At 49.6% G+C, this 575,190-nt stretch overlaps 3 protein-coding genes and 1 pseudogene across 8 annotated transcripts; 3 read left to right on the forward strand and 1 right to left on the reverse strand.

Annotated features, from left to right (window-relative positions):
- Positions 1-12,692: 12,692 nt before the first annotated feature.
- DLGAP2 (DLG associated protein 2) lies at positions 12,693-463,118 on the forward strand (the record flags this gene model as incomplete). Its single annotated transcript, XM_065946643.1, has 14 exons — positions 12,693-12,759; positions 201,677-201,709; positions 349,575-349,640; positions 381,580-382,640; positions 390,867-391,078; positions 412,475-412,622; positions 416,612-416,828; positions 437,750-438,099; positions 438,876-438,917; positions 445,266-445,351; positions 447,004-447,419; positions 454,028-454,119; positions 459,881-460,033; positions 462,048-463,118. Coding segments are annotated over 14 exons (3,162 nt in total), but the record flags the coding sequence as incomplete, so codon positions are not given.
- Positions 340,014-340,781, reverse strand: LOC136176568 (destrin pseudogene; annotated as a pseudogene).
- Positions 463,119-475,463: 12,345 nt separating the features above from the next.
- Positions 475,464-524,732, forward strand: CLN8 (CLN8 transmembrane ER and ERGIC protein). Of its 6 annotated transcripts, none has more exons than XM_065946796.1 (3): positions 475,464-475,475; positions 517,069-517,678; positions 523,821-524,732. In XM_065946796.1, exons 2-3 carry the CDS (start codon positions 517,154-517,156, stop codon positions 524,118-524,120), a joined length of 825 nt encoding a protein of 274 aa, XP_065802868.1. In that variant the 5' UTR covers positions 475,464-475,475; positions 517,069-517,153; the 3' UTR covers positions 524,121-524,732. The 6 variants fall into 6 exon arrangements, with proteins under 6 accessions (XP_065802868.1, XP_065802866.1, XP_065802865.1 ...); XM_065946794.1 differs by lacking the exon at positions 475,464-475,475 and adding an exon at positions 510,558-510,694; XM_065946793.1 differs by lacking the exon at positions 475,464-475,475 and adding an exon at positions 511,439-511,858.
- A 20,063-nt stretch (positions 524,733-544,795) lies between these two features.
- On the forward strand, positions 544,796-556,124 carry LOC136176347 (CUB and sushi domain-containing protein 1-like). Its single transcript, XM_065946515.1, has 5 exons — positions 544,796-544,838; positions 545,045-545,071; positions 548,194-548,376; positions 554,791-554,967; positions 555,597-556,124. The coding sequence occupies exons 1-5, from the start codon at positions 544,796-544,798 to the stop codon at positions 555,833-555,835; spliced, it is 669 nt and encodes a 222-aa protein (XP_065802587.1). The 3' UTR covers positions 555,836-556,124.
- Positions 556,125-575,190: the final 19,066 nt, after the last annotated feature.

The raw sequence follows: 575,190 nt of genomic DNA on the forward strand, positions 1-575,190 counted from the left end.
AATGCTTTGTTTAATTTGCACATACTTGTCAGTTTCCCATTTCTTTCCTGTTATTGATATCTCATCCTATTTCATTGTGATCAGAGAACATAATTTGTGTTAACACTCTCCTTTTAAATTTGTTGAACTTTTTCTATGGAGCATCATGTGGTCTGTTCTGGTGCATGTTGCAGGTGTGCTTGAGAAAACTGAGTACTTTGATGCTGTTGTTGGGGGAATGTTTTGTAGACGTGTGTCAGGTCTAGTTGATGTATAGAGCTGCTCAAAGATTCTATACTGTTGATCTTGTGTCTAAGTGTTCTACCTGTTATTGGAAATGAGGTATTGACATCTTCAGCTTTTATTGTTGGATAGCTCACTTCATTTCTGACAATCTTTGGTTCTTAACCACTGAATTGCCACAGAAGTCCCTTGCTCTAGCTTTCCTATGTTGCTGTTTGCAAGGTATCTTTTTTTTCATCCTATTACTTTAAATCTATTTGTATTTTTGAATGTATAGTATGTTTCCTCTAAACAGCATAGAGTTAGAGCATGTTTTCTTTTTTAATCCATTCTGACAGTCCATGCCTTTGATGTGATTGTCTAATCCATGCACATTTAGTGTTAGCGATATAGTTGGAGTTATAACTGCTGTTTCACTTTTTATGTTCCATTTATCTCAGTTTCATTTGTCTTCATTTCGTTATTCTTCCTTACCACTTTTTTTGCATAAACTGAATATCTTTTTAGGGCTTACCCAGTGGCTCAGCGGTGAAGAACCTGCCCGCAGTGCAGGAGACACAGAAGACTCGAGTTCGATCCTTGGCTTGGGGAGATCCTGGAAAAGGGAATGGCACCCCACTCCAGTATTCTTGCCTGAGAAGTCCCAGGGACAGAGGAGCCTGGTGGGCTACTGTCCATGAGGTCGCAAAGAGTTGGGCATGACTGAGTGAGCACACGCACATGGATATTTTTAATGTTGCACTTTAATTCTTTAATGTTTTTCACTACATATTTTTAGTCATTTCTTTTGTGGTGCCCCCCCCACCCTGTTCTGGGGCTCTCTTCATGTTTCTTAATTCTGTTTGCTGTCTTTTCTTCAGCATAACCTCTATCAGTCTATTTTCAGGTTCATTCATTCTTTCTTCTCTTAGTGCAGATCTACTGTTGAGCCCTTTAAGTGAGTTTCCATTTTAGCTATTCTACTTTTGACACCAAATTTTCCATTTCTGTGAATAATTTCTGTCCCTGTATTAATATCTGTTTATCAACATTGTCCTCTTACTTTACTTCTGTAATCATGGTTTTCGTCAGTTCTGTGAGCAGGTTTATACTGGCTACTTTGAAGTGTTCTTCTGATAGGTCTGTTCACTGGTCCCTGTTTAGGTGGTTTCTGTTGCTTGCTTTTGTTTGGATGTATGGCTCGTACTTTCCTGTTTCTTTGCACGTTCTGGAACTTACTGAAAGCTACATTTTAATGATGTATCAATAGCAACTATCAGCACCAGCCCCCTCCCTCCAGGCTTGTTGTTTGTTTGTTTATTTGTTTAATGTCTGGCTGGATTATTTTAGTGACATCTGTCTCCACCTTCCAGGTTGAATGTCAGGCGCTGTTCCTCAAGGATGTACAGCTCTGGGTGTGCCCACATCGCCCTGATTGGGGTGAGGGTGGTGGTGGTTGGCAGGCATCCCCTCCTTTTTCCTGCCTACCTCCATCTGTTAAACTCCATGACTCTTTTCTTGTGGGAAGATTTCTCTATTGTTTTAAACTGTGCTCTGGGGCATGAATTGCTCTAAGAATGAATCAGTCAGATTTTGGCTCCTTTGAGGGAAAAGTCTCCAAGGCTCTGATCTTTGTTTGGACCCCACGTGGGTTCCTCCCCGCTTCCTGTTCCCGATTCTCCCCTGTAAAGTAGTCACGACAGCTTAGCTTGTGTGGGATGGCCTTTCACTGTAGGCCCCTGCTCCCAAAAGTGCCCTCAGGATGAAAGGCTTCTTTCTGTTCTGTGTAGAAGAAGTCAGGTTTGGGGAGAAGAGCCTGGAAGTTATCCTTTCCTTCTGCCCCAGACAGAATCTCTGAGGTGGGACTCTGGAGCCAGGGGTTGGGACAAAGGCACTTCTCTCCCAGCAGCACAACTCCCTACCCCAGGATCTGAACAGCAGCACAGGGTCCCTGCGTGCATCCAGCACGTAGCAGCAGGCAGGGCAGTCAGGGGCCCCTGATCTCAGCCCACTGCCCACTGGGTAAAGCCCAGGTGCCATGCGTGGGCCTAGGGAATGGCAGGGCCCAAGTCCCCATGTGCTCAGCTGGCAGCCAGGGCAGGGGGTGAGGCTGGAAGCCCTTCTCTCCTGGGGGAAAGCCCTGGCTGGGTCTGGGAGAGGTACAGGAGGGAGCCTGGTCTGCCTGCCGTCCTAGTGCAGTCCTGGCCTCGTTGACCTGAGCTAGAGGCACGGGGTGAGAGGGAGCAAACTAGATTCTAGTACCACCAACTGTCATCTTTTCCCCAAATTTCTGTAGACTTTCTGGAGATTTTCTTCACTATCTGTTTGTCCTTAGGACTACTTCCAGAGGCTGAAATGGTTTTGTTTTGTTTTGTTTTGCTATAATCTTCACCACCTTCCCTGGGGAGCAGGGAGTGGGGTTTTGTACTGTCATGCTGGCAGTCAGTCTCATCTTTAATGATGGAGAGACCTGAGTATGTTTAAATGCTCCTGTGAAAAACTCAGTGGTGGGGGCAGATTGAATTTGTGGGCAGAGATGGGAAATCAGTGGACACAGATCCTTTTAGGAGAACATGGAGTTGAGGACACATTGGGGGTGCAGAGTCAGGCACATGGGATGCACCTCTGATGTCACAGAGGTCAAGGGACCTCTCGTTGGGGCTGTGAAGTTCTGGAGCCCCTGAGGCTCACTCTGCACTTGCTGGGAGAGGGACAGAGGTGGACTGGGGTCTCATGGGGGCATGTAAGGTAGTGGCTTGCAGGGCTCTCGAAGCTGCTGGACAGAGGGGGAGCCTGCATTTCCAGGAAAACATGTTAGGATTTGTAGTTAGAGGGTGGAGGGGAGGAGTCTTATCTTTTAATTCTGGAGTCTTCAGCAGACAGTTGTTATTAACCAGGCTCAGGACCCACTCTTAATCTTGTGACTGAAGGTGCATGGAATCCCGGATGGATGGTGTGCTGGCTGATGGTGGCTTGAAGGGATGTGTTTCTCTGTGTCCTCAACAGCACTAGTTTCTTCTTGTCTTTTTGATGATGGCCATTCTGACAGGTGTGAGGTGACACCACATTGTGGTGTGATTTGCGTTGCCCTGATGATTAGCAGTCTTGAGGATCTTCTCATGTGCCTTTGGCCACCTGCATGTCTTCTTTGGAAAAATGTCTGTTCATGTTTTTTTGCTTATTGTTTAATCAGTTCATTTGTTGGAGAAAAGGAAACTCTGGTACACTCTTGGTGAAAATATAAATTCGTACATCCAGTATGGAGGTTCCTCAAAAAATTAAATATAGAACCACCATATGGTCCAGCCACCCTATTTCTGGGTGTGCATCCAAAGGAAATGACATCAGTAGCTTGAAGGAGGGATCTTCTCTGCATACTCATTGCTTTAGTCACAGGAACCAAGACATAGAAATAGTCTTAAGTGTTTGAAGACAGATGAATGGATAAGGAAGATGTGAGGTTGGGGACGTCCTGCCATTTTTGATGACATGGATGAACCTGGTGGATGCTTTTCTAAGTGAAATGAGCCAGACAGAGATAAATGCTGTGTGGTACAACTTTTACGTAGAAACAAACACACACATATGCTTATGTCATTGAAGCTGAGAGTAGAATAGTGATTACCTGAGGCTGGGGAAGGGGTGATGTGAGGCCTTGATCAGAGGGCATGAACTTCCAGCTGTAAGACGAGTACAAGTCTGGGGGACCCAACCGTACAGCGTGGTGACTGCAGTTAGCAGTATTGTGTTGCGTCCTTTAAAGATGCTGACAGTAGGTCCCATACGTTATCAACACATTCACATGCACATAAATGCAAGAGTCACCTCTGTGAGCTGAGGGGCGTGTTCATGAACTTGATGGCGATCATCTCACAGTGTACACGTGTATCAACGCATCATGTTTATGCGTTAAACATATTATAATCTAATTGGTCAGTTTTCCCTCAGAAAACCCAAAATATACCTGGGGGCTTACAGGGTCCATACTGATGAAAACTGGCTTGCTCATGTGTTAAAAAACTGAAGTTTATTATTTTAATGTTTCAGTTTTCATATGGATAGAGGTACTGTCTGAACAACTCCTATCTAGGATTCCAGAGGGAGTTTGTGTCTGACCTGGTTAATCCCTGAGCTAAAAGAGTGAGGCAGAGGAGGCTCCCCGTGATGGAACTGGATGTGGGACAGAGGGGCCTTTCACAGAGGGAGTCATAAAACACATCTTGGGTCAAGGAGCATCATGCCCACGGTCAACCTCAGGGCTGGCGAAGGATGGGAAGAATCCCAGCGGTTCTGCGAGGGGCCAGACTGGGGGAGGGGGGAAACTTCTGAAACTCTGAGCTGGCCGCGTGGTGCCATCATGTGAAAGGGCATCCGTGAGCCTTTGAGAGAGGAGGCCACTGTCAGAAAACCGGAAACTGGCAGGCGCTGCTGCGGACGTGGAGCAACAGGACCCTCGTGTGCTGGTGTGGGAGGTCAGCCGGTGCAGCCGCTGTGGGAGCAGATGAAGAATCACACTTCCCCAGAGCACAGACAGAGCTCCCTGTGCTGTACGGCGCCCTCCCACCAGTCTGCCCTGTACATGGTGTCAACCGCCTGTGTGTGTCGTCCCGTCTCCCGGCTCCCTCCACCCCGCCGTAGCCCCTTGCTGTCCTTGCAGTTCTTTCCTGCAGTGTCTCTGTTGCAGATAAGCTCCCTTATAAACCTGTCTGTGTGCGTGCTCAGTCATGTCCAACTTTGTGATTCTACAGAGTAGAGCCCACCAGGCTCCTCTGTCCATGGGGTTTCCCAGGCAAGAATACTGGAGTGGATTGTCATTTCCTCCTCCAGGGCATCTTCCTGACCCAGGGATTGAACCTGTGTCTCCTATGTGTTCTGCATTGGCAAGTGGATTCTTTACCACTAGCACCACCTGGAAAGCCTTAAATGGGAAGGAAACCCAAAAGGGAAGGGAATATATTTATACATATGACTGATGTATTTTGCTGTGCGGTAGAAGCTAACACAATGTTGTAAAGCAACTATACTGCAGTAAAAATTAAGAATAGAACTGCTGTATGGTCGAGAAATGAACCCAAAGTACCAAGAGCAGGAACTCAGAGCCTTGTCACCATGTTCATGCTGTGCCATTCGCAGCAGGAGAACAGTGGGTTTATTATGAGGATTCAGCCACGGGATTGCAGAAGCTGGTAGACATACGTTATATGTTCATATACTGACATGTATGTACACATGTGCACACTGTGTATACATCTTGTTACCCAGCGGGTCTGCTTCCCTGAAGAACCCGACCACACAGTATTTATCTCTGTCTGGAACAGTCCTGAAAGATGCTTTTGTGCCTCTTGACCCAGCCAAGGCCGTTGATTAAATGAATGTGCACTTGTAATTTATCCCAGTTACACATGGCTGCACACTTGAATTTTTTTATGCTGAAAATAAATTTAATTGCATTTAATTAAATAGATGGGACCAGTATGCATCCTTGTCAACAGTAGAAAAGTAGGAAAGATGTGTTGTGAAAGGAGAGGATAGATGCAAAGCCAGCCCCAGGGGCCCCGCAGGGATTCCTGGAGCCTGGGGACAGCAGCCCTCCTGAGTGGAGGCCAGTCCAGCAGGAGGAGGCTACGGTTTACTGATGGAGCCCAGGGCCCTGTGGTCTGTGTCTGTGACCTTTGGGACTACTCTGCCTGCGCTGGACGGTGCGGGAGCCTACCCTGTGCCAGGCGCCAGCCAGCTCTGGGTCCAGCCTCCCTCAGGATCTCCCTCCCTTTGGCCCAGGACTGCCCTGCTGGCTGCTGCACCCTTGTCTGGGGCAGCTGATGAAGGTTCCAGCCTCCCAAGAGAGTCTGCGTTCCCGTGACCTGACGACTTTGAAGGTGCAGCAGAGGTCAAGGTGAGGCCGAGGTCAGGGTGGCTCTCACCCCCTGACCACTGACCCAGGTGGGCGGCCCTCCCCAGTGCAGGGAGGCCGAGGGCCTGCGCTCTGTGTCCTCAAGGCGCGTGGTGACAGCTCGCCTTGTGCTGGCGCCCTGGGCGTCCATCCCGGGCCTCGGCAGCCTCGCTGAGTTGTGGGGGCCCTTTGTGTGCCGCAGTCCCGACAGACAAGTGAGTGGGATATGCAGGGACTGTCTGTTACTCAGCAGCAGCTGTACTTTGTGTGTTACTGAGATTCTGGGAGTGTGCTGGTCGTGGACTTCGAGGGGGAATCATCCCCCCTGAGCTCAGCTCCCTGGCAGGCGTGCTCTGCACCATCAGTGGGGCCTGAGCTCAGCCTCCCTGAGCCTTTGGACCCTCAGGTTCAGCACCTTTGAACTGGGGCAACACAGGGGGCCTCACAGAACCTCAGGGGGCTTACTCAGATGGTGAGGGGCAGGCGCACAGCCCCACCGTTAGATTGTGGTGACCTCACGTGTTCTTGGTCCCTGTTCCTGCCTCTTACACATAGCCCTTGGGGTTCGTCTCAGGATCATGCAGGGACCACAGAGGTCACCCTCAGCCACTGGGTGTCAAAGACCCCACATCCCAGACACACAGGTCCCTCTTCTTTGTCTAACACAGAGCTTTTATTTGTTAAAAGGCCATAGGATCTACAAAAATACTTAAGACTAACTTTCACGTGTGTTAATCTGTAATCATTTCAACAGATTCGGGACCCCCACCCCATGTGCCACCCACGGCTCTGGGGGCAGGATGCAGCCATGGGCCCAGCGGTGGAGTGGGGGGCCTGTGTTCTCACCGAGCAGGTGGAGGCGGGCGTGCAGACACTTGAGGTCTGCAGGCACAGGTGTGGTTGGGAAGAGCCCATCACGCTGATTCTGCATCCCCACTGGACGTCTGGGGTGACAGCATGGAGGCAGCGATGGGGCTCTGAAGTCCCGGGAGGAGGAGGCGTTCGGCTCAGGGCGTGTGGGTCATCGGGTGTCCATCCAGGGCCCACGGAGGATGGCCGGGGAGACACCCACACACAGGAGGATTCAGGGGGAGACCTGACCTTTGCATTCCTAGTTGGGTACCCCTGAGCAGAGTGGATGGGGCAGGGTCCTAAGAGGGAGACCTCAGGTTCCAGCTCACACGCTCTCAGGGAGGGGCAGGAAGGAGACAGATAAGCGTGAGTTACTTATTTTGTAACGTCGAATGTTGAACATTCTGGATTTTCAAAGAAAGCAATTACCATTAGTTTCACAAGCACAATGGAACTGTTTGAATCTCCCAGAGCATTTAAAAATATCAGTGACCTCCAGTTCCTTTTACTTCTATGAAATGAATTCTCTGGAGCTAGATGAGCCCACATCAAGATAGACGGCCCACTAGTGGTCAGGATACAGGATCTTAAATTGAGCATCTGTTAGCCACCAGGGAAGCACGTTTAAAAGTTAGAAATGGTGTTTCTTCTCATCATTTAAATTGTCATGCCTTTTTAAGTCTGTTTTTGTGAATATAAGTTCTTAATTAGTTCTTAACCTCCTCAGCTAACAGTTTCTGAAATGTAGAAAAAGCTAATGTGACGCTAGGGCTGTGAAACAGTCAGTCCAAACTCATTCTGTGCCAATTCCTGCTATTTTTAGACTCAGATGAATGTTCTGTAAAAAGTTAAATGCTCTCTTTGATAAGAATGGAATCCTGGTCATTTTCAGCAATTACTTTTTCTTTTTTTCTGGCTGTACCTTGCGGTGTGTGGGATCCTTGTTCCCTGACCAGGGATCTAACCCGTGCCCCCTGCAGTGGAAGCACAGCATCTTGACCACTGGACCACAGAGTTTTAACCAGTCCCTCGGTCATTTTCCAATTCTAACGGGGACAGTAATTTAGACAAAGTGCATGTGTGTGTGTGTTTGTGCATGTGAATGTGTGTTTGGAACTCCTACATGCGGCTTCCCCTCTGCAGCCGCAGGACTTGATAATAAAGGATGTTCTGTGCTTTACATTCAGAATTGAATGTTTGACAGCATGAGGCTTGAAGTTAGGCTGTCAGGGGGGACATTCTTCTAAATTCTGGAGACCCCATCACACACTGTGGCTGTGGGAGGCTGGTTCTGAGCTCCATTTAGAGGGAGGGATTCATGTTCAGATTCTCACTGCCAGGAAGAGGGAGGCCTCAGGGTGACCTTGTAACGAGAGTCACTTTCTGTTTGCCTCCACCAAAAAATAGAGGCTCCGATAGAAGGTGCCCATGGGAGCTCCCACTGAGCTGGACTCCCCATGAGGACAAGGAGGGGTGGTCCTGGGGCCACAGATTCCCACCACCTCCTCTTGGGTCCAGGCCCTCTGGAATTGGAGGAGGCTCCCATACTGGAGAGGGTGACCTGCTTTTCTGAGTCCACCAAGTCAAGCTGACTTCACCCAGAAACACCTGGAGAGGACATTTAATATGGGCGTTTCAGACTTGGTCAAGTTGTGTGTAAAAGTCACAGTCACTTCTGCACAGAGCAGATCACAAGGGCGCCTCTGAGCAGAGGCGGACGCACAGGTTGGGCTGAGCACGGTCTGCCTGGGTTGGGGAGCGGAGTGGGGCTGGGCCTCGGAGGCTGAACCCCTGAAGAAAGGGCATCGAGGAAAAAAGATGGCACTTCTGACCAGAGTCCTGAGGGTGCAGAGGTCACCGGAGGGCGTCCCAGATGCCCCTGTTTTGGACAGTGGTTCGCTGAAGACTGGGAAGTGCCCTGACCTTGCACTCAGCTGGTGCTACCCTATGGAAGCTGCTGTGGGGCTAGTTGGTTAGTGCTGGCCTGGTTAGTGCTGGCCTGGGTAGTGCTGGCTGGTTAGTGCTGGCCTGCGTAGTGCTGGCCTGGTTAGTGCTGGAGTGGGTAGTGTTGGGCTGGTTAGTGCTGGACTAGATGGACTGGAGTGGGTAGTGCTGGGCTAGGCATGCTTGGCTGGTTAGTGCTGACCTAGTTTGTGGTGGGTTGGTTAGTGCTGGCCTGGGTAGTGCTGGCCTGGGTAGTGCTGGCCTGGGTAGTGCTGGCCTGGTTAGTGCTGGAGTGGGTAGTGTTGGGCTGCATAGTGCTGGACTAGATAGGCTGGAGTGGTTAGTGCTGGGCTAGGCATGCTTGGCTAGTCAGTGCTGACCTAGTTTGTGGTGGGTTGGTTAGTGCTGGGCTGAAGGTACTGGACTAGGGCTTCCCTAGTCACTGTCATTGTTTCCATTGTTTCCCTGTCTATTTGCCATGAAGTGATGGGACTGGTATGTGAACCAACAGTACGTGAACTGAGAACTTCCAGATGTTCAGGCTGGATTTAGAAAAGGCAGGGGAACCAAAGATCAAGTTGCCACCATCTGTTGGATCATAGAAAAAGCAAGAGAATTCCATGAAAACATCTACTTCTGCTTCACTGACTATGTTAAAGCCTTTGATTGTGTGGATCACAACAAACTGGAAAATTCTTCAAGAGATGGGAAAACCAGGCCACCTAACCTGTCTCCATGTATGCAGGTCAAGAAGCAGCAGGTAGAATTGGACATGAACAACAGACTGGTTCCAAACTGGGAAAGGAGTTCATCAAGGCTGTGTATTGTCACCCTGCTTATTTAGCTTATATGCAGAATGTATCATGTGAAATGCTGGGCTGGATGAAGCACAAGCTGGAATCAAGATTGCTGGGAGAAATATCAATAACCTCAGATATGCAGATGACACCACTCTTATGGCAGAAAACAAAGAAGAACTAAAAAGCTTTTTGATGAAGGTGAAAGAGGAGAGTGAAAAAGCTGGCTTTAAAACTTAGCATTCAAAAAACTAAGATCATGGCATCTGGTACCATCACTTCATGGCAAATTGATGGGGAAACAGTGAGACACTTTATTTTCCTGGACTCCAAAATCACTGCAGATGTTGACTGCAGCCATGAAATTAAAAGACACTTGCTCCTTGGAAGAAAAGCTATGACAAACCTAGGCAGCATATTAAAAAGCAGAGATGTTACTTTGGCAGCAAAGGTCCGTATAGTCAAAGCTGTGGTTTTTCCAGTAGTCATGTACAAATCTGAGAGTTGGACCGTAAAGAAAGCTGAACACCAAAGAATTGATGCTTTTGAGCTGTGGTGTTGAAGAAAACTCTTGAGAATCCCTTGGACTGCAAGGATATCAAACCAGTCAGTCCTAAAGGATCAGTCCTGAATATTCTTTGGAAGGACTTATTCTGAAGCTGAGACTCCAATACTTTGGCCCCCTGATGTGATAGACTGCAAGGATATCAAGCCGGTCAATCCTAAAGGATCAGTCCTGAATATTCTTTGGAAGGACTTATTCTGAAGCTGAGACTCCAATACTTTGGCCCCCTGATATGATAGACTGCAGGGATATCAAGCCAGTCAATCCTAAAGGATCAGTCCTGAATATTCTTTGGAAGGACTTATTCTGAAGCTGAGACTCCAATACTTTGGCCTCCTGATGTGAAGAGCTAACTCATTGGGAAAGACGCTGATGCTGGGAAAGATTGAAGGCAGGAGGAGAAAGGGATGACAGAGGACAAGATAGTTGGGTGGCGTCACTGACTCGATGGACATGAATTTGAGCAGGCTCCGGAAATTGGTGATGGACAGGGAAGCCTGGGGTGCTTCAGTCCTTGAGGTCACAAAGAGTCAGACACAACTGAGCAACTGAACTGTACTGAGGGCTTCCCTGGTGGTCCATACAGTGAAGAGTCTGCCTGCAATGCCAGAGACCTAGATTTGGTCCCTGTGTTAGGAAGATCCCCTGGAGAAGGGCATGGGAGATTCCCTCATTGGGATAGAATACTGAAATGGGATTCTTGCCACTCCAATATTCTTGCCTGGAGAATCCCATAGACAGAGGTTCCTGGCAGGCCACAGTCCATGGGGTCACACAAAAGTCAGACATGACCAAGCAACCAGTACTTTCAGGTAATGCTTGGCTAGTTAGCGCTGGGCTGGTGTGCTGTCCTGGTTAGGGCCAGACTAGTTAGTACTGGGCTAGTGAATGCTGACTAGTCAACCACCTTAGCACCTGTGTCCCCCTTCGTCTCCCCACAGTGTGAGTCAGCGTCCTGCCTGCCCCACGTGCGCCTCCTGTTTACCGTGCACCCCCCTCCAAAGCCCCCAAGTGTCACTCCATCAGCTCTCATGGAGACAGCATTGTCGTCATGTGGCTGTGGTGGCAGGTCACGGGCTGTGACCTAATCTTTGGGTACTATGTCCACTTCTTCAAGATGTATTCCTGGGAAAAGTCAATGATATCAGTTTGGCCCTGAGGACAGGCACCAGGAATCCCCTGGCATCCTCTTCTGCACTTTTCTGTGGCTTATCTGTTGGCAGTAATTCCTTAGAAGAGTGGCCTGGCAACAGTGCTTTCAGCTGTCCCCTGAGACAGAGATGCACACAGGGACACCCATTAGGTGGATGTTTTGATGGATCAGGCTAGCACTTTCCCTTCTGGGTGTTCATAGGCAGAAGGAACACGAGAGGCTTCTGTGGTCAAGTGACTTTAACTGCAGAACCTGGCAGAACTTTCTCATGATCATGTGCGTTTTCATCCTGCATGTGGGCTGTATCGTGTGCAGAATTGCCCCAACTTTAAGGCATTATAAAGGTGTGGATGGGAAGGGAGCCATTATTCCAAAGGAAAACTGCTGCAAACATTGATAATGTCTGCTCAAGTCTGTTGTTTGCTCAGCTGGACCCTGAGCTGGTTGAGGGCAGTGCTCAGTCTTTGGAGCACCGCTGGTCCCCCTCCACTGGCTGAATGACTTGCTCAGAGAGGGTGGTGCTTGCTTCTTGGCTGAGGATGCTGAGGGTTTGTAATCAGGGAGGAGGGTTCAGGAATGGTTGCAGCCTCGTTGGTGGATGATTTAAGACAGAAGTTCAGCTTTTGCCCTAATTGAGTTGAGAAAGAATAATCATAAATTTCCCAGAGAGATCTCTTCAGTCGCAAGTTCTGTTTGCGTCTGTGCTTTGTAGTTGCCTTATGTTGCTGTAGCCTCTTGGGAAAGCCTTTGCATGACTTTAAGCTTCCTTTTGCTTATCAAATAAGGTATTTCCTGCACCTTTTACTACCAAACTGTGCAAGTAAACACAGGTTCTTCTTTCACATTTTCTTGTGACTCATTCGTGATAAAGCCTTCTCAGCTTAGATCCTAGAAGATAGACTCAAGATACCATCCCAACACCCTCCATTTTCAGGCTCTAATTGCATGTCATATTTTAAAAGCCATCACAAAATTGGTGGGCCATTTGGCTTAGTGTAGGAGCGCCCTGAGTGCAGCTTTCAAGGCACTTGGAGGACCCATTAGGGACATACATTAAACAGAACTGCATTACCATCCTAGGAGCAGCATATATAATCAGCACACTTACCTGATTAACCTTTTTGATGAAAAATGTATGTCATCAGAATTTTTCAGTACTGTTTAATTTGTTAGATCGTTCTGGGCATGATGACTATGCAGCATCAAACGACCTTATTAGAAAAACACTTGCAATGGTTGATTAGATGCCTTTCTTTACCTGAATGATAACCACATGTCTTTTATTTATTTGTTCTGAAACAGGTTTTGCCCGGCATTCTGCAGAAGCATTGCTGTATCTTACCAGACAGGAACACAGGTAAGTGCATTTGTTTTTCTGATTTGAGATTATTGGTTCTATATCTGTGCAAAACTGAGAAATATGATTGCATAACTAGATATCTTGATTTTTTAAGGTAGCTATTTCATATATTGACCGAAACAAGCAAAAAAGAAAAAAGAAAAAAAAGAATGATTCAGTACTATAGTGAGTTATGACCAGAACTCATAGATCTGTTTTTATTTGATAAAGGAAATAGATGATTGTTGCCTTGAATTTTAAGGGAAGCCAGTTGTCTTATAAAGTTGAATATATTAATATTAATTTCAGTTGTTTCTTTTGTGGATGATATTTATTAAGGCAAACCACCATTGTTGGTTAGCATGGAATGGATTTAGAGTCTCTTTGCAGCCGAGGCTTTCCTTGCTTTCAGGGTGGGACTGGCCAGTTGTTATGTTCTTAAAACCTTGAGGATCTTCGTGAATAAAACAACAGTATGCGTGTCTTAGAGTGGGAGATGCTATGACTATGTGGTTTCTTATTGTCGGGCAGACATATGTGGCTGGCAGTTGTAATTAAGGTAGTTTTCATTGCTTTTAAGGAAACATGATGAAGGGAAAAGCCTGAAAAAAAATCCTTTGGAACTTTGTTGTTTTAAATTTAAACAGAGAATAATTGACATGGAGTGTTATCCTGCAGGTCTGCGTCTCAGTCACTCTCCTGTGCTTCTAATTTCCAGCATTTTATTCAGAGACTCAAGTCCTGAGGAAAAGGTAGAGTTGCTGGTTCATTTGTGCACAGGGTTTTACTAGAGTTTATTCATTTCTAGAATCAGTTGTCTCATGTCTGTCTGCGTCTGGGATACTCTTGTTGGGTATGAAACAGAGGCTTCTGACGCTTCCTTGTGTATTTTCTAACAGAACAAAAATGAATCCTAATGGACTCTTCTGTGATGATTAGAAGAGTGTAATCCACTGGGATTTTCTCTACTTTTATCATAAATAGTGTCTTGACTGGAGGTTATGTTTAATGGGGTCTCATTCGTACATGACAAGGCATTGTTTATACTGTGCCTTCCAGTGTAAAATCCTGAGTATTCTAGAAAAATAAGATCTTCATTTTTTAAACTTATGATTATGGATAGATTATATTACTAACTATAATTTTTCAAAAAAGTTCATAGACCTGTCTCTGTTTTGGTTTTGTCCGATCAATTATATCTTAGCTGAAAATTTGAGCAAATTTACTGCTTATAGGGAAGTTTGTTTAGAACATGGTTAGATTTTTTTTTTAATGAGAAATATGTTTTTGCACATCAGCTCCTATACTCATTAACTTATTCACAGCAATGGTGGTAGCAACTGAATGTTCTCTCAAGGTATGATTACACATATCTATGAAATCTTGTAACTCTTTGATTCCTTGCACAATCTTAGGTAAGGGTTCTAAGGAGAAGGTAATGGGAACAGAAAGAGGAGGGAATAACATCTGAGTCCACAATATCTGACTTCTCATGAGATAAAAGTGATAGGTGGTTCCCTTCCATTATAAATTATCAATATGTGTTAGCCTTCTGGAAAAGGGAGTTCCTCACTGATACGTAGAAGTAGTTTCTACATCACTGATAGAAATTCACATAAATTGAGGGGCTACTTCAAAAAGTATATGATAGAATTTAGGGAAGATAGTCCATTCACAGTGGTTGATGGAGTTCTGCAAGAAGTAGGCTCCCAAATGGGAGGCGTTGGTCCACATAGCAGTCCCTCGGTAGCCTTGTCATGGCCTATCAGTAATTGGCTGTGATTTCTAGAGCACAAATAATGATAGGGTATTTATTGAGCCTGTTTCTGCTTCCTGAAAGTCTTGGTTAGTAATGAAAAATGTGAACAAGTCACGTGCAAAGAACAAAGATTTTGCAAACAGTGTCCTTTGACAGCAGTGAGTACAACACAGTTTAAGGCAGAATTCAGTTTCCAGATTAGTTTTTCTCTTCCAAGTGAGTCATTGTTGATTCTGAAATGCAAAAAAGAATAGTGATAGAATTAATAAAAGTACTGTTCTGTGGGAATCTAAATGGATTTTAAATATTGAGGTGAGTTTCCTATATTTTTAGACAGTTCATTATATAAAAAGTCTCAAGTTAATACAGAAAATATTTCCAGTTTGAGATTCTTGCTTTGTGTTTTGTACAAATCCAAGTAGCCAGCCTCTTGAACTAAGAAAGCTTCCTTTCCACTGTGACTTGAGTGTTGAGGCCATTTGTGGGCAATTTCCTTGAAAATATGTTTACATGATGGAGTGTTTCGCTTTGAAGTCAGTACTGAGGACCTGAGGCTGTGAACTTAGCTGTGGAAATGGGAAAGAATCATGTCAAGTGGGATGAAAGAGGAGTTGGTTGAAATTGTAGCTTTTGGAGGTGAAAGATTTGAGAATTCTGGTTTTTCCTACATAATTCAATCTAATATATCTAATTAAGTTGCTTAATTACTTAGGAAATGTTTGGAAATTTTTTCAGGCTGAGACATAGTGATTGTTGCTCTTGTATCTTAATGTCAAATAGGGTCTTTAGGAACCTGAATATGGTTTGTTTCACCTTTGTGGTTTTATAGAAGACTTTTCAAACTTTTGGTGAAGAAGATCAACTTTGACCTAGGTAGAGGGCTTCATCTTGGGATGATACAAATATTCTTCAGATGATACAAATATTCTGTTATGGTCACACAACAATGTGAATGTACTTAATGCCACTGAATTGGACACTCAAAAATGGTTCAGGTGGTAAATTGTATGAAAGATCAACTTTGGGGTGAATCATGAGCACTGAGATACTTTCTCTTGAGTGGGTGGGTCGGAGCTTGGATCCTCTGTGTGAAGCACAGGGTGATTCATCTTCCTTCTGCTGCCCCGTGTCTCATGGGTCTGAACATGACTTACAAGTAGCCACTGTCACGTGATGCCTCAGCTGTGCCTTCCACAGGCGAGACCATAGGTCCTGAGTGTGTGTCCCAGACAGGCTGCCTTTGACCAGTGAAGGGTCTGGTCTTAGTCCTTGGACTAGGGATCCCCAACCTCCAGGATCTGATGCCTGAGATGACCTGAGGCGGAGCTGATGGAATAACTATAGAAATAAAGTGGATAATAGATGTAATGCACTTGAATCATCCCCAAACCTTTCCCCACCCCCTCCCCCATCCGTGGAAAAATTGTCTTCCACAAAACCAGTCCCTGGTGCCAGAAAGATTGGGGACAGTTGCCTTAGGTGGTCTGATTCTGTATCAGTTTGTCCATGCTGTTCCTTTGGACTCTTCATGCTCTTTGGGAAAAATCAAACTTAGGCAGGAGTGAGCTTAATAAATTGTTTTGCTGGGGTGACACAGTGGGCTGGGGTTCTGCCCCTGAGCTTGATGATCTTACAGCATTTACACTGCACCCCCCCACCTATCACGACATAGCCCGCTTGGCTGGCACAACTAATTGGAAGTTATGAGAATGACCGATTTTGTAGTAAAGCATCCATGGTGCTTAACTGTGAGAGTTTCATAGCAACAACTCAGTAGTGAAGTGTCCAGTGGATTAAGCATGTGGCAGTATTTGATGTTTGAGATGAATTTATAGCTCCACAGGGAAAACAGAATGATTGTGAACCAAGTTGTGTATAGGAACTGGGTGGAAAGATTTTGAGTTCTTTCCACATATTCTGTGGCACTGGTCTTTGTGTTTGCCAACCTGTGGCATGATGTCCATGAAGACTCAGTGTGACTCTCACCTTGGGTTCCTCCCGATGATGTGCTGACTGGTGCTTAACTGCCAGCCTCCCATGCCCGGTATAAGGGTGGCAGGAAGCCTGGCCCGTGTCTGGGGTGCATACACCACACCTGGGTACTGGCCGTGGGTTGAGGAGGGATCTGATCGTCTCCAGGCCCCAGGGGCTGATGAGCCTGGCTCCAGTGTGCTCCTGGCTCTTGCCCTCGCTCCTGTGTCTGACTCCTGAAGGGTTCATTCAGGATGCGGCCAGCAGGTGCTCGTCCATTCCTTTGGGGCTGGTTGACTCCTTGTGCGTGTTGGCAAAATAAAATGTGGGGTTAAAGCAAGCACCTTTGTAATGGAGCTTAATGTTAAGAAGCCTCCATAGGCCGAGTAAACACTCTTGCATTTCTATTAGAATGCTGAACCCGTGTGCTCCATCAGGCAGGATTTGGATGCCTGTGGGCACTGGACCCAATTATATGGTGTCGAGCTGCAAGCAGGGCTGTTGACGTGTAGACAGCTGCTGGGAAGTTTGCATATTGAGGTCAAAGGCAAAGGGGATGTAATGGTGGAAATAGTGGAAACGTTTGCTCTGGGGAGTCCTAAACCCCCTAAGTTTCTTTTCAGCTGAAGGTTATAAGAAGCCTTTAATGTCACAATGGACAACGGAAATCAGTGAGTGAGCTGCTCTCCCTGCCACAGACATGCCTGATGGAGAACTTGTCCCTGATGGCGGGTCCTGTGAGAGTCTGGCAGTGAGTGTGACTGTGGAAGCAAAACCCTGCTTCGTTCTCTTCCACTTGACTTGTGTGCGGTTCTCAGATCTGTGTAGACAGTGATGTCTGCAGTGTGAATGATGGGTGTTACACCTTGTGTTTTTGCTGTCTCTAGTTTGTAAGGCTTTCTCACGTTCCTTCCGGCGAGTCCTCCAGCTTCCTCGTGAGACAAGAAACAGTGCCCCTGCCTGCAGATCAGTGCAGGAACGAGCCCTCGCCCCGTGGATCAGCATTGCTGAGGGTCTTGCCGAGACCCAGATGCGGATTCTCACTCTGAGTCAGTTTGTGATTCCATTATGACCTTTAGTAAGTCTTTACCCTTCCCAGTGTCTCCTTCCTGTGAAACACGGTGAAAGCACAGAACAGGGAGGACTGGGAACCCTGATGGGTTGGGGTTCCATCAGGGTGGGGGGCGGGAAGCTGTCCACAGGGCCCCTGGGGCTTCAGGGCACAAGATGGGCAAGCACATCAGGTGGGTCTGTTGCTGGAAAGATGTTTAGCGAAGTGGAGCAGTTACTTACCTGGGAGGCCTCGTGTTTTGAAACACCAGGTGAATGGTCTTGTAACTAGGTTAAAAATAAGATGTCTTGTCTTTGGAAGACCAAATCCTTCAAGTGAGACTTTACCCAGAGACTGAAATTATTTATAATACCTTTTTTTCTTTCCAAAAAGAATGGTGGTTGTTGGAACGGGGTGCCAGATGATGTGATTCATAAACCAAGAATAGCTCAGGCGGGGCCGAGGGAGCAGGGGGAGGAGGCGGGTGTCTCAGCCCTGACGGCACTCTTCCTCCAGCCCGAGCCTTGATGACCGGCCACCCCGATCCACCGACAGGAGATGGAAACAGTCCTGTGCTTGAAGGGCTTTATTTTGTGCACTGAAAATGGCTTCATGAGAAAACTGTTCATGCTTGTTAACTGCTGTCCGAGTGAAAGGCTGTGAGCCCGTCGTTTTGTCCTGTACCAGAATTGTCCTACACCATGTGGCTCATCTTCACCTCAGGGCTCTCACAGCCTGCTGGCATCTTGGCACCACGTGGGAAGGTCAGTGCTGCGGGAGGCCAGGACCCGGATTCAGCCCCTGCTCGCCCGGAGCAGGTGCTTCTGTGCAGGGCAGCCCTCAGACTCTGTCCACCCTGGGCTGGTGATGCACTGCCTCAGGTCAGTGGTCTCTGCCAGGTTGGTGTGGTGGCAGACCTGTGACTCAAGTCTGAACATTCTGCGGCAGCACCTGTGCTGAGAGCTTTCCTGGGTGAGCCTGGCAGCCGACGTCGGCCTTAGTGACGCCCAGCGTGTGGGGCAGACTGTGGGCCGTGGGCTCTTTATCCCCCAGGTTCTGGGTGGGTCCAAGACCACTTCTTCAGGCAGAGGTCAGCTTTGTCTGCAAGGCTCCCAGGGCTCACACTGGGGGTGGGGAGGAGCACCTTCTGCTGGCATCCCCCCCAGGACCTCTTGTGGAGCCCCGTGTAGAGCGAGCCTGCTTCCCAAGAAGGCCTTCCCCAAACCTTTATCGTCATCCCAGGATGGTACCTACAAGGTACACATTTCTTTTGTGCAGTAAGTTGGTCAGTGTGGATAAAACTACCAAGTCAATTGACGGCGTGACCGTGTCCTGACTTCTGGGGACAAAATCTTGGTCAGTGTTGTGTCTGAAGCCATGGAGAACATGCACAGCTAAGGGTGAGGTGCGGGATGCGTCTAAAACCTCAGTGAGTTCTTTCAAGCTCTAAGCTCTTCTGGACGTTGAATCTCAGTCTCTTCTGAATTCTCCGAGTATTCTATGTTTATGGGATGTTCAGAAATGTCAGACTTAAGGCTGATTCATGTCAATGTATGGCAAAAACCACTACAATATTGTAAAGTAATTAGCCTCCAACTATTAAAAATAAATGGAAAAAGAAATAAAAAATAAAAATAAAAATCATTTGGTTGCCAGGGGCCCTTAAAATTCTGAGCATTGGTCCCTTCTCATCAGCCTTCACTAGGAATTAGGGCCCATGGAGTTGTCTGAAACCTCTGTCAGGAGTGGGCCTTTATACCATCCCTGTTTAATTAGGTTCCATGACTTGAGTGTCACACGATCCCTTGTGAAAGATGATAAGATGACATCTCTGCTCAGAGCTGCCAGCTAGATGCCACTCTATATGAGAAGTCTGCGCTGTCCTTTGACCTGTGACCTGGTGACTGCCTCTGGGGGGTCATGGTGCCTGTATCCCCAGAGGAGGCGCTGCTCAGGAAGAGAGGACTCCGAATTCCTGGTTTGGGAGGGGCCCCGGAAGTTACTCCAGCCTCACAGAAGTGCTTGTTTTGAGGTTAAAGGCAGCTTTAATATTTGCCAAAAACAGCATTTTAAAATAATGCCAGAAAAAAATAAAATAATGCCAGGAAATCATTTTTATTGTAAAAATACTCGGTGTTTAAAGTTTAAAGCTTTTAAGAAATATGAGTTTATTTCATCTTGTGTAAAAACAATCATTTTTTTCAGGTTTTAAAAGTAAGTAAAAATTATTTCTGAGCTCTGCCTGAATACACAGGTGCAGGATTGTGTGTGTGCGTGTGTGTCTGAGGTGCTTTCATTACCTGCAACCACAGGCCACATGCAGGTGGAATGGTTTTACTGTGTATTTTAATTCCCTCACTTTAAAGTTTGATGGAAGCCCCAGATGAAGACAGTGATAGATGTTTTCATTGAGAGTTTGCTTATTTAGCTGTGCAGTTTCACTGCTAAGCAGGCATTTGTGGGGCACGTAAATCAAGCTGCAAACACTTGATTTATAGCACGGTCCTCTTGGCACAAGCTACAGATAATATGCAGGAGTGTTGAGGACTCAGACACAGCCAGTTAGAGAGAAAGAAGGGGTGTTTCCTGAGGCTGGGCTGCTGTGGGCCCTGCCGTGCCTCCGCGGGTCCTGGGGGCTGGGGGGAGCTGGCGCCGGGCGGTCCTGTGTGTGCATCCAGTGGGCACTGCTGGGGTGACGTGTGGAGAGCCCAACACCAGGACGGATTCACCACACCCGCCCCCGGGAGCCTCCCGTTTATTCCTCGTTCATGTCCACCACCGATGGAATGAAAACTTCCCACTTTACACCCAGTTCCTCACGCTGATGCTCACATTTATGGTGTTTGATAAGAAGGACAAGGTGGTGACTTGAATGCATCTTCTTAAAGGTGTCTGTCGGTAGGATTCCCTGGGGTCAGGACCGCCTCTTACTGATTTGGTGCCCCCAGCACAAATACACAGTGGACACTGATAAAAGTGATTTTAAATTGAGCTGAACTGAATGTGTGCCTTTATTGGTGACTGGTGTCCTGTCACTGGAGAAGTAGCGTAGGGGAAAAGCATAAGCAGCTAAGGGGAGAGGTTGCAGAGAGTGGTTTTACAACCAAAGTTAAACACACGAAGCCGAAGGTCTGAGGTTTGTTAGACACACATCTGAGTAGTGTAGCTGCTGTGTGTAAGGGACTCCAGGGTGGTTCAAGCAGATGCTCCCTTACAGAGGGATGACCCGTCAGTTCCTGGAATAGACCGTGGCTCTGTGGACCGTGCGGAGAGCTCTGTGTGATGAAACCACAGCGTCAGGCCTGCCTCGATGACAGCAGGGGGCACAGACAGCAGTGTTTGCACGTCGGGAGGGCCCGTGGGGACGGCCCTGGCGCTCACTCAGGGCGATGTGTTCCAGTGTCCCGCTGGGTCCAGGTCAGCTGACACTCTCAGCTCATGGAGTGGTGGGCGTGGGCTGTCTCAGTTGTGGGTAGGAAGACAGAAGGACGCCGTCTGTGGACGGTGGGCCAGGAGCCGCAACCAGGTGGCCTCAGGGATGGACACAGAGACAGCTCTGAGGCACCTCTGGATTCTCCACGTGAAGGACAAGAAACCCTGTGGTCTCCGTCTGAAGGTGTGGCCACCGGGGTTCCCCAGTGACAGAACAAGAGGGTGTGTGTGTGTGTATAAATGCATGTATCTTTATATAGAGAGCTTAGATTTCTGGTGAGGAACTTTGGCTCGTGTGATTGTGGGGGCTGACATGGCCCATGATCTGCAGCCTCGTGATCCAGGAGAGTCTGTGTCGCAATTCAGGTCCAAAGGCAGGGACACCCGCATCCCAGTTTGAAGTCAGCAGGCAGAGAAGTCTCCCTTGTAGTCTTTGTGTTCCATCCAGGCCTCTGGCTGATTGGGGGGCCCCACACCCACCCCAGGAGGGTTGATCTGCTTTACTTAGCTCACCAGTTCAGATGACAGCCTCATTCAGGTTGTATGTGGTACATACGTGTGCTGTAGGCTGCACAGTGTGTGTATGTACATGGTACAAGCGTGTGGTGTGCACATGTGTATGCATGGTAGATGTATGTGCGCATGTATGTGGCACACACATGCCATATGCGGCATGACACGTGCGTGTGCATGGCTGGTGCATGTGTGCTCACAGTGGATGCATGTGTACATGGTTCTGCGTGTGCACATCTCCGCATGGGTGACAGAACATTAGTGAGCCCGAGTCTGCAAGGCACCCTGGTGACCGGCTGCTCCCTCCTCCTCCTATTCCAGGTGAGGAGGCTGAGCCTGCTCAGGTGTCTCTTAGCCAGAGCAAGGCTGCCTGCAGCCCACGGGTCTGAGCTGCCCCAGCCCGAGGACGCGCCGTCACTCTCTGGCTCTCTTCCCAGCTGCCCAGCCTCCCGGGGGCCAGCAGCGGCACCCCGCAACCCCAAGGGTTCTGTATGCGCTTCCCACGCATGTCAGTAAGGCGTCCTTCCATGCTGCCATTTTTATTATCCCAACTTTAAAGGTGAAATGGAGACTCTGAGAATTTAAGTAAATGTCAAAACAGTCATAAAATAAGTAGCAAAATTCAAACATTAAGCTGGGTCTTCAGGCTGTAAGTCCCCTGGTCTTTCCAAGGCTCTCACAAACTTCATTTAAATTCCAAGCATTCTTACTGCTTTAATGCAGCCGCAGGCATTTTTAATTTTAAAGAGGAAGCTCACGATTCCCTTATACTTGTGGCTTTTCTTTCATTGACTTTCAGGGGCCTGGCAAGCACACTGCTCAGACTCATGCACACACCAGTGACACGCTGGGCGGCCCCTCACAGGATGACAGCCCAGGTCCCTCGGGCAGAGCCCGCGCCCATCCTGGGCGCCAGGCTCCCCAGCAGGCCTTGCTGCCCCTCCACAGGCTGACTCGCAGGGTTTCTGAACGTGACTTTCTCAGGACGGGCTCCTTTGCGTCTGCCCTGTGTTCACTCTTGCTCAGCCTCCGAGGTTCAGCCTGTGGCTCCCACTGCTGTTTCCTTCACATCTTCTCCCTGCGGCCCCTGCAGAGGAATGAGCCCAGGGCCTGGGGCGCCCCCACAAAAGGGCCCTTCTCTGTGAAATCCCAAGGCCAAGTGGGATGCAGGTGGGGCAGACCTGGGCTTCACCCCAGGTGCCCTCAGAGCTAGGATCCCGACTGGACCGGCCCGGCACCCTGCCATCCAGGCATCTCGTGCGGCGCCAAGGAAGCAGGTGGCCCAGCTGGCAGCAGCCAAGATCCTCCCAGTTATGGCCAGGCCCGCAGCCCTCTTCCTGCGCGCTCACCTTCCTGCAGATCCCAGGCGTCTGCTCTGTCTCCTCCATCCTCACTGACCTCCCTTCTCACCTGCGCCCCACAACCCCCAAGAACTCACACTCCTTAGCACATGGCAGGCCCTCTCGAAGAAGCATCCTGGACCGTCGCAGGCAGAAGCCAGCACATGGGTGCTCCAGCACACGTGTTCATCTTGCTTCAGGAGCAGATTTTGTCCAGGCCCCTGGTGCCCTGAGTTCTCTGCAAATGTGGGGAGCCTCAGATCTCCAGGAAATTTAAAAACCATCACAAGGTGGCTACTTCCTGCTCCCCCCATTCCTGAGTCTTTTTCCAGGAGGCAGGAGGGAGGTGGGGGCCTCCTTTGAGACTCCTGTGGACGCCCTGCTTCCTGGCTAAGTCTCCAGAGACCCAGGGAACTGATACAACCCACATACCAGCAATCTGGAGGCAGTTGCACACAGCCCTGCTCCCTCGGGAGGCAGGTCCTGGCGATCCAGGTCTGGCAGATCCTGGTGACCCTGGTCCAGGGAGTCCGTGCAGCTCAGAGACTTAGTTCTTCCTTCTCCACGTGTCCTGCACTTGTGTGTCTGTCTGGCTGCAGGACTCCCCTTCTTTTACTACCCCATCCCAGTGAGATCCCTTCTGTGGTCTTCCTTGGGGACTCCGCCCTGCCGTCCTTCAACCCGCACCCTGGAGCAGTCCGCACACTGCAGTCAGCACTGTTCCCAGAGGGGTTTCCAGGAGCAACGCTCCCCTCCTGTCACACAGCACACTGGAGACTCGTCTGCACGTCCCTTCTGACAGTGAAAGGGCCGTCCTTGTGGCCAGTGTCCCTTACTGTCGCAGTTTACACTCAGGCTCATCTCCAGTCCGCGTGTGGCTCCAGGGCTGCGTGCAGGCCTCTCCATGGCCTGGGGCCACAGGAGGCTTCTGTCCCTGCACAGGCGTGACTCTGCCCCGGGGTCTCCTCCGTCAACATGGACAGCCTGCTGTCCTTCACCTCTGGGTCTTTGCGTGTGGTTCCTCCATGACCTAGATCACCTCTGTCTGCCTGGCCATCTCCTCCTCATCCGAGACAGATCCTTGTCCTCTGAACCATTCTGTGCAGAGCATCCTCTGGTGGGGTCACAGGTATCCCCCATCACATCAGAGCTGTCACCTCACACACCTGGTACACATGGTGATGATCAGAGAGCAGCCTTGACGACCAGCAGGGAGGATGGCTCCGCTGGCTCCTCTCTTTAGGAAGGTGAGAGGCCATGTGGCTCAGAGCTGTGCTGGTAGTACGTCTGCAAATGCTGTAAAAGAAGGTACTAGAATTTTCACGTGAGACTCAGCAATCTTCGTTTTCGACCCAGTGCAGACACATCATGTGGTCTTGTTTGATTGAAATGCACAGTGAAATCATGACACAAAGGCAGGCCAAACCATTCCTTCATCACATGGAAAACCCATGTCATCATGGAAGGAAAATAACAGAGTTCTGAGATGTGGAAACAGAACCTGGTCCCAGCCCCTAACGCACTGCATCCTGTCTGTGACGGGACAGTGACCTGGTGATGCTGCTAAATGCACCACATCCTGACCATGACAGGACGGTGCCCTGCTGATTCTGCTAAACACGGGGAGCAGGCACAGATGCTCAGGGCACCTGCACAGACAGTGCCGCCAACAGTCCCACGGGAGATCAAGGATGCCCTGGGGGCTGGATCCAAACCGCCTTGTCCCCCGTGAGGGACCTTGGGACCCACAGCCTGGGCCTCGCCCTCGCCCTCGCTCTGGACTCAAGCCTCCAGAGTCACTGAGTCACAGCAGCCTCCTTGGTTTCTTGATGGAGGCTCCCAGCTGCCAGCCCCGTCCCTGGAGGCGTCTTTGTGGTCCAAGTCACCAGACACAGCCTGACCTTCCTCGTGGCCTGGGTCTCAGGGGTCCCATGATGGGGAGTCAGCCCCCAGGGGCTCGTCATCCGAGGTGTCTGCGCTGGCCCAGTGTGGGTCTGGCCAGTGGGCTACATCCTCAGGGCTGAGGCCATGCTGGATAATTAGGGACCACCCAGCAGGGGCACCCCAAAGGACACACCAGTGCCCTGGAAACCGAGTCTGCTGTGTCAGGCACCCCAGCCTGACCGTCGGATTCACAGGCCCCTTGTGGTCTTCTTCCTGGTCAGTAATCATCCGCTCCTGTCCCTGGGCTCAGGGGGCTGCCTGCAGCAGTAGTTCCAGATGGTTTCCTTGTCTGTCACACCAGTTCACCCTCTGCTCGAGTTGGACAGCGTCTAGGCTGGGCATCCTGCAAGCGGCAGGAGCTGGGTCAGTCCCGCTGACCATGGTCAGCCCCGCGAGGCACAGGCACTTTGAACTTGGGCACTGGCATTGGCTTCAAAAGGTGGGGCAGGGAGTTTCTTCATTTATCTTTTGGGGGAAGGTGGAGGGAAGACTTCAGGTGGGGCTTTGAAAACATGTCCATTAATGCTCCTCACTCCCCCACCCCAACTGTGTCTGTTGATTCTGGCATTTTGGTTTTTCTCCTGTATTTTGTAAGCCAGTATGTCCCATTCAGTAATCATAGCTTTACAGTCTTGCACAGCTATTTCTTATTCTCATGCAGACCTTCGTGAGAAAGGAATGGTTACAGTGGAGCATTTTGAGGTGCATTTTGACAAAGTGAATTTTCACATAATGTGACCAGACAGGTGCATCCTGTTCAGGAGGGGTCAGTGTGAAATCATGAATTTTTACAGAAGTTTAAAATAGCTTCACACAACCCGAGCCTTTTGTTGCAGTTATTTACCAGGAGCAGCCTACCACAGCCTGCCCGGGGACAGGGCATTTAATCACCCGCTGCCCCACAAGCACTTGGTGGCTTGCGAGCCGGCTGTCAGGGGGCAAGGAGGGTCACAGCCCTACCTTGCCCACCCAACCCGGCTGTCCATTTTGCAGGAATCGGGCATTAGGCAGTTGTTTCTGAACCAGGATTGTACAGCTCATCCGCAGCCTGGTTTCTGGTAGTCAGAGAACGTTCCTATGGGTGGATGAATGCAGGTGACCCAGCCAGCCAGCACCCGCCATGTTTTCATAGCCCACAGTTCACAGAGCAGCGTCCTGAACCTGCTGCTCCCTGGGTCTGAGTCTCAGCTTTTCTTGGGAGGCAGCCAGGCTGAGATGTGGCCTGACACTCTTGCCCACACCCACTGACCAAAAGGCTGACCTCAGCCCTTCTCTCTGTCCATTTCCAGGTCTGAGTCACTTGCTTAGAGGCCAGGAAGTCATCAGCTCGAAGGGGCAGACATCAGATTTCAAGACAGCTCGTTAGCAAACTATTAAAACTGCTTTTGAAGACTCCAGTAAACCTCCAAGAGTGTGTCCCCCTGGAGAGTGCTTTTCTTCTTGTTGCATTTCTCTCCCACAAGCTCTGATGGAACAAAATAATAGCAGCCATCACCATTTATGGAAATTTGCTCTATTTCTAATATTCAAAGAGCTTAAATTCCAATCTGCCACCAGTGGTGAAAAGCTAGAAGCCGTGACTCACCGATATTTTTTTCTTTTTGCAGCTGCTTTGATTGAGACGAGCCCTCTAGCATTGGTGAAATAGCAGCCATGCATTTACATCAGTTTTCACTATGCATTCTGATGCCATAGCCACAGAGTGCAGCCTCACCCCTCTCCCTCTGTCTTCTCATTGCACGGTCACCCAAATCCCCAGCACTGAGTTCGCACTGACAGGGTTGGTGCTGCGCAGTCTGAGGTCCTGGCTGGAGGGCAGGGCTGGGCAGGCCGGTGCAGCACCTGCTGCAGGGTTTGCCTCCCCCTCTCTTCCTGGTTCATCTGAAGCTCTGCTTCAGCCTCTGTAACCCCGCTTAACCTTGACTCCTCCCACACGAAGGGAAGGGTAACACAAAGCTCATCCAGACTCACCTTTGGAAAGTCTGGCTCTTTCCCTCCCCACCTGACGGGAACAGAGAAGGTGTGTCAGGAGGCTGCACTTGCTCCCACCCATGTCATCCAGAGCAGCCAAGAACGGCCTCAGAATCTGTCTCCTCGGCCGGGCGTGTTGCAGTTGAAGTTCATAGGAACCTTGTTCCACTTACAGACCACGCCTCCGCAGCCCACCGGGCACCAAAGGTCTTTCACCCCCACGTCTTCATCTTTCTTTTTCCAAACAAGCTTTCACCATATTTCACAGTCGGGATGGTTCCAGCAAATCCCACTTCTGACGCTAACTGTGCCCAGCTCCTCACGGCCAGCCCCAGGGCTGGTGGCTTCCTGAGGACTTGCAGCCCGTAGTCTTACGCAGATGAGACTTACTCCCGGGAAAGGGTACAGCATGACAGCGCCCAGGCGCAAATCAGAGAGACCGGGCGCATGCCCATGGTCCTTCTCCCCGGGAAGCCCCACAGCAGTGAGTCAGGACGCGGCGGGAGGCGTCATCCATCAGGGATGCTCACCTGCACGTGGAGTCTGCCCAGTGCCTGTGTGATGATGGCGGTCACTGAAATTCCAGACCCCAGACAGACAGAGAGGAGGGCTGAGGCCAGCCTGCTGGTCACTGGGTGTAGGCCAAGCTGCCTACACCGCCCCTCCCCCACTGTTCACACTGAGGGCTCAGGCAGAGTGAGCCTCCCTAGAGTTCCGGGGGTGTGTGCGGCAGTTCCCCAGTCAAGTCCGCAGACACCCTTCAGGGTCAGGTCTGCAGGTAAGCCTTTCTGAAGACGGCAGCCCAGGCCTGCGTGTCCTCTCTTCTCTGCACACTGTGCAGTCAAGAGAAACATTTTTAAGGAGACGTTTGCAGTTGTGGGTTTTTTTGTCCTCGGTCTTTGAAATCGAGTGTGTACTTTCACTGAGTTGGCCTGCCCTTGAGGCTTAGCTGATAAAAAAATCTTCCTGCAGTGCAGGAGACCTGGGTTTGATCCCTAGGCTGGTAAGATCCCCTGGAGAAGGGAACAGCTACCAACTCCAGTATTCTGGCCTGGAGAATCCCATGGACTGTATGGTCCATGGGATTGCAAAGAATTGGCCAAGACTGAGCGGCTTTCACGTCACTTTCCCTTTGGGGCAGCACAGATTCCCAGGGGCACGGCCGCTGGGGTGACTGTGTCCGGGTCTGGAAACAGGGCAGCGGTGGGGGTGTGCTTCCTGACAGGGCTTCCCACTTCACACACAAGGGGGGCCACTTGTGTAAGGTCATGTGAAAGAACTAGTAATACATTTGGAGTCAATACATTATGTAGTGAAAGTTATCCATGGATTAAAGTGGCCAGAAGTTAATGGAACTGTATGAATTCTCTAAATGTGCTTAAATTTCTCACTTAAACTCCAGGAAGTTAACCTTGGCATCTGTTTTTCTGTGTTGAAAAAACTGACATCTCCCTGCAAATGTTTAATCTTAAGGTTGCAAATATAAACAAGCACAACTTGACTTTTACCCTCTGTGATTTGTTTGGGCTTGGATAACGCTTGGTACTGACCTAGTCAGGAAGGTGAGAGGTGTGACTGTGGGTAAGGAAGCACTTGCTGCTGGTCTGTGGGCTGGTCTCCAGTCCTTTCTGGGTAGAGCCTCACATCCTCCGTACCCAGGGCAGAGCCCCTTCTCCACAACTCCCCCCATTCCCATTTCTCATTTTGGAAGTTTCTTTGGGGGCTGCTGATGGAAGCTTATGTTACAGAAATTTAGGATTCAGTGCATAACATGCACTCTCGCAGTGTGACTTCTGCTCACCTGACTGACCTCTCAGCGTACGAGCCCTGCTTCACAGCCAAGGCCTCAGTTCCGTGCTCCCGCCTCCCTAGGCGCTGTCTTCTTCCTCCTGCACGTCTCCCCCTGAGCCCCACGCACATCTGTTCTCCCCCCCTGGGTTGGAAGCAGGCTTCTGTCTTCTGGTTATTGGCCTCTGAGAAAGAGAGTGAGCTTTTAGACCATCTTTGAAACTGGCGTCTTTGACCTTGAATAAATAACGTGTAGCATTTCAGTATCTGTTGGAATTTACATTTTCCAAGTTTTCAAGTTTTCAGTATTGAACTCAGGAAGAAGCGAGGCTCTGGATGCACAGAGCTGTCACCTCCTTCCTCTGCCTTTCTTCTGCCTCAGCCCCAGAGGAGCTGAACATGGCAACACATTTGTTTCTGTAAAAAATTCTCCCAGAAAACCTGCTGAGCAGAACCTTGTGGGCTGTGTGGTTAAGGAATGGGGGTTCTCAGGCATTTCTGGTGCAGCATCTTTGTTGGGAAGTTTACGGCTGGCATCTTTGGGTTTTTCTCCAGGTGTGTGTTCCCTCTTTGTCTCTCTCCCCCCTGGTTTATCGTATGATAGTTGACTGGAACCCACTCCGGTTGTCTTGCTGGGAGAATCCCATGGACAAAGGAGTCTGGCGGGCTACAGTCTATAGGGTCTCAAAGAGTCGGGCACACTGACGATTCTGTCTGTGATGTGTCTGTGGATACTCCTTTTGTGCTCCCGTTGAGGACAAGGGGTGTGACTGGGAAAGTGAGATTGGCTTGTGGGGATCAGATAGTTGCTGCTCCCCCAGTGCTCTGTGATCTCTGGGTGCTCGGCTCTCTCAACCCCCTGCAGGACCATCACCCTTCCCACTCCACACACACACCCTCCCACTGACACCCCCCGCCCCCGCCACCATGGGCCCTTGTACCCGCTCAGAAGGCCCCCGGGATGTCGGCCTAGTCCTGGGGATGTGAAAACAGGACAGCGGCCCCCAGACCCTGGCAGGCCTGTCCAAGCTGCGGGTGGCCTGCGCCTGTGGTGGGGAGGGATTATCACTGCCAGTGTGACCATGACCTCGTCCCTGGGCAGTGCCTGCTCTGGCCGGAACTGTGACTGTCTGCTGTGGGCAAATCGATAATGTGTCTCATGCCCTGAAAATTTACTGGGCTTCTCCTGAATAATTTAATGCCTCTCTGTGAATAATGCTTGGTTTTTAGCTCTCACAGGCATGTAAGACAATGAATGGCTAGGTAGGATTTCTTTCTGCTTTTATTTCCAGGTTAAATGAGTTTTAGTGCCATCTCAGTGGAAAGATGAGTGGGCCCTGTTATTATCCTCAACATCAGGAAAGCCAGTCTCCATAAGGGTCTTGGAGAAATTCTGTTAACCCCATGGGTTCCAGACCCAATTTCTTGGCAGAAGAATACGCCACCTTGATCATACCCAGAGATAAAAAATTATAGGTGTCATATAGCCAGTAATAACTGTGATGTGGTGGAAATTTGTTGTGTTGCATGCAATTTCCTGAATAGTTTACTCAAGTTATTTAACCCTCAAAACCAAGGAAGAACCGGGGATTGGTGATTCTGCACCGGAATTTCAGAGCATCCGCACTTTGGATATTTGGGGTCAAGTCACTATCTGCCCTGGGACGTCCTGTGCCCTGTGGGGTGTTCAGCGGCCGCACCCCCCGGCCTTTCCAGCCAGAGATGTCTTGAGACCCCTGCCCCTGTGTGGTTGTGACGAGGGGGGTCAGCCCCCACTGACCAAGAACTACTGACCTAAAGGGCAGGGAGAGGAGGGAAGCGCAGTTCAGAAAGGACGCTTGGGGACCCAGGCAAAGCTCGCTCCCTGAGGCCGAAGCCCTCCTGTGGATTTGTAGAAGCAGTGACTTCCTGCCAAGCCTGCGCGTGTCCCCAGAGGGGCTATGGTGTCTGAATGCCCTTTTCCATCACCAGCCTCCCTAGCCTATAAGTGACATCGGTAGCCTGATAAACCCCACCTAAGTAAAAGCAAGGGCAGAAGCAGGAATTGCCTGCCGCCGCCCCGCCCCTGGCCTGGCGAGCTTGTCGGGCCGGGAGGGGTCTGTCCGGTCCCGGTCTAGCCGTGGAGGAGGCGGCCCCCAGGGGCTCCTGGCGCCGCTGTCCAGCGACCGTCCGCCGCTGCCCCTGAAGGGCTGGGCGGCAGCGGCACCTGCTGGCCGCGGCTGGAGCGGAGCCGCGCTGAGCTCCCGGGTCTGGGGCGGGGCCTCGGTGCCAGCCCCGCCCCCGCCCCCAGGCGAGCGCTCCTCTGGGCGGTGCCCTCGCTCCCGGGGGACTGCTTCCTCTGGGGAGGCTTCTGTCCTTGGAGTGGCGGCGTCCAGGGCTACGGCAGCCCTGCTTTACAGTAAGAAGCCTCGGGTACAGGCTTCCGTCGCATCCTGTTCGGCCGCTGTGCTGTGGAGAGGCCACGCGGAGGTTTAGGGTTTGTCACACAGGATACGTGGCCCTGGGCCCAGCCCAGCCTTGCAACTGTTGATAATTTGGAGATGGAGCCCAGTGTCTCGCCTGCACGGCCCCTCTGTTCCACCTGCTCTGCCCTCGTGCTCACAGGCTGAAGTGTCCACGGGGCCGTGCTGTGCTTCTGAGCGCCTTGATTCCTGAAAGCAGGCGGTGGCTGCGCGTGCTGATCCCTGACCTGCGGTTGAAGGCCTCCTTATGCCCTGGCTCTCGGCCCGGCCCACGGTGCTTTCCACCCCGGGTCACAGGCTGTGATGGGGGCCCCATCGTCCTGAATGCGCCCGCTCCCTCCTGTCCTCCCGCCAGGGCCTGAGTCCAGGAAGTCCCCAAGTCTCCACTCCCTGCTTCCGCCCCCAGGGCCTTCCTGTCACCCAGCACCTCCTGATACCCAGGCCCTCTGGAGGAGGCTTTGCCGTTGTGTTCACAGCCCAGATCATCTGTCCACCTGCTCTGACTACACTGTCCTCTGCCTGGACGGTTGTCCTGGAAAGCCTGGGGCCCTCAGTTTGGTGGCACTCACATGGTTTGTGAGCTGGTCACTGACTTCCCACCAGCACTGCTCAGGGTTGCTAGGGATGTGATTTGCTTGGATTTAGGACCTTGAGTGCAAAGTTTCAGCCCTGAATCAAGTATATGGGGCGTCCTGACCCTTCTGGGGCTGTGATGCCACTTATGTGTACCTGGGAAAACAGGATCCCTGAAGAGGAAGGAAAGACCACAAGAGGTCTGTGTGCTCCGTGTGGAGGGCCTAGGGCCCTCCTAGGGGATGGCCCAACTCAGGGATGGGTTCTTGTGTCATCTTCACCCAGAGTCTCCTTAGAAGTTGCTTCATTATTTACTCATCAAACACTGACTCACCACCATCTGCTGGGTGTGGCCTGGGTCCTGGGGTCACAGCAGAGGCAGAGCCAGTTTTCACGTGTAAGAGGTGGGATGATCAACCTTCAGTGGGCGTGTTCCAGAAAGGCCCCACCTGGGCTGTACTGGAGGAGAGGCCAGGATGAGCAGGACAGGATGGGGGTTGCAGTGTTCCAGTGGCAGGAATGGGGTTAATGTGGAAATACTGGGCCCCTGGTCTGTGCCCTGAAGGTGTCCCGCTGGCCCCCAGACCTCATGGTGAAGGGCCAGCACCTGGTCCTCGGGGTCTTGAGCTGCCAGCCTCCATGCCGATAGGGCCACACTCAGGGAGGGCCTGCGCCGGTCTCTGCAGGGGCCGAGGCATCAGTGAGGAACTTCAAGGCTTCCAGGCCCAGGCCTCTCCTTCAATGTGCAGGCTCTTGGTCAATGAAACCGTCAGTCACTTTCTGTCACACTATTGCTTTAAAAAACAAAAACAAAAAAGAGAAGAAAAGGGAAAAAGAGAAGACTAATGGCAGGAGTTCCCACCTGCAGAACCCTGGCCGGAGGTTGAAGTGTGCTTCTTCCTAATCCTGCCAGCAATCTGTCAGGGAGTCGATGCCGGCGGCCTCTTACACATTTGCTTTATGAGGAGCTGGAGGGGCAGTGACCAGCGGTGCCAGGCCTGGCGCAGAGCTCGACTGACAGCTGGGAAGGGGCAGCCCGTGGAGGACCAGGCTGGCAGCAATCAGGAGCCAGTTGAGCCTTTTGAGCAAAGTGATGAAATCCACAGGGAAAATGGTGAGCTGGAAAACAGATGAGATTCTGGAGGCAGGAGCCTGAACACGGCACCTTCACCCCAAGGGACCAGAAGCCTGAATGCAGTAACAGAACCACAGCATCTTCAGTGTCACGGAGCCCAAAGAGGAATCACTGAAGTGGGGTGACTTTGGGATTTGGGGAACCAAGAGCCAGAAATTCAGGGACTTGCTCCAAGTCAGGTCCCTCGTGGTACGTGTTCTTCATGAAATCCGAGTCTCCCCCACCTGTGCTTGCTATCACACATTGCAGTTTTTTGTTTATATGCTTGTCTGGTCTGCCCGCGGCCCCTGTTGTTTTCAAGTTTGTCTCTCCTGGAGCTGCTTACCCAGCAAATAGACTCGAGGTGTTGTATCCAGGGCTTGTTCATGGTGCTGGGGAAGGAGCGTCAGACCCTCCCTCCAGGAGGGTGCCTGGCAGGGATGGGCTGAGAGCCAGATCTGTGGGTCCACGCCACTCATGTTGCGGCCCCAGCTGTGTGGTGCAGGTGTTTCCCTGGATGTGAGCCTGGGACTCAGGCAGAGGCCAGGCCGTAGATGGAGCCTGGAGTTACCACTTGCAACTGGTGCGTGGGGTGGGGAGGAGAGCTGGAAGCGAGTGTGGGCAGCGAAGAGAGAGGCCTGGACCGTGAGCCCTGCACTGCAGCTCAGAGGATGGAGAAGACCCAGCGCAGGAGGCCAAGGAGCAGACACAAGCCTGCACCTGGCTGCAGAGGAGAGTCCCTGAGGGTGTGTGCACGCATCCTCAAGGGCCTTCTGACCCTGCATCTCCATCATCAGAGCCACCCTTTCAGCTTCTTTCCCTTGGGCAAGCTTGTTCTTGGTGCCCCACTTCCCCAGTAAGAAATCCTCTGTGAGGAGCCATCTTCAGGTCACTTAGGGAGCACGGACAGATGGTCAGCTGTCAGTCACGGGCACAGTCAGCCTACAGAGGAGGAAGCAGGAGCCCCTGGCCAACAGGAGCTGGATGCTCTGCCCTCCCAGACCCGGTCCCTGTGAGCAGCAGAATGGTCTCCTCGGGACCCAGGCCTCCTGGCCTTCCACGTGAATAAGAGCTTTGTGCATTTTCTGCCAGTGGGAAAGGAGAAGTCACAAAAGTTATTGATCGGGGCACAGCAGTGTTTAATAACTTTCTTTTTTGTTTTTAATAAGACATCAAAAGTAAGGCAGATGGACAAGTTTGCAGTGTGTTCCTCTCTGGGATCTCCAGAGAACCTTGAGCTCACGGGTTCCGTGCCCCATGTCTGCTGCATCTGCCTCAGGACTTCACCTTCTGGGACGCAAGGAAACGCATTCAGAGCAAGAGAGCTGGTCCCCCCAGAGGTCGGTGCTGGGTTTCCAGTCTGGTGCCCAGATGAAGATGCAGCTTCTTGATGCCCTGTTACCATCAAGTGAGAAATACAGCACGGCCGATTTTGTTCCATTTGCACAACAAGAGACGTCTCGATGAAGGTGCTATTTACAATGGGGCCTTTCCAGAGGAAAGTGGTATCATTCCCCACCCCAACCTTTTTGTTATACAAGTAATACATAAAATGATACTCTTTATTGACCACTCATGTAATTTTCACAACACTTTTCAGGTAGGAACATCTTTTATCTTTTATATAAGGGTTGAGAAAACACATCTGGAGAGAAATACAACCCAGTTGGTAAACTGCAGAGCAAGAAGTGAAACTCAACTTGTTCTGTACGTGTGAGCATTGCTGTCTGTGCTTCTTGTAGAAAACATCATGTTTCTTATGGAAAAGTTAAAAGATTAAGTCAAGCCAGAGGGAAGGTGTATCTACATCTTCTGCCCAGAAAGAATCACTGTTATTTGGACTCTTATTCATATTTTCTATATGTAGTTTATGTAGATAGGAAAGGAATATGCATACTCTTTTTGTCTTTTTACTTAACATTGTATTGTAAATATTTTTCTGTTTCTTTTTCCTAATGCATTATTTATAATATTCCATTGGATGCCTAAAGCATAATTCAACTAATTTGGGGGATTTCTGCTTTATTTCTGATACTTTGTTGCTTCAAAAAAAATACCACAAGGAATATATTTGTCTTTTCGTGTCTTTTCATGCACCACCTTAGATCAATCAGTTGGTAGGTGGTGCCTTTCTGTTTTAAATGATGAGCACACCTTTAGTACCTTCTGATAGCTATTGCATTCATGAAGTTTGTCCCAGGCTACGCTAATTATTCTCAGTAATCCAACAGATGCTGAGTTCCGGGCTGTTCTTGGAGCTATCCCAGGTGCTGACGTCCTTACATGTGCATCGTATTCTTGAGTTCTTTTACAGTTTTTCGTTTTAAACTATCTCAAAATTATTGAGAATTTGAAAGGAGAAATTTACTCAGGGTTCTGGAATTGTGATGTTTATAGATATTTGATTTTCTAGATATTCGTTTATTCTGATACAAAAAAGAGCAGATTCTTTTTGAAACTATTAAAATAAACTTAACTGTCATGTAAACTGATGTGTCTTAGTAAAGAAACTTTGTATGTGTTTGATCATTGATTATTACAATAGACAGGCTGACAGACATGTGTTATAGTTTCTCCAGAGTCATCATATGTGCCGCCAGGGCTGCCGCCTATGTGAAGATTCAATTGTTTAGTGATATATGGGACGTGGTTAGAAAGACTGAAACTTAAATGTGTAAGATTAACATTTGTGAAAGGACTTCTGTCTCTTCTGATTATCTTAGTCATTGTCATACTTATGTCCCCTCATGGCTCACTGTTGTATAATTTGTGTTCAGATTTTCGCCATTGAATATTTTTACTGGATTCTGAGGGGTTAGTTATGCTGATAAAAGAGTGTTTCATTTCAGCTTGTAAAGTTACAGCTACACAGGGGTGAGAGGCGGGTGGAGAAGTAAGGAAGTGCTTCTTCATGTGACCAGCAGAAGCTGGAAGGCTGTACTGTGGCCTCCTCGCACACCCGTTGGAGAGTCAGACTTGGGAGCAGGGGACGGAGGGTGGAGGCCGGGGCCGGGGCTCCGGGACACAGAACTCACCTCCTGCAGGGGAGTGTGTCTGGAGTCTGCTGCCACCAGCCACCCTTGTGTGTGCACCTAACACTTTCTAGAAAGGCGGGGCATATGTTGTGTTCTTCCCGTGCACACGAGCACACACAATAATAGGAATACTGATAAAGGGGCGGGAAGATGTGCTCAGAGGAGGCAGCGCTTGTCTGCGGCTTCAGCAGTGGCCATAGGTTGTGTATTTTCCCAGACTCACTGAGTCCTGCATGTTAACCATGTACGACACAGAGAGTCCATAATGTGATTTACAAAGAAAAAGGAGGGCGTTAGATAAACTAACCATTGCTTCTGTTGGCTTCAGTTTAGCTCTACCCGGGCCAGCTGTTTGCTATGGGGAGTTCATGGTTTCCAAGAGAAAACAGACACAAGGCTGGTATAAAATATCATTACATCATGACAGATCCAGGGAGACAGACAGCTGGCCTTAAACCCCAAAACTTGAGAGCAGCCTGACGTGTTCAGGGACCCACCTTGATGCAGAGCATCGTGTGCCCTGGGCCTTGCTTTGTCTCTGGTTTTAAGCAGCAGTTACAAACTAACTCGGAGAAGTTTGCGTTTGCACGCTCCTTCTGTGTCGTCTGCAGAATCACCTGGTGAGATGGCTCTTACTGCCCTACTCTGGACACTCTCCACGTGCACACACACAGCAGAATTGTGTCAGGACCCAGCATCTAATTCAGAGCCATCTAATTCAAGGACAACTATTTCTTTTTTCAAAAATTAAAAGATTTTTACGTAATTTCTAAAGGTTAGGGTTGCAAAGAGACATACTGAGCGACTGACACACACACTCCATTTAAGTTATTACAGAATATTGTCTATGTTCCCCATGTTACGCAGTCACCCTGAGCCTGTCTTACACCCCATCCTTGGTACCTGCCCCTGCCCCACACAGTAATCACTGGTTTGTTCTCTGTATTTGTGAGACTGCTTCTTTTTTGTTACATTCACTAGTTTGTTGTATTTTTAGATTCCATACATAAATGAAATAACATGCTATTTGTCTTTCTCTGTCTCATCTCACTGAGCACAATAAGGCCAGTAATTTCTAACACACTTGACAGTATCTCAAAGCTCAGACCCTCATCTAGAACCTCAGCCCAGTCTTTGGGTGCTGGCTGTGGGCGGGGCCTGTTGGGACACAGGACCGGGGGTCAGAGGTCTGCGTCCATTCCCGGCTTCCGTGGCTCCCACGTGGGCCCACTGCCCCTTCCCTACCCCTCCCCTTCTGCGCCCTGGGTCTCTCCCACCTTCCTGCCTTGGTGGGCGGGCCCTGCCTGGTCCCTGGGGGCAGCCCCCTCTGTTGCCCTGCTCCTGGGGCAGCTCTGGCCTCAGCCCCTGGGGCTGAACTTCAGTCCCTGGAACCCAGCTGGCGGTCTCACCTCCACAGTGTGTCCCTCTTGGGGAGCTACCCTGTCCACAGGGCCTGGGCCTTCCTCTGCCAGGAAGCCTTCCCAGCTCAGAGGGTCCAGAAGCAGGCCTGGCTGCTGTCCCGGGCAGTCCTGGTGGCTAAGCACAGGGAGAGGCCGTCCTGAGCTCTGACCCGGCCCTGCTGGGCTCCTTGCCTGCTCCTTCAGCAGACGTGGGCGAGGACCCTCTTCTTATCACCTCCTGAGACAGGACGGTGGGAGCACAGCGGACGCTCATTTGCGACAGTCACAGAGGTCTTCCTGGGAGGGAGGTCAGCTGTGTGATTGGACAGGAATGCTCTCAGCCTTGGTTTCAGGCTTAAAAACTATTCTTACTTCAGTGCACTTTCCATGACATAGATCAGACCCCAGATCATCTTAACATTGATAATGTAATTAAAGCCCTCCAAGCAAAAACAGAATTTCAGTGCTTAAATAATTTGCAGTATCATTTTACACTAGAGTGTAAGGTTAAAAGATTTTAACCTAAAATGAGTGTGTTTAACCACAAGCATCAGAGCACACCATCAGCAGTCTCTTTTTCTATCAGTATCTCACCATGGTCCTGAGTGATGATTTGAGAATTTGAGAGCGTGAATTAAGATTTAGAACTTAGATAATTGGATGTTATTAAAATAAAAAATTTAAAAACCTGCTTGTGTGCATCCACGGACAGCATCGTAGAACCAAGAAAACAACCCAGAGGGGAGGAAATGATTGCACATCACTCATTTGTAGGAGCCTTGTATCCCGAATTCGCAAAGACTCCAACAAGTCACAGCTCCCTTACTGGCCCATTTCTCCCCGTGATATTTGTCCTAAAGAATCCCACCCACTGCCCCAGCTTCAGGCCCTTTGATGGCAACTGAGGTCCACCCGGCTTCTTAATGTGGCCAGTGACAAGTCTACAGGCAGGTGGGTGGTGGGCTCATCTGCACAGAGGGCTCAGGGCGATGAGACTTGGGTCAAACCCCCAGGTTCCTGACACCAGTGAGACAACACTTTCTAATGCAGCAAAATCTCCTTCTCCAGTAAGGTTCACTTGAAGTTTCTTCAGGTTATTGCTGGTTAATCTGTTGTATTTACTTGTGAATTCATGCATCTGTTGGGTTATTTTAGGAGTTGCAACAGAATATGTATTTTCATTCATACCTAGTGTATTCTGTAAAAGCGGTAAAGCTGTAGAGCCTATAAACTGTCTTTATTCTTTATAGAGTCTTAGAATATTTCCCTTTTTGTAGACATTTGCTTAGAGATTGTTGAGTCTCGATGATGTAGGCAGGCAAGGTTATCTGGAATGGAGGGAGAGGCTGGGTTCTTGGTCACAACTCGCACGAATGCTTTGATAAGGCATTTTGAAGATGTATTATATTTTTTCCTAAAGTCAAAAAAGCCTTTGCAAACAAGCATGTTTTACAGAACCAGATTTCTTTAAGCTGTCCAAGATAAAAATGATGCTTATCCTGAATGCTGTTAGCTGAAAGTATAAGACATCTTATTATAAAAATAACTTTGCAACCTGTCTTTCACCAGCAAATGCGCTATTAATTTATAAATCAGGGATCCTTGTAGCAGTGTCGTTAATGGGAGGCCCTGGCAGTGGTTTTGAGGCACTGACTTCCTTCCCACTCCTCAGGGGATGTGACTGGAGTTGTTAAGAAGAACTTTGAATCTGGGGCATGGTGGTGGCTATCCTCATGTCTGGATGGGTTTAAAGTTATTACAGTCCTTCAAAAGCAGTCATATCAACTCCAAAAGGACCGTCATGGCAGCTAGACTGTCTTCTAATGGGGTTATAATGACAAAGTAATAAAACCATTAAGCAAATGGAGATTGGAGCCTTTAATACACTGATGTCCAAATAATTGAGAGAACAGATGCTAAGACCACAGGATCCAGTGAACATCCTCCCCAAGGAGAGAAGCTGAGGGTTTGAAAAGTTGACACTTTTCTGAGCATGTGCTGTGACTTGGTGATCCCAGATCCTGGCGCATGACGGGAGAGAGAGGCCACATGTCACAGGCAACCCTGACCACCTAGAGGAAGCGCTTGCTGGTTGTCGCCTGTGGACAGGTCTTGGTCGTCAGGTGAAGTGTGATCCTACTTTCAAGTGAGGTAGCAGCCACTGGGGTCTCACACCCATGGAGAATTGCTGTTTCCCTTGAAATTAACATTCTCTTGCTGCGCCCTTATACCCCAGGGTGCCTTGGAGCACAGTTTGGGAATTGTGATGTTGATTTATATTTTCATGCCCTCTGGTCTGGTGCATGGCCTCTGGGCTAGACTGTGCCCCACACAGGTGAATTCACTTTCCCTGTGGCTAACGGTGCTGGGTAAGGGAGTCCACCTGCAGGGGCTGTGCTCCCAAGCGTGTGCTGGCCAACTCGTAGCAGCACACTGTCAGGACAGATGGAGCCCTCCGTGCAGGGGGTCTGGAAGGATGCATGGATTTAGGGGCAGAGGCACCACCAGGGGAGGGACTGTGTAGGGTCGGGGGGCTCGGTCTGGTGGGGTGGTTGTGTCTGGGGAGGCCATGTCTGGTGGGGGGATCTGTCTGGGGGGCTGTGTCTGGTGGGGGAGCTGTGTCTGGGGTGACTGTGTCTAAAGGGGGACTGTGTCTGGGGGGACTGTGTCTGGTGTAGGGGGACTATGTCTGGTGTGGGGGACTATGTCTGGGGGGACTGTGTCTAGTGTGGGGACTGTGTCTGGGTGGGGACTGTGTCTGGTGGGGGACTGTGTCTGGGGGTACCGTGTCTGGGGGCACTGTGTCTGGTGTGGGGGGACTGTGTCTGGTGTGGGGGGCTGTGTCTGGGGGGACCGTGTCTGGTGTGGGGGGACTGTGTCTGGTGTGGGGGGACTGTGGTCTGGGGGGACTGTGTCTGATGTGGGGGAGCTGTGTCTGGGGTGACTGTGTCTGAAGGGGGACTGTGTCTGGTGTGGGGGGACTGTGTCTGGTGTGGGGGGACTGTGTCTGGTGTGGGGGGCCGTGTCTGGGGGCGACCGTGTCTGGTGTGGGGGGACTGTGTCTGGTGTGGGGGGCTGTGTCTGGGGGGACCGTGTCTGGTGTGGGGGGACCGTGTCTGGTGTGGGGGGACTGTGTCTGGTGTGGGGGGCTGTGTCTGGGGGGACCGTGTCTGGTGTGGGGGGACCGTGTCTGGTGTGGGGGGACTGTGTCTGGTGTGGGGGGCTGTGTCTGGGGGGACCGTGTCTGGTGTGGGGGGACCGTGTCTGGTGTGGGGGGACTGTGTCTGGTCTGGGGGGACCGTGTCTGGTGTGGGGGGACTGTGGTGTGGGGGGACTGTGTCTGGTGTGGGGGGCTGTGTCTGGGGTGACTGTGTCTGTGGGGACCGTGTCTGGGGGGACCGTGTCTGGTGTGGGGGGCTGTGTCTGTGGGGACCGTGTCTGGGGGGACTGTGTCTGGTGTGGGGGGCTGTGTCTGGGAGACCATGTCTGGTGGGGTCTGTGTCTGGGGGGACTGTGTCTGGGGGGACCGTGTCTGGTGTGGGGGGACCGTGTCTGGTGTGGGGGCCTGTGTCTGGGGGGACTGTGTCTAGTGTGGGGGACTGCGTCTGGGAGACCATGTCTGGTGGGGTCTGTGTCTGGGGGGACTGTGTCTGGGGGGACTGTGTCTAGTGTGGGGGGACCATGTCTGGGTGGGGACTGTGTCTGGTGTGGGGGGCTGTGTCTGGGGGACTGTGTCTGGTGGGGTCTGTGTCTGGGGGGACTGTGTCTGTGGGGACCGTGTCTGGGGGGACTGTGTCTGGTGTGGGGGGCTGTGTCTGGGGGGACTGTGTCTGCGGGGACTGTGTCTGGTGTGGGGGGACCATGTCTGGGTGGGGACTGTGTCTGGTGTGGGGGGCTGTGTCTGGTGGGGTCTGTGTCTGGGGGGACTGTGTCTGGGGAGACTGTGTCTGGGGGGACCATGTCTGGTGTGGGGGGCTGTGTCTGGGGGACTGTGTCTGGTGGGGTCTGTGTCTGGGGAGACTGTGTCTGGGGGGACCGTGTCTGGTGTGGGGGGACCATGTCTCGGTGGGGACTGTGTCTGGTGTGGGGGGCTGTGTCTGGGAGGGGACTGTCTGGGGGGACCGTGTCTGGGGGGACCGTGTCTGGGGGCACCGTGTCTGGTGTGGGGGGACTGTGTCTGGTGTGGGGGGCTGTGTCTGGGGGGACCATTTCTGGGGGGGCTGTGTCTCGGGGACTGTGTCTGGTGGGGTCTGTGTCTTGTCTTGTGTCCAGTGGGGACCGTTGCCATGGAGAGAAAAGTCTGCTGGAGGCTGTGCACAGCTGATCTGGCTGAGGTGCTGGCCTTCTAAGTGTCACGTCCTCTGGGGATCCCAGGCTGACAGAAGTGTGAGCTAAGTCTCAGGCGGATATTTTAGTTCCTCAGCGTGTGTGGTTTACCTGCTGGCACACAGTCGTAAATGCTGCATCAATTGTACTTTCCTACTTGAAGGGAAAGTCACAACTAAACTCCGTCCCCGATGCCGAGAGGTAGAGAAAGAGGCGCTGCCAACCACGCAGGCAGCTTTGTGGATGGTCCGGTTTGGAAGAAGGACCACAGGCCGTGGGAGCGGAGGGCCTCACGCCCGCCGGTCGTCCGCTGTCTGCACTGTGTCAGATGGTCTCCTTGTGGTTTAATTCCTTCTGTGCCCAAGAGGAGGAAGTTTCAGATCATGAGCAAATTTCTGGAAAAATGAATTCACATTCCGCTTTTTTCTCAGGCCTCCACCAGCTGTGTCTTCTTCCTCGCTTCCTTGGGCAGTCCCTGCCTTCCCTGTCCTTCCTGCTCTCTCCCTGCTGAGGACATGGTGACAGGTGGCCCTCGTGCTCTTGGGTGACGTGGATGCCTGGGGGGCCTGTCTGTCTAGGTGCCCTGATGTCTCCTGAGGACTGGGCGGCACTGGGCGGCGTGGCCCAGGACTCCGCCTGGCTCTGCAGACCCCCTGCTGCAGGGCGTTGCACTTTTTCTGACCCACCGCTGTGCTACTCAGATCCTAGCCTGCGGCCTCTGTTCCCGTCTCCCACCCCCTAACCATCGGTTTGTTCTCGGTATCCATATCGGTAAGTCTGTCTCTCTTTCTTGTTTGTAAACTTGACGCTGTAAAATGCTCAAGTCATGAGGAGTGATATGCATACAAGGAGCACAGTCAGTAGTATTGTAGCAAGTTTGTCTGGTGACAGATGGTGGCTGGTGTGATTGTGCTGATTATTTCTTAAGGTGTAAAAGTATCAAATTACTGTGCTCCACCCCGAAACTAATATAGCATTGTATGCTAACTATAACTCTGTTTAAAAGAAAAGGTTAAAAAAGAGTTCAACTCATCAGTGACCCCATAGGAGGAAGCAAACCAGCTGCTCTAAAACCTGCTGGATGCCCTGGTGGCCTCCATCATCTGTCATTGTGGTTGCCCTGGAAACCCGACCAGCCGCCCCCAGGACGAGCCGTCAGTGCTGGGAAAGGCCCCCTGGTCTCTGTAGCTTGAGGGAGCCTTGCCTCTCCCGTGGTGCTGCCCTAGCTCTTCTCCAGAAGCTGGAGGCCAGTCCAAGCGGACGGCAGGCCTTGCTTCATTTGTAGGCAGATACCTTTGCAGCAGGTCTCAGGTTTACTTGAAAGTGCTGCCAGATGTGGACAGGAAGCGGTGAGGACAGCCTTGGCTCTTGAGCTGCCTGTTCCCTGCTCACAGGCACAGTTAGCAGTGATGCAGCACCCCCAGACGAGGGCGTGCTCGGCTGCAGGGCGGTGACACTCCAGTCTAGTCTCAGCCTCAGGGCTCCTGGAGTTGGGTCTCATGAGTGCACCTTACCTTCGATCTCCTCAGTCGCCCTGTCAGTACTTAATTGTGGGGCTCTTATTAGGAACATATTTCCTCTCCCTAAATATTCTTGTGTATTAGGTGCCCTTTAGGATTCAGACCAAGCAGTAGATACCACATCACTCTCAAATGCATACTGGAATTTTATATAAATGTGTATATTTAAGAAGAATATAGCTTTTAGCTTCAGGATCTCTGTGAAACCTAGATATATCATATCTGCAAACTAAAGCCATGAAATCTCTTGACAAAGTGTAATTTTTCATTCTTGTCTCCAAAGCTTGGGCTAATGCTCAGCCTACAATTCTTTTATTACCTGACTACTGTTTCCTTAGCTATTCATTTCACATGAAGGACAAGAAGTGTGATTTCTTGTTCTTAATTTAAACTTTCTTTGGCAGCACAATAGAATGTCTAGAAATTCCTTGGAAATCTCTCATTTTCAGCCCTGATCCCTCCCTCCCCACTTCTTCCCTCTTTCCATCCAGCCTACTTTCCTCACTTCTGTTCCACCCTCAGCCTGAGCTCTGCTCTCCCTATGCCTTCCACTGGAGCTCTCACTCAGCCCTCTGTTCCCAGAATCTAGTCCTGTGCAAACAGGAGGTTAACATCGACCTTCTGACTTGACTGTCCGTGGGTGGAAGGATCCAAACGTTCCACGTGCGATGCTGCAGAGCGCCGCACACAGTGGGGTTTCTTCTGTCGACTCTAGCCTGGCACAGGTGCATGGTCACCTCTACTCAGGAATCAGCTTAGTTTAAACTTTCAGGTTTAGTTTAACTGTATGAGACAGCTGGTGATGGTACTGGATTTGGGGATTCAGGAAGGAGGCCTCCTGTGGTCTCCTGCTGATCCTCAGTAGAGGAGCTTTGAAGGAAATCTTTTATAACAAGGTGCTCTAGCCATTTTAAAAATAATTCTTTTATCAATTATTTTTCTAATGCTTTTAAGAGTTACTGGATTATAACTCACAGGTAATAAAATATGGCTCTAACTGGACAGTGTGATGAGTTGTGAGGGATGCACTTTTTCATCAGCAAGTCCCTTGAGGCCCTTGCAGTCAGCGCCCCACCAACCCATTCTCAGGCAAACATCACTCTAATTCCATCCCTGTGGTCTTGTCCCTGCTGTCAGATTTCAGGTGAATGGATCACCCTCAGGGGGATTGTGTGTTAACCTTCTTCCAGTCACCTTCCTGTTTGAGAGTCTTCCAGGCTGTTACTGTGCTGGTGCTTCCTTCCTTTTTACTGTTGAGTGGTTTTCTCAGTTACCACCTGTTGTGTTTGTGTCATGATGTTGGATACCTTGGTACCTGAGTCCTCCAGCCCAGGGACCCCTCCTCGTGTGTTTGTATGGAATTGTCTGGACGTCCCCTGCCCATTCCAGAGCCCCTGCTGTCTACCTGCCCTTGGGAGTGTGCAGATGGCTGAGGGTTATGGTCACCTCTTGCTCAGACTTTCTTTTCCTGTTGCTAGTATGTGAAATATATCCTTTCTTCTTATATTTTATTTTAGTTTTTCAAGCTTGGTGTATATATAATTGATATGAAACACTGTGCAAGTTCAGGATACGTAACAATGATGATCTGACACCTTTGCTGCAAAGTGAGTGTAACAGTAGGTCAGTTAGCACACCCTGCATCTCACAAACTCACGTTTTTGTGGCGAGATTGTTTGAGATCTACCCTCTTAGCAACTCACAAGAACGTTAACCATGGTAACCATGCTCAGAGTCACGTCCCCAGAGCTCCTGTGTCTCTGGCTGGAAGTTTGAGCTCTCTGTCCAGAATCTTCCCACCCCTTCCCCAGCCGCTGACAACCTTTTTCCTTGATTAATCACCTTCTACATGAAAATTCCTGAAACATGCCCCTAGAGGTTGTGGGCATCCACTTGTAGGCCTCTCAGGAATGCTTATATTTTAACATGCTCAAAGAACAGTTCTTTATACAGGGAATTTCAGACCCCAGGTCAGAAAGCTGACTGGCCATTTCCTTTGCTTGCTTCTGTTGTGAGGGTCTTTCTGCTGCCTTAGATGACCCGACTCAGAGCCTATAGTGTCACCCAAGGCCCTGGAGACCTAGCTCTGAGCAACGGGTGAGTCCATTGGTTTCCCTGCTGATGTGCGGCTTTGGTGCGGATTTAGCCCAGATGGTGAGAGTCCCTCATTGGTGCCTTTGGTCTCCACGCTGTGGCAGCACCAGATATCGGTGGCCGGGGTGTAGATGGTTTCAATAGTTAGCAACAATATCGTTACCAATTATTGTTGGAGACTCTGGGGAAGTCACCCGAAACTGTTTGAGCTGCACCTCAAGCAGTGCTTTTTAGTAATGCTGTATTTCTGGAAGTCTTCTAAAAGACCCTGGTTTCCTCATGGGTGTGATCCGATCTGACTTGTGTGGTTTTGAAGCCTGAGCTTTCTCCCAGAGCAGAGTCGGCATGTATGGATTTCAGAGGGACCTGCCCCCCCCCCCCCCTTTTAAAGTGCGTTTGCCCACAGGCTGATGGTCCATGTGAAGCGAAGCTCGGGGCACTGGGCTACTGGAGTGGCGACAACTCAGACGACTCAGTCTGTGGTGGAGGAGCGGGTCCCCACGTGTGAGCCAGGTCTGTGCCAGATGCGGAAAACCGTCCCGCTTCAGCCTGGAGACCTCCAGTGTATCCTAGCTTTGAGTGTGTGGTGCTTTACTGACTTAGGAAACAGGAAGTTTAAAGCCAGTCAGACGGTGTGGTTGGTTTCACCCAGATGGTGTCACATATTTAGAACATGAAACAGAAACATGTTATTTCTCCAGATACTGAGATAGATTCTGGTGCTATTTTGTTCAACGTGATGACCTCAGAGGCCACAGATATGTCTCTTGAGTGACTGAATAGATGGAGAGCGCTGGGCTGATATGAAGCCAGCTTTACCTGTGTCAGCACTGGTTTCTGGGAGGAAGAGGCACAGCTGGGCTGTGGACAGTGCCCGTACGAAGCTCTGCTGTTTCTCTGACATGTTAGTATTTGATTTTAAGAAGTTAAGATGCATCTGCAACTGTTTGAAACATTTCTTGTTGAATATTGAATAAATTTTATAGTAATTTTGTGATTACCTCTTTTTACCTCTTAGACAATATTTCCAACTAATTATGATTAGTGTGTCCTACAATGGAAAACCATGTCTGTTAGAGTGTAACGAAGCTTTTCTTCTATAGTTTGCACTGGTGAATTTTAGTGTTCCCATTATTTGTATGCCTGGTTTTTTCCAATGGAATGTATAATCCAGATGTTAGTCCTGTGCCACCCAAGTTTCGGGAACAACCCCATCTCTCCCCCTAAAGGAAGCAGCCAGCATCTGTTTCTTTTGAAGGTGGAGGTGGCTGGTAAAACAGAAACCAGCACTGGAAATCAGGCAGCAGTAGCTGTTTACAAACTAGGCAAATATGAAGATAGCTCCAGTCACTTTTTAAATGTATGAGTGATGTGCTGTCAGCTCAGCTCAGCCTAGCTTGATGATCCTTAATTCTTGGAGTGGTAACAGTAGAAACATGTATCTGGGGAGCAGTGAGCCCTGTGTTGTCTGCCCAGAGAGTCAGAGTTGCTGCCTTAGACATGGGCTGGACGATTTGGAAGACCCGGGCAATATGGGACTCCGTTTTCTGCTGCTGTTGCCCACGGAGGTGGCCCTCAGCTTCCAGCACAACCGTCTCCTCCCTTTTTAGAATCACTCCAAAGAGGCAGAGGCAGACCCATTGCTGCTGGAACCTCTGGAGCTGGACCCAGAGGAAATCATCAGCACACGCAGCCTTGAGAGAGTTGCCAGTTTGCCCTGCTCTCTGCAGTGCTGAGGGCACCCGGCGGGGAGGTCAGCGGGTCAGGAGACCATTGCATCTCAGGGGGAGGAACTTACTTCTCTTTGGCTTTGAGACAGAGAACCACAGTGGACTGCCACCTCCCAGTCACCCCCAGAACACCCCAGGTTGCTCTGGGGGGACAGCGCATGCTGCTCTGAGGAGTGCAGACCTCTCCTCAGGGGTTCCGTGCTCACGATGTGAACAGACAAGAAGTAGCGACTCTGACAGAGGTTTGAGACTTGCTTCTTCAAAGTTCGTCTCTGAATAGCTGCAGATGAAGACTGGGTATCCTGGGCTGTGTGGGTCCAGCGCTGGGGGAACTCTGCACGGGTCTGGGTATTAGGTGCAAGGTCATACCTGCCATTGGCCGCATGAACAAGATGTCTTATGTGAACGAATCTGTCTGTTCTTAGGAAGTGCCCTGATGATACAAGACATGGTTTGTTATCCTTCAAGTGAAGATGCATCTTTGCAGAAGGTTTCCTATGTTCAACAGTGCTCTGAAAAAAGCTTGCGTGTAAAAGATCCTGTTTGAAACTGGGTCTCCACGAGTCCATTGTAACTCGTGTTGGACCGTCATTTACGGGAATATTCAGACCCCAGCCTGTGTTTATTGTCAGCACAGTTTACAGTGAAGTGACAAAAGTCACGAGGCTGAGTTATCTGTTACTCTGACTGATTTCTTTTGAAACAAGCCTCCTGGAGATTGAAGTTGTCACCTTCCCATGAGTGATAGCATTTTACGTCATTCCCAGGATTCCTTTTTGGACCCTTTCATGGACCAGGAGCCTATCCAAAGACAGTAATACTTGACATGGATGAGAATCTTTGTTCAGAGTTATTACTAGCTGTGCTCTCCAGCAGTGGGAGGGTGGTTAGATGAAGTGTGGTGTGCACGCGATGGACTTTCATTCACTGTGTGAAAGTTAGCTGAAAACAGTGCGATTCAGAGAGTATGACTCAGTTTTGTAAAAACATCTCATGACTGAGCTATTGATTCAGCTTGGTTTCTAAGTTGACTTAGAAGCATCATGCTTTTTCAGATTGAAAGATGAATCCTCATCAGTTCACATGAAAAGTGAATCCAAACATTGTAATGAATTCATGAAAATTACAAAATAAATTTAAAGGTACTGTTATAAACATCTGGGAAATCTGTATATTTTTACTTGATATAGTTTTTCATTTCTTTTTAGTTTGTCTCTTTTTTAAGATGAAAAGCAGTACACATTTTAAGACATTGAACCTATATGGAAAACTAAAAGAAGATAACATGTGATCATCAAAACTCCAGGGAAAACTTTAGGAATACTGTTATCAGTGGGATTATAGTCCAGAGTATTTTCATAAAAATAGAAAATGTAACCATTTGATTTAATAGAATTGATAAATTGATGTGAAACTGAAATCATTACTGTGTGTCACATAAATATTTATCAAAATAGACCATTCCTCAAGAGACCTTATAAGAATTAAAAAAGAAAGAAATTGAAAAAAAAAAGCTTCAAAATATGAAAATAGTATTTATATATTTCCCCCTGCATTCGCTCCTCTGCCACAGGAATTTAAGTACAGGTGTGTGCATATACAAACATACATGTGTGTACACATACACACATGTAGTCTGTTGGGCAGGGTCTGCAGTGTCTACACCAGGGAATCCAACCTCTGCAGAGGCTTCTTTTAGCCACTGGTGTGGACTCAACACCTACCTGCCACTCCTTTGATTGAGGCTTTTCCAACTTGACTTCTGTGTTTTGATCTCTCGGTTGGTTAATTTTGTTATCAGGTGGTTCTTTTCAACATGGGCAATGGGTATTTATTTTCTGATTTTTCTTTCAGGATGAGAATACCTGTCTCAGAGTAAATACCCTTAGTCTCAAAGTAAAACTTGGCTGAACATAAATTCTTGGATCATACACTTCCTTTCCTTTAGTACTAGCTCCTAATCTTCTGTTCTGTTGTCTTCTGGCAGGAATGTTACAGTGGTCCTCATACCACGATTTCCCTCTGGCTCTTCTGGGGGCTGGACTTCATCATGACTCCCTGTCCAGGAAGGCACATGAGCCCCGCATTTCTGCACTGTTCGTATGTGGGAAGGCCACGCACCTTGCTTCCACCTAAGGGGTGACTTAGCTGGTGTGGTGTCCATGGGTCACATTTACCTGTAGAACCCCTAGGGTATGTCACTCCAGGGTAACTTCATCCTCTGCTTTATGCCTGTGTGATTGAGAACTTAAAAATACTTCTACTTAGTCCTTACTTATGAAAGATATCTCTTGTTATCTGTTAATTCTGTTTAAATTTGTTTACGATCCTGTGTCATATTTCTAATTGTGGTTATCAATACTTTCTTCGTGTCACAGACCCTTCCTCCCATTATGTCTTTGAGGTTATTTTGTTTCCTGTTTGTTTCTGTTCCATTTGGTGTCATCTGGTGCATCTTCTTCCCTAACCAGCCAGTTGTCCTTATACTGAATCATCTTTTTCCATCCTGTCTGTTATCTGTTCTCTGACTTTCCCAGTCTCACTCCCCGCTCCTTTGATTTCAGTGTGATTGTTTCAGATCTTCTGTGTTAAGAATTTTCTTTGATGTGTGTCTGCTTTGACAGCTGCTAGTCCTGCCTGACTTCTAGGTTTTGCGATGCTGCTATTTTAATTCTCAGCTGGGGTTATGACCTCTGCAGTTCTCTAGAAGGGAGGGAGTGATTTTGCTGTTACCTCTTCTCATCTTGTTATGATCAGAAGACAGATATGCTGGGCATGGCTTTTCTCCACTTTTTGCCCCACAAGCCTGCTGGGCGATTTTTGAGCAAAAATACAATTTCATGTTATTTTTTCTAATGTCTATTATTTCTAGGTCAACCTTCAACAACAAAGTATTTAAATAACATTTACAAAAATTTTTTAAGTTTTTCACCTGTAAAAATACATTTATTACATTATATCATTGTTGATCAAAATGCTTCTGTTTATAAAACACTCTGATATTTAAACTTTTGAGTTAAGTGTATTGAAATACCCAAAGTAAGTTGTAGAGACAAAGAAGGAAAAAAAAAGATGTTTTTTACAGGTAAAACAGAAATAATATTTTAGAATTAATTAAGGCATGGCTGTTTTTCTTAGCTATAGTTCAAAGTAATGTTGAAACTCTAGAAGTTATTAGGGTTCATGAGATTGACAGCTGGCCATCTGTCTTTTTCTGTATTTCCCTAGAGTATATACACATGTACAATCTCCCCACACGATTTTTGTCGCTGTTTCAAGACCAGGAAGCAAGGGCACAATCTTGTGATTTGGGACTTCACAGGTGCAGACTGGAAGGGTGGGAAAGTCACTGCACGAGCTCCTGGGCTCGGCAGTGGCTTTGGTTAGAAAGTGATGGATGCAGAGATTTGGTTGAACTTAGACAAGGATGCTAAGAAAGCCGACCTCGTTCAGAAAGGCGCTCACTTCCCTGTGTGGTAGGTGCTGCACTTCCCGTTTGTCCTGGGGACATTTGTCCTTGTAGGTTTTCTCAGCCCCTTCTGCGTGTCTGCGGTGGCTGCTGTTACTGCTTATGTTACAGATGAGGGGTCTTGAGTTCAGGGGGTCAGGTTTGGCTGCAGAGTTAACGTGAGTGAGTCCAGGATCATGTCCTCAGCAGTTGGAGCCTAGAGCTCTTCAGTTGGTCCCTGCCTTTGAGGAAAGACAGCGATAAACAAGGACTATTTTTCTAGCTGGTTTACAAAGAACATTCTCAATAGTTCCTCAGGGTCCTATGACCTCATGCTATAGTTAAGGAGAAAGAAGTCCTATTGAAATGGCCACAGTTAACATGTTTAACTAAACCCATGCTGAGAAAATTGTCTGCATGAAATGAATGACTTGCTGTTAAGAGAGTCAAGCTGTGGGAGAAGACCAGGTTTGAGGAGGGCCAATAATCAGGAAAAATTACTCAACAGCCACTTACAGAAGGACGCCTGTCTGCATGGCCTGGAGGCAGGTGCCTGGAAGGTCTACGAGGCCAGAACCAGGTGACGCATCTGGTTTACCTTCCTGACACACGAGTGCGGGGTTTGGTCCCCACAGGCTGGCTCTGAGGACAGCCCGGAGCCGAGTCTGGTTCCTGAGGGCAGCGGCCCCGGGATTCCCCAGTCCTTTGTTATTCTGTAAAGGGACAAGAAAGGACAAACCAGAATGAGAAGGAGAAATTGTGAAGGACACAGGGAGGGTGGCTGATGGGACGAGATGGCCTCAGGGAGCTGTGACAAGTGATGGGGGAGGGCTGGGGAGGGCTGCGTGGGGCGGACGAGGTCGCAGTGTCCACAGGGCCGGGGCCTTCCGGCGACCCAGGCTGCTGCGGCCCTGCAGTGGTTCTGTGCTCCTCCGGGGCTTCTGCCATGACCCGGACACCAGCGCGCTGTCAGGCAGGGGTGGACAGAGCCTGGCAGCCTGGGTGAGCCAACCTGCCCTGAGCAACCCCCGCTTCACCCCACATTGTGAGCAGCCTTGTGGGGGACATCCCAAGGCCTGGGGAGTAGGCCACCACTGTGAGCAGCACTTCCCAAAGGCTGGATCTCTAGCAGATCCATCTTGTTTGGTTTCTGTGACCATGTGACAAGCCACTTCAGCAGCTAGAAGCAGCAGTCATTTCCAGGGACTGCGGGCCACCTGGCTCAGGTCGGTGGCTCTCTGTCTGTGACTGGGACTGTGGTCAGGGTGGAGGGGCCAGAGGTCCCTGGCAGGCCACAGTAGCGCTGCCACCAGCCGGCCAGTCGTTGAGGGCTGTGTCTGTTCCACGCCACCACCCACGAGGCTTGGCTTTGCCACAGGGCATCTGGGTTCTAAGTGGAACCACTGGGTTAAGAATTACATAGCATTCTGTCAAGAGGCATTCCCAGACCCTTTCTCAACTATGTCTTTATCATCATGTTTTAGTGAAATTATGTTTTTATTTTGGTGTGCTCATCCTTCTCTCCAGTTTTAAGTTTTACCAGAACCAGAAATGTATTTACTTGAAACCTCTTATACCCGCTTTTCCCCTTGCGTGGTGCCTGGCACCAAGTGTCCAGCGCATGTCAGAACAGACGTGACGTTTAGGTTGTTTTTGATCCTTTCGCTTTTACAGTGTTAAAACGAAAACATAATTTTAAAATTTCCTGTTCTAATTAAAATTTCCCTAGAATTGTTCCTAGAAATGAAACTGCTGGCTCACAATATATGCATGTTTTAGACTCTTGCTATGTGTCTCCAAGCATTCCTCAGGGCCCATGCAACTTTATATCACCACTGGCAAACACCTTCATACCAGCGTAGCCAGCATTTGGTGATTTAAATTTTGTGTTTTATCTTCATAAATCTGATAACCTATGAGACATTTCATTAGTGCTTTAATTTGCATTTTTGGATTCTTTTTACAATAAAGTAGGTGAAGTCTAGCTTGTCAAGTACATGTGTGATTTTGGTGTTGGCATGGAGTGTTATATTCAGTGTAGAACTCAGAGGTTGAAGGAGGGCTGTGGACTCTAATGTGTGCTCTGGACACTGGGAGTCTTAGGGAGTCTGACAGCTCCTAGTGTGGGGCAGTCAGGCTGTATTCACACTCTCCCACCAAGCCTCTGGGTCCATCAGAGAATAGAGCCAACCTAATTACACTTTCTTATGAATTTATGAGCATTTTCCTGTAAGTGCAGAAGCTTCTTTGATGCTGGGTTGATGTTATACCAGCGAAGTACAGCCCACCCTGCATCAAGCTCTGCCCTGTTTTGTGAGAGCTGCTCGACATGCCTTGTACCTGCTTGTCACACTGTCAGAACACTGTCATGATGCCCTGTATCCTCCAAGTGTGTCGGAACATGGGTGTCACACAGTGACAGACGCACGGGCACAGCGCAGGGAAACAAGTCAGAGGCACCGCCGGGGCGTGGGTCCTGACTGCGGGGGGCTGATCCGGACCTCCCTGCGGGAAGCCACAGGCTGGACAAGGCAAGGACTCAGGGGCAGCCTTGGTGGGAGCACACTGGGAGCTCTGTGCCCCACGACCCCCTGTGGGTCTGTAACCCTCTCAGAGGAAACCCGGCACATCCGCAGAGTCAGAGCCCAGGGGCTGAAAGCAGCCGATGGCGCCGTCGGTGGGCACCCTTTCTGCTGCTTCCTTAATGGGTGACGGCGTGCGCTTCGAGGGGACCGTGATCAGCCTGCGGGGGTGCAGTGAGCCTGACCCTGTGCTTCCTGCTCAGGGGTCACAGCACAGAGGAGGCCAGAGGTCCAGCCACCACCCCCTACCCCCCTGCCTCTGGGGCCGCCTGCCCGGTGCCTGGGTCCCTGCCTGTCCTGGAGGAGCACCCCTCACCTGGTCGGCACGGCACACCTCACGTTCTTTACGAGTTCCCATCCTGGAATTTGGCATCACAGATGTTTTCTGGGGACGTGGTTCAGATGTCTGACCTCTGGCATGAGTTCTAGGACTTAGGTTTTAATGGCGCGCAATTGAGGTCAACGAGAAGTTGGGCAGAAAACCAGCCTGGGATGCTGTTTCTGCAGAGAAAGCTGCCTTCACGACGTGGGTTTTGCATGGGCACCGTGTGTCTCAGGGCTGGCCCGTCGTGGGTGCTCAGCGCCATCTCTGCTGCCTTGGTTCCTGGGGGGCAGGCGTCACTTGCAGGAGGACCAGGCGCCAGCTCTCCCAGGTCCCTGCCTCTGGTGTGCTCACCCGTCTCTCCAGTTATAAAGACAAACACCTCCTTCATCCGCGGCTGGACCTGAGGGCCTGGAGCCATGCAGTCAGGGTGGCTCCAGGTATGCGGGGACCCCTGTAAAGGTGCAGGTGCAGACGTGTTCTCTGCGGGCGTCTGGGATGCAGGCAGCAAGCACCCCAGAGCTGGCCGCTCCACCCTCCGTATGTGGGGAGCATCAGGAAGGTGACTGATTCGGTCATGGGGCAAGACATTTTGTCTCAGCTAAAATCGTGACTTTAGGGGACAACAGTTTGGTTAATTTTGAGTCCAGAAACACGAGACTTTGTTTCTCAAACTCCATAGCAAAGGCATTTTAAAGGCAAAATGCGCTGTAATGGTCAGGGTAGCACCTGTCCTTTGGTGCTTGGTGTTGCAGGAGGCGTTACCTCTCTGGAGGTGATGTGTTCTTTTCCTGGTTCAGGTTAGAGAGGCTTTGAGTCTGTGCTCTCAGGTTGTGGGCTAAAAATGACGTAACTCTTCAGGCTCAAATAAGTTTTTATGTGTTTCCCATTTTTCATCCAAATTGATTGGTGAAGCAGGGTCCTGATCTATTTTGCCTTTGGACATGTTTGTTTTATAAATAGGAAGCACTTAAGAAATTCAGGGTCAAGGTTTTGATAAAGAGGTAAATGTCTCTTAGAACAAAAACATCAATTAAAAAGATCATTTGGAAATTTGATTGCAATTAGTTTCTATGAAGACGTTAAACTATTTCAGGTTTCTTTGACGATTTTACAATTAGTATCTATTAATGTGAGAACTGATACCAGTTGCATCATAGGATTTTAACAGAATCATGGTCATATTCTAATAAGATGTGATTCAGAAATTGTGTTCTTGAAAAGGGAACAAAGTGAGTGTTGCACATAAATGGTATATTGTTGTTGATTTGCTGTAGTTTCAAATGCAGTTGAACACACTAAAGACATGCCTTTAAGTCCTACTGATGTGTAGGGGCCCTGCCCTGTGGTGGCCGTGGCTGTCCTTCGCAGTCAGGCTGTGCCTCCATGGTTGGTGAGCCGCCACCTGCTGTCCGTAGTCGGCTGCCCTGCTTGGGGAAGGGTGGAGAGCCGCTGCCAGCCTCAGGCAGTGCCTGGCTGGCCTTTGAGGGCAGCCTGGTACAGGCGAGGGGCTCCGCTGGGCCGCTGCTCCTGTGCCGACTGCTCACCCTGCCCAGAGGCCGAGCGGAGCAGGAGGGGCAGCAAGCAGGGCCCGTGGGCACAGGCCTCGTCTGCCAGGCCCCCGAGACCCTGGGCGGGGAGCCTGCATCCCACACCTCACTTTATGTTTCAGGGGGGTTTATGTGCTGTGTGTCATCAGCATGGATGGGGGTCCCTGACGGGTGGCCCAGCGTCAGGAGACCCTCTTCTTTGTTTTGGTCTAAGGGCCTCCTTTATAAAATGTCTTGTCATCTGCACCTCCCTGTGTTTTTTGGGGTCTTGGCTCCTGGATTCACTGGCAATGCTATTCTGTTTCTTGTGCTGCCTCTCATTCCTCCTCTCCTTCAATAAATTTGACTCACTTCCTGTTATAATTGAAGTCCACTTAGGTTGTATGTCAGGAGACACCAGTTCCCATTTTATTAGAAAGTTCTGTAGACTTTGGAGAGGTGGCTGTGTAATCAATAGTGGTAACTCATTTTTATGGCAGTTGATTTGACCTGAGGAACAAATGATTTTTTTGAAGGCAGCTCCAGTCATTGAGGATTTGATGTCTTATTAGTCAGCCTGCTGGCTCCTGGCTGCTCTGTGAGTGGTCTCTACCATCCGGTCCAACCAGGCTCCCTCACCCTCCACCTAGGTCTAGGGGTGCAAGGCCCCCCTCCAGTTCTGCACATACCAAGTGGTAAGCACACATTCCTCTCTGCAGACATTAAAGTTAATTCCTCCCAAGCTAAAGACTCCTTGATTTAGTAACCTGTGACATTTAAACATGATTCATGATTTTCATCTTCGTTGGCTACTTAATTCTAGATCTTGTTCTTTCTTAGAAATATTTCATTACCTCAAAGGAAACCCATTTCAACTGTCACTTCAACTCAAACATCATTGCTCTTTGGGATTTTCACTTCTTGTCTGTTAAGAACTGTTTGGTGCCTCATTTTGTGGATTTACTTTGCAAACCCATACATCTGACTAGTGCAGTGAGGAGCAGCTGCAGCTGACACAGTTGTTATTGAAGACAGTCCACAGGGCAGTCCTGGACTTGGGTGCTGGTGGACACGCTTCTGGGAAGCACTGGCCCGGACCTGGGAGCTGGTGGACATGCTTCTGGGGAGCACTGGCCCCGACCCCTCTGTCTTCTTGCGTCATGGAGGAAGCAGCGGAGAAGGTCAGTCCTGGTAAAATGGGCCTTGTCTCCCCTTTGTGGGGAGCATCTGAGCACCTGTCACAGGCCATCATAACTGCTGTAGATGCTTGCTGTCTTATAAGCCTTAGTCTTTCACAGTGAACACAAACAGCTTTTTCATGTGGTACCTGGGACGCGTGCTGTATCACATGTCCCTCTTCACATGTGCACACAGGTGGCTCTCACACCTCCTGCTTTTTGGTGCTCAGACGTCTCTCCCCATCATGGTTCTGCATCTTGAGGTAACTGCACCAGGCTGAGAAGTGCCCGGACCGGAGCCTCTCCACTGCGATAATTCCACAATGCAAGGTTTCACCAAGAGTCTCAGGCAGAAGAGTGCTGTCTCCCTGTGTCTGGAGTATGACCCTCCCGTCTGGATGGGGACCAAGAAGAGTGCTGCCCTCACCTGGTAGTGGAGACCTCTTCTGGGTTGAAGGTGAGTCACTGATGCCAGGATTTAGTGATTCTGTGGAACATGCCTGCTTCTACTGTGGATTCTGTGAACGGTCCGCAGACTTGGCTTCGGTGTGATTGTGCTTATAGAGATGAGAGCAGTTTGCATTCTGTCATGTTCTCTCCCCTCCGTGTGCTGTGTGCTGCTGCTTCTACCCACTGCGGATGGACGCAGGGCCGGCACTTCCCCGCGGCATCCAGGGTGATGTACACATACTGGTTTCCACTCTGAGTGCAGCCCGCTGCCACTTACCCTAGTTAGTGAGAGCCTGCTCAGTGCAGCCAGCAGGTTTCAGAAGCCTTCTACACATACCGTCGCTCCTGATGCGGCAACGAGGCCTCGGGGATTGTTATCATGTAGTTTATTGACTAAGTCGGGGTGTGTTTGAGAGTGAGAGGGATCCTAGTAACAGTGTGATTGGCATCTGAACTGACAACACTGGGACATCTGGTCACTGATGTTAGGATTTGTAGGGTTTAAAGGGCTGAAAACCCACTCACACTGTCTGCAGCAAAATGAGAGGCTGGTTGGTCCACACTGCCCTCCAGCTCTGGGCTCACGTGCGTGTCCACACTCTGGAGCTGGACAGAATCTCTCTGCAGATTTAAAGTTCCTAAGAGGGGTATCTGTTTGGCCCAGCATGGACGGGGTCCACTCTGCTTCACCTGTATCACAGGCTGCTCCCCGAGGCCCCGAGAGCAGGCAGAGAGATTAATCAGTCTCCCACTGGGACCAGGTGTCCTTACACACATCTCCTAGATGAAGAAACTGGGAGGAAGAGGTGTGGTAACTTGCCAAAGGCACCTTGTAAGCTCAGATGGAAAACCAAAGGGTTTGTTTGTCCTGGAAGTTTGTTCCTGTGATGGTCATGTGTTTACAGAGCAATTGATACGAATTTCAATATTAATTTATTCCTGAATAAAGGGTTCCAGTGAGGGCAACATCTTAAATATTGAGAAGAGGTGGTTGTGCTTGACATTAGAAACACAAGGAGGCTCCCAGTGCATGTGGTTTCCTAATTTTCCAGCAAGTAAAGATCAAAAGCTGCAAGCCATAAAGTACAATACATTTTGGGAAATGATCGCAGAAGCAGAGCTGAGGTGACCTATTTCATTTCTAGGTGACAGGAATGCTCCGTGAGACACAGACAGGACTTGGCCTGTGGCCTGTGATGTTCTCTTACTGACTTTCAGCAGAGACTCCCTGTTGTCTGTGGGTTGGGTCTACTATGCTGAGCTCAGCTAACATCTTTGGACTAGTCATTGGAGTGGCTTTCCCCTAATTATAGACCAACAAGTTATGGGCAAGCAGAAACCAGTGTTGGCAGCCAGAGGCCTGGATAAACCTTTTTATCACTGATGTGATAAAAAGAGTTTAGGAGTCAAAATAATTTGCCAAATTCGTAACTCAGCTAAGACTCAGAAATACTTAGGGTCAAATTGTTAGGTAGTTAGAATAGGAAACAGGAGTCCACAATGGCGGTGGCTAAAAGACAAGGAAGGGAAAAGCCCGCGAAAATGGAACAAAGGAAGGTCCGAGGACCTGACTGAGGACCTCGGGTGGAACAAACAGCACTCCTGGCCAGCCCAGTTTACATAGGGCAGGCCTGGGGGAGGAAAAAAGCATATAGAAAAAGGAGCCAAAGCGCGCGCTCTCTCCCTCCCGCGCGCTGGCGCGCTCCCCCACTCTCTCCTCTTCGCGTCTTTGGATCGGCATACCCTCACGCCTCGAGGATGGAGTCCCTTGCTATTTTCTAAATAAAATAGAGCTGTAACACTGATTTATCTAAGAGCTATAACACAGTCTGTCCAAGACCTGAGAGCTGTGACGCGCCGAGGGCTTTAATGTCCATCACTCCAAATCTTGGTTGTGACGAGACAGAACCAAGGCGCATACACTCGCCTGACACCTATGGAGCCGTGACTCAGGTTTAACCTGGCTGAAACAGCCTCGGCACAGCCCCCGCAAGGAGGTTTTCTTCACTTTCGGCTTCAACCGCGGGAGCTTTCTCTGAGTTGGGCTCCTGCTGGGCATGGCCTCCTCCTTTCGGGGGACACCTCGGTTCTATGCTTTTTTCCTCCCCCAGAAAGGCTGTATATTGTCACCCTGCTTATTTAACTTATATGCAGAGTACATTGTGTGAGATGCCAGACTGGATGAAGTACAAGCTGGAATCAAGATTTCCAGGAGAAATACCAATAGCCTCAGATATGGAAATGACACCACCCTTATGGCAGAAAGTGAAGAGGAACTAAAAAGCCTCTTGATGAAGGTGAAAGAGGAGAGTGAAAAGGTTGGCTTAAAACTCAACATTCAGAAAACTAAGACCATGGCATCTGGTCCCATCACTTCATGGCAAACAGAAAGAGAAAAAGTGGAAGCAGTGACAGATTTTATTTTCTTGAGCTCCAACAAAATCACTGTGAATGGTGACTGCAGCCATGAAATTAAAAGATGCTTGCTCCTTGGAAGAAAAGCTATGACTAACCTAGAGAGCATGTTAAAAAGCACAGATGTTACTTTGCCAACAAAGGTCCATCTAGTCAAAGCTATGGTTTTTCCAGTAGTCATGTGTAGATGTGAGAGTTGGACTATAAAGAAAGCTGAGCACTGGAGAATTGATGCTTTTGAACTGTAGTGTTGGAGAAGACTCTTGAGAGTCCCTTGGACTGCGAGGAAATACAACCAGTCCATCCTAAAGGAAATCAGCCCTGAATATTCATTGGAAGGACTGATGCTGAAGCTGAAACTCTGATACTTTGGCCACCTGATGGGAAGATCTGATTCATTTGAAAAGACCCTGATGCTGGGAAGGACTGAAGGCAGGAGGAGAAGGGGACGACAGAGGATGAGATGGGTGGATGGCATTATTGACTCAACGGACATGAGTTTGAGTAAACCCCGGGAGTTGGTGGTGGACAGGGAGGCCTGGCGTGCTGCAGTCCATGGGGTCTCAAGGAGTCGAACACAACTAAGTGACTGAACTGAACTGAACTGATGGTGGAGAAGATGCAGCAGAGGGTCAGGGCAGGCCAGGCAGGCTCATGGGGCCTGTGAACGAACAGTGAGGTCACCAGGTCTTCCTAGCTGTGAGCATCGCAGGCCTAGCTGGAACCTCCATGAGAAAGACAAAGTGAGACAGAATTGGACCTTCTAGGAAGCTCTTAGGCACCGTGGGCGCTCACAGTGGATGTTCTCTTTGGACCAGACGGCAGGTGACGAGGGCAGGAGGCCTTGTGTGCAGGTGCCTAGTGGTGAGGGAGCCGCCTGTGCTGACGGGGCCCCTGTAGCCTGGACCTACGGTTGACAAGCTGGTCCCCAGAGCTCTGGATACTCAGATCACCACTTCATCCTGCAGAGCAGGAGCTGGGGTCCTTGTGGCAACATGGGCACCCTCACTTTCCTCAGCCTCAGCCCACCAGGTGTCAACTCCTCTGCTTTGATGGCCACAGTTATCAGAGCACTGTGAACAGTGGGGCACTATGTTTGCTGAATGTTTCTGGTTTGGTTCTACAGACAGTGATTCCCACTTCCTTGATGCATCACGGGCTATATGACATCCAGACCCTCATCCTGTGACCCAAACCACTGGCTGTGCTGCAGGTTTTCTAACCATGTTTTTCTTTTCTTTGCAGGTCACTTATTTTCTTCATTTGTCACTGCATTCATCTTCATATCTGGAAACTGAAAAAAATTCACAACAATGGCAGAAGACCACAAGTTCTGTTACTGTTTACATATCAATTTTGTCATTTTCAATCAAAAATGTTGAAAAGTGAAATTAAACTTAATGAAATAAATTGAAATAAATTATTTGGTATGACTCAGATTTCTTCTTTTTTTAAGTTCAGCTTTATTTAGGTGTAATTGATAGAAAATTGTGAGATATGTGTGTGTCATGGTGATTTGATAACATCATATTAACACACCTACCACCTCACATATTCAGTATTCATATTTTATTTGTTGGTGGTGAGGACTTTTGTTATTGTGGTACAATGTCAGTGGTTAGCAAATGTCAGTGGCACGGTACAATGTCACCACCTGTTTAAATTAGATTCTCGATCTTTTCCGTCTCAGAGCTGAAGGTCCGACCTGTTTACCGGCTGTCTCCCCACCCCCCAGTAGAAACTCTGTTTCTCAAAGTTTGACTTGTTAGTTTTTGTTCTGAACGTAAGTAATGCTGTGCAGTGTTTGTCATTCTCTGTCTGACTGACTTCATTCAGCATAATGCCCTCAGGTCCATCCATGTTGTCACAGGAACGAGATTTCTTTCTTTCTCATGGCTGAATGATAGTCCATCATGTGTGTGTGTATACTGTATATATATACTGTATATGTATAAATATGCTGTACTTTTTCATCTGTTCATCCGTCGATGAACACTCAGGTTGTTTCCATGATGGCTCAAACTTCTTATTTTAGCAAAATGCAACATTTGTATGTAAACTTTATTCATATGTAAGCTAACATTTAATGACAATCTAATCATACTGGTATCTTATTCAGCTGAAATATTTGCTAAAATACCCACAAGGGTAGTGACAAGTTTTAAAGTGGGTACTGTGACTGTTCCCCCAACAATTATGTGGTCATTTCTCCCTGTTTTGGGGACTCTGTGGATGATCACTGAAACTAGAAATGTCCACGCTGATTCATTCATCGCCCCCACATTTAACCAGCGTGAGCAGCCAGTGCGGGCTCACCGGTCTTTCCTGGAGGGAAGACTCAGAATGAGCCCGCCCCTGAGCTCAGGAGGTGGAGGGTCTCAGCCCGACCTTCAGCAGAGCCACACGGCCTCCTGGGAACGGTGAGTTGTTTTTTGTTGTTTCAAAAATAGTAAACTTTTAAGAAAAGCTGTTTTCCTTCAAGGCCAGGGGGTCTTCTGCCTCCTCTGTTTTCAGAGCCCCCAACCCCACATTGCCACTGCATCACAGAGTCCCCCCGATGTGTTGGGGTGCAGCCTGTGCCCCTTATGGAACAAGCTCGCCTACTTCACAAATGTCCTGGGAAACCCAGGCAGCGAGGTCTGGGGCTGGAGACTTGGGCGGTGGGCACCGGGCAGGTGGAGGTGCCCAGAGCTGCCTGTTATTGCAAGCGAGATGGCTGGCCACCCTGCCCAGTCTGGGCAGTCCTGCCTGTGAGGTGGTCCTGCCAGCCCCACCCACCCCAGTCTGGCCAGTATCACCAGAAGGACGTTCCTGTCAGCACTGCCCGGTCTGGTCAGTCCTACCATCGAGGTGGTCCTGTCAGCACCCCTTCCTTAGTCTGGTCAGTCCTCCCAGACTAGGTCAGCCATCCGAGCACCCTTGAAGTGGGGCACTCCAATTCCTCTAAAGTGCCCTGAGGTCATTTTCAAAGCATGCACAAAATCTGTGATCCCTTCAGAAAGTGCATTAATGCAAAAGACCAGAAGTGCTTAAATGAGTCTGTTTTTATTAAGAATAATTTTACCAAAAAAAAAAAAAATCATTCTGGTGCTTGGACGATTTCTCCAGTACATTTAAAAGAAGGTTTTTAAAATAGTCCATGAATCCACTGCTGACCACCATTTCCAGTCTGCATGTTCAGCGCTGAACAAGCAAGTCTGCCCGCTGAATGAGAGTCTGTGCTCCTGGAGGAGTCCCCGGGACTCTCACCCCTGCTCAGCGATGGTTTTAAAGTCTGTGTCCAGCGTGTGACTTAGTAACACGCGTTTCTGAAAAGACCGCTGCCTCTGGGCCGTTTGGCCAGCTTCAGTCATTGAGGACTGGGCATTGTGTTTGGGTCATTTATTGAAAGTGAGCCTCTGGAGCCTGGGGTGTCTGCCTGTGGTGGGAGCAGCAGGTGCCAGGACCCAGGATGCTCTCCGGTGAGGGGATCAGCAGGCCATGTCTCAGGTCAAGTAGAGGTAGCCTCCACCTCAGGCTTGGCATGACCTTAGTGCTTGGCATGCTAAATGCATGGTAGAAGACCCAGAGTGTGCGAGCATTGATTTAAACGTTTTCTGATCGGGTTTTCTTTTTAGGTTGCTGTGTGCTGGAAGGTTTTACCATAGCCTAGAAGCCAGATGCTGGACGTGGACGAGAAGAGATTGTGATGCTGGCATCAGCTCCTGCTCCTGTTAAACTGCAAGCCCCTCCTGAGGGAGGGGAGGGCCTCTGAAGAAGCAGGCATGTTCTGTTCTTCCCGGAAGCGGCCTTTTGTCACCAGAGTGTCATGACTTTGAGAAGTGATGCACTTGTGCCCAGGCCTCAGAAATGAACCACAGTGTTGTTGACGATCATGTACTTGGGGAGGGCAACTTCTCAAGACAAATAAAGTGTCATGACATCCTTGTGTGCCCTGCGTCCTGCCCTGAGTGCTGCGTTCTCGTGGCTGCGAGGCTGTTTCTCAGGAGACGAGTCTGTGCCAGGCGGTGAGTGCTCGGTGCCTGGAAGGTGACCCGGCTGAGCAGGGGGCAGGCTTGGGGTCGCAGGGCAGCACCCCATCCACACGCACAGGGTGGGCCTCGGAGCCCCAACCCCTCGCCCCCCGGCCCCGGCTCCAGGCTCGCACCACACGCTTCTCATAGCAGACACATGGCTCAGGCCACTTCTATCCATGTTGGGGGAGAGGGGCGGACAGGTGAATGAAGCCCAGAAACACAGAGGAAGCTGGAAGCAGATCTAAGCGTGTGTTCAGAGCTCTAGTTCCTGCCTTGCACGTTGGCCTGTTCATTCAGGAGGTGAACAATCACGATGCCAGAACTAGCTACGGACAGAGCAGCAGACCCCAGGTGCTGTGGAGCCCACGCGTCTGGTCTCCTGGACAGGTGTGTTCAGGGGCAGCGTGAATTAGTCAGGTGTGTGGGGAAGGCAGGTACCTGGTAAGGCGGGAGCGGGGCGCCTACGAAAGGTGCGGACGTGGCCTGACTGCTTGGTGGAGACCTGGAGCTTGGTGCTGTTCTGCTCAGAGGAGTGACTGTATTGTCAGGAGGTCCCTCTGGATGGGAGGCCGGTAGCATGGATGGGACGTGCTAGAGACTGTGAGGTCAACCAGGAGGCAATCGAGAGATGGGACCAGGGAGACGCAAGTAAAATCAGAGTGCAGATGTGCTCAGCACAGGGATCCTCGGAAACTAGAGGACGAGGTTATCTGCCGTGGCTGTGTCTGGAAGCAGCTTGCTGCTGCTGGACATGGACATGTGGTTACCTTCTCCTGGGGATGCTCGGTCTCAACTCTCTTCCTCATTGGCCCAACGGGGTCCCCGGACGTGCAGGGAGGCTCTGTGACCTGTGCCGTGTCCCGCTGCCTGGACTTCATCTCTGTGCCGAGTTGCTCCACAGTGTTTTCACCCTGGGCAGTGGACAGGTGGAGGCCTGGTGTTGCCTTCAGGACGAAGGAGTGGAGGAAGCTCGGGGCACTGCCTCCCTGGGGCACAGGGATCCTCCCACCCCACCCCTCTGCCGACTGCCCCATTTTGCCCCCGTTTTATTTACCACCCCTTGGGAAGCCAGTCTACACCTACACGTCTTACTCAAACCCTTCAGGAGAGTGAGTAGCCCATCATTGGGGGCCAGCATTGCCCCCACTCTAATTTGGCTGTCAGACTTTCGGGGTCTCTCCTTGACCCCCGGCCCCTGGAACCCAATAGGGCCTACTTGTGTGGGTTGGAGGGGATGGTATCGGCCTTGATGTCTCCTGGAGGCGGGACATGCCTGCGAGGGCCCAGGGCCACCTGTGCGTTACTCTCAAAGGCCTAGCTAGGGGGCGCCTCTGCAGTGTGTTCAGTGCTTGTGGTTCCTGGGAGCCACGTGCATTGCTCAGTGAGTGACAGCTGGCACCTTGGAGAGCTGTCATCCTAGGTTAACCAAAGAGAAACACGCAGACCTGGCTTCCGGAACCTCCTGAGACCACTCAGGTGTTCAAGCCAACACCTTCCTGTTGGTCCGACAAACACTATTGGCCCCAGGCTCAAGGGGTTCTTACTGTCACTCAGACAGCTGAGGCCCCCACCCCCGAGTTGCTGATTCAGTAGGTTGGGTGGGGGGCACAGCAGCTGTGGTTTTGGTGCGTTGTCAGGTGGCACCTGCATTGTTGGTCCAGTGATCACAGCTGAGAACTGCTGGTCTAAGCTGAGGCCTTGCAGACAGAAAGGTGGCAGGTTTCACAGGCACGGAGCCAACAGGTTAATTCAGGGCAGGGGAACCCCGTGTGGAGCTGCAGAGCTGAGAGACTACCAGGTTAATGTGCTTGTGAGCCATAAGTGGATCATGTCAGGTGGGCCGGTGTGCATCCGTGGGCAGGGTGACGTGTCAGGTGGGCCAGATGTGCGTCCGTGGGCAGGGTGTCATGTCAGGTGGGCCGGGTATGCATCCGTGGGCAGGGTGTGGTGTCAGGTGGGCCAGGTGTGCGTCCGTGGGCAGGGTGACGTGTCAGGTGGGCTGGGTGTGAGTCTGTGGGCAGGGTGATGTGTCAGGTGGGCCGGGTGTGCGTCCGTGGGCAAGGTGTCCTGTCAGGTGGGTCGGGTGTGCATCCGTGGGCAGGGTGACAGGTCAGGTGGGCTGGGTGTGCGTCCGTGGGCAGGGTAACGTGTCAGATGGGCCAGGTGTGCGTCCGTGGGCAGGGTGACGTGTCAGGTGGGTCGGGTGTGCATCCATGGGCAGGGGGATGTATCAGGTGGACCGGGGGTGCATCTGTGGGCAGGGGGACGTGTCAGGTGGGCCGGGTGTGCGTCCGTGGGCAGGGGGATGTATCAGGTGGACCGGGGGTGCATCTGTGGGCAGGGGGACGTGTCAGGTGGGCCGGGTGTGCGTCCGTGGGCAGGGGGATATGTCAGGTGGGCCGGGGGTGCATCTGTGGGCAGTGGGATTTGTCAGGTGGGCCGGGGGTGTGTTTCTGGGCCGGGTGTGCATCCGTGGGCAGGGTGACATGTCAGGTCCGGGTGTGCATCCGTGGGCAGGGTGACATGTCAGGTGGGCTGGGTGTGTGTCCGTGGGCAGGGTGTGGTGTCAGGTGGGCTGGGTGTGCGTCCGTTGGCAGCGTGTCCTGTCAGGTGGGCTGGGTGTGTGTCCGTGGGCAGGGTGACATGTCAGGTGGGCCGGGGGTGTGTTTCTGAGCAGGGTGACGTGTCAGGTGGGCCGGGTGTGCGTCCATGGGCAGGGTGACGTGTCAGGTGGGCCGGGTGTGCGTCTGTGGGCAGGGTGTGGTGTCAGGTGGGCCGGGTGTGCGTCCATGGGCAGGGGGATATGTCAGGTGGACCGGGGGTGCATTTGTGGGCAGGGGGATTTGTCAGGTGGGCCGGGGGTGTGTTTCTGGGCCGGGTGTGCATCCGTGGGCAGGGTGACATGTCAGGTGGGCCGGGTGTGCGTCCGTGGGCAGGGTGACGTGTCAGGTGGGCTGGGTGTGTGTCCGTGGGCAGGGTGTCGTGTCAGGTGAGCCAGGTGTGCGTCCGTGGGCAGGGTGACGTGTCAGGTGGGCCGGGTGTGCGTCTGTGGGCAGGGTGTGGTGTCAGGTGGGCCTGGTGTGTGTCCGTGGGCAGGGTGACATATCAGGTGGGCCGGGTGTGTGTCCGTGGGCAGGGTGACGTGTCAGATGGGCCGGGGGTGTGTTTCTGAGCAGGGTGACGTGTCAGGTGGGCCGGGTGTGCGTCCGTGGGCAGGGTGATGTGTCAGGTGGGCCGGGTGTGCGTCCGTGGGCAGGGTGACGTGTCAGATGGGCCGGGGGTGTGTTTCTGAGCAGGGTGACGTGTCAGGTGGGCCGGGTGTGCGTCCGTGGGCAGGGTGATGTGTCAGGTGGGCCGGGTGTGCGTCCGTGGGCAGGGTGACGTGTCAGATGGGCCGGGGGTGTGTTTCTGAGCAGGGTGACGTGTCAGGTGGGCCGAATGTGCGTCCGTGGGCAGGGTGACGTGTCAGGTGGGTCGGGTGTGCGTCCGTGGGCAGGGTGACGTGTCAGGTGGGCCGGGGGTGTGTTTCTGAGCAGGATGACGTGTCAGGTGGGCCGGGTGTGCGTCCGTGGGCAGGGTGACGTGTCAGGTGAGCTGGGTGTGTGTCTGTGGGTAGGGTGTGGTGTTAGGTGGGCCGGGTGTGAGTCCGTGGGCAGGGTGACGTGTCAGGTGGGCCGGGTGTGCGTCTGTGGGCAGGGTGGCATGTCAGGTAGGCCGGGTGTGTGTCCATGAGCAGGGTGGCGTGTCAGGTAGGCCGGGTGTGCATTCGTGGGCAGGGTGACCTGTCAGGTAGGCCGGGGGTGGGTTTCTGGGCAGGGTTGGTGGGTGCAGAGCCTATGTGGATGGGGAGACTGGTGGCTGGTGGTCCTCCGTCATATGCTCGATGAGGGTATTTAACTGCTGGGACGTATCTTCCAGGTAACTCTTTCCCTTTGTGTTCTGGTGGCGTGGTTCTGGTGAGTTCTGTCCAAGAATGTCCCCAGGCCCTGGAGTCTGTGGTGTCATGTATGCCAGGAGCTTCAGACAGCACTGAGGACAGCCCCCTTAACTTGAGGAAAGAAATAACAAAAATGCCATCGGCCTCCCATGAAATTACGATTTTCACATCCCTGGAGGAGCCTCTACTAGACACCAAATTGGAAACCAAGTGACAGAACAGGATAATTCTTAAATAGCATTTAGGGCAATAAATAAATATTAAAAGTTAGCAATAATCCTCAGAAAGTAAGTCCCTTATGAGTTTCCTAATTTGGGTAAATTAAAAGACCTCTCTGGTTCTTGATTTAATTTTGCGGCTTTCTTCCCTGTGGCCTTCATGTCTGTGTGAAATTAGACTTTTGGAAGGAATAATACAACTGCAACCAAATCTGAAAATAGGCGAAGGTCCAGATGATGGCATGGGGCAAGATTGTTCACGTAGCTGTGACCCGATGTTTGTTCGCAGCAAACTTGGTCATTTCTCAGAAAAGCAGACTGTTTAGCGAGGAGGTCTGAGGATTCTGTGGGTGGTGTCATGTGCCTCTGGGTTTCTCAGGGGTTTCCGTCTGCTTGAGGGACTAGTGTTTGTCTCATTATACCCACTTTTTATGCCTTCAAGGGCCTGACTTGGTGGAACGATCCCAAGGTGAATATGTGTCTGTGATTTTCCAGAAATTCTGTCTCAGCCCCGATGTCCTCACTTGGGCCGTGCTCCAAGCAGTAATGACCCCTGTGGAAACGCCGGTGTCAGGATGGGCTGGACAGTAGCCGCATGAATCCAGCAGAGAGCTGCTCACAGCACTTGACTGGAGACCCGGAGAGGCCTTTCCTTGGGGTGGGGGGGCGGGGTGTCAGTGGGTCTTAGCCCCTGTGATCCAGGCGAACTTGATGGGCAGGAGGTGCATCAACGAGGTGCGTGGGACATGCCCAAATTCGGTCAGTTTCTGTTACAGGCCGAGGATGCATTTCAAATTTTTGCCGGATCTGGAGAGGACACCTTTGGAATTTTCACCGGATCTGGGGAGAGGTGCAGAATTTTCTTCCTTCTCCTTTAGGGCAGGTATTTGCCCTTGACCCTTGATGTGGCTGATTTTAAATAAAATTAGAAGGTGAGATGTAACTGTAGGGTCACTGAAATTTGGGGAAATAAGACAGGCTCAGCATTAGCACCTATCAGCTGATTTTACCAGGGAATGGACATCTTCTTTCAGGACAGCTTCAAGCTCATCATGTCAAAGCTATGTTGTTATCCTTTATCCTAGAAGTGCTGGGGGTCAGTTGCCTAGGCTTGTTAACACGGGTCTTGCCGCGTATTCAGGCTCTGATCACAAGCTTCCTGAAGGGGTTTGGTTAGAACCTGCCCCTTGTGTTCCTGTCCCTCGGTGCCTGCCAGGGTCTCCCCGACCTGCTGTGACTGCAGCCCTGCTTGTGCGCCTGCGGCGGCCTTGCACACAGACCTGGCAGTCCCACCCATCCGGACACGCAGCTGTCTTTCCCAGGCTTTCTCCCCACTGGAGTGAGGACCTGCGTCCTGGGGGTTTGCCAGCACACCTGACCGTGGGGCCTGGACGTGGCAGGGTGCTCCCCCAACTCAGCTCCTCTGTCGGCTACTCTTGGGGCCTTGTGTGACCCTTAGAGTTCCTGAAACCTCTCCTCGTGTTTCCACATCACATCTTGTTGCTGTCAGTGTGCCAAGAGGGTCTCCCCTTTATAAAAACTGGACACTTCTTATCTGGGGTAGATCAGAGAGTCAGAGCCAGGCTGTGATGCTGATGTCGATGCAGGGAAACATCACTGCTGAGTTGATCACGTTCTGGACAGATGTGCTCGACCCTTCCCCTGCTCCTGGATTTTCCACAGAGTTGGGAGCCGTGGCCTCCGTACTGGATGTGCCTGAGAGCAGTAGGACAGTGGTGAGCTGGGAGGTGTCTGGAGGAGGCGGCCTGCCTGAGGGCGGGAGGGGCTTCTTCCCAGGCTCGTTGCTGCCACAAGGCACAGGCTCCACTTCTGTTGTAGGAGCCACTGGCAGATGGGGGCGAATCCCGGAGTGACGGCTGTGCCTGGCCTGCTGTGGCCGCCCGGGACAGCTCCCCAAGAACCCCGGTTAGGATGTGTGTGTCCCCTAGGTGGAGCCGTCCACCTGCCTGTGGAGTCAGCACCGGCCCCAAAAGGGAGGGCTTCTGTGCCGGCAGGCGGGGGACCCTGTGGGCGTCGCCCCCAGGTGGGCTCTGTCAGCCTTCCTTTCCCCTGAGACCAGCCAGAGGCTGCGGCCCCAGCCGCGCCCCCCACAGCGCACTCGCAGGTGCAGCGTCTGTGTGAATGGCTTCGTGCGCCGGGTCATGGCCTGGGGGTTGGAAGGCATCACCCGTCTCTGGCAGGAAGCAGGTCCCGGCTGGGTTCCTGCGAGTTCTCAGGAAACACTCTTCATGACTTGGAGTCTGTAATGATTCAACTTCTGACCGTGAGTCTCTGTTGGCTGCTTACCATCTTTATCTCGTGAAAGTGAACCCTGCAAAGAGAGCAGTACCTGGCTTGGTCTACGGCAGGTGCACATGAGAGAGGGCAGAGAGCAGAGCCCCAGGGGCCTCCCGGCCACAGGACCCTAAACCCTCCTTCCAGTAAACCCAGGCTCCTGTCTCCTGTGCTGGCAGAACCTGGGGCTGCAGCCCCCAAAGGCCCAACTTCGTGGCTGCTGCCTCCCTCTTCCCCAGCCCCCGGGGTCCTGGCCTCCAAGCTGATTCTCAGCCCCGTGAGCTCCCCCATCCATGCCTCCCAGGGCTCACCTGTCACCTCACCCCGTCGCTGGATCCCCTCCTTTACTTTTGATGCTTTTGTCTCCGTTTGACATGCATGTTCCTGACTGTGTCAGAGGCCACAACACGTAAATCTCTTTTCTTCCTCTTTTCTCCCCACGAGAAGGTGAGCACATTTGCTCTGTTCCTCACTTCCTTCAAGAGACCGTCAGCTCAGCGGGACGCACGCTCCTCTGCCTTGCTGTCTGCTCTGTGGTGCATGCAGAGGGCCTGGCGCAGGAGGGGCCTCCAGCCGTGTCCTGGGGGGGGCTTCCCGGCGCCGGGCTCCCCGCCCGGGTCTCAGGGCTGCACCTGGCCCCGCCACCGTGGTCCAGCTTCTGTGTGCTCGCGCATACAGTGAGGGGTGCAGGAGATGAATGTTTCGGGGTTTGGTTGGTGGAGGAGGGCTAGATGAGGAAGACTAGAAATTTGCTATTCAATTTTGTTGATTTATTCTATTAGAAATTATGACAAGCAACCCAGCAGTAGCAAAGCTGTCCAGTTGCCGGTAAATTGGTGGTAAATAGAATAATACCAGGCGGTTATTAACAAAAACATTATTTTAGAAGCATAATGTGAGTTTAATTACCTTTATTTCCCTAATGGTTTCATTTCTGTTCTGCCTCTACTGCAGTCTCTAACTCTGTATGGTATAAGAGCATTTGCTTTGCTGTTTTCCATCAAGAATGTCAAAATGTTCATCTTACCAGGATGCACATTGCACGTCACCTCTAAGTTGGAAGTCACTTCTTTGGATTTGAATTTCTGACCTGAAACCCCACGAACCCCCCCAGCCTGTGTGTATGTGGCTTTGCAGAGGTGGGTGTGTCCTTGGAACTGGCTGCATGAAATGTTCTGTGTTAAAAAATTCACCAGATATGCCCAAGTAATAATACATTCAAATGTGGGTATTTTGGTGGTTTTTCACATGATGTGTGTATGTTTTCTCCACCTCGGTGCCCCCGAATCCCACATGACATGTGTGAGCACATGTGTGTAAATGCATGTGTGTGCTGTCCCCCTCACATCAGTGTCTGTCCACATCCTCGGTTTCACAGCATAAGTGCGGAGTAACACACTTCAAGCCCTGAGTCACAGAGATGCCCAAAGACCGGGGGGGGGGGAGGAGTGGAGGCCATCGGTCCTCTGCTCACCGTGTGATTCACCTGGACGTCCAGGTGTCCAGTCACCGGTCACTGGGTGAGCGCCAGGTGGGGAGGCCCACGTGCATCTGCTTTTCCGTTCTGTCAGAATAGAATGTAAGGTCTGAAAAGAGGGGACTAAGATATAATCCACCTTCTGTAACACTGACTCAAGTGCACATTTCAGCAGACTTCAGCCTCCATGCAGAACTGGCCACCATGCCAGCTGCACCACGACGGCGCTCCTTCCAGGACAGTTTCTGTCACCGGTGGAGGAAACCTGTCCCCATGAGTGGTCTCCACCCTCACCCCTCCCTCAGCTCCTGGCAGCTAATAACCTGCCTTCTGGTTCTGTATGTGAGCTTATTGGGAGCATTTTATATAAAAAATTATATGATATGTGGTCTTTGACATGGCTTCTTTCTCTTAGCAAGGCTTCAAGTTTCATCTGTGTTTTAGGACATGTTAGCACCATTTATTGCCAAAGAATAACCATTATATGAATATGCATTTTTTATTTATCTCTTCATCAATGGATGGACGTTTGCATTGTTTCTTTTTTTTTCTTACTGTTGTGTTTAGGATAATGTTGCTGTGAACAACATGTATGTGGACACGTGATTTCTTTTCTCTTGGTTATTAAACCAGAGGGAATCACTGGGTCATATGGTGGCTCTGACTCCTGAAGAGCCCTGCGCTGGTCCCCACGTGACTGCACCATTTCGCATTCTCACTAGCAAATATGAGGATTATGCCTCCACATATTTGCCAACATTTGTTATCATCTGTCTCTTATGATAGACATTCTGTGAATGTACAGAAGCATCTGTAGTTATAGCCCTCATTTTCCTGAAAGATATCATATTGAGAATCTTTTCGTGTGTTTATTGGCCACTTGTATATCTTCTTCGGAAAAATGTCTCTTCAGATCGTTTGCTCTTTTTAAGAAATTGCATTATTTGTCTTTTTGTTATTGATTTGTAAGAACAATTAATAAATTCTGGATACAAGTTTCTTATCAGTTTATAATTTGCAGATGTTCTCTCCCATGTTGAGTATTGTCTCTTGACTTTCTTTTTTTTTTTTTAATTTTTATTTATTTATTTTAAATTTAATTTTATTTTTTTCCATTTATTTTTATTAGTTGGAGGCTAATTACTTAACAGTATTGTAGTGGTTTTTGCCATACATTGACATGAATCAGCCATGGATTTACATGTATTCCCCATCCTGATCCCCCCTCCCACCTCCCTCCCCACCCTCCCACCTCCCTCCCCACCCCATCCCTCTGGGTCTTCCCAGTGCACCAGCCCCGAGCACTTGTCTCATGCATCCGACCTGGGCTGGTGATCTGTTTCACCCTTGATAATATACATGTTTCGATGCTGATCTCTCAAAACATCCCACCCTCGCCTTCTCCCACAGAGTCCTAAAGTCTGTTCTATACATCTTTTTCTCTTTTTCTGTTTTGCACATAGGGTTATTGTTACCATCTTTCTAAATTCCATATATATGCGTGAGTATACTGTATTTGTCTATCTTTCTGGCTTACTTCACTCTGTATAATGGGCTCCAGTTTCATCCATCTCATTAGAACTGATTCAAATGAATTCTTTTTAATGGCTGAGTAATATTCCATAGTGTATATGTACCACAGATTCCTTATCCGTTCGTCTGCTGATGGGCATCTAGGTTGCTTCCATGTCCTGGCTATTATAAACAGTGCTGCGATGAACATTGGGGTGCACGTGTCTCTTTCAGATCTGGTTTCCTCGGTGTGTATGCCCAGGAGTGGGATTGCTGGGTCATATGGCAGTTCTATTTCCAGCTTTTTAAGAAATCTCCACAGTGTTCTCCATAGCGGCTGTACTAGTTTGCATTCCCACCAACAGTGTAAGAGGGTTCCCTTTTCTCCACACCCTCTCCAGCATTTATTGCTTGTAGACTTTTGGATAGCAGCCATCCTGACTGGTATGTAATGGTACCTCATTGTGGTTTTGATTTGCATTTCTCTGATCATGAGGGATGTTGAGCATCTTTTCATGTGTTTGTTAGCCATCTGTATGTCTTCTTTGGAGAAATGTCTGTTTAGTTCTTTGGCCCATTTTTTGATTGGGTCATTTATTTTTCTGGAATTGAGCTGCAGGAGTTGCTTGTATATTTTTGAGATTAATCTCTTGTCTGTTGCTTCATTTGCTATTATTTTCTCCCAATCTGAGGGCTGTCTTTTCACCTTGCTTATAGTTTCCTTTGTTGTACAAAAGCTTTTAATTTTCATTAGGTCCCATTTGTTTATTTTTGCTTTTATTTCCAATATTCTGGGAGGTGGGTCATAGAGGATCCTGCTGTGATTTATGTCAGAGAGTGTTTTGCCTATGTTCTCCTCTAGGAGTTTTATAGTTTCTGGTCTTACATTTAGATCTTTAATCCATTTTGAGTTTATTTTTGTATATGGTGTTAGAAAGTGTTCTAGTTTCATTCTCTTAAAAGTGGTTGACCAGTTTTCCCAGCACCACTTGGTTGTCTTTTTTCCATTGTATATCCTTGCCTCCTTTGTCAAAGATAAGGTGTCCATAGGTTCGTGGATTTATCTCTAAGCTTTCTATTCTGTTCCATTGATCTATATTTCTGTCTTTGTGCCAGTACCATACTGTCTTGATGACTGTGGCTTTGTAGTATAGTCTGAAGTCAGGCAGGTTGATTCCTCCAGTTCCATTCTTCTTTCTCAAGATTACTTTGGCTATTCGAGGTTTTTTGTATTTCCATACAAATTGTGAAATTACTTTTCCTAGTTCTGTGAAAAATACTGTTGGTAGCTTGATAGGGATTGCATTGAATCTATAGATTGCTTTGGGTAGTATAGCCATTTTGACAATACTGATTCTTCCAATCCATGAACATGGTATGTTTCTCCATCTGTTTGTGTCCTCTTTGATTTCTTTCATCAGTGTTTTATAGTTTTCTATGTATAGGTCTTTGGTTTCTTTAGGTAGATACACTCCTAAGTATTTTATTCTTTTTGTTGCAATGGTGAATGGTATTATTTCCCTAATTTCTCTTTCTGTTTTCTCATTGTTAGTGTATAGGAATGCAAGGGATTTCTCTGTGTTAATTTTATATCCTGCAACTTTACTATATTCGCTGATTAGCTCTAACAATTTTCTGGTAGAGTCTTTAGGGTTTTCTATGTAGAGGATCATGTCATCTGCAAACAGTAAGAGTTTCACTTCTTCTTTTCCTGTCTGGATTCCTTTTACTTCTATTTCTGCTCTGATTGCTGTGGCCAACACTTCCAAAACTATGTTGAATAGTAGTGCTGAGAGTGGGCACCCTTCTCTTGCTCCTGATTTTAGGGGAAATGCTTTCAATTTTTCACCATTGAGGATAATGCTTGCTGTGGGTTTGTCATACATAGCTTTTATTATGTTGAGGTATGTTCCTTCTATTCCTGCTTTCTGGAGAGTTTTAATCATAAATGGGTGTTGAATTTTGTCAAAGGCTTTCTTTGCATCTATTGAGATAATAATATGGTTATCTTTCCATTTGTTAATGTGGTGTATTACATTGATTGATTTGTGGATATTAAGGAATCCTTGCATTCCTGGGATAAAGCCCACTTGAACATGATGTATGATCTTTTAAATATGTTGTTGGATTCTGTTTGCTAGAATTTTGTTAAGGAGTTTTGCATCTATGTTCATCAGTGATATTGGCCTGTAGTTTTCTTTTTTTGTGGCATCTTTGTCTGGTTTTGGAATTAGGGTGATGGTGGCCTCATAGAATGAGTTTGGAAGTTTACCTTCTTCTGCAATTTTCTGGAAGAGTTTGAGTAAGATAGGTGTTAACTCTTCTCTAAATTTTTGGTGGAATTCAGCTGTGAAGCCATCTGGTCCTGGGCTTTTGTTTGCTGGAAGATTTCTGATTACAGTTTCGATTTCCTTGCTTCTGATGGTTCTGTTAAGATCTTCTATTTCTTCCTGGTTCAGTTTTGGAAAGTTACACTTTTCTAAGAATTTGTCCATTTCACCCAAGTTGTTCATTTTATTGGCATAGAGCTGCTGGTAGTAGTCTCTTATGATCCTTTGGATTTCAGTGTTGTCTGTTGTGATCTCTCCATTTTCATTTCTAATTTTGTTGATTTGGTTCTTCTCCCTTTGTTTCTTAATGAGTCTTGCTAACGGTTTGTCAATTTTGTTTAGTTTTTCAAAAAACCAGCTTTTAGCTTTCTTGATTTTTGCTATGGTCTCTTTAGTTTCTTTTGCATTTATTTCTGCCCTAATTTTTAAGATTTCTTTCCTTCTACTAACACTGGGGTTCTTCATTTCTTCCTTCTCTAGTTGCTTTAGGTGTGGAATTAGGTTATTTATTTGACTTTTTTCTTGTTTCTTGAGGCAAGCCTGTAATGCTATGAACCTTCCCCTTAGTACTGCTTTTACAGTGTCCCACAGGTTTTGGGTTGTTGTGTTTTCATTTTCATTCATTTCTATGCATATTTTGATTTCTTTTTTGATTTCTTCTATGATTTGTTGGTTATTCAGAAGTGTGTTATTTAGCCTCCATATGTTTGAATTTTTAATAATTTTTTTTCCTGTAATTGAGATCTAATCTTACTGCATTGTGGTCAGAAAAGATGACTGGAATGATTTCAATTTTTTTGAATTTACCAAGACCAGATTTATGGCCCAGGATGTGATCTCTTCTGGAGAAGGTTCCGTGTGCACTTGAGAAAAAGGTGAAGTTGATTGTTTTGGAGTGAAATGTCCTATAGATATCAATTAGGTCTAGCTGGTCCATTGTGTCATTTAAAGTTTGTGTTTCCTTGTTTATTTTCTGTTTAGTTGATCTATCCATAGTTGTGAGTGGGGTATTAAAGTCTCCCACTATTATTGTGTTACTATTAATTTCCTCTTTCATACTCGTTAGCATTTGCCTTACATATTGCGGTGCTCCTATGTTGGGTGCATATATATTTATAATTGTTATATCTTCTTCTTGGATTGACCCTTTCATCATTATGTAGTGTCTTTCTTTGTCTCTTTTCACATCCTTTATTTGAAAGTCTATTTTATCTGATATGAGGATTGCGACTCCTGCTTTCTTTTGGTCTCCGTTTGCATGAAATATTTTTTCCAGCCCTTCACTTTTAGTCTGTATGTGTCTCTTGTTTTGAGGTGGGTCTCTTGTAGACAGCATATATAGGGGTCTTGTTTTTGTATCCATTCAGCCAGTCATTGTCTTTTGGTTGGGGCGTTCAGCCCATTTACATTTAAGGTAATTATTGATAGGTATGGTCCCGTTGCCATTTACTTTGTTGTTTTGGGTTCACATTTATACAACCTTTCTGCATTTCCTGTCTAGAGAAGATCCTTTAGCATTTGTTGAAGAGATGGTTTGGTAGTGCTGAATTCTCTCAGCTTTTGCTTGTCTGTAAAGCTTTTGAATTCTCCTTCATATCTGATTGAGATCCTTGCTGGGTACAGTAATCTAGGTTGTAGGTTATTCTCTTTCATTACTTTCAGTATGTCCTGCCATTCTCTTCTGGCCTGGAGGGTTTCTATTGATAGATCAGCTGTTATCCTTATGGGAATCCCCTTGTGTGTTATTTGTTGTTTCTTCCTCGCTGCTTTTAATATTTGTTCTTTGTGTTTAAGCTTTGTTAATTTGATTAATATGTGTCTTGTGGTGTTTCACCTTGGGTTTATCCTGTTTGGGACTCTCTGGGTTTCTTGGACTTGGGTGGCTATTTCCTTCCCCTTTTTAAGGAAGTTTTCATCTATTATCTCCTCAAGTATTTTCTCATGGCATTTCTTTTTGTCTTCTTCTTCTGGGACTCCTATGATTCGAACGTTGGGGCGTTTCACATTGTCCCAAAGGTCCCTGAGGTTGTCCTCATTTCTTTTCATTCTTTTTTCTTTTTTCTTTCTGCTTCATTTATTTCCATCGTTTTATCTTCTACCTCACTTATCCTATCTTCTGTCTCCATTATTCTACTCTTAGTTCCCTCCAGAGTGTTTTTGATCTCATTTATTGCATTATTCATTTTTAATTGACTCTTTTTTATTTCTTCTGAGTCCTTATTAAACATTTCTTGCATCTTCTCAATCTTTGTCTCCAAGCTATTTATCTGTAACTCCATTTTGCTTTCAAGATTTTGGATCATTTTTATTATCATTATTCTAAATTCTTTTTCAGGTAGATTCCCTATCTCCTCCTTTTTGTTTGACTTGGTGGGCATTTTTCATGTTCCTTTACCTGCTGGGTATTTCTCTGCCTTTTAATCTTGTTTAGATTTCTGTGTCTGGAGTGGGCTTTCTGTATTCTGGTGGTCTGTGGTTCCTTTTTATTGTGGAGGTTTCTCCCAGTGGGTGGGGTTGGACGATTGGCTTGTCAAGGTTTCCTGGTTACGGAAGCTTGCATCGGTGTTCTGGTGCATGGAACTGGATTTCTTCTCTCTTGACTGCAATGGAGGGTCCAGTAGTGAGTTTTGAGATGGGTCTATGTATTAGGTGTGACTTTTGGCAGCCTGTATGTTGACGCTCAGGGCTATGTTCCTGCGTTGCTGGAGAATTTGCGTGGTATGTCTTGCTCTGAAACTCACTGGCTCTTGGGTGGTGGTTGTTTTCAGTGAAGGTATGGAGGCTTTTGGATGGTCTCTTATTACTTCATGTTCCCTGTAGTCAGGAGTTTTCTGGTGTTCTCAGGCTTTGGGCTTAAGTCTCCTGCCTCTGGATTTCCATCTTATTCTTCCAGTAGCCTCAAGACTTCTCCAACTATACAGCACTGATAATAAGACTTCTAGGTTAATGGTGAAAAGATTCTCCACCGTGAGGGACACCCAGCGAGGTTCACAGAGTTACATGAAGAAGAGGAGAGGGAGGAAGGAGATAGAGATGAGCAGGAGGAGAAAAGGGGGGACTCAAGAGGAAAGAGACAGATCTACACAGTACTCTGTTCCCTAAGTGTTCTCCGAAGCCCAGACACCCACAGAGATTCACAGAATTGGTTTGGGAAGAGAAGGGGGAGGTAGGAAATACAGGTGATCTGGGGGAGAAAACAGAGAGTCAAAAGTGGCAGAGAGTAATCAACACACTCCTGAGTAAAAATGGGAACTGAATATTGGATTCTTAAATGTCCAAAATTGATATCAAATACTGAAAAACAAAGATTAAAAATCTAGCATAGAGGTTAGACTCTTAAAAATACAATATTAAAAACAAAAACACAAAAAAATTTAGAACTATATATGAAGTTTGGTTTAAAAATAGGGCCTCTTTTTTTTTGCAAGGTTATAGTGAAATGAAAATGAAAATTAAGAAGTAATAGAGGAGTAATAGAGAACTTTAAAAGAAAATAGGAGAAAAAAATAAAGAAAACTTTTTTTAATTAAAAAAAACAGTAAAAATATATGAAAATGAAAGTGAAGGAGCAATTGAGGAGTAATAGGGAATTTTAAAAGAAAATAAAAGAGAAAAAATAAAGAAAAAAAAGAAAAAAAATTTTAATTAAAAAAAAAGTAAAAATATATCTAGGAATTTCTCTGGAGCTGTTGCAGGTAGTATGGGTTCAATTCAGTTTCAGATAGCTCCTTGTTCCAGCTTACACTTCTCGATATCTATAGGCCCCTTCCAGTGTAGTCAGTGTTAACTATAGGGATTTTAATCTGTTGCACGGGTCACTTCTGAAGTGGTTACCTTTGTTTATTTGGCTTCTGTTTGCCGGTCTCTTCAGTGTCTAACTTCGACCCTGACATAAACGGGCGGAGGTGGTCACTTGTTTAGGTTCACTTTTTCAGTCGTTCTGCAGGGAGGAAGGGGCGCTGCAGACAAATATCGCTGGTGTGTGTGGGGAGCACTCGCAGTGTTCCAGCCACACTGGGTTTGCCCCCGCTCAACGGGTGTGTGCTATCCCCGTCTACATTGCTTAGGATCCAGGCTGCCCCATAGGGGGCGGGCCCTGCGTTGCGTGCGGTTCCAGTTTTCAAATACTCCACAAAAACATGGACTCGGTTGGGCCTGCATTTTGTGCCTTCCCCGCCTGAGCAGCTCAGGCCACCAGGAGCTTGATGAGCTCACGCTCCCCGGGTGCGGTGCGCCTCATCCTCTCCGCGGTCCCAGCCTTAGTTTCCCCACGCGCCTGTCGGGTGCGCCTCATGTCTGTTCTAGGGAGCTGGTCTCTAGCTGCGACCCTCCTGGCGGATGTCAACCATCCAGAATCTCAGGAAGTCTTTGATTAGAGACTGGGAGACTGTTTGCAGTTTGGTTGGGGATGCCTCTCTGGGGCCGAGTTTGCCCCTTTCCCCTCCCCCCTGCCTTCTGCCTCCTGTGGTGGATGGGCTGGTCTGCAGCCGGCTAGCTCTTCTCCCGGATCACTCAGTTCTTCCTTTGTTCTGCGAACGGGCCCGCAGTGTGTTCTCTCTCTCTTGCTATCCCACAGTTTAAGTTGCTATCTCACGTTAGCTCCCTCTGATTGCCCTCAGGGCATTCGGGCCCAGTCCTTACCCTAAGCAATGCCGCCCTCCTCTCCGTTCCATCCCCACTTGCTGGTGGTAGATGCGGGTGTCTGGGGTACTTTCCTGCTGGGAGTTGCTTTTAGGTATATAATCTGTGGGGTTTTTTTATTTTTCCTCCCAGTTAGGTTGCCCTCCGAGATTCGAAAACTTCCCCCAGACTTGCCAGTGAGAGGGTTTCCTGGTGTTTGGAAACTTCCTCTATCACGACTCCCTTCCTGGGACAGGTCTCCGTCCCTAGCTCTTTTGTCTCTCTTTTTATCTTTTATATTTTGTCCTACCTCCTTTCAAAGACAATGGGCTGCTTTTCTGGGCACCTGATGTCCTCTGCTAGCGATCAGAAGTTGTTTTGTGAAGTTTGCTCAGCATTCAAATGTTCTTTCGATGAATTTGTAGGGGAGAAAGTGGTCTCCCCGTCCTATTCCTCCACCATCTTAGCTCTGTCCTCTGTCTCTTGACTTTCTTGATGGTGTGTCTTCAGCACAAGAGTTTTGAATTTTAATGAAATCCAATTTACCTATTTTTGTCTTTTGTCACTTGAGCTTTTTGTGTAGTGCCTAAAAAAAAAATCATTGGATGTGGCCACAAAGAATTATTCCTATTAAGAGTTTTGTGGTTTCAGCTTTTACACATACATCTGCAGTCCATTTTGAATAATTTTTATGTGTGGTGTGAGGTAGGGATCCAACTCCTTATTTTTACTGGTGGAAATCTGGTTGTCCCAGGGCCATTGGTTGAAAATCCTGGTTTTTTTCCACAGTGAATGGTCTTGACATCCTTGTAGAAAATTGCTTGTAATGATTTATTTTGAAGCTCTCAGGTTCAGTCCGTTGATCTTCATGTCTGCCCTGTGTGAAGAGATGAAATGTAATCTTTCCTTCTTGCTTGAACATCTTAAAGTCTTAAGGCTTTCGGGAATGGACTTGACGTCATTGCAGTGCATCATGTATGAGTAGTTCAGGGTCTGGGACCCACCTGCATGGGTTAAAGTGCCAGCTGGGGACTGTTTGACCCAGGGGATGTCTCAGGTTCTTAATCTGCAAAGAAAAACCTCCCTGATAAGAATGGCGTGTGGTTTAAGTGGGGACGTGTGTAACGCAGGGCGGGCATGGTATGTGTTCCCACCACTCTTCGCTGTCCTGTGAGGTTATTTATTGTTTTAAAGAGGAGGACATAGTCCTGGTTTAGCAGGAAGTAAGTGAAGAGGGTGGAAATCGGCTGTGCCACATCTGACTACAGAACCAGTATCCTCTGTTGTGAGTTGGGCTCTCCTGGTGTCATAACGGCTAATTTTAAAACTTGCCTCCTTGGAGTGACAGTGGTGACTGGTCAGTTATGCCTACTTTCTGTGAGCCAAGAGAGACCTGAGACTGTCCCTGTGAGACACCCAGCATGTATGGTCGGGTCTTACCTTTTCTGCTTAAAATGATATTCAACCAGAGAGTACAGTGATGAATACTGGTGTTGTGTACTTGGACTGCACAGTCTGGATCATTGATCAGGTTAGATTCTTTGGGTAGAAATAATGTGCTTGATTTGGGGCCTCAAGATCACAGGGGTCTGAGACCAGACAGGGCAGCAATGGGCGTGGTTTTGTCTACAGTTCTGCCACTGAAGCCCAAGGTCCAGGAGCAACTCCTTCTCCTCATGGGTCTCTTATTTTTCTTTCCAAAAATGAGCAGCTGCCATCTATTCCCCTGGGGATTTCCTCTGGCTTTACAGTGTACCTGTAACTGTGAGTAAGTGATTTCCCCAACTGTATTGATACAATATGAGCCATCTACAGAGGAGAAAAATGGAAAAATAGCCACGATGTTACTGTCTGAGTCGCAATTGGAACTCAGCTTTTCAGGAAGTATCGTAAATTATGGGCTTCCCAGGTAGTGCAGTGGTAAAGAATTCACCTGCCAATGCAGGAGATGCAAGAGATGCCTGGATTTGATACCTGGGTCAGGAAAATCCCCTGGAGAAGGAAATGGCAACCCACTCCAGTATTCTTGCCTGGAAAATCCCATGAACAGAGGAGCCTGGCATTGCAGAGTCATACATGACTTAGCAACTGAACATGCACACGCACTCATGGTAAATTATAGGATTTTCAGAATGAGATTGATAAGAGATTGACAAAGTGAAGTCTCTGTCATTAACAAGTTACATCCTGTTTTAGGATAAATTCCAAAAGTATGTCCCAGGGGAGAATGATGATGAGGATGTCATCAATAATTTACTATAAACCTATTGTGTCTGAGTCTTTATACTGTAAGGAAATATCCATTTTCTCTTAAGTTACTGGGAAAATGTGTGATAACACTGTGAGCAGTGTTAGAAATTTAAATGCTTTGAATGTGAGGCCTCTTATACCTGGACAATCTTAGGACCTTTAAGGTTTGGGTACATGTTCCTTCTTGGTTCCCTCCCAGGGTCCCCCCATGTAGAAGTATCCAGCCAGCACAAGAGGTTTGCACATCTTGCTAAGCTTCTTATTTAATATCCCGTGAGAATAATACTTAGCCTTTTCTTCTTTGTTAAAGTTAAATTCATTGTGATTTTCTCTCTGGTTTACTGTGGGAAAGGTAAGACACATCAGTTCAGTTCAGTCGCTCAGTCATGTCTGACTCTTTGCAACCCCATGAACCACAGCACGCCAGGCCTTCCTGTCCATCACCAACTCCCAGAGTCCACCCAAACCCATGCCCACTGAGTCGATGATGCCATCCCACCATCTCATCCTCTGTCCTCCCCTTCTCCTGCTGCCCTCAATCTTTCCCAGCATCAGGGTCTTTTCAAATGAGTCAGCTCTTCATATCAGGTGGCCAAAGTATTGGAATTTCAGCTTCATCATCAGTCCTTCCAGTGAACAGCCAGGATTGATCTCCTTTAGGATGGATAGGTTGGATCTCCTTGCAGTCCAAGCGACTCTCAAGAGTGTTCTCCAACACCACAGTTCAAAAGCATCACTTCTTTGGCGCTCAGCTTTCTTTATGGTTCAACTCTCACATCCATACATGGCTACTGGAAAACCCATAGCCTTGACTAGAGGGACCTTTGTTGGCAAAGTAATGTCTCTGCTTTTTAATATCCTATCTAGGTTGGTCATAACTTTCTTCCAAGGAGTAAATGTCTTTTAATTTCATGGCTGCAGTCACCATCTACAGTGATTTTGGAGCCCAGAAAAATAAAGTCTGACACTGTTTCCACTGTTTCCCCATCTACTTGCCATGAAGTGATGGGACCAGATGCCATGATCTTAGTTTTCTGAGTGTAAGACGCATAGAAGAATATACTCTGTGACCCCACATCCAGCTCTGATACAACTGCTGTCGCCGAGTCTAAATAGCAGCCACTCCATGCGACAGCAGATGCGGATCCGCAGGGCTGTGGCCACGCATGCAGGGTGACACACAGCTGGACTCACCTCTGCAGAGGGCAGACTTGGGCTTGTGCGCGCCTAGGGTTCCAGCCAACTTTTATCCGTTAATCATAAGTTGTGACATACTGTGCAGCTGTTTTAAGTGTTACTATACTGTATGAGTTTAACACTTATGAGTATTTCATGTACATATAATGAAATTTTTTCTAACCCTGTCCCCTTTTCTTGATCTTTAGTTAAAAATTTTCACTGTGACATGTAACAACACCTAAGAACACACGTGTGTTGAGAAGCCTCAGTGTTTTCTCTGACTTGAAGTGCATATTCTCAGAGACCTTGCTGCATCGGGTCCCGGGGGGTGGAGACCCTGCATTTTGCACGAGCTCCCCAACAGACTTGGATATGGGGCCACAGGGGCCCCATGGAGCCTGTGGCGGCAGGGAGCGCAGCCCGGGGGTGGGGTGTGGGGCGCAGGGTGCGGCTGGAGGTGGGCATGCAGCCGAGCAGGGCACTCCCTGGGTGACGCCCAGGTGCCCACCTGTCTCAGAGCCTCCCGGGAGAGCTGGCCCCAGGGTCCACACAGCGTCTTCAGGAGCCACTTGGCTGAAAACAGCTGCCCATGTCGTCTTGGCCACAAGGAGTTCTCAACACAAGACTGTTTCATTGTTGATGTAAAGCGATCGCACAGCGCAGGCACACGTGGAGACAGATGTATCTTCAACGTGCAGGCCCAGATCTTACTAGTCTTAATGCCTCTGTATAAGATGACGCACTGAGAATATTTTATTAAAAAAACACAAGAGAGAATTTTAGACTGATGGCGTGCGTTGAAGGATTTGTTCCTGCGTGATTCGTCCTAGCAGTGCTTCTTGAGCTCTCAGCTCCCCAGTCACTGTGTGGACAGTAAAGTCAGGTCTGGTCCCCTCGTCACTTAGTCCTGTGGGGGAGCCCTGCTTGTCCGGAGGTCTCCAGGAAGCCCCGGTGGCCCCTCTGAGGGGCCCTGGGCCTTGCTGGGCAGAGTTCCTTCCTCTCTGAATGGAGGCTGTGGAGTGGAACAGCTATTGGAGGCTTATTTTGTTTTAAATTCTGACCTGATAGGAATTCCTAAAAGTGTAGATGCAGATATATTTATGATTTCCCATGCACACCACCTGAAGTTCCCAAGGAGGCAGAGAAGCCAGGCTTGCCCCTCCAGCTTGTGTCCTCCAAAGTCCAGCTTGGCTCCAGGATGGGTTGTTGGGTACTGAGCTCCGCAAGTAGACACGTCGTCAGGGGGCTCAGAGCCCTCACTGTCCACCAGCCTGTGCCTAACTCACAGCCCCGCAGCCCTCTCAGGTAGGACGCTGTGTAGAATGGGCTCCGTCACCGTTAAGGGACCTCTCTCTCTTTTTCTGCTCTTCCCTTCTTCCTCTCAGGCCTTTATTTCGTCTCTGCATAAGCACTAAGGATTCATTTACATACAGTGTAATTCATTTACATCCATGTGATGGGCTTAGTTATAGTGTTTCAGAAAGGGGGTTTGCGTTTCTGAGAGAGGACCTACAGAAGCATCAGGTGCTTACAGATTCCTCCAGGAGACTAGAAATGCTTGTAGGTCATCCATAGTATCAGATTTCAAACTCAGGGCCTTTCCCCAAATGCCTGTCTATGCACCAAGCCCAGGTGCCCAGGTTAAGCAAATGTATGAACCTAGGAAGAGAACCAAGGATGTGACATAATTAGTATATTTGTCAACATTCCTTCTCATTGTGGAGTTATTACACCATCAGGCTGAGCTTTAATTCATACGTGGGTGTGTTTACAGACACAGGAAGTAGGTTTAATGTGCACTGCTGTTTGCTTTTTTTTCTTCAAAAGTGGTGAATAGATCCTTTCTGTTTGATTTTGCAAATGTGGAGTATTTGAAACACTCAGAGTCAAATCGTGGGTGACCTGGAACCTTCTCTGTCCCTTTGGGCAAACTATTTAGTCCTCAGGCTCCTAATCTATACAGTGCCTTCCTCACATGACTCCTGTGAGGTGTGAGGCAACATAAATACCTCACACACACTCAGCAAGCAAGTTAGAAGCTCTCACAGGAGGGCAGACGAGACCCCAGACTTTGTCCTGGCCCTGCAGCCAAGACATCCTTGAAACCAGTCCTGATAAAATGAGAAGGGAAATGATCTAATGTAACATGTGTGGACCATGAAGAATGTCTCAGAAGAACAAAACTAGAGCCCTGAGGACCAGCAGGAATTTGTTAATGGATGCTGTGCCGGGAAACAGGATGATCCTGGATTGAGTCGGTTGATGGGTATTGCAGTAGGAAACAGGGTAATTCCTTGATTGAATTGCAAACGGCCCAAGTCATCCTGCCTGACTTACTGGGAAGTCGCAGGATGTTGCCATAGCAACCAAGCCTGCAACCACTGCAGGTTGGCAAGTAGCAAAAAATCATTATAATATTTAACAACCAAACTTTAATATTTTATTTTCCATAGTCATCCCTGTAGTTTTCCCTTCTTAACAGATGGGTTCTCATCCTATTTATTGAAACTTGTCCTGCACCGCACTGAGAGCAAGGACTGTAAGGCTTTATTTGCCAAAAGATGAGAAGGGGCCTTTTGAGGAAGGTAACTTTTACTTGGGTCTTTTTGTGTAAAGAACCTGTTGTTAGTGCTGCAGCTAACTTGACTGTTACACTCGGTTCATTTCTTGGTTTCAGGATTAACGTTTGTTTTCTGGGACCTGTTCACCATCAAAAGTGCTAAAATTGGTGACTAAGAGTTTGCTGCAGTGTTTCTTGGAAGGTTTCTTCCTTTATTTATCTCTTATTTTCATTTTCCCAGTTAGAACACGTGCACCTACACACAGAGTAACAGAGAAACACATGCATAAAGCCCCAGTAGTTATGTATGTATTCAAACATGGTGTTTAAAAATCGTGCCCTGCTATTTTAGTGTTTGTATTAAACCAACAAGCTTCGTTCTTAGACAAAAATCTTGAGTTTATAGGGAGCAGTTCCACCTAGGATTTGGGGGCCAGTTTTACCATCATGCACACGTCAGTCTTTGGATCACTGGATCATCAAGATATTCTAACTCACTATATATTAGAATACATTACGTCAGTGCAAATATTTTTGTTATCCATGGAATTCCTTAATACTAGAAAAATTAAACAGAACAATTTGTCATTTCCCCCAGGATTGAATGCCCAGAAGTTGTCAGATAACGGATGACTGCTTACTTTAAATAAAACAAAACTGCAGAAATTAGTTTCTCAGAAACTAAGATTATTTAGAACATTTATATTTACCCTTTTGTATTGTTATAGTTTTGTTCTATTATAGTTGTCAAGATTTAAAACTGTTTTGTGGACTGAGAACAATCTCCTCCCAAATAATTAAATTGTAAAGAAGAGCCATAACTTACCTAGAAAGATTTTTCATCCTCAACTTTTTTCATTAATGCTTTTTGTTTGTTTGTTTTATATAAAGCACTGGAACAAAATAATAGCAGTCTTCTTAGCCCATGGCACACAAAAATAGATTTTTCTTCACTGAGCATTTAAATTGCACATGCAAAATTAACTAGTTTGCTTTTATAGCAATACATGCTGAGGTGTCACATGCTCAGAAAAACAGTTACACATGTAGGCTCAACTGTCCAGAAGGTTTTACTGAGAAATCAAATCTATGAAACAGACAGTTTGGTAGAGGAGACACTTTGTTATGTGTCTGATAATGTGATGAAACTTAATACAACAGTGTTGCAACATAAAGTGGTTGCTAGTGGATCAGGGCTGGTAAGATCTATTCTAGGGGAGATGGAAGGTGAGTTTTAAGGGCTTCAGCTTATTAAACTGGCAAACCAATTTCTGTTTTCCATTTTAAATTTTAAGAACTGTGACTTAGAATCATTCAAACTTTTCGAATCTCCTCCTTCTGCTCTGAGTATAATGTGATAAATGATCCAGGCCCTCTACCCATGTAATGTTAGGACTTTATGTGGTTTAATGTTTGAGTTAGAGAATAAATACGCTTGCACTACTGAACAGTCCTGTTGACAGACAGCTCTCTTTCATAGTATGCAGCCAGACGCCTGTCCTCTGTCCGTGCCAGGGCCGCCCCAGGATGGGGGGCACAGCTGTCCTGGGGCTCGCCCCCTGCTGGGCCCTCCTTCAGCCACACCAGGCGTCCGACTGCAGCCGGCCTCCGGTGTGGGACTGTGTGATGGCTGGTTCCGCTCGGGAAGCTGCTGGGAGAGTGACAGAACTGGCCTTGAGCCTGGATTCATACTTCATAGACATGGGCAAAATATCTAGTCCATAAACCTCAGCTTCTCAGTTCTAAATGGCCGTGTGAGCACAGAACAGAGACGGGGCAGACTGAGCCGGTGTGGTCCTGGTGACGGCGATGTGGAGATGCAGACACGAGTGGTGGGTTGTGGCAGGGGAGGCGGTGTGGACAGCAGGCCTGCAGGGCAGCGGAGCTCCGTGTCTCCTTGGAGGAGGTCACGGGGGGCCGTGGCAGGGAGCCAGTGTGGATGGCGGCCATTCACGGCGGGAGAGCTCCCCGTCTTCCGAGTGGAATCCTATCAGGACTAAGTTTCATCCTGAGGTCAGCCCTTTGTTATATTGCAACTCTCTGCATCCCTCTGTTATTAAGCAACTCGTAATGACATTAGAGGGTTTTAAAAAATTGCGATTCGTGCTCCCCAGGTTGTTTCTTGTGACAGTGTTTGGAGTAAACGGTCTCTGTCAAGTGCATGATGTGGAATCATTTTCTGAGAGGCCTGGCCGCTGGTTCATCCACATATGATGTCAGAGCGTGCACAGAGTTTGAAAGTCTGTATGTTTCAGAGTTCGTTTCGCTGCCTGAGTTGTGTACCTTGGGGAGGGACTGTTGTCGTGGCTCTGCCCATCTCTCTGCTCTGGCGTCCCCAGCTTCCTCCCAGCAGGCTCCTCTTTTCTGGGTTTTGGCTTCAGGGCTTTTCTGGTTTGGGGTGTGCATTTCAGGTAGTTATTCTTTTGTTCTCTTGGTTGCTGTTGGACAGAAAAATTGCATTCTCTCTCAAGCCAGCAGGACCTAACTCAGAGGTCCCAGCAGCAACAGGAGGAAGTGTGCAGAGAGACAGGGTGACTCAGGGCAGGTACGGTTTAGTGCTTGCAGTCCTATTAGCATTACCCTGGACATGACATTGACTTCGGAACCGGACAGAGCATGACCTGCATTCTGACTGGGCCAGAGAGCAGCTCCAGAAGTCACTTTCTGGACAGACCTGTGTCCTCAGTTGTAGACTGGAGCTACCACCACCTGCCAGACATCCTGCAGTGAATAGAAGCAATCACGCCCATGTAGCTTCTGAAAGCATGGCAGGCAGCACAGTAACAAGTTACCCCCACTTAATCTCCTTCATTTTCCAGTGAATACAGCCAGCCTAGAGACAATGTGTTGTAAAGAGAGAGCCCCTTGAAGAGCTGGAGACAGTTCTTCTGTGTCCAGGCTGAGGACTCAGGGTCAGCGGGAATAGTCAGACCCTGGTTTGATAAGCACCCTGTGAGATGAACACTTCACCCACACGAAAATGACTAGGAGTTGTGAGGTGATTCCTGCAAAGTTTTATCTCTAAGGTCTCAAAGTTTTCAACCCCAAAATATTTTTGACTGTGGGACACATGGAGTCCTTAGTGGATAGATGTATAGTTGCAATGAATTAAAGTTAGTAGTTTCTATCAATTTAGATTGTTAGGTGACGTGAGCAACTTAAAATACATTCTAACACAGGTAAACTTGGATGAGGTAGAGTTCATATTAACTTAAAGATTCAAGTGCTGCATGTATTTGCAATTTTGCTGCATTATTTCCATTCTGATAGCTGTCAGCCAGGGCACAGATTTTCAATGGACTAGTTGTGTCTCCATTCTGTAGATAAAAAGAGCATTGCTCTAAGGACTCTGCAGGTTCCTTGCTGTCCTTGTAACTTACTAGCTGGTGTGTCTCTTCATTCTTATGTCTGCTGCTGAAAGAAGATTGCGACTCTCTGTTCTGAACACCCACAAGATCCTCTGGAGGTTATAAACAGAGACCATGCAGGCAAGAGAGCCTCTGGGATAATTTTCTGTGAATGAGATTTACTTGTGAACAGCATGTGGCCTTTCTTCCTGAAGAGTTGTGACTATGTTCATTGATACCAACTCTAGAGGTTAAAATGTGCAACCAAGAAAAAGAAAGATAATCTTTCATATAATTAAGCAAAGCAAAGTACTTGTTGAGGCTTTGGTGCTGGGAGATTTAAAAAAAGGCTCTGCGTTCCTGTTCACCTGTTTACCGATTTGCAGTTCTTCATCTCTGTTAGGGCTCCAGCATAGAGCTGCAGACAGCATGAAACTTGTTCTTTGTGTTTCAGATTTTTGGTTCTGCATGAATTTATGCAGAAAAAAAAGGAAGTCACTAAAAAGAGTGTGGTTTCCATACCCATAGCTCCTTTGAGAAGGATGGGTGTTATATGGCTTTTCCATGTCGCCATGTGAGGTGGGTGAGGTGGAGTGGTGGATACAGGGATAGGCTGCTGTTGGGTGTTTGGTCTGATTTACTCACAGATTTTATTTTCTTGGGCTCCAAAATCACTGCAGACGCTGACTGCAGCCACGAAATTAAAAGATGCTTGCTCCTTGGAAGAAAAGCTATGACAAACCTAGACAGCATATTAAAAAGCAGAGACATTACTTTGCCTACCAAAGGTCCATCTAGTCAATGCTGTGGTTTTTAAAGTAGTCATGTACAAAATCATGTACAAATGTGAGAATCCCTCCTGATCCTCCCCCTCCCTCCTGATCCTTCCCTTTCCCCTGCCCACCTCCGGACCCTCCCCCTTCCCCTCCCCTCCCCCTCCCTCCTGACCCTCCCCTGCCCCCTCCTGACCCTCACCCTCCCCCCCTCCTGGTTCTCCTCCTCCTCCTCTTCTCCTGGTTCTCCCCTTTCCCATCCCCTGTGGGTTCTCAGCTTTTAAACTCAGACTCAATTGCTCCACCACAGTTCTGGGTCTGTGGGCAGCAGGTGATGGGACTTGGCAGCCTCCATAATCACATGAGCCTATTTGCTGTAATAAACTTTCTCTCATCTGTACACAGATCCATCCTCTATCAGATATGTTCTTTGAGGGGCCCTGGCCGACACTACCCACCTGCCAGGGACTGGCCATGCGGCTGCAGTTGTCCAGATACTGTGGAGCGCAATCCAGTCTGTCCACAGGGCTCACTCAGCATGGCTGTTAGTGTCCACTCATGCGGCAGATTTCACGTCTTGGGTGGTATTGAGATAGCCCAGACACTGGTGTTGATGAAGAGGAGGTCTGTGGAGGTGGCCAGTAGGTTAGGGCTCTTTGAAGTCCAGGGTTATGGTGTTGCTGAGGGTGGACCTGTCTCAGATGTGGTTCCTGGACTGGAGTCCCTTGGATACTTCTGAGGGGGAGGTCAGTGCTGGTCGGAGGCTGGTCCGAGGGCTGATCCTCGGGCAAAGGATGGGATGGGGAGGGACGCTGATTGACTTGGCAGGTGACCTCACACCTTAAGTCTGTTTTCCAGATGAGAGCGCCTGCCTGTGTCTACCCCTACCCCAGAATAGCTAACTGAACTGTGTTTGGAAGTTTGGTATGTGTGAGTCAGCTCAGCAAAGCTCTGTTTATGGACAGAGGGTTGCACGCAAAGCAGCCCTTCCTCCCCCACCGCACCTTTCCTCCTCCCCCTCCCCCACCCCCACCATACCCCTCCCCCTCCCCCTCCCCACCTACCCCCACCCCTCCCCCACCCCCACCCCCACCTACCCCTCCCCCTCCCCCACCCCCTCCTCCTCACTGCTCTCTCCAGGGTCAGAGAAAACCGCATAAAGAGGCGACACGCCCCATGGAAGGCACTCTGGGCATAGCACAGGAAGGCTTGGCACCAAGACTGGGAATGCAGTGAGGATGTGAGTGATTGTTACTCAGAATGTCATCAGTAGTGTAAATCACATGTATTGAATGCCAGAAATTTTGAGGTGTTTCTTGGTCCTGGGGCTCCAGGAAAGCCTGGAGAAGATGTCCAGACGGCACACTAGTGATGCTGGCGAAGCTTGCTGCGCCGGCCAGGAGGGTCTCAGGGATGCAGGTCTGCCCCTGAGCTACTCGTGAAGTGCGCACGAGATGTCCCAGGGAGCTGACCCCCGAGTAGATGCGGGAATGTTCCAGGACACATAGACTTGCATGTGCTTCCTGGGGTTTCACAGCCCAGGATGGCTGGCGGGGGCTGAGGCAGCAGGATCGTGTTGACCGGGGCCTCGACCAGCATTGTGGTGTGCACAGGGCTTGTTTTTTCTGGGGAACCAAGGCTGAGCCGGCCGTGCTGTCCCCTGGCTTTGGCATGGCTGGTGGGGCCTGGAGGTCCCGGGCTGCCGACGCCACGCTCCCAGGAGCCTGTCCTTGGACTTGGGGCCCATGCTGAGTCCACGATTGCTGCATGTCCAGGTCCTTGATCAGTCACGTTTGCATAGATCCTGTTCCTGGGAAGGCCATGTTCTGAGGTTCCAGGTGGACATGAGTTTGGGGCGATGGTGGCGAGTGCTGTCCCCACAGGACACGCCTGTGTTCAGCTCAGTATGCGGGGCACCGTCTTGCTTGAGGGTGTCTGCGAGGTCCCTGCCAGAGCCTCCACAAGCCCCCAAGACTGGCCCAAGCTCGCTCCTGTTCCACGGTCCCTTGTTATTGCTCACTTGAGTCCCCATTCATGGGGACCTGTTATAACTTTGTGTCCTGAGCGTGGCAGGGTGGGCTGGGTGTGGATCCCACGCTCTAGGTGCCCCGTGAGCTGCCAGCACTGGGAGACGAGCCTCTCCCAGTCAGCAGCACTTGGGCTGGGAACTGGTCAGATGCCAACTCAAGCCCAGAGACACACACGCAGGGCCCCAGAGCCTCGGTGAACGGCCCAGGGTGTGTACAATGGGTCCAGGCTCATGCTGGAAACCCTCAGTCTTCATGCACTAACCAGGCTCCAGAATGGGGAGCCTGGCATGGATGGACTGCTTCTCCCTCGTAGGGAGCTGGGGCCCTGGGGAGGGGAAGATCCCAAGGGTCTGCGCGCAGGGTCTGCTGGCTCCTCTCAGGGTCTCCGGAGGGCAGCTTGACAGCACCTCTTGCTCTGCCCCAGGTCCTCGCTGTCTGTGTTCCGTGGGCACCCGCAGCTCCCCTCAGAGGACGAGCTTGGTCAGCTGGGCTTCTGCCTGGGAGCACCCCCACCCCACTCTGTGACGAGTCCTGGAGAGTGAGGGCCGCGGGGGTGGGGCTCGACTCCTGGAGGAGGCAGGTGATGGGGCCCAGACCGCTGCCGTCCATAGAGCAGCTTCCCCAGGGCCTCTGACCAGGCTGCCCACCAGGCCGCTGGAGGGGCCCGTGAACTCCATGGCCCGTGGGGCTGCCGGGTGGGCCCTGTCTTCCAGCCCAGGAGGAGGTGGGTGGTCCGGAGCCCTTGGGTGGCGGGCTTCCCTGGGCTGTAACTTTTCAGACCCCGGGGAGCCCGGCGGGACTGAGAGCTGCCTGGTGGCGGGGCCTCTGCTGGGCCTGCCCACTCACTTTCCAGAGGCCGCGTCGGCATTGCTGACGCTCCCCAGGAAGTTGCCCATTTATGGCCACTAGAGCAAATGATATCATCACAAGAGGTGGCTCCTGTCTAAATGGGGATCATTTGTGAAATGAGATTATAGACGTTTCTCTGGAAAACCAGGAGGCCGAGCACCTGCCTTCTGGACCTGAGGTCCGGGGGCTGGGGCAGCAGCAGAATGAAGGTGCACCACCCCGGGGCCAGTGCGCTCCCGACCAGGGGGGCTCCCTCCCCTGCCTGGCGCCGGGCGGGCCCCGCATCCGCAAGGAGGCGACTCCAGCTCCGTGTTTTCTCTGAGGCTTGAATATATGGGCCATGCATCGCAGTCCATGCCCGCCCTGCTGCAGTGCACTTGTCTGCTGGAGCCCCGTGGCCGCCTGGTCCACGCCGTGCCTGCCCAGCCCGGGAGCGCGCTGAGCTGCCTGCGGCCTCGGTCTCCTGCAGGGACGGTCCGCCCTCCTCCCCGCACACATCGCCCTGTTCGCTGAGAAGCCTCCTGCTCTTTGCATTCGGACGCTGCAGGCAGCACGGCCGGAGTCTTGCCTTGGTAAGTCCAGGGTGACTGGTCTCCACTTCCCCTTGGAGGTAGAGGCACTCCCACCGGTGTGGTGGCCTCAGGCAGGCAGCCAGAGCAGTTAGCACGACTAGTCAGTCTCCGGGAGCAGCTCGCCTCGGCACTTTGCAGCAGGCTCTCTCCCGTCCTCCCCCCAGCATACGTTGCTCTGCCTCTGTGAGTGGGACACTCATCTTCCCCAGACTGGCAGCAGCCCCGGGAGCACCCTGACTGCCGTGGAGGCTGGGGGAGAGGGCTGGCCCGGCGGTCCAGGACACCGCTGTCATTCTGAGAAGACAGAATCAGTCTCCAATTAGCCCCGGTTCCTCTAATCACTGAGCACTGGAGCGGTGGGTAAGGCAGGCACAGTGCTGGCTGCCTCTCCATTTATTAAGGCAAGGCTGCAGCAGCTGGGCTGCTGGCTTCAGTGTCCCTTTGGGAGCGAGTAAATCCAGGGACCTGCGATTATTAAAACCCGTGTTTTCATGCAAGCCGTGGGGAGAAGAGCCTGTGAAGACAGCTTCCTTTGTAATGCCTGCTGCAGCCAGAGCCCCGCTGCTCCCGGCAGCTGCATTAAATAGGATGAAAGGAAGGGGAAGGTCTTTGAGATGCTGGGAAGCACTGCTTGTGTTTATGCCGTGAAAGCTGAAAGCCCCTTAAGAAGCAGGAGGTTTCGGTCTGTAGCCGGCGAGCTGCCGTCCTGTCCTGGCGGAGATGACGGTGCTGGGTGTGCAGGGAGTCGTTGAGGCTGGAGACGAAACCAGCTTCTGAGCGACATGCTGGTGGAGGGTCCCCTCAAGCCAGGTCCCTAGAGGGCTATGGGCAGGGACGCGGAGGCAGTGCCTGGCGAGCCTTGAGCAGCGGGCTGAGGGCGCTCCTTCTTGCGCTGCTGCCCTGCTCTGCTGATACTGTTCTTCTGCTTTACCTTGTGCAGAGCATGCCCCCTCTGAAGAGAAGCGGCAGCCCTTCCTAAGGAGAGGCTGTCGATGGGGTCATTATTCACTCAGGCATCTGGGGAACTGATTTACAAGTTCCTGCTGTGAACGGCCAGGATGCCTTGTGTGTAGACAGTACACTGTGAAAACCCGAGCACGTCCAGTAAGAAGCACTTACCGGTTTGCCGTATTTAGGTGAATATTGACTGTTTCATTCATAGTCTTGTCCCCAGAGCTCAGGTGCGTTTCCACATGCAGGCTCTGTGTCACTGTGGAGTATATGGTGACCTTTGACCTATCCAGGGAGCAGAGCTGTCAGTGGAACTTTCTCTGGCTTGTGAATCACACTTTGTTCTCAGCAACAAGTGTTAGCCCAGGATCAGCAATCACAAATGTCACTCACTAAACTGGGGCCCTGCACAAAGGGGCAGGGTCCCCAGAGAGCGATTAGGAAGGGGCCTTGGTGGGATTCGGGGCTTTGCAGACAGTTTGATTTAGACCAGTTTGATTTAGCTGCACGTGTGGGGAGGCCTGGGCCGGGTGTGAGTAGAGGCCACCCAGGGAGCAGATGACATCTGACCCTTAATTCTCAGTCTGGGTTTGCAATCCTGATTCAACAAGTGTTGGCAAGTAACAAGTATCACTTCTTTTTTCACCAACTCATTTTCATCTATTTATGGCTAAAACAAAAATGAATAGCGTGAAAATAAGTCTGTATAGTAACACTGTTCAACTCGGAAAACTGTGACTGCAAGGTTATACCCAGTTCTGTGAACATGACAGAGCGGACCTTCTGCAGTCCACATGGAGATGCCCTCAGAGGCTGGCATGTGTTTGGCAGGTAAGCGCTGGCTTCCTGCTCCGCTCAAACTGGCAGCCGGAACTTCAAAGTGCTTTTTGTTTTTCTAAGCAATGTTACTTCATTTAAATGCTGTTTAATTTGGTGGCTTTCTTTTTCTAAATGAGCAAGTCTTAACAGTAGAGGACCAGACTGACTGCCTCTCAAAAATACAGACTCCACGCAGGCTGGATGGCAACCTTCCACATGCTGGGCTCTGTCTGAAGCGAGGAGTGCTTGAGACAGTTTCCTCTCCTCTGGGTCCACTGCAGGCTGCTCAGGCCTGGGTGCTCATTAGGAGGAAGAAAATGAGAACGTGACACTACACCTGCCTCAGCACACACCTGCCTCACCCCTCAACACACACTCCTGCTCCAGCATCACACACACACACACATCTGCCTTACCACACATACACACACTCCTGATCCAGCATCACACACACACACACACCTGCCTCACCACACACACACACACACACACACACACACACACACACTCCTGATCCAGCATCACACACACACAGCTGCCCCACCTCTCAACACACACACTCCTGCTCCAGCATCACACATACACACACACACACACACACATACACGCACTGTGTCACCACACACACATACCTCTTCCAGCCTCTCTCACACACACACTCCTGCTCCAGCATCACACACACACACACCTCTTCCAGCATCTCTCTCACACACACCCCCCGCACACCCCTGCCTTAGAGGACCCCTCCAAGGAGGCAGAGGTGAGTGTACGCAGCCCTGGCCGCGGCCTGGGAGGCACAGGAAGGCTGTGTTGAGGCTGCTCTGTGGTTACAGTCCCCTTGGGCTGCGGAGCTCCCATTGGGACCAGACGCCCCCCCTCTGTGTGTTTGTAACCCACTGCACAACGTGTGTGTGGTATTTCTGAACATACACTCCCACACGCTCATTGTGACTGCCTTGGTCCCCATTTGAACACAAATACCCCTCCCGGCTTCTCTGCTCAGGGACCCACACTTGGGGGCTGGTGCCTCGACTCTTCAGTCAGTACATTCTTTCGAAAGACACAGGATCTGCCAGAAATTTGATCATCAGGTCATTATTTTATTCATGATTATTTCAAGATAATAACTGGTAGTAAAATTAGCATTCTTCCTCTGACTAGCATCAGGGGAAAAAAGTCATAACATTTCTATTTAGAGAATAGTTATTGTGAAATAGCTTTCCTGTCCACACATATTTGTGAAAGCTGCGCCACATTCAGTGGGCCCGAAAGCAACATGTTTAGTGGGGTTGTTTCGTCCTGTCACGTCTCACTTGGCAGAGAGTGTTTGGTCCCCACACCCGGCGGGTGAAGGGCAGGACGCGTGCTCCGGGCCCTCTGGATGGCCGACGCCAGGCAGAGGCCGCCTGCCACTCCTGCAGTGCAGGAGGGCTCTGAGGGTCCCTGCAGCGGGGGTCTGCGCCCCTGGGTCTCATGCCAGCGTGCAGTCGTGTGGAGCCGGGTGGCTCCTGGTGCAGGAAGGGCCTTCCTGAGCTGCCAGCAGGAGGGGCAGAGCGCTCCACTCCAGGTGTCAGCGCGGCTCTGCTGGCAGGGACCTTGTGAGGGTCGGGGTTTCCAGTCCGTGCACCCCACCCGCGCCCTTCCTTGTCCTCAGGCTGCGTCTAGGGCGTGTGTGGTCCACTGGGCCAGGAAAGCTGGCTCAGCTGGCCGAGTGCACGTGTCACCGACAGGTCCCTGCAGGGCCGGGCTGTGCTCTGTCCCAGTCACGACTCGGAGCTTCCCTCCAGGCCTGCAGCCTTCCCGCCCGCTGGGCCCTGAGCACCGTCCTTTCTCTCCTGCCGACCCTGCTGGCCAACCTGCGCCAGCCTGTCCTTTGGCTTCATTGTTGAGCTGAGCCGTCCGTCTCCTCCATCCAAGAAAGAGTGGGCACTCTGATCTTGGCCTCACCCCACCCAGTTCTAGGCCTGTGACCCCACCCGATATCCATGTGTCCCTGCCTGCAGGTCTAGACCTGCTTCTCTCACGTCCTGCCTGGTGAGTGGGGATGGAGGGACTGACCCTCTAGTCCCATGGGGATGGGGGGGTCCTGACCCCCGGTCCCGTGGGGATGGGAGGGCTGACCCCCAGGTCCTGTGGTGATGGGGGGCTGACCCCCAGGTCCCGTGGGGATGGGGGGCTGACCCCCAGGTCCTGTGGGGATGGGGGGCTGACCCCCGGGTCCTGTGGGGATGGGGGGTTGCACAGCTGTTCGAGGACATGATTCAGCCGTGCCCGTGGGGCATCAGAGGGGGAGGGGCACCGCTGTGCAGATGCTCGGGTTCTGGCCTCCTACCACATGCGCCACCCTGCTCCCTTCAGTCGCCTCCTGGGCTGACTCTTGTCTGTCTTCAGGCCTCCTGCGTTCCACTCACCCCAGTTTCTAGTAGTTCATCTTTCTCAAAGCACTTGTGACTAGGGTCCATACTCACAAGGACTGTCTGGGGCTTCACGGTGCGTTTGTGTACACGTGGTTTAGATTTTTCCTTTTGTATTTTTATTAATTTTTTTCATATATATGTGTGTGTGTGTCATATCTGTAAAATGCGTATCCTTTATCACCCATTTACTGAATCAAAGAAGGAATTGTTCAGAGTGTGCTGGTCTGATGAGGTTCTAGGAGCTGCGTGTGCATGAGGCCCACTTGCAGCCTGGCTGGAGTGTCCCTCCCCGCGTGAGGAGTCTCCGCACAGGGCAGCTGGTAGGTGAGTGTCGAGGGCCAGAAGCAGGGACTCACCACCCATTGGCCTCTTGCTCTCCCTGCTCCCATTTCCGTCAGGACTCCTGGAGGCTGTGCTATAATTCTCACAAGAAAGCAACTTCCACCCGTCACCTCTTCACCACCTTTGTCTCAGGAGTGTCTCTTGAGTGTCCGCTCAATCTGTTGAAATCTTCATGCTTGTTCTCAAGGATAAGCGTGTTCTGCAAAGCCCAGACGTCAGATCTGTCCTTGTGTTATTCTTGGGAACATGGCACCTGCTGAGTTTTACTATGGGCCCCCCTGGATTCTGGGCCCCAGAGGGAGGCAGGTCTCAGTTCAAAGATATTTTTGTTTTCTAGTGAGAGAAACTGCCTTAGTGTCTTAATTCCTGCAGCCATAGGCATTAAACGTTGGGAGATGGAAAGGAATTTCCCCAGTCCTGTTCTTTCTTATTATCAGATGATGAAGCTGTGGGGTGATTTTGAAACTTCGTCTGCTCTGTTCATTGGATTATAAGTAAACTCTCAATGCAGTTCCACCCAGGAAAATTCAGCCCTGCTTAGCAGAGGGCAGCCAGCCCCCAGTGGAGCCTGGTGCAACCAGCAGGGTCCTGCTGGAGTCAGCACAGGGAGCTGGGCTCCGTCCAGCTGCTGGATGGCTGTGCAGTGCTGAAGCCTGGGTGCAGCTCAGTGAGTGCCCCATGGAGGCCAGGCCCCACCTCGGCAGGGCCAAGTGCACCCTCCTCCTGCCTCTGATGGAGCTGCAGGCCTGGGAGAGGTCACACCTAGAGGATGAGACCCAGGGGTCAGGGAGGGCTGGTTTCTGCCAAGGCTGTGCGGCATAGCTGGCCCAGGAAGGGAAACAGTCCAGGAACTCATCTGGTGACCCTTCTGCTGTCCCCCTCCCCGTCCCCAGTGTCATCTTTTATGCCCCGGGAAGTCCCCCTGGGCCGAGTGGAGAGCTCTCCCTGTTCTAATGGGAGGGCTCTGCAGGGCAGTGGGGCGTCTTCTGCCCAGCTTCCCAGCGGGCTGCCTGTTGGAGGTGGCCTGTCTTCCGTCCATCCTCGTGGGAGGGGCCTCCTGGGTGGCCAAGGGCAGAGCCTGGTGTGGGTGGCCAGATGCCTGCCCGGTGGTCCGTGGTTAGGGGGGCAAAACCTGTCCACAGTGTCAGCAGAGCCTGCTGCCCAGCAGCATCTCCTGCCCACTGTCCTCTCCTCGGTGGGGAGGGAGCCAGAGCCATTTAAATACCAGAAGCTCTGTGCTCAGACGCAGATGCGCTGGGGCCGTGGTCAGTGGTCTCCCCACGTGAAATGGGTCCCTGGCCACTGCGCTTGGCTCCAGTCAGTGTCCGTGCAGAGCTGCGGCTCTGGGTGGTCTGTGTCAGCGCAGCCAGCACAGGCCTGTGGGCCGAGTCCTCTGCCTTGTCCGCAGGGTGGAGTGGGGAGGTTGAGGACCCATGCATGTGAAATGTGTCTTGCAGAGAGGAAAAGCATTTCCTAGGGATAGCAAATAAAGATGGGATGTTTAGGAAGAGTGCTCTCTCAAATACCCTCAGGTGGCTGGAAAAGCTGGGCACTCATCCTCCTGACGAGGAGGACATGGGGTGGGGCTGCCCTGGGAGGGGCTGAGTGTCCCTGCAGGCCCCCCACCCCACCCTCCTCACGGTGGGCTCCTGGCCTCACCTGGATTATCTCCAGGTTTCATGTGTGAGCTTGGTCTGCCCCCTCCCCCTGCAATGTGTGGATTTGGGGAAAGAAGGCGTCTTGGTGCCCCAGGTCAGTGACCTTCCTGTGCTGAGGTCCTGGGTTGTCACTGGGTCCAGAGAGAGGGGCTTGAACAACCAAATCTATTGTCTCACAGGTGGGAGGCTGAGCATCCGAGGTTGGGGTGTCCTGGGGCCCCTCCTGAGGTTCCAGGCCTCCCTCCTGCTTTGCCAGCATCGTTGGCTTCCATGGGTGCAGACATGCCTCACCCCAGTCTCTGCCTTCCTCTCTACCGGTGGTCTCCCTAGGAGCGTCTGGGGCCAGACTCCCTCCCTCAGTCTTGACCAGTCCTGTGGAGGCTCTGTGTGACCTCTCCTCACTGATTGAGTCTAAGACCACCTGTCTCCAGTATGAACCCCCCTCACTGATGGCATCTGAGGCTGCCTGTTTCCAGTGAGGTCACGTCTGAGCTGCTGGGGGTCAGGACCTCAACATGCAGGTTTGGGGGGACACAGTTTAATACGTGACCTTGCTAAGAACTGGTCTGGGGTGCAGCCGTGCTGTAGCCTCCTGTGACTTGGGGAGCAGGGTGGGAGCAGTGTGGCGATGACCTTTTCCTGATTCTGATGGTCACTGAGCTGTTACACATTTCGCACAAGATCACGGGACCCCGATTCTGTTCTTGGCTCCACAGTTGATGGGGTTTACATGTGTGGGTGCTCAGTCATGTCCGACTCTTTGCAACCCCGTGGACTGTAGCCCACCAGGCTTCTCAGTTCAGGGGATTCTCCAGGCAGGAATACTGGGGTGGGTTGCTATTTCCATTTCAGGGATTTTCTGGGCCCAGGGGTCGAACCCATGTTTCATGAATCGGCTCAGTCTTTACCACTAGCAACCTCGGAAGCCCCTGGTGGGCTTTACATCTACAGCATGAGATGAACATGTCTTCTGTGTTAGCCTCTTTTATTCCTCCGCAGAATAACCTTCTTGCAACAGCGATGCCTACACTCACCTGGGCACTGGAAGGGCATACACTCAGGGCTTTGTAAACTGACAATTGCCATATGACATTTATTGGGAAATCTGCACAAATTCCACATCTGAGTTTTGTGCTAAAAATGGTCTCATGAAACCCTGAAGACACTTCTACTGTGCAGTTGTCCCTGAGGGGAGGAGCAGCCCTTCCCCCAGGTGTGACCCTTCGTCACCCACTGAGGAGGGGACCCCCCAGGTGTGACCCTTCATCACTCACTGAGGGGGGGACCCCCCAGGTGTGACCTTCATCACCCACTAAGGAGGGGACCCCCCAGGTGTGACCCTTCATCACCCACTGAGGGGGGGACCCCCCAGGTGTGACCTTCATCACCCACTGAGGAGAGGACCCCCCAGGTGTGACCTTCATCACCCACTGAGGAGAGGACCCCCCAGGTGTGACCCTTCATCACCCACTGAGGAGAGGACCCCCCAGGTGTGACCTTCGTCACCCACTGAGGTGGGGACCCCCCCAGCTGTGACCCTTCATCACCCACTGAGGAGGGGACCCCCCAGGTGTGACCTTCGTCACCCACTGAGGAGGGGACCCCCCCAGGTGTGACCTTTCATCACCCACTGAGGAGGGGACCCCCCAGGTGTGACCTTCGTCACCCACTGAGGAGGGGACCCCCCCCAGCTGTGACCCTTCATCACCCACTGAGGAGAGGACCCCCCAGGTGTGACCTTCATCACCCACTGAGGTGGGGACCCCCCAAGCTGTGACCCTTCATCACACACTGAGGAGAGGACCCCCCAGGTGTGACCTTCGTCACCCACTGAGGAGAGGACCCCCCCAGGTGTGACCTTCATCACCCACTGAGGAAAGGACCCCCCCAGGTGTGACCTTCATCACCCACTGAGGAGAGGACCCCCCAGGTGTGATCTTCGTCACCCACTGAGGAGGGGATCCCCGCCAGGTGTGACCCTTCATCACCCACTGAGGAGGGGACCCCCCCAAGTGTGACCCTTCATCCCACCGTGTGTGGCTCAGCCTGGCACACTGCCCTCTTCCTGGTGACAGCCCTGGACTTGGGCTGTTCCCATTCCCGTCCTGCAGTTTGCATGGACTCCCCCAGCCAGACTTGACCCCAAACACAGAGGGGTCCTCAGGCTGCATGCTTCATGGCTGTTTCCAGCTCTGGATATGCACGTGAAGGTCAGTGCAATGAGCAGCTGAACCTGCTGTGTCTTGGGGCTGGTCACCCCTGCCTGCTACTTCCCTGCTCTGAAATGGGAGTTAGCCTGGACTCCCATCTTCCCAGCCCCTCCACACTCTGCTGTTTCTCCTAGTTTAGAACATCTACTTGTCTGCTGCTGCTGCTGCTAAGTCACTTCAGTCGTGTTCGACTCCGTGTGATCCCATAGACAGCAGTCCACCAGGCTCCCCCGTCCCTGGGATTCTCCAGGCAAGAACACTGGAGTGGGTTGCCATTTCCTTCTCCAATGTGTGGAAGTGAAAAGTGAAAGTGAAGTTGCTCAGTCGTCCAACTCTTAGCGACCCCATGGACCACAGCCCACCAGGCTCCTCCATCCATGGGATTTTCCAGGCAAGAGTACTGGGGTGGGGTGCCATTGCCTTCTCCGATCTACTTGTCTAGAAGAATATTAATAATGAAGTAAGCACAGCAGCTAGAGCCATCTTTGTAAAATTAATAGACTTTAGTTTTAAGAGCAGTTGTAGGTTTATAGAAAGATTGAGCAGAAAGTACCTCCTCGTCCACAAGCAGTTTCCTTATTTTAACGTCTTGCCTGATTGTTGCATCTGTTACAGTTGAAGAAGCAATATTGGTATATTATTGACTGGAATCCATGGTTTACAACAGGATTCAATGTTCATATTGTCCATTCTGTGGATAGGAACAAGTGTACAGTTGACATGTAGCCATCATTACAGTGTCTGTCGTGTACCCACAATGGAGTCATTGTTGCAGTATCTGTCTGTACCCAGGATGTATCCATCATTACAGTGTCTGTCGTGTACCCACGATGTAGCCATCATTACAGTATCTGTCATGTACCCACGATGTAGCCATTGTTGCAGTATCTGTCATGTACCCACGATGTAGCCATTGTTGCAGTATCTGTCATGTACCCATGATGTAGCCATCATTACAGTATCTGTCGTGTACCCACGATGTAGCATCATTACAGCACCATGCAGAGTCGGTTCACTGCCTTAAAGACCTTCTGTGCTCCACTTACTCATCTGTCCCTCCCCTAACCCCTGAGAACCACTGATCCTTTTACTTTCTCCATAGTTTTACCTTTTCCAGAATGTCATGGAGTTGGAACCATACCATCTCTAGCCTTTTCATGTGGTCATAAGGTCCCTCCATATCTTTTCATTGCTTGATAACTCATTTCTTTTTAATTGAATAATACTCATTGTCTGAATGGACCATAGTTTATTTATCCACTTACCTACTGTGGGACATCTTGGTTGTTAACAGGTTTTGACAGCTGTGAATAAAGCAGCTACAAAACTTGAGTGCAGGTTTCTGTGTGGACGTAAGTTTTCAGCTTACTTGGGTGAACACCGCAGAGTGTGAAGACTGGCTTGTGTGGTGAGAGTATGTTCAGTTTTGCGGGAATCACGGGCTGTCTCCACAGCAGCTGTGTATATGATGCCAGTGCCTTTCACGTGCTTATTTGCCATCTGTTTACATTCTTTGGTGAGGTGTCTGTTTAAGTCTTTTCTACACTTTTAATTGGGTTGTTTATTTCTCATTGAGCTTAAAGAATTCTTTATATACCTGTCCTTTATCAGATATGTGCTTTGCAAATATTTTTCAGTCTGTGACTTGCCTTTTCATTCTTAGGCACTATTTTAATACAAATATATATGTATATGTGTAAGTATATAGATATATTTTCTTTAACTAGTAATGCTTTCATTTGTTCTGGTTTTGTTATTATTGAAACCATATTTGAACAGAGTTTAAGTCAGATTTGGAGAAGGAAATGGCAACCCACTCCAGTACTCTTGCCTGGAAAATCCCATGGATGGAGGAGCCTGGGAGGCTGCAGTCCATGGGGTCGCAAAGAGTCGGACACGACTGAGCAACTTCACTCACTTGCTCACTAAGTCAGATTAGCATAGTTAATTGGTGCCCACTCCAGTATTCTTGCCTGGAGAATTCCAAGCACAGAGGAACCTGGTGGTTGCAAAGAGTCAGACATGACTGAGTGACTGAGCACACAGGCTGTGGGCCATGAATGGGAAGGCTGTTACATTCTGGAGGTACAGAGGCAATTAAAACATGATGCATTTACTGGGTGGGGTTATAGTCCAGTCGGGAAGATGGTCATCGACACAGATAGCATCAGTGCGGGGCAAGCAGGACCACTCTCCTGAGACTCTGTGGACACAGAGCTGTGGGGACCGCGGGCAGGAAGTTCCTTTGATCTGGGTTTGAGGGACCAGCGCAGCTTCACAGAGGGAGTAGGTTTTGATTGAACTTTGAGGTGCAGCTGAGGTTTTCACCCCAGAATTGGAAGAAGTCATTTTCACCTGACAGATGGTGGGACAGGTGTCCGGAAACTGCCAGCTGTCAAGAAGGGCCAGGAGGTGGTTAAGCAATGGTTGAACAAGGGCTGGAATGCCCATGATCTCCACCCCGTCCCACTCCCCGTGCGTGGGTCCTCCCCATCCTTCCCAACATTGCTGGTGTCATGACATGGTGATGATCCCGATTCTCCAGACAAGTCAACGGGGCCTGTGGCAGATGGAGTCAGGCTGAGAACCGGTGTTTTGGACTCAAGTGCAATGGGGAGGCCTGACCCCAAGGGGCCCCACGGGCTCCTGCATGGACTGGCACTGGGGGCAAGCATGTGTGGATTGCTATGTTAGAAGTTTCTGCTGCTTTTTTTGCCCCACTGAGTGCTGAGCTTGCTGTCAGGCACAGAGTGGGCAGGTCACAGCCTCAGGGCTGTGTAAGGCAGACACGGGCCCTCTTGGGGTTGGTCTCCTTCCCCCTGGGGCCCTTGGGCTCAGTGTGTGCTGTGAAGGTGGCCAGTCGTCCGGCCCTCAGGCTTGAGCAGAGTGAGGGCCATAGTAAAGGAGTAGAACTTACCCTGTTACAAAGGAGAAGGCCCAGAGGGAGACAGAGGGGGAGAGTGAAGGAGAGATGGAGACAGAGAGGGACAGAGAGAATCAGAGATCAGACAGAGACAGAGAGGGAGAGAGATGGAATCAGACAGAGACACAGGGGGCAGAGAGAGGGTGAGGAGACAGAGAGGAGACAGAATCAGAGATCAGGATCAGACAGAGACAGAGAGGGAGACAGAATCAGAGATCGGACAGAGACAGAGAGGGAGAGAGATAGAATCAGACAGAGACACAGGGGGCAGAGAGAGGGTGAGGAGACATAGAGGAGACAGAATCAGAGATCAGGATCAGACAGAGACAGAGAGGGAGACAGAATCAGAGATCAGACAGAGACAGAGAGGGAGACAGAATCAGAGATCAGACAGAGAGGGAGACACAGAGGACGGCGCCCACTGAGCTGTCTGTGGTGCTGAGTGCAGGGTGGGGCGGGCGAAGAGGGGCTTAGTGAGGCCCTGAAGCCCGTTCTTCCTCTGTCTCCTGAGACATAGTTATGAGTCATAGATGCTCATGTTATCAAGTTTAAAAAAAAAAAACTCGTCAGTGGTTAATCCATACGAGGGCACATCCAGTTACATAGCATTCTGAGCAGTCGTCCTGTTCACTGTATCGTACTGAGAATAGATTGTGTTAAATGTTGCTCTAAGAGGGTAAAATATTGACTGGAATTCTAAGTTCTAAATTACCTAGATCCAGAATGTTTTTGAAAATGGAGAAGCCATGGATATCTTGATAGTTTAACCATATAAAATTATATGCATATATTACTTCATTTGCATACACAGGTATTATTACATTTTGTATATTAAAATTTAAAATAAGGCTTTACTCAGGAGATGATTACAAAATCTAATTAAATTTACATTAATATTTTGTTCCACATTTTTAAACTGCTGTACCTCTTAACATTTGCTAGTTCCTGAAATCATAGTAATAGTCACAACCAGAGTAGTAACAGTAACAATAGCATCACCTCCTAGGGTTTGCATGACATTAAAATGCTCACCTACGTGTGCTCCTCACGGTTCCCTCACATCGATCATGCTTAGCCATCGCTATTGTCGTTGTTAAATTTCTGAGCAACATGGGCTAACTGAGTATTTTAGGAGGAGTGTGTCAGCAGTGTGCTGCTTTTCTTTCTGCTTCTGTCCATTCATGGCAGTTGAGTGAGTCTTCCCCGGGTCTAGGTCGCCCACAGTACTAGGAGCTCCCTAAAACCGGAAACACCATCCTGTGTTCTGAAGGTCCTGTCACCCGCAGAGTCAGAGAAAGGAAGAGAGTGGCTTCTAAGCTGACACCAGTCTCTGCCTGGTCTTCTCAGCCCCAGTCAGGTGACAGGAAGATGTTCCCTAAATTCTAGGTTGGATCGGGAGAGGAAGCCCCCACTTCCTCTGAAAGGAGGGCAGAAAGGGACCTTGTTCCTTCTGGGAAGGGGTGGGCCTACCTGCAGTGGAGCAGCGAGGTCCCTCCCCTTTCTGGGACAAAAGCCTGCAAGCAATAGACACATCTTCCTGGTGCTTTTTATTTTAATCTTTTTGAGACAGATCTCAAGTAACATGTAAACTGTACTTAAAATTTGTTGTGTTCATAATTCAAAACAGTTTCATGAACTTTTTGCAAAAAACAAAAACATTGTTCAGACTTATTTTTTTTCTTTCCCTTCTTTGATTCATTCTGGTCTTCAGATTTCTACGTGCTGTTTGTTTTTAAAGCCTTTATTGGAGGGTGGCAGTGCTGTCTGGATCTGGCCAGGGTGGGGACAGTGAGTTTGACCCCAGTGGAGCAAGTGTCTCCTCTACGCAGAGGGTGCCAGGGCCCCCGGAGGCAGACCCGACACCCACTTGAGGACAGCTGGTCTCAGGGGAGCACGGCCTCTGGAGCTCACTTGCCAGAGAACCCACACTGGCATGAGCCGGGCTCAGCCCCTCGGTAGCTCGAACTGTGCCAGCCTGTCTCCATCCACGGCTGTCTCCAACTCAAAATGGATTAAAGATCTAAATGTAAGACCAGAAACTATAAAACTCCTAGAGGAGAACATAGGCAAAACACTCTCCGACATAAATCTCAGCAAGATCCTCTATGACCCACCTCCCAGAATATTGGAAATAAAAGCAAAACTAAACAAATGGGACCTAATTAAACTTAAAAGCTTCTGCACTACAAAGGAAACTATAAGTAAGGTGAAAAGACAGCCCTCAGATTGGGAGAAAATAATAGCAAATGAAGAAACAGATAAAGGATTAATCTCAAAAATATACAAGCAACTCCTGAAGCTCAATTCCAGAAAAATAAATGACCCAATCAAAAAATGGGCCAAAGAACTAAACAGACATTTCTCCAAAGAAGACATACAGATGGCTAACAAACACATGAAAAGATGCTCAACATCACTCATTATCAGAGAAATGCAAATCAAAACCACAATGAGGTACCATTACACGCCAGTCAGGATGGCTGCTATCCAAAAGTCTACAAGCAATAAATGCTGGAGAGGGTGTGGAGAAAAGGGAACCCTCTTACACTGTTGGTGGGAATGCAAACTAGTACAGCCACTATGGAAAATAGTGTGGAGATTTCTTAAAAAACTGGAAATAGAACTGCCATATGACCCAGCAATACCACTTCTGGGCATACACACTGAGGAAACCAGATCTGAAGGAGACACGTGCACCCCAGTGTTCATCGCAGCACTGTTTATAATAGCCAGGACATGGAAGCAACCTAGATGCCCATCAGCAGATGAATGGATAAGGAAGCTGTGGTACATATACACCATGGAATATTACTCAGCTGTTAAAAAGAATTCATTTGAATCAGTTCTAATGAGATGGATGAAACTGGAGCCCATTATACAGAGTGAAGTAAGCCAGAAAGATAAAGAACATTACAGCATACTAACACATATATATGGAATTTAGAAAGATGGTAACGATAACCCTATATGCAAAAAAGAAAAAGAGACACAGAAGTACAGAACAGACTTTTGAACTCTGTGGGAGAAGGTGAGGGTGGGATGTTTCGAAAGAACAGCATGTATATTATCTATGGTGAAACAGATCACCAGCCCAGGTGGGATGCATGAGACAAGTGCTCGAGCCTGGTGCACTGGGAGGACCCAGAGGAGTCGGGTGGAGAGGGAGGTGGGAGGGGGGATCGGGATGGGGAATACGTGTAACTCTATGGCTGATTCGTGTCAATGTATGACAAAACCCACTGAAATGTTGTGAAGTAATTAGCCTCCAACTAATACAAAAAAATTTTTTTTAATAAATAAATAAATTGGCTTATTTGAGAACAGCTGGGTATACCAGAGGTGGTCATCTCGCAAGAGGAGTGTGTAAGATTTTACCTCAATTAGAAACCCAGTAGAAACAAAATGGCACTTTGTGGAGATCATCAATGGTGACTGATTTGATTTGGGAAAAGTAGAACTCAAATAGGCTCTTCCTGAAACCACTTAAAATGAAGGTGGGTTGAATGGATTCGGGTATTATTTCCTAGTCTTATTCATTTAAAACTTTAAACATAAAACTTTTTAAAAGGGTCTGTTATGGGCTTATAAATAAATTACATAGAAATGTTAAAATGCCTGTCAAAATCCTTACAAAAAAGCAGAAGAGAAATATTGGCTACAATTGATTTCTTAGTTGTGAGGTTGGACTCCGGGTTTACAAGAGTCAAGGCAATGAGAGACGTCAATTACAGAAAACTCTTCCTCAAATGAGGGAGACAAGGAACTTTCCGCAGAAAGTCTTCCTTAGCGGACGCTGGGAGACGTAAGCTCCAGTCCCCTCTGCTCACCCTCATCTGCCCCCCACTGACCCCGAGACGGGTCCTCTGCTTTCAGTGAAGAGTCTCCGTGGCCCCTTTCTTTCTTTCTTTGTAAGAAGCTACCAGCCTTTTAAAAACAGTAGTTCATTCATTTTTGGTTGTACTGCATCTTTGTTGCTGTGTGTGGGCTTTCTGTAGTTGCAGTGAGAGGGGGGTTACTCTCGCTGGGTTGTATGGGCTTCTCATTGCAGTGGTGGCTGTTCTTGTTGTGAGTCACAGGCTCTAGACACACAGACTCCAGTAGTAATGGTACACGGGCTAAGCTGCTCTGCACCATGTGGGATCTTCCTGGGCCAGAAATCAAACCTGTGTCGCCTGCATTGGCAGACGGATTCTCATCCACCATACCACCAGTGAAGTCCTCTTTATTTCTGATCTATTTTATTCTGTGTTTCTTGCTTAACAAATACCAGATATTATGGGGGATTTTGAAGTCATTTTTACTCCTTTATGAAGCTTATATTGACTTTGTTACCCAAATTTATACTCTGAATAGTTTTAATTGAGCTCATTCATCCATAAAGTATCACATATTAATGTCTGATGAGTATTTTAGGTATGAATTGAGAACTGGACCCTTTCCTCATAATTGTACTTATTGACATCATGAACCTTTGAGAATCAGATATTAATGTTTAACTGAACTGGTACAATTGATGTGGTATTTATTAATCTTTTGTTAGGATGTATGTTTCTAAAATAGATTGTTACAAAGGATTTAAGAGCATTAATTTTGTGTGCCAGCTCCAGTCCGCCACTCAGCAGGTCCTGAAAGTTTGAAGTTGGAATGATGAATGTACCTTCACGAAAAAAGAAAGTTCTTATTTTGCACCACAATGAATTTTTCCTAAAATAGAAAGTGACTCACGCATCTACGTCTCTAATAAAAGACCGTGCTCCTGGCAAGATGCAAAACCCTAAAGCTATAGTGCTCTTCCCAGCCTTACAAGTCATGGTTTTTTAGTGTTTGGTGAAGGCATCTTATTTAATTGTAAAATAAAGCAACATTTCTTTTTCATGAAAGTCTCTCTGAAATCAGGAAGAACTTTAATATCCTTTAAAGAGCCGTGGTTTCCAGTGTGTGATGCGTGGGTCTTACTGATCGAACCATTGGTATGAGACTCTCTGAAGGACTGGATGCCCACCCCCCCACACACACGGTGGCCCACATGCCTTCTCTCCCACCTGCCCCCTCTGTCGATCCAGACCTGGGCTCCGTGTTCTCCAGCTCTGCATTTCCCACGCTTTTCTTTCAGCATACAGATGTGCTGAGCGCTCTGCCTCTCTTTCCCACTTGAGGGGTGCAGCCAGACCCCCACCTCGTCACCAACATGTCCCTCTGCTCCTGCTCCTCAGGAGCCGTGCCTGCCATCTAATATCTAATTTTGTGCGACTCCTGCAATGCTGGGCCACGTCACAGATGACCTCAGGTGTCTGCTTCAGTCGTTACTCAGTTATGGACAGGTCCTCCTCTCTCGCCCAAAATGAAAGAGGTTCTCCAGGTGCCCTGATCCGCTTCTTCTTCCTTGTTCTTGCCTCTAAATCTGCTCAGGGCAGCCCGAGTCCATCGTGCTGTGAGAACACGCATCACCTGTCCCCTTTCCGAGTGGTGGGCTGCCCTGTGGTGCCAGTGGTCCGGCTGCCACTTCCCCATGCTCCCTCCGGCGTTAGGCCCTGCCCGCGCCCGCAGCAGCTTCATGCCTCTCCCGGAACCCCTGGTTGCTGGGCCTCCAGGCAGGTTTCTGCAAGCGTCTGCTCACCCTCCATCCTGGATACGGCCTGGGGCCTTGGGGCTCGCTATTTGAGTAGGAGATAGGTGTTTTGCAAATGTGCTGAAAAATCATAGATTTGTACCAATTTCCAGGCCAACTAATGCTGTTCTTTTTAACATTGGACGAGTGAATCTAATGAGGAAGAGGAGAGAGGACCCAAAAGAGAACTAGGCTGTGTCTGAGATGTCATGATTTTTCATAGCCAATCAAAAGAATATGTGAGCAAGCCTGACAGGTGTTTCCTTCTGGAGCACGTTGGGGAAATACCCTACGGCAGGCAGTTCTTCACTCGCCCGCATCCTGGTCAACCCCACGGCAGTCGTCCCCAGGCCGTCCTAGTGGCCGAAGTGGCAGGGAGCTGGAAGGAGGGGCGGCATTCTCAGCCCCGAGGACGGGGTCTCCCCCAAGCCTGCTTTTGCGTTTCCCACAGGAGCTCCGTGGAATCTCAGGCTCCGCTCACAGACGCTGACTTCAGCCCCCAGGACCGGGCGTTCAGCTGGCCTCACTGGGGACCCAGGCCTCTCAACAGGGGTCAGCAGGGAAGAAACGGCCCTGGCCCCTCCTTGCAAACATCCCCTCTGCAGACGCCAAGGGCGCAGAGCAGTGCTCATGCCAGTGGCATCAGAGCACGTGCTTGGCAGGGTGTTCAGGGGGAGACCCGTGGACGGAGATGAGCTCACAGGCACTGTCACGAGTGTCCACTAGACCTGGGGTTCATAGAGGGAACACGAAAGGCTTGCTTTTTAAGGGAATTGGCCTTACTCCTTTTCTTGACTGTGATCACAAACTTAAAAATATAACCAATAAGGAAACTCTCAGGAAAAGGAAAGAAAAGTCACCCATAATCCCACTGCCCAGGCTGCTAACGTTCTGAGTTGGAGTCTTTGTGTACACATGTACATCCACACGCTTATCTTTTAACAAAAATGCAGACGCTTTGCTGTTGTTTAGGGTTTCTCTTTGCTCTCATCATCACCATCTTTCATGTTAGACTGAGACCCAGGAGTCATGGTTCGTCGCTCACTCTCATCCGGGGCCGTGAGGTTGCGTGTCTGCCCTGGGCGCCCTCCTGCCCCGCACCCCCAGCTCTGAGTCCCCCAGCCGTCTCCCCGTCCGACCCTGCTTTCCAGCACGGAGCCCAGCAGTTCCGTTTGCCTACAAGGTATGCGATTGGTGTGCTCCCGGAGGAGTGTGGCCAGATGGGCCACCCCCTGTGCAGCACTGACCTGTTGACAGAGAGGAAGAGAGAGGTTTATTTCAAGGGGCTGTTTTAAGTAATCGTTGGGCTGGGTGTTCTGAAAGCTGCAGGGCAGACTGAGGGTGGAGGGCTCCTGCTGCAGCTCAAGTTGATACAGAGTCAGAGACAACCTCTGCTTCTCAGGGGCCGCAGTCTGTTTTTAGCAAGGCCTGGCTGACTGGACGAGACCCCCACTCCATGCAGGGCAGTCTGCTTCACTGTGGGTCTGCCAGCTTCAGTGCAGTTCCCGCCTAAACACACCCTCACTGCAGCATGCAGACGAGTGCTTGAAACCACAGCCAAGTCCACATGTGCTGTTAACCACCCAGCAGGCCCTTGCTCTTGTTCCTGGACATTCAGGCTCCTGTGATGCCTGGGGTGGACCCTGCTTCAGCAGACATCGAGGGGAGGGGTCCACAACCTGCTCCTCCTCATCTGCAGCTGCCAGCAGACAGGTCTGAGCTCTGAGGGTGGTTAGGAGGGCCGCCCTGGGGAGACGGTCTCAGCTCTCTCTCAGGGGAGGGGAGGAGGGCCGCCCTGGGGAGACGGTCTCAGCTCTCTCTCAGGGGAGGTGAGGAGGGCCGCCCTGGGGAGACGGTCTCAGCTCTCTCTGAGGGTGGTTAGGAGGGCCGCCCTGGGGAGACGGTCTCAGCTCTCTCTCAGGGGAGGGGAGGAGGGCCGCCCTGGGGAGACGGTCTCAGCTCTCTCTCAGGAGAGGGTAGGAGGGCCACCCTGGGGAGACGGTCTGGTCTCAGCTCTCTCTGAGGGGAGGTGAGGAGGGCCGCCCTGGGGAGACGGTCTCAGCTTTCTCTCAGGGGAGGGGAGGAGGGCTGCCCTGGGGAGACGGTCTCAGCTCTCTCTGAGGAGAGGTGAGGAGGGCCGCCTGGGGAGACAGTCTCAGCTCTCTCTGAGAGGAGGTGAGGAGGGCCACCCTGGGGAAACTGACTCAGCTCTGAGGGGAGGTGAGGAGGGCTGCCCTGGGGAGACGGTAGGATGAGTCAGGGCTGCCTCAGTGGGGGTCAGTGAGAGCCAGGGTCATGAGCATCCTCAAGGTGATGGATGCCTCACTCCCCTGGAGGTCACATGATTTCAGGCATTTTAGGAGGCCAATGCCTTATCCATTAGGTTACCGGGGCCATTTCAGGCATTTTAACTTTTATTATGCTGTGAAAACGGTTCCTTCCCAGGCCAGTAACAGGGTTCGAAGTCTGTCAGGAGGGTGCACAGTGAATCTTAGGGACAGGGAATCAGTGTTTATGTTGAAACCACACACTTTTGGTACAGAGACTGAATAATTAACTTTATTTTTCTGGGGGAAAAATCCTTCGAGTGCTTTTCTGTGTTTTCTGCTGAGGCTCACATTTCTCGGTCCTCTGACGATGCCGTCTCGCAGTGTGTCTTGTTTCTATGGCGACGGCAGTGAGCTGCAGCTCGAGTCCTCCAGTTCATCATGTTGTGAGGCTGCTTCAGGGTCTGTCCACTGCCGCAGGTCCTCACTCCTCTGTGTCTTCATCTGGTGTTGGTGACCTGCATGGCTGTGCACACACACGTGTTCTCTCCCCACATGCGTGGCACCCAGCACAGCTGCCTCCTTCAGCTGGTGGATGTGAGAGACAGCCGACAGGAGGGTGTCCCCGAGGGGTTCTGCCGCTTCCAGTGAGTGTTCCTTAGTGTGTGTTCTCCTTGTCTCTTTGTGTGGCTTTTGTGTTGCTTTCTCTGGCAAGAACAGAGTGGAAGACAGATTCTCTCCTTCGTCGCGACTCCAGTGGGTCCCTGGGGTCGGCCTGCCCTGGTCTGGACTCATCTTCCTCAGAGTGTCTGCAATGACAGTCAGTCTGCGTGGTCCCCGGGACAGAATGCCGTGGCCTGGGTGACTGTGAACGATGGACACTCATTCCCCGCCTCGCTCTGGAGGCCAGACGTCCAGGATCAAGATGCCAGTAGTCCAGAGTCTGCTGAAGCCCCTTCTTACTGCAGCAGCTGCATCTCCTCCCGTGTCCTCATGTGGAAGAACTGAGGAGAGGGCTCTTAGGAGAGCTCTGATTCAGTCTTGGGGGGTCCAGCCACATGACCTCATCACCTCCTCTAGGCCCTCTTCCACACACCACCACACGAGGTCAGGGTCCCACACACGGATTTTGGAGGACACGGACACTCTGTAGTGGTAACCACGGCATCCGTTCAGCAGAGGTGGGTCCTCTATTTGTCCTTCTCTTGGCATTTTTAGAGTGATAGGCACCAAAGCACGGCAGTGGAGGCTGGGTTGGTTTTGGACCAAATTCAGGAAGGAGCAGAGTCTTGCCAGAGAGTCCTCAGATGGAGGGGGGCCACACACACCCTCCACCCCACCACCCGATGTGGATTCGGTCAGTGCCCGTCCCTCGCTGGTGGACACCCCCACCCGCTAGACCCCGTGGGCTGCACTCTGGCGCCTCAGGCTGCGGGGCGCCTGCCAGGCTCTCAGCAGCTGCTGCTGACCCTGTGCGAGCCTGTCCAGTTCCTGTTGTCAGCATGGGGGATGTCCAATAAGGAACTATTTGGGGCTTATTTCTTACTGCTTCCAGAAGTCTTACTTTCACTTTAATAATGGGATACAAGTGGCCTCTTTTCGAGACAGTTGTGAGGGTCAGAATCGAGAGCTGCACCGTGTAGCACAGTGTAGGCGCGTGGTGGGCGCGTAGTGACCCTAGTGCCTGGGCAGTTCCTCTCTGTCACGGCTGGGGCAGAGCAGTCCTGAGCCGAGAAAGGAAGCCCTCAGGAGGCTTCACGCTCATGTGACCTTTTCCTCCTTCAATACTAGAAAAAGATGCTTTGACTCTAGAATCCACATGGGAGAGGAATAAAGCAATTGCACATATTAATGAGTTAATTCATTTTTCAATTTGGATCTTGAGGCTGAGATGCCCAAGACATGTGTGCTGAGTAAATGTTTGCCTGCCTTTCCCTGGGGAGTGTGCTCTAGCTGAATTTGACACCAAGAATACCTAACAGTTTTAGGGAATTTTGCATATCTTGAAAAAAAGAAGTTTATTTTTCAGCAATCAAGGTCTAGCTATTAAATGAAAAAAAGACCTAAAGTAAACATTTTAAAAAACTGGTTTGTTTAGAAATGCCATCTCCCTGAAGCTTTTTCCTAATTGCAAGAGCACAAACATGAAAACATGCTGGAGACGCATCTGGCTGAAAATTGGACTGGTGTTTGCTCTCTGCATCACGGTGATTTTCCTCGGCTGCTGCAGAGACTGATTATCTCCCAAACTATTCGTAAGAAACACCTGGGACCCTTGTTAAATAATTAACATACTGCTAAGCCCTGCACTCACTTCTTCCAGAGAGGTTTTTTTTTAGTAGTTCTGGTTGGGCTCAGAAATGCAGAATTTAAAGTGCGTCAGGGTCACGCGCATCCCAAGGGGCTTTGGTCAGACAGGCCCAGCAGCCTCGAGCCAGAAAGCATCCTTCAGTCAGGAGGCCCTCGTGATGTGCAGACCTGCCATCAGCCCTAAGCACTGGCCTCTGGGTGGTCCCCCTGCAGCTGGGCGGGACGGACCGCTCGCTTCCCATCGCTGCCCTGCTCAGTGCATGCTCACCCTTCTGATCTGAGAGGCCCGAGAAAGCATCCGCACTTGGGAGCAGGGCTCTGTTTCTCTGTGAACAGATGGCCCCGTGTGAAACTTTCAGGGGCACCTCCCCCCGCCCCCAGTTCACAGCCCCAAGAATGAGCGGACCCAGAGCTCTGCGCTCACATCACGGAAGCTCTTACCCATAGCCCTGTGCTTCCAAAAACAGACTTTAAGTTTGGAGACTCAGTTGGAATGAGTCACATCAGATGTGAGATAGACATGCCTGCAGGATGCCTGCTGGCCTCTGCATCCACATGGCTGTGCACTAACCTTCCGTCTCAAAGGGCGGCTCTTGAAGCCTTGCGGGCAGACTTGCGGATTCCTGCCAAGGCGCGGACACTGTCTGGGATGCTGCCAGGCTGCTTGCTAGTGGTCACAGGAGCCTGGCTGGCCTCCACATGCTGATTGGCCCCAGGCTCTGAGGTGGCCCTTTTCTCCTCTCTTGCTTTGGGTGCTGCAAAAATCATAAATTCTAGTGAGTTATTTTGGGCTACGTGAGCCTTCTAGGTGGGGAGGTGTGCATTTCAATATCTGCTTCCTTTGGGGTTGAACCGTTGCAGGGTCATCTCCTCTGGGGCTAATGTCCATTTAGAAAGTACTATTTTTATGACATTTGTAAGATTGTTTGAAGGCAAAAAGTGAAAGAAAGACCTGAGTTCGCGGCACTGCTCCAATTCCAGGCATCTGACTTGCTAAAGCTCTTTTATGCCTTGAAATTTCACTAGATCTGCTCTTGCTTTTTAGACTTGTATGAACAGCTATGAATTCTTCCAAAGGGCTTCTGGGAATTAGTATTTTGTATTAGCAGTTCAAGAAACTTCACAACAATAGAGAGAAAACAAGGAGTCATTTATGTGCTCTGCAGAGATGCCAACCTGAGTGGTTGGTCATTTCTGAGTCCCTGGCAGGTGATACTGGGCACAGGTCCAGGCTGACTCAGTTTATGGTCCAGCGGCCACAGCAACGTGGCTTCACTCAGGAGGGACCCTGTCCCTCTGACAGAGGAATCTCAAAGGATGAGGAAGAACCATTTCCAGTGGGATTGTGAAGGAAATTCTGCTACTGGGCCTCGCACAGAAACTCAGCTGGTTCATTTGCCCAAAGTGGCCTGACAAACGTTTGTAATTGGTGGATACAGCATTTAGAAATAGCCCAGGTCTTTATGTTTATCTGATCTTTGTTCTGAAGATAATTCACTCACACTTAAGTGATTCCTTCTTTATTTGCATAGAGGTATACTTAAGACCCTCATTTCAGTACGGACTTCTGCCCATACTCTGTCCTGGGCTTTTGTAAGAAAGTGAAGGTAGGGCAGTGAAACAGGAGGGTGGTCCTAGGTGCCATGGCTGCCGCATGTGGGACACCCTGCTGCAGGGGGCCCGGCATCTGGGCCCTGACCCCGACCCTGTCCACATGTGGCAGGTCAGCAGGTTGGAGGCGCTCTGCAGGAAGAGACTGAATTTGAAACATGGATGTACATTTCTGATAGGTAATTCTAGTGGAAAATCAGGTTCCTCAAGGAGCCGTTTGAACCAAAGCGTCTCTGTTGCTTGCTGGCTGTCCGTGTCAAATCTGCTTTAAAATTAAGCAGCACAAGTTGTGTTTTCTTTAACCTGTGTCATTTCTGGTGATGAGGGCCACGTGAGGGTTTTCTGCACTGGCCCTGCCTGCAGCTGTCATGTGTCCGAGTGCCCCGTGCCACCCACGTGTCCCTGATGTGGGGCTGCCCTGACCCAGAGGAGCAGTGCAGACGCTAAGTGAGCTGGAATCCTAGTTCAGGTGCATGAGTGTGCTGTCTGGGGGGTGGGGCATTGAACGTGGCCCTGATGGGCCTGGCTGTGCAGACTTGTCTACAGGCTCAGGGGTCCAAGGAGCCTCGTGCCTCTGCGCCCACTGCATAATCACGTGGGAAAGCACTTCATCTGTCAAGAAACTCCAGAGGGCGAAGCCTTCGGACTTGGCCTCTTCTTAAAACCTCTGAGAGGACTTTTACTGAAATGTACTTTTACTGAAATGTAATGTCAGTGACTTTCACAGTGGGTTCTCATTTACCAGGAAAGAGAATGAAGTAGTCATGCCTAACGATGAGAGTTAGAAACCTCTCCAGATGGTCGGTAGAATATGACACAGCACTGAGAAGGAGGGAGATTCTGACTCAGGCTACAACACCGTGGACCTGAGGACGCTGTGTGCAGGTGTCCAGTCACAGGAGGGCGGGTCCTGTGTGTCCGCCTCAGCGAGGCTCCTCGGAGTTGCAGGGCGGGCAGTAGACATGAGGCTGGGGGAGGCGGACGTCGGTGTGCAGTGGGGGCAGGGCAGTTCGGGAGATGAGGGAGTTCTGGGCACAGCGATGGGGGTGTTTGCACAACAGTGTGACTGTGCTTAATGCACCTGTGCTGCGTACTCAATAATGGTGTGAAGTAGTAGATTGTATGTTTATTTTACCAGAGTTAAAGCAGTATATATGCAGCATTGCATAGAGCAATGCAATCCCATGGGAAATGCTCAAAGAGAAAAAAATAAATCGATGTATATAACCATATATATTATAAAATGATATTTGTCATAAATACCTCTCTTTGTGTGGAGGTAAATAGCTCAGTGTTCAGTCTCTCTGTGTGGTAGTCGCGTCCTCTGTAAGTTCAGAGAGAAGCTGAGTCCAGCTCCCAGTGGAGGCCACACACCTGAAGTATAATTTCAGAGGGTGAACCATGTCTTGTACTAGATTATTATTTGAGACTTTTGTAGATACACGTTCTCCTGAGCTGAATGCAAATGGTTGTAATCTGGTATCTGAAATGTTCAGGTCCCGGCGGTTACCTTCTCCAGGTTGTCCAGAGGAGGCACTCGGGGAGGCTCAAGGAGGCGTGGTGCTCTGGCCCAGCATCACGCCCCCCTTGCCCCGTCCCCACTCCCCAGCTTTGTTCACAGAGGCAACAGGGGGTGAGTGTGGGCAGAGCTCATGTGTGTGTACCAGGGCTCACGGTCACTCACAAAGCAGAGACACTCTCAGAGACACAGGCCCTCCGCCCCCAGGGGATGGGGATGGGGTGTGTTGCTGTAGGACATGGGATGACAGAGCGGGGCCGTGGGAGGCAGCCTCAGACAGCAGGGTGCGCTCTGGAAGAAGATTCTTCCCCCCAAACCAAGCTGGTGACTCGGGAGCATGAGGGGAGGGAACGGGCGTGGCAGCTGAGGGGGCAGGCGCCCTGCCCGGGGTCCCAGGGAGGAGTGGGGGCAGCTGCCCTGGGGTCCAGCTGAGTTGGGTCTCATCCCCCCTGGAGGTGTTTGGATGCTTTCCTTGGGAGGGGCATCTCAAGCCAGCATAGCCTGTGTGACTCTGTTCCCAGGAGCCCTTCCAAGGGGCAGGGGCCCAGCTCCACCCCAGGGTCCATGAGCTCCGTCTGGCACAGGTCTGGGGAGGATGGGCCCTGTGAGCCCGACCGCCTTCACTGTGGGGCCCCTTGGTAAGGCAGATGGTCATGGCCATCCCCAGAGCCCAGTGGCGTGCGGGTCAGAACACATGTGGCTGGCGTGCGCAGGGCCCCCCGTGCCCCCTGTGTCCCGTGCCTGCCTGGGCCCACGAGCTGCAGGACGGCTGAAGCCCGGGCATGGCTGGCACCAGGGCTGGAGGGCGCACCCCGCTGCTGTCGGGGACAGGTCCGCTGCCTGGGAGGGGAGCCATCCTCACGGCCCCCGCATCCCAGGAGGGCCTGGGAGGCAGCCATCCCCAGGTCTTGATGGAATTAAAGGATGTTTTTCTCTAGACAGAGGAGACTTAATTGAAAATGCCCCAAGGAATCAGATCATCCACAAGGGTCAGGGACCTGAGACAGCAGCGCTTGGCCTCTCCTGGGGCTGTGAGGCGGCAGCGTCACAGCAGCCCCGCGTTGGCCGCAGGTGCCGCCTGGGGGGCGGGGACAGGGCAGGGGGCAGGGCCGGGCACCCGGTGCCCTCAGGGTGCTGCCCGCTGGAGAGCTCCTGTCCCGCTGCTGTTTGTGGGGCTCGAAGAAGAGCAGAGTCAGAGGACGGTTCTGTGGGTGGAGCTGCTTGGTGAGCAGGACGCGTGAGCAGTAGGCTGACGTCGCGGTAGCTGAACTTCTTCTGGTCGTGGGGATCTCGCCCGGCCAGGGTGCCCAGCGAGGCGCTGCCCCGAGGGACTTGAAGATGAGACTCATTCCACCGCTGGGCTCCGTGGTGCGTGGGCTCCTCAGCCTCCCAGAGGCAGGCTCCCTTGCACGTCTCAGACGTGTTCTCTTCTGGGAAGAGTCTTAGCAGACAGCAGAAGCGGGGCAGACAGTCTATTAATCAAATCTAGTTACTGCATCGAGAAGCAGAGTTAAATGCCCCAAAAGTGGATTTCCCTCCCTAATAAAATGTGACTTGTGTGCTGCTCGGGTCAGGACGTGATCATGCATGTGTCTGAAATGAACGCTTGGGGTATTTACAGCAGGGGACATCCCGGGCTGCAAGCTCACTGGGCTTGGCTTCGTTGTGTGGGGACTATGGGGGAGCCCCCAGAGGGTCACCAGGGACAGGGTGGGTGCTGAGCTTGGAGCCCCTGCACTGGGCGGGGGGTGGGGGCGCGACCGGATGTGCGCTCTGGGGGGGGATCTGTGGGCAGAGGCGCACTCAGCTCACGGACATGGCTCAGCCCCCAAGGGTGTCCCGTGGAAGGCCCACTAGGTCTGGCTGTGTCCCCTGCAGGAAACCTCTGAGCTGGGTCAGGGGACGGAGTCCGAGGTGCAGACTCAGGCCAGGGCAGGAGGGAGGGCAGAAGTGTTCTCAAGCAGCAACTTTGCTGGAATATTCCGTCTCATCCTTCCACGAGTTTCACACTTCCCAGAGAGCAGGTCCCGGACTAGTCCAGGTGAAGGTTTTCATGCTCTGCGCGGGAGAGAGACCAGAGTGGGTTTTGCTGTGGACACTAGCTTGGCATCTGACCCGTGTCCCAGAGCCAGCAGGGGCGCCTTCTCCTGTGTGTCCCATAGCCCATGTGCTCAACAGCATCCCCAGGATTATAACAGAACCCGGTTCCATCTAGAGAAGCAGCACAGCGTGGAAGGAAGGCTGGGCCTCTCAGCCAGCCCCCACCGCAGGGTTCTCTGTGTCCTCTGTGTGACCTGGGCCGCCTCCTAAACCCCTGCGTGACACAGACTTTCCATCTGAAAGTGGGGGTAGAGGCATCATCTCCCCACCTGCAGTGGGCTGCATGTCTCTGTCACTCCGACATTCACCTTGAACCCTGGTGCCCTGGTGATGGTGTCAGGGGGGCCTTCAGGAGGTGATCAGGAGGTGATGGGTCCCCCGTAACGGGAGCAGTGTCCTGACACAGAGAACCCACAGAGTTCTCAGCCCTTCCTCCGCGAGGCGTGCCTCGTTGGTGCCCTGACCTCAGCTTTAGCCTCCAGGCCCGGGAGAGTAATGTGTGAGCCAGCCTGCACAGGGCTTTGTTCCTGCAACCTCAGTGGACGGGGGATGCTCCCTGATGTGGCTGTGAGTGCTGAAGGGTTTCTGCCTGTAAAATGCTCAAGGTAGCACCTGACATATCACTGAGGCTGTAGGGTTTCCTCAAATGGTATGAATGTGACAGAGTCTTTAGGAATCCCTCTTCTCTTCGGTGACAGTCCAGATAATCAAGGAGCTGAGGCTGCAGTCATGAGACCTCTGAGCTGCAGAGACTCCCCAGCGAGACCGCCGCTCTGTGAAGTCGGGCCATTGCTCCTGTGCAGGGGTCTGACCAGCCCACCTTGGTGGTCTTCTGATCCAGAAGCCCGCCCCTTCCTTCTTTGTGGCAGGCTGTGCACTTTTGTGGTCCACCGTCCAGCCCTCCACCTGCGGGGGCAGTGCAGGTGTGCTGAGCCAGTCTGGGAGCTCAGGGCCAGGCCAGGACGAGCCCCAGTTCCCCAGAAGACAGGGCGTCACCCTCAGGCCCCAGCCCTGGAGGCCATGTCTGTGGGCCCGCCGAGGAGCCCTTCCTCACAGTGACGGCCTCGTCCCCCAAGGGGCTTGTGGGGCTCACGGACGATCATGGAAGCCTGGGGTCCCAGGAGGGCACCATGGCGTGTGAGAGCATAGCCTTGAGTGGGTGTGTTGCTCAGCGAATGTGACTGTCCCCTCAAGGACCCCGCCTGGCCTGAGCGCGTGAGGTAGGTGAGCCCCTCCCGTCCTGAGTCCAGTCGGGGCTGTTTATTGGCTTTAGTGGGTTGTCAAGTGACTGACTGATGGTGAACCTGCTGGCCGTCCTGCCGTCTCCTCTGCGGCCGCCCGGGCTGGAGAGGAAGGACAGACAGGAGAGGTGGCCTTGCTTCCTGAGGTCGGGTGTGGCTGATGTGCACGGTCCTGGGTGTTCATGTCGGCCGACTGACAGGCGGCCTTGTCTGCGGGCCCCACGTTCTCCCGTTACTTCCTTAAGATTCTGTAACACCCTCCGTGTTGGCTTCAGTTTGGGGTGAGGAAGACTTGGAGTCAGAAAGCGTGGGTGTGAATTTGAATCCTCACACTAGGCACTCACCATTTCCTTGTCCCTTCAGCTCTTGTCCTGTGAGTCTGGGTGATGGTAGGTACCCCTCAGGCTGTGAGTCGGCAGATGGTGCGCTTGGAAACCTCCAGCACAGTACGTGGGCCGTGGTGGGGGCTGAGGAAGAATCAGCTGGCCTCGAGTCTGAACAGGGTTGATGGCAAGAAGCAGAAACCAAAGCAAAACTCAGCAGCAGCCAACAGCTTTTGGCTGAATATGTGGAAGGGAGATCCCAGGGTTTCTTGTGCCAAAGGAAACTGAAAGACAAACCTGCTGCACATCCCCAAACAAACCCAGAGCTACTCTGAGAGTCAGGAGGGCCTGGGGACCTTACACATTCACCACGCTAGCTCACCTCCTGGATGCTCATCGGCGAGGGTTTGGAACCCCCGATTGGCTCTTGGGACAGAGTCCTGTGGGCAGAGCATGGATGGTTGCCGAGAGGACTGCCTGGGCCCCTGCTTCTGAAGCGTCATCTTAAGTAGAGACGTGAAAATGCCCTGGTTTGAGAGGTAGCACCTGGGGACGCTCACCTTTCTCTTGCCAGCGGAGCAAGGCCAGAGGTCGAGAGCAGGTGGAAGGCAGTCGTTTTTCTGGTCCAGAGAACAGAGGCAGGTGTGTTGGGGGGTCTGGTCTACAAGGGCATGCATGTAGGAGTGGAGGCTGAGTCGGTTCTGTGGACAGAGGCCAGCAGGGTGAGCTTGAGCCCTGACGACACTTGGGTTCCCCCAGCGGGGAAGGCACTGAGTTCAGGCCAGCATGGCCGCGTGCAAGAGGCACCTGAAGGTCCTGCAGGCACGTAGCGTGTGCGCGAGGCCCTCACACCGATCAGCTGCGGCAGTGGGCGGGTGTGCACCTTTGTGACCTGAGGTCCGTTTGGACCAGCACACCAGGTTCCCCACTGCACAGCGACTGCTCACGGGTTTTCAGATTCCTTGTAGGAGAAGCAGGCATCAAGGTTCATGGTGCAGATGGGGACAGAGCATTTTACAGTGAAGCTGAGTGAGTGCCTGCCCGTGTCCAAGTGGGACAGCCCTGGCGAATGAAGTGGGTTCCTGAGCTGTGATGACGTGGACAGGTTTTGTGGAATAACCTGGTCTTCTGTGGTGTCACCCTGGGTTCCGGGGAGTGAGGACTCGGGTGGAGACGGAGCCAAAGTTCAGAGGGCATATCCCATGCGCATTCATGCCTCGTGGAGAGTGCACGAGTGTGGTTCTGAAGAAGGAGTCCTCTCTCAGAGTGGGCGGCCCGCAGCGCCAGCCAGTGGTCAGGACACAGGTGGGGGGTCTGGGCCCCCAGGGCAGGGCTGGGTGGGGGCCCCTGGCACCCCCAGGAGTGGAGTCTGCAGAGTCTCCACTCAGGCTCCCTCTGGACAGAGTGTACCTCCACATTTGTGCCACTCACATGCTCCCTCAGCCCCAGAAGAGACTGGACATCTGGACGAACCCTGCCTAGGACGCAGGGCTTCTGCGGCTGGGAGTGCGTGTGCCCTGGAGCCGGCTCCTTCCTGCTCCTTGGTCCGTGGGCGGCTGCACAGGCATGGTTCGGGGCCTACTGGGAGCGCACCTCTGCTGCCTACCTCGGGGCCAGGGGTCCGGGTGGAAGTTCGCGGCTGAGCATGTATGTGGTGAGCCCCCTGAGCCTGGACTCAGTCATGTGAAAGGAAGCTGGTCCTTGGCAGGCCATCATGGTGTCGCTTCCTCCAACAACGAAATCTTCAGAACGCTGGTGTCCTTGAGGTGACCGCAGACTCCCAGGAGCAGTGGCGTCTTTGTGAGGAGTAGAGTGATGTCTGCCTCGGGTAAGAGGGTGGGTTAATTGTTATGTGTGAACATGAGCATGGATGACAGTGTGTACACGTTCTCACATGATAGATTCTACCAGGAGCTGTTTCCCTAACCATTTATAATTGGTCCCATTTTTATTTTATTTTATTTTATTTTTATTAAATTTTATTTTATTAGTTGGAGGCCAATTACTTCACAACATATGACAAAACCCACTGGTCCCATTTTTAAAATGGTGATTTTTTTCCTTTGAGTATGTATTGGCAAACTTAGTTTACTGTGCTAGTTTACACCTGATCTTTTCTCTACTGAGGCATCCAGGGCGCAGAGTGACACTCACTGTAGCAGGGTTTCTGATCTTTGGTAGAAATAGCTTTATTTCAAGCCACAGTTGTTGGAGTCGTGTAAGTTCCTTATTCATCAGCACAGCATCTTACCGTGGAGAGTGTTTGACTAGAAGGCTGCCTCCCGCTACCCCGCCCTGGACCTGCACCCAGGTGCCCCATCTGCAGTTCTCTCCAGGCGTTCCTTTGCTTGTCGGGTCTTCAGTGGACAGTAAAGGGTGCTGAGCAGGGCTCTGCCCCCTGGAGGGGCTGGAGAGATGGGCCCGTGGCCACGTCACAGCACCCATCACCATGCACAGGTCTGCTCTCCCTGGAGCCTGGCCAGGGCTTCCAGGAGCTTCTTTGAACATGAGAGGCTTGTGGCCTGAACCTCGAATTCGGTCTCCCTTCCACTGCATTCGGGAGACTGGCTGGAGGTAGGGAGGCAGGGCTCCGTGAGTCCAGAGTGTGGGGTGCTGTCCGCCTTCTCCCACTGTGTCGGGCAGGCGTCACAGCAGACAGTGAGTGAGACAGCCAGGCGCCAGGAGGGCCAGGGTGCCTGGGGGCAGCCCCATCCTGGAGAGGGCAGCGCCTGTGCCCGCCATCCTAGAGAGGGGCTGCCCGTGCCCCACCATCCTGGAGACGGGCTGCCCCTGCCCAGCCGTCCTGTAGCGGGAGGGCCAGTGGAAGGGCCTGGGGTCTGTGAGAAGAGGTGGGTGTGTCTGGGAACGGCCGCTGCCTCTGGCCATGCAGGGACAGGCCCCCTGCCCGGAGGTGGCATGCCCGAGCCTGACGCCCCCCTTCAGAGCTGGACGACGTGGGAAAAAGGACCTGTCTGGTGACCTGGAGGGTGCCGGGTGACCCCCAGAGCTGCCCTGCTGGAGTGGGCCCCGCACTGTGCTGAGCTCAGAGCCAGGCTGGGGTGAGGTGGGGCTGCCCAAGCCGCCGGAGCCAGCCTCTCGTGGTCCCCGCGCTGACTGCCCCAACCCCGGCTCTGCAGAGGTCTGCACGGTGACGTGTGGACGCCGTCCAGGACAGGACTGTTCTCCCGGGACTCACCTGGCTTCCGCAACAGGTTGTCTTTTTCATCTTGTTTTCTTTGTTTGGTCGAATTTTTAAAAAATTTAATGGGAGGATAATTGCTTTACAGTACTGTTTTGGCTTCTGCCATCCAGCAGCATGAATCAACCACAAGGACACATGTGTCCCCTTCTTTCCGTCCTCTTTGTTTTTCGGGGGTTGGGGTGGGACCTTATTTGTCAGTTTCGTTCAGCCTTGAAAACAGCATTTCTCTTACTCCCCTGCACGGCAGGTTCCCTCACGTTTGATGGCAGAGGTCTGTCAGACTCCGAATTGAACTCATGCCCTGGGCTGAGCAGGAGACCAGCCCCAGGCATCTGTCCGCCGGAGTGGCTGCTGCTCAGCAGGTGGGGTGGCCGGGTCGAGGGGATTAGGGGCTGTCCGTTCCACCCGCCTGGGGGCTCTCACAGCCTGCCTGGAGCCCGTGAGTGTCCAGGCCTGCAAGACGACCGTGCAGACTGTCCCGTCTGGACCGCCTCACAGCACGGGAAAGCCGCCTTTGCTGGGGCCCTGGAATGAGCCTGCTAACTGCTTTGTGAGTTAGGACTGGAAGGCATCCCCATTAATCTACTTTTACAGCAATTTCAGTTACAAGTGTCTTTTGTATCCCAGAGTGCAAAGAGAAAAGCAAAGAACAATGATTTCCATCACTGTGATCAGGCAGGACTTAGCTTTGCTGAAGTCACACCTGGGGCTTCATGGTAGAGCATTGTAAAGTCTGAGCTGGACCCCGGGCCTTGGTGACCAGATGCGGGGTATTTCTAGGAGCACACATGGGAAATGCTGCTTTCTATGGGGACTCTAGAAGAAAAGCACTAAGCAGTCATATATTTGGACTAAAACTTGGAAAAATGGTCCATCATAAACCTGAGCGGGCCTTTCAAATAATCTTTAAATAGTCTTTCATTTGTTCCCCAAAGAAAAACACGATGGACACAGTACAGCATTCATTCTCTGTCTCCTCCCCCTCCTCTCAGCTGCTTTCTCTCTGTCTTTGTTTCTCTCTCTCTGTCCCACACCCCACCCCTTTTGAATACAACCTAAAATGACTTTCTCTTCAGTACTTTGTAAATTTATTAACATTCACTGGTAACAGTGTTATGGGTTAGCATCAACTGTCCCTCTATATACTAGCACTATTCTCTCCCATTGGTATAAAATTATATTTTTTCATAAACTTCTTTCCTCTGAAACAGAGGGCATGTAACCACTAACCATACATTCCCAAGACCCTCAGAGCAGAGAATATAATTTTTTCCTTGTCTTGCTTTGGAGTGAGGGGCCGTGACCGTAAAACAGTTAGCATCTGATCTACTCTGGGTGCTGAATGAGCAGGCGGTGTCACCAGTGGGAAGAAGCATCTCTGACCCTCCCCTGGCCTCTGTCTGAGTGCTGACACCTGAGCACATGTTGGCCACTGCCGCAGGGCTCCCTCTGCCCCTTTCACGAGCAGGGGAGTTGCATTCTGGGGCTGCAGAGCTGGGGCACTGTATTCTGGGGCCACAGAGCTGGGGCACTGTATTCTGGGGCTGCAGCTGATGGCTGGAGACCGGTGGGGGGACGTCCTCATGGACGGACATCAAGGATGGCTCGGTCCTAGAGATGGCCTGAGTTCTGGAGAAGTGGGACATCTCCCACATTTTTAAAAATTAGGTCAATAAAGCGAGCTACTTTATTCAACAATTATATATACTCTTCTTTCTCATCATTTATCACAGGTCACTATGGCTTGGATGTTCTAACCATTCGCCTTACTGTGTCACGACTCAGAGCTGATAAAAACCCCACAGAACCTTCACTGACCTATGGTTTTAGCTAATTTGTGCTGTTGCCCTCAGTCAGCTCATGGTTTTCATTAGTGTGAAATAGGTGTAGTATCTTGGAGGCTTCACTGGTTTTAACTTTCCACATGCAGCCCCCAGGTTCATTCTCCTGGCTGCATCCTCTCATGTTCTGTGCCTAATTCCCAGTTACCACTACTGTTTCTTTGCCCTCTGACAGGCCAGCCAAAGAGCCACTTCTTACCATTAATACTTTCAGCACTTCTCAGCTTCTGACCCAAACCATGTGTCTGAGTTCTGGCAGGCTTGGCCACAATGGACTGTAAGTGTATCCCAGCCATGACATGTGGTCTTATATGTGATGGGGATGCCTGACCGTTTCCCAGAAGCACCATCTGTTACTGGAGCCTGGTTTACACAACCTCAGAGAGGGATGAGGTCCTTCTCCACCTGGCCAGGCCCCTGAACATCCTGGAAGGAGCTGTGGAACCAGAACTCCATGACACCCCTGATGAACACTCAGCTCTTGAGCAAATGTTTTCTCACAAAAAAATGAGTTTCTTCCATTATCAGGAATGAAATTTCCTATAGCAGCATCACACTTATTTTATAACCAAGTCTAGGTGCTACATTTGTCTGTCTCCATAAGCTATGAACTGTGTAATAAACAGTAGGCCTAGATTTTGTTTGAATTCAGTGTAGCCACTTGTTTCCAATCATATCATGCAAATGAAACCCACTCAGCTCTTGAAAACAGGGCCTATTCCCTCCTGCTGTCTAGTCAGATTCAAGTCTACTATGAAAGCTGGTGATTTATGTTTTATTAGATAGAGATGGTAACAGAATAGCTATTTATTACAAATGCAAGTTGATTTATTTGTGCATTTTAGACTTGCATGTTTTGACTCATGTAACTTATGAAATAGATGTTTGGAAATTTGAAAGTGAAACATGACAGAGGAGCAGACTGCCCTGTGGTCAGTCTGCGTGGCCAGGGCTGAGGCCAGGGCGGGCAGGACATGCAGGGAGCTGGGTGGACGGGCAGCGCACGGACCCTGGGCCTCCCTGTAAACACTGCCCTCACTCCGTGGACTCTGCCAGCTCTACCAGGTCGTGGTTTCATTTCATGCATCTCAAAACCGGGAAACAATGAAGACAGTGTCTGTTTTCTCACCACATTGGCAAATTCTTGAACAGAGGACTGTGTAGATTCTGCCTTAAGATGGATGACAACCTCTCCTTTCTGCCTGACTGTGAACTTCAGCACTGTGCTCTTCACTCACAGAAATACATTGGTTTTTAAAGCACACAGTCTTTGGGAGAGGCCCCCGGGTAGCGGTTCATGTGTGTCTGGCCCTAAGGAGCACAGACGGCGGGGGGCATCCTTGCTCCTGGGCTGTGTGGACCTGACTCCGTGTCCTGATCCCACTGCTGGTCATATCCTGACCTCCTCACATGTGGTCAGGACTCCGTGCTAACACCTGCTTCGGTATCAAGACCAAAAACCCTGTGCACATCACAGTCCGTCCCACTCAGAACCCACCACGCATGTCCACGCGTTCTGCAGACTCAAAGCCTGAGGCTTCCAGAAAGGCTTCCAGAAAGGACCTTGTGCAGATCCCCAAAGCGTCTGCTCAGGTGTGGCTGGTGGGTTGACGGCTCCAGGGGCTCACGTAGACCGTGAGGGGAGTCAGAGATGTGCGTTCTTTCATGTATCTTTTAGTAGTGAAGAGAAAACACGAAATATTCGAAAATAGCATCATTCTCCCATTAAAAATAGCAATTTATTTATTTTAGTATTTTTTTCTTACTTAACAAGAAGTAGCCCCCAAACTTAATACTGAGTGACTAGCTGTTTTATACACTTAGGCACATGTGTCAGAAATCTTGAAACACTAGAATTTAGTAACTTTTCCCAAAGCACACAACATACCCAAACCATCCTTTGATAATTTTAAAGAAGGAAATTGAGCCTTCATTAGCATTTGATCAGTCAGTATTGGAAGTAAAACCTGAAGTCATAATGCACGTGTACTTGGACAAAATACCAGAAGCACTGTGAGTCAGGCAGCCCGTGTGTGCAGGGTCCCTGACGCCAGCACCTCCCCGTGACTCTGAGACGCTTGGGCCACTCGCAGCAGTGGGCCTTTAGTGTCAGCAGATCACGGCCAGCTCAGAGCTCCAGCTCATGGACCGTCTTGTCTTTGTGTACAGACGTGAAAGTTGGAGTCAAGTGTTTAAGTCAGGTGGTCTTAAAAAAGTAAAATTGGTTAAAAATTAAAGACAATGACATGCTTTTTTAGAACTCAGGGAGGCACTACTGACATTTGCTGTCGTAATTCTAAATTCCATAAAACATTGGGGGGGGAAATAGCTCATTAATGTTTCACCAGGGAGGCTCCCTTCTCCAAGTGGTAGCTCAGAAGTAGACAGACACCCATTCTGTTGATTTCATTTTTTTACTTCATTTTCTCAAATTAGATGAACTGTTGTGTTTGTAACTGGGAATCCAGTTAGATTTTATTTTTGGCGTGCTTCACGTTTCACACATGTATACAATTTTTTTTACCTGGTAACTATAATCTTGCCTGTTTTGATAGGAAAGAGGCATTCTTTGTGGCAGAAAGACACACTTCATTGGAACAGCCCAGATTAATGGTTGAAAGTCAGTAGACCATAAATGACCCGGAAGTCAACAACCCATGAGCCCGGTGACCCCCCAGATCCCACGTTTGTTAGGTGAGGTAGTCATGCCCATTCACAGGGTCGCCCATTATAATCACAGCTGACATGTCTCAGTGCTTCAGCTGAACTCACGTGACACAGGGCACATACTTGAAACAAACCAGTTAATTAGTTGTGATTAATATTTATAATCCACAAATGTATCCACCTCTTTCTTCATTTAGAAATAGTGATTTGGAAGAAGTAGGTTTTCAGGTGATGGGAATTTTAGTGTTCTGTTGTGTTTCTGTGGATGTATGGTTGTACATGTTTACTTATTTTTTAATCAACCCTTATTAAAAAAAATGATAAGAGGCAGCTCAGCGATAGGAGTTCACATTCAAAAGGAAGCAGAATTTGAAAGATAAGGGAACAGAAGGGACCTGGCGTAACATTAGATGCTGTGGAGTCTTGAGCTGGCCAGGCATCTGTGTCCAGGTGTGAGCAGCCAGATGAAACAGGGGTCGATTGTGTCTGTTCAGTAGGAGCAGGTGTCCAGCCTGTGGGGACCCACCACCCCTGGGCCCGAGGAGGGGCATCCCCACTGTGGTTTCACCAGGAGCCAAGAAGTGCTGCAGGGCCAGACCGCACACCTGCATCTTGTAACCACGGCAACCAGCTGCCTGGCTCTCCTCCTGGGCAGTGTCGCATCAAAGTGCAGCCATGCTGGGGGGCAGGCAGGGAGGGAGGAGGGCACCGGATGCTGCGGAGGCTCAGCCTGGAGCCTGAGATGGACTCTCCCCAGGGCGGGTTTGGCGCATCCTGCAGGGGCCCCTCCCTCAGTCTTGGGGCCGCAAGTCCTGGGTGTGCTCCAGGTAGCACTGGGGCCTGATTCTGAACCTGGAAAGGCCTTCCCCCCACACACATTCACTTGGGCACTTGATTTTCTTAAAAAGGATGTGCACTCTTTTCTTTAATTTTGAGAAAAATTTCATAGTTATGCTTAATTACATATGAAGTGTAAAATGATTCTTACTATAAAGGAATAAAAGCAGGATCCAACCTTTAAGGGAAAAATAGACTCTTTCACCTGCTTGCTCTGGGCCCCAGAGTCCTGTCTGCTGCCACTGCTGTGAGCCAGGAATCGTGCACGTGCGCGCGTGTGTGTGTGTGTGTGTGTGCGCGTGTGTATGTGTGGCGGGGGTGGGGGGGCACTTATGAGAATGAGCTGCCAGGGTTTCACATTAAATATGCTTGCTGTGAGGTTATGGTAAGATATCCTTATTTTAAATGCATTTCTTTTGATTTCTACTTGCGGAGGGTTTTCATCTAGAATATATTTTGAATGCTCTGCTGCTTGGGAGACATCTATTACAGGAATTATGGTTTCTCCCTTGATCTATCAATTTTGCTGTTACACCGTATGATACCAAGTCATTCTTCTGCTTCTGAGATATGCCCTGCTTGACTATGATGCTCTTTTAATACCAAGCATATTTGATGGTGAATATTTTACTTAGAATGTTTGCATATTTGTTCAGAAGCCAGACTGTTGGGAATTTCAGAGTGTTAGTTGTATCTTAAGCTTGGCCAGCTATTAGAGAATATCAGTTGTATTTAACTATCAACATAGACTAAAACCAGAACAGTGTGAATGTTCCCAGAAAATGTTGGAAGGGTAGTACAGTGATCTCTCGAGATGAGTGACAACTTTCTCATGATGCGTATTTATTGCAAAGTCAACAAATAAGCACTCTTTGCCTTGGAGCAGAAAGACGCTGTAGTATCTCAGAGGTGACTTGTGGGGACTCACAGAGATGCTTTTGGCAGTGGACGTTTATACCCCACAGAGTCCTTATTGGCGGTTTTTACGGCATGGTCTCTTGTGTAATCAGCTCACTTGTAGCCCAGGCCAGAAACACCACCTTAGAAGCCGTTATGTGGAGCCCCGGAGGGGGAATGAGAGACCAGCAAGGTCATCTGTGGAATTCTCAATTCCTGCCGTGTTGTACTAGGTGACTTGACCCTCCTGGGGGCTAAGGGAGGGGTCCTGGGTCAATTGCCAACCAAATAGCCCCCTCTGGGCTTCAGCATCAGTACTGAAGTGTAGTTTTTCTTGAAGACACATTTGTTTACCATAACAGATACTCGTAGAGCTTTCTGTAGAAAACTGTGCTTAGAAGATTATAATGAAAGTTCATTTTTCTGTAAGACCAGGGAGCTGAACTAGGTAATTACAACATTCTGTAGGTTATTGATAGGATAAAGCATCATGAGAAATATACATGTGTAAGCCAAAAAGACTTTTTTTTCCTCTTATAAGAGATTTAAGATGACATAGATACTCGGAGAAGGCAATGGCACCCCACTCCAGTACTCTTGGTGGAAAATCCCATGAATAGAGGAGTCTGGTAGGCTACAGTCCATGGGGTCATGAAGAGTCGGACATGACTGAGCGACTTCACTTTCACTTTTCACTTTCATGCATTGAAGGAGGAAATGGCAACCCACTCCAGTATTCTTGCCTGGAGAATCCCAGGGATGGGGGAGCTTGGTGGGCTGCCGTCTATGGGGTTGCACAGAGTTGGACATGACTGAAGCGACTTAGCAGCAGCAGCAGCTTAAAGATACTTATTTTATGGAAAAATTAAGTCCATCCAGCTTTGTCAAGGGTAGATTTTTGGGATTGTGATTGTCTTTCTCCAATTATAAAGCTAATTTGGGATTAAGAAGGGCGTGGATGCAGTCATGCGGTTTGTATGTAATTGGTGTATTATTCAGATTTCATTCCAATATCAAAGCCTAGTTCAGCTGGCATCACAAATTTACATTAATATTAACCACATTAAAGTGAGCAAGGTAATTTAAAGTAATCTAAAATAGGGTTTTAAATCAAATGAAAGGAAAGCACTCTGTTTGATTAAACTTTGATTATGATTTTAGGACCAAAAAGCCTTCTGGTAGAATGACTCTATCACGCCTCATTTTAGTTTGATGAAATCCATCCATTTTCTTCGATCCAGTCATTGAACAGTATCCCTCCCCAGTGTCTCTAGCACCGTCGCACACACAGCTCCACTGGATCCTTTTGCGGTTTAGGTCCTGGTGTTGGGCGTGTGGTGTGGACACACAGAGGGGTCTTATCAGCCACAAGAAGTGCTGCCCTGCTTCAGCATGCATGGACCTCGAGGGTACTGTGCTGAGCGAGATAAGCCAGAGAAAGACAGAACTGCATAGTCTCACTTATGTGTGGAACCTGAAAAAGCCAGGTGCATGGAAGCAGAGAGGAGAATGGTGGTTGCCAGGGGCTGGGGGTGGGTGTGTGGCGGGAGACAGAGAGATGTCAGGGAGAGGGCAGAAACCTCCAGTGAGAAGACGAGTGAGTTCTGGGGCCTGGTGTACAGTGTCGGCCTGTAGTTAGCAGTACTGAGTTACGTGCTTGAAAGTTGCTGGGAGCGTGGGTCTTAAGTGTCAGCACCCCCCGCCCAAAGGAGAAACACAAAGTGACTCTGTGAGGTGATGCACGTGTCCGTTAACCTGACCGAGGTGACCGTTTCGCTGTGTGTGTGCATACCAAATCATCATGTTGGATACTTCAGTATGTTCAATTTTACTTGTCAGTAAAGCTGGAAAAAATTTAAAAGTGTAGGCACTTCTTGGTAAAGAAGTTGTTTTTTTGTTTCTGTTTGGTTTTTGAATGAACTGATGAACTTAAAAAATTTTCACAACCTGTAAGTTGGGAATTATGTTTTATTTGATGGGATTTTTAGGAGTTTAGGGCCTGGAGGCAGCATCTCAAGTAACCCCAAGAGAACTGCTCTAAGGAGATGGAAAGTGGGGAGTAGTCAGGTTTATATAGAAGTTTGGCAGCATAGGGAGGGTAGTCTGAACATCAAGAGATTATTGTTAATTAAAGAAAAGCAGATAAGTAGTAATTTGGAGCTCTTCTGTGTGTGGAAAGATGCAGGAGTCTGGGCTGACTGCAGTCATTCCTTTCAAACACACAGCAGCTGTCTGGGCCAGCATCCTGTCTCCAGTCCTGAGCTTCCTTTCCTTAGGGAAAGGAGGGACCAAGCCTCTGCTGAGGCTCCTTTGCTCAGTGGAGGGAGCGGCTGCTCGACGGCAGGCACTCTCCCTGAGCTCCCACGGTCTCGCTGGCTCACGTGGGAGGGCTGTTCGCTGATGACTGTGACAGCCTTTTTTACTGATACGGCAAGATGTATTCTATTTCTCAAGTACTGGTGTTACGAAAAACCGGAATGAAATTTTTGGCCAACCCAATAAACCCTCAGCCCCAAAACCAATTTCCTAGAATTAAAAGGCAACTTACGACCCTGAGTTGGGTAAGATTGAAGGTGGGAGGAGAAGGGGATGACAGAGGATGAGATGGTTGGATGGCATCACCGACTCAATGGACATGAGTTTGAGTAAACTCCGAGAGTTGGTGATGGACAGGGAGGCCTGGCGTGCTGCAGTCCATGGGGCCACAGGGAGTCAGACACCACTGAGCGACTAACTGAACTGACAGAACTTGGTTACATAAAGAAAACGTCAGCCTCAAGCAGCCGTAGCAGCCGTCAGCATGAATAGGCGGAGTCTGAGCTGGCTTCTGGGAGCGGTGAGGAGACACTTCTTGCAGATTCCTCACCTTGGATTATGGAAGGGATATTTTGGGGGGCCCATTTGTTGAGCATTGTGAGGCTCTAGAGCATGAACTTCTTTGAAGCGCAAGCCAGCAGACATTGCCTCGGATGCTCTGGGTTGGGATTTCCTCCTCCTGTCCCGTCGGGACGTGACGGGACGCACTGAGGAGCTTGGGGAGTGGCCTGTCCAGGAGCTGCTGCGAGGTCCTGAGCCTCAGGCTGTGGATGTGAGCCCAGGCCCAGGAGCCAGTTGCACCCACTCACAGGAGTCGTCATTGTGCAGAGATGTCGTTGCATGTGAAAGCAGGAACCAGGTGCCAGCACCCGGCTTGGTGAGGGTCAGGGCAGAGGAGGCAGGTCCTTTCCCCACAGTGGTCATTCTCGGAACTTAAGAAATCGGATTGAAGCCGCTCACTGTTTACCTGTCGACACCTACACGTCAAACAGATGAATCTCTGAAGTCAGACCTCATTCGAGTTAGGAGTCTCATCCCCTTTCTGGGCTCAAAACCAACGTCTCTCCACCTGCTAATGAAGACCCGCTGCTGTGATCTGAGGACCTTCTCCCATCCACAAAGGAAGGCCCCTTGTGAGTAGGAGGTGGTGCCGTGCAAAGGCCCTCCAGGCCCTGCTCTTCCCGACCTAGCCTTGGACTTCTGAAGGGCTGGTGTCAAGCCAGGCCCCCACCAACCACCTACTCCACCTCAGACTCTTAAAAATCTGCAGTGTCTCCAGCTACGAAAGGAGATCCCTGAGTGACAGGGCTCACTGTCAGGGCAGGGGGGTGAGAGATAGGGATTCAGCTGTGCCCAGGGTCCCCCTGTGCCCTGTATCCCTGGCATCTGGCCCTCTCCTCTGACAGCAGTCTATCAGACTGGGACCCCCACCTGCACCCCTCACCGCGAGCGCCTTTAACCGTCAGTTCAGTTTAGTTCAGTTCAGTTCAGTTGCTCAGTCATGTCTGACTCTTTGCAACCCCGTGGACTGCAGCACGCCAGGCCTACCTGTCCATCACCAACTCCCAGAGCTTGCTCAAACTCATGTCCATTGAGTCAGTGATGCCATCCAACCATCTCATCCTCTGTTGTCCCCTTTTCCTCCTGCCCTCAATCTTTCCCAGCATCAGGCTCTCTTCAAATGAGTCAGTTCTTTGCAACAGGTGGCCAAAGTATTGGAGATTCAGCTTCAGCATCAGTCCTTCCAGTGAATATTCAGGACTGATTTCCTTTAGGATGGACTGGTTGTATCTCCTTGCAGTCCAAGGGACTCTCAAGAGTCTCCTCCAACACCACAGTTCAAAAGCATCAGTTCTTCGGCACTCAGCTTTCTTTATAGTCCAACTCTCACATCCATACATGACTACTAGGAAAATCATAGCTTTAACTGTATGGACCTTTGTTGGCAAAGTAATGTCTGTTTTTTAAATATGCTGTCTGGGTTGGTCATAGCTTTTCTTTCAAGGAGCAAGCATCTTTTAATTTCATGACTGCAGTCAGTACCTGCAGTGATTTTGGAGCCAAAGAAAATAAAATCTTTCACTGTTTCCATTGTTTCTGCATCTACTAGCCATGAAGTGATGAGGCTGGATGCCATGACCTTAGTTTTTTGAACAACGAGTTATAAGCCAGCTTTTTCACTCTCCTCTTTTACTTCCATCAAGAGGCTCTTTAGTTCATTTTGCTTTCTGCCATAAGGGTACTATCGTCTGCATATCTGAGGTTATTGATATTTCTCCCGGCAGTCTTAATTCCAGCTTGTGCTTCTTCCAGCCCGGCATTTCACATGATGTACTCTGCTTTTAAGTTAAATAAGCAGGGTGACAATATAGAGCCTTCACGTATATTGACTTGACTCCTTTCCCAATTTGGAACCAGTCCATTGTTCCATGTTCGTTTGTAACTCTTGCTTCTTGACCTGCATACAGATTTCTAAGGAGGCAGGTAAGATGGTCTGGTATTCCCATCTCTTGGAGAATTTTCCAGTTTGTTTTGATCTACACAGTCAAAGGCTTTAGCATAGTCAATGAAGCAGAAGTAGATGTTTTTCTGGAATTCTCTTGCTTTTTGTATGACCCAGCGGATGTTGGTAATTTGATCTCTGGTTCCTCTCCCTTTTCTTATCTGGAAGTTCTTGGTTCATGTACTGTTGAAGCCTGGCCTGGAGAATTTTGAGCATTACTTTGCTAGCATGTGAGGTGCATGCAGTTGTGGAGTAGTTTGAGCATTCTTTGGCATTGTCTTTCTTTGGGATTGGAATGAAAACTGACCTTTTCCAGTCCTGTGGCCACTGCTGAATTTTCCAAATTTGCTGACATTTTTGTGCAGCATTTTCACAGCATCATCTTTGAGAATCTGAAAAAGCTCAGCTGGAATTCCATCACCTCCACTGGCTTTGTTTGTAGTGATGCTTCCTAAGGCCCACTTGACTTCACATTCTAGGATGTCTGGCTCTAGGTGAGTGATCACACCGTGATGGTTATCTGAGTCATGAGTCTTGCCTCCTTTTCTTATTATCTTCTGATTCTGTTAGGTCCATACTGTTTCTGTCCTTTATTGTGCCCATCTTTGCATGAAATGTTCCCTTGGTATCTCTAATTTTCTTGAAGAGATCTCTAGTCTTTCCCATTCTATTGTTTTCCTCTATTTCTTTGCACTGATCACTGAGGAAGGCTTTCTTATCTCTCCTTGTTATTCTTTGAAGCTCTGCATTCACATCGGTTTATCTTTCCTTTTCTCCTTTGCCTTTCTTTTCTTTTTTCAGCTATTTGTAAGGCCTCCTCAAACAACCATTTTGCCTTTTTGCATTTCTTTTCTTGGGGATGGTTTTGATCACCTCCTCCTATACAATGTTGTGAACTTCCACCTCCCTAAAAGCCCTGCCTCCACACATGGCCATTCTGGGGGAAGGGCTTGAACAAATGAGTTTCATGGAATGCATTTCAGTCCACAGCAGCCACCAAACCATAGCAGTGACCAAGAATCAGAGCATCTTGTTACTGGTGGGGCTGCATTGCCTAACCATCCTGTGAACCATGTGTGGCCTGGGGACAGTGCTGAGAAGTCACCTCTAGCCCCAGCGATGCCCTCGAGCAGAAGCTCCATGTTACTACAATGGGTGGTTTTTATTAATTAATTTTTTTGGTGTGTAGTTGCTTTACAGTGTTGTGTTATGATCAGCCATGTGCATACGTCCCTCCCCTCTGTCTTGGATCTCCTTCCCATCCAGGCCCCCACGGGGCACTGAGCTGAGCTCCCTGCGCCATGGAAGAGGTGCTCCTCAGGCGTCCGTTGCGCTCAGGGACTCAATGGTGCATCTGTCAGTCCCAATCTCCCACCCACCCCACCCCTCCTTTCCGCCTGGCAGCCATGCATTTGTTCTCTGCGCAGGTTCTAAAGGGACGATGGAGTTGCAGCTGTGCCTGGAGAAAGGCCATCGTCTTGGTGGGTGGTCCATGAACATAAATGGGGCACGGTGGGACGAGACCCAGATGAGGACTGGGAACTACCAGAAGGGGCAGGACGTGTCATGAGGGGAAGGATGCTCACTTCAGTTGACCTTGAAAACTGAACACAGGTGAGCATCTGTATCTTCAGGTTCCAGCCAACAGAGGACTGAATATATCTGGAAAAACAATTCCAGGAAGTTCCCCAAAACGAAACTGGAGTTTGCCATCACTAATGGCAAGTCTTTGCAGAGCATTTCCGTTGTAGCAGGTGTTGCAAGTGGTCCAGAGACGTGTAAAATCTGTGAGGACCCACAGGAGTTGTGTGCAGATACCACACCCCCTTATGTATGGGGCTTGTGCATCCATGGACTTCGGCATCTCAGGGCGTCCTGGAACCCTCCTTCCCTCAGATTCTGAGGGACTACTGCATGTTTTTAATTAAAGCTTTCAAAATCCCACAGCTGAATTTCCCAGCAACACTGAATTTCAGCTGAAGAAATCCAATCATACATCATTTTCTTAATGATTTTTAAAGATTGCTGGATGACACACCAGTCAGAACTCATAGATTCATGCATCCTGGTATTTAGAAGAAAGTCTGTATTATTAGAAAAAGAAGTCAACACAGATAATCAGTGATATGGTCAGATGGGATCTCTTTTTTCATATGATTAATGGGAATCCAGCTTCCTCTGTCTTTTGTAAGAGATCATACCAGTTCTAGAGTGTCTTTTCTGTGGATATGTTCAATATGGACACATTATATACATATTAACAAGAGTTTGGAAATAACCTTACAAATCTAAAATAAAAGAATGACAAAATGAGTCATACACCAAAGCCTAGCAACCAAATCATATTTTTAAATAATATTTAATAACATAATAAAATGTTTAAGACATAAAGGTAACTGAAAAATATATGCTTCAAGGCCATATATAAATAATAATACAAAAGACTGATATTTTTGTTTGGATTTTAGATCATTTCTTTTTTTTTCCAAATTTTCCCCCAAAATTCATATTCAATTTATAACTAGTAAGCATTCCATAAAAATTTTATATAGAAGAATTTATAAACAATTAGTTTATTTTAATTTATTTAAGAAGTGACTTGAAAAATATCTCAAAGTGTTTGCTGCTTCCTTGGGGATGTAGAAATTTTCATTTTCTGCTTCATATGTATGTAATTCTTTCGCAATGGCATTACATCATAGTCTTTCACAAGGAATTTTTTCAAAAATTGAAATAATGACTTTCGTATTTTTAAAGAGTTAAGGATCTTTGAAGTCCCAGGGATTTGCTATAGAGATTTTTGTGTGTATTAACTGGATAATAAAATCTAGAAAATTATAAGGTGTTTCACCAGTAAATTGAAAGGTTACACAAAGTTTTCTTTCTTTTCTGAAGAAAAAGAATACAATAAATAAGCCATGGATTCTGAGCACTATATGTCTCATAATTTAAAATCTAATAAAAAATGAGTCAGTAGGTTTATTCAGCAGCCCCTCAACCTCAAGATGGAGAAGAGAGCAGCAGGAAGATCAAGTCCAAACATAAAGAGAGGGGAGGAAGGCTGGCGTCTCCTAGGACTCTGGTCGGTGGTGTTTGTGAATCATCAGGGATAGTGTGGAGAGCATCTTTTGTAAAAGTTCTGAAGGAAGCTCGTGTGTGGCATTTCTGCTGTAAGAAGTGAAAAGGGCAGGTGTTATAAGATGCGTCTTCCTTAGAAGCCTGGTGTGAAAGGTCTCTGGGAGGAGTGCAGCCGTCCAGGTGGGGGTGCACGGGGGCTGCTCCCCGGGTCGCTGGGAGTGCTCTCCGCGGAGCTGGAGGGGCCTCAGGCCTTTCCTGTCTGTCCAGTTGGAGTCAGGAGGTTCCCGGGTACAGGAGGATGCGTGTGGGAGATGGAAGACAGGAAGCTGGAAGGTGTGGAGATGCAAACCTGTCCTTGAAGACACCGGCGTGTGGGTGAAGACACTCAGGGCCTCGGGCCAGGGGGTGTGCTCGGAGGGGGCCACCCTGCCAGGCGAGCCGCGTCTGCTGTTCCCAGTCACCTCTCTCTGTCTAAGAGAGGTCCCTCCAAGAAGAGTCCTGGAGGTGTGACTCCTAGGAAGCCCTGGGGACCCAATCTGGTCTGCGGGACCTCCTGCCGGGAGAGTCTGGGGTCCTGGATCAGGCCTTGCTGTGGCTTTGTCTCCTTTGGTTGGAGACAGATCACTGCTTTCTGGTTCAGGGAGAACAAGCTCTCCTGTTCTCTGTGCAAAGTCATTCTAGGAATGTAAGGAAACCACATGTAAAGGTGCCCAAAAAGACAAAGTTTCTATAAACTGATGTGAATCATATGTTTAAAAATACTCCTTCCCCCAACAGGATTCCTCTGTGACTCAGGTTGTAATGACACTGTTCTCTCATGTCTCTGCATTAATGTTCTTAATTTGCTATTTCACCTCTCTGATTTCTTTCACTTAATGTCACTGTCAAACATTCTTTTTTTTTTTTTTTTGGGCTTCACAGTTTCTTTCCCCAAACCTACTGAAGGTATATTTTCTGAGTGCTCACATCTCTATGGTCTGGGTTTGCTAGGCTGCAGTAGCTGAGTGCCTTCAACTGGGGTCTTAAACAGCACATGTCTGTTTCTCACCAGTTTGGAGGCAGAAAGTCCAAGAACAAGGCTCCCACAGACCTGTGTCTGGTGAAGATCGTTCCTGGTTCTCTCTGTGTCCTCACATAGGGGAGGGGCTGTGGTCTCCAGTGTCCGTCCATCCTCCCTGGAGCAGAGGGCAGGGGGAGGACAGAGAGCTGCTCCTGGGTCTGCGTCTTCTCACTTGCCATCGACTCTGAAGTTGATTCTCAGGCCAAAGTGGATATGACGATGCTCCTGTTTTTCCCTGGATGTCCAGGGCAGGAGCTATTATATCAAGTAAACTAATGAGGAAAGTTATGGAAGAGTAGAGATGAGACAAAAAGCAGAAGAGAGGAATGATTTCCACTGGGGCATGTTTTTACAGCCGTGTGCTAGAAAGGCGCTTATGAAGATAATGAACATAAACGCACACTCTCCAGAAACAGATAGAAAATGCAGTGGAGCATTAGAGTGGGTGATTAAAGAGAAAAACCAATCAGGAGGTAAAATTACTGTTTATAGGGCCATGGAGGCTAGTGTCAAAGTTTGGAAGGCTGCGTTTGAAGAGAAGTATGAGGAGATCTGGGCGGTGTTAAGACTGTGATGATCAGTAAAGATCTCGTGAGCTGCCAGGAGCTATTTTTTCTACTTGCCGTCTAGTGTTTCTTTCCAACCTGTGTCTTCCTTTGACTAAATATTGCTTTTTTAGTTCATCAAAATATAACATTCTTGTCTTATGTGCCTTTATCGTCATGGCCAACTTAATGTGTTATAAAAATAGACTTCTTCCCTATTTTGTGTCCTCTTTCCACCAGGAATACAGAAAAACTAAGTGTAAATAGTTGTAATTTCCTCTGCTTCTGTTTTTGTTTTCTTTCTGTTGTAAATACAGATGCCATCTGACAGGGTTTGGTCGTCCACCTAGGACCCGAAATTCAGCAGTGTCTCTCCTGGGCACTCAGTTCATGTGGCTTATCTTTCTGTTCCCTTAATAGTGTCTTGGTTGGCCAGAGTTTCCTTTGTAGCTCAGTCATGTCAGTATCAACCTTCAGAGTTATAACTTCAGTTATTTTCTAGAAACATTATTATTTAACTTTACATTTAGATCTATAGTATATCTCAAACTCTGTATATGTTCAGACGGAGGTAGGGTCTAGATTTTTTTTTTCCAAGTGGATGTATAATAGACCCATGTAGGGGAAGAAAAATCTCTTTTCCAATTCATCTTAGGTGATTCATATGGAAGTGACGAGACAAGGAGAAGGCCTTCATGTCCTGAGGCTGTGAGAGGTGAAGTCAGGAGGTCACTGGTGGGCAGGCTGCCTCCAGCCTGGCTTCTCGTGTGGATGCTTCTGTGCCTCTGAGGCCCACGAGGGTCCAGAGTGGCCGCTGGGGTCCTTCCGTCCCTGCTGGAGGGGAGGGCAGCAGAGCACGAGGGCTGGCGTGTCTGCGGCTTCTCAGGCGCTGTGGCCTTCCGTCCCAGGGGCTTGTTTCTGGCTTGTTTCAGTCCCAGGGGCTTGTTTCCAGGCTGGGTGTTCGACCTCATCCAGCAGCACTTCCCAAGAGGGCCCGCCCCGCCCGCCCCGCAGCCTGTACTGGGGTCCCCTCGGGCCGGGGCTGGATGGCCTGCCACGCAAGGGGCTGGGGCTCACCTGGGCCAGGCTGTGCTGCCGTGATTACTGCTGTTACCGCCTCCTGGATCTTAAGGCCTCCAGCTGCGTCCTTCCTCCTCGGGGCTGGCTTTAGAGAGCTGCCACTTAGCATTTCAGTGTGAAGTATCGAATGAGTGTCTTGCTTTTTACAGAGAATAATCACTAGGCTTTGATTGGCAATTTTTTAAAGATACAGTTTAAACATACTCTTCTAATTGGTTGCTGCCGTTATATAGAAATGATAGTTTATTAACCCTGTTCTAATAAAACTCCTATATTCACTTACTAATTTACTCTATAATTATTTTCTGTGGGTATTTTAGACTTTCCACATCCATAATAAGTTGAATACAAATGCCAGTTTTTTCACTTATTGTCATATTTAGTTTTCTAGCTTCATCGCACAGGCCAGGACCTCCAGGACATGTTGAATAGGAATGCGGATGTTTGTATTACTGGATTCAGTGAGGGGTGGGGAATTTATAATATTTCTGTATTAAATATGCTATTTACCAGAGGAAGTGTGTATATACCTTATCAGAATAAGAAAATGTATCACTAGTTCTGATGTGATTAAAATTTGTGTCATAAACTGAATTTTATCTAATCTTTTCCAATCAAGATAATTTTATAATTTTTATTCTTTATTCTTCACATGGTATTATATTGAGTGATTTTTGAATGATAAACACACTTGCTTCTGGAAATAAACACAATAATTTTTGTGGTTTTTCTATCCTTTTGAAATATTGCGTACTATTTGCTAATATTTTATTTAGTACTTTTGTATGTATATTTACAACAGATTTAATTTCTTTTATTAATTCCTTCAGTTTGGAAATAAGATTAATCTGACTACAAAACAAGTTTGGGAAGTGTTTTTTTTCCCTCAACTCTGAAGAGTTTGCATTGTTGCTCAGTCGCTCAGTCATGTCTGACTCTTTGCGACCCCTTGGACTGCAGCGCCCCAGGCTTCCCTGCCCTTCACCAGCTCCTGTATCTTGTTCAAACCTATGTTCATCGAGTTGGTGATGCCATCCAACCATCTCATTCTCTGTTGTCCCCTTTTCTGATGAGTCAATTCTTTGCATCAGGTGACCAAAGGACTGGAGCTTCAACTTCACCATCAGTCCTTCCAATGAATGTTCAGGACTGATTTCCTTTACAATTGACTGGTTTGATCTATTTTCAGTCTAAGGGACTCTCAAGAGTCTTTCTCCAGCACCACAGCTCAAAAGCATCAATTGTTCGGCACTCAGCCTTCTTCATGGTCCAACTCTAACTACCATACATGACTACTGGAAAAACCATGGCTTTGATTAGATGGACGTTTGTTGGAAAAAATAATATCTCTGGTTTTTAAAATACTGTCTAGGTTTGTCACAGCTTTTCTTCCAAGGAGCAAGCATCTTTTCATTTCATGGCTGCGGTCACCATTTGCACTGATTTTGGAGCCCAAGAAAATAGTCTCACTGTTTCCATTGTTTCCCCATCTATTTGCCTTGAAGTGATGGGACTGTTGACATCATCTTAGTTTTGAATGTTCAATTTTAAGCCACCTTTTTCACTCTCCTCTTTTCCCTTCTTCAAGAGGCTCGTTAGTTCTTCTTTGCTTTCTGCCATAAAGATGGTATCATCTGCATATCTGAGGTTATTGATATTTCTCCCGGCAATCTTGATTCCAGCTTGTGCTTCATCCAGCCTGGCATTTCTCATGGTACTCTGGATATAAGTTAAATAGGCATGGTGACAATATACAGCCTTGATGTACTCTTTTCCCAATTTTAAACCAGTCCGTTGTTCTATATCCAGTTCTAACTGTTGCTTCCTGACCTGCATACAGGTTTCTCAGGAGGCAGGTCAGGTGGTCTAGTATTTCCATCTCTTTTAGAATTTTCCACAATTTGTTGTGATCTGCACAGTCAAAGGCTTTAGCGTAGCCAATGAAGCAAAAGTAGATTTTTTGGGGGGAACTCTCTTGCTTTTTTGATGATCCAGCAGGTGTTGGCAATTTGATCTCTGGCTCCTCTGCCTTTCCTAAAACCAGCTTGAACATCTGGAAGTTCTCGGTTCATGTATTGCTGAAGCCTGGCTTGGAGAATTTTGAGCATTACTTTCCTAGTGTGTGAGATGAGTGCAATTGTGTGGTAGCTTGAGCATTCTCTGGCATTGCCTTTCTTATGGGTTGGAATGAAAACGGACCTTTTCCAGTCCTGTAGCCACTGCTGAATTTTCCAAATTTGCTGGCATATTGAGTGCAGCACTTTCACAGCTTCATCTTTTAGGATTTGAAAAAACTCAGATGGAATTTCATCTCTTCCACTAGCTTTGTTTGTAGTGATGCTTCCTAAGGCCCATTTGACTTTGCACTCCAGGATGTCTGGCTCTAGGTGAGTGATCACACCTTCGTGGTTATCTGGGTCATAAATATCTCTTTTGTATAGTTCTGTGTATTCTTGCCACCACTTCTTAATATCTTCTGCTTCTATTAGGTCCATCCCACTTCTGTCCTTTATTATGCCCATCTTTGCATGAAATGTTCCCTTGGAATCTCTAATTTTCTTGATGAGATCTCTAGTCTTTCCCATTCTATTTTTTTCTTCTATTTCTTTGCATTGATTGCTGAGGAAGGCTTTCTTATCGCTCCTTGCTGTTCTTTGAAACTCTGCATTCAGATAGGTATATCTTTCCTTTCCCCTTTGCCTTTTGCTTCTCCTCTTTTCCCAGCTATATGTAAGGCTTCCTCAGACAACCATTTTGCCTTTTTGCATTTCTTTTCTTGGGGATGGTCTTGATCACCGTCCCCTTCACAGTGTTAAGAACTTCAGTCTGCAGTTCTCCAGGCACTCTGTCTATTGAATCTAATCCCTTGAATATATTTGTCACTCCACTGTATAATCATAAGGGATTTGATTTAGGTCATACCTGAGTGTCCCAGTGGTTTGCCCACTTTCTTCAATTTAAGTCTGAATTTTGCAATAAGGAGTTCATGATCTGAGCCACAGTCTGCTCCCGGTCTTGTTTTTGCTGACTGTATAGAACTTCTCCATCTTTGGCTGCAGAGAATATAATCAATCTGATTTCGGTGTTGACCATCTGGTGATGTCCATGTGTAGAGTGTTCTGTTGTGTTGTTGGAAGAGGGTGTTTGCTAGGACCAGTGTGTTCTCTTGGCAAAACTCTATTAGCCTTTGCCCTGCTTCTTTATGTACTCCAACTACTCCAGGTATATGTTGACTTCCTACTTTTGCATTCCAGTCCCCTATGATGAAAAGGACATCTTTTTTTTTTTTTTTTTTTTCCATGTTGTTCTAGAAGGTCATGTAGGTCTTCATATAACCATTCAACTTTAACTTCTTTGGCATTACTGGTTCTGGCATAGACTTAGATTACTGTGATATTGAATGATTTGCCTTGGAAGTGAACAGAGATCATTCTGTCATTTTTGAGACTGAACCCGAGTACTGCATTTCAGACTCTTTTACTGACTGTGAGTGCTACTCCATTTCTTCTAAGGGATTCTTGCCAACAGTAGTAGATATAATTGTCATCTGAATTAAACTCGCCCATTCTGGTTCATTTTAGTTCACTGATTCCTAAATTGTTGATCTTCACTCTTGCCATCTCCTGTTTGACGACTTCCAACTTACTTTGATTCATGGACCTGACATTCCAGGTTCCTATGCAATACTGTTCTTTGCAGCATCGGATTGTACTTTCACCACCAGTCATATTGACAGCTGGCCATTGTTTCCACTTTGGCTCAGCCTCCTCATTGCTTCTGGAGCTGTTTCTCCACTCTTCTGCAGTAGCATGTTGGGCAGCTGCTGATGTGGGAAGGTCGTCTTTCAGTGTCATGTCATTTTGTCTTTTCATGCTGTTCCTGGGGTTCTCAAGTCAAGAATGCTGATGTGGTTTACCATTCCCTTCTCCAGTAATTAGTATTATTTATTCTCTGGAACTTTGGAAATATTTCTAGGAAACCCATCGGCTCCTGGTGATTCTCCTTCATGCAAGTTTATGGTTTCAGATTTTATTTATTAGTCAGAGAATTGTTGAGATTTACATTCTTTATTGTGGTAGTTATTATAGGTTATGTTTTGCAATAAATTTTTCCATTTTGAATAGTTTACAGATTTCTGATGTAAAGTTGTTCACAGTATATTCCGAAAAGCTGAAAAGGAAAGAATGCTTCCGTACTCATTGCACAAGACTAGCATTACCCTGATTCTGAAACCTGAGACATCACAAAAGAGAAAGTTACAGGCCAACATCCCTGACTAATGTAGATACAAAAGCTCTCAACAAAATATTAGCAAGCCAAATTCTATAATACATTCAGTGATTGCACACCATGATCAACTGGGATTTATCCCAGGGATGCAAGGATGGTGCGGCATCAGCAAATCAATAAATGTGGTCACACAGTAATAAAGTGGAAGATGAAAGGCTTATGATAATCTCAGTAGGAGCAGAAAATGCATTTATCAAAAATGGGCACTCATTTATGATAAAAAATTCTTGACACCGAGGATGTACAGGGAATGTACTTCGTAATAAAGGCCATATATGACAGCAGATGGCTACCATCACACTCAGCAGTGAAAAGCTGAAATCTTTAAGGTCAGGAGCAAGACAAGTGTGTTCACTGTCACCACTTTTATCCTGTTAAAATCTTGTTGTCCATAGAACCTAAAACGATTGTTCCTTTTCAGTTTCTGATGTTACTGCTTTTGCCCTCTCTGTGCCATTTCCTTCCTGAACTTTACTAGCGGTTTATGAATTTTCTTAGTCTTCAAAAATTAACAACCTTTGATTCTGTTGACTTTTCTCAAAAATGTGTTTCTTTTTTCTGTTTAATGAATTTCTAATTTTATCTTTATCATTTTTATTTAATTTTCATCTTCTGATCTCTTTCTGACTCTCTGTGGTCTAGTATTAAGTCATCGGTGTTTAGTATTCATCTTTTCTAATGCATAGGTTTAAGGCTAAATCTTTTTAAGGTTCAGTATTAGCTTCATCCTTTGAGTTTTGAAGACCTTTCAAGACCTTTAATTCAAAATGCTTTAAAATTTCCATTTAATGTCTCTTTCAAAAGGAATTTTTTAGAAGTTTATTACTTAGTTTTGAAATAATTGGTCCTTTACTAGACCATTCAGGTATGATCTAAATCAAATCCCTTATGACTATACAGTAGAAGTGAGAAGTAGATTTAAGGGACTAGATCTGATAGACAGAGAGCCTGATGAACTATGGACAGAGGTTCGTGACATTGTACAGGAGACAGGGATCAAGACCATCCCCATGGAAAAGAAAGGCAAAAAGGCAAAATGGTTGTCTGAGGAGGCCTTACAAATAGCTATGAAACAAAGAGAAGCAAAAAGCAAAGGAGAAAAAGAAAAGATATTCCCATTTGAATGCAGAGTTCCAAAGAATAGCCAGGAGAGATAAGAAAGCTTTCCTCAGCGATCAGTGCAAAAAAATAGAGGAAAACAACAGAATGGGAAAGACTAGAGATCTCTTCAAGAAAATTAGAGATAGCAAGGGAACATTTCACACAAAGATGGGTTCGATAAAGGACAGAAATGGTATGGACCTCACATAAGCAGAAGATATTAAGAAGAGGTGGCAAGAATACACAGAAGAACTGTACAAAAAAGATCTTCACAACCCAGATAATCACGATGGTGTGATCACTCACCTAGAGCCAGACATCCTAGAATATGAAGTCACGTGGGCCTTAGAAAGCATCACTACAAACAAAGCTAGTGGATGTGATGGAATTCCATCTGAGTTTTTTCAAATCCTGAAAGATAAAGCTGTGAAAGTGCTGCACTCAGTATGCCAGCAAATTTGGAAAATTCAGCAGTGGCTACAGGACTGGAAAAGGTCGGTTTTCATTCCAATCCCAAAGAAAGGCAATGCCAAAGAATGCTCAAACTACCGCACAATTGCACTCATCTCACACACTAGGAAAGTAATGCTCAAAATTCTCCAAGCCAGGCTTCAGCAATACATGAACCGAGAACTTCCAGATGTTCAAGCTGGTTTTAGAAAAGGCAGAGGAACCAGAGATCAAATTGTCAACATCTGCTGGATCATCGAAAAAGCAAGAGAGTTCCAGAAAAACATCTATTTCTGCGTTATTGACTACAGCAAAGTATTCGACTGTGTGGATCAAAATAACTGTAGAAAATTCTGAAAGAGATGGGAATACCAGACCACCTGACCTGCCTCTTGAGAAACCTGTATGCAGGTCAGGAAGCAACAGGTAGAACTGGACATGGACCAACAGACTGGTTCCAAATAGGAAAAGGAGTACATCAAGGCTGTTTATTGTCACCCTGCTTATTTAACTTATATGCAGAGTACATCATGAGAAACACTGGGCTGGAAGAAGCACAAGCTGGAATCAAGATTGCCGGGAGAAATATCAATAACCTCAGATATGCAGATGACACCACCCTTATGGCAGAAAGTGAAGAGGAACTAAAAAGCCTCTCGATGAAAGTGAAAGAGGAGAGTGAAAAAGTTGGCTTAAAGCTCAACGTTCAGAAAACTAAGATCATGGCATCTGGTCCCATCACCTCATGGGAAATAGATGAGGAGACAGTGGAAATAACATTAGACTTTATTTTGGGGGGCTCCAAAATCACTACAGATGGTGACTGCAGCCATGAAATTAATAGACACTTACTCCTTGGAAGGAAAGTTATGACCAACCTAGATATCATATTAAAAAGCAGAAACATTACTTTGCCAACAAAGGTCAGTCTGGTCAAGCCTATGGTTTTTCCAGTGGTCATGTATGGATGTGAGAGTTGGACTGTGAAGAAAGCTGAGTGCCGTAAAATTGATGCTTTTGAAATATGGTGTTGGAGAAGACTCTTGACGGTCCCTTGGACTGCAAGGAGATCCAACCAGTCCATCCTAAAGGAGATCATTCATGGGTGTTCATTGGAAGGACTGATGCTGACGCTGAAACTCCAGTACTTTGGCCAACTCATGCGAAGAGTTGACTCATTGGAAAAGACCCTGATGCTGAGAGGGATTGGGGGTGGGAGGAGAAGGGGACGACAGAGGATGAGATGACTGGATGGCATCACCGACTTGATGGGCATGAGTTTGAGTGAACTCCGGGAGTTGGTGATGGACAGGGAGGCCTGGCATGCTGCAATTCATGGGGTTGCAAAGAGTCGGACACAACTGAGCGACTGAACTAAACTGAACTGAACTTACTAGTTATCTGTTTCATTAAAGAATTCAGTTCCACTCTAGTCAGAAAATATGTTTTCAATCATTTGAAATTTGCTGGGATTTGCTGTAAGTTTTGGAATATGGCCAATTTTTGGCAGATGTTCTTTGTGCACTTAGGAACAAAATTATCTTATTGTTAGATTCAGGTTTCTATAACAAATCAGTCATTCAAGATTATTAGCCGTCTTATACAGGCCTTTGAAATCTTTACTGATATTTTCTGATTAATCTATCTCCTTAATCCTTCAAATTTACCTAGATTTATCTATTATTTTCTTTTCAGTTTGTCAGCTCCTGCTTTTTAAAATTTTGGAATCATATCAGTTCAGTTCAGTCGTTCATTCGTGTCCAACTCTGCAACCCCATGAACCGCAGTACGCCAGGCCTCCCTGTCTGTCACCAACTCCCGGAGTCCACCCAAACCCATGTCCATCGAGTTGGTGATGCCATCCAACCATCTCATCCTCTGTTGTCCCCTTCTTCTCCCACCCTCAATCTTTCCCAGCATCAGGGTCTTTTCTAATGAGTCAGTTCTTTGCATCAGGTGGCCAAAGTATTGGAGTTTCAGTGTCAGCATCAGTCCTTCCAATGAACACCCAGGACTGATTTCCTTTAGGATGGACTGGTTGGATCTCCTTGCAGTCCAAGGAGAAGTCTCAAGAGTCTTCTCCAAAACCACAGTTCAAAAACATCAATTCTTCGTGCTTAGCTTTCTTTATAGTCCAATTCTCACATCCATACATGACCACTGGAAAAACCATAGCCTTGACTAGAGGGACCTTTGTTTGCAAACTAATGTCTCTGCTTTTTAATATGCGTCTAGGTTGGTCATAACTTTCCTTCCAAGGAGTAAGCGTCTTTTAATTTCATGGCTGCAATCACCATCTGCAGTGATTTTAGAGCCCAGAAAAATAAAGTCAGCCACTGTTTCCACTGTTTCCCCGTCTATTTGCCATGAAGTGATGGGACCAGATGCCGTGATCTTAGTTGTTGAGCTTATAAATCAGGTTGTTACTCTTCCTAGAAAATTTGCCCTGTATCATTATGAAATTCTCTCTTTCAACGATTTTGGTTTTAAAACCCACTTCATCTGATGTTAATATATATCAGCTTTCTTTGGGTTAATATTTATACAGTTGATCTTCTTTAATCATTTTACTTCCCACCTTTCTCTGTTCTTACATTTAAGTAGTATTCCTTACACAGGTGGCTGCTTGCTTTTATTTTAGCCCAGTAAAATTAAAATAAATGTGTCAATAATTTCTTTTTTTTTTTTTCTGTGCATAGAGCTCCCATAGGGAGCTGAATTATAATTGATTTTTAAACTTACTTAGCAGGACTGCGAATTTATTATTTTTTTTATTTTTATTATTATTATTTTTTTTTTTTTAATTTTTCAGTGGGTTTTGTCCTACACTGATATGAATCAGCCATACAGTTACACGTATTCCCCATTCCGGTCCCCCATCCCACCTCCCTCTCCACCTGATTCCTCTGGGTCTTCCCAGCCCACCAGGCCCGAGCACTTGACTCATGCCTCCCCCTGGGCTGGTGGTCTGTTTCATCACAGATAATATACATGCTGTTCTTTCGAAACATCCCACCCTCACCTTCTCCCACAGAGTTCAAAAGTCTGTTCTGTACTTCTGCGTCTCTTCTTCTGCCCTGCATATAGGGCCATTGTTACCATCTTTCTAAATTCTGTATATATGTGTTAGTATGCTGTAATGTTCTTTATCTTTCTGGCTTACTTCACTCTGTATAATGGGCTCCGGTTTCATCCATCTCATTAGAACTGATTCAAATGAATTCTTTTTAACGGCTGAGTAATATTCCATGGTGTATATGTACCACAGCTTCCTTATCCATTCATCTGCTGATGGGCATCTAGGTTGCTTCCATGTCCTGGCTATTATAAACAGTGCTGCGATGAACATTGGGGTGCATGTGTCTCTTTCAGATCTGGATTCCTCAGTGTGTATGCCCAGAAGTGGTATTGCTGGGTCATATGGTAGTTCTATTTCCAGTTTTTTAAGAAATCTCCACACTGTTTTCCATAGTGGCTGTACTAGTTTGCATTCCCACCAACAGTGTAAGAGGGTTCCCTTTTCTCCACACCCTCTCCAGCATTTATTGCTTGTAGACTTTTGGATAGCAGCCATCCTGACTGGCATGCAATGGTACCTCATTGTGGTTTTGATTTGCATTTCTCTGATAATGAGTGATGTGGAGCATCTTTTCATGTGTTTGTTAGCCATCTGTATGTCTTCTTTGGAGAAATGTCTGTTTAGTTCTTTGGCCCATTTTTTGATTGGGTCATTTATTTTTCTGGAATTGAGCTGCAGGAGTTGCTTGTATATTTTTGAGATTAATCCTTTGTCTGTTTCCTCATTTGCTATTATTTTCTCCCAATCTGAGGGCTGTCTTTTCACCTTACTTATAGTTTCTTTTGTTGTGCAAAAGCTTTTAATTTTCATTAGGTCCCATTTGTTTATTTTTGCTTTTATTTCCAATATTCTGGGAGGTGGGTCATAGAAGATCTTGCTGTGATTCATGTCAGAGAGTGTTTTGCCTATGTTCTCCTCTAGGAGTTTTATAGTTTCTGGTCTTACATTTAGATCTTTAATCCATTTTGAGTTCATTTTTGTGTATGGTGTTAGAAAGTGTTCTAGTTTCATTCTTTTACAGGTGGTTGACCAGTTTTCCCAGCACCACTTGTTAAAGAGATTGTCTTTTTTCCATTGTATATCCTTGCCTCCTTTGTCAAAGATAAGGTGTCCATAGGTTCGTGGATTTATCTCTGGGCTTTCTGTTCTGTTCCATTGATCTATATTTCTGTCTTTGTGCCAGTACCATACTGTCTTGATGACTGTGGCTTTGTAGTAGAGTCTGAAGTCAGGCAGGTTGATTCCTCCAGTTCCATTCTTCTTTCTCAAGATTACTTTGGCTATTCGAGGTTTTTTGTATTTCCATACAAATTGTGAAATTATTTGTTCTAGTTCTGTTAAAAATACCGTTGGTAACTTGATAGGGATTGCATTGAATCTATAGATTCCTTTGGGTAGAATAGCCATTTTGCCAATATTGATTCTTCCAATCCATTAACACGGTATGTTTCTCCATCTGTTTATGTCCTCTTTGATTTCTTTCATCAATGTTTTATAGTTTTCTGTGTATAGGTCTTTTGTTTCTTTAGGTAGATATACTCCTAAGTATTTTATTCTTTTTGTTGCAATGGTGAATGGTATTGTTTCCTTAATTTCTCTTTCTGTTTCTTCATTGTTAGCATATAGGAATGCAAGGGATTTCTGTGTGTTAATTTTATATCCTGCAACTTTACTATATTCATTGATTAGCTCTAGTAATTTTCTGGAAGAGTCTTTAGGGTTTTCTATGTAGAGGATCATGTCATCAGCAAACAGCGAGAGTTTCACTTCTTCTTTTCCTATCTGGATTCCTTTTACGTCTTTTTCTGCTCTGATTGCTGTGGCCAAAACTTCCAACACTATGTTGAATAGTAGTGCTGAGAGTGGGCATCCTTGTCTTGCTCCTGATTTCAGAGGAAATGCTTTCAGTTTTTCACCATTGAGGGTGATGCTTGCTGTGGGTTTGTCATATATAGCTTTTATTATGTTGAGGTATGTTCCTTCTATTCCTGCTTTCTGGAGAGTTTTAATCATAAATGAGTGTTGAATTTTGTCAAAGGCTTTCTCTGCATCTATTGAGATAATCATATGGTTTTTATCTTCCAATTTGTTAATGTGGTGTATTACGTTGATTGATTTGAGGATATTAAAGAATCCTTGCATTCCTGGGATAAAGCCCACTTGAACATGATGTATGATCTTTTTCATATGTTGTTGGATTCTGTTTGCTAGAATTTTGTTAAGGATTTTTGCATCTATGTTCATCAGTGATATTGGCCTGTAGTTTTCTTTTTTTGTGGCATCTTTGTCTGGGTTTAGAATTAGGGTGATGGTGGCCTCATAGAATGAGTTTGGAAGTTTACCTTCATCAGCAATTTTCTGGAAGAGTTTGAGTAAGATAGGTGTTAGCTCTTCTCTAAATTTTTGGTAGAATTCAGCTGTGAAGCCATCTGGTCCTGGGCTTTTGTTTGCTGGAAGATTTTTGATTACAGTTTCGATTTCCTTGCTTCTGATGGTTCTGTGAAGATCTTCTATTTCTTCCTGGTTCAGTTTTGGAAAGTTATACTTTTCTAAGAATTTGTCCATTTCATCCAAGTTGTCCATTTTATTGGCATACAGCTGCTGGTAGTAGTCTCTTATGATCCTTTGGATTTCAGTGTTATCTGTTGTGATCTCACCCTTTTCATTTCTTATTTTGTTAATTTGGTTATTCTCTCTTTGTTTCTTAATGAGTCTTGCTAATGGTTTGTCAATTTTGTTTATTTTTTCAAAAAACCAGCTTTTAGCTTTGTTGATTTTTGCTATGGTCTCTTTAGTTTCTTTTGCATTTATTTCTGCCCCAATTTTTAAGATTTCTTTCCTTCTGCTAATCCTGGGGTTCTTCACTTCTTCCTTCTCTAATTGCTTTAGGTGTAGAGTTAGGTTATTTATTTGGCTTTTTTCTTGTTTCTTGATGTAAGCCTGTAATGCTATGAACCTTCCCCTTAGTACTGCTTTTACAGTGTCCCATAGGTTTTGGGTTGTTGTGTTTTCATTTTCATTCGTTTCTATGCATATTTTGATTTCTTTTTTGATTTCTTCTATGATTTGTTGGTTATTCAGAAGCATGTTATTTAGCCTCCATATGTTTGAATTTTTAACAATTTTTTTTCCTGTAATTGAGATCTAATCTTACTGCACTGTGGTCAGAAAAGATGACTGGAATGATTTCAATTTTTTTTTGAATTTTCCAAGACCAGATTTATGGCCCAGGATGTGATCTATTCTGGAGAAGGTTCCGTGTGCACTTGAGAAAAAGGTGAAGTTGATTGTTTTGGGGTGAAATGTCCTATAGATATCAATTAGGTCTAGCTGGTCCATTGTATCATTTAAGGTTTGTGTTTCCTTATTGATTTTCTGTTTAGTTGATCTATTCATAGTTGTGAGTGGGGTATTAAAGTCTCCCACTATTATTGTGTTACTATTAATTTCCTCTTTCATACTCATTAGCGTTTGCTGTACATATTGCGGTGCTCCTATGTTGGGTGCATATATATTTATAATTGTTATATCTTCTTCTTGGATTGATCCTTTGATCATTATGTAGTGTCCTTCTTTGTCTCTTTTCACATCCTTTATTTGAAAGTCTATTTTATCTGATATGAGGATTGCGACTCCTGCTTTCTTTTGGTCTCCGTTTGCGTGAAATATTTTTTTCCAGCCCTTCACTTTTAGTCTGTATGTGTCTCTTGTTTTGAGTTGGGTCTCTTGTAGACAGCATATATAGGGGTCTTGTTTTTGTATCCATTCAGCCAATCTTTGTCTTTTGGTTGGGGCATTCAATCCATTTCATTTAAGGTAATTATTGATAGGCGTGGACCCGTTGCCATTTACTTTGTTGTTTTGGGTTCACGTTTATTCAACCTTTCTGCATTTCCTGTCTAGAGAAGATCCTTTAGCATTTGTTGAAGAGCTGGTTTGGTGGTGCTGAATTCTCTCAGCTTTTGTTTGTCTGTAAAGTTTTTGAATTCTCCTTCATATCTGAATGAGATCCTTGCTGGGTACAGTAATCTAGGTTGTAGGTTATTCTCTTTCATTACTTTCAGTATGTCCTGCCATTCCCTTCTGGCCTGGAGGGTTTCTATTGCTAGATCAGCTGTTATCCTTATAGGAATCCCTTTGTGTGTTATTTGTTGTTTCTCCCTTGCTGCTTTTAGTATTTGTTCTTTGTGTTTGATCTTTGTTAATTTGATTAATATGTGCCTTAGGGTGTTTCACCTTGGGTTTATCCTGTTTGGGACTCTCTGGTTTTCTTGAACTTGGGTGGCTATTTCCTTCCCCATTTTAGGGAAGTTTTCAGCTATTATCTCCTCGAGTATTTTCTCATGGTCTTTCTTTTTGTCTTCTTCTTCTGGGACTCCTATGATTCGAATATTGGGGCATTTCACATTGTCCCAGAGGTCCCTGAGGTTGTCCTCATTTCTTTTGATCCTTTTTTCTTTTTTCCTCTCTGCTTCATTTATTTCCACCATTTTATCTTCTACCTCACTTATCCTATCTTCTGTCTCCGTTATTCTACTCTTGGTTCCCTCCAGAGTATTTTTTATCTCATTCATTGCATTATTCATTTTTAATTGACTCTTTTTTATTTCTTCTAGGTCTTTATTAAACATTTCTTGCATCTTTTCAATCTTTGTCTCCAGGCTATTTATCTGTAACTCCATTTTGCTTTCAAGATTTTGGATCATTTTTATTATCATTATTCTAAATTCTTTTTCAGGTGGATTCCCTATCTCCTCCTCTTTTGTTTGACTTGGTGGACTTTGTTCTTGTTCCTTTACCTGTTGGGTATTTCTTTGCCTTTTCATCTTGTTTAGATTGCTGTGTCTGGAGTGGGCTTTCTGTATTCTGGAGGTCTGTGGTTCCTTTCTATTGTGGAGGTTTTACCCAGTGGGTGGGGTTAGACGATTGGCTTGTCAAGGTTTACTGATTAGCGAAGCTTGCGTCAGTGTTCTGGTGCGTGAATCTTGTTTTCTTCTCTTTGGAGAGCAATGGAGTGCCCAGTAATGAGTTTTGAGATGGGTCTATGTGTTAGGTGTGACCTTGGGCAGTCTGTATGTTGACGTTCAGGGCTATGTTCCTGCGTTGCTGGAGAATTTGCGTGGTATGTCTTGCTCTAAAACTTATTGGCTCTTGGGTGGCGGTTGGTTTCAGTGTAGGTATGGAGGCTTTTGGACGGTCACTTATTACTTAAAGATCCATGTAGTCAGGAGTTTTCTGGTGTTCTCAGGTTTGGGGCTTAAGTCTCCTGCCTGTGGATTTCAGTTTTATTCTTCCTGTAGTCTCAGGGCTTCTCCAATTATACAGCACTGATAATAAAACTTCTAGGTTAATGGTGAAAAGTTTCTCCTCCGTTAGGGACACCCAGAGAGGTTCACAGTTACATGAGGAAGAGGAGAGGGAGGAGGGAGATAGAGATGAGCAGGAGGAGAAAAAGGGGGACTCAAGAGGAGAGAGACAGATCTATATGAAGTTGTCTGATCCCAGAGTGTTCTCCGTAGCCCAGACACCCACAAAGATTCACAGAATTGGATTGGGAAGAGAAGGGGAAAGGAGGAAATAGAGGTGTTCTGAGGTAGAAAACAGAGAGTCAAGATTGGGAGAGAATAATCAACACACTCCTGAATAAAAATGGAAGCTGAATATTGGATTCTTAAATGATCACAATTTATATCATATACTGAAAAACAAAAATTAAAAATCTAGAGTAGAGGTTAGACTCTTAAAAATACTATATTAAAAACAAAAACCAAAACATAAAAAAAAAATTTAGAAATATATATGAAGTTTGGTTTAAAAATAGGGCTTCTCTTCTTTTTTTTTTTTTTTTTCCTGTAAGGTTATAGTGTATTGAAAAGGAAAATTAAGGAGTAGTAAGAGGAGTACTAGAGGACTTTAAAAGAAAAAAGAGAAAAAGAAAAATAGAAAATAGAAGAGAAGAAGAAAAAAGAAAAGAAAAAAAAGAAGAAGAAAAAGAGGAAAAAAATTGTTTTACCTAATTAAAAAAATCGTAAAAAATCTATGAAAATGAAAGTTAAGGAGTAATGGGGGAGTAATAGGGAATTTTAAAGGAAAATAAAAGAGAGAAAAGAAAAAAGAAAAAAAAAATTTTTTTTTCTTACTTAAAAAAAAAAAAGAAAAAATATATCTAGGAATTTCTCTGGAACTGTTGCTGTCAGTGTGGATTTGGCTCAGTTTCAGATATCTCCTCGTTCCAGTTTACACTTCTCGGTATCTACAGGCCCTTCCGGTGAAGTCAGTGTTTTCTTCAGGGATTTTAATCTGTTGCACCGGTCCCTTCTGAAGCGGTTCCCTTTGTTTATTTGGCTTCTTTTGCCGGTTTCTTCCGCGCCTAATTTCCGCCCTGACCTAAATGTGTCAATAATTTCTGATGTGGTAGTGTTCTTCAGTTGCTAAGTTATGTCCGACTCTTTGTGACCTCATGGACTACAGCACATCAGGCTTCCCTGCCCTTCACTATCTCCTGGAGTTTGCTCAAACTCATGTCCATTGAATCGGTGATGCCATTCAACCATGTCATCCTCTGTCACCTCCTTCTCCTTTTGCCTTCAATCTTTTCTACCATTGGGGTCTTTTGCAATGAATTGGCTCTTCACATCTGGTGGCCAAAGTGCTTCAGCTTCAGCTTCAGCATCAGTTCTTCCACAGAATATTCAGGATTAATCTCCTTTAGGATTGACTGGTTCAGTCTCCTTGAAGTCCAAGGGACTCTTGAGAGTCTTCTCCAGCACTCTGTTTGAAAGTATCAGTTCTTCAGCACTCAGCCTTCTTTATGGTCCAACTCTCACATCTGTACATAACTACTGGAAAAACCACAACTTTGACCGTATGAACCTCTGTAGGCAAACTAATGTTTCTGCTTTTTAATATGCTATCTAGGTATATGGGAGCATAGCTTTTCTTCCAAGGAGCAAGTGTCTTTTAATTTCATGACTGTTGTCACCAACTGCAGTGATTTTAGCCCAAGAAAATAGTCTGTCACTGTTTCCATTGTTTCCCCATCTATTTACCATGAAGTGATGGAACTGGATGTCATAATCTTCTTTCTTTGAATGTTGAGTTTTGAGTTTTAACCCAGCTTTTTCACTCTCCTCTTCCCCTTCATCAAGAGGCTCTTTAGTTTCTCTTTGCTTTTTGCCATTAGGGTGGTGTCATCTGTATATCTGAGGTTGTTTGTATTTCTCCTGATGTACTCTGAATGTAAGTTAATTAAGCAGGGTGACTATATACAGCCTTGACGTCCTCCTTTCCCAATTTGGAACCAGTCTGTTGTTCCTGTCTGGTTCTAACTGTCGCTTCCTGACCTGCATACAGGTTTCTCAGGAGGCAGGCGAGGTGGCCCGGTATTCCTATCTCTTGAAGAATTTTCCAGTTTGTTGTGATACGCAGTCAGAGGCTTTAGTGTCCTCACCTTTCTAGCCTGTCACTGATTCTCCTATTTCCTTGTTTCTGTCCTGAGGCATTTTTCTGCTCCCTGACAACTGCCCCCCCACCCCATGCCATCCCCCACCTAGTTTGGACTTTGGGAGCATCTGTTGGCAACACATTCCCTCACTTTTTGTTTGCTTGCAGTTGTCTTCATTTTCCTTTTCCCTTGCAAAAACATGTTCTCTGACTGTGGCCGTGTGGCTGGGCAGTTGATTCCTTCAGCTCTTTGGTGATGTCACCACAGTCTTTCTCTCCAGTGTCTTACTAGGGAGTCATCGTGCTGCCTCCTTGCTTACTTTTCATGTCCCAGCTTCCTTCACTGTGCTCTCCTCGTCTCTGTTGGGTCCTGCCCACCATGCCTGCAGGCACTCATGCCGCCTGTGTGTGCAGCGTGAGGCTACGACACAGGGCTCTGTGGGCGCACCACCGGTGGTCAGCAGTGCCTGTGGCCAGCTTGAGGCTTGGCGGGATTCACCGTCCGGGCCCCCCTCTGTGGCTGTCTGCATGTCCGAGGAAGGCAGGGCCGCCCTGGTCCCGCTGTGCACGCCTGCAGGGCTGCTGCTCGGCGTACACATCACCCAGGGTCAGAGAGGGGCCACGGGGTTCCTGAATGTCAGGCTTTGTAAGAAATGGGAGTGAGACACTGTCTCAGTTCTGAAAAGTTAGTTACATGAAACTGACAAACCAGATGTCATTCCTCTAAATGTCTTAACTTCACTTTTTTGTCAGATACACTTTTCTGACCTTAAACATAATATGGACATGATAAACATATGCAGTGTTACCTTCTGAGATAAGCATTATCACTCTGATATAATTCTTTTTATTTTCTTTTGATGTTTGTAACACATGTGTGTAAAACACATACAAATTGTATCATGTCATCTGTGTGGCTTGGTTTTCTGCTTTCTTCATCCAGCACCATGTAGATAACAATTTATATTTCATTTGTTTTCTTCAGTGTATCATAGGTAAAGACTGACTTATATCTCATTATGATTGAATTTTTATTAACTATGTCCCTGGGCTTCCCAGGTGGCGCTAGTGGTAAAGAATCCTCCTGCAATGCAGGAGACACAGGTTTGATCCCTGGGTTGAGAAGATCCCCTGGATGAGGGCATGGTGACCCACTCCAGTATTTCTGCCTTGAGAATCCCATGGACAGAGGAGCCTGGCGGGCTACAGTCCGTGGGGTCAAAAAGAGTCAGACACGACTGAGTGACTGAGCTAAGCTAATTAGTGCTATTGTCATAAGCCTCGTTGTACATGAGTCTTTAACTTCATTTCTGGTTTTTTTCATTAGAATAAATGTTAGAAGTAAAGCTATAGATGAACTGTTAGGAATGTTTTAAGGCTTATGATATATAAAGCCCAATTAGCTTTCTGCTTGTTTGAACAAGTTTATGTTCGTATGAGAATTTCCCACTATTGCTCACTCAGTCATCACCCCATGTCTTTCCCATTAAATCCCAGTTTAGTTTTAACCTTTCCCAATATTAATGATGTTTTGTTTTCATTTTCATCCCTTTATTTCTTAGAGAGCATAATGTGTATTCAAATATTTACTGAGTATTTATGTTTCTTCTGTTAATTTTTTTCTCCATTTTTTTTTATTTTTTATTTTTTTCCATTTATTTTTATTAGTTGGAAGGTAATTACCTCACAACATTTCAGTGGGTTTTGTCATACATTGACATAAATCAGCCATGGATTTACATGTATTCCCCATCCCAATCCCACCTCCCACCTCCCTCTCCTCCCAATTCCTCTGGGTCTTCCCAGTGCACCAGGCCCAAGCACTTGTCTCATGCATCCAGCCTGGGCTGGTGATCTTTTTCACCCTAGATAATATACATGTTTCGATGCTGATCTCTCAAAACATCCCACCGTCGCCCTCTCCCACAGAGTCCAAAAGTCTGTTCTGCACATCTGTGTCTCTTTTTCTGTTTTGCATATAGGGTTATCGTTACCATCTTTATAAATTCCATATATATGTGTTAGTATATTGTATTGGTCTTTATCTTTCTGGCTTACTTCACTCTGGATAATGGGCTCCAGTTTTCATCCATCTCATTAGAACTGATTCAAATGAATTCTTTTTAATGGCTGAGTAATATTCCATGGTGTATATGTACCACAGCTTTCTTATCCATTTGTCTGCTGATGGGCATCAGAGAGATGCAAATCAAAACCACAATGAGGTGCCATTACACGCCAGTCAGGATGGCTGCTATCCAAAAGTCTACAAGCAATAAATGCTGGAGAGGGTGTGGAGAAAAGGGAACCCTCTTACACTGTTGGTGGGAATGCAAACTAGTACAGCCGCTATGGTGAACAGTGTGGAGATTTCTTAAAAAATTGGAATTATAACTGCCATATAACCCAGTAATCCCACTTCTGGGATTTCCTTGTGTATACACCAAGGAAACCAGATCTGAAAGAGACACGTGCACCCCAGTGTTCCTCGCAGCACTGTTTATAATAGCCAGGACATGGAAGCAATCTTCTGTTAATTTTATTTTCAAACTTTTATCTACTTTGCATAGCATAATAGAATGTTAGTGATTTTCTTAATGTTTTTTGCAAATACTTTGTATAATGTTGCTGGTAACATTTTCTATTATTTCTGGAGCTATGTTTCCAGTTGGACTGTTGACTTTATTATGTATACACTTTTCTTAACATATGTAAATTGTGATATGGTCTCAGCTTTTCCCTTAGAACCTACCATTCACTTGCTGGATATTTAGAACTCGCGTTGAACAGATCCTCTTACTTCAAAGAAACAACACTAAATATTCAAATAGAATGGAGTGCCGTCTCAGAAGCTGTGAATTATTGAATGATTTCTATTTATTCTGTGATCTGGTTCTTGAAAAATAGAAAAATACATATTCACTTTTTTCTTTGTAGGGGAAGAAAAGTAGTTTCCCCTCTATGCTTCTGAGTTCTTGGCTGAGACCTCTTATAATAAAAGAGAGATTAACAAGGGGAAGGCAAACTGTTTAGTAACACGTGGACTCACTTTACATGGAAGACGTGCAGGGAGAAAGAGTAACTTCCCAGGGGGCTAAAAATTCGGGACTGAAAATCAGCTTAATAGGGAAATGGGAGGAGGGTGTAGGCGTCTGGGAGAGAGCGAGTGATTTTAGGAAGATCAGGCTCAGAGGTCGAGGGGAGGGTGACAGCCTGAGCCACAGTCTCTGGTGTGGGGTCTGCTTCTGGGCTGCTTTCCTTGACGCGAGTCCACCTCCTCCCCCAGCTTCATTGATGACAGTCCCAAGAGGGGGCTTTTATGGCACCTGAGACCAGAAAACACCTCTTCCTGCTTCTGCTGTTTTCCCCACGCTTTCAGTCCTCAGTGATCGACATACCAAAGTGGTGTGTTTCGAAGTGGTGTGCCCTGAGCTTCTCTTCATATTTTGGGGTGGCCCCTCCTGCTCTCCTTCCCTTGCACCCTATTCTTTGAATGGATTTTAAGACACAAAGCAGTGAGGAGGTTAGAGGTTGCTCTAAGCTGAAGTCTTTGAGGCCTCCTCCATCCGGGAAGGGCCTCCTGGGGGTCGGGGCCTCACGATGCTGCCTGGGAGGACCGTGGGGTGTGAGTCAGTCAGGGAGCCCTTCCTCCATTCCTCTGTGTCTTGAAATATTAGTGTAACCAGCTCCCTCCCAGACGTGCAGCGAGTGGATACACCCTAAACAGGCCAAACCCGCATCACACTGTGACCCTTCACTTCGCTGTCCCAAACAGTCAGCTGTGTTCTTCTCCAGACAGCCATTCATCTTGCTGTCCACTCGCTTTTGAAATGACTTGAGGGAATTAGTATGTTTTAAAAGTCTGGAACCTTGCCCACTCAGACATTCTTCCTTGGTAATGTATTTGGCACTCATTAACAATTCAAGCCATTCTAAAGAAAGTTGAAAATGAAATTTACCTCTTTATTCATGCTTAAGCCTTTTTAGAAGAAGGAAAATGTTTTGATTTCCAGAGTGCTGAATGTCTCTGCTCTGATGATGTCCTTGTGTCTGAGAGACAAGGCATTCCTCAGCCTCAGACCACGGTGATGCCAGATACTGGTTCTTCCTCATCTGAGCAGACAGTCATCAGCCCAAGTTCAGAACAAATCCAGATAATTGTCATGTTCTTCAGGAGGAAGAATCCTGCTTTTGGCATTGAAACTGTATATAAATCAAAACCTGATTACCTCAAGAACACTGCAGACAGCTTTTCAGGCTTCTAAGTAGCACACTGCCAGCCTCTTTACAGTCTTGGATTTATTCAGCGTGGAGCATTTTTTGGTTTTCTCCCTTGGTAGCACAGAGAGCATAGAGCCTGTAAGTCCTGTGGGTTATTTCACAAATCCTCTTCCGCCACTAACAGAATCCAGGGCACCCTGAGAAAGGGGGTGTATGTAGTTCTAACTAATTAGCCTGTTTTTATTTTCTTTTCCTTTTTTGCTTTAGAGTGAAATCATCAAACAATAAACGAAAGTTGCACAGCCATAGCTTTGATTTTAACTTTTCATGGGCATCTTGGGATGTGACTCTTAATGAGAACCAATCTATCAAAATTAGGCTTTTCTTGTTTGCCAGGCCATTAACATTATCTTAATGCCATTAGCTTTGCTTAGTGGTGCACGTTTGCCATTGTAATTATTAAAAAGATAGTGTAATGTTTTTCAGATGTATTTCAATGACAAAATGCCACATAGTGAAGTCTGGATAAATATATCTAGGACTTTCTTTGGGAAAAAGACTAGTGACATGAAAGTATATTCAGCTTGTGATGCAGTTTTCTCCCTGTGCAAAGGTAATTCCATATTAACAGTGATCCTGTGTTTTTCCATCTTTATTGAGGTCTAAAGGACATATTTATAACACTGTGTAACTTTAAGGTGTACAAAGTGGCGATTTGATGCCCATATATTGCAAATCAATTCCGACTGTAACATTAGTACACTGGCATCATGTCACAAACTTACTATTTCTTTTTTTGCTGTGAGAACACGTAAGATCTCAGAACAGTGATCATATTTTCCATTTCATCTTCTGTGTTTTCTTTTTTGATAAAAATATCTTTTGAAAGACAAAGCAGAAAAGAAAGTAATGAGGAAAGAAAGAACCAAGAAGGAAAAAAAATTAAAATGTGCTTTGCTAAGTATTATAGTCACTTTTCTTCCTATTAATTTTTTTTGCCTTCTTTTGAAATAAGAGCAGTTTGGTGTGTGTTGTTTTTTTTTTTTTAACCCACAAATAATTCACATAAGAAGTTAGTCACATATACTACTGACTTGATCAGTTAGAACAGATGGGTATGGAAACAGCGTTTTGCCAGATTTGTTCTGGGGCACACCCGGTCTCTGGCAGATTTTGATCACTGTCTTCTTAGCAGAGTTGATGGACTAGCCTCCCAATGGACAGTAGTACGTTTGACCTTAATGTTACTATCATGTTCTTTGCTGTGAATTTTATATTTTGCTTGAATGACTGCACTCAGTTAAATTCCCTTAAAGTCTCCAACCGTTTGACTTGCTCTTGGTGTACACTGGCCCGGCGCATCTCATTCAGTTACCTTGAACTTGTGTAAATGCGCTGGGTGCTGTGGTGGTTATGGATGGTGTGTCTATTTCTGTCTCCTGGACTGTGATTTTCTTTCTTTTTCTAACATATAACCACAGGTTGTCTTTCACAGTTGGGAGATCAAGAGTAGTTTAATTGTATCCATTGTTACTCTAATTTGGGAACATCCAGTTTAAAGGGAGACCTTACTTTAAATACTAATGCTGCTTCTTATTAAAGTTTTAAAAAAATATTTTATTGAGGCATAGCTGATATACAATATTATATGCTACCAGGTGTACGATATGGTGAGTCACAATTTTTAAAGGTTATACTCCATGTCTGAAAAGTGATAAGTATGTTATTTTATTTCCCATGTTGTACAGTTTATCCTTGTAGTTTATTTTATACATAATACTTTCTGCCTCTTCATTCTCCAAGCCCTGTATTGCCCTCACCCACCGGGAACCAGCAGTTTGTTCTCTAAATCCATGAGCTTCTTTTTTGTTACATTCAGTCATTTGTTGCATTTTTTAGATTATACATATAAGTGATATATGCCCTTGACTGATTTCACTAAGTATAGCACCCTCCAAGTCCATCCATGTGGTTGCAAATGGCAACATTTCCTTCTTCTCTCTGACTGAGTCCTATTCCATGAGCTATCCCCTCACCCCTGTCAGAACTGTCATCATTAAGAACACAGGTGACCGATGTCATTGAGGATGTGGAGAAGGGAGCCCTCTGCGCTGTGTGCCTTCCCTGCCACCTGGCAGGCCCTGGCGAGGCCCCGTTCTGTGGCTCACTGACCCCCATCCCTTGCTTACTGGCCGTGGTCCCGTGGGCCGTACGGCAGGGCAGTGCTCCCTGAGCATCTCCTCTGCACGTCTCAGTGAGCCCTCCAGCCCACAGGGTGGACCCAAGGACTGACACACGCAGGAGCAAGCTGTGCTCACGTCACCCAATGCCCCCTTCTGCCGGAGTGGACTCCCGCAGCCTTGCCTTTGGACGGCCCGCTCTCCCCGCTTGGGACCAGGAGTAGGGACGGGGGCCTGGGGCCTTTTCCAGGGCAGACAGCGAGCGGTCCTCACGGCCTCCAGCACCCCTGCTGCTGTTCACCAACCTCAGGAAGCTCATTCTAAAAATGTTCCCCGGAACTTTCCAGTACAGCTCTGTGGTGCGAGGATATTTCAGGGAGCAGCTCTGGATGCCGCGTAGGCAGGTTGCTAGGCAACCGTGAGCCCTACCACACGTGGCCGCATCCTCAGCGCCTGGAATTAGCTGAGAGAGAAGGAAGTGTCCCTACCCCACCCCCTGTGGGGCCTGCAGGGCAGGGAGGCTTTTGCAGCAGTCTGGGGAGCTGACGGGGCATCTGGTTGGTGGAGGGGGCCAGGGATGGGAATCCTGTCTGGCCTTAATTGTCTGGGTCATAGAAGCCGAATGTTGCAACTCTTCTAGATTCAAGCGTCTCTCCCAGCACCCTCTCAGCTCCTGCTCCTCACATGTGTGTGGTCCCTTGACGTCGTGGTGGGCAGGCTCCAGGGGACAGCCCTGCCCTCACAGCCCAGAGTGGGACACTGGCTGGCACCCCGCCATAGTGCGTCCATCTCGTGGGCAGACAGGAGTGAAAGGGGTCAGGATGGTGTGTGCAGATGAGTGAACATGTGTGCTTGTTCCCTTTGCTCTAAGACGAGTTCTTTGACTGTAAGTTTAAGAAATGTGAGTGTTCAGAATGACTGTTTAAACCCCGGCTTGTAAAACTCCTGAGCATGTAACAGTGGGCTCTGACCCATGGGGTCGGCCCTACCCCCTTGGCCACTCTTAGCTTAGACGGAGTCCAGGGAGGGGCCGGGGTCTCAGGCTCTCAGGGTCTGGGCTGCTGGCCTTCCTGCTGCTTCTCAGGGAGACGACCCGACGCAGCACTGCTCCCCTGGGCCTGGGCGGCATGATGTGCCCGCTCACTGCTGTCATCTGGCTTCCCGTGTTTCTTCCCCAAGTGACCCTGTGGCCGTGAACTTGCAGCCACGTGTGTAAAGCTGGTGTAACTTAAACCATGCCTGGTCAGCCTCAAGTTGCCAGTTAAAATAAGCTGCATAGTTATTTTGTGAGCTACCCTATAATTTTTTAAAATTTGAAATATGAGGCAAAGTAACAAAAGTTGATACTATTGTGCTGCATACCACTGAGAACTAAGCAGGCATCATCTGATTACCTATGTGCATGTGCACCTCTGCACACGCGTGTGATCTGTGTTTCTCCTGAGATCCACATGCATGTGCGTGTGGACCTCTGCACACACGTACACGTGTGATCTGTGTTTCCCCTGAGATCCGTATGCATGTGCGTGTGGACCTGTGCATGTGTATGTAATCTGTGTTTCCCCTAAGTGTGTGGGTCTATTTATGTCTGCAAATGCCACCTTATACTTGATTTACACTGTACCCTGATGATTTGGGGCTATTATTGACTTAAGCTCTACATTTCAGAGGGTAGGTGAGGGACTTTGTGACATTTCCACGTGTAGAAATTGCTCTTCCAATGGATTTGGGCAGAGCTGGAATGAAGGCTTCTCCGTTTTCACCAGGCAGTGAACCCCCAGCCCCCCAGCCCCCTGCGCCCGCGCAGCTCTGCCAGCAGCTCATCCTTTGCAAGTGGACAGCGTGGAGCTGGTTGGCGGCAGGGCCCGTGGTTCTGCTAGCCCATGTCCATCCATGACCCCATCCACACCGACGACTGTGAAGCTGATTTCCTTGTGACTTGATCGCTTTAGGGATGACTTTAGCACAAACCTTACTTTCCATTTTCAAAGGACATGACTAGAAGGTCGGGCCCATCCCATGGAGCTGAAACTGACTAAAATCAAAGGAACCCTGCACGGACTGACCCTGCTCAAAGGTACGAGCCTTCTGTGGGTTCTGGTTTCCTTCTCCTTTGTGTTTCTGGGCTGAGTGATGCCCGTGCTGACCTTGGTGTGAGTGGTGCATGTCTGAAGAGGCCACGCGGCCCTCGTATGTCTGAGTCTGAGTTTTGGTGTGATGACCAGCATGCTCTGGGTGTGTTTCTGTTTTCTCTCTGTATTTGAATGATAAAAATGAAATACATACCTTTGTCTAAAGCACCTCAGATAGTGGTAGGAGGAAGCACTGGCTGTTTTAAGTGCATTTTCATGTCACATGTGGTCAGTGCAGTTAGATGGAAATTGTAGTTACAGAGTCTCCCTCCTGAGTTGAGTAATCCTGGCCATGGTCTGGGGAAGAAACGGCACCTGCCCATGTTTCTTGATGACCTTGGGCAGGAGGTCACCGCAGCCCTAGGGCTGGTGTTGACCCACGGGGCACGCCTCTCCTTGAAGTAGCACAGGAAATCGGCATAAGGCACCCCATGCTGGGACCCCAGAGCCAGTGCATGACATGCGGGGTGATGTGGTCCTGCTGATGCCGATGGGGGCCAGCCCTGGGCCTCCTGGGAGGGAGCAGACCAATTCCTGGCCTGTGCGGCTGTCAGGGGAAGAGGGGCTTTACTCACGAGTGTTACTCCCTTAGCACAGGGAGCGCCGTATGAGCAGAGGAGTCCTTGTCGTGGCGGAGACCCCTGTGCACACACCAGGCTGGTCTCAGTCTGTGTCCAGCCGTCAGGGCCCTGTGGGTCCACGGCCACCAGTCCTTTGCCTGAGTCAGGAGAGGGTCAACCCCCACGGGTCCAGGGCAGAGGGAGCCAGTCCTTGTCTTCAGGTTTCTTGAAGTGTGTGCATGTCTGTGTGGTGTGCATGTCTGTGTGGTGTGTCTGATGTGTGTGTGTGTGTGTGGTGTGTCTGGTATGTCTGGTATGTGTGTGTGTGTGTGGTGTGCGTGGTGTGCGTGTGTGTGGTGTACATGTGTGTGGTGTGCATGGTATGCATGTGTGTGGTGTGCATGCATGTGTGTGGTGTGCATGCATGTGTGTGTCTGGTATGCATGTGTGTGTGATCGTCCCTGGCTGTGGAGGCCTCGCTTCAGTGAGGGCTCCCTTGTGATCATCTCCTCCTTGTACACTGAGGAGGATGTAGCACACATGCTTTTGCTTTGGACCTTATGTTCATTCACTTGACACTCTCGAGGAATCACCTCCATTCTTACACACTGAGATTTTGGAAGCGGCAGTGGCCACACTGGTATTAAATTTCTGTGCTGTGGAAGGCCCCCTCTCAGAAGGAGGGCCCTGGACTCGGCACAAGGCAGGAAGCAGACAGCCTCGCGCCCTGGACGGTTCCCGACAAAGCCCGCCCAGGGAGGGTGGGAGTGCTGTGTTTTGCACCTGCGTTGAGACCAGACTGGATTTTGTTTTCTGCTTGGTTGTGCTTGTTTTGAAATCAAATTCTCACAATCAGTTAAGTAAATGAAGGCTGGGACACACTGCAGATTTTTCACCTAACAAATTATTTTTTCCTCGAAGTTTCAGCAAAAAACAGACCTTTGGTGAGCTTATCTGCAATTGTCTAGTATCTTAATGGCTCTATTTGTATCTAATGTGTTCCTAAAGTATTTAAAGAATATGCTCAGCCCTAGAGTGTAGCTTTGGTTGTGTTATTGGTTATGAATGGTCAGTAATAGCAGCCACTGTAGGGCGGTCCTGCCCTTACAATTGGCATCCTGCCTCCTTGTAAGGCTGTTTGAATCTCCCACCAGGTGCCAAGCCCTCCCAACGGGCGCACTGACTGCTCTGTGAAGCTGTAAACTGAACATCACCAATCCGGCTTTCTCTAAGCCCCGCTGGGCAGTAGCCGGACTGTTCTCAGGCAGAGTGAAAGGCTGAGCTGAGCATCTGAGCCTCACGATCAGAGGTCCTCTCTGTAACCAGGGCCCGTGGCTGGCCTGGCCTGGGGCCCAGCGTGAGGGCTGTGCATCCGGGCACCTGGTCACGGGCCCCTGTGGAGGCACAGCGGATCCCACTTGAGAACCAGATCTGTACTGCGCTCTGAACCCCCCGGGCACCTGTGTCTTGAACAGCAGCTGAACGATCACCCAGGGTGATGCTGGCGACCTGACCGGTGGGGGAGGGGCTTTGTCATCAATAAAGGGAAGCCAATCAGTTACAGGTCCTGTTTCCTCTCGGTGAACCGGGCCTGCCGCTCACCCACTTCCTGTGTAGGAGTGGAGGCTCATGTGTGGAGGAGAGATTAAATGGGTTTAGAGTGATCGCAACATAAACAGGACAGTAATCTTGGGATCACACCAGATATTTAGGATGAAGAGTCTGAACTGTGGGTGAAGACGCATTTTAATTCTGTATCAATGCTGAGGAGGGTGCAATGATTTCGTCCTTCTTTTGTATTCCGTGCCGTTGACATCACCAGGGAGTTCCGTAACTAGACATCGGTGTAGCGTGAGCTGTTGTTGAGTTTCTATTGATTTTCCCTGTGATGCTGCTGGGAGGCATCAGACATTCATGCCTGACTGTCATCCGGGGTGAATCTAACAGGAGGCCCACTCCCCATCCCTGGGCCCCCCTTCTCTGTCCCCGGGGTCCCCCTCCCTCCCAGGACCTCCTTGGCGTCTGTCAGTCTGAGGCATTGTCTTCTTCTCGAGTGAGGGCAGCACATCTCCATCCTCATGCTTGCACCCTAGGTCCCGCAGATGCCCAGGCCCCAGAGGCAGCAGCCACCAGCATCCGTCCCGCAGAGGAGCCAGGCTGCAGCCTCTCTGCAGCCGGGACCACCCCCCCCACCAGCTTGGCGGCCGTTGGGGTGCAGTGCCCCTTTGGTCTGACTCCTGCTCGTGGAGGCCGCCCTCTGCAGCCCTGCAGGGTTAGCAGGTGTCTTCAACGACGCTGTTCTGTTTGGTGGGGAGGGGACAGTCTCCCACCCTCTTTTTATGTGAAATCGCCTTGTTATGCTGACATTTTTATGGAGCACTCATGAGAAATGTCTCTGCAATCGCTGCTGTTTATTTTTCTATTATTTTCTTCTTTCTGGTAGCATTAAGTTCCCTGTTGATATCATATAACAATTTAATCTCTCAGGTTAAAAAAATGGTCTCTGGTAAAGACAAGAGCGGCTTCATAGTTTTTCATGAATGGAGAATGGTATTAAGTTGGTTATGAGTTTTGAAGGAAGAAATAAAAACTCACAGAAGCCTCCTGACATGTGACAAAGCAGCACAACAGCAGAAGCGGTAGCTGCGTCAACCCCGCAGGAATCACTCTCTCAGAGGTTCTGTCCCCTGAGATCCATTGCTAACCCCTCAGCCACAGGGACCTCAGAGGGAAACCTCAGCATCTTCCTGGTGAAATCAGGCCCATTTCAGTGGACGCCCAGGCCGGACACAGCACAGCCAGGGCCTGGTCCTAAGAGCTGCAGCTCCTCTCTGTCTCCTGCACTTCTTCCGGCCGGGAAGTTTTCGTCTTGGAGGAGGGTGCGCACAGCCCCGCTGGCGTCGCAGGGAGTGGCCGAGCAAGAGGAAAAGGCACGAGAGGGTCCAGGGGCAGCGCGCCGTGACGGTCCCTCTGGAGCAGGTGTGGGGACACACTCAGTTACTCACAGTCCACCACAGGTTCCAGCAGAAGCCCAGCCTCTCTCCCTGGGGATCAGGCGGTCGTGAGTGACCCAGGCTGAGCTAATACTTACACTGGACTGAACGTGTCAGGAACGTCAGTTTGTTGTGATCATTGTAACAGTGGGATTCTTCAGGCTGGCCGGTGTGGAATCAGCTTTCGTTGGTCTGGGGCTCCAAGTCTGCAGTCTCATCCTGGGCAGCAGGCTGCAGGGCGTCCTCTGTGGGTGGGGGTACAGGTGAGCGGTGAGGCCCCTGCAGGCTGGCCCCCAGAGCCCTGTGCCCACCGACCTTCTTCTTATGCGATAAGTGTAAACAGCGTCTATCCTCTCCCCTGAGAATGAAAATCCTATTCTTTTTTCCACTAACATATTCAGCCAATAGTAGAGAGTTTGAATTGAATCAGCGAGATTCAGTTTTCCCACGAAATTCATCCAGGCTCCCCGCTGCACGCCCCACTCCTGTCTCCAGACCTGGGAGCGTCTGCTTTGGTGCGTGTGAAGGTGTTTCTGGGCCTCCCCGGCCTGTGCACCAGGGCACACACAGATGTCCTCCTGTGTGGGGTTGAGACCACACACGACGTGAGGCGTGCCCGCCGCTTCTCCCGCCCCAGAGGGCCCTGCTCTCTCACCTGTGCAGCGCGCAGTGTTCCTCTGGAGAAGCGCACGTGTGGTTACGCGTCTGGTCTGGAAGTCCTCGTCCCTGTGGGCGGTCAGCGCCCCGCAGGTGGGGAGCCTTTGCGGCTGTGTCCACAGCCCACCCTCCGCAGCTTGGGCCTCATGCCCCTCAGTTGTACTATATTTTGGAGTCTTTGCTGAAAACACATGTTTATTTATCTTCTCCCCATGTGTTCATGGAGTACTGTTCTTTTCAGGGAAGGAGTTATATCAGTGAACTGGGTGTAATAGCAATTTCTCCAGAAAGAAAACGTGTGGTCCCCTGGTCACGGCACGCCCGCCTCGTCTGGAAGTCTCCTGACCCTCCTGCCGAGGTTTGCACAAACCCAAGTCCACACACAGGTCACCCTGCTTCCGGGCAGGGCACTGTGTGTGTTGTCTGGGCTTCTTGTGGTGTGGCTCTGTTGATTTGTGTCTTAAATCTTCGCTAGTGTTTGTTTTCACCACATTTCGATCTCAGGCAGAGAGCACAGGCAAAGCCCTGAGGAGCAGTAACGGATGCCTCGCTGATGCATCAGGCGTGCTGGGTTCAGGTGGGCTGGTGGGGGCTGAGGCCCTGCGGGGTGCTGTCAGTGTGGTCACTGGGAGGGGCCCAGGGACTCCTCAGAGAGTTGAGACCTGCTGGACCCCTGAAAGCCATGGCGAGTGGATCTGAGGAAGATGCTCGTTTGTTCCTACTCACATCTGCAGACACATTCCCCAAGGTCATTTACAGAGCTCTCACTTTGTGGTAGGGCTTTCCCAGTGACTCAGTGGTAAAAAATTCACCTGCAATGCAGGAGCCGTAGGAGATGCAGGTTTGATCCTTGGGTCATGAAGATCCCCTGGAGGAGCGCATGACAACCGCCTCCAGTGTTCTTGCCTGGAGAATCCCATGGACAGAGGAGCCTGGTGGGCTGTAGCCCATAGGGTCATAAAGAGTTGGCCACAATGGAAGGGACTTAGCACACACTTTGTGGCGTTTGCTCTTGACCTTTGCAGGCCTGGAGTTGCTCTTTTCTTGTGAAGAAACATCTCCCCTCCCAGGAAGAGCTGGCAGCAGGGAGGGTTTTCCTGCACCTGTAACAAGCTTACTCAGAGCTTGGTGCCTGTTGCCCCATCCCATGTCGGTCAGGCCTGATCTGTGATAGCAGTCATGCACCATTGATGAGTATAGCATCCCGTCTCACATGGGGTTTCGAGGACCATGATGTGTGGGTGAGGTCAGGCATTTCTTCTCCAGGTGGTTGTGAATGATGGCTCCACCCTGTAGGTCTCAAACACAAATGCAGCACATTCAAGCCCACCCTGAGTTGTCTGGGGGAGACACACGAGGTGGGGTTTCAGCAACATGGGGGTTGGGTTTTCTTCCGCTGTGAGGAGGAGTCTCACTTTGACTCAGTCAATGCCGGGAAAGATTGCCCTACCCCCGCCACCTTTCTGACCATTGATACTTGGACCATGTTCCCACAGCTGCGGGAAGAACCAGCACGAGAGCCTCCTGACTTTCGTGGCCTCCAGCGACCGGCACCTCCAATCAGGGGCGTGGTCTGCCCGCCACCCCGGCCTCTGCCTTCGGGGCTGGGTCTGCACCCGCCTCGCCACCCACATGGGCCCAGGTCTGCATCTCACCTGCGCCAGGTCCCTGTAGACTGCGTCTCTGCAGTGACTGCCAGCTCACGTCAGGAGTAAAGGTTACACACTCACACACAACGCACAACACATATGCACAGGCACAAACACACGCACATGCACAACACACACACACAAACACACACAAGTTTTTAAAAGAAATAAAAGATGACTTTTCTATACCCTTTGAGTAACATCAGAGACCCGCCCCCCCGCCCCCCCCACCCCCGGAGGGTTTTATGGACTTAATTTCTTTAATCCCTTAAGCGCCCAAAGAAAGTAAACATATGTGGATACTGTTTCCATTTTGCAATTTGGGAGAAATGATGACTTACCACTTCAGAGAAGTCAGAGGTGGAGCCCGAGGGAGCGCAGCTTTCCCCCGGGCTCAGCCTCTGCGATCAGTCCCCGTGAACTGCCCTGGCCACGTGGAGCGCCCTGGAGAGGAATCAGCAGGCGCCTGGGCACCCAGCCCTCGAGCTCCCAGCTCTGGCACCTGCAAGCGCCACCCACGCCAAGACTTTGCACACCCCCTGCCAGGCCAGGCCTGTGGCCTAATGGGAGGAGCCCAAATTTGACTGTTTCTATTTAGTACTACAAATACTGAAAATTAATGTGTTAAATTTTCCTTTTAATTCAGGAAGGTAAAATAAATATGGTACTGAGTAATTAAACTTTCCTCATTGCCTATGCATTGTTGTAAATAAGGCGGTTTTTCTGTGTGTACTGCAATCACAATTTAAACTCAATCTACATGTTAAATGATACTAGAATAGCATTGCTGCATTAATATATACTTATGCAAAGTTGTCATATTTTTATGAAATCTAAATGTGAGTATAAATTTTTTGAACTAAACAGGGAAAGTATTTTAGCCTCCACAGCATTCCCTTAAGTGTATACTCAGTGATTGCCAAGAATGGATTGAAGAATATTCAATATGTAACACTAGCTGCAGTGCACAAATAATTATGGGAAAACAAAAAGACTAGTAGATGGAAAATTAAAGCATTCCATTAGAAATAAATATTGGATTATTGTTTGAGTAAATGCAATTAAATATTTGGTGTTTGATACTAGCCAAATAAAGTGAAGACATAATCTAATTTGTTTTTATTTGAGTGGAGAAACACTTCTAAAATGTTATTGAGTATTCCTATTATGTTTCTAACAATTCCATGAAGTTGAATGAATAAATCAAAACAGCTATGCCTTCCCAGTACATAAACTGCCCTTTTTTTTTTAACTAATAAGGATACAAATTATAATTTATTTCTCTCATAAAGCCAAGTTATTTCTTGCCTTCTCGATGTATACTTTACGTACAGAAAATGCCCACATACCAGGTGTGCGTTCTATGTAGCTTGGGCACCAGTCAAGACAGAGAACCTTTCCACATTTCAGAAACTGGTCTACATTCCAGAAAGTTCCCTCACTGTTCCTCAGGTGAAGCCTCGGCCATTGGAAGCGAAGTCCGTGAGCCCCTCGTGGAGATGAACCAGCATGGTTTAGTGTGAGGACGTGTCGTTGCTTCATGCATAGTGTGGAGGGCATTGCAGCTGCTGCGTAAGTTCTGCAGAGAGATGGGCATGAGCTCTGAGGGCTTCATCCAGCTCTTGAGGGTAGGACATAGTGCCACCCCGATGTGGAAGCAGAAGGGGCCCCACCATGGCGGGCGTGGCCACGGAAGAAGATGCTGCAGGACGTCCCGGCCCCAGAGTGCGGCCACCAGCTGTCTGTCCCCTACCCGCGGCAGCAGCTTCAGCATCCTCCCTGTGGACCAGGATGTGTGGCTGCTGCCCATGTCCGGGACTCGCTGACAGAGGCTCACACGTGCGGAGAACGCGCACTCCCGAGTGACCGAAGGTGCCGAGAAGGCCTCGGGCCTGGGTTCATGGAACCTGTCCAGGAGGATAGCGCCTCAGACACTGGGGGAGGAGCCACCCCGAGGGACGGTTCCAGTCCAGGAGCCCATCTTCTGGGAGAGCGTGCCTGTCCCACAGTTCCACAGGACGTGCACAGTCACACACGATCCCTGTTGTTCACAGGTTCCCAGCAGGTGCTTCAGGGTGACCCTCCCCACGCTGGGTGCCACCAGAGGGCCTGGCGTCCACCAGCTGAGGCCTGACTAAGTGCAGGGAGATGTGGACGGGAGTGGGTGTCTCACCCAGGCTGAGAAGTAGAAAGTGAGAGGACACATCCCAGCAGCGCACAGGCCTGCCATCCAGGCCCACGTCTGCTGAGGTGTTGGGCGCCTCTGGGTGCTGGACGCTGGCTGCACGTGAGCAGTAGGGACGTGGAGCTGCAGTCTTGACCTGGGGCTCCGGGGCCAGCATGCGGGACCGCTACAGCCAGCAGATTAAGCACAGGTGCCCCTGAGGAGCCATAGGAGGGCTGGCTGCACAGTCACGGGGGGAGAATCATCCCAAGGAGCTGGAGCTGCCAAGCCTGAGACATGCAGGGCGAGCCGTCCAGTTGGAGCCCTGGGGGAGCCGGTGCTGTGATCCAGGCTGAAGGCTGCCAGCCAGACTCAGAAGAGCTGACGTTTCATCCTGAGTCTGAAGGCAGGAAAAGCTGACTCCCCAGTTCGAAGGGAGGCCATCAGGAGAGGCCCTCTCTTAATGGAGAGGTCAGTGGTCTGTTCTGTTCAGGCCATCAACTGATTGGACAAGGCCCACCTGCTCAGGAAGGCCACCTGCTGACTCAGCCTTCCTGTTGAAGTATTCATCTCCTCTGAGGACACCTTCAAAGACAAAGCCAGAATGCCCGACCCAACATCTGGGCCCCTCCCAACCAGGCAGGTTGACACATTCGGTGAACATCCCAGAAGGGAGCACTGATGGTCTGGGAACACGTCCTCAGGTAGACAGAAGACCCGAGGCTTATGCACCTAACTGCCAGATGCTCCCACTGCCAACGTGGAATGCACGTCCATCTTGTCCTGGAGAAGGGTTAGCACGCTACTGTGTGCTGGAGGGGACCCAGATGTTCACTCTGATCTGGAATTCAAAGCCCGGCACCTCTACAGCCAGGTTGTTCTGGGCACAAGTGTACAAAAAATATGACTGACCCAGTGCCATTAACGCCAGCCATAGTTGACACACATTCTGTAAAAATCTTTTAAACGAGTTTATTTTCAAACTCTGTGGGCTTGTGACCTAGCTCATTCTCAGGTAGCCTACGTGCCACTCCAGAAAGCTCCCAGGTGACTTGTCTTGAGAAATTATTCTGGGAAAGCAAATTAATAGTCTGGGGCACTTTATGTAAATGCATATGTATTAAATAAAGTATAGAAATATGTAGTGTTTGCATGAAGAAACATTATCTATAATAGTATATATAATAAATATAATGTATAAGCACATGTATATAAATAACTATTTTGTTTAACAACTTTTAAAGAGCAAGTTCCCATCCTCCATGGATCTTCCAGTTTAGTTGGGAGAATAATATGCACAACCTTAAAAGCCAAGTAAGATAGAAGATAGTGCTAGAAGTTGGGAGCTCATGATGAGCTCCTGGTGTGCACTGAGTCAGGAGAGGCGTTCCGCACAAGGTGATGCCGGACTTCCAGACCGTGGGGCAGGTGTCCGCCGGTAGGAAAGAGCAGGACGCGGTGAGGAGGCAGGCAGCCTGGCAGAGTGAAGCACTGTCAGGGGCAGGGCGGGGGGCCTGGAGCTCAGACCCTGAAGGGCACAGGGCACTTCTGGGTGCATGCAGATGCCGTCCGAATTGTGTGAGCATCATGAAGAGCAGGGAGCGTCTGAGCTGTAAGATGCGGGCTGTGGCGTCCCAGATCTTGCTCTGCGTGACTCGCTGAGCTTGCCGCGGGGCTGGGCCCCGGACCCTTCTGTACGTCAGCAATGGGCACAAGAGGATGAGCTGTGAGCAGGGACTCGGGATCTGAGGACGGAGTGAGAAAGGGCCCCTCATGGCAGGGGCGGTGAGGCTGGAGGAGATGGTCACCTGTAAGAGGAGTGGAAAGAATTTCAGTTCATGGAATAAGTAAGGTAATGACAGTGAGAACATGGCTAATTGGTGATTAACTTACAGTTATCTGTGTTCAGATGACAGTTTTGGCAGTGCTCGCTGTGTGTGTACAAGTGTTTTTCTTGATACTAATATTTGCTCTAAGAGTTGATCTGTAGAGTGAGCTACTAAAAATAATTGCAAATTGTGAGTAGCCCAGGAAGGGTTCCAAGCTCTGGGAATGTCTTTTCTTGTTTATTAATACTAATCACAGCAGCCTGTGAGGTTCAGTTCAGCTCAGTCCCTCAGTCGTGTCCGACTCTTTGCGACCCCATAGACTGCAGCACGCCAGGTCTCCCTGTCCACACCAGCTCCCAGAGTTTGCTCAAACTCATGTCCATTGAGTTGGTGATGCCATCCAACTATCTCATCCTCTGTCATCCCCTTCTCCCGCCCTCAATCTTTCCCAGCAACAGGGTCTTTTCAAATGAGTCTACTCTTTGTATCAGGTGACCAAAGTATTGGAGTTTCAACTTCAACATCAGTCCTTCCAATGAACACCCAGGACTGATCTCCTTTAGGATGGACGGGTTGGATCTCCTGGCAGTCCAAGGGACTCTCAAGCATCTTTTCCAACACCACAGTTCAAAAGAATCAATTCTTCGGTGCTCAATTTTCTTTATAGTCCAACTCTCACATCCATACATGACTATTGGAAAAACCATAGCTTTGACTATACAGGCCTTTGTTGGCAAAGTAATGTCTCTACTTTTTAATATCCTATCTAAGTTGGTCATAACTTTTCTTCCAAGGAGTAAGCACCTTTTAATTTCATGGCTGCACTCACCATCTGCAGTGATTTTGGAGCCCCCCCCCCCCCCGCCAAAAAAGCAAAATCTGTCACTGTTTCCACTGTTTGCCCATCTATTTCCCATGAAGTGATGGGATCGGATGCCGTGATCTTAGTTTTCTGAATGCTGAGCTTTAAGTCAACTTTTTCACTCTCCTCTTTCATTTTCATCATGAGGCTTTTTAGTTCCTCTTCGCTTTCTGCCATAAGGGTGGTGTCATCTGCATATCTGAGGTTATTGATACTTCTCCCAGCAATCTTGATTCCATCTTGTGCTTACTCCAGCCCAGCGTTTCTCATGATGTGCTCTGCATATAAGTTAAACAAGCAGGATGACAATGTACAGCCTGTGAGAAGGATCCCCCTGTTTATCTGGGGTCCATGGTACTGGGTATCTGGGAACTTGGGGATCCTGGGGCAGCGGCAGAGTTCCTGTATGGACCACCTGCAGGTTGGTGCTTTTGATTGTAACTGGGGTCAGCCTTGCCCCATGGGTGGGAGGCTGTGACACAGGCGGGGGTGCCCGAAGCTTCTCTGCAGTAGGTCACGGTCTCAGCTCACAAGTGAGCACAGCTGATGCATGGTCAGAGCTCTGCGGCCGCTCCTGCATCCCTGATCCCGCCTGGGCTTCAGGGTGCCCTGATAGAGGGAAGGCCTGTGACTCCTTCTCCTGGGAGAGGGACACTGAGGTTCCTCTGATCCTACCCACGCCACAAGGGAGGCGTCCTGTTAACATGCGCAGTGGTCGGAAGCTGTCACCTGCTGCGCCCTGAGGGGATGAGCTTGCCTGGGGTCTCGGGCGCAGGTGGGGAGGACCCAGGTCACGACTGTCCTGCGTCTTCTCATGACCAGTGGGGCCTCACGCCTGTTCTGGACCACCTGTCAGCAGCCCTGGAGAGCCGTCTCTGAAGTTTGTCCCCAGCCCTGCCTGGCACCCTTCCCATGGGGGCTGCTCACCAAACGGCAGGCACCTGGACCTCTGTGGAGGAGCAGGAGTGTGGAGGCGAGGCTGAGCTTCCTTGGACTGCAGGCGGCTCCAGGCGGCCCTGGGAGCAACGATCCTGCATCCCCAGAACAGCACAGGCACGTATTCCCTGTCGCGTAGAAGCAGGGGCAGGAATGGCATGGGCCTCCTGTGCCGTCCACCTCGTGGGTTTCAGAGCCCTCTGCGCAGGCCCGTGACTCAGGCCGCACACCCGCGGGACCCAGCGAGCGCTCCTCAGCAGGCGGCGTCCAGGACCCTCTGCTTCCACGTCTGCACTGTCGGCGCCCCATCCCCACTCGGAAGGAAGGCTTTGGGGTGTCCCCTGCCTGTCCTCGGGATGTGCCTTTCTTAGCAACCACTAACTTGTCACTCCAAACTGTTAGAGAAAAAAACCAAACTCCAAATATAGATGCCCCGGATTCTCGTAGTCACACAGATTGCCTTGTTTGTGTCGCTTGTAGAACATTTTAAAGTGTTTGAATTAATTTTACCCAGTGTTTAAACCTGGGCAGACACTTCATCCGTGTTGAAAGCAAGGATGACACCTAATGAATGTTTGAAAAGCAGGAACCTGCATGGAGATTCGGATTCCAGAGCAAGGAGGAGTGCAGTTGGTCCTTTGCTAACATTTGAGACGCTGGCTCTTCAGACGACATGCTTGGAGGAGAAACGTCATCACAAAACCAGTGGGTGACTCCATAGTCACTAACCTTCCCCCCACACACAATACCATAAAGAAGAGTTGCCTCCAGTCTGCTGGTTCTGACCTGTGGGACTCAGGGAAGACAGCGTAAGCTGTCTTAATGACTGACAGAAGCGTTATCATGATACCATTTGAAGGAATTTGAAGAGAAAGGGGGCTTCCCTGGTGGCTCAGTGGTAGAGAACCCGCCTGCCAACGCAGGAGACGGGACTCCGATCCGCGGGTTGGGAAGATTCCCCTGGAGGAGGGCAGGGCAGCTCACTCTGGCACTCCTCTGATGGTTGGCATTCCTGGGCTTTGCTGGCACTCATCAGTGGACAGCGTGGGGCAGAGGGAAGCGAACGCATTAGCGCAGTGCTTGGGAAGGCACCGTGGGAGGAGTCGTGGAACTGCGCCCTCCCCTGCCCTGGGAACCTGGGTGCTGCTGGGTGCCAGGCACCCCGCTTTCCTCCCCTGAAGACCCAGGACTCTCACACTGGTCATCATTGGTGAACGCAGAGCTTCCCCAGCTATGCTTCCGAGGAACACAGTCACTTGGGTAGAGGACTGTTTACTGGTTTACTGCTGAACTTTGCAAAATCGTTTCAGATAGCATGTGCCTTCCTGTATGACAAAGTCAGTCGGTTAATCCACAGATGGATTAAAGCTTCTCTGAGAGCACTGTGCTGGACACCGTGGCCCAGTGAGCACCGTGGGGGTTACTGACCGAGGGGCACCTTCAGCCCAGTTAAGGAAGCAGCAGGAAGCTGTGACCACTGGACCTGGACACAAAGCAATGACCATCGCGGCCTCGAGGGTACCGCCGGGCATCCACGTGTCAGGAGTAAGGAGGACGTGGGTGCTCACTCTGCGGCTGCTGTTGAAGAATATGGACTGTGGTTCAAACAGGTCTGCTGCTGTTTCATTTTCCTTTAGTTTGTAACTAAAAACCCTATCCACACGTCAAACTAATGCCCTCAGAGGGCCTGTTAGCACTAGCTCAGGCACCTCTGGACTCGGACAGGGTGCTGGCCTTCCATGGTTTCCTTCAAGCCTCTATCACATGACGTCCACCGGGTTGGCTCTCACTGGTTTCTGCCACGGGTGGAGTGGCTCAGAGGACACGGAACCGTCAGCAGCACATGTGGATTTGAATCTGCAGCCTCACTTGGAGTACAGCAGGCCTGAGCTCAACTTTGTGACCTGGGACGTTGACTTAGCGTCCCTGAGCCTCTGCTCGGACATCATGATTGGCTGTGACCAGGTCGAGACGTGCGCTGCCTTGGGGGTTAAATGTGTAACTGATCCCAGCGAACATTCGGCCTGCCCCCGCCTTTCTCTGGACGGTGAAGTTCAGGAGGAAAACCAAAGGAGTGGTGATTCAGCTTGTTTGAACACAGAAAATGATGCTTGAACCTGGAAGCTTTTGTGTAGATTTTGTGCTGAGTGTGGGCTTCTCGTCAGACCTGAGTATCAGGTTTGCTTCTTAGATGTTTGTGAACAGATTTGATGACAGACTGAAGGTGACGTTTCACATTCTGAGATTGTTCACTTCAGAAGGACTATAAGTCATGGAGACAGCAAGACTCTGAGATAATTACCAGTAGACACGCAGAAACAATTGTTTGAATTACTGACAATAATTCTGGACGATTGAGTGGTTTTACAGAAATGTAATTTTAATGTGTTCACTCTAAGGGGGAATAATTAAAAGCCTGGCTAAATAGATGTCATTCAGGAACCTGCTTTAATGAGAAAATAAATACATTGCAGTGTTTGAGAGGGTTAAGCTTTTCCTTTGTAATATGTCTTGGCTGTTAATTTGTGTAGCAACTTCTTTTTTTCCTACTTAATAGAAAAATAGACTTCAGGACTGTGAAAGTGAGCACACATTACAAATGAGTGGACACTGTGTTAAAATTTCAGATGAAGCATGAAGTACTAGAAGGCAGTGAAGATATGTGTGTGGCAGAGTCGAGGTGAACAGACACAGTTTCTTAGGCCTCCAGGTCGGAAGACTCAGAGGCTGGCTTCAGGAGATTAATGTGACCTTGGGAAAATCACCTTGAAGACCCTCAGTGGCTGCGATCTGATCAGTGCCAGGAAGCAGGTTCCCTCCCCTCATGTGCAGTGAAGAGTCCAGCTCCCCGGGGTGTTCACGGCTCACACCCTCGCTGAGTGTTTGTGTCCAGGGTGCAGGCATGTGTGGACAGCAAGTGCTGCTAAACTCCATTTGGTGAAGAGAGGGGACAGGGTGTTGGAGGGCCCCCTGACCTGCCCCAGGTTCAACAGCCTGACAGCCCGCAGACCACAGCCCTGTCCTGGGGGAGCGTGGTCCGTGCAGACGAGGCCCCGGAGGCTCTTCCCGTCTTACTCACATTAACCCTCATGTCTTCACCATGTGAGTGGGGCGGGGGCTACAGTCTGTCCCTGGGGGCCGGTGGGCAAGGCTGAGCGCAGGGCCCCTGGGGGGCGGTCGGAGGGGCCCTGGAGCTCTGCCCTGGGCCCCGTGGCTCTCTCCTGCTCGTGTCTCTCCAAGTCGTCCTCTCGAACCCCAGGCCTCAGCAGGGACTCTTGTGCACCTTCCAGTCTTGCTCCAGAGCTGGCCGTCCTTCAGTCACTGAGCATGGCCCCACCTCTTTTCTCCTGGCGCTTGTCAAGACGGCCGTGTCCACTTTGTTTCCTCAAGGGCAGTTCCCGGAAACACACAGTGTTTCCACTCACCCTGTGTGTATTCATCACAAAGCCCCCATCTGGGTCCTCCTTCCTGGGGGATGGAGTTGCTGGAAGGTGAATTGTTCGCGAGCCGACTCGCCCAGTTCTCCCAGCGCCTGACCCTCCCAGGCCACGCAAGAGCCTCCTGTGGTGTGGCTCTCCACACACACCCAGGCTTCACCTCACAGGGGCGTGGAGCAGGCGTGGGGGAGAGAGGCCTCAGGCAGGTGCATGACCTTGACCTTCAGAACTGGCGTGTTGTTCAGAGACACACTGACATCAGGGATCCCAGACTCAGGTTTGCAGTGCTTTTATCCATTTTCTAGACTTATCGGGAGATGGTGGACAGATCCCCAGATAAGTTTAAGGTGTACAGCATGGTGGTTGGATTCATGTACAGTGTGAAATGATTTTAGCAAGTTCACCAACATGCCTCATCTCACGTGGATACAGTAAAAAGACAAGAAAGAAGAACAAAGGAGAAAACATTTTCTCCTTGTGGTTGAGACACTTAGGACTTATTCTCTTGTCACCGTCGCTCGTCACACGGCAGTGTTAGTTCCAGGCACTGTGTTGTGAGTTACAGTCTGGGCTTATTCATCTCACAACTGGGAGTTTGGCCTCCTCCCTCCAGAAGCCCCCGCTGTCCTCACCTCTGGTGACAGGTCTCATCTCTTTTCTGTGGGTATATGCAAACAGAATGTATGTGCATGCATGTTTTAGATCCCAGATATAAGTGAGATCATACAGTATTTGTCTTTCTTATTTGTTTGACTTATTTCACTTAACATAATGCCCTCAATGTTACTCCAAATGGTTGGGTTCCCATTTTTATCACTGAGTACTATTCCATTGTATGTGTGTGTGTGTAACACGTGCCATGCCTTTTTGATCCGTCCATCCAATGATGGACATTTAGGCTGCTGCGTTACTGGAGCAGAGTAAGCAGTGCTGCTGTGAGCACAGAGGGGGCCACGAGGCATCCCTGACGGTGTTTGCAGCTTCTCACCTCTGTGTGCTTCACCTGCCCTGAGCTGCTCCAAACAGGCCTGCAGAGATGCATCTAAGCGTCTTGGATGGACTCTCCTCCCACCACCTCAGGGAGATGCCCCTCCTGCCACAGGGAGAGTCGTGTTCCCAGGGAAGGAGGGATGGAGGCAGAGTTGCGTCACCCCCTCACTCCAGCCCTGCCCCCACCACAGGCACCAATTGTGTCCATGGCCCTCACATCCCGGCGGTGAGCAGCATCCTTGTTCTCACGGTTAGCGTTCCCGAGAGTTGTCGTTCTGCATCTCACCTGTGTGAGTCTAGGGAGCTGGCCGAGATAGCAGTTTACGTGCCACTCAGTTACGCGGGGAGTCATTGTGTTTGTGTTGGAAATTTTATGCTCACCCTGTAAACCTGTCACTAAGAGTGTGCATTTCAAGTGTCAAAAATCCTGTCGACTCTAAAAAGGCTTCTGTTTTAGTTGAAGACACAAGCTGATCACTGTTTCTCAGACTTCCATGCTTGACCATCACCAGGGGTCTCACTGAGATGTGGGTTCTGACTCAGGGAGTGGGTGGCGCAGACTGCGTCTCTGAGCCCTCCTCACTGACCGCTGTCCAGGGAGCTTGGGTGAGTGGTGGGGCGGGGCGGCCGACACGTGTTGTAGGACATCTCAGCATCCGCAGAGTGGCTTCTGCGCGCCCTGTGCTGTTTTACGTGCAGACGGGAAGTAAACGTCAGGAAGAAATATAGTCTGACCAGCTTCCGAGACCAGAGTGACCGGGCAGAGACTGTCACGGAGCCATTGGGTGGAAGAGACAGGGGTGGCTAGGAGCTAGAGAGGGAACATGAGTGTCAGTGAGCTTTGAGGCCAAGTCATGGAGTACAGTAGAACTGGGCTGGAATCTGGGTCGGACCTCCCACTGGTTGTGTATAACAGAACAGGTGACTTCATTCGTAGGATCTTAGATGCCACCGCTGAGAGGCAGGACAGGAATGCACATACGTGCATGTGTGTGTCTGTGTGCACATGTACACTATAGATGTTAGGTGTGCGTGCTTGAGGTCTGCATAGGTACCTGGTGTCCACGTGTGTACACTGAGTGTATGTCTGCATACGTGTACCCTGTGTATATGCAGGTCTGTACACACATGCCGTGTTGTAGGCAGCACGTCTGTACGCGCGTGCGTGTCATGCGCAGCACATTGTACAGTACATGTGGGTTTGTGTCCTGAAGGGGGCGGTGCCTGGCACCCCTCCCTCCTCGCCCCTTCCCCAGGGTGGTCAGGAACTCCTCTCTCTCATGGCCCCGCTGCTCGCTGTTTGCTCCTATTCCCTGTCCTGAAGTTTAAGCTTCAGAGACACAGGGAGAGGGTCTGTCATTCGCCACGTGCGTCTTGCCCCCCCCCCCCCGCCCCCGCTGGGCACCTTATGTGTTCAGTTACTATTTCTTCAGTGAGTTGGTTTTGTTTAGTAAGTTCAATTAGTCAACTTCTGTACTGCTGAATACCATGTTAAGTTTTGAAAATTAAACCTTCCCCTTGCCTGCTGCTGTTTTGTGTATCTTATTGGTTCAAGGTCTTTAAAAACTGTAAAATGTGATATCATGTTTGATCTGGCGTCAGGGCAGTGGAGGGCCAACATTCCAGGTTTATGAGGCCGTGTTCTTGTGACTGGAGTGATCCCATCTCTGCAGACAGGTCACGGCTTAGCCGACAGGGGTGCATGTGGTCCCGGGGAGCCAGGGCCCCCCGGGAGGCACAGAGCAGGGCCTGTGTGCGGGGCGGGCAGGCTGACACGACCCGCAGTGTCTCGTCCTGAGTCGTAGGAGAGCATGGGTTAATGAGCAGAATGTTCCCATGTCTTGTCCTGAGTCAGGAGAGCTGGGTTGAAGAGCAGAACTTTCCTATCACACATTGTTTCCTCGCATCACTTCCCCTCCACCTGTTGGCTCTGCTCTCATGGAAAGTAGCAGATGAAAAGAAATGGTTGATTTGCCCACAATTACTGCAAAATAAGTGAGAAATCACCTATGATGCTGAGTCTGGAAGTTTGCTTTTTTTATTTCCTGGAGTCACTCTGACTGTAATTCCACAAACAAGACCAAGCGCCATCTGCCTGTGATGAGATGTCCCCATGTCCTTGAGAACTAGCTTGGGGCTCTTTCCGTCTGACACTCCAAGGTCACTGTGTCCCCAGGGCTGCATCTGGAGCTGTGGGCAGGAGGGGACCTGCCTTCACTGAGAATTGGGCACCGCACTGCGTGTGCCCTCAGCCAGCTGGGCTCCCCGTGACAGGACAGTGTTCCTTCCAGTCAGCAATCTGGACCAAGTCTTGGCACCTGCATGGCAGACGTTCGATGAATCTGTGCAGAGTGAATGACTACACGAATCTTTGCTGTTCTTCCTACTGTCAAGATTTTTAATTAGCCTTGAATTATACATAATATTCTCTAATGAATTAAAAACCATCTGCTGCTGTTGCTCCTTCCGTGTCCGTGTCCACAGTCTGAAGTTAATTGGGGCCCGTGCACCCACCCCCCACCCCGACTCAAATTCACTGGAACAGACCTTTAGAGGTGAAGCACTATTCCATTTCAAGATAACAGTCTTGCTCATAAATTCCCGTGCTAACTTCTCAGAGCCTCATGAAAGTTGTCAAAAATCGAAAGGGAAAATAAGCTACATCTGTACCATCATCACGGGGTGGTACGTTGTTGCGTTAATAAAAATGTGATGCGCAGGGGGTGGAGTGAGAGGGTCGTCAGTGGAGCGTCTCAGCTTCAGAAAGAACAAGGTCCGAACATCTAATTGGGAGTGAAGATAAAGAATCTGTGAGTTCAAATCAGTGTGCTTGTTAGCGGTCCTCCCGACAGGCTGCGGTCCGCGTGCGGGCTTATGGGAGACTCGTCTGGGAAACTCCCCAGGTGGGCTCGTGTGCGGCGCCCTGGATCCGCACTGCCCACAGCACCAGGAAGGAGGCTGGCGATGCGTTGTTCTAGACGCTGGTTTCCTACTCATTTATGGCAGGAGTCTCTTCACTGTTTCTCTGTTTCCAGAGCGCGCATGTGGGAGTGCGTTTGCAGTGTGTGTGTGTCCGTGGGGGCTTGAGAGGTGTGTTTGGTTGTGTCGGGTGGGGATTCTCAGATACGCGTGGAGAAGTTAGTCACCCTAAATGTGAAGTAATAACCGCAGGGGGTATGCCTGCTTCAGACTGGGCGCACAGGCTCTTGAATAATCCACATTACCCGAGTTGGGCTTCCCCCCAGTGTTCTGGAGCCACCAGTACTTTTTTTTTGTAAATTTAATTCCCTCCCTAGGCTCCGCCTCTCTCGTAACTGCCCATACATCATTCTCTCTCTCCCTCGGAAAAGGTCATATTTTCCTTGAATTGGACATAAATAGAATGAAGTCAACAGTAGTAACTAATTAGGGGGTGAACTCTACTCTGTCCTAGCTGATGGAAAGTAATGAGAAATCGAGGTAGAGAGGAGACATGTATTCGACACAGAGACGCTGTTTTTCATTTCACAGTGAGACGTAACAGCGACTAGTGTTTAGGGTGGGAAGGAGGAGAGTGACTTTGAACCAATTAGTGAGTGGATGACATTTCTCTTTCCTCTACAGCACAACTAAAAGCTCAAATTTTACAGAAAGAAATCATTGCCTAAGAAGGAAACTGCTGAGCTCCGCTTCCTCTTTCTCTCTGGAAGCAGGACAGGAGAGACCCAGTAATACAACCGTGCTTATCAGCTGACTTCTTGACAGGCTGATATTAGGGAAAATACGATTTGCTGAAAGCCGCATGCGGCCCAGGCCATGGGAGCCTGGTTTGCTGGAGTTCCCAGGCTGAGACTTCTCAAGGGGAGGATAGTGTGTGCACAGGGGCCCAGTGGTTAGAGCATCTCCGTGAAGACTGTGGATAGTTTGTGGTGACTGTTCGGTTTTCCCTGGGTGAAGCAGGATAATTACTGGTTGGAATTCTAAGAATAAAACCAGCTGAACCGTGGGCAGGGAATCTCTGAGCACCACCTGCATGCTCCATTCCCCAGCAAGTGAAGTGTGAGGTGGAAAGAAGCAGGAGTGTGGTCCTCGGCACCAAAAGTGCTGAGGGTATTTTCTTAACTTCAGTTGTGTTACTTTATCAGCCTTGGTTTCTCCTTCCTGTGTGCTCTCCTGATATTAATTAATTTGAAGGCAGATTCAAGCTGATCAATTAATCAAAATGACAGTACTTTTCAGGTGTTATGGTGGCAGAATTAACCACAAGGGCGGTAAGACAGGGTTTCTACTCTCAGAAAGCTTATGGTCTCAGAGTTGCAGGACAAGTACCAAGTGCTGGTGATTTCCTGCTCTTCTTAAGCATTTACGTGACACTCATGGAGCGCCTGCTGTGGGCCAGCGAGTGGGGTGTAAAGATGAGTGTGGCCTCATTTTCCGAATAAGAAATGCAAGTGTATGTGCACAAGGTTTAAACTTATGTTCAGTGCTGAAAATATGTGGGTTATTTTCAAATTTATTGTTGTTGAGTCACCAAGTCATGTCTGACTCTGCGACACCATGAACTGCTTTGTCCTTCACTGTCCTGCAGGCTTTGTCCTTCACTGTCTCCCGGAGCTTGCTGAAACTCATATCCACTGAGTCAGTGATACCATCCAACCATCTCATTCTCTGTCATCCCCTTCTTCTGCCCTCAAGCATCAGGTGTATACCCCGTCAGGTGGCCAAATTATTGGAGCTTCAGCTTCAGCACCAGTCCGTTTCAAGTATCTCTTGACATTGATCTCTAACATAATTCCACAGTCGTAAGAGAACAGACTCTGTATGATTTCAATACCTTTAAACCATGAAATTTTTGCACCTTGTTTTATGTGTCTGGATATGTTCCAGTGTCTCCTGTTTATAGTCTATGGGAACTCATATAGAATTTGTACCCTGCTGTTGCATGAAAATTGTATAAATCTTAATCATATTGAATTGGTTCATAGTGCTTTTCAGGTCTACTGTTAATACATTCTACTTTTCCGTCCATTCTATTACTTTTTCAGTTTGATATTGAAACTCCAATTAAAAATCTTTATTTAGCTACTTAAAAATAATTGTAACATATAGTGGAACCATATGTAGCTTTGTTCTATATTTTCCAAGTCTCCTGTAAATGTGTTATCATACTTTCATAATTTAAAAGATAAAGAGAAAAAATTAGGTTCAGTAATCTGGGCCTGACTGGGATGGCTAAGGACTTTGGTCTTGTTGGGCATCATGGATGGAAAAGCTTTGCTCTCGTTCAGTCTCTGTGTCTGACTCTTTGGGACCCCATGGACTGCAGGGAAATCTTAGATGACGAGAATTAACTCATCACTTGGAACAAGCAGATCATTCGGTGGGAGCTTCATGTATGCTCTCAAGTGAGTCAGTACACAGTGATATAACCAGTGTGTCGAAAAGTGAAAGTTAGTCACTTAGTCATGTCCGACTCTTTGTGACCTCATGGACTATCCCCACCAGGCTCTTCCATGGAATTCTCCAAGCAAGAACACTGGAGTGAGTTGCCATTTCCTTCTCCAGGGGATCTTCCCAACCTAGGGATCAAACCGAGGCCTCCTGCATTGCCGGTGGACTCTTAACCAACCAACTGAGCCACCAGGGAAGTGAAACACAGTGTTTATAACCCATGTGGTACATACACTTTTTTAATACTGGATTTTTATGGTACTGGGTTTAGGAATTACCTCCAATTTTAAAGCATTATTTATTTCTTCCTGGAAGTTATTACAGATTGCCCCTGAGGACACCTATCTACATGGACACAGGAGCAGGTAGAATATGGTTCATTGGGGAGTTCTCTAATGTAATTCTCTCCGTGGTGTGAACCAGTCAACTTCTGAATTCTTTTTTTCTGCATTGGACTTAGTACTCTATTTTAACTAATAGAAAGTGCTTGCGTTAACTGTATAATTTTAATTTCTCAGAACAAGAGTGTGATTTATATTTAAGCTGGCAAAAATCATGTAAGTGGTAGAGAGCTAATCAATTCTAGAAACACTCAGATTCGCCTTGTTCAATTTTAAAGTTTAGTGTTACTTATACTCTTAATTCTGGTGATTAAATTTTCACAACTTAGGAATGTAGAGAAAAATACAGCTGTCACAGTGTTCAAATGACTTTTCTAATAAATCTTTTTGAAGTTTTAATATGACAGCGTGCCTCAATTACCAGTGTTACCTCTATTTTAGGTGTTTCTTTATGGTGTGAGATTACCTCTGAGGGTGCTGCAGGGAAAGACACGCATTTAAGACTCGCTCTGATGATTGACATTCCAGTATAATTTGGTGTAATGGGATTTAATTTGTTTGTAGATAAACTTACCTAAAGGGACCATGACAAGAACAGAACTCTCATAGCTTATATAAACAACAGAAAATTAATTAACATGGAAGTACTAATTAGTTTATCCAATTTGCTGGCAGAGCTCTGGGGACCCAGGCACAGAGCTGGGCTGGCACTTGTGGTGGTGGGCAGAGGCGGGGAGAGGTGCAGGTCTCAGGGATGCTGGAGAGTGGAGGTGGTGCAGGTCGGGGAGGGAGGCCCTAGCAAACCACTGTGTCACGCTGCCTGCTCAGACCTCAGTGCGGGGCACAGGAGAAAACGCCTGGACCCGTGGCCACAGCCCCGACTGTGGACCTGGCCCCGGGCCTTGGTTACCTCTGCAATTTCTCTGAGGCTCCCCCACCCTACCTGTGTGGCTGACAGCACTTGCTCATATAATTGTCCTTCTCCCTGCAGTGTCTCTGTATCTTTTTTCTTTTTTTTTTTATTAGTTGGAGGCCAATTACTTCACAACATTTCAGTGGGTTTTGTCATACATTGACACGAATCAGCCATAGAGTTACACGTTGTATCTTGTTTCCTCTTAAATGTCACTCTAGCTCCTTCCTCAAGGAGCCATCCCTGCTTACAGAGTTAAGTCATCTTCTCCTGTGTGGACCTTCACACCTGCCCTTGGGAGCATGGGTCATGGCTCACGTGTTCTGTTTATCCTTGTGATTCCTTGATTTGTAGACACCTCTGTCACTTAACAGAGAAGGCAATGGAAACCCACTCCAGTACTCTTGCCTGGAAAATCCCATGGACAGAGGAGCCTGGTAGGGTCCATGGGGTCTCGAAGAGTCGGACACAACTGAGCGACTTCACTTTCACTTTTCACTTTCATGCATTGGAGAAGGAAATGGCAACCCACTCCAGTGTTCTTGCCTGGAGAATCCCAGGGAAAGCGGAGTCTGGTGGGCTGCCGTCTATAGGGTCGCACAGAGTCGGACACGACTGAAGCAACTTAGCAGCTATCACTTAAGGTGGTAAGCCCTGGGGGAGAGGTCACAGTAAATGAAGGAAGGAAGGAAGGAATGGAAACCTCCCTCAATTCTTCAAATACCATCTCAGTCTTTCTGGTCTCTGCAGAGCTATTCCTGACACACACACCCCTCCAGAAAACTCAGAGGTTACTCTCCCATTTCTCACTTCCTTTTACTATCATATTTTGTTTTGCTTGCATGTTTGTCTGTCCCTGAAAAGACACTCCCAGTACTTGGTTTGGGGCCAGCAACACAGTGAGTACATAAAACGTTTGGGAAATTGTTAAATGAGGAAGGGAATAAATGGTGGGGAGCAGGTCCTCACCTCTGAAGTCCCATGTGAAAGAGGTGAAACATGAATAGTGGGGGGAAAGGCATAAATTCATAATGGAGCAGTTAAAGCTGACTTCCTAGAAGGACTGGTAATTAAAACAAATGTTAAAGAATGGCTAGGACTTCACCAGATGGTGGTGGAATACCTAAAAATTCATATGCAGAAGAATGAAGTAGAGCCCCTACCACACTATGTACAGAAACTGACTCAAAATGCATTGAAGACCTAAATGTAAGAGCTAAAATTATAAAACAACATAAGCTTAAATCTTTGTGATCTTAGATTAAGTAATGATTTCTTAGATGTGACACCAAAAGCACAAGCAAAGAGGAGGGGGGGGAAGTCTAGTTGAACTTCATTGAAATTAAAAATGTTTGTGTTTTAAGGGTCACCATCAAGAAAGGGAAAAGAAAATGCATAAAATGGGGAGATTGTTTGCAAATTAAGTATATGATAAGAACTTATGTGTAGCAATTACAAAGAACTCCTCCATAAAAAGAGACAATAAGCCAGTAGAAGGATGAGCAAAGGACTTGAATCGATACTTCTCCAAAAGAGATGTGCACAGAGCAAATAAGCAGTTGAAAAGATGCTCACATCAGTAGCCATCAGAGAAATGCAAATCAAGGCACCATGCGACAGCATTTCACACCCGTTAGGATGACTGCAATCAGAGACAGATGACGACAAGTGCTGGTGAGGCTGTGGAGAAACTGAATCTCTCATAAACTGCTGTGAGGCCCGGGCGGAAAGATGACGGCGTAGAAGGATGTGGGCTCATCTCCTGCACGAGCTCCAAAACTGCAACCCACTGCTGAACAACCATCGTCAGGAGAATGTTGGATCCCACGATAAAAAGATACCCCAAATCCGAGGGCAAAGGAGAAGCCCCCAACAAGATGGTCGGAGGGGCGAAATCACATTCAGAATCAAATCCAAAACCCACCAGAGGCGCTCGGAGGGCTCAAGCAAAACCTTGTGCACACCAGGACCCAGAGACCCGGCAGAGGCTGAGCCAGAGCTGTGTTTGAGTGTCTCCTGTGGAGGTGTGGGTCAGCAGTGGCCTACCGCAGGGGCGGGGTGCAGGAGACCTAGTCACACAGCTTGTGGCATGAGCCTCTCGGAGGAGGCTGCCACTAACCTCCATAGAGCCGCCAAGCAGATGACCTACAAACTAAAGAACAATTATGCCAGAGAAACTCTGTCACTGTTAAGAAGGTTCTAGGAACCACAACAGGTTTCCCAACCTGGGGATCCGGCACAGGGACTGAGAGCCCCAAGGGATTTGACTTTGGAGGCCAGGGGAGTTTGATTACAGAACTTACACGGGACTGGGAAGCAGGCTCTTGGAGGGTACAGACAGAACCTTGTGTACACGAGGACCTTTAGTGTGCTCTGCATATAAGTTAAACAAGCAGGGTGACAGTATACAGCCTCGACATGCTCCTCTCCTGAGTTGGAAACAGTCTGTTGTTCCCTGTCCAGTTCTAACTGTTGCCTCTTGGCCTGCATAAAGATTTCTCAGGATGCAAGTAAGGTGGGCTGGTATTCCCATCTTTTAAGAATTTTCCGTAGTTTGTTGACCAACCTAGACAGCATATGAAAAAGTACAGACGTTACTTTGTTGACAAAGGTCCATCTAGTCAAAGCTGTGGTTTCACCAGTAGTCAAGTATGGATGTGAGACTTGAACTGTAAAGAAATTTGAGCACCAAAGAATTGATGCTTTTGAACTGTGGTGTTGGAGAAAACTCTTGAGAGTCCCTTGTACTGCAAGGAGATCAAATCAGTCAATCCTAAAGGAAATCAGTCCTGAATATTCATTAGAAGGACTGATGCTGACGCTGAAACCCCAGTCCTTTGGCCATCTAATGCAAAGAACTGACTCCTTGGAAAAGACCCTGATGCTGGGAAAGATTGAAGGCAGAAGGAGAAGGGGATGACAGAGGATGAGACGGTTGGGTGGCATCACCAACTCGATGGACATGAGTTTGAGTAAGCTCTGGGATTGGTAATGGACAGGGAAGTCTGGTGTGCTGCAGTGCATGGGATCGCAAAGAGTCGAACACGACTGAGCAACTGAACTGAACTGGAATGTAAATGGTGTAGCCACTTCAGAAAACAGGAAGGTATTTCCTCAAAATGCTAGACATAGGATTAGCCTATTACCAGAAGTTCCATTCCATGGTATATATCCAAGAGAAATGAAACATATGTCCACTCAAAAACCAGTTCACAAATGTTTATAGAGGCATTATTCATAATAACCAAAAATAGCAATAGCTCAAGTGCCCACCATGAAATGGATAAATAAATCAATATTATTTAACAACCAAACAGAAGGAAGTACTGACACAGGCTATACCATGGATGAACCTTGAAAACATTTTTCTAAGTGAAGCCAGTTACCTATCACAACCACATGTTATAGAACTGATCTATATGAAGTGATCAGAATTGGCAGATCTATATAGAGTTAGATTAGTGGCGTGACTGCCAGGGGCTGAGTTGATGAGGGACAGGAGGTTGGCTGCTAAATGGTACAGAATGAAAATACTCCAAAATTGATTGTGGTGATGGCTGTGAAACTCTGTAAATAAGCTAGAAATCATTGAATTAAGTGGGAAAATTGTATGGTACACAAATGGTATCTGAATAGATCTGTCATCATAAAAAAAAATCACTATAAAGAAAAAGAATGAGTAGTCATTTTCAAAGGGGGAGCAGAAGGATGCACTTCATCCCCTCAGCATGTGCAGAGGCACGGGTGAAGGGGCCTGACTTGGTCTGTGAGCACCGAGTGGTCTAGTGTGGTTCTGGTCTAACCTGGAGAGTAGGTGCTTCTTTTCCGTGCTAAGAGGCGAAGGCTCTGTCATTTAGGAAATGGACCTACTAATAGAATCAGAACACTTTTAATTTCCACATTGAAACTTTTGTTGAAATTTGTTCCTGGTTACTTATGTATTATCAATAACTACCTTTCAATTCAAATGAACACATTTGACCTTCTAAATATTCTAAGTGTGTTATGAGTAGGATTTCTATATGTCTTCTAAACACTTTGTCATCACTGCATAGCATTTGGTCACTTCAGTGTTCAGGAAGTGACCCCAATGAAGTTGGTAAATGAAGCAGAGAACTAACCTAAAAATGGAAGAGTCCTAGAAATTTTCAATAAAACCTGGAAGTAGAAAAACAGTTTTCCTACTAATCACAGCTGTGTTCCTGAAAAGGCGAAGTGGTGATGCTTCTGGATCAACTGCTGCTCAGACTTCCACCCTTCTTCCCCTCCTCTGTTCCTCTGTATTGATGTTACCTGTTCCTCCTCAGCCTCTTCACCATGCAGATGCTCTGAATTTGTGGGGCCACTCACACTGTTGTGCATTGGGGTGCAGCATGGAGTATGGTTTGGGTGCCCATATTTTAAATCACATTCAGCTTCTCAGATCTGGTGACAAGACTTCCATTGTAGCTATGTTTGGCTCCAATTTAGAGAGATATTTTATACAGTCTAAACTATCACAAAGACTTGTTCCCTTTGAAAAATAAATTCAAGCTAAATTCAGAAGCATTTTAAAGACTCTATACTTTTTTTTGAAGTTTTTTTTTTCATTTATTTTTATTAGTTGGAGGCTAATTACTTTACAATATTGTAATGTGTTTTTTTTTTAAGGTAGGTTTAAGTCCCTTTCAACTTCTTCCACTGCATACACATGCCAAAAATGGGGGAAAATAGGTTATGATAAGTCAAAAAAATAGAAGATACCAATTCAGGTGGAACTGAAGTGTGACAGCCATCACCTGGCGAATGATGTTCTCACTTTTGCAGTGGAGCTCTTTCTGTGTGACGGCCTGAGCAATGCCCAGACTTGACAATACGTAACAGCCTCTGTCCGTGGTGCTGAACAGCCCCTTGCTTATCAGCTCCTGTGAGTCCTACTGTAACAGTTGAGTGCCTTGCCACAAACAAAGGAAGAGGCTTCAAAATAAGTGCTGTTTTGCTGACACTTTGGGACAAACTAAGGACGCTCTGATGTCGGGGCAATGATATTTGTTACAGAAGGTTCTAGTGGAGGTATTTACGGCTCAGGGAACTGAAAGTCACCCTGCAGCAACATTGGACCCCTCGTTACTAAGGGGCTCCTGTTGGGGTGCCCATCCTGGGTCTCCTGTGTTGTCACAGGGTTGCAGACTATTGGGTCCTTTTGGTATTTCATACAAATTTCCTTTAGTTTGACAATGATGAAATAGGTCAAGTCCCGTGAGGTTAATATTTATTTTCTGTGTGAGATTATCAGAAATAGATATGGTATTTGACTGAACATCTGTTTCTCAAAGCATCTTTAAATGCTTATGAGCACCTATGAATGTGCCATTCTACATCACAAGGATTCCCAGTGCAAACACATGCATGCGTATGTGTGTATTGTCCATCTCTGTGTCCGTGCCAATCAGAGCACAGAAGGCATACAGACAGGAGAAGCGTTTATATAATTACATGTGTATAAAAATGTATGTATTTATGTTTGTACTTATATATTATGTAGTTACACATATTTGCATTCATATACATACTCATATATTTAGTATGCATGTATACATGTGTGTACATATATATGTGACTAGGTCCCTATGGAGATATTAGTCAGATGAGTGACTGAATATTTATGTAAATATAGTTGGTGTGGCACAAACTACATAAGGAATGTCAGCTTATACTGTTAGATTGATGAATAGGGATTGATTATTGTACAGTGTAAACCTTGGGGAGATTCCCTCTTCAAAGGAGGAATGGAATCTCCATTTTCAAAGACTTCTAATTCTGAGAAATACCTGGTATGAGTGCAAGGAATGCCCAGCTCTGGACTCCGCACAGCCCAGGTAGAGGCGAGACAACCCCCCTAAACCACTGACTGAAGTGTAAAGACCCTCAGGGCCCATAGGAAGAAGTAGCTGGTTCACCTCGGGGCACCTGGTCAGTGGGGTGTGTTGATTGAGGCTGGTCCTCAGAAGGGTGTGAGACTCGATGAGAGACGGGGCCGAGGTGACAGCATGACCAGCGTGGGGACTTTGGTGCAGCGATGGGGTGGACGTGGGTAGGAGGCAAACACAGGAGGCTCTCCAGGTCCAGATGGTGGGAGTGGCATCTCTGCTGGCAGCAGGCACCTGAGGGGCCGGGGGCCTTCAGCACCAGCAGTTCTGGGTCTGTGCGTCTGAGCTTGGGGAATGTCGTCAGCATACATGACGGGTCCTTCAAGTCATGTAATTAAGTGAACACACCCAAAGAAGCCTTGAAAAGTGAGACAAGCAATGGGTCAAGAACAGGGCCTGGGGGACGTCATGTTTTTAGGAGAGAGGTTGTTATGGCAGCTTGTGATATTGAAGAGACTGAACTGGGGCAGCTCCTTGGAAAACAAGAAATTAAGTTTAGCATAGCGTCTTCATGCCATTTCTGTGAGCACAGTGGAGTTGATGGGAGAGGACTGCTCGCGCCCTTGAGTATTTGGTCAGTGCTGAGAAAGGAAATGGCAGGAGACTTCTGTGTCCAGAATCCTTAGGTGTCATGGCTGCATCTCAGGAGCGTCTGTCACCCAGAAATATTAATAGATCCCTGGTCCTTATGGCCAGCTTGCCCACACGATCAGCCAGAGGAGAATGCCTTCATCTCTTTGGGCATCTGTCCTCCTGACTGAATGAAAGAAGGATATATATATACACTACTGATACCATGTATAAAATGGATAACTGATGAGAGCCTACTGTAGAGCTCAGAGAACCCTGCTCAGTGCTCTGTGGTGACCTCAGTGGGAAAGGAATGCAAACAAGAGGAGATGTGTTCATACATATATTCATACATATATTCATACGTTGTTCATACATACATCCGGCTTCATGTGCTGTGCAGCAGAAACTGCCGCAACACTGTGAAACAACTATATTCATAAAAAGTAATGTTAGAGAAGAAAAATAATCAGGGCACTTGCATCCAGGAGTCCTGGGAATCAATAAGATTGAAGTCCTAAGCAGCATTGAATTCACAGATAAAAATGATGTGAAAATAGAGTGGCCTGTCAGTGCTACACTGGGAACACAAACTCTTGGATCTCTTGGCATCCCAGCGCATCTCTGCCTGGCAGTGAGCATGTATTTGAATTGAATAATCTTAGGACCCTGTTTTTCCTGAGAGATTCTAAGAAATCATTGAACTTCCTAAATCAGGCTTTCTTGGAGGGTAGGTCAGCTCCCCAGAAACATTGCAAAGTCAACCATGGCATTGTCAGCGGGGGGGGGGGGGGCATTAATAGCTGGAAAGGGGTAAGCAGAGGTGTGAGCTCACAGGTGATGTGGCTCCCAAGCAGGTGAGAGACACTACACATAGCAGTCTTCTTCTTGATAAAATATTTTGAAAATGCTTAGAAACAAACTTGTGTGATTCCTTCCCCAGAGACATATGCTATCCTTCCCCGAAAGGGTTCCACCATCTAGACAAGTCCTACTTCTCCTGCCAAACCCAGGTCACTGTTGCCAACCCCGGGCACTCCTAACATTTGGTGATTGATCAGAATGTGTGAGGTCTGAGGGAGGATTTACGTGACAATGTCATTCACTGCTGGACCAGCCCTGGGAGTAGAATCCACTGCTCCCCCTTTGATAGACAAGTTGTGTCGTGTGTATTTGAAATTGGAACAAAGACAAACTCAGATGATGGTAATATTAACAGCTAATATTCATAGATGACTTTGTGCCAGAAATATTGTTTTCCTTTATTCTTAACCTGTGTGCATTTTAAAGAGTGCCTTTCCCATTACAAATTCACACACGTTCACCAAGAACTTAGTTCATCCTCTCTGTCTCCCACCTAACCCCTAGGACCAGCCTCCTGCTGTACACTGCTATTACTTAGAAATAGCTTCTGGTGAAATCTGCTGTTTACCACCTAGGCTTCCCCATACATTTATGAATACACAGAACCACGTGTCACAGTGAAATATTATCAGTGCCTCCCACCAAGCATAAATTCTCACACCCAGTAGGCTCTCTGTATGTATTTGTTGAATGATATTAAAGACAGTGCTTTCGTAATTGGAAATGAGAAGCAGTGTTCAACCCTTGACCCTCTATTTCTTAACGATTCAGAGTTTTTCCATTTTAGCACACAAGATTTCATAGAATGAGCAAATTATGATTTATTCACGTGTCCCCTGTTGATGAATAGTCAGGTTTCTTGAGCTGTTATATTTTGTCGGGTGATATTCTCAAACAGTCCTGCTGTCTTTTGGTCATATAACCACGATGTCATCGTCGGGCCACACTGTGACCTGTTCTGTGTGACCACAGAGTCGTGCTGTCCTTCTGTCATGTTGTTATAGGCTGTGCTGTCTTATCGTCATGCTGTCATCGAGCCTATACTGTCCATAGTTGTGTCATCATGTATGTCATGTGTGTTACCATGTAGTGATGTCATGCCTGTGTGTGTGTCTGTATGTCCTGTTACCGCATCACACGTTATCATGTCAGCACTGAGTGGTGTCGTCGTAGCTGCTCCATGTTGTCCTGAGTCACATCATCACCCCGAGTGCATGGGTGAGTGAGCGCCGTATCACCGTGCCCTCGGCGTGTCTGGGGAGCATGCCTGGTTCCATTCGAGGGGTGTTTTGCCTGCGGGGCTCTTGCTGTGGACCTCCTCCCCGTGAAAGCACACGGAGCACCCTGTATCCTGACTCCCAGCCGCCCTGAGGCTTTGGAGAGGAAGGGCCCGCATCCCCTTCACTCCCAGCCTGGGGGAGCGAAGGCAGACTGGGCACAGGCCCAGTCATTACTGACTCACGATCACTGAGAACAGGGCAGCCCACGGCCCAGACCTCTGAGGCCACGCCCCTGCCCACCCGGGCCGCGCCCTCCACCTCAGGCCACTCCCCCAATCCGGGCCACGCTGCAGCTCAGGTCACGCCCCCCGGTCAGGCCACGTCTCAGCTCAGGCTTCACTAGCAGCTCATGTCACACAACCTCTCAGGCCACGCCCCCTGCCCAGGCCACTCCCACGGCCCAGGCCATGCCCCCGGCTCAGACCACGCCCCCAGCTCTGGTCTCCCAGGCCACCCTTCTCTGCCGCAGCAGGTGCCCTGCGCCCTGCGCCCTTCGCCCCGCCGACCGCCTGCCTGGAGCACCAGGACCCAGTCTGCTTCCTGCCGATGGAGCACTGATGGGAAGAAGCAGCCTCAGGAAAGGGCTGCCCTGTTCTCACTGATCTTGAAGTCGGCTTTGCCAGCAGCCCTGGTGGCCTCACGAGTCTGTGCCAGAGAGCTTGGCAGGGCGCCTGCAAGGCTTCTGAGCATCAGCTGTCCCCCCAGGCCTCCCTGGGGAGCTGCTGCCACCTCACCCCTGGGTCACCTCGTGAGAAGGGCGGGGAGGTGGGAGAAGGGGGAGGTGACTGACTCACTCACAGGCCTGAGACAAGTAGCTGCACCACAGAACGCTTTCTGGGTTCACAGCGGTGCCCCTCTCCGCGGAAGCATGAGAACACGGGTGCACTCGCATAGGAGAGCAAACTAGCTCCAGCAAACCAGACCTGCAGCGTGGTCACAGGCAGATTCTCCAGGGTGCGCCTGGAGCTGGGACAGATTTCTCTGTCTCGTGTCAATTAGCATAAGTGAGTGCAGTCGTCTTGTAATTTAAATGAGACTCTACACTAATGATGATGAACTCACAATGCATCACGTTTATTCCCTCATCACTGACCGGGAGTCTCTGGGGAAGAAGGTGATAACACAGAGAGAATCCTGTGGGCCCACGGGATCCCGCCTTTCCTGTCACGGGATTCCAGGATGTGATCAGCTGGCGCAGGGCTTGGAGAGGTGTGTGAGCACAGGGAGGCAGAAGCTTGGAAACACGGGGCCAGAACCTCACCCGCAAAGCCACACTCAGTGCCTGGTCTATGCATGTTCAATCCACTTACGCAGCAGCACAACCCACGTTTTTGACGAGGACCAGATGGGAAACCAAGTGGAGGGTCAGGGCCTTCACAGACCTCGCAGCTCCAAGTCAGGGAAAGCCCCCACCTGAGTGGCCACATCCGCATCCACACTTGTCTGTGAGGTAGCTGCTTCACAGCAAATCCCTAGTGACGTGAAGCCCATCAGCAGCCCAGTATCCCCAGGGTCTAGGTCCCCTGAGCCCATGGTCAGGGGTCCACGCTACACCCCCTCTGTTGCGTTGCCTGGCGCCAAATCACTCTTTCCACTCTCCTACATCCTCCCTTCATCCCTGGACCATCCCGCCCCTCCCCAGACTGCCTCAGTTAAGATGCTTCATGGTTTAGACCAATGAGCCCAGTTTCTCTCTCTGCCATGGCTCCTCCCACTGCCGACTGAGCCCTGGGGAGGAGAGGAAGGTCCCAGATCGCAGCCCCTCTTATTTGGGAGAAACGACCCCCAAAGGCCCCCATGAGCCACACCTTCTCACCCCAAGTCCATTCATTGCCATGACGTGAGCCCTGAGCATCCTGCTCCCTCCAGAGCTGTGGCCTCGCCTGTGACTTCCCACGCGGGGGCCTCGGGGCCTGGGCCTGGTGCCTCTGTCCCTCCCTGCCCCTGGCCAGGGAAACTTCAATGCTACTGTTCACCTCCTAAGTCAGTTCCTGGGAAGCTTCCCACTGCCTAGCTGTGATTTCCGCTCCTCTGAGCTGCTGCTGTTCACCGCACGCTGTCCAGCCTCTGTGACATTAACCACATCGGCGTCTCTAAGGCCGCCTTCCCCCTATCTGTACACAGGGCGCTGGACAGGATGGGGTGTAATTGGGGCGCAGATATTTCTGGCAGGTGACATGGAATTTACAGGAGGTGTGGACTCGGTGTTCTTCATCCGTTTCTGGGAGTGTCAGTGTTCTCACGTGGGTGTCCTGTGAGCTGACGGTGTCCAGGATCCCATCAAGTCCATTGACCTGCACCCTTGGGAGGGGAGACACCTTGTGTGTGGACCTTCCTGCTCCCAAGCCTCCCCACTGCTGCTCGGGAGACATCTGTGTTACATCAGCTCCTTCTCTGCGAGCTCGGGCAGGACCCCCGGGCAGGACAGGCTCTAAGTGTGTGCTCGCGCTGCCGTGTGTGCAAATCCGCCCCGTGCGTCCAGCTGCCGGTGAAGCCCCAGCGCTGGTGGGGCTGCTGTCCATGTGTTGCGGGCCCTTGTACCCAGGCAAGAGGTAGGGGTCCCTGGGTGGGGGCCCAGGGCCACGACTCTGAAGTGCTCAGAGAGGCAGTAAGTGTTGAAATTCAGAGTGGGTGTCGTCACAGTGAGGTCCACGGCCTGCCGTCCACTTGGGTCACCATGCGGGGCCAGTTGTTATTCTGGCATGTGTCTCTGATGGTGAGATGGTAATGTCTGGAGGTCACAGCTCTGGTGATGAGGCTCACATGGGCTCGGTGCTCTGGGCACTGTTTCCCCGACTCGGGCCGGCTGACCCGGGAGGCGTTTGCGGGATGCGCTGGGCCCTCACTGCCTCCTGTTACCAGGACCTGCGACTCGTGGCAGAAGGCCGTGCTGGACCCTTAGGAGAAGAACCTGTCAGATGTGCACACGATGCTGGACCAGCCACTGCATGTCCTGAATGTGACACATGGATGACGGATTCTTATGATATTGCTGGAAACAATTCTTTAAAGGCTAAGGCCTAGATGCATTAATAATCAAATTTGAAATGGCATTTGCCTAAGACTTGCATTCTGGAGAAGTTAATATGCCACGGGCTCAACTAATACCATCTCCCCACTTCTTCTTCTTTGAACTGAAGAATGATCTTTGGTTCACAGAATCTGAATTCCCTGAGGGTGTCAGTTACTGAGTGGCCACCATCGTCATCATCATCGTGCTGTTACTGTGGTTTCAACTTGTGGGGTAGCTTTGAACACATACAACATAATAACCTATGGAGATGAAGTCCACTGAGAATGTCTTGAATTTGTGGGTCAGTTTTGATGCAAATTCAGTTATCATTGCACAATTCTTGTACCAAGTAACAACCTAGTGTTGTTTGGTCCCTTCCAGGGCAGCAGGGGCAGAGTGGGTCAGGGTCGAGGGTGGGGCTAGGCATGAAGCCCTCTGCCCTGTGGCTGCCCCTCCCCCGCCCCATCGTCAGCTCCCAGTGGTGAAGTCCCTGCAGACGGGCTGCCTGGACCCTTGTTATGGTGACAAGAGCCCCTGCGGCCTGGGACGTCCCTAAATGCAGGCGGTGCTGGCAGCCCCACCTACACGGAGCAGCTGAGTGTGTGCAGCGTGCAGAGGGTAGGGTGCAGGAGCTCCTGGTGAGCTGGGGAGGGTGGGCTCCTTCACGGTGGGTCCTTGGCCTCTGTTTGGGGAGGGGGTGTTATATCTGCCCTGCGGGGCTTTCCCCTGGGCCTGGATTTGGAGGGAAGAAGAGGGGGAGAGACCCCAGGGCTGAGAGTCCTGTGTGCAGCCAGCCCTGCTGTCCAGGCTACGGCTCTTCCGGAAAAGGAGGCCCTCTGTGCAGGGTCTGGGGGACGGCCCCGCAGCCCCGCCTCCACTGTGCTCGCAGGTGCCTGGCTCCTGCTAAGGTGCAGCCCGCAGCAGTGTCCCCAGGGGTCCTGGGACCTCCCGCAGAGCCTGGCGCCCAGTCGTGGACCTGCTTTGTGAGCACTCGGTACTTGTCCATTTGAGTGTTTTTACTAAAACACAGCCTTATACGTTTGCTCATAATTATTTGTGCTTGAGAGATCTAAAGAGTTGTAATCAAAGTAAAGTTTTCAATATTGAAATTAAGTGATAAATATATTGCTATTATTTCAGCTGAGTAATATGAGTCATGTACAACTGTGAACGTGTGTTTAGTGTGTGCAGATGCATATGACACAGTTGCTGTCATTTAAAAACTATATCATGTAAAACACCTGCAGCAGTGGTTTCTTTATAGTAAAATCTGCTGAGATGCAAGGTCTGAGCTGGTCGTCCTGCTGGGGCGGTCAGGTTGCAAACCTGCCCATCAGGCTGCCACTGAGTCTGAGTCTGTGGATGAGCCGGGACTAACTGATGTCTCTGTCTGTTCTGTTTGCAGAGTCGCAGTGTACCCTCTGCGGAGAGCCGGAAGGTGAGTGCCCCTTGTCCTACGAGCCTCAGGTGGACACACCCTAACCTGTGATGGACACTGTGGAGCCTGTCGGAGGCAGGTTACAGATCTGTAGCCTGGTCTTTGCAGTGTTTGATGGAAAAAGTGAGGAGAAGAATCAGAACCGAGCATGGGATGGGCGCTGGGCAGGAGGTGCTTGTCTCCAGAGGAGAATTGGCATTGCTCCCAGACCACAGCACTCAGATGTGGATTCAGAAATGTTTGAGACATGTTTTTATGGGCTTTAGATAAATTAGCTGGTGTGCAACAGCCCTCACATGAAAGGAGGCCTCTGGGTGCCCTTCCTTCCTAGTTGTCAGGGTCGGAAGCCGGGAGGGTAGAGTCCGAGCAGTGGCCCCCCTAGCAGCATGTGGCATGTCTCCCCCACGGGGCTTCCATCCACACACGGGATCATGCCACCAAGGTGTCTGCCCACAAGGTGAAAAAAGAGTGAGCAAGAGGTTAACTTGAAAATTCCATCAAGCACTGCACTACCTGGATTTTGTGGACTGTTTGGAACTGTTCTGTGCTGTTTGAGGATCATGTGGTGCTCACACAGAGCTACGGTCAGCTCAGACGCTGATGTCTTAAGCGTCACTGTTACAGAAACGTGAAATCTGGGCCCTGGTGTTTCCAGGGTCAAACAGCATTCGGGGTTTAAGGTCCTGGGGAAGCTGCTCCCGGATGATGGCTTGGAGCGGGTTTCATCTGTGTGATGTGGGAACCTCGGAGATGCCAGGGGTCGTGGGGGTTTGAGGGTCGTAAGGGGTCACGGGTCCTGGGGGTTGCAGGTGTCTGGGGGTGACAGATGGCGTTCTCCAATGTGTCCTGTGTCGTTTCCTGTTGTCTCAGCTTCTTGCTGTCATCCCCACGTGGGCCGAGCCCATGCCTGGGGCTCCCATCTAATCCCCTTGTCCCCTGTGCTCCCACTTTTTGTGGAAGTGTGTGCCACACACACTGCAGGAGTCTTGAGGCATGAAGCTGCTGTACCTGGTGGCATCTGCAAACCCGTGCTGAGTTTCACTCTCCCTGTTGCCGTGAGCCACCGTCTGTGTTCCGTGGGCTGACAGTGTGTGCACGGGGTTGTTGTGGGTGAGTGGGGTCAGCGGAGCCTGGCGCGCAGGGAGGGGTGAAGCGCTGACTCAGACACGTGTGTATTCTGGAATCCAGGCTGGGTCAGGGGGTGTCAGTGTTTCCATGGATGCCCGGGGGGCATGGAGTGGACGAGCCCTGGCTGGCTGGCAGCAGAGCACGGTGGAGCCAGGCCCAGGTCCAGGCAGAGGCCCAGCCCTACATTCTGACCCGGGCCTGCCTGACCAGGACGAGCTCGTGGCTGCATCCACCTGCCTGAGGTCCACCCGAGGTCCAGGTCAGGAGCGCTGTCAGTCCAGCAGGGGAACCTGCTGGGGGAGGGGAGACACATCTGTCCTTGTTCTGGGGCACATGGGCCTGTGGATGTTTAATCAGAGTCCAGCTTTACTTGGTGCGAGAGTGACCCCAGCCGTCCAGCCGGAGGGGTCCTGAGGGTCAGGGTGGTCTCAGGCTGCAGTCAGGTGGCCGTGGGACCAAGGCTGACCCCTCGCAGAACTCCTCCCCTCTCGCAGCCATTTCAGGGTTTCAGACATGCAAGTGGGATTGCTCCACACCAGAGAGCAGGAAAGAGTGGATGGCACGGCCTCAGCTGTGCTTTATTTTTTGAAAAGCATGATCATATGAATATTCATACATTTTTAAATCATTTAAGTAATTAGTCTGAGTGAGGGCTGGCTGGGTGCAGTGAGCAGAATCTGAAATCAGCTTTTTTGTTCGTAATTTCTTCAGCAGCTTTTATCAGTTAACTCATAAGCCTACTGCAAAGCAAGGATCAGAGCCAGCGGCTGGTGGCAGGATGTCGGGCCCAGATCTGGGCCCATGCACTCATCACACCCGGAAGGTTAAGGCATCAATTGATGGAGCTCCCTTTCTTGTCGGGGCTGTGAACAGCGTTTCACCACTGAACCAGTCAAGTGGGAAACACCTATTTGCATTTTAATGATGAGTTCTCTGGGAGAGAGCAGTTCCTGGATCCAGACTGAATAGTTAGCGTTGCCTTAGATGATAGTATCTGTCATGCCAGTGAGACTGGGAACCAAGCTGTGGGAGGCTGGGGACCTCAGGACTTTGAGGTTGTGGGTTCCTGCACTGCAGAGGCCTCTTTCCAGAGACCATGAAAGTTTAATTGTGTATAAAATGCAGATCACAGTTTCAACATGCCAGTTGCTTACACTCTCTACATCGCAAGGCTTCTGAGATTTGAACGACTGTGTTTTTCTGAGATGAGGATGTTTAATGGAATTTATTGTTATTTATTGGAATCTTCCTTTCTACCCAGAACATAGAGACCACTCAACTCTGAATGCTTGCGAGGTGGGGTGTGAACATGTAGGAGAACTTAGTGAACCAGATTCACGTTACACCGACTTACCCAGGATGAGGACCCGTTCCAAAAAAGAAAGTCTAAAGTTTACTAACAGCAGTCTATTTGTTGACATAATTTTCTATACTAATTTAATAAATTAAACCATCTCAACTTGTGCCATTTTCCTAACGGTTCCTGTTGTCGTTTAGACCTTGGAAGTAACTGGATGTCATACAGCAAGGTCACCTTCTAAGGCTTCCTTGACATTGAAAGGCTCTCTGAAGGTTTTCATGACATAATCCATCACTGTAATGCAGGGAGATAATTTAGGGTATATGGTGGTTTTCAAACATCCTTGACAGATGCATGTTACTGCTTGCTTATTAACAAGACCACCAGGAAAACTGTGGACAGTGTGGGACCATAGCCGTCTGCTCATGGACCTGTCTATCGGTTTACACTCTGTGGTTCCACCTGCCCTCCTTACTAAGAGAGTTTCTGAGGTGGGAAGACAGCTCCTGATGCCTGGCAGAGTTGGGGAGAACTCACTTAAAATCCACTGTAATGTAACGACAGTGTCTTACGTTTATGTCATTTAACCCAGTTAAAACTAAGAAATGAAATAAGCTCTTATGGTGTAAATCTGGCATGCAGGAGTGTGCTACAAAAATGTTATGACGGATTTTATAAAGAAAGATTTTTCAGTGATAGAGGCCTTAAGATGATCACTTGAAAGCAGTGGACCGTTTGTGGTGACATATCCATCGGATCACTGGGAAAACGATGTTTGTAGAAATGCCAATCCAAAAACAAGATTAAGGGTAAAAATGGAAATCTCACAGAGTTTGAAGTGAGAGATTTTCTTTCTAATCTGAATTTTTTTTACTTTGATCATTTAAAAACAGAAATTGCATACTGCTCCTCAAATTTTGGACAAACATATACAGTCCAATGTTCTATCATAAATAGAATGAGTCCAAAATACCTCTTCTCCCTTCACAACCCCTGAGTAAAAACAAAAAGAAAGAAGAGAATTTTCCCTGTATTTGTAGTATTATGTTTTTTTAAATGCAAATATTCAAGATTTTCCCTACTAGCGACTATAAACGATGGAAATTTCCACACTATTTTTATACCTTAATTGAGAGTGTGTCATCCTGAGATTTTAAGGCCTCTCAACAATTAAGGAAAATAATAAGGTTGCTTTTAGAAAACTGGGCATCAGAGGGTTCAGAGAGAAGCATTCTCCGCCCCTCCCAGCTTCCACCCCCTTCTGCAGAAATGGGGGTGTCGGTTCTCAAATACCAGCAACCAGTGCCCCTCTGGTTCTGAGATCCTAGCTTTTTAATTGTATGCTTTGGATAAAAATTATTTTCTTCTGATTGCTCTTCTTGGATTGTTAGTGGAAGATAACCACCATTTATTAAGTTCTCCACATGTGCCAGGCACTCTAGAAAAAATTAGTGTTGCTTAGGAACTGAAGAATTCACCTAATTTGTGAGAGAAAACAGAACCCTGCTCCAACCAATCTGTCTTCCAGGACCTTAAAATGGCTTGTGTTATAGTGGAAATCAGAAAATACTGCCTAGGGTAAGACAGAGAATACTGTTCCTCATGAAAGTTTATGATGGGGCCATAGAAGCATGGATGACATCCCATCCCCACTACAGACATAAAGTCTCTGCGTGATTTTATAAACATTTGCTTTCAGCACATAGTTGAACTGGAATGAAAGAAAGCGAGGGAATCGCTTAGGTCCCAAGAATTGGGGTGGGGGGGGTTGTAAACCTGAGGGTGGGCGTGACTCCAGAGGCAGTGGCCCCTGAGCAGTAAACTACAGAAGGATGGGAGGCGGTCAGAGAAGAGGCATGTTGCACCTGCAGGCTAGAGGCGCAGGGGGTAGGGACGACGGGGAGGGATGATGGAGTTGAGCCCCGGGAACGAAACCCAGAAGCTCAGTGAGCTTCCCCGTTTATGAGAGAAGGCCTAGAGAACATCCGCCCGAGAAAGCAAGGAAGGAAGCTTATCACATTTCCACGGCCATGGGTAGACATGGTTACCAATGGTACGCACACTCCAGGCACAGATGTGAGATCTGAATTTCCATGAGCTGAGTCAGAGGTCCATGTAGTGGAATTAATGTGGACATTGTTCTAGAAGCAGAAGCATTTAGGATTCTGTCCAAGCCTGACTGCTGTGGCTGATTCCAATCACAAATTATCTGCAGGATCTTTGACAAAATGGGGCTCCAGGAACTCCTTTTCCACTTAAAAATAACCCTCATTTTAGATAAACATACAGTGAAATATTACTTGTCATATAAAGAAACTTCAGGGTGAGAAAACCTGATAGAAGGATGAGAATCAACAGACTTGCAGAGGTGCTGGGTAGGTTTAAAATTACTAAATAGATTTTCAAAAGGAAAAGAGACCAGAATTAAGGAACTATCATGTATGAAAACAAGGACAGATTATAAAAACAGTGTGTCTAGAAACAAGAAATGTCATTGAAATTCTCTGCCGTGTCTGTCCGTATGTTGTAAGTGGACTTGACAGAGCTGAAAAGAGAAGAGCTGACTAGGAAAGTGATATGAGGCCATCAACTAGAGCTGCACACAGACATGTGAGGAGACATGAGACAAGCGTGCAGGTGCAGGGAAGGTGCTGCGGGAAGTGCCAGCCCGCGTCTGGAGTTAGGTGAGAGGTTAAGAAGGGGGAGATGAGGCTGTGCTCAAGAAGGAAAGGCTGAGGTTTTTCCAGAACCAAAGCAGCAGGTCTCACCTCTTGATCCACAGACTCCCTGTATTGAAGCCAATAAATAAGGCATGCCCACATCTTATAAAAGGAAGCTACAGAATATGCGAGCTGAACAAGTGATCTGAAATATAGCCAGAGAGAAGACACAGACTACGATGACAAGGAGGCTTCCCATTGCAAAGACCAATGCTAAATGGACTAATAACCAACCGTTCCTGAGAAAATGGAGTGAGGAGGACGCCACGCATGCAACAGAAATCTCACTAGAAGAGGAGGGAGAGAGCAGAGGGGTGGGGAGGCTCAGATAATAGAACACAAGAGAAGAGAGGGTCGGGAGGAGAGGGCAGGCTCAGATAACAGAATACGTGAGACAAAAGGGTGGGGGGAGAGACTAAAAGGCTCAGATAGCGCAGAATACATTAGAAGAGCGACTCAGGTGTTTTTACACATCAATAAAATTATTTAACGATAAAAAGTTACAGTTCTAAGAAGCTAAAACAGTAGAACTGACTCAAATAAGGAACAAAGAAGCAAGAAGAAAAAGAGGATTATAACAAGAAACTGACAGATCCAGAATCTGATGGGAAACCCTCGCCTCAATTTTTGAGCAGAATCTTACAGGAGGGAGCTGGTCCCCAGGAAGAGCAGAGGATCCAGGGCATTTCCGAGGCACCCAGCATCCCTGCTGGGAGCCCTGTCTGTTGTCTGCTGAAGGGAGACATTTCTTGCTGAGGTCAAGGTTTAGTCTTCTGCTTGACCTCAGTCCTTCTGTGCTGCGTCTCTGTGGCCATAGCACATGCTTGCCCAAATGGTCTGAGCTTTTATTGGAAATGTTTGCAGGAGTCCAGGACCCTCTTGGCTCCACACTCTCTCAGCAGAGCATCTCTGCCTACCCTCCCGGGGGCCATGAGTTAACACATGGACCCTCTGGATTCTGGTCTCACATCCTAACACAGAACTGCAGGTATGCACAGACAGGCTGGAGAAGGGCTGGTGGGGACTGTGTGTGTGTGTGTGTGCGCGTGCATGTGAGATGAGCAGGGAGGGAGATCACGGGACACACAGGACTGGTTGGCGTTTGTTATCTCAGTGGGGCTTAGTTTCATGTGTACAGGGAAATGAGACTTGCGATATATTTGTATTAAATGTAGAAAAGTCCAGAAAAGCCTTCCGGGACTAGCTGGAGCTCCATCTCCCTGACCGGCGCTCTGGGTGTTCTCCATCACCTGCAGACTCACCCTCTGGATGCCTCTGCGCCCTGCTGTGCTTCCTCTCAGCCTTCCTCGCTGCCTCCTTCCCCCCCGGGGCTCCTGCTGCAGCTCATCGCGTGTCAGACTCGGAGCTGAGCGCTGGTCTGTCGGTGCTTTGAGCACGGGAGCCCTGTCACTTCGCCTCTGCCCCCAACGAGCCCGTGTTCCTGACCGTTAGGGTGTCTGGTCTTACTGTCAACCAAGGCAGTTGTATAAGGTACGCCTTGACTCAGAGGTGAAGCCACAGCCTTTACGTGTAATAGAACAGAGTGAAAATGGGTATGAATTGCACACACCATCTGGTGTCTGAGACTGTCACAATTATGCATTTATGCAGAATGATATAAAATGCACAAATGAACCCTAATTTGCAAATTTCTTTTTTTTTTTTTTTAGATTATGCAATATCTGAGTTTTAGGCATTCAGCTGGCACTGAAACAATTTTACCTCATTACTTTGCTCAAAGAATAAATAAATATTCTGTGTTTCTGGTCACCGGATAATTTAAATATCAGATTTCAAGTTTACTATGTGTAGATAAAGTACTGTCTATTTTCTTGCCGGTAACCTTATGCCTGTTTGTTGCTTTCTGAAGCATGTTTGAGAGGTGGAAGCACACGTGGAATATATGCACTTGAATGCTGAGAGGAGTCAAATCAGAGGTATTCCTAGTAATTCGTAATAAACCACCCTGCAATACTGGGAAGGATGAATAAGGAGAAATTTAACATGAGGGCAGGCTCTGACATTTGTCTTCCCTGTTAGAATGTTGCCTTCAGGAATGCAAGAACTTTGTTTTAAAATTTGAATCTTATTCATATCGTCTCAGGGTCCATGGATAAAATACCCCCCCATTTAGGTTGCCTCTTGGTCGATCTGATGAGATTTTGGTGTCCTCGAGAAGATTCTCTCCGTCTTCTCAAGCTCCAGAGAAGAGAGAAGTGGGTGCTTGTGTTCCCTGAGAATGAGTCCATGCAGAGGGTGCATTATGTCCACTCTCCACCTCTTTTCCTGTGATTTTCTGAGCCTGAGTTTTGCACTGTACATCGGCAAAAGTCGTGAGAACCCTTTGGGAATCTCATTCTGAGGTGCCAGGTGCTGAGATGTTTTCAAAAACAGGGAAGCGTCTCTGTGCCTTGGATCTTCGGGCAGAGTAGGTTCGGGGCTCAGTGACCGTCCTGGTGCCGCCAGCCTTGGAATCCGCCTTCTCCAGTGGGTCCCCAGAGCAGCAGCAAGGCCCTAGCAGCCACGAGACACGTCTCAGATGGACGGAGGTGAGGAGGAGGACTGGCGGAGCATCGGGCTCCCGGCTTGGCCTCTGGAGCTTCGGGACAGTGGCCAGCGCTCTCATTCACCGTCTGCGTGACTGTGCTGTGCCTTCATCCTTGCCTTCCTCTTGGATTTTCTTCCTTTTCTGCCTGCATTTCACAAGCACTGACTGAGTCCCAGGACTCCACACTGGGTCCTGGGAAGGAAAGCCGGAAGGCATTCCAAGCTAGACCGCGTCCTCTGAGCTCTGAGAATGTGCTGGAAAGGCTATCCATCACGGTCCACAGTGTCTGTCATAAGCGATTCACAGAAGATGTGACTTGCAATCAAGGTCAAACAGTTGACCTTTCTCCAATAGTTGTCCAAATTTGTGTTTACAGGTTTGGCTGGGTTTTAGGAGTTACTTGTTTTTAAGTGTCTGACAGAGATGAGAAACCCTTCCTGCTGAATCCCTTGTTTTTTATTAATAATATATATTCATAATTTTGCTTTTCTCTCTGATTGTTACATCTCATTAACAGTGTTATGAATGACAAATTATTGAGCCTTCCCAGCATCTATCAGTGTAGAGTGACCTTGGAGGTAAACTTTCCAACATAGAATTTCTGTGTTCTTCCCCAACCAGTCTTGTGATCAAGTGACCCAGAACTCAGGCTGTGGACTTAAAAGTTACACAATGCTTGCAAGTGCTTTTAAAAAGAGAACAGTTGCTGTGGTGTCACAGACAGACCAGTGGTCTTGGAACCGAGAAAGCAAACTAGATGTCTGACTCATTATCCCCAAAATGTTGAACTAAGAGCAGTTCTACCTTCATGGGACCCCTGAGGGGTCCTGCAGGAGAATGTGGGTGGAGGTGACTGCTTTCCCGGCTGGCGAGCATTCTCAGGAGAGGCCTGGCCCTCCGGCATGCTACAGGTGATAGACTTCTTCGACTTCTCTTTCCCGTGTTTCCCTTTTGGAAAGGGCCCTCCCTTCCCACTGTAGACACACTGTCTTCCCTTCAGCTCTGCTCTCTGTTGACCATGAGCACTCCCCCACCGCCCCGCCTGTGGACCATGGGTGGTTTTGTCTCTTAAACGTTGAGCGGCCTCGTCTCACCAGCATGTGAAATGACGTGCAGGCGGGGGTTGTGTAGCCTGAGCAGGATCAGGAGTGTCGGAGAAGCTCAGCTATGTGTAATGAAGGGGGTAGTCAGGAGCGTTCAGTGTGCTGGAACGTGCTTCTCTGAGACAAGAAACAGAAAGAAAAGTAAGATACATGGTAGACGAGGGAGGGAGAGCCTTTGATGGATGTGACTATTGATCATCTGAACTTCATTGACTAATGGGATGCAAAATCGTTGGCTCTGCCCTTAAAAATAGGTGTTGAAATACATGCCTGTTTTGACTCTTGCCTTATATCTAAAGTTGCTCACTTTCCTGGAGAGAAACAGTGTCTGCCTCCAGGGACAGGAGAGTGGGGCCAGGAATCAGGGGCTGGTGGTCCAGCTTCTTCCTGTTGATAGAAGCGTGAGCTTTCGTGAGAAGCTGACCCTGTGGACCTGCTGTTCACAGCCAGAGACCTTCCCAGTTGTGTATCTACACACACACACACACACACGTCTGCAGAGAGAGCTCTTAGCTTCTAACGTCTCGTTCTGTTTTCTAGATACTCTGCATGGACATCAGATTGGTTTTCATGATGTTACACATCATTGACCTTCAGTTTAGTGAAACCCAGTGTCTTACTGTGAGATGTGTGGCGACAGAGGCAGATGGGAACAAATTGTTCAGAACTGTGACCAGGGCTGACCCACTCCTGTTGTTCAAGTTCATGAATCCTCTACCTCTTTATAAAACCGATGGCAGTTTAGGCAGACTAAATATTGCCAGGCTAATGGTTAAATTAAACTAATGATAAATGTACAAAATAAAAATGTGGGAAAAGAGGGGAAAGAGTATAAATTAGGAATACAAGATTAGAACTAAACTGGTTTTGAAACAAATCCAGCTTTCTCCCCCATAGAACCTGTAGACCTTGAACAAATTTTGTAACTTCCCTGAGGCCAAAACCTTCATCTGCAAAATGGGTAGAATAGTATCTACGTTTGAAGGCAATTTTAAGATTGTAGTGGCTAGCATCTACTGCCTGGCATTTGTAGGGACTCAGTGACGTGTGTATCTGTTTTATTTACTTCTTTGGTCAGTTGTTGATTATTCCATTTCTGCGTTTTTATTCTGTGTCTAGTTGTCAGGTATCGTTCTAGGCATTGGGGCAATACAAGATGGGGAGATAGTTGTACGTCTAAAGAAACAAACACTGACAAAGTGGCAGTTGTAATAGTGAAGTGAAGTGGCTCAGTTGTGTCCGACTCTTTGCGACCCCATGGACTGTAGCCCACCAGGCTCCTCCGTCCATGGGATTCTCCAGGCAAGAATACTGGAGTGGATTGCCATTTCCTTCTCCAGGGTGTCTTCCCGACCCACGAATCGAACCCAGTTCTCCTGCGTTGCAGGCAGACGCTTTAACCTCTGAGCCACCAGGGAAGTAGTTGTAATAAGTAGCTGTAAATACCAACGGCTGTAACATTGATGATGATGAAACAGGTATAGTGAAATAATTTTACTACAATTGTAGTAAACAATTTTACTACTCCCAGGTGTAGTAAAATTTGGCTCCTAAGGTAGAGAGGCTGCTTAGGGTAAGGAGAGAATAGAAGATGAGACAGAGAATCTTTCTATTTAATTTTTTACATCTTAGTACTCCTGTAAAAGGTAGCTATAGAAACCTCCCACATCTGTCCGCCAGAACTGTTTCCCTTCCTGGACAGGAGAGAGAGCCAGTCAGAGGGACCCGTCCTGGCCCGTGATGCCTGGTCAGCGCCTGGGTCAGTGCCCTGGGCAGAGCAGGGCGGCAGACGCCTGTGGGCTCAGGCAGGGCTCAGGCCGGGGTGGGGAGGCCAGAGGGGGCGGGCCGGGGCGGGGACCTGGCCGGGGGTCAGGCTCGCAGCCTGCTGATGTGAAGAAACGGCCCAGCTTTCCCAGAAGGCCACCTGGCTCCCCGCAGCCCGGGCAGTTTACTGCATGAAAACATCAATTTGAATTTGAATTTAATCCAAATTCTCTAGCCAATATGAATTCCTCAACTCAGAAGCTGTTTTTAACGAACTGGAATATATACTGCATGTTAAATGAAGATAACTTGTTGTAGAATTCCCAGTGAGGAAAAGGGGATTCTGTTCAAAGAGTGAGGCAAGAATGGCATTGATGTATAATTCCAAATGGGAAACTTTAAATGAATTTTCTGTAGTTTAGTGCCTACAGAGAACTGTTTGACTCTGGGCAACTAGCTATATACTTATTAATATTCCTCCTGATTTTGAAATCAGTTCAAAACCTGAGTCATTCTATAACCATTTTTCATTGAAAGTTTTATCAATCTAAATAACAGCTTTATGATAAAATAATTTAGAATGCTATGATGTCTCAGCCTAACATCATTGTTTATCACTTCTTAATTTTCATTTGTCAGACTTTTCTTACATGGAAAATGCATTTTTAAATTATACTGTAATGTATCTAAGAGATAAGATTATTTAAAATAGTAGCACTTCTCTCCCCAAATGTCAGTGTGCTGGAATGAACACAGACATATGTGAATGTAACCACAGGTCACTTGCATAGAGACATAAGATGAGTGACTTTGGATTCACTTTCTGAGGTAATTTTTTTAATTTATCTATTTTTTGTTTCAATGGTGGTCCAGCTCAATTAAACCTAAGAATTACGTACCTAACATTCACACTAGTAAGAGGAGAGAAGAAATCCCCTTGCTCTTAATTTACTGACTTAACTATGCTTCATACTTCTCTAATTTCTTCATTAGGGACCTTTTATTAAATACTCTTCATGGTCCTTCCCAACACAGCAGTGCTAACTGTAGCAGGCACGGCTGCATGCTTGCTGCTCTCTGCGTTGGGTTCAGCATTTCACAGCTCTCCGCTTTCTTCTCTGACTGTTCCTTTCTGACCGTCAGAAGTGCAGCGGTGAAGTTGCCAGCCCAGGCACACGTGATCCCTAAGAGCCTCCGACTGAGTTCAGAGCCGCCTGGCTACAGCGCTGGGGTCTGCCGTCTTCCTGAGCAGTGACACAGAGCATCTCTGCTGCTTTATGTGTGTAATGTGATCATAAGATGAAGGATGGGGAAGAAGTCTTAGAAGGTCATGTGGTCCCCACCCCTGGGTTGCAGTTGAGTAAATGCAGCGTGGGTAGGCAGAGCACCAGCACTGATTCCTGAGCTGTCTAGCTTGTGGCAGAGAATTTGGAATAAAGAAGGAAAACACGATGATAGATTTGTGCCCTGCATGCCAAAGGAACATTCCATAAATCTCATTCCTGAGTCACCCTGGACCCTGCGCTGAAGTGGGACAGTGGTGGCTTCATCCGGTCACCACTGCTGAGTCCACCTGTGGCCGAAGCGCCTCCGAGCAGCACCGTCCTGTGACCTGCTTGCCTCGCCTCCTCAGACCTGCATGTCCACACAGCAGCACAAGCCGATGCAGAAGCTTCTCTTACCAGCCTTGAAATAGAAAATGGCCATGCAGGGCCTCTGGAACTTTTCACCCTCAAAACAAAAAGAGAAAAGTACGTGAAATTCAATATAAATAATTAGAACTAAAATCAACTATGCTTTTCATTAAAAAATCAATCTTACTCTTTTTGAAGCCTTTATTTAAGTTTTCCATATGTAAATTTGTTTTTCATTTTTATTTTATTTTGACCTTATTATGAAAGAGAACCACCACAAAATAGAAGCAAGGACAACGCAGGCAGAGGTCGTCCTTCCTCCCAGGCCGCGTCTGAGCCCTCGCAGTGGCTTTGGGGGTGTCCGTGGAGGAGGGGTGCTGAGCCCCCCGTCCGTGGCCTTCACCTTGCTGCGCTATGTGTTAATGGCACGGCTTACTCTGCCTTTTGCCCTGACGTGTTTTCCCTGCGGCGACTCAGTGAGCGTAAGTGCTTGTCTGAGTGGGAGCCCTGGGTTGTGTGTCTGACTTCCCGTCGTCTTCCAAGGGAGCCCCCACCCCCTACTCTGCAGTGTACCAGGCCAGTTTGGCCGGTTTGCTTTAACTGTACTGTTGATGACACACATTAAGTAGGTTACGTTGCTTAACTGATGTGTTTTCTATCAGTGAAAGTTACTTGTGTGTCTTGGGTTGGAAGGAGAAAGGAGACGTTATAATTCTCTCATTAAAATGAATATAATTAAGTGTTCATTTTATGGCTCTTCACTTCACAGCAGTGTTTGAGGCTGTCCTAGGTGTGGAATAGATATATTTGTTTATTGACTCAAACTACATACTTCCTCATGATTTGTTTTTTTCTCTTGCCTGTGAATTGCGAATGCTATTCCATAGCATTAAATATGCTTCTAAATACCATTTTTAGTGGTTCCATATTATTGCATTGTATTGGTCCACTGTGATTTATTGGATTAAACCCCTTTCATTGGAAATTTAAGCTGTTTCTAATCTTTGTACTAAAATAAATTATGCCTTCATGAATATATTCATAGCTTTATCTGTATGCTCATTCAAGATTGTTTCCTAAGGGTAAATTCTAGAAATCCTAGAAATACAATTGTTAATTCAAAATGTGGTTCCCTCCGTAATGAATTCTACGACACAGAAGTGATTTGTAACACAGGCTTCTTTCCCACCCTGAGGAGGAGGGCACAGCCGTGCAAGTATGGGAGCTCTGCTATTTATTATCATTCACGGTACCTCGGCAGCCTGCTTTTATGAGGCACCATAGCGGGTGCCCGGGATGCAGGAATGAAAAGAGTAGAGAGGTGCAGGGAGACGTGCATGTATCAAGAGGTACATCTTAGTAAATAAGTATATACTGGAGAGAGGTACAGTGTTCAAAAGGGAATAGCCCGTTTGGCCAGGCGGCAGGTGGATTACAGAAAAGGATCGTAAGGAGGCGAGTTGTGAACTTGGTACTGAAGGGTGTTTGGGTGTGCGCCGGGCTGGTGGACGGTGTGGGGCCCTCCAGGTGGACACAGCCCTGGCCGAACTTGAGACAGAGCGTGCCGGACTGAATCACCAGGTCGCATCACAGCCGTGGGGACAGTCTGTCTGCTCCCAGCCTTGATTCTCCCCTTGCTCACATACCGTGTCCTCTGCCTCCTCAGGCTGCTGGAGCAAATACTGTACAAACAAAGTTAAATAATTGCGTCCGTGGGTAGGAACACTTAAGAAGGAAAGCGTTTCCTGAGTCTCAGTTAATTTAATGCAGTTCTGGACCAGCTGTCGGGGTGGGGGGGCTGTAGGGGGGGGAGTCGTCATGCTGCATCCTAGACAAACCTGCGACTGGGCTTAGTCGGCCTGGCCTGTGGTCTCTTCCTGTTCCAGCTTTCGGGAGACATCGCTGTTCTCTTTTCCATTTATTCCGATAAATACCGCGCTAGCTCAGCTAACAGGGGACCTGCTTGGGGGCTGCTCACCCGGAGAAGGGCTGCCTGGTTCTGTCTCTGCCCCAAAGACCTGGCTTACCCCGGACCAGCCACGAGTCCCCAGGTTGTTTGCACGCAACAGTGAAAGGAAATCCATACACCTTGTGAGAGCCCTCCTGTTCTAACACCTGATGGTGATGAGGGACAATCCTCTGCTCTGGGGAGCTGCGCTCGGAGGCTCCACCCTCCACCCTCCGCTTGCTGCATCTTGAACATGGTCAGCACTCGATTTCTTTTCTTATTAGCTGCAGGAATAAGTGCCAGGAAGAGCAGGTGAATTTCAGTACAACGAAATCCTTACGCCAGCTTAAAAAATTAGCCCCATTTTGTTTACTGGTGCTGACAGTAACAGACAATAAATGCCCTGTGTGTACCCTCTACCAGAAGTGACACTGTCCTGTCTATATTGTGTGCATATCCGGTTATGTTTAGTGAATGAACTGTGTGGTGAAGATCCCTTTGGCAGTGAGAGGCTTTAAGTCGTGTAGGTGCTTCACTGTTCCTTTGATTAAACTGTGAGTCCTTCTCAGCCCCTCAGAGATGAAGGCACTAGAAGACATTGATGCAGAGGTGTTCTTCATGCTGATAAACCCATGACTGTTAACAGAAGTGATTTCATCCAGTTCAGACTGGGAGAAGGGATATATAGAGAAAATTAAAAATAATTGGGAGAAAATGAACTTTATTCACCCCAGGGAAGGGAGTTTAACTGCATAAATTTGCAAAACAAGAACAAAACAAACAACAAAAGCAAAAATAAGATACGTGGGACGACATCAGACTAAGAAGCTTCTGTGCAGCAGATGACACTGTGAACAAGTGAAAAGGCAGCAGCTGAATGGGAACAAAGCCTGCAAGCCTTATATTTGGTAAGGGGTTCGTATCTGAATATATAAGGGACTCACATACTCAAGAGAAAAGCATTTGAATGAAAATGGGCACAGAATCTGAATAGACATTTTTTGTTTCAAAGACTATATGAAGATAGCCAATGTACATGAAAAGATGCCCAACATCACTAATCATCAGGGAGATGAAAATCAAAATCACACCTGTCAGATGGCCATCATTAAAAAGAACACAAATCACAAATATTGGTGAGGATGTGGAAAAAGGGGAATCCTTGTTCGCTGTCTGTGGACATGTAAGTAAATTGATGCAGCCGTTATGGAAAATGGCTTGGAGGTTCCTCAGAAAAATTAAAACTGCCATATTATCCAGAAATTCCACTCCTGTGTATTTATCCAGAGAAAATTAAATCACTGTCTCAAAGACATAGTCGTGTCCCCATGTTCACTGCAGCACTGTTCACAACAGCTAAGATGCGGAAACGACCTACCCGTCCATCCGTGGATAAAAGAATAAAGAAGGTGCAGTACACACACGCAGCAGTGGTGATTGCATGAGGGGACGGTGGTGTTAACTAGCCTTACTGTAGCGGTCATCTCAGTCTGTATGTATCAGATCGTCCTGTTTTACGTTTTAAACTTGCACAATTATATCTCACTAAAGCTGAAAAACAGAACAAAGCAGTATTTTTTCTCACTGGTGGTTGTATGCGATTACTGGTGAGAGGTATATCTCCTGTGGTTTGATAGTCAGACTGTAGCAATTTTACACTAGAATTTCATGATTTCAAAAGTCCTTTGAAAAACAGCATTAAAGTCTGATTCTTTTGATATCACAGTCTCTCATTCATTGACTTTACTCTGCGGAATATTCTCTGTCTCAATTCCAGTTCGACAGAATTGTACAAAGCTGGTGCAGACAGGCATCTTTTGAGCTTTGGTCTCTGTGAACAGGTAGATGGGTACACGTGATGGTGTCCTAACTGAATAAGCAAGTAGGAGAGTGAGCTGTGTTTAGCTTGTGACTCAAGACAGAAGGGTCCTAATCAATATAGAAAGAACGCACCTTGGAGGGAGATTGAAGATCGAGGCATTTTGGATACTATATTAGATACTACTGCTGCATAACTACATAACTACTGAGCATGGACTTGGCGGCCAAGAACAATACACGTTTATTGTGTCACGGTTTCTGTGGTCTGGTGTCCGGGCTCAGCTGGGTCTCGGGTGAGAGTGCAGTCACGGTGTAGTCCAGGCTGCCCTCTCACCTGTCTGGGGTGGGTGGTCCCTGCAGGACGCGCTCCCGGGCTCACCAAGCCCCCGGGTTGGTTCATCCCTGAGGACGTGGGGTGCACGCAGCCTCCTTCCTCAGAGCCCAACGGAGCCCCAGACGCAGTCTTCGGCCCTGGGCCCCACCCCCGGTCACAGCCCTCGGCTTGGCGTCCTGCGCTGGTGAGGTCTCAGGCGTGGGGCCTGCCCTCGTGCGAGGCGGGCGAGGGTCCCGGCACCTGGCGCCACCTCCGCCCGGGTAAGGAGCAGGGTGAGCAGAGTGCCCGCTGAGAGTCCAGAATGTGCGTCTCTGCACGCGCTCACTCAGGGCCTGGCGGCCCCCGCGGCCTCTCCATGGCCTGAGCCTCCTCTGAGGTTCCCGGGCCGCTTGGCCTCAGAGGCCGTCTCTCACTCAGCCCTCACTCGCTGCCCGTTTAGGTGTCCCCAGGCTTCCTGCCCAGGAGCCAGGTCTCCACCCTTCAGTCTCCTGCCTTGAGAATGAGTGACCCAGGAATATTTCACTGAGGGAAATCAGAAGGTCCCACTGAATCACAGTCTGGATTCATTTGTGTCCTTTTAGTTGACAGACAGGCACTGGTTTTCCTTGTGTCAGAGAAGCAGACCCCTCTGCTGGTGTTAGAAAGGAATGTACTGGGCGGGATTCAGGACTGGTCATGGGGGGCGGGGGGGGGAGGCGGGCACCAAGGCAGGGTTGAGCTCAAAGACAGCAGGCAGTTCAGGGGGAGGTGGGTGCGAGGGGTGTCAGGGAGAGGCTGCACAGAGAGGTGCGGGGAGTGGCTGCAAGGCTGTGGGGCCCACATGGACCTTGTGCTCCCCGCCCTGCAGACGCTCCTGAGTGGGGCCCGCGAGGGCATCAGCTGACTCCCCACGCCGCGTGCTCCCCGCCCTGCATATGCTCCTGAGTGGGGCCCGCGAGGGCATCAGCTGACTCCCCACGCCGCATGCTCCCCGCCCTGCAGACGCTCCTGAGTGGGGCCCGCGAGGGCATCAGCTGACTCCCCACGCCGCGTGCTCCCCGCCCTGCATACGCTCCTGAGTGGGGCCCGCGAGGGCATCAGCTGACTCCCCACGCCGCGCAGAGGTTTGTGTGCCCTTTTCTGGGGGCAGGTTCACTGCTTTCATCTCAGAAGCTGTAGGGGAACCTGGGCTGGGATCTCAGAGACCACTCTGCGACCTTGGACAAGAAATGACCTTGCCAAGCACTCTGTAGAGTTGGCATCATAAGAGTCACCAGGTCGGAGACTGTTGCTGGATTTAAGTGAGGTTGTGTGTGTCAAGTTCTTCTCATACTGCCCGACACGGAGTCGTAATTAGAAAGGTATCTGTAGGAACATCGTGGGTTTTTAGTCAGTCCGTGACCTGTACATGGCGAAGCAGTGCTGACCTCACAGCCTCCGAAGGCGTGTGCCTGCTGAGCGTCACGCTTGTGTCCTGCCGAGGCCTCTGTGCCGGGTTTGGGTTGAGGTGGCTTGCAGCCTAACTTTTCTTGTCATCGTGACCTTGATGGTTCACCGCCCTAAGCAGCTTAGGGGCTTAAGATCCAGCTGTTGTTTGGTCGCTAAGTTGTGTACCTGCTCCCAGTTCATGGGCCTCCCCGTCCGCTGCCCCAGGGTGGAGGCTGTCACGCATCTCCCTCCCCCACCCCAGGCAGCCTGTGGGGCCAAGGTCACAGCAGGATTGAAGTCACTGCAGGGTTGAGGTCACTGCAGGGCTGAACTGATGTCAAGAACAGAAGCAGGTACCTGTGGATATAACTGAATCACTTTGTTGAACAGCAGAAGCTAACAACATTGTAAAGCAACTACACTCCAATAAATACTAATAAAAAATTTTTAAAATGCAAAAGAAGAACAGAAGCACATTCTAGGGTTGACTGGTGCTGGGCCTAGCGTTGTTTTCACTGGAGCTTTAAATCAGCAGTGGACCACGTGTTGGTCCTGAGACCCAGCCCGGGATCCGTCATCCGAGCAGAGCTGACCAGCTGAGGAGGAGCTCCCTCCCGCAGCCACTTCCCCAGGGGTCTGGCCGAGGGAGAAGTTAGCACAGACGTAGGGGACACTCGGGGTCCGTCTCCTTGTTTTGATCCGCTCTGGGAGGAACTATGAACAGACGTAGGGGACACTTGGGGTCCGTCTCCTTGTTTTTGATCTTCTCTGGGAGGACCTGTGAAGATACCGTCCCTGTCATTAGTGGACGCGCGCATGGAGCGTGACTGCCTCCGCGTTTGTCACCGTGTTTGCCCAGCCCCTCCCCTTTGACCAAGGAGAAGCACTGTCCTGTGGGGATAACATATGCATTTTAATTTATCAAATGCAAGTTATTTTAAAATATAAGTATATCTCCCTTTACTCCTCTGAAAAGATGAATTATTTCAGTGGCTGCTGAAGGCGGTTTGTTTCAGCCCTGATGCCTGGTTTTACTTTGTTATATTTCTAATTTGCTGTTCGGCACTTTTTTTAAACTCTCCAAAATGAAGGTGATGATACCGGGAAGACTTTTATTGAATATTCATTCTCTTTTACTAAGAATTCTATTTGCCACCTAACGGGCATCTTGAAAGTGATCCTACACTGTGTACTTAGACTTCTCACTCCAGGACTCCGTCTATGGAAATAAGTAAAGGAAAACATAAGCAATTGGCAGCCACTGAGATCTGATGTCAGGGCTGCTGTTAACCACGCAACCTCCTTACATCACACGCGTCCTTCCAGGGCGGTGCTGAGAGCATTTCTGGATACGTGGGGTGCTGTATGGTGGACATCTGTTTTCAACAGCATCGCTAAATAATCCATGGACGATGTGTAATGAGTAAAAAGTGACTGTCCCTCAGTGTGAAACTTCAGCTTCTTGTGTTTGCTCCTTCCTTCTTCCTTTTATGTTTTTCTCTTGTGGTAAAAGTCACCCAATGTAAAACATACTGTTCTGACCATATTTAACTGTACATTTCTGTGGCACTAAATACATTCACATTATTGTACAACTCTCACCACCATCCATCACAAAATGTCACCTTCCTAAACTGAGACACTGCGCCATTTAACACATTTTCTATAATAAGTTTGTGGCTTATTAATGGGAAAACTTGTTTAAAAATCACTATCGCCCAGTGGCTGGACCAGCAGCAAAGTCAGACCACACATGCTGAGCTCTAGGACCTTTAATCAAGTAGCTGAGTGTCCCAATTTTTATAACAAATACTAATGGGCACTTAAGCAGCCCACAGAGGCTTGTTTTCAGTAGAGGTTTTCTAAATTGCTTCAAAGAGACCTGATAAAATGATCCTAACACATCACGGAGGCCCACAGGAGAAGGAAGACTCAGGAGGATGCGGGCTTATCCATCTTGGTGCCGCTCCAGCATCAGGTCAAAGACCTCGGATTCAGCCCAAGATAAAATGGTGCTGTGGGTACAAGCAGCACCAGCTCATGTCTCGGGTTGGCATGACCCTCAGTCCCATGACTGCTCTTCTCCCTCCGAGCTGCCTCACCACTCCCTGCCCGTGACCACGCACGCTGCCGTCGCTTCTGTTTGCCTCCCCATCTCTCTGCACCAGATTCCCAGGGCTCCACGAGCAGCACGCAGCTTTAGTTACTTTTGATGTTTGACCAAGATTCAGCAGCGCTCTGTGTAGCACAAATTCTACCAGATTAGGTAGTTTCCACGTGAATTTAATGATGAGAACTGGCATTCACGTCACAGATTCCATTGATCACCTTCTCAACGGTCTCCATGGTGGAATAAGAATGTAAGCAGATGAAAAAACTATTTTTAGTTAAAACATCTTCATATCTGCTGTATGAATGGTCGGTCCCAGTATTCATTGTTGGAAAAACAGTTGATACATTTCTTTTTTTAAAAAATGCCTTGTGATTCATTTTTTTCAGCAAGCTCAGTCATATTTCAAAAAGGACACTAACAAGTGAATGTAACATTGTGCATTTAGATTAGCTTCAAAAGATATTTGAAAAGATGCTTATAAATAGAAGTTGCCCTGGAGATGATATAAGACGTGCTTCAGCTGTTGCATAGATATTTGGTGTCTTGGTGTCGCAGGTAATAATAGCCTCCTGCCAGTTGCTCAGACATTGAGACACGACTTTTTGAGGAAATAATTTGCTGATTCATGTAAAAAATGTGGCTTTTTTAAGCTGAGAGAAATAGCTTATAAACAGGGAAATTTTATGACACCATAAAATGTGCCTTATATATTTCCATTTTGACTGGTCCAGTCACATTATTCTTTTAGATCAACAAATGCAATGTGTAAAAATCAGAGTGAAAGGAGGATTTAGAAAGAGTCTCTGGGTCCACCAGGAGCGCCCGGCAGCTGCACTCGGCCTTAGTGTTCTCGTGCGTGCGGTGGAGAAAGTGGCTTAGATTCAGAGCCTGGAGCTGTGGCTGGAGTGAGGTGGGCTCACAGGAGTGTCAGCCCCGTGGTCTCCAGCCCGCACCCCGCTGGCCTCTCTGGGGATGAAGTCCTCTGTGCTTCAGCCCCAGTCCTGCTCACACCAGGCCACAGGCTGCTCCGCCAGTCGCAGCAGAGGCTGCTGTGTTTCAGGGGCCTGAGCTGGAGAGCCTGCTCTCAGTCCACGTTGATCTTCACTGTGTGTCTTCCCGCGGGCTGTCCTGCACCCCTCCCAGGTGTCTGTGAACTCACACCATCTTTATGGTGTGATTAGAGTGCTATAGATGATGTGGGGAAAGTGCCTTGGTTTGCACAAACGTATTTCAGAAGAAAGCCAGTCTTCAGAGTAATGAGAAGGGGGAATAGTCTCGACTGGGGGTTTATGTTTCAAGTAACCCACAGCAACTCACTGTAGACAGTGCCCAGCCTCCGTCAGCTGTTTGTAGACAGAAGAGCCCGCGTGTGACACACACTTGTGTCCTGTCCCACGTGTGTCTGCCGTGTCTGGGCCCAGTGAGTGCATAGGTGTGTGCGCCCCCGGCTCTGTTAGTTGTCACTGTTCACTGGGCCTTAACTCGCCAGTGACTTTGCTTGCTTCTTGGCTTCCTTGGTGGAAAATCGTGTAAGACTTCCAGCCTCAAACGCAGGACTTGGAAAATTGTAGTCATCTCTGTGTTATAATTGCTGAACTTAAGAAAATCTCTAAGGAGACCAAAATCCCACTGGGTCCATGCTCTCTTTGACACTGATATTCAGAGCTGCTCTGGCTTCTCTCTGACACTAGAAACACAAATGCTGTTCCTGGTGGGGTGGGGTGGGGGGCAAGTGTGGCAGGTCCCTGAAGGAGTCCTGGACCATTTCCACCTGAAGGAAGCTCCTTCTGGGCGTAAGGATGCTTGTGCCTTAGTAACTTATGGGAGCCAAGTTTGCTGGGAAACTCTTAAAGATTGGGTGAGATAAACTGATCAGGAAGTTTTTATAGAATTGCTAATAAATGGAAGCATCCACTTTTTTTAATGAATTGGAAAGAGTAAAATCATTAGTATCTTATGACATGGAGAAGTCCTATGTAACAGATGGTGAGTGTCGCTTCAGGCTCAGAGGAGCCATGTTGATTCTGCCATTGGCTCTCAGTGGGTCTGTGTGCACAGCCCCTTCTGCACCCTGGCTGGTCTGGGACGTAGTTCCTTGTGGAGCTGTTACAGTTCGTTTCTACGCACTTCAGCCAGGGTGCGCCAGCGTCAGCTATGTCACGTCACCCCCGGCCTCTGGTGTGTCCTGGGAGGGGGGGTCCCTGCCCCTGGTGTGTCCTGGGGAGGGGAGTCCCTGCTCCTGGTGTATCCCAGGGGTGCCTGCCCCTGGTGTGTCCCGGGAGGGGGGTTCCTGCTCCTGGTGTGTCCCTGGGGGGGGGGGGGGGTCCCTGCTCCTAGTGTGTCCTGGCGAGGGGTTCCTGCTCCTGGTGTGTCCCTGGGGGGGGGTCCCTGCTCCTGGTGTGTCCTGGGGTCCTGCTCCTGGTGCGTTCTGGGGGGAGGGGAGTCCCTGCCCCTGGTGTGTCCCGGGGGTCCCTGCCCCTGGTGTGTCCCTGGGGGGGGGGGTCCCTGCTCCTGGTGTGTCCTGGGGTCCTGCTCCTGGTGCGTTCTTGGGGGAGGGGGTCCCTCCCTGCCCCTGGTGCGCCCCAGGGTCCCGGAACGTGGTCTGTCGTGGTCAGCGTGCCCTGTGACCTGGAGCAGAAGCTGTGTCTGCCCCAGTAGGAGGATGCCCTCTGTCACCTGCAGGTGTCGGTCAGCCCCCTTGGCTGGTGATGGTGTCATGTTCTGCTCTTTCCTCCTGCTTCTCTGTCTGCTCTGTCTTTGCATCACAGACAAGGGTGTTGAGGTCTCCAGCATCGATAGTGGGTTCGTCTGTTTTTCTTTGCCATTATATCCATCTTGCTTTGCATGGTTGGACAGAGCTCTGTGGTTAGGTGTGTGCGTGTTGAGAATTGCTATGTCTTCTTGGAGAATATGTAATGACCCTCTTTATCCCTGATGGCTTTCCTGGCTTTGAAGTCTACTCTGTCTGAAAGGAATAAGGCTACTCCTGCTTTGCTCCAATTAGTGGTAACATGGTATATTTTCCTCCATCCATTTGCTTTTAACCTACACATGTCTTTGGAGAGGGCATGGCTACCCACTCCAGTGTTCTTGCCTGGAGAATCCCATGGACAGAGGAGGCTGGCATGCTACAGTCCATGGGATCACAGAGAATTAGACATTACTGAGTGGCTACACTTTACACGTCTTTGTATTAAGTGGGTTTCTTACAGACAATGTATACGTTTTCTGATTCACTCTGACAATCTCAGCATTTTAGTCTGTGCATGTAGACCACTGGCATTCAAAGTGAAAGCTGGCGTAGTTGGGATAGTATCTATTTAACCGATGTGCTTAGGTTATTGGTGTTCAAAGTGGTTATTGATGTAGTTAGATTCATCCACCATATTTGTTACCATTTTCTGTTTGTTGTCCTTGTTCTTTGCTTCTCTTTTTGTCTTCCTTAAATCGCATCTGAGTACACACCCGTGCTTGAACATGATCATCCCCTCTTCAGGACACGAGCGGTGAGGCTCAGGACCGCTTTGTCCCGTGCCTGTGTGCGCGTCCGTCCCTGGTCACCGCTGACCAGTGAGTCTGTGCTGTCTCCCCCCGCAAAACTGCTTCCCAGACCTTCATCTCATTTGAAAGTTTTCAATCCCTCTTCGGGGATTAGAACCACATAAGGCTCTAAACCATTTACAGTGGGTCAGAGTTTAGTCATTACAGGAAGAGAGTCACCATGCAGTCAGCATCTGTGAGGGCAAGAATGAGACAGGCTCAGAGACAGGATGTCAGCGACCTCGGGGCAGGACTCTGGGACTCCTCTGGGCTCTCCTGTGTCTGAGGGGACACACGCAGACTTTACATGCAAGAAGACACGTGATTAAACACAATGGCACTGTCTGAAGACACTCCACTGCACTCAATATGCCAGCAAATTTGGAAGACTAAGCAGTGGCCACAGGACTGCAAAAGGTCAGTTTTCATTCCAATCCCAAAGAAAGGCAATGCCAAAGAATGCTCAAACTACTGCATGATTGCACTTATCTCACACGCTAGCAAAGTAATGCTCAAAATTCTCCAAGCCAGCCTTCAACAATACATGAACCGTGAACAACCAGATGTTCAAGCTGAATTTTAAAAAGGCAGAGGAACCAGAGATCAAATTGCCAACATCCACTGGATCATCAAAAAAGCAAGAGAGTTCCAGAAAAGCATCTACTTCTGCTTTATTGACTGTGCCAAAGCCTCTGACTGTGTGGATCACAACAAACTGTGCAAAGTCTTTAAAGAGATGGGAATACCAGACCACCTGCCCTGCCTCCTGAGAAACCTGTATGCAGGTAAAGAAGCAACAGTTAGTACTGGACATGGAACAACAGACTGGTTCAAAATCGGGAAAGGAGTATGTCAAGGCTGTATATTGTCACCCTGCTTATTTAACTTATATGCAAAGTACATCATGAGAAACATAGGGCTGGATGAAGCACAAGCTGGAATCAAGATTTCCAGGAGAAATAGCAGTAACCTCAGATATGCAGATGACACCACCCTTATGGCAGAAAGTGAAGAACTAAAGAGCCTCTTGATGAAAGTGAAAGAAGAGAGTGAAAAAACTGACTTAAAATTCAACATTCAGAAAACTAAGATCATGGCATCTGGTCTCATCTTTGTGGCAAATAGATGGAGAAACAGTGGAAACAGTGGCAGACTTTAATTTTGGGGGCTCCAAAGTCACTGCAGATAGTGACTGTAGCCATGAAATTAAAAGATGCTTACTCCTTGGAAGGAAAGTTGTGACCAACCTAGACAGCATATTGAAAAGCAGAGACATTACTTTGTCAACAAAGTTCCATCTAGTCAAGGCTATGGTTTTTCCAGTAGTCATGTATGGATGTGAGAGTTGAACCATAAAGAAAGCTGAGTGCTGAAGAATTGATGCTTTTGAACTGTGGTGTTGGAGAAGGCTCTTGAGACTTCTCCTTGGACTGCAAGGAGATCCAACCAGTCCATCCTAAAGGAAATCAGTCCTGAATATTCATTGCAAGGACTGATGCTGAAGCTGAAATTCCAGTTCTTTGGCCACCTGATGTGACGAGCAGACTCATTTGAAAAGACCCTGAAATATTGAAGGTGGGAGGAGAAGGGGACAACAGAGAATGAGATGGTTGGATGGCATCACTGACTCAATGGACATGAGCTTGAGTAAACTACGGGAGTTGATGGACAGGGAGGCCTGACGTGCTGTAGTTCACGGGGTCACAAAGAGTCAGCCGCGACTGAGCGACTGAATTGAACCAAACTGAAGACACTCCGAGACACTCCGGCTGAAAGGCTTGGAGCGGTGCACACATACAGAATTGAGTGAGGCGAGGTTTCAAAGACATGACATTTCTTTTTATCATGATAAAGTGTATAAAACGTAAAATTTGCCTTTGTAACCATTTTTAGTGTACAATTCAAAATGTTACACAGCCACTACCACAGAAAGAACCACCCTCCCTCCGTCCAAGGTAGTGAAGGACAGCGGGAGCCCCCAACTGCTGCTGAGAGCACGGTCAGTGTGAGCCGCTCTGCGCGGGGTCTCCCCAGTGAGGGGGCATCCCGTCAGCAGACCCTGTGAACTCCACACTTCTGCCTGGGCAGCTGGCAGCACACCACGTCAGCTTCAGTTCTTGAGTGAAGTGATAGCTCTCGCCTTTTTCCATATAGTTTCTGTCTTTGTCTATGTTTATTTTGACAACTTCTGTACATATGTGGGATGTGTGTGCTAAGTCACTTCAGTGATGTCCGACTCTGTGCGACCCTGTGGACTGTAGCCCGCCAGGCTCCTCTGTCCATGGGATTCTCCAGGCAGGCATACCCAAGTGGGTTGCTGTGCCCTCCTCCAGGGGATCTTCCCGACCCAGGGATCAAACCCGCGTCTCTTGCATCTCCTGCGTTGGCAGGCAGGTTCTTTACCACTAGTACCTCCAGGGGAGCCTGTAAATATGTGGTATTTTATTTTAAATATTCCCCCAAATATGCTTGAAAGTAAAATGAGCAAAAAATATGATAAGTAACCTGTTAGCAAGTATAACAGCAGGTGTTGTTTGGATACTTAATTAGCTGAGAAATGCGACATAAATATGAGCCCAGGTTTTGCTCCAAAGGAGTGAGTTATTTGGAGTTTGGCAAATACACACTTCTGCCTCTAGCTTGCCTTTTCACTCCCTGTGAGTCGTCACTTTCCTTGTAAAGCCTCCTTCCTTTCACTCTTGCTCACCCGTGTCTCCAGGTCACTTGTCTCCTCTTGGGGAACACTGTCCATTCCCACCCAGGTACTGCAAGAGAGTGTTTGTCCCCAGCTGCGTACCCTTATTTGGCCATCTTCCCTCGGGCAGGGACCAGCCCTGTTTGCTGTGGGTCTTTTTGCTGTGGGTCTTTTATAGTAGCTTGTTGTATGTAGGTGCTTAGCACGGGGTTTTGTGCCCAACCAGCTAGAGCCAAGGTTGCACTGAGGCGCTGAATTCGCCTCCGTCATATTAAGGGGCCGAGGAGAGCTGTGTGGGCGGACACCCCACCTTCCTGTCTGTCTGACTGTGTCCGCGCCCTTCTCTCTCTGCGTCTCTTCGCTCTCTCTCTCACTCTCTCTCACTCTCTCACACACACGCCCTCATCCCCACCTCCTCTCAGGACACAGCCTCCCTCGCCCTCCTCCCCTGCTCCCCCGCCTTCTGCAGTCTCCTGCAGTGTATCTCAGCGGGGTCAGTGGCACAGAGATTTCCTCATTATGTTCCTTTGGGTCTGGAGTTTTTCCTGAAATAATCTCACATTTTATTCTCTGCTGAAATTTACTTGTCACGGCCTCAGTTGCTCATCCCCATTTGAACAGAAAATATTCTTGTGCCTCTTGTCTGTGGGATTTCTCAGAATCACCCCCACCCCATCCTTATGAAAACAAACACAGTCATGAACATCGTAGACAGAGAAGAACCGAATCTCCGAGTGTCTTTCTCCAATTCTTGGCAACTTTCTTTTTATCAGATGTTGCTAGTTTCTCTCTGATGCTGGTATTGATCAGCATATTTTAATCGTTTTCTTTTTCTGAAACAGATACTCAGAGGACTCTGTCAGGTTGGTTTGATGCAAAACAAATATCAGGTTTGAGGGGGTGGGACACCACATTGGAGGGAAAGGTCACGCCCTTTTTTGAGGGCTCCAGAGGGCAGCTCACTAACCCCAGGCCCCCCTGCCCAGTGCAAGGGGGACGGGGGCAAGGGTGTTTACTCCCCACTGTTTCCTGGACTCAGAACCACAGTGAGACGTCCGCCATGCCCGGATCGAGGCTCCCCCTCCCTCCCTCCAGCTGGTTGGTGCAATAAAGGCTTTTCACAGGCACTGGGTTTTCTGATCACATCACACTCCGCTCAGTGGATGTTGTCTTGTTATGGCAGAAAATGCCATCTTTCCACCAGAACATCATGGAAACACGGCCGTGACCCGTGTTGCATAGCAGCGACTCATGATGTCCTGTGTGTGCTTTATGGGAACTGTTTGCCCATGTGTTTCTAGTCACTGAGACCGTGTGTTAGAGGAGTTCTCCCGTGTCCACCTGCCTCGGGGCCCTTGTGAGGGCGCACAGGCTCCCAGGCTCTGTGTCCTGGTGAGCCGGGTCCCAGGGCCAAGAGTACATCCTGCAGCAGGGGAGCCCCTGGGTCAGGGCTGAGTTGAGGTTTTTAAGTCAAGAGGGCCAACCAGCTCCTTATATTCATCACCATCTGACCATCTTCAGAAGTGACCTTTATACACACCTGTGTGTGGTACAGACAGATGGACTTACGTGTATGTGGTGTACACACCTGTGTGAGGATTCGTAGGCAGCTCAGAGGTAAAGAATCTGCCTGCAGTGCAGGAGACTTAAGAGACCTGGGTTCAGTCCCTGGTTGGGAAGATCCCCTGGACAAAGAGATGACAGCCCACCCCGGTATTCTTGCCTGAAGAATCCCACGGATGAAGGAGCCTGGTGGGCTACAGTCCCTGGGGTCACGAAGAGTCGGACACAACTTACTGACTAACCAACACCACCACATACAGAATACACCCAGAGCACACACGCATGTGCAGTGTGTGTATTTGTGTGTGTGTGTCTCACTAAGGACTGAAATGTCTTTCTGAAAGGCACGATCCCTTGACAACTCCTAGGAGCCCTCTGGGAACACCCGGGCGGTGGTCCCTCTGCTCCACAGAGAGGGAGAGAGAGGTGCTCTTTTGCTTAAAGTGAAATCCATCCTTTGCACACCTTCCCCAACACATGCCTGGGATATGAAATCACTTCAGGAACTGTAATTAGTGCACACTTGTATCTGGAGGAGAAACCCCACCGCCATGTTGCTGGTGTGCAGGGATGGCCTCTGACGGTCACCGTGAGCTGCCGGAATCCTGGACACATCCATCCGCAGTCATGTCTGTGTCTGCAGTCAGCCTGCTGGCTCTCAGATCCTGGCTGTGTGCTCACAGCTTGCCTCTGTCTGCTGTCAGCGGCCGGCTCTCAGCCTTGCCCTGAGCGCTGGTTTCAGGCATGCTCTGGGGCGTGGAGCCCACGTGACCCTGGACTGTGCCTCCCGCCTACTGCTGGTGGGCTGGGCCTTTGTGGCTGAGTGCCGAAGAATAAACCTACACGAAATCTGCCCTGACACTTCCTTGAGTATGTCTTATCCTTGTAGTCCTGGGCTACCTTGAGCTCCTTCCCAGAACCTCAGTTATAACTTTGTGAATAGATCGCAACATGTGCCTGAAAGAATTGTGCAGGGCGCCTTTAATATCTGTGGAATTCTGGTCATTTATGTTTTGTGACTTCCAAAAATGTTCTTAATGATCGTCAGGATCAGATGCAGGTATCGTCACTCAGCGTTGCTCAGCCCTCCGTGTATACACAGCGTGTCTTAGGAAGGAGAGCAACAGGTCGTGGGCTGATCTTGGCCGTGAACTCTCTGCCTTTTAGTAAATTCTTTTTGAGATTCTACATGAATAAACATGCCTGCAGAAGGATAAAGCCTGGTTTCAAAATCTATATGAAGTCTTACTGAATTTTGAGTGTTGACAAGTCCTGAGAACAAGGTACACAGACTTTTCAGTCTTCACTTTGAAAAGGAAGCACTTAAAGAGTCTAACACCCTTGGATTCATGCCAAGGGTCTGGTGCAGTGGATCCAATGAGCCTCAACTGTTGTGTCGATGGCACAGGGAAGGACAGCCTGTACCCCAGACAGTGCAGCTCGCAGGGTGCAGGGCTGGGGCTCCCAGGGGCCCTGCTCAGAGTCTGCTTCCTGTTGCTCCAGGACACAGGGGGCCATTTCACCCCCACCAGAGTTCATTCTCTGAGTGCAGAGCGAGCAAGACAGGACAGCTGGGGTGAAGACGGGGTGAGGGAAGTGTGTAAAACCTGGTGTCGTGCTGACACAGGGAGCGTGCGCTGGACCGCCCGTCCCCTCTGTTTGCACAGTCTCCACGGGGCTGAGAAGGAAGGTGGCCCCGGGGTCCACGGCAACTGTGAGGACAGGGAGGTTCAGATGACGCGGACTCGTAGGTGTCTGCAGAAATGTACGGATTTATCTCTGTAAATCGATGTCAATACATGTATGTAAAACACATGTTAGAAAGCCACACGTCTCCCCTCGCGTTTAGGATGAGGGTGCTCAAGAGGCTGCCAGCCGTGCCCTCCGAGAACTGGAGCTTCAGTCGGGAACTTTAAATCGTACGTTTCACGGATGAGAGGTGTGTTTCAAAACAGATACCATATAACAGGGAACATGGAGAAAATAATCGGTAATGAGACTCCTTAGGCATGATTTTATTTCAATATTTTTATAAATGATCAGGTAGAAATTAAATTCTTTTTTTTCATTTATTTATATTAGTTGGAGGCTAATTACTTTACAATATTGTAGTGGTTTTTGCCATACACTGATATGAATCAGCCATGGATTTACATGTGTTCCCCATCCTGATCCCCCCTCCCACCTCCCTCCCCATCCCATCCCTCTGGGTCATGCTAGTGCACCAGCCCTGAGCACATGTCTCATTAAATTCTTTAAATCCATGTACCACAACTCATTCATGTCCCCACCAATCTATCCTCCCACCTACCCATCCACTCATTCATCCATTCACCCACCCCCATCCTGCAGAGGCTGAGCAAGGCTCCATGCCAGACACCCTCAGCAACCAGCATGGAGACACACAGGAGGACATTTCAGGCTGTGGTAAACCAAGCGTGGGAAGGCTTTGTAGGACATAGAGGCCAGAACTGAGCTGAAATTGTGGCTCCAGAGACCAATAACACAGGACATCTCCCAGCCTGTGACTGATGTGAGCACGAGGAAGAAATTCGAGAGGACGTCCATAGAGAAGACCCTGTTGTACAAGTCAAGCTCACAGCTAGTCAGCTTGCCCTGTGCCGGGGCGAGGGTCCTGTCATGTCAGAGACTCGTCCACTGAGTCATTGAAAGTGCTGAAGGGTTTCTTTATAAGATTTTCTTAACTAAAACCTTTTGCAAAGATGAAAGATGAGAGACACTGTGATTCCAGCTGGTGAGCTCACAAGAAGCCTGGCTTAACCAGGCCACTGGGGCAAAAACAAACCTTCCAGAAGCCTGGGGCAGGACTGAGGGGCCCCTTCCTGAGCTGGTGGTCGAGCTGTGTCACGGGCCTAAACCCTGAGGGGCCCTAGAGAGAGGAGGTGGTGAGTGTCCTGGGGACGGCCGTGCAGACGAGAGCTGCCAGTGAAGAGAGGCCATGAGCCCTGTGAGGAAGGCCTTTCCAGTAGCTGTGGGGAGAAGGAACGAGTGCATGCGGTCAGTTTGGCTCAGTTACGTCTCAAGCACACAGAGTGGCCAGTGTGCTGTTGGGAAGACGCTCCCTGACCTTTGAAGCAGCTGCCGTGGGGCAACCATGCTCCCTGAGATCCTTGGACACCCCCAGCCGGGAAGGCAGGGCCAGAGGGTCACCAGCCCAGCCTTTGGTCAGCAAGGCCTTCCCACTGCACACCTGGGAAACGGACGAACAAGGGCGAAACACAGAAATGAACTCACAGGCTTTTTCACACGTGGATTTCATCTAATGTTTTACTGCACAATTATAAGGATGTTTAGTAAGGTTCCTGCCATAACCCAAGAAATGCAGAGTTACACAGGTTTCACAGAAAGTCATATGAAGGAAGTATTCTGTAGTAACAGAACCGCTGTTGTGAGAGCTAGATTTTGCATATGAGTAGAAAAGCATGTAGTGTATATGCACACACACACATATGTGTTCAGTGTCTTCAGCCATGTCCAACTCTGCAACCCCACGGAATGTAGCTCTCCAGGCTCTTCTGTCCATGGGATTCTCCAGGCAAGAACTGCCATTTCCTCCTCCAGAATACACACACACACACACACACACACACACACACACACACACAGAGGCAAGAATTGCCATTTCCTCCTCCAGAACACACACACACACACACACACACACACACACACACACTGGAATCCTATTCAGCCATGAAGAAGAGGATATTGCCACTTGCAGCACCATGGATGGACTAGGAGGGCATTGTGCTTAGTGAAATAAGTCAGAAAAAGACAAATGCTGTATGATCTCACTCATGTGTGGAATCCAAAAAATACAGCACACTAGTGAATATCGCAAGAAAGAATCATACTCAGACCTAGAGAACAAGCTAGTGGTTACCAGTAAGGGGAGCAACACAGTGGTGGGAGTGACAGACACAAAGTATCAGGTGTGAGACAGATTTGAGGGTGGATTGTACAACACAAGGAGTACAGCCAATGTTCTGTAATAACTGTAAATGGAAAGAAACTTTTAAAATTGTATTAACAATTTTTAATTAAATAAATTTTTAAAAAAGAATTAGGTTTTACTATGTAAGTTTTTGGCTCAGAAACTACCTAATCAGTTTGAATTAAGATATTCAGTTTAGAAGTCTGTCTTTTGAGGTTGGTTGCAATTAGGACCAGTAATGCTCATCCCCACTTCATATTTTTAAATTATTTTTTAAGAAGTGCTGTGAACTGCCCAGAAGAAAAGTCCTTCATGAGACCAGAATGATATAATTATTATCATCCACAGTTCCCTGGGCTGCACTGTGGAAGTAGGTCAACCTTCAGTCTGAAGCGGCTTCCTTGTGTGAGTTAAAATTTAAAACAACAGGAATGACTTTTGTCCTGATCAGGCTGGCACACAAGAGGCCTCAGACAGGCCCCGTCCCCAGCAGACGTAGTTTCCCACTGTCCGGAGCCTGGGGTCCAGCGGCTTCAGCCCTGGCAAGGACCCTCCCCGGGGTGGGGTGCGGTTTCTGCGCTGCATCCTCACCTGTCAGGCAGAGAGGCACCTCGTGGTCTTCGTAGGTAGGCGCGCTGGTCCTGTGGGAGCAGGACCTTACCCCTGTGGCCTCATGTAACCTCGGTCACCTCCTTACTCCATGTATAGTCACACCGGGGCTCAGCCTGGACACATGAATTGGGAACAGGTGGGGGCACAGCTCAGTCCAGAAGCAACTTTCAAAGCAGTGCCCCCAGATCGTGCATGAGCTGGCCCTGGACTGAGAGCAGAAGGGGAGAGGGGCCTGGGACCAGATGGTGTCCCCCGAGAGGGCTCTGCTCCCCTGGCTTTTCTGAGACATGGCTCCACGTTCATCAGACTCGGTGTTTCAGCCAGAGCCCCTGAGTGCCCGGAGGGGAGCACATCCATCTTGTTCAACCTTTCTTTGTCGCCATGCGACCAGCACCAGTTTAATATATCAGAGAGCTGCGGTCAGGGGTATCGTTTCTATGAGAGGTGGAGAGTGACTCTGCCTGCGCCGGGGACACGAGGAAGGTGACCATCACTTACTCAGGGGTGCTGGCCAGGCGCTGGGCCCCTCTGCTTGGGGATGGCACCGTGGCCAAGACAGGCGTCAGATTCGGGGAGACAGAAAGTAAAGCTCCAGAACAGCCCCGGAAACTCCAGTGGGTAAAACCCGACCTGGTTTTGCTTGTTCCTCGCACGGCTGCATCCTCCTTGGAGCTGTGTTGCCAGGTGGCTGAGTTTGGGGAAGCACACAGCCGGCCTTGCCGCTTGCACCCAGCCCGGCTCTCTCGTAGCTCTGTCCTGAGGGTGTAACCAAGTGGGTGCTCATCTGCCCTTGGGCCCCGTGTCCAGCGGGGCGAGAACTTCCTTGGAAACGAGAACTGCCAGCAGGACGAGGAGAGGGAGGCCAGTGGGTGATGTTTTTACTCCACGTTTTCATGTGAATGGAAAGGACCCATGATCTTGAAAACCATTGTATGAGCTGATTGTCCTGCAACTGATACATGGTGTTGAATCCCTAGTCTAAACCCGTAAGCTTGAGTAATTTACTTTTTCGTTCTTAATATCAACTCTTCTTGATGGAGAATCAGTAGTTACTCTGCGTGTTCACTGAAACCTGAACAAGCGCAGGGGGCCCCTTTCCGCCTGCAGTGGGGCCCCAGCCCCACAGATGCCGAGCTCGTCGGGAAGCTGCAGCGGACGGTGTCGGGAAGGAAGGGCTGGGCTGACGCTGCAGCCGCTTCTCTCATCCCTGGGCTTGGGGTCCTGTCTTACATAAGCTGGTCCTGTCCTCTGTCTGTTTCTGTCTGCATCACTGACAGTGCCAGCCATCCTGGGGGGCCCCCTCTGTCCCCACATTGCAGCGTCCTCTCTCCTGGACCAGAATCACAAGGGAAGTCGAGAGAGATGGGCTTTTAGGGCGTGTTTTTCTCCCCAGTAAATGGAGCAGCTAATGCACTCCTAAAGACAAGTAGTGATTTTCTCCCTGTGAGGAGAGAGGGCTCCCGGAGGACGCCTGCACCACTCAGCCCATCCGGGCGGCTTACTCCACTTCTCTGAGGTCACGGGTGGCATCAGAGTGGGGAGAGAGTCCCTAATGGCCTTCCCCACGCAGAGGCCCTGCACCACTCAGCCCATCCGGGCGGCTTACTCCACTTCTCTGAGGTCATGGGTGGAATCAGAGTGGGGAGAGAGTCCCTAATGGCCTTCCCCACGCAGAGGCCCTTTTCATACTCGTGACATTGCAGCTGGAGGCAGGGGAAAGCTGCATGGGTAGCCGGTCAGCATGTCCTTGAAGGGACTGAGACATCTCTGACAAGTTCTGGTTTGGTGTCTGGATCTGCCCATAGGGTCAGGGACTGTTGAGCCACCGTGTCACACATGTTGGCTGGCTGGAGCCCGATCCGCTGCGGCTGATGGTGTGGATGCTGCATGGGGCAGGCGAGATGGCAAGGCAACCACGGTGGAAGCCGGGACCCTGTGTGCAGAGCTCTCTGGGCAGGATTGAACGGGGCGAAACCTGAGGCTCCCAGGCTTTCACTTATGAGGAAAGCAGTGAATGAGATGCTAAAAATAAGGACACTCTCACTGCCCAAACAATGAAGTGCTTATAGTAAAAGCAGAGTATCCAAGGACAAGGGCTACAATGATAGCTGGTTAGAAACCAAGATTATTAACCCATTTTTCCTTTTAAAAGAAGAAACTAGAGTAAGAAAAGGACCAAGTAGTCATTGTTTTTCTTAATGCAATGAGGTAAATTGGATTTATGTCATTATACTTAGAATTTCCTTTAATACTTCTCTGAGTTTCAGGAGAGATAATGAATCCAGTGTTACAAAAACTCAGGGGAAATAGTTTCCCAAAAGCTGAGTATACGTGCTGCGTGGACATTTGGGGCACTGGGCCTGCTCATCCGTGTTCCGTGTGTCACCGTTCTCACGAACTAACATAGAACACACAGCCTCTGACACCACGAGATTAAGCTGAAAAGGCACAGCTCTGAAGTCGCATCTGATGCCGTCGTCTGTCATCCACGCAGAGGCGGACGTCCCTGCAGATGGAATAAGGCAAGTGAAAATCAGGAAAGAGGGAAACACGGCAGGAGCCCCCCAGGTGAGCCCAAGGTGGACGTTGTCCATCTGACCTTGTTCGGGCGGCACCGCAGGTGCAGGGGGAGATCCGAGGGCGCTGGGTTAAAGCTTCCCGGTCACGTCCCACACTGCCATCATGCTCTGCAACTTAATGACCCCAAGGGCAGCCGCCTCCTTTAAAAGACAAAAGTAGAGTCTGCCTCAAGGATTTGCGGAAATCGGAAATAGCCCACATGAAGTGTGAGGTCCCAGGGAATCTCAATGCCAATAGCAGATGCTTCTGTGGCTTCATGGGGCCCCAGAACCTCTGGATCCTTAGTGCTGCCCTGTTTGTTTTACACAAATCACATGTTTGTTTTGCATTTTCCTTAAGATAATAAGTCCTCATGACCTATTGTTCAGTCACACAACTTCCGTCAGAACTGCGATGTGGTCAGAAGAACTGGTTAAATACTAGCTTAGTCCTAGGTTAGTCCTGTTGGTACTTCCCTCGTCTTCCCCTTCGGCCAACAGCGCCCACACAGGATCCCGCAAACAAGACCCACAGAAGGAAGGCGCAGTGTCCAGGACAGACCATGACCACAGCTCCTAGTGGCGTGCGCTACACATGGCTTTCTGTATGGGTGTCCCAAAGAGTGTTTTCATTCTGTTAAAGAAAGTGCATTCCTTTTCTTCACTGTTCTTCACAGTAGTTCAGTCACTCAGTCGTGTCCAACTCTTTGTGACCCCATAGACTGCAGCACGCCAGGCCTCCCTGTCTATCACCAACTACCGGAGTTTACTCAAATTCATGTCCATTGAGTCAGTGATACCTTCTAACCATCTGACCCTCTGTCATCCCCTTCTCATCCTGCCTTCAGTCTTTCCCGGCATCGGGGTCTTTTCAAATGAGTCAGTTCTTTGCATCAGGTGGCCAAGTATTGGAGTTTCAGCTTCAGTCCTTCCAATTCAGGACTGATTTCCTTTAGGATGGACTGGTTGGATCTGCTTGCTGTCAAAGGGACTCTCAAGAGTCTTCTCCAACACCATGGTTCAAAAGCATCAATTCTTCAGCACTCAACTTTCTTTATGGTCCAACTCTCACATCCTCACACATACATGGACTACTGGAAAAACCATAACTTTAACTAGACGGACCTTTGTTGGCAAAGAAATGTCTCTGTTTTTAACATGCTGTCTAGGTTGGTCATAACTTTTCCTCCAAGGAGTAAGCATCTTTTAATTTCATGGCTGCAGTCACCATCTGCAGTGATTTTGGACCCCCAAAAAATAGTCTGTCACTGTTTCCACTGTTTCCCCATCTATTTGCCGTGAAATGATGAAACCAGCTGCCTTGATGTTAGTTTTCTGAATGTTGAATTTTAAGTCAGCTTTTCACTCTCCTCCTTCACTTTCTTCAAGAGGCTCTTTAGTTCTTCTTTGCTTTTTGCTATAAGGGTGGTGTTATCTGCATATCTGAGGTTATTGCTATTTCTCCTGGAAATCTTGATTCCAGCTTGTGCTTCCTGCAGCCCAGCATTTCTCATGATGTACTCTGCATATAAGTTAAATAAGCAGGGTGACAATATGCAGCCTTGACATACTCCTTTCCCTATTCGGAACCAATCTGTTGTTTCATGTCCAATTCTAACTGTTGCTTCCTGACCTGCATACAGATTTCTCAAGAGGCAGGTCAGGTGATCTGGTATTCCCATCTCTTAAAGAATTTTCCAGTTTGTTGTGATCCACACAGTCAAAGGCTTTGGCATAGTCAATAAAGCAGAAATAGGTGTTTTTCTGGAACTCTCTTGTTTTTTTGATGATCCAACAGATGTTGGCAATTTGATATCTGCCTTTTCTGAATCCAGCTTGAACATCTGGAAGTTCACAGTTCATGTACTGTTGAAGTCTCACTTGGAGAATTTTGAGCATTAATTTGCAAGGGTGTGAAATGAGTGCAATTGTGCAGTAGTTTGAACATTCTTTGGCATTGCCTTTCTTTGGGATTGGAATGAAAACTGACAGTTTGCAGTCCTGTGGCCACTCCTGGGTTTTCCAAATTGGCTGACATATTGAGTGCAGCATTTTCACAGCATCATTTTTTAAGATTTTAAATAGCTCAACTGGAATTCCATCACTTCTGCTAGCTTTGTTCATAGTGATGCTTCCTAAGGCCCACTTGACTTCGCTTTCCAGGGTGTTTAGCTGTAGGTGAGCCAGACACCATCATGGTTACATAGCACCATCATGGTTACATGGGGCATGAAGATCTTTTTTGTATAGTTCTTCTGTGTATTCTTGCCACCTCTTCTTAATATCTTCTGCTTCTGTTAGGTCCATACCATTTCTGTCCTTTATTGAGCCCATCTTTGCATGAAATGTTCCCTTGGTATCTTTAATTTTCTTGAAGAGATCTCTAGTCTTCCCATTCTATTGTTTTCCTCTATTTCTTTGCATTGATCACTGAGGGAGGCTTTCTTATCTCTCCTTGCTGTTCTTTGGAACTCTGCTTTCAAATGAGTACATCTTTCCTTTTCTCCTTTGCTTTTTGCTTCTCTTTTTCTCACACTATTTGTAAGGCCTCCTCGAACAGCCATTTTGCTTTTTTGCATTTCTTTTTCTTGGGGATGGTCTTGATCCCTGTCTCCTATATAGTGTCATGAACCTCCATCCATAGTTCTTCAGGCACTCGTGTCTATCAGGTCTAATCCCTTGACTCTCTTTCTCACTTCCACTGTATAATTGTAAAGGATTTGATTTAGGTCATACCTGAATGGTCTAGTGGTTTTCCCTACTTTCTTCAATTTAAGTCTGAATTTGCCAATAAGGAGTTCATGATCTGAGCCACAGTCATCTCCTGGTCTTGTTTTTGCTGACTGTATAGAGCTTCTCCATCTTTGGCTGAAAAGAATATAATCTGATTTCGGTGTTGACCATCTGGTGATATCCGTGTGTAGAGTGTTCTGTGTGTTGTTGGAAGAGGGTGTTTGCTCTGACCAGTGTGTTGTCTTGGCAAAACTCTATTATCCTTTGTCTTGCTTCATTCTGTACTCCAAGGCCAAATTCCAGGAGTTTCTTGACTTCCTACTTTTCCATTCCAGTCCCCTATAATGAAAAGGACATCTTTTTTGGGTATTAGTTCTAGAAGGTCTTGTAGGCCTTCATAGAGCTGTTCAACTTCAGCTTCTTCAGAGTTACTGGTTGGGGCAGAGACTTGGATTACTGTGATATTGAATGGTTTGCCTTGGAAACAAACAGAGAGATCATTCTGTCATTTTTGAGATTGCATCCAAGTACTGCATTTTGGACTCTTTTGTTGACTATGATGGCTACTCCATTTCTTCTAAGGGATTCCTGCCCATAGTAATAGATGTAATGGTCATCTGAGTTAAATTTACCCATTTCAGTCCAGTTTAGTTCACTGATTCTTAAATTTCAACGTTCACTCTTGCCATCTCTATTTGACCACTTCCAATTTGCCTTGATTCATGGAACTAAAATTCCAGGTTCCTATACAATATTGCCCTTTACAGCATCAGACTTTGCTTCTATCACCAGTCACACCCACAACTGGGTGTTGCTTCTGCTTTGGCTCTGTCTCTTCATTTTTTCTGGAGTTAATTTCTCCACTAATCTCGAGTAGCATATTGTTCTTCACAGACTCTTCCAAAGCAACACACGATTGGCGTTCAAAACTATTTTAGTAATGTATTTTTCTGATTCTAAAGTTTCTGGATTATAATGAGCAAGTTAGCAAATTACTGATGAATTTATTCTTCTTTCCTGGTTCAAAGATTATTTTATGTGGTTTTTTTGTTTATAAGGCCAGTAGCTACTATTTCACTAGGAATGGGATTTAGATTGAATGTTGGTTTGGACCTTGCAAAATGAATCATTTCTCCCAAGATTTACTCCTTACCTCCCAAGGATAATTGCAGTGTAAAAGCACTCATTCAGTTGGCTTGAAGCCCTTAATGGGAGCTGCGCCTGCACTCCCTGCCAAGACACATCGCAGTCCTGTGTCTGCAGATGGCGTGGGGGTGCGTGGTCAGCCCAGCACAGTTCCTCGGAGCACAACCCGCTGTGCCCTGAGGGTGGGTCCCCAACTGTCCGTAAGGACACAGAAGCCCTGCTTTCCTTACCTCAGGAGCAGACACTATCCCTGGGACGTAACCTCTGTGTCCTGAGGGTGGGTCCCCAGCTATCCGCAAGGACATAGAAGCCCTGCTTTCCTTACCTCAGGAGCAGACACTCTCCCTGGGATGTAACCTCTGTGTCCTGAGGGTGGGTCCCCAACTGTCTGCAAGGACACAGAAGCCCTGCTTTCCTTACCTCAGGAGCAGACACTCTCCCTGGGACGTAACCTCTGTGTCCTGAGGGTGCGTCCCCAACTGTCTGCAAGGACACAGAAGCCCTGCTTTCCTTACCTCAGGAGCAGACACTCTCCCTGGGACGTAACCTCTGTGTCCTGAGGGTGGGTCCCCAGCTGTCCGCAAGGACACGGAAGCCCTGCTTTCCTTACCTCAGGAGCAGACACTCTCCCTGGGACGTAACCTCTGTGTCCTGAGGGTGGGTCCCCAACTGTCTGCAAGGACACAGAAGCCCTGCTTTCCTTACCTCAGGAGCAGACACTCTCCCTGGGACGTAACCTCTGTGTCCTGAGGGTGGGTCCCCAACTGTCCGCAAGGACACAGAAGCCCTGCTTTCCTTACCTCAGGAGCAGACACTCTCCCTGGGACGTAACCTCTGTGTCCTGAGGGTGGGTCCCCAACTGTCCGCAAGGACACAGAAGCCCTGCTTTCCTTACCTCAGGAGCAGACACTCTCCCTGGGACGTAACCTCTGTGTCCTGAGGGTGGGTCCCATGCTGTCCTTTCCTGAGGGAGTGGCTCTGAGCAAGGACGCTCTCCCCACCTTGTTGTGTGATGATGTTTGCTTCCATTCACCACGATTCTGAACCAGAGGGAGGGTAATGCAAAATCAGCTGCAGTGAGTTGTTTCTGCCTTTATGTATCTTTTACAGTTTCTAGTGAAAGAAGCTTTAAAAAAAAAAAAAAAAGTCAGATGAAGCAGAGAGAGCAGAAAGGACATGTGGGAAAGCAGTCTAGATCACCTCGACTAGGACTGCGTGTGCCGAGTCCTGCGGGCTCTGACGCTCCACCTCCTCTGTGTGGCCGTGCCTGCGCCCTCCCGAGTGTCCCCCACTGCCTGCGTACCCCTCTCTGAGTTAGAGCCATGGGTGCCCGAGTCCTGAATCACTTACTGGGTGAGGCACTGTGGTTCGTCTTGCATATTTACTTGCTTTACTAGGTGGCTAGGTGGTGCATGTCTCGCTCTGTAAGTACGCATTAGTAACTTCTGAACATAGGAGAAGGTGCTCAGCCTCTTTTAAAGACAAAGGAAACGTTTTTAATGAAGTGTTTTACTTTTTCTCATCAAAATGACAAAGATGAAAACCTTGCTTACTGCCCAACGCTGGTGAAGGCCTTAGACCAACATTTCTGTGAAGGGAAATTCAAGGTGAGCGGGAGTGGCGTTGGCTCAGTGAAGGAGAAGGCAGCTCCAAGTCCAGCCCTTCACAGAGACATGAGGGAGAAACGGAAACAGTCAAAAACAACTTTTTCAGGACACTGGAGAATAGGCAGAGTTTCCAGTAGCCAAAGAGAGGCTCCGTCAAGAGAAAAGCAACTTAAAAATGGTGAGAAGGGCTGGTAGAATTTTCATTTTCCTTGCCTCCAGCCACTTGTCAGATTTTATGTGTGTATTTTGCCATTATAAAAAAAAGTACAGGGGAATTTAGACAGCCACACACGTGTCCAGGTCAGTGTGCATGTCAGAGAAGCCTGAGAGGATGCTGGTCTTGCTTCAGGCCAATGTCTGTGCTCCCACAAGCCTGCTTACACTTGGGAGCGCAGCTCAGCACAGGGAAGGTCTGGAAGGACGGACTGGGAGAACAGTTCTGTCTGTTTTGTGTTTTTTCTATTTTTAGCTTCTGGCATTCAAAGACATTTCTTTCAAAACACTCGCTGGTCTCAAGCTGAGGAACAGTGACCTTAGTGACCACATACAAGAGCAAATACAGTTTTGTTCAAAAAAAGTTTGGAAAGTTATTAGACTACAGTAGCCTTCAACAAGCAAAAAGTCAATCCTGGGAAGAGTTTCCACAATTACCACAGTATAATATCACATTTTTGTTCAAATGTCCAGTTTACAATAAAAAAAAAAATATAAGGTATATAGGAAAGTTTTAAATTTTTAAGGTTTTAATTTTTTTAAAAAGTAAAAGAAACAGGAAAGTATGGCCCATTCAAAGCAACAAAGTAAGTTGAAAGAAACCATTCCTGAGGAAGTTTCAGACATAGCACTTACTAAGTGAATATTTTAAAGATAATTGTCTTAAATATGGTCAAGGAGCTAAACTATCTATGGGCAAAGTGAGAATATAAATAGATAGAAAGTTATAGCAATCTAGTAGAAATTTTGGAAAAGAAAAGTATGGTGACTGAAATGAAAATTGAACCCACAGAGGAAGGAGTTCACAAACTTTAATACAAAACCACTGAAATTAGAGGCTGAAAAACAGAGAAAAAAAAAGTGAGGAAAGTTGAGGAAGCCTAAAGGACCACTGACATCAGAAAGAGCCCAGGATACTCAGAAGAGAATGGGCTGATGCCTAAAGGCCTGGGAGAAAACTGCCACATAAATCTGTATTCACTGAACCTTTCCTTCAAAATGAAGGCAAAATTAAGACCTACCCATAAAATACACAGTTGAGAGAGTTTGGTACCGCTAGACCCGCTCTGAAAGAAATGGTGAGGGGAGTTGTTCAGATTGAGATGAAAGAATGGAAGACAGCAACTCAAAGCTGCGTGAAGAAAGGGGTCTTCAGTAAATGTAGCTACATGAGCAAGTGTGGAGGCTGACATTGCTGTATTTATGGTTTATAATTCCACTTTCTATTTCCTACAGTAACTATAGCAATTGAGACAACTGCATAAGAGATAATTATAAATCTATGTTATTGGGCACAGGTATCAAGGTATGATTTGTGGAAATCAATAAGAGGAATGCAGCTGTCAGAAGCAGAGTTTTGTCTGCTACTGAAGTCAGTATCACATCAGTCTGAACTCGATTGTTGTAATTTTGGACCTCCCTCATGGCTCAGACAGTAAAGAATCTGCCTTTAATGCAGCAGGAGAACCCAAGTTCCATCCCTGGGTTGGGAAGATCCCCTGGAGAAGGGCATGCCAACCCACTCCAATATTCTTGTCTGGAGAATTCCTTTAGGAAGATAAATGTAATTCTAACATCCTAAATTGATCTACAAAAAAAATCTAAAAATACATACACATCACTTCATGGCAATTAGACGGGGAAACAATGGAAACAGTGACAGACTTTATTTTCTTGGGCTCCAAAATCACTGCAGATGGTGACTCCAGTCATGAAATTAAAAGACACTTGCTCCTTGAAAGAAAAGTTATGACAAACCTAGACAGTGTATTAAGAAGCAGAGACATCATTTTTCTGATAAATGTCCATATAGTTAAAGCTGTGGTTTTTCCAGTATCCATGTACAGGTGTGAGAGTTGGACCATAACGAAGGCTGAGTGCCAAAGAATTGATCCCTCCAAACTGTGGTGCAGGAGAAGACTCTTTGAGAGTCCCTTGGACAGCAAGGAGATCAAACCAATCAATCCTAAAGGAAATCAACCCTCACCATTCATTGGAAGGACTGATGCTGAAGCTGAAGCTCCAGTACTTTGGCCACCTGATGGGAAGAGCCGACTCACTAGAAAAGAACCCTGATGCTGGGAAAGATTGAAGGCAGGAGCAGAAGGGGATGAAAGAGGGTGAGATGGTTGGATGGCATCACTGACTCAATGGATATGCATTTGAGCAAGCTCCAGGAAATAGTGAAGGACAGGGAAGCCTGGTGTGCTGCAGTCCGTGGCGTCGAAAAGAGTCGGACACAACTGAGCGACTGAACAACAACATACACAAAAGGAAATGAAAGGAAAACCAAAATGGTTCACTGCAAGTAAACAACTAAACACAAAAGGAAATAATGGAACAAATGAGGGGCCAAAGATATTTATATGCTGATAAAAGTGTCAGTTCACCGAGAAAATATAACAGTGTTAAAAATAGGCACCAAATGGTGTCCTAACATATATGAAGCAAATACTGGTAGAACAAAGAAATAGGCAATTTAACAATTATACTTGGAGATTTGAAGCACTTTCAGTAATGGATAGAATGTCTAGATAGAAGGTCAGTAAAAACAGAGTACTTGAACAACACTGTAAACCAACTAGACACAATACACATACATATGTGTGTGTTAATAGAATGCTGTACTCGAAAAGAGAAAATTCACTTCTAAATACACCTCTACTCCTTCTAAAGTGAATATGGAATGTTCTCTATGATAGGCAATATTTTAGGCTACAAAACACATCTCCATATATTTGAAAACATTAAAATCATATGAAGTGTATTTTTTTTTTTTTTTACCTATGTACCTTTTTTTTTTCTTTAATTTTATTTTATTAGTTGGAGGCCAATTACTTCACAACATTTCAGTGGGTTTTGTACATTGACACGAATCAGCCATTGAATTACACGCATTCCCCATCCCGATCCCCCCTCCCACCTCCCTCTCCACCCGACTCCTCTGGGTCCTTCCAGTGCACCAGGCCCGAGCACTCGTCTCATGCATCCCACCTGGGCTAGTGATCTGATTCACCATAGATAATATACATGCTGTTCTTTTGAAACATCCCACCCTCACCTTCTCCCACGGAGTTCAAAAGTCTGTTCTGTACTTCTGTGTTTCTTTTTCTGTTTTGCATATAGGGTTATCGTTACCATCTTTCTAAATTCCGTATATATGTGTTAGTATGCTGTAATGTTCTTTATCTTTCTGGCTTACTTCATTCTGTATAATGGGCTCCAGTTTCGTCCATCTCATTAGAACTGATTCAAATGAATTCTTTTTAACAGCTGAGTAATATTCCATGGTGTATATGTACCACAGCTTCCTTATCCATTCATCTGCGGATGGGCATCTAGGCTGCTTCCATGTCCTGGCTATTATAAACAGTGCTGCGATGAACATTGGGGTGCACGTGTCTCTTTCAGATCTGGTTTCCTCGGTGTGTATGCCCAGAAGTGGTATTGCTGGGTCATATGGCAGTTCTATTTCCAGTTTTTTAAGAAATCTCCACACTGTTTTCCATAGTGGCTGTACTAGTTTGCATTCCCACCAACAGTGTAAGAGGGTTCCCTTTTCTCCACACCCTCTCCAGCATTTATTGCTTGTAGACTTTTGGATAGCAGCCATCCTGACTGGCGTGTAATGGTATCTCATTGTGGTTTTGATTTGCATTTCTCTAATAATGAGTGATGTTGAGCATCTTTTCGTGTGTTTGTTAGCCATCTGTATGTCTTCTTTGGAGAAATGTCTGTTTAGTTCTTTGGCCCATTTTTTGATTGGGTCATTTATTTTTCTGGAATTGAGCTTCAGGAGTTGCTTGTATATTTTTGAGATTAATCCTTTGTCTGTTTCTTCATTTGCTATTATTTTCTCCCAATCTGAGGGCTGTCTTTTCACCTTACTTATAGTTTCCTTTGTAGTGCAAAAGCTTTTAAGTTTCATTAGGTCCCATTTGAAGTGTATTTTTGAGGATAATGGAATAAAGCGATAAATCCACAACAGGAAAAAAACTAGACAATTTATAAGTATGTGGGAAAACACACATTCAAACAACCAATGATCAAAGAAGAAATCACACAGAAGATTAGAAAATGCATAGAGATAATGAAATGAAAACACTACATACCAAAACACATGGGATGTTACGGAGGCTGTGCTTACCAGGGAATTAATAGTTGTAAATGCCTACATTAAAAAAGAATAAAGATTTCAACTCAGTAGCCTAATATCACACCTTGAGAAACTAGGGAAGCCAAAGCTATCAGAAGGAAGGACATAATCAGTAGAAGAGAAAATAAAAAAACAATAAAGAGTATGAAGAGGTTTGTGTTTAACCACAATAAAGATATTCACAAAAAATTTAAAATACACAAAGCTTGTAACAACTAATTAAACTGAAGTTGATTCCATGGGACGTGTGCATAGGATCACATCAGTAGAGGTAGAGTTGTTTATTGCAAGAGGGTTCATAGGGATGAAAGGCTGGAAGCAAACATAGTCGTCTATCTCTAGGAAAAGGTCGCTTCCAGGTACATCTGTTTAATAGAATAGCAAGAGTCCGACCAAGTAAGTGAAGTCAAGCCCAGCCTACAGTATGTTCTACTCTCAAAGATACTGTGCATCGTTAAAAACAAGGCATATTCAGAACCACATGTGTCTTGTGCTTTGTTAGTACAAATAGGGCCTCAGTTAGAACTGAAGGAAAATGCTCACCAGTGTCCATAGCAGATCCACACTGGACAGCAGTTCATGTTTACCACGTGTGTGCACACGTATATGACACAGATTTACACACACACACACACACACACACACACACACACACACACACACACATGCTGAGTCCATCTGGGTTACTGGCCGAGAACTCGGGGTAGCAGATGCAGTACTCTGTCATGAAGGGTGCTGGGAGCCCTGTCCTGCATACAGTGATTCAACCTGAAATGGTCAATCGTGTAAAAGATTTTCCATTCAGAGGATATGAAAAGATTGAAAGTAACAAACGCATATGAAAAGAAAAAGCCTGCGTCCTGTGGCAGGGGTTGCAGAGGGAGGCCCGGCTCTAGCTGAGCTGAACTGAGCCCGAAGTACCTCCTTCCCCAGATTCACCGGTTACTTCAAAGACCAAGGCCCATAAATCCCGTCATTCAGAAACCACCAAACAGGTGTTTCCTGCAAAAGATGATGAAACATAACTGTTTGTTTATAGATTTTAGAAATTATGATAATATCCCATGAAAACGTGTTGTAAGAAACATATTTATTTGCTCTAGAGTTTATAACCCCACCAGGTTTTTGATTTTCCACTGTAATTACTATTAAGTCAACTACACATGGGACGTATTTCTGGTAAATGAGCCTTAGGAAATAGAGCTTTTCTCCCCACACTGATTTTCTCCCCACATTCTCTCCCCCAGCTTTTCTCTATCAGATTCTTTCTAAAACTGCTGAAATGAGTCGTCGTGGGGCTTCTGGCCTTAAAAGTGCAGTATGTTTTAGAGCAGTCGGAAGCTTAGGCTCACTTAATACTTGCTTTTAAATCTGTTAAAATCACTACACTGTAGATCTGTCTGTTATTGGATCAAGTCTTTGGGGATTCTCCGTCAGAAACTATAGCTGAGTTCCTCTCGCATCATCATCTGCTTGTCTGAGCTCAGTCTTCTGTGCCCACCTTCCAGGATTATCCTGCCGGGAGGGAGCGAACAGCACGAGGGCAGTCCTTCGCCAGCCCGGGGCATGCAGCAGACGCTCCGCTCCACGTGCCCCCGTGGGTCACCCCCAGCCCTGGGCCCAGCGTTGGGCCTCTCCTCGGCCTCCCCACCACGGCGTCCTGTCTCCTGCAGACCTCCTTTCACTGTTCTGCATGGTGGACTCGGGTGGAGCTCGTCACCAGCTCCTCGCAGTGTCCCTGAGGTCCCAGGTGAACTCCCAGCCTGGGCAGACAAGGGCCGTGTGTCTCCCTTCCTGTCTGCCGCCCTCCATGTGCCGTGCAGGACATCCACCAGGAGGTGGTTACAAGGAGCAGTTACCTTTCTTGAAATTAGTAACATGATTTCCAGAATATCACTTCATTGTAATAGTTTCCTAATGCTTTCGCTGGAGGGTTGTTTACAGATAATGAAAAGACACTTAACGGAAGCGTTTTGAGAAGATGAAACTTCCTGGAGAAAGTCAGGAAATAACTGGGGGTGATTCTCAGCACTCGAGAAAGTTGACGTGCTCTAAAAGAAGAGTCTTTCCAGGACCCGAGGCCTTGTACAGCATCTAGCACTGGGTTTCCTCCTCCTTCCTTTCTTCCCGTCTTTTGCGAACTCTTGAGCAGCCCGGCCTTGGTCTTGAATTTCTCAAAACCAAAGCAGCAACAGCACCAGAGGAAGCTTATCCGGGAGCATGTGGTTGCCACTTCAGCCCCGCTTTCTCGATTCTTCACCCTCCACCTCCCGGCACCGCCATCCCCTCTGCCCTGGGCACCTGCTGTGCTGGAACTCAGGCTCCCGGCTCCCAGCTCCCGGGAGTCAGCTCATGCCTCTGCAGGACAGCAGCCTTCGGCACCTTTGATTCTGTAAAAGTCCGTCTCTAACATGGATGTTCAGCTTCCCTGCGTGACAGACGCATCCCCTGATGCGGGTCGTAGGTCACCTCCGTTGATGCAAAAAGCAGCTCCCCCATGTCATCAGAACGGGGCCTGAGGCTATAAATTAGATACTGTCAAGCGATATATTAATTTATTACGTTTTAGATGAAAATCGAGCGACTCGTATCAAAATTTAATATAATTTTGCTCTGTTTTAATTTTCTGTGCAAACACACAGCACCCGCCCAGCAGCTGGAAAGCTACTAACACAACCATTTGTGTTGTGCGGCTGGAAGCGCACCAGATTGCGTCTGTCTCCTGATGGTTCTCATCTCAGCTAGGTCTTTTCTGACTCCGAGCCACAGGCGGGAGGTCCAGGAGGGACTGAAAACCCGCTGTGCTCTATGGAAGTCAGCGTCCTTCCACGTGCAGGTTCACCACGCCCCCCAGGGCTGGAGTGTGATCTGAGAGTGGGGTGCCACGTCCTGCCCGCGACCACCCCGTGCCTGTCCTGATGGGCGGGCAGGTCCGTCCATCCCTTCCTCCTGTCAATCATACAGCAGCCACGAGAGAGTAAATTTCTCTTGCTGAAGCCACCTGTCCTGTGGTTGTCTGTTTTGGCAAACTCTAGCAAACTAATACAAGGACTTCTAACAGAAGTTGTTTGTAAAAGTCATATTTTTACCATTGCTTTAAGCTTTGTAAGTCTGAATCAGTTTTATTTTTTCCCCTGATAGATTTTTCTGGTCTGTGAACAAGGACAAGATTGTCCTAATCATTTGATTCAGTTTAACTACAGGCAGGGTACTCAGCTTGACCTTTGCCTGAGTTGATGAACATGCCAGTGAATGAACCGCAGGGACAGTGACCCGCCCCCCCCAACCAGGATAAGTGTGACCAGGAGGAGAGCTATCTGAAGGCATAGTGGTCAGTGAGGTGATCAGGTTGCCAACAAGGATTTTATTTTTCTTAGAATCAGTAACTCATGATGAATTGATGTACACATACAAAAAAAAAGTTTAGAGTCTCTGGCTTTAATTATCTACATAGGGATGTCATTTTTTCTATGGGGTTGCTAAATGTGTTCACCTTGATTAAACAACACAAACCATGTAATCCCAACATTCCGTTCTTGCCACATCAGATGCTGACTTGTTACCATAGGTGTGAGTCATTAGGGAGCTGTTACCCAGTGAAGGACAGACAGTGGTGACAGGTGATGTGGGGAATCGCTGTTGTGTGAGCGTCTCTGCTGGCTCCCACTGTCCTCAGGCCAGTATCCGTCCCTGGTTTTGGCGATGCTGAGAAATTAGCACATACTGCATGCTTAACTGGGGCTTCCCTGGTGGCTCAGTTAGTGAAGAATCTCCCTACAATGCAGGAGACCTGGGTTCGATTCCTGGGTCAGGAAGATCCCCTGGAGAAGGAAATGGCAACTGACTCCATATTCTTACCTGGAAAACCCATGGACAGAGGAGCCTGCTGGGATACGAGGGGGTTGCAAGAGTCGGACATGAGTCAGCAACTAAACCCACCACAGCCACATGTTTAGTTACGGTGTTCTTTCCTTGTGAGATAGCTTGTTACTAGGTTGACAAGTGTGAACCTTATTCATCTTGTGTGTGTGTGCGCAGCTGTGTGACTCGAGATGGCTTTCTCAGACACTGTTCTGATTCCTTTGTTAGCAGTCAGTTCCGGTCTCTCTAAGACCGTCCAACGGCTGCTGGACCATACATTCCGAAACACAAAATTAATTATGTCATTTTACTACAGATTAGGGTTCAATGGGTCCCGTAGATTTTAGGATGAAGTCAGAACTCCTCATCCTGGCTTTAGTGTGGATGTTTCTCACCTGGAGGGTAGGAACCGACTGGTATCTCCTTGCTGGTTTTTAGGAGGCTTAGCTGGTGTATTGAGGCTCAGCTGTAACGTGACTCCTGTTTTCTCATTTATGTGGAAAGGGAAGCAGGGGTGATGGGGCATTTGGGCTGTCTCTGGGCCTGGAGGTCAGGCTCGGGCCCGTGCCCTGGGTGCCCTCGTCTCTGCCATGGCCGGAAGCCCTGTGGCCGCAGCCCCTGAGCCCATGGCCTCCAGCAGACCACTCAGCTGTGAGGTCATCTCCCTGGAACTGTTTTCACCATCTCTGCCACAATTTGTGCTGGGAAAATAGATTCCCTGAACCTGGACACTGGTCTCTTCTCACTCTCACTCACACCAAAGATTCATGCAAGGGCAACTGATTGGTGAACAGAAGTCATGTCATATTTGGAATCCTTGTTATAGGAAGAGGAAATGCATTTATTTATCTATCATATCTATTAGCATTTATCAATCACCTCCTGTTTATCTCCCATCTGTTTACTGTATCTTTCTGTCCATCCATCATTTACCTATGTTTCCCACTTCTGCACTCTAGACAGGAGTGGGATGGGTGTGTAATAAGCCGAGAACTGACAAAATATTTATTCTTTGTAGGAATATAGTAATAGGAAAGGTCAAACTTGCTGACTTCATGGAGCTTACCTTCCCCAGGGGAGGGCAGGTGCCTCGGAAGTGGTCATGTCAGCAAACAGCGTCATGGTCCCGAAGTCAGCAAGGACAGGGCTTGGAGCTGCCTGAGGTCAGGCTCAGCTCTCTGAGGAACTGACCTCCCAGTGGACACAGACAGAGGTGAGGGAGGAGACGGGGAGCTTTGGGAGAAGGACATTTCAGGCAGTGATATGTTGGGTGTGCGGACTGAAATGAGAGGAAACCTAGATGGTGAGAAACACCCAGGCCGGTGTTGCTGGCGGGACGTGATCAAGATGGGAACAGTGGCAGGTGAGGTCAACAGGAAGGGAGGGGACGTGAGGATCTTCAGGGCATGCTGTGGACTTAACTTACGCTCTGGAAGAGCTTGTATGCTCTCGGCCATGCTGATGCTGGTTGGCGTGACCACTGGGCTCCAAGAGTGGGGAGGGCCACATCTGGAAGATTTGCGTCACGGCTGGGGATGCTACGGCCTGGACTGAGGGGCTTCGTTCACAAGAGTTTGGATTCCGGGCGCACTTAGAAGGCAAAGATGACAATATCTTCTTTCGGATTTATTGTGAGGTGAGAGAGAAAAATGAGATCAAACATGCCCAGTTCATTTTCAAGCTGAGCTTCTGAGTGGTTTAGTAATCACGGTGTCATTTACCAAGATGGGGACCCTAGGGGAGGGAAAGATCTGTGGTAGAAAATCATGGTTCTCTGAGCCAGGCTGAGTGTGGTGGAGACCAGGTGGAGGTGTGGAGTGGGCAGCTGTTCACAGAGGCCCAGGTGCAGGAGAGCGGCCGGGACTGATGACCGCCGGGGGCAGCAGCACACAGGTGCGATTGAAGCCCCCGAGCAGCATCAGAGCAGCAGGGAGGAGGCCTGGGGCACGCGGGGAGGCCCCACAGAGCCGCATGCCAGCCCTACCAGGGACCACCCTGGGTCACCTCCAGGTTCACGCTCATCCCGAGCCCTGTCTGCCTTTGACTGTGTGGATCACAACAAACTGTGGAAAATTCTTCAAGAGATGGGAATACCAGACCACCTGACCTGCCTCCTGAGAAACCTGTATGCAGGTCAGGAAGCAACAGTTAGAACTGAACATGGAACAGCGGACTGGTTCCAAATAGCGAAAGGAGTACATCAAGGCTGTATACTGTCACCCTGCTTATTTAACTTATATGCAGAGTACATCATGAGAAATGCCAGGTTGGATGAATCACAAGCTGAAATCAGGATTGCCGGGAGAAATAGCAATAACCTTTGATATGCATATGACACCACCCTTATGGCAGAAAACAAAGAATTAAAGAGCCTCTTGATGAAAGTTAAAGAGGAGAGTGAAAAAACTGGCTTAAAACTCAACATGCAAAAAATAAAGATCATGGCATCTGGTCCCATCACTTCATGGCAAATAGATAGGGAAACAGTGGAAACAGTGACAGACTTTATTTTCTTGGGCTCCAAAGTCACTGTAAATAGTGACTGCAGTCATGAAATTAAAAGACGCTTCCTCCTTGGAAGAAAACCTATGACCAACCTAGACAGCATATTAAAAAGCAAAGATATTACTTTGCAGATGAAGGTCCATGTACTCAAAGCTATGGTTTTTCCAGTAGTCACGTATGGATGTGAGAGTTGGACCATAAAGAAAGCTGAGCACTGAAGAATTGATGCTTTTGAACTGTGGTGTTGGAGAAGACTCTTGAGAGTCTCTTGGACAGCAAGGAGATCCAACCAGTCCATCCTGAAGGAAATCTGTCCTGAATATTCATTGGAAGTCTGATGATGAAGCTGAAACTCCAATACTTTGGCCACCTGATGGGAAGAACTGACTCATTAGAAAAGACCCTGATGATGGGAAAGACTGAGGGCAGGAGGCTAAGGGGATGACAGAGGACAAGAAGGTTGGATGGCATCAATGACTCAATGGACATGAGCTTGAGTAAGGTCCAGGAGATAGTGATGGACAGGGAGGCCTGGTGTGCTGTTGTCTATGGGGTCACAAAGAGTCAGACACGACTGAGTGACTAAACAACAAACAACAGCAAACCCAGTGGCATTCCCTGGTCTGTAAAATCTAAAATTCAGTGGTTCTCAGAATTTGGGGAGAGAAAAAACATGGTTATTTGTACTCTATAATTGCTTGGTTCTGGTGAGTAGGAGCTCCTTTTTTTTTTTTTTTTTTTTTTTTTCAATTTATAGAGTCAGTTTTCTTAGACCCATTCTTTAGTTTCCAAACTAACTCGCAAATGAACACAATAAATGCAGGCATTTTAATTTTATTTCATGGCATAAAATTTAGCAAACTGTACTATAACTCTGTGAAGTGGAATGTGTGACGGCCCTGTCTCTGAGGGGCTTCCTCTAGGGACAGTCTCCAGGTTGGCAGAGGCCTTGGGTAACTGCAACTAGTGACAGACACCTGACTAATACTGTGTGAGCCTTGAATTTTTAATCCATTTATAGTCAGTAAATATTTTAAATGTACATAATTTAACAGGAACTTAGAATATTTCCTATTTTGTAAAATAGAATTCCAGTTAAAAGCCAAGCATAATGAAAAACATTGGCATGCCAGACTTAAAATATATATTCTTCACCAGGACAAATACAACTGAGGCATGTCGGGATGCTTCACAATAAATGTCCAGGGAGCCGCGTGCACTGGGGCTCAGCTCACCCTGTTCCTTCACGTCTTCCCACACCTTCTACCATGGCAGACGCCTCTTCTTCACTGAACGTGGGGATCACATGTCACTATGTTAGGATCTTCTCTGATAAGCTGAGTTCATTGCTCCCTCTTTAACTGCCATCAAACAGATACACATGCTATTTCCTTTGTCAGAATGCATAATAATAAGTGTATTTACTGTTACTTTTCATGTCTACCTCACTCCGTAGACTGTGAACTCATTGAAAGTAGGGGGTCTTTTAGTTTTATTTTTAATGACTCAGCCATAAAGAATCTGCCTGCAGTGCAGGAGACTTGCAGGAGACATAGGTTCGATCCCTGGGTTGGGAAGATCCCCTGGAGGAGGGCCTGGCAGCCACTCCAGCATTCTTGCCTGGAGAGTCCCAGGGACAGAGGAGCCTGGCGGGTACAGTCCACGAGGTCACAAGAGTTGGACGCAGCTGGGCACCTAAACAGCAGCAGCAGTGTTCACACAGCCTCTCCCCTGGTGAGGGTTCAACCAGTGCCCACTTGTCAGTCTGGTGCTCACAGCTCTCCACGTGGAGAGCGTGGCTCCATCCTGTCACCACTTACCTGTAGGGCAGAGATGCTATCCTGTAGTTACCGACTGTGTTTACAGCACTGTTTTCTGGAATATTCACAAACCTGTCTGTGAAACCCAGCCTCCTGCCTCTGCCCAGCGACAAAGTTGCTGCCCGGAAACCTGGGGCAGCTTTTGATTGTACGCATTTCCGCCCTGATCATGCGGGTCTGTATCTCACGGCTGCTGGGGATACTCTGCCTCCTTCCAGAAAGCCCAGTTGTTACCTCATGGGATGAGGAGTAGAGTGGAGAACTTGCCAGATGTTTACGTGGGTTGGTTCTGCCCATGCGGACGTCTCATCACCCCCGCAGGAGAGCTGGACGTGGCCTCAGGGCCACGCGGGAGCTCCGACTTCATCAGACAGGAAGGGCCATGAGGACGCGGAGTGAACGCAGTCTGTGTTACGCTGCCGTAGAGCCTCATTTAACCTTCTCCAAATCAGGACAAACTGCTGTCTGGGCCCCATAACAACAGATGGACACTTGTAATTCCACGACATCAGTTTCAGTGGAGTGACAGACCCTTTTCCTCGGAGACTGTGTCATAGACTGTCCCCTGCTTGTTCACACTGACCGTGAACTTAGCTCTGCGGGAACTTTACAAAACGACGAGAGAATCGGGTTGTTCTTACAGTTGCCCTTCTAAAACCAAATGTGATTCTGTGTCCCCAGTGTGGTCTATAGTTATGCCTTGCATTCATTCTGCATGTTGTAGTAAGTATGCCAAGCACTTTCTTCTAATGTCACTTTAAGGCGTTAACATTGCTCCAGATGTAAAATTATTTAAGGCACAATATTATATCCATTTTCCATCAATGTTTTCTGTTTTAGTTTTATAACATGGGAAACAAATAGTGTTATTCTTTCAGAAATTCCTCTTGATGGGGATTAATACCTCTTTGCTTAGCTACATTGTTTTTAGCCTCTTGTCAATGCTATAATCATCAAGAATTAATATGTACAACGGAGAAGGACATGGCAACCCACTCCATGGCAACCCATTCTTGCCAGGAGAATCCCATGGACGGAGAAGCCTGGCGGCCTACAGTCCATAGGATCACAAAGAGTTGGACACCACTGAAGCAACTCAGCACATGTGCAGCTTCACGTCCCCTGGTAAAGAATCCGCCTGCAATGTGGGAGACCCAGGTTTGATCCCTGGGTTGGGAAGATCCCCTGGAAAAGGGAAAGGTTGCCCACTCCAGTATTCTGGCCTGGAGAATCCCATGGACTGTATAGTCCATGGAGTCACAAAGAGTTGGACATGACTGAGTGTCTTTCACTTCCAGTATGTACAAGACACTCCAGTAGGTAGATTTCTTTTTTTCTGTCTTTCCTAAAATACCAGTGGAAAGAGAGGTAGGCACTGTGTTGTAATACCTAAAACAGAACATTTCTGGCAGTCCCCTGCCTGAGGGGCTGACCTACTTCCTCTCTGCAGAGAGCAGGAGTATAAATGGTCTCAGATCTTGGCAGTGACACCACAGCTTCCAGATCAAACCCAGCCTGAACCCAGATTTCACCTAAGGCTGGACATTCTCTTCCTCTCCTTGGAGCCAGCCCTGCAACACCGTAGCTGGGCACCTCAGGGAAATGCCAGCACGCTCTGTCATTTAAGGGAGATTTCATCATTTTGTCATTTCAGGATTCGGGGAGCTTGATGAACTTATCTTTGTGCAGACTTCATGTGCATAAACTACTAGCTCAGCCCAGATTAAAACCTTATTGCCATTTTCTTTTCCATCTTTGGAGTATGGCTGGGGGAGACCTCTCCCTAAATGGACCAGGAAGATACATGAGAGCAGAATGTCCTGAACAGAGCAGCCCCGAGTGGAGGCTTCTTCACTGTCTCTGTAGCAGGTGGGCACGTGTCACCTAGAAAGCATACAGCAACCTTGGTGGGTATATATGCTAACAAAAGTCCCAAACTGAGAGGTGTTTTCTTGAGAAATACTAAAATGTAGAGTTATGGCCTCTCTTTGAGCTTTCCCCAGGGATCCCCCATAGACTCAGCTCAGGTTCCACAACGGACACCCTACCTGCCATTTCCTGTGGCTTTTCACAACTTAAGTTCAAGTTTGTTGTTATCTTCCCCAGTGAGCACCGAGACCCCCGAGAGCATGAGCATCTGCCCTCCTCGTGCGCAGGCCCTGGGCAGGGCCACTTGTTTAATAAGCATGAAAGAGTCCCCGTAAAAGTACTGAGCACCCAGCTTTGCCTTTTTCCCAGTCACCTGAATTGTCAGCAAATTGTTTACTTGCATATTTATGTCATCATAAGTGAAAATACAGAGTACATCATACGAAATGCCAGATTGGATGAATCACAAGCTGGAATCAAGATGGCAGGGAGAAATATCAATAGCCTCAGATAGGCAGATAATATCACTTGAATGGCAGAAAGTGAAGAGGAAATAAAGACCCTCTTGATGAGGGTGAAAGAGGAGAGTGAAAAAGCTGGTTTAAAACTCAGCATTCAAAAAACTAAGATCATGGCATCCAGTCCCATCACTTTATAGCAAATAGAAGGGGGAAATATGGAAGTAATAACAGATTTTGGGGGGCTCCAAAATCACTGTAGACAGTAACTGCAGCCACAAAATTAAATGATGCTTGCTTTTTGGAATGAAAGCTATGACAAATCTAGACAGCATATTAAAAAGCAGAGATATCACTTTCCTGACAAAAGTCTGTATAGTCAAAGCTGTGGTTTTTCCAGTAGTCATGTATGGATGTGAGAGTTGAACCATAAAGAAGGCTGAACGCCAAAGAATTGATGCTTTCAAAATGTAGTATTGGAGAAGACTCTTGAAAGTCCCTTGGACAGCAGAGAGGTCAAACCAGTCAGTCCTCAAGGAAATAAACCCTGAATATTCATTGGAAGGATTGATGCTGCAGCTGAAGCTCCAATACTTTGGCCACCTGATGCAAAGAGCTGACATGAGTTTGAGCAAACTGGGAGATGGTGAAGGACAGGGAAGTCTGAAGTGCTGAGTTACAAAGAATCAGATGTGATTTAGCTACTGAACAACAAAAACAAGTGAAGAAAATTTTTAACTTTAACTTTTAATTATCAGCATGAATTTTACCTTTTGTCCTCATACAATGCAATGCCAGCTTTAAATAAAAAATGAGAGATCATGGAATGCGTTTTCAGATCGTTGGAATCAATTTGTGTCTCCACTGGTACACTCACAGGCTGCTATTTTGTTCCTGGGGAGCAGTGGGTCTGTTTTCTTCCTGATGTGCCACGTGGAACCTAGACTCTGTTTATGCCCAGATCATTATTTGCTGCCACCCTTGTCTCATCACTGAGTTTCTCAGCCCCTGATTCATTCAGTTCTCACCAACCTACAGGCTGTGAAACGTGCTCCAAAGAAGTTGAAATCGATATTCTTGGAAATTTTAAATCTTTTCAGGGGAGTCAATAAAAGCAGCAGAGGATAGGGCCAGGGACACATTTACACAAGTCGTGTGACCTTCCTTATTCCAGTGTCCAGAACCCTCCAGCTGCGTCCACCCTTCTTGAAAGGGAAACCTTGCCTCTGGAAAACTTTGCTGGGAGCTCCACCTCAGGATCAGCACCTTTAGAGAACAGAATGCAGTTTGCACTCACAGTCCAGCTGCTGGAGCTCCGGGTGGGGAGAGGTGCACCCCCACCAGCAGCCATTCGGGGCCCAGGCTCTGCCACCCCATGGGCAGCAGCCACGTGGGGCGGGGGCGGGCCAGGCCGCAGGGCGCCTCTGTGGCCAGGACTCGTCGGGACAGGCTCCCTTAGAGTGACTGGACCCCATGTCACTTGCTCGTGTGCAGTGTGGTCAGCCGCTGGTGGCTGAGGTTGGTCTGCGGGCTGACCCGTCTCCGGCGGGCGTCACTGGCTGGTATCAGGGCGTCGTCGGCAGTGTGGGTCCAGGGCGAGTGCAGCCGGGTGCTGACCGGGGCCACGTGTCCTGATGTGAGCCCAGCCCTAAAGACTGTGTTGAGCAGCTGGTCCTCCGTTCAGAGGCTGACGGCCAACGCGCTTCTGTTTGTTGATAATCCAGGGACCATCGTGGAGTATGGTGGGACTGGTGCAAAGGCTTAATTCACGATCCACAGGTGAAAACAGCACCCAACGGGCGACGCACCAGGGGTGTGTTCAGGCCTTAGAGAGGGTCGTGGGTCCCCAGCACAGTGTCCCCGGGCTGAGATGACATAGAATCGTTTCCTGAGGTCACTGCATTCAGTGGGTGCCCTGCCCTCTCTCCGCAACTGCCCTGCTCCCCCGCAGCCTGACCTCTGTTCACACCCCCTCACACGTGTAAACCTGCCGTCCTTCCCTCCCAGAAGCTGTGAAGGGGATCAGCACACTCCCAGCCCCTCCTTCCTGGAGGCCTTCCTGGGGACTTGGAACGTTGTGATGGACGTTTTCCGTGAGCTCTTCCTGTATTCAGTCCTTGCTCTCTGCTCCTCATCCTCGACGGCAGGACCTGTGTGCGCTGTGCTCCGGGTGGTGTTTCTCTGACATCGTCTTGGGTAAATGACACCTGTAGTAACATCTTCTCCACCTTGGGAAATAACTGCATTTTCCGCAGGGTCCTGACACTGGAGACGTGTGCTTGCTCTGCTCTCGACTCCTGGCATTCAGGCCCCCGTCAGCCCCTCAGGGGTCTGTAAGCAGGTTTATCCACAGGCAAGTTGAGACTAGGCGGTGTCTGGAGTGGGTCCGTTCTCAGGCCACAGCCATCCCACGGGACACCTGCCTCCTAGTTGGGTCCCTCATCAGCTCCGAGATCGCTGAGGGCGGACGGAGCGTGGACACGGGGCTTGTTGGCTGCAGAGCTGGGCAGGGGCGTGCAGGCACCCAGGACAGAGCATCCTGAAGCCTCCTTCTCATGCCCACACACTGCCAACCTCCCCCAGCTGCCCGGCGTCTCGGTGTAATGTAGGATGCGTGTAATCGTGTACCTGTGTAGTAGTGTGTGTGTCTCCCTGTGTGTCCACCCTGCAAAGGACACGTGCACACGTCCCTTCCCTCCCGGCCTCATGCTCCGAACAGCTCCGTCACTGGGGTGCCCTTGCCCTCGGGGCTCTGCCAGCCTGGAGCCCGATCTGCGCTCCCCCCAGAGCCCAGGCCCCCACGTCTCCCTGAGCAGCTCAGGACCGTTCACGGCTGCAGGGGCAGCTCCCACGGACTGTTAACAGCCAAGCATAAAATCGGCTCCAGGACAAGGCCAGAAGTGAGGCCGCAGTGGACGCGGGGCAGCCGGTGCCCCGTGTGAGCAGTGTGGGTCAGGGACTCGGGGAGGCAGGCGTCTCTGGTGCTCCCAGGAGCCAGCAGTGCGCCTTCCCAGGATGTCTGTGCCGGGAAGCAGCGCCCGCCAGCCTGGGTGCTGTCAGCTGCAGCATTTCCCTCCACCGCCTCTCCTGCAGCGTGGCCTCCTGCAAGAGCCGGTCTTCTACCTTCTGAGAGCCCAGCTCCCTGACGAGAAAACCTGTCACAGAAGGTGGAGGCACCCCCACCAGCCTGGGCACGTTGCAGGGGTGCAGAAAATTGGCGGGGTGGGGAGGGAGGCTCTACCGCCTCCAGCCCAGCGTGTGCACAGGGCTCAGAGTCGGCGCCAGGTGATGCCCTGTGTTCTGGGTACTTGTTTTTCCAGACGGCATCCCCCAAGCCTCCCCCAGCTGCCTGCTCCCTCGCCTCCCTGACCCCACCAGCCTGCGAGCCCCTTGGGCTCTCCCCACGTCCCTGCCGTCCCAGGGCCCCTGCCCCGAAACCCCAGCTCTGGACACAGGGGCCAAGCCCGGGCACCGTCAGTGGACGCGGGCACCCTTGGGAGCTGCAGGTGCAGGGAACTGAGCCTGGAGCCGTGTCACTGGGTCAGGTTTTGGGAGGGCTCGGCCACAGAGCAAGCCAAGGGCACCAGGGACACTAGGGGTGCTGGTGACGGTGGTGTCACAGGTGGGTTGACACGTCCAGACTCATCAGACCATGTGCATCAAGTGTGCACACGCTTTTATAGGTCAGTTACACCAGCTTTAATTGTCAGCTATTGTTTTTCCCTAAAAAGAGCACGCAGTCAGCTGGGCTGGAATATAAAGAAGAGGAAATGTTAAAATCAGCTTTGAGAATACATGGGAATTTTATTTTTTATTAAATTGGTTGAACTCAGTGAAGTTGCTTGGGAACAAGAGACAAACATATAGAATCAGAAGCCATTGCAGGCACTGCCGTCTGAGTCTGAGCCAGCAGTGTGTCCTGGCCAGGCCGGGGGCAGGCCCCGTGGGTCCAGGACGAGGGGGTGGGATGGGGCCACCTTCCCCGAGATGCTTGGGTGGGGAGGGGCAGCACTGAAGGCAGAGCAGCTCATGACTTCAGAAATGATGAGGCAGAAAGGCTGACGCGGCTTGAATCTTGGGGCATTGCCTGCTCACCTGCAGAGAAAAGTGAAGATCACTGAAGGAGGTGGGGAGATGCACACGACTCTCGTGAAAACTGTATCAAGGCTCCTAGGGGCTGGCCTGTGTGCCCCTCCGGCCACGGGCTGCACTTCTGGGGGTCCGGGACACGTGCCCGAGGCGGGATGAGCCCCCCGGACCCTCCCCGTGTGGGCCGCCACCCCAGGTTGTGGCAAACAGCCAACCTGCTCTGTTTCTCCTGAGACCTGACGGCACGCCGGACGTTCAGCCTCCATAAACATGCTCAATCCTGCAGATTGCACCGTGAAGAGACGGGAGTCAGAGAAGCTGGAACCTACCCGAGGGCACAGGGTGACAGACTCACAGGAGAATTTAGACCCTGGTCCCTCCTCCTGACCCAGCCCCTGGACTGTGTGCTGAGCGGTGATCCCCACCCCCATTCCTGGGGTCCCTCCTCCTGACCCGGCCCCTGGACTGTGTGCTGGGCGGTGATCCCCACCCCCATTCCTGGGGTCCCTCCTCCTGACCCGGCCCCTGGACTGTGTGCTGGGCGGTGATCCCCACCCCCATTCCTGGGGTCCCTCCTCCTGACCCGGCCCCTGGACTGTGTGCTGGGCGGTGATCCCCACCCCCATTCCTGGGGTCCCTCCTCCTGACCCAGCCCCTGGACTGTGTGCTGGGCGGTGATCCCCACCCCCATTCCTGGGGTCCCTCCTCCTGACCCGGCCCCTGGACTGTGTGCTGGGCGGTGATCCCCACCCCCATTCCTGGGGTCCCTTCTCCTGACCCAGCCCCTGGACTGTGTGCTGGGCAGTGATCCCCACCCCTATTCCTGGGGTCCCTCCTCCTGACCCGGCCTCTGGACTGTGTGCTGGGCGGTGACCTCCACCCCCATTCATTGGGTCCCTCCTCCTGACCCGGCCCCTGGACTGTGTGCTGGGCGGTGATCCCCACCCCTATTCCTGGGGTCCCTCCTCCTGACCCGGCCCCTGGACTGTGTGCTGGGCAGTGATCCCCACCCCCGTTCCTGGGGTCCACGTGTTTCCATGAGCGGCTCAGTGTTCATCATTGTTCAGAGGCCTTGGTTACAGTGCCAGGCGTCCCAGAGCCACCTGTTGAAGGCAGACTCTCCCCCGCAGCTCTGGAAGAGGACAGGGGCGTGGAGGGGGTGGAGCCCAGTCCTGACTCGAGGGTCCCAGGCGTCGTGGAGGAAGCCTGGGATGTCCTGTGTGATGTCCCCGGGGAGTGGACAGCTGTCCTGGGGCTGGGGGACATCAAGCTTGTCTGCCCCCACGCCCACACATGTCCTGCCTGGGGGACTAGGTAGGGCGCCCAGCTCTGAACGTGGCTGCGCTGGGGAGTGAGCAGTGGCCACAGCTCAAGGAGAGGCTGAGTGATCAGTTTATCTCCGTGCAGATGGCGAGGGTATTTTTAAACATAACAAGGTCATGTGACAGCAGTCATCTGGATTTCCAGTTGTCTTCACCCCAGAGTCACTTTGCAAGCACAGGGTTTCCGGAAGGGCCGCTGACGCTGTCGTTTTCTTTATTCTTCCTGGTGTCCTCGCTGTGGGCGTTTCAACCAGAGGCTGAGAGTTTAGGTAAAGGACAAGCATCCACTGCTTGGCAGGTGACGTGGTCTCACAAGGACTCCCGCGGCTGAAGGGACAGTGGTCCTTGCCCCGTCCTGAGCTTCTGCACGAAGAGCAGGTGGGTTCCTGAGCGACCCCTGTGCACCAGGCCTCCATGAGCACTTTCCTCCCACTGCTGAGCCCACCACTGTCAGACGCGTCCCTTGAGGTCCTGAGGACATGGAGGAGCAGCCATGGCCCCGTCCTCGTGGGGCTCGGGCTCGTGAGGAGCAGCGGGCCTCCCCTATGCCTCCTGCGGGTGTTCTCAGCAGCTCAGAGCCGACCGGCGTCCCGTGATGCAGCCCCACCAGCTCCCTGCCCCGCCAGGCGCCTGCATGACAACGTCCCTCAGGATGCAGGCCTGGGCCCAGGGCCCTCAGGCCCTACCCCCACCCCGGGCTCTCCCTGAAGACACCTGAACGGGGGCATCAGGTCTCCACAGTGCCTTTGCAGGCAGGCTCGTGTCACCCACAGGACCCTGCGTCACAGAACCTCCCGGAGCCTGTGCCATGTGGTTGTAGCTGCAGCAGCAAGGCTGTGCAACCAGAAATGCAGGCCTCTTTCCCCGAGCTCCCCTGCTCACTCCAGGAGGGTCTGCACCTGTGTCTGTGGGGCTCGGCGTAGACGCCGCTTCAGACAATTCCCGCCTGCAGCCACCGTGTGAAGCCGGGGTCAGGGAAGGGAGGTGGGTTGTGCCCCAGACTGACGGCAGCCAAGGGGCACAGAAACGCAGGGTCTGGGCTTCTTCCCCCCACCCCAACCCGGACTCTAGCCACCTGACCCACGAGGCTGTGGGCTCTGCCAGGGGAAGGCGTCACTGAGGCACAGGCCGCTTCCCTCATGGATCTGGGACATGCCTAGGGGCACCTGGCCACCAGAGCGCCCTCCGAGGCTCCTTGCAGTCCATGTTGAGGAGTGGGCAGGGGTGTCTGCAAAGCTGGGCCAGATTGCTCCTCAGTACTGTTCTGGAAATTCTGTCCAGCTGCCTACAAGCCACCGAGTTAAGAGCAAAGAAGTTGACAGCAGTGAACAGTAACAGCTTTCCAACCGCAAACCTGAGTCTGCCGAGCCGAAGGCCGCGGCGGTCAGGGGTGGCAGGCTGGCAGCGGACACCTGTGGGCCTCGAATCCCGCCTGGGCTGGTGGTCCTGCGTCTCCTGCCCGACAACACCTGCAGACTCTGAGCTGGGCAGCGCAGACTTTCAGGAGCTCAAGTGCAGTCTGTTCATGCACACTTGTGGAGGCAGGCTTCTCGGTCATACGTCACTGTTCACTTAATCTTCCTTAAACGCACCCATAGGATCGAGCATGCTGCTCCCAGTTCGTCTGCAGACACCCCACCCCCGTCTGCCCCCACCCCCCACCCCGAAAGACCGTGGAGCCTGCAGCTTGTGGTTTGGCTGCCACAGTGTTTTCCCACGGCAACCTCCTGCCCCTGCCCCCTGCAGCAGCAGCCCCGGCCCAGCTGTTCCTGGCCACCCAGAGCCCCGGTGTGGAGGCGCCAGCAGGCTTAGAGAGAAGGGCACAGTGGCTCCCCGTGCTGCCCCTCTGCCTGCCCGCTCTGGGAGCCCGGAGACTGCATGGGCTGGGGGTCACCTGGGGTGCACATCCAGGAGCACGGAGGTCATGATGGGAGCAGACGTAAGCTGTGTAAGGGCCCCTGGGGACAGAGTCAGTGGCCACAGGGAGGCTTCTCCGAGGAACCAAGCCCAGTGAGGACATGGTCACCTCCAGCTTGTCCTCTCACTGAGGTGGACACGAGCAGGGGCCTCACCACGTCATCCCCTTTAAGGCTCTGTCCCTCTTGGCAGGTGGCACCACACCCTTACTGAGTGATGAGGACCCCGAGCCTTGGGGAGGTTGCGGGACCTGCTGCAAGGGGTGCAGCCGCAGGCCTGAGCTCCGGGCAGCCCTCCTCCCCCATGTCCTGTCAGCACAGCTCCCCTGAGAGTGTGTGGAGGGCAGCATTCTACAGACGCCCTGATAGCAGATTAGAAGTCAGCCCTCTCTGCCTTGCTCTGGGCCCGTGCCCCGCATGCAGCGTGCATGTTCTCAGGGACTGTGCGGGCGCCGTGTTCCCCGTGCGCAGGGTGGCGGGGCTGCCGCAGTGCCCGCCGCTCTGACCCCATCACTCCCAGGGCTGCGTGCGAAACACAGCTTCAGACAGTTTGCTTTGTGTTTTAAAAATTGCATTTTTTTTTAACATCCACTAGGATTTTCCAAGAGAGCTCTATTTAATTCTTCTGGCACATTTTTGTTTTTATAGGATATTTAGTTTCCTTGGAGAGGTCTTAGGCAGAAGTACCTTGTTGCCAAATGGTTACTGAGCATCATCGTCATAAATGCCTCCTCCCTGGCGCGCCTCACAGAACGTAGAGTCAGCCCTTCTTCTCCCAGTGCCACCCGAGTCCCAGGGCCCGGGAAGGACCCAAGGTGGGCAGGGCTGGAACATCGCTGACCCGCACAAGTGCCCCTTCTGCACGCTCTTTCGGGCTCTCATACGCGACAGCGCCCGTGGGCTGTTCAGTCCCTGCGAGACCTCCCGGGTGACGTCCACCAGGACAAGATCCCGGGGCTCATGTCCCGGGTGAACTGGGGTTCACCGGCCCAGTGAACCGTCCTCCGCTCTGCTCGTCTGCCTGGCGTCTCGCAGGCGTCCCCAGCATCTGCCAGAAGCCGTGTGGCCCACACAGGCGGCAGGCTGGGCAGTGGCCCCAAGGAGGAGGCCTGCAGGGGCGCAGCCAGGCTGTGAGGGGCTCAGAGACTCAAGTTCCAACTGGAGTCCAGCCTCACGTACTCTTCCAGTCCACCCAGTGGATTCCCAGCACCACCAGTGGTGAGTGGGGCCCACAGTGCTGGCCTGTAACTCTGCCCTGTCACCTCCCTGCCCAAGGACTGGACGTGTGGACATGACTCTGGGCTGGTGCTCAGCAGCCCTACACCATTCATACAACCCGTGTCTGACTGGTGGGGTCCGAGCAAGGATGTCAGGGGAGATGACCCTCTCCCCGAGCTCCTGCCCCCAGGCCCTCTGCACACACACCCCCGCAGCAAGCATCTCTCTGCTCCTTACAGCAGGCCCCTGTGGTGGAAATGCCCCTGTGGGGTACATTTTATCTGTTTCCTGTGGTCACCACGGTCTCTGAAGTCCATCGTCCTGCCCGGCTCCCTCACTATCCACTCTCCCCAGCCTTCCCTGAGACTCCAAAGTTCACACTGTATTTCCCCCTTAAGTGCATCTTCACCCTGCTTTTCAGTCAGTCAGTGAAATGTCTCTAAGACACAAATGTGTGCTTTCCCGCTGGGGCCAGTGCCCGGCGTCCTCCTCGGGTCTGTGCTCCTGTGTCTCCAGCCTCACTGCTCGTTGCCCCAGCTCACAGGGCGGCCACGTCTCCGTGCTCACCCTCCCTCCACTTTCTCCTGATGACCCCGGCCCTATGTCTGTGCCGGACAGAAACGGGTGAGACCACTCCCCACTGCGCCGTGGTGGCCCCAGGGCAGGGCCTCAGTTGCGCGCCCCTTGAGCAGGAGTCACCAGGTGAAGGTGATCCAGGAGGTGGGCTGTGATCGGACAGGAACCGGCTCCGGCAGGAGGAGCTGGTGTTGGCCGGCTCCCCGTCCCTGCCCTCCAGGGCTGCCCCCGCCCCCGGCCCTCCCTCTGGGGACTGAGGTGGCTTCAGGTGGAGACTCCTCTCTGCTCTGTGTGGACACGGGACGTAACACCACCGTGCGCTCACTGAAGCACGCTCACTGTGCGCTTCACGTGATGAAGGCATTCCCACTCGAGCACGTTCACACTGGAGCCCAGGATGGGGCACAGCCCCCGTGTCTGTGGATGGGTGCGTGGATAAGGAACGCACAACACCCGGGCATACATGGGGGCACTGTTCAGCCATGAAAAGGAAGGCAACCCTGCCATTCCCAGCAATGTGGATGGACCTCAAGGGCATTGGGCCCAGTGAGATAAACCAGACACATGAAGAAAAAAACCACATGGTCTCACTTAGACGTGAAATGTAAGACCGTCCGACATGTAGAAGCAGAGGGTAGATGGGGTCGGGGACCGGGGGAGCCAAGGAGGAGCTGGTGTCAGGAGCAGAGCCACAGGGGTGCGGGATGGGTGAGCCCAAGGTGACCATCCAGCGTGGTGACTGTGGGTGAGCTCAGGTCCTGGACGAGCTCTCCACGTCAGGGCCCAGAGGCTCTGACCACAGCAGCAGTCACCACGTCAGCCGGACGTGTCTCAAGCCAACACGCGGGACTCCCCAGACACACGATTCTTGTCTAGAAGACATCCTTGCTTGAAATCAGGAACCGCGACTGGATGACCACGGCACCGGGACTGGGATTTTTCTGGTACAAATGAGTGAAACTCATGGGCTCCTAAAAGAAACTGAATTTACAGGGTCTTTCTGTGCGTGTGTTGTTTTTGTTTCGTCTTTGTCAAATCAGCTTACGTGTTTCATGTTAGAATCCTGACATAGACCAGTGGATAAATGGATTTACACTAGGATTTTTGGCGAGTGCCCACAGTTGACAAGATTTCCCATCTCCACCTTTCTACACCACCCTTAACATAATGGAAGTGACTAAACAGAACTTCAGAGTGAAAATTAAGCAGCTTGTAGGATCTGAGGTTTGTGGAATGCCAGTGAAGTCCTGTGTGCCGCGTTTGGTGTTTCTCCCTGTCACCTGAGCTGAAGTGCTGCTTTAAAACCCCAGCCTGGCTCTTCCGCTCCCCACGTGTTCAGCCCAGGCTGCGAATCCGAAGTGCTGAGGCCGGTGCCGCGGGTCCAGCTGCTCCCCCTCCTTTGAAGGCTAGGTGGCCGCTGTGCTAACACAGGGTGGGTGCTGGGGAGAGACCTGTGCCAGCCACGTTCCTTTTTCTACTTGTTTCTCACATCTCTTTGAACTGAGACATACACATGAACCAGTTCTTAGTTGCTGATAGTCTGCTCTCCCCCACTGGGTCTCCACAGCCACCCTTCGGCTCTGTGCTGTGGTGGGAGGTGGTTATGGTTTGTCACAGCGCAAGGCTGACAGCCGAGACCCAGGGGCATGGGGCAGAGGCCGCGAGAGAGCAGCACTGCGCAGGGGGCCAGACGGCCCTCCCACAGCCGTGCAAGGTGGTCCCTGGGGGCTCAGCGCACGAGCACGCGCCGGGCCTGTGTGCGGGTCTCCCGGGAGTCAGTCACGGGGCACTGGCAGCACAGCGTCTGGCATGGCCTGCAGCCCCGGGCTTGTGAAGACACGCTGAGCAGGCGGGTGGGACGCCCCACGGCTCTCAGGCCACCTCCCAGGAGTGTCCCTCTGGCCCTCTCTCTGGCGTCCGTGGAGTTACAACCTGCGAGTTAGCCCTTCTGCTCCCCAAGACCTGGCCAAGCTGCACATCTTCATAAACACGACGCATGATTCTGATGTCTGTCCACCTTCGCTGAGCCGGGTGTCTGTGCAGAGGGATGTCGGGTGCTACAGGGCAAGAGGAAGTATTAGTGATGCTTCTGGTGTGTCTGATGGAGTCAGTAGCCTCAGGGAACCCACTCTGGTCAAGACTGCACGCCCATTTATTTTATGAGATAACCACCTTAGTTTGCGAGGGCTGTCATGACAAGAATGCCACATTGTCCCCAGATTCACAGGTTGAAACGAAACTCCAACGGGGTGGTGTTGGGAGGGGCCCTTTGAAGCGGGGAGGTGAGCGGTCGTGAGGGTGATGGGATCCCTGTGATGGGATGTGTGCCGTGATGGCAGAGGCCCCACAGAGCCCAGCCCTTCCCCCACGTGAGGACCCCTGAAGGGCCTTAGCAGACACTGGACCTGCTGGGGTCCGGACCTCAGACGTCCACTCCAGCACTGAGAGACATCGACGACTGTGGCATCACTACAGCGGTCTGAACAGACTCAGACACCTGGGCGTGCGGCTGAGTGTCCGAGCTGCCGCGTCCTCTATTCCTGGGGCTGGACACTGAGGTCGAGGCGCGGGCGGGGAGGCTCCTTGGAGGCCTGGCTCCTACACGCGGTGCCCTCTGGGGTCGGCCACATGGTAGGGTGTCAGAGCCCCTCTGCTTGTGAGGACGCCATCTGACTGGACCAGAACCCACCCCCGACAGGCTCCTTTCACTGGATCCCTCTTCAAAGGTCCCTCCAAGTATATCACGTCCTGAGGTTTGGGGGTCATGGTTCAGCTTGTAACAATAACCTACTGTTAACAAGCCTGCCTGCACCCTGTTCCGCTCCCAGCGGTGGGCTCAGACTCCAGGTCCAGGACCAGCTTGTGACAAGATTCCCCTGCCTGTAGCCTGAAAAAAATAGGACATTGTGGTGATAAAAAAAAAAAAAATGCATTTAAGTTACAGGACTGGTCTTGGTGCTGAGAGCACTCCTCCCTGAATCTTCACATTCTCTTATAGTGTTATAAGAATGAGTGCTGTTTTGTTTTCTTCACCAAGTCGACGATGGTGAAGGCGATGATGGAGACCCTGCGCTGCTCCTCTCATCAGGGATTGTGATGTGGCCTCGCTTCCCTGTCTGCCAGTTTCCCGGCCCTGCGTGGCCGGACACTCCTCAAGGGTGGTCCCTGCACACAGCAGGCCCCACCCTTGGGCCGGCCCCCTCTCATGCAGAGAGTTCTCCCTGCCCCCCCCCCCACCCGCCCATGGAACAGAGCCTCCCTCCCCACGGGGCCCATGCAGGTAAAGCCTGCAGTCTGGACTCAGAGGTCAGGGCCCAGCAGCTGGGTGCCCTTGGCAAGTTTCAGGACCCCTTTGTTCCTCAGCTTCCTGCTCTGCAGGAGGGGACATCCTCATCATGGTGTCCTGAGAACGCCCTGGTATCCCACACGTCCCTAGCTCAGGCAGCGCCTTCTTGGTTGCACAATGTGGTGTGTGCCTCTGCTGGAGTAAATGTTGCCACTTCTGGGCACAAGTGTGTTCCTGGTCCTGACGCCTGAACACATCAGACACCAAGCAGAGCTCACCCTCCACTCAGCACTTCAGTGATGCTGAAGAAGGTGGCGATGGGGAGGGACAGCCAGAAGACACCTGTCTCTGGCTCTTTGCAAAGACTCACCGCGGAGCAGGATGCAGGTGCAGAGGTGACGCCAGGGACTCCTGGACCTGGGAACTTCACACGCAGTCGGGTTTGGAGAGTCTCATCCTCACGAGTCCTCCGGGTAGACTCGGTCATCTGTTTTTCTTCTCCAGATGAGCCTGTTGAATTTCTTGCATCAACCAGTGATTGCCGCATGCTGGTGTTTGCTCTGCTAAAATCTAGAGATAACATTTAGGTTCAAAATTACAGAAACTATTTCACCCCCCAGGCACTCTCCCTTCCTTGAAAAGCATTTCTGATATTACTTCCATTTTTTTAATCTGAACTCTCCTGTTTGACACATTTTAATATGAAAAGCCATTGTTTTAAGAAAATAGGTTTTAGACTACAAAGTAATTGGGTTAAAATGCATGCTTTCCTCTAGCAATAGGATTGTCAGTAAAACATGACACGTTGCACGGTACCGCTCTGTGGTTCTCATGGCTCTCTGCAGTGTGTGTCAGTGCCACTAATCTGTGTCTGATCTTTGAAGACAGCACGCAGGTGATTGTCGCTGTTTCATGAGTCAACTGTCAGGTGCTTCCAACTCGAGCATGTCACCTTTTGGAGCCTTTTTTTGGCCGGTATAATGAGGCTTGTAATACCTGCCACAGAGTTGTTGTAAAGCAAACAAGCATGTTTATAGTGTGTCCCCTGTCATTACTGCAGTGACAGCCCTCTAAGAAGAAAACACAGAGGCGGAGGTTAATGACTGTGAGGCGGGAGGGATGGGGCAGGCTTGACTTCCACACCTGCTGCTGCATCGGGGCATCTCCAGCCACGGGGTTGAGCCGGGGTCCAAGTTCTGCAGACCGCCAGGCCTGAGTCCATCGCGGCTGCGCTCACAATAGCTGTGGGGCAGCTGTGACCCACGCCTGCTTCCCTGAGCATCTTGCTGGATTCAGGCTCATTCCCACGTGCCTGCGGGTACAGCCCTGTGCGCCCTGTCACTGGTGCCAAGACACCCCCCCTCTGTGCCCCGTCCCTGGCGCTGACACACACCCTCACTGTGCTCTGTCCGTGGGGCTGAAACACACCCCCCACCGCCTCTGTGCCCTGTCCATGGCGCTGACACACACCCTCACTCTGTGCTCTGTCCGTGGTGCTGAAACACCCCCCCCACCGCCTCTGTGCCCTGTCCATGGTGCCGAGACACCCCCCCACCCTGTGCCTTGTCCCTGGCGCTGACACACACCCTCACTCTGTGCTCTGCCCCTGGCGCTGACACACACCCTCACTCTGTGCTCTGTCCGTGGTGCTGAAACACACCCCCCACCGCCTCTGTGCCCTGTCCATGGCGCTGACACACACCCTCACTCTGTGCTCTGTCCATGGTGCTGAGACACACCCACCACCTCTGTGCCCTGTCCATGGTGCCGAGACACCCCCCCACCCTGTGCCTTGTCCCTGGCGCTGACACACACCCTCACTCTGTGCTCTGTCCCTGGTGCTGACACACACCCTCACTCTGTGCCCCATCCGTGGCGCTGACACACACCCTCACCTTGTGGTCTGTCCGTGGTGCTGAGACACCCCACCGCCTCTGTGCCCTGTCCCTGGCGCTGACACACACCCTCACTCTGTGCCCTCTCCGTGGTGCCGAGACACCCACCCACCCTGTGCCTTGTCCCTGGTGCTGACACACACCCTCACTCTGTGCTCTGTCCCTGGTGCTGACACACACCCTCACTGTGCTCTGTGCTCAGGGTGGCCCTGTTGGGGGGGCGCGGGTCCAGGTGCCCTCTGGGTTCCAGTTGCCTGCACAGATGAAGCTCCGAGGGACAGTAGGCTGGGGCACTAAATGCTGACATCTGTTATACAGCTGAGAGGTGTAGACTGAACATTAGCGGAGCCGAGGTGCTCCTCGACCTCCCCAGGACTGAGACGCCAAACGAACACAGGTGTGGTGAAGAGAAACTCGAACTCGTGACTCACCATGAATCACTTTAAGCTTGTGTGTTGTCACCTCGTAAGTCTGGTAGATGCCTGAAACTGTTTACTCTGTTCGTATTCATTTAACATTCAAGATGAACACTTGTACCTGTATCTCCAAGCACAGTCTCAGGAATGTGCCATGTTTATAAATATCCTGCATTTTTTCCAGCAGCCAAAACAAACACAACATTAAAAGTGATGTAAAGGAGAGGAGAACACAGCTTTCATACTGAAACAGGATCCTCTATAGGGTGCAGTGGTTTCTCTAGTGTGTAAAATCCCCTGATGATTGAGCCTCAGGTGGAAACAACTGGCTCACCGTGCTTACTTCCCCCGGGGTGCAAGCCTGCACGGGAGGCCCAAGCGGGTCCCCGGTTCTGTCTCGCCCCCCCCCTCCGTCCCCCACAGCCCCTCCAGACCCTGCTACCCAGTCCAGGTCCTCACCCCAAACTTGCAAGCAGGAGTGTTACCAAAAGCACAGAACTGGCTGAACATAAGAATCAAATTTCTACAGATCAAAAAACATTGTCAAAAAACTTAAAATACAGGAACACAACAGGAAATATTTGTAATATATAGACACATAAACTTTAATTTAGGAAAAAAATACTTCAGGTGAGAGCTGGAGACCCAAGTTGGCATCCTAGGAGGGAGAAAGTTGACCGAGGGAAGAAGCGGTCACCTCACAGAGCGCGGTTGTAACAAGCCCTGGGAACCCAGTGCTGCCAGCAGTGAGGCAAGCAGAGACAGGAAAGCAAAGTCCTTCCTCTGCTTAGCATGTTGCTCATGTTTTTAGTGTCAGTGGCATCACTGCTTACGAGAGGGCACATAGGTGCGTGGAGGTGAAAGCAGTGAGTGGTCTTACCTTCTTGGGCTCCAGAGTGACTGGGCTGACCACAGACTGCAGCATCCGCATGTTTCCCCCCCAGCTCAACCTTGTTGACTGAGGACAGCACCTCCCGTTCCCTCATATTGTGACTGGAAAGATTCTCCTCCCTGTGGTTTTACATCAGTCTGTGAGCCTTGCTACATGAAAATAAAGTGCTCCCCCCAAAGTGGTTAATGAAAATGCCTGTGGGTGTTGCTGCTGTGGCGCCTGAGTAATCTAGGCACGCCTCTATCTGTGTGTCCCAGCGAGTCCCAGGGGCTCCTAACACAGAGGGACACCCCTGTCCACCCTCTTCTCCTATGCATCCTCAGGTTTCAGTGCAGAACCAACACGAGCATGGGACCATCTTTTGCCACTTTCCATGTCTTTGCTCACGGATGTTGGAGAAAAGTGCTCATGTGCTCTTAAATGCAGTGTGATTTCAGACTTACCTTTTCTGTCATTGTCTTTTGGCAAAGCACGCAGACTAAAACGAGTAACCACGTGCTGTCTCTTTTGCCCTGAACTTGCTTGAAGACTGCTGCACGTGGATCAGTGCTGACAGCCAGGCTTCCCTCTCTGCAGCACTCTGTGGCCTCGGCTGGCTGGGGAAGGACATCCTGGACTGCAGGCTGTGGGCCACCCCATCTGGAGCCCGGGGTCACGTGGCCTCTGGCTGCGGTCAGTACTGGCCGTGGCCCTCTGAGGCACTTCTCATTTCCGTGCTGTCCCCCAGACACAGAAGCCTCATCTCACATTCCTTCTCAGTCACGTGTGCTCCACGCACACGCTGTGCCTGAAAGGGGGGCGTGTGATCAAAACAAAAAGCCACCTGATTGGAAATCTCGTCCCGAGAGCAGGAAGAAAGTGCTCTTCTGGTGCTTTCCCTGGAAGCTCCATGTGGGCGCCTGAGCTTGGGGCGAGAACCCAGGTTAACGCTGTTAATTGGTCAGAAACATTAGAGTAACCATCGTGGGCGGGGCCCTTGGGGACTCACTGAGCAAGACATGACAGCAACTCCGCTGCAGGTCCAGCTCCCCACCCCGCCCCAGCCCGCGTCCTGGAGGGCCTCCTGCCAAGTCCTGGGGGAGGCTCGGCCCAGTTCTTTCAGTCACGTTGCATCCATCAATTTCTCCTCCAACAGAGGACATTGTGGTGTTGAGACTAGACCCTAATTTGTCATTTTAATTTTAGAATGTGTTTGAGAACACAGATTTATCTTTCTTAATGATTTGTAGAGATGAAAACAACAGCAATCCATGCGTTCGTTGCCTTTAGAAATTCTTTTTCTCTCTTGATTTCCTTCTTTGGTTGTCATCAAGATGAATCTGAGCACAGGGCTCTGGACGGCCGCCTGGAGCTCTGAGCACAGACATTATTTCTGTGGCCTCCTCCTGGGCACTGTGGTTTGGGGTTGGTGGTATTAAGTGAGTTCTGTTCCTTGTCTGGACTTCCTGATTCCATGCACAGTTTAAGCAGGACCAGAGCCTGTCCAGAGGCCCACCCGTGTCGATACTAGATTTCTCCGTTCAGTGAGTATGCATCAGGCCCCTCCTCCACATGGCAGCCTCTCTCCTTCCAGAGGAACCAGGGTAGCACAGCGACTGCTCCTTCACTGGCACCTCACTTTGTTCAGAAGTGGCTGGTGCGAGCAGAGCCATCCCCCAGAGTGTCCTCCTCTTCTGAGTCCTTCGGTGCCAAGTGCATGCTTCTTCCTGGAGCGGTTTCTTCCTCAGCAAGTCTGGAGGTGACACTGGAGGAGGCAGCCAGTCCACTCCCTTCTCGAGATTTCTTTCCCTTCTTTCTATGGGATGCACACTCTGTTCTCAGGGCCATCTGAGGTCATCGAGGAGCCAACCCAGGACGGGGCGGGCAGCCACATGTGGGCAAGGGCACCCCCCCACCCTGCCGACCCATGCGTCCCCTGGGGCTGGGGTCTGCAGGCCTTGGCGTGTCTGCCCTGGGCTGGGTGGGTACAGTGGTCCAGGCCTAGGTATTGGGGTGACCCAGGTTTGGCCCCAGACCTGCCCCCTGCTCCCTGTCTCTAAAGCATGGCCTAGAGCAAGTCACTGTGACTCCGATTTCAGTGTCGTCACTTCTCAAGGGAGAGGCTGGCCCTGCCTCCGAGTCTGTGCAGAGGAGGACGTGCCGGGTGCGCGGCTGTCAGGGCCCATTTCCATCCTCATTTCCCTGTTTCTTGTCTGAGTCCCTGGGGCCATAGTTTCCACCCTAATAGCAGTCAATCAAGAGTCCCTTCCAGCCCACGACCAATACGGGAGGAGCTTTCCTTAACCCGAGAGCTCAACAGCACCCCAACACTGAAGAATTCACGTCTGTTTTCTTCTCGTGCGCTTTTTAATTGGATGAGTTTTGAGAAAGCACTCACTTCCCAATGATGTTCATTTCAGGTTAAGAAGCACGACATCATCATTTCCTGAACTCCTCTTAGGGAATTGAGTGTGACGTGTCAAGGTAGATAACTGGTTCTCCTCCTTCCCACTTCTCCAGTGTCCATTGTGCTGTTTGCCTTGAGGGGTGACAACTCTGAGCACTCGGGGACCTGACAGACAGCGGGGCAGTGGGACCACCTCAGAGGGAGCAGCCCTCACACCCGCCTACCCCACCGTGACTGGGACTCAGGCCCAGCGCCCCTAGGTCTCTGAGTTTTCAAGACAAGCCAGAAATCTGGCTTCTGTCTGAAATCTTCTTATTTTAGATGTCGGCAAGTAATTCATTAAAAAAAGAGACCCTGTGACTCAGGATTGGGCCAAAAGGAGTCCACCTGCAGGTAGAGTTGGCTGCCATCCTAAAAGTTTCCACTAGGTGTGGGTGGGCCTGACCCTGAAGGGGCACCCAGGGGAGTGGGCTCCCAGGATGCAGGGGACAGAGCGCACAGAGACATGGACACCCCCATCTCTGCAAGGCTGGCATTACCCCTGTGGATCCAGAAATGGGGTGCTCAGCTTGATTCCACGTGCTTCTCATCATAAAGGAGAAAGCATCCGTCATGGAATGGACACCATGGGTCCAGGAATCACTCTTTGGGAAGCTTGCTCACCCAGATAAAATAGTTCTTGCTGAACTAAAAGTTGTTACCTGAATGTCCTCTCACTGGTGATGGCAATGACCCATCTCGAAAGCCAAGTCAGCCAGCACACAGACCGCAGCATGTCAGCCTGCATCCCCGTGGACAGAGCCGCCGCAGCCCCATCACCACGTGTCCTCAGGACCGGGCGCTCGGGGGAGGGGCCGCGGCAGGGCCAGTGGGGAAGGAGAGCCCTCCCCTCGGCACGCAGGACACCCAGAGCAGCCGGCGGAGGGCCCTCTCCTTTCACCGCTAAGGATAAACGTTTGCCCAGGAGCGGAAGCAGGTGCTGACAGGAGCTGTGCACGCCGTGAGGGGTGAGCCCCTCGTGTGTCCTGTGTTGGAGACATCGTCCAGCCGCAGCTGCCCTGGTGAAGCCGACCCCTCGTCCTGCTGTCCAGGCCAGTGCTGACGGCTGTGCCAGCCCGGGGCCATCTGACTCAGACTGTGCTGGGGCCCCAGGAGTCCTCACGGTGCTTACAGTTTCCCAGTCTCTTCCCTGTTTCTCCCCCTCTGTCATTTTAACAGGAATTCTAACAGGTCATTTCCTGAATTGTCAATATCCTCGTGTATTTCTTCATAAAGCAAATATCACCTAGCTTGTACCAGATTCAGTGCCAAGGGCTGGAAAGAAGTAAATGAGGTGTGTGTCCTATCCTCATAGTCCAGGGGGGCTTCAGGCAGAGTGACTGGTCGTAGACCCCTGCGAGTCCGCTCACAGGTTCTGGAGGTGGAGAGAGGGGACAGCCCCTGAGAGTTGAGGGGAGGCAATCAGGGAAGACTTTCTGGAGGAGGTGGTGCCTGAACTGCGGCTCAGGGGTTATGGGGGTGGGTCAGCACAAAGGGTGGAGGTGAGTGGAGGACAAGGCAGGCGCAGGCGTGCCCAGGGTGGCCCAAACATGGCAAGAGAGAGCAGAACTGGTGAGGAGCTTGCGGAGAGGTGACCCCAGGTACCCGCCACAAGCTGTGCCCTTTCTAAGGTGTCCTGCAGCACACTTCCTCAGCCTGGGGCCACGATAAGGAAGCCTGCTCTCCTGTAGGAAAGGCCAGCCTTGAAATGGGTAGAGTTTATTCCTCACACACACACGACTAGGGAACCCAGTGACCAGTAGCTGCAAACCGCACTGTGAGAAACAGTTCCTCCAAGGAGTGAGGGGTTGGTTGTTGAACCAGAATGTAAGGGTTTGACCCCTGTGTGGCTGTCACCTGTGGGCCCGGCTGGGTGACATGAGGCAGAGTAAATAAACTGAAAAACTTCCCTCCAGAAACTAAAGTTGAAAGGCTTTTGTTTGATATTCTCTTCTGGATCCTAAACTTCTTTAAGAATCTGGTGCAAACTTGTTTGTGTCTCTGGGGAAATTCACAGATCAGTAATAACCCCCAAATCAGCCCCTCATCTGGGCTCCCTGACTCACGGTGATGTCCCCATGAGCCCAGCCCAGGCTCCCAGCCCAGGAACAGCCAGGACTCTGCCCTTCCTGCCCCGCAGGGGGCTCCCAGGAGTGGAACCTTCACCTCCTGTCCTGGGAGCCATGCTGGTCATCCTTAAAGCTGGGAGGCATAGCCCGTGCATTGCATTGCTGATAGAAAGCACTTTGGTTGCTGGGCTTGAAAACCCTCTGCATCTTAGTGTCGTAAGAAAGAAGATTCACGTGTGTCTCGTTGAACACTGCTGTTTAAAGAAGTATGTGCTGTCCTGTGTGCGCTCTTACTGAGATGCAGAAAATCATTTTGTTATGCGAGTTTTTACTGTGTGTCTGGACTGAGTGTCACATCATGTGTGTGGGTGCACACGTAAGCTTCGTGTGAACAGTGAGGAGGGGAAGGGACGGGGGGGCAGGCCCAGGTGCTTGTGTGCACCCCGCATTCCTATCTCCCTGGGGACGTGAGCGGCTGTGGCCTCTGTCTGGCCCGCGTTCCCTCTCCTCACGCTCGTCGTGCAGATGGCCCACACGGGCTCTGGTGAAGCTGCAGATTCTAACTGGGGTTTGGCGGGGCCAGGCTCCCAGCCTGCAGACCGCACAGGGGGCCAGGCTCTCGTCCGCCGGCACCAAACCCCCTGCTCCCTGTGGTGCTCTCTGGACAATCCGGAAAAAGAAGGAACCTTCCTGGGCGGGTTTGGAGCAGGCGCCCAGCCAGTGTGCACTGTGGGCCTGCTGGGGGGCTGATGACTGAAAACAGGGGAACACAGACCTTCCAGGAGGCTGAGATGCCCACCAGCCCATCGTCTTCCCTATGACTTCATGTGTGTGTATTTTTAGTGTTGGGTAAACCACATGGTAAACTGCAGAGTTAATGATTTATTTGATGATTCCAACAAAACAGTCAGGGTGGCCTGTTCTGTTCCCAGGAACTGGGGCGCAGGCATCTTCTCACGTTTAGGTGAAATGGGGCTCCCTTGGGGCCACTGCTCCAGCATAAAGGCTGCATGGCCTCTTGGGACCGCCTCAGCATGGCCTCTCCAGGTGTTGTGTCCACTCATGTCCCAGCACTGGCCACAAGCTCCTGGTCCCCAGCGCTGTGGGGCCTGGGCCTGCCCAGGGGGTACAGCCTCCACCTGCCTGGAAAGCTGTGGGGGTGTTAAAACCCCCCTCACCAGCGGGGAAGGGACCCTGATTTGGTATCAAACCGTTTAGTTGGTGTGAGATTTCTGGGGCAGCCAAACCAAAGTGCCACAGTCTGGGTGGAAAGGCAAACAGAAACCTGTCGGTTCTGGAAGCTGGGATCTGAGATGCAAGCCTCCCGGGGCTGGTCCCCAAGACCTCTTTCCCAGTCGTGTGGATGGCCATCTTCTCCACACGTCCCCATGGTCACCCGTCTGTGTGCCTCTGGGTCCTCATCTCCTCTTCTTACACGGTCACCAGTCACATAGGGTGTGAGTCCCCCAGGACCTCGTTACACCATCACCACCGCTCTGAAGCCTTGGTCCCAGGTACTGTCTCATCGGAGGTCCTGGGGTCACTGTCCAGCCCGGGACACTGGCTGTGCTGCTGGTTCCACCAGAGATGCCGCTCGTCCTGCCTTCCCTCTCTCTGTGTTTCCTCTGTTTATCTCATCATCGTTGTTCAGTTGCTAAGTCGCGTCTGACTCTTTGCAACCTTATGGACTGCAGCATACTAGGCTCCTCTGTCCTTCACTGTCTCCCACAGCTCACCCAGATAAAATGGTTCTTGCTGAACTAAAAGCTGTTACCTGAATGTCCTCTCACTGGTGATGGCAATGACCCATCTCGAAAACCAAGTCAGCCAGCACACGGACCGGAGCACGTCAGCCTGCGTCCCCGTGGACAGAGCTGCTGCAGCCCCATCACCGCGTATCCTCAGGACCGGGCACTCAGGGGAGGGGCCACGGCGGGGCCAGTGGGGACGAGGTGCCCTCTGCCCCGGTGCCCAGGACACCCAGAGCAGCCAGCGAGGTGCACAAGTAAATGTCCTGTCCCTCTCCTTTCACCGCCGAGAATAAATGTTTGCTCAAACTCATATCCATTGAGTCAGTGATGCTATCAAACCATCACATCCTCTGTCATCCCCTTCTCCTCTTGCCCTCAGCCTTTCCCAGCTGATATCAGGGGCTTATACCAATGAGACAGCTCTGCGTCAGGTGGCCAGAGTATTGGAGCTTCAGCTTCAGCATCAGTCCTTCCAACGAGTATTCGCGGTTGATTTCCTTTAGGATTGACGTGTTTGATCGCCTTGCAGTCCAAGGGACTCAAAGGTCTTCTCCAACACCACAATTCAGAAACATCCATTCTTCAGTGCTCAGCCTTCTTTATGGTCCGACTCGCACGTCTGTACATGACTACTGGAAAAACCATAGCTTTGACTAGACGGACCTTTGTCAGCAAAGTGATGTCTTTGCTGTTTATCTCATTAGGCATCAAATTTAAGTTCCGTTAAGTGCCTGAATTCTATAGGGGTGGACCGTTCTGATACTTTCTTCTTGAGTGAATTCTCAGAGCCCTTGTGCCTAAATCCTCCATCCCTTGAGTTCAGCTCAAATCCCTCTACTGTTACAAAGAGGCCAGACTAAGTCCTGTGAGCTCTGGCGTCTTAGCACTTGGCGTCTGACGGTGTCACGTGGCGGTGACAGAGGAAGACTCCTTGGTTTTCAGACATCTTCACGTCTCCCCAGGGATGCTGGAGACAGGTCAAGCCCCGAGATTGGCAGGGCCTCAGTCCCTAAGGCCACAGGCCAGGGTGTGGCCGGACATGGTGCTGGAGAGTCTGCACCCAGAGGACGGTGCCCCTGAGGCCGCACCTCCTGACGCCTCCCGTCTGTCGGCTTCCCTCTCTGTTCTCAGCTCTGTGCTGTTAGTAGCAAGCATTCTGTTTTACCTGCTTCTGTTAGTATTACTGCTTCACCTGCATTTCCTCTCTCCCGAATAGACATGTCAGCTGCTCAAGGGAGAAGAGAGTCCTATTTTTCTTTTGCTCTCTGCCCTGTGCCCAGAAGCACCTCTAGCACCTAACAGGCGGTCTTTAGCAAGCTGCTGAACGGCACTAACATGATACCCTCGTTTGCAGTAAAGCTCTGATGCAGCCCCTGTTTGTGCAGCGTCTCCATCCTCTCGTTAGACTTCCTGTCTGGGCCTAAAGGCAGGTTGGGTCCCAGGGCCCAGTTTGTACCCAGAGGTATTCTTGTCAGTTGGACAGAGGTTAGGTGCATTTCCCGGACTTGTGACAAGAGAAATGGACGGTGTAGGCAGGCTGGTCCCGACTGGCGTTCTGCCCTGAATGCCGCCCCAGCCACTGCAGAATTCATATTCAGGGCTGGACGGTGGCTTCTGTGATTGGAAATCTCTTCCATTCAACCCTATTATCCTCTTACTTCCCACGGCTTGATTGGAAGAGGAGGGATTTAAAGATATTTTATGTTTTCTCAAATTTGATGGTAATGAAACTGGATGTTGAAATTTGAGCTGAATAAATCATAGCTAACAGGACATTTCAGGGCCCTACGTGTAAGGACTAGAATTGTGGCTGGAGAGTTTAGCTTCTGTGTCCTTGCCAGGTGAGGAAGGAGACGTGAATGTTCGTAAGCTTGTCCTATGCCCTACGTGCTTCGTCTTGAATCAGGCAGCCGTCACAGCAACAGTGTGAGAAGTGCATTTCTAGACTCTGGACCTAGAAGCTGGACCCCAGAGCATCACAGCTTAGGAGGAGGCTTTTGAATATACCCACTTTGAGCTGGAAGAGGAAACAGAACAGGCAGCTTCTCACAGACGTGGCCCTGGCATGTAGACCAGTGAACCTGGTGGGGCAGACGGGCACCAGGACCGCTGGGGAGGGGCGGTCAGTGACCCGGCTGCAGGCGCCTGAGTGCCAGGACCAGCCACACCGACTTTGCCTTTTCCCCGCCCTGTCTCAGCAGGTGTGTGCAGCAAGCCAGCATTTCAGCAGCTCACATACTGAAGTACCATCTGATAGTGCTCTTTTGCTGTTAGTTTCCTAAATACTTCAGATGAGTGGCAGTTATTATTTTTGTTCAAAATAGGTCATGAGTAAATTTAAGTTGCTAAATAGGAAAAGCCACTGGGTTAAATATTTATTAAAACCTTCATCCCTCCCTCCATCCTTCCCTGTCTTCTCTCCTTCCTTCCCAGAGAGCAAGACTCATGAAGAATCTGTGTGTATCTGCATCTGTCTCTCTCTGTCTTCTCTCCCCTCCTCTGAAGGTGCCCTCTCTGCATGTCTGTGTCTAGATCTCTACCTGTGTATCTACTTGTGCATGTGTGTTTGTATCAATGTCTAAGTTATTGGATTTCCATGTGTCAAGTGCCTGAGTACAGGATTTACAGATGTAATTTTGATTCTGTGCAATTTCTTTATTCCTTCACTTCAGAATATAAAAGCAGGGTAAAAGAGAAGTTAGAAGAAAGAGCAGTCTTTTGGGGAGAGATGTTCCTTGAAAAAAGAGTGGGGATTCCCTAAGGAGAAAAGAGCAATTGTTCAGAGAGAAAGTGCAGCATTCCAGAAGGCCCAGGGGAGGGAAGCATAACGGTGTGTTTGAGAAGTCACGGGCAGCAAAGGAAACAGCAGGACCAAAAGGTAGACAGCTCACGCAGGAGACCAGAGGCAGCGCCCCGCTTCGTGCGGGGTGCTGGGGACAAGAGGCTTCCCTGGCGGCTGAGACGGTGAAGAATCCGCCTACAGAGCAGCAGACCTGGGTTCAGTCCCTGAGTCAGGAAGATTCCCCTGGGGGAGGGCATGGCAGTCCACTCCAGTGTTCTTGCCTGGAGAATCCCATGGTCAGAGGAGCCTGGTAGGCTACAGTCCATGGGGTCGCAAAGAGTTGGACACGACTGAGCGACTGAACAGACGTGAAGCACATGGGAACAAACCCTGGGGTGTGAGGCCGGAGACTGAGGCCTGTGAAAAGTTGGGTCACTAACCCTTGCTGTAAAAAGAGTAGTACGATCTTTGGGTTGTTATAAATTTTGTCATTCTTTTCCTTTTTTAGGTCAGCTGTTTGCTTGTTCTGTGGCTTTGTGGCCTTTCCTCCCAAATCTCATAAACACTCAGCATACATCACTGTGTCAGTCACGGTGTGCCACATAACTGTGTGCCTTACGCGTCTTTTTCTTTTTTTCTCTTACGTGTCCTATGAAACCATCACCCATCATCTCATGTAGAGGCAATAGAAAGAGAAGGCTAAGATAGAAACATTGTTTTAATTAATTTATTTTAATGAAGCATTTCTCTTTTAAAGGTGATGGGAGAAGATTGGGGGCAGGTGTCTAGCAGGTAGAGCTCATCTCCAGGCCAGCTGTCCTCAGAGTCCAGGGAGCGTCGGCGTCACTGAAGGGCTGGCTGCCCCACACTCAGCTGGTCCCTCCTGAGGTCCTTGGTGGGGGCGGGGGATTGAGAATCGGTGCGTGCAGCCCACGGGGCCCACACGTCACAGACGGGCTCCAAACCGTAAGCAGCCATCACCCCGAGTATCAGGTAGAGCGTGATGGGGACAGTCTCACACTCAGGGAAAAAGTCTCTTTTCGGCGTTGAAGGTGAATTTCCTGAAGGGGAGCTCTGGGCAGAGGGACTGGGTGGGGACCCTGGCTGCTGTGTTTGCTGGGGACCGACTCCACAGGCGATCAGACCCCACCCCCGCTCTCCCCCTCAGGATGAGGGCAGGTAGATGTGCCCGGCTCCCATCGAGAAGCTTCCCAGCTCAGCGCATGGACCCACGGATGCAGGGCCTTTGCAGTGGGGCCACCCCTCACAGGACAACTAGGAGCTGCCCAAGCTCTGCCCACCACACACCAGGAGCAGAGACGCACAGAAGGGACAGAAAACCTAAGCAGCTTCGTGGAGAGCTCGCTTTCAGACCCAGAGCTCTCAACTCCGAGCCGGTGGTCTGAGCTCTGCAGTAAGTGGGTGGTGGGGCAGGGGAGGCTGAGTGAGGTGTAGATCAGGGGGCGGCTCTTACATCTTAAGGCCCGTTTCTTGTTTACTGTATTGCAGTGGAGGCCATGCACTTTCCCAAGTGAACACGGAGTTAGAAGCAACCACAGCAACATTTATCCCAGTGTGAGGATTTCTTGATTTCAGTCTTGAGCCTGGACCCATGGGAATGTCATTGAAATACTCACCCATGTTGTTCTGGGCATGCTATCCTGAATTTCAGTGAAGGAGCATGGGTTCGCTAAGGTGCTGGTGTGTGTAGAATCAGCGTAGCTCGTATTTTAATCATGCTACAGGACCACATGGGGTTTATCTTCACCACTCCTGGAGGTCTGGGACCCTGAGCCATTGCGGGTGACCCCATCGCGGTGTGCCTGACCTGGGGGTGGTCTGTGTACAGGGCGCAGGCACAGTTCTGAGGATGATAACTGGCTTGGCTGTTTCAGCATTTCCATTTACTCCTGTTGGACTGGTCCACCAGACAAGGGTGCGGTAGTGAAGGCCGTGCCGGCAGGGCCGGCTGGTGGGCTTCTGCCGGGCCCGGGGGTGTGGTGTGGACGGGCAGCACATGCAGCACGGGCCCCGGGCCCCCACCCTCGGGGAAGGCGTCTGCTGCCTAGGGGGCGGGTAGGGCCTTGTCAGTGCAGACCAGGGCCAGGGCCGGGCGTGACCTGTGTGCAGAGACGTCTGCCCGTGGACAGCTTGCGCCCTTGATGGAGACGCAGGTCTCATCAACATGGGGCGATGTTATTTGTCATAGACTAAATGCACATGTCTTCTTAAAAGGTATAATGTTTGGTGATGTTATTTGTCACAGACTGAATGCATGTGTCCCCTTAAAATGCACACAGTGACGCAGGACACAGTGTGATGGTGTGAGGAGGAGGGGTTGGGGTGATTATATTCAGATGAGCTACGGGCGGTGAAAGGGTGTCGTGAGGGGGGTTAGTGCCCGTGGCGGTGTCAGGACCGTGCGTGCTCCCTCGGCCTTCCCGAGTGCGGATGGCGTGTCCAGTCTGCAGCCTGGCCGGAACCCATCACGGCCTCTGGGATGGTCACACGTATTCAATAGAGCAGCTGCACAGAGACTGTTTTAAATAACAGGTAAGTTGCTGTGCAGAGTGTCCAGTTATCCTGTGTTTGGAAAGTCATTCCAATGGCCAGTTATTTCCCCTCCTCACAACCTGACAGGGCAGGACAGGACCTGAGGGGGCTAGGAATGACTGGGGGAGACCCCGAGGCCAGGCTGAGCCTCCCCAGCACCGCCCCTTGGCTGAGAACCCCGGGCCGGCCCCACTGCCTCCCTGGACCATGTGCACGTCTGCACGTCAGTAACTGAGGCAGCGCCACGCCCCCGATCAGGAGGTCACCTCGTGTTCTGGGCTGTTTTTTCATCCTTTTCAGGACAACTGAGCAAAAGGTTACAAGAGTCATTTTGAAAACAGTGGGGATCTTGAAGATCTCTGTTTGCGCCAATTTACTTCAGAAGGACATCTGGGAGGTATCCGTTCCTGCTGTGCGTGACCACAGCTCTGAAAATTAAGCTTCCCTCCATCCTGTAACACCCAGCGGAGCATTTGCATCAACTGGGTTCAGAGGTCTGAAGTGAGTTCACCTCTAAGTGTTTATGATCCTATAGTTACTCATCTCGTTTAGCTTCAGTAGCTCTACTTTTGTGTTATCAAGACATTATGTCATGAAAGCAATTAATAGATTGTTGAAACCACCACAAAACTCTGTCATCTAATTTAATAGCTCACTCTAAGGATGGACGCCACTTAGCAGGGGGACAGTGTGGGGGCCCCAAGGGGGCCCGGGTGCCGGGAAGTGAGAGTGGGGCCAGCCTCCTCAGCTCGCAGGCTTACTTCCTGCCTGGGGCCCCGAGCCTGAGGCGGCACCAGGGCCATTTCCTTACGCTGTGAGCCGCCTTGCTGTGCCCTGGAAATCGGGCTCTTGGATATCAGAGTCAAGCCAGACCTCCCAAGTCCTGGGTCTGTGCTTTATGTCCCTCTCAGGACGTCACCAGGAAGCTGAAAAACACCGCAGTCCTGGGACAGCCCAGGACACCCCACCTCGAGGCAGTCGCAGCAGGACTGCGTGCCCTGCAGACCCTCGCGGGCACTAGCAACTGTCTTGTTAATGACCAGGCCTTCCAGGCCCTCGAGATACAGAGAAAAGAATGCAGCTGCTCGTCTCGGGGGACAGGTGGGCGGATCACAGCACCTAAAAGGAGACTCCCTCCTGCCGGGACAGGGCTGTACAGAGTCTGTGACGGGGCCACCTGATACGGGTTCCCCTCCCTCTGACCCCCCGTGGGTGAAGCCTACCTTCCTCCGGGGACCAGCCCCCGGGGACGTCTCCTGAGCCCAGCGGACACTGCGGCGAACAGTCTCTCACTAGTTTAACGTATGTTTGATGTGTACATGTGATATATGTATGTACGTTAATCATTTCTTATGTTCAGTGTGGCAGTTTAAAATAAGCATAACCCTAGAGATAGGAATTCCACCTCTGCAGATTTATGTTAAAGAGATATAAAATGTAAACTCCTTGTTCACCTCTGAACCCCAGCACCTGGAATAGTAAAAAAACAGAAAGCTTTCACTGGGTATTTATGGAATCTTGAAAAAAGCCAAACTAATACATGTAGACATACGTGCAGAAACATTATTTTTGTAACAGCAAGAAATTAGAACCCATGGTAAATGTTCCATCAAAGAGAACTGGTTACATAAGCTTTAGTCCATCCAGTACATGGAGCTCAGTGGGCACTTAAAGTCATGTGTATGATGAGTATGTGTGTGGAAAGATAGGCTCCAACAGTGAGAAATTATATACAACCTTATGTTAATTAGGCTGAAAAAATAGCGTGAGTAATGTCACCTTACTTTCGTAGAACGTAAATCTAAGCATCTATGTATATACAGAAAATATTGGGAGAAAGCTATTCGTCAGGACAGGAGCAGTGCCATATTTGCATTGGACACGTTATAGTGATAATCTCCTTTGTATATTTCAGCCAATTTAGAGTTATCACCTATGATCATTAATTCAGCAATAGAAAAATAGGCTCTTTTATCTTTTTAAAGAATAATGATGTACTTTCGAGTAGTAGAGAGAATAAAGTATTTAAAATTCTCAAATATGGAAAAAGTGCTTAAAAAATTAGTACTGCCTCTACCTATTTTGTGCTGGATGCTATAAAACATAAAAAGAAGAGCAACAGTCAAGGATAAAATGATCTTAGACTCAGACTGATCTCAAATAGACTCAGAATGTCCAGCAAAAGAGCCCTGCAGGATGGCGTCTGACGTGGACACCCTACGTCCACAGATTCGGAGGGTGACTGACCAGCTCAAGGAGAGAAACCGCCTGGTGACAGGAACAGTCAGGAAACTCCCAGTCAGAGGAGACTAGCTTTCCTGCTTGCATCTCATTTTTTTAGGAATTGCGTCCACTCTTTAATGAATGGCTAACTCTCCCTGCTCTTTCACTCCCCCCAAGACCTCTGCCCCCTGAGCCCCTGTGTTTTCGGATTCTCTTGCTTTAAGGGCATGAAAATATCTCGGTGTTTGAATGGCCACATCGCAGCCCATATTAGCTTCATGGTGACAGGAAATATGAATTAAATTCCTGGCCAGATGACCACTGGCAGTTCCCAGCAAGCATTTTCCAGCTGAGTAAACTAATAAATCTATTTATTCTTCATGGATGACAGGGCCCATTAGCTGCGGATGCCTTTGGCAGGAGGTTCTGGAGACAGAAGGTCATTTGCTCTCACTCTCCTCTCTTTAGATGTAATATGTTCATGCAGGAGGACTCACACAGCCTGTGCTGAGACTCAGAGCCTCAGTTAGTGATGAAATGCATGGACGTCAGGAGAAGAGGGGTCTCATTATTCAGGAGGTCGTTCAGATGTGTGGCAAGCATATACTCTGACTTGAGCATGATCAGTTCATAAAAGAGCCTGGTCAGAATGCATTACGTCAGCATTTCAGGTGTGTATTTGTGAAGACATTTTCTATGACCCGAAATAAATTCGATTCTGAGCGTCCAGGCCGTCAGGGCACAAAGAGGAGCCGCTATGGCCCCTGTGGCCCCGACCACAGAGAGTGCGCCAGCTCTTCAGACTCTCGGGGAAGGAGAAATTTCTTACCCAGAATTCATGTGAGCAGTACATTTAGAGAAATATCCTTCCCCTAGTTAAAAAACAGAGAAAGTAGATGGTTTTATGGGTGGTTTCTCGCAGCCACAGCCCTCCACCTGGCCAGGAGTGGACGGTGCAGGTAAAACCCCTGGAGGGCTTTTTTTTTTTTTCCCGAATCATTTTGCCGTTTCAATGGGGTTGAGCCAGGAAAAGGCAACAGTAACTTTAAAAAATGCGTCTCTTCATTCAACACAACTATCCCAGCTACTCAGCATCATCACTGTGCTAGAAGCGGAAACTACACACCACAGATGCTCTGCCCCTCTGGCTCTGCCTTCTTTGCCGACTTGTTCTGAGCGCTGGGGCGGGGGCAGGACTTAGACACGCAGAGGGAAACCTTTCGTGTGGGCAGAAGTGCCTTGGCCCCACGGGATGTAGACCGGGAGCAGGGCTGGCCCTGGAGGAGACGTGGAGCAGGTTCTGAAGAGCGGAGAGGGGAGAACGAAGGACCTCAGGGAGGACACGCCCTGGGAGGTGGGAACTGCGTCCACACTCGCTGCTGCATGAGACAGGGCAGGCACCTGATGGGTCAGGATGTCCTAGAGATGGGCAGAGCGGTGAGCAGAGGGCAGACTTTATCCTGAAAACTAGGGAAGGTATAGACGATTCTGAAAAGAAAATGCTGTCACCCTCACAGAATCCACTTTGCTTCATCAAACTCACCCATAACCTCTTTTATCTATTTATTAAAATAATCCTGTCTTTTCCTTCCTGCCTCTTTTGCTGGAGAAAATGGTTCCATTTTTGTGGAGGCTTTAAATAAAGCAGTGTGACCTTTGTGTGGGGGTCATGTCCAGGGCCGCCTCTGCACCCCCGCCCCCACCCCGAGACCCCTGCGCGCTGTGTGCAGTCACAGAGAGTTCTGTCCATCCTCTCGCTCCTCTTCTGAGTGGCCCTGGCCTGCCCTGAGGGTGCTTCACTCTTCTGTCTCCCATCTACTGCAGGGGGCCGCACCCGAGGACTCCAGTGTGGTTGTGTTGGGCGGGACTTGGTGCTGGGCTAAGGTTCTGCCTGAGAACTCAGAGAGGGGTCTAAGTCCTCATTTCTGTCTTGAAGCCGTCATTCACACCTATCAGCCATTAGACTGAGCCCATAATAATAGCAAGCAGCCTGTTCTCCATGTGGGAAGGTATCTGCTGGCATCACCGTCCTCGGAAGTGACCAGGGAGGGATCGTCCAGGAACAGAGTTAAATGAAACTCAGAAGGCGGGTGGCAGACAGCTGGGCATCAGTTACTCCGAACCAGGGTTGTTTGGAGCAGCTTCCTGGGATCCATATAAGCTTGACATCAGAAACAAATTGGAAGCAACACAGTCAGGAGATGCTCCTGGGCAGGAAAGGCCGTCAGGACAGGACATCCAGGAGAGTGAGAAGTGTGGTGATGGTGGGGCTGAGGGGTCACGGCGGGGACGGGGAGTGGACTGGCCCCCAAGACTGTGTGCTCTGAGTTTCAGAGTCCAGCAGTGGGATCAGCTCGAAGCTCTGGGGCACAGAGGGGGCCACAGGACGCACAGGCCAGAGCTTGACTCCAGGGCAGGAGGCTAGTTCCATCCGAGTGCCCAGGTGGGAACAAGGGGGACGTTAGGAGGGGTGAGAGGTGACATGTGGGCTGCCCCCCCGTGAGGGCTCACAGACAACAGGATGGCCAGGGTTTAACCCCGGGACCCGAGTCGCTGCTCTGAGCACACAGCCGGGCTAGTCTGTCCAGAGCCTGGAGGAGAGAGGGTGAGCCTTGAGAGGCGTCTGGGCGAGTCCGCTGGGGCATTTTCCTGTCCTCGTTTTACTCTGGTATTTAAGGAGCGAGCATCTCTGGGTTGCTGACCTTCGGGCGTGGCCCTGGCTTGCCGATGTGGTGGCCCTGCAGCTGGTTTGTCCGGTCTGTCTGTCCATCCCTCCTGTGACTGCACGTCCCCCTTGATGGCGGATCGCGGTGTCACCCTGGGAGCTGGGGGAAAGACTGTTCCAGTGCTGTGACATCTTTTGGGAGAACCCAAATCACAGAGCTAAGGGCATGAAGAGCTAATCCAGTGCCCATTCTTTAGAGGGAGACGCTGGTGTCAGAGGTGAGGGGGGCGCAGAGGCGGTTGTCCTCCCACCGCTTGGAGCTGGGGTTGGGGCAGTGTGACACGGGTCCATGGCGCCTGCCCATGACCTGAGTCCTGTCTTCCCACGAGCTTGCTCAGCCAAGGAACTTTGGGGCCAAGTCAGCCTGATTCTGGTTCTGTAACAGAGTCCAGCCCCGCCCTGCTGACCCCCATGCTCCCGGCAACCCCCCTGAGTGCTATCACCCCACTGTGCTTCACTGCCTGGCGAAGGCTGCAGTGGAGTGGAACAAACAAATGGTCCTTGTCCAAAATTGCCAAAAATAGCCTGGCTACTTTCCTATTAACTTTGAATTTTAATTGTGACCTTCCGTGGGGTGGAAGCAGCAGAGCCCCAGGGCCTGAGCATGAGGCCGGGTTTTCTGTGCAGCTCTGGGGACACAGGGCGTCCTGGACCAGAGCTTCCTGGCCCAGCGACTGTGCTGGACCGGCCTCGGTGAGGGCTCTGGGCTCCAAGTCGTGGGGACTTGGCCTACGAACTCACACGTCTGCATGTTGGAGGGGTTAGAGTCCCCAGTAAATGCTATGCGTTTCCTACATCTGTTCTCCAAATGCAAACAGACTGGTTTTGTTATAAATATGGAACCAGGGCTTCAGGAAGGCGTTGAGCTCCTGAGAATGTCGCAGGAGGCTGATCCAGACTGAGGGAGCAAGGCTCCCTGGGTGGCAAGCAGTTCCCCATCATCAGGCTGTTAGGGTTGTGAGCTGGGCGGGTCTTTGGGGGGGAAGAGCTGTCCTGCACTTGGCAGGGTGTTTTGCACCACCCTTGGACTCCAGACAGTGCTGGACACTGCCCTCCCACCCCAGGAGGACCCCGGTGGGGAGATTGGTCCTTATCACAGCCCAGTTCTCCCATCACCTTCCCTCCTGAGTCACAGTGGAGCGTCCCCAGGAACCAAGCTCTTCAGATGCAGCCTCAGGTCTAGCACACACTCAGCTTCCCTTGACGCCACTTTCAAATTTCTCTCTCCTCCTGAGATTCATCTTGTGTCCTCCCCACTTAAGAGCTTCTGGTGATTTCCCTCTGATTCTGAGCACATTAGTGACTCAAGATTGCCCTTCCCCTCTATCCTCCTGGCCGTGTCGGCACCTCAGGTCACCAGTGAGGTGTGGGGGTGTCCTGGTTCATCAGTGGGGTGTGGGAGGTGTCATGGGTCATCAGTGAGATATGGGGGAATCCTGGGCTCCCGGGAAAGTTCTGGAGGACAGCCCTGCGGTGTCCCCGAGGACTGGGCCACTGCTGTGTGTGGTGACAACAGGGTGGTCAGGCAGAGGCAGTCCTGACCTGTTGTCTGGGGGCCCATGGCTATACGTGCCCTGCTCCAGGCCCCACTTCCACATCTGCATAGGTGGAGCTGCTGGTTGGCAGTCCCTTGTGCTTGATTCAGGGGTTTCCCCAGTTCGGCATTGTTCTTCATTCCTCCCAAACCCCTAACCGCCCTAAAGCGTCTAATCCTGGAAGAACAGTGAGTACTGGTGGAGAGGTGAAAACAGTCATTCTAAGATATTTTAATAGTTACCTTGTTGTAATTCTATGGTATTTGTAAATCAATTTGACTCAGCAGCTAAATTGATATTTCTCTGGCCTTTAGTGACCAAGCTCCAGTGTATTAAAGATTTTGCCAGGCGTCCCCACAGTGAACACCACCCACATTCACTGAATTTCCGCCCTGGGTCTCTTGACCTGCAGCCCCGTGTCTCTTACTGAAACACATCTTATGCTAACTATTCTGCTTCATCGTTAATTTTAGCTATTCGATTTTAAAATCAGTGCTTATATTTGCTCAAACTTATGTGTTTTAACCATGTACAATGAACAGCTAAATTATATACTATTGTAACTCAAAGAAAACAGACTTTTGTATAATCAAAACACACAAAAAATGTGCTGTTGAAAGCAGGGAGTTTCAGTGTTAATAAGTATAGGACCAGAAGAGCAAAAGGAGCCTGACCTTGAGGCCTGGAAACCCAGGTTGACACCAGAGCCGCAATTTCTGACTCTCATTGAGCCAAGTTGCCTTCTCCTCCCTGAACCGGTGTGTATGATTTGTAAAGCAGTGGGAGGCTAAGCTGGTGGGCTCCGGACAGGGCAAACGGATGACGGGGGCACGCCAGGCCTGAGCTGGACCCGCCGGGCCCACGCTCCTGGCTCCGCCTACGCTCCTGGCTCTGCCCACCCCCACGCTCCTGGCTCCGCCCACACTCCTGGCTCCGCCCACCCCTGCGATCTGTCCAGTCCGGCTTGGAACCACCTGTGACATTGCTGTGTCTACCCCACGTGGCTCAAAGCTCACCATGCTGTTCTACCTTCATTTAGGTAGCTTCCAAGCTAATTTTCATGGACGTTTCAGAACCTGAATTTGCAGAAAGCTGAGCACCACGTCCCTGAGTCTGAAGCCTGTTTCCCGTCATTGGCTCTGCCCTCGAGATTCCCTGCTGTGCTTCTCCATCTGCGTTCGTGTCCCCATCTGTCTGACAGTCGGGGCACCCCTGCCCAGCGTGCACAGCCACGCCAGGATCTCTCTGCTCCTAGAGCAAGACAGCCAGGCGAGGTCCGGAAGGAAAGCAGGTGCCGTGGGCCGGACGTCCAGGGGCCTCACCAAGCCTCCTCCTCCCTCCCTGCCCCCAAGCCCTCTCCAGAGGTCTGCGCCTCTTACCTCTTCTCCCGCATCCACTCTTGACCCCTGTCCTCCTTGGAGCCCCTCCTCCAGCACAGGGACCCCCTCCCCAAGCACGGGGACCCCCTCCCCCAGCACGGGGACCCCCTCCCCCAGCACCATACCCCCCTGTTGCAGCATGTCAGGGCTCCTCCAGGCTGCACCCTCCCAACCAACTGCTGTCTTCTCCACCTGCCCCTTTCACCACTCCTCCTGCCCCGTCTCCTGTGGGCCTGCAGGCCTCACGGCAGTTCTGGAATCCCACCCACCACACGGGCCTCAGGCTGCCTTCCTCTCAGACACCTGCTACCTGACTGGTACTGGTATCTGATCTCCCAGTTCAGTGCTTGGAGATCCGCTAGGTGCCTCCCTGACCTGTGGGCGGGGTGGGGGCACATGCTGAGCGTGTCCCCCAGTCTCTGGCCCGTGAAGCCCAGCTCTTTGCCTGGGGCTCTAATCCGCAGAGTGGCAGTAACAGGGCTCCTTGGGAAGATCACAGGGGAAGATTCACACGTTCCCACAGGGAATCACTGCGTGCTTGGCTTTCTTCCTGGCAACAGTAGGGCTCGGTGAGCTTAACGGGAGTATCAGTTGTTAACCCCACCCTGACTCAGATACACCCTTCCTGTCCCCACATTCCCAACGCCTGGGGCCACGTGCCACTTCCTGAACACGCACCACAACGTCAGCCGTTTCCTTTCCCTGAATCCCCTCTTCCCGGCGCCCCCACCCTACCCCCACCGTCGCTCCCGTGCTCCTCACAGTCCTCGCCGAGGTCGTGCTCTGTTCCCCGTCGTAGCTCCTCCTCGGTGCCTTGTGCCCTGTGTCCTGCTCCATCCTCTGCCGTCAGCCTCTCACTAATAGCACTTTAAACATATAAAGCTGATGACAGAAGAAACAGGCTTGGAGACCGGACAGAAGAACCGAGGAGTGGACGGGTGTGTAGAACAGAGGACAGAGTGGGTACATGTCTGTCGTCAGCGACAGTGAGCTCCGCCTGGCAGGGGAGTGCAGAGTCCAGCGGTTGTGGACTGTGGTTGGCTGCCTCCTCGGGGTCACCGTCCATTCAAGTCCAGTGGCTTCTGCCCTCAACACGTCTTGATTTAAAAGCAGCAAACAGCCTGTGAGATAACTACCAAGGGCCTTGGTCACTGTCTCCCCCGCGTCCAGTCTGTGGCTGTGTGCGCGTGTCTATACATACACAGACAGCTACCCTGCCTTCCTGTGTCTGTCCAAATATCATCTTCCATCTGGGAACTTGAGTCCGAGCAACCAGAATTTGGCTTCATGATACTGAACTTTCATTTCTCATTCTCTCCTGGCTTTCTGTTGTTCCTTTATAGTTTAAAATAATAATTTCTTGATGGAAAGTGAAGTTTTTAAACTAAGGATTGGGGAAGTATGATAGGTGTTAAAGCTGGTTACTCCTGCAAAGGTAATGAAGGGTGAATATAAAAATAACTTCAAAAGAGCCTGAGATGTTTTTAGGTGATAGAGATGTAACGGACATTTCATAATGTAAGCCGGAGGGACTGTTTAATACTTTTCAAATTATTCTAAATGCTCACTTTGAACATCAAAGTACCAATGTCAGAGACACAGGGGTTATTAACTTGACCTGATATGACATTTACTAGGTTCTTACCCTGACATCTCCATGGAAACTAATCTCCAATGATTAGTCAAGCATTTGAAATTCTAAGTTAATATGTGCTTTGTAATTTTTTATTTTATTTTTTAGTTTCAGATCTTTTAAAACATTTTATTGAAGTGTAGTTGATTTATGATGTTTTGTGAGTTTCAGGTGCTCAGCAGAGTGGTTCAGTTATGCATATACATATATTCATTCTTTTTCAGATTCTTTACCCATGTAGGTTATTACAGACTATTGAGTATAGTTCCCTGTGCTGTACAGTGGGTTCTTGTTGATTATAGTTGGGTGTGTGTGTTAATCCCAAGCTCCTAATTTATCCCTCCTCCTCATATTTCTCCTTTGATAACCATATTTGTTATCAAAATATGTGAATCGGTTTTTATTTTGTAAATAAGTTCATTTGTATCGTTTTTAAAAAATTAGATTCCACTTATGAGCAATATCATATGATATTTGTGTTTCTCTGACTTACTTCACTTAGTATGATAATGTGTAGTTGCATACATGTTGTTGCAAATGGCATTATTTAATCCTTTTTTATGCCTGAGTAATACTGCATTGTATATATGTACCACATCTTTATTCATTGATTAACTGATGGAAATTTAAGCTGCTTCCATGTCTTGACTATTGTAAACAGTGCTGCTATGAACATTGGGGTGCATTACTGTTCTGCATAGTGGCTGCACCAATTTACATTCCCAGCATCAGTATAGGAGGGTATGCTCTTCTGCATACCCTCTCCAGGATTTATTGCTTGTAGACTTTCTTGTGATGGCCATTCTGACTGGTGTGAAGTGATAATTCATTGTAGTTTTGATTTGCATTGCTCTAATATTTAGCAATGTTGAGCATCTTTTCATGTGCCTCTTGGCCATCTCTGTGTCTTCTTCAGAGAAATGTCTATTTACATCTTCAGCCCATTTTCTAAATTGGGTTGTTTGTTTTTTTGATATTGAGCTGCATATGCTGTTTGTATATTTTGGAGATTAATCCCTTGTCGGTTGCTTCATTTGCAAATATTTTCTTCCATTCTTTAGATTGTCTTTTCGATTTGTTTATGGTTTCCTTTGCCGTGCAAAAGCTTTTAAGTTTAATTAGGTCCCATTTGTTTATTCTGTTTTTATTTTCATTACTCTAGGAGGTGGATCCAAAAAGAAATTGCTGCAATTTATGTCAAAGTGTTCTGCCTATGTTTTCCTCTAAGAGTTTTATAGTATCTGGTCTTCCATTTAGCTCTTTAATTCATTTTGAGTTTATTTTTGTGTATGGTGTTAGAGAGTGTTCTAAATGGAATTAGATGTGTCTGTCTGGTTTTCCCAGCAGCACTTATTGAAGAGGCTGTCTCTTCTCCATTGTATATTCTTGCCTCTTTGGTCACAGATTAATTAATACATGCTTTTTTTATGTCAGTGAGGTGTCACTGACTGTGCACTGGTGCTGTACTTTACACTTGTATGGTTGTTGCACATTATCGTGGCTGTGTCTGGCATCATGGGGGCTGGAGAGTCAGACTGCATCTTCCGTTTTGCACTGCAAATGACCCGCACGGTCATGGAGTCAGTGGAGGGGGGACGTGGTGGCCATGGGCTCTCCCACCAGCTCCGTCTGGGGAATGTCCACAGAGACAAATGCCATGACGATTCAGCCGAGGCACCTACAGGGAGCAAAATAAGTGAAAAGGAGCAAGGCAGCGGCGGGTCTGGATTGGGCGTCCTGGAAGGAAAGTCTCCTTAAACCTCCACCCAAGCCCTTCTCCCGCACCTCCTGGAACTTCAGGCATTTGTTCCAGAGTGTGAACCTTAAGCCCGTTCTCTGCATGCAGCCAGTTAGCATAAATGCTTCTGGAATTCGCACAGAAGGCGCTTCTGTTCACAGCCACAGGCTGACCTGGTGGGACCCGGCCCTGGTGCTGCCAGACTCGGGCCTCTGTGCAGCATGCCTGCTCCCCTGCAGAGAGGAACCCAGACGCGGCAGCGGGACCAAAGGCGCTGGCCCCTGGTACTTGCAGACGCCCCTGCAGGAGGGGCCTTGCCACATGATCCTACCAAACCCCGGAGCAAACACCGCCATTACTGCCTTCATGCTGACAGAGGAAGCCAAGGCCCAGACGGTTTCTGTCTGATGTAGTGTCTTTCTGTCTTTCTGCTCTGAGAGATAGTATCGTGGAGAGGGTGTGTAACCAGGCTCACATGACCTTTTTCCAGGTCAGTGCAGTAAGCAAACTAGAGATGTAAATACCCCAAGGAAACCAGGAGCTAGAGCGGGGATGGGGGGCAGTGGGCTTGCTATCTCCTCTCCATCAGCCCCAGGGTAGCCCCCCATCCCTCACTTGGCAGAGGTCTGTGTGGAAATGCCACAGAGGTGTCCGAGCAGACCACAAGGGCCCTGGCATGATTTCAGGGAGACCGAGCAGGACCCACATCAATGCAGCTTATGTGTCTGAAGGACTTGATTACTGCCCCGTCTTCATGGCAGAATTCAGAGGCTTGCAGCAAGAAGCTGCAGCACCAGGAACCTTTGGCTCCTCTGAGATGTTGTGTTTTCAAAACGTCACTCCTGCTCATGTTCACGCATGCTGAAGAACAGAACACAAGACCTGAAGTAGCGCGTGCTTGGGGGTCTGTGTCCTGTCGAGTCCTCAATGTGGGACAAAGAACCCTCTGCCCTCCAGAACACCATGACTTTGTTAGCAGGAAGGTCCTGACTCCTGCGCCATCAGGAAATCACGAGTCTCCACCAGGCAGTGTTGCGACAGGGGCTGGGGCCTTCTTGGAATTCTCTTGCAAAGATCTTGATCTTCAATGACCAAATAAACTCCACAAACCATTGTGTAATAGTCTGCACCATTGAACAGTGAAGAAGTATGTATTCTGTATATTATGATTAAGCCATTCATTAAATCATACACTCTAAAAGTATTACAGGACTTCATTTTGAATGGTCTGAAACCCGGAAGCTGTTAAATTTTAGAATATATCCTCAGGTCTTTAAACAATCTGGGGAATGAATTGAACTGTGCATATTTGGGGAAAGTAATTATTTTTCTGGTCACTTATGGTTACAGTCATGTTGCCCTCCTGTCTCTCCTAAGCCTCAGATTCAATGAGTTAAGTCTCCTTTCACAGTGTTTTAGGTAAATGAACCTGAGAAATATCTACCTCTGTGAACATTTAAAAATCTCTCCACTCTGTGACTGTGTTAGCATCTTTGGCCATCTCCCCGCTTGGGAGTTTTTCCTGTTCGAGTTCGCCACACGTAAGACATCCTACACTGCAGTGTTGTGCTCACCGCTGTCCCCCAGGACCTGTAAGATGCCTGCAGTACATCCTGGCTCTGTCAAGTACTCTGTGTAGGCTAAGCGAGGTACCTTCGCCCTGAGCCAAGACCCATCCTCCCGGGCCAGATCTGCCATCCCAGCTACCTCCTTCCACCAAAGTTCCCTTTCCTCCAACCAAATCAGCCTGCTGCTGCTGCCCAGACATCAGGCCTCCCCCACCCTGGTTCTCTGTTCCCCTCTGCATCTGCCTCACCCAAGATCTCACCATCGTTGGGGGTAGACCTTGTGGACCACTTCCCCACAGCTGCGGCCACTCCATCCTGTGTTCTCTTCTCTGCCCGACTCTTTGGGCCCTCAGGGAACTTCCATCTGAGGTTTGAGCAGCTCCCGTGGCTGCTCCAAGGCTGCCGTGGAAGAGAGCAAGCCTCCCAAGCAGAAGCTTCCTCTTGAGCATGAGGCCAACTGTCCCCTAACCTTCTCAACTCACAGCAAAACACTCGAGGTGACAGACGGACAACAGTAAAATAACTTGTCCAAAGCACGTGCTCTGGACACGTGCATTTCTGGTTCATAAACAGGACACCTGGTTGTTTCCCTGAAAGATGCTAACACCCAGCTCCTTTACGTTGTGTGGTGGGAGCTATGGTTATCTGTGGACGCAGCTGCCATGCACTCCTCTTTGAATTTTGCACCCAAGGCTTTTTAAACAGGACAACATACCTGTATATCATCTATCCGTTAGCATCAACCAGCTGTGTTTTGAATAAAGTGTTGACTGCAGTTCATCCATCAACATCAAAACGGAGGCTCCCATAGTAATGACACCTGAACAGCCCCCACAGCGGGGAAGTCTCCGCCCACAGAGCTCAAAGAGAGGATGTGTTTATGCCATAGCTTGGTCAGGCCACAACGCCACGATGCCCATTTGGGGAAGGGGAGAGCTTCAGTTGTTTTATTAAAGTTGGAAGTATGGTGAAAATTCCATCTCCATGTATGGAAGAGACCACGGGTTGCAAAAAGCCAGAAGAGAGATGAATGATGATCAAGAAGCAAGCACATGGATTTAGTGTAAATGATAAAAGTGAAGTGTGGCATGTCGGTGATCATGTTAGCTGATGCTTATCTAATATATGTCAGGCACTGAGGCCCGGGTGTGTCCATTAGCCCACTGAGTCCTCAGAACATTCCACGAAGTGACCAGGATTCTGCCTCCATTTACAGACAGCAAGGCTGCGGCCTAGTGGAGCTGATGGTGTTTGGGTGGTTCTCAGTGACACATGGCCGCCGGGTCAGAGAAACACATCCACTCTGGTTCCAGCAGCCTAAGCTCAGCTGCTCCAACGCCGCTGGAACCAACGTGCACTGAGGCTGCCAGGAGGCCTGGAGTGCCGCGCAGCTGTGGGTGGGCACTGGGGGGCTCTACCTTCTGGAGCCCTGCCCTGCACACACTCGAGTGGGCGGGCACTGCACTCTCACTCTGAATCTGCCTCTCAGCTGGCATGTGATGGAACATGGCTCTTATGCTTGCCTTGTGTCCTTCCCTAGGGTTCATGGTCAGGTTCCCAGGGAAGCTAAGCCTGGGGGGTGATCGCTCCAGTGCCCACGGTCCTGGGTCACTGTCCTCAGTCAGCCCCACTGCCCTGCCTGCCCCAGGCTCCAGGAGGGACTGTCCAGGGCTGGGCTTGTGTACCCGAACTGCCCCACAAACCTGAGGCTGAGACCAGAGAGGGCTGAATCACAGGGAATCAGGCAGGTGAGGCTTAGTCAGTGGGACCAGAGCCCCCAGGGGATGTGAGCCTCAGAGAAAGGAGACCCCCAGGCCGCCTGTGGACCCAGGCTCTGCTGAGGAGAGTGATCCACTGACAAGAAGAGGGAAGCACGTGTTTGTGGAGGGAGCTGAGGTCTGAGATAGGCCAGGAGGTGGTCTGACAGCATAATTGCTCTAAATGAGTTTAAATTTGCAGATGAATCCTTGCCAGGGGCTGAGGAGCTTGTAGGTCTAGTCACTGACACGCTGGCAGGAAGAGTTAGAGAAAGCAGAAGAGATGCCGGAAGACTGGGGTGGAAAATACTGTCTGGTTTTCGGTCAGGAAAGGGAGTAGTTTCTAACAATCAGGCGTAATCCAGCGAGACTGGCGTTCATCACAGGCAGAGTTGTATAGCCTGATTCTGACACTCAGCCCATGACTATTTAGAAAGAAAAGCCAGGATTCTGTGACGGAGCCTGGAGTCACTCAGATCACATGATGCCGCGCACCCGCATTTCTGTGTTTATAGACATAACACGGCCCTGGATCATGAGTCCATGAAAGCAGAGGGCTATTTGAAAACAGCTTTCTTTACAAAAAGGGAGAGCAGGTGGTGGTGGTGGAGTGGACCTCCCGGGCGTGGGTGACTCCAGTCACCTGACCTTCCATCTGCCAGCATGGAAGGGGTCCCAGGGTGTGGCCCCGCGCCACATGGGTGGACACAGCAGAGCTGCAGCCAGTATGGAGGGACAGCACGCCTCGCTGTCCAGCGAGGAAACGCCCTGACAGAGGAGCTCGCCCGGAACTGTCTTCAGTTGTCAGACATGCTCGGGGGTGCGTTCTTCTAGAAGTCAGGTGGTATAGAGTTCACGTGATCAGAAGTCAGACACATGGATGAGGAAAGGGAATGGCCCCCTGTGGACACAGTGAAGCCCTTGTCACAGGAGCTGAGCAAACCCTGAGGGGCGGCTGGCCAGGAAGCTGGAAAGAGGGGATGCCCTCGGGGCGGGCGGGCCACCCTTGTCCCCTGACCCGTGTTCACTGACGGCCTGGAAGGGGCCGGTGCCGGACGGGGTGTCTGCACCTTGGAATCTGTCATCCAGTGTAGGTCCAGCTGCAGCACAGGGATAAACACGCCCGCAGGGATGTGCAGGGTGCTGGGGGCACACCAGGAGGCTGTCCAGCCAGTGCTGAGAAGTCAGGGGAGGTTCCCTGAAGGAAGCAACTTGTGACGAATTAGGCAAATTCACCTGCCAAGGACTGGAGGAAAGAGTCCAAAGTCGCCGAGAATGGAGAAAGTTTAAGGAACTGGTCCCATTAGAACCCGCCTAGGGGGTGATCGGAGAAGGCAGTGGCTACCCACTCCAGTACTCTTGCCTGGAAAATCCCATGGGCAGAGGAGCCTGGTGGGCTGCAGTCCATGGGGTCGCGAAGAGTCGGACACGACTGAGCAACTTCACTTTCACTTTTCACTTTCATGCATTGGAGAAGGAAATGGCAGCCCACTCCAGTGTTCTTGCCTGGAGAATCCCAGGGACGGCGGCGCCTGGTGGGCTGCCATCTATGGGGTCGCACAGAGTCAGACACGACTGAAGCGACAGCAGCAGCAGCATGGCGTGATCGTACCAGTGCCCATGGTCCTAGGTCACTGTGGGGAAAGAGGAGGCAGAGCCACCTAAGATGAGCATGATCTTCCAGGAGAGTGAAGTGGGGGCCCCGGGGTCTCCAGGACAGCCTGCGGGCCCCAGGAGGGCAGTGGCATGCATGGGCTCAGCGTGTGTCTGAGCTGAGGCTGCCGGGAAGAGCAGTGACGGGGCGTGGCGCCACGGCCGTGGGGGAAGATGTATGAAAACGGCTAAGGTTCTCGTGTTCGGTTAATTAGCAGTCATTCCATAATATCCTGTAATGTTCTCTCCCAAATGCAGCTTCTCCAGTTCTTCCAAGAACGTCTTTTATGACTTTTTCAACTTTCATAGCCTTTGCAATGTTTAATTAATTTTTCAAACCAGGACTCAGTCAAGTTTCACGTGCTGGCCTTTTATTATTTTATCACTTCTGTGTCTTTAAACGTGGTGTCTCTTGACAGAGTCCAAGCAGGTCTGTAGTTTGCTCCTTCTGGCTGTTTTCTCCACACAGAAAGTCATACCTGGATGGGACGCGGGCTACACCATACTGGCAGGAATTCATCTCAGGGACCCTGTCTTTCAGGTCACCTCGCATGGTGAGGCACAGGGTGGCGGGTGTTTTCACTCTCAGTGATGCAGAATCATGACACTCAGTGGTGACGACCCCCGTTCCCATCAGTAGACAGCCTTCTGGGTGACAGCTCAGCTCTGCATAAGTAACTTGTTGGCCAGCAAACTTCACCCAGGCCCTTGTGTGATGCAGTCATTGTGCTGGTTTTATAAACAGTGATTCTCTAATGGGACCAGTCCTTCCAGATTTCTTAGTCTCTAGCTATCAAGACTCTTCTTTCTTTTCTCTTTCTCTTTTTTGAGTATTATTATAAATGCAAAGATTTTGAATTCTGAGTTTTTGCTTCCTTGATTTACAGCGTTTGCTTTGTCCCTGTAGCGAGGACTGTCTGGTTTGCTGATCACATCAGCTCAATACACGATGAAGATGAGAAACCCCAAAGTCTCATTCCAGCCTGGACTTGAGAGGGTTTCCATAGGCAGATGGATGATCGGGATAGTCTTAGGTCTCCCAGGAGGAGGCAGGCGGGGGTTGGATGACACCTGGGCAGAAGCAGCGCGGGTTTCCTGAAACACTCAGACGACCCCAACAACATAGACTCCTGTCTATCTTTTAAGGGAAAATCGTGTTTTCAGAACAATGAATGGATAGGTAAATGTCAACATCTGACAGGGGGGCAGGTCATTTGGTGATGCGTACGTGCTAAGTGGCCTCAGGCGTGTCAGAGTCTTTGCAGCCCCGTGAGTAGGTTGATAGATATTTTTAATTTGATCAGCAGAGATTTACTGACTTACTGTAAACAGTTTTGTGAGCTCTGAACTCTTGCTGGTCCTGCTTCCATCCCCCTCTTTTCGAGCTCCCTTCAGTGGATGGAGATGGGTCTTCTGAATGGGAAAATTGTGGGTGCTTCTGTGGTGCAGAGCCCTAGGGCCCATCCTGGGGGCCGCCCCACAGGCGCTGACTCAGGACAGGGTGCACCTGCACTCTTGGCCCCCGCAGCCCTCCCTGTGCCCGCTGACCTCTGCTGAGCATGCGCCCTGGGGTCTGACCGCTTGGCTGCCTCAGCCCGCCCCTGCCCCCCCAGGCTCCACCCACCTCAGCCCACCCCTGGCCCCCAGGCTCTGGCTCTCAAGCCCTGCTCACTAGCTGTCTTGACTGGTCAGAACTGCCTGAAGACCGGCCAGCTGGGCCCGTGTATTGAGCTCTCAAAGAGATCACTCTGTAGAAGCCTGGTCTCTATAAATGTGCCAGACAACTGCATCCAGAATCTGTGGGGAGGGAGAGGAGAAATAGGCCCTTTGTTTGGGCTGCTCCTGGTCCTTGAAGGGGTTCCTGCAGGTTCATCTCCTTTAGGAAGCTGCACCGCATGCATGTACCCAACTGTGCCCCAGAGTGAGCCCGAGGAGAGCAGAAAGGGTCCTCACGCATCCCGAAGTGAGCAGGCAGCAGTGGGAAATGGTGCAGTCTTACTGTACAGAGAGGATTCAGAGTGTTCAGTAACACACACAGCTGAGTGCTTCCACGCTCACGTTAAGGAAGCAGACAGCCCAAGGGTCTCCCTTCTCATATTTTCCTGAGGGCAGTGCTCAGAGGCGGCCCATAAGCGCCTCATCCCCGGAGCGACTCCATGAAGGGAGGGTGACCAGCGCCCTGGGAGGACGCACAGGAGCGGCTGCAGACTGTGCTCTCTTCACGCAGCCTCGGGGGCTTCTCGACCTTCACCCCGCTTATGTGAATAAGAATCTGCTCCCGAGAGAGTCCTGCCTCTAGCCTTGCTCTAATTTTTAGATTTCCAGGAGACTTAAATGAGTTTATTAAAACGTCTCTGTTGAGCACCTGCTGTGCTTCTGGCCTCATGAGACATTTCCGTCCGTCCCTCCTGCCGGAGCCCAGGAACACCTTGGGAGGCTGGAGTTTTCCAGAAGAAGTTATGGAAGTAAACACATTCAGCTGTGTAAGTCAATGCAGCGGAGCGCGGTTCAACCTTTGAAGGGAAGGGTCCCTGCACGTGCTGTCACATGGGTGGATGCTGAGGACGTTTTGCTCAGTGAAGTGAGCCTGTCAGAGCAGGACAGCGGTGATGGGATACTTCCTCCAGCAGAGACCTGGGCCACAGAGAGTGACCCCTGAGGCTGGGGAGGGGCTGGGAATGAGTGCTTACTGGAGACAGTGTCAGTCTTGTAAGGTGAAGGGCACTTCCCACAGCAGTGTGAGTGGGGTGGACACTGCTGACACGTGCCCTCAGCCACAGTCAGGATTGCAAAGTTTATGTGTTCAATTCAGTAGCTCAGTCGTGTCTGACTCTTTGCAACCTCATGGACTGGAGCAGGCCAGGCTTCCCTGTCCATCACCAAGTCCTGGAGCTTGCTCAAACTCATGTCCATTGAGTCAGTGATGCCATCCAACCATCTCATCCTCTGTCATCCCCTTCTCCTCCTGCCTTCAATCTTTCCCACCCTCAGGGTCTTTTCTGAGGGGTTTGCACTTCCCATCATGTGGCCAAAGTATTGGAGCTTCAGCATCAGTCCTTCCAATGAATTTTCAGGACTGATCTCCTTTAGGATGGACTGGTTTGAGCTCCTTGCAGCCCAAGGGACTCTCAAGAGTCTTCTCCAACACCACAGTTCAAATGCATCAATTCTTCAGCACTCAGTTTTCTTTATGATTCAATGCTCACATCCACACATGACTACTGGAAAAACCATAGCTTTGACCAAATGGACCTTTGTCAATAAAATAATGTCTTTGCTTTTTAATATACTGTACAGGTTTGTCATAACTTTTCTTCCAAGGAGCAAGCATCTTTTAATTTCATGGCTGCAGTCACCATCTGCAGTGATTTTGGAGCCCAAGAAAATAAAGTTTGTCACTGTTTCCGTTGTGTCCCCATCTATTTGCCATGAAGTGATCAGACCAAATGCCATGATCTTCATTTTTTAAATGCTGAGTTTTAAGCCAGCTTTTTCACTCTCCTCTTTCACTTTCATCAGGAGGCTCTTTAGTTCCTCTTCACTTTCTGCCATAAGGGTGATGTCATCTGCATATCTGAGGTTGTTGATATTTCTCCCAGCAATCTTGATTTCAGCTTGTGCTTCATCCAGCCCAGCATTTCACATGATGTACTCTGCATTTAAGTTAAATAAGCAGGGTGACAATATACAGCCTTGGTGTACTCCTTACTCAGCTTGCAACCAGTATATTGTTCCATGTCCAGTTCTAACTGTTGCTTCTTGACCTGTATACTGATTTCTCAGGAGCAGATAAGGTGGTCTGGTATTTCCGTCTCTTGAAGAATTTTCCAGTTTGTTGTGATCCACACAGTCAGACTTTGGCATAGTGAATGAAGCAGAAGTAGATGTTCTTCTGGAATTTTCTTGCTTTTTCTGTGATCCAACAGATGTTGTCAATTTGATCTCTGGTTCCTCTGCCTTTTCTAAAATCGAGCTTGAACATCTGGAAGTTCTCAGTTCATGTACTATTGAAGCCTAGCTTGGAGAATTTTGAGCATTAATTTGCTAGTGTGTGAGAAGAGTGTAATTGTGTGGTAGTTTGAGCATTCTTTGGCATCGCCTTTCTTTGGGACTGGAATGAAAACTGACCTTTTCCAGTCCTGTGGCCACTGCTGAGTTTTTCCAAATGTGCTGGCATGAGTGCAGCACTTTATAGCATCATCTTTTAGGACTTGAAATAGCTCAGCTGGAATTCCGTCACCTCCACTGGCTTTGTTAGTGATGCTTCCTAAGGCCCACTTGAGTTTGCACTCCAGGATGTCTGGCTCTAGTTGAGTGATCACACCATTGTGGTTATCTGGGTCATGAAGATCTTTTTTGTATAGTTCTGTGTATCCTTACTACCTCTTCTTAGTATCTTCTGCTTCTGTTAGGTCCATACCATTTCTATCCTTTATTGAGCCCATCTTTGCATCAAAAGTGCCCTTGGTATTGCTAATTTTCTTGAAGAGATCTCTAGTCTTTCCCACTCTACTGTTTTCCTCTATTTATTTGCATTGATCACTTAGGAAGGCTTTCTTATCTCTCCTTGCTATTCTTTGGAACTCTGCATTCAGATGGGTATATCTTCCCTTTTCTTCTTTGCCTTTTGCTTCTCTTCTCTTCACAGCTATTTGTAAGGCCTCCTCAGACAGCCATTGTGCCCTTTTGCATTTCTTCTTCTTGGGGATGATTTTGATCACCGCCTCCTGTACAATGTTACGAACCTCCGTCCATAGTTCTTCAGGCACTCTATCAGATCTGATCCCTTAGATGGAAAACCTTATGGACCTGAATAGACTGTGGTTCCATGGTCAAGAGATATTCATACTCTGAGCTGAAACGTCTCGAAAGGAACAAGGATCGAGCTCAGGCAGTTTCTCAGCAGCAGCAATCACACGACAAGGGAGTCAGGTATAGCGCCTCAGGATCAAAGAACTTCCGCGTAAACCTTCAGGTCCAGGTAAAAAGTGAGTCACTATAGAATACCATAGTATCAGTTACACAAAAGCTCAACCTTTTATCACACGTGACATGTTGCTAGACTGTATATTTGAGAAAAAAGTGACAGAGCAGGCACAGGGAATGAGCAATAATAGCAAACGGATAAACAGGCAGAATTATTTTGTAAGTCTAATTAGTTGTTGAGGATTAAAAATAACCTTTTAAGTCCTTATTTGAATAATTGAAAGAAATTATTTCCTTAGGATAAAGAGTGTTGAGCCCCTTCTCTGTCTCAGCAAATAACTTTAGTAAAGACAAAATGCATAAAAAGGGCGATTAGAAACACTATATAGGATTACAAATACGTTCAACCTGGAACATGCCATCAGCATGAGCTAATATTTTCCTTACCACGTAAAGCATTACCTTCTATAAAATCCAAAGGAGAGATTGACAAATATACAGTGGTAGGTTTCAATTTATTTTTTTGGAGACAAGTCATTAAGCCAACCAAAAATGAGACTGTACATGATTTGAGCAACACAATGATAAATATGTTAATAACATAATAACATATCAATAAATATTGAATTTTTAAAGCACAGAAAAAATATTTTCAAAAATCAACCACAAAAATTTTAAAAAGTAATGTGATGAAACTACTTGCTCTAAACATAATGCAATTAAATTAGAAACCATAATATGAGCAAACACACCTTACATTTGGAAAACAATCAGACGCTAAAAGAAAATAGTCTTCTATATGATTTATGACTTAATGACACCATGGTGAACATTATGAAGTATTTGAAATTAATGTCAAACTAGTGTCAGTACTTGTGGGAATAAGGCTAAAATATTTATTAGATTGTAATTTTTCTAATGCACAGATTTTTAATTTAATTTAATTTTTTAACTTGATTTTGAACAATGACAGGGGTAATGAAAGTAAATGAGTTAGGTAAATAGCAAAATGACCTAGAAAAAAGAACGAAGTACACCAAATAAAAAGAAAGCAAATCAAGGTAAAAGAAAAATTAATCAAATTGAAAAAGCTCTATCAAAACTGACCAAAACTATCAGAAAATTTTTAAAGTCACAGTAGAATTTTTAAAAATCATAATACAATGAGCAACTTCATAATAATAAAATTTTTAAATCTGGATTAAAGAAGACAGTTTTGAAATTAGCTGAAGAATAAATTGAGAACCCACACAAACCAAACACTAGTAAATAAACCTATAAGAAAAATTCTGAATTGCCGCTCTTCTTGGGGGAGGGGGGCAGAGAAGGAAGAGAGTGGTGGGGGAAGGACGTTACAACCAGCAGGGCGAGAGCTGTGAACAGTGTCTTCTTGACACCAAAGCAGGCCAAGGACAGTACAGCGAAGGGAAGCTACAGGCCAGTTGTACTTCTGATCACAGATGGAAAATATTCAATAAAATGTTTTTTAAAAATTGGAGGTACATAGTAAATTAAAATAGGTAAACACAGCAAATATACACATACTCTTAATTTCAACATAGTGATTACTCTTGAGCAAGTAAGACTGATCTTGGCAATGAAATAATGGGTGGATATCGGAAGATGTATCAGACCACAGGCTTAGAGGTGACGCAAGGCAGATCTGAGCTTGTGTTGGGATGGGCGTTTTACTCCCCAGACACGCGGAAGCAGCTCGCGTGCTGGAGGCTGCCTGCCACCCCCATCCTTTGGGCGCTGTGCTGCCTTGTTCCAGGGTGTGTGCGCATCTCCACAGCAGCCTCCATCGCCCCTGGTGAGTGCACGGGGCCCGAGACCACGTTACTCATCTTCGTGGTTTCAGCACTTGGTAAAGGAGATGCTAGCTGATGCCAAGAGAATGAAAGCCTAGCTTAACTGGTAACCTGAGAGCTGCAAAGTACTCCGCAATGCTGAGGGCTGCCCTTTGATGAAACATTCTTACAACAGCTTGCTAACAAGTAATTCCTGAAGACTTCTGCAACCACAGCAATACCCGGCGGAAATGTGTCAGCTTGATCCAAACCAGCCTTCGACTCAGGCTGTGAGCAGAACTGGAGACAGGGCTGAGCTCTCCTCTCCCAGGTCCATCGTGTGAAGGGTGGTCACTGTGGGCTTCCCCCAGCACCCTTCCTCCAAGGCAGAAAAGCAGTGATTTGTGTTCATTAAAAAAAGAGATCGAAGTAGTACTCATCTAACTTAGCCAAGGTGGTTGGGCCATTAACTGTGGGTTCAAAAGTAGATGCTCAGAATACATTCTATTGATTTATTTAGAAATATATTAGATATATAACACACAATCTAAGGTACAGAACATGCTAATTAGATACATTGAGATATTGCAATGTGATCGCCATGGTAGCAATAATTAGCAAATCTGTCATGCCACATAATTCTCCTTTTTACGCTCTGTGGTTGAATTTCTTTTTTTTTAATTTTGTTTTACTGATGTATAGTTGATCTACAGTGTTTGTTAGTTCCCACTCTACAGCACAGTGACTCAGTTATACATATATACACTTTTTTTTCATATTCTGTCCCATCACAGTTTATCACGGGACGTTGAATGAGTTCCCTGTGCTATACAGTAGGACTGTGTTGTTTATCCGCTTTCTGTATCACAGTTTGCATCTGCTAATCCCAACGTCCCAACTCGTCCCTCCCGCACTCCATTCCCCAGGGCAACCCCAAGTCCGTCCTCCGGGTCAGTGACTCTGTCTGTCTTGTAAATCAGTATGTCTGCGCCACATTTTAGATTCCACACGTAGATGCTGTCATGTGGCATTCATCTTTCTGGGCCTGGCTTCCTGCGCTCAGCGTGGGCGTCTCTGGCCCATCTCCCTTTTCAGTGGCTGACGTCATTAAGTTCTGTCTCGGTGAGTCTGAAGGTAACACCGTCACTGCGTCTTCAGTCGCAGGTCTGTGTGTTGGCGCTCTAGGGCTCACTGGCCGCTTACTTACTGGGCTTACTGTTGCATTAGAACACACTTTGGATTCTTCATCTGTGCCTTTGCTGGTGATTTCCAGATGGGCACTGGTCAGTTTTGTGCTGTGGATGAAAGCAGCAGAAGCTGGGGAGACAGTTTATACCTGAAAACATAATTCATTTTTAATGAGAAGGTTTATGTGACAACATGGTAACGTAAATCACTGCAGTACAATTTCCCTTTGGGGATAATTTTATTAGTCATTAACTCTTTCAGTGTATGCTTTGAAGATATTCTCTGCAAAAGATTTTAATCCCTCAATGAGCTCTGATTCCTCTGGTTAGATTTTAATTTGGACTTTAAAACTGGCATTAGAAATTGTCCTTGCTAAAGATAATAAGAAAACAATAATGCAGTTTAAATATTGAAAAGCATCATTACATTTTTTCACATACCTATTATGTTTATTCTTGATTAAATGATAGTGAGCATTTTTCAAATTTATTATTTAAAAATTGAGGTATAATTGGCATACATCATGTGGGTTTCAGCTGTACAGAGTAATGATTTTTCCTTTGTATATGTAGCATATGATCACAATGCAGTCATTTTTTAAAATTTTAATTTCTGTACTTTTGACTGTGCTGGGTCCTTGTTGCTGTGTAGGCTTTCTCTAGTTGGGGTGAGCGGGCCTACTCTAGCTGTGGTGCGCAGGCTTCTCACTGTGGTGGCTTTTTTTGTTGCCGAGCATGGACTCAAGAACACAGGCTCTGTCTCTGCAGCATGTGGGATCTTCCTGGATCAGGGACTGAACCCGTGTCTCCCTCATTGGCAGGCGGGTTCTTTACCACCGAGCCCCCAGGGAAGCCGAAAACTGCATCATGGCATTTAGTAGAGGAACTTAGGTGTGTGTATGCCACCTGTGTAAACTGGCATGCGCTTTCTAGAGCACAAGGAAGTTGAGCTGATATGCTTTGCCAACCAGAAGACTCTCTTAGCTGATGGGAGTCTCCTGAGGGAAGGAGCTGGGATTATGTTCAGAAATCCTGGACCCACAAGCTGTGGTTGTGGTGCCTCCAGCAAACCCAGAGTGTCTCCAGGCTCAGGGATGCGGTATTTAAAGGGAGACTTGGGCTACAGAGCCCAGTATAGGATCACTCCTCCATAAGGTCCAGGGAAGTTTGCACCCACCTCCGCACTTTGTTGAAAAGTCAAAGTCAGTCATATGAAGCCTGCACCTCTATCACGAACACGTACACAAGTTTATTTCCACTGAGAATCAGCTTTCAACTGAAGTCTCCAAAGAAAAACAGAATGACCCAGGGGTGATTCAGAGGCTGTTTGTCTGTAAAATACAGGACAGAACTCAGCCAAGGATGGAGCAGCAAGAAGAAGTAATGAGAGGAGTAGGGAGGGCTCACCTCCGCCCGGTCCACGGTTCCTGCTCCTGGGGGTCAGGGCAGCGGTCTGTGTCTGGGCCTGGGGTGGGGCCCTCAGGGTGAAGCCCCCGCAGCTGCCCCTGCCTGTGAGGACCAGGTGTGTGTTTGTGAGATTAAGTGGCCCTGTGAGCCGGAGAACATAAGCCAGGGTGGCGATCGTCGCCCCCATCACGGCATCAATTCACCGGCCAGGGTGCCTGAGTGCAGCTCTCACTGACCCGCCTTTGGTGCATCTTCAAGCTGTTAATAAAAACTGCGTCTCGTGTCAGTCTGTCACTTGGTTAGAACCGTGGTGTTGAAGCCCTCATTTGAATCCTGTGAGTGTTTTTGAAGGCTGGAAATCACTAAACTGTCATAGCGACAAGTAGAAGAAGCATTTATTTCTGGGTGCGGTGGTGAGAGCCGGATGGGTGGGGCCACCCGCTGGGTGGGTGTCAGACAGCAGCTTGCCAGAGCAGCAGTCACAGGGCCTGGGCAGACCCTCCCACCCGGCTCTCGGCCTAGGGGCAGGGCGGCTCCTGCTTCTCCCCCTGAAATGCAGGGGGTGGGCTGACTCTGGACCTGCTGCTCCCGAGATGAGGCAGGCCCTGGGCGCAGGCGCCCCCCACCACGGTTTCCTCTGCCTGCGACTCTGGGGCACAGGGCCACTCAATCAGCCTTTCCTTCTTCACTTCATTTTCATCCATAAAATGCAGAAGCCAGTGTAGCTGTGTCAGGGACCACTTGGTGCTTAAATCGGTCCATGGTCTTGAAGCCCCGTGCTGGCCGGTCACGGCTCCTGTCACCTGTACTTGGTCTGGGATACGGGACGCTGGGCACGGTGCCCGTCACTCATGCCGGGACCAGGCAGGTGTTCCTCTCCCCGCGCTCTCTCCTCTCCACGTCCCCTGGCGCAATCTGTAAAGGCCAGTTGCCAAGATCAAGATTATAACACTTAGAAATTCCTCATTGATTGGCTCTGCTTTCTCTACAAAAGCAGCTGCCAAATTTAATCTGAGAAACTGCTCGTACATTCACGAAATGCTGCATGCCTTGAAAGAGAGGAGGGAGGGTAAAGCGTCAAGTTAGTTTAAAGGACTTGCAGTGAAGAGATTAGTCCAATCAAGGAAACCGCAGCTTTGTCTACTGTGTTTATTCTTCTTGTGCCATGGAGACTCCTGGGGCAGAGCTGTCTGAAAGTGCTGGCCTCAGGGGAGGGAGTGAAGTGTGCTGGGCATTGAGTTTATGAAACTTTATTTTTACGCTATTTCTAGAAAGGCAGGGTCTTCTTTTTATTAACAGCAAAACACATTTGGAATTTTCACATTGAAAGCATTTACACCCCAGCTGTTCTTTCCTCTGTCTGTTCTCTGGCATGCTCCAGGGTTTTGGCAATAAAATACCTGGGCAGCAGTGGCTCGTGAGGACCTGCTAGCCTGGGGAGCATGTTTGTTCCCCTTGCGGTGTGTTTGGGTTGATCCAGGCTCAGAGGGAGATGGATGGTCCGTTCAGGACCCGCAGGCAGAGGTGCGGGAGCGCAGGACAAGGCCTTAGGAGGTGGGAGAGCTTGCAGACCTGGGAACGTAAGCATACATGCAGAAGCTCACAGGACCTCCTCTAGGGCCGTGGGTCCTGTCTCAGCCTCCCACTGCCCACTCCTGCCCACAGGAGACCACTCACCCCTGGACCTCTGACCTCCCTTCTGATCCAGGGGCATTTCAGTCCAGAGGCTTCTGAACGCCCACTCTGGGGCCGTCTCTGCTGGACCGGGTGCCCAGGCAACGCTCTGCAGAGCAGTCACCAAAGGGGAGCCCAAGAGCAAGCTCACGTCTTCTCCAGGAAGTCTACTGGGCTTGCCTTCCACCAACTCCCAAAAGAGTGTGTTTAGAAAATTGGTCACTTAGGAGGCTTCATGCATCCTTGGGGACAGAACCCGTCCAGAGTCTTCCACGTGCCCGTACAGGCCTGGCTCGCCCTGTGGTGAAGCACGGGGGTCACATCATGTATGGTCCACAGCCGGGCGTCAGCAATGACTGAACAGCCTGCCAGCCTGCCCCGGGCACAGACCACCGAGGCTGCACCCTCACAGTGTGTTGGAAGCAGCCCTCTGCACGAGGCCTGTTGCTGAGCCTGGGGTTCTTGCCTGGCACTGGCATGGGTGCTGCAGACTCGCTTGCACCGGTGTTTGGCAAGCCGCCTGGGAAAGCCCTTCCGCCAGATAGCGTGTTTGAGGCATGTTCCTCATCAGTGTGGCAAAACTGTTGCATGCCAGGCAGTAAGATCGCGACCCGCTGAGTGGGGATTTCTCCTGGGTCCACGGACAGAAATTCAGCAAATGTCTGAAACCGCCTAAGATGGGGCCAACCCCGAGGGTGAGCCTTCTGGCCTCGGTGCTGGGCGAGCCAGATCCTGGGGTGACCTCTGTACCTGCAGGAACCCAGGTTTGGCCATGCCCTGCACACATCTGCTGATTTGTCACTGCTCTTGCTCTGCAAGGCGTGTGTGATCTAGTGCACACACGTCCTCACCGTTCCCTGGCATCCTGATGTCTCAGAGACAGAGGGGGACACCTCCGAGACCCAGAAGCCCAGGATCATCATGTGGACACAGAGAGAAGACAGGAAAGAGGGCGCCGCTGAGCCCAGCCGTCGCCCCCCGAGGGCACTTCTCAGGCGGCTGGGGCCCCAGCACCTCCCGAGGTGTCTGAGCTGAGGGGCCCGCGGCCCACAGGCAGCGCGGCCTGCCCTCTGCCCTCAGGTCCCCAGCAGGGAGCTCGGCTCTTGGCAAGCTATCCTCTCGGTGAATGGGGCCATTTTGGAGGGAACTAAGGAACTGGCACCCAGCTTTCCTGACAGACTGAGGGTGCATGCTGACGGGGTCGTTGAATTGCCAGGACGGGGCAGGAGAAGCCAGCCCGGATGGCAGAGGAGACCCACACGTCCCTCTCCCCGAGCACCTCTGTCCCTGAGGCAGGCTGGACACCCCTGCCGACAGGGACTGCAGGGCTGCTGCAAATACTGTCGGTGAATTAAAGTGGAAGTGTTCTGAAGGAAAGAAAGCACCATTTGGACATGGGCAGCGTATCGTCCTGTCGGCACGGGTGGGTGGGCCTGCCAAGGGTGGAGGGTGCCCGTGAGCGCTTGCCTGCGCCTGGTACGGGGCTGCAAGGCTGGCTGACGGACCCCACGCCTAGGCGGCCTCGCTTTTCTTTCTCCGACTTCAGTTTTGCCAACATCGTGGCAGCCACGGCAACCCCTCTTCCTGCTGTTGGGACGTCTTGGCCATTTGTGATGCAGACCGGTGCACTCCAAACCTTCCTGTTTAGTCAACAGACACCATTTCAGGTCATCACGCTGGTGTTTTCACCCCAGATTTTCCCACATTTGCTGTGAGGCTTACTCAAGTTCCTTGCACTGGGGACTGCGCACCTACCGTGACCTCAGGGTGAATGGGGGTAACCAAGTATTGTTCCTTTCCTGACAAGACCTGTCTTAAAGGAGATGATCAGTGAGTAACTGCTTTATAACCTCCAAAGTCGGCGTTAATACTCATTGCCTCTAATGCTGGGAAGTCAAGTCCCCCTGGTCTGTGGCCCAGGAACACATTTTATTATTTGTAGTATTACCACTGTTGGCTGCATGGGTCTTCAGCGCTTTGTCTGGCTTTTCTCTAGTTGTGGTGAGCAGGGGCTGCCCTCTAGTTGCAATACACAAGCCTCTCATTGCAGTGGCCTCCCTTGTGCTGAGCGCGGGCTCTAGGCACGCGGGCTTCAGGAGCGGCGGCCCCAGGCTCCGTAGTTGTGGTCACGCCAGGGAAGTCTGGGACTCTGTGTGCGTGAAGCGCTGTTCCAGCCCGCCTCTGAGCAGGTGTGAGGGGATCTCACTTCCTGGGGTCCTCAGGTGCCAGGGGGGCTTCCCGCTCCTTCCCCTGGTCCCTGTTTGTGTGAGGAAAGCCTACTCCACCTCCACCAACTGTTTTGGTAAATATAAGTCCAGCTTAGACAGTAAAGATAAATATTTTTGCCACAAGTGTATGATATAACCTCTTCCCCGTGTACAGGACTTGCCATATTGCAACCGTGTCCATCTCAAATGTTTGTTTTGTCCCCAGAGGCCACTCTGCAGGGAGCTGCCACTGGCGTTGTTCCATCTCCGAGGCCAAGGTCCTGCTCTCCCCATTACTTGTGGGGAGGCGGGGCTGTGTACTGGGAAATGTGCAGCTCTGGAGGCAAGCCCCCTGTGGACCCCAGCTCTGCAGGGAGGTGACTCAGCGACCCTGACTCCTGGCTGCAGCCCACAGAGCCTTGCTGGCCTCTGTGTCACTGAGGGTTAACACGTGCAGCCAGTCACAGTGGCATTTCTGAACCATCTCACCAGTTCCCCCATCAGGAGCCGTTTTCCCGGACTGTGAAAGGAGTTTTTCTAAAGCTTTAAGTTCTTGGTTTGATTTAACCAACCAAGACCGGAAGAGCTGTGGCTTGTGAGAAAACCCAGTGCACATACATGAGGGGTGGGTGACTCAGGACTCATTTTCCACCACACAGTTTTTACTTTTAAAAAGAATTAACTATCTCGAAAATATTGTAGGGAAACTAGCAACAAAGGAGGAAATATTTTGCACAGGGGAGCAGAAGCAGGGCAACACACACACGGATCTTTTCTCAAGGGTGGTATCTGACCTCTCCCACCATGAGCTTCCTGAGAAAATCACTGCGTCTGCAGACTGGAGACAATGAGGTTCACAGAGGGGAAGGCAGGAGCATTTGCTAAAAACACGATGCTCGTTGCCATGGCAACTGTGGCTCACAACTGTTTCCTGAGCAGGATGGAACTAGAATTCAAATGGGGTCTAATACAAATACCCTGATATTAATCAATATTCTTCATTAGAAATAGCATCACTTACATGAAACATAAACATGAAAGAAGGAATGTTTCATTAAAATATGGTTGGCCATCTAAAAGTAGTTCTTGTTTATGAAGAAATACCAGCTTCTGTTTGGGCTTGGATGAGAGCAAGTGAGAGAAATGGAAAATCATTATCTGAGCTAGCCTCCAACTCAGTGGCTTCATCTTCAGTAACCGTTTACCAGGTAGGGCATGATCAGGAACTGGGATGAAAAGGATGAAGCAGAGGCCACACAGAGTATGTGGTCAGAGTTGAGTTTTGGTGGGGGCCCAGCCACCGCATGAGGAACGGTCCCAGGCAGCTGTGCCCGGGGCTTGGGACCCGCCTGGGTGCAGAGAGTTGGGGCGAGGGGAGCAGGCACTTGGGGACCCGCCTCTGTGCAGAGTGGTCGGGGGTGGGGGAAGTAGGCGCTGAGGTGTCCCTGCTGCAGGGGCTGTGGTGCCCAGGGAGACCCCGCAGACGCCTTCCCTGCACTGCTTCCAATTACTGCAGCACGCAGGCAGGCAGGAGGCTGTACTGTCTTTCCTCACTGACAAGGGACCTGGGCTCAGAGAGGCTCAGTCACTTTTTCAGCATCACACAGTCATTGCTTGCTGGGCTGCGATTCAAAGGCTTCTCTGATTCTTAGTTCCAAACCCTGCGTGTTTTCAGGCACATGGCCCTACTCTTTGTTCTAGACAAATATTGCAGCCATCGCAGCAGAGAATGGTGGGAGAAGAACTGAGTGTGGAAATAAAACACAGGCCGAGCTCCTGACCCCACACGCCTGCCTGTCTGCCCTCTGGGTTCAGAGGGATGTGTGCAGGCCCCTTGGACGGTGTGCTGTGGCTCTGGGCGATGCCGGGGGCTGGGGAGGAGCTGGGGGATTCCCGTGGCTGCGTACCTGCTTCCTGTGTGCGTTACGACGCAGTGCGCCCGAGCCCAGTTCTGTCTGTTGTTTATGGAAGCAGAATTCATCTACATGCTGTTAGTTTCAAGTGTACATACATATGCATCTATTTTTTCCAGATTGTATTCCCTTATAGGTTTTTAAAAAATTGAGTGTAGTTCCTTGTGCTGTGTGGTAGGTTCTTGTTGATTATCTATTTTATACATAGTATTTTGTGTAGTTTAACCCCAGTTCCTAATTCATCCTTCCCACACACCTTGGTAACCATTGGTTTGTTTTCTGTGTCTGTGAGTCAGTTTCTGTTTGGTAAGTATGTGCGCGTGTGTCATAGTTTAGATGCCACATACAGTGTAAGTGATACCATGCGATATTTGTCTTTCTGACTTACTGCGCTCAGTATGATCATCTCTGGGCCCATCCATGCTGTGCAAGTGGCATTATCTCATTCTTCTTTATAGCTGAGAAATGAACCCAACTTTTTTAAGGTTATAATATTTTGGAGTTAGAGTATCTGCTATATGCAGGGCAATGCTGTGAGTGCTTTAGAGATTTTAACCCATTTAATAGCTAGAATACACCTGTCACTGTTCCCAGTTCAAGCGGGCAATGGAGGTTGGAGGTTAGTGGGGCGGCAAGGGCAGACCCAGAGGACAGCAGAGCAAGCGGGACGAGCCGCCTGGCTCCAGTGTCTGCTCTCAGCCCCTCTCACCTCTGTCCTTCTAGGAAGTAGAGTGTTGGGGTTCACCTCTCTTAATAAAGGTAGAAAAAAGAAGTTGGTTAAAGTAAGAGGGCCTAGAACAACGTCCACCAAACGTATAAATTACAGACACAGTCCCAAGTTAGGCTGTAATTGAACCGGCCTCATTTGAGTTCTAACATACCGTGAAAGTCTGTGCCATAATGTCAGTCGAGTCTAACTCTGAAATGGACTCACATGAGAAAGTACTGTATATGCTGAACGTCGCATTTAAGCAAACTTTTCAAGGATGTATGCAGAAACCTGGGTGCTCATAGGGCCCTTCACCATGCACGGGCTGCCTGCCCCCACCACTCCAGTGCAGAAGTGGCCAGGAGCTTTTTACGCGCCATGGGGATGACAGAGATCTGTCAGCTGGAAGGCGAGCACTCGCTGTGAGAATCACGTACGATCAAACGGCGGGGGTGTGGGGTGGGGTGGGGTTGCAGAAACAGAGATTTGAGGGCTGTTCTAACAACAGCCTGGCCAACCCAGAGTGCCCCGCCGGTGACCATTGGTGGTTCTGCTCCAGGGGGTCATGAGTGCAGCCCGAGACCCTCGCCCCCTCACCTCTCACTTCCGTCACCCCATCCACAGCAGGCGGGGCATGGTCACCAGAGCCAGCTTCTGCAGACCGGAGCCAGCGCCTCTCCACCTCCAGTGAGGGTCTCGGCACAGATAAGACAGCCCTTCAGCTAAGTGGGGAAAAGCCACCTGTTCCTCTGTCCTTGTTTGGCACCTGGACAGTCTCCGTGGAGCTGGTTGAATGAGTAAAGCCCACTTTTACTCTGTGTTCATCTCTGAGGAGTTCACTGGTGTTCACAGAGCTGTTTCATAACACAGATTTTGACAACCATTCATTTAATCACACATTTTAAACTGCTACTTTTATGCCCAGGTTGGAGGAGTAACTTCTGAAATAGCTTTTAAAAAACAAACCCAATGTAAAAGGACCTATGTCTGCACAAAGACCTTCCCCACTCTGGGATTTTCTAGCCAAATGTTTGGTGCTTACTCAGAAAAATGAAAAGTCAGCAGTTCCAGTTGAAGTATGTAAGAGTCGCCAAAAGGAAATTTTCATCTTAGAAATGTAATCCGAGGATAAAAATCAAGCTCAAAGAAACACAATTTCAAAGAAGTAATGTTTGAAGAGAAGTGTTAATATAATTGGTGTACAGTATTTATCTAGTGCTAATCTCTTCATTAAAATGCATTCTAAGTTTTCATAGATTCTAGAGATTTAATTATGGGCATACTATTTATCATTGTATTATGTGAGTGCATAAAATTATACCTTACTCATGTCTGTGCTTTAAATAACACAAGTGTCTTCAGCCTCATCTTTCAATAAATGTCACTGTTATAAAGGACATTTGTTTTCCAAGTTTATTGTTGTTATTGTGCAGTCATGTCCAACTCTTTGCAACCCCATGAACTGCAGCACGCCAGGCTTCCCTGTCCTTCATTGTCTCCTGGAGTTTGCTCAAACTCATGTCCATTGAGTCAGTGATGCCATCCAACCATCTCATCCTCTGTTGCCCCTTTCTCCTCTTGCCCTCAATTTTTCCCAGCATCAGGGTCTTTTCCAATGAATCAGTTCTTGGTCAATGATCAGATGGCCAAAATATTGGAGCTTGAGCTTCAGCATCAGTCCTTCCAGTGAATATTCAAGGTTGATAACACAGAGTAAAAGTGGGCTTTACTCATTCATTCAGTTCTCGTGGGGACTGTCCAGGCACCAAACAGGGACAGAGTGACAGGTGGCTTTTCATCAACTTAGCCGAAGGGCTGTCTTATCCATGCCTAGATTCTCACGCTATTGATGGGTTCAGCCATTAGGATTGTGTCTCTCCCCTGGATTATCTGGCATCTAGTGATTTTTATCAGGCAGCTGTGCTTAAGCCTTTTTCCATAAGTAAGATTTTTGAAAGTAATCACATACATCAGTGGAAGTTACTGTTCTCACTGTGGTTTCAATTAACTTCATTGATCATTCACTTAATATTCCATCTTTGCTAGACAACCATTAATTATATTATCACTTTAATAGTACAGATAATACTGGGTTAATACTGGGTAGCTCAAACATATGCTTTAAAAATAACATTTTTCATGTTGCAAAAGTAATTCATAATCACCATAGAAAGTTTAAACAGCACAGATGAACACGAAAAGATACAATCCTTCCCCCCAAAGATGGCCCTATTTGTTTCCTCTCCTCGCTCCCTCCCACACAAGGTTAATTATGGCATCAAACATCATTCTTTATTTCTACTATTTTAGCTCTATGTTTCAGGGTTATCTTTGCACATCACTGAGTCTTTTTCTGCAACATCGAGCTGGCATTACCAAAATGTTCAGGGTCACAGTATTCAGAAGTAGAAATGGTTGGTTTTTAAAAATTGCACTCTTGGCTCTAAAACAAAACACACAGAGCCGTGGCTTCAGCCTTGTAGTTGACATACTTCTGACAGTTGTGTGGCTTCTCTCGTGTTCTGATTCTCCTGATCACACTGCATTTGTGGTGGAGAGAATACATCCCCACCCCAGAGTGTTCAGGATCTGTGTAACTCCCACAGCCTGACAGTGGACTTCACCAAGCCCAGATAAATGGATGCTCACACTCTGTTCTTAATTGCTAGCAATGCTATCAACTCCTCCAATTCTTATCTAGAAGGGAAACTGCAAGGCTTTTCCTGTTACTGGAGACACTTCCACATTCAAGGCCTTCCTGACCTCCTCTTTTGACACCTCTCCTCTGGCACCGTTCCCATGGTGGACTTTGCACCCTTTCTTGGATTAGAAAGATGGATCCCTCGTGGGACATTCTGAGGAGTCCTTCACATCATCACCCAATCTTTTCTTCTCATTTTTTCAGGCTTATGATCCCCTAACTAGAGTTTTATTAACCACAGTCTCTTCTTTTCTCAGACACTTACTCCCAACCAGCCTCAGCATTTTTTCATAGCCACACCACCAGCAGTTGGGACTTATACACCCAAATAAATGCCAAAGAAAATATGACTTTCTGTTGTTTAGTTACTAAGTTGTATCTGACTCTTTGCAACCCCATGGATTATAGCCTGCCAGGCTCCTCTGTCCATAGGATTTCCCAGGCAAGAATACTGAAGTGGGTTGCCATTTCCTCCTCCAGGGGATCTTCCCAACCCAAGGATCAAACGTGCATCTCCTGCTTTGGCAGGCAGATTCTTTCCTGCTGAGCCACTGGAGAAGCCCCAGAAAATATCACTAAATAAACTCAAATGCATAAACTTCAGGTAGCCATCTCAGAAACTTGGACTGTTCTTTGCTATTCTTTTTAAACCTATTTTCCACGTGGAGATTCAGCTTTCTCACGCAGCCTTCTGTTCCTGTTACTACGTTTAAACGCCAGTGCGCTTCACTGATAACCCTGTGTTGGACAGATGCGAGGATTTCAGTCTTGACCCTGACTCTGGGCAGTGCGTCACCTTTTGTGCACTTTTCAACCGTCCCTTGAATGTTAGCTAAACATCAAACACTGGTGGGTCTGGCTGTTCAGAGATCATCAGAGCACAGTCTGTGCCCAGTGAGGCTCACGTTCTCCTTCAGAAGCCACTGTGCAAACTGAACGCAGTGCAGTTGTCTTATGAGGCCACACACAGTTGCTATTGTTCAGTCACTCAGTTGTGTCTGACTCTTTGTGACCCCACAGACTCCAGCACACCATCTCCTGGAGCTTGCTCAAACTCATGTCCATTGAGTCAGTGATGCCATCCAACCTTCTTGTCCTCTGACATCCCCTTCTCCTCCCGCCTTCAATCTTTCCCAGCATCAGGGTCTCTTTCAATGAGTCAGTTCTTCACATCAGGTGGCCAAAGTATTGGAGCTTCACTATCAGCATCAGTCCTTCCAATGAACACTCAGGACTAATCTCCTTTAGGATGGACTGTTTTGATTTCCTTGCAGTCCAAGGGACTCTCAAGAGTCTTCTCCAGCACCACCATTCAAAAGCATCAATTCTTCAGTGCTCAGCGTTCTTTATGGTCCAACTCTCACATCCGTACATGACCACTGGAAAAACCATAGCTTTGACTAAATGGACCTTTGTCAGCAAGGTGATGTGTCTGCGTCTTAATATGTTCTCTAGGTTTGTCATAGTTTTTCTTCCAAGGAGCAAGCGTCTTTTAATTTCATGTCTTCAGGCACAGTCTGCAGTGATTTTGGAGCCCAGGAAAATAAAGTCTGTTACTGTTTCCATTTTCCCTATCTATTTGCCATGAAGTGATGGAACCAGATGCCATGATCTTCCTTTTTTGAATGTTGAGTTTTAAGCCAGCCCTTTCAGTCTCCTCTTTCACCTTAATCAAGAGGCTCTTTAGTTCCTTTTTGCTTTCTGCCATTAGGATGGTATCATCGGCATATCTGAGGTTATTGATATTTCTCCCAGCAATCTTGATTCCAGCCTCTGCTTCATCCAGTCGAACATTTCACATGATGTACTCTGCATATAAGTTAAATAAGCAGGGTGACCCAAACACCCCTGGGCAGGGGGCCTCCCTGCTGTTCTGGTCCTGGCCATCATCCTGCCTTGTTTCCTTCTAGGGATCACCCAGGATGAGAGGCTCGACTCCGTGGTAACCTGACCCCGCAGCTCTGTTCTCAGCCCAGGCCGAGCCGAGGGTGGCCCCTGGGGAATCTCCGCTTGTGCCCAAGTGTGGCCCTCACCCAGGGCTGCCTGTGCAACCTGTCTGAGACGGCCCGGGTCAGGGGGCTGAGAGTGTGCAGTCTCATCAGCTCCCAGGACCTATGGCTCTGGCCCTAGAGCCACAGTTAGAAACGGGGTCACCAGGTGGGCCGTCAGAACCAGGATCCCTCCTTGCTCTGAAGGCTGATCTCAGGGTTGGATCAGTGAGCGTGGCCTCCTGTGAAAACTTGCGGGAAGAAGGACCTGCTCCTGAAGCACGTCTCAGAGTTTGGCTGACCCAGGCAGAGCACGGCTGTGGGGGCGGGGCTTGACTGACGGGGTGGGGCTTCGCTGACGGGGCGGGGCTTGGGTGATGGGGTGGAGCTTAGTTACGGAGGCGGAGTTGGATTGAGGCAGAGTGGAGCTTGGCTCCCTTGCGGTGGTGGGGGAGGGTGCAGCGCGGCTGGTAGGAGCGGAGGGGCTGGGCTTGGCTGACGGAGGCGGGGTTTTACTGAGGCAAAGCGGAGCTTGGCTCATGGGGTAGCCAGGGGAGGGGAGAGCGCGGCAGACGCGGGTGGCGGGGGATGGGGGTTGCGGAGCACGGCTGACAGGGCCCTGACCGGTCCTAGGCTGGGGGCCCGCGGGCGGTCACTAGTCTCCTCTGTGTTGACCGCGGCCACCTGGGGCCCTTCCTCACATCCACCCGCAGCTCTCACTTCCTTCCAAACTTGGTCTTCCTCCTACAGTCCTCTCCCCTATAATTATGTGACGTCGCAGTTCTCAATAATGGATGTGCAAGTATTCTGGGATGAGAATAATGCTACAGAATGGATGTGCGAGGATGCCAGCTGTCGCCGCAGCTGAGCGGCAGAGAAAAACTCTCTTCTGAAATTTGTTTCTCTTTATACTCAAAAGCCTGAGAGACAGAAAAATGCGATTTGAACAACTACTTGAGAGTTAGAACTTGTACAAAAAAAAATAATTCATTTTTATTTTAAAAGAAGTGCTGTAATAAGCAGTCCTTTAAAAACTGCTTAGTAAACATGTTCTTGTAATTTTTAAGTTAATGTACTGATGCATTTACATGCATTACATCTATGTTTGAAAACTCATCACACCTTCAGACTGTAAACTTGAAAGTCCCAGTCATCATGAATTCCAGACCATTTACTTTTCGTTGACTTCCATGGCAGTTTTTAAAGTTACATGAGTAACATGAGTCCTATTTATTATTAAAAAAAAAAAAAAAGCCTTCCTGCCAGTGTTCTGCTTGCTCACCATCTTGACCTTTGCACACACGTGCAGGTCCACCTTCTATGCTTCTCATCACTTAGTCGGTGCATAGCCACTGGTTTCTGTGTTACCTAATTTTTTCAATCACTCGGCAAGGTACTTGTGATGAAGGTCACCACTGTGTATGCAAAGAGGCAGCTCCCGGAGAGGTTCAGGCTGGGGGGCCCCATTCCAGCTCAGTCCACCCAATGGTCTCGCCCTTCATCAAGGCTTTTCTACCCTGATAGCATCCCCTGTGTCAGGAGTGTGGGGGGAAGGTGGGACATTTGAGTCCTTTCTAGATTAGAAAGTCCTATCTACATTACTTTTTCCTAATTTAGTAACAATGTTTGTGTTAGTAGCTCAGTCGTGTCCAACTCTTTGTGACCCCATGGATTGTAGTCTGCGAGGTTCCTCCATCCACAGAATTCTTCAGGCAAGAATACTGGAGTGGGTTGCCATTCCCTTTTCCAGGGGATCCTCCCGACCCAAGGATCAAACCTGCATCTCCTGTGTCTCTGGCATTGCAGGCAGATTCTTTCCCACTTGAGCCATCAGAGAAGCCCTTCTGTTAATCCCAGTCAAAGGGGAAAACCAGATTTGGGCATTTATTCTAAAACAGTGCCTACCTCCCTACATACACATCAGGGACTCCCAACTTGAGAAGAGGCTCCTCATCTTTTTCAGGCCCCTCCGTGGCACCTCCCCGCCCCCATTGTTGGATCCTAGCTCTGGGCTTCGTGACTCAGGAGGGTGTTAGTATCCACAGGCCTGTGCCAGCCTTGTCCCCTGTTCTGGTGGCATCCTGGAGAAGCAGCCTTGACAGGAGTGCAGATGAAAGGGCCTGAGGGGCGTGCCCCGGTTCTGGCCCATGCACAGGCTCCTGGCCCACCTTCCAGGGAGACGCAGGTGCAGCTGTGCCCTCATGGAGGGGCCACCCTGCACGGTCAAGAGGGCCTCACCATCGTGCCCACCTCGCATCGCACACAGCAGCTGACCCCACAGCCAGGGCAGAGCGTGAGCCCTGCATCCACCAAGCTGACGCCTTCCCAGCTCCACAGGAACCAGCCCGTGAGTTGGGGATGTTAGGGATGCATCCTGAGCCTGGAGGTCCAGGAGACTGGCACCAGCCTGGGCGGGGCTCCACGAGAGGAAGACTTCCTTCCTTCATGTCATCTCTGCTCTGACGCAGTCGGCAACATGCAGGATCTGGGGTCGGTTTCCCTGCTGTGGGCCGGGCATGTGACGCATGGAGACAGGCTGAGACCAGGCCTTGTGCACATGGACTCATAGCTGGTGACAACGTCTCTGAAATTGGGTCTCTATGAGTCACCTGGGAACTTGTAAACCATGAAAGCCGATTCCCCAGCACAGTGGGGCTGAGGGCACACCCTCGCCCCACTCCAGTGGAGCAGCCCCTGTGAAGGTGCAGGACGACTCTTTTGGTGCCAGGGGATCTGTTGTCCACAGACGCAGACCGTACTCATGTGGGGTGGTGGAGATTCAAAGTCTGCCAGGCACTGTGCGTGGGTTCAAGTCACAGAGGTGAGAGAGGCACGAGGAGCCCACTGTTTGCAGAGAAGACCAGTTCCAAGGACGTGCATGGAGCCTGGAATTAGGTCAGACTCGGAGGGACACAGCCGGGAGGGGAGTGGAGTCTAGGCAGAGGAAGACGTGCTCGGAGGTTGTGGTGCAGCCATTCCAGGGGCGGCACGGGGCGCCCTGCTGAGCTCCGGGAACCGGCGGCCGGAGTTCAGCCATGCGATGGGTCAGCTTCCTGGAGAGCCTTGGGCAGCAATCACCGTGAGACAGTCTTCCCCTCCATCACAGTTTTCTCTGAGCACAGAAGGCCATCTCTCATGTGTGTGTATCCTACAGACATCTTCAAGAGCAACACAGGCCATAATGGAATTTACTTTTCTAACTAGGTTATTGTCAAGGTCAGTCTGTAATTCCTCTGTAACACACGTGACAAAATGGACCGTGTGCCAGGCTGTGTGCGAGTATTTTGACAGTCTTATATTCTGAGCAGAAGGCCCGGAAATCAGGTGGCTTATCGGAAGTGCAGTCATCTGCGAACTGAGTTTGGTGACACCTGACAAAACATCTCCTGGGGTCCCTTGAAAGAAGCAGCACATTGAATCTGTGCCCACGGCCCCATGCTGACCAGCACCACCCTGGGTCCTGGTGTGAGAAGGACCAGAGAGCTTTCTCAGAGCCCAGAAGTTTCAAAATTGCCACCTTACCATGTAATCAAAGCATTTGTAAGGGTCAGCGAGAGCGCAGCAATGAAAACGAGCTGTCATCAACAAATCTCATTAGAATGCAGGGTTGCCTTTTAGCAAAGTGTGTTTGGAATAATAACCAGCTCCTGGGCATTTCAACACACTCCAGAAATGTAAAGCATCAGGCTGGAAGTATTAAAAAAAAAAAAGACGTTTTAAACCCCTCTCATTAGTTCACTTTGATTTCTGTCTCCATAGAAACTGGATATTCAAATGCAGTAAGATATTTTTGTCTTTGGAGTTTTTGTGTGTCTTGGAATTTGGATGTGTGCACGCACAACCAGCCAGATGCAGGGAGCGGGGTGCGCGGTGCGGGTGGACAAGGCACGCGGGGCGGTGGGGCTCGGCGGGAGGCCAGAGCGGAGGTGTCCGGTCCACAGGCTGCTCCAGGAAAGACAGGACCACGGTTTCCGAACAACAGGACACTGGCCGGGGAGTGGCCAGGGCTCCACACCAGCCGGCTGTCCACGCCGGTGGCGCGTGTCAGCAGAGACCACGTGGGACATCACCCTCTGGGAAGGTGGCCTGGCTCTTCAGAGAACAGCATCCACCCCCCATAGCATCTGCCCTGGGCCAAGCACGGTGTCCCTCCCAGTGAAATGCTGACGTTTTCAGATATGCTGGAGCCTCTCATCCTGAAGTGTGTTTGAAGGATAGGAGTGAGCCAACAGCACAGACACGGGCTTGCGTTGTAGTGGGTGGTAGGGATTTGCTGAGGTGAGTGTTTATTTCGAGGAAAGTAGGTTTTTCTCAAATAAAATGCCCACACTTCTCTGAGCTCTGTCGCAGGGGGTGAGCAGGAAGCAATGAAGCCTTTGCAGACACACCATTAAATGCACTGCTTTTGTTCTACAAGTTCTCTGGTCTGTGTTCCAGCTGGGGTAGAGTTTTCTGTCTGGGGTGCAGCTCAGAACCTGGAGACGGTGGGGCGGAGAAACCATGGCTGAGTCAGAGGCCAAATCCTGCCTCAGGCCCCGAGGCCGCCTCACCTGCCCACAGCCCGGGGCGCAGGGCCTCTGAGACCACCAGGCTGGCCCTGCCCCAGGGAAGCCAAGTCCTCCTTCCTGAGCATGCTGGTCCCTCCGCCCTGGCGCTCCTGCCCCCGCCCCCACCCCGCTGGGTCCAGCCCGCAGCGACCGGCAAGCCTGGGCAGTGTTGCCTGCAGGGAGGGCTCGGGGCCAGGCTGGAGGTGCGACCAGGGGTACGGGGGTGCCCTGGGCCCTCTGGTCTTCAGCCGGGATGCTGCCGGGCCTGAGGCCTCTGTGAGTGCCTTCGGGCCTCCGGGAAGAGCCGTGGTCCCACCTGCTTCCTGGCTGCCAGCCCATCATCTGAGTCCTGGGAGGACTAACCTCGGGTCCGGGAGGTAGAGTGTGGGCGGGGGGCCTGCGGAGCCCGGGCCAGCAGCGTGGGCGCCGGCCCCCAGGCTGGGAGAGCGGGGTCAGGGAGCGGCCAGTGCGTGGACAGGGCGACCCCAGGGGTCCTAGTCCTGGCTCCTCACTCCTTCCCAGAGACCGCCCCTCCCGTTCGCTTCTTCCCAGGCTTTGCCGAGGTGGCTGGATTCTTTCTTCTTGGATTAGCCCTGCTCCCCTCCTCAGAGCTCCCCAGGCCTCCCACCTGCGGAGGCCCAGAAACCCATTTCTTCTGGGGTGAAAGGTCACCTCCGCAGGGGAGCACTCAGACGTGCAGCCTGAGGTTCGTCACCAAGTGTTCAGAGCACTCTGCACCTTCCCTGAGGCAAAGCTCCTCTTCCTTGTCATTTCTCGTTGAGCATACATGAACCCGGCCGACCTGAGCGCCTGGGGGGCAGTGGCCAGTGCAGCCTTACCAGCCCCTCCGAGGGCTATGTGTGCAATTGGAGGTCCACCTGGGGACCAGAGCCACAGCCCCTCCCACGGAAAGTTCTGACTCGCCATGTCGACTCCTAACCCAGGATCGATCCCCTGCTTTGTTCTGACGGACCCCTACTCCTGACCTGTAGGCTTTTCCAGCTATTTTCGTGGATGAAGTCTCTGCTACTGTTTTGCGTCTCATTCAGAAGAGACCTCCTCGCTGGTTTTGGAACAAGCTTGTCCCTGGGAGAGCTGCAGGCTAACAACCTTGTGCAGATAGGAAGCCTTCCCCACTTTGCAGAAGGCTCGTGTGAGGTGCCTGCTGACCCTGATGATGGTCTCCTGATCGCAGATGGCGTCGCAGGTCAGAGAAGCATCTCCACACTCCAGCCTCTACCTCCTTACGTGCTGCCAACGCTGCTTATGCTTATTTTCCCTTTTAAATATGACCGAAGTTCTGTCAGTCTCACTAAATGAGTAACACCGTGTGGGTGCTACAGCAATGCTTTCAAGGCACTCACAGGACTGTTCAGAGTTGACTTGGGTGCCTATTCTTGTTGCTTGCAAATACGGAACTCAGGGCTGTTACAGTGTCATTTCGGAAGTGGCTGACTTAATAACATTGCTTTTAAAAAATGACTTTGTCAAGGATCACCTTTCTGCGCAAACTAAGCTTTTTAACTTAAAAAAAGTGTGGGCACAGAAACACAAACTTCATTTATTAAAAAATAAAGTGACATAGATTGTTGATGAATCATCTAACATCTGTGCTTGATCAGTGCCAGATAGCAGCCGTCTCTGCATGTGAACTTCAGTGGGATCCATTGACGAGCCCAGGGTTTGCCATCGACCTGAGAAGCCCAGGCAGTAGCCCGGGGCCGGGCTCTGGCCTGAGTCCACCCGTCCAGGCTCCAGGTTTCCCCCGCCCACAGGCCTGCAGACCCTCGGTGTTATGGGCCCCCTGTCCTTGTTCCCAGTGAGTTTCGGGTGACGTGGTAAGAGTCCCAGGTCTCAGGGGAGCTGCAGGATTCTTAAGGGCACCCCATATTGAGCAGATCGCGTATGTTAGCATGGGCATCTCTGTGTTTTTATCCTATTTTACTCATCTTGCTTATTTACATTTTTAAAAGGTCCAAGTCCAAAGAATTGTTCTCAAGTCACAGTCATAATCCACACAAATGGTCCTTGGTCAGACACCATAGAAATAGCCGCAGAGAGAACCAGGTTAGACGCCACCCTCCACCCCATCCTGTTCTAAGCACTGCTCTGAGGTCTCGTGTGGGCTGCAAACTAGAAGAGAAGAAATGTGATGAGAAAGGTATTCCAGCCGGTTAGTCTGCACCCTGCCTCCTAGAAACATGGGTTTATCCCCTTAATTAGTAGCTTTAAGATCTATTTTGAATACTAACAGGACAAGCCGATGGCAAGCTTTCACTTCTGATAAGACAGATGGATCCTTGCAAACATACTTTCAGCCAGCTTCGAAACAAACTGAGATCTGATATTTACTAAAAATGGCATCTTCCTTGCAGGTGCTTTCTCTTCATTTCAGGTTACTAGCCATATTTCTCCTCTTCTACGGCAAAGTTTATCTTCCTTGGTGAAGTACTCCTGCCCCCTCCCCAGCCCCACCCCCCATCCTGAAAGACTTTCTTGTTTTCCAAGCATGTCTTCACGGAAGCAAAACAGAGCTGCAGTCGCAGGCGCTACGCTCTCGGTTATTTTCCTCATTAGTCCCGTTGTGAAGGGGGTGCACGTGTCTACAGCTCATAAAGTTGATGCAGACAGTGATGAAGGCGACCGCTCCTGTAACTGTGTCTGCTCTCTGTCTGCACAAGAGCTCTGTGTTCCTCCTACAGTGTGTTTGGAAATGTACATTAAAAAAAAAAAATGGCTAGTAGTGTAGTCATTTAGGTTGGGCTGGTGTTCTGAATAACTGAGCGTTTTCCCTCAGTGAGAATAAAAACTTACTGCATTTTCTGATTTCAGATGGAAGTTATTCTAACATATATTATTTCTCTCCTTTTAGTCTGTTAAAGGAGGTAGTCCTTGGTATTTCCCTGACTTTGACCTTTTAAAAATGGCAGATCCATGGTTTAACCAGATGCATTTAGACACAGGGTGTTTGTTGGCTGGTGGATAATGGCTCAGTTTCCGAGAGTTAATAAAACCCTAAAGTTTTCGACAAAATGCTGTGCAAATGTGTCCATACCCTTTACCAGCCTGAAGCAATGTCTGACTCTCCCATGAGTGTACCTGAACTGTCTTGAGGGTGTGAGGGCTGGACGTGGCAGGTGAATTCTGAGGAATGCTGTTTTCTCGAAGCTTTAGTGATGGAGCAGTGATGGGTGGGTTTAACCAGAGGACTCAGAAACTTTGCTCAGTTCCCAGAGATTCAATGGCACCCCACTCCAGTACTCTGGCCTGGAGAATCCCATGGACGGAGGGGCCTGTAGGCTGCAGGCCATGGGGTCGCTGAGAGTCGGACACGCCTGAGCGACCTCACTTTCACTTTTCACTTTCATGCACTGAAGAAGGAAATGGTAACCCACTCCAGTGTTCTTACCTGGAGAATCCCAGGGACGGGCGAGCCTGGTGGGCTGCCATCTATGGGGTCGCACAGAGTCAGACACAACTGAAGTGACTTAGCAGCAGCATCAGCAGAGATTCAAAGAGGGGCAGGAAGGGGGGTGGGAAGCAGAGTCCAGGCAGAGGAGGGCGGGTTTTTATGGTTAGGGAGACTCGGGACTGGACATCTCCATGTGTCCCGGCCGGTCTTCCGTCCACTCCATAGAGGGGAGTGTGTGCTGGGCTGTCCTGACCCATCTGCCAAGGGATCGCCACACTCCCCCAGGGTGTCACCAGCCACCAACCCCCCCTCCCATTTGGAAGGCTTGATGCTCCATATCCACAATCAGCATTGCAGCTGGGGGTCCTTGAAGGGGCTCCATTCTGAGAGGGTGTGTTTATCACTGTTGGGGAGACTCTTAAGTGAGCTTACGTTCACGTCTTCGCCAAATGAGCCAAATACCAAGCATGGGTGGTTTGTAAATTGATTGGTGGGGTGAACACCTGAAATCTGACCAGTCCTGCCCCAGAGAGGAGCCTTGTGGCCGCGTTCACAGCCTCTCTTTGGGCTTTACGTCCTGTGGATTCCCTCGTGGGGACAGTCAGTGTTAGGAAGCTGTGCTACCTTCAGACTTGTCGACATTTAGTGGAATGAAGTGAATAAAGAGACCCCGTCCTGGTACCAACAGACTGACACTGATCATAACCAGACAACGAACGGGAAACGTGTGCATGGCCACCCGGAACCTCACAGCACTGTCCGCAAGGCTCCTGACTTATGGATGTCTGCCCCAGTCACTTCTCCTCCGAAGCATGGAGTTACAGAGATGGAAATATCGAGTCCATCAAGTTAAAATCATTCTACATGTGAGACCCCCACCTGAACGCCCCGCAACCACTCCCGGTGTCCCAGCTGCTTAGTACTGAACTTGTGTCTTGTAGCTAATTGTTTTGATTAGCTGTGAAGAAGCAAGTATTAGTGGAGTTTTTAATCACTTTAATTTTTTATAACTGTTTAACCAAATATTTATCCAAACCTTTGCTAGGACTTTTTCATCTTATTTCCTGTTGTCCTCATAATACCCCCGAGGATTAAGATGATAAGATAAACTCCTACAAAGCAAAGTGACTTCCTGGGTCCTACAGCCAAGTTGAGGTCTGGGGGTCAGCACATCCTCTTTCTGCAACTCACCCTGCAGACAATGCGGAGTATGAGGGATCACATCAAAACCACCACACCCGACTCTTACCGCTTCAGGGTTCTCATGCTGTTTATACTATAGGATTTGTGAATTTTATTCACAGAAACTGGAGATAACTTCTGGTGCATTTTCTTTACATTGGATTAAGGCAGTATTTCCTCAACTTTACAGAGATGAAACCTCATCATCTACTTTGTTCAGTCACTCAGTCGTGTCCTACTCTTTGCGACCCCAAGGACTACAGCATGCCAGGCTTCCCCGTCCATCACCAACTCCCAGAGCTTGCTCAAACTCATGTCCACTGAGTCAGTGATGCCATCCAACCTTCTTATCCTCTGTCATCCCCTTCTCCTTCTGCCTTCAATCTTTGCCAGCATCAGAGTCTTTTTAATAGCTTTAGCTTCAGCATCAGTCCTTCCAATGAATATTCAGGATGAATATTTCCTTTAGGATTGACTGCTTTGACCTCCTTGCAGTCCAAGGGACTCTCAAGAGTCTTGTCCAACACCACAGTTCAAAAGCATCAATTCTTCGGCACTCAGCTTTCTTTATGATCCAAATCTCACATTCATACATGTTTACTGGAAAAACCATAGCTTTGACTAGATGGACCTTTGTTGGCAAAGAAATGTCTCTGCTTTTTAATATGCTGTCTAGGTTGGTCATAGCTTTTCTTCCAAGGAGCAAGCATCTTTTAATTTCATGGCTGCAGTCAGCATATGCAGTGATTTTGGAGCTCAAGAAAATAAAGTCTCTCACTGTTTCCATTGTTTCCCCATCTATTTGCCATGAAGTGTGACTGGGGGTTGGATGCCGTGATCTTAGTTTTTTGAATGCTGAGCTTTAAGCCAGCTTTTTCACTCTCTTCTTTCACTTTCATCAAGAGGCTCTTTACTTCCCTTTCACTTTCTGCCATAAGGGTAGTGTTATCGGCATAACTGAAGTTATTGATATTTTTTCCCAGGAATCCTGATTCCAGCTTGTGATTCATCCAGCCCGGCATGTCTCATGATGTACTTTGCATATAAGTTAAATAAGCAGGGTGACAATATACAGCCTTGACGTACTCCTTTCCCAGTTTTGAACCAGTTCGTTGTTCCACGTCTACTTTGTGGTCCAGTCTCTTTGGGGAACTTGAGGGGTAGAGTCAAGAATGAAGAATGATTAGCAGCTTTTGTCAGGGGTAAAGACTGCAGTATCCCACAAGGAAACTGCTCAGCTGTGTTACCAGTGAATTTTCACATGCAGTGTAACTTCCACACAAAAGTCTGGGGTGATGGAGATTCAAGAACACACTCTGTCTATGAAATATAAACAGCAAGCCAGATTTTGAAAGAATTGAAATTGTAAATGCCAGGCTAGGTTTCCCATCTCCAAAACCAGGCAGTTGGTGAGCCTGCTGAAATGATGGATTCTGGTGAGGGACCAGGTAGGAGAGACCAGCTGGGTTCATGTTGGACAGGACACAGTTTTCGCTGGGTTGTTGTTGTATCAGGAAGATATAAATTAATTTAATTCCTCTGCTGCTGTAACTCAGCTTCAGGACTTGGGCTGAACATCCTGGGTTGCTAGGCAACGGGTACCAGTGGGCGGGTGCGGGAGCCGGGACTGAGCAAGCCCTGGGCCGGCGCGGAGATGCATCCGCTGGGCTACTTTCTGAGCAGCATTATCTCCGAGAAACATGCCAGGCCCGCAGCCTGGGACACAGCAGGGCTGATTTATAGGAGCCATTTTCTTTTCCAAGGGTTGATTTCAGAAGAAATGCTAGTTTCCAGCAGGTGACAGAAGCAAACATTGCTCATCATCTCATCACACAAGAAATCTTAACAAGGAAAATCATCCTTGATGTTGATAAAGAAGGCCCTTTCGTTAATGACGAGGCCGAGTGCAGAACCGCTGTGCTGTGCGTCGTGTGAAACACACACAAGCTGCTGAACGAGACAAACACTGAGGCGGAAAAGCACCAACACAGTTCAGCGCCCTGATGGGTCTTCTGGAGCCCAAGGTGCTGGTTCTCTCCCCTGGGCTTTGACCTGATGTTCTGATGCTTCTGCCAGGAGGCCCCCCGGGTGGTGGAAGTGTGGCGCCTAGGATGGAGCAAGAACCCTGAGTAGCTGCAGCCCTGGAACTGGGCCGGCGAGACCTGGCTCCAGGGACCCAGGTGCCTAGCAGTCTTGCTGGTGCTCCTCAGCCAGCGTGCGTGTCAAGCCGGGTTCTGGAGAAGCTGGACAGCCGGCCCCTCCTTCCCCTCCTGCCCGTGTCCTCCTCCACAGCCCCCACACTCTCTCTGCCCAAGAGCCTAGTCCAGCAGCCCCTTCTCCCCACTCCTGCACCCCCGTGTCCTGTCCAGGCCCCCACGCCCTGTCTCTGCCCGAGAGCCCAGCCCATCAGCCCCCCCTCCAGGCCACCCCTCAGCAGCTCCTTTTCCTCACGTGCTCCCCAGACCAGCTCCCAGGCAGGCGTCAGGGCCCCACATGAGGCACAGACCCTGCAGGGCAAGGAAAGCTAATTTCTCCAGTACCCTCCACCGCCCACCCCCGCCAAGAGAGAGTGTGACCCGCAGGCTTCTGCACACGGCCGGGCCCGGCAGGGCGTGATTGCGTCATGCCTCTCCTCCAGCCACCTTCAGGAACAGTCTGCCCCAGATGTGGACCCAGGGCAGAGCATCAGGGCATCCAGGCTGGTCCCATGTTTCTCTGGGAACCACGGTACTTCTAAGAGTCTCCGAGTCTGTTCAAGTGGGTGTTGGACCAGCGTCTGGTCCTACCAGCTCAGAACCTAGGGTGCCCTCAATCCTGGGAAGGAGATGGGCAGTGCCCCCCAACCTCATCTGTGTCCTGCAGCGGCCTCAGCAAAGGGCCACAAGCTGGGGAGGGTGGAGTCCATAGGCAGGAGGCCACGAGACCAGAGTCGGGGCAGAACCTGCTGGGCAGTGGCCGTCTGCGTCCTGCTGCCGCTGGCGAGTCTCTCGAGGTGAACAGTCCCCTTTTGGGGGAGGGTGCTCAGCCAGGTGCATCCCTGAATCCCAAGGCTGTTCTCCAGTTGCACTGCACCAGGACAGCCTCACTGGCTCCATTAACTGGCCACCACCCCAGCGGGGTTGGGATTCATCGCAAGTGGTCGATGTTGTAGCTTACGGTTGATAAATGTTTTTAATACTGCCTCTGTGGAAATGTGGTGTTTTGTTACGCACTCCCTCCTTTAAACCTTCATGGAGCAGCTCAGAAACGGCCAAGGCAGTGGTTTTGTAGCCAACAGAGGCACTGCTGGTATTTATTCTATTTTCTCTTAAGTATTTGATGCTTGACTCAGTCCTCAAGTGATAGAATGGAGAAATAAACAGATTAAAAGTGACAGTGATTTACCTTCAGGCACCATCTGCCATTTCCTGAGCTCTCGGTTCCCACTTGCTGTTCTGTGGTCAGAGGTCTTGCCCGGGATTTCCCTCCCCTCTCCCAGGGCTCCGCCGTGACCGCCGCCTGGAAGGTCCCCCGGACTGTCGCCAGGGGCCACCCATTCAGCGCCCAGGTCCTGCCTCTAACTGCAGGCCCTTCTCAGGCCTCGACACCCGCCTTCCACAGCATCTGACCCTCTGTGCTTCTCACCTGTGGGTTCAGACCCTCAGCTGGCTTTCAACTCCCAAGGCTCGATTCTAAACCTTCTGAAGCCTGACTTACCGCACTCCTGTGGGAGGAAGGCAACATAGCCCTAACAGCGTCCCTGCAGCAGTGAAGCCGCAGTGAGGTGTCAGCCTGCTTCTGGGGTGCCAGTCCGCCTTCCCCTTTGCTCTGTGCCCCCGGGGCCCCAACCACTCCCCCAGCTCCAACTTCCACGGTTCAGCCAAGCACAGTGTGTGTGTTTGGCCGAAACCATCTCGGTTACTGGGATCGTGCGCTTCCCCGTGGGCCCTCGCCCATGCGGTGTCACTGTCCCAGCACAGTGACTCCAAGCAGCCAGCCCGCCCTCCTTTTGGACCTCCTCCCGGGCCAGACCCCGCCCCGCTCTGTGCTCTCCTCCTGCCTGCAGCCCAAGTCACACTGCTCTGTGATCTGTGTGCCCCGTCTGACACTCAGGACTCTAAGTGTGTGCAGAGCCGAGCTGGGCTTCCCAGGTGGCACCCTAAGCATCCACCCACGAATCCAGGAGATGCAACAAAGTTTTGATCCCTGGGTTGGGAAGATCCTCTGGAGGAGGGCATGGCAACCGCTCCAGTATTCTTGCCTGGAGAATCCCAGGGACAGTGGGGCCTGGTGGGCTACAGTCCATGGGGTCTCAAGAAATTGAACACCAGTGAGCAAAAAGAGACAAATTTATTCTAGGCAAATCCTGCAGGATAGAGCATCTACTGTGTGCAGCACTTACTGTTTCACCCTTACCTCTACTAACAAGTGGCCTGTTGCCCTGGGAGGGTCAGGTTCATCTCCCAGGGGGCACTGTAGGATGGCAGGGGTGGATCAGGGGTGGACTGCAGTCCAGACCTTCCTGCCCCCAGGACAGCAGGAGCCCCACCCCTGCCTGGTCCATACCTGCAGCTCAGGGCCCAGACAGACAAACTGTCAGTTGAGAGACGGACAGCGTAAAATGGTCACACCAGGACCGTGCCATGGCCAGTGCTGCATGGGGCAGGACTCAGCCATAATTACTGCCTCCCTGCCCTGCACTGGGTCCATACTTCTCCTACCCTGCACCGAGTCCACACTCTCCCCCTCCCCCTGCTCCGTGTCCACACTCTCCCCCTCCCCCTGCTCCGTGTCCACGCTCTCCTCCTCCCCCTGCTCCATGTCCACGCTCTCCTCCCCCTGCTCCCCTGCTCCGTGTCCACGCTCTCCTCCTCCCCCTGCTCCGTGTCCATGCTCTCCTCCCCCTGCTCCGTGTCCACGCTCTCCTCCCCCTGCTCCGTGTCCACACTCTCCTCCCCCTACTCCTTGTCCACACTCTCCTCCCCCTACTCCATGTCCACGCTCTCCTCCACCTGCTCCATGTCCACGCTCTCCTCCTCCCCCTGCTCCATGTTCACGCTCTCCTCCCCCTACTCCATGTCCACGCTCTCCTCCCCCTGCTCCCCTGCTCCGTGTCCACGCTCTCCTCCTCCCCCTGCTCCGTGTCCATGCTCTCCTCCCCCTGCTCCGTGTCCACGCTCTCCTCCCCCTGCTCCGTGTCCACGCTCTCCTCCTCCCCCTGCTCCGTGTCCACGCTCTCCTCCTCCCCCTGCTCCGTGTCCACGCTCTCCTCCTCCCCCTGCTCCGTGTCCACACTCTCCTCCCCCTACTCCGTGTCCACACTCTCCTCCCCCTACTCCGTGTTCACGCTCTCCTCCCCCTACTCCATGTCCACGCTCTCCTCCACCTGCTCCGTGTCCACGCTCTCCTCCCCCTGCTCTGTGTCCACGCTCTCCTCCCCCTGCTCCGTGTCCACGCTCTCCTCCTCCCCCTGCTCTGTGTCCACGCTCTCCCCCTCCCCCTGCTCCGTGTCCACGCTCTCCTCCTCCCCCTGCTCCATGTCCACGCTCTCCTCCTCCCCCTGCTCCGTGTCCACGCCCTCCTCCTCCCCCTGCTCCGTGTCCACGCTCTCCCCCTCCCCCTGCTCCGTGTCCACGCTCTCCCCCTCCCCCTGCTCCGTGTCCACGCTCTCCTCCTCCCCCTGCTCCGTGTCCACGCTCTCCTCCTCCCCCTGCTCCGTGTCCACGCTCTCCTCCTCCCCCTGCTCCGTGTCCACGCTCTCCTCCTCCCCCTGCTCTGTGTCCACGCTCTCCTCCTCCCCCTACTCCATGTCCACGCTCTCCTGCTTCCACGCCTTCTCCCTCAGCCTCTGTTGTGACTGTTTTACCTCCACATGGCCCAGCTCAACTGGACTCCCTCTGTTAAGTCCTCTGTGGGGAATCTTGCTCCTTTGTTGAAACTCTGGCTCAGAAAGGCAACTTTAAAGCCAGCTCAGAGGCCCCATCCGTCATCTTTGGACCTGCGCCTGTCTCCTCCCGGGTTGAGTCTCTCCCAGCTCACCTGTCTGTGCTGACGACGAACTGCCTTCTCCCCATCTGCTCGCAGGAGTGTGCATCCAAAATAGCTGCTTGTTTTCTTCCCTGACATTCACTTCCTCTTGTCTAAACATATGGGTTCTCATGGTTCACAGACGCAGAGCCCACCAGCGGTCAGGTTACATGGCCCAGAAGAATCTGAAAAGTGGGAATTGAAAGTGATGACCGAAGCGAGAATCCCTGAACCCAGAGGACAGCTAGCTTGGGACAGTGGTCTGCAGGAAGGAATGACTTTGCTAGAGCTCTGCTCAGGTGCACGGAGTCAGTGGTGTCTGGCCAGCAGAATGAGGGTTTTTCACGGTGAGGGTGTGGGGGTTCTGTGTTTCTTTGGGTTCAACGCCCTGTGTCAGGGTGTCTTGTCTGTTTTCCTCTTTTGTACACAAGGGGTTAACATGACCTTTGGAAATGACCCAGTTTCCTTTTCCCCCAGTCGCCATCTTTTACTCTAATCACTGTGTCTAAACCCCCAGTTAAGATGGCCATGGCCATCTGCATTTGACCCAAATCAGTGGCAGTGGGACTACCACCATCTGACAGCTGGGTGGGGGGCTGAGGGAACTTGGGGAGGGTTCCAGGCCTGGTTCTAGCTGGGATCTGCTGGTCACTGTGCAGACCAGGCCGTTACCTACGTCATGAGATGCCTAAGTTTTCCTGAGCTGCCACTCATGACCCTAAATGCCGTTAGTGAAATGCCTTCTACTTCATCCTTGGCTTCCTGTTCCTTTTCTTGCATTTCTCTTAGGAAAGAGCCTGTTTGCTGTCTTTGCTTATTTCTCATCTTCCCGAGACGTCTGGTTACTCCCTGGGCCTGTCCCAGGCAGCAGCTGCTGTCCCTTTGGGTTGGGGACTTGTGCTTTGGAGGATGATGATAAGCCTTGGAGACTTGTGATGTGATCGTCCCTGGCACAGGCAGCAAGGGCTGTGTGTGGACGCCCCTGTTTTCTCAGAAAGCCTAAGGTTCCCGTGAGACCTCCTCGGGTGTCAGCGCTGCAGCTGTAAGCCCTCGATCTCCTGGCTGCGCGCATGGTTGTCCGTGTCTCTGGCCACTCTTCCTCCCCAGACCATCCCTGTTGTATCAGTCTCTCCATTAGCATGGTCTCCGGCTGAATTAGGCAGCTCCTTGGGGTCAGAGCCGTGCACAGTTGTGTTTGGTAACCTAGAGGGCCTTCCTGGTGGAGGGGCTGTTCTTCCATCTCACTCCTTCATTCCTAAGGATGTGTCGTTAGCTGAGTGCTAAGAAAAGTTGTGAGGTTAACGGGTAAATTGAAGGTCAGAACGCAGCATTAGCCAAATGCGATTTTCACCACAAAAACTCCAGAAAATATTCACTAATTAACATCCCTGTATAAGTCAGAAACAAACCTATCAACGTCATCAGGCCCCATATCGCCAGGTGGCAGCGCCCAGGACCCGAGATGGCCTGCCTGTCCCAGTGACAGGACAGCACAGGCCCCGACCTGCTGACAGCAGGGCTCTGAGTCTGAAATACGCTCCACTTCAGAATCCTAAAAGCATGTCCTCAACGTGACTCGGCCACCAGGAAACACAGGTGGGAATCCTAAGGGCACGTCGGCCTTGACATGGACCGGGGCGATCGTTTGCATCTGCTCAGAGCACCGGACACAGATGACCTCCGTCTTTGCCTGAGGACACGCTGCCCTGAGCGGCGAGGTCAGGAGCACTGACTGCACGGGGCTAAACCCGGAGGCCCGCGACTGGGGGTGAATGGGAACCTGGGGTGTGGGGGCTGGTTCCAGGGCAGAAGGGGGATGAGCAGGTGCCTTTCCCTGCGGGCTGATCCCTGTGAGACAGGCATGGTCACCGCTGCAGCGCGCAAGCCACGGGCTCAGTCTCCTCCTCTGTGTGGTCCTGGCGGGTCGGCAGTCCCTGTCTCCCTAGGGCAGAGGGCTTGGCCTGCCCCGCCCTGGAGAAAATAGTGGACTTTGGGCCGCATCCGCAGGTCCAGCTGGCTGTTGGTTTTGCGGTATTTCTACTCCACCTGGCTTGGTGGTAAAGTAGCACGAGCAGCCAGGAGATGTGTGTGGGAGGCTTTCCCCGGAGGGAAAGGCTGGGCTGCCTTTGTCGCGCAGGATTTATTGTGACGGCATCTCAGTTGCGCTTGTTTGTAAACTGGGTCATGCTCTGTGACTATCTAAAGAAATAAGAGCCCCAGTCCTTGCTAATTGTCAGTGTGTTAATGTGTTCAGTCCTCACGTGAGCCTGGGCGGCTGTGTACTTACCCCCTTGGTGCCCAGGGAGGCCCTGGCTTCCCAGTACGCCGTGCAGCCCAGCCCGTAATCTCTGCGCTAAGTAACGACTGCACACAGTCTCCCTGTCCACCTCCTCATTTTGATGATTCGAGGACCGCCGTGTGGACAGTGAAGGTTTCTGGGTCTTCAGAGGCAGGGTTTGGCGTCTCTGCTGTTCAGAGCCCCCACACAGCTTCAGGGAGGTGGTCCCTGCACTCTCCTGAAAGGAGCGAGGGGGTTGGGGCCGGTCCAAGGTGGTCCCTGCGCTTTCCTGAAAGGGAGCGAGGGGGTGGGGACGGTCCGGGGCCAACCCAGGTTTCCTGCCGTTTTGTTCAGCATCACGTCATCCACAGCACGCTATTCACAGGATGGGCTTGTACGCACACATGTTTTCTTTAAAACAACTTAAACCAAGAAAGAGTTGATGTGAGCAAATACACAGATGGCTGATCCTTGGTGGCCCAGTGGGCCATTTATAAGTGATTTGCCAAATCGGATAGTCGGTGCTGACAAAGTAAGAGAGCAATGGAAGTGAAAAAGAGTCACCTGGGTGTTCAGAAAACCTCTGGGTGTGGGTTCGTGTGCTTCCTGTGTGGTCACCGTGTGGGGCTGTGACCGGCCAGCCCCAGCATCCCTGGCCTGAGCTGGGAAGAGGACACTTTGTCTCTGGTGGCAAAGCCATTAACAGAAAAATCTCAGGAGGAAAAGTCAGAGTTGGATGACAGCTTGTTGGATTTTATGGTCTAAGGCTCTAAAGTCTGGGAAAATGGATTCCTCAACCCGCCCAGAAATTAGACTCCTCCGGGGCCCTTGTGCTGAGCCTCCACTGGACTCCAGCCCTGTCCTCCCTGACGGATCTCTTTCAGACCTGTGTTGTTGCTCTGGTCGAGCCAGAAAACAACTCATGAGTTCCAGAATCTGACGTTTCTGACATAGAGGAGAAACTTGAGTGGTGACTCTTTAAGATGAGAATGAGCTGAAATGAGCTCCATAGAACAGTACTGCCCGAAACACTGGAAAAGAAGGGAAATCTAGACCTGCTGGCAGGTTCTGTCCCTGGGATCCCAGTGCCCCCAGCTGTCCTTCATGCAGCTTTAATTCTCTATCATTGGTGACAGCCCAGAATCAGACCCAGAAACTCAAGGGGTTCAAGATTGACTTGAAAGCACTGGGTCCTTCCTGCCTCCTTCAGCCGCTGCAGCTAACAGAGACCCCAGCAGAAGGCCAGGCACCTGTCCAAATGGCTGTACCATCTGAGAGAAAAGTATTCACTCTGTTAATACAGAAATTAAACATTCTTTACTGCCAAAGAATTGATGCTTTCCAATGTGTGGCACAAAGCATTAGACACAACTGAGGGGCTGAACAACTGACCATAAATATATGAGGAATAGGGGCGGTGATAGGTCATGATGTGGTTTCTGAGATGGCTTCAGCCCCTCTCAAGCTGAGTCCACAGACTGTATCTTCTGGACACTGACCTGTCCCTGTAGCGAGTCACCACACCTTCCTCCCCGACTTTCCTGCTCTTTTTCTCACTAACATCTGCCCTGTTGGGACACTGTTCTGTCGCTCTGGCTACCATGTCAATGAGGAAGCGTTGTTTTAAATTTTTATGGGAATGAATAAACTGAGGGTGAAACTTGTCCACCAATACCAGTCATTTCTACGGCCTCTCTCACGGAGCCAAAGAAAACCGTGTGGACGCTGAGTTTACCTTGACAGGAGGCTTCAGAAATGAGCTCGGAAATTGGGATGATTTTAATGCAGCTGTCCTGTCATTTTTCTGTTTTAAAAAACGTATTTATTTTCCTCCTTTTCCCTCATCTTGCCAGGTAATTATGATAGGCTTCTTTTTTTTTTTTTTTTTTTAAGTTTTAGAGTGTAGATTTATTTAGGGCCATTTGCACATGTTCATAGAATAGTTTACCCCCACAAATGACAAGAGAGCTCCCCTTCAGTGAGTCCCTAGCCTAAACATTGTCTGCTTTACTTACACATAGCAAGAGGATAACATTAAACACGGAAGCTTTCAATTTGTGGCACCAGATGATGGTCTACACGGGGCATCCTTCAAAAGCTACAATTAGGGATCCACCTAGCTTTTCAGCAATACAAACCCGATTGAGGTCTTCTGGCCCATTTGCTTGACATTCGTGTTTTATGCCTTGGAACTTCTTTTTGATGGCATCCTTGGAGCTCGCGTAGATCATTTTACTCTTCAGAGGAGCTAGTTCTGGTGCCCACAGGAAAAACATCAACTCCTCTTTTCTGGATTCGTTTGTTTCAAAGTTTGCATCATACAGAGCATAGCGACAATCTTTTTCAGGAAGCATCCCCACAAAATGCTTGAAAGGATCGGTTATGGTGACACCAACATCTTCCACCAAGATCTCTTTGCCTTCCTCCACGATGATGCACTTTTTGTCTGCACTGAGACAGAAGATGACAGCCTTCTTTCTTTTCTTGATTTCTTCTGGCGTGGAGCACTTCCGAACTTTCATGTCATAAAAAATGCGACATACTTCGTCGGCAACTTGCACTCCTGAGGCCATGTTCGCCGCGGCGGTCGCAGAGTGCGGAGAGGGAGGCGGCTGGCGCCGAGTCTATGGAGCGTCCTCTTCTATGATAAGCTTCTTAAGTGTAATTTAGGTGGGGTTGGAAAGCCAGACCCGCTCTGCACTGTAAACTCACTTAATGAGTTGCAGGCTTTGCCACCTTTGCGCTCAGGCAGGACTCAGCTCCCATTCACGGGGTTGAAAGCAGCCGCGCTTCTTCCAAGTTCACGGGAACCTGCTTAGGATGGACCGGCCGCGAGGGCCCTTGTGGGCAAGAGAGGAGGAGTACGGACTTCAGGAACGTGTTCTAGGAATAGACGTTCTCGCCGTGGAGACGATGCTGAGACGTGGGCGGGGGTGGCTGCGGTGGGGGTGGGGGGGGGGAGGAGGCGTTTCCATGGAGACATCAAGGGATGAAGACGTGTCAGTGCCCAGTGCCCCGTGGAGGGCCCCGTGCGCCGGGACGCTGGTGGAAGGCAGCCGAGCCGGGCATGTGCTCGGAACCACGTGGGGACTCCACTCAGGCGCGGTGGTATCCGGCTGCTGTGGCTTAGGAAAGACAGCCGCCCCATCAAGTGGATGCTGTCCATCGTGTGCCCACAGCTTGGGGAGTGGTCCTCCCTGAGAGGGGGGATCCGGGAGCTCTGCTCCGCATCCCCAGGCAAGCTGAGGCCGTGACTAGCTGTGCCGTGTCCCCAGGAACGGCCCGCGCCCCTGGACTCCCAGGCCCCGCCCCGCCGATCGGCCCCCTCCCTCGCTTCTGCCTCACCGGCTCCGAGCTGGCGAGGCTCTCCTGCCAAGCGTGGTGGCGTTGCCAGGGCTCTCATTATAGAAACACAAATGGCTCGAGGCGGATTCGCTGCCAGTGAACCCGGAGGTTGAGAGCCGCGCACTTGGGTCACAAACACGCATTAAAATGCGGAGATGCATGCGTTCCTGCAGCTGCGAACCTCCTGAAGCAGATGGGGAAACTGGCGTCCAGCTCGCCGCGCCCCACCGTGACCCGCGAGACCAGCGTTTCCTGAAACCACGCAGGGGCAGCCAGCTGCCGGGCACCGCCTCCGCTGGGCAGGCTTTAGGTCAAGGACCACACGATTTGTTAAAGCGGAATCAATCTGGAATCCAAGGGCTTTAAAAATAAACTGCAATCCAGGTGCTACCGTGAAGCTTTGTATGTTATTTGGTTTCCTGGGAGTGAACTTGAGGTAAAGAGAGATGCCCTGGATGTGATTTGTTGATGCAAAGTAACCGGGTTCATCTGTCATTTCCTAACAAATATGATGCTTTTATTAATATCCAAAGGGGAATAGATGAATAACTGCAGCCCTGGGGTGTAGATCAAAATGCAGTTTTATGGCCGAGGGGCCCTGGAAGTGGGTATTCAAAAAGATTCAGGAGCCGAAACAGCCAACCACAAATCAAATTTCCAAGGTTTCTTTCAGGAAGTAAGAATCTACATAACATTTTGGCTATGAAATATTTTAATATGTGGACTTTATAATGAATTCTGTATATAATTGAGCTTATTCCAGTCTGTGTAAGAACTGAATATATTACATTTTAACTGCAAGATGACTGGAGTTAAAAGTGTATCTATAAGTGAGCTGCTCTAAGAAGCCACTGTCCTCGCCCACAAAACCACACAGATGGGGCTCGTCCTCACAGAGCCCGTTCCTGCCTGCCCTCTGGGCCCTGCGGGCACTGTTTCCTGCAGCTTTCCTGCCAGACTGCGGGCCTGACTCAGAGTCACAGCGCCCAGCCCTGGGTGTCAGCAGGCAGCTGTGGGGTGCACATGCGTGGGGCTTCAGGGGCTGAGAGTGGCAGGTGCAGGACAGTGTCTTCCACACAAGGCGGGGAGAGGACGCAGAGGCCGGGACACCCCTCGGTGATCCCCCTCAAGGCCCCTCCCGGACCGGGCTAGGTTCAGTGACAAGTGAAGTGGCTCAGTCGTGTCCAACTCTTTGCGATTCCCTGAACTGTAGCCCACCAGGATCTTCTGTCCATGGGATTCTCCAGGCAAGAGTACTGGAGTGGGTTGCCATTTCCTTCTCCAGGGGACCTTCCCGACCCAGGGCTTGAACCCAGGTCTCCCGCACTGTAGGCGGACTCTTTACCGTCTGAACCACCAGCGAAGTCAGTGACACAGCAACTGTGAAAATACTACCTTTTACACTGTATCTTTTTTTCCCTTTCCTTTTTTTAATTGAAGTATAGTTGATTTATCATGTGTTAATTTCAGGTGTACATCAAGTGATTTAGTTACACACACACACATCATTACTTTTCAGAATCTTTTCCATTATCATTTATTACAAGATATTGAATATTGTTCCCTGTGCTGTACCGTAGGTCCTTGCTGTTAAACGATGCTTTTTGAAAGAAATTATTCATCGGGCAAACCCATGCTGAGGCAGGTCCAGCCACACAGTGCCCTTCAGGGCCCCCAGCACGGCCGCAGCGGGGCTGGTGGACAGCCCAGGCCCTCCTTCCCCACCGTGATCACAGGCAAAGCCCTCTGCATGGTGGCGTCCACAGGGGCCCCATCCCTCTGGGCGTGGATAGTGCCCAGGCACGGCGGCGGAGCTCGGGAAGACTGACTGAGCCCATGTGCCCTTCAGTAGGAGTGACTTCAGCACTCTGTTTTCTGAGCCCAGATTTTGATTCAGGAAAAGGAGCATCTTTAACTAGCAACCCGGAAAAGAGAGGGGACAGGTGACCCCCAGGAAAGACAGTGAAAGTAACAGTACCGAGGACATGTACAGTCCCCATCACCTTCCCAAGATGTGTCCTAACCCCCCTCCCCCACGCCCGCAGGGGCTGCAGCGGCTCATTCCCACATGGAGCAGGAAAGAAGACAAACTTGGGAGCTAGCCCATCTAATTCCAATAAAGAAGAAAACAGATGTTGGCTCTACTGGAGTCTGTGGAACACCAAGTACTTTTATCATCTCTTTTGTATTTATAAAGCACATGCAGGATGGCTGAAGAAAATCTGGAAAGTACAAAAAGTTTAAAGAGGAAAACAAAATGTGGTTGTAATTCCTCCAGTTGGAGGCAGTTGCTCTTGGCATCCTGGTAAATGGCCCCCAGTCTTTTTTTTTCCAAGTGGAAGAGAATCATAAAACACTCAGAGTTGGCTCTTGGCTATCTCGATGTAGCATTGCATCGGGAATTTCTGAAACGGCTAAAAGCTCTCTAACATTGCATGCTGTGATTGTTCCGTAATTTATTTAACCATTCTGCTTTAATTGGATATTTGAAAAATCAAGGCTTGCCAATTTTTTTTTAAAGGGGAAAAAAACGGAGCATCACTACTTTACCCTTGAGTCGTTTGCACAAAATCCAGGAAGAGACACAGGATCGATGGGTCACTGGCACTCTCATTAACCCTGGCTCCTTAAAACCCTTACACTTGAGTGAACGTCAACCCTCTGGAAGGAACCGGGAGATGTGGGAAATTCATCAAGTGTAGAAAATTGAGGTGATATATCAAATAAAGAATTTGGAGTGCTTAAACATTAACACTGTGGTCTTTCATAACGTCAGAGTGCCTGAAAAACTCCTCTCCAGAAAGCAGGAGATATCACAGGCAGGCGGGGGAGGGTTTTCCTCTTCACCTAAAACCTCCCGAGGAGTGAGTGTTCACATTCTTCTCAAAGCCCCCAGGGCACTTATTTAACAAATAAAGATACAGGATGCCCTGGTGAGTTTGAATTTCAGACACACAAAAAATTCTGTTTGAGATCTCCTGAAAAGTTACTGTTTTGTTTTCTGAAATTCAAAGTGTCTGGGTGTCGTACCCAGGGACTTCTGATACACTGGTGGAAAACCACCCTTCAGAGACAAAGAAGGCCTGTGGTTTCTGCTCATTCACGCCCAGCTCAGAGATGGTTGCCAAGCCAGGGGCAGGCAGGGGCAGCTCAGTTGTGCAGGGAAGCTTTTTCTAATCTTTGTAAACTACTCACGTTTTACAACTGTCTTTAAAACTATTTTTCCAGTTTAAATGTGGTGAACATGTCTTCAAGCAAACTTAGGTATAAAACCATATTAAATACAAAAGATGATACAAAGGATTTGACACTACATTCATTTGGAATTTAGATTTCAAACATATTATATAAAATATAATTAATGTCATTTTTGAAGTGAGCTATGTTCAAATTTAAGGACAGACAGATAAGTTTCACCCTGAAGCTTTCTCTTTTACCTAAGAAAGTCTTCTCTTTACTTCAGCAATTTTTTTGTCTTTTTTCTGAGTCCAGAGAAATTCAAAGTAAAGCACGTGCGCCCTCAGTCATCTGTGAATTCCTGTGGAAGATGATTTTGTGATTTGTTCGAATGCGTAATGAGGGCCTGGAAGCCTTCTAACCAGGGAAGCACCTCCCCAGTGGCGACCAGGGGTGTGAACGCCGACATCCCCACAGGGGCTTCAGGAGTTCCTGCCTTGGGAGACCCCCATCCTCGCCCATATCCCTGGGGCTGCCTCTCATGACCTGAGTTTGCTCTCACCTGATTTAAGTGGCATTTAACTCTGAGTGAAATTTCTGCAGACTTCAGGACAGCATCTTCTGAGAGTTGATCCTTGGTCCAAAGTAAAATTGTGAGCATTTTTGTGGGTTTCAAAGAAAAGCCGTCCGTAGCGGTCCTGCTGGGCCGGATGCAGGCGCAGCTGTGACTGCAGTGGAGGAGGAGGGATGGTGAGCTCATCAGTGTCATTGTCCTCGCGAGCAGAGATGGTCCTGAATCTGTGCGGCTACAGTCCTCTCATTAGGGGGGCGGCTGAGATGAAGCCTGGAGTGTGCTTTCTGCAGAAGCACACTTCACAGGGGGCAGAAAATCTAGAGACCGGGCAGGCTTTGTGGGTGCTCCTTCAGCGAGCTGAACTCACCCAGCATCTCCTGGTGCATCCAGAGGTAGCCGCCACGTGTCCTGCCTGGAGACGTGGTCACGCCCCCCCTGAGGTCATCACCCAGACTCCGCAGCTCCATGTCCATCAGGAGGATGTGTGGTCAGGAGACATTTCCACCAGCAGAACCTTTGTCCTGACCCTACTCTCCCCCATCTCCATCTTTAAATAGACAAACAGTAGGGAGTGGTACCAGAGGGGCAGAACTGAGAAGTCCTCTCTGGCCTTGCGGCCTCACTCAGCTCAGCAGAGATGCAGCCATGCGGGAGGTTGGCAGGTGTCCACTGGGGAAAAGCGCACAGCCTGAGAGCTGTGAGGTCAGGGTCATTACCAAGGACTGTGGCCAGGACCACAGCCTCCCACTAGCTTGAGGAACCACTTCCAAGGTCCATATGTGCGACCCTGGCAAAGGGTCAGTGTGGCCAAGCCCACACCGGGTGGAGGCTCTCCTGGTCACAGGAGCGGATGTCTTATTTGATGGTTTTAGTGCTTTTCTAAGAAGGGGTGAGGCAAGAATTTGGGTTTTAAAGTCTCCTAAAAGTATCTATCTGAAGGCCTGTTAATGAGTTTTCCTGGAGCACAGAGCACCTCCTCCCTGAACCCCTTTCAGGGGGTACTGAAGGCCAGCAGCTGCAGGGGCTTGCGGCTCAGTCCTCGTAGAGCCTGATGGCCAGTGACCTTGTGTAACTGGCAGAGGCTCTGAGCCGGGCCAGGGGTGTGAGTGAACTCAGTGTGGGGTGGATCAGGTGAAGCAAGGACAAGTGGGTGGAGCACAGGTGGGCTGAGCCAGGCTTGGCTGAAGAGGGGCCCCACCCCAGGGAGGACCAGGGACAGGTGGGTGTGATGAGGGTCTGGGGTCCCCAGTCAGACTTGGAACCTGAATTTAATCGCGAAACTTCAAGTGCTGCTGCCCTCAGCTCACATGCGGTGTCGTCCCAGCCGCAATGGGAGCCGGGTGTGGTTCTCCCCAGGATGTCCTGCCCGGGGGGAGAGGGGCATGTGTCACAGCCGCTTTTGGGCTCTGCAGGGGAGGTGAGGGCAGCAGGAGAAGGGGGAGCAGACACCCCACCACAGCGCCTCTTACCCCGGGGCTCCCAGGCTGCCCACAGCATGCTTCCTCGTCCTGGGAATTCTGTGCAGACTTCATTTGAAACACCCCTCAGACCCTCGATTCTGCTGGGACTGCGGGGGAGTCACACTGCAGTCAGGGCGGTGGCTTGGTAACCCCGTCTGCCGGGAAGCGCAGCGGCCCGGCGGTCCTGGGCCATCCTGACTTACCGAGACTGGAAGGACAGCCGTGCCTCACAGTCACGTCCGGGGATCACACCCGGGGGTGGGTGGTGGTGACTGGTGGACGCACACGGGGTGGGGGGCCCACCGTGCTGGACGCCTGGCGGCGGCAGGGACATCACCACATGCATGGAGCTCGGGCGAGGACCCGGGCCGGGAGCAGGTCTTCTCCCCTCCCCGTGTCCACGGTGATGCCACCCCTTCGCTGGTCCTCGGTCCTCGCTGCAGCGCTGATGCCCTGACACCTGGAGCACGCATGTAAGGCCTGACCCCTGACCCCTCAGGAGGGGCGCCAGAGGGAGGGAGGGCCCACCCTGTGCGCCAGAGGGAGGGAGGGCCCACCCTGTGCCCCGCCCCGCTCCCCCCTCCCCCTCCCCGCTCCCCCCTCCCCGCTCCCCCCTCCCCCTCCCCACTCCCCCCCTCCGCTCCGCCCCCGACCCCGCCCCGTGCCCCGCCCCGCCCCCGCCCCGGCCCTCTGCCCCACCGGCGCCCTCTGCTGGGTCACCTTGGTCTCGTCCCACTGTGGACGCCCTGACCGGCCCCCAGGCGGCCCCGTGCGCACGGGTTACATGGTGCCCCAGTCAGGGCTCTGGGCTGGCCTGAGTGTCGAGAACGCGGGGCCCGAGCTGAGGGGACAAAGCCAGCGGTGAGGCAGGGCTGGACCACTGGTGATGCCAGCGCGGTTCTGAGGGAAGCCCACTCGGCCAGGTCGTAGAGCCAGAAGCAGAGGCGTCGAGGGTGTTTGCCCTCGGCCTGCGCTCCGCGTGTGCGTCTGGAGGGTTTTCCCGAGCCTCCCTTCATCATGACTGGAGCAGGGACGAGCCACTGGTCACATCCGCCTCACGACCCAGGGCTGACCTTTGCACACCGCGGGTCGTTCCTCCTCCTCCAGTGATGAGCCCTACCTGCCCTGGTGGGAGCCCGGGGTGGGTGGTACATGCTGGGCGCTGTCTGTCCGTCCACATCTGCTGGGCGTTTCGTCATTGTGTGATGTCAGCTCATAGTTCAAGTTCATGCTGTGAAAACTCGCCTCTTTGTTTCTGTGCTTGTGTGTGTTGAAGGAGAACAAATGGGATCTGAATCTAAGGTTCCTTGTTTCAGTTTATTATCCTTTATTCTATGTGACCCACCTCATGTAGAAGGTTTTCAAGTTAATAACACTGACCACGTGAACATGGTTTCCATGACAACTGTATTTAATTAGCACTCCACATCCTATTGCATTATGCTTCTAAACAAATGAAATGTGGCATCTTCAGTTTCATATTATCCTTAATGTGGTCACCTGACCAGCCAGCTTTGTCACTGATGGCTTATTAGCAGGAAAACAGGACTTCAGATGTGCAGAAAGTCCTCCTAGCCATTACAAATGGGGCATACTGAATTATGTGAAGTATTTCAAATTAGCTTTCTTGCAAAGTACTTACCCCAATCCAGATAGATATTTATGAGACATGTAGAAACCTATAAGGCTTGTACTTTAAAAGCAGTGCCTGGGAGACCCCATAAGATGAAAGACCACCATGATTAACCTGAGACTTGTGTGAGCACCTTTCACAGCCAGACCTCCCACTTTCTCCTTCAGCGTCCTATATACTCACTGCAAGTGGATGCTGCCTTTTTGCTGGCTTGGAGATGGTGAAAATGTCACTGAGGTGATCATAGTGTCCTAAAACAAAGCCTCCTTTGACTGTAATGTATAACTGTATTCAGGATTGATAGAAGGATGTAATTACCAGAATGTTGGACACCTGCATGAACGCAGGTCTGAATATGTAATTCTATTTAGAGTCATATTTGCAGAAATACGGGCCCAAATGATGGTACGTTACCTGAAGGACCCCGTCTCTGTCTGTCTGTACCCACTCCCCCTGGCATGGGGCAGATGTCCCTGGACCGCCCAGCAGCTCACAAGGAGCTCGGAGCAGCCAGCAGACGGAGGCACCCAGCTCACTGAGCAAGCCCAGTTCAGACAGCCACTGGCATCTCTGGGTCCAGCTCCGTGGGTCCAGCTGGACAAACAGCCAGGGCTTTCAGCTCTTTGGCTTCGCCGTCCATCTGGGAAGGGAGGACCAGGGAGAGATGACCCCCGAGGCCTTGTATATCACATGCTAAGATGCAGCATCCATTTCTACACTGACCACAGAGCTGACAGCGGAAAATCAATGCCAGGACCTGGGGTGTTCTCCCAACAGAAGGAAATGAAATATGGACAAAAGTGACCTAAGATGAACTAGTATTCGCAAGAGAACAGTGACTGCAGGCGTCCAGTGTGGCAGAATAGGCCATGGGTAATACCAGGCTTCCAGAAGACAGAGGCGCCTCCTCAGGGCCGTGCGGGGCTCTCCAGGGCTCACCGGCCCACGTGGGCCGGGCAGCTGGGTTTGCAGAATCCTGTCCACAGGCACAGAACCTGCAGGAAGCCGGGGCACAGCTGAGACCCCTTGCACGGCCCCCAGAGCGGGTGCCTCCATGGGGCAGACGCGCTCCTGCCACCGTGGGGCTGTCGTCAGAAAAGCGCTGGCTCCTGCGCTTTCGGCCCCCGACGCCAGCGCGGGTCAGGGGCGTCTGCACGGGTGGGGAAGCACGTTCTGTGCTGAGAGTCTGCCGGGGGGAGCATGGAGCTGCACTGAACCATGACTGTCTCTCTCTTTGCAGAGGAGGAGGGCGCGGACCTGGCCCAGCCGGGCATCAGCTTCCCGGGGCCAGCCGAGGACGACCCAGGTAAAGTACCCTGCGCTGGGCACTGCTCGGGACGCCAGCACCCTGCCCACAAAGGGCTTCACATGTAGTTGCCCTCAGGGCTCCTAGTCAGAACCAAGTAGATGTGGTGAGAGCTTTTCCTAAATAGCAGTTTGTGAACACCATGGGCGCTCTAGGTGAGAACACATTTGCTCCAGATCATCACGGATGAATTACTAAGTAGTTATTACTGTTAATTATTAAGGTCTCAGTAACATAATTGAGATATGTCTGCATGTGTAAAATGAGACCCCTCTCCTTTCCTCCTCCTTCACTAAAACCCTCAGTCAATCTGAGGGAGGGAAAAGCTGTTTTATTTGCAGTTTTTTCAGGTAACTGTTACTTGACATTAAACAGCTGAATTCTCCAGGCGAGGCCAGCTCCACTGTGGTTTGGCTGCTGAGTGCAATTATGTGCTTGCTTCCAAATTACTGTCATACTCTATTTTCCCCAGTGCTCATTAAAATCACGTGCAAATTTTATTTTTATGCGCATGGACACAGTGAAGCTGGAGCCAGACTCGGCCATCACCATTTGACATGGAGTCGGGCTTACATAAAGCGGGGCAAGTGCTTCTGCTGGAAATGAGGAGTGTTGGATAATTTCAGCGTCAAATGGTTGAGTGGCATCCACATGAAACTTAGCTGAGAATACATGCCCTCTCCACAGCCCAGGGCTCCTGGCCGCCCACCTAACGAGGTTATTCACACGAAGGACTTGCAGCTGCCTCCTTGGCTTCTCATGTTTCGTCTGCCGTGGCTGCACTGAGGCCAGCTTCTGCATCACAAGTCTGCTTTCTGTTTAAATTTGAATTTTTCTTAATTTGTATCCGATCTTTAGCCAGTGATATGTTTCTTACTGATTAGCTTCAAGAATATTGAAATCACAGGAGTTCTTTTGGTATAGCTGTGCTTTCTTTAAAAGGAAATTAGAACCAGAAAAAGCTTGCTTTTCAGTGTAAAATTGTGAAACCAGGGGCAGTCCTAAAGGAATGACAGTATGTTACCGGCTATGATTGAACTAGAAATTGATTTCCAACTGGCCAGTTTAACGAAGCCTTTCCCTATCCGGAAATCGGCCAATACAATTATTTATTGTAAAAACTCCTTCTTAGAAGAAGTTCTGGCTGTGCTGTTGGAATGAATTCGCATGCGATGGTTTTGGTTTCACTCTGTGAAGCTTCCGGATAAAAGGGTGGTTCCTGGGCCATCTGTCTCCTTAGACATTGATGGTAACGCACCTGCATTTGTCCTGGGTCTGAGATGGCTCAGCATCACGACCGTGTCAGTGGCACCCGCCCTTTTCGTGGCAGGACACTTGGCACCCTGAGGCTACATCTCCACGTCCGAGGTGGGGAGCCCTGGGGGCTGGCACCAGGGCTGCGTCCACCACGAGGTGGGGAGCCCTGGGGGCTGGCGCCGGGGCTGTGTCCACCCAGGAACTGACCTTCTGGGCGGGCGCGAGGTGCGTGGGGTGCTGTGTCCCCTGGGCCAGCCCAGCCTGAGCACGGGGGCCGGGCTTCCATTGTTGGGGAGAAGCCACCGCACCATTAGGGACAGAGGTGCTTAGTGGGCCATCTCTGCGGTCTGGATGTGAGGGGAGGGTTAGCGCCTCCAGTGAGCAGAACAGGCGTGCTTTGAGGGACTTGGGGAGAGACCAGCCGGAGGACTGGTGACTTGGCCACAGAGTCACTCTGGGAATGATGCCCCGTCCCCACGTGTGGTCACCACGGAGGCCCCATCAGCCATCGGGCAACGCAGGAGAGAGCCACTTGGCCGCTGGACTGGCCATGGCTCTGGGCAGCGGTGTGCCCACAGGAGCGGGGCCCAAGGGTCTGGAGCAGCCCGCCCGCCGAAAGCCGAGCGCGCGACCCGCCTCTGGCAGTCAGCATCACCTGGGGCATGTGGGCACCAGTTTCCGGTGGCTTGTTGTCTATAAGCAGTCCCTAGTGACTCCATCTCATGCCTCAGGTCAGGGACACGGCGTAGCGTAAAGCGTGTGCAAGCATCATTTATAGAAGGTTCCTGAAAGGAAAGGAGGAAAGAACAGAGGGAGAAAGGAAGGTGAGATGGTCTGAGTTATGTTCCCAGTGTTGCTACAGTAAGTAACTGGGAGCAGACCTCATCATTTTAGACATTTTCCAAACTGAGTTTTCCAGTTTCCTCATCTCTAAATCAAGAGGGTGAAAATGGACAAGTTTTTAAAGGCTCTTCTGAGCCTCTGATTCTACCATGTTGCATTAAAATTTAAAACACTTCATAATGATGTGAACACTGTTGCAGTGAAATGAGTCACCACCATTTACAAAACTCAGAGAGACGCTTTACTGCCTGGTCGAGGTTAAAGGCATGGAACAGTGGAGGAACTCTGCCTCTGGTCCCATCCAAGATACTGCTTGTTTTTCTTAACTGGCCTCAATTTCAAAAACGCCAAGGAAGGGTGTGTGACATTCACTGAAAACCCTTAAATTTTCTTTAGTGACAGATGAGTGAAGTCTTCTTTTTGGAGATGAGACCCACACTCCTTGCCTTTAGCCATTTCAGGGCTCAGACGTTCTCTCTGAAGGGTGTTGTGTGTGAAAAGTAACTTTATGATGGGCAAAATGGCCATGAAAGAGAGGAAGATAAAGAAGGTTTCTATGAAATTAATCTAAAGTCAGTGGTAAAAAGCACATTAATGCCACATATTCAAAGTGACTACAAAGGAAGAGAAACCCACTTTTTCCAGAAGAAACATTGCGAGAAAAGACTCTCAGATGCAGTGAAATTAAATTGCCTGCCAGTGATTTTTGTGACATTGGCTCAGTTATAGGAGATGTGATTTCTAATAATGGCTTTTCTTCATTCCTGTGAATGCTATGTTTAAGTCGGTTGTGATGAGTTGGTGATTTATAAGCATTTAGGAGGACTGTTCTGTTGAACCAAATTTGCACCAGCAAGTCAATTACAAACTGAAATGAAAAAAAAAAAGGTGGACGAAATGATCAATCAAAGAATGTTAGGCAGATATTATGTGAGACAAAACACAGAGAAAACGGACATACTGTGCAACTTTAAAAATACCTGACTATAAAATAATAGCTGCCAATACCTAAAACCTTCTTCAGGATGGGTGCAGGTTGTGAAAATATTTTAACAAAGGACATTACGTGGCATTGTTAAGGTCTGCACACCATGTAGCTGTGTGACTGTCTCATAGTAATCTGATACATAACTCATTTCCAAAGAACTGCCCTGTTAGAACTTCTTTTTGTGTGCTTTTATAATCGCCCCTTGCTGTACGTATAGAGGTGTAACTCTGCAACTTGAGCAGTGTCCACACTTAATTCCTTCAGGTAAATTTCTAGAAGTTTCTAGAAACAGTGGACATGGTGCCTCGCCACATTTGTGTCTGGACGGTGACATGGTGTCCACTTCCTGCATCCTTCCGTCCTGCCCCCTCAGAGCACCCCCCTTGCCCCTGTCCACTGCAGAGCCCCCCCAAGGGGATCCCCACGCCCCAAAGAATATGACATCCATCCAGGGTCCCTGTCACAAGCTGCAGAAAAGGAAGGGTCACATGCCAGCTGGTAAGGGGACAGTCCAAAACTTAATTTCTGCACAAATCAAAACCAATCAAAGCTTGTTTCTGTGAAATCAGGAGGGTGCGTTTCTTCATCTGCACTCTTGGAGCGTGCAACCGAGCTCTGCCCCGAGCATCAACGGTTAACTTACCCGGTTCCCGAGCCGGGATGCTGTAGGGCGAATTACGGCACCTTCTCCTGGCCGAGACCCTTCTTGAACAGTAAATCTATCGATTCATTCCCGCCTCTGAGACTGCGTGTGTGGCTTTGTCTTACTCCATTTCAGCTGCTGTTAAAAAAAAAAAAAAAGTGCCACAGACTGGGGGCTTGTAAAAAGCGGGCATCTATTTCTCCAGCTCTGGAGGCCGAGGACAGGGCAGAGCGCGGGCAGAGGCGGGATCGGTGAGGATCTGGTTGCTGGCTCACGGAGGGCTCTGCTCCCTGTGTCCTCCCATGAAGGCGGAGCTGGGGCTCCCCGGGGTCTCTGCTGTCAGGCGTTGGTCATCCCACCCCTGTGACCTCATCACCTCCCGAAGGCCCCCCTCCTGACACCACGACTTTGGAGTTTAAGGGAACAGCAGACTTCTTTCTTTCACTCAGCAGTTGCTCGGGTTTTCTGCCCTGAAGAGCGTGCCACTGCGTACGGCCGGCGGGATGCCTGACTCTGCAGCCCCCACGTGGCCGAGGAGTCGGAAAGAAGCCAGTGTCTCACCACTGTGTGTACAAGAGAAATGAACTCAGTCCTGCAAGGGGCACTGATGGCATTCTCTGAAACACTGCAGACCTGGGGCCAGATAGCCTTCTGAGGAAGGCAGCTTCCGTCACCATCTCAGGGACAAGCCCGTTTCCAGACACGGAGGAGTCACAAGACCATTCCTGCGGCCAAACCCCTGAGAGCCGAGGGGTCGAAGGGCCCGTGCCTTGGGACAGGCCCCTTTCCAGGGCTCAGGGCTGCAGACACGGAGGGCTGTGTGGGCACCGGGTTGCCCCTGAACTTGGAAGACCGGCCCCGGCTCCCTGACAGAGGTCTGGCTTCCTCAGAGTTATTCTAGAAATCGACCTCCATGGCTCCTAACGTCATCTGCAAACACTGAAAGCAGGGATTCCAAGACTGCTTTTTGATTTTGAGGATTGGCATGTATGTAAGGGTTTGCCTCTTCAACCGCCTGTGACTCAGAATTACACATCCGTTCAGACCCAAGTCAGAAGTCACCCGGACATGTGTCTGTCTTGTCACGTGGACAGATGCTTAGGTAGAAATAGGGCGGCATTCTGATCTGTTTGGGGATCGCCCTTGTGAAGACTGGCGTCCTGGCGTAGAGAGTGAGTGGAAGTGAGCAGTCAGCTGGCAGGGGTGAGGCTAGGCTTCTGGAGGAGCTCTGTAGTTTGTGACAATGAGAAGGAGCGGATGCACAGGGGCTGTGAGAAGTTTCACCAATGTTCAGCGGTCATCACACCCCATCTTTATTGTTGGTGTCAAGAGTGAGACGGTCGCTGGTGTGTGTGCTCAGTCACTCAGTCCTGTCCTACTATTTTGCTGTTATTGTTGCTTAGTCACAAAGTTATATCCAACTCTTTGCAACCCCATGGACTGTAGCCCACCAGGCTCCTCTGTCCATGGGATTCTCCAGGCAAGAATACTGGAGTGGATTGCCATGCTCTCCTCCATGGGGCCTTCCCCACCCAGGGACCAAACCTGTATCTCCTGCATTGCAAGGCAGGTTCATTATCACTGAGCCACCAGGGAAGCCCTTGGAAATTAGCAATCCAAGGATCAGAATGAAAAAGGAAAGGGAAGGGGTCTTAGGTGTCTCCAAGGACCCCTGCAGTGTTTCCTGCTGCTGATGGGCACCTCGTCCAGTGAGCCAAACCCCACAGCATTCTCAGGACACCTGTGCAGGACTGAAGCCCACAGAGGTCAGTGATTGTCCCAGTTCAGTTCAGTTCAGTTCAGTAGCTGAGTCGTGTCCGACTCTTTGTGACCCCATGAATTGCAGCACACCAGGCCTCCCTGTCCATCACCAACTTCCGGAGTTTACTCAAACCCATGTCCATCGAGTCGGTGATGCCATCCAGCCATCTCATCCTCTGTTGTCCCCGTCTCCTCCTGCCCACAATCCCTCCCAGCATCAGGGTCTTTTCCAATGAGTCAACTCTTCGCATCAGGTGGCCAAAGTATTGGAGTTTCAGCTTCAGCATCAGTCCTTCCAATGAACACCCAAGACTGATCTCCTTTAGGATGGACTGGTTGGATCTCCTTGCAGTCCAAGGGACTTTCAAGAGTCTTCTCCAACACCATAGTTCAAATGCATCAATTTTTCAGTGCTCACCTTTCTTCACAGTCCAACTCTCACATCCATACATGACCACTGGAAAAACCATAGCCTTGACCAGATGGACCTTTGTTGGCAAAGTAATGTCTCTGCTTTTTAATATGCTATCTAGGTTGGTCATAACTTTCCTTCCAAGGAGTAAGCGTCTTTTAATTTCATGGCTGCAATCACCATCTGCAGTGATTTTGGAGCCCAAAAAAATAAAGCCTGGCACTGTTTCCACTGTCTCCCCATCTATTTCCCATGAAGTGATGGGACCGGATGCCATGATCTTAGTTTTCTGAATGTTGAGCTTTAAACCAACTTTTTCACTCTCCTCCTTCACTTTCATCAAGAGGCTTTTTAGTTCCTCTTCACTTTCTGCCATAAGGGTGGTGTCATCTGCATATCTGAGATTATTGATATTTCTCCCGGCAATCTTGATTCCAGCTTGTGCTTCATCCGGACCCAGCGTTTCTCATGATGTACTCTGCATATAAGTTAAATAAGCAAGGCGACAATATACAGCCTTGACATACTCCTTTTCCTATTTGGAATCAGTCTCTTGTTCCACGTCCAGTTCCAACTGTTGCTTCCTGACCTGCATACAGGTTTCTCAAGAGGCAGGTCAGGTGGTCTGGTATTCCCATCTCTTTCAGAATTTTCCACAGTTGATTGTGATCCACACAGTTGAAGGCTTTGGCATAGCCTATAAAGCAGAAATAGATGTTTTTCTGGAACTCTCTTGCTTTTTCGATGATCCAGCGGATGTTGGCAATTTGATCTCTGGTTCCTCTGCCTTTTCTAAAACCAGCTTGAACATCTGGACGTTCACGGTTCATGTACTGCTGAAGCCTGGCTTGGAGAATTTTGAGCATTACTTTCCTAGCGTGTGAGATGAGTGCAATTGTGTGGTAGTTTGAGCATTCTTTGGCATTGCCTTTCTTTGGGATTGGAATGAAAACTGACCTTTTCCAGTCCTGTGGCCACTGCTGAGTTTTCCAAATTTGCTGGCATATTGAGTGCAGCACTTTCACAGCATCATCTTTCATGATTTGAAATAGATCAACTGGAATTCCATCACCTCCACTAGCCTCGTTCATAGCGATGCTTTCTAAGGCCCACTTGACTTCACATTCCAGGATGTCTGGCTCTAGGTGAGTGATCACACCATCGTGATTATCTGGGTCGTGAAGATCTTTTTTGTACAGTTCTTCTGTGTATTCTTGCCACCTCTTCTTAATATCTTCTGCTCCTGTTAGGTCCATAAAATTTCTGTCCTTTATCAAACCCATCTTTGCGTGAAATGTTCCCTTGGTATCTCTAATTTTCTTGAAGAGATCTCTAGTCTTTCCCATTCTGTTGTTTTCCTCTATTTCTTTGCACTGATCACTGAGGAAGGCTTTCTTATCTCTCTTTGCTATTCTTTGGAAGTCTGCATTCAAATGGGAATATCTTTGCTTTTCTCCTTTGCTTTTTGCTTCTCTTCTTTTCACAGCTATTTGTAAGGCCTCCTCAGACAACCATTTTGCCTTTTTGCCTTTCTTTTCCATGGGGATGGTCTTGATCCCTGTCTCCTGTACAATGTCACGAACCTCCGTCCATAGTTCATCAGGCACTGTATCAGATCTAATCCCTTAAATCTATTTCTCACTTCCACTGTATAGTCATAAGGAATTTGATTTAGGTCATACCTGAATGGTCTAGTGGTTTTCCCTACTGTCTTCAATTTAAGTCTAAATTTGGCAATAAGGAGTTCATGATCTGAGCCACAGTCAGCTCCCGGTCTTGTTTTTGCTGACTGTATAGAGCTTCTCCATCTTTGGTTGCAAAGAATATAATCAATCTGATTTTGGTGTTGACCATCTGGTGATGTCCATGTGTAGAGTCTTCTCTTGCGTTGTTGGAAGAGGGTGCTTGCTATGACCAGTGCGTTCTCTTGGCAGAACTCTATTAGCCTTTGCCCTGCTTCATTCTGTACTCCAAGGCCAAATCTGCCTATTACTCTCAGTGTATCTTGACTTCCTATTTTTGCATTCCAGTCCCCTATAATGAAAAGGACATCTTTTTTGGGTGTTAGTTCTAAAAGGTCTTGTAGGTCTTCATAGAAGCATTCAACTTCAGCTTCTTCAGCGTTACTGGTTGGGACATAGGCTTTGATTACCATGATATTGAATGGTTTGCCTTGGAAACGAACAGAGATCATTCTGTCATTTTTGAGATTGCAGCCAAGTACTGCATTTTGGACTCTCTTGTTGACTGTGATGGCTACTCCATTTCTTCTAAGGGATTCCTGCCACAGTAGTAGATATAATGGTCATCTGAGTTAAATTCACCCATTCCAGTCCATTTTAGTTCGCTGATTCCTAGAACATCGACATTCACTCTTGCCATCTCCTGTTTGACCACTTCCAATTTGCCTTGATTATTGGACCTAACATTCCAGGTTCCTATGCGATATTGCTCTTTATAGCATCGGATCTTTCTTCTATCACCAGTCACATCCACAACTGGGTATTGTTTTTGCTTTGGCTCCATCCCTTCTTTCTTTCTGGAATTATTTCTCCACTGAGCTCCGGTAGCATATTGGGCACCTACTGACCAGGGGAGTTCTTCCTTTAGTATCCTATCATTTTGCCTTTTCATACAAGAAGGGAATGACTGTCCCAGGTCACTGATAAAATAGCAGCCACTCTGAATCTGAGCTGAACTAGGATGGAATCGTTCTACCCCTTGGTTCTTCCTTCTCCACGTAACCAAAATATCCTACATCCCGTCCAGTGTATCCGATTTATAAATAAAAGGAAACATGGATTTGGCACCTGAACTTGATCTGCTCTGGGGTTGAGAATAGGTTACACCCAGACATGGAACCAACAGGTGCACATGACGGGGTGCCCTATCTGCTTGCTCAGTTGCTGTCAAGAACTGGACATATCTCCATGTTTTTTCCAGCTTCTCAACCAGAAACTGTCCTCCAGGCCGTAGCTTAATTCAGCTGAAAGCCATTGCTGTGTTCAAGCATTCCTGTCATCATCAGAGAGTGGAATTGGAAAGGGTTTCCCCCGATGAGGTCCTTGGGATGGCAGCTGTGTCATCTATGTGCAACGTGGACGGAGTTGGACCCTGGGGTCTGTTTAGTCATTTAAAGGAGAAATGCTATGCTCCGTCTTATCAAAGTGGAACAAAAAGCATGCATATTTTATGTCAGCGCTAGCTTTCCCAAATCATAGACCTGATTAAAAGATAAATGCTAGCTGTTTTTAGCATTAAACTTGTAACTAATGATGTGCAGAAGCCTCTTTGAATCCATACGCCGAGACCCACCCACATCACCTCAGCAGCAGGATGAAGGCCGGGGCCCCTGCCCCATCCCAAGGCTCCCACGCAGCAGAGGGGACCCTGGGCAGAGAGACCGCAGTGGAACTCCTTGTGCAAACTGCAGAAAGCAATTACACGACAGGACAAGAATATGACCCAATACACAGAAATGTTAAATATAACAATATCCTCTAAACTAAAAATAACCCAGTAATTGTATTTACACGTGTCCTGAAAGTAGAATTGAAGTTACTTATTTCACACAATTTCCTAAGCATAAGATCACTCTTTCTGCTAACTGTGGTTAAATTACCAAAGGTATTAGGGATGGAGGTTAAAGGATATTTGCTCCAACCATGTGTGTATGGCTGTTCTTCCTTGCACTTCAATGCCCAGATACTTTACAATACTCTAATACAATTAGAGTATTACAGATTCTCTCATCTTTAGAAAATTAGAACCCCAAATTCTCAGGTTTCCCTCAGGCTTCACTGTATCCTCTTACTAAGTGAAGCCAAAACTCACAGTAAACCAAACAGGAAAACACCTACACTCAAGGTTGTTAATAACTAAAAACAATGCACCAGTTGGTCTTCTAAAACAATTCTCTTTGCTGAAAATTCTGCGGACTGCAGTTGATGGCAGACGCCCGTGCACACTATCTTGCGCGCACTAGCTCACTGCCACGTCCATGAAGCCGAGACCAGGAAATGCTAGTAACTTTTACTCATTCATCTGAAGACTTATGAGACAAACTGTGTGCAAGTTATTAATAACATTTTCTAAAAGAAAGTCGGCCCCCAAGTTTCTAATCTGGCTCCCCCATGACCCTGGCTCTGGGCTGGGAGGTGAGCGTGTAGCCGAGCTGCTCTAAGTGTACACACTGTCATCTCGGGGCGTAGGGGAGGGGACATGAGGGTCCACATGGCCCTGGCTGGTGTGGGGTCCCTGCACAGAGGCAGCCCCATGTCCTCCAGCCTGGCGGGAGGAGGGAGAGAGGAAAGGGGCGCTGTACTGTCACGGGGGCGCTGGCCGTCACCAGCACCCGCGGTCTGTACACGCACCAGCCTCTCACCACCCAGCATACGCCTGCCTCCCAGAGACAGATGCAGGCTGGAAATTGATTAGGAGACAGAGCTCCTGCGCCCAGAAATGATAGTGAGTCTCCTGAGCTTATCTGCAGACATGGCCTGGTGGGAACCACAGCCTTCCTCGGTTAAAGCTCCTAATTATGCTCCAGTCCTCGAAACTAGAAGGGGCACTCTTTAGTCAATAATCACAGAGCCAAAGGAAGTGATGGAACCATGCCGAGGGGTCAGGGCCCATCTCCCAGCCCCGACCAGGCTCACACCATGATAAACAGCACAGTGTCCAACCCTGTAGAGTCAGAGATCCAGCCAGCCACCCCACGTCAAGGGGGCACTGAAACCCTGCCACGTAAAAATGGTTGTTTAGATCTGGAAGCAAAAGATGCCATAACCCTGCATGTTTTCTGAAAATGCTTGGTTCTTCAGGCTGTGCAGGGCGTTGGCTTTCTTTAACCGAGCACATTCGGGTGCCCCTTGCGAAGAAGGCTGCCCTGCGAAGAAGGCCGCCACTGAGCGGTCGGGGGAAGCATGGGTCTGGGGTCCGGGTGGACATGGAGGGTGGGGAAGCAGAGTCGGGTGGGATGAAGATGTCCACGTGCCTGCGTGCTATGTCGCTTCAGTCATGTCCAACTCTTGTGACCCTGTGGACTGTGGCCCACCAGGCTCCTCTCCGCGGGATTCTCCAGACAAGAATACTGGAGTGGGTTGCTGTGCCCTCCTCCAGGGGATCTTCCCGACCCAGGGATTGAACCCACATCTGTTACATCTGCCTGCATTGGCAGGTGGGTTCTTTACTGCTAATGTCCACAATTCGTCAGAAGTAAGAATATCTGTCCAGTGCAAGGTGTCCTCTCCTGGCCCACAGACCGCCCACTGTGCAGTCGAGGGTGTCCTCAGGACAGAAGACGAGGGCGGGGTGAGACGGACTCCCTTCTGCTGTTAAGATGCAGGAGCCCTGGCCCACGCAGGGAGGGGGTCAGCCTTAGAGCCGGAGGAGGCAGGAGCCGACTCCCCAGAGCCCCCGCCCAGGAGGACCCCTCCCAGCTGCTGTCTGCACTGTCGCCCAGCAGAAGCTAGTTCAGATTTCCGAGACCCGCAATCTAAGATAAACATAAGATAAATATTTAGGTGTACAAAATGTTTTCTGTTAGTGTTTATGAAAGGTTTAAGGTCTGTATCCAGATTCTTTTTTCCTTTTTTTACATCTGAATATCTAGTTGTTCCAGGACTGTTTGTTTTTTTTAAAAAAACAGAACCTATTCTTTCTCCATTGAATTTCCTGTTCTTCTTCAGCTCAGGGACTATGCGTGTGTGGTCTGTCTCCCGGCTCTCTGTGCTGTTCCATTGATCCATGTGTCTGTTCTTTCCCCACCACATGCCATCCTACGGGACTGTAGCTTGGCAGTGAGTCCTGCAGGCAGGCAGCCAGTTCTCTGGCTTTTCTCTCCCCCTCAGTATTACGTGGCTATTCTGGGTCTCCTGCCTCTTCTTATAAACTTTGTATCCAAGTGTCATTCTGACTGGGATTGCCCAGTAGTGAGGAACTGATATTGTGGCAACATTGAGTCTTCCTATAATATAGGTAACTATGACCAACCTAGACAGCATTTTAAAAAGCAGAGATATTACTTTGCCAAAAAAGGTCCGTCTAGTCAAAGCTGTGGTTTTTCCAGTCGTCATGTATGGATGTGAGAGTTGGACTATAAAGAAAGCTGAGTGCAGAAGAATTGATGCTTTTGAACTGTGGTGTTGGAGAAGACACTTGAGAGTCTGATGCGAAGAACTGACTCATTGGAAAACACCCTGATGCTGGGAAAGATTGAATGCAGGAGGAGAAGGGGATGAAAGAGGATGAGATAGTTGGATGGCATCACTGACTCAATGGACATGACTTTGAGAAAGCTCCAGAAGATGGTGAAGGACATGGAAGCCTGGTGTGCTGTAGTCCGTGGGGTTACAAAGAGCTGGACACAACTTGCGAATGAACAACAAATCAATATACATGAAATAGCTCTTCATTTATTAAGATCTTCTTTGATTTCTTTCATCAAAATTCTGTCGTTTTCCTCATATAGATCTTGTATACATTTTATTAGACTTATACTATTATTTCATTTTTTATTGCCAGTATAAATGGCTTTGTGTTTTTAATTTCAAAATTCTATTGCTCATTACTAGTATGTAAGACAGCAGTTAACTTTTCAATGTTAACCTTGTATTCTGCCACTTTGCTATAATCGCATGTCATTTCCAGGAATTTTTTAATTGATTCTTTGGGATTTTCTACATGGAAAATCATGTCATTTGCAAACAACAAGTATTTTATTTCTTCCTTCGTAATCTGTATAATTTTTATTTCCTCTTTTTGGTCTCATTACATTAGTTGAGACTTCCAGTATGATGTGGTGAGGGTCATCCTTACCCAATTTAGCTGGAAAACATCTAGTTCTTCACCATTAAGTGGTATTAACAGTAGGTTTCCACTCGTGTTTTTTATCAAGTTGAAGTCCCCGCTGTTCGTAGTTTACTGACAGTTTTAATCGTAAGTGGGGGTTGGACTTTGTCAGGTGCTTTTTTTTTTTTTTGCATCTATTAATATGATCATGTAATTTTTCTTTTTTAACTTGCTGATGTGGGGATTACATAATTGACTTCTAAATTTTGAACCAATCTTGCATACTTGGAATTGGTCCCGCTTGGTCAGAGTCATCAGTGTGCGCAAACCCCCATCTGTGGCTTGGAAGGAAATCGCCAAACACAGTGAGCGCTGAGCCCTGAGGACGGAGCAGTGCTGGAGGTCGGGAGCTCAGTCACACGTGTCCTTTCTTGCCTCCTCCATCATGGAGGATTGTGCTGGTGTGGCATCTCCAGTGACAGAGAGGCTCCTTCTTCCCAGAGACAGTGTTCCATTGGTGTGTCTCGGTCCCTACCTCTCCCCAGCCTTGAGTGACAGGGGTCAGCCAGACATGGAGAAGGTTGACTGCATTCTGTTGGTGGACCCGGGAGCAGGTCAAGAGAGTCGGACTTCAGGACAGTAATCTCGGGGACCTTCCTCTGGTTTGGCCAGTAAACACGTAGGAAGCTCATACCAGGAGCCGAGAACACAGGCCCTGGGCTCGGGGTTTGTGGCCACCAGCACGCTTCTCATCCCCAGGAGGTCCCCCCATCAGTATAGGGGTACCAATGCCTCTGTGTGTGGTCGTCGTTAGGACTGAGGTAACACAGTAAGCAGCCTTCGGAACGTGGGAGTGCAGTGCAGAGGCTTCTGTTTGGGCAGAAAGAAGAAAAATGAGCAAGCAGAATGAGGAGATGAAAATTACCTATTCTGGATAATAATTCAAAAACTTTCAGGTTTTATGGCATTAAATGTTTCCCAAACAAATAAATCATACTAACCATCAAACAATGATCATTTATCCTTCCTGTAGTCTTGTGTGAAAAAATATGATGTGACAAATTTTGGAACAGAACGCCAGAGACCAGCTCTGCAGACTGAGAAGCGACAGCTTTGCACTTTCCCCTATGTCTTTACCACAAGTGTGTGGGGTACAGAGGCGGAGGCGAGGGGAAGTCCAAGGAGTGCGCGTTGCTGGCGTCCAGGTGGTGCCGGAGACCAGCAGGACAACCTTGGAGGTCACCTCACAGTCCCCCTGTGGAGGCCTCTCACAGAATGAGCTGGGGGAGGGCGCAGTCCCCCCGGGCTCTCAGGGACCCCAGAACATTAAGACACGACCCTTCAGTGGGACAGTCAAGGGGCATCACTGCCTCTGGGCTTTCCCAGCCATCGGGAGAGTGGACCCGGTCGTCAGCAGCATCCCCGGCCTGCAGCCTCAGACTGCACAGACTCAGCCACAGGCGGCCCCCACGCAGTACGGCAGCCGCAGGGTCTCTGGGCCGTCCTGAGGGTTCCACGACAGACCCACGACGGGGCTGCAGAGCCGCCTGCAGAAGATGCAAGGACGTGGGGTACTGGCCCCGCTCTGCAGGATCCTGAGGTACGATTCAGGCCACTCAGAGCATGGCGGCTCCAAGAGTTCTGGGGGCACCTGGACCCCACGGGGCGGGACTCAGTGCCTGGTGCTCCAGGGCCTCTGCTCCGCATCGGGTCAGCTGCAGCAGGAGGGACACGTGGCTCCTGAGCACCCGCGTCTGCCCTTTGATCAAAGACGAGACGCCGAGCACGTGTCCAACACAGCTTCTCTCAGCACCTCGTGAGCTTAGGGATTTGAAAGAATCTGTTGGATGAATTAACTGAATAAAACAGTTCAGTTGAACACATTCAGTCAGGAGCTGGACTCCTCTCACATCTCAAGAGTCATGTCCTGAGTGGGGTGCACGGACCACACCACGTCGCGGGAAACCTGGGCCCAGGCTGCAGACCCCAGACGTGGAGTCAGGTTTCCTAATTGGGCTTGGGGACAGGGAAGTCGGGCTGTGGAGGCTGCTGGAAGCTGTGTCTCCGGGACGGTTCGCTGGCCCAGCGGGTGTCATCTGTGTTCTAGGGGGTGGGCGGGGTCCTCCCGGCAGCGGCCAAGGGAACCGTCCAGGGTGGGGAGCCTCTGGGCAGCAGGGCCGCGCTGGCCTTGAGCCTTGAGGCTGGGCCGGAGCCTGGCCTCCGCGAGCAGCTGAGGGTCACTGCAGGCAGCCTCTGCAGATCCTGGGCACAACCGGGGTGGGATCTGGGCTCACACTGCCGGGTCAAGGAGAGAGGGACCGGCTCCTCCCAAAGGTGTGCCTCTGAGAGTACTGAGCCTAACACTCCATCCCAGGGGCTGGGGCGACCACAGAGAGGCAGCACAGACCAGGGCGGGCCCCGGGAACAGGGCGGGGACCATGGACCAGGGCGGGGACCATGGGCCAGGGCGGGCACCATGGACCACGGCGGGCACCATGAACCAGGGCGGGCACAGGGGCCAGGGTGGGCATCATGGACCAGGGCGGGCACCTTGGACCAGGGCGGGCATCATGGACCAGGGCGGGGACCGGGACCAGGGAGGGACCATGGACCAGGGCGGGCACCATGGACCAGGGCGGGCACTGGGACCTGGGCGGGCACCATGGACCAGGGCGGGCACCGGGACCAGGGCGGGCACCATGATTCAGGGCGGGGACCGGGACCAGGGCGGGGACCATGGACCAGGGCGGCGACCATGGACCAGGGCAGGGACCATGGACCAGGGCGGGCACCATGATCCAGGGCAGGCACCGGGACCAGGGCGGGGCACCATGGACCAGGGCGGGCACCATGATCCAGGGCGGGCACTGGGACCAGGGCGGGGACCATGGACCAGGGCGGGCACTGGGACCTGGGCGGGCACCATGGACCAGGGCGGGCACCGGGACCAGGGCGGGCACCATGATTCAGGGCGGGGACCGGGACCAGGGCGGGGACCATGGACCAGGGCGGCGACCATGGACCAGGGCAGGGACCATGGACCAGGGCGGGCACCATGATCCAGGGCAGGCACCGGGACCAGGGCGGGGCACCATGGACCAGGGCGGGCACCATGATCCAGGGCCGGCACCGGGACCACGGCGGGGACCATGGACCAGGGGGGGGACCATGGACCACGGCGGGGACCGTGGACCAGGGGAGGGACCAGGGACCAGAGTGGGGACCGTGGACCAGGGCGGGGACCATGGGCCAGGGCGGGCACCATGGACCATGGTGGGGACCGTGGACCAGGGGGGGGACCAGGGACCAGGGTGGGGACCGTGGACCAGGGCGGGCACCGTGGACCAGGGCGGGCACAGGGGCCAGGGCGGGCACCAGGGACCAGGGCGGGGACCATCGACCAGGGCGGGGCACCATGGGCCAGGGTGGGCACCAGGGACCAGGGCGGGGACCATGGACCAGGGCGGGCACCAGGGACCAGGGCGGGCACCAGGGACCAGGGCGGGCACCATGGACCAGGGCGGCACAGGGACCAGGGCGGGCACCAGGGACCAGGGCGGGCACAGGGGTCAGGGCGGGCATCATGGACCAGGGCGGGCACCTTGGACCAGGGCGGGCATCATGGACCAGGGCGGGGACCGGGACCAGGGAGGGACCATGGACCAGGGCGGGCACCATGGACCAGGGCGGGCACCATGGACCAGGGCCGGCACCGGGACCAGGGCGGGGCACCATGGACCAGGGTGGGCACCATGGACCAGGGTGGGCACCGGGTCACAGGCGGGCACCGGGACACGGGCGGGCACCATGGACCAGGGCTGGCACCGGGACCAGGGCGGGGCACCATGGATCAGGGCGGGCACCGGGACACGGATGGGCACCATGGACCAGGGCCGGCACTGGGACCAGGGTGGGGCACCATGGACCAGAGCGGGCACCATGGACCAGGGCGGGTACCGTGGACCAGGGTGGGCACCGTGGACCAGGGCGGGCCCCAGGACCAGGGCGGGCCCCAGGATCAGGGCGGGCCCCAGGATCAGGGCAGGCAGGGCAGATCAGGCCGGGCAGCACAGATCAGGGTGGGCGGCACAGACCAGCACACGTGCGTTTCCTCCTCCCCATCCTGGGGGCTGGATGTGGGGATGGAGGTGCCGTGGGGCAGCCCCGAGGTCTGTCTCTGAGCCGTTTGGACAGCGTTCTCCTCGTCTGGTCACCCCTCCACGCCTGCCTGTGTCCTGGTCTCCTCTTCTCAGGACGCCGTCACGTTGCACTTGGCCTCGCTGAACTGCCTCTCTGGGGACCTTCCCCTCCAGATCGTCTCCGGCACACAGGCAGCAGAACAGGGCACTTCTTCCCCCTCCAGGGCGGGCCGTCAGCGCGCTGCCAGAGCCAAGCTGGGAGGGGCTGCGGAGAGAGAGACCCCCCACCCAGCCCCAGCACCTTTCCTATCCTTTCTCTTGCTTCATTTTTTAATTTTACTTCCCTTTCTCCTTTCTATTTGTAAAACCAAATCAAATCCTTATTGGAACGTGTCAGCATTTAAATAAACAAGCAAACCTGAGACAGACTTTCTAACATCATGGGAAACGTCCTTGTGCAGCGGCGATGTCATCACCTGAGACTGCTCCTTCTGTGGAACACTGCACATCTGCTTCCCCATCTCTGGGTATAAATGTTCTCCTGGCTTCAAAGAGTCTGCCCCACTTATGTCCCAGAAGGCCACACTAATTCATAAACACCTTACGGAGTGAGGGATTCATGCTTTGCCGCTTTCTGCCCACAAGACCTGGTTTTAATCATTAATATACCTATTCGATGTATAGAAACGTGCAGAAATATCTCAACTTCAATTTTTTAAATTAATTTTCTAAATGAGTAGAAAGGAGTGGCTGGTTTGTAGACACACCTTTCTCTACGACTTGTAACAAAGTAAAGAAGGTTCAGTTCTACTCAGGTTCTGAAAACAGATCTTTGTAGGAAGGAAACCCAGTCACACAGAACACAGAGCGCAGACACGTACCTGCCAGGGTCCTGGGCTCAGGCCCTGCCCACCTCCACCTGTGTGTTCCACTTCCTCCTCTTCTCAAATGTAAGTTATTTCCTGAGAAGTCACTCAGCTGCAGGGACCTTCTCTAAGCTTCTCACATGAGATATTCTGCCCCAAAGAAAGGCTCCCTGTTAATGAATCTCCAGTTGTAGACATTGATCCTGGGGAAAAAAAAGCTAATGGCCTGAATCCACATTGGTGCTACCTCCTGAATCTTTTGATTTAGCAAAAGATTGGTCTGCTCCTAGAAATTGCCAGCACCATTTGTGATAAATGAATCCTGTCCTGGCTACTTTCTGGTGCAGAGCATGGATTTTAAATTAAAATGTTTACACCTGGGATTGCACTGTGAGTTTCCATCATGTAAAATCTTAAAGTGAATTTAATTTTCATAAAACTTCAAGTTTATAAGTTGAGTCTTTTAAGGTGGTCATCAACACTACCTTAAAATTTACCATGAATTCGTATTTCAAAATCACTTATGAAATAATCGTCAAAAATCAATTATTTTAAAACAAGCATTCTTTTTGCTGGATTCTGATATATACATTGGGAATTGGAAACAGACATTTCTGACAGGCTATAAATTTTTGTCAAGGCAGAAATATAAGGTAATCATCAAAAGACTATGTAAAAGGAGAGATTGATTTAAATTAAGGAGTCTGATTTGTATCGAAGGAATTCAAGGAGAAAGAGACTTGAAAGGCAAATATAATTATTTTTGCGAAGCTACACGTTGTGTTTCAGAGGCATATTTTCCAATAAAGACTCAGAAATGACTTTCAGGTTCATGAGTAAGGGATTGGATTTACAACTGACAGCAGTTACTTTTTTCCCGTGCTTGGAAGCTGTTGTTTTTAGTGAAGAATAAAGATCTGTCTAAAAGCTATTTATTTAACCCATAAATAAGAAGTTATTTGGCAATTAAGTATAATTCAGTTGCCAGCATGCTTGCTCTCCATAAATGCTTGAACAAAACTATGGTGAAATTCTGGAAAGTAGCTTAAGATTTCGGCACCTGAGTTTATTTTTGTGACAATTTTATTATTTGTTTATTTTTGGATGTGCTGGGTCTTTGTTGATGCCCGGGTTTCGGATGTGCTGGGTCTTTGTTGATGCCCGGGTTTCTTCTCTAGCTGTGGTCTGTGGGCTCCTCTCTGGCTGTGGTCTGCGGGCATCTTCTCTAGCTGTGCTGTGCGGGCACCTTCTCTGGTTGTGGTCTGTGGGCTCCTCTCTGACTGTGGTCTGCGCGCATCTTCTCTATCTGTGGTCTGCAGTCTCCTGTCTAGCTGTGGTGTCCGGGCTCTTATCTAGCTGTGGCTTCCGGGCTCCAGAGCACAGGCTCACTAGTTGTAATGCACAGACTTGGTCGCTCCTCGGCATGTGGGATCTTCCCAGATCAGGGATGGAACCCCTGTCTCCTGCGCTGACAGGCAGACTGTTTACACTGAGTCACCAAGGGAGCCCAGCACCTGAGCTGAGAATCAGAAAACTCCTCGTGTTGATGTTGTCCATTCAAAATGTGCAATTATCCTTCTAAGGTAGAACTTTGATATATGTGAATTCAGTGGGAGTAAGAAAAAAAGTTATTTGCCTGTGTTACAAATTATTGATTAAAACTGCTGACCAAAGGCCCAAGTTAAATCAGCAGGGGTTGTGTGTGGGAGAATTCCGCTCCTTGCAGGATACACAGTGGAGCAAACCTTAAGAGTTAAAAAGATGCAAGCTGATGGACTTCCCCGGTGGCTTGGACAGTAAAGCATCTACCTGCAATACTAGCTGAGATTGTGGTTCAAACACATGAAGCCCTCCTCTTGGTCAGTTTGGTTTGCAGGTTGGCCATGTGCTCCTCTTTGCACGAGGCACAGTACTCATCCCCAAGTATCCCCTCTACGAAGCCCTTTCTGGCTGCAGGTAATGGCCGCCTCAAGTCACCTTCAGAAAGACAGTTTGCTGCAGAGTTCACAGGGGTCAGGTCCTGTGAGCACGAGCCCCGCTGCTGGTGACAGGGGTCATAGGGGCTCAGGGGTCAGGCCCCGTCAGCACGAGCCCCGCTGCTGGTGGGAGAGGTAATGGGGCTCAGGGGTCAGGTCCTGTCAGCACAAGCCCCGCTGCTGGTGACAGGGGTCATAGGGGCTCAGGGGTCAGGTCCTGTGAGCACGAGCCCCGCTGCTGGTGACAGGCAGCCCGAGCACCCTCCCTGGAGGAGGGCAGCACGGGTGAGGTGCTGCTGCTCTGGCCATCACGCCCTGGGGCCTGGGCACCCCTCACGGCCGCTGGAAGATCCCCACTTCTCTGCTGCTGCACTGATGAACTCTTGTCTCCAACTGTTGGGACTTCAGATCCCGGAGAAAGTGTGTGGTTCATTGTCTCCATCATCAACCAGTGGAATGTGCTGGCTTGGCCTCAGGCTGCGATGGGCCAGAAGCCTCCCTGAGGCCCCACCCTCTGAAGGATGCCGGGAAGCAGGGTTTAGGGCGGGTCACACACAGGCAGGCAGCTGTGCCTCCGGGTCTTGTCCAAAGGTGCATCGTTGGAAGAACAGGCGGTGGATGTGGTTTTACTGGAAACAATGCACAGGGGTGGTGCTCTTCCTGGATGTGATGGTGCGAAGTGATGTTTTTGTCCACCGGCATGAGGCGGCCACGGTGCAGCCCGAGGCCTGCTTCTGAGGAGTTTGTATGGCGCCCCTGGATGCCCCTGCTGGCGCCCCCATGGGTCCAGACAACCGCAGGCGCTGCAGGCCCCACACACCTGCTCCGTCCTGCCCCAGGGCCCCAACTCAGACTGTGAGTGCACAGAGCGGCTGGAAGGTGGGCTGTTCCTCCCGGAGGCGGGGAAGCCGGAAGGGAGCCAGGCTGCAGACCGCACGTGTGCCGTAGCCGCATCTAGACCCAGGCAGGCTGGGATCCTGCCAGGACATGATGGCCGTGGCACCTTGCAGCTTGCGCCCCAGCTCATCCATCTCTGGAGTTAAGCCTTTTGTGAGTGTCAGCTTGGGTCCCCCAGCTCCGAGAGCAGGCGAGGGACCAGTGAGTGCTGTCCTGGATGAGATCGCGGGGGCCCGAGAGAGGGACGCAGGGGCAGAGGATGAGATCACGGGGACCCGAGAGAGGGACGCAGGGGCAGAGGATGAGATCACGGGGGCCCGAGAGAGGGACGCAGGGGGCGGAGGATGAGATCGTGGGGGCCCGAGAGAGGGACGCAGGGGCAGAGGATGAGATCACGGGGGCCTGAGAGAGGGACGCAGGGGGCGGAGGATGAGATCGTGGGGGCCCGAGCGAGGGACACAAGGGGCACAGGATGAGATCGCGGGGCCCGAGCGAGGGACGCAGGAGGCAGAGGATGAGATCGCGGGGGGCCTGAGAGAGGGACACAGGGGGTGGAGGATGAGATCGCGCGGCCAGAGCGAGGGATGCAGGGGGCAGAGGATGAGATCGCGGAGGGGAGGGCGAAGCAAGGGACGCAGGGGGGCAGAGCAGCAGGGTTCGGCGGAGCTGGGCTCCTGCGCGTTTTCACCTGGGGCCACCACCTTCTTCCAGCAGTGGTTTGTCACGTGTCGACGGTGGGTGACAACTCAGATGCCCTGACCCTCCTTCACCGCCGGTCCCTCTCATCCCAATACCCCGCCAGCTGTACACAGTCCTCTCTGCCTCGCAGGCTGTGTTAGCTCACGTGCTCTGCATCCCCTGAAACCAGCATCTCCCATGCAGCTGCTCAGAGCACGGTCGGCCCCGACCGGAGTCGGTGCCCTGTGGGTGCTGGCATGCGGCTCTGGGCTGAGGGAGGGCAGACGCGATGGACGTCGCGGCTGAAGCGGTTCCGAGGAGGGCCGACTGGGCTCAGGCAGTGAGGGCGGGGAACACTGCAGGGATCTGTGGGCCGGTGGTACCCAGTCCGAGGGGGCGTGCTGGGGCAGCACTGGGAACAGGGTCTCGGAGGGAAGCAAGCTGCCCCCACCCCGCTGGGGGACCTGGGCCCAACCTGGGGAACCTCCATGGGGCAGACAGCTCAGCCCCTCGGGCTCCCAGCAGAGCGAGAGCCCCCCTCCTGCCTGGACCCTCCTCTCTGCTCCCAGCTCCCTCTCCTTCCTGGTTCTGAGCTGAGCTGTGCCTTCTGTTTCTCTCTTCTTCGCTAAGGAAAGGCCCTGTAGCAGCTCAGAGCCTGCCGGGTCTGCAGTGAACTTCCTCCTGGAAAGGCGCTGTCTCAGAAAGGTGCGCCCTCCTCTCGCCACCAAACCTGCCCTCTCCTCGACCCCAGGTTCCCTGGGGACCAGAGGGGGATGGCGGGGGAGTGAAAAGCATATTCAGTTGGTCTCAGTCCCTGTGCTGATTTCTGTAAGGCTCGCACACAATGAGATGAAGCTCTTTACTAGGAAGGAAGGCCTTTCCTGGGGGCGACCGCTGTGCAGGGTCACGGAGATAGAGATGCTGCGACCCTCCCCGCCCCCCAACCACGGGTGAGGGCAACTCCCTCATGTGTGTTTCCTACCGAGACCCACAGGATGCTGTAACCCCTGCCTCCAGAAACTGCATTCTGCCCTCAGGATCTAAACCTCTGTCATCTGAGAGGAGGCCCGCAGTGATCCCTGTGAGTGAGGAAGGCTCTGGACCCAGCAGGGCCTGAATATGCTCACGTGGTCCCATCCTCATCCGGCAGGCAGTTAAGCAGCTCTCAACCCTTTACTGTGTAACTTCAGTTAACATTATCGAACCACTTGAAGTTCATTGATCCACTAATTCATACCTCATCTTGTTTTATAAGAATGCAAAGTGTGAATAACAAAAGCATGTAAAATATACTGATGAAATATAAAGCAAACTCAAAATCAGGATCAGAGAACTTTCAAAAATAAAGGTGCAAAAGGAGACACGTAAATATCGGTGGACCGCAGATAAGCCCTGAGCCGTGTGGGGTGGACCCCAGACCGGCCTTGAGCTGTGTGGGGTGGACCCCGGACCAGCCCTGAGCTATGTGGGGTCTGAGCTGCATGGGGTGGACCCCGGACCAGCCCTGAGCCATAAGGCAGTCAAGTCAGTGGGGGACGCAGCCTCGTTCACGCCCATCCAGCCCTGGAGAAAGAGGACACTTAGAACAAACAAGCATTGGTCTCCTAAACTTTACTAAACAGGCCTTTTACTTAGTTCTAAACACATGAAGCAAAGTTTTTGAAGTAATCTTTGTATATATTCAATGTTGTGTTTTTATTTCTTCTACCATATATATTAATTTATAAGAGATTTATGGGGATGTGTCACCTACCATACTATTTACTATTAAAATGTACAATTCGGTGTTTTTATACTTACAGACATGTGCTACTACCGCTGCCATCACTGTTAGAACATTTTCGCCACCCTGAACCCTGGGGGTCACCCCTGCCCCCACTCCAGCCCCCAAGAGCCATTTCCGTTTCTTTTGCCTGTTCTGCACACTTTATGTGGTGGAATCATGTAATACGTGGTTCTTTGTGACAGCCCCTTCCACTGACACAGTGTCTTGAAGGTCCACCCACGCTGTCACACATTCCCACACTTAACTGGCTTTCACTGGAGAACAATGTTCCATTTGGACGAACGTAACCACTTCTGTACATCTGTTTGATAGGAATTTGGATTGTTTCCTTTTTTTAAACTATTATGAACAATGCTGCTGTGAACATTCATGTACAAGCTTTTGTGAGGATCCACTCTTATTTCTCAGGATTGGGCACCACCTCAGATTTGAATTCCTGGGTCACACGGTTGCTCCATGTTTAACCTTTTGAAGAGCTTTCCAAAGCGACGTGAGATTGTCCATATGTAGGGGCTTGTCATCCATGAGCAGAGATAGCTTTACGTCTCCCTTTCTAATTTGGATGCCTTTTCCCTCCTTTTTCTTGTCTGATTTCTCTGGCTAGACCTTCCAGCAGCGAAAGTGGGCGGCCTTGTCTTGTTCCAGATCTCAGGGGTATAGCTTTCGGTCTTCCACCGGTGAGAGTGTGGGTTGTTCATAACTGCCTCTGTCATGTTGAGGAGGTCGCTGTCACTCCCAGCTTTCCGAGTGTTTTCATCCTGCATTTCGTCCAGTGCCAGCTCAGCAACACCTGAACTACAGCTCCAACGTGTTGTAGCGTGGTGGTCACTTTCCGTTACGCTGAACCATCCTCAAATGCCCAGGATGGATCCCACTCGGCTGTGGTGTATAATCCTTTCTCTGTGCTTCTGGGTTAGGTTTGCTAGTATGTTGTTGAGGGTTTTTGCTTCTATAGTCTTAACAGATATTGGTCTGTAACTCTTTTCTTCTGATGTCTTTATGTGGCTGCCATATCAAGGTAATGCTGGGCTTGTGAGTTAAGAGGTCTTCCTTCCTCTAGTAATTTTTTGTTAGAGTTTGAGAAGGATTGGTGCTAATTCTTCTCTGAATGTTAAGTAGAATTCACCCGTGAAGCCATCTGATCCTGAACTTCTCATTGTTGGGAGGTTTTTGATTCTTGATTCCATCTCCTTACTTGTAGTAAATTCTGCTGAGAATTTGCTATAGCAAGTTCTGCTGTGTAATTCTGTCTTGTAGTTCTGTCAAGATTTTCTGTTTCTTCTCAAAATAATTTGTGTGTTTCTGAGTTTGCCCATTTCATCTGGGTTATCGCATTTGTTGGCATTTAGTTGTTCATAGTACACTTATGAGCTTCCCTGATAGCTCAGCTGGTAAAGAACCCACCTGCAATGCAGGAGACCCCAGTTTGATCCCTGAGTTGGGATGATCCCCTGGAGAAGGGAAAGCTACCCACTCCAGGATTCTGTCCTGGGGAATTTCATGGACAGCAGAGCCTGGTGGGCTACAATCCATGGGGTTGCAAAGAGCTGGACACGACTTTCGGTTTCAGTCCTTTTTATTTATATAAGGTTAGGTCATCCACCACTTTTGTTTCTGATTGAGTGCTTCTCTTCTTTTCTGTCTAGCTAAAGTTTTGTCAATTTTACTGACTTTTTTGGAGATCCAACTTCAGTATCATTGGTTCTCCGTATTGTTTCTTTTTAACTTATTTATTTTTAATTGGAGGATAATTGCTTTACAGTATTGTGTTGATTTCTGCCATATATCTCTGTATCCTTTCTTATTTCATTTATCCCCGCTCTAAGCTTCATTCTTTCTCTCCTCCTGCTAGCTTTAGATTTAGTTTTCTTTTTCTATCCATATGAATTTGAAGATCAGATTTTGAATTTTCACAAAGAATCCCATTGGGGTTTGGGTGGTGATTGAGTTGGATTTGTACATCAACTGGGGGAATGTCCCCATGTTAACTGTGTTAATTCTTCCAATTTATGAATATGAGATATCTTTATTTTTTATTGAAGCACAGTTGACTTAAAATGTGTTAATTTCTGCTGTACAGACAAGCAATTCAGCTATACATTCTTTTTTGAGAATTCAGAGAAGCGCTTCCATTTATTTAGAGCATCACTAATTTCTTTCAACAATGTTTTGTAGCTGTCAGCATAAAAATCTTGAACTTCCCTGTTTAATTTTTGAGGAAACATTTTAAAAGTGGCTTCAAACCAGCTCCTTTTTGACATGGTGGCCCCATCTTTCACACCTCACACAGCAAATTCAGGACAGGTACACCGGCTCTCTCGCTGTGCCCGCTGCCCGGCTCTGTGCTGCCGGGTCCCGGCGAGTGAAGTTCCCGAGGAGCTCCGCGGGCAGGCGGGCTGAGCTGGTGCTTCTGTGGGGCCGTGGGAAGGAGGGAGTGGGGGAGGGCCGGGAAGCACAGGGAGCCGGGCGATTCCAGGACCAACCAGGGGCGCATCGCCTCGCCCTAGATCCGACTGAGATTTCTGAGGGAGTGTTGGCAAGTTTCACTCATCTGGGAAAAGACGTCCTTCTTTATTTAGCAAGCACCACCACGGTTCACTGGAGGAAGTTTTTGCACTTCCATTTTGTCTTGCTTGGATTGTTCTTTCCATTTGGTTCAGTGAGATTTCTCCTCCAACAGGGTTCTCCTTCTCATTGAGGGAGCAGAGGTGACGGCGGACAGTCTGTCTCTCCCCTGAGGGGGTGGAATCAGAGGGAAGTGCAGGCAGCTCAGGTGTGAGCGAGCTCCCGGCAGAGGGTCCCCGCGGAAGGACCTCCAGGCTCAGGGCTCTGCACCCAGGGGTGGGGCAGGCACAGGGCTCCAGACTCCCCCGGAACACCTGGGCCCATCGCCGCAGTGCAGGCCCAGCCTGGGTGGCTCAGGCTGTGCTAGATGTAGAACCCGAGAGCCTGGTTTAACCAGAAAGGGCCCAGAGGACCCCCCTCTGCCCTCCCCGTCAGCAGCAGCCCAGAGCCGGATGCAGGGTTCTGTCCGGCGCAGCCCTGATGTGAGTGTGTACATGTGCACGTGTGTGTCTGCGTGTGTGCAGCCACCTTGGGGCCTGCCCACCCGCCCTGAGGGCCTCGGTCCCCGCCTGTGGTGGAGACGGCTTCCGGGTTGGGGGGCGGCTTCCAGGAGGGCAGAGTCTGTGACAGCACCCAGCACAGTGAGCGCTCCATCAGGTTAGCCGTATTTTAAAAGGTTATTTCCACGACTCAGAATGTGTTTCACCAGGTATGCCAACTGTCTTGTGAAATCCAGCCATACAATCTGCATTTAGATCCTCAGGTGAATTTGGGAAGATAGTTAATGCATAATGATGATAATTGCTCTTTTTTTGCTTAATAACAAAAAAGTGTTCAGTGAATAGCTGGAAATGAGGAAGCCAAGATGCTTCCACATTTTGTTACCTCACTTTTACAAAGAGAAATTAGCAGCCCCTCAGGATTCATTATATGTTATGCAGGCTGGATGGCATCACCAACTCAATGGAGATGAGTTTGGGTAAACTCCTGGAGTTGGTGATGGACAGGGAGGCCTGGCGTGCTGCGATTCTTGGGATCGCAAAGTGTCGGAACGACTGAGTGATTGAACTGAACTGAACTGATGCAGACTTATTTAAAAAAAACCTACACTATATCCTCATCACATGTTTCCGTTTGGACATCATTTACGGTGGGTTGTTACCCTGTATGTTGTTATTGCTTTGTTTCTCAGAGGTAAGGTGTAAGTTTCCACGCATACGCCACAAAATTCAGTCCCTGAACTCAGGGGAAATGACAGTGTTATCAACGTGTGGCAAAATCAAATTTAATTCATTTCAGTTAAACTTTTCTCTTTGATGCTGTTCATTTATGGAGCCACAGTCATAGCGTAGCTTGCAGGCTAAACATTAAGCAGAAACGTGATACGTGTGTGGAGCAATAATGGGTTGGCTCTTTAGCATGGAGCAACATTAGAATTGTATTAAATTACACGTTAATGGAAAAATAAAGCAGGCAATAATAGGATGACAACTTAGGCTGCTGTACAGTCTAGATTACAGAATACGGTCGTGCTGTTTACTAGCTGAACCCTGAATTTCCTTTGAAAACTTGCTTTTAACTGTGTTAAAATGTAATGGAACCTGAAATATCCCTTCCTAATATTTCAAGTTCTCCGGTTACAGTGTGGCCATTGAGACAGGCAGGCGCTACGTAGCTCTTATGGGATGGCCACCCGCCCCCTGAGGCCAATGAGCGGCTCACGCTGGACGGAGTGAGGCTGTGCCCGGGGGTGAAGGGCCCCTAGGCCCGGAATCGCAGACCCTGTGCTGTGAATGTGCAGGGGAGACCCCGTGCTGACCCCAGGAGCCTGCGCCCGGCCTCACCCCCACCCTGGTGTCCCTGGGAAAGCTTTGTTTTCTCTCCTGCCGGCAGGCGCTCCCCGGTAGACCTCTCACCCCCCAAGTTCCCAGGATCGGGGAAGCTCAGTCCTCTTCTTATCACTCGTCCCCTCGTCTGGACCAGCCTGACAGGTGGCAGCCATGGAGCCTGGGGCGGGGCCTTGGAGCCCACACTGGTGTTGGCCAGCGTGGTGGTGCCAGATGTTCAGTGAGGCCACGCGCGTGGAGAGGCCCGAGTCACGAGAGACAGGTTACTGATGGGAGGCCCCGGCCGAGACCACGGCATCTCAGATCCCTGTTCCTGGACTCAGGAGCAGACCGGTTACCGACGGGAGGCCCCGGCCGAGACCACGGCGTCTCAGATCCCTGTTCCTGGACTCAGGAGCAGACAGGTTACCGACGGGAGGCTCCAGTCGAGACCACGGCGTCTCAGATCCCTGTTCCTGGACTCAGGAGCAGACAGGTTACTGACGGGAGGCCCCGGCAAAGACCATGGGTCTCAGATCCCTGTCCCTGGCCAGTCTGGGCATGAGCGCACGGGGTGACACTGCAGGAGCCTCAGATCTCGACCTCCGGCTGGTCTGGGGTATGAGCATGTAGTCACCACCCTCCACCCAGGCAGGGTTCTTGTTTTCTGCAGAACAGCCCCAAGATATGTGTCAGATGGCACGTCCATCCCTGAGGAGCAACCAGGACCCTCTGTTATTGCTGCGCTGGTGTTGAATCTCTCGTCTCGTTTCTTCAGGACGTTTTCCTTTTTTCTGCAATTCCCTCACTTCCCCAGCTTGTAACTGCTGACTCTGCTCTTTGAGCTTCGTGGAAGCCTGGAGACCAAAGGCTTTTCTCCAAGCTGAGAACAGGGCATGTGGCGGGGCATGTGCCTGGGCCCCGCAGGGTCCTGCCTCATTTCCACAGGCATCGTTGGTCCGGTGCCTGGCAGGTGGTGATGCTTCTCCTGCGGGGTCATCGAGAGAACTGGGCCAGTGGCCATCGGGGAGATGCCTTGTGTCTGTCTGCTTTCTTCCCTGTTTCCCGTGGTGGCCAGAGGGGCGCCTTTGGGGCCAGGGTGGGTGACTCTGTGAGCGCGGGTCCTCGCCTCGCGAGGTGGCTCCGGGGCAGGCCTGTGAGTGAAGAAAATGGGATGCGCTTGGTGGAGGGGGACAGGGCCCCCGGTCCTGGGAGGGGTGCTGGACCCCGAGGCAGGGTCGGGCTCAGTCAGCTTCCTTCCTGAGAGTGTGAGGCCCTTGGCGCCGACAGGGGGCCCTTCTTGTCCCCGTCCGCACACGCACACGGGGGTCCCAGGCTTGTCTGAGACGAGGCAGGTGGTGCTGATACCCGGTCTCAGACAAGAAGCGTCGCAGCCCCGGAGGCAGGCCGTGGAGAAGAACCGCGAGAGCGGCTGCTGGCGGGACACGGCGCAGGATGCTCCCGGAGGCTGAGAGACAAGCCAGCAGTGTGGGGCGCCGGGCTTACCCACTCTCCTCGGGGCTCGGAGCCTCTGCTGGGCCTGGCACAGGCTGGGGCCGGCCAGTGGCCTCCCGGGGCCCACCACCCCGTCTGTGTTCCCTGCGTGTGCACATTGTGTCGGGGTGTATGCATTACAGATGCTTATCACGTGTGCACATTATACACTCTAACAGGATCTGTTCCCTGTGTATACTGTATCCTTACTAGATACTATATGTCTATTATATATGAATATATGCATTATATATGCATGTTATGTGTCCATTATACATGGTAATAGGATCTATTCACTATGTGTATTATATGCATGTTAGTTGCTCAATCATGTCTGACTCTTTGCAACCCCATGGTCTATAGCCAGCCAGGTTCCTCTGTGCATGGAATTCTCCAGGCAAGAATACTGGAGTAGGTTGCATATCCTGCTCCAGAGGATCTTCCCAACCCAGAGATCAAACCCACGTCTCCTGCATTGCAGGCGAATTCTTTACCACTGAGCCACCAGGGAAGCCCCATATATATGCATACTATATATGCATATTATATATATATGCATTACATATACATGTTATGTGTGCATATTATACACAATCATAGACTCTATTTCCTGTGTATGCATATTTATATTATATATATATATAGTATACTGTAATAGAGCCTTATTTCTGCATATTATAAATGAATATATGTATTACCTATACATACTACTTGTGTAAAGAGCCTCATGATGAAAGTGAAAGAGGAGAGTGAAAAAGTTGGCTTAAAGCTCAAGATTCAGAAAACTAAGATCATGGCATCCAGTTCCATCACTTCATGGCAAATAGATGGGGAAACAGTGGAAACAGTGGCTGACTTTATTTTTCTGGGCTCCAAAATCACTGCAGATGGTGAGTGATTGCAGCCATGAAATTAAAAGATGCTTACTCCTTGGGAGGAAAGTTATGACCAACCTAGACAGCATATTAAAAAGTAGAGACATTACTTTGTCAACAAAGGTACGTCTAGTCAAGGCTATGGTTTTTCTAGTGGTCATGTATGGATGTGAGAAACTCCAGTACTTTGGCCACCTGATGCGAAGAGCTGACTCATTGGAAAAGACCCTGATGCTGGGAAAGATTGAGGCCTGGAGGAGAAGGGGACAACAGAGGACGAGTTGGTTGGATGGCATCACCGACTCAATGGACATGGGTTTGGGTATACTCCGGGAGTTGGTGATGGACAGGGAGGCCTGGCGTGCTGCAGTTCATGGGGTTGCAAAGAATCGGACACGACTGAGCAACTGAACTGAACTGAACTACTTGTGTATGTTATATACTGTAATAGAATTGGTTTCCTGTACATATTTGTTATTGTTGTTCAGTTACTTAGTTGTGTCCAGCTCTCCGTGACGCTGTGGGCTGCAGCAAGCCTGTACATATTAGGGTCTGTATTTTCTGTATGTATTTCATTATATATCATATATGCATACTATGTACTATTGTGACCCATTGGGCTGTAGCTCTCCAGGCTCCTCTGTCCATTGGATTTTTCAGGCAAGAATACTGGAGTAGGTTGCCATGCCCTCCAGGGAATCTTCCCGATCCAGGGATCAGACCCACGTCACCTGTGTCTCCTGCATTGCAGGCAAATTTCTTTACCTGTTGAGCCATTGAGGAAGCTATATATGTGTGTATGTGTGTTTACTATATACTAGAATGGGCTTCCCTGGTGACTCAGATGGTAAAGAATCCGTTTGCAATGTGGGAGACCTGGGTTTGATCCCTGGGTTGGGAAGGTCACCTGGAGGAGGGCATGGGCACCCACTCCAGTGTTCTTGCCTGGAGAATCCCCACAGACAGAGGAGCCTGGCAGGTTACAGTCAATGGGGTTGCAAGGAGTTGGACATGACTGAGCGGCTAAGCACAGCACAGCACACGTATACTATAAAGTCTGTATTTACTGTATATATTATATTAAATGCATACTGTGTACTGTACACATATTATGTGTGGATATATTCATTATGTGTAAACATTACATATGCATACAGTGTGATGTGTTAGAGTCTGTATCTCCTGCACCTCTCTGATGGCCAGCTGGAAGCAATAAAAGCATAAACGCGAGGACAGCAGGAAGTAGATGTAGAGCGAGGGGCAAAACCTGGAGCCCAGTAAACCTGAACTTCATAAATGCTGAGAGTTGAAAATGGTAACAACCACAATCGTGGTAACGTAGCTGGAGTAACCATTGCGTGCCCTCCTCGTGGACCTCCAAGGTTGAGGACACAGAAGCCCACCTAGAGTCCTGCACCAGAGGGGGCAGAACCTAACTAGTCATGTCCAGAGGCCCTGTTCCAACCACTGGGCTGAGCAGCCTTCCCCCTGGCAAACCCAGCATCCTGCAGAGGTCAGCTCTGGTGGTTCGAGGGTCTCTGTACAGTAGCACCACTCACAAAATGAAATCTTTTTTTCTGACTAGGATCATGTAGCTCAAAATCAACAGTGCGAAACAGGAAATCAGGGCATCACAGCTTCATCCTCACATTGACTTGGACGGTGGCCTTGAGAAGGTCCCTTCTGCTCCTTGCCTGCACGGCCAGCGTGTGGCTTTACGTGGCTGACGGCCAACCCTCTGTGTGGCTCATCAGCCCACCAGCTACATCACTGCTTAAGCAGCAGGTGTTATTCCTCAAACTTCTTAGACTGAACTACAACACTCAAATGTAGTCAGTGTAACTCTTTTCCCCCAAACTGCTTGCTTAACACCACCAAATCTTACTGTCAAGGCCTGATGACCATTTTAGACATTCAGTATTTGTAGTTACAAAACCACGCCGGGGAACACTGGTTACTCTTCTTCATACTCCTGGACTTTGGAGCTGTCCACGTGGTGTGAAAAAACAACAGTTCACTTGAGTGTCCAAATCAGGAGTGGCCCCAGGATAAAAACAGTTCACGTGTGGACGCTGGTGTCCACACAGGGTTTTCCTCCAAGTCGCTCCACGTCTGACCTGGCTTCTGTGTTCTCTCGACAGACCAGCAGTATTCATGGTCCCCGACTCCGCACTTCAATGAAGAGAGGTACTCCCCCGCACCGAGGACTATGAAGGGCTTATCCGGGAGTCGGAACCCGCCGCTGTGCTCCGGCCACACGTGTGGCCTGACGCCGCCCGAGGACTGCGAGCTGGGCCACCTGCACCATGGGCCCGAGGCGCGGCCGCCCTACCTGCTCAGCCCCGCCGACAGCTGCCCGCTGGAGCACCACCGCTGCTCCCCGCGGACCTCCATCCACTCCGACTGCGTGATGCTGCCCGTGGTGCTGGGCGACCACGTGTCCAGCAGCACCTTCCCCCGCATGCACTACAGCTCCCACTACGACAGCAGGGACGACTGTGCCGTGGCCCACGCGGGCGCCAAGATCAACCGCATCCCGGCCAACCTGCTGGACCAGTTTGAGAAGCAGCTGCCGCTGCACCGGGACGGCTTCCACACGCTGCAGTACCAGCGAGCCTCCGCGGCCGCCGAGCAGCGCAGCGAGAGTCCCGGCCGCATCCGGCACCTGGTGCACTCTGTGCAGAAGCTCTTCACCAAGTCCCACTCCCTGGAGGGCTCGTCCAAGGGCCACGTCAACGGCACCAGGGCCGACGGCAGGGCGGACGAGCACGCGCACGGCCACCACGCCAAGCACGGCCGGCGGAGCAAGAGCCGCGAGCGCAAGGCGGAGGGCCGGCCGCGTGGGGGCCCTGGCAGCTGGTGGGGCTCGGACGACAACCTGGACAGCGACAGCACCTGCCGCGCCTCCAGCGCGCTCGGCCGGCCCCACGCCGAGTCCGCGGCCCGCTGCTACCCCGACGCGCTGCCCGGCCCCTTCGGGGACCTCTCGCTGCGGACCTCCAAGAGCAACAACGACGTCAAGTGCTCGGCCTGCGAGGGCCTGGCCTTGACGCCCGACGCCAAGTACATGAAGCGCAGCTCCTGGTCCACGCTCACCGTGAGCCAGGCCAAGGAGGCCTACCGCAAGAGCTCCCTGCACCTGGACAAGCCGCCTGGGCCCCCGGAGCTGAAGCCGCCCCTGCGGCCCTGCCACTACCTGCAGGTGAGGGCTGGGTCCCGGTTCTGCAGGAGAGGGGGGCGTCCGGGCTCTGCAGGTCAGGGGGGGCGTCCCGTCTCTGCAGGTGAGGGCTGGGTCCCGGTTCTGCAGGAGATGGGGGCGTCCGGGCTCTGCAGCTCAGGGGGGTGTCCCGACTCTGCAGGTCAGGGGGGTGTCCCGGCTCTGCAGGTTGGGGGGCCGCCTGGGCTCTGCAGGTGAGGGGGGCGTCCGGGCTCTGCAGGTCAGGGGGGCGTCCCGGCTCTGCAGGTGAGGGGAGCATCCGGGCTCTGCAGGTGAGGGGGGCGTCTAGGCTCTGCAGGTGAGGGGGGCGTCCCGGCTCTGCAGGTGAGGGGGTCGTCCCGACTCTGCAGGTGAGGGGAGCATCCAGGCTCTACAGGTGAGGGGGAGTATCCCGACTCTGCAGGTGAGGGGGGCAGCTGGGCTCTGTAGGTCAGGGGGACATCCAGACTCTGCAGGTCAGGGGGGCATCCCGGCTCTGCAGGTCAGGGGGTCATCCCGACTCTGCAGGCTACTGGTGGGACCATCCCGGGAGGACCTGGAGTGTGGTGGGCCAGCCCCGGGGGCCTCTGAGGCTACAGGATCCAGTGACGGCCACGACGTGTGCACCCACAGCAACGTTTCCCCATCTGAAAGCGGCCATTGGGGCCCAGGAGTGAGTTTGCATGAGCTCACCAGCCTTCCCCACACTGGCAGCTTTACGCCTTGAATACGTCAGGGAGCCTGGTTGTAGGAACCGAATCCGCTCTCTAGGGTGTGGGTGAAACACACCGCAGGCAGCAACAGGCACACGGTGGGAGTGGAGGCCGTGACATGCGGGACCCTCTGCTGGGCCTCCCTGTCCCCTTGGCTCCTAACCGCACGTGCCCAAGTGAGAGGGAGCCCAGCGCTGAGAGGCCCCTCTTCTTTTAAGAGGCCTCTGCAGTTACTTCTCCCAGCCAATGGCGCTGTTAGCAAAGCCCTGAAACCTGAAGTTTCCTTCAGGACACATGTAATTTGCATTCCAGTCCGCCCTTCAGTGGGTGACTCGGGCTGTGCACGGGATTGGAGAGACCCTCTTGGAATCCTGAGTAAACCGTCTGATCGCCAGCGTCTGATTGCTGGCTGAGTCATTAGGCAGTCAGTTAACCAGGCAGATAAGCAACCGCGATTCTTCTCAGGCATCAGATGACTGTGAATTGCATTAGCAATTCCAACCGCCACCTGGAGCATGGTCCATGACCCAGTGGATCTGGTTTAAAAGAAAAATCTGCTCATCAGATTGCTTTCATAGACAGATTTATTCAAAGAGACAGATGGATTTAAATAGCAATATTTAAATAATATTGCTTATTATTATCTTATATTAAAATAGTAATATTTGATTAACAGTAATTAAAATATTAATATTTAAGAGACTTAAATTTTACTTGTAGTTACTTGCTAAATGCCCCCTTGCATGCTCGGTTGTGTCCGACTCTCTGTGACCCCATGGACTGTAGCCCACCAGGTTCCTCTCTCCTTGGAATTCTCTAGGCAAGGATACTGGAATGGGTTGCCATGCCCTCCTCCAGGGGATCTTCCCAACCCAGGGATCGAACCCAGGTCTCCTTCATTGCAGGCAGGTTCTTTACCACTGAAGCACCAGGGAAGTCCTTGCTAATGCATAAATAGGAAGTTTTTGCCTGAACGTCTGTAAAGGATTGTGATAAACACAGGAGATGTGAGACCTGGAGCGCCCCAGGCCCCGCCCCTCCCAGACTGCTGGTGTCGGGGAGCTGGGAGCCCCAGCCCTCCCGCAGACTCCTGCTGACTGCACTGCACTTCCTGGGGATCCTCCCCAGCCAGATCAGAGGCAGGGGAGTAGAAGAGCTTGTAGCTGCTGCTGTAGGAATAAGATTTAAAAGAACAGAGGGGAGAAATAAATGCTCACAGGCGCTTTTTATTTTCTCCACCAGAAGCTAGAGAAATTTGGAACTGAGCAAAAGTGTTGTATTTTATTTTCACCTTTGGTTTGTACAGAATACATAGTTAACATTAGAGGAAGTTCTTTTTATGTTTTTAAGTAGGTCAAAGCAGACAACAGAATTGAAAGAAAATTCTGATTCATTTTATTCTTTGAAAGAGCTTGTTTTGGTGTTTCCTCCATTGGCAGACACAGCATCTAAGGTCAGAGTTTTAATGAATGTCACACTGACGGGGTGGGTGACGTGCAGCTGGTCAGCTCAGGATGGGATGGCCCCCTTGTCGCGCCCTGCCCTGAGTTCCAGGGACACAAGGTGGATGGTGGCTGCCCGGCCCTGGTGGGAGGACAGATGGGGGCAGCTGCCTCTGTCACACCGGGAACACACAGGGAACGTGGGCCTGGGCCCCTCCAGTGCAGGCCCCTGCAGCATCACACAGCCCAGGACCAGCACCAGCTCTGGTCCCCTTCTCCCGTCCTGGGCCCTGCCTCTCCCCCTGCCTCCATCGCTTTCCGTCCCTCCTTCCTCTCTCTGTGTTTCTGCCCGACTGGTGGTCCAGACCCGCGGGGTCCCTCTGATCTCCCCCCGTGTCTGTGTTGACCATGCTGCAGTGTCTTGTCTGGGGTGTGCTGGGGGAAGAGCTCCCGCCCTGACACTCTGGGAGCTGTTGGAGGAGATGAGCAGAAGGACATGGAGCCTGAGGGTCACCGTGGGCATGGAGGCTTCCCCAGGCTGGAAGGGCATTTCAGCCTTGCCCCCAGCACCCAGCCCCTGCCAAGGTCTGCCCGTCCCAGCCCCGGGCACGCAGCCTGCCCCACCGTCCTTCACAGGAAAGGGCTCCAAACACTGTGGGTCGTGAGCAGCCTGCCCCCGGGTCACTCATGAAGCTGATGAGGCCCCCTGGCCCCCAGCTCGAGTGCACACAGAAATGCAGCCTACGCTGCCGCCTTTCTGAGTGTTCTTCACACGCCGAGGGCGGCGGGCGTGCCAACCCACGAGTCAGCTTCTCTCTGACTTCCCACCGCGAACGTTCAGTCACACACAGGCCCTGCCATTCTTAACTGGTGAACGAGAATGAAGTAGAATGTTCACCCACACAATATTACACGTTTCTGTAGTGACTGACGGTTTCCCAAGGGCCTTTCTTACACTCTCTCAAATCTAACCACAGCGTCTGATGTATACGCGATCAATGAGGCAGAGAGATTTACCAGGCTCACGGCTGGCAAATGCTCAAACCCCAGCATCTGTCAATGAAGAATTTATTTCAGCAACATTTCTCAAACGCCTGCCTGTCACAGGCCCGAGACCAAACCAGCCCTGACGGAGAGGCAGTGAGCGGCCGCAGCCTCCCAGGTCAGTCCACGTGCTGGACACCCGTCACTCCCGTCGGCCCCGCCCCCGTGTGCTGGAACAGGGGGACAGAGTCCAGACAGAGGTGGGGTCACTTCAGACGGGGTGTGGAGGAGTCAGTCTCAGAGCTGACCCACGCCCTCAGCTCTTGGTCAGAAGTCAGCCTTTACGTCTGACCGTGTGGGAGCACCCGAGGCCAGAGACCTTTGAAGTACTTGAGGCAGAAACCAGAAAAGGCCCGTTTGGTAAAGAGGGGTGGTTTTCCTAAACCGCACCTGGAAGGCTGACTGCACGTTATGCTCAGACTTTGCGCTGCGTGGATAGGCGGCACCCCAGCTCCCATGTCGTTCAAGGCTCAAGTGCACAGGCTTGTGTCCGTGTATAAAGCTTCCAAACGCTAATAAAACAGAGAAATAAAAGGAAGGTCATTTGTAATAAGAACATGAATCTTAATATAAAATCGTCTGGGCCCTGACAGACGTGTCCAGAGGGAAGTGGAGTGTTCAGGAGCTCGTTTCTAGGTGAAGACTTGCTGCTAATCTGGACTGGAGGAGGGAGTCTCAGAGACCCACCTGCAGGCTGCTCTGACCCTCCAGGTGGAGCAGCGCACCACAGTTCCCTCCATCAGTGACACCGTGCAAAGGAAACCAAGAACACTTTGGTTTACATACAGAAAAGAGCTCGGGTTGTCGTAGACATGAAGGCAAACGCTGGGATCACACAGGACGGAAGCCAGCCCTCCAGGGGGTGAGGTCGCACAAGACAGCAGCCGGTCCTCCAGAGGGTGGAGTTGCGTCCTGCTTCTTGGCCCCCAGGGTGCTGGTCACATCCCCCCAGTGTGTGGCATCAGGCTGCCCCAGACACATGTCCAGGCTGCCCTCGAGGGCGCCCCACTTGGACCTGAGGTCTTGCACTGTGACAGCCTGGAAATGGGAAGCCCAGCTGTCTTGCTCTGTTATATTCCCAGAGCAAGTGTGCCTGGCGTGCGTTTAAAACAAAACAACAAAATTTTGGACTGAATGGAGAAGACATGTCCCCACATGGACACCTAGTGTTTGATGGCATTTTCTCCCTTGGTTTCAGCACCTGGAAGAGAATATTATTACAAAACCCCAGCCCTTGTCCCTTTGCCATGCTGCTTGAAAGGAAGAAAGGACTTTTTAATCTGCAGCCTGAAGTCTCCTTCAAGCAACAAGCAGGAGATACTGAAATCTACACTCGCCTCGACCTTAGGAAGATGCCTATTCAGAAACTGTAAATGTCACTCACTGCTATAAGCAAGTAGGAAATTAGAGTAATAATTATCTCTAAATGCAGCACAGATTGCGCATGGATTCGCGGAGGCTGTGGATACCGTGGAAAGAAGTTTATTCGTTCATGAAAGCACTTGATGTTTTGGGGTCCACGCGGGCCGCCCTCACGCCTGCCGCAGCAGGTTTGTGGCCCTGTAGTGTGCTGGAGAAAGCGTTCTTTACTGAGGCACGGTGGCGTTTCCGGGTCACTCCCCGTTCTTTTGACAGTCTGCAGACATATGCTTCGGAATCAGTGTTGCAACCGCTCTTGACTCTGGTTTACTCTCCTTCTGTATTGAAATCTCGTCTGTCAAAGACTGTGAAATTGGCAGCTTCAATCAGAAACAAAAATATACAAGCTGATCTCATTTGTTAGTTAATTCACAAGCTGCTGGAAAAAAAAAACTTTGTATTTTTTTTACAGAAGCATGTTTTTTGATTCACAAAAATTCTATAAGCTGCCAGCGGGAATGCATCTTCCCTGGCACATGGCTCCTCCCCATCCGCCTCCCGCCAGCTTCCTTGGAGCACCTGCCCAACAGCTGAGCCCCTCATCTCTCCAGGGTGCTGGCGGGGGAGCCAGAGCCTCTGTGAGCCTCTCTTGTGCCTTCTGCTCAAGTCCCAATGAGCTAGAGTCCCCAACCTCACCTCCAGGAAGCCTTCCCCAATCACCTCCTCTCTGTCGACAGCTTCCTCTGGTCCTTCCCTGTTTGCCCTCTGCATCTCCTTCTTTGCCCTAATTAAACCATAATTCACGTTATTTTATGCCTGTCTCATCTACTGAAATGTATTCTCATTTGGGACTAAATTTTCTTAAATTAAAAAAATAAGTTTACTTTTTATTACAATAGTTATTAATATCTATATATGGCCCATGTAGAAAATTTAGAAAATGTAAATATAAAGAAAAATCATTGAAAAGCCCACCGTTACTGTCTCCCAGTGATAATCACACGTCCTTCCGGCTGTGTTTCTATGCATGATACAGCATCTCTGTCTTTCAGGGCTTCCCTGGTGGCTCAGCGGTAAAGAACAGCCCTGCCAATGCAGGAGACAAAGGAGACACGGTTCAATCCCTGGGTTGGGAAGATCCCTGGAGGAGGAAATGGCAACCCACTCCAGTATTCTTGCCTGGGAAGTCCCATGGACAGAGGAGCCTGGTGGGTACAGTCCATGTGGTCTCAAAACATCGGACGCAACTGAACATGCGTGCACACACACACACTTCTGCCTTTAAAGTATAGAAACATGGTGTCCACACTTTAAACACTGCTCTCCCTCGTGGACATCTCTCCTTGGCTAAATACTAGTTCTGCATGTTATCCACGGCATGATTTAGTAGATATGTTCAGCCACCCCATCAGGTATTATCAGTCCCCTCCTTTGACCCTAATGATCAGCTCACAGTCCCCGGCACGAATCCTGTTGTCCGGGGACGTTGCTAGGTCAAAGGCACACACAGATCAAGTCTTCGGACTAGTGGCATAAAGCGTGGGCCCGCGTCACTGCTGGGCATGAGGCAGGGGGCAGCCTCTGTCCCACAGCCTTGTCCGTCCTCCAGTTTGTCGGGATTGCTGAAACTGACCCCCGCGAGGAGAGAGTTGAGAGCCTGGATGCCCAGAGAAGCCCAGACTTCCCTCCTGATCTCTTCTCCCGCGTGCCCCCGCTCCTGTAAACCTATGTCTGTCTCCCCAGTGGCTGTGCTCCCGGCGTTTCTTCTCCCGCAGTGTCTCTGGCAGCTCTGCACTGCCCTCTGCGGTCTCGTGCCCACCCGCTCCCCGGGGTCACCATCCCCTTGAAAGCCGCTCGGAGATGGGCACTGAGCACCTGGCTGTAGGGAGCTTGGACATGCTGCCCCCAAGCCCTGCTCTGCGGCTGCGGGTCCCTGGGCCGCGCCGCCCTGAGGGTCAGGCCTGTGAGGACCCAGAGTCTCCGTCCTGTGAAGCCCCCTCCGCGTCCACGTGAGGCTGGCGTGTCTCCGTGTCTTTCATGGGCCCAGCCTGGCCTGGGGTGGGGGCTGGTTCCACACACAGGCTGCAGGGAGGATCCGCAAAGCATCACCGTGGGGCCTGGGAGGCTCGGTGCCCACACGCTCACGCTCACTGAGGGGCGCCCGCTCCCTGCATGTTGGCGGGGGCCCCAGAAGGGGCATCCGTCCTGCCCTGGGCTGCAGTCTGCAAGATGGAAGATGGGGAAAAAGCACTTTCAGCTGATAACTCTGCCCTGGCGGTCAGCCCTGCGTGTCCCTGGCTGGGACGGTGACGAACGGCCCAGTGGCCCCATCAAAACTGGAGAGATGACAAATGAGCGCATCTACAGAACAAACTCACAGACACAGAGAACAGGCTTGCGGTTGCCGAGGGGGCCAGAGGGGTGGGAAGGACTGGGGGTTTGGGGTTAGCAGGTGTAAACTAGTGTATACAGGGTGGGAGAACAGCAGGTCTTACTGGATAGCACAGAGAACTGTATTCAGTATCCTGTGATAAACCACAATGGAAAAGAATATGAAAAGCAATGCATACATGTAAAACTGAATCACTTTGTTATACAGCAGAAATTAACACAACGTTGTGAATAAACTGAAGTTCAATTAAAAAAAATTTTTTTTTAAAACGTGGAAAGATGGCAAGACTCCTTTTAGAATGAACCCACTCCAGTGTTCTTGCCTGGAGAATCCCCATGGACAGAGGCGCCTGGCAGGCTCCATGGGGTCCCTGAGGTCGCAAGGAGTCAGCCAGGACAGAACGAGTAAGCACAGCACAGCCAGAGTGTCCCTAAGTCTGTAAACATTAACCACAGGACAAGCCCCACCTCTGAAGACTTTGTCCACGGAGCTGCATCGTCCCTTGTCTCCACGAAGAGCATGGTGGGAGATTCCCACCGGGTCCTTGGGTCCCTGGACCACAGAGCTCCGTGCGATGGTGCCGCGCGTGTGCACTCACACAGCCCTCTGCCCTCAGCCGCTGCCTGGGGTGGTTTTGGGTTTTTGTCAGCATCACGGCTGGTGGAGCGTGAAGGGACCGCTCCTCCCTGAGCGCCCGTGATGGAGACACCCCGTGATGCGTGTGCTGTGTGGGGACCCCGGGTTTCCTGGGGGGCGGGTCCTTCCTCCCGCACACAGCACCGGTCTGAGTGCGGGACTCAGGTCTGGGCATGGCCTCAGCACCGGCTGCAGGCCCCGGCATGGGGCCGTGGCCCAACCCTGGGCTCATCCCCCGTGTCGGCTCGCACGGGCCTCAGGGCCTCCTCCTCTGGTTTCCTTCTTCTCCTCCTCCTTTCCTCCGCTCCACACTGGAGACCTCTTTAGTCCAGTTTTCTCAACGCTCAACTGCCTTCTTACCACAAGGAAGTAAATCTAAGTGTTAGCAGTGGTTCTTCCAGGTGCTGAGACTACGTTTTTTCCTCATTCTGCTTTTCTAACATTTTCTCACTTTTCCCATAACATTTATCACTTTTATAACAGGAGGAAAAGCAATGATTATATGTGAATGTCCTTTTGGGATTTGAGTGGCGGACCACGAAGAAGCGTGTGGCGTTGGGTGCTGAGTGCCCGAGACCAGCCGAGTCTTTGGGGCCGCGCCCCCAGGAGGCAGCTGGGGCCCTGACGCCCTGTGTGCTCTCCCCAGGTGCCCCAGGACGAGTGGGGAGGGCGCCCCCTGGGGGGCAGAGACGACGAGATCCCCTGCAGGAGGATGAGGAGCGGGAGCTACATCAAAGCCATGGGTGATGAGGACAGCGGGGACTCGGACTCCAGCCCCAAGACGTCCCCCAAGCTGGCCCTCCGGCCGGAGCCCCTGCTCACATCCATCGGACAGAGGCCGCTGGGAGACCTCCAAACGTAAGCCCCCCGCACTTCCCCCGCCCCAGCCCCGGGCTTCCCTCACACGAGCCAGCAGTCAACCCAGAAAATCCCAGGATTGAAAATATTAGACTCAATGGCCGTCAATTTAAAGTCCTCTTTAAAAAGCCTGTCAGACCTTTGGTTACACTTACTGCGTAGTAATTAAGGAAATATACTAGGGCGATTTCTATGTCAGGTGTTAATATCTGAGCACCTGTCATAGCCAGTGACCCATCCGTGTCTTCTCAGATCATTCCAGCTGTTTATCAGAAGCATGTTTGTGTGTGTGTGAGACAGTCACAGTGGGGAGTTTTCTGTTTACTGTAACTTTACAGGTGCATATGTAACAGGCAACAAAGTTTTTGCAAGGTAAGAACAGGAACTGGATTAGTTTTACAAATATCACAGAATATGCTTTATATATTTGTCCAAAGATACGTTGTGGGGTTTTTAAAATTGAAATATAGTTGATTTACAATGTTGCGCCAATCTGCTGTATAGCAAAGTAATTTAGTTACACACATACAGTCTCTCTTTAAAGTCTTTTCCATTATGGTTTATCCCAGGATATTGGATACAGTTTCCTGTGCTTCTGTTTATCCAGCCTATCTGTAATAATTTGCATCCGCTAATAGCAAACTCCCAACCCATCCCCACCCCCCCATGCCTCCTGGCAACCACAAGTCTGTTCTGTGTCTGTAAGTCTGTTTCTGTTTCACAGATAAATTCATTTGGGTTATTTTAGATTCCACATATAAGTGATATCATATGGTGTTTGTCTTTCTCTTTTGCCTTACTTCACATAGTATGATAATCTCTAGGTCCATCCATGTTGCTCAAGTGGCATAATTCCATTCTCTTTCATGGCTGAGAAGTGTTCCATTGCATATATGTACCATATCTCCTTTATCCATTCATCTCTGCATGGACAGACAGGACGATTCCAGGTCTTGGCTATTGTGAATAGCGCTGCAGTGAACATAGGGGTGCATGCTAAGATACATTGTTGATAAATTTAACTAATTTCCAAAATATAAACAGAGGAAACTAGGAACTTGGCTATTCAGTTGAATGATGAAAACGCGACTGCATTTCTTAGCTGTCAGCCTGTGTGTGTTTCTGGTCCTTCCAGCTAAGTCTGGATTCACATGCAAAGAAGCATCTGCTTTTGCCACCATGAGCTGTGGCTTCTCTGGTGTGGAGGTTCAACAAGAGGGTGAAACGGCAGGTCGGCGCTCTTCCTGGGGCATGTGCTACATTCTCCGTATATGTGTGCAGATTATTGTTTTCGCCTAAATCTGACGCCTCAGTGGATACGTGACATGGAGCAGGTGGTGCCCTGCCCAGACGGTGCCATGCCTTGTAGGTCGACTCTGCGAATTTGCAAGTCCATGAAACTCCCATAGCAAGTTGCTCCTTGTGTTAAGATATGAAATTTCTCTTGAAAATATGTTACTGGGAGGTACATCAATTAAGTTGTTGTTATTGCCTGTTAGGATCCTAGCACATCTTGGGATTTTATAGGTTTCAATATCATTTCATTTATTTTCATCTTAAATGACCTCACAAAAGCTCAGCTCTTTCCCCAGGGAAGTTAAAACTGTGCCCACGTTATGGAACAAAACCCTGACTCAAAGGGATGAGGTGCCTTGGCCATATAAGGGACCAGGGGTGTGAATGAAAACGGTTATTGTAATCCCACGTTCAGGGAAAGTGCTTCACCTGAACAGCAGGAGAGCATGCCAGGGACCACGTGCTTTCTGCGAGAAAGGAGGAGGTGGTTCCAAAGTTGGATTTAAAATATGGCCGTGAGCAGAAAGTCTGGAATTCAGCAGCTCCCCGGGTGTGTTTCCCTCCAGCACCACAGAACTTCACCAGCGGGAGCTGACTGACAGGCGGATTAAGATTCAAATGATAAACAAAAGAATTAGCGTCTGCTGACCTCCTTCAGGTTTTTATTCTCATCTTGGTATGCACAGTTAATTCTATTGACGTTAATAATGGTATTCAAGAAGGCAAATAAAATAGCCAGAAATAGCCTGGTAATTATACTTTAGTTCTAACTGGATGGGTTGGAGATGCATTGATATTCTTTTAGCTAAACTGTGGTACGGGCATGCTGACCCCTAGGGGTTTCCGCACCTCCTGCCTCACATAAACTCTCCTGTGTGATGGACTTGCCCAGCAAGCCTGCTGTGATCTGCCTGGCTGAGACCTGCAAGGGTCTGGGGCTGCCTGTCGTCAGCCCTGTTGAGCCACGTAATATAAGCCCCCTTCTGTGAAGGCTGCTTGACCTCTGGGAACAGTGGTTGTGTTGAGCAGTGTCGTGTCTTCCTGCTGGTACACCCAGAAAGCAGCCGGTCCTGCTGTTCCTAACTGGCCGTGCTCCCTGACTACACGGGCAGGGGTTCTCGCTGTCACCGTGCGGTGCTCTCTAAGTAGTGCAAGGCGACAGACAGTCTTTTCACTCTGGAAAGAAAGATGAAGCAAAAGCAAATGACCAAAGACTTGCCACACTTGTCTTACTGCCCAGGATTCTCAGGAGCTGTGTTGATGGATCGAGGACAGACTCTGTCCCTCTGTGGGTCAGACCCTGCCCACAGGCAGATGCCACTGAGAACTGTTTTAACTGAAATGTAAATTTCAAGATGCTATGGAATCCAATTTACTAGGTTTTAAATTAGTTTATGTATTAATATATAGAGAGTTCACTTTTTATTACTATGAAAGGTAGACCAACTGATTTAATTTTAGGGTTTTTTTCCTGCTTAGTTGAATTGAGAAGTCAAATCTCTAATAAATTTGAACATCTCTGAGTCATTCTCTCAAGAAGGTAGCATTTTGAATTTGCAGAGAAAGGAGAGCTTATGTTACAAACTACTTCACATGTAAAGATAAACTCAGGTGGGTTATAGATATAAACATAAGAATCATGTTTGCGTGTGTGGCTGTATACAGGTGTGTGTATATACAGGTATGTGTATATGTCTGCGTGTGTATATATCTACATATGTGTATACAGGTGTGTGTATATGTATATGTGTGTATATACAAGTATGCGTATGTACATGCATATATATGTACATGAATCTGCATATATGAATATTTTACAATCTTGAGTTGGAGAAGTCATATCCCAACCATACTCCACAGTGAGAAACTACAAAATATTGACATATTTTAATTCATAAAACTAAAAACATATTCATGGTAAAGGTCAACAAACAAATGAACAAACTGAAACTACTGTCACCAAAGTAAGACAATCATGAAAACCTGGGGAAATGCCCCATGATACAGGTGACATGTGCTCACATTCCTAATACAAAGAGACACACCTTGCAAATCAGTGAGGAAGAGATGAGCACTGTGGTCATATAAACGGGCAGAGACCAGAAAAGACGTTCACATACCTCATCAGTGACTGAAAGTCTGGGAGAGTTTTAGCATTCCACTGAAAACTAAAAATCTAAACTCCCGTTCTAAAGTGTAAAGGTGCAGAAATGCAGTGGTGTTCACTAGTTCCTGCGCATCACTGTAGGAAGCCCCACATGCCCGTCAGCAGGGATCTGGTCCCACAGGTGGGTCCACCTGTAAAAGCCACACAGGTAAGATGCTCTTCACTGTTACATCATCAGTAACAGCAAAAGGCACAGTAACCCAGAGTCCACCGTGATAGTACTGACTGAACAAGAGATATATGCAAGTATTGAAATAGAATATTATTAATAAGATATACTAGAATATTAGGCAGCTATAAAAATGAGGAACACTTCCATATGCTAATTGTGGAGCAATCCAGATTACATCAACTTTAAAAAGCAAAGTACAGGACATTATTGTGTAGCTGCCACTTTAAAAAAAACATGAGAGACTGAGAATCTTTTTATGTTTATTGTAGTTACAGATTCTCTCTTTTTTAACTTTGTTCATGTGTTTGTTGGCTGTGCTGGGTCTTCGCTGCTGCATGGACTCTCTCCTAGCTGTGGAGAGCAGGGGCTGCTCTTCGTCATAGTGCCCGGGCCTCTCTTGTTGGGGGGCGCAGGCTCCAGGGGCGCGGGCTTCAGGAGTCGTGGCCCCTGGGCTCAGCTGGTGCAGCTCCCGGGCTCTGGAGCGCGGGCTCACCTGTTCTGCAGCCTGTGGGATTGAACCTGTGTCTTCTGCCTTGGCAGGTGGCCTCCTCCACTGAGCCACCTGGGAAGACCCGATGCTGCCACTTTTATATGATAAAATGGGAAAATAAGACGCATGTCAGATTATAATACATAAAAAGACAATAGAAGAATAAGATGCTAATAAAAATGTTTACATCTAAGGAGCGAGGAGGAAGTAGGTGTGACAGGGATGGACAGGACACCTCAATATGCCTCTTTTTATATATGGTGTTGACCTTCATTTGTGCAAACGTGCCATCTATTCAGAAATATCAGAACTTAAAAGACGCAATAAAAGAAAGTAAAACCTACTCTCGAGAGACAGAGCAGCCAAGAGAAGATTTAGAGATGACTGATGACAGAACCATCAGGGAGAACTTTAAAATAATGGATTGATGCCATAAAGATCGAAGGGAAAACGCGGAGTACTCAAAGACACCAAAGGGACACTGGCAGAGAGAGAAAGTGTAAGAAAGAGGGAGGTAGAAACGCTGCAGCTGCAAACCATGGTGTGAGGAGCAGAGGCTTAGTTGCTGAGCTCATCGGTAGATGCGGCACAACCGCGTGATGGCCAGTGAACTTGAAGATAGTCCACGGGAATCACCACACACACAAAAATGTAGGAAATAAAAGCAGAAAAGAGCATTCAGGAGATGTGGGCAAACATTAAATTGTCAAATGCACTGAATCCCAGGAGGCAAAGAGAAGGGGGAACAGTCTACGGAAGAAGCATTTGAAGATGTAACGCCCAAGAGTTCTGAAAACAGTGAAGTATGGTAAATCACAGATTGAAGAATCTAGAAAATCTCAAGAAAGATAAGTACCCCCAAACAAACCACCAAAACCCCATACAAATACACACATATTCAGTCCACCAGAAACCGAGAATAAAGAGAAAATCTTAAAGAAAGCTGAAGAAAAATAAAGGACATTACATCCAGAGGAACAGAACATTCTCACAGGGTTTTTATCGTAAGCTCATCGAGCCAGAAAGCAATGAAGTGACACCTTTAAAGTATTAAAAGAAAAACCTTTGAATCCAGAATTTGAGACCTAGAGAAATTATCTTTCAAAAATGAAGAAATGATCAACTTTTGAGGATAAAGACAGCCACTATTAGCTACTTTTCTCCGTTTTAATTGCTTTTTCAAATTCTGTAATGAATATGTAAAGTGTTTAATACTGACAACCTTTCCTTTCCAGCCATGTGGGAAGGGAACTCGACTTAGAGGTAAAGGTAATACACTGTCCTTTCTTCCCAACATTTTCCCACTTCTCATCGTAGGAGCTCTCGAATCCCCCCCGCAAGTCAGCTTGTTCCTGACCACCCTCACAGCTGCGCACGCGTCCCCACACCACGCGGTCTACACCCAGCTGCTTTTGTGCGCTTTCTCTCCTGCTCATCCAGCGTGACACGCGTGCCCCCCGCAGCGCTGAGGGCAGTTCCCAGCTCATCTCCTGGCGAACCAACGGATCTGATTGCATAATGATGGAGAGCTGTCACCCTCGAACAATGAAGAGTGCTGAAAGCTATCACTCTTTAAACGCGAGTCACTCTCTCTACTTCTGTGTTCTTCAGATATCTAACAGCGATGGCATGGATAATCAGCCAAACACTCAGGAGAAGTCAGACAGGACTTTCTGTTGACTAAATAGAAGCTGACGGCTGTCAAAGCCCCGACTGTCTCCAGAGAATGCCCTGAATAAAGAGATTAGCACAAAAAGAGGTCAATCTGTAAGATTTGAGGGCAAAATTAAACAACATTAAGCCTAATAGTAAACCTAAAGCACCAGTGATTTATGTAGTTCTCCTAAAGGTAGTAAAGATGAGTTATGCTATTGAAATCATTGCCTTCCTTGATGTATTGTACTTAATATATGAATTTGTTTCTTTATTCCTCCAATAAGTAGGTTTGTGCTAGGACTGGGTGTGTAAATAAGATATCAAATAAATAAACGGATGAAAGTACAGACTGCCAGGGCACTAACCAAGGAAGTGAAACTAATCAGTTAGTTTTCAATGACAGAGATCATTTTCACAGACTATTAAAAAGTGAGATTTTGATGAATCAAATTGCTTTTGAAATAATTTTTTTTTAAGATTAAGGTGTTTTTAAGATCTCTTTTATTGCAAAATTTGGCAAATATATACAAAAATTTATGTTCATTCTTTTCTTAACTTTTTATTTTGTATTGGAGTATAGCCGATTACCAGTGTTGCAATCGCTTCAGGTGGACAGCAAAGAGACTCAGCCACACATGTCCACGTCCCCACTCTCCCCCACACTCCCCACCCATCCAGGCTGCCACGTAACACGGAGCAGAGTTCCCTGCGCTGGGCAGTAGGTCCTTGTTGGCTACCCATTTACAAATGTAGCAGTGTGCACGTGTCCATCCCAAACCCCTGTCTGTCTCTTCTCCCATCCTTCCCGCCGGTAACCATAGTGCATTCTCTCAGCCCATGAGTCTGTTTCTGTTTTGTACACAGGTTCAAGCCTCCAGTGAGAGCTCAGCTTAGCCGGCACCTTAGTGTCCATCTGTGATGCTGTGAGCAGAGAGCCTGGTCACTGTGGGCCAGACTGTGACCTACAGGCCTAATGCAAGCCAACCCTCGAGCGTTGCTTTAAGCCACTGCATCTGTGATTCTGTGTTGTGTGGTGTGTTAGTCAGGGTTCTCCAGAAACACAGGGGTGTGTGTGTGTGTGTATGAGAAAGAGAAAATAGACAGGGACTAACTGTAAGAAATTGGCTCTCATGATTGTGCAGGCTGGCAGATTCTAATTCTGCAGGGCAGACTGGCAGGCTGGAGCCCCAGGGAAGACCTGAGTTTGTGGCTAGAGGCTGAAGACAGTCTGAAGGCACAATTTCTCTTCCCCAAGGAGGTCAATCTTTTTCCTTAAGACCTTCAACTGATTAGATGAGGCCTACCCATATAATGGAGGGCACTCTGCTTTCTCAGTGTCTAAAAATTTAAATTTTGATCACATCTGAAATCTCTGGGCTTCCCTGGTAGCTCCTTGGTAAAGAATCTGATTGCCAAGGCCAGAGATGTGAGTTCAACCCCTGGTCCAGGGCGATCCCTGGAGAGGGAAGTGGCGACCCACTCCAGTATTCTGGCCTGGGAAATCCCATGGGCAGAGGAACCTGCAGGTTATGGTCCACGGGGTCGCAAAGAGTCCAACAGGACTGAGCTACTAATGCATGCACGTCTAAAAAATGCCTTCACAGTGCCGTCTAGACTCAGTTCAGTTCAGGTCAGTCGCTCAGTTGCATCCAACTCTTTGCCACCCCATGGACTGCAGTACACCAGGCTTCCCTGTCCATCACCAACTCCTGAAGCTTCCTCTAACTCATATCCATCGAGTCAGTGATGCCATCAAACCATCTCATCCTCTGTTGTCCCCATCTCCTCCTGCCTTCAATCTTTCCCAGCATCAGGGTCTTTTCTAGTGAATCAGTTCTTTACATCAGGTGGCCAAAGTATTGGAGCTTCAGCCTCAGCACCAGTCCTCCCAATGAATATTCAGGACTGATTTCCTTTAGGATTGACTCGTTTGGCTGCCTGGACTACTCTTGACCAAATTGCTGGGTCCCACAGTCTAGTCAAGTTGATACATGAAATGAGCCAACAGACATAGCAATGGAAAATGAATATGTGAAAGTATTAGTCATGGTTATCTCTGGGTGGTGGACTTCTGGCTGAATTTCATTTTCTTTTAAATATTTTCTGAATTTTTTCCAAAAGCATATGTTAATGTTAAAATGAGCAAAGATATCGAAAATCAGTTTTATTGTCTTCTAAGCCTCCTTGTAACCTATAAGTACTGTTTCTTCAAAAACAATACCGTATTTAAAACAAATTATCCTTGTGTTGTGAAGTTACTACAGTAATAAATTTATGCTCAGTGACTTTATTAGACTTTCCAATTTCAAGTGGAATTATAATTTTATGTGGATTTTAAAGCCGTAAAATGGAGCTTATTCGCAGGAGTACTGCCATATTTTGTGTCTCCAGGGCTCATTTTACGTGAGACATACAGTAGGAGGTCCTCGGGGAGGGACGCGTGTCCTCGGCGGTAGTCGGGGCTTGGTGTTATCACCAGGGAGCCTCCTCCTTGATGGTGGGAAAGGGATGAGCGTTTGAGGGTTACTAGCCTGGACTCTCTGAAATCACTTCCACGTCCAGCACCATCATGTGTACCTGGGGAGGAGGCTCCACACTGCTGGACCAGACAGTGAGCGGCTTTTCCAGCACAGACCCCCTCCCGGGGCCAGACGTCTCCCAGTACCAGGTGACGTCTGACTGTGGCAGAGTTCCCATACTGAGAGTCCTCTGTCATTTTCCTGCACGTCAGGTGTCATAATTCTAACTTTCCATCTTCTGTGTCTTTCTCTACTTGCTGATTACGTTGTCGCCTCCTCAGATGACAATGTACACTCATGTCTTTTCATTATCCCGGTAGTGGCCATGTCATGGCCCTTCAGCTAACCCTGTTAGTTGACAGGGACTCCGCTTATGATCTGCTTCGTGGTACAGTTACACTATTATTTTCACTTCAGATGGAGGTGCATTTAGTGATTATCTCCAATCACAGCAGGATGGTAAATTTTACTGTCAATTGACTCCTACATTTGTATGGTGACTATTCAAATAGATGTTAAAGTCAGCATTTATCATTAGATACAGCAATAGTAAAAAAAAAAAAAAAACTTTTTTCTTAAGTAGTAATAGCATGTACCTCTTATTTTATACAGTGGTAGGTAGTCAAACATTTAACCTATAAAATCAGCAGTCAGAAAATACAATGGAGTGAGAAGAATGGAAACATTTATCTGCCGCAGTGGTTTTTAATTTCTGGTACTAATGGGGAAAACACAGAACAGAGTGGCTGTTGCCAGCAGAACAGAACATGTTCACATGCTGGCCCAGGAGTTTACCTGGTTCCCTGTTGGTCTCGCCCTCCAGACTTCACACCAAGTCTCTCGAGAGCGTAGAACTCACCTCCATTTTCCTGATAGTCGGCACTTAATAATGTTTCATGGATGGAATTGCCTTTAAGGAAATTTTAACTGGGGCCATTCTGTGGGGTTGGCTTCCCTGGTTGCTCAGTCTGTAAAGAGTCTGCCTGCAATGTGGGAGCCCTGGGTTCGATCCTTGGGTCAGGAGGATGCCCTGGAGAAGAAATGGCAACCCACTTCAGCATTCTTGCCTGGAGAATCCCATGGATTCTGGTGGACTACAGAGGAGGAGCCTGGTAGACTACAACACATAGAGTCACAAAGAGTCAGACTCGACTGAGTGACTTTCGCTTTCATTCTGTGGGACTGTTAGTGATGATTTTTACTATAACCTTATGTCCCAGGCATCTCCCTTGTTAGGCTAATAATTGTCTTAAAATCTGTTCCTGAAAGTCATAGAGAGACACTGAAGAAATACAAATCGGCTAGCAGATTCCTGTTCTAGAAAGGTTGATCCAACTGGGTGGACACCATCAGGGGTCCATCAGGAGGCCCAGGTGAGTTACCAGGGCCGCCTTAGTGATGGTATGTGGTTTGAGAAAACCGGCCTGGAGGCAGACGTTCTTGGGACAGAGTGGGACCCCCAAGGCTGTGACTCGGGCAGGGCTGGGGTGGTGTGCAGTGAGGGGCTGCCATGAGGAGGGCAGGTGTGGGGACCGCGCTGAGTCCAGCTAGGGCAGGTGGCGTGCAGGGGTCGCCCCCACGGTCCTGACATCTGGGTGTGAGGATGCCTGCTCTCTGCCTCTGTGGGATGCGGGGAGGCGCGTCAGAGGACAGCGGGCACCCCCGGGGACCAGCGCTGCTGTGGTACCCCGCCTTCCTGATTCAGACGGCAGGGGCCACAGACGGGCAGGAGAGGCTGGGGGGCGCCCAGGGTCTCGGCCACGAGTGGAGATGGCAGGGTTTCCCGAGGAATGGACTATCCCAGCCATCCCCATGCTGGATGGTCCAGAAGAGGCAGGGGCTGCACCCCGGCCCCCTTCCTGGTGCAGGCTGCTTCCGTGGTGGCTGGTCTCACCTGTCACTCATGGACTCTCTGCGTTTTCAGTTCTCTTCAAAATCTACATTTTCTCACTTCCTTTTGCCATTGGTATGATGAAAGAGTCACTGCGTGTGGACTGAATTTTTCTTTGATCTCCACGACCTGGAGGTGTTTAGTGTTAACTGCCATCCTTTGTATGCAGACTCTGCCCCCAGAGGGCACTCCGTGCAGGCACGGCCGAGTTCCGTCTGGCAGATCTGTGCCGGCCCAGTGGCACCCAGCAGTGAATGTGGCCCAGTGAACAGCAGGTGCGTCGGTACCGAGGTGGTTAGCGGCGACGTACTGGCTGCCAAGCTGGTGGATCGTCCCCTTGCCGCACCTGTGGTTGCCTGCTAGCCACACAGGCTGGGAAGCCTGACCAGCAGAGCTGCTTGTGCCCTGTTTGTTAGGCCTCTTCTTAATGTGTGCATCTGGGGACTCAGAAAGCTGGCCGCTGGAACACGCACCCCCTCAGGTGGGCCCCGAGAGCCCCTCCCGGAAGGGGCTGGCCTGAGGGACCCCGACCCTGACTCCCTGGTCTGAGTGTGAGCGTCATGTCACGGATCTGGTCTGGTTCTGCCGCCCTCAGACGGGTGACCTGGACAGGGCTGAAACGGCAGCATGTCCTGTGACTGTGTCTCCGGGACTTGGCCCAGGAAGGACTAGGACAGTTCTAAGTGCTTTCCCGGTGGCTCAGTGATAAAGAAAGCATTGACTCCTGCTAATGCAGGAGACTCGGGGTCATCCCTGGGTCGGGAAGATCCCCTGGAGGAGGGCATGGCTACCCCACTCCAGTTCTCTTGCCTGGAGAATCCCATGGACAGAGGAGCCTGGCGGGCTACGATCCATGGGGTTGCGAAGAGTCGGACACAACTGAGGGACTGTACAACAACAGAGTCAGGCTGCATGTTCCCCCCGAGTTCTCCAGGCAGGGCGCTGCCGTTCGCTGTTCGGCTGGTGAGTGTTTGATGAGCTCCAGCACAAGTGGTCAGACTCTAGTCTCCTTCGCAAGAAGCCTCCGCCCCTGCTGTGCCACGCCCCTGGACTGTGCCACCCCAGCATCAGGGATCCCGTGGTCATGCCCCCCGTCTTAGTGCCCCGGCCGTGCAGGGTGGGGCCCCCTGGGGCACAGGCCATGTTCCCTGGACAGAGCGCCTGGGTCCAGCAGACCCTGGCGTGCTCAGAGCTCAGCGTTTGCTTCCCAGTGTGGTCACCCCGGGGCCAGCCCTGATGCAGACACAAACCCAGTCTCCAATACCCACAGGAAGACTTTTCACAGGAGTGCTTGTTGTTGTTTGTGGATGAAATGGGTGAAAATGTAGGTTCTCTGAAGGGCCCCTCAGTGGGGTGCCCTTCACTGCCCCAGTAGACCTGTGTTCCTCTAAGCGTCAGTGGGTCCAGACACCACCTGCCACAGAAGTGCCTCAGATATTTACTGAAGTTCAGATCTGAGCCAATGCTGCCCTTGTGAATCCACCTGGAGTGTGTGGTCCAGAAACCAGCAGGGCGCTGTGATGCTGTGAGCTCTTGGGAAACCTTCAGTGGGTGTTTTCCTGTCGCCCTGACACTAGCTTTTAATATAAACCAGCAAGTGTCAGAAATTTTAGTAAAGAGAAAAGCTCTGTGCTTGCTTAAAAATCCATCTTAAACATAGAGAAAGGCATGGAGGCCCACAGCAGTGGCAGGACGAGCCCCCGAAACGGTCTTGGCCGCCCCTGAGCACAGTCCTCGCCCGGCGTGGCCCAGGGAGCCCGATGCCTCCACAGGGCCCTCGCTCCACACCAGGACCCGTACACTGTGGTGGCCGCTGTCGTGGTGGCGCAGCGTGCACGGGCCAGGCGGGTGGGCTGGGCCGGCCGTCATCAGAGGGGCAGGCAGGGCGACCACTGCACAGACTCGCTCAGCCGCACACCAGGGGGCGGGGGAATGGGAAAGCCCAACTGTTGGCAGGGATCTCCCGGCCTCGAAGCCCTGCTCTTCCCACCCTCAGCCGTCCCTCTGCAGGGACCAGAGAAGCTCTGTGACCACCTGGAGGAGGACAGCCGTGTCCAAGGCCCAGAGTCTCCCACATCCATGACCCGGAGGGCAGGCGACCCCAGGAGCCTCTTGTCCACAACCCACAAGGCAGGCGACCCCAGGAGCCTCCCGCCCACAACCTGGTGGGCAGGCAACCCCAGGAGTCTCCTGTTCACGACCTGGCGGGCAGGTGACCCCAGGAGTCTCCCATCCACAACCTGGCCGGCAGGCAACCCCAGGAGTCTCCCGTCCACGACCCGCAGGGCAGGCAACCCAGGAGCGTCTCCCGATGCTCAGCTCTGACCACGTGGAGGGAGCAGCCCCAGCTCTGTGTTAGCTTCAGGAAGTCTCCCACCTTGTTGCCTAAAACACCGCCTCTGGGTAAGATGATTCCTCTCAGCACGGGAGGCCCAGCGCTGGACTCACTTCAGTGCCCGCCACCACTGCTCCTGGAAACGACGTCTCTCACCTCCGAGAAGGAGCGGAGCACGCGGCCCTGTCGTGACTCGGAAGCGCTGCCGTAATGGCAGCTCCGCTTTGGGACATGCCGCTGCTCCGCATCTTGCTCATGTGGGCTGTGAGCCTGTCACACAGCTGCGATGGTGCACCGCAGGCTTTGAAGATGTGTGTGCAGCACTGAAGTAACACACGCACCCTCCAGAGGGAGCGATCTTTGTGCAGAATCTCTGTATCACCTGCGTGGGGACCTTGGGCCTGGGGTCGCCTCTCAGGAAGGTAAGCACACCGTCATGAAATGACTGGGTCATCGTCTGTGCCCCAGAGACGCACAGGCGCTTCGCAGGACGCCAGGACAACAGCCGCGTTTGGTGGGAGTTGCATGACTGCTCACTCCATGGCCTCGAGGCTCCCCACCCAGGAAGGCCAGGGCGCCGGACGTGCTGTGAGCCGGTGACGGGGCCTCCACTGGCTCCTGAAAACCCCTCCCGAATCATCACACAGTTCACTTCAGTTGAGAAGTGACAGAAAACTAAACATGTTTCCACGGCTGATTCCTAACCCCGTGACTAGGATGCAGTTTACAGACCGTGCAGTTCACCCCTTGACGTGAACAGCGCAGTGGCTTGTGGTGTATTCACGGGTCCCTGTGACCCACGTCAGGACGTGTCTTCCGGCTGAGGAGCCGCCCAGCTCCCCCACCCCACCCGACAGCCGCCCGTGTGCCCGGTCTCCCGGGCTCGCCGGTTCCGGATGTGCCGTGGACGTGCGGTCCTGCAGCCCGTGCCTTCGTGCCGGCTTCTCCCGCCCGGCGGGTCTTTAAGGCTCGCCTGCGCTGTGGCCCACGGCCGCCGCCTCTACTGTTACGGCTGGCTAGTACTCCCCGTGTGGCTGCAGCCCTGGTAACTTCTCCCGCGCCTGACCGACGTTTGTTTCCACTTCGGGGCTCTTAGGACGAATCCTGCACAGGTGTCTCTGTGGACAGTTATCTTTCTTTGCCCCGTACCTGGGGGTCGAGCTGCCGGGTCTCTTGCGAATATCACATGTGACCTTCTGGGGAGCTCCCAGAGTGTTTTTAAACCAGCTAAACATCCTCTACGACTTAATAATACGCATTTTCAATGTATCCTATATTGTGCAATGTATATAAATATGCATGTTTGTGTAAAATGTGTCCCTTATTTTAAGTTTTTCATGTTCATATTTACAGCCGTTGCTTTAATCTCTGAAGGCTTACAGGCACATCACTTTGTAACGAGAGCAGATTTTTTCATGATACATTTATTTCCATTGATGTTGACAGAGTGTCATAACATGGAAGATAAATAATGGGAGCTTTTCCTTAATACTCATCATTCTTTCTGATATTTTAATTTCTCTGGTCTCCTTACAGTGGAATCTAATTCATAATCCTGTGTGCAGTGTTGCCGCTTTTTCCTCAAAATACAATTCAGACGCTGAACTATAAGGTAGTTTGAATGGGAAGAAAGATGTTTGGAAAGACACCAGATCTCTTTAAATGTATCATTCGGGAACCTGAATTCTATTGAAGCATATGTGCTGCCTTTTGGCGGACCCCGGGGGACCCTGGTGTCCCTCGCAGACGCTGTCATCTGTGACCGTCCGGGTGTGGCGTCAGCTGCCGCTGGGAGAACTTGGCATCCAGGAGGCACAGCTTCATCATCGCTCAGTGGGCTTAGAGGGCCCTGAAGCCAACAACGGACTCTTTTAATAGCAGAAAGGACACGTATGAGAAAACACAGGAGCGTCTCGCAGCAGTAAAGACCTCCCTTAGAGCCGCTTTAGTGAAGCTGGTCCCTGCCAGCCCCCGTGCACACACCCCTGGCTGACACCCCCGGGCTGACACACGGCTTTGCAACCCTGGGAATGAGGAGGGGCGGCCACGCTTCCGGGAGTGTGGATCTGCTCCGGGACAGGGGCCTTCACCCCGGGAACGGGGGCTGCGTCTCATCGGCAGAGTGTGGGTGGTGAGCCGTTTCCCAGCTCCAGGGGGTCCGAGAAAGGACACAGCTGGGGTGCGTGGTGCCGCGGGGGGAGTCGGCCTGTGCCTGTCAGCAGTGAGGTCTCTAAACAAACAACCACTGAAGCACTGGGGCTGGTGAGCCAAACAGAGGACAGAGGCCGCACCTGAACCCAGCGCGGCAACAGGGCGCGCCGGGCGGCAGCCGTGCAGAGCCAGCCCTGCCGCAGAGCACGACCACGGCCTCCGCAGCGCATCCCAGCTGTTGGTCTATTAGGACACGCATCCGTGAGTTCACTGTGTCTGCCGGGCGTGTGCGCGGATGCACCCAGGCTGGCTGCCTGAGGACTGCAGGCGCTGCTCCATGTAATCAGACCAGCACACATGGGGAGAGAGACTTTGACGGGGACTGCAGTGTCGCCAAGGTGTTAATTCTCCCCAGACCGAGGTGTCGATGCAGGGCAGCCTCCGTTTTTAGAGAAACTGACAGGAAGAAAATGCTGAGGGTCTTAGAAGAGCCGAAACAGTCTTGACAGAGAAGAGCCAAGTTGGGCCAGCTGTTCCGGCCACTTCTCTCCCAGGCCCAGCGTCCCTGCAGGGGTCCCTGCTGCCGCTCAGGAAAGCAGTGTTTAGAAACCAAGGTCCAACCCCGTGTGTGCTCACTGCTGGTTCCCTTAGCAGCACAGAGAGCTAGCACACACACATATCTACAGTCGTTTATTTTGTTTATCCACTGGCATGTGTACGGTGCTAAATGTGGATTCACTTCCATGTCTCTAACTTTAATCTAGTATGGCATGGTTCATTCTAGCTTTCCCCCACCCCTTGATTATTTGTACAAGATACACTTAAATTTCCTTTGAGACTTCCTCTCTGAGCCAATCTGGAAGGCTGTTGTTTAACTTTCACATATTTGGGGATTTTCCAAAAATTCTTCTGTTATTGATTTCTAGTTTTATTTATTTTGGTCCAAGAACATACTTTGTATGATTTCTGTTCTTTCGAATGTGTTAAGGTTTGTTCTGTGGCCCAGAATATAGTCTATGTTGGTGAATGCCCACTTGATGCTCACCTGAGGAAAATGTGGATGATGCTGTGTGTTTGGAGGCTGTCTGCTCTTAAGACAGGGATATTGGTGTCAGAATAAACCAGGGTTGTTTTAGCCTCAGCACTGCTGATACTTGGGGCCAGAAAATTCTTTTTGGTTAACAGGCGGCTATGTACTATATAATTTTAGTAGCATCTCTGGTCTGTAAATTGTCACCCTGCTTATTTAACTTATATGCAGTTCATCATGAGAAACGCTGGGCTGGAAGAAGCACAAGCTGAAATCAAGATTTCCAGGAGAAATATCAATAACCTCAGATATGCAGATGACACCACCCTTATGGCAGAAAGTGAAGAGGAACTAAAAAGCCTCTTGATGAAAGTGAAAGAGGAGAGTGAAAAAGTTGGCTTAATGCTCAACATCCAGAAAACTAAGATCATGGCATCCAGTCCTATCACTTCATGGCAAATAAATGGGGAAACAGTGTCAGACTTTATTTTGGGGGGCTCCAAAATCACTGCAGATGGTGATTGCAGCCATGCAATTAAAAGGCGCTTACTCCTTGGAAGGAAAGTTATGACCAACCTAGACAGCATATTAAAAAGCAGAGACATTTCTTTGCCAACAAAGGTCCGTCTAGTCAAGGCTATGGGTTTTCCAGTGGTCATGTATGGATGTGAGAGTTGGACTGTGAAGAAAGCTGAGTGTTGAAGAATTGATGCTTTTGAACTGTGGTGTTGGAGAAGACTCTTGAGAGTCTCTTGGACTGTAAGGAGATCCAACCAGTCCATCCTAGGGGAGATCAGTCCTGGGTGTTCATTGGAAGGACTGATGCTGAAGCTGAAACTCCAATACTTTGGCCACGTGATGCAAAGAGCTGACTCACTGGAAAAGACCCTGATGCTAGGAGGGATTGGGGGCAGGAGGAGAAGGGGACGACAGAGGATGAGATGACTGGATGGCATCACCGACTCGATGGGCATGAGTTTGATTAAACTCTGGGAGTTGGTGATGGACAGGGAGGCCTGGTGTGCTGCGATTCATGGGGTTGCAAAGATTCGGACACAACTGAGCAACTGAACTGAACTGACTGAACTGGTCTCTGCTCACCAGGCTCCCATCCCCAAGCTGTGACAACAGAGTATCTCCAAGTGTCTCCAGTGGTCCCTTGGGGGTGAAACCTCTCGGGTTAAAGAAAACTCAAATAGAATAAATCGATGTGACTGAAGAGTGACTCTCGCCATCTAAATTTAAAATGTCTGCTCATCAAAACACTCCCAACAAGTAGGGGACAAGGCAAGTCACAAAGTGAAGGAAAATACTTGAAATGAATATCTGACAAAGGATTTGAGTACAGAATATATAAAGAACTCCCACAAAACAAAACTAGAGATAACCCAGTTAAAAATGCGGGGGTAGATGAAAAGTCTCTTCACAAAAGAAGAGGTACAAATGACCAATCATCACGTCATGACTCATCCAGGAGGAGACACAACTTCAGTTTCAGTCACGGGCTCAACTTGAGCAGAGTGGCGACCCAGCACGCTGAGGGTGTGTGTGGGGTTACAGAGGAGGAGGCCGCCCAGAGCCGTCACCTGGACAGCCCACAGACACTGCCTGCCTCGTCTGTAACAACCAGTGGTGTTTGGTTTTCTGTTCTGCGATTTCTATTTCAGAAAAAACACTATGCTTTATGATGACGTCACCTAGGTTTGCTCTTTTCCAAGAAAATTAAACTTTTGAAATGTTTTGTTCAGACAGATCTCACATGGAAAGGTGGGGGTCGCATCAGGGACCTCTGATCCCGTCAGTCCCCCAGGGTGTGCCCTGAGACTCCTCTACCAAACTCCACAGACGAACCTTGGACCGCGGGTCCCGCCCCCCACCCAGGCCTCCTGAGGGAGGACTCAGCACAGCACTGTGGGCAGTGACCAGGGGCTCTGCGTCTGCCCCCCCCTCCTGAGGGAGGACTCAGCACAGCACTGTGGGCAGTGACCAGGGGCTCTGCGTCTATCACCCCCCTCCCCTCCTGAGGGAAGACTCAGCACAGCACTGTGGGCAGTGACCAGGGGCTCTGCGTCCGCCCCCTCCGCTCCTGAGGGTGGGCTAAGCACAGCACTGTGGGCAGTGACCAGGGGCTCTGTGTCTGCCCCCTCCCCTCCTGAGGGAGGACTCAGCACAGCACTGTGGGCAGTGACCAGGGGCTCTGCGTCTGCCCCCCCCTCCTGAGGGAGGACTCAGCACAGCACTGTGGGCAGTGACCAGGGGCTCTGCGTCTATCACCCCCCTCCCCTCCTGAGGGAAGACTCAGCACAGCACTGTGGGCAGTGACCAGGGGCTCTGCGTCCGCCCCCTCCGCTCCTGAGGGTGGGCTAAGCACAGCACTGTGGGCAGTGACCAGGGGCTCTGCGTCTGCCCCCTCCCCTCCTGAGAGAGGACTTAGCACAGCACTGTGGGCAGTGACCAGGGGCTCTGCGTCTGCCCCCCCACTCCTGAGGGAGGACTCAGCACAGCACTGTGGGCAGTGACCAGGGGCTCTGCGTCTGCCCCCCCCACTCCTGAGGGAGGACTCAGCACAGCACTGTGGGCAGTGACCAGGGGCTCTGCATCTGCACCCCTTACCTCCTGCCCACCCTCTGAGCGCCCGTCTCCACAGTGAGGCATTGGCATTGCTTTCTTGTGCTTGTGGCATCAACTCCAGACTCCAGAGGGGTCTGCACAGTCCCCACTGGTCTTTTCCGGAAGCTTCTCCACAGCCCACGTCTTCCCACGGCCCCTCCATCCACCCTTGTGCACTCAGACCATCTGTGATCCCATCCGCATTCCGACCCTTTGGCCCAAGTGCGCCTCTGTCGTAGTAGTGCCAGATTTAAGAAAGACAAACAGTGGCGTCTGACTTCCAGATGGACAGTGCATTCCTTCAGCCTAAGGGACACATTTGGGACACTGCTGGGAGCATACTGCTCGTGAGGGTTACTTGCTGCTCCTCTGAACTCCACGTTTATCTGGGTACCCCGTGTTTCTATCTGACATTCATTCCTCCATTGTTGTTGGCATCAGCGCCTGGCAGCATTCTGGGCACCTGCTGGAGAAAGTCTGCAGAATTTATCAGAAGGCACACAGGCCTTTCCCCGCAGCGCTGCTGGTTAGAAGAGGAAAACGGTGAGGAGCAGACCCAGACCAGCATGTCTGGCAGTCCGGGACGCACGAGGGCACGTGCAGGGTGGGCGGGCAGCTCGCCCCAAAGCCCGCGACACTACCCCTCCTCTCGGGCTCCAGCCCAGGGCCCTCCCGCCTTCCAGTCACACGGGGAAGCGATTCTGAGCCTGACCCTGGCTTTCTGTCGTCCTCGGGAGGCTCCTCAGGGCCGGGAGGTTTCAGCTGTCCCCAGAGAGAAGGTCCCCGGGGGTGGTGTCACTGCTAGGCTCTGAGCGCCCAGCCCTGGATGGGGTGAACACGAGCACACCTTCTCTGGTGGCTGCAGTTAAAGCTTAGTCTGAATATTTCCATATTTACACAGTCTAATTATGGAAGTAATCTGGAAAAAGCACTTTCCCGACTGTCCCCAGGTCTGTGACCTGCAGGGCTCCCTGGCCTGCAGGGTGTGTTGGAGGATGCCAAGCCACCCTAATCAAGTGGGGCTGAAGTTGGGGACCAGACCTTTGCAACCTCTGTTCTCTGACTCAACTGCCCAGATCTTGGGGCAAAAAGCATGAGTTTTGGAGCCGGCTGCCTGGGCTCTGCATTCGCTCTGGGGGTGCCTGGGTGAGGTGGCTCCCCATTTGCAGTGAGGCCCAAGCCTGTGGGGTCCCTGTGAGGACTGACGGGCTGGTACAGGGTGCTTCCAGGGGCCAGCGTGACAGTGCGTCATGGATGTCTGATGTCTGGACTCTGTGTGTGAAAGAAAACCCGTGGTTAGCTTCCTGTAGTGGCAGCTCGTCTCTCAGTGGCTGCCCAGTGCTGGAATAAAGAGATCATGAGTTAGAAGACACATCTGAATGTAGAATCACAAATACAGAGCCGTGTGTGGGTGCTACCCAGTCATAGTACTGAGTCACCCCGCTCACAGTGCCAGTCTCTGGGCTGGAAATCTGGATACAGAGATAAAGAAGACACAGCCCTGCTTTTACAGATGCTGAGAACTTAAATGTGAGAATGCTGAATCAGCAAAGAGTGGTGGTAATCAGAAGAGAAAGCTCTTCAATTGGAAGTAAGACAAAAGTGCTAACTGGTAGAAACTGGGGTGTGCAGACCCCCGCCCCGACCCGGGCCCGAGCAGCATAGGTGACAAGGAGTCCGGCAGAGACCTGGACTCTTTACGGGCCAGGGTCAGGGCGGCCCCCGTCTCATTTCTCTCCCATTTCCTTTCCTTTTCTCTTCTCTTCTTTTTTGGTCTGTTTTAAGTGGAAAGAAGGGATATAAGAGCTGGAATATGTTATATACCTAGTTTTAAAACAAAGTTATCATTATAATAATTTATAAATTGTATTCTGAAAGTGAAAGTGAAGTCGCTCAGTCATGTCCAACTCTTTGTGACCCTATGGACTGTAGCCCACCAGGCTCCTCCGTCCATGGGATTCTCCAGGCAAGAATACTGGAGTGGGTTGCCATTTCCTTCTCCAGGGGATCTTCCTGACCCAGGGATCGAACCCAGGTCTCCCGCATTGCAGGCAGGTGCTTTAACCTCTGAGCCATTAGTATCTAAAAGTACATACTATTAACATTACCTGAAATAATGACCTTAAAATAAATGAGCTTCCTTAATCTGAATTTAACAGCAAGCCAGTTTTCCCTCTGCTACCCCATTTCTAAAGAAGTAAATCACCAAGAAATCAATTTACATCAAGGGCTTACTTTAAAAAGTAGGGGACGTACTGTAGTCGAGACATGGAGTCAAAATTAGCAACCTAACTTTTATACACAGGCCTGTGCAGTTATCCTAGTTAACTGTCTCATTGTGATCCACAGTAGGAGAGAAGAATAGCTCCATTATTGCTGTCCACGTTATTCCAGCTTGGGGGTCAAATAAAATGCAGTCTGTCTTGGTTGTGGAAAGACTGTCACCAGACCTGAAAGGAGCTCGATTTAGCCAGAAGCGTCAACCCAGCTGAACCCTCTCTCTGCCGGACATCCTCAGGGTTTCCCCCATGCTTTCAAGATTTTGCAAAAAACAAGGAGGGAGACTAGAGGAAATTGATTGTTAAGGCTGTTTGGAAGGAAATGACCATTATGATGATAATATGGATTTGAGTTTTCAGTCTGCTCTCTGCTTCTATTGCATAATCTGGACAACTTCACATAAGTTAAAACGGCTGGCAAACCTTTGATTTTTTTTTCTTCTTCTATTTTTCTGAGTGTGTAAAGGTGCCAAAAGCTACCCTGACATTTATGAGACTCTCATGGACTTCTGAGTCCAGCTTGCTCTTAGGCTGTGTGAGTTATCCATGCTTTCAGGGTTAGGTTTCTTTCTATGTGGAATGATCCCGATTTCACTACCTGATCATAAAAAGTCAGGTTTTGAAGCAAGTCTGTAAGTAGCCTGCCCCATTGGTGCTGATGAATCCGTGAGCATGTCTGTCAGGAATGTTTCCATGCGCCCAAGACGTCCACGGATTTGGTAGCGGCCCTGGGCGCCGGCACACGTGGTCCCTGCAGTGATGCTCACGAGGCCTCTGTCTTCTCTCTTTCTCTCCTGTAGCCAGAGCTACCTGCAAGCTGCCAGCGACGGGCCTGCCAGCCACGGGCTGGACCCCTCTGCCAACTACAACTCCCCGAAATTCCGCTCCCGGAACCAGAGCTACATGCGCGCCGTCAGCACCCTCAGCCAGGCCAGCTGCGTGAGCCAGGTGGGGCCCTCCCCTCCCGGTCAGCCCCCTGCTGCAGAGTCCCAGCCGGGAGAGCTCCTGGGCCACCACACTCGGGAGCTCCATGGGCGTGACGGGGCCTTTGTGACTCTGGGAGTGGCTCCCACTCCCAGCTCTCCTGAGGAGGGCTGATGGGAGCATCCGCCACGTCCCCCCACCACCCCTCACGGAGCACCCTCCTTCCCTGGGCCAGGCCCCCCACACAGAGGGTCTGAGTCCCACCCGAGGGGACACACAGGGCCCCGCAGTACCAGCCTCCCCAGAGGTCGCTGTTTCCCTGGACAGACTGTCCCTGCAGCTGAGGGCAAGCCGGCAGGTCGCACCCTGCCTTGTTCTCTGAGGACGCGGGGGCAGGTGGTCCAGTCCGCCCGGCTCTGCTGCCTGAGGAAGGGGCCTGCGGGCTTAGGGACCTCTCCCCGCCCCTCGCACCCTCGCCACCACTGTGCTCACACCCAGCCTGGCTGCCGACGGTTCTGGACCCGGCGCCGCTGGGCATGAGGGCGCCGCAGTGGGACAGCTGCCTGGACAGGCGGGCGGGAGGGGCTCCACCTGGTCTCTGCTCGCCTTCCTGCCGTGGCTGCCTTGCTGAGGCCCCCGCGGCCACATTCTGGTTCCTGCCAGTCTCTGTGTGCTCCGTCCATGCACCGTCCAGATCGTTCTGACGGCTGATCTGTTTGCCCAGGACCTCAGGCGCTTTGCTGGGCGTGCAGGGTGGGGGGAACCCCACCGCCCCCACAGGAGCCGCAGCCGCCTTCCCCCACGGCCGAGCCTGCCACCCGCTCCTCCTGCCTTCTCGTTGTCCTTGCAAAGCCGTGTCGGTGTGAGGGTACCTTCTTTCTGTCATGCATCCTTCCTCTTTTCACTGTGGCAAAACATACACAAAATCCACAGTATTTACCATCTTAACCGTCTTCCAGTGTACATCCCGTGGCATTTGGCACGTCACATTGTTGGGCAACCAGCCCCACCATCGTCTCCAGAACTCTCATCTTCCCAAACTGAAGCTGTCCCCACGAAACGCTGACCCCCGCCCCGCCGCCCCCTCTGTCTCCTCCCGGGACCTCACGGGAGTGACTCACACAGCGTCCGTCCTCTGTTCGGGCCTGCCCTGCTTTCCTCTGTGTGGTCGCCTGTGTCAGAGCGTGCGTCCCCTCTAAGGCTGAGCAGCGTGCTGTGTGGATGGCATGTGCGCCCGCCGTCTGTCAGCAGACACTGTCGCTTCCCCCTTGGCTGCAGTGAGTGACGCTGTGTGAACACGGGTGTGTGAGCGTCTGTCCTTGTCTCTGCTTCCAGTCCTCATGCGGCACACCCCGTTCCTGCGGGTGCAACTGTGAGCTCCCGAGGGAACTCCGAGCCAGTTCCCGCAGCGGCTGCCCCGTTTTCAGGTGCCGGCAGCTGCATCCAGGGTCCCAGGCCCTCCCCCAGCCGCCGCCTGGCTCTGCAAGTGCCCCGTCCTGACCCTGGGAAACCCGCCCTCAGCGGGTGTCGGGCTCTCTGCCACCAGGAGCCACATTCCTTACCACCTTCTGGTTTTCTCTGCTATCTCGAAGCCCACGTCCTCCAGAAGCAGTTTAAGTGCTTTGCTGCACTTGCAGTTCACTAGAGAAGCCGACACTTCAGCACACACTGATTATGTACCCCATTGACTTTGCATCCTCCCGGGACACCTCACGTCAGGCTGAGCTGCGGTTTGAGTTGCAGAGCAAAATGCCCACTTTTCCAAATCTCCCTCAAGCGAGTCAGAGAAAAGGCCATTTCAGTTCCAGTCTAGACCAGCTGAGTTCCTTCTCACCTGCGTATTTGTTTGGGGGAAAACTCCCCCTCGTTTGAAGGGCCTCGCTGGTCAGCTTTGTGGCTGGAAGCACTGGCCGAGCGGTCCTTGCTGAATGCCCACCTCTGAGTGCCCAGAATGTACACGCGAGGGTGATGGCACCTCTTCCAGAGGGAGAAAGGCGCTGGGCCTATGGGTTTGCAGAGAAGGAGGACCCACCGAGACCCAGTGTTGGGACTGGCGGGCACGGGCGACCCCACACGGTTTCTGGCCTCTTTGGGTTGTCTGACGCGGGTCTCTGATGTAAATGGTGTGAAACAGTCTGAGACTTTCTGATATAGTTCCACATAAGGGAAAACCTGGATGGGAAGGAGTCTATACTCTGGGAAAGGGCATACTTCGAGCCAGAGTGAGAGTGTGTGGGATGTGTTTCCCTCAATAGGCAGTGAGGTGACCTGCTGTGCTGTCGGCGTCTGTCTTTGACCGAACTCGTCTGCCCCTTTCTGGCATCAGACACCCTGTAACACTCGCATGGGGCAGTCGCCCGGGAGTGTTTCTCTGCTCTTTTCTGCCTGAACGACTCCAGGTCAGCAGTCCTGCCTGGAGGCCCCCTCAGCACCTTCCTCCTGGGCTGTGCTCACTGGGATTTGTCCAGTGAGTGGAGTGCTCGTGAATAATCTCAGGTGTTAATAGAAGCAGGGAGCCAGGCCCAGGTCTGTGATTAGAGGTGGGCAGAAGCTGTCTTCTCCGATGAAGGGCAAATCTAATTCTTTACCAGCTTTAACTCTGTGAACAATTAGAGGGAAAGGATTGATCTGGTGTTTAGAACAATACTTTTCAAAATTTACCTGTCGACGTAGCAAGAGTGTTCAGGAAGCTGTGCGTCACGTTCCAGGGGTGGAGTGAGTGACTCAGCCGGGCGCTGGGCTGAGACTGTGAGCCGGCCGTGGCCGCCATGAGGACGCTGGCTGCAGGCGTGGCTGGGGTGCCGGGGGCAGTCGGGGTTCCGAAGGCAGAGGCCCCCTGCACAGGGGTGGCAGGGAGACCTGCCCAGGTTTCCGGGCCCCTCCGTGAACCCCAGGCAGGGACCCAGCAGGTCGCCCGGGAGAACCATCTTGGCTTCTGCCTGAGCCCTGATTCCACATGGACCTCTGGCCCTCCACATCAGCGTCCCCACAGGCATCTCCTGACCTGCTTGCCTGTCAGCACGAGGTGCCCCGGGAGGCGGGGGGGTGGGGAGGAGCCACCTGTCCAGATCCCCAGGAACCCAGGCCTGGGAGCGGCTGCAGCTCACGGGCCCAACCCGGAATCCTCGTTCCTACAGTCCCCACGCCCCCCACCCCCGCCCCAGGTTCTTCAGCCTGCTCTGTGTCCCGCTACTGAGTTTCCGCTTAAACCCGTAGAGGTGGCTCCCGGGAGGCCCCAGAAACCTCAGGAAACCACATTCGGCAAGGACAGCACGCAGAGGCCCTCCGCTCACCCGCAGTCAGGCCCCGGGAGCACGGCCCTCAGGACCCTCGCTCTTCAAGGCCCAGTCATTCGTTTCATGACACAGGGGCCCAGGGCGACTCTCTACCCAGAAATGAAATGCCAGGCTTGAGAATAACGACTTTACCTGCTGAACCGCCAATCTCAGGCAGGCGCTGCCGGCCCACGCTGAAGGAGGGGAGGGGCCCAGCGGAGTGTGGGCGGCGCGCCTGCAGCGTGAGAGACTGAGGCTCCTCCGGGACACGGCTGGGGCCGCCTCCGGGGATGCGGGGGCAAGCTCGAGGCTGAGCAGGGGTCCATCTCCTCAGTCCGGGGCGCTGAGCTGAGTGGAAGCAGAGAGAGCCGCGCCCGTGGGTCTTTGTGAGCACAGCATCCTCACCTGGCTTGTCTGAGCTGGAAACAGCCTGGGCCGTGAAAACGGAAAAAGAGGGGTGACGAATACTTTGCATGGTGTGCTAACCTTTAACCTCGCTGTTCCTCTTGACCTCAGTGGTGACTGCCAGTCTCACTTTAAAGCTCTGCCTCAGGGTCTGTAGACATTGCAGGGCACAGTGGGAATTGGTGGTTTTTCTCAGTGTGCCGACTTCAAATTAATCAAGCTGTGCATGGCAGGCGGTGAGTGCCGACGGGTGAGCTCTGAGCGCTTCTCCGTTGGCGCGTGGCTGTGGCGCCTGGCCGGCCCGAGCCATCAGCCGCGCTGTCACTCTTGCAGATGAGCGAGGCTGAGGTCAACGGGCAGTTCGAGTCGGTGTGCGAGTCAGTCTTCAGCGAAGTGGAGTCTCAGGCCATGGACGCGCTGGACCTCCCGGGATGCTTCCGGACACGGAGCCACAGCTACCTGCGCGCCATTCAAGCAGGCTACTCCCAGGACGATGAGTGCCTGCCCCTGACCATCCCCGCTGACGCTGCCTCCACCATCAGGCCCGCAGGTAAGGGACGCCCTCTGATTCCCACCCCAAACGGAAAGGTGTGGGGCACCTCTGTCCTCGCCGACTGAGGTGAGTTCTCTCCAAACATCTGGAAATTTTCCAGCTTACGTTGGTGACACGGAGCTGTTTGCAGTGGTGTTTTGAAATCTTTCTTAACTGGATCACTTTTCTTTTTCTTAGAATGAAATCTATCGATTGTCACGGTTCCTTATAACAATCAAGTAGCGTTTTCATAAAATTTTGTATATGAAAACCAATGGTGTTTGGGAGGTGATGGTGTTTTAAATACCAAAGTTGAATAGACGGCAGTAAAGCCTCAGCTGACGGGCAGTGACCTGGGGTCCTCACCGCAGGCCCAGCCCGAGTCTGCACGGGCAGATCCGTCAACACGATTCCTGCCGCAGAGCAGACCATTCACGGAACTGAAGGTCACAGTCTCCTTCAGTTCTTGGGGAAAGCCAAGAAAAATCTGATAATTTATCACCTAAGCTAAGCATCACTGTCTCACGTTTCTGTGCACTGTGCTGGTTTACGTAGCACCATGAGTAAACACGGCCCGGAGAAGCCCACGAAGCAGCCAGCGATCAGAGTCGCCGAGCGACGTGTGGGAAGAGCGTGGGGTTTGGACCCGTCGGGCCTGGGGCGGGGCTGGTTCTGAGCAGGACTGGAGAGAAGTGGCCCCAGTTATTGATGGCTCCTGCGAGCCAGGGCATGGGTGGGCCACCCGCCCGTGACAGAGCTGTGCATATTTGAAACCAGGACAGTTGGCAGGACGTGGGGCGATGACCGGGTGCTAGGTGTCGCGGGGATCCTGCGGCCACCCGGAACCTTCGCTGTCACTCGCGGAGCCTGCAGGCAAGAGAGGGCTCACCAGATTCAGACCTTCACCACCGCCTCTGAGATCGCGGGCGGGTCAGCCTCCCAGTCTCCTCCTCGGTGTCCAAGCCAGGCAGAAGCTCAGAGCACATGACCAGATCCGCCCGAGGATCAGTGACTTGGAGTGCCGTGGGGCCTTGGTGGTCTTTTCCTGTTGCCTGTGGCCCCGAGCGGAGGCCGTGATGCCCCCATGCGCCCGAGCCCAGGGGTCAGGGTGGGTGCGATTCTGGGAGCCCTGCCCTGCGGGAACCAGGACCCAGTCCACGAGGGGCTGCGGATGCCGAGGCCATTGGGGGCCCGTGGGGCCCAGCCCCAGCTTCCCCCCAAGGCACCCCGTGTCCGTGACGTCAGGGACCACCCCTCACACTCTGCCCTTGTGGGGGAAAGTGTGGAAAGTGAACTAATTAGGAACTTAAGGAAGTTTCTATCTTACATTCTTATCTTACTTACCTTACTATCGTTGCAGATTTTAAAAATACACTGTAAGAGGTAATTACTGATAGGTTCAGCAGTATTCGCTGAGTGTCTCCTACGAGCAAGCAACGATTAAGCACTCTCTTGGTCTTCAGAAATGCTCTGAAACAATAATCACCTGGTGGAAGATGACTTCCTTGTTTATAAAGCTATCACTCCAGAGGAATAAATATAAAACAGATTTCACAGACATAATACAAGAACGAGTGCAGAATTCAGACTAAAATTCTAATTTATGTACCTATCATTTTACCAAGCATTACCAATACATCTTTGTATTCCCAACGTGTATTCACCAAAGGTATTAACAAAAGAAAAAAATGCTTCTCTTCAAAGTTTCTTCTGAATGTTGACCTAGTTATGGAGTCAAAATTCTTCCAGACAACAGTGGGGAAGCGGAGGCAGGCATGCCTTCCAAAGTTAGGAAGTGGGCTGGGGAATAAGAGATGAGATGGATAACATCAGGAAAAATACCAAGTTGCCTTGAAATAATTGAAGTATAGAATTATAAGCTACCTTTTTTAAAGGTACAGACGAATCCTTAATTCCTGCCTTCCCCTCTTTTACTCTAAGGATTAGAAATCGAATATTTATAAATTTTTCTCTCCTAAATAGAATAGTGATGGCCTGCAGCAACAGTCTACATAATAGGATTGTGAAACATACCAAACAAATGAGAAGCCCCTGTCTGGAGGCGAGGCAAAAACAGGGTTTCCATGATTTTATGTTGAAATATTATTTGCAAGATCATACATTTAATAACTATCCTTGGTTGATGTGTGTGTGTGTGTGTAGAGAGAGAGAGAGATTATTTTGACAAGTGCATTTTCTTTTATACTTCTAAAATTAGCTTTTGAAAATAATTCCCCCAAAAGTTATTCAAAAACATTCCCAGTGATTATTTTGAACAATAAGATGTACTTAAATGTCTTTTTAAGCCTGAAACATAAAAGTTGGTGTCCTTTGGTTGCGTCACCTGTATAAACGCAGATACGTAATGTTGATGTTCATCTAACAGTTATTAAACACCAAACGTGTGCACGAAGGGCCATTAGCAGTTTTGGAATGTGTATCAGGCTTTCCGCTCTCAGCGCTCAGAGGCTGATGCTGCCACTGAGTGTCTCCCTGGTTTGGGGCTTGAGTTCACCCGTGATTTCCCTCAGCCCTTCACGATGGGGGAAGATGCAGCTGAAACAGACTTGTCACCTGATCTCCAGGGACCTGAAGTAGGACCAGGCTCTGCCACTGGGCACCGGGGCCCACGGCCGGCGTGACTCTCCAGCCCACTGCTTCTCCCATCACCAAACACCCCACGTATTGATTAGGGTCCTCTCACTAAATGAAGTGGGTTTGAAAACATCTACTTTCATTTCACACATGGCTTCTTTCTCATCTGTGAAGTGATTTATCAGATAGATTTACTTGTCTTAATATGCATTTCACCCGATTCTTCTAGGGAAGGAAGGTTATTGATGTCGTGGAGGAAAACACTGTAAAATTAGCTGATAATGATCTTTCTCTGGGTCAGAGGTTTTCTCAGCGAATGTCAGCACTGATTCCAGGAGGCATTACCACGGAGGGAACATCCACACCAGGCGTGAGGGAGGAGACCTCGTAAACCTTTTCCTATCTGGTGCCTTGTATTTCTGCAGTAACTTGCCTCTTCAGCGTTCCCCTGACCTCCTGTTTCCAGGATGCCTCCCGCGTGTGGAGTCTGGCATCTTTCTGGGCTCTGGCTGCGTGACCTCAGCCCGCTACCCATAGCACCTCCCCTGACTCCTACCCTCTGGCCTTCCACCGGCCAGGATCCTGGTAATCCCGTTGGGCCATCATGATAGCGGGCATGGTCAGTCACTGCAGGAAACAACTGTTTAACTTGTGGATACGTGAGCCAGTCAGAGTTAGCATTTAGCATCCTAAACCCTAAATAATCAATGATTAAATAAATGAATTCGTGCGTACTTAAATGGGTGAACGAACGAGTCACTCGGCTCGATCCCAGGGCGCAAGTGCTGTGGGGCTGACCGCGCGGGACCCCCGGCAGCCCGCCCCTACCCGTGTCACCTCGTGACTGCCCCCCGGCCTGCCCACCTGCCCACCTGCTCACCTGCTCGGCGTGCTGAGGGCCCCTCAGTGCCCCTCTCGCCGCCCCCCACCGCCGCAGGTCCTGCAGCACCGCCGCAGGGCACCCCCGTGGCTCCGCAGCTCCCGTGAGCTGAGGCAGTGGTCTCCGCAGCCAGCGCGTGACCTGGGTGACCCGGCCGGGCCCCCAGCTGCCCTCTCACCCCTCCTCGTGGTCTCTCACCTCATGTGCTGTTTGCTGAGCCCAGAATTTGCTTTTCAGATTTTTTTTTTTGCCTAATTCTGAGCTATGCTTTTGTTGGCAACTCAGGGATCATTTCTTCCAGGAAGGCTTCACTGATTTGCTCTTCATCTAATTAGCGTAGGAGCCAACACAAATGCCTTCCCTCCCACCCCTGATCGGATGAGTTCCTGCTGAAGTACACACTTATTAAAACAGAGAAATCCTAATTTTCATTTATTTCTGAAATGTACTTCCCTTTTAAACATATGGATATGTTAGATGCCAAAACATGTAGCCTATTGTACACGTGTATGTGCTGAGGTGCTTCAGTCATATCTAATGGACTCTTTGAGACCCCATGTACCGTAGCCTGCCAGGCTTCTCTGTCCATGGAATTCTCCAGGCATGAATACTAGAGTGGGTTTCCATGCCCTCCTCCAGGGGATCTTTAGACCCAGGGACTGAACCTGCATCTCCTAAGCCTCCTGCACTGGCAGGCTGGTTCTTTATTTACCACTAGTGCCGCCTGGAAAGCCCCGTAGCCTGTGATGGTGAATCATATTTACTATCGGTATATACTTACATCATTTCATAATTATGTTTAGAAAGCATCGATACTATGGCTTTTGTTTCTTATAATGTGTTAGTTAAAAACACTAAATTAAAACCAGTTATTTAAATTTACAAAATTATAAAACATTCTGAGAACTTTTAAAAGAAAGTAGGTTTGCTCTCGGGAAGAGAGAGATCCTGTGTACTGCTCTTCAGTCAGATCACTGGCTATCAGGAGTCTGCGTTCCTTGCAGTGAGGCAGAGGCTGCGCTAACACTGGAAGTCAGAGGAACGTGGCCACACAGCACCGCATACGTGTTAAGTTTCTTGACTATCTGTACTTAATCGTTTTACACACACTATCTTCAAAATGCACTAAAAATTATAATGTACTTGTTACTTTCACAATTTCAGGTTTTTCTTCTTTGCTTATTTTTTCCAAGAAACACTTTGACAACTTAAAATGATGCATTTGGACTCATACCTAGTGGTTTCCTCTTAGGTATTTCTATTTTCTGGAGAATTAACCTTTAGGAAAAATTATCCTTTGAAACATCATTCAGAGGGGAAGAGAAGGAGGCTTCTTGCAACCTGCTCATCTTATCCATTTGTCTCTCCTGCCAAGTTTCCTGGTGGCTGGTTACTTTTGCTTTGGATTAGTGGTTGAGGACTAAGGCACTGCTATTCCAAGGAATGTTGGAAAATTGTACATGTGATACCGGTGATGGTTAAGTTTATGTGTCAGCTTGTCTGGGCCTAGGTGTTTAGTCAAGCATTATTCTGGGTGTTGCTGTGAGGGTGTTTTTTTGAAACGTTAAGATGCTCGCATCTGAGTGAAGCAGATTGCCCTCCCTAGTGTGGGTGAGCTGTGTCCAATCAGTTGAAGGCCTGAATATAACAAAAAGCTAGCTCTCCCTTGAGTAGGAGAGAATTCCTCCAGCCTGACTGTTCTCCCTTTGAACTTGACCTGAGAGACCAGCTTCCCCCGGGTCTTGGGCCTACCGGCCCTCGGATGGGAACTGACCGTTGGTTCCACTCGGTCTCCAGGTGCCGACTGGCCCCACACAGCTCGGGTCTCGACAGCCTCCACGGTCACTCAAGCCACTTCCTCTCGTAAACCTCTCTTTCCACGTGTGAACACCTCTTCTGGTCTGTTCTTCTGCACAGACGTGACTAATTCAGTATCTACAAAGCATATTTCTTCAGGCTCTACATTTAAAATGGTCCTATCATTTACACAGGAACTTTCATCAGCAGCCCTGCACTCTGGCCAGCAGCTGGACCGTAAGGAGATGGACCAGAATCTTCTGTCCTGTGGCTGGGGTCAGGGGCCGGGGTGGTCATTAAGATGGGAGGCATTTTCACAGATGTTGAGAAGCTATGTTTGTAAAACGATCAATCAGGTAGATCTAAAAGTACAGAAGCACCATTCGCTTCTGCAGGCTGGTGGTTGCTGACCACCACGGGACAGGTTTGACCTCCCCAGGGACCGGGGGCATCAGAGGAGGACAGAAACCACCTGGCGGCTCAGGCGGGCCCCCAGGATGTCCCTGTGGCCGGGTCTGGGTCGGCGCTGGGCAGGCGACTCATCGGCCAGGGCAGTCGGTGTGAGGGGCTGCAGGACAGGTGAGTTCTGGTCCAGGAGGAGCACTGAGGGCAGGAGCCAGAGCAGCCACCATGGAAGAGGGAGCAAGAGGCCGAGGGGGCCCTCGGGACTCAGCAGACACGGAGCTGCCCGGCCCAGAGCCCGTCCCGACTGCTGGGTGAAGGGCAGGTCGTTCCAGGGAGAAGGTGCCCCCGCCTCACCTGGCAGGTCTGCAGCTGAGGCTCTGCAGGAACCGTGATGAGGAAACTGGAGACAGACTCCCACAGAGGCCATGGGTTATGGAACTGAGGCCCCCGGCCTGGAACCCACAGGCTCCTGGGGGACCCCTAGTACGTTCAGGAGGTGAGGAGGGATAAAAAGTGGATCCTTAATCTTTCTAACATCTTTGTTGTTCTGTCACTGAGTCATGGCCTACTCTTTGTGACCTGATAGACTGCAGCACACCAGGCCTCCCTGTCCTTCACCAGCTCCCGGAGATTGCTCAAACTCACATCCAGCGAGTCAGTGATGCCGTCCAACCATCTCATCCTCTGTCGTCCCCTTCTCCTCCTGCCTTCAGTCTTTCCCAGTATCAGGGTCTCTTCTAATGAGTCAGTTCTTCACATCAGGCGGCCAAAGTATTAGAGCTTCAGCTTCAGCATCAGTCCTTCCAATCAATATTCAGGATTGATTTCCTTTAGGATGGACTGGTTTGATCTCCTTGCAGTCCAAGGGACTCTCAAGTGTTTTCTCCAACACCACAGTTCAAAAGCATCAATTATTTGGCGCTCACCCTTCTTTATGGTCCAACTCTCACATCCATCATGACCACTGGAAAAGCTATAGCTTTGTCTAGACAGAACTTTGTTGGCAAAGTAATGTCTCTGTTTTTTAATATGCTGTCTAGGTGTGTCATAGCTTTTCTTCCAAGGAGCAAGCATCTTTTAATTTCATGGCTGCAGTCACCATCTGCAGTGGTTTGGAGCCCAAAAAAATAAAATGTCACCATTTCCATTGTTTCCCTATCTATCTGCCATGAAGTGATGGGACTGGTTGCCATGATCTTAGTTTTTTGCATGTTGAGTTTTAAGCCACCTTTTTCATTCTCCTCTTTCACCTTCATCAAAAGGCTCTTGAGTTCCTTTTTGCTTTCTGCTATAAGGGTGATATCATCTACATATCTGAGATTTTTTATATTTCTCCCCACAATCTTGATTCCAGCTTGTGCTTCATCCAGTCTGGCATTTCACATGATGTACTATGCATATGAGTTAAATAAGCAGGGTGACAATATACAGCCTTGATGTACTCCTTTCCCAATTTTGAACCAATCTGTTGTTCCATGTCTGGTTCTAACTGTTGCTTCTTGACCTGCATACAGGTCTCTCAGGAGGCATGTAAGGTGATCTGGTCTATCTTTAAAATGTCCCCCAGTTACAAATGCAGCAACAGAACAGGCTCACTTTAGCTCGGCCTCCAATCCCTGGTGTGTTGGACCCAGTGTATAGCCGCCCTACAATTCATGCCAGGATTTCAAAACACCCTTTATGTTCATGAGGCTTTGAAATCGACAATCATTATCAGTCTTCTTGCCAGATCTCATTATTAACTGCATTAATAGACACCCCAGTCACAGAAATTTCCTAACGCTTTGAATAGCTGTATTTTGATGTAATTTTTTTTAATCCCCTGCATTTTAGTTTTCAAATTTAAAACATTCTCTATCTTGAGAAGGAGGGCATCCGCTTGACCGAGCTGCTGACGGGTCACAGCCCAGTGGCAGGCCTCACAGCAGGATCTCTCTGCTCTCATGAGCAAGGCTTCCCTGGAGACACAAGGCAAGATACTCGCAGTGTTCTGTGTTAGGCTTTCTCATAGGTAATTAGTGTCAGAATTATTTCAGTTTTTACTGTTGACTCTCTTTTCTCCATGACCATGAGAACAGGCACCTCTTGGTGTTGAGCACTGCATCAGACACTTATAGAGCAGGGGCTGGAATCTCCCACCCATGAGTGTTCGTCTGCATCACAGAACACAGCACACAGCCACGCAACGGGGGATGATATGCTTCCAAGGGACCCAGGGTCTCAGGGGCACTTTCTTGGTCCCTTTGCCGCTGGCCACACAGAACTTTCCTTCTGAAGTCGTGTATGCAAACACCAGGGGCCAGGAGGCTGAGGTCTGCTCATGGTGGGGTCTTCCACGGCGTGCTGCCCACACGGGCTCCTGCCACCACATGACCAGTCTCACCACACCAGGCTCCAGGGACACCAGCCAGGAATCACAGACGCCACTGTCACTGACAAGCAAGGCTGCTGCTGGCGGCTGGCCCGTCCTGCCCGGAGCAGTGGTGAAGACCCATGGTTCTCAGGCGTCGCTGATCTTTCCTCGCACGCGTCAAGGTCGCGTCTGTGCTCAGGCACGTTTGGATTTGCTGCGGCTGAGTTTGCATCCACCCTGTCTCCTGATCTGTGTGTACACCTGGGGGGTACAGGACTCAGTAAATATTTGTTGAATGTAAGAATGGTTGACTTGAGAATTTACAGCTTATAAAATGTTTAAATCCATTTACATGAACAGTTTGCACTCACTTAATATTTAAAGTTCAGTGTTCAAGCTCCCCTGGGCTAAGCCGTCCTCTCAGACAACTTGCTCATCGGATTTCTTTCTCTGTGTGTGTATGTGAGTCACTCAGTTGTGACCAGCTCTTTGCAACCCCCTGACTACAGCCCGCCAGGCTCCTCTGTCCATGGGATTCTCCAGGCAAGAATACTGGAGTGGGTAGCCATTACCTTCTCCAGGGGATCTTCCTGACCCGGGGATTGAACCCAGGTCTCCTGTGCTGCAGGCAGATTCTTTACCATCTGAGCCACCAGGGAAGATGGTACCAATGCAGGGTGCCCACTGCTTTTATCAGATGTTGACGTGACACATAAGTGGATCACGTGCAGCATAGCCGTGAAAAATAACACGTTCACTTCTTTTCCTTAAATCACCAAAGTCAAGGAGGGGTCAACTTAAACTGCCTTTCCCAAGCAAAATCTCTGCAGAGAGGAGCCCAGAACTGCTGCAATGGGAAAGGTTATGGAAAAAAACATGTGAATAATATCCCCAGGTCTTATCCTGTAGATAAGAGCTGTAGGTCAAGTGCAGAGGTTCTCCCAGAATGGCCACAACCCAGGTCTGTTAATTATTCCTCAGATGACATCTGGCCACTTCTGAAAAGAGGTCCTTAGTGGCCCACTAACTGCAGAATCGTTGTGGGTGATCCTTCCAGTTTTGATGTTGACTCCCTGGACACGTAAGAATTATTCAGGCATCTAAAATGACTGAGGGAACTGCCTTCCTTTAAGTGCAAGATATCCAAACACTCAAAATATTTTTTTGACTTAGAAAAGTACTCTGCCATCAACTTCCTTTCACCTTCACAAAGACACCAGAGCTGTTCAAAACTCAGACTTTCAGTTAGGACTAACTGGCTATCATTTACTTTCAGTAGGGGTATTAGGCTAAAACAGAATTTGGTTAGGGCATTTTAACGTTCCCAAATTTGCAGTGAGAGATTGAATGAGGTTGAGATTACTCTTTCAACCCATTTTCAGTTGCCAAAAGAAGTAGAGTGCTACACATGTATATAGTGAGCTTGGTTTATGGTTTCAGACTTGGGTTGTGAAATTTGTATTTTCACTGATCCTTTCAAATGATGGCTAGGTGGCAGTGAACCATAGTCAGGAAACCATAGACTCTAGGGGATATATATTCGTATATGTAGAGCATTACCTAATAAAACACTTAATTACATTGAATTTACTTCCTCCTAACATAGTCATTCCCCACTCCAGTACTTTTGCCTGGAAAATCCCATGGATGGAGGAGCCTGGTAGGCTGCAGTCCATGGGGTCGCTAAGAGTCGGACACGACTGAGCGACTTCACTTTCACTTTTCACTTTCATGCATTGGAGAAGGAAATGCAACCCACTCCAGTGTTCTTGCCTGGAGAATCCCAGGGACAGGGAAGCCCGATGGGCTGCCCTCTATGGGGTCGCACAGAGTCGGACACGACTGAAGTGACTTAGCAGTAGCAGTAGCAGCAACATAGTCATTAAGACACAGAGCCATGCTGTGCTTTTTAAACACAAATGATGGGGGATCTTTGAAAGTCCAAGTGGATTTATCATAAAGAACATTTATACCTCTGTTTACCCATTTATAAATGTTCTTTGTGATAAATCCACTGGGACTTTGGTTTGATCCCTAAGTCGGAAAGATGCCCTGGAGAAGGAAATGGCAACCCACTCCAGGATTCTCGCCTGGAGAATCCCACGGACAGAGGAGCTTGGCGGGCTACAGTCCTGGGAGTTGTAAAGCGTTAGACACCACTGAGAGTCTGAGCGCAGACAGATGTACATTCAGTTATTACCTTTTGGAAGCCGAGGAGGAGAGAGATAAGGAAGGAGGAGATGACTGTGTCTGATGCCGCCATGAGTGTGAGTGAGAAGTCAGAAGGAAGATTTCGCCAGCTGAGGAACGTGGCTGTTTCTGGGGTTACAGATGCAGGTCCTCTGAATGTCTGTGTGGCAAATGTGGGGCAAGGCCGCGTATCCAGTTCATTAAAGTGCCTGTGTGTGCTTTGATCTTTCTCTAATAGGAAGTCGGTGTTTATTGGTTTCTAGCAGGCCATTCCTTCATTGCCATTTTGATCAGTTATACGATCAACGGAATCTAGTTCACAAATATTTATTTTGTGCCTAATGTCTATAAAATACTAGAGAGATACATTATGAAAGAAAAGTAAACAGAACTGAAGTAGGTTTAGAAGTTCTGGGCATATCTGCCAATAGGTAATCACTGTGATCACATTTTCTCAGCTGATACTTGGTAGTTAACATTTAGTCCCTTCTGCTAATTAATACTGAGTTATTACAAAATGGTCTGTGATTCATGAAATGGTCAGAGTTCTCTCCTCTTCCGAATATTTACAGCAGGAACTGAGATCCTAGATCTTAGCTGTGGGACTGAGGAGTCTCCTCCCGCCCACTCGCCCTATCCTGCAGACTGGGCCTTAGTTGTCTCTGCAAGAGAAGTTTCTAAAAGGCCTGTGCTATCTGGCGAATGGTGCCAAAAAGAAATGAGTTACTTTGGCATTGGGGGCTCTTTACAAGGCACATGCCGTGTGCTTTCCAATGGATGCTCAGAGTCTATGTCTGCATCCGTTAGATGCAAGCCCCGTCCACTGTCCCACAGATGAGGCCAACGCGGCAAGCCCGCCCACACTCATCCACATCTAGAGGCCGCGCCAGACTTCAGCTCAGGGAGCCCCGGCCTGGCACCCCAAGGCCCCGCCTATGGCCCGAGATCAGAGAGTTCCTTTCCTGAAGCCCCATTTGAATGATTCTTTCTCTTTTCTCTTCAAAATTAAGTTGACTGTTTTTTCTAGTCATACATTATTACCATGCAGGTGTGACCTTTAGAGATGTTTGTGTTTCTTTCTCTCTCTCTTTCAAAAGAGTAACCATGAACCTGGTACTAACTGAATATTAAACTAGATCCCAAGTTCAGGCAGAAAAGTCAGTTGGGTTTTATACATATGGTGCTTTTCACAAAACTATTGTGAGGTTGCACTTGGAGCCCATCACAGAGAGCATCCGTGTGTTATAATGATGCATTTGGGTCCATGTTTCCACCCTGGGGACAGAACAGGCAGGCAGGGATTTCCTCGCTGCTGGGTCCCCAGGGCCTGGGATGTGCTAAGCATTATAGAAATACTTGCTGAGTTTTAAATGAAAACAGTGAACAAGTGGATTAATCAGTAAAGGACATTTTCTCTCTGAACTGCGCTCAGGTGGGAGCACTGTTCCCAGGGTAGGTGGGTTTGCTCTGTCACTGATGTTCTGAACTTAAAGCCAGAGAATAAAAATGTTCATCGAACATTGACAGCAATGTGCTGTCATCCAGGGAGGCGTGGATCATCAGCCCGGTTCTTTGTGAGGACTCACTTAGAACCTCTGCGTGCTTCACGACAGACTGTGTCACCTGTTTTCCAGCTCCGGGTATCAGGTCAGGTTTTCTGTTTCATAAAGAATATCGCAGGAGGTGGAGCCCAGGAGAGGGAGTCAGCCGGCAGGCCGACACGTCACCTGCAGTCTCTGAAAAGACAGTAAATGGTCACCTTCCTTGTCTCCCAACTTTCTTATGGAACTTTATGGGAGAAGTCCCTGGTGGCTTAGTGGTAAAATCCACCTGCCAGTGCAGGAGACGTGGGTTCCATCCCTGGGTCAGAAAGATCCTCTGGAGGAGGGCATGGCAACCCACTCCAGTGCAGTTCATGGGATTACTCCAGTGCCTGGAGAATCCCATGAACGGAGGAGCCTGGGAGGCTACAGTCTGTGGGGTCACAAAGAGTCAGACACGACTGAGAGACAGAACAACAAAAGGCAAAATTTATGATGCATTCATTAGATGCTGAGCATCAGTAGGTGTAAATAGCTCGTTACGTGTTATTTTTACGCTTGCAATTAGTATCAGTGTTATCACTGTATTAATTTTTCGTTGGAAGGCTTTTCCCTTTTCCTTGACCCAAGATAGTAGTAACTCCGATACTTTAACTCACGGGGGTCCACAGCCACACCTGCCTTGTTTGCCACAAGCCGACGTGAAGTCAGTGATTTCATCGTAAAACAAAGCACCAACGCAGAATTACTCCCCCACACGTCATGGTGGTAAAAATACTATTCTGGTACAACTCTAATGCAGGCTTCATTCCTGATTACACATCCCCTGTGAAGCGAGGTGAAGCCCACGTGTCGGCTCTGAGTACAGAGGCCAGGGCCGTCCGCTGCTCCATCTGCAGATCCTCCAGAAACAGACCGACCCAAGTCCCCCGGCTGTGTCCCTGTGGGGGGTGTGTCAGCTTTTCCACTGAGAAGAATCATTGTTTTCCATGATTCTGTGTTTTCAGCTAAGTTGAAGCCTCCTGTTCTCAAAGCCTCGGGACACAGCTGTTTACCGCTGGACGCCTGGTGGTGGGGAACCACCCTCTGCTCCCCATGTGTTTTCAACCTTCCGTCTTGTCATCCCCACAACCTCAGGACTTGACTGTAAATCAGTCCTGATGTTTGGTCATTTTGTTTACAGCCTGGCCCCTTGAACACTCAGAATTCTGTACTTACAAACTTATCTGATTCTCTGCACCTTTAAAAGCTCATTCTTAGCTTTTCCTTGGAAAATCCAAGTTCTTCTTGTGCAAAGTGGGTTTTAAATATTTTAAATGGAAACAGGAAGTGTCTCAAACCATGAAACAGCTGTCATTACTTCATTTTACTATCTGCAAGATGTTAGATGCTGGCTAGACTGTCATTTCTTGCTAATTAACACATGGGAGGTGGATGTCTTTGCTGGTGGCCCATCAGAACTTGTGCGGCCCACATGAGTTTCTGTAACTTCAGGGAAATCACTGTGCTCATGCCAAAGGGACAAGACTTCTGCATCCTGTGTGACTTACACTTATGTTTTGAGACTGACATTAATTAAAGTGTCAAAGTAGCTTAAATCTTTTATGTTGAATCTTTGCCTTTAGTTTGGGTTCTCCAATATCCAGACTCTCATTTAGACATTCATGGGCCTGATTACTGTAATTCCTTTTATGCTGTTATCTTTGAAGTTCTAATTAAGAGAGTGCAATGAATTTAAGTGTGACTGTTACATTCGAATAGAATGGTGAAGCCTGCCTTTCGAAGTATATTTTATCTTGATTATGTATTTGTGCTTTATACGGTAGAATGCTAATTTTTAAATTTCCTTTTGCCTTGCAAATGGCTTGTAAGGACCAAAATCAAAAACGGTGTCCAGAATTCCAGGTGTGGAGGGATAATAAGGCACCCATTGAAGTAACGATGTGTTCGCATTTGAGATGACTCAAGGTCATGCGGAAGTATACACTGTGCAATAGTTGATTTCATCCCATTCAAGTTGGTTTACCTCAAATAGAATGTGTTTCTCCGAATCCCCCTTCAGTAGGTTTGCCAACCCAACACTTTGAAGACCCACAGGGAAGTCTTTACGACGGAGTTCCTCTGCCTGTGTCATCCGTTGAATGAGGTGGGCTTGTACTGATTGAACTTCGCCTGGAGGAAACGCTCAAAACCAGTGGCCGATGTCACTCACCATCCCTGTTGGCTGCTCATGACTGTTGAGGCGCTCAAGTGCAGCTCAAATGTGGAGGAACTGATGCTTAATTGTAGTTTAGGTGTTTAGATATTTTAGAAGTTTGTTGTCATTTAGTTGGTGAGTCATGTCTGACTCTTTGTGACCCCTTGGACTGTAGCCAGCTAGGCTCCTCTCTCCATGGGATTCTCCAGGCAAGAATACTGGAGTGGGTTGTCATTTCCTTCTCCAAGGGGTCTTCCCAGCCCAGGGATCAACCCACGTCTCCTGCACTGTAGGTGGATTCTTTACCGCTGAGCCAGCTGGGAAACCTTTAAAACTTCAGGTCGTTTAAACTTGACTCCTGGATGAGCTACTGGACAAAGCCATCTGGAAGGTGGCCCTTCTCACAGAGCCAGAATAAATCCCCGATGTTTAGGCACAGTCGTCGTCCAGGTGGAGACGTCCACCCTCCTGTTGCTCAGCCAGCAGGTTCGTGCTGCAGCCTCTTCCCACCTCCTGGCTCAGTGTCCTTCTGACCCGGGGCTTTGAGTCATTTCTTCAGAAAGAGTCCAAATGAGATGCACTCAAGCCCGCGCGTGCCTGGGAAAGCCGGATTCTCACGTGCCTCATCGCTCGACTCTAACAGAGAAGAACTAACAAAGTTTCCTTGAAGTGTCAACACTTTCAGCTCAATGCCGTTTTCATAGAGATCTCCCTACCATGGCTCCTTCCATCCTGAGTAATGTAAGGAGCCTCCCTTGTGCCTGGAGCCTCGAATCGGCCTCAAGAGGCTCAATGGAGAAGGCTCCTCCTCATGCTGCTTCCTCTCACCACCACTGTTTTCATGGTGAGTTTCGCCAACACATCTGATCCCTGAGACGTAGGCAGGATCCAGACCAAATCAGGAAATGTAATAAAACAAACTGCATTTAATCTCCCCCTTGGACCACAAAACGGCCTGAAGACCTCCAGGGATTTCATAGTGTTAGGCACTTGGTAAAAAAGAAATCAATGTCAGGTTTTAAAACCAAAGGGATGTTCCTGCCTGAACTCAATTTAAAAAGAGAGAGAGAGAAAGGGAGCTAGGACTTACCAGGCGGTCCGGCGGCTAACACTCTGCCATTCCAATTCAGGGAACACATGTGTGACCCCTCGTTGGGGAGCTGGATACCACATGCTGCCCAGCAGAGCCAAAAAAAAGGCAGAGAAAGTAGACAGGCCTTCAGGATATCTAAAAAAAGTTATCGTTTCATTTTTTACTTCAAAATTTGTATTTGATCACTTTTATTTAAATAAATTTTGAGATTGTTTAGAAATCTGTTGATTCATCTGCTCTTTGAAGCCATACATACTTCAGTAGAATTACATTGCTAAGTTAAAATTAAAATTTTCATTCGTATATGAAGTTTGTCTGACCTACATGTAGAAAATGATAGACAATACAGCCTGTACCTAATAATTAGCTCAATCATTATTACCCAAACTGTTCAACTGAATAATTGAATATTTTTCTTGAATGCATAAAAGGATATCTATAATTATTTATTTTAATCAGTGGCAGGAAATTAACATGATCAAATGCACATTTTTAATTCTTTCTTCTTCATGGTCTTCTTTTTTTTTTAACGTTTGGCTGCACCTCGCAGCTTGCCCGATTTTAAACCCCAACCAGGGATTGAACCCTTGCCCTCGGCAGGGAAAGCATGGAGTCCTCCTAACCACTGGATCATCAGGGAGTTCCCTTTAATTCTTTCTTTACTGTATTTCCCAGCTTCTAATTCTAATTCTAAGAACTCATTTAAGAATAAACAGTTCAAAAAAAAAGAGTACACAGTTCTGCTCTACAAGTTGTAAGTACCAACATGTATTTGTCAGGAGACTGGACTCATGAATGAATATAGTGATATACCCATATTTTTTTAAAACTCTGTCTCAGTGTTATTTCATTTATCTAAAATGTTTTATGTACATTAAGCTCTATTTGCCCCAAACTGACAACTGACAGTTTTTAACTTATTAAGTTCAGAAGCACTCAGTTGACCAGGAATGTAAAGGTGATGCATCATCTGCAGTGAGCGGCCCTGTCCAGGGTCAGAGGGGGCCTGCTGTGTGCATACGCCCGATGTGGAGGCGCAGGGCCACGGAGAACCTGTCTTAAAGGCCTGTCTCACAGTGCAAACTGCAAATCCTGTTTGGCTTCTACACTAATGTGTCGGCATGGATCTGGTGTGTGCATGTCTGGAACATTTATGTGTATTTTTCCATGTGTTTCTTTAGCTTGTGTTAAGTTATTGACAAAACATTAGGTAGCAGCTGTTATTTCCATTAAGTGTATGTGTTAGATTCTCACTGGGGCCATTACAAGGGGACCAAGGGACAAGTGACAGGTGTTTTCAGGGGCTGCAAACTGCCCCAGAGAAGCCATACTTCCCTCGGCCAAGAAGGTGGTGGGGGACCCACAGGCAGGAATCCTCACGGGTGCAGCCGGGACTCTCCTTAGCCCCTGGTGGCTAAATGCCACTGCAGATGTCCTCAGGGGAGCCCTGTGTCCTGGGGGGACATCGCATCCTCTCTGGCCCTAAGAGCAGACTCGGGGGCCCCCCTGACACAGTGTGGAAACAGCATGAACACTTCCTTTCGTCGCTGTGCTGCCCCTCCCAGCTTGAGTATAGACTGTTCTCTGCTACCCTGGAGACAGACTTCTTGTTGTTCAGTCACTAAGTCCTATCTGACTCTTCGTGACCCCATGGACCGCAGCACTCCAGGCTTCCCTGTCCTTCACCATCTCCCAGAGCTTACTCAAACTCACGTCCATTGAGTCGGTGATGCCATCCAACTGTCTCATCCTCTGTCATCCCCTTCTCCTCCTGCCCTCAATCTTTCCCATCATCAGAGTCTTTTCTAATGAGTTGACTCTTCACATCATGGGGCCAAAGTATTGGAGCTTCAGCTTCAGCACCAGTCCTGCCAAGGAGCCCCGTTTTAATTAATTTGTTAGGAAAATGTGTTGTCCCACTACATTTTTACAAATAAGTGTATAAATTCACATTATCACCCTGTGGCAAACGCATTCGAAGTTGAGAAGATGTGATAGTGGATTTTCCTGTGACCATGGAGATAAACTGCAACAGTGAAAATAAGACATTCAGACAGGAAGGCAGTTTGGTTGCTTTGTTAGACTTCCAGTCTAAGTTGTACTGGGTACATTTAGTCAGATTCATCCTTTTTAGCAGGTGAAGGGAGTCCCGTGAAGTTGAGCGGGACGCGGAGGTGAGCTGTGCTGGACGTGGGCTTTGTCGCTTGGAGGGCCTCGGCCCGGCTTCCTGGCGTGTTTGTCGTGACAGCGTGACAGTCCTCGCGCGCGTGTCCTCGCTCCTGGGGAGGTGCGCGCGGCCGGGAAGCCCACACGTCTGCGTTTCTGCTGCTGCTCTGCGCTCACCTCCACGCTGTGAACATAAACACAACCGCGGCAGCGAGGCGTCGCTTTGAAATCTGTACTCCTGGCTTTCTCAGTCACCTGCACGGCCACCGCCAGGCGCCGGGAGGCAGGGGGCGATTCTTCAGAATCAGTGTTTCTGCTTAAGAGAAGCAACGAGGACCACCACCACCCTCCACTGTAGGATGAGGTCTGGGCGCTCAGCCACGGCCATGACGCAGAGCCAGGGTGCAGGGGACCACCTGCTCTCGGCGGGGTCTGCAGACACAGTGTTGAAGGATAAAGACCTTCCTTCATAAATGAGCTGTGCTCCCTGGGTTCCCATGAAGACACCGCCAGCTCCCAGTGTTTCATGTGAAAGCTGCCAATAAGCTTGCTTCTCGCCCTTCCCCGTCAGTTAGCGTGTAGATACTGTGCTGGTTCCCTTGTCATAGCGATGTTACGAGCGGTGGAGAAAAGGTCGCTGAGAAGCAACACGTGACGTGGGAGGGGTGTGGGGGAGTGGTGAACACACTCTGGACAGCCAGCCGTGTCCCGGGTCAGGAAGGCGGGCCTCAGCCTGACCCCACACAGGGAAGGACGAGCCGTTATGGAAAGACCTGGCCGCCCGTGTCTCTTCCCGTCACAGGGGAGCAGGTGGGCCCCACCAGAAACGTGAGGTGGTGGCCTCACTTGGGTTTATTTCTGAGCCGGTCATCTGCGTGGTGGGGCCTTCCTGAGCCCGGAAAACATCCAGCAGCACCCCTGCCTCTCCCCTTCCCCATCGTAACCACCGGGAGTGTCCCCAGACGTCGCCAAGGTCCCCTGGCAGAGAGGGGCGCAGGTTCTCTGGGCTGAGCACCGCTGGCTGACACTGCAGAGGGTCTGAGATTCCCCAGACGGGGATGGGGGGGCAGGGACTTGTCCAGGGTCCCCCTGGTCCCCGAGAGGGTACAGCCAGCCAGCCTTCCCCAGGCAAGCAGCAGTCTGGGGGCAGAACAGTGCGAGACCCCACCCCCTACCCGCTGTCCCCTGCACCAGCTCTGCCCAGCTGATCCGTGAGACACAGGACATCCCTGGTTCCCGAAACCCCAGCCCCCCAGTGCTGCTGAGTCAGCAGGTCAGGACCCGGCTGAAGGGAGCTGGCACTCTTGTCCCCAGGGCCAGCAGGGCATTCGTGACCCCTCCTGCGCCTCAGAGCCTAACTGTCCCCAAAGGGTCCTGACAATGTCCAGCCTCAGCTCTCGGTACCCAGACCCTCGATCACTCCAGCTCCCAGGGTCTCTTCTCCACCACCAGCAATCGCAGTGAAGCCTGAGCTGCTCTCTTATCTTACTGAGAAGCCCAGATACATTCATAGGATTTTTTTCTCTGTGACCAGAAACAACCTTCTTGAAGAAGGTGGGTTTGCTGTGCTTTTTGCATTTTCCTTCTTCTGGAACAGTGCCTCTGTTCTGCAGTGACTAGCCCAGGGAGGGGCTTCCCGGATGGGTCACCAGTAAAGAACCCAGGTTCAATCCCTGGGTCGGGAAGATCCCCTGGAGAAGGGGATCCCCACTCCAGTATTCCTGCCTGAGAATCCCGTGGACAGAGGGGCCCAGCCTGACTCCTAGGAGCTTGTATCCTCAGTGACTTTGGCATGGTGATGATGCTGGGGTTTCAGCAAGCTCACTAAGTCCTGGGTTTGCCCCAAGGGGGCTTGGGGGGCACGACTGTAGGTGGGTGCGAGGGGTTGAGGGGCTGTGGTGAGCCATCTAGGGGTCCCTGAAGCTTTGTGAGCTCCACGGGAACAGGACCGCGGGGCCTGCGCAAGAGTTACCACAGGGCTGGAGGGGACGCACCACAGTTGACTCTGACCAGACGGACGGAGGTTTCTTAAATGGAAGGATGTTAGCCACTTGAGCACCACGGGTGGAGGGTGGAGAGGCCTGGTGAGGAGAGTGAATGTGCCTTTAAGAAGCAGCTTCAGGCAGAAGCGCCCTTCCCTGTGAGGTGAGGAGCCCCCCACCTCGGTGGAGAGGCCCTCCTGCTGCTGGCGACACCCTCTGGGCAGAAGCTTCACGCTTACTTCACAGTCAGAGGTCGTGAAGCTTGGGAATGCTTTCTCAAACATCAGAATCTCCCAGAATAAAAACCTGGAATAAAGTCAGTTTTCAATAATTTTCCTTTTGGGGCTGATGAGCATTAGGGGGCAAGTCTTTAAAAAGACTTATTTTAGAGGTTTCTCTGTTGTAGACACTGTTCAGAGTCCATTTTTCTAATAGCCTTCTTCCTACCTTTGTTCTCTACCCAACGTGCCTCTTTCCCATTCGCCCTTTTGAAAATGTGTACATTTTATAAATTTTCATGTGTGGTTTTTATGCCTTTAAACTCAGATCCTCCTGACGTGAAAAACTCACTCTGTTTTATTTGTTGATGTCCATCTGGGTGACACTTGATGCTTTATTTCTTCAGCGGATCCGCTCACACAGATTTAAAAGTCACTGGCGACTGGCTGGAGTCCCCACAGGCGGGAGAGGAGTTGGCCGTCTTTGCGGGCCACAGAACACTGACTCCTGGCCTGGGGCCGGGGGCCCTTAAAGCAGAGCCGCCCCGTCTGCCCCCGGGGAGGGGGCCGCCCCCTGGGCTGCCCGCCGGCCTGTCTGGTCCCCAAGCCAACTGCCCTTGCTCGCCTGCCGCTGGTGTGGGTGCTGAGTTTGCTGATGATGAGGCTCCCCCCACAGGTTCCAGCCAGTTCTTCCTTCCAGGGGAAGCAGCACAGCCGGCCTCGGTGGGAAGTCCACTCCCATCAGAGCAGCTGTGAGGTTTTCCTGCCGTGAGAATCGGGAACACCCGGGCCCAGCACATACAGCTGGTGAGTCTGGACGCCTCCTAAGGGGCGTTCAGTACCGTTTCAGGTCCAGCTGCGCTTGTTCCCTTCAGTGGGTTTCCAGCCCGTGGCCTGTGTGGAGCTGCGGCGGGGGCACAGGGCGCAGGGGTGAACAGGGTGGACGTGGAGACCCGGCTCCCTGCTCCGCCAGCCCCGCGGTTTATACCCAGCGAGCCTGTGCTCGCAGGGAGCAGCCAGCCTTCCGACCTGTGTGTCTTCTCTGTGATGAAAATAATGCCTGTTCACCATAAGCGTTTGTGGAATGCACAGAGAGCCTTCCGCCACGCCGTCGCTGATGATGGTCGTCGTTAGAGTGTGCTTCTAACCTCTCTTCCTTCCCAGGTTTTCTGTGCAAACACAGTCCGTCTTGGCCTGGAGAGAACCGCGCAAGCCCTGCGGTTCTAGCTCCGAGTATAGAATGAGCCCCTCTCCTGGTGCCTGACCTGCGTGAGGACGGTGGGCTGCCCTCTGTCCTGCTGAGTCAGAAGTCACCTATTCTGCCTGATCTGGGGGTGTTTTCATAACTTTTCACTATTAAACATACATCTGCGTAGACGGTCTCTGAGCACAAAGCTTCCCCCACACTCTGCGTCCTCTCAGGCTGGACGCCAGGGGAGCTGTGCCTGACGGCTGGCGGGTGCTGGGCGGGAGAGCAGGCTCGGCGGGCGGCGCCCCGCTGACCGGCTGTGTCCCCTCGCAGGCGTCTCCTATGCCAGCTACAAGAAGACGCCACCGCCCGTGCCGCCCCGCACCACCTCCAAGCCCTTGATCTCAGTGACGGCGCAGAGCAGCACGGAGTCCACGCAGGACGCCTACCAGGACGGCCGCGCCCAGAGGGTGACCGCCTGGCCCCCGGACGGCCGCGGCCTCTACAACTCCACGGACAGTCTGGACAGCACCAAGGCCATGAGCTTGGCCCTGGAGACGGCTGCGGCCCAGCGCCACGCCTCTGAGGGCCAGGGAGGCGCCACGCGCACCGGCGACAAGGCCATGCTGGCGTCCAAGGCCGAGGAGTTCCTCAAGAGCCAGCGCTCCTCCATTGGGGTCCAGGTACCTACCCGCGTGCACGCCCTCCCCCCAGTGACATGGACCGGGTCCTTGTGGGGACCCTGCAGGCACCCAGAGTCTCTGAGCCCCAGCTTTCAGGAGAAGCCAGTGGCAGGTGCAGCAGGCAAAGGACCCCCAGGCATTTCCAGGGGGCAGCCGGCAGCATGGAGAGTGTGGAGATAGGTTATTCTGATGCATAAAAAGGAGGGTTTGGGGTTGAAACCCAATCTTTCTAAAGCTTTTTAGTCTTTTGGGCTTTGGGACCAAAAATGAAGGACTGGAGGCTTTTTGCAGGAAACAGGAGCACATCCGCTCAGGGGCCCCAAAAGTCCCCACGCCAACCCCTGGGTACCCACGGATTATTCTCATTGTCTTCTGATCACCGAGAGCCAAAACAGCTGCCCCTGCGCCGACACCCACCACCAAGTCCACTCGATTTCCAGGAGGGGAGGGACACAGTACCACCCAGCTGCCGCTCAGGAGTGGGGCCCAGGACTGTCCTCTTGGGGACCGCCTATCTGGAGGCCCCAAGCCCAGGCAGGGTCAGCAGCCAGGCAGGTCCTCGGCAAGTCCGGATACCTCCGTCAGCCTGAGTCCTGTGGGGCGCTTTAAAAACCCTAGGCCTCCCTTGCGCCACGGAGGAGGGCCCACGCATTGGCAGGCATGAGGGGGAGCCTTGTCTCGGGCGCTGTGGGGCCGGGGGCGGCAGGCTGCGAGCTGACCGCTTGGCGGGTCCCCTGAACCCGGTCTCCACACTGTGGCTTCGTTGTTTTGTTTAGGATTCTGAATTCCCAGAGCATCAGCCATACCCAAGGTCAGATGTAAGTACCAAAATACGCCCCCGAGCCAAGTACGCATGAATTTTATTTCCTCCCTTTCCGGGTTATTCATCCTCCGCTCTCGTCGCCTCTCTGTCCTCATCTATATGCCAGGCTCTATGCTAGGTGCTCCCGTTGTCGCAGGGACCCTTGCATCCCCGGAGACGCAGGCAGCCCCCTCCTGAGGACACAGCTGGGGCTCTGAGCGCCAGTGACCCCCGCAGCCACAGCCGTCTGGGCCGAGGTGCTGGCCCGGGTGCCTGCTGCCCTCAGGGTCTCTGCCTTTACAGTCACGTCTGCCGAGGAGACCTGTGAGGCCCCCAGGCTAAGAAGGTCACCTCGCTGGGCACCTGTGACCCTGGTTTCCCACCTGCCACCTCCCACAGGCTTCCTCTGGGCTGCCTGCTGAGCCGCAAACAGGGCTGGAGGGTCAGGTTCCCACTTCTCTGAAAACAGTGGGAACATTCCAGACAATCAGATGCTTTCAGATTGTCCCAGAAGCCCACAGACCTGCCTTAGCCCCCTCCCGCCTCCAGTCACCCCCAGGAGCCGCTGACAGCCTGCCCACCTCACACCCCATCTGCTTCCAGCTGCGGAGCTTCGCCCCACGGCCCCCCTCCCACAAGCCCCTGCAGACCCCCATCTGCGTGTCGCGGGCAGGGGGGCGCACCTGCCCCTCTCGGTACCCAGCGCCTAGCACAGCGCCTGGCACATAGCAAGCTCCTGGTCAGTGTCGGTGGGCGAGCGTGGGCGAGTGTGGGCGAGCGTGTGAGTGCAGGGGCTCGCTGTCCTCCCGGCGGCAAAACGGTCACAGGACGACTGAGCGTGTCAGTTTGGGTGGTCCAGTGGGGTGAGCTGGAAGCCAAAGAAAACGTGACCCAAGGAACTCGAGCGACAGGGGAACGGGGTGCGCCATCCGGGAGCAGGGGCGGTCAAGCTGATGGAAGGACCACTGCACACGCCTGGAGAGCTCCCGGGAAGTGCTGGAGGATGTCGAGGGCTCAGGGCTCAGAGCAGAGTGGTGCGGAGGGCGCGGCCGGGGGCCGGCTTGGGGACCCGCGTGGATGCACCGAGTCCGTGCCCAGCCCCCCCGGCTCCCCCCGTCCTCACGGGAGCCCCACCCGCCCACAGGGGCCACATCCAGCCCGGAACGGGAAACCCAAGGCTGGGGGCCAGTGATGGGAGGGGGGACCCCAGCGCACAGAGGGGAATGACTTGAAGGGCATGTCTTGCCCCCCACGAGCCTGCTCTGGCTCACCCACGACACCACGTGGAGGACAGCTGACCCCGCCCGTCACCCTGTCCTCAGCCTGCAGGGAGGGCGGCGGGTGTCACAGTGTCCGTCTGGCACTGCAGGGACAGTTCCCGCTGGGCCGCCGCCCAACCTCCCAGGACACAGCGTCCGGGATACCTTTCATTTTACAAACACCGTTCTTCCCACCTAGCAGGGGCCCCTCCTGCCTGCACCTTCCCTGGAGCCCAGGCCTGGGACAGGGGCTGATATGTGGGGTCCTCAGCTGAGCCCACGACGTCCTGCCCCAGACCCTGCAGGTCAGGCTGCGCCTGGACCTCCTGGTGACCTGCCCTCTCACCTGGACACTACATCTGGCCCTACCTCATTTCCTCACAGTGACGGTGACACCGCGAACGATTTTCTTTGTGTTCATTTTGTTTTTATCTGTGATTTGTCTGTTGTTGCAGGGTTTCTACATTTGTTTTGTGTGTGTGTGTGTATGTGTGTGTGTGTATGTGTGTGTGTGTGTTCCTAGGTCCTGTAATGTGGTCTGATGTCCAGGGGTCTTTCCATCCTGTCCGCCTCAGTCATCCCATCTCTAAAATGGGAGTGATGCCCACTCTGTGATGTCATAGGTGGTCACTGGGTTTAAATGTCCTCCCCGAGGCTACACCCAGGAGTCCTGGGCAGGTTACATCCCCCCGAGCCCCAAATCTTCCTGCCTGCTTCTGCTGGGGCTTCCTGCATCTCACAGGGCAGGGGAGGCAGTTCACCTCTAACTATTGGACTCACAGTAGGTCACCAAGAAAAATATGGGGACTCCATGTGGGAGCAACTCACCCACTTTGCTGTAAGGGCTTTGAAGGCAGAGTCTAAGATGAGCTTCTTTAGAGCAAAAACCCGAGATCAGAGCTCAGCCAACATTCTGCTAACAGCCTCCTGCTTTCTGGTCCCTCCAGCTGTGGGTGATCAGACATGACTTTCTGAAAATCTGGGCCATACACATGTGCACTCACATGTCACACATGTGCTGCACACATGCACACTCTCACGTGTGCATGCTCATGTACACACATGAGCATGCACACACATGCACCCCACATGTGTGTGTTCACATGTACATGTGTGTGCTCACGCGCATATACACTCTCATGCACACACGAGCGTGCACACACAGAGGTGTGTACTTACATGTACCCATGTGCACTCTCGTGTACACACATGTATGTGCACATGCATGCCCACAGAAGTGAGCTCATGCGTATGCATATGCACTCACATGTTCACCCCATATACACACATGTGCATGCACACACATGCATGCCCGCAGAAGTGAGCTCATGTGTATATTATGCACACTCATGTGTGCACTCATATACACACACGTGCATCACATACATGCATGTGCCACAGGTGTGCACTCACATGTACAGATATACACGCTCTCACATTTGCACCCTCTTGTATATACATGTGCATGTACACACATGTACGTGCACACACAGGCATGCCCACAGATGTTCACTCAGGTGTACCCATGTGCACACTTCCATGTTTGCACTCTTGTGTACACACATATGCATGCACACAAATGCACAACCACAGGTGTGCACTCACAGGTACACATGTGCACACTCACACACATGCACTCTCATGCACCCTTCCCCCACTCTTCATGGCCCATGGCTGTGCAACCCCTCTGTCATGGCCCAGGGACAAGAGGCAGGTGCTCCAGGAGCCTAGCGCCCACAACTCACGTGGCAACAGGGAGGATCCATCCCCATCCACCAGCAGGCACCTCCAATCAGCACTTGCTTCAGAGAGGTCACTCACATACGCAGGTTCTGAGGACTTCATCTTTCTTCTCCATGCCCGGTACACCCTTGCTGTTATTGTTTAGTTGCTTAGTTGTGTCCGACTCTTGGCGACCCCATGGACTAACTCACCTTGCTTCTCTGTCCATGGGATTTTCCAGACAAGAATACTGGAGTAGGTTGCCATTTCCTTCTCCAGGGGATTTTCCCCACCCAGGGATCAAACCCAGGTCTCCTGCTTGGCAGGAGGATTCTTTACCACTGATCCAGGGAAGCCCCTAAAATACCACGGCTCTTGTAAAAATGAATATGTACATATATTTCTCAAAACTTTTATAATCCTTTTACACTTCTCATCAGAATTTTCTCTTTGGAAAAAATTCCTTTGATTTCCTTCCCACTGTGCAAAATAATAATTCCTTTTCTTTGTCCTAAATTTGATTTTCCCCATCCTCATAAAGCTCTCCCAAGATTTCTGAAATTGATAAATATTTAGCTCGTCCTGGCTTTATGCAAGTTGACCACATCCCCCTCCACATTTACCTTCTGAAAAATGGAGACCCTTTTTTTGTTAGAATGGTTTCATATGACAACCACTGTAGTATCTATGAAATTCATTATATATTCCTTGAACTTAACATATCATTACTATATCTGTGGATCTTAAAAGTGGAGGTGAGGGAGGGAGCATTAGATTTGCTTTGGAGAACCTACCTGAACCTGGCCTCACACAGTTTCACACTCATTAACCCGTGTTTGCTGATCCCTCACTTTTGAAATTAGGAAGAAAAAAGCCATAGAATCTGAGACTTACCTAAGTGTCACATGGCCAGCAAGTGGCAGAATTTGACTCCAAAAGCTGTATTTTTCTCATTCACTGTAAATAAGAGAACTACAAGAGAGAAGCTGTGCACACCAGAGAAAAGAAGACGAATTATTTTGTGACATTTTGGTTGGTTTGGTCACTTTACGGTCAGTTTCTCTCTGTGCGGATGTGTGTGCTCTACGTGTGAACACGCGTCTCGCGGTTGGATCGTTCACTCCACCTGCCGATGCACGCTCCTGGGTCTGTGTTGTAGCGTCAGCATCGTCGTGGCTTCATCCATCATAACCGCACAGGTGTCTGTGTCGTGAGCAGCCTGAACTTGCTCAATGTTGCCAGTATCCTGTCCTCCTGTTTCCCCCACTTTCACCTTTTAATATGTTAGAATTCAAGGAAACTTCTTTAGACTAGACTCCTAGGACTGGAAGTAATGAGGCAAATGTTCTCAACATTTTTATGATAAAAATTAGTGCTCTTTCCATACAAATGTCTCCCTGAAACTATACGAATGAAGTAATTTCACCCATATTGTGTATCTCTCAAATTCAGCAGTATCTACCAGAATGGCTGTGAATATAGTCACAAAATTATATACATGCACAGACATAGATCTACAACGGCATTATTTAAAGTGGCAGAAAACTAGTTACATCTAATTAAATAAATCAGGTTATAGTCATAGACTGGAACAGAAGCTAGAACACAGGCAGCTCATATTGCACTGACATGGGTAACATTTTTAACATATTAACTTATTGCAATCTTTTTGTGTAAAACAATAGTAAACACAGTGTCCACATCCAACAAGGTAACATTTATGTCAGCCATGACCCACTTGAAACTAGAAAGACGTGGTGATCACCAGCAGGTTAGGAATTTTACTCAAGCACATTTCCTCCTGTGCATGTGTGCTAAGTCGCCTAAGTCATGCCCGACTCTTTGCGACCCCATGGACTGTAGCCTGCCAGGCTCCTCTGTCCATGGGATTCTTCAGGCAAGAATACTGGAGTGGGTTGCCATGCCATCCTCCAGAGGATCTTCCTCACCTAGAGACTGAACCTGCATCGCCTGAGGCTCCTGCCTTGCAGGTGGCTTCTTGACTGCTGCTCTACCGCTGTCCCAGGCTCTACAGGGCCACCCCCCTGCCCCGCCCCATCCCAGGAGCTGCAGGGTCTCCACAGGCTGTGCTGATTCTGGCCACAGCAGATGCTAAGCATGCCTCTGCCCCCTACAAGCTGTGCACCCCTGGGCAAGTTACTCACCTTCTCTGACTCCTCAAGTGTTCCATGCAGCTGGACCCAGGGTATCATGTGCACCAGCTGTGGTAACACTTGCCTGCTCTTAGCTCAGCACCTGGCGCGGGATCAGCTGAAAACAAACACCAGCTCTTAGCAGCACAACTGGGCTTCATCACAAACCGCGTCAGCCCCCGGCGACAAAGACTTAGCCAGCCACGACTGCCCAGGGCACCTCTGCTCATCACTAGCAGGAGACGGTGTCACAGTTACTCGTCTCATGGTTTGTGTGTTACCCTTGCAACGGTCACTAATGTTTTTAAGAAAAGATGTGTTTGACAGTTTAGTTTTGACATTTGTGAACTGGAGTCAAAACACCTTTTGAGACAGTAGGTACTATTTCTTGCAAATAAAAAAAAGAAAAGGGACCGTATAGAAGCTGGGATAGCATTCAATTAAACTAATCTTTGGTTGTTTAGTCATATATTTACTCAGTGTCATATATTTACTCTTCTGGGGCAGACTTTTCATACTGAGAGTTTGGGAGCGGGAGGTTGTTTGCTTTTGGAGTTTTGGTTATTTTTTTAGAAACTGTATGCTACTAGAGTTCTCTCATGAGTTAATGTTGCACCACAAATGCTTCCTTGGGCTCGGGGAGACTTCTCGGCAAATGCAGCCACCGTAAGGACTGTGTGTGGAGCGCACGCTTTCTGTTCTGTTGTGGCATTGCCCTGCCCGGGCACATCCTGTGAGCAGACGGCGCTGTTTCGAGGCGGGTGGAAGGGTTGCCCAGGGCTGGTAAAGCTTCAGTTCTTCCGTATGTCATGTATGTGGATGCCGTCATCACCACCGTCCTATTCAACAGCCCGTGTGTTGTGTTAGCTCTATCTGGTTCATGCTGTACCTGCAGGATGTAACAAGAGCTTTTAAGTCCTCTCATAATGCAATCCAACACAGCCTGTTTTTCGCCCGAGCTAAGCAAAGCAATTTTATTTGCATACATTTAGAAGGTGGAGGCTCAGCGTTGAGTTACGGGGTCATGCACAATTTGATGAAACATGGTAGCAACATAATTACACCAGCACGAGTGCATTTCCCTCCCGTTGTTGTTTTCCTGGGTCAAGTGCATCTCTGCATTAATTACACAAATGCATAATTAATTATGGCAGATGAACACATACACAAATAGTCCCTGGTCCAGGTCCCTGTCTTGGTTGTAAAATAAAATGTTCTCTGTTGCACTAGGTGGAGACGGCTACAGACTCCGACACGGAAAGCCGGGGGCTGCGGGAGTACCACTCGGTGGGCGTCCAGGTGGAAGATGAGAAACGGTAACCACTTCAGACTCCCGGGGCCTCTGAGCAGGGCTGTGGGTTAGAAACGTGATGGCGAGTGTCTGGACAGCACTGGCCATCAACGGTTCATGCCGTTGTGGAGACAGGGTCATATATCCCTAACCTAACTCAGTGGATATCATTCGGGTATGAATTAGCATCCTTCTGAGCTTTGTTTCTGCTAGCGGCTGGGGACTCATTTTTTTCTAAAGTAACTTACCACCTGTGAAAGCAGAGGGGCTGGCAGCTCTAAACACCAGAGTCCTTCACCCAAAGGGGAAAAGGATGAGCGTAAAGCCAGCTCAGGTTTTCCCACCTTAGGATGTTAACAGTACAACCACAGAGAGAGGGAGAGTGAAAGAAGATTGAAGAATCCTTAGGAAGGTGACGCTTCCAAAGAAGCCTTCACGCTGCCCAGCACAGAGAAGTCCACGACAAGAGTGTTGTTTTTGTAATGAGGACAGGGTGATTATTCTATTTTATATTTAAAATAGCATATCTTGTAAGTTTCATAAAGACAGATTTGATGGGCATATCACATCGTGAGTGCCAGGCAGCGTCTGGTTGTTGAAACCCTGGTGAGTCACTCAGTGAGGGTTTTAGACCAACCTGCAAAGATGTGGACTGCCAAGGAATCGAGAGCACAAACTGATGGCTTCCCCAGGATGGGGGCCTCTCAGAAACCGTGTCTTCTGCCCCAGGACCTGGGCTCGCGGCCTCCCGTCCCCGCTGGTGGCTCCTTCTCAGCGCCTTGCCTCCAGCGAAGGCACATCCATTAGCCAGCTGCACACACAGCTGCCTGCCATCTGCGCGTCCAGCTGGTGAGGAGCCAACTTGTGTAGCTTGGCAGAGTTTAGGTGTGCAGACACACATGCATGCACACACACATGTACACATGCACACATAGACACACACAGGCATACACATGCATGCACACACAGAGACACACATGCATACAGAGACACATGCACATGCATGCACACACACACACATAGTTCTCACCAGCAAAATCTGGGCTCCAGTTATAAGTTCGTTCTTGCCAGTCCTTTCAGTAACTGGCTATGAGGAATGAGTGACATTTAAATACATACAATGAAAATGTTTTTTAAACACCTGCTGAAGTCAGAATTTGGATTCATTATTTTGCATAAAAGACATAACCAGATGATACTGCATTATTCAGAGAGAAGAAGCTCATGTCCTGAAATATGATATGAATAGCCACCAGAACTCAACAAGACACAGATGTTATTACTTAAAAGAATTATGTACTTGAAAGAAGCAGTGGGGCTTCATTTTACATACACACAACACACAGAAATGTGTAAGCCTGTCACGTATTTCTGAAAGGCAGGTAACCACCCCAAGACAGTGGTTTCGGGAATAGATTAAGCCACCTGTGGTAAACTTAAGTCTTCAGTGGGCATCACTTAGCCACTGAAGCTTAGGTAAAAGTTAGAGTTTCATTCTTTGCAAAGTCAAATAAACCTCTCACACAGATGAAACACCAGTGTGCTGATAACAAAGATGAAAACACTGGTCTACACCACAAGGCTGGCGTGTGGCCTCCAGATGTGTAAGCTGGGCTCTGTGGCTCAGGGTCATCTTCAACAAGCTCCCGTCTGTCTCCCCTACCCCCTCCCTCGCAGACACGGACGCTTCAAGCGCTCCAACAGCGTGACGGCTGGGGTGCAGGCGGACCTGGAGCTGGAGGGCTTCCCAGGACACGTCGCCACGGAGGACAAGGGCCTGCAGTTCGGGTCCTCCTTCCAGAGGCACTCGGAGCCCAGCACCCCCACGCAGTATGGGGCGGTGCGCACCGTCCGGACCCAGGGGCTCTTCAGTTACCGGGAGGACTACCGGACCCCCGTGGACACTGCCAGCCTGCCCCCTCCCGACCCCTGGCTGGAGCCGGCCCTGGACGCGGTGGACGGCGGGCGTGCGTCCCCGTGCCACAGGGACGGTGCGTGGTTCCTGAAGCTGCTGCACACGGAGACGAAGCGGATGGAAGGCTGGTGCAAGGAGATGGAGAGGGAAGCCGAGGAGAACGACCTCGTGGAGGATGGTAAGAGGCAGGTCTCTGCTGAGGCCTGAAGACACTCGCCAGGTTTCCATAAAGCAAATGAGCACGTGGCGGATGAAATCCATGAGGACAGTCCCTTTGATCCCTGAGTAACTTAAAGTGCATGGGCTCCCACCATACCCCACCCGAGCTAAGACGCAAGCAAATGAACAGAAAAGCAGTGGCTGAGATATTGACGGGCATCCCTCTGTTCCATGCTGTGTGATGGATAGCAGGATGGCTCAGGCCCACAGGGGTTTTGGGACTGCAGGTTATCTCAGGGTCCATGTGCTGGTTCTCTGAATTTTGGCAATGGTGATGGGCAACAATTCAACTGTTTTCTAGACTCGTGACTGTCCCGTGTTAAAAGAAATTGCTTTGGCTTTGTGTCAGAGAAAAGCTGGAGATGGTAAGTGACTGACCTCCTAGCTAGTGATGGAGTGTCTTCTGCTGTTCAGAAAATGCCATGCCTCATCCCTGGCCATTTACTTCACTCTGATTCTCTGGATCCGTCACCTTCATTCGTGGTTCAGAGAGGATTCCCTGAGCAATAAAATACACACTTGGCTTGTGCCTTAGGCCCTGGGGATTAAGAGGTGACACTAAAAGTCCCCAGCACTGAAGCCTTGTCCTGATAAGCTATGATTTTCTTGTCACTGGGGGTGGTCGGGAAAATCCTGGAAGTAATGCCGTGAACATCCTGTGTATGACTTGATGATCTGCAGTGACCCGGATCAACAGTAAGATCCTGTCACCTAGGCTGTCGTTGTCTTATTATCAGCATCTGGAGAACACGCTTCTCCTTCAGCCCGGCAGAGGAAAGGGCCTTCTGCTGTCGGTCAGCTGCATTTCTCTACACAAGTCTTTTTCACCTTGCTTGCACCTTTGGGATCTTCTCCTGGACTATGTGTCCTGTAAAGCCCCAGCGGGCATTTGCTGAGCACATGGTCTCATAGACTGCAGGTGGAGACACTGATGAGTATGCAGCACAGACACCGCAGGGACCGCAGAGTGGGTAAGACCAGCACAGGGGCGTTTCTAGTGAGTGAGGAACGTGCGCGTGGTAAGAGCGGTGCAGACCCAGCGCTGTAAACACCCTCAGGTCCGGCAGATGCCGCCAGCCAGGCAGTCTGAGAGGTCTTCCTGGTGGCGGGGGAGTCTGGGCGGACCTTGAGGGCGGGAGACTAGTCAGGCAGGCGAGCAAATATCAGGGCAGGAGCAGGGGCAGAGAGCCAGGCCCGAGACCCTCCAGGGAGGCCCTTCCTCAAACATGGACTCTGCGTCTGCCTGGGGAGCTTGGTCCCGACCTCCGGAGCCCCTGGCTCTGTCATGCCTGAGGACAGGCACATGGACACACACCCTTCTCAAAGGTGGGGACGGCTTTGCGTTTTCCTGGAGCTCTGCCCGGTCTTAGGCTCCTGGGCAATCACACTTGATACACTGATCGTCCTCCTGCGGTGCCCAGATATGCTGACCATCCTCCGGCAGCGTCCAGACACGCTGAGCGTCTGCTGGCGATGCCCAGCAGAAGCCTCGGCGGCGAGAGTCCGAAGGAGGAAGAGGGAAGGGGGGCAGTCTTCACACACAGGGTGCTTCCACCCCTACTCACGCCTCTGCACAGCAGAGCATGTAAAACCCCGTGTGCCCTGACACCGCCCTCGGCCAGGCAGGGGGCCCCTCCCCCAGACACCAGCTCAGTCACCGTGACTCCACGGGGTTTTCCCGCCACTGTTTCATAACTACGTGAAATCACATCTCTAGGAGCCTCGGATTCAAAGAGCAGTGAACAGGGCTACCTGATCCTTTCTGTGATTTTCTCAGTTGCTTCATTACCCAGCTTTATTTTTTGTGCCAAAGGTGAGAGAATGCTTGCTTTGAATCTCAACTGTATGCTTTGCACATTAACCGAGCGCCGTATTGGTCACGTTTAAGTGATTCCCTAGTAATGGTTAATGGTGAGATAACTTTCCATGCCACTCCTCACTTTAAAAACAGGTACATGGTTCTTGGTTACAGTCCTTTTAAAAAGCGAAGATTAAATTAAATGACTGTTGAACCAAAACCCTGAGCTCCGAATATTGAAATTTCCATTATATGAGATAACTTTTCTCCCAAGCTATTATATTATAACCACAGCTCACTGAATTGATCGAACAAATTCAGATTCACCCAACTCTCTACAGTTAATAAAAATATCATGAGAACTGTTAAATACTGGTATAAGTTAAATCATGTTAAAGCAGGTTAATCCATAAACAGATACTCTGCAGGGATTGTAAACCACCACTAGACTAGTGTTTTGCGGGTTTTGTGTTAATTATGTTAAACCAAATGGGTAAGTGGCATAAAGTAAAACCAAAAAATTTTTTAAAAAGTTATGTTTTCTGAAATGGAAGTTTCCAGAGCCACAAAAATCTTACTCAGCAGGTTTGTAAAAAGATGAATGGCCTGAGGAACTGCGCAGTGGGGTCTTTTGAGAGGTGCTGGGGTGTTCTCTTGCCCCCAAACATCTCTGCCCCAGAGCTGCTAATCTGAAGATCTCCCAGCCAGAGGCACAGACCGCAGGCTCAAGGCGCCGGGAGACCTCATCATCTGAGGGACCCCCATTCTCACTCGCCACGTTATTGCCATAGCTGGGGTCCGATGCTCGCCGCGGGTCTCCCAGACCTCCTTCCCTGGAGCTCCGCGCTCTCTGGTCCGGCTCGGGCACCGTGCCATCGGCGGTAATCACAGTGACCTGGGGGACTCGGGGACACTGCCCTGGGCCTGCGGTTTGCCCGCGAGTCCGCACCCCGAAGGTCAGAAGCGGGACGGCTTCGGAGCACCGCCGCTTCCAGCCGGGACCGGCCCGGTCACCGCGAGCCCGAGGCCCCGCCTCTCACGGGACGCAGCGCCCGCTGAGGGTGCGGTCAGCACGCGGGCCGCCCCAGCCGCCGGGGCCGCGGCAAAGCGAGCCTGAGAGGAGGCGTGTGCTCGAGAAACGGGAAGCTGAGAAAGCCTGAGGCTTCGCCGGGGGTTTGTGGACGCTGGCGTGTCCCCATGGCTGGGTCTGGAGGGAATCCGAGAGACCCGCGAGGTCGTGGATCTCCAAGTGACCACCTCAAACTGTGTACAAATGCTAGAAAAGCCCACTTCGAATTTGAAAAGAATAGTGTTAGTGTTGCCCTGGCACTTCAGAGTAGATTTAGGTGGAGTTGGAAATTGTAGAACAGGTGTGAAAAATAAATTAAAGGAGCAAGTCAGTTAATCAAATTTCTCTGTACATCAAAGGCCTGGGTTGTCTCAGGTTCTTTGTAAATTTGCATTCTGATGAGCATGAGCCCTTATCTGTAGCTCTTAAAAGAAAGTGGTTAAACTATGACAGAATTAGGGAAGGATAGTGGAAAAGAAATGGCAACCCACTCCAGTATTCTTGCCTGAAAAATCCATGGACTGAGGATCCTGGTAGGCTACAGTCCATGGGGTCGCAAAGAGTCGGACACGACTGAGCGACTTCACTTCACTTCAGTGGAAAAAAATAAATTGAAAAAAATAATAATAAATTGAATTTTTGCTTCAAATTCTTTGCAATTACGGGAAGCTATTATTTACATTGTAGGTGTCAGATAGAACCATCCGCGCTGATGAGCATAGATTCCCTGCCACCAGTCGTCAGGCCAGTAGCCACACTCTGACATTCCTTACCTCTCTCGAGCAATAGTCAGCGTATACCCTTTATAATAAGTCTCCACAATATTAAATCAACACCCAGACATCACCCCCTATCCATGCTGTGCTGAGGTTTATTAACTGAAGTCCTGTATATTAATCCTCCCATTGAGGTGCCTTTTAAAAAGGATGTGAAAAACGGGGACTGAAGGTCCAGCGTCACAACACCTCACAGACGACCCCCCTGTTGACTTCCTCGTGCTGTTCATCTTTCTTATGAACCTGTGGAGTAAGATGCTTGTGGCTCTGGAAACTTTTATTTCAGAAACCACACTTCTCTGGCGGGGGTCCTTTTTGTTTGTTTTACTTTGTGTCACTGACAATGCCATTGGTTTAACTGATTGACTTTTTAATTACCACTTCAGCAAGCATAGCGTCAGTGAAAAAAAATGCATTTATATGTGAGTCAGTTCTATATATTCGTACAGTGACCGTTTGGTTAAAACAAGTCTCTTTAAAGGTTTTTGTCAGTCCTGCCAGTTACAAGGGTTTCCAAGTGGAAATCAAACATGTTCAGTTTGGGGGCCAAATTGTGAACCAGGTGGGAAGTATTTTCAGCCCTTCCAGGCCATGCTCCGGCCCCTCTGTCTTCCCGCCCTGTGTCCCCTCCACTGCCCGGAGCTGGGGGAGGTGAGCAGGCCGGGGGGCCGGGGGGCCGGGGGGCGAGCCCTCTGCAGCAGACTGCAGGCGTCAGGACGCTGACAAGACAGCTTTCTGTTTCGTTCAAGTCTGAAAGGATGCCACGGTGTTATCTGGTGAACTCACTGGTATTGAAAGTTACAGTTTTAACTCTTGTTCACGTTTTGGAAGCAACCGAGAATTGGGTGACATTAGGGAAGCATTGGTTTCCTAGGAAGGGCCGTGGCTCTGTGGTTGTGCAGGGTGCTGGCGAGGGCGGCGCTGGCTGCAGCTCATCTCCAAGAGGGTCAGAAAGACAGACTCGCACAGAGATAGAGATCCCAAGAGATGGAGCGGAGGTGCTGGTGGTACTTTGTTTCAAGTACTCTGTGTGTGCAAGTCGTCACAACAAAGCTTTGGGGAACAGCAATCCAGACAAGTCAGAAAATGCAGGCAAACTCAGGAGCGTTTCAGGCCACTAACCCCCACCGCCCCCACCCCAGGAGAGCACCACGTGGCGGACACGCTGTCTGGGGCCGGGTGCTCACCCTGTAAGCACGATGGTGCCCCGGGCCTTCCATAGCTGCTTTCTGTCCCAGTAGGACGCGTCCTCGGCACCCCTCACAGACACATTTGATTTTGGAGACTGTGGTTCCAGTTCGTGGTGCTTGACCGCCTGTGCACCGAGGCCCCCAGCTGTGTCTGTGAGCCCCACCCCGGGGAGGCCAGGAACCAGGGTCTCAGTGGCTTGTGGCCCAGAAGTCAGAGTCCTTGAGGCCGGTTTCTAGCTCGCCCTGAATGAGTCGCAACTCATTATTTTGGAGGCTGTCTATCAAAATTAGCAGTGTTTGGGGAAATTAGGGAGAAAGCTAAAGAAGCTGAGTGTACCTCTCTGGACATGGGCTGCACCGCTGTGGAAATGCCAGGTCTCAGGCCCACTCCACACCCCCTGGGTCTGCCCGTAACCAGACTCTCCCCAGCCAAGTGACCCACGTGCTGAAGGTTCTGCCCTCTGGGCTCTTCTCCAGACTGAACCTCAGGAATGTCCCAGGGTCAACAATCCGCAAGTACCGAAACATCCTGTTGGTGGTGATGGTTCAGTGTCCACTTCATGCCAGACGAGCTCCCGGCTAAGATCTTTGTCTCAGAAGGCTCCCCTCTCCCTTGGGCTGGAGACAAGCTGGCCCCACATGGAACGTCAGGGGCTCTGTGTAGCTGGTTGTTATCTCTGTTGTGCGGGTCTTGAAGGGGACTCAAGAGAGGAGACACTTGCCCGCAGAGGGGAGTAGCTGGGGATGGCCTCTTAGACCGGACCCCAGAGACAAGGGCCCAGGTACAAAGGCCAGAAGCGTTTGCCTCCAGACGCCTAAGTGCCTCTGAGAATCATGGGAGTTGGGGTCTCCCAAAGCTGTTATTTCTGAAATAATGATGATTTTCACACAGGCCAGGATTGGGGCAGAATGATGGGAAGTGAGGAGGCACTTGGAGGGAGTGGGGTGGGGGGTTTCCCAAAATTTTCATGCCAGAAATCTTTTGCCCAGTTCAAATCCCTAAGTCATCATAACTATCCAGTAAGTGGTTAAATCCTTTCCACTGACAAGGCTGTATTACTTACTTTTTTAAAGTGCCCTTTGATTAATTAAGTTCTTACAACTTGAGATCCTTCGTAGATTAAACTGACCCTTGCTGCTCCTGACAGCCCTGGTGAGCTGGCCACCAGGTGCCCGAGGCAGGACGTCCTCACGCACGCTTCCAGGGGTCAGCAGGGTGATGTGAGGGGCCAGGGTCCCTGCCAGCCAGCTTACTCCCGAGGGGCTGGGTGGGCTAGCAGGACCTTTCAAAGGTAAATTTCCCCCCACACTGAGGTGTCCTGATAGTATTTGGTCATCTTTGAATTTCCTTCATGGATCAGGATGGACCAGATGGAAAGATGGCTCAACTGTGACCGTTCCACACAGTAATTTCAAAGTTTTCACCTCCGGTGACCAAGGATAATGGCTTCCCAGGTGACTCAGTGGTAAAGAACCTACCTGCCAATGCAGGAGATGAGGGTTCGATCCCTGAGTAGGGAAGATCCCCAGGAGGAGGGCATGGCGACCCCCTCCAGTGTTCTTGCCTGGAGAATCCCCCGGACAGAGGCTCCTGGGGGGGCACAGTCCGTGGGGCTGCGGTTGGACACGACCGCACGCACACGAGGACATGGAGCCGCCGCAGGAAGGCCACCTCGCGTGGCGCCCCTCTCCTGGCCCCCGCCAACCCGCCCGTAACCCTGTGTGTGTCCACAGTCCTCGGCAAGATCCGGAGTGCCGTGGGGAGCGCCCAGCTGCTGATGTCCCAGAAGTTCCAGCAGTTTTACTGGCTCTGCCAGCAGAACATGGTGAGTGCCCCCTCAAGACCCTAGGGTGCAGGTCAGCAGACTGGGCGTCCACTCTTTCCGCCCTCATCTCTGCCCTGTCCGCTGTGAAGGACTGCTGCGGGAGCGCGGCCTGGTGAAGGATGGGGATGCGCCCAACTCTGGAGGCCAAAGCAGAGAGGCCTCGGCTGTGGGCAAGGGAGGGGCGCGGTGGGCAGAGGGAGGTGGGCCCCCAGCCACGAGAGTGTCCTTGGCCACCGGCCTGCCCCTGGGGACCCCAGGCAGGGGGACAAGCGTGAATCATGTCATGGGGAGGTCATGGTGAAGGCGGCGCCAGGAGGTGACTCCAATAGAAACACGTAAGCAGCCACGCTGAGAGAGACTGGCAGGGGATTCCAGGAGCAGTCCCGGCTTTATGTTACAGGCAGGAGTGAACTGAAACACTGTGGGCTAAGTTAGGAAATACAGTTGGCACTAAACTTGGTTCTGATCTTCCTGAAAATCAAAGGAAATATATATATATATTATATACACACATATATATATTCTAATGTGAATACTTACATATATACAATATTATGTATAAATAAATATAAATACGTATCATTACACACATACTTTTCCTTATCTGACCAAAGAAAGTACTCACTTGATATTATTTTGGAGAAACAATAATTATTTGGAGAAAGTCATTGAAGAGTAATAGCTGAATGGTATTCACACTACTTTACAACCTCTTCTATGTATTTTTATTTATAATCCGTACACTGACCTTTTTGAGACCAAACATTTTCATTAACACACAAGCAGCAGTTCACGGTGCCTCGACCTTGTTTTGCTCCGTCCTTAAATTCACAAGGAGGCCTGTGAGTTTGCAGCATGTTCTTCCACATGGAGGCAGCCTAGCACGTCAGAGTTGCCAATTCATCCCTCTTCATCAGGATCATTTATATGTTTTCTCCAATATTTTCCATTAATCCCATTCCAGTTCATCCTGAGATTTAAAGCGTTAGCACCTGGTCGCCTCTGATGTGAAGTTACAATCAACATTTAAGAGCGGGGGACGGGCAGGTTTAGGGTCCCTGAAAGGAACGTGCAGCTGTAGAAACACTCCGTGTCCTGCCCTCCCCCTGCCCCAGCCCCACCCCATCACCATCTCTGAGGACTGACCGAGGCCACCAGGGGGCGTGGTCCCCGTTCCGCTGAGCCGATGGGAGGGTTGTCTGTGTCTTCACGAACCTCCATGCAGCACAGTAACGGTCTTCCAGCTGTGAGCAATGCATTTCTTCTCTAACAGATGCAGCTGGTATTAGACCTGAGAATTATCCAGCCTCCTCCTTGACACCTCTTACACACATCAGATTGCACTTTGTGTTGGCCGTAGGAAGTCTGGCATGACCGCTTCCTTTTCGTGTGACCTCCATGTAGGGTTGGATCAAAAGCCCCGGAGCACTCGTTGGAGGAGGTTGCTGGGCTCTGGGTGAACCGTCAGCAAAGGGGCTGCTGGCAGAGCCGGTAGGGCCCTGCTCATCAAAACCACACTGTCCTCGTTTGCAGCTCTAGTTCTAAGTCAACGGAATGGCCCCAGGGAGTGAGTCAGACCCACTAGCTGTTGAGGATGGACTCTGGGAAGGGCCTGCCCTTGACACTAGCGGGTGGACCCCTGTGGCCATAGGGCCAGCGGCCCAGCAACCCCAGAGCTGGGAGAGACGGGGTCACACACAGACCACCGGTCTAACGCTGCACTTGAATGAGACCATGGTCTCTCCTTAGCCCTTCTCAGGACACACAGCTCCCAGAGAATGTTCTAAAACACAGAGCATCTGAGCCCACATCCCAGGACCTCCCATGCTGGGGCCGGGTAGCACCCCGGGACCCTGCGTGCATTCAACAGGGATGGATGGCTCTGCGCACTTGCTGGGGGAGGGGCCTGGCCTGACCCACCTCCATGTGACAGACAAGGCTTACAAACAGACCAGGGCGCGTGAGTGTCCGGGGACACAGACACAGCCATGCCTCCCAGAAAGAAGCAGAGGACACAGAGCAAGACCCTGACCATACTGGGGTCCACCATGACCATGGCCTCTGCCCCCCAGAGCCCAGAGCGGAGGCCCAGTGACCCCGGAGTTCACTCTGGGCGACGTGATCCTCAGACACGCGCAGGCCCTTCACACCTGCCCCTGTGGGGGGTGGGGAGGGGAGGAGGGGTCGCTGTGCCGGCTTCGTCCTGCAGGAGGAGGACACGCAGCTCAGGACCCGCTGTCAGGGGGAGGAGCACCCTGCCAGCCCCAGCCGTCCAGGGAGCCCCTGTTAGTCCCCCCGAACCCCATCGCCTGCAAGGCACAGCCTGGAGCAAGGCCTTCACTGTTTTCCTTCACAAGCAGCGGCTGAGCTCAGACTCAGGCGAGTGCATGACAACCCAGGCCCGGCGACCTGATGAGCCCTCCCGCGCCTGACCCTGAGCCTGACCGTGACATGACCCTGACTCTGTGCCCGACCCCACCCGACCCTGACCCTGACCGGACCCTGCACCTGCCCGTCAGGTCGCCCCCTGGTGGCTCAGTGGAGAGGGTCCTCACACAGTAAACAGCCGCCCCGGGGTTGCAATTCTCACTCGGAGCAGAAAACGAGGGCTTTGTGTGCAAGTGGCTTGGACGGCGGTTCTGACCCCCTCCCGGCAGGTCAGCACAGCTGCCAGCTGGTTGCGTCGGGCAGGATGGACAGCGCCCAGAGAGTGACCTAGTGGGTGTGGACGTGGAACCAGGACTGGACGTCTGTGTCCCCCAGCATTCACACGTCGAGTCCTGGCCCCGGTGGGGGGTGACAGGAGGGGGCTGCGGGTTGAAGCTCACAGGGTGAGGCCCCGTGAATGTGTCAGTGCCCTGATAAGCGTGTGCAGGAGCAAACCCAATAAGTCTAGTTACAATATGTCACCATACAAAGAGGCTACACAGTTATTCTTGGATTCCCCACACGGTACGTTTCATTCCCATGACTCTTATTTTGCAGATGGCAGTCTGTACCTCCTTATCTCCCGAACTTATTTCTCACCCCCATCCCCAGTCCCCTCTGCAAACACCTGTTTGTTCTCTGCGTCTATGACTCTGTTTCTGTCTCTTACGTTTGTTCCTTTGTTTTGATTTTTAGGTTCAACATACAAGTGAAGTCATACAGCATTTTTCTGTCTGACTTCCATGTTACTGCATATTTCAAGATTTCATTCTTTGTTATACTGAAGTAGTATTTCAGTATATATATGCGTGGCATCCTCTCTGCTGAAGGACACTTCAGCTGCTTCCATGTCTCGGCTATTGTAAATAGTTTTGCAGTGAATATGGGAGTGCGTGTGTCTTTTTGAATTAGTGTTGTCATTTCCTTCGGATAATACCCAGGAGTGCACCGTTGGGTTGTGTGCTAACTGCATGTTTAGTTTTGTGAGGATACTCCATGCTGTTCTCCATAGTGGCTACACCAATCTATGTTCCCACCAGCAGCACACAAGGGCTCCCTTCTCTCTGCATCCTCAAAACCTTCTTACTTCTTGTCTGATGATGGCCACTGGGACAGGTGCAAGGTGATACCTCACTGTGGTTTTGCTGTGCATTTCTCTGATGATTCGTGATGCCGAGCATCTTTTCATGTGCCCGGGGGCCATCTGTATGTCTTCCTTGGAAGACAGATCCTCTGCCCATTTTTCAACCACATTGATAGACGTTTTTTGGGTCATTGTAGATTCACAGCAAAAATTGGTGAAAAATACAGAGAAAATGCCACGTACTCCCTGTTGCCACACACCAGCCCCACCAGATGGTCCGTATGTTACAACTGGTGAACCCGCACAAATCCATCACCATCACTGCGAGTCCATGGTTTCCATTGGGGCTCACTCTTGGTGTTGGACAGTCTGTGGATTTAGACAAATATATGACATGTGTCCACCAGGACAGTGACAAGCAGAGCGGTCTCACAGCCCTGAGAATCCTCTGTGCTCCCTCTGGTCACCCCTTGTCCTCCCTCAGCCCCTGGCCACCTCTCAGCTTTTTCCTGCCTCCATAGTTGTGCCCTTTCCAGCATGTCCTACAACTGGAGCCACACAGAATGCAGACTTTTCAGGTTTGCTGTTGTTCAACTGCTCGGTCACATCCAACTCTTAGAGACCCACAGACCGCAGCACGCCAGGCTTCCCTGTGCTTCACCATTTCCCCGAGCTTGCTCAAACTCATGTCCATTGAGTCAGTGATGCCATCCAACCATCTCCTCCTCTGTTGGCCCCTTCTCCTTCCGCCTTCAATCTTTCCCAGCATCAGGGTCTTTTCTAATGAGTTGGCTCTTCACATCAGGTTGCCAGAGTATTGGAGCTTTAACTTCAGCATCAGTCCTTCCAGGACTGATGGACAAGAATTTAGGACTGATCATCTTTAGGATGGACTGGTTGGATCTCCTCACAGTCCAAGGGACTCTCAAGAGTCTTCTCCAACACCACAGTTCAAAAGCATCAATTCTTCGGTGCTCAGCTTTCTTTATAGTCCAACTCTCACATCCATACATGATACTGGAAATACCATAGCTTTCACTAGATGGACCTTTGTTGGCAAAGGCATGCCTCTGCTTTTTATTTTTTATTTTTTTTGCCTCTGCTTTTTAATATGCTGTCTAGGTTAGTCATAGCTTTTCTTTCAAGGAGCAAGGGTCTTTTAATATCAAGGCTGTAGCCACAATCTGCAGTGATTTTGGAGCCCCCAAAAATAAAGTCTGTCACTATTTCCCTTGTTTCCCCATCTATTTGCCATGAAGTGATGGGACCGGATGCCATGATCTTAGTTTTTTGAATGTTGTTTTAAACCAGCTTTTTCACTTTCCTCTTTCACTTTCATCAAGAGGCTCTTTAGTTCTTCTTCACTTTCTGCCATAAGGGTGGTGTCATCTGCATATCTGAAGTTATTGATATTTCTCCTAGCAATCTTAATTCCAGCTTGTACTTCATCCAGCCCAGCATTTCTTTTAATATATTCTGCATATAAGTTAAATAAGCAGGTGACAATATACAGCTGTGACCTACTCCGTTCCTGACTTTTGAACCAGACTGTTATTCCATGCCCACTTCTAACTGTTGCTTCTTGACCTGCACACAGATTTCTCAGGAGGCAGGTAAGATGTCATGGCATTCCCATTTGAAGAATTTTCCAATTTGTTGTGATCCACACAGGCAAAGACTTTGGCATAGTCAATGAAGCAGAAGTAGATGTTCTTCTGGAATTCTCTTGCTTTCTCTGTGATCCAAAAGTTGTTGTCAATTTGATCTCTGGTTCCTCTGCCTTTTCTATATCCAGCTTGAACATATAGAAGTTCTTGGTTCACATACTGTTGAAACCTAGCTTGGAGGATTTTGAGCATTACTTTGCTAGTATGTGAAATGAGTGCAATTGTGCAGTAGTATGAACATTCTTTGACATTGCCCTTTTGGGGGGTTGGAATGAAAACACATTTTCCAGTCCTGTGGCCACTGCTGAGTTTTCCAAATTTGCTGACATATTGAGTGCAGCACTTTAACAGCATCATCTTTTAGGATTTGAAATAGCTCAGTTGGAATTCCATCTCAGATTTTTTTAAATGTCAGCAAATACTCACGTAAACTGTCACCAGAGCCTCATGGGCCCTCAGGAGCATGTGCACCCAATTCTGAATTACGGGGGCTTCTCCCAGACCCGCTTCATTGGGAAGAGCAGCCCCTGCCCCCGCCCCACCCAGAGGGCTCCGCGGCTCTAACTGTGCATGTGTCTGGCAGGACCCCAGCGCCATGCCCAGGCCCACCTCCCAGGATCTGGCCGGCTACTGGGACATGCTGCAGCTGTCCGTTCAGGACGTCAGCATGAAGTTCGACGAGTTGCACCAGCTGAAGCTCAGCGACTGGAAGGTGGTTGAGTCCCCGGAGAGGAAGGTAAGCCCCTGCTGCATCCCCACACAGAGCCCACCACCCTCATCCCTGCCCACAATCCCTGCACGTGCTCCAAGCGCCACGTTACCATGTGTGTCTCGGTCTGCAGTTAACAGGACAGGATCTGCTACCACACCTAAACCCATGTGTGCACAACCAGGCTGGTGCTAGAGTCATCAGCAGGTATAGTCAGTCCCTTTCTTGCTGACAGTTCCGAGAAGACACCAACAGAACCCACGTGTGAACTCGCAGTCACGTTTCCTGTCGGGCCCATCCTCTGAGTTATTACCGTCACCCCCACCCTCTGTATGGACTGCACTGTGGTACTTCCCACAGGAGGCTTCAGGTTGTTTACAGGGACACCTGTGGAGACAAAAACACTGTAAACTTCACTGAGCAATTCGAGGATGTACACTTCCTGTAGAGCTGGCCCTGAGATAGGCTGAAAATGCCCATTAAGTTTGACCTGTGATTTCAGCTCTTCTCTTTAGGTATCATTTTCTCTAAGGCTGAGAAATAGGTGTGAATTCGCTATAAAGACATTGACTTCCTGACGCATCTTAGAGCAGTTCTCCAGAATCATAATCTGATTTTCTTAGACAGGCATTATCAATCAAAATGACAAAGAAAATTGATCCGAGATACTTTGGGACAGGGGAGTTTAACGTGTAGCTGAGCGTGTACATCTGGATAATTAGCATGCAAACCATCATCATCCTTTTTCCCTAAAACGTGCCTCCCGTAGTCCAGGCTAGAGACCATCGCTCGATCGCTGGTGCTGACGAAGCCCTTGTCACCGCAGACAGGGGGCGGAGGGGCGTGCAAACGACCAGATTGTGCATGAGCAAGTCCAGGAGGTCTATGGTTTGGGCATGAATGAAGGCGATCATAAGTAATGATTCCCAGTGAAAAAGTTATTCTAGGAAACCACTAAAAATCCAACTTTTAAACTAGTCTGAAGATACATAAAAGTCCCCCCCGCCCCAGCCCCAGGACAGTTATGAGCCTGTTTGGACTCACAGTGTGGGTGGAGGCTTCCACAAGGACTGGTTTCTCACTGCCACATGTTTCAGAGGCCCAGAAGGTGTGCACAGAGACAAATACAGTCCTGCACTCAGGGCAGGAGTTAAATTCTGAAATAGCTGGAAGTCTTGGCAAAGTAATTACCCCAACTGACCCCTGCCATCAAGTCGGGAAGGACATTGCTTCTGGCCCTAAGGACAAAGTTCCAAACACGGAGGTTATCTTCCTGCCAAAAACAGTAGGACAGACCTCGGGTTCTGCCGTGTGTCCCCTGAACCCGCCATGGTGGCCAGGCCTGGGCACCCTGGTGCCTTCGGGTCCTTTTGGAGGGTGAAAGAGAAAGGACAGATGAGGGTTTCCCCCACCAGCTGGGCATGTGCTTAGAAAAGGCCGCGCCCATTTCCAGCAAGGACTCCTTGTGGCCTGTCCCTCCCGCCTGGGCAGGTCCGGTGTGCGAGCCCAGCCAGCAGACAGAGGGCGCAGGCGGGACGCAAGCCTCCCCCGCACCCGCGGCGCTTGCCAGCTCCCGGGGTTCCTTTGCTGCCGGATGGGGCAGCCTCTCTCTTTCTGGAAAAGGCATGCTGGGATCTTAGAGTTGTGGTTGGAGAACACGAGCTGAGAGTCAGAGCCAGTTATTCGCATCCGATTCCTATGCAAGTGAAAACCCGTAGGTAGTTTATGTCGAGGGGTCTGAGGCCCGTGGCAGAGGACTTGAGGCGGCTTCCACCTCCTCGGACCTTGCAAGTCTGTGGCATCGTGCAGGCCCCCGTGAAGGTGAGCGGGTGTGCGTTTGTGAGGGAGCGTTCACCCAGCAGCAGGGTCAGAACAGTGCCAGGACCAAGTCCGCGGCCCAGGCCCACGTGCACAGAGGCTTCCTGCCCCGGGAGCTGGGCGGCACCGCGGGCCTGGCGGGCAGGGCGCAGCCCCGCGGGGGTGGGCGGTGGGGAGCGCCAGGCTGCTCTGACCCCCACTCTTGACTTGTGATGCTTTTCAGGAAGAAAGAAAGGTCCCCCCTCCAATACCAAAGAAGCCCCCCAGAGGGAAACTCCCCATCACCAGAGAGAAGTCTCTGGACCTGCCGGACAGACAGCGGCAGGAGGCGCGGAGGCGGCTGGCGGCGGCCAAGAGGGCAGCGTCCTTCCGCCAGAGCTCGGCCAGCGAGCGGGCCGACAGCATCGAGATCTACATCCCCGAGGCCCAGACGCGGCTCTAGGGCGGGGCCTTAGCCCTGCCGAGCGCCATCCCCTCGTCACTCCCGTCTCATTCCTCCAGTGAGTCCGCCCCGCCGTCATGTTTGTGCCATAAACACCCTGGAGCGCCCGGACGTCCGAGCTCGCGGCCACAGCGACTTCTCCCAGACAGCCCGGATGCCCACCCCCGGGCCGGAGCGGCGTGGGGACCCCTGACGCACCCCTCTGTTCCCAGAGGGGGTCGAGGAAACCGCTCGAGATGGAACCCAGTTCACACTTTCTTATTTATATTTTTATAAATCGTGTGATATTAGAGGCGAGAATAACAAACAACTGTGAAAGGGTGTGTCTCAGCACTCTCAAGGCATTAGATACCCCAAGAGAAGGTGCTACAGCTTGAGTGCAGGAAAGGAAGACCCCCACCCCGCGGCCTGGGGTCCCTGTGCCCTGAACCCGGCGACCCCTCACATGGTTCCTGTGCCAAGTCCATGGGGATGAGGAATCGTCTCTGCAGCCACCAAGCTCCCCACCTCGCGCTTCTCTGGAAACCTGAGGTGGAAGTCCACCTCTGCGCCCCCAAACTCAGCACAGCATCTCCACAGCCAGAAGTCAGCTGAATATCCGTCCACACAGGGAGAGACAGATGGAAACAGAGTCTTAAGAGAGGCTGACTCTTCTGTAGCAGGGGTAGAAAGAGAACACGGTTGTCCTTAATCAGATAAAAGAGTCGTTTATTTTTTATCCCTTTGTAACTTAAACTATCACCCACAGTTCTGTCTTTAAGTTTCACCCTTTATGCTCCATGTGATTTTTTTTATAGATGTATATATATTCTCAAATGCTCTTATCAGTTGACTTTCCAGGGTATCCTTAAAAAACAAAACAAAACAAAAAAAGTTTGCTTGTTTAAAATGACAGTTGTAATGCTGTAAAAAGTTTAAGAAATATGAATGTGTGTGGTAAGTATATCTCAGTTTAAATGGTAAAGAAGAAATGTGGTTTACATTGTATTTTTCCAGAATTCTTTTGTCCTATGCAGTACAGGTGAAGTCCAGAATATATTTCTTGCCTGTTTTCGACATGACAAAAAAAAAAAAAAAAAGAAGGTCACATTGTGATTTCCAGCTGTGGACTTTCAGAAAAGTAATTTGTTTTCATGATTCTGATTGGCACAGAGAAAAATAGGAAGGTCTCTAATGGAAGGTTTTCCATTCATCTCGTTAAATTTAGATGCCGGGACCATTGTTCCAACTGGATGGTTGTGTGTCTGTTGAGACACCACCTCAAAGGAAGCGCCCGTGGACTTGCCCACTTGACCCCAGACTAGAGTCCTCGCTGTGACTCCAGGTAAAAGCAGGGGCCACAGCGTTTCCGCGGGACGCCGTGTGCCCGGGAGTGCGGGCCCCCAGCCCAGCAGCACAGACCCCCCTCCATAGCACTTTGATTTCCCGTTTGACTCGCACTTTAAGACACACCGCCCTCCACGCCTCGCGCGTGAGAGCTCCGGTGACGTCCTTGCACAGGTAGGCGCCTGCCGCCCGCAGCGTTTCTTTTCCTCATAGTCCACATTCCATGAAGCATGGGGTTCGTAGGAGCGCAGGTGATAGCAAAGCATGTTTAGCTTCCCAGTTTTACTTTTTTAAAGCTGAGTAGTTAAGAAGTCCCTGTAAGAACAAAACCCTGTAAATGGAACCTCATATCTGGTATATATTTTACCAAACAGCCTTAAAATATATTTGGAAGCAAAAATCAGTACGAATGTATATCTTTGAAAAATGCAAAAAAAAAAAAAAAATCCCTGAAATATTCTTCTATAAATGAGCCCTATTTCCCCAGAGTATTCTAAGCATTTTTTTCTACCTAAATAAATACCTAAATCCTGAGTAGTATACAATAATGATGCTTCTTCCTATATTTAGTATACTCTGTTAAAGACAAATGTATTTGCAAGCATTAGCATTTTAGACTTTAAACATGATGTGTTATTAAGACGAACAGCTCTCTAGAAATAACCACAGGAAATTGGGTGTGACTCCCCGACGAGGGGAGAGGTAAAATGCATACGTGCTTGCAGCCTCCGCAGGTGTGCCTCACCTGGAAGCTGATGGGTTTTATCTCATTTCCTTGAACTTGTACAAAATGGCTATCAACCAACTATAAAATTAGACAACAATGATTCTAGATCCCAGATTCTCTGATCCTGACTTAAAAATACTCACTGAATTTGGATTAATGTTTTTATGTTTTGTATACTCTTTTTTTTTAATCTTAACCCCCCCAAAATCTTGACCTGAACCATCCGTAGGTGAGCAGATTCACCTAAACTAAATTTGACGTCGGTTGTTGGTTGGAGGTGGGGAGCGTGTCCGATCCCCTACTTGATCCACGTTTTTCCAAAGAAAGTTGTGGGGGGAGGGGCGGTGTGCGTGCAGCGGCGTCTGATGGAGTGTCACCGTGTGTGGGACACGACCAAGTGCAATACAGCCGTTCTCGTGGTGACACCCCGTCATGAAAGGCAGACGATAAGCCATGTTTACACGTTGTACATGTAAAGAGAAATAAAACTGTTTATAATACTTGTGTTCCTGCATCACACGAACTCTTACAGTCACTCCTACAGACACAGAGCACATAGCTACTCTGTGACCATTTCATCACATCCTGGATGCAATTTAGCAAAGGATGATCTTCAGGATTGAGAATCTGGTTGAAAATGATAACACACCGCATTCTAGGCACATTTGTGATGGAAAGGAAGTGCCACGTTCTCTGTGATCACACACTTCCCTTCCCTGCAGATAACGCCTGTAACCATCATAACCAGGTGCCCTTTAGAACCATTTTCCTCACGACCAACAGGTTGCTGTTGCCGTGCTGACGGCCCTGCGTGACTTTCCAAATCAGAACACAAGTATGATAAACAGGGTCCTAGTGTTTAACAAAACCCAGAAAAGGCAAGTCTCACTTGTTCACAAGTGCGCTTTCAATGTAATTCATCTCATACATCTTCATTGGTTATAGTTATCTTTAACATGAGAGCGGTTGTTAGTGACAGTTGTTACCATTGTTTCTCAGCAAATTGATGGGACCATCCTAGAATGGGGGATGAAGAGTTGAACTGTGGTATGATACCAAAAAATTACATTTTTGTTTAAAAGGAAATGTTGATGTATTCACCTCAAAGTCGATACTAAAGACGTCCAGCATTAAATAGGAAAGTGTATGATTAGGAAAAAAGATCAGGCTACACTGACGATTCCCTCTTTAATAACCACCAAGTCAGTGACCTTGCAAGTAGAGACTGTCCCTGCTGATGCCTAGAGATAGAAGTGACCAAATTTATGGCCAGAAGACAGCACGATCCAGGGCCCACAGATGTGGGGCTGGGATGTTTCTTTGGGCGTCTGTGTTCCTGTTCAACCCTTCCCAAGTCTGCGTGGGGCAGCCACCTCTCCATCACCTTCACTGGAAGACCCCACATTGCACTTTCACGCAGGTCTTCAGCCAGGTCCAGGATGGACTTTCCTGGGAAGGAAAGGCATGGCACAGACATCCAGTCCAACTGCCTGCAGGGGCACCGAGGACAGCTGTTCGGAGCAGCTGCCTGGTTTGGGCCAAAGCATGCGGTGGCGCATAGGAAGCGGGAGAAAGGGGAAGGCCCTGCGAGAAACCCTCTGCCCTCAGCAGTACCTGGGTCCAGTCACGGGGACCGTGAGCGCTCCGAGGAGCATCCCGGGAGACCCAGCCAAGGCTTGAGCTGCTTTGGCTGGAGAACCTCAGCTCCTCCAGACTCCTGTCTGCTCCCGAAGGCCCCATGTGCAGTCTGGAATCAGTTGCCAGCACCCAGTCCAGGGGAATGGAGGTCCTGCAAACGGTGGCCACGGGGCAGGGACGTGTCCCACCGAGGGTGCAGAAAGGTGGCCCCGACGGGTCAGCCCGCGGAGGGCGTGGGACGTGGGCCTCCTGTCGTTCTGAGAAGCGGCACCTTCCTGCCACACGCCCAACGTCAACCAGATGACTCCACACACACCTTTAACCCCACATGTTTCTCAGGCACCTCCTTTCTTCTCAAAGCCTGAACTGCTGATTTTTTTTTCTTTTTTTTTTTCTTTTTGCATATTTAACATATGAATCAGGTAGTTGGAGACAATGGTTTTCAAACACCAGCCGCCTGGAACACCTTGAGAGTCTCCTTTGTTTTAATCTGCATATTTGTTTACACTTGTTTGAAAGTTTTGGTTAAAGACACTGTTCCAAAATTCAAAAATAAAATAGAAAACCTCAAATATAAGTGACCGAGACCATAGCTGCTGCTGGTTAGCGGAACATTCTCACCACCTGGGCTAGAGCAATGGGTGTGGCCCTGTCAGCCTCCCCTGCACTGTCTGTCCTCCACGCGTGGCTCCGGGTCACATCAGAGGCCTGCACCTTCACAGCAAGAGCTCCACCTTGTCACTTTACTCCGTTGAGAGTTGCAGTAAATGTGGGCAGTGGACACGATGCTGGGAGAGGTGCCCTTTCACACTTGAGGAAGTGCCCTTTAGCACAGAGTGGCTGCAGAGGGTCCTGCAGTCGAAAGAGAAACCTGGGAATCTCCAGTTGGCTGGCGGAGCAGCCTGGCTTCTGTTCCTACATCATTCACAACTTGTCTTGACTCTGTGTTCCCGTCTCTCCTGTTCCTGTCACCCTCACTGACATTCTGTGAAAGACTGATGGCCCTGACATCTTCTGAGCTGGCTGTGAAAGTGTCCCCATTCTTGATAAAGCGGGTCCCACCTGCTCTGTATGGGATGCATGTGGAGTCCAGTCAGATCCTGAGTACCAGGCTCAGCGGTCCCCTTCTGGGGAGGCTGTCTACACCCAGCAGGAGGCGATCACGAGCTTCTTGAGGGCCTGGAAGTGGAGAGAGAGCCCTGAGGGGACCTTTCTCCCTTTTCTCCGGCTTGGACAGCAAGCGTTTCTGAATGTTTCCCTGAACAAGGGTCAGGCAGCCCCCAGAATGAGACTGTGTTATCACCATTGCTTGGGCACACCTGCATCTCAGGGGAAATGACAAGGTCTTAAGTGAAACAGGAAAGCGACAAAGAAAAAATAATTTGGAAGCAGAAAACAGCATGTGGGACCGTGCCAGGGACGGAATTAGACGTCCTGACCGGAATCGCCGGAGGCCAGTGAGGGCGCCACCGCCTCGCCCGGCCGTGGCCGCGCGTCCTGACCCCTCTGTACCTCGGAGAAGGCCAGGTGGCCCGGGAGAACGCTCCGAGCAGCCGCCATCGTTTCATCCTTTAAGCATCGCGAAATCCCCGTGGTTTTCCCGGTTGCTGTCGTAACCCTGGCGTTCCGATCCAGCGTTAAAAAGAATTATTTCCAGTTTCAACCTAAACTCTTGGAGCTGACTTCCTTGCAGAGGAAATGTTAGTTACCTACCACAACACTACTTTTTAAAAGATTTTGTATACACACAGAGAAACAACAGGGGTTTACCTCCCTACTTTCTTAGATTTTATGTGACTCTTCATCATGGGTGCTTATTTCGAACCTGAAAGCCTTGGAAACGCGCGCTTTCACGTCCTCAGTGAGGAAGGACCGGTCTCTGCAGTGTGTGTACACGGTTCCGTCTGTCCAGCAGACGAGTCGAGAGGTCGGTCTGTGCGGGCAACAGGGAAGCAGGGACCCCGCGGCCGTTTGCGGCGCCCCCTCCTGGAGGCCACGCCCCTGCCCTTCGGTTACCGCCCCGCCCCGCCCCCACGGCCCGGCCCATCGCTTTGCCAGGATCTCATCACTTAAAGGGCTCAGCACGTCCGTCTCTCTCCCTTCACTTTACACCTGGTTTACCAAATTCTAAAAAGTTTCCCCTCGCCAGTAGTGAACCCCGGGCTACTTTCGAACTCTGATTTCCAAATGCTTCCCCTCCGTACGGGTCCTCCCTGCCCGGAGAGCAGTCCACACGCCCACCCCCACGTCACGTGCCAAAACACCCAGCTGTGGCCTAAGAACTAAAGGAAATGCCTCCTACAGAAATTCAAGGGATGTTAGAACCAGGAAACTAGCTGTTTTAGTTAACGTTTAAAAAAAAAAAAGTATATAAATATATATATATAGATATATATACATATGGAATCATATCAACCACAGAGCGCCAAATATTCTACATCTGTACAGAATCACTCTTCCCTGGAATTAAACTATTTTAGGAATTCTCTTTCTCATGTTTTTCTGGTTCTTTTGATAAGTTCTCTTCAGTAGCATGCAGGACACCTACTCTGAATGTGCAGGGCGCAGTCCACACACTCTCTTCCTTTTTGTGGATAAGTTCTGATCAGATGTTGGTCATCACTTCAGGGCATTGAAGGATTGTGTTCCTTGGGTTCTTTTCTCTCCTGACTCTTTTTTCACTCTTTCCTGACTTCTTCTAGGATAATGCCTCTCTCATCTGATTTCTGTACTGCTGATGTTCACCTCCTGTAAATAGTTCTGCAATTAAATTTTTCGAGAAAAGGAATGTTTACTTTTCATTGGAGTGAATCCTCGTGTGATTTTTAAACTCAGAATCTTTATATAGACCAAAGAGTTTTATCCAGAAAACTGCACCCTTCCCCTCAGGATATATATTTACTTGTTGGAACAGCCTCAGCTCCTCTATCCGCTGAAAAGAATCGGACGTTTATTAAGGCGACAGGTTTCAAATGTACGCGAAAATGGCACAGATTAAAAAGAGTTTCAAACGAATCAATCTGGCGGTACTTAGTCGGTGCTCGTTTTAGGTTCCCTGGAGGGGCAGGGCGCGGGCGGGTCCGCGGCCCCGCGCGGGGAGGCCGAGGCCCGGGAGGCGGCCCCTCGCCTTCCGCGCTGCGACCGGGGCCTCCGCCTGCCGCCCCCCCGCCCCCCCCCCCGAGCTCCGCCTGGCGCCCCCGGCCCGCGGGCCCCCGGAGCGCCGACAGCGCTGCCTGAGCTTCCCAGGCTGCCCCCCGGCCTCCCCGCGTCCCCAGGTGAGTCCGCGCGGCGGGCGGAGCGCCTCCGGCCGGGTGCGCGGGTCGCGCGCTGTGCGGGGATGAAAACCCCTGCTGAGGTTCGGGGGTTCTGGGCGAGGGGCTGACGGAGAAGCCGGCCCGGTACGGATCCCTGCAGCTTACCTGAGAACGAGCAGGGTGTGAGCGTCTTCAGTTGTGAGACGCCGCTTCTACATGAGCACCCAGACCTGCTGCTTCAGCCTTCATTCACCCTGCTGCTTTCTCTTCTTCCAAGAGTAATTTTTTTTTCAAGAGTAATTTTTATTTGGAGTATAGTTGATTGGCAATGTAGCGTTGGTTTCTGCGTACAGCAAAGTGAATCAGTTATGCATATGCACGTATGTCCTCTTTGGATTCCATTCTGTTAGAGGTCATGGCAGAGTACTGTGTAGAGTTCCCTGTGCTAGACGGTGGGTCCTTATTATCTGCTTTGATTATAGTAGTGTGCGTATATCAAGTCCAGTCTCCCAGTTTACCCCTCCCCCATTATGTCTCTGGTAACCATAAGTTTCTTTTCTCCATCTGTGACTCTATTTCTGTTTTGTAAATAAGTTCATTTCCACCGTTTTTTTAGATTCCACTTGTAAGCAGTATCATATGACACTTGTCTTTGTCCGACGTCACTCTGCAGGGGCATCCATGTTGCTGCAGACGGCGTTACTTTGTTCTTTTAATGACTGAGTGATGTTGCGCTGTGTATGTGCTACATCTTACTTACCCATGTGTCTGCTGACAGGCATTTAGACTGCTTCCATGTCTTGGCTATTTTAATAGTGCTGCAGTGAACATTGGGTTACATGTATATTTTCAAATTATGGTTTTCTCTGAATATATGTCCAGGAGTGGGATTGCCAGGTCATATGGTAATTCAATTTTTAGTTTTTAGAGGAGCTTCCATACTGTTCTCCGTAGTAGCTGTGCCAGTTTACATTCCTGTCAACAGTGCAGGAGGGTTCCCTTTATTACACACCCTCTCCGGGGTTGTTTGTTGAATTTTTGATGATGGCTATTCTGACAGGTGTGAGGTGATACCTCATTGTGGTTTTGATTTGCATTTCTCTGATAAATTAGTGATGCTGAGCTTCTTTTTGGTCCTCCTTATGTCTTCTTTGGAGAAATCTCTATTTCGATCTTCTGTGCATTTTTTTTGATTGGGTTTTTATATATATATCGAGCTGCATGAGCTGTCGGTCTATTCTGGAGATTAATCTCTTGTCGGTCACTTGGTTTGCAAATATTTTCTCCCAACCCCATTCTGTTGGTTGTCTTTTTGTTTTATGACTTCCTTGGCTCTTCAAAAGCTTTTAAGTTTAATTAGGTCCCATTTGTTTATTTTGTTTTTATTTTCATTACTGTAGGAGGTGGATCAGAAAAGATATTGCTGCTATTTATGTCACAGAGTGTTCTGCCTATATTTTCCTCTAAGAGGTTTATAATGTCTGGTCTTGCATTTAGGTGTTTAATGCATTTTGAGTTTGTATTTGTGTGTGGCGTTAGGTAATGTTCTATTAATAATTTCATTCTTTTACATGTAGCTGTGCAGTTTTCCCCACACGCTTACTGAAGAGAGAGTCTCTGCTCCACTGTATCTCTTCACCTCCTTTCTCATAGATTATATCACCACCCTTTCTTTCTAACACACCTAAACAAAAAGAAAGCTTTATACATTTTTCTTTTTTAATCCTATAATCCTTCCATGAAAGCTTTTATTCACTTGGCATTTCATTAAAAACTTTAGCCTTTAGCCACATGTGGTTTAGCAGTTTTCCCAGAGCTCAATTAAAGTGTATGAAAAGTTGTGTGGCATTCATTTTTGATGTGGTGATTATTGGTTCATCAGTTATGACAGATGTACCACGTCCATGAGAATGTGAGCAGCAGTGAAAAGCTACACGTGAGCTCCTTACTTTAAACTCCACTCGATCTTTCTATAAACCAAAATATTCCCAAAATAGCCTATAAACTAAAGCATGAAAGCAGGAAGCAATGACTCGAAAAGTCAGATGCCACAGTTTGGATGTTTTCAGATTGTTTTCCATTATCTGAAGTTTTAAATGAGTTGCCTTGTGAAAAGTAGAACATTGGAAAGATTTCTGCACCCTTATTTTTGTTTCTTTTTGTTTCATGAGCTCTTAAGTTATCATCCCTTAATATGTTCAGATAATTGCTACTTGCTTTGTAATTAAGGCGAAAGGCAGAAAAAGATGCTGTGTCAGGAAAGCAGCGGTTTTCGAAGCTTCAAGCTGTGGCCCCAGACAAGTAACACCCTTGAGTTCCTAGGAGTGCTCCCTAGACTTCTGTGGTGCTTTAGAATCCACTGATGGATTTCCCCCAAACAATTAGAGTCCAGAACCCATGAAAATCCATTTCCAAACCACCTCATTACACTGCTATGGTCTTCTACGGTTGAGTGTGAAAAATTCAATTTTATACCCACAGCAAGCTGTGCAAAGCCGTGATTCAGTGACAATGCAGAGCATGTTCAAAACACGGGGACTTGGCCCCCAGGGTCCGGCCTGGCAGCAGACACCCCGGTGCTGAGAGACCCCTAGGGGCCTCCCCTCTCCAGCCCAGGTCCTCGGGCCCCTTCCCCCTCCGCCCCCCAGGCTCTCCCCACGCAGCCCCTGCAAGAAGCCTCCAGCCTGCTTGGGAGCTGGAGTCCTTCCCGCCCGTGTCAGCACCACATTTCCGCCCTGGGCACCGAGCTGGAGATTCAGTTTAAAAGAGAGAAAGTCAAAAAACAAAAAAATAAAAAATAAAAGAGAGAAAGTCACGGACCTGGGCCTTGTGCTCAGCTGCAGGCCACGGATTTTCCTTTACTTTGCCAACAGGCTGGCAGCTAGCCTGTTGCTGGTTCTGTGGTGCTGGTCAAATGTGAGGCTTCTGGGTTAGGAAAGCCCGTTACTCCCACACAGGAGATGCGCGGGCACTGGGGTCCCCATCACCACCTTCCGAGGGGCCGTGCGGGGCTGCGGGTGGAGGCTGTGTGTGCGACGTGGGCTGCACAGCTGGGGACCATGAGTGGGGGGCCTGGGCTCATCAACAGCGCAAGAGGGAAGCCCTGGGCCGTAGGAGATCCTGCCTCGCCCTGGAGGCCTCAGACAGTGGGCCGGGCCCTGAGTGATGGCCCCAGAAGCGGCAGTGGGCATCGTTGTCTTGGCACACCCAACACAGGGAGGGCGGGGCACGGCTGGTCCCCAGGGCGCCTTCACGCCTGTGAGTGTCCTTCTGAAACAAGGCAGTCGGTGTACATGCTGAGGTCATTTGGCAACAGGGGGGGTTATTCCATTTCCTGTTTTCTGTGTCAAACCACATTTTTCCCCGTGAGTTCCTTCCTGTGATCACAGCAAGGTCAAGTCTGCTGGGCCACATGATTTGAGCCACAGGAGAGTCTGGACAGGCGGGGTCCGCTGGCCGAGCCGGCAAGGCCCCCCCCCTCCGCACCACGTAGCTGAGAGCGCGCCCGGGACCGAGCCCCTTTGCTCACAGGTGACTTTTCTTCACCAACATTAGAATCTCATTGTCAGGGGTATCTGACCTTCTGTGGTCCCCTTCCCCAAATTCTCCACCTCCATCCTTTCTAGGTGATCCTTCGCTCACTAAGGATATTGGATATAGTAATTCTGTAAAAACTTAGGGGAAAATTCAAATGTTTAGCTCTAGTAAGAGCTTCCCTGATAGCTCAGTTGGTAAGGAATCTGCCTGCAATGCAGGAGACCCCAGCTCAATTTCTGGGTCAGGAAGATCCACTGCAGAAGGTTAACTACCCACTCCAGTATTCTTGGACTTCCCTGGCGGCTCAGCTGGTAAAGAATCCGCTTGCAATGCGGGAGACCTGGGTTCAATCCCTAGGCTGGGAAGATCCCCTGGAGAAGGGAAAGGCTACCCACTCCAGTATTCTGGCCTAGAGAATTCCATGGACTGTATAGTCCATGGGGTCACAAAGAGTTGGATATGACTTGAGCGACTTTCACTTCAGTGAGAGCTTGTTTTAACTGTACCCAAAGAAGAAAGCAGCTTTGTAAGATATTAAACCACAGAACGTGGTTTAACCTCCCGCAGCCCTCACCCCCACAGCACTTTCTGCAGGAAATAGTGTCAGGTCGTCTCCACTTGAAACGGGACGATGAGGCATCCAGGGCTGAGGCAGGGGCCTGGTGTTTGAGCTTAGCAGTTGCCTACACACACCAAAGCTGCGCTCTCCATGATAGCCACGAAGAGACAGGAGAGACGCCTTCATTTGAATTAAGTAGGCCAGGCCCAGCAAATCTGCTTTGCATATTTATGCATAATAAGGGGCCGCCCAGGGCCAGCAACTTGAGCAACAACACGTCATGGTAGAGAGGGCTACAGGGGTATTTTTGGCTTCAGGCAGAAGGAGCTGGATTCACCAGATCATAATGATGCGAAGAGCTGACTCATTAGAAGAGACCCTGATGCTGGGAAAGATTGAAGGCAGGAGGAGAAGGAGGATGAGATGGTTGAATGGCATCACTGACTCAATAAACATGAGTTTGAGCAAACTCTGGGAGTTGGTGAAGGACAGGGAGGCCTGGTGTGCTGCAGTCCTTGGGGTTCGACTGAGCAATGAACGACTGAACAAAAAAGGTGAAGAGCATTGCAATGATAGTCCACCAGAGGGCAGTAGCCCCCACCCAGGGCTCAGCTGTAAACACTGAGGTTAAACTGATGAAGTTAAACAGGGAAAGCCAGGGTCATTTTTATATTGATCTTTGTTCAAGGATGTTGAACAAACAGGGATTGGTGAAACAGTGTTACACTTCAACATGTAAACAGTCTGAGACAAGCTGTCACAAAGTTACCCTCACTCTGGGAGCAGGAAATGAGATTTATATTCTGTAACCAGCAGTTTCTGATCTAACAGGAGAAGCGAACCTCATGTTGGATTAGCAAGGACATCCGTAGCTTTGGGTTACATATTTCAGATTTAATCCTTGTTTTACCTCGAACTATTTTATGATTGCAAGTTCACATTTATGTTTCAAATGTCTTAATCATTCTACACACCAGGGAAGAAAGGAAATAGAGAAAGAGGGAGTGATTTAGGCACAAAATGGGAAAAGTAATGAGAACACCAGTCCTGCCACGCCATAGCCCACGCTGGTCTCAGGGCAGGAGGGTAACAGGGACCTTTTCGGCTTCTAATGCAGTTGCTTTGTTTGTGTAAAAGAGGAAAAATCAAAACTCCTGAGGAATTGTGCTGGGCCTTAAAGTAAGGGAGGTGACAAAGCTGAGTGTGGCCCCCCCTTGCAGGTGCTCAGCTCACCCCCACAGCTGGTCCTGAAGCCTTGCCCCCCCAAACGTCCTCCTCCACCATCTGAGAGCCTGCACAGACATGTGCGTGCACGCGCACACACACACACACACACACACACACACACACGACTGACTTGCTACCACAGTTTAAGAATGTTCATCTCTGAACATTCATCTCACATTTCTCTAGTCAGTTTGAAGCAAGTGTACAAAGTAATGTCCAATTCACCATTGTAAACACAAAACATATGCACTATTCACTGTCTGATTTAGAGGCGGCTTACCAAAAACAAAAACCCCAAACCCAGCCCCTGACTGGATTCAAAGGATTTGCCCAACCCACACGCCGGCCAAGAGTTAAATAAAATGCAGCCAGATCCTCAAATCGTCTCTGCAGTGTCTTTAGGTGCAATAATCAGCATCCGGTTAAAACCTGCTGGCAGAGATAATAACAGGAGAAGTTACCAAAACCCAGGAGATAAGAACAGACACTAGAAACAGTTCCATGGGAATTCCAGAAGTCAGAGTTACGAGATATGGTCCCTAAAAATACACGTGATTCTGTGTTCAGAACAGATGGAGGCTCACTAGAGAAGTGAAAATCATATATATGGAACTAGAAATTCTAGAAAGAAAACATGTCATGACCCAAACTGAGACCTCAAAGCAGATCATACATCACAGAGGAGAGGAATTTATAGAAAGGGAGACACGGGAGAAAAGAGGATGTGGGGCAGAGAGGAGAGCACATCGAACACTCCCAGTACTGGGGTCCCTCGAGAGGAGAGAGAAACGACTCCGCAGAAGCCAACCGAAGATGTGAAGCTCCGGGAAGCGCCTAGGCGCTGAGCCGGGAATGGGGAGGAGCCGCGGGTGGGGCCGCAGGAAGCCTGCTGGACGCCGGGCACAGAGGGCTGGGTGCAAACAGGAAGGCGGGACCAGAAGGTACGTGGGGGGGGGGGGGGGGGCAGGAGGGGCCGCTAACGTGCTTCCTGTCCCCCCCACCCCGGGCCGGCTCTTCATGGGGAGCTGGGCGTGCCCCTGCTGGGGGTGAGCCCACCAGCCCCGAGCAGGCCTGCACGCCCCTGGGCGGGGGGCGCCTTTTTCCAAATATTGGCGTTTCCTTGCCGCCCTCCCTCTTGCTCCCGGTACCCCCCACCCCCCACCCCCCAAAGCGGTCTTGCTGGCGCTTCCCTCTGGGGTGCGGAGCTGGTGCACCAGCAGTTTGATCACAAAGCAGAATTACTTTAAGGTTCCGTGTTTGCCAGGGGCTGCGGTTGGGAGGAAGTGAGTGTTTGAAGGGGCGAGAGGGTCCGTTTGGGAAAATGGAAAGTTCTGGGGATGAGGGTGGTGATGGATGGCACGTGGGAGGGGCGCGCCATGGGAGAAGGTGCAGAAATGGGATGGGGTGTGCGGGGCTTTGTGAGGAGCCCAGGCCGCAGGGAGGCAGGACGGTGAGCAATCAGATGCCCGTTCTGACAGCCCGCCCAGGGAGAGAAGTACAGGGTGACCTGTGAGTGCAAAGGCGTCAGGAGAAAACATCTCTGACTCTAAAGCGTCAGGAGAAAACATCTCTGGGAAAGCCAAACGTCTTCACTGCCTCCAGCCTGTCACAGGAGGTGCCCAGTAGCCTGGATGAAGCGCGGGTTCTCGAAGTGGTCCAAGGGCGGGTGGGAAAGGATGTCCAGATGCAAGGTGGGAGTGAGTTTACTCAGAACAGAGAGCAGAGATAGCATGGGCGCTGCAGACACAGCAGGCCAGAGGGAGGCCACACGTTCCTGGGTTAGTAGCCAATTTCTGTAGCCTCAAGACAAAGAAGATTCCTGCTTAAGGGTGGCGTTTCTTTCATTTGTATCGAGCTATCTGGGGCCTTCCTGCTTTCCTTATTGTTCACATGCTAATCCCCTGCTTACCATAAGAGATCAAGGATGTGGGAATGGCTGCCTCTCACTTCCCCCCAGCTCCTTGATGCTTACTGGGGAGAAAGTAGCTGATGGCTTCCAAGTAGCTGGCTTTCTTTCATCTGGGCTCAGAAATTTGCATTTGGAAGAGGCATGTTTACTGATAGAGCGAGAGCATTAAATAGTTCATTTCACATTCCCTCCTCATGGTCGGAAATTCGACCACATTGAGAGACAGTTCATAACCGCTGTTTGTTTTTGTCCCAGGGTGCTGGGAGACTCCTTCCAGATCAGGTGAAAGTTCTGCACTGATATGTCACTCTAGGTGTTAATTTCCAGCCATTAGGCCCATTGGTAGAAAAAAAAAGATTCTCTGGATCCTCTTTCTTCTAACCTAATAGGATCCAAGAGATATTTCCCTTGTTGACTCTTCCCATACTTAGAATCACACTATTACAATTATTCCACATTCTAAATATGATCTGGTTTTTCAAGATGTTTAGCCTTATAAAATAAACAGATTACAACAGCTAATAATGTAGTTAAAATTACAAGTAGGATTTTAAGTCATGAGCTTCCATAACGAAACCATCTTCCTAAAAGATCACCAAGGCTAGGAAGTGAATCATCAGGCAACAATCTGATTTTTCATGTAACACATCATCAGAGGATCCATCTGGTATGTAAGCACCACAGTTGCCTCCCTGAGATGCTGTAAGAACATCAAGGGCCGTACGATTTTGTAATACAGCTTTTCCCATCATAGAGACCTCAGAATTTAGTAGTCTAGTAGCCTAGTTGCTGTCATTTAATGTCTTTTGAGTGAATTTTATTAAGTCTTCAATGTAAGAAATAACTTTTTCCAATCCTACTGAAGGCACAAAAATAGCTGCTAAGTGATCATACCAGTGAAATACAGATCTCTTGGTCCATCGGGCTCATATTGATGGTAAATTTACTGGAGTCACATCTGAGTTTGTACATAAGTGGCCTTGAGCCCAAGGGAACCCTAAAGTACACCTTCCTGGCCAGCCTGGTTGGTCATAGATTGGACCCACAAAGCCATTGAGTCCCTTTAGGTGCCAGCCAGTATATTTCTGGACATCTGACCCAATCTGTTCCATACCAATCACCATCTTAAAGAGAAATGGTAAATTGCTAGTTTTCATAAGGCACCTAGCCTAATATTCTAGTGTTATTAGGTTGATTATCTTTGGTATGGTTTAATTGTTCCCAGCATAGGGGGGCCTCTAGGCTTAGATGACCATAGCCTGGTGTTAGCCAGATAAATACATTCCAAAACTGAGGAAGTGTCCCTCCTAATAGTCTAGAGTTTACTTTTTTTGACTGGAATTTAGCCTTTATTCTGACTGAGCTAGAGTAACCTTAAGGGAAAGTTCATATTTATGGCCAGGGTTAGAATAAGTATGTTCGATTGACCAAGTGAGTGGGTCCCATCTAGTGAAGTCAGTACCAGCCCAGACAGAACTATAATTTCTTTCTTCCAAAATAAACTTTATAAGAGCCATCCAATCAGAGCTTTGGAGGAGAGAAACCTATCAAGGTAAACCAGAAGTACTGGATAAAGGTAATTGACCCAACAATTTGATTGATTCCTAAAATTTGCATAAGATCATGCCCATGATAGAAAAACATTTGATTCATGTGCAAGAGTCCAAAAAACTAAGGAGAAAACTTATGAACAATCATACGGGTCAGGTGCAGGGTCACTTGGGTCAGCTGTCTACTTCTGATGTCATCTTCTCATCCTAGTGATGGTGTGTCCTTATTATCAGAGTGTTGTTTTAAGGTGGGTTTGAGGTTAGCAGTACTCTCTATAGACCAGTATGGTGCAGGAGCCCTTTTTAGGTGGGAGATATCAATTCAAGAGTCAATTCCCTTCAGTTTTGCTGCACATGAGATAGTTAAAAGAACCTAACAAGGGCCCTTCCATCTAGGTTTGAGGGAGTCCTTTGAATGATATCTTTTTTAATATACATAATCTCCTGGTTGTAGGTCATGGGGCATCTGATCTTCATTTGAGGATAGATTACTATAGTAAGTTTCAAAAACAAATTTAGAATGATTTATCAATACTTTGGCTAAGCCCTTTCAAAAATATCTCCCTTGAGTAATATAGGATCATATTCATCCAGTCTCCTTGGTCTCCGTGTAATAATCTCAAAGGGAAACAAATGATGTTTGCCAAAAGGCATGGCTCTGAGGTTGAAGAGAACCAGTGAAATGGCCTTAGGCCGAGGAAGGGATAAGCATCCATCATTTTAGCCAGCTGAGTTTTTAATTGTTCCATTTGTCCTTTCCACTAACCCAGAAGACTGGGGGTGATGGAATGGAATGGAACAATGGAAATGTTGCATAATTGACCAAATTTTGCACATTTCCTTAAGTTTGTCCAGAAAAATGGGTCCCTATGTCACTGTGCAGTTCAGAGGGGATTCCCCAGATGGGAATCACTCTTTCTAAAAGCAGCTTCCTTACTGATTGTGACTTGGCCCTTCTGCATGGTTGACGATTTGAGTACAACGTAGTTAAGAAACTTGGAATATTAAAATTAAATAGAGCTCTTTATAAGTCCAATTCTAATAATATCTTTTAGAAGTAGAGATATCGTGTGTGTATAATGTGTACACAGACAAAAGCAAATGAAATCTCATGGCTTTAGCTATGAACCAGGTGTTGCAATGTTAATATAAACTTACTAGTTAACAAACAGTTGGAAGACCGTAAAGTTGCTTGTTCAGATGATTAAGGCTTACTATCTATAAGGTTTGGCTGAGGGAACATTCTCAGCAGTTTTGATTTAAAACTGCCATTTTTTCCCTTGGTTTCCCAGGACTTGTCTGCTTAACTAGGCTTAATCTCAGCTCCTAGAGGCCTGTGTTCATATTCTGGTTTACAAACTTGCAAGACAAAGGCAGTTGCTTAGTTTTTCAAAGAACAGTTCTGTCACCTGAAGTTACTAAAATCAGTGGCAAGATTTTTAATAAAACTGGAATTTAATTTACAAAGTTCTGTTTTATAACTTTCGAGTTTTAATTTATCATGTCTTCAAAGGTTTGTATAAGGCATTTAGCGAAGACTTTTCTGAGTTTATAAATTAAACCAAAGCAAAAACACTATTTTTTTTAAATTAACCCTTGCCTATTAATTCCCAGTTTACTTATTTTATATGACTCAGGTAACTGTTGGTATCCTCAGCACATTTAGTTAATATTTCCTTAGTGGCAATCCATATGCCTTGTCTTTCCCATAATATAATTAAATAAGAGCTGTAACCACCTTATATAAAGCCCATTTAAATATACCAATTTATATACATTTATCTAAATTCCACCAACTTCTATACCTTTGACTTTAGTTTTCATAAGAATCCAATCAACAAGCTTTGATCTTCGGAGAGAGTTTAGAAGCTTTTGTTGTTGTTGTTCCTTGTCTATTATACCTCTGTGTATAAGGCTCTTCTATCCCCAGGCAGGTAAAGCCCAGGAAGTCAGGCCCTTTGACCTAACCATCCCAAAATAATTGGTCAGGTATCTCAATGTAAATTTTTCTGGCCCCTTAAATAACTTAAAACTGGGGTAAATAGAACAGGCCTGTTTAGCTTTTAATGTTAGAGACCAGTAGGGGGTTCCTCACGGCTCATTAACTCTGTTGTTGTTCAACCCCTCAGTCCAAACAGACTCCTTGTGACCTCAGGGACTGCAGCATACCAGGCTTCCCTGTCCTTCACCACCTCCCAGAGCTTGCTCAAACTCTTGTCCGTTGAGTCGGTGATGCCATCCAGCCATCTCATCCTCTGTCACCCCCTTCTCCTCCTGCCTTCAGTCTTTCCCAGCATCAGGGTCTTTTCCAAGGAGTCTGATTTGGGATGCGGTAAGCAGCAGGGAGCCATAGCTGGAAGCAAGGTCTTAGTTTCCCAGACCGGAAGTCCTAACCACTGGACCACAGGAGCCAGCAGTTAGGGTTAAGGTCCCTAGTCTTGCCTGCCCAGTCAAGAGGCAGAAGGTAAAGCGTAAAGAAAGAAGTTTATTGAAAACAAAACTACACTCAGAAAGGCACGCTGGTGAGCTCAGAGAGTCTCACCTTTGGGGAATTTAAATCCTTCACGAGGGGATGGCTTCCAGGTCTTGTCTTCCCTCAGGCCAATAATCTTGCTTTGTCTACGCCTCTCCACCCCGCCACCCTTCCAGTTTGTCTCAGAACCTTCCCCAGGATGGAGCTCCAAGCAGGGCTTCTGGAAGGAGCAAGACTCACCATGGCCTGGCACTATCCTCTGACTTTTGACTCCAGCAAGCCTTTTTGTGCTTGTATAGTGCCTCCCTTATCCTAAAAAGGGGGAAACGGTGTTCCCTTAATCTTTTACTCGGACAGGGTTTTGCCTCTCTTTGTCCTTGCCGTGATTTCCTTGAGATGTTTGCAAGACTGCCTATTTACCCTGATTCTGCTGTTTCTTCCCTTTTGGAGAACAAACAGGAAGCTGTAAATTCCTCAGCTGGACCCCACCTATCTGTTGCCTCAGGAAATGCAAAGAGGAGGTTGGCTGATTGCAAATATCCAACCTAGAGCCACTATCTACCAAGTCAACTCCTAGGGTCAGTTTTGGCTAAAGTATTAGAGCTTCAGCTTCAGCATCAGTCATTCCAGTGAGTATTCAGGGTTGGTTTCCTTAGGATGGACTGGTTTGATCTCCTTGCAGTCCAGAGGACTCTTGAGAGGCTTCTTCAACAACGAGTTTCGAAAGCATCGATTCTTTGGTACTCAGCTTTCTTTATGGTCCAACTCTCATAGCCAAACATGACTAGTGGAAAAACCATAGCTTTGACAAGATGGACCTTTGTTGGCAGTGATGTCTCTGCTTTCTTAATATCATAGCTTTTCTTCCAAGTAGCAAGCCTCTTTAATTTCATGGCTGCAGTCACAATCCGCAGTATTTTGGAACCCAAGAAAATAAAGTCTGTCACTGTTTCCGATGTTTCCCCATCTATTTGCCATGAAGTGATTAGACCAGATGCCATGATCTTAGTTTTTTTAATTTTGAGATTTAAACCAGCTTTTTCACTCTCCTCTTTCACCTTCTTCAAGAGGCTCTTTAATTCCTCTTTGATTTCTGCCATTAGGGTGGTATCATCTGCATATTATATCTGAGGTTATTGATATTTCTCCTGGCAGTCTTGATTTCAGCTGGAGCTTCATCTAGCCTGGCATTTCACATGATGTACTCTGCATATAAGTTGAATAAGCAGGCTGACAATATACAGCCTTGACATACTCCTTTCCCAATTGTGAACCAGTCTGTTTTTTCATGTCCAGTTCTAACTGCGGCTTCTTGACCTGCATACAGGTTTCTCAGGAGACAGGTAAGGTGGTTTGGTATTCTCTTTAAGAATTTTCCACACTTTGTTGTGATCCATACAGTCAAAGGCTTTAGCATAGTCAGTGAAGCAGAAGTAGATGTTTTTCTGGACTTCCCTTGCTTTATCTAAGAACCAGCGGATGTTGGCAGTTTGATCTCTGGTTCCCTCTGCCTTTTCTAGATCCAGCTTGAACATCTGAAAGTTCTCAGTTCAGGTACTGTTAAAGCCTAGCTCCCAGGATTTTGAGCATTACCTTTCTATTGTATGTGAAATGAGTGCAATCAACTATGCAGTAGTTTGAACTTTCTTTGGCTTTGCTCTTCTTTGGGATTGGGCTTCCCTGATGACTCAAATGGTAGAGAATCTGCCTGCAGTGCAGGAGACCTGGGTTCAGTCCCTGGGTCAGGAAGATCCCCTGGAGGACAGGGCAGCCCACTCCAGTATTCTTGCCTGGAGAACTCCATGGACAGAGGAGCCCGGTGGGCTGCAGTCCATTGGGTTGCAAAGAGTCAGACACAACTGAGTGACTGACACTTTCTTTGGGATTGGAATGAAAACTGACCTTTTCCAATAGCGTAGTAGTATCATATCTTGTCTATTTACCCATTCTAAATAGCCATACAAAGAATTATTTATTCATTTTCGGTAACTCCTTTAAAAAATTTTTTTTTTACCTCATTGGTATAATAGCTAGACTTTTCACCCCCAAGTTTTTTGGTGATATTCTTAATTGCTCTTATTAGCATCTGTAAGGCCCATTGAGGGGAAGGCCACAATGAAGCTTGCTCAACCAATTTTTTCTCATTCAGGAAAAAGTTCTTAGATTAATTTGACTTTTGTTTTAACTATAACTGTATTACACTTTTGTTTTAACATCAAAACTGTTGTTTACAATGAGAATGCTCTAAATTTAATAATTTGTTAGTTTCTCTAATTTTCAAAGAATCCATCATTTGGCTACCAATAAACTATAGCTCCTCAGAGATGCAAATGATTAAGAAGGCAAAAAGTTTTAGGTGGCCCGAGGGTGACTTTTGTGGTTATTCCTACAAGACCTGTTGGGAGGAGTGGTTTTTCTCTCTGCATCATCATTATCTTGATGTAAATCTGTTGTAATCTGGAGGAGACAAAACTTAACAGATATTTTTTAAAAAAAACAGAGGCCATGGATCAGTGAAAGAGTTATTGTAACTAGGGATCAAGGAAGGAGTAAGAACCAAGCTACATTTGATGATTTTGATTGTGGTTCAGATAGGGTCAGCGCTTGGGTCATCCTGTCCAAATGAATGGAGCCATTTGGACTCAGAAATAGTTGGAGGAAAGACAACCGGAACATTAATAGACAAAATAGAAAAAAATTAAGCCTGAAGCCTAATTTAGATTTAACACTTCAAAGAGACTTATAGCCAGGTAGCCAGTTGTCTAGGTTTATCTAAGTAGGTCTTAACTTTTAATGTGGCTATTCATCATTACACATGTGGTTTTTTTCATTGTGAGTATATGATCCAGAGCAATTTCATTGTCTAAACATATAACTCTGGAGAAGGAAATGGCACCCCACTCCAGTTTTCATGCCTGGAGAATCCCATGGACAGCGGAGCTGGCGGGCCACAGTGCATGGGGCCATGAAGAGTCAGACACGCCTGAGTGACTAAGCACAAACATCTAACAGTTATAAGAAGAGACCTTTAAAAAGTAAGGTTTAATCACCTGCTCCTAGCAGACTTTGTTTTTAGAATGGCTGATGGCATCCTAAGTCTTACACAGCTCAGGAAACTCGAGTTCTTAACAATTCAAGGACTTGTCTGCAAGCATACCATGGTACTGAAATGTGAAAACCGATTCTATTCACAGAGCCAAAGAATAAATTCTGCAAACTCGCAAACTCTCAAACAGGTAAAGTTTATTTTTAAAGGCTAGAGATACAAAGCTCTCAACACAGACTCTGAGAGGGAGTGAAGGGCCCCAAAAGGCGGGCATTGCAGCAGTTTTATATCTTTACTAGAATTGATCTGTATAATTTTGATTGGCTTGCGACTTTAATGTGTGTCATTTTTGACCAATCAGTTTGAATGTCACAGTGTCCAGTTTGTCATTTTTATGGCTTTTTTGGACCCTCAGTTTCTCAGTTTCTGCAGACATTGCAACAGCATCGCTTGACCTTTTCTCTAGACCCCAGGCCATTATTTAGGAACCAAATATATGTTTAAGAGCTAATGGTCTTCTTGGACTCTTTTTCCCCTTGAGAAACTGGACAGCAGTTTGTGATTGTCTTGTCCTGGTGTTGTAGGAGGAGGGCCCCTCCAGGGCCCCAAGAGTGGGCTCTTGTCTAACACTCAGAAAAGAATTGTCCGAGGAGATACGTGTTGACAAAACCAGAGACTTTATTGGAAGAGGGCGCCCGGGCGGAGAGCAGCAGGGTGGGGGAAACCAGGAGACCGCTCTGCCACGTGGCTCCCAGTCTTGGGTTATGGTGATGGGTTAGTTTCTGGGTTGTCTTTGGCCAGTCGTTCTGACTGATGACGCACACATCGCTCAGCCAAGACGGATGCTAGTGAGAGGGATTCTGGGAGGTGGATGGACACGCGCTGTCTCTTTTTGACCTTTCCCGAACTCTTCTGGTTGGTGGTGGCTTATTAGTTCCTTACCAGGACCTCCTGTCATAAAACAAGTCATGCAAATGGTTACTAGAGAGCCTGGCCAGGGTGTGCTTCCCCTAACACTGGGTCTGAATGTTTTATGACCCTCCAGACCAGGGAGGGATTCCTCTGAATGCCTAGAAATTAGAACAATGAGTGAGATGCTTACTTAAGAAGAGAAAAAAAATTGAAATTAAAAAGGAACTGAGGTCTCGTAGTCTTATACTGTCTAGCAATTTCTGCCTCAGTGTCACCTAATTATTTCCATATCCACTGTATTTTTACTTTAAGTGTAAATTTTTTCTTAATAGTCAAAGTGGCTGTCACCATCAATGATATTAGTGTTTCTCTAGGTATGAGAAGATATAAGAATCAGGGCTCATAAAAATCTCCTCCCAAAACTGCCCACTTGACTTCGCATTTCAGGATGTCTGGCTCTAAGTGAGTGACCACACCATCGCGGTTATCTGGGCCATGAAGATCTTTTTTGTACAGTTCTTCTGTGTATTCTTGCCACCTCTTTCTAAGGTCATAAAGTTATAAATCATGTTTATCAGTAAATTCAGTCTCATGTAATTGAACTTTGACTCTTAATGGCATGCCTATATTAATTAGATCAGCAAGCTTAAACAATACTAGTATCAATTTAATATAGAATATTTCCCAGTCCACATGAACCTGACAGTCATTTGGTCAGTTTCTTTAACTATACAAACTTTGGTCTTTAGGGGGGAGTTTAGAAGAATTTTTCTTTTTGTTCGCTGTGTTTTACCTACTTTTATATAAAAGGCTCTGTGATCCCCAGAGTTGGGTAAAGAAAAGGAAGTCAGACCCTTTTTCCTTCTGGGAGGATTAGAGCTGGGATTAGAGCAATGAGCTCAGCTTTCGGTGCAGAGGGGGCTGAGGCCTCAGTCACCGGTTGCTCCATAGCTACTGCCCACCGCTGACCCTCCCTCCCAGAATCACCGCCATCAGAAACAGGTCCCAGCCAGCCTTGCTCAGGGGCCTATCTGACAGACCCAGTCAACCAAGGTGGACAGTCTCCAAACCTCCAGGTGTCTTGGAGGGTTCCTGCCCAGGGAGTGAGGAAGCAGGGAGAAGGGAGGAAGGACTGCTCACTCTGTGGTGATACTGGGGGTTGTCCTGGCCCGTGCGCGGGTGGGTCATTTCCAGACATGAGACCAAATGAGAAGAGAATGAAGTATATTAGGATGGGAGGCACTGTTAGAACAGGGGGCCAGCCCGAGGGAGAGCAGAGCCCTTTCACAGATGAGTGGCCACGTTTTACGGCCTCAAGACAGAGAAAATCCCTACTGGAAGGGCGGCAGTAGGTGATTGGTTAGGATGTTACAGGGCGGGCTTCCCTGGTGGCTTGAATGGTGAAGAATCCGCCTGCAGTGCGGGAGACCTGGGTTCCACCCCTGGGTTGAGAATATCCCCTGGAGGAAAGTATGGCAACCCACTCCAGTTTTCTTGCTTGGAGAGTCCCCATGGATAGAAGCCTGGTGGGCTACAGCCCATGGGGTCGCAAAGAATCAGATACGACTGAGCAACTAGGCGCAACACAGCGCAGGGTGGATAGCAGGTGGGTGTTTTACCTAATGTGGGATCAGGGAGCTGGAGGCTCGTGGCAACGGTTGCTATGGGGCTTGGTCAGTTACAGAGATTTTTATCCTGTGACCTTGGTACAGGGCTCCACAGGGGTCATCAAGGAGGATCGCCTGATCTTTCCCCATCCTCGCTGAGGTCATCCAGTATCCACCACATTGTTCCAGCAGGTCTAGGACTTTCTGTGGGACGGACACTGTGGCTGGCTGGCCCAAAGTGAACTTCACTGCCTTTTTTAGCAGTTCACAGGTGGCGACTACTGCTCATAAGCAGCAGGGCCGGCTGGCGACCCTGGTGTTCAGCTGCTTTGAAAGATAAGCTACTGGTTGGGGATTCTCTCCCACCATGCCTGGTCCAGCCCCTGCTTCTCCTGCACATACAATTTGAATTCTTTCTGGAGCTCAGGCAAGCCGAGGGCCGTTTCAGTCATGAGCTTCAGTTTCAGAGTCTCATAAGCATTTTGGCAATCTCCCATTCAAACCAAAGATTCACAGTCTATACCTTTCAAAGCATGGTGTAATGGCTTTGCAATTAGCCCAAAGTTGGGGTATCCATATGTGACAAAATCCTGCAGTTCCGAGGAAAACCCAGTTTGGGCAGCTTTTTGGTCTGTGCTCTAGATTTAATAATTAGTTAGTTTCTCTAATTTTAAATCAGTCATTTGGCCACCACGAAATTATAAAAAGACCTCTTTAAACCTGACACAAGCAAACACACAAAATAACTACTTAGGAAGATCAGATAGAACATTTATATCTCAAAGACACCTAGAAATGTAAGTTTAAAAAGAAAAAAGTAATTTTCACCCTAAGAGGTCTTAAAAGAGTTTCCTCAAAAAATTTTTTTTAATGTTTGTGATCATCTTTGTTGTTATTCAGTCATTAAATTGTGTATGACTCTTTGCAACCCCATGGACTGTAGCACGCCAGGCTTCCCTGTCCATCACCAGCTCCTGGAGCTTGCTCAAACTCATGTCCGTTGAGTCGGTGATGCCATCCAACCATCTCATCCTCTGTCGTCCCCTTCTCTGTTTGCCTTCAATCTTTCCCAGCATCAGGGTCTTTTCTCATGAGTCAGTTCTTTGCATCAGGTGGCCAAAGAATTGGAGCTCCAGCTTCATCATCAGTCCTTCCAATGATGATGTCCTTGCTGTCCAAGGGATTCTTAAGAGTCTTCTCCAACACCTCAGTTCCAAAGCATCAATTCTTTGGCACTCAGTCTTCTTTATGGTACAACTCTCACATCCATACATAACACTGGTAAAACCGTAGCCTTGATTAGGCTGAGCTTTGTTGGCAAAGTGATGTCTCTGCTTTTTAATATGCTGTCTGGGTTTGTCATGTAGGCTTCCCTCATTGCTCAGTTGGTAAAGAATCTGCCTGCAATGCAGGAGACACCGGTTTGATTCCTGGTTTGGGAAGATTCCCTAGAGAAGGAAATGACAACCCACTCCAGTATTCTTGCCTGGAGAATCCCATGGATAGAGGAGTCCACGGGGTCACAAGAGAGAGGTTTGTCATAGCTCTTCTTCCAAGGAGCAAGCGTCTTTTAATTTTGTGGCTACGACCACCATCCACAGTGACTTTGGAGCCCAAGAAAATAAAATCAGCCATTGTTTCTACTTTTCCCCCATCTACTTGCCATGACGTGATGGCACAGTATTCCATGATCTTCGCTTTTTTAATGTTGAGCTTTAAGCCAGCTTTTTCACTCTCCTCTTTCACCTTCGTCAAGAGGCTCTTTAGTTCCTCTTCTTCACTTTCTACCATTAAAGAGGCATCATCTTCAATTTCCTATTAAGTGACTACTCATCATAACTGATTTGGGATGCATGCTGCAGTCAGCAGCAGTGAGCAGCAGCTGGAAGCAAGGTCTTAGTTTCCCAGACTGGGAGTCCTAACTGTAAGGCGAGTGCAGAGAAAAAGACAGTGAGCCAGGCAGTCAAGCAAGAACAGGAAATTTATTAGAGGGAAAAGAGAGGGTGACTGGCTCTTAAGGAGAACCAGCGTTCTCCCTTTCTGACAGAGTCCTTCAGTTCAGTTCAGTCGCTCAGTCATGTCCAACTCTTTGCGACCCCATGGACTGCAGCACGCCAGGCCTCCCTGTCCATCACCAACTCCCGGAGTTTGCTCAAACTCATGTCTATTGAGTCAGTGATGCCATCCAACCATCTCATCCTCTGTCATCCCCTCTCCTCCCACCTTCAATCTTTCCCAGCATTAGGGTCTTTTCCAAAGAGTCAGTTCTTTGAATCAGGTGGCCAAAGTATTGGAGTTTCAGTTTCAACATCAGTCCTTCCAATGAACACCCAGGACTGATCTCCTTTAGGATGGACTGGTTGGATCTCCTTGCTGTCCAAGGGACTCTCAAGAGTCTTCTCCAACACCACAGTTCCAAAGCATCAATTCTTCGGTGCTCAGCTTTTTTTATAGTCCAACTATCACATCCATACATGATTACTGGAAAAACCATAGCTTTGACTAGATGGACCTTTGTTGGCAAAGTAATATCTCTGCTTTTCAATATGCTGTCTAGGTTGGTCATAACTTTCCTTCCAAGGAGTAAGCATCTTTTAATTTCATAGCTGCAATCACCATCTGCAGTGATTTTGGAGCCCAGAAAAATAAAGTCAGCCACTGTTTCCACTGTTTCCCCATTTATCTGCCATGAAGTGATGGGACCGGATGGCATGATCTTAGTTTTTTCTGAATGTTGAGATTTAAGCCAACTTTTTCACTCTCCTCTTTCACTTTCATCAAGAGGCTCTTCAGTTCTTCTTCACTTTCTGCCATAAGGGTGGTGTCATCTGCATATTTGAGGTTATTGATATTTCTCCCGGCAATCTTGATTCCAGCTTGTGCTCTTCCAGCCCAGCGTTTCTCATGATGTACTCTGCATATAACTTAAATAAGCAGGGTGACAATATACAGCCGTGATGCACTCCTTTTCCTATTGGGAACCAGTCTGTTGTTCCATGTCCAGTTCTAACTGTTGCTTCCTGACCTGCATACAGGTTTATCAAGAGGCAGGTGAGGTGGTCTGGTATTCCCATCTCTTTCAGAATTTTCCACAGTTTATTGTGATCCACACAGCCAAAGGCTTTGGCATTGTCAATAAAGCAGAAATATATGTTTTTCTGGAACTCTCTTGCCTTTCAATGATCCAGCGGATGTTGGCAATTTGATCTCTGGTTCCTCTGCCTTTTCTAAAACCAGCTTGAACATCTGGAAGTTCACAGTTCACTTACTGCTGAAGTCTGGCTTGGAGAATTTTGAGCATTACTTTACTAGCACATGAGATGAGTGCAACTGTGCGGTAATTTGAGCATTCTCTGGCATTGTCTCTCTTTGGAACTGGAATGAAAACTGACCTTTTCCAGCCCTGTGGCCACTGCTGAGTTTCCCAAATTTGCTGGTATATTGAGTGCAGCACTTTATTTTTTTTGAGTGCAGCACTTTAATAGCATCATCTTTTAGGATTTGAAATAGCTCAGCTGGAATTCCATCACCTCCACTAGCTTTGTTCATAGTGATGCCTCCTAAGGCCCACTTGACTTCACATTCCAGGATGTCTGGTTCTAGGTGAGTGATCACTGCATCATGGTTACCTGGGTCATGAAGATCTTTTTTGTACAGTTCTTCTGTGTATTCTTGTCACCTCTTCTTAATATCTTCTGCTTCTGTTAGGTCCATACCAGTTCTGTCCTTTATTGAGCCCATCTTTGCATGAAATGTTCCCTTGGTATCTCTAATTTTCTTGAAGAGATCTTTAGTCTTTCCCATTCTATTGTTTTCCTCTATTTCTCTGCACTGATCACTGAGTGAGGCTTTCTTATCTCTCCTTGCTATTCTTTGGAACTCTTCATTCAAATGGGTATATGTTTCCTTTTCTCCATTGCTTTTCACTTCTCTTTTTTTTCACAGATATTTGTAAGGCCTCCTCGAACAGCCACTTTGCTTTTTTGCATTTCTTTTTCTTGGGGATGGTCTTGATCCTTGTCTCCTGTACAACGTCAGGAACCTCCATCCATAGTTTATCAGGTACCCTTGTCTATTGGATCTAGTCCCTTAAATCTATTTCTCACTTCCACTGTATAATCATAAGGGATTTGATTTAGATCATACCTGAATGATCTAGTGGTTTTCCCCACTCTCTTCAATTTAAGTCTGAATTTTGCAATAAGGAGTTCATGATCTGAGCCATAGTCAGCTCCTGGTCTTGATTTTGCTGACTGTATAGAACTTCTCCATCTTTGGCTGCAAAGAATATAATCAATCTGATTTTGGTGTTGACCATCTGGTGATATCCATGTGTAGAGTCTTCTCTTGTGTTGTTGGAAGAGGGCGTTTGCTATGACCAGTGTGTTCTCTTGGCAAAACTCTTATTAGCCTTTGCCCTGCTTCAGTCTGTACTCCAAGGCCAAATTTGTCTGTTTCTTGACTTCCTACTTTTGCATTCCAGTCCCCTGTATGGAGTCCTTCTTATACCTCACCAATGAAAAATTCTCTGAAGAGATCGTCACGTGGCCAGAGGTCTGAAATCTGATACTCTTGCAGCTTTGAGAGGTTAGGCGCTAGTGAGATAACAGGATGCCGTTTGGGCAATTTGGTCAGTCTGACAGATCACTGTGATTTATTCTTTGTTTGTGACCCCGTGTGGGCCCTGTCACTAACCACTGGACCACAGGGGCCAGCAGTTAGGGCTAATGTCCCTAGCCTTGCCTGCCCATTCAAGAGGCAGAAGGTAAAGAGTAAAATGGAAAGTTTATTGAGAAGGAAAGTACATGCAGAATGGCACATTGGTGAGATCAGAGAGAGTTTCCCCTTTGGGAAGTTTAAATCCTTTATAAGGCTGCAGAGACATTACTTTGCCACCAAAGGGCTATCTAATCAAACCTATGGTTTTTCCAGTAGTCATGTATGGATGTGAGAGTTGGTCTTTAAAGAAAACTGAGTGCCGAAGAATTGATGCTTTTGAAATGTGGTGTTGGAGAAGACTCTTGAGAGTCCCTTGGACAGCAAGGAGATCCAACCAGTCCACCCTAAAGGAAATCAGTCCTGAATATTTATTGGAAGGGCTAATGTTGAAGCGAAACTCCAATACTTTGGCCACCTGATGCAAAGAACTGACTTATTTGAAAACACCCTGATGCTGGGAAAGATTAGGGCAGGAGGAGAAGGGGATGACAGAGGATGAGATGATTGGATGGCATCACTGACTCAATGGACATGAGTCAGAGCAAGCTCCAGGAGTTGGTGATGGACAGGGAGACCTGGATGCTACAGTCCATTGGGTCACAAAGTGTCAGACAGGATTGAGTGATTGAACTGAACTGAAGGGAACAGAAAAAAATCCTTTCTGGGTCTTTGTCTTCCCTCAGGTCAATCATCTTGCTTTGTTCCCACCTCCCCCATACCCCTTGCCATTAACTTGTCTCAGGACCTTCCCCTGGGGTGAGCACGCACACCTTAGACAGGACGGATCTTGAAGTGAAGGCTTCAGGGAGGAGCAGGACTCATGAAAGTAAAGTGAAAGTGAAAGTTGCTCAGTCGTGTCCGACTTTTTGCAACCCCATGGAATTATCCTCTGACTTGGACTCCAGGGAGCCTTTCTGCACTGTGTAAGATCTGTAGTGTCTCCCTTATCCTAAAAAGGAGTAAGGGGAGACCCCTTAATCCTTTAGTCACACAAGATTTTGCCTCCTCTTTGTTCTTTCCTTGACTATTACAGTAAGGTGTTTACAAGAGACAAAGACTGGCTATTTACCCTTATTCTGTTGTTACTTCCATTTCGGATGGCAGACAGGAGGCTGGTTGTAAATTCCTCAACTGTAGCCCACCTATCTCTTGCCTCAAGAAATGCAAAGAGGGGACTTCCCTGGTGGTCCAGTGGTTAAGAATTTGCCCTCCATTGCAAGGGGCGCGAGTTCAATCCCAGGTCAGGGAGCTAAGATTCCACATACCTTGCGTCCAAAATAACAAAAGCAATATTGTAATAAATTCAATAAAGACTTTTAAAAAAAAGAAAAAGAAATGCAAAGAGGAGGCTGGCTGTTTGTAAATGTCCAAGCTGAGCCCATTTATCTCCAACCTCAGGTCAACCAGTCACTGAGGATTTTCCCTAGGGCACTCTGAGATGGAATCTCAGAGAAAGCGCCTCCCATTGTAGTTCAAGCAGTTTGTGTCAGAAGTCTGCAGCACAAGCCAAAGCAAACAAAACAAATCAGACCTCGCTCATAGGAAGTCACGGTAGACAAAGCGGGTGGTGAAGAGATGCCAGAAATTCAAACACCAAATGTCAAGACTGCCCCAGACGGGACTTCCAAGTCTCACTGAGCCTGTGACCCTTTTCCAAGGCAGCACCTTACAAACAGACCCCCCACTTCCATACGGAAAAACCCCCAAACTGAAACTGCATCAGTTTCCTGCAAAGGAAAATGTCAAGAGGCCTTGAGGTGTACTTTAGGGGATTTAAGAAAATGCTAGCAGGTGGTGCCCTCTCTGATCCTCCAATATTTAGCGTTTCTCAGAGTGGAAGTTAAATTGGAGTGGACAAGAGAAGAAAAAGTGCTCTCAAGGCAAAAGAAGCCTTGGCAGCTGCAAAGGGCAGCCTCTGCCCTGTTCTCCGCAGTCCCGGGGTTCCCCAGCTGAGTCAGCAGGCTGGCTGGAGCCCTTGGCTGTCTGTTAGGGCCACCTGCCGGCGACCAGATCATGGACAGGACCCCAGAATGGTTGCCGGCCAAAATCTTGTCTTTCTCTGCCCAGTGAAGCCAAGTGAAAAATATGGAGACAGAGCCTGGAGGAAATAGAAAGCTGGCTTCAATTCCCAGCCGGTGGAGAGGAGCGCACAGCAGGGTCCTGCCTCAGGAACTGTGCCTGCCCCCCCCAGGAGGAGTCCAGGGCTTATGGAAGATGGGGGCTCGCACAGGAGACGGGGGAATCAAAGGGGATGGGGTCCTGATTTCTTCCTCTTGCATTGTTTCAAAGACAGTCAGAAACTGGCATCAGTAACCCAATAACTGAGTCTGGCAGTTAGGTGGTGGCTCTGAGACCTTCTTTCTGGTATGTAACCGCAAGGGGAAGGGTGCTGTAAGTGCAAACACCAGATGGGGGATTTATTTAGCACAGAGTCAAAGAAAGATAGGTGTGAATTTTAGCTCCTGCTGACCTAGGGGGCAGGAGTGAAGTGAAGTGAAGTCGCTCAGTCGTGTCCGACTCTTTGCGACCCCGTGGCCTGTAGCCCACCAGGCTCTCTGTCCGTGGGATTCTCCAGGCAAGAATACTGGAGTGGGTTGCCATTTCCTTCTGCAAGGGGGCAGGAAAGCAAACTTAGTTTCAGACATTCAGAGTCAGGAGCAGTTAAAGGTAAAGAAACACCTAGAAGTGTTCAGGCCTGCGCAGTGTTCTCTTTATCTTCTTTGCTCTCAGGAAAGGAAAGAGAAAAGCTCCTTCCTCTTTTTCTCCTTCTCACTGCAACCCTTTCTGCTCACAGCCACCTGACCTTTTCCTCTCCTTCTGTCTCAAACTCCAAACAAAGGGAGCTGTCTGCAAAGGAAGCCCACAAGGCCAGGAGGGGGAGAGGCGGGGCCCCCTGCCATCTGCAGAGGAGGGTGCAGGACGACAGGCAGAATCAGTCTCCTCTCCCGGGCAGACTGCAAAGGGCCCCACTTTCTGAAGCAGCAGAAATCACCTCCGCCCTGGGCACACAGGAGCCGCCCCCTCCCTGACCTGGGGGCCGGCCCGCAGCAGGCAGGGCCTCCCGGCCCAGCGTGTGACTGTGAGTCATGTGTCTGCTGACAGCTCAGAATTAGCCGGAGGGGAACATGCCTTCCCTGCAGACCTGCCTGGCGGCCCAGCTGGGTGCACGGGCCCTGGCACTCGCAGTAACCCACAGCATCGTGCTCATTTTTAAATTATTTTCAGAGAAAACGTCAACTCCAAGGGTCCTGGGAGTCGACTTAAATGTACATGAGCTCTGTACAGGCCAAGGGTGGGGTGCGGCTGTGAAAAGTCCCGAAGGCGCAGCCACGCAGCCCTGACGCTTCTCAAGTTGGTCGCACGTGTGAGTGTGTGACACTCAGGGTGCGGCTGGCCTCCTGGCGCCAAAGCTTTGCTCTCAGCATCGTCTAATGATGAGTGCGATGCCGCCAACATCTTGGCCTTGTCTGCTCGCCGAAGCCGAACGAAAAATCCAGAGACAGAGTTTGGAGAAGACAGAAAGGTGGCTTTAGTCCCAGCCGGCGGATGGGAGACTCAGCAGGCACATGTCCTCAGGAGCTGCGCCCCCTCCATGAGGAGCCTGGGGGATCATACAGATGAGGGTGCGTGGTCAGGGGGCCGTGATGAAGACCAGTGGCTTAGGATCTTGTGTTCCTTCTCCTCTGGCACTGTTTATTGCAGGGTCCCGGGCTGGTGTCAGGTAGCAGGGGACTGGGTCTGGCAGTCTGGCAACCCGGTAGCTGAGTCCATTGGCTTTTGTGTAATATACCATGGCCTTCCTTCTGTAACGCAAAAAGAGAGAAACTTCGAGGGGAGGTGTGAGAGGAGTGTGCCAGATAAAGGTAAAGTACCAGGTAAAGGTGAGTACCAGATAGAGGATGTAATTAGCATAGAGTCAAAGGATGATGGGTGTAGAATGTAGCTCAAGCAGAGTTACAGTCCACAGACTAGGAACCTTCAATCCACCTGCAATGCGGGAGAGCTGGGTCAGGAGACTCCCAGGGATGGAGGAGCCTGGTGGGCTACAGTTCATAGGGTCGCAGAGTCAGACACGACTGAGCTACTAAGCACACACAACTAAGTAAAAGCTAGGAGTGATCAGGCCTGCTGACTATTCTCTGCATCTTCTTTGTGCTCAGGAAAAAAAGAAAAAGTCATTTCTCTCTCTTTTTTTTTTTTTTCCTTTTCACTGCAACAAATTCCCCCCTGTCAGTTTATTTTCTCTGTATCAATGGAGGAAGGGAAATAGGGGTGGTTCTTGTCCAGCTGAGGACAAAACCTTAGTTTTGTTCTGTTTGACAATCACCAGTTGTCCAGCTCAGGGGCCCTCGTGGGTGTCCCGGAGCTTTATTAAGGGGCCCAAGGGTGACTTTTCTGATTATTCCTGCAGGATCTGTTCTGAGGAGGGCTGTAGTCTCTGCCTCGTAATTATGTTGATGTAAACCTGTTGTCATCTGCAGGAGATAAAACTTAACAAGTAATTTACAAAACAGAGGCCAAATATCAGTAAAAGAATTACTTTAACTAGGGGTCAAAGAAGGAGTAAGAATCAAGTTACATTTGATGACAGTTTTGATTGTGGTGTACTTCGGGTCAGTGCTTGGGTCATCCTGTCCAAAGAAATGAAGTCATTTGGACTCAGTAGTTGGAAGAATGACAAAATTAGACCAAATAGGTCTTATATCTTTTTAGGAAATTAAGCTTGAATCCTAATTTAGACTAAACACTTCGAGAAGACTTGTAGTCAGGTAGCCAGTTATCTAGGTTTACTTAAGTAGGTCTTAACCTTTAATGTGGCTATTGGCCATTCAGTTCAGTTCAGTTACTCAGTCATGTCTGACTCTTTGTGACCCAATGGACTGCAGCACGCTAGGCCACCCTGTCCATTACCAACTCCCAGAGCTTACTCAAACTCATGTCCATTGAGTGGGTGATGCCATCCAACCATCTTATCTTCTGTCATCCCCTTTTCTTCCCTCCTTCAATCTTTCCCAGCATCAGGGTCTTTTCAAATGAGTCAGTTCTTTGCATCAGGTGGCCAAAGTATTGGAGTTTCAGCTTCAACATCAGTCCTTCCAATGAATATTCAGTACTGATTTCCCTTAGGATGGACTGGATCTCTTTGCTGTCCAAGGGATCTCAAGAGCCTTCTCCAACACTACAGTTCAAAAGCATCAATTCTTCAGTGCTCAGCTTTCCTTATGGTCCAACTCTCACATGCATACATGACTACTGGAAAAACCATAGTTTTGACTACATGGACCTTCATCTGCAAAGTAATATCTTTGCTTTTTAATATGCTGTTTAGGTTGGTCATAGGTTTTCTTCCAAGGAGGAAGCGTCTTTTAATTTCATGGCTGCAGTCACCATCTGCAGTGATTTTGGAGCCCAAGAAAATAAAGTCTCTCACTGTTTCCATTGTTTTCCCATCTCTTTGCCATGAAGTGTGAATGGGGACTGGATGCCACGATCTTAGTTTTTTGAATGTTGAGCTGTAAGCCAGCTTTTTCACTCCCCTTTCACTTTCATCAAGAGGCTCTTTAGTTCCTGTTTGCTTTCTGCTATAAGGGTGGTGTCATCTGCATATCTCAGGTTATTGGTATTTCTCCCAGCAATCTTGATTCCAGTTTTTGCTTTATCCAGTCCATTACACTTGTGGTTTTTTTCTTCTTGTCAACATATGATCTTAAGCAATTTCATTTTCTAAGCATATAATGGTGACAAGAAGAGACTTTTTAAAAAGTGAGGTTTAATCACCTGCTGCTAGCTGACTTTGTTTTTAGAACGGCTGACGGCATCCTAAGTCTGACACAGCTCAGAAGACTCAAGTTCTTAACAATACAAGGACTTGTCTGAAATCACACCATAGTGTCACCTAGACACTATTTCCTTGGGTGTCAGAGTCACAGCTACTCTATTTTGACTTCAACTGAAATTTTTCCTTAATAGCCAAAGCATCTGTCAGCGTCAATGATGTTAGTGTTTCTCTAGGTATGGGAAGATACAAGAATCAGGGCTCATAAAAATCTCCTCCCCAAAGTGTCTAACTATCTAAAGGCCTGTTTTGCCAGTTTTTTTCAGAGCAGAGAGTGCCTCATTCCTGATCTCCACCCTGAACTCTTTTCAAGGGGTATTGAAGGTCAGCAGCTGCAGTAGCCATGATTTCATCTTTGTAGAGGTAGATGTTAAGTGCCAATTTCCAGTTGGCGAAGCCCCTTCAAGGTCATGAATCTGACCACGGTTTGGGAGCAGTACATGACCATTTTGTCCCATGGTCCTAAGAATGGTCATTCCCAGGTCTTGTGAAGATTTCGTTAACAGGCCATTCAATATGCTGTTACTGGACTGGACCATAAAACAGTATTCAGAATTCTCTGGATTACTTATACTTACTTGTCTCTTGTGGTCCAGGAAAATATTCCCTTTTGTTGCTTTTTCCCATATCCAGAGTTACACCGTTACAATCAAAGATCTTATACAGAAGTACATATCTGATCAACTGCTTCAAGTCACCTAGTCATCATCATTTTTGTTGGAGGCCTGTTTACACACTCGCAACTATAAGAGACAACAGTCTTATAAAATAGGATATAAGTAATTCAGCTAGTAACATTGACAAAGTCATAGTATAGTGGGGAAACAAAAGCACAAACAATTGGAAACAACAAATTAAAACAATGATTAGTGTAACTCATTGTAATCTGTTTGTAGTAAACCATCAAATCCAAAGGAGCGCCATCTGGAGAAGCTAAATTTTGGCAAGGTCAGATAGAAAAAGATAAATGTTTCATCTTTGTTTACAAAGGCATACTTTATTAACTTGTAGGTCATAGCATAAGAGGAAAAGTTTTTTTGAAAAACAAAGATTTAAGTTAGGGTATTTTCCAAAGTCATAAAGTTATAAAACGTATTCATCATATTCCTATAAATCACATTCATTCTGTCCCATGTAACTGATTCCTATTGATCTGCATGCAGTAATCTAGTTTTCCATCAGAGTTTTGCCATTTATTATCCAGTTCAGTGGCATTGTCTAAAGGCCATCAGAAACTTACATTTGTTTAAAAGATTCTTTTTATGAGTCTTCTTGAAAATCTTCATTTTGTAAAAACTATAAAATTATGATTGCCTATAAAGGACAAAACTTGAAATAGCGTGATTAAAGATTTCAATACGGTGCAATTAGCAGAAAATTTGGATGTTTTTGCAACATAAAATATTTTAGGATAATCACTAGAATTATGACTGATAACATTTTATCAGGACATATCAGATGTTAGAGACTACATATAAATTGTGAAATATCTATATTAATGACATTTATCCACACACTATAGTTTATAGTTTACCTCAACTTGTCTGACAGTTTCTGAATTATAAACACCAAATGTACAGTTGACATTCCCCTCTCAGATATCTCAGAGAGGTTTTTTTGATGCATCCATCCCAGAGTCAGGTGGAGGCTAAAAGAACTTTAGTTAGATTTTGGTATTTGGGAAGTCTGTTAGAAACGTCAGAAGGTTTTAGAACACAACAGGATCATAGGTCATTGAAACAACACTTATTTAACCAAATCCATAAGACTGAAAGAAAACAAACATGGGTCACTTAAGGGCACAGGAACTCATATGATCTGTTATCAAAAAGGAGCACTTCTAACACAGAAAGAAATAAATTCTAGTCTTGCAGTAGCTTACTGAACAAAATCTAAACTTAGTTAATCCTGATTACACAGAAAGCTTTTTCCGCAGTCTCTCATCACTTTCTGTGTCCAGATCAGCCTCTCATTTCCCATCTACATAAAACTAAGCAGCTCAGAGTCTTCTTTTTCCTCAATAAAATGTAATTCCATTCCTCATGCCATTTTTACTAAAACCATATGTTTTACTTTCTTACTGTATACTGAAATGTTTGTTATTTTGTTAGCTTTAATTCCATGTTTAAATTAGGATCCTTAATTATTGAACACCTTAATTTTTAGTTAAAACTAAGAGATAAGCAATTATGAACAGTCTTTTATATTGGCATTTTATGGACAGGTGAGCATGAACACCAGCGATAATTTCCAAAAATATTTGGTTTTTTATAGAGAACATTTCAGGGTGACAGCAAACATTTTTGTTAGTATTTTGAAATATGTTTATAGTTTTTTAATTACCTTTAATATTTCTAAATACATTTTTGTTAATATTTTTAAATACCTTTATAAAGCTATGACAAACATAGTAGTAGTAGTTAAGTCGCTAAGTTGTGTCCGACTCTTGCGACCCCGTGGACTAGAGCCCGCCAGGGTCCTCTGTCCATGGGATTCTCCAGGCAAGAATACTGGAGTGGATTGCCATTTCCTTCTCCAAGGGGATCTTCCCAACCCAGGAATCGAACCTGGGTCTCCTGCATTGCAGCCAAATTCTTTACCAACTGAACTATGAGGGAAGCCCTATGACAAACCTAGACAGCGTATTAAAAACCGGAGACATCACTTTGCTGAGAAAGGTCCATATAGTCAAATCTATGATTTTTCCAGTAGTCATGTATGGATGTGAGAGTTGAACCATAAAGAAGGCCGAGTGCTGAAGAACTGATGCTTTTGAACTGTGGTGTTGGAGAAGACTCTGGAGAGTCCCTTGGACTGCAAGGAGTTGAAACCAGTCCATCCTAAGGGAAATCAGTCCTGAATATTCATTGGAAGGACTGATGCTGAAGCAATAGCTTAAAACCGTTTTTTGGCCACCTGATGGGAAGAGCTGACTCATTAGAAAAGGCCCTAATGCTGGGAAAGATTGAGGGCAGGAGAAGGGGACGACAGAGGATGCGATGGTTGGATGGCATCACCGACTAAATGGACATGAGTTTGAGCAAACTCCGGGAGATGGTGAAGGACAGGGAGGCCTGGGTGCTGCAGTCCATGGGGTCTCAAAGAGTCAGACACGACTGAGCAACAATGACAAATACCTTTAGATTTTTATTTCGTAATTGATGTCTCAGTGTTTTTTAGCTACGTAATAAACTTTTATCATTTAATTTCAATTAATACAACTTTATAACTTTAAGTTACCAAATGCCTGGAAAGACTGTTACCGAGTCTGAGCTCACTCTGCTTGCTGCAGGGCAGGTCAGGGAATCTGAGAGACGAGGTGTTGAGGCAAGGAAGAGACTTTAGTTGGGGAGCCGGCCGACTGAGAAGATGGCAGGCTGGTGCCTCAAAATAACCATCTTATTGGGGTCTGGATGCCAGGATTCTTTTATAGATCAGAGAGAAAGAAGCAGTGAGGAAATAAAGTCAAGGGCAGGATAGAGAGGGAGAGGCAGGGGGCGGGTGAAAGGGTCTTCAGTCTTGTGAAACATCCCCAAGGGAAAGGCCAGCCTTCAGAAGGGGGGTGTTAATCTCTTCTATTCACAGGTGGGCTGAACAAAGGCGCTTTAGTTTACAGTCAAGCAGAGGGGCAGGGTCCTCTGGGCAAGCCATTGAGTGTGATTATAGTAATAAAAGCAACAAAAAAGCAAGTCAATGGAACAGTTTCCAACATGGAGTCAGAATTGGCTTTCTCCCTGCAACCAGATCATTTTAAGTAGACATTTAAAAAATATTATTTTAAAAAGTTTATTCCAAAGCTCTTATCTCATTTACATTTAAAGTTTTATTATATGAAGTTATTTTCTTTGTAACAAATAAAATATTTATTAAACCTAGGTACAATAAAATATTATACTTGATTTTGTGACTCTTAACCACATGTCAATTAGATCAGTAAACTTAAATACCAGGTATCAACTATATGGAATATTTTCCAGTTCCTGTGAATCTGGAATCAGTCATTTACACCGGTTTCTTTATGTTTAATTTGTAAGCGATCACTTCTTAATTTAGTAGTTTTTTATACATTTAATTTTGATAATGCTTTCCAAAGGTAGAGATATCTCATATGTATAATGTATACACAAGCAGGCAAAACTAGAGATCTCAGGGCTTTACTTTAAACACAAAGACTTAGTTATGAACCAAATATTACATTATAAGTTTACTAGTTTACAAAGAACAGTTGAAATACATTAAAATTGCTTGTTCAGATGACTGAGGCTTATTATTTTTTTAAAGGTTTTGTGGTCACCCAAGGAGGAAAGAGCAGATGAAACCAAGGAGGGTCTTGGAAGCAGGAGCAGAAAGACCAGACCCGTGTCATCCCTCCTGCCCCCATGCTGTAACTATTAATGGATTTCAGGTCCTCCTGACCAGTGTAACCTGTCTCCCCTCCTACTCCACAGGGAGAAGGTATTTGCCTTACTCTTCCCCACCCAGTATACATGCCTCATCCAATCAGCAAATGACCTGCAAGGCCCCGTCCCACTCCTTGTACCCTGGCTATAAGAGTGGACTAAGGACCCCGTTCAACGTCGGTTCTGCCTTGAGCTGGCCCACTGTTGAAACAGTCTCCCACTCTAAAACTTGATTTCCTTCTTATTCTGTCTCATGTCTGGAAATCTTTTCCAACCCGCACCTGGACCACGACAGGTTCGGCTGAGGGAGCAATTCCAGCGGTTTGAATGTTATACTTGTCACTTTTCTTTTCCCCTTGGTTTTAGGTCTTGTCTGATTGAGTTAATCAGGCTCAGTCTCAGGCCCTTGTGGCCTGTGTTTATATTTTGGTTTTCAAGATTTCCAAGAGAAAGTTGTTTGTAGTTCCCCAAAGAACTGATCTGTTATTTGAAAGATTTTATCAGTGACAAGATTTCTAACTAGGCTGAAATTTATGAGTTTTATGTTTTATGATTTTAGAGTTTATCATATCTTCAAAGGTTAGCAAAGACCTTTTCTCTGAGTTTGCTAAGCCCAAAGCAATGTCATTATTTTTATTTTTATGAGCCCTTGAATTTAGTTTCCAGGTGCTTCCAGGTAGTTCCGCCGTATGGTGGAGACTCGCCCACTCGTGACTTCCAAGTCCCACTCCTGGACCATTGCCCCAAAGCAGTACTTTACATCAGGATCTCCCTTTTCAAGGAGACCCCTAAACGGAGCTGTAGTCCCCATAGGGTGGTCAGAGGTCAAGGTGCACCTGGGGAGACAGGTGCTGGGGGACTTGACTTCCTCAGCCCGCTGTTGGCTCTTTGTCTCCTGTTATTGTCCTGAGGCCTGCTATCTGTAACCAAAAAGGAAACACCGCAAGGGGTGGTCTGCGGAGAGTGCTGAAAGGTGAGCGCCAGACAGGGGATGTCATCAGCACAGAGGCAAAGCCTCACGGGTGCTTATGCAGAGTTAGGGGGCAAAAAAGCACACTTAGTCACATCTACAGATTGGGAGCGAAGTGAAAGCTAGGAGCCATCAGGCCTGCTCTCTCCTCTCTCCATCTGCTTTGTTCTCAAGAAAGAAGCAAAGCCCGTTCCTCTGTTGCCTTTTCTCTGCAACAGGTGAGTGGAACGGGGCCTTGAGAGATGACACCTGGATGAGGTGGGATCCGTGCTGGATTGCCCCCTCCCCAAATAGACATGGTAGGTCCTAACCCCAGCCCCTCAGAATGTGACCTTGTTTCAAAATAGGGTCATTATAGTGGTCATCAGGTTAAAATGAAGTCTGGGGGGGGGGGGTCCTAATGGACTATGACAGGTGCCCTTATGGAAAGGAGGGTCTGAGCACAGTGCAGGGGGAGGGGGGATGCAGGGACACGCTGGTGGGGACCAGGACCCGCTGCCACCACCAGAGGGAAGCTGGGAGCAGACCCGCCTGAGCCTTCCCAGGGGGCTTGGTCTCCAGATCTGTGAGAAAACAAGCCCCTGTTGCTCTAGGCCACCCGAGATGCGGTGCTGGGTTACAGAGGCCCCAGGACGCTGACGCGCCCCCGGAGCGAGAGGGACCAAGTCGTGGGTCAGGCAGGCGAGCGCGTGCTGGTGTCCCAGCAGGCACCTGTCAGTGGAGCGGACAGTTCCTCTGTGCTGTTTCCACATCATATACAGCTGTGTGTACACATTCTGAGCAGAGTCACAGCTGCAGACAGGGCTGTAGTCATGGGCACACGGTGGCCGAACCCTTGCCCCAGCTCCAGCAGTTGCAGCAGACTCCCCGGGGCTGGGGGCTTAATCCCCGATGTTTATTTCTCACACTCTGCAGACTGGACGTCCAGCTCCTATGTCTGCTGAGGACAGACAGATTCCCCCCCAGCTCCATCGGTGGCATCTTCTCCCTCACCTGGCAGAGGGATGGAGGGAGAGCGAGCGTGCTCAGAGCCCGGATGCCATCCGGAGGTTCCACCCTCGTGACCTCCCCCAAGGCCCTCCCAGCACCTACTCTCACCCCGGGTTAGGGTTGGAACAGGCTGTGAATGGGCTGAGGTGTGCCATCTTCTCTGTTGAGACAGCCGGAGTGTGGGTTGGAAAAGAATTTCTAGACACAGAGCATTTCAGAAGGGAGTGAGTTTATTAAGAGCAAAGGGCAGATAAAGTGGACTCTGCAAGTGCATTGGGCCGACCTCCTGACAGACCAGGAAGAGCTGACAGTTTTCATAACTTAATAGCTGGTTTTGTAGCCTTAAGACAATGCCTGCTGGCAAGCTGGCCTTAGGTGATTGGCTGGGGCACTATAGGATGTTTTCTAGAGTGGGCGTCTTTGCGTAATTGGGAATCAGGAAGTTTGTTAGCAATGATTAGGGGGCTTTTGACAACAGTTACAAAGGGGCTCCATCAGCTTGGAAGGTGACCTTGATTCTGGGTTGTTTCTGTGGCTGGTGCCAGGCGCACCTGTGGCCTTGGGGCAGGACTCAACATGCTCCTGGACCAGGAGCTCCTGGGACAGAGCAGAGATGCCGAATCATCACTGCCCGTCCCACCCCAGAGACGGCCTTGCTGCACACAGAGGATGACTCTGTGACGTGGGTTCCAGGGCCGCTGGGCTCACACAGAAACCCCCACAACACGCTCCTGTGCCCAGGGCCCGCCCGCATCTGCCTGCACATCCCGCAGGGCGGCCGTGGCCGGGCCCCAAGATGCTTCAGCCTTGTTCTTGACAAAATACAGACAAGACTGTGCAGACTTTTGTACAGAGGTGACAGTTTAAACCATGCCTCCCATGACTGAGCTCAGACTGGCCTAAACATAAGTTTCTGGGATTCATCCAGGCAGCCCCTGCCCTCCCCGACCCGTCAGGTCCCCGGAGGCGCCCCATGTCCTTACATCGCCCCACTTTCCCAGCTGCGTTCCAATTCCAGCCCAGCCTGGTGCCCCTGAGTCTGCCCCTGGTTCCTGCTGGCTGCCCTCATCATTTGCCACAGTGGCCGTTCGGAAGCTAAGTGGAAACCTGTGTTTGAGACGATGGTGTTGGCGTCCAAGCAGCGCCTGCCCGGCGATGACCCCTTGTCTCAGCGGCTTATGGGCTTTAATTCCCAGCAAGAATGTCGAGGTGGCTTGGCTTGAATTTACAAGTCATGTTTCAGCAGGAGACGCAAGCACAGAAGCTCCGCAGACCTTATTTGTTCCTCTTTTCAATTAATTTTTAATTATGCACTTCAGTTAAGAACTTAATTACTTCAACAGTAACCTTCAGCCTCGGCTCTTAACATTGTACAAACAAGACTGGGAACCCGAGCGTCTGTGAAGGAGCAGAGTAAGAATAGCCACACTTCTCAGCGCGGACTGGGCATTGCTGGTCTGAGGGCCTCGATCACCGAGGAGATGACCTTGACCATCCCACGGGGCCCTGTGAGGGAAGCAGACAGCACCCAGGTGTCCACCAAACAGGTCAGCGCCTCAGGCCCTGGACACAGGACTGCCGGGGGTATCTCAGGAGCCAGCTCTTTACCAACCCGCACGGGGGGACTTAAATGACCCCGACCCAGGAGAGCCACGCTGGTGCAGCCACCTGCTGGTCTGGGCGGCAGGGACAGTTACTAGCTGCATTTTAAAGAAACAGAAACAGAGACAGACTAAACCCCGTCCCCACACCTGTAAATTCTGCAGAAAATTCAGTGTTCTTGCTCTCGTTGGCTTTGTTTCGGTCTTGAGTCTTTTTGTTGTTGTTAGTTTTTAACAGGGTTGAAAGAACTGTCCATCCACCTGAAAATGTAGGTGTGAACTCTGGCAAACTGCCTCAAATGTGCCCTGGGTTTGTTCTACGCAGGTCAGACAGGCAGCCCAGGAGATGCTGTGGCGGAGGAGGACAGCTGTGTTCGCAGGAGGTGGGTCACGCGGGAAGACAGAAGGAACGGGGACCGTTGTGGTGGTCCTCCTGGGAAAGGCAGGGTGGGCAGGGGGCTGGCCCGGTCAGGGATTGCTGAGTGTCTGAACAACTTCGGCTGGATCTGGGCTCCAGGTGTAGGGACCCCCACCGTCTGACAAGTCTGTCCTGGCCGATCAGGGCGCCTGTCTGGGAAGCTAGTGTCACAGGAGAGCTGGAGAGAGCGGGTGGGGGGGTGCTGTGCAGTTTATATGTGGTCTCCTCACTCTGGGAGGGGCGGTCCTTCCTGGTCAGACACACCCCAAGGTATCAAAGTGTTATAAATACAGAAAATAAAAAAATTCTTAACACACGAACATAGCTCTAAACCAAGACTTACATTCTCAACCAAGAATACATTCTGTTTTATCGCAATATCTCCTCTCCCTTTGGAATGAACCATGGTTAACTGAAATGGCTGTGGCTACTTGTTCACTTGGAGCACATGCTAAAAAAAATGCTTGAAGTTCCCTGGTGGTCCAGTGGTTCAGAATGTAATGCAGGGGACACAGGTTTGATCCCTGGCCCAGGAAGATTTCACTGCCACAGAGAAACTAAGCCCATGCACCAGAACTACTGAAGCCTGAGTCGAGAGCCTGTGCTCTGCAAAAGAGCAGCCACTGCAGGGAGAAGCCTGTACACCACAGCTAGAAAAAGCCCGCACGGCATCGAAGACCCAGCACAGCCATAAATGAATAAATAAGTTTAAAAATGCTTATGAAACAAACTTGATGAAAAGCATTATCTACATGGGTGTTCTTGCTTTCTATGATACAGTGACTGCCCTAAGCTTAGGCCCTGTCTCTTCTCTTGATGCTTACAAACACAAGTTCAGACCATCCTGTTATTTTCTTAAGTGAAAGTGAAAATCACTCAGTCCTGTCCGACTCTTTGCGACCCCATGAACTATTCCTTGGAATTCTCCAGGCCAGAACACTGGAGTGGGTAGCCTTTCCCTTATCCAGGGGATTCCCAACCTAGGAATTGAACTGGGATCTCCTACATTGCAGGCGGATTCTTTACCAGCTGAGCTCTCAGGAAAGCCCCTTTTTCTTAAGTGTATTGTGTACTAACAGGAAGGTTGCTCCCAGGTGCCTGGAGGTTGGGAGCTCATGGATTTTCACGGTTAATATTTATTGGTAGAAAAGAACAGAAGACCAGTTGGTAGTGTCCAGACATAAAGCTACCCTGTCTGCAGATTTTGTTTTTTTTTTAATTTATTTTATTCTTTTTTAAAAAGTTTGCTTGTTTTTGGCTGCCTCCGGTCACTGTGTGGGCTTTTCTCTGGCTGTGGGGCACGGGGGCTGCTTTCCGGCAGTGCCAGGCGGGCTTCCCGTTGCCGTGGCTGCTCTGGCTGTGGGGCGCGGGCTCCGGGGCACGCGGGATCTTCCTGGATCAGGGATAGAACCCGTGTCCCCGAGCTAGCAGGCAAATTCTCACCCATGAAGCCACCAGGGAAGCCCTGTCTGCGGTCTTGTTTGGGAACCGTGACTCTGAGGTCAGCGTGTGCCATTTCATCCCCACCTGGTGAAGGCAGAAGCAGCCCCTCTTGGACCCTCTGGAGGCTTCGTCCTCCATCTTGCTGGTTGTCTTTACCTTGGAACAACTCACACTAAACAGGTTTGCCTGCTGGGCTCCGGTGTGGCCATGGGGCCAGGCCCCCCCCCGCCCCCCGCCGGGGATGACCGCGGCCCCCGCGTGGCGCATGGGCGTCCCGTGGCCCTCATGCCGGGTGGCTTTCGTACACAGTGACTCAGACCTTGCTTGTGACATGCCCCAGGCCTACCAAGTCATTATGAAGACCAGAGTCACTCTGGCCTGGTCTCACGAGCAGAGGGCCTGGCCATCCGGGGCCCGCAGGCCGTGGTGAGCGGGACAGCTCACTGATGGCCCCTCTGGCTCGGTGACTGTAAAAGAGAGAGAGGCCTGCGAGCAAGGAGTCTGTCTCCTATTGCGGCTTGTGGTTTCTGCTCAGCTGACCCCAGTCTCACATCCTTGTCTCTGTGTCCAACGCTGCAGTTCCCAGGAAAAAAACTGACACCCCTCGGGTAGGTTTTTGCTGTTTGGCGATTTTGCACATGTCCCGTCTCAGCCTGTTACTTTTGGGATTTGCCTGCTTACAACATTCTACCTGACGTTGTAGGAACGCTAAATCCCGTTTTCTTTACATGCCTGTGTATTTGATGTGTGTATCACCTTGTGCTCTGTTTGGCGGGGGATGGAGGGCAAACTTTGAGTCTGCAAATTTGTCTGTAAAATAATAACCAAAGTGAGGGACCAAGGTCATTAATCTCTCTGTGGTATGAATCAAGCATTTCTCACAGTTGCGCTTGACCCTCCAGGTCACCTGATTACCATCTGGTACCTACCCGAGTGGGACTGGACAGACCGGTTGGGGGGCATCTCTCGCAGGGTTTCTGTTTGTTACTAGGGCACCTTCACCCCCGGCCCCCACAGGGCTGACGTCTCCTGTGCTTCATCTCCGGGTGTGCACAGCATCCAGGGCACCCTCCCCCACGCCATGAAAACCAAGAATGTCCAGACTTGGCCCTGAGGGGGTGTTTCAGCTGAGGGTGTACTTCTGCTGGCCCCGGAAGCAGCCTGGCTCTGCAGTGCTTGAACCAGCAGTTTTCTTGAGGCAGTTTTGTTGTTACATTCATGTGTTTGGCCAGGGGAAACTTAAAGATTCTTTATAAGCCAAGATAATGACAGCCATTAGCTTCCAGCTCATCATTTGCACCAGAGGCAAACTAGCTTAGCTGACACTCAAGGAGCAGAAGCCTGGATGCCCAAAGAGACTTTTTTTTTTAATATTTATTTTTATTTTACTTATTTGGCTGTGTTGGGTTTTAGTTGCAGCATGTGAGGTCTAGTTCCTGGACCAGGGATGGATGGAACCCGGGCCCCTGTGTTGGGAGCACCGTGTCTTAGCCATGGGACCCCCAGGGAAGTCCCTGGAAGAGACTTTGGACCAATCTCATCTTCTCCTGTCTGTGGCTCAGAGGCTAATCAAGCCTTCCGAGGTCACAGAGCAGGAGGAGTAAGGCTGGCAAGAAAGAGTCAGACCCCAGTCTGAGACTTTAGCATGTTTTCAGACTCTTGGATTCAAGCCATAGGCACCGTGTTTGGTGGTTCAAAAACATGCTTTACAGAGAAAGAAATGGACATAATGAATACTCATAGGAGCAGGAATGACTCTAGGAAGATACATTTTTCTGTGATGTCTTCTTTCCAGGAGGAAGTTTTTGTTTTGCCACAGTTGTTAAGGAACTAGTGTTCATGAGACTGAAACCAAGTGGGTGCTTTTTCGGGGGCTTCAAAGAGCTCCTGTTCACAGTCCTTTATGTCTTGGAGCAGAAAGAATGGGGTGAGAGGCAAGGTGGTAGGTAAGAGGTGCTTTATTAGACTAGGAGATGCCCTGAGAACGCACTGGCTACAGTTTCACAATCAGAGGAAAAATGGGGAGGGGGGAGGAGACCTTCTTTGTCTTTCTTGAGCAGAGGTCATGCTTCCATCATCAGCTCCTCCTCCGGGTTGAGCAGGGAAGCTTTCTTGACTCTACATGGTCAAGCAAGGTCCACAAATTACTGCTTTTTTGTGTGTGCAGAGAGCACGTTCTGGGGATCCCTAATGTACTGAGCTCACGGGTAGGATGTGGGTCTCACGTCACCGCCGTTTTGTTGTTGGAGCATGTGTCGTGCCTCTCTCACACGGTTCTGTTGCTCAGCAAGCCTGCTCCCTTGAGAGATCATGAACCTACAGGGGTCTCCCGTATTGTTCTACTCACAGCCCCCAAGTGGGATGAACTATTTAATCGCCCACCTTGACCTTTCACTCTGACCCTGTCAAGACTAGCTGCTGAAGCACAGTGAGCAGCTCCAGTTCAAGGCACCACGAGACCGTGTGGGGACCTGGAGGCCTGCCTGGAGGGGGCAGCGGGGAGGAGACTGGGCTTGCTTCCAAATACAACAGGGACAAGTGGGGTCACAGCCAAGGAGCAGGGTGTGTCTGGGGGGCTGGGGGACCGGATGTTCCTGGGAAGAAGAATCAAGGCCAGGGTATTCTCACTGGACACTCAACAGGGAGGCCTAGGAGATAACATGGGGAGGTGGGGCTGAGGAATCCGATCAGATATCCAGGGCGGGGGATTTTTGCTAAAGCTGAACTAAAGATGCAAGGACAGGCCCAAGGTCAGGCATTGAGGACGGAGGGCAGCCTGGCTCGAGCTGGCGGGGAGACCCTGATCGCCAGCATAGCCAGAATCCAGAGTCTGTGCTTATTTCTGACCCGTTGTCCGCAGATGGCCAGCACGGGTCCAATGCTTTCAACTGTTGATTGGCAGCAGGGTGTGGGGATGTCACTCTCCAGAGTAACTCTGGGGTTTAAAACTGGGAGATCCCTCCCTCCCTCCCTTCCTTGGTTCTTAGGAAGAGAGGAGAAATCCCACCCCTTTTTTGCTATCTTCTAAAAACTGTCTTTTTCTTGATTAAACAATGAGCATGTACTGCTTATATGATCAGAAAGAAAGATGCCACCCTGGCCACCTCCTCTACAAGAAGTGTTTTTGGTCCTCTTCTCTACACCCTTGCAGCCTGGACCCCCAAACTCGGCCTCCCGGAGCTTGTGGGAAATGGGACCAGTCAGTCAGTTACTCTCAGTCCCGCCCGGCTCCCTTACCTACAACACATGGGGAGTGTGCATGCAGCTGAGGTAGGAATCGACCATTTACAGACAGGGCTTACCTTGGTGACACATGCACACACAGACACACACACACACACACGTACACCCCACCCCACCCCCAGCAGGGAGAGGGGTCCAAGTGGGAGGAGGTGGACCGCAGGAGGCCAGTGGCCAGGTTGGGAACACAGGTGCCTCACCAGGGAGGATAGATCCAGGGCAGGAATCAGGGGCATTTCATTCAGTCTTCTCAGTTCCCCCGATTATTTATCACTAGTTACACCTGTAAATTTTAGAAAACATGACTGCTTTTATCAGGATGCTTTAAAGATAGCAGAGCATATGACAAGACCCCTGCAGACACTGAGGAATTTACTGCCTGTGTGACTAGTAAGTCATCACCTGGCGCCTCCGACCCGACCCCAGCTCCTCCTCTGCAAGGCGGCCTGGTCACCTACAAGCGGAGGGATGGACGGACGCAGCGCAGTGCTCGGCGACGAGGCCGGGAGGCGGAGGCGGTGGGTCCCCCAGCGGTTCACATCTATTTCCACAGGACAGGTAGGACTCGGGGTTCAGCCTAAACTAGACAATGAGCCAAGCCCGAGTGTGAGCAGAAACCTCCAGTGTGCTGGAGGGACACAGTAATCGTTTATACTTTCTTTTCAAGGGCGCTGATATTTCCATGTCTTATTTCATCCTCAGAGAAGTCCTGAGAGGTGGCTGAGGCCGTGGTTCTCCTCACGGGTTATAGGGGCAGGAAGACTGCAGAGTCTGCGGGCTGGGTGGCCTTCCTGCAGCCCAGTCAAGTGACCACGGGCGCCTCAGGCAGCGGGGCAGGGTGGGGCGGGAGGGCAGAGGCCGCTTCCCACGGGACCCCACGGGTTCTTTCCGCCGCACCCACACTGGTCACTGGTCACTGCGGAGGTGCCGGGCACGGGTCCAGGGGCTACTAACACCGCAGTCAGAAAATCAACAGGGAACTGGGACAAAGGCACGAGAGCAGAGGATGCCCAGCGGTGACAAGTGTCCTGGAGGCAGGCTCGGGGGTGAGACCGCGGGGAGGGCGCTGCTGGGGACACGGGAGCACGCGGGCGGCCAGGTGTGCGCGGGGCCGCGGGTCAGCCGGGTCTCACGGCCTCTCCCCGATGCTCCATCCGGGGCGCAGGGCTGCCTAGTTCCAGGCCGGGAGGTGGTCCCGGCGCTCCAGAGCCCGGCCCCGCGCGCCCGGGGCGAGGCCCCCACGCTGGGCGGGGGCCGGGCGGTGGAGAGGGCGCGGGGTTCACCCGCGCCTCCCCCTGCCCCCCACGGCCCCGCGAGCCGCCGGGCAACAGTGCGGCCCCTGCCCCGGGCACGCGCGCCCGGCCGGCGCTCGGACCCTGCTGCCCCGGCGCGCGCGGGGCCAGCCTGGAGGGAGCCGGTCACCTGCCCGCCCAAGGGGAAGAGAAACTGCGCCCGCGGCCTCTGCCGGGGAGTCACTGCAGGCCGCCGGGGCGGGTTCCCGGAGCTCCGCCGGGTGTCTCCGCGAGGCGCGGCAGTCGAACTGAGGCGTGGCCGGGCGGCGTTCCCCACAAGTGCTTGACCGGTGGCCCTTTCCTGGTCCATCTCGGTCCGGGGAACGGACGTGGGCCGTGAGGGGCGAGTCCCCGGCTGGTTCCCTAGAGGCCGGAGAGCTGCTCCCCACGCTCGTGGTACGGCCCGCGCCCCTCCGTGCGGTGGTACGGCCCGCGCCCCCTCCGTGCGGTGGTACGGCCCGCGCCCCTCCGTGCGGTGGTACGGTCCGCGCCCCCTCCGTGCGGTGGTACGGCCCGCACCCCCGCCCGGCCTGCACCCTTGGTATCTCCCGCAGCCGGGAGGCCACGCCCCCCGGACGCGCATGCGCGGCGCCGTGCGCGCGGGTGCACTGGTGGGCGCTGGGTGGGGGCGGGTTCTCCTGCTGGTCCGCGTCTCCTGTGCGATCTGAGAGCCTCAGCCCCGCGCCGAGGAGCCCCGCGCCCACCAGGTGCGGCCTGCGGTACTTGACGGCCAGGCCTGTACTGTGGGGGCGGGATCCGGCTCGCCCGTCCTCAGGTGAGTGCGCAGGGAGTCAGGTCGTCCTGTCTGGAGGTGGGCCGGGCAGTGGTCTGGTCGCTTCGTCCTCCGGTGAGCCGCGCGGGAGTTTGATCGACGCTTGCTCAGGTGAGCCGGCAAGGATCAGGTCGCTCCGTCCACAGGTGAGCATGCAGAAGGACAGGTCGCCCTGTCCGCAGGTGAGCCGGGCAGTGGGCCGGCTAGGGTCAGGTCCCTCCGGCGGCAGGTGAGCCGCGCGGGGCTCGGGCCGCGGTGGAAGGGGTGCAGTCCGCGGGCGGTCCAAGAGGACACTGATAGGCCGCCCGAGACCAGGTTGTGCTCGCTGTAGGACTTGTTTATATTTTTTGTTATGTTCATTGAGAGTGTTTTTTTACTTACTTTTTGTATGTCAAAAATGAAGTTTATTCTGTGTTAAATATTGACATAAAATGGGTTGTAACACTTTAAAACTTGGAGAACACCTCTTTCACACTGCAGATTAAAGGGATGCAATTTTGTGGGTGGAATAGAGAATAGGAGCTTTTTTAGGAGATGAAAAGTACTGAAAAGTAAAAGAGGAGAGCTCCAAAAAGGTGAGATGGAAACTGACCAGTTTTTTAAAGACTTGGCTGATCCTGTCCAAGCCATCTGTTGCTGCCACATCCCATCTTTAACTCAGCAGAATCTTCCTGCATGTCTGCTGTGCATCCTCAAATCAGTGATATTCTTTTTTTTTTAATTTTTTTGGAGTATGATTGCTTTACCCTGTTGAGTGTGTCTTTTAATTTTGGGAAAAAAAAGTTTAAAAGCTGCTGAAGTATAATTCTCAAAATACAGAAGTGTAATTCCTGTGAAAACGGGGAGCACAGATCAGGTTGGACTAACTCACTGAGGAAAGACCCTCAGAGAGGACGGAACCAACTCCGGGATGGCGGTTGGGGCAGGGGATGGTCCAGGAACGCCGCACCTCATCAGTGCCTCTGGCTGACCTCATGGCGCAGTCCCAGCCAAACAGACCTGCTGTGTGCCCTGGCAAGTCGGGTGACCTTCAGGGGCCTGCAAGCGACCCAAGGTGCTGTAAGAAAGCCTGCTTTTCCCTCTTTCTGACGCATTTCCAAGTTCGGGATCAGTGTAGCCTCCAGTGAACGGCAGGAGCTCACACCTGCTCTGGTGGCGACACCCCAGTCCCAGGACGGGACTGCGGAAACACTCCTCTTCAGTGTCCTAAAACGCCTGGCCCAGTGCAGGGAAGCGGCCGAAACCACCAAATCTTGTGAAAAAGTGAGACGAGGTTTGTACAGAGCTTGACTTCCCAAGAAAATGGAGGCCTGTGGGGCAGAGGCGGGCTTTCCAGCCCCGGAGCCCCTTCCCCTCGGCTGTGGGGCCTTGGCTGCCCAGAAGCAGGGGCTTCAGGGGGTGACTCCAGAGCCCCCCAGGATCGAAAGAGCAGGGGGTCTGTGCTCCTGGGTGTGGCTCTGCAGGGGCAGCGACAGTGACCTCAAGCTGGGGCCTGAAGTAAGGCCAGCCCACTGCCACAGGACCAGCTGGGCCCGGGCCCCCTTGCCTGGAGGGTGAGGGGTGCGGTGGGGTGGGGGGCAGGCACTGAGCCGCTGGAGCTCTGCCCACTGCCCTCTGGTCTGTGCTGCCTTCCTGAGCAGCGCCCAGGTGCACGCTGGGGTGCCGCTTGCCAGGGGGCAGCAGTGCCATCTCGGGGTTCTGGGGGCTGTCTGGTCGCCGACTAGGTTCCCGCAGACCACCTCCAACCCAAGGCCTGGCCTTGTCCCCTTATGGCTCAGATGGGTCACCTCATCTGTGTGTCCCTGAGGCCCAGGGTGACAGGTTGGACCTGCCCAACCTGCCCAGAAGCTCTGAGCCGGCAGCTGTGCAGGAGGGTGTGTTTGGGGAGGGCTTGAGCAATGACCAGGGTGGGGCAGGTATACTGGGATCGAGTCCTAGGGGTGGAGTCCTGTGGTCAGTTCCTGGGGGTGGAATACAGGGGTCCAGTCTTGGGGTGCATTACTGGGGTCGAGTCCTGTGGGTGGAGTACAGGGGTCAAGTACTGGGAGTGGAGTACTGGGGTCGGGTACTGGGGTGGAGTACTGGAGGTCAGGTACTGGGGTCAGTACTGAGGTGGAGTACTGGGGGTCAGGTACTGGGGTGGGGTCCTGGGGTCGGGTACTGGGGTGGAGTCCTGGGGTCAGGTACTGGGGGTGGAGTACTGGGGTTGAGTACTGGGGTGGAGTACTGGGGGTTGGGTCCTGGGGCTGGAGTACTGGGGTCAGGTACTGGGGATCAGGTACTGGGGTCAGGTACTGGGGTCGGTACTGAGGTGGAGTACTGGGGGTCAGGTACTGGAGTCGGGTACTGGGGTGGAGTACTGGGGTTGAGTACTGGGGTCAGGTCCTGGAGTGGAGTCCTGGGGTCGGGTCCCTGGTCTGCACAGAGAGTTGTGTCCTTGTCTCTGATGGATCCCACCTCAGCTGTCTGGCCTGGGAGCTTCAGTGTCTGCCTTGACCGCAGCACAGATCCTAGAAGGTGTGAGGACCCAGAACCAGGCTGAGGTTGCCCGTCAGTGACTCTGGAGCCCGGTGGTTTCCCTGGTTCCTGGGTGCTGGGAGCCGCCCTCCCCGCCGCCCTGGCTTCTCCTTTGGCCTCAGAGGCGGGTGATCGACTCTGTTGTGGCCTCGCGTCTCCACTTCCCACCCCCCCGGGCCCTCTGCCCAGCCCCTCAGGACCGCATGTCTCTGTGAGCTGCCTGCTGGGCAGCAGGGAGATCAGAGGCGGGCATGTGGTGTGAGGGGTGCTGGTCATTCCTGGCCCTCTCTCCAGGATGACTGGGTTTGGTTTGGCTTTTAACTTGCCTTACAGTTAAAACCACCTGCAGCACACAGGAGACGTTCACACGCTTTCAGTTACATTCGCTTGGTTAGGAAAAGGAAGCCACTAAACCACTGCTTCTCAGGGTCGCAGGGCCCTAGAGCTGGGGGCACAGGCCATGTTCAGTGGTTCTGCACCTGCTCAGGGCACCTGGGCTTGTCAGACACGCCTGCAGCTGGTCCTTCAGGGCACTGAGGCCAGGCCCTGGGCAAGTGCCCAGAGTGCCCTGCGTGATTGAAAGGAACAGACTTGCCCACAGGCGGTCTGAGCCCCCGGCCAGGCTCTGAGGGCCTGGGCGCGTGGTGGTCAGAGGCCCATGGAGCGGCCTGGGCTTGCCTGGCTCCTGGGAATCCGTGGTCCCATGAGCCAGGCAGACCCCCAGTCAGCAGCCCCGTGTCCGCTCCTGCCCTCCGCTCGGCCGACCTCTGTCCTGTAGTCAGACTCTGGCTCCTGGGTTCCCGCTCCTAAATGGTGGAGCTGGGGTCAGAACCCACTGCCCTGTTCCTGGTTCTTTACTCCCGGGGTCCTGGGGTCCCCTAGCCTTGGAGAAGGGGCCCCTGTATGGGCCACTCCCCTGGCGAGCTTAAGTTGTTTAGTCAGAGCTTTTCAGAGTCACGGGAAGGGGAACCCCCATTTCAAGACAGAGCTTCATGAAGTGAGGTGCTGGCTTGGAGCACAGTGCGGGGGGGACACGTGAAGGGAGGGGCCGGACAGGGTGAAGGCTCGAGAGGGGCTACCTTTCAGCGGAGCTCAGGGTCGCGCGGCCCCTACCTGGGGCTTGGCTCTGGACGGTGAGGCTTCCTTCTCACCCCCCAGCCCACTCCTGTCGGAGCTGCCCCCCACCCTGTGGGGCTGGAAGCTGACCACTGCGGGACCAGACGACTCCGGGCTCTGTTCTGAGAGGGTCAGGCAGCTGTGGCCACTGAGGATGACAAAGCCCGTGGTGCTCACAGGGCCTGGAGGCGGGACCCGGGAGCCAGGAGGCAGAGGACAGAACAGAGGGGGACAGAGGCCATGGCCTGTCCTTGGGTTTGCAGGGAAAGGCAGGCAGGGTGGGGTGAACACGAGACTGGCCCATTCTAGTGATTTCTCTGGGCTTTGGGCGACAGGGGTATTCTCAGCTGCCGGGCACCCGGCCGGGGTGATCCAGGCAGAGGAGTGTCCTCTCCTGGGGCAGGGCAGGTGGCGGAGGCTGGGCCTTGCTGGGGGTTGGGCACAGGTCATGGTTGGCTCCTGGTGGGCCCTTGGCTGGTGGGGTGGTGTCTGGGGAGTCCAGATGTCAGAACATCACAGTAGACAGAAACATAGATATACACACACACAGAGATGTGTACACACATAGATGTATACACAGATGTACGCACACCGATGTACACAGAGAGATACACACATAGATGCACACACACACAGATACACGTACACACAAAGATCACAGAGATACACGCACACAGATGCACACAGATGTACAGATACACATATAGATGTATACACAGAAATACACATACACACAGATGTACACATGCATAGAGATACACGCACACATAGATGTACACACATAGATACACATACAGATGTACACACAGAGATACATGCACACACAGATGTGTACACACACAGAGATACATGCACACAGAGATACATGCACACACAGATGTATACACATAGATAAACACATACAGATTACACACACAGAGATACATGTACACACAGATGTACACACACACAGATACGCACACACACAGATGTACACGCACACAGATACATGTACAGATATGTAGACACATAGATGTACACACACAGATACACGTATGCACAGAAATCAGAGATACATGCACACAGAGATACACACAGAGATGTATACACATAGATAAACACAGATTACACAGATACACGTGCACACAGAGGTGCACACAGATGTACACACACACAGAGATACACACACAGATGTACACACAGATGTGTACACACATAGATGTGCACACAGACGGATACACATATGCACAGAGATCAGAGATACATGCACACAGAGATACACGCACACACAGATGTATACATAAACACATACAGATTACACACAGAGAGATACACGCACACACAGATGTACACACACAGAGATACACGCACACACAGATGTACACACACAGATACACGCATAGACATGCACACACAGATGTATACATAAACACATACAGATTACACACAGAGAGATACACGCACACACAGATGTACGCACACAGATACACGCATAGACGTGCACACACAGATGAGCCGGGCCCATGTCTTTCCCTGCCCCGTCCACACCCCCTCGTCTGTCACGTCACTGTCTCTCATGCATCTGTCCCTCCAGCGGAAGCTTTCTTGCTGTGTTTGTGACACCCAGACTCAGAAGCACAAGGTGGAGGCTTTTTGCCTGTGCTGTGACCGTCTCCCTGGCGCGGGCGCGGCCTGCGTGCCGCTCCGTCCGGCCAGCAGAAGGTCAGGCTCTGTTCTTCCCCAGGGTGAGGACGGGCGCATGAGGGTCCGGGGGCTGCGGCCCTGGCTCAGCGTGCGGACCCTGGCCTGGCTGAGACAACGCGGGCAGCATGAGCCTCCTGGGCGCTGGCGCCCTTGACCTGGACTACACCTCCGGGCGGGTCCGCGGGGTGCTGGCGGCCGCCGGCTGCGCCTTCTACCTGGGCGTCTTCGTGGTCTGCCACTGGCTGTCCTCCCTGACTGCCACCTACCGCTCGCTGGCGGCCCGCGAGCAGGTCTTCTGGAACCTGGCGGCCGCACGCGCGGTCTTCGGCATCCAGGGCACCGCGGCGGGGCTGTGGGCGCTGCTGCTGGACCCCGTGCTCCAGGCCGACAAGGCGCTTGGCCAGCAGGACTGGTGCTGGTTCCACATCACCACGGCGACCGGCTTCTTCTTCTTCGAGAACCTCGCCCTTCATGTGTCCAACGTGCTCTTCCGCACCTTCGACGGCTTTCTGGCCGTGCACCACCTCTTTGCCTTCCTGGGGTTTCTCGGCTCAGCGGTCAACCTCCAAGCCGGCCACTACCTGCCCATGGTCACGCTGCTCCTGGAGATGAGCACGCCCTTCACCTGCATCTCCTGGATGCTGCTGAAGGTAGGTGCCCCACACCTGCTCGGTCGGTTCCTCCACAGCCTCTGCGCCCGGCCGTGGTCCCTTCACCCCTGACACCCCTGCTGCCGGCCCCTTGTGGCCTGTGCTGTCCCCATCCTGGGTTAGAGCGTGAAGGCAGTAGGAAGCTCATTCTGATCAAATTTCATTTTAATAATTTTAAGCAGCTCTCTCAGGCTTCCAGCCCATGGCAGAAGACGACGTGGTAGATATCGTGTCTATCTCAGTGGACAGGGTTTTTGGTAGATTCTCACTTGTTTGCCTCTGTCGGGGCTTCATGGTGGCGCTGTGGCTCAGTAGTTGTGACTCGCAGGCTTAGTTGCAGTTGCCCCCTGGCAAGTGGTATCAAGCCCGTGTCCCCTGCATTGGAAAGTGGGTTCTTAACCATTGGACTGCCAGGGAGGTCTCAGTAGACAGCATTTGCAAGCCCTTGAAAATGTGCTTTTTCTGTGTGTCTGTATACATCTCTTGAAGGTTTTATTTCACGTTGCATTATTTCACACACATCTTCGTGGCCAGCACACGTGTGCAGCAGGTTTCTGGAGCTTACCCGTCTCGTTTGATGGAAACCTGCTGCCTCCCTCCTGCCCCCCAGCAGCCGCCCTCCGTGGTTTGTTTGAGGACTACCGGACGCCTCATCCACGTGCGTTGTGCCGTCTTTCCTGTCCTGATTTGTGTTGCTGGGTGAATGTCCTCCGGGTGCAGCTGTGCTGCGGCACTCTGAAGCGCTCCCTCCTTTCTCGGGCTGAGCAGTTTCCCATTACGAGGGTGAAGCGCGTTCTCCATCAGGGAGTGCTCGGGGCGCTTCAGTCTGTTCCTGTGACCCGTGCTGCAGTGAACTCGGGGTGCTGAGGCTCTTCCAGATCCTGGTTTCGGTTCCTTTACTGGCTCCTGAGGCAGTTCTGGTTTTAGAAACGAACCCCGGCGCTGCTTCCCACAGTGGCTGCACGTTCTCTGTTCCCACCAGCAGCGCAGAGTTCGAGTCTCTCCACGTCCTCACCAATGTGTGTTTTCCTTGTTTCTTGGATGTTAGCTCATTGGCTTTGGTCTTGCTTTTCCCTGATGACTGGTGACAGCATGTTTTCATTTCATCTGTCCTTTGGCCGTTTGTGTGGTCATCTTTGGCAAGCTGTTCAAGTCCTTGGTCCACGTTTCAATCAGAGTCTTTGTTATTTTTTACTGTTGAGTTGTAGTCCTGTTTTAAAAAACGATTTTATATATTTATCTATTTATTTTTGGCCATGCTGGGTCTTCGTTGCTGCTCAGACTTTTCTCTCATTGCAGAAAACAGGGTCTTCCCTCCAGTTGCGATGCGCAGGCTTCTCTCATTTAGGCTCGTGGGCCCTGGGGCTCATGGGCTCCGTAGCTGCGACTGCTGTGCTCCAGAGTTTAGGCTCCTAGATGTTGCTCAAGGGTGTAATGGCTGTGTGGCATGTGGGGTCTTCCCGGATCAGGGGTCAAGCCTGTGTCTCCTGCAGTGGCAGGTGGAATTCTTTACTCCTGAGCCTCCAGGGAAGCCCTGGGGTTCAAGATTAATCTCTTATTAGACGTATGGTTGGCAAGTATTTTCTCCCACTTTGTAGGTTGCCTTTTCACTCTGCGTTTCCTCTGCTTTGAGGAAACTTTTTAGTTTGTCGTCCCAGTTATGTTTCAGTTGTCTTTGTTTTTGGTATAATGTTCATGAAATCATTGCCAAAACCAGTGCCATGAGGCTTTTCCTCTTTGTATTTTTTTAGGAGTGTTGGGTCTTATATTTCAGCCTTCAGTCCATCTCAAGTTGATTTCTGTGTAGTGTGAGATAGGGGTTCCTTTTCATTCTTTTATGTGTGAATGTGCAGTTTCCCAGCAGCACTGACTAAAGAGACCACTCCTTCCGGCTGTGTGGCTTTGGCCCCTGCTGAAGACCAGTTAGCTGTGCGCATGTACATTTCGTCTGGGCTGTTGGTGCTGTTCCTCTGGTCTGTCTGTCTGTCGCTCGGTTCATGCAGTTTTTATTTCTCTAGGTTTGTAATAGAGTTTGAAATCAGAAGATATGGTGTCTCCAGCTTTGTTCTTTTCTCTCAAGACTGATTTGGGTATTTGGGGTCTTCTGTGGTTTCGTATGAATTTTAGATTTTTATTGCTGTTAAAAATGCCATTGGAGTTTTGGCAGGGGTTACACTGTACACCTCCCTTGTGGCTCAGATGGTAAAGAATCTGCCTGCCGTACGGGAGATCTGAGTTCGATCCCTGGGTCGGGAAGATCCCCTGAAGAAGGAAAAGGCAACCCACTCCAGTATTCTTGCCTGGAGATTCCCATGGACAGAGGACCCTAGTGGGCTACAGTCCAGGGCATTGCAAAGAGTGGGCCAAACCAAGGCACTGACACCCTTCACACTGAACCTGCAGACGACTGGTCACCTCCCTGGTAGGCTTCCCAATTCAGTTATTGTGTCCTGAAGCTCCTTGGTTTCTGTTAGGAGGTTTTTTTATTCCATCTCTTTGCTAATGTTCCGTTTTAAAGCACGTGTATTTCTCTTGGCCGTGCGGGGTCTTCGCCGCATGCAGGCTCTCTGGTTGCTCTCTGGTGTCGGGCTTCTCCAGACCACGGGCTCCAGGGCACTCGGGCTCGTGCGCTTCGCTGCCCCGTGGCCTGTGGGGGTCCCAGACCCGGGGATCCAGCCCTGTCCCTGCACTGGTGCGGATTCCCAGCCCCTGGACTGCCGGGGAAGCCGTGTCCCACTCTGTCCGCAAATCCTCCTGCCCCGGGGAGCATCCTGTGCCAGTCCATGGGCCGCCCCTTAGCAGGGCTGGGGATGGGTCCTGCCCCTCCGTGTGGAGCGAAGGGCCTCTGTTGGAGTCCGTGCGTCAGATGGAGCTGACCTCTGCCCAGCTCGCCGCAGTCCCCGCCTGGAGGAATCCCACTGATCGGCCCAGCTGGGGCCCTGGGGCTTCTTGTCCGCATCCTCCTGGGGAAGGGCGGAGGCTGTGGCTTTTGTCTGCTCACCTGTTGGGAGCCCCGCCAGCAAGTTGGGGTGCTGGACGCCCCAGCCCCTCCCTCTTCGGTGTGAAGCAGGGAGCTGGGGTCTCCTCCTGACCCCAGGGTGCTGTGGGACATGGACCGTCCTGTCGCTCCAGGGGGCCTGTCCTGGCGGCAGGGCCCTTTCCGTAGGTCCCTGATTCCTCACGATGGAGTTTGCCTGTGGCTTGCAGCTCACACAGGCCTCCCTCAGCGCCTCTCACACGTCAGCCACTGGGGAGGAGGTCTTCAGAAGCTCCTCCCCAGGTGGGGCGGCCCCCTCCTCAGGAAGCAGACAGACCCCAGCTGCGGGGGACCTCAGAGGGAGGCACTTTGTTTGGGGTCTTTTTCCTCTGAAGTGTTTGGATGCCATTCACTCAGGATGGAAATGAAAAAGGGGAGTCCCGGGATGTGACCCCCTTTTTGCAGCCTTGCTGTGTTCATCACGTGGCCAGCAGCCCCACAGCAAAGCTGTCCCTTCAGCTAGGACAGCTCAGAGTCAGCGTGTCCAGGTAGACTAGTTCTTCTAGTTCAGGTCCTGTTGAGCCTTGGGAGTAAATGCCACTCGGATGCTGAAACCCCTCTAAGCCTTTCATAAAGCTGCCGAGTTCTTGCTTCATCAGGCTTCAGGGTCCAGGTACTCTCGCCTTGGACTCTGGTTTGATGAGATGCGGGCAAGTGTCAGGACCAGATGTCACCACCAGTGTGATGTAGTTTACACCCCAGGTGGGTGTAAACTTCTGTTTCCTCCTTCAGTTTGGTTTTGAAATGCTGTTTAGAAATGATAATAAATAAATTACACACTCATACATCTAAGCTGGTAGAGACAACTTCATCCACAGAGACACTAATCCAGGTGCAAATGAGTTGATATTAAAAAAAAACAGTGAATTTTTATATAAATATATACCAGGCACACTACCTACTGGGACCCAAGCTAGACAAACAAACCTTGCATAGTTAAGTCTCAGATTGTTACTGACCCAGCTTTTCTCAGAGCATTTGGTGATGATGAAGGCAAAAATTTTAGTGCCTGAATTAGAGCAAAAATGCTCAGTTCTCAAACTTGGAGTTTTCTGAACTTAATGCAATTATTGTAGGAGTAAAGTTCATGCTTCTGGTGTGGATGTTAGTGATTTAAGATGACTGCTTTCAGCACATGGGGAAACAGTGGAAAAGAGTGGCCTGGCATGCTGCGGTTCATGGGGTCGCAGAGAGTTGGACACGACTGAGCGACTGAACTGAACTGAGTTAACTTTAGAGGAGACAGCTCAGTGGATGGAAGATGGCTTGCTGGCCTCTTGGGTGGGAAGGCTGAGCAGTGGCCCCCCACCCCCCAGGCATTCCCAACTCACTGCACGTTGTGTGTGCACCCCAAGGCACACTTGGCTCACATCCCCACTCTACAGTCTGTACATTTAACGTCCTTCGGGCCAAGGCAAAGGCTAAATCTTTCTCACGTGAAGAATCTATCATTGAAAGCCTCAAACCTTACAAGTTTTCGTGTTTGAGAAGCACTCTTTTCTGTCTGATCATACAGTTTAAGGAACTTTATTTGTGTGAGTCATGATTCTGACTGACATAAAGTGGAGAATGCCTGCCCCACGCAGTGGGTATAAAACTGTTTCTATAGAACTCTGTTGTTTCCCTAGTACTCTGGTTTTCTTTTTCTTTGAAATATTGACATTTGAAAAAAAGTATTTTTAAGTAAGATGGGAAGTGAGATCCCACTGAACTTCCCAGGAAGCGAGCAAGCATCCTAATGTAATTACATCATCCATCCTTTCCCTGGGGAGTCAAAATGCTGCCCAGTATCAGCTCTCCATATATTTTACTTATTTCTGCATTTTGTGTTGCTTATTTCTTGCACTGGCATCACCTTATTTCTGAAACATCACCATATTTCATCCTTTACTGAGGCACCTTCAGCCCTCCTGGTGCATTTACTGCATGGGTGGAATTATTTAGAGTTATTTTAAAGTGATAAAACACAGAGGGAGATATTCTCTTATTTGGACTAAATCTGTGGATGGATTCTAGGAGGAAAGAATGTGATGTCTTTTGAGTGTTTTCCATCCAAGAACATAATGTGCCTCAATTCATCCAAGAGTTTTCCAAAGACCTGTTAGGGATCCTGGGCTCCCCGCTCCCTGCTGTCTCACTCTGCCTCGTCCTTCTGCTTTTCTTCACACTCATTTCTTAGTCTAGGCTTGGTAGAAGCTAATGTAAATGGAGTTTTTAATATTTAAAACTGCCGGAATAAATAGAGTGTTTCTCTGGGTATTATCTGCAGCTGATTTAAACACTCCTGGTGGTAGAAGAGGACATGGTCATGCCTGGTCTAGAAACGGCAGGCAACTCAGATTTTCTGTGAAGTTATTTTTGGAGGTTCACAGTACTACAGACAAGGAAGAAACTCCTGTTTTTCCACCTGTTTTAAGTTGGCCCTGGGTCACGGCTCCCGTTGCTTCTCGTCTTTCCATGTAGAGCTGTGTGTACACCTTCTGCAGCTCCGAGAGGTTAGGGTCTTCCCCTGGTACAGCGTGGTCCCTCCCGAGATCAGTGTCCATGTCCCTTCAGGGCTCGGCAGGTGCAGCTGCTGCAAAGCCACCCTGTTCCCAGGGTCACCAGGCAGCTAGCTGGCCCGCAGCAGTGCCTCCCTGGGCCCCTCTCCTCCTGCACGTTCCAGACGGGCCCTCCCCTGGGAGGGGGCTCAGGACGAGCCCCAGCCCCAGCGTGGCTCCAGGCGGCGAGGAGAGCCTGGGGTGCCCAAGCTTGTGGGTCTGGGGCTTGTGGGCCGTCTCGGCGCAGCGAGGTCCCCGCCACAAGCCACGAAGGCCTGTCTCTGAGTGCACGGTCTGCTGTGCAGAGTCTTCAAGTTCCCTGTTGGGTTTCGGCCACAGCTAGTTTTACTGTGAATTTAGAATCATTTTAGGGCAAGTCCGCTTGGGCTCGTCTCCCGGGGCCTGGGGAGGTTGGTCACGGGTGATGGACGTGTCTCCCAGCATTGCCGAGTCCCTGGCTGTGTGCAGTGTGTGCACGACCCGGGGCGGGGGCAGTCCCAGGGAGGGGGAGCCCCCGGGAGGGGGGCCCGCGGCTGCGCCCCTGACTGCGCTCTGCCCCCGACAGGCCGGCTGGGCGGACTCACGGCTCTGGAGGCTGAACCAGTGGGCGATGGTGCACCTTTTCCACTGCCGCATGGTGCTCACCTACCACATGTGGTGGGTGTGCCTGGGCCACTGGGCCGGCCTGGCCCGCAGCCTCTTCCCGCCGCACCTGGCGCTCTTCGTGGTCGGCCTGGCCCTCCTCACGCTGCTCATCAACCCCTACTGGACCCGCAAGAAGACGCAGCAGCTGCTCAACCCCGTGGACTGGAACTTCGCGCCCAGCCGCCCCAACGGGCCGGCGCCGCCCAAGAAGGCCAGGTAGCAGCCTCGGCCCCCAGCCCGCGGCCTGCAGCCACCCCCCCGCCCCCGCCTCCAACACCGACCCCGGGCGTGTGTGCCTGCCGCGTGGCGCCGGGTGGCCTGGAGCCGAGGTGCCCAGGGACAGCGTCCCGCCAGGCCTGTGCGCAGGCTCCCACAGAGGGCCGTGGGGCAGCCCCTGAGGCGTCCCTGCGACCTCCTCACGGCCCTGCTCGTGGCGGCAGGAGAGGAGGCCCCCAGGTTGTCACCCCATCACGGCGGCCCCGGGGCCGCTGAGAGGTCTTCTCCCCTGCAAAGCTTATCCAAGCGAGAATTTTGGTTCCGTTTTGTGTGTCTCTGCTGACACTGGAGGGAGATGTGAGTCATCACTTGTCTAGATGTGAGAGCTGCTTTTAACCAAGTGTGCAGCCAGCCCCTTACTCCTAATCGCTGTAGGTTTTGAGTCAGGGAGCCATCGGGGGACCTGGCCCCAGTGGTGCTGAGCTGCGGGCCCCCTTCCTTCCTCCACAGGGTGACCAGCCCTGCCGCCACCCTCACGTGTTGGCCTCACGGTTTAATCGACAGTGCTGACATCTTATTCTTGCCACGAATGTGCAATTAAAATGAAAAGCTTGTATCTGTTGAAAGTGCTCTTGAGTGTTTTTGGAAAACACATTATTGGTCGTGAGAGTCTCGTGTACGGGGAGCGCGGAGGCGGGGGCACGGGGCACACACAGGTCAGGAGGTGTAACACCTACTTGCGTCACCTGGAGAGTTGGTTTCAACGTGAGACACACCCAGCAACCCGCGTTCCTCCTGGGGCTCCTCCCCCTCGCACAGACCCTGGGGGCCGAGCAGGCTGTTTCCACCGCCCAGCACTTGAATAAAGTGACCGAGGTTTACAGAACCTGAAGGCACATCCCTGCGTGTCTCTCAGTGCCGTTCACCTTGCTGCAGAGGTTTTCCATCTTGGAGATGCAGCTGTGATGATAAGTGTTCACGTGCTCAAAACTCAGGTTAAGATCTGAAACAGCTTGATTCCCACGTGACCCTCACTGGGAGTTGGACCTTCCAGGTTCAGTCTCTGCAGCCTGTCTCAGCCAAGCTGCTGTTGGCTCCACCCCGACAGACTTCCAAGGAAGACACAGCTGGGCGTTTGGGCAGAAGGAGCCTCCTGAGATGGTGACCCAGCATCCCGTTGCCTCCGCTGCCCGACAGCGTTTGCCCTCCTCCACCCCGAGCGTCCCCTCGCTCGGCTCTGCCGGCGTCGCTGCTCTGGGCTCCGACTTTCCCAGTCACAGCGCTGGACACCGAGGGTGCTTTGCTCTCTGGCACTCACTCTGCCGGGGAGTTGGCACCGTCCATCTTTACAGCAGGGCTTGAGGCTTGGGTGGTGGCCGGCTGGGCAGCGGCCTCGCAGCTGAGGCCCGTGGACTGTGTGCAGCACAGCAGCGCCCTGCTGACCCCAGCCAGCAGGCCCAGGTGCATCCCCCGTTTGCAGAGCCCTGAGCGGCCGTGTCTGCCTGTCCAGGACAGGCGCAGGGTCCATCCGGAAGGGCAGTGTTAGAAGTTCGGGGGTGAGAGCAGCCCTCAGCTCAGCCCTGTGGCGAAGCCGGCGGCTGCAGGCGACATGGGGGCCTCTGGAGGCAGGTGTGGCCGGACTCCCTGCAGGGTCAGCCAGCATCAGGGCAGGTCCGGTGACAGGCTGATGGGCTGACGTTTTCTTTCAATGCGTGTGTTTAAAGAAGCACAATGGGGAGACCGTCTCCTCTTCCTCCTGCACGTGCACCTTGGAGGCTGGTCCCCATGCCTCACGTCGGCCAGACGCTGCCCCAGGACAGGGTGCGGAGCTGGCGGGCAGGAGTGGGGACCCCTCTGGGGTCAGAGCGGGGAGGCTGGCTCCTGCAGGCGTCCCCCGGGGTCCTCTCCTCAAGGCTCCAGGCTCTCACCTGATCTGTGCTTTTAGGATGGAGCCCCCGTGAGAGGGGCAAGCGGCCCCAGGAGGAGGGGAGCGGGTCTGAGTGAGCCGGCATGCCCTGGAGGTCCGATGGGTTTCTCATGGGACGAGTCACGTTTGCAGCTCACCCAGAAGAAGCCACCGCGAGTGGTGCGCACACCCCCGTGGCTGCTTTCAGGTCACCTCCCTTTACTAAACTTCTGCTCTAGTGGGAGAGCTTACCAACTCAACATTTCTCTTTCTAAATAAAAGCTTCCCCCTTTTCGGTAACTAAACTACGCAATGTATACACGGTTTTGTCAGATCATGTTTAGTGATGTGAAAAACTCAGAAACTTGTTGTTTTTCTCTGACGACTGGGAACCCAGAGAGCTCAGAGGGGACCCCGGCCAAAGCCCCCACGCGGAGCCGAGATGCAGCCCTGCAAGCCACATCTAACTTTGGCCTGGTGGGTACGTTGTTCTTACTGCTGTTCAGTTGCAGTGTCAGGCGCTGGCCTTTGCAGGCCTGGACATTGTGATCTCTGTCCCCACGCACCCCCCCACGCTGGCACTCTGGCCTCAGGGCCACCCCCAGAGTCCCCGACACTGCTGTGTGCAGAATGCACCAGAGCTCTGATCCATCTCGGAGTTTCCTGGGGGGTGTTTTACAGAACTGGGTCGTTTTCAGTGATGCTCCCACGTGCAGGAAGAAAATGTTATTTTACTGTAATGTTGCTTTCTCCAGTATTCCTTGAGATCCAGGGAGAAATGGCCCCAAGTGGCTCTCTAAATGACAACACCACAGTTCAGCTGAAACTGTTCTGTGGGTGGTAAGGGGAACAGCATGAAATTCCTTGGCTTTTAAGCCACTGAATCCGAGTGAGCCTTCTGGACTGGGTTTGTTTATCGTCTTAGGGGGGTGTGTGTGTCTGTCTGTCTCAGTATGTGAGTCCACACCCTGCTCTCTCTTCCTGGTTTTGACCCTTGTTAGGGGTCTGGATCCTGGTTTGAAGGGAGACCCTGCTGATTAGAAAAGAAAGGAAGTGGAAGGATTGAGTGTTCTCAGAGACATCCTGAGAGGATCCTGGTAACTGCATGTGGTGGAAACGCTCCTCGAAACTGATCGCTTAGTTTGAAGTCTGTTCCAGAGCCACCTGCAAGCTCGTCTAGAAGTGCAGGGGGTGAGTGCTGTGTGCCACGCTTTATCAAACCAGTTAATCTTAAGAGAAACCAACCCTGAATACTCACTGGAAGGACTGATGCTGAGGCTGAGCTCCAGTACTTTGGCCACCTAATGTGAAGAGTCAGCTAATCAGAAAAGACCCCGATGCTGGGAAAGATTGAGGGCAGGAGGAGAAGGGGACGACAGAGGATGAGATGGTGGGATGGCATCACCAACTCAATGGACATGGGTTTGGGTGGACTCTGAGAGTTGGTGAAGGACAGGGAGGCCTGGCGTGCTGCGGTTCATGGGGTCGCAAAGAGTCGGACACGACTTAGCGACTGAACAACTGTCAGTTAGTTAGGCCGAACAGGCTATTTGGGTACTGAAGGAGCTCTCACCTTGAAAATGGCCACATAGGGCTCTCTTATGTTCTAAAAACTGGTTTTTGCCTATGCAGCGAGAGGAAGTGGCTTTCTAAGAGGAACCTGCTTTTCCCTCCCTCTGCCTTTGAGATGTAGACGTTCTGACAGTTCCTGAGACTGAAGAGAAAAGAGGGGAGCAGGAAAGCTGAGCCTCTATGTAGGTGTCTGCTATAGAGGTATGTCTTTACCTACGATAGTATCAACATTACTCAGTAATGTGTAAATGAGCTCTGTGACTCGCTTAAAGGAAATTAAGTGCTTACTAAAAATACAAAAGAAACCAAATGAATTTCAGGTTCATGCAATCTGGGAAATACTCAGTATTAAATATCTGGTTTGAAAGTTTAAGCTTATTAAACTTAGTTAATGCAGACATATTTCAAGAGTCATCAACTATAATTTTATTATACTTAAGAAAGTTAATAAGATCTTATTCTGTTACAAAATTTATGAGCAAGGAAAGTAACTTGATACAATGACTTTAAGTTAAATATAATTGAGATAAGAGTTTTGGGAGTTGAGCTCTTTGGGAATAACTGTTTTAGGAAATCTACTTAAAAATAGTCTCTCCAGATTTTGGCAACTTGAAAGTTTTGTTAAGTTAAACAATGGGAAGTTACTGTTTGAATCGCTAATTGCTAAAAAAAAGTCTAAGTTCACCCACTTTTTTTTATGAGAGAAAAACTAAATATGTTTGGGTTTATTAGAAACATCTTACACCACACTGAGGACAGAAATTATTCCATGAGATGATGTGTGTGTTTCTGGAGGCTGTAGAATACATAAGTTTTCCAATCAGGAAGCACTGGTATGATCAACAATCCTTGCTTCTATTTTTGCTGGAGATTAAGGTTCTTAAGGGCTGTTGTTTAGTTGCTCAGTCACGTCCTACTCTTTTGTGACCCCGGACTGTACCCGCCAGGCTCCTCTGTCCATAGATTTCTCCAGGCAAGAATACTGGAGTGGTGCCATTTTCTTCTGCAGGGGATCTTCCCCACCCAGGGATCCAACACACGTCTTCTGCATTGGCAGGTGAGTTCTTTACCACTGAGCCACCAGGGAAGCCCTTTTAAGGGTGAAAAGCTGTAATATACATATATGTGTATATTTTAAGTCATTAAAATAAGTGAAACATTTCAGTATACAAGGAAAGAAATGAAAATGCATCTTGTTAAGGGGAAAAGTAACTTGGTCCTAAAGTTGGTTATTTCTAAATAGGAAAGAAAGTAAGGGACAAACTAATACGGGAAAAGGAAAGTTGTAACAGGTTTGTAACAAAGGAGCCCAGAAGCCCAAAATGTCTAAGAGATTAAACTAGGATTGTTTGGTATGTTTAATTACATGGGAAGCACTGTCAAAACTTTCTTAGGTCATAAGGTATGGGTAAATGTTGTTATTATATTCTAGAAATTGTATGGAATTCTGAAAAATCTGGTGGTCCTGATAACAAAATTAGAATTTTGACATTTTAATTGAGGTCTGTGTGTACTAAGACTCACCTCCCAGATAGTTCCTTGTTATGTCACATAATTGTCTTTTTTAAAAATTATTTTATATTGAAGTACAGTTGATTAACAATGTTGTGTTACTTTCACATGTGCAACAAAGTGATTCAGTTATACATATACATGTATCTATTCATTTTCAAATTTTTTTCCAAGTTAGGTTGTTACAGAATATTGAGCAGAGTTCCCCGTACTATACAGTAGGCCCTTGTTGGTTATCTATTTTAAATACTACAGTATATACATGACCATCCCAAATTCCCTAACTGTCCCAATTATGTTACATGATTGTAAAGTTTAATTACAAAAAGGGTACTCAAGTACGTTTGTTTTTGCAGCTTATCACAGCAGTCTGTCTTTGAATAAGACTGTGCATACTGGACAAGGCGTTTATAGGGGCTGTCTCCAACCTAGATGGAAGGACCCTTGCAAGGTCCTTTTTTTGTTTTTGTTTATTAAGGACCAGTAGCATTTTTCACTGAAGCACAGTCTATGTTGTGTCAGCTGTAAGGCACAGTGACTCCGTTACACACGCACCTGCGTCTGTCCTTTTTCAGCGTTTCCTCATGGACTCTGACAGGCTACTCGGTGCAGTTCCCCATGCTATGCAGCAGGCCCTTGTTTATTTTATACAGTAGTCTGCATGTGTTAACGTCAAGCTCCGACTTTACCTACTGAGTGCCCTTGACTCACTCAGGCAGCGTGAAACCGAAGGGAGCTGACTCAAATTCACACGTGAGGTTTGCTTGAGGGCTTTCTGTTCTGAACACCAAGAGCAACACACCCCACAGCGCCCTCCTGCTCACTGTCTTTTAAGACGCCTCCCTGGAAGGCAGGTGAGCGTTCAGCTGTGAGCACCACCGCACGTGCCCCTGGGGTGGCCCGCGGCGGGTGCCACGGACGCTGCTCTGCCCTTCACTGCCGTCACCCATCTGGCTCGCCGACAGTGGGCTGGGGGCGCTCCTTCCTCACCTGCCGGGCAGCAAGGACAGAGCCCATGTCGTCATCCTCGAGTCTGCAGAGACGCTCTCCTCTCCTCAACACATTATACAAGTGACCCTTGGGTCCTCTTAGAGGTAGATTTTATTCAATAAATATACTGGATTTTTTTTTTTTCCTTTGAGATTTGCAACAATTTGAAAAAACGCAGACAAACCACTTAGCCCAGAAACATTGAAACAAGTCAGGAATGTCATATGCATGAAACCTGTAGACAGGCTGTTTAAAATTAAGAAAGTGTTAGTATTCCTCTCGTAGTTGGAGAGACTTGGTCCCACCCATCACAGGTAAGTGTCCTTTTGTGTAGCCGCATTCCCAGCGCTGTGTTAGGAATGTGGTTGTAACGCTCTGCCATAAGAAATGTAAAGCTACTCATTCATTAGGGCCTCTGCTGTTGGCGCCTGAAGAACCCGCAACCGGAGGTGTGAGCTGAGCCTTAAACTTGGGGGCCTCACTGAGAACAGCCTGGGAGGCTGCTCTGAAAGGTAAGGGAGGAGATCCCTGCTAGTCACAGAACGGCACCGAGGTCCGTGATGACAGGACGCGGGCACGTGGGCGCCACATGGCTGACGGCCGCAGCGTTGTCCGTCCACTGCCCCTGGTGCCAGGAGTTCTCATGCCTGGGCCAGATGAGGAGAGGCCAGTGTGTTATTTTGGTTTAGGCCTGCCGATAGATAACCTGAAATCCTCTGCGTTGCCTCTCTTAACTCGTCAGTTATGACCCAGGAGGTATTCTCCCTAGTTTCTTCCTGTATCTAGAGTTGCACCAGTACAGTATTCAGTATAGAGTTTTATATATATATATATATATATATATATATATATATCTGATTGACTACCTCAAGACTTAGGTAGCGTTAATTTTGTTAAAGCTCTGGTTACACACTGGGTAACACAAGAGATAGGTTGTCATTCAGGTAGTAACATGAATAAAGTCATAGGTAGGGATTTAAGCCATGAGATTCTAGAACCAAACCAGTTCCCTGAAAGGATCAGGAAGACTAGGAAGTGGACGACTTAGGACAGGAACCTCATTTTTCACGTGGGTCATTAAATGTATCCCATTAGAGGATCTTTCTGGTAAGAAAACACAGCGTTCGGTTTGAATTACAGTGCTGGTGCCTCCCTGAGATGCTGTAAGGATATCAAGGGTCATGTGATTTTGTGGTAACCACTTTTCTCATCATAGAAGCCTCAGTTCAGTAGGCTAATAGCCCGATTAATCATTTAAGGCCTTTTGGGTAAGTTCTGTTAAGGCTTTGATGTGGGCATGTACATCTTCCAGTTCTGCTGATGCTAAATGGTCATACCAGGGGAGTACAGCTCACTTGGTAAATCTGCGGAGTCATCTCTAAATTAACATACAGGTGGCCTTGAGCCCTAGGGAATCCTGACATTCACCTTCCCACCCATCCTGGCAGAGGTCAGGGCCGCAGACCAGCGCCCACTGCCAATCAGTTTCCATTAGGCGCAACCCGGGAGACTTCTGGTCACCTCTCTTTATGGGAAGTGGTAACATACTGACGTTTTCTGTGAGACACCCAGCTTGGCTTTCTGGTGTTAGTAGGCTGCTGTAAAAACCTTTGCGGTTGTACCCACGATGCCGTCTTACCTGGGAGCCAGTGAGGTCGCTCAAGAGGATACTGAGGCTCGCCAGGAGGAGAGGCCTCCTCTCCGGGCGTATCCCCAGTGCTCGAGTCCAGCCTTCCCCGTGTGTCCAGGCGCCCTTCTTCGTGCTGTCCCGGAGTAGCCCCTCAGGACAGCTGCTGGGAAGCCAGTGTGGTCTTGGCCATGTGGTCACTGCTGCAGAGTCGGCCTTTGATGCCACCGGGGTAGCAGGTGCGCTGGTGGCAGAACCGCCTTCAGCAATGCTGCTCACGTTTGCTGTTGTGACACTGCAGGTCCTGTTCCCGAAGCATCCCTAAGCCGGGTCCCCCTGCAGGCGGCGGCGGCTGTCAGTGCCAGCAGATTCCTGGGCACACTGGCAGGTTCTCGTCTGTGCCGTCACCTCAGCCTGTTGATCGAGGAGACTCCAGACAAAACTCTGTTTTCCAGGACAGCACGGGAGAAACAAACGGAGCAGCCCGCCCGGCACCTCCCACGAGGTTCTCGCAAACACGAACCACAGTGAGTGCGTAACCCAAACTCAGGGTTGTCCGCCAGGCTTTCTTGAAGGTCAGTCCCAGGAGACAAAGGGTTTTCTTTGTTGATGTCTGCTGCTTCTGGGAGCTGGTGCTGGGCTGTTTGTTACACCTGTGGAGAGTTTTGGTGTGCGCAAGACCACCTCAGGAGAAGGCGGTGGGCTTGGATAATGTGTGTGATGAGAGCTTAGAAAAGCCTTCACAGAGTGGAAGACCGCGATGGTGAGAGTGTGACCTGAGACCATCCCTTCTGTGGTCGGATGCAGCGGTCCTTGGCTGCTGAAGCCGGCTCCTAGTGGTGATTCCAGTTCTTCGGTAGGAACTGCAGTGTCCCTGGGTTAAAACTCCTAGTGTGTCGTCTCCATTTTCACGTGCAAAGAGAATAAAAGGGTAAATAATATTGGGATGCCCCAAGTTCAGGGCCTTTACCAGGAGGTTTTTTAGGGTCTCTGTGGCTTCAGAATGAATGTTTTTTCTCCCAAAGAGGCTCAGCCAGGCCTTGTCTAAGGGAGTCACATCCTAGTGGGGCCACTGAAGACGGTTTTGGAATGCAGTTCCTGCAGCAGCTGGAAAGCCCCTGACCTGCGTGTGTCTCGGGCGCAGGGAGAGCCAGTGTCTCCACTGCCAACTAACAGACCTTCCAGTGACCCATCACATGGGCCTTACATTCCATCGTTTTCCCTGGGACACTCTGTGCCTTTGAAGCTGGTTTCTGAAGCACAGGCTGTCCTGCTAGAAACTGAACACGACAGCAAATCATCTGCACGTTGTACCCGAGCTGACCTGGGAGGAGACGCTGGGTCACCTGGGTCCGCTGGGCGTCTGAGGAAGGGGCTCTCGGCATGGCTCTGCAGCGCTGTGCCGCCGCCCGTCCCAAGTGGAGACGCCGAAAGGCGCTGCAGAGGCCGCAGCAGAGGGGCCACCGTCCTAGCGACAAGGGCAGTGAGGGGTGACGGCAGCGTCGCCAGAGCCCGACCGTGCACCCATCCGGGGGGTTAACTGGCGGAGATAGTTACAGAGGTGGTGCAATTGGAGCAAAAGGTTTTGCTCCTCTGTGGCTTCCTCCCTCCACGGGTACTGATGAGGATCGGGCAGGGCCGTGTTCTCGACTCCGGTCTTTGCAGTGGGAATGCATTTTCCTTGTCAGGAGGATCACGTGCCTGTAACTCTCAAGGTGCTCAGCCCGGCGATCTTCCCCTGTGTCACCTGATCGTGGGTCACATAGAGTCTCATCTTTCAGGTCTAAGAACATTTCCCCTTAGGAGGAAGGGGAACCTGGCCTTCGTAAGTTTCTAATCTCTTTCTATCGGGTGAATGGGGCGCTTTGTACTAGAAAAGGTGAACTTTTTCCTTTAAGTTCTCCTAAGGAAAAATGACTCATTGGAAAAGACCCTGATGCTGGGAGGGATTGGGGGCAGGAGGAGAAAGGGGCAACAGAGGATGAGATGGCTGGATGGCATCACCGACTCGATGCGGACATGAGTTTGAGTAAACTCTGAGAGTTGGTGATGGACAGGGAGGCCTGGCATGCTGCAATTCTTGGGATCTCAAAGAGTCAGACACGACTGAGCGACTGAACTGAACTGAAGGAAAATGCTAGAGCCTTAACAGGTACATTAAAACCCCACCATTTGCATTAAGCAGCGCTCCATAGGCAGAAGCCTCAGATTTTGGTCAGGTTTAAACCTGAAAAGCTGCCCCCTCCTGTTAGGGTTTTAACTGTTTCCCCCTGTGTTTTCTTTTCTACTTCTCCCCGTGTGTTAAAGAGGAAAGACTCCCAGTGTTCCCTTGGAGCAGCCTCATTCTTGTCTAACTTTGGATTCTGCTCTGAGATCTAGTCTGTTTTAAAATCTTTCTTCATCTTCCTACAGTTCCTTCTCCAATGACTTTTTCTTCTAAACCCACAGTAAAAGCAAGTGCGAGGTTCCTTTGTCAGTCGAGGACTGAACGGGGGTTTATTAACTGCAGCCTGACTTTGATTACTTAACTGCTACAATCGAAGGTTCACGATTTTTATAGATGTGTTCCTGTCTCTCAGTAGTTTTGAAAAGTTGGTCAGCCAGCATGATAAGGGCATTTTATGTAATGCTGACCAGCCTAAGTTGTATTTTTTATTTAGAGCAGCCAGCTCCTCATTAATACCTTCTAAAACAGTGGAGTTAAGCAAAGGATCATTTTGACTGTTAGAGAACATTCAGGTATTGTGCCAGAATAGTGTTTGAAAGCTCTCAAACCTCATAATCCAGGATTCATCTTGTCTTTCTTTGCACTGCTGAATCTTTGTCCAGACTACAGCTTGGGGGGAAGACTTGGAGATAAGTAATTTATGAGGTAATTGCATTCGCTGTGAACCTGTGAACTGTGGGAATCGAAATTGATTGAGAGGTGTTTCCACTCTGCTTTGTCGCTCCTTTCCCTCGCTTTGCTTTCAGGAATAGCTGCATTAACGGGTACAGATCTGCAAACCCGGGCTCACAGGTTTGGATGTTTACCTGAAATTCCTTTGCAAATCCCAGTAGGTCCTGACTAGGACTGGGAAGCTCCCTCGCCAAAGCCCTAAGTTTTGCTCAAGTCCAGGGTGTATCTGTAAGCACAGACAGCAGCTCACCTCTTCCTGTGGTAGGTTCCACCTTAAAGGGGATGTAATTACTTCTGACTGTACATCCTCTTTTACTGGGGTGGGGGGAGGGGTATAAGCAGGAGGCAAGGTGATGGAGAGACAAGGAATCAGGCAGTTCAGGACAGTGAGGACTTGAGGCAGGAGCAGAGGGAGAGGCAGCTTTGAAAAATTCTGGTACTGTATCTTTTGGTTCATTTGCTATAAAGGTTTATCATTTCCTCTTTCAGTTCAGTTCAGTTCAGTTCAGTTGCTCAGTCATGTCCGACTCTGTGACCCCATGAATCGCAGCATGCCAGGCCTCCCTGTCCATCACCAACTCCCAGAGTTTACTCAAACACACGTCCATCGAGTCGGTGATGCCATCCAGCCATCTCATCCTCTGTCGTCCCCTTCTCCTCCTGCCCCCAATCCCTCCCAGCATCAGGGTCTTTTCCAATGAGTCAACTCTTTGCATGGGGTAGCCAAAGTATTGGAGTTTCAGCTTCAGCATCAGTCCTTCCAATGAACACCCAGGACTGATCTCCTTTAGGAGGGACTGGTTGGATCTCCTTGCAGTCCAAGGGACTCGCAAGAGTCTTCTCCAACACCACAGTTCAAAAGCATCAATTTTTCAGCGCTCAGCTTTCTTCACAGTTCAACTTTCACATCCATACATGACCACTGGAAAAACCATAGCCTTGACTAGATGGGCCCTTGTTGGCAAAGTAATGTCTCTGCTTTTTAATATGCTATCTAGATTGGTCATAACTTTCTTTCCAAGGAGTAAGCGTCTTTTAATTTCATGGCTGCAATCACCATCTGCAGTGATTTTGGGGCCCAGAAAAATAAAGTCTGACACTGTTTCCACTGTCTCCCCATCTATTTGCCATGAAGTGATGGGACCAGATGCCATGGTCTTAGTTTTCTGAATGTTGAGCTTTAAGCCAACTTTTTCACTCTTCTCTTTCACTTTCATCAAGAGATTTTTTAGCTCCTCTTCACTTTCTGCCATAGGGGTGGTGTCATCTGCATATCTGAGATTATTGATATTTCTCCCGGCAATCTTGATTCCAGCTTGTGCTTCTTCCAGCCCAGCGTTTTTCATGATGTACTCTGCATATAAGTTAAATAAGTAGGGTGACAATATGCAGCCTTGACGTACTCCTTTTCCTATTTGGAACCAGTCTGTTGTTCCATGTCCAGTTCTAACTGTTACTTCCTGACCTGCAGGAGCATCTAAATATCAATAAGCATTCCGTTCATACTGTCTGATCAACAAACTGACTGTTTGTTGAGATAAAAATCACTAGTGATGATCCCAGGTGGGCCAGCCTGCTGGTTGTGATCGTAGATTGTAGCCTAGAGTCATGTCTCTACTTTCTGTAGTCTAAATCCACCGTGGGTGGTTGGAACAGACTGGCTGGCCCTTATGTGTGTCCCCAGCTGAGCAAGTTTTTAATTCAGATGAGTGAGTTTCCCTCTGCAGACAGCAGTCCAGTGTGAAGACTTACCTCCACCACTCCCATGAGTTTCCCAGCTGTCCAAGAAAGCCACCACTGATGGGAAAAAGTTCATATCAGCTTGCTGCTCCAAAGAAGGGACAGCTTCGTCTGTATTCTAACAGCCCCTGTTCCCGCAGCCAATTCAGGGAAAAATGACACATCGGTCTCACACCTAATTCCCAGTCCAGTCACACTCTGTGTCTTTGACTCTACCTTCCTCTCATCTCTCAACTAGAGTAACCCAGGTACCTCTTCTTGAAACTAACCTGCCCCTCCAGTGAGGGATTTATCCACCAGCAAATAGGATAGGATCAGCCAATAGCAGATCTGAGACCCAGGAGACTCCCCAGGGAGGCAAGTAGGCACAGGAGCCTCCCTGCTGAGTTCTGGGCCCCCTCGTGGTCACCAAAACCATTGACCGGAGGAAAACATACAGCTCAACTTGCAAGTTTTAGGTTATTTGGGGACCTTACTGAGGACTCGATAGCCCAGCCTCTCAGAGGAGGGTAGAGGCAGAGCCAAGGTGTATACATTTTTTGCTGGAAGAAAAAAAAATCAAGGATTATTGCTCATCACACTGGCACCCCAGACATTTCAAGTTAATCATTTCAGTTCTCTTCTATGCGTGGGGAGATGCAAGACTCTGGCCTCCCTGCAGTTACTCTTCAGACATGCATGCAAGCTGTCGGGCTGGGGCCCAGAGCCTAGAGGGTCTCCTAAATCCCCTTGGGACAGCTGGCGCTGCTGGCTCCACAGGGCCCAGCGTTCTTCATTTTCTGGAGTGGCAGGTGTGTTCCATGTCCAGACTGCCTAAACCACAGTGCTGCGCTGCACTGGCAGTGTGAGAACACGTGTAACATAAAGGTGAACTCTCACGGTGCTTTTGATGGCTAGTGTTCCTACATGTAGAACACCTACATTGTTTTACGTCATAATACTGACGTCCTGACGGATGACTCACCTTGAAAACACCCATCGTAGTTTGTAAACATCCTCTTCCTAATGATCTTAACATTTTCTCTACTTACTTTATTATAAAAGTGCCGTATGATATATATGACATAGAAAATGTGTTAATAAACTGTTATTGGTAAGGCTTCTAGTCAATAGTGGGCTCTTGGTAGTTACGTTTCAGGGGAGTCAACAGGTATATACAGGAGCGCGAGGGTTCCCAAGATGGCAGAGTAGGAAGACCCGAAGCTCACCTCCTTTCACGGGCAAACAAAAACTACAGTTTGCAAAGAAACTGCTGTTGACAAAATGTAGAACCTACTGGAAAAGATCTACAGGATCTAAAGAAGGAACCACAAGATGGGGGCGGGCAGAGTCACAGTGTAATCAGGACCCTTGGGGACGGGGAATGTGGAAGTCGCCTCCTCCCACAAACCCATCAGAACACGTCCACGTGTGGAGAGCTGTTCTCATGGAAAACTAATTGAAAACTGCCAGAACCAAGGTACAACCAAGGCTGTCGGGTAGACACGTAATCAGGTAGGATGGGAGGAAAAGCCCTGGTGCAGGACCCCCAGGGAGGGCTAAGAAGGGAGATTGCGTGGTGGATGAGTGAGCCAGTCACACCACAGACCAGGCATCCGAGGCCTGGGACCCTACCTGGAGGAGGCAGGCGTCCCTGGAAGGCTGAAGGCGTCTGGCCGCTTCCACAAGGAGCACACAGGTGCTGGCCCCCACTGGACAAGGTGGAGAGGCAGCTCACCCGGCGGCCACCTTGCCAGGCTCCCCAACCTGAGCTGAGCAACGCCCCAGCACCACACTCCATGCCACAGTTTGGAAGCCAGGTCCCGGGGAAAGGCTCGATCTGGGGACACAGGTGGCCCAGGGGCCTGGCGCGAGGGCGGATGGGTGGCAGCCGTTGTTGGCACTCAGCGCTGCAGGGGCAGCCCAGCCCCCTGATAGCAGGGGAGCCCCATGAGCCCCACGGCCCCCCGCTCCCAGCTGAGCAGACCCTCTCCCCCACCCGTGACACGCCCCCGCCTTACACTGGATCCGGGACAGCCACCACGGGAGAGACGTGACGCTGTCGCCTGTGAGCAGGGGCACAGACGCCAGCACAGAGCTGTGTACACACCTGAGCCCCACGTGCTCCCGCAGCGGCCCCAGGGCAGGAAGGAGACACGCCCTAAAGGAACAGAGCCAGCTCCGGGCTGCCCTCAGGGCACCCACTCCTGGGAGCAGACACTCCCCCCGACCCTGAGCTCCCCCAGGGTGGGGCCTCTGAGCAGAGAAGTCCTGCCACACCCTGAGGAGGCTCCACTCCAGCACCGCCAGGTAGGTGGCCAACACACCCTGGATACAGCCTGTCCAGGGATGCTTCCACAAAAGGACACCCCTTCAAAGTCACAACAGGTAACTTCTACCTAAATCCATAGATACAGAAATTTAAGTACAATGAAAAAGCAGAGGAATGACTCTCAATTGAAAGAGAAAAACCCTGAAGAAATAACGAACCCAAGGTAGTCTACCAGACAATGAATTTAAAATGTTGGTAATAAAAATGCCAGCTGAATTAAGAACTAATCTAAGCACAGATCATTTTAAGAAGGAGCTAGAAGCTGTAAAGACAATCTAGTCAAAAATAGGTAATTAAATCTGAGATTAAAAAGCACTCTAGAAGCAATGAATCCCAGACTAAATGACATAGAAGAACACATAAGTGAACTGAAAGAATAGAAATCACCCAGAACAGCAGACAGAAAGACAAAAAAAAAAAAAAATCAGAGCAATACACAGGCTCCATGGGATTAAATGGGCTTTCCTTGTGGCTCAGCTGGTAAAGAATCCACCTGCAATGTGGGAGACCTGGGTTTGATCCCTGGGTTGGGAATATCCCCTGGAGAAGGGAAAGGCTACCCACTCCAGTGTCCTGACCTGGAGAATTCCATGGACAGCTCATGGGGTCACAAAGAGTCAGACATGACTGAGCGACTTTCACTTTCACATGGGATTAAACTGTGTCAGCATTTACATTGTAGAGATTACCCACAAGGAAAAGAAAGGGGGATCAAGTGTACTTTAACACACTATTGACTAGGGACTTTTGCAGAAACTAACACCTGTGGCCAGTGGTTTTTTATGTAAGTGAATACTGAAAGGTCTAGTGAATAACGTTTGGGTAACAAAACATACTAATGCATCTCTCGTCAATAATGTGTAAGAAATTATGGTTGAAAACTTCCCAAACCTTAAGCCAAGTACAGGAAGCACAGAAGTTCCTGAACAAGATGCATAAAGACAGACCCACATCGAGACACAGAACAATTCAAATGGCAAAAGTTACAGAGGATTCAAAGCAGCCACAGGAGAGCAGTCAAATACGAGGGAATCCCCATAAGGCTTCAACTGATTCCTTTGCAGAAAATCCTCGGCCTGAAAGGAGTGGCATGAAGCATGCAAAATTCTAAAGGGAAAAACCTGTAAGCGAGGGCGCTGCCCCAGGGGGAGCATCACACAGGACAGAAGGGGGAAGGAATGTCTCAGGCGTCAAAAAACAAAGGAATTCTGCAATACTGGTTCTAGTCCAGAATAAGCGCTGAAGGATTTTTTCCAAATGAAGAAGAAGTAAGAATATAGGAAAGGGGAAGCCCAACAGGAAAGGTGAATGTGCGAAGGACTTAAGGCCACTTAAGCCAGCATGTATATCAATGCACTGATTCAAAATCAAGGCTGCATATTGTCACCCTGCTTATTTAACTTACATGCAGAGGATATCATGTGAAATAGTGGGGCTGGATGAACCACAAACTGGAGTCAAGATTGCTGGGAGAAACAACCTCAGATATGCAGATGATACCACACTAACGGCAGAAAGTGAAGAGGAACTAAAGAGCCTCTTAAAGGTGAAAGAGGAGAGTGAAAAAGCTGGCTTAAAATCAACATTTAGCAAAACTAAGATCATGGCATCTGCTCCCATCACTTAATTGCAAATAGATGGGGAAAAAGTGGAAGTAGTGACAGATTTCATTTTCTTGGGCTCCAAAATCACTGCAGATGGTGACTGTAGCCACAAAATTAAAAGATGTTTGTTCCTTGGAGGAAAAGCTATGACAAACCTAGACAGTGTATTAAAAAAAAAAGAGACATCACTTTGCCGACAAAGGTCTGTATAGTCAAAGCTATACGGTTTTTCCAGCAGTTACATACGGATGTGAGAACTAGACTATAAAGAAAACTGAGTGCTGAAGAATTGCTGCTTTCAAACTGCGGCTCTAGGGAAGACTCTTGAGAGTCCCTTGGACTGCAGGGAGATCAAATCAGTCCATCCTAAAGGAAATGAACCCTAAATGTTCACTGGAAGGACTGATGCTGAAGCTGAAGCTCCAGTATTTTGGCCACCTGATGCAAAGAGCCAATTCATTGGAAAAGACCCTGATGCTGAGAAAGATTGAAGGCAGGAGGAGAAGGGAGCAACAGAGGATGAGATGGTTGGATGATATCACTAACTCAATGGACATGAGTCTGAGCAGACTCAGGGAGATAGTGAAGGACATGGCATCCTGGCATGCTGCAGTTTATCCTGTTGCAAAGAGTTGGACATGAATTAGCAACTGAACAGCAATATAATTGTAAAAGCAGTTACAGCCACTAACAGGAAGGAGATGAACATCAAGATGTAAAATATAGCATCAAATATATAGAGAGTATACAAGGGGAGTAAAAAAAAAAAGCAGATCTTTTAGAAAGTGTTTGACCTTACATGACTGTCAGTTTAAAGCAAGTATATAAAATTATGAGTCAACGTATGATCCCCATGGTAATCATAAACCAAAACCTACAATAGATACAAGATACACAAAAACCAAAACGAAAGGAAACCAAGCATAGTACCGAAGAAAAACCAAACCTCAACAGGAGAAACAAGAAGTGAACAGAGAACTACAAAAAAATGGAAAACAAGGAATAAAATGGCATCAAGTATGTAGCTGTTGTTCGATTACTAAGTCATGTCCAACTATTTTCGACCCCATGGACTGCAGCACGCCAGGCTCTTCTGTCCTTCACTATCTCCTGGAGCTTGCTCAAACGCATGTCCATTGAGTCGGTGATACCAACCAGTCACTCATCCCGTCATCTCCTCCAACTGCCTTCAATTTTTCCCAGCATCAGTCTTTTCCAATGAGTCAGTTCTTCGCATCAGGTGACCTAAGTACTGGAGCTTCAACTTCAGCATAAGTCCTTCCAGTGAATAGTCAGGGTTGATTTCCTTTAGGATTGACTGATTCAATCTCCTTGCTGTCCAAGGGACTCTCAAGAGTCTTCTCCAAAAATAAAATAAAAAAGAGTCTTTTCCAGCACTACGATTCAAAAGCATCAGTTCTTAAACCAGTGCATTGTGACATGCTTAGCAAAGTGCCTGACACATAGTGGGTTCTCAGTCTCTCCACCCCACCTGCCTCTGAAATTTAATTAGAATCAATTATAATCAATTAGAATGTTTCTTCATCAAATCTGAATGTCTCATTACACTTAAAGTCAATTTCTTTATTCTTAACAGTTTTTGATAAAAGATGAACGGTAACTTTCATGTATTTGAGAAATAGCCGTAATAAATTATTTTCCCCCCTGTGACCAGTAATCTTAAGTTTTGATTCATGCAGTTGGTAAACAATCTGAAAACACTGAGTCTGTGCAGTACACTGAACACTGCAGAGTCATCTCCTCTTCGATTGTCCTCCCAACTTTGTATAATCCATTCTATTGGAAAATTTAAAAATGTACTACTCAGAAATCTAATCAACTATGAATGCTTTTTAAAAAAAAAGCATTCCCCCGCCCCCTTTTCCCCCCCTTTTTCCCCCTGCCAAAGAATTTGACTATAGTTTCCATTATGGAGCATTGTTTTCTAATATTTTTCCTGTTTGTGATCTGATTCTTAATGAGCCATAAAATAAGAAATAAGAAACAGGAGTTAACATAGAAAAAGAAATGTAAACAGAAGTTGTAAAACAAAAAAAATTTAGGAAGATAAGGAAATGGTTCTTTCCTCCCCTTCCTCTTCCCCCCTCCTCCTTCCTCCGTTTCTCACAGAGCCCTGCATCCACTGCAGGAGGTTCAGGAGGTCTCATAGTCTGGAGCTCTGACCCTCACTCTCACCTAGCTCTGGTGAAATCACCTCTGTGACCTCAGACGTGTTGCTGGTCATTACATGAATGTCTTAACTCCCAACATCCACAACCTCTGGGACTCCACGTGGGCTGTGTATATGATACAATGTTTCCCATTCTCTCCAGCTGAGGGCTTTTGTTCTGTGTCAGGTGTTAACACATGAACATCAAGGCCAGGTCTCTGTGCTTAGCGTGTTGAGGGGTGTGATGCTGGGATGTGGGAAGACCCCCAGAGTGAATCTGTCACCAGTTCACTGTGATGTGTTACCCTCTGCTAGATACTATGTCTCCAACTAAAAAATTGTAGCAGTTCCTGCAGGTCTGACCTGCCTGACTTGTCTTTGCACCATTAACTTGGTTAGTTATCTCAGGTAATTCGACTCCTTTGTCCACTGTGTTAACAGCTCACCTCTGTCACATGGCATCTGGGGCCACTGGATCCCAGACAGGAATTGCACGCAGAGGAGAAAGAATAGGGGCAGGAGAGTGGTTTGCGTGGCTGTGAGCTGTCTTGGCTGGCCGCCTGCTCTCCGTGTGGTAAAACACAGCTATTTGCAGCAATGACATGGGATATTACAGAGTTCTCTCTGTCCTGAACAAATAAGTTAAAATCTCTCTGCCTTATTTTTACCCCATGGGAGGTAGATAGCTGAACCCCCTAGTGGAGCCAACAGAATAAAAAGGAAAAGATAGAACAACTGTTTCTGCCTATGAAAGTCATTTTTGTTTACTCTAGACATAGAACAGAAATCACTGCAGAAACATATTGAGGCATTAGTGCATGTTGGTGGAGGTAGGGGAAAGAATTAATTACTGTGTCTCAGGCTGTCCTAAAGCATCACACTCACATACAGAGACTTTTTTGGTTCTTGTTGCTCAGTTGTACCCAACTCTTTGCGACCCCATGGACTGCAGCAAGTCAGGCTTCCCTGTCCTTCACTATCTTCCGAGGCTTGCTCAAACTCCCGTCCATTGAGTCAGTGATGCCATCCAACCAGCTCACCCTCTGTCGCCTCCTCTTCCTCCTGCCTTCAGTCTTTCCCAGCATCTGGGTCTTTTCCAATGAGTCAGTTCTTCACGTCAAGTGGCCAATGGATTGGAGCTTCAGCTTCAGCATCAGCCCTTCCAGCAAATATTCAGGGTTGATTTCCTTTAGGATGGACTGGTTTGATCTTCTTGTTGTCCAAGGGACTCTCAGGAGTCTTCTCCAACACCACCGTTCAAAAGTATCAAAGATTTTAACTTCAGTCATTTGTATTTTTAACATTTTCATAACATAAAAATGTAACCAGGAAAACTAATTTTAGACTTTACATTGAAGAAGCTTATTATTAGGACGCCGTTAAAAGCTATCAGCCTTATGTTGTTAAAATTGCTGTAGAAGCCAATATGTTGCTTGATTTTGTTTGATGTCTAGTGGCCTAGAGCAGAAAGTGGAGCTGGTCAAGGCTGCCGGATTTCACACTAAAGCCTTGACTGTGAGGTTGTCAATGAAGGAAAGTTACAGGGCTCAAAATAGCCTGGAGTTAAAACTCCCCTCCGGTCCTCCCCACCATTCTATGCAAAACAAAAAACTCTCTCACCAGAAGGGGGGGAAAATGGACATTAGAGTTGATTACGCCCAGTTCCCAGCCGGTCCAGCCTCTGGCCGATCTCCAGAATTCCTTGCCCCAGCCCTTTAAGAGATAACTACTCTGAAGAACCTTGGAGAAGAACAGGCCCCCTTAAGACAGTAGGTCTCCACGTATATGCCTACATACACCCACTCTTTTCTTGGGTTAGGGCGGCAGCTCACTAATCTGACTGCTGCCCCTTCTCACCTCATTAAAGGTGATCTGTTCTGTAAAGTGCGGGTCTCCTTCTTCTGAACCTCACCTTCTCTAACTCCCTTACCCTACAAACTTACAAACATCTTACAAACTTCCCCAAACCAGGAGGAGGAGTTCACCTTCTCTGCAGTCTGTTTCATTTATAAATGTTGTTTAGTCGCTCAGTCGTGTCAGACTCTTTGTGGCCCCCTGGACTGCAGCCCACCCGGCTCCTCTGTCCCCATGGGATTCCCCAGCTGAGCACCCTGGAGTGGGTTGCACCATCCTGCCCTTCAGGGTTGTAACTGTAGAGCTGTGTGTAAACTACATGTGATGTGTTCCCCTCCGCAGTGGTGAACTGCTCCGACCCAGGCTTGGTGGAAAACGACATCTGTCAGTCACAAGCATCAGAGCCTCCCCGAGGGTTTTAAGTATGGAGTGTCGTGTATCAGTATCAGTGCAAGAGGGGCTCCTACCTGCTGGGATCTTCTGCCCTCACCTGCATGGCTAACGGCCTGTGGGATGGCTCTCTGCCCAAGCGTCTGGGTGAGTGGGGTCGTCTGGGCTCTCATGCCGCAGAGCCCTGAACACCGCCAACACAACATGTGTTTTGTTTTTTTAAGTATTCACACAGGTACTGATTTTTTACCTGACCCCATCACAAATCGTATTAATTTTTATGATATCTTTAAGAGGGCAAGGAAACCGGTCAATTCCGCCTGGACCCTGCTGTCCCTGTGTCTACTCCTCAGCACTCGTTTCCTGCTTCAGCCCGGCAGGTGGGCAGACCCACCGGTTCACCCAGGTGCCAGCAGCCTCCAGACTGTGCCTCTCGCAACACGCTGCCTCCCTGGGGTTCCAGGTTCAGAGATACTGCAAACAGCTATAATGTGGAATCTCCATCTACTGACCCAGTATCTGTGGCCAGAAGCATGGAGCACTCTGGGCGCCTCATTTGTCTCATCAGCTCTTCTGGGACAGTCCACTGTGAGCCTGATAAAGACAACACATCCTGGTTGGCACCTCCTCCTGACCCTTAGGTTTAACCAAGAGGAAGAGCGGGGTGCTGCTCCGGGCAGACAGAATTGCAGTCACGGCTCTGGCTTCCCAGAAAACGTTATTAACAGTATGCAGATGAGCAGGGGCGTTTTCTTTTTCACCCACTAGCTACATTATTACTTTCTTTCCTTGAAATAGCATATTGTCTTTGAGTTCAAAGAGAATCGTCTTGTGTCTTTTTAAACCAGTCTGAAAATGAAGGAAAGGGGGTCACTCTCCTTGGTCCTTTAAAATTCAATCAGAAATAAAACCATTCTTAAAATCAATATCTTATCTTTTTAGTATTCATTTTGTGTGCATAGAGAAAATGGGAAATGACAATTACATTATGAATTGAAATACTGAAAAAATGTGATAGTCCATTTTATCCCTCGTGATTATAGCGTTTCTGGTACATTTGCAGAGTGGACTGGTGCCGGAGACTTTTCCTGCAAGTCAAGGCCCCTCAAAGCCCTTTGAATATGCCTGGAAACCTGTGTCAAATTCTAAATGTAACAATACAGTTAATTCCTATGGAGAAAGAGAGTGATGCCTTTCAAAAACAAATGTACAGGCTTATATGACCAATAAAAAATAAATCTATAAATGTTACAGTTCTCAGCTTATGTTATATATTCTGATTTTCTGTGCCTTCACACATGGGAATTTTTCAGAGAAATTAGTTTTATTTTCTCCCCAAAGATTTGCTGAGCCTCTTCCCTGGCGTCCCTGAGACTTCCATTACTGGTTGTGATGATGCCCCTGTGCCCCAGGCCTCTAGGAACCTACTTTTCACTGACCTTGTTTTCCCAGCTGGCGAGTTCCCACCTCTGCTGTCCTGAACTGCTGGGGCTACCGCAACTTGGGAACAGCGCTGTCAGAGGAGCGTTTTGTTTTCACAGGCGCTGCAGTGGCTAGGCTAGCTTCCATCTCCATTTGTTCTGTTCACTGCTTTTTTTATTTACCTGGAACTGATCGTTCACCAAGCACGTCACTGATTCAGTGCTAGTTAGCTTCTTTTTAGGACTCTAGTAAACTCCTGTCTCCAGTGAGTGGAGGTCAGGAGGAGAGAGTGTCAGGGGAGGGCGACTGTGACTCGGGGGCCCTGGGGCCTTTCTGAAGCCTGCCTCTCTGGTTGGTGTTGCTCTGCGGTTGCCGATGACAAAATGCAACCTCTCTTGGATGTAAAATCAGCTCCCTTTGGATCACTTCTGGCACCCTCAGTCCAGTTAGTTGTTTGAACATGGTATAATTTTTTTTAATGGTTAAACATGAAAATTTTGGATTTTACAAAAAGAGATATAGAAATCTTTACCATCCTGTAGTAATCTGGGTTCTAGAATTTTCTTTTTTGAGGAATAATGATCAGATGATGGGCCTCATTTGGTATAAAGAAATAAGTGGAACACTTGAGGAAAAAATAAATCAGTAATTTATTATTACTTTTTAACTTAAACATTTTAGTAGAGGATACATGTAAACGTATAGTTGGTTCACTTTGTTGCACAGCAGAAACTTAACATAATATTATAAAGCACCTAGATCCAATTTTAAAATACTAAAAAAAAAGGCATTTTAGATTGCCACCTATTCAAGGAAAAATTGTTAGAATGGTCTTTCTAGACAGGTGATCTGGAAGAGGGAGCAGATTTGACTTGAGTTTTGTCCCCATGCAAAGCATACTAACTGAAAAAATAATGGTGGTAGCTTTGGGGATCTGTGTTAGTCTGTATCATTTTTGTATGTACCCTACTTACTTAGGATACAGTTAAGGAAGATGGAAAAATTTAGGTAGATGACTTTCTTTTTGAAAATCTCAATGTCAATTTCTACCTTCAGCACAGCTACCTTAATAAAAAAACAAATAAAAACAAAGTTTCACTGACGGACCCTTTCCTGGTCTTCAGTAATGTGTGAGGGAGGGTTGTCTGGAAGTTGACGCTTCTCATCCACAGGGTACCAGGGATGTGTTTTTGTTAATAGGTGGTGATTGTATGAGTCTCTGAAGTAGAGTGACCAACACAGAGCAGCTTCACAGGAACAGTGTACTTATTGATTATTTTCTTTTTTCTCAAGTGATATCATGTGGACACCCCGGTGTCCCTGCCAACGCCATACTCACAGGAGACCTGTTCACGTATGGGGCCGTGGTCCACTACTCATGCTGAGGGAGCCTCAGTCTCGTGGGCAACAGCAGCAGGACCTGCCAGGAGGACAGTCACTGGAGCGGAGCCCTGCCCCACTGCACAGGTGGGCTGGTGCGGGCAGGTCGTCTGTCACGCGAAACACGGACTGGGGGCTCCCGTCTCTAAACCGGTTACTAACCCTCTCCATCCACGCACGCCCCTAGATACACCACCGGCATCTTCGGCTTCTTCTCTTTAAATGAATGCCTGTCCCACAACAGTTTCTCCACCATCAACAATCACATCGGCCCTGTTTGGAGAAGAAATCATCTTAATTCTTCCAGGAATGTTTCATAATAAAACTCAGTGGATCACACCTCTTACTTGAATTTTTTATTCCCAACACACCTTCCCCCATCTCCTTGTGGGCATCCTCACCAGCATTTCCAGTGAGCAATTCCTGCACTCATGGCCCCAGTGTTTTGTTTCTTCCAAAGAATATCAATTATTGTCACTACCATATTTTAATAAACTATTTTGATTTTAGGTACACGGAAACAACTTCTTAGAGTCTTCTACTTTTGTGTTGTAATAAAGAAAATGTTTCTCATAGGATTTCCAGAATGTTATGACTGTGATCATGTTTGATATACATTTATATAAAGTTTCATTCTCTTTAAACGTAACAGCCCTGTTTTAAACAGCATCATCTATTGCCATGTGTTTGTGTTCTGCAGGAAATAACCCTGGATTTTGCGGTGATCCTGGGACCCCAGCCCATGGGTCCCGGCTTGGAGAGGAGTTTAAGGCCAAGAGCCTCCTCCGCTTCTCCTGTGAAATGGGCTACCAGCTGCGGGGCTCCGCCGAGCGGGCGTGTCTCCTCAATGGGTCCCGGTCAGGACTGCAGCCCGTGTGCGAGGGTGAGTGGGTCCCAGCCTGAGAGGTGGCGCTGCAGGTGGAAGCCGGGTAACTCTCTCTGAAATGACCAGCGATGTTCCGCAAAGTCCTTCAGCTGTACACTGTTTCTACAGTTAACTAATCTATCCCCACCCCAAGCGTATTGGAGAATCCTCAGGAAGCAGACTGGGCAAATGGGGGCACTTGGACTGAACAGAAGAAGGCAGAACACCACCTTGCCCTCTGACAGTCCCCGGTCTGAGGGCGGTGTCTGTCTGTCTGTCTGCTCCTGGTGACATCTCCGAATGGCTCTGCAGGGTGTTCTGGTCTAGGGAGGTGTCTGTCTGTCTGCTCCTGGTGACATCTCCAAGGGGCTCTGCAGTGTGTCCTGGTCTGGGGAGGTGTCTGTCTGTCTGTCTGTCTGCTCCTGGTGACATCCCTGAGTGGCTCTGCAGTGTGTCCTGGTCTGAGGGCGGGTCTGTCTGCTCCTGGTGACATCTCCGAGGGGCTCTGCAGTGTGTCCTGGTCTGAGGGCGGTGTCTGTCTGTCTGTCTGCTCCTGGTGACATCTCCGAGGGGCTCTGCAGTGTGTCCGGGCCTAGGGAGTTGTCTGTCTGTCTGCTCCTGGTGACATCTCCGAGGGGCTCTGCAGTGTGTCCCGGCCTAGGGAGGTGTCTGTCTGTCTGTCTGCTCCTGGTGACATCTCCGAGGGGCTCTGCAGTGTGTCCGGGCCTAGGGAGGTGTCTGTCTGTCTGCTCCTGGTGACATCTCCGAGGGGCTCTGCAGTGTGTCCCGGCCTAGGGAGGTGTCTGTCTGTCTGTCTGCTCCTGGTGACATCTCCGAGGGGCTCTGCAGTGTCCTGGCCTAGGGAGGTGTCTGTCCTCACCTGATGACCATCTCGGTGTGGCTCTCAGTATGTTATGGCTGGTGGGGCTGAGAACGCATGTGAAGGGGCTGTGAGCAGGGCAGGTCCTGACGGGGCTCCCTGCTGCTGGAAGACGTTTCATTCACATGTTACTCCCAGTCTGTCAGTGCCCTGGTCTTAATTTCTTGCACTTTAAAAAAAATTAACTAACTTATTTGACTGTATGGGGTCTTAGTTCCCTGTCCAGGGATCAAAGGTCCCTTGCTTTCGGATCACAGAGTCTTAGCCATTGGACCACAAGGGAAGTCCCTCTTGCAAATTTGAACAGTGAAAAAACTAAAGCAGTTGAGAGTAAGTAAGTTTTCTGTAGAAATCTCACTTTGTTGCTGGGGTACCATACTATGAGTTCTTTCCCAACAAAACATAAATGAATTCATTTATTTGATTAGGAGAGCTTAATTGGATTTCACTTCATGATGTACTTATCCCAGACTATGCAAAGTGCTTTTAAAATAGCATTTAGTTTATCAAAATGGTGTTATCATTGACTCAATGCACATGAGTTTGTGCAAACTTCAGGACATGGTGAAGGACAAGGAAGTGTGGCATGCTACAGTCCATGGAGTTGCAAGGAGTCGGACATGACTTACCGACAAATTCAGAAATTCAGAGGGTTCCTATAAAATCCTTTAAAACTTTTCCCTTAAAATCTGTGTACAAAAAGAAGTTACTAAAATGTTTCAATGCTGAAAATATTTCTCAAATATTCAATGTTCCACAAAATTGGTTATTTCCAATTGCACTGTACCTGGAAGAGGGTATGGCAAGCCACTCTAGTGTCCTTGCCTGGAGAAACCCCAGGGACAGAGGAGCTGGCGGGCTGCAGTCCATGGGGTCACAGAGTCGGACACTACTGAGCAACTAAGCACAGCTGCATTGTACAGAAATCATGGAAAGCTGGGTGAGTGATAGCTCAGTTACACTCAGGGAAACCGCAAATGATGTCTAGGAATATATGACTAATCCCTTCCCACTCCTGCACACACACTTACAACTCTTAAAGTTGTAGAAAATCTATCACTTTCTGTTTTTTCTTACTTGCTATCATAGGTTGGTATCTTTGGGGCACACATTATTTTCTGTAGAAAGTGGGATTATCAGCAACTTTTCATTGCCACAAAGGTTAGCCGTGACCCATGTACTCAATCCCCTGACCAAGGTCATGCCCCTCCTAATGAATTTACCTTCTCTGAATCTATTAAAAAAAAAAATTAGATCCTGATGGGATACTTCAATAAATTTTAAAAATGGGTTCATGAATTACAAAAGAAAAATATTTGAAAAATTCTTAAGCATCAAAAACCTTAAACTTCTGATAACTATTTTCATCACTTTAAATCATGTTTTCTTTTGTCAAGATCTAGTCTTTGAATCACAGGCTCACTGATTTAGCTTTTCAAATGGATATATCTTACCAAGTTGTGTAAACATAACTACATCTTTGGGGTAACTCCTAATCCTCCTTCCCAGGAGATTATGATAAAGTTGACCTTTATTCATGTAATGGACATGTGATTAAAGTGATGATAATGAAAAGAAAAATACTAATAGGACTATGTCTATACAAGACGGTGGCATTTTGCACTTAGTATGGCTTTCCAGGTAGCTCAGTGGTAAAGAACCCAGTGCAGGAGACGTGGTTTCAATCCCTAGGTTGGGAAGATGTCCTGGAGGAGGAAACGGCAATCCACTCCAGTATTCTTGCCTGAAGAATCACCATGGACAGAGGAGCCTGGCGGGCTACAGTCCATGAGGTAACAAAGAGTCAGACAAAACAAAGTATGCGTGCACGTGTGTAATCTTACAACAGGGAGCAATTACCTTTTTTATCCATTTTATAGTGAAGACACTACATGCTGAGAACTCGAATTGATCACTCACATTGATTTAACTTGTATGAGCAGAGATTCAAACCTACTACTAACTCAGTTTAACAGCAATCATCCTAATATAGTATGATAAGTGAACAATATTGATACCAGTAAACAATAATGTATATTTGGAAGAAGTATGATGCTACCTTTCTGAACTGATGATGCTATCTTATTCAGTTCAGTTGCTCAGTCATGTCTGACTCTTTGCAACCCCATGAACTGCAGCATGCCAGGCCTCCCTGTCCATCACCAACTCCCGGAGTCCACCCAAACCCATGTCCATTGAGTTGGTGATGCCATCCAACCAACTCATCCTCTGTCATGCCCTTCTCCTCCTGCCCTCAATCTTTCCCAGCATCAGGGTCTTTTCAAATGAGTCAGCTCTTCACATCAGGTGGCCAAAGTATTGGAGTTTCAGCTTCAACATCGGTCCTTCCAATGAATATTCAGGACTGATTTCCTTTAGGATGGACTGGTTGGATCTCTTTGCAGTCCAAGGGACTCTCAAGAGTCTTCTCCAACACCACAGTTCAAAAGCATCAATTCTGCACTCAGCTCTCTTTATAGTACAACTCTTACATCCATACATGACCACTGGAAAAACCATAGCCTTGACTAGATGGACCTTTGTTGACAAAGTAATGTCTCTGCTTTTCAATATGCTGTCTAGGTTGGTCATAACTTTCCTTCCAAGGAGTAAGCGTCTTTTAATTTCATGGCTGCAATCACCATTTGCAGTGATTTTGGAGCCCAGAAAAATAAAGTCAGCCACTGTTTCCACTGTTTCCTCATTTATTTGCCATGAAGTGATGGGACTGGATGCCATGATCTTAATTTTCTGAATGTTGAGATTTAAGCCAACTTTTCACTCTCCTCTTTCACTTTTATCAAGAGGCTCTTTAGTTCTTCTTCACTTTCTGCCATATTAAAAATTGAATAAAAGACAATGATCTTTTATGAAAAGGAGGAACTAAATTTACTTTTAAAAAGATGTATTTAAAAAGAAATTTTAACTTGTAATTTTCAAAATATCTTGTTTTCTATCATCCTTAAAATGTAACCTGTCGTTTTGCTTAAGTGTCAGTCTTTGTATGCCTTGAAACCTCAAGACCTTGGTATAAAAACAGATATGCTGACCCTGATTCTAATTTGCACTTTTATAGGCATGATCATCAGTGAAAGAATCCCTGTCAGGAAAAAAAAAAAGTTAACCATGAATTTGACTATATCAAATACAATATTAGAGGGGACTTTATAAACATCAGGGTGTCATCATTATGATGGACATTCCTTTACTGACAACACATCTGCATGTAAATTAAGTTGAGTATGTTCCACAGTCACCTGCTTTATTTTGGCATGAGTCTCTCACAGGTCACTTTTGGAAATTGCTCGTAGGTTTTAGTAGCAGATGTGGCGGGAATGATACGCAGTGACAGGAGCCTCTTGTCACAGGTGGATCCACGTATGTGGACAAATGCCGTGTCAGGTCTGCACCCACGCCTGTGAGCAGTAACTGTGCAGAGGAAGCAGTGGGTCAGTGTTTGTGGGGTGGGGGAATGTTCTTGAAGGGGCTTGGATTTTTGCTAAGTGAAACTTTAATCTATGTCACAGCTGTCAAAGGATTCTGAGGTTTAGAGGATGTTAGGTATCGTCTGCCTCAGGACTGGTAAATAGATCTCATCTCAGATGTCAACCAAGAAACCACTGAACGATCTGTGTTAGAAGCGATTGTAAATCCAAACCCAGACTCATCAGGGAAGAAGGTTATAACTGATTAGTTATAGCTGAGGTAGGAAAGTGAAAGTGTTAATTGCTCAGTTGTGTCCGACTCTTTGCGACCCCAGGAACTGTGTAGCCTCCTAGGTTCCTCTGTCCATGGGATTCTCCAGGCAAGAACACTGGAGTGGATTGCCATTTCCTTCTCCAGAGAATTTTCCCAACCCAGGGATCAAACTAGGTCTCCTGCATCACAAGCGCGTTCTTTACTATAGCTATGCTATAGCTAGCTATGCTATGTTTGAAGCATAGGCACAGGCATAAAAGCACCAACAAGTGTACTTTTTGTCAAACAAGACCCAGTCCAGGTTCGATGCATGATACAGGGTGCTCGGGGCTGGTGCACTGGGATGACCCAGAGGGATGGGATGGGGAGGGAGCACGGAGGGGGTTCAGGATGGGGAACGCCTGTACACCCACGGCGGATTCAAGTCAATGTATGGCAAAACCAATACAATGTTGTAAAGTAAAATAAATAAATAATTGGAATTAAAAATTTTTTTAAAAATCTAGTCTAATCTGAGAGTATGTGCATTTTTTAACATAATATGATAAGGAATTCATAAATTTCTATTATAGTGGCTTTTATTTTGCAATCTGGTTTCTTCCATATTTTTAAGAAGAATGTGTATTTGTTTACAGGCTAAGTTTGAAAGTGGAACAACTAAATAGGCCAGAGTATTTCAAATATTTTGATGATTCTCAGAAAAGGGACTCATGATCCATTGTTGGCATTAGAATTCACATTCTTTGTATGTCTATTGTGCATTATTATTGTGGGAGGATTAAGCAGGAAAAGTAACCATTTTTATGGTAAATAGGTTCAATGAAAAAAGGCAAAAAACCCATAAAGGATTGAGATCATCACATTGATACACACCCAGAAGCTGCTGAGTTTCCCTGTTTGCTAAGGAAAGAACGTACCTGACAGATACTCAGAGGGCAGAGTTGCTACCCTGCCAATCCTCGCTGAAGTCTCCATGTACATGACGACACTGTGGTCATTTGGAGAGATTTAAGTTGCGGCCATCCCAAAGCCGGTCAGGGGCTAGAGTTTTTGTGGGCTTCCCAAGTGGCGCTAGCGTTAAAGAACTGCCTGTCAATGCAGGACACAAAAGAGACTCAGCTTTGATCCTTGGGTGGAGAAGATCCCCTGGAGTAGGGAATGGCAACACAATATTTTTGCCTGGAAAGTCCCTTGGACAGAGACAGCCTGGCAGGCTACAGTCCATGGGCTCGCAAAGAGTCAGACACGACTGAGCCCAAATACAGAGCTTTTATAGACAGGAGGAGGGCGCTACATGTAGAAACAGCACAGACAGCTCTGACGGTCATCTTCAGGTTGGTTGTCGGTGGTCTGACCAGCATCATCTGGCTCTTTGAGTGCAGTCAGACTTCAGTTCCAGGACTGGTTTGCCCCCATTTCCTCGAGGCCGGTCCTGAGACTTGTGGCAGCCTGTGTCACGGCTGCAGTCCGCTCATCGTGGAGTTAACTTCTCCACCTGGCGGGGGTCTCCGTCTCTGCCCAAGAGCTCACAGGACATGGCTCACAGTTTTATCTACAGCACTGGAGGAGGAACTAGTAAAGGCCCTTGACTTGTGACTAAACTATTTTTATTTTGTCTTGTTGGACTGCTTTCTTTGGTTCTGCATTTTCTCACTTCTCTGATTAAATTCTTTGTTTGGCTACAGTTTTTCTGCAGATGAAAGGCAGGCAGAGGATGTAGGGGTGGGGCAGGACCTCAGTGTCCATCTGATGATTTCTTAAATAAATGCGCGGTCCGTTATGCAGACGGCCCTCGACCTCTCGGGTTTATCGCATGGTGACAGGTCTCCCGCTGCTGTTCTGTCTCCCCACAGCTGTGTCCTGTGGGAACCCGGGGACGCCCGCCCACGGCAGGATCGTCAGCAGCGATGGCATGCTGTTCTCCAGTTCGGTGGTCTACGCATGCTGGGACGGCTACAGGACCTCAGGGCTGACCACGCGCCACTGCACCGCCAACGGGACCTGGACCGGCACGGCCCCCGACTGCACGCGTGAGTGGCCGCCGGCCTGGCCAGACCCAGGTCCCCACAGTGACTCACGCTGGACTGGGAGAAAGGAGCTGATTTTACAGAGGCTGTGTTGTTTAATCCCTAGGGAAAAAAGGATTATATCACATGTATGTTTGCTAATAGGACCCCTTTCTAAGCACTTCTAGATTTTTCTTCACTTTCTTATTTATATGGTTAAAAATGCTTTGCCTGACTGGTTGGGTTGGATATTATAAAACTGAGTTCGGAAAAGGCAAGGTTCATTCTCTCTGTAGACCAGTTAGTCTGAAGGGAAATGGTGCAGGAGCCTGGTTCTCTGATCTCAGCCTGTGTCTCTGTCCTTGACTTTGTGAGGTGACCCCTCACGACATCTAGTTAAGGACAGAATGCGGATGACAGCTGTCATCCACAAAGCCGACCACCAGTGGAGTAGAAATAAGCGGTTCCAAACATGCAGCCTCCTGATGGCCGGCCAGCGAAACTGTCCCCTAGAGAGAGGCTGGCATCGCTGTGCTCAGCCACGGCGTCGTCGCTCTGAAGAGCAGCTTAAGGAGAGTCCCTTAAACAGAAGTCAGGAGTCAGTCATCCCGTGATGATGGTGTGTCTCTCTGTGTCTGTTCTCTGCTGGTTAGTCATCAGCTGTGGAGACCCAGGGACCCTGGCGAACGGCATCCAGTTCGGGACCAACTTCACCTTCAACAAGACGGTCAGCTACCAGTGTAACCCCGGCTACACCATGGAGCCCGCCACGTCCCCCACCATCCGCTGCACCAAGGACAGTACCTGGAATCACAGCAAACCGACCTGCAAAGTCGAGTGTTGGGGCTTCTCTTGTGCGTCACTCACACATGGAGACTCTTTATTGAGTTAACGTTTTACATCAGTTTGCAAGCATCCGTGTAGACCTTCTATGTGCTCAGCATTCCTGTAAACTCATTCGCAAGTATTAAATCACTTCCTTTTCTTATTACCTTAATCTTGATCTTACAGCCCGGAGACTGACTCACAGAGAGTTGCAGTAAATTCTCGGGTTGCAGGTCAGACATCAGCCTTCAGAGACGACTCCGGAGTCGGTGCTATGAACCCAGTTCTGTCTCGGTGTGTGTGGCTATGTCGAGTCTGTGGCCGTCATCACGGGGCTGGAGAGGCGGGTCACATCCGATCATCAGATAGAGCAGAACAGTGGCAGAGACCACCAGTGTCCTGATGCCGGTGGGCCTCGGGCACTGAGACTAAGGAAGCCCCACCACGAGGAGGGGGTACAGGGAGGTTCCCCCAGTCTTCATTAGGGGTTCTGCAGAAATCTTTGTTGAACGAGTGCACAGATGGAGGGAAGGTGAATGGCAAGAGGAGGGCCCGTGTCCAGCTTCTGGGCGTGCGCGCGCGCGTGGTTGGGTCTGTGTCTTTCTCACGTGAGAAGGTGTGAGCGCCCGTGAGAAAGTGCAGGGGAGGAAATACGGCTGAGTCTCCTCTCCCGCCGCCTTCCGTGCCCACACTGTCAGCGGCAAACCTCCTCCAGTGTGAAGTCTCGGAGCTCTTGGGTCTTCAAGGAGCTCTTAGACCAGGCGTCGCAGAACAATGGCTGGAGTGGTCCAGGCAGATGCCAGCACCAGCGGGCACTCACTCCTGGGAGGAGTGTTCTCCCTCGAAGCCCCTGGATGAGACAGAGCCCTGGCAAAGCGGTTTCTTACAGGGTCTTCTCTAACCACGCAAGTGTTAGTGCTCAATTCTGCAGCAAGTATGTCAGCAGCCTGTCTTTTGGAAACTATATGCTATCTTTATATAGAGAAAAAAGTACAGATAGAGAAATTCTTACCATCTGTGTATATAAACTCAAACGTTTGTATTCATGTCATAGGACCACATTATGACTGGATTTGCCTCTGGTAAGGGCATGGCAACCCCCTCCAATATTCTTGCCTGGAGAATCCCCATGGACAGAGGAGCCTGGGGGGGGCTACAGTCCATGGGGTCACAATGAGTCAGAAACACATAAAAAGACATCAGTGGAATAGCATTCTTTCTTACTTGGTCTTATACATACTGAAACTGTTTTTTACTCCACTTTCATGGTGTGACATGTTTTGACTTGCTTTTGTAGACTTGATCTAAATTAATGAGGAAATATTGGAGAAAAGTTTTATTATTTTGATTTGCTGTCTTTCTCAGTAATTTCACTGTTAAAAATTTGGCCTCTTGTAGGTGTCATTTGCAGTGCAGATAAAATTAAAATGCGAGGCCTTGGAGAGCTGTGTTGTGGTGGAAACTCCAGAATGTTGAATCCTGTTTGCTCTCTGATAGCCATCACGTGCAGCCAGCCTCCTCCAGTTCAGGACGGGAAGGTGAAAGGAACGGACTTCCGCTGGGGCGCCAGCATCAGCTACAGCTGCACCCACGGCTTCCAGCTCTCCCAGCCCGCCATCCTCTCCTGCGAAGGCCGAGGGGTCTGGAGAGGCGAGGTCCCCCAGTGCCTGCGTAAGTCCTCAGGAGCACAAACCACGACACGCAAACCTCGGGCTGCAGTCTGAGCAGGAGGGCCTGCGGGACTTGTAGGCAGGGAGCAACAGGCTAAAGACTCCACGTGTGACCCAGGCTGCCCGAGGGCAGATTCTGTCCTTTCCTTCATCGTTGGCTCCTAAGGATTTAATGTGTGTACGTTCTTTGTGACCCATTGGACCATAGCCCTCTAGGATCCTCTGTCCATGGGCTTCTCCAGGCAAGAAGACTGGAGTGGGTTGCCATTTCCTTCTCCAGGGGATCTTCCCTACCCAGGGATCGAACGTGCGTCTCCTGCATATCAGGCTGATTCTTTACCCACTGGGCCTCCCAGGGCTTAATGGGAGGATTTAATGGAAAGTAGTTAGACAAGTTGAATAGACGAACCTCACCCGGGGCACAGACTGTGCACTGACCTCCTGGTTGTCTTCTCTAGCTGTGTTCTGTGGAGACCCCGGCATCCCTGCTGAGGGGCGCCTCAGTGGCAAGAGCTTCACCTACAGATCTGAAGTCTTCTTCCAGTGCAAGTCCCCCTTCCTCCTGGTGGGGTCGTCCCGGAGAGTCTGCCAGGCAGACGGCACCTGGAGTGGTGTCCAGCCCACCTGCATTGGTAATGATGGCAAGACAGCCCTGGGGGTGGGGAGAGGGCGTTTCATTCTAAAGCTGGAGCATCTGCGGGCACACAGGTGATGCTCTCCTGGGAGATGTTCTGTGCAGGGGCTGACCAGCCATGCTGATGGCAGCCTCTTTTAAATCCTGCCATGGAGTTTGGAGTTGACGTGACAAGTCATTTAAAAACAGCTCCTAGACTCTCTTACCCTGGCAGCCCCCCTCTGCCCATGTCAGCTGACAGCCGTGATCTTCAGGGGAAAGGCCAGTTTGCTGAAGATCTCATTGTTGCCGTGGCACCAGAAGGGCCCCCACTTCAGTGCCTGACACCCTCTCCCCCAGCCCACCCCCGCCCCCAGTAAACCACCCGCTCTGTCAGCCACGGCTGAAAGGGCTACAGGGTCACGCGTGCTCTGCTGACCTTCCAACTTGAAGTGAAACTTACAAGTTAAAAGAGATTCTCTACGTGACCTAAACCCCTCCTTTTTAGACTAAATCTCTGTCTCATAGGAAGGGTTCAGGTAGAAATTATACTGGTCGACAGTCACTGCGTCAGTGACACAGGAACCAGAACCCTCCCTGCTTCACTCCCAGCCTCCCTCCACCTCGTCCTGCAGACCAAGCGAGTGATGGCCGGCCGCTGCGCGCCCTGCTTCCCCGAGCATGAGAGGGCCTTCTCCTCACACACAGCAAGCAGGGAGTGACTTCTATCCCTGGTTGTTTTCTAAGAAAGTAAATATCTACTTAAAAATACGGTGTCAACAATAATTTCTTTGGAACACTGCTTTTTATAATTAAAGTTTACTGCCATTGGGCTAAAATTATTGCTTTACTTTAGCTATTTCTGAAAAACTAAAAAAAAAAAAATGTTTTCTTCTCTTCCCAATAGGTTAGTTCCTCTTGAAAGCATACTTTTTTGAAGTTATCCATTTTGTTTTCCCATCAGCAGCTGGAGAGCTGCCATACTGAAGCCACTCATTGACTGCTGAAGTAGTACAATTTTTTAGAAAAATATTACTGTTGGTCTACCATATGCTTTTATTTTGAAGCATTAAGTATATTCCCGATTTTGAAATCTTGAGGAAAATTAGTTTAAGACATTTAGAATAATAGATGACCAAATGAGATGGCAATTAATTAAATCAATAAAAAATAAAAGGTCATAATAGGTAATTATTGAAGATTATATATCATTAACCAACCAACAGAGTATGTCAGTAGAGAAAAATTAAACCAGAGAATGGAAAAGAATGTGCTTCTTTTGACATAGAAAATAATATTCAGAGCAATTTAGAGTCTGATAAAGCACTAAAGATTAACATCTAAAGGAGTCAGAAAAAAGATGAAAATAGCAATTTAATTTTTAACTTTCTTGCAAAACATCTTGCCCACTTGTCAAAACACAATTTTCTGAATTCTGAAAGGCCTTTTTTTTTTTAATCTTTTTTTTGAAAGGCTTTTTAGTAAAAATATTAGAATTCCTGTAATAACCATATCTGGTTCTGATTTTTTTTTTAAAATTGTGAGTTTCAGATCCTGCTCATAACACCTGCCCAGACCCTGGTACTCCATAGTTTGGAATACAGAAGAGTTCAGGAGGCTATGAGGTATTCCATTTTTATTTTACTACGTTTTTCTCTATGTCAAAATATAATTGATACTTAAATATACATGTGCTTATGTAGCATATCTGACTCAACTTACATTTGCCCAAATATAGTCCATTCAGAGAGGATTTCTGCTTATTATGTTAACTGTTAGAACTGAGATAACTGTATCTGATTCATACAGAATTAATTGCTATATAAATTTCTATTTGAAAGCATGTATATTTCTTTCTGTCTGCTTAATTGGCACAGCAAATCTCAAATGAGGGTGATTTGCCACTGATTCGCATAAGAGGACTCCACTTGGTGACCAGATAGAATAGATGAATAACATTAAATCCCAGAGACAAAACAGAAGAAAAAATGCCTTCAAAGTACATTAACACTTATGTTAACATAAATATCAGAGAAACACCTATAAATGGAAAGTAAAGAAGCTTGAAATAAAATGTTTCAACCATCTTAAATAACTGAGTGACTTCAGGTTCTGTGATCAGATAGCTTTGAAAGCCAGAGCTAAACATACACACTACTTTCAAGTTACCGTTCCCATTCATTGAGAATAAAAGTCCCTTTTCTTCAGCCGCTGCTCCTCCTTTTTCCTGAAGTGTAAACTGTCCTCATTTGATTGCCCTGATGCCACACTAGCTCCTTCCTGACAGCCTCGCTTCACTCTGCAGGGACAGCCTCACACGTCCCTGGGTTAAATCTAGCGCACTTTATGTAGGGTCTCGTGTGTGGCCTTACAGCTTCAGGTCACGTTTTCTGGCATATGCTGAACACATTGCAACACCAGAAAATACAAGATGTGGGCGTTCTCACTAACTCATGAGAAACCCAAGTTGTGGTCACCCCTGGTTTCAGTGACCCCTAACTTGCCTGCATGTGGCCTGTAGGAAGTGAACCTTCATGACGATTGCTTTCAGTGATGCAGTCCTGTGATCTGCTGTGAGAAGCTAACCGGGAGGGGTGGCCCACCATTCCCCTTATGACAGAGTAGTTACACTACCCCAGATAACAGGCTGGACCCAAGGCAAGATTTACTAATCATTTAAAAACCCAGATGCCATCTTTTAAAGAGATGACTGAGACCATCAGAAGAATAGTTCTGGAGGATTCTATGTTGGAGTCCTTATCAGTCTCCAAGCCAGTTCCTGCAAGTGCTAAAGTAACTTGCTGCTGCTGCTGCTAAGTCACTTCAGTTGTGTCCAACTCTGTGCGACCCCGTAGACGTCAGGCCACCAGGCTCCGCCGTCCCTGGGATTCTTTAGACAAGAACACTGGAGTGGGTTGCCATTTCCTTCTCCAATGCATGAAAGTGAAAAGTGAAAGCGAAGTCGCTCAGTCGTGTCCGACTCAGCAATCCCATGGACCGCAGCCTACCAGGCTCCTCCATCCATGAGATTTTCCAGGCAAGAGTACTGGAGTGGGAAAGTAACTTGCTAACAAGCACTAATTGCTTAGAATAGGACTTCTTGTTTAGTCTCAAAGTCATGTCTGACTCTTTTGTGACCTTACGGATTGTAGCCCGCCAGGCTTCTCTGTCCAGGGGATCCTCCAGGCAAGAACACTGGACTGGGTTGCCATTTCCTCCTAGAAGGGATCTTCCCAGCCCAGGGATCGAACCCAGGTCTCCTGCATTGGCAGGTGGGCTCTCAACTGCCGAGTCACCTGGGAAGGCCAGAACAGGACTAGCAGAGGGGAAAAAACAGAAAAGGAAAGGAAAATTATCACAAACTAAAGAGAGATAAGGCTAAAACTAAAGAGAAAAGGTATGCTTTTGTTACCCAAATAAACTGCTTCTAAATAATCACAAGTCACCGTATCTAAGACTTCACATGATCCATTGAACAACCTGTACTGTGTCTAACACTGCCAAGCAGGAGACGTGGGTTTGATCCCTGAGTTGGAAAAATCCCCTGGAGAAGGAAATGGCAGCTTAATCCAGTATTCTTGTCTGAGAAATACCTTGGACAGAGGAGCCTGGCGGGCTACAGTCCATGGGGTCACAGAACAGGTGGATACAATTGAGCAACTAAACAAGAACAACTGTGTCTGACACTTTAACCCACATTTTACATGTACACATTGGTTCACACCTGACCCTAGAGCGTGCTTTCCAGCGCGAGTATGTCCATGGCACCTCTGAGCTTGGTCCTGGCTTTCCCCTCCAGGTTGGAAGCATGGTGTTTTTCTGGTGCCGAAAAGGTTACCACGTTCAAGGCTCTACAACTTGAACTTGCCTGGCGAACCTGACGTGGAGCGGCACCCAGACAGAGTGCATCCGTTAAGTGTGACTCTGTGCAAGGGCAGGGCCTGTCCGCTCTCAATCAGCTGGAAGAATTCACCTTCCTGAGAAACAATGAGGGGCTTATTTTTGTTTGTCTCTTTCCATTCCCTAAACTCACTTCTCAGAGTCTGATTCCCTAGAACCAGCAGCAGCAGCAGCACCTGGAATTTGGCTGAAGTTCGAATCTTGAGTCCCATCCTGCACATACCTGCAATATCTGAGGCTCTGGGGACCAGGGGCGGGTGGGGTGCAGAGGAGGAGGGGGACCCCAGTCTGTAGTTCCCAGGCACCTCCGGTGATAACCAGGCCCCAAAGCCTGAGAAATTATCCCGAACCAAAGACTAGTGAATAACATGCTGGTTAACACTCACCGAGAGAAAACCTGCATGTGCTACTTCTCCCCTAGGATGTTCACCTCGGATCACTAAAGATCATGTGACTTGTCAGAGTATTAATACAAGTGTTTAAACTGTTCTTTTTGGAGTCCATATGAATTTATAATTCAAATACTTAGGACCAAGTTTTGTTTTGTGATTTAATCATTAGAATTAGGAAAAATGTAATGATTAGTAATAAACCTTTCGTCCTCTACCAATCTAGGGCAACGCAGTACCTAACTCTTACCAGATTAGCTATATGCAAATATCTTGAGTATGTAAGTTGTGAATTTTGTGTATTTAAGTATCAGTATTTATTTCAAAGCTATCATCTCTATTCTAAATCTCTACATGAATTCTCTATGCAAATATTATACAGAGATATCACACATACATGCATGTATATGTATGTATATACACATAGGTATGTGTGTTGGTGTGTGGAGCTTGCTAGCATTAGGTCTTCATTACCTTGAAAATCTGGAGAAGGAAATGGAAACTCCTCCAGTATTCTTGCCTGGGAAATCCCATGGACAGAGGAGGCTGGCAGGCAACAGTCTATGGGGTTGCAAGAGTTGATCTAGCAACTAAACCACCACCACCTTGAAAGTCTGTCAAAGTGAAAAATATTACAATACTTAAAATGATTGTATTAGTGATGTTAATAATATAAGCTTGTTTTATAATACTTGGCCACGTCCTTTATTTGAGACATAAATGTGCACTCTATAAAGAATGATAAGTTATTTGAAATCAAGCATGGGGCTTCCCAGGGTGTGCTAGTGGTAAAGAACCCCTCTGCCAATGCAGGAGACATAAGTAAGTGACTTGGCTTGATCCCTGGGTCAGGAAAATCCCTGGAAGGAGGGCATGGCAACCCGCTGCAGTATTCTTGCCTGGGGAATCTCATGAACAGAAGAGTCTGGTGGCTACAGCCCACAGGGTCCCAGAGAGTCAGACACAACCCAAGCAGTGTAACACAGCACACACACAGCACCTTATAACCCTGGGGCTCCCCGGGGGCTCAGCAGTAAAGAGTCAATGCGGGAGACGCAGGTTTGAGCCCGGGGGGTGGGGAAGAGCCCCTGTGGGAGGAAACGGCAACCCACTCCAGTATGCTTGCCTGGACAGTCCATGGACAGAGGAGCCTGGCAGGCTACAGTCCATGGGGTCACAAGAGTCAGACACAACTTAGCAACTAAACAACAAAAACAATCACAACCTTATTTACTCCTAAATGATATTTTTAAAGGAAATAAGAATCTATATTTCAATTAACTTTCTAAACACACAGTGGATTTTGACCAAAATTAATTATTCATTTAACTGAGCAGTAAATTTTCTAGTTGCCACTGGACAAAAATCAAAGCATATTTTAAAGTACACATTAATCTGTGTTTAGTTTAAAGGACTGCTCTTTTAAGGAAATTTAACATATTATTTATCTTAGTGTTAGCTGCTCAGTCGTGTCCAATTCTTTGCAATCCCGTGGACTGTAGCCCACCAGGCTCCTCTGTCCAAGGAGTTCTCTAGACAAGAATACTGGAGTGAGTAGCCATTCCCTTCTCCAGGGGATCGTCCTGACCCAGAGATCGAACCTGGGTCTCCTGCAATGCAAGCAGACTGTTTACCATCTGAGCCACTAGGGAGGCCCCATTTATCTTAACAGTATGTCAGAAGTGTTTATTTTAAATCTATGATTTCTAAATTTATATAACATAATTACATACACACATGTATGCAAAGAAGGAGACTAGATAGGCAGATGACAGATAGACAGATGATAAATAGAAGACAGACAGATAGATAGAGACAGAGGAGGAGGAAGAGTGAGGGAAGGGTAGGGGGAGAGGAAGAGACAGACCTGGCAACACCAGGTTCTGCTGTGCTGTAAGCTGCAGAGACCAGAATGTCAGTGATCTGTAAAGCTCCTATATTCTCAATTTTAAATGGTAAACAAACTCTATAGCCATTTCCATCTCTTTCTCTGTATTTCCTTTGACACACATGCTTAGGCTCCAATGGACGTACTAATGGACTAAATCCCATTTCAGCTCACGCCTGCCGCCAGCCTGAAACACCAGCCCATGCAGATGTGAGAGCCGTAGACCTCCCCACCTTTGGCTACACCTTGGTGTACACCTGCCATCCAGGATTCTTCCTTGTGGGTGGATCTGAGCCAAAATTCTAGGAAACAGAATCCAACAACATATTAAAAAGGTCATACATCATGACCAAGTGGGTTTTATCCCAGGGATGCAAGGATTCTTCAATGTTTGCAAATCAATCAATGTGAATCACCATATTAACAAATTTAAAGATAAAATCCATATCAACAGATGCAAAGAAAGCTTTTGACAAAATTCAACACCCATTAATGATAAAAACTCTCCAGAAAGCAGGCATAGAAGGAACACACCTCAACACAATAAAAGCCATCTATGATAAATTCACAGCAAAGATTATCCTCATGGAAAAACACTGAAAGCATTTCCTCTAAAATCAGAAACAAGACAAGGGTGCCCACTCTCACACTCTCACCACTACTATTGAACATAGTTTTGGAAATTCTAGCCCAGCAACCTGAGAAGAAAAAGAAATAGAATGAATCCAGACTGGAAAAGAAGAATTGAAACACCCACTGTTTGCTGATGACATGATCCTCTACATAGAAAACCTAAAGACGTGACCAGAAATTACTAGAGCTAATCAGTGAATATAGTAAAGTTGCAGGAAATAAAATTAATCCACAGAAGTCCCTTGCATTCCTATACACTAACAATGAGAAAACAGAAAGAAAAATCAAGGAAACAATCCCATTCACCATTGAAATGAAAAGAATTAAATAGTTAGGAATAAATATACCTAACGAAACAAAAAACCTATATATAGAAAACTGTGAAACACTGATGAAAGAAATCAAAGATGACACAAATAGATGGAGAAATATACTATGTTCATGGATCAGATGAATCAATTTAGTGAAAATGAGTATACTACCCAAAGCAATCTATAGATTCAATGCAATCCCTATCAAGCTACCAACAGTATTTTTCACAGAACTAGAACAAATAATTTCATAATTTGTATGGAAATACAAAAAACCTCGATAGCCAAAGCAATTTTGAGAAAGAAGAATGGAACTGAAGGAATCAACCTGTCTGACTTCAGACTGTACTACAAAACTATGGTCATCAACACAGCATGGTACTGGCACAAAGACAGAAACCTAGATAAATGGAACAAAATAGAAAGCCCAGAGATAAATCCATGCACCTGTGGACACCTTATCTTTCACAAAGGAGACAAAAATATACAATGGAGGTAAGACAATCTCTTTAACAAGTGGTGCTGGAAAAACTGGTCAACCATCTATAAAACAATGAAACTAGAACATTTTCTAAAACCATACACAAAAGTAAACTCAAAATGGATTAAAGATCTAAATGTAAGACCACAAATTATAATACTCCTAGAGGAAAAATAGGCAGAAGACTCTCTGTAAAAGCAAAAATAAACAAATGGGACCTGATTAAATTTAAAAACTTTTGCACAATGAAGGAAAATATAAACAAGGTGAAAAGGCAGCCCTTGGAATGGGAGAAAATAACAGTAAATGAAACAACTGACAAAGAATTAATCTCCAAAATATCCAAGCAGCTCATGTAGCTCAATACCAGAAAAATAACCCAATTAAAAAATGGGTCAAAGAAATAAACAGACATTTCTCCAAAGACAGACAGATGACTAATAAACACATGAAAAGATGCTCAACATCACTCATTATCAGAGAAATGCAAATTAAACCACAATGAGGTACCATCTCACACTGGTCAGAATGGCTGCCATCAAAAAATCTACAAACAATAAATGCTAGAGAGGGTTTGGAGAAAAGGGAACCCTCTTACACTGTTGTTGGGAAAGCAAACTAGTACAGGCACTATGGAGAAAAGTGTGGAGACTGCTTAAAAAACAGGAAACAGAAATAGAACTGCCATACCACCCAGCAATCCCACTGCTGGGCATACACAATGAGGAAACCACAATTGAAAGAGACATGTGTACCCCTTTATTTATTGAGCCCATCTTTGCATGAAATGTTCCCTTGGTATCTCTGATTTTCTTGAAGAGATCTCTAGTCATTCCCAGTCTATTGTTTTCCTCTATTTCTTGGCATTGATCACTGAGGAAGGCTTTCTTATCTCTCCTGGCTATTCTTTGGAACTCTGCATTCAAATGGGAATATCTTTCCTTTTCTCCTTTGCTTTTTGCTTCTCTTCTTTTCACAGCTATTTGTAAGGCCTCCTCAAACAGCCATTTTGCTTTTTTGCATTTCTTTTTCTTGGGGATGGTCTTGATCCCTGTCTTCTGTACAATGTCATGAACCTCTGTCCATAATTCTTCAGGCACTCTATCAGATTTAATCCCTTGAATCTATTTGTCACTTCCACTGTATAATCGTAAGGGATTTGATTTAAATCATACCTGAATGGTCTAGTGGTTTTTCCTACTTTCTTCAATTTAAGTCTGAATTTGGCAATAAGGAGTTCATTATATGAGCCACGGTCAGCTCCTGGTCTTGTTTTTACTGACTGTACAGAGCTTCTCCATCTTTGGCTGCAAAGAAAATAATCTGATATCAGTATTGACCATCTGGTAATGTCCACGTGTAGAGTCTTCTCTTGTGTTGTTGGAAGAGGGTGTTTGTTATGACCAGTGTAGTCTCTTGGCAAAACTCTATTAGCCTTTGGCCTGCTTCATTCTGTACTCCAAGGCCAAATTTGCCTGTTACTCCAGGTGTTTCTTGACTTCCTACTTTTGCATTATAGTCCCCTATAATGAAAAGGGCATCTTGTTGGGGTGTTAGTTCTAGAAGGTCTTGTAGGTCTTCATAGAACCATTCAACTTCAGCTTCTTCAGCATTGCTGGTCGGGCATAGACTTGGATTACCATGATATTGAATGGTTTGCCTTGGAAACAAACAGAGATCATGCTGTCATTTTCGAGTGTATCCAAGTACTGCATTTTGGACTCTTCTGTTGACTATGATGGCTACTCCATTTCTTCCATGAGAAACGCTGGGCTGGATGAAGCACAAACTGGAATCAAGATTGCCAAGAAAAATATTAATAACCTCAGATATGGAGATGACACCACCCTTATGGCAGAAAGCAAAGAAGAACTAAAGAGCCTCTTGAGGAAAGTGAAAGAGGAGAGTGAAAAAGTTGGTTTAAAGCTCAACATTCAGAAAACTAAGACCATGGCACCTGGTCCCATCACTTCATGGCAAATAGATGGGGAAACAGTGACAGACTTTATTTTGGGGGACTCCAAAATCACTGCAGATGGTGACTGCAGCCATGAAATTAAAAGACGCTTACTCCTTGAAAGGAAAGTTATGACCAACCTAGACAGTACATTAAAAACCAGAGACATTACTTTGCCAACAAAGGTCCATCTAGTCAAGGCTATGGCTTTTCCATTAGTCATGTATGGACGTGAGAGATGGACTATAAAGAAAGCTGAGTGCCAAAGAATTGATGTTTTAGAATAGTAGTGTTGGGGAGAAGACTCTTGAGAGTTTTTTTGGACAGCAGTGAGATTAAACCAGTAAATTCTAATGAAAATAAGTCCTGAGTATTCATTGGAAGGACTGATGCTGAAGCTGAAACTCCAATACTTTGCCCACCTGATGTGAAGAACTGACTAATTTGAAAAGACGCTGGTGCTGGGAAAGATTGAAGTCAGGAGAAGGGGATGATAGAGGATGAGATGGTTGGATGGCATCACTGACAAAGTGGACATGAGTTTGAGTAAACTCCAGGAGGTGGTGATGGATAGGGAGGCCTGGCATTTTACAGTCCATGGGGTTGCAAAGAGTCAGACATGACTGAGTGACTGAACTGAACTGAACTTTGTACCCCAATGTTCATTGCAGCACTGTTTACAATAGCTAGGACGTGGAAGCAACCTAGATGTTCACTAGAAGATGAATGGATAAGAAAGCTGTGGTACATATACAGAATGGAATATTACTCAGCTATAAAAAAGAAAGCATTTGAGTCAGTTCTAATGAGGTGAATGAAACTGGAGCCTATTATACAGAGTGAAGTCAGAAAGAAAAACACCAATACAGTATATTAACGTATATATATGGAGTTTAGAAAGATGGTAACAACAACCCTATATGTGCGACAGCAAAAGAGACACAGACATAAAGAACAGACTTTTGGATTCTGTGAGAGAGGGTGAAGGTGGTATGATTTGAGAAAAGAGCACTGAAACATATATATTACCATATGTGAAATAATGACAAGTATAAGTTTCATGCATGAAGCAGAGCACTCAAAGCCAGTGCACTGGGACAACCCAGAGGGATGGGAAGGGGAAGGAGGTGGGAGGGGGGTTCAGGACAGGGGGGACACATGTACACTTGTGGCTGATTCCTGTCAATGTATGGCAAAAACAACCATAATACTGTAAAGTAATTAGCCTTCAATTAAAATAAATTAATTTTTTAAAATCTGGAGAAATGAGCATTACTTCAGTTTGACATTTTTTCAAACTTATTTGAAAATAAATGTTTTTTAAAGTGATAATTTGTCTTTATACTTGTAGATAAAGGAGTGAGAGAAGTTAATGAAACAGTTACTAAACTCCAGGCTTGTATACCAGAACAGTTACAGATTTAAATCAAATAAGATGATCAATTCTCTACTGTACTCTGTGCAGCCAAACAAATTTCTGATTCATTTAGTCCATGAGCAAATTAATGTTTCAGTTATTTAAAACACCAACCCCATACAGGTTCCTGTTCCCCTTGTAACTGTGGTTTGTTAACAGCATATCAATACTTTACATAAAAAGAAAACCTCTGCCGTTGTCCCACACTGTTTTATGAAAAGGTACCTTGGGCCCGTCGTAGGCAGAAGTGGACATCAGATGTTAAGCCAGAATGTGGTATAACAGAGAGCCTTATAAAGAGGGTTGTGTGCCTCCTCCACACGAGGATGCTACAATAAACAACGCATCATGACAGCATCAGCTGTGCATCCCAGCAGTTCAGATGTGGGCTACATCCTTCCCTAAGTATCTCCATCATCAGACATCCTCTGTCTCAGATACATTGATTCTCGCTTTCTGTTGTGTGTGATACCTTGCTTAATCCATGTGGCAGCAAACAGTAAAGGTGCAGGTTTATTTCCTAATGAAGATGTTTGGTACTCCAAATCACCTGGCTTGTTGTATGTTATAAATTTAGAGAATATTTAAACAATATAGTGTGTCCCCAAATTATAATGTAAGTCAAACTTAGAACAGAAAACACTTAGATAAGGTGCATTTTCTGGTGTTTTCTGTATTCAGGTTTTCACACTGGTTTCTTAGATATAAACTCTGTTCCAGGATCAAATGTGGAGAGAGTATGTGAAATGCTATAAGTTCAGTCACAGTTGCTGGGTTTTGCATTTAATTCTTAGATGAGGCAAAAAGTTCCAACATGATTAAAGGAACTCATGCATTGTACACCATGAAGTATGAGACCTACCTTAAAATTTTTTTTCTGGACTATTCTGGGTAAATGTTATTTACAAATGCGACACAGAAATCAGTGCTCTATCCAGGCAGCATTTTCTTCGATTGAAGGAAACAGTGGTGTGTTCTGTTTGCTGATTCTTTCAAGGGCAGTGACAAGTCTGCAAGCTTTTTAAATTTATTTTTAATTGAAGGATAATTGCTTTACAATATTGCATTGGTTTCTATCAAACATCAGTATGAGTCAGCTATAGCGCTGCAGACTCTACCTCAGTGCACCCTATCCTCTCTGAAGGGAAGCACTGAAGAAACAGGCCTCTTTGTACAGGCACACAGTCCAGCACCTCCACTGTGGTGGTTACATTACACTGCAAACCACCAGCAACAGGTCAGAGGACAAGGGCCCAAAAGGACCCCCATGTCCCCAGTGGGCGCAGCTGAGCACGGTCGAGCTGCCCCACCGACCTGCTGCTTCTCCTGCTGCCTGGCCCGGCTGGCCCACCTGACCTGCCAACGAGAGGACCTCGGCATTCACAGCTTCCACTGGGTGTGTCCCTTCTGACTAGGGAAAGAGATCTGGATACTGTTTAAAAGGCTATTTATTTTAGAAAAGGAAGACGAGGCGTCTCGGGCTTGCTGATGAAAAGTGGGCCTCGGTGATGCTGCTGACGACGGGCCTGCTCAGTGTCCTGAGCGATCAGCAGCTGTGTCAGAGGCCTGTGTCAAGTCTCCGCTTCAAACTTGAGTTTTAAAATTATTATTATTAGGAAGCTGGGTCCATCAAAGCCCTCGCAAGTGCTGACATTGTTTTCTTGTCAGGAGATGTCTTACTGGGTCAGCCTGTCTGGGGAGTCAGGCAAACATCCAGTGGAGCTGAAAAGAAAAGAGAACCAGGGACCCCATGCTCCATCCTCCTCATAGTGTGGCCATAAGTGCGTTTGCAGAAACACACTCAGGGAGACGAGCACCTTTCTTTACACCTGGGAAGTCCAAAAGTGCCTCCTGACCAGCCCCACTCACGGTGGATCTCGTCCAACTAAACATTTTACACATATCATGAGACAGAGCAGAGAGAAATTTAGTGGATTCACTGATGTAGATTTACATCAATTCCCCTGTAAAATGTTATAGCAATATTGTAATAGAATTTTAAACATATTAGCAGAAATGTGAAAAAGTTTGTTTTTTTTGGTATCCAGTGAAGAGAATAGCTCAATAATCTTTGTAAGAATTCATGGCCCAGATGAATTGTAATATTTTAAGAAGACAATTTGCCTTTTGTTTTTGGACATCATTTAGTCTAGCTTTCTTATCAATTCTGGACTATTTCTTATCAAGGGGATTAGATCAAGATCAAGCTCTTCTTATCAAGAAGAGCTAGATGAGAGATTGTCTTTACTTACAAAATAAAGATCTTGGGAAATAGAGCATCTTTGTTTCCATAAGCCGGGTCTGTGCAGTCAGAGTGGTGCTGTGAAATGCAGGCTTTCTGAGGGCAGAAGAGCCCTGGCAGATGTCAGTTCCTCTGAGCCTCCTAAGTCTTCGCACAGCAAGTGGACTCGCATAGTCAGTGGTTTCCGGGTCAGCCTGACTGATGAGACCTTACCTAGTGTCCGCAGTCCCAGTTCACTGCACACGCTGGCCCTGGTGGATCTGGTAACACAGGTACGCTGGCATCCAGCCCAGTGACAGATGACTGTCTGCACATCACAGTAAGCTGCCTGCTCCCGGCCCGGCTCACCTGACTCTTACGAACCTGCTGTGAGGAGACATGAAGACAGGTCTTTGTCATCACCATTGTCACTGTCGTGCCGTCTTAATGAGCAATGCTATGCCTTCTGTGTATTAAAATGTCTAAGTGTAACTGTTCTGTGTGTGCTAACACTCATCTGTTTATGTCCCACAGTTCCTTCAGATGTGTTTTTCATCCATTTGGTGAGGAAGGGATATTACGAATATTTAGGGAAAAGACAACCTGCTACCCTGTTGACTGGTTCAATGCAACTAGCAGCAAAGAGACTGTGACCCTCACTGAAGCCTCCCAGGGGGAGCTGAAGTTGACAGTAGGTACCCAAGGGTGTCCTTCATCAGACCCCCTGCTAGTCTTCTGGCTGAGGGGGCAACAACACAGGCCAAGAGCTGGCTGATGTCCCCAGGGCTTTGCACCTGCTGCCTCTAACTAGGTCATCTCAGTGACCGAGGCAGGATGGTTCTATCTCCTCACTTTAGAGGTTACAAAACCAGTAGAGAAAAACAAATTAATATGCTGCAGATTACATACAGATTTCACTACAGATGGTGATTGCAGCCATGAAATTAAAAGACGCTTACTCCTTGAAAGGAAAGTTATGACCAACCTAGACAGCATATTGAAAAGCAGAGACATTACTTTGTCAACAAAGGTCCGTCTAGTCAAGGCTATGATTTTTCCATTAGTCATGTATGGATGTGAGAGTTGGACTGTGAAGAAAGCTGAGCGCAGAAGAAATGATGCTTTTGAACTGTGGTGTTGGAGAATACTCCTGAGGGTCCCTTGGAGCGCAAAGAGATCCAACCAGTCCATCCTAAAGGAGATCAGTCCTGGGTGTTCATTGAAAGGACTGATGTTGAAGCTGAAACTCCAATAATTTGGCCACCTGATGCGAAGACCTGACTCACTGGAAAAGACCCTGATGCTGGGAAAGATTGAGGGCAGGAGGGGAAGGGCACGACAGAGGATGAGATGGTTGGATGGCATCACCGACTCGATGGACATGGGTTTGGGTGGACTCGGGAGTTGGTGATGACCAGGGAGGCCTGGCGTGCTGCGGTCATGGGGTTGCAAAGAGTCAGACACGACTGAGCGACTGAACTGAACTGACACACAGATTGTGTTACATCAGATATGTAAGACTTATGTCCAGATGTTCACATCTCCAAAATTCAGTTTCGATATTCTTTTGCTGTCATTCTTTAAAACGTGTTTGCTCCTGGAGAGCTTTTATTCATGTGTCTCAGTTTAAAAAAGCATTTTTTTTTTAAAGCGCCTTTTCTCCCAGCATTCATCAGAGAGGTCTTGTGAGGACCTGAGGGGAAGACATCCCTCAGCGAGACCTCAGCCACACTGGCACCCTGACCTTGAACTTCTAGACTCCAGAACTGTAATCTTGTTCAGTTTGTCCATGAGATGACTGAAGGGAAAAGTGTATTTGATCCATAGAGCAAATACATTTGATCTATGGAAAGAACCGACAGGTTAGTCACATGCATAGCGCGATCATAGGAAGAATGATCTGTGAACACCGCAGAGCTGAAGCCCTGAAGCACTGACTCCGAGACCCTCGACGACCAGAGAACTCACCCTCGGGGAGCATCAAATATGAGAACTCACACAGAGGAAACCACTTGAATACAAGGCCTGGCATCACCCAACCACCAGCAGCACCCTGTGCAGGATTCCTCATCTAAACAACAAGCAAAACAAAAACACAATCCCAATCATCAGCAGACAGGATTACCACCTCACTCAGCCTTGCCCTTCAGAGGAAAAACAAACAAATTAAAAAAACTCAGGGCAAATCTCACCCTATACAAAGCTTACACAAACCACTGGATCAGCCTTAGGAGGGCAGAAACCAAAAGGAAGAAAGAATTCAATTGTGAAGGCTGGGAAAAGGAGACCTCAAACACAATAAGTTTAGGGAAAAAATAATTAAAAGGAAGGGAAATACTACACAAATGAAGGAACAAACTAGAAACACAGAAGTCCAAACAAATGAAGAGGAAATAAGCAAACGACCTGAAAAAGAATTCAGAATAATGATAGTAAAGGTGATCAAAAACCTTGAAAACAGAATGCAGAAACAGCAAAAATCAATTAACAAAGACCTAGAAGAATTAAAGAATAAACATACAGAGACAAACAGCACAATTACTGAAATTAAAAATACTCTTAAGGAATTAATAGCAGATTATCTGAAGCAGAACAAATCAGTGAGCTGGAAGATAAAATGGTGAAAATAACTTCTGAAGAGCAGAACAAGTAAAAAGAATGAAAAGAACTGAGGATCGTCTCAGAGACCTCTGGGACAATATCAAATGCACCAACATTTGAATTACAGGGATCCCAGAAGAAGAAGAGAAAAAGAAGGGGTATGAGGAAGAGATTATGGTTGAAAATTTCCCCAACATGGAAAAGGAAATAGTCAATCAAGCCCGTGAGGTGCAGAGAGTCCCACACAGGATAAACCCCAGGAGAAATACATCAAGACACATGCTAATCAAACTAACAAAATTAAACACAAAGAAAGAACATTAAAAACAACAAGGGAAAAGCAACACGTAACATACAAGGGAAACCCCATACATTTAACAGCTAACCTTTCAGCAGAAACTTTGCAGGTCAGAAGGGAATGGCAGGATATATTTAAAGTACTGAAAGGGAAAAATCTACAACCAAGATTTCTGTACCCGGCAAGAATCTCATTCAAAACTGATGGAGAAATCAAATGCTTTTCAGACAAGCAAAAGTTAAAAGAATTCAGTACCACGAAACCAGCTTTACAACAAATGTTAAAGAGACTTACATAGTCAAGAAATACAAGAGAAGGAAAAGATCTACAAAGTCAAACCCCAAACAATTAAGAAAATGGCAACAGGAACATATGTATCAATAGTTACCTTAAATGTAAATGGAGTAAATGCTCCACCCAAAAGACACAGAGTGGCTGAATAGTTACAAAAACAAGACCCATTTATATGCTGTGTAAAAGAAATCCACTTCAGACCTAAAGACACATATAGAAAGACACATGAAAGTGAGAGGATGGATAAATATATTCCATGCAAATGGGAAGCCAAAGAAAGCTGGAGTAGCAACCCTCATATCAGACAAAACAGACCTTAAAATAAAGATTACAAGAGATAAGGAAGGACACTACATAATGATCATGGGATCAATCCAAGAGGAAGACAAAACAATTGTAAATATCTATGCATCCAACATAGGAGGACCTCGGTACATAAGACAATACTAACAGACATAAAAGGAAAAATTGACAGTAACACAATAATAGTAGGAGACTTTAACACCCTATTCACACCAATGGACAGATCATCAAAACAGAAAATTAATAAGGAAACACAAGTCTTACATGGTACATTAGATGAGATGGATCTCATTGATATCTTCAGGACATTCCATCCAAATGCAGAAGAACACACCTTCTTCTCAAGTGCACATGGAACATTCTCCAAGATAGACCACATTGTGGGTTACAAATCAAACCTCAATAAATTTAAGAAAATTGAAACCATATCATGCTTCTTTTCTGAC

The sequence above is a fragment of the Muntiacus reevesi genome, chromosome 10, assembly GCF_963930625.1.
Source record: "Muntiacus reevesi chromosome 10, mMunRee1.1, whole genome shotgun sequence".
In the NCBI taxonomy this organism is placed as follows: Eukaryota; Metazoa; Chordata; class Mammalia; order Artiodactyla; family Cervidae; genus Muntiacus; species Muntiacus reevesi.

Excerpts from the sequence above, each read along its gene's own strand:
- CLN8 (XM_065946796.1), top strand. The coding sequence starts at position 517,154 with ATGAGCCTCCTGGGCGCTGGCGCCCTTGACCTGGACTACACCTCCGGG. Across the intron at positions 517,679-523,820 it reads TCTCCTGGATGCTGCTGAAG|GCCGGCTGGGCGGACTCACG; the intron begins GTAGGTGCCCCA and ends TGCCCCCGACAG.
- LOC136176347 (XM_065946515.1), top strand. The coding sequence starts at position 544,796 with ATGGCTAACGGCCTGTGGGATGGCTCTCTGCCCAAGCGTCTGG. Across the intron at positions 544,839-545,044 it reads CTCTCTGCCCAAGCGTCTGG|CACTCGTTTCCTGCTTCAGC; the intron begins GTGAGTGGGGTC and ends TCTACTCCTCAG. Across the intron at positions 554,968-555,596 it reads CACGGCCCCCGACTGCACGC|TCATCAGCTGTGGAGACCCA; the intron begins GTGAGTGGCCGC and ends TCTGCTGGTTAG.